Here is a 533212-nt window from a genome sequence, read left to right on the forward strand (position 1 = left end):
GTATAGGGATCGTTTTATACATGTAGGGGTGTCTATTGATACGTGTGGTTGGTGCAATCAGGTGTAAGCTGAAACCAGATAGATCCTGCACGTAGGGTATCATGACATCTCGAGTTTCACCGAGCACATGTCTTGCATAATTCCATGGCAAGAGAGTGATTAGCATTAACGAGGTCCTGACACATGCACGGTGTGATGGCGTCCAACGTTGCTGCTGAGAACTTTTGGGATCAGCAACTTGGCATCAGTGTAATTCGAGTCTTGCCTGCATCCGAGGGAATTCCAAGCGAGGAGACAGACGAGTCACTGTTGACCTGGCATTGCAGGCGGGACCAGTCGTACGACTACTGGGCAACGTCGTGGAGAAGGATATCAGTGGGCTTCCTTGCTTTTTCCCTGTACGGATAGACAAGCAGCAAGCGGTGGAGACACGAGAATGATCTGAGATGTAAGAATAGCCTGGATGGAGTCAATATCAGTACAACAGCTGACTCTTGACCGTAATATCTTTTGATCTTCAAGTTAGACAGAGTTGATCGTCATGTGTAGCGTGCACGAGACAGCCTGTCAACCGTATACCCCGCTGTAGGGCTCAGAAACAGTGGCTCCCCCCTGTCGCCGTCAGGGCGTTGACGCCTGAAAGCTGGAGCCGTTGTGGGTCAAAAAGCCCCGAACAACCGAGACGAACCCACTGAGGTTTAGCGGAAGGAGGGTCCAGCGTCAACCTCTCCCGACCCAACATCAACCCACCTGCGACCGGGCGACTAATGGACGGCACCGCGCGAGGGGCACCATGATCCATCCATCCATGGCTGTCGTCGTGATTGGCGAATTCCCCATCTTCTTGTCCATCAGGCCGTCAGTCCGGGCGGTGACGTTTTGCTGCTCTTGTTTATCTTGAGCCGTATGCCGCCCATGGAGAGCTGGCTTCTCCAAAACACCACTTGACCGCATCACCATGACCGACTCCCGCGAGCGCGCAAACCTCCGCGTTCCTCGTGCCCGGCCCGGCGTCACTAGAAGCCCCTCCACCCGCTCCTCGGCCGCCTTTGAAGACTTTCGCCCTCCCCCAGGCGGCCCCGCTGGTTCCCAGGCCCTCCGCGGGAATTCCTCTAGGATCTCTCTCAATTCTCTCAATGAGCAGTTTGCCTCTACGCGCCAAGAATATGAGCTGTGGGACGACGATGGGAGCTCGGTTTATGAACGCTTGACCAACGCCTCTGAAGCGGGGGACCCCGAGACCGGCGAGAAGATACTCATGAGTTCGGCCGATGGATTCGGGCTGCTATACCATGCCGACGACGCTCCGTCTGGCCCAGGACTGTCTTATTGGGACTACTACGATATTCTCTGTCTTCCTCGAGACGGCAAAGAGTTGTCACAAGAGCAGATTCGAAGTGCATACTACCGCCTCTTCCTCCTCTTTTACCCTGATAGCTATCCTGAACATCTCCGACCAATTGCTCGCCAGCAATTCCTCCGCGCCCAGGAAGCATTCGAAACACTCATTGATCCCATCCGCCAAGCGCAGTACGACCTGGACCATTTCCTACATGTCGAGGACGCTCGGAGGGCATCATCAGAGTACGAAACAGCTTTTAAGGAAGCTGTCCGGAACCGCGTACAGAATGGCATCCAGACGAGCTCCGATTTGGGTATCCGGTTGGACGCATCGAGGTCCTCCATAGACCACTCGGGTCCTCGACTGCTGGACTTTGCTCTCAGTCATTCCGTGACGGTGGATGTTCCCTCTCTACGCAGGCTAGTACAGCCTCAAGTCTCGCGGTTAGAGCGCTTAGCGTCGAGCAAGCAGCAAGCAGTGGTTGATGGGCCTTTTCAACCCACAGTGGAGGTGGCCACACCAACTCTGACTGTATCTGGATCTACATACGGTATTGCAGGAGATTCGTCTATGCTGCCGACGACACTGTTGTATGATCGATATCAACCGCTTTTGCCCTTGACGATTCCCAGGAACCGCCTCATCCAACTCGTCGAGAACCGGCTTTCGCCATTGGTAACTCTTCGATACAGACAAGAGTTCCTGAACCGCTCGCCTATATCATCACCAGACAAGTTTAGATGGGTCAAGACCGCGATCGAGCTCGAGTCTGATATTCTACCCGAGTTGTCGGCCACTAGCCGCCTCTACCACCAATTCACACTCCCCAATTTCTCAGATCCAACAACCCTCGAGTATAGCATACAGTCTTCCCGACATGAGCCCCCTACTCAACCACGAATTACCCTCGGACTTCACCAGAAGCTGTACCATGGCACGGGATTCCTGCGTGCGGATAGTGGCGACTGGGTGTTCGGCTCTGGTCACTCTGGTTGGTTCTCCGACTTTTCAAGGATGAACCCCAACATGTTCAGCGCCGAGTCTCCTCTGAAGACGTCCCCTACTTTGGAATTGGGCTTCCGAACGGGGTCATCGGAGCGAGTTCCAGTGCCAGGCTCCTCAGACTCGCCTGGTAGCGAGAGTGGCATTAGGGGTCTTGACCACGAACTCAACTCTTCCTGTAACCACGGCACTTGGGCCATCTCTGCCTCGGCGACACCTACTTCGGCTGCAGGTCTCCTACGATATAGCAAAGACCTCGACCTCCCTTTTCAAACTCCCTCGACATCTCTGGACCCTGGAACGCCCTCGTCCGCTCGCGTGGAAGTTGAGCTCTGCTCCAACACTTTCCAGGACCGATATCTCGCCCTCCGCAACCTCTGGTCTGTCGGCCGTTTTGCCCGCATCGGTCTAGAGCTTGGTATCAGCCTTCACAACCTCCACCTCTCAATCTACTGGTCCCGACTTGGCCAGCGCCTCAGCGTGCCCCTTCTTATCGCCCCGCGTGCCCTTATCGGACCAAGTGTCATCTTCTGGGCTGGCGCACTACCTTTTGTTGGTCTTGCTGCGCTTGAACTTGGCCTTGACCATCGCCGCCGTCGTAGACGTTCTTCGCGTTCCCGTCGGCGCGCGGCGAGAGCAGAGGCTGCTACTGGAAAAGCCAACATGGTCACCGCCCGACATCGCTACGAGGCCGACAACGTCACCGTGCTCCTCGCCCAAGCTGTCGAGGGCCGACAGAAGCGCCAGATGACCCTCGGCGGACTCGTCATCCTCAGCGCCAAGTACGGTGTCCCCAGCGAAGACGGTACGCTCTCGACGGGCGAGCAGGTGGCCGACGTCACCATTGGACTGGCTGCTCTCGTCGACGACTCACCCGACGCCCGCGGACCAGCCCTGTCCATCCCCCGCGGGGTGCGCAAAAGTCGTCTTCCAGGATTCTGGGACCCTGCCCCTGGCCGTGACAAGGTTCTCCGAGTTGAGTATTCGTTCCGAGGAGTTGCAGACGTGGTCGAGGTTGGCGGCCGTGAGGAGCTGATACTCCCACCTCAGGCGTAAATTTACGGATGTTCACGTTATTATTATTTTCTGACTTTATGCCACCCAAAATGGGATCAAAATATCACAATCGAAGTCTCAATAAGTTCAACAGTAGACGCTTCGTGCCCAAGCCCAATGGCTCAACAGACTCAGGCTCATCAGGCTTGGGTATGAAGCCTCTATTATTGAACTTATTGAGACTTCGATTGTGGTATTTTGATTCCCATTTTGGGTGGCATAATCATGTGTAATGAAGAAGTAAACGAAACGACATGACTGCATGATATGGCCTTCGTGGGAATTGGAGGAGGGTATAGATGGCGGCTTCGCATTTCCTTGGTAGCACAGCCAGATCCGACGATAGAATATTATCAATGATAGCTACAAGATGAACAGACGTTGAATGTGTAACCAGGAACAAGGGGTCAGCCAACTCTTTCATCCGCACTCTGTTGCACTGATACGAACTTATGTGATACTAACTCGTGAGTCATGTGTAACAAGACGTGTGCGAGGTTGAACTTAACCTACCTCGAGACCAAGTATCACAATTCACAGTGAGCCTAGGCATGGGACAAAGAGAATAGATTGACGCAATAACGCTGTCTTTATCGTACATGACACCATCCCTCTAATCCAGGCACAAAACAAACACCTTGTGCGCAGTGTCGCCCAACTAACTTTGGTCCTCCAGTGAGGACTCGTGCTCATACCATAGAAACGCCTAACCCACTTTTTGTTTGTCAAAGAAATAAATTATTGGTATAGAAAACGTAATGAGAGAGAACCGAGGCTCAGTTGGTATAGATATGACCAATTATCCCCTTGTTACCTGAAAACACCAAGACTGCCGTCTAGACAAAAGTCCATCAATGCTCATGTCTATGAGGACTGCTCTGGCTGTGTGACGAGTCACTGGCTCGACGAATCGAAGAACCCCTGGAGGAAGCTTCTCTACTCGGGCAGCAGCCCTGGGCCTGGCAGTCGTCGATGCACTCGAGAAGACATGCGTCACCTTTAATGCCGTCAAAGGTGCCATCGAGGGTAAGAGCCTGAGCGTCTGCGTCGTGCCGGTGCTTCTGGTCGAAGCAGAACTCGGGCTGGATGGTGGCGCTGTGGATGCCAAAGCCGTGGAGACACTTCCTGGCCCGGCGAGCCAGCTCCATGTACTTCTCACCACTATGCGAGTCGATGGGGAAAGAGACCTGGATATGCATGCTGGCGACGAGCTTTGTGTCGGAAAGCTGCCAGACGTGAATGTGATGGCAGGTAATAACACCGGGGAGTGCCTCGATATCCTGGCGAATCTCGGGAATGCTGATGTGCTCAGGGGTAGCCTGGAGCAGGACTCGTGCGGTACCGCGTGTGAGAGGAATGCAAGTCTTGAGAATGATGGCGGTGATGAACAGAGAGACAGCGGGATCGGCATACACCTTTCCAGGCCAGTCGGTAAGCCAGATGATCAGAGCGGTAGCCATAACACCAATGTTGCCGAGCATATCACCGATGACGTGAAGAATCATGGCGTTCATACCCATGTCATCGTGACTGTGGCCATGGCTGCTCTTCTTGCCAGGCTGCTTGGGCAGGGTGTGGTGGTGACCGTTGTGAACACTCGAGTCTCGGCGTCGTCGGGGGGAGTGAGAATGAGAATGAGATTGGACAAGAGTGGTCTGCGTGGTATTGACAAGAGAACTGCCATTCCTAGGGACGCCCTTGAGAAGAGGTGATTCCTCGTTCGCCTCCTCATCCATAAGAGGGGTCTCCGAATCGACTTCACTGTCACTGGGGGACTCTCCCATTGTTGCGGCGATGATATCCTGTCGGAAGCTTGCCGGGTGAATGCTAATATCTTCGAAGTTGGAGAATCGCGAATGTCCACTCCTACTGGATCGGCGATAATGTCGGCCCCTCGAATGCGTGGAATGTCGGTTGCTGGTGCTGGACTCCTCCCTAGTGTGGCGATGCTCAGTCGCGCGGCGAACAACGACCTCGGGAGGGACGTCGCTGGCATCTTCGTGGCTATGGTATCCGGCATGGCCTTCCTCTTCGTCGTGAGCGTGGTTATGCGAGTGGCCGTGTGCATGATCGTGTCCGTCGTGGTCGTGATCGTGATCGTGGTCGTGTCCACCAGGTCCGTGAGAATGGCCGTGGCCGCCGAGAACAAAGAATCCGACAAAGTTGGAAAAGAGACCGGCGCCGCCAACAATGAGCATGAGCTTGGGGTTGTTGATCTCGGGAGGCTCAATGAATCGGGTCAGGGCTTCGAGGACGATGGAGACGCAGAGGGCGATGAGGAAGACGGCGTTGAAGAAGGCACCTAGAATCTCGGCGCGAACCCACTACAGGCGCGTGTTAGCTATGGACATTGAGGCGCGGGCGTTGAGGCGTTTAGGGACCTACACCAAAGGTAAACTGGTCGGTTGAGACCTTTTGGGATGCCTTGACAGCCCAGAGGCCGATAACCAGGGAGATGATGTCATTGAGCTACGTGGAACGTTAGTAGGTGGTCCAAAAGCCAATTCACTCGTGAAAGAGCGCGCGAATTGACTGACCATGTGGAAGGCATCGGCCATGAGGGCCAGCGAATGGGCGAGGAAACCGGTAACGAGCTCGAGCAGGAAGAAGGCCGTGTCAATTGCGATCATGACCTTGATCCTGGTGCTCTTGGACCAGGCCATTTTCTCGAGGATACCCATGGCGAAGGATGATAAGGGCGCCAAACAAGGCGCCGAGGGTACTGAGGCGATTGAAGATGGATGGAGAAGGAGAGGATGGAGGGGAATCGATGGTTTCGTTCGCGGGCGGAGGCGAGGGTGAAGGCGGAGATTTCAGTGGTTTGCGATGACGGAATGCGACAGTGGAGGCCGATGGCCCTGGGCCAGGGATGGAGACCTAGGAAGGGCGTCCAAGGGGCACCAGAAGGCCAGGGGCGAGAGATGTCTCGGGGTGAATACGGGAAGAAATTGGCGAAGCGATACTGAGCGATAAGCAATTAACTATTCGGGAGAAAGAAGAGAAAGAAGAAGATGTATGCAAGATGCAACGCAGCAATAAAAGACGCCTCGGGGACGAGGGGATGTAAGAAGGAAGAAGAAAGGGCTTAGCAAGAAAGAAGGTGTTTATTAGAGAAAGCTGAGATAATAGAACCAACGGGTGGCAAAGCTAAAAAGGCACCCGGGCCAGCAAACAGTGAAGAACCTTTTCAGAGGACGAGACCGAAAAGAAACAAAGCCGAGACTCGATCGGGAAGTACCCGCCCTACGCCCTTGTTAATGCGGCAGAGGGAAAAGAGAAGAGCCTTAGCAGCATCGAGACACGGCTACCACTAGTTTAGTAGCTTCTTTAGCACCGACAAGTGTCTTGTTCTTCCTTGCCGGCACCCGGTTAGAATTTCGTACTTGTGAACCGCGTCAGAGAATGTAGCATCACGAACGAAAAAGTGCCGTGTAAATGAGTACATACGCGGGCGTTACGCACGTCATGCACGCACCATCAGTTGATCTTCCCCTTGCCAAATGCAACATTTCCTTCCTTCTGTTCCCTTGCCTTTTCCTTTCCCCTTGCCGCCTTGTCCGACAGGGGCGTAGGGGCTCCTGTGGTGACCTCCATCAGGTTGCTAGCTCAATTGAGGCCCCTTGTGGCTCTCCCGATTGTCCAGTGACGGGCCCTGCTCGTCGATAAAAGTTCAGCTCCAGGGTTCACTTTCTACTACCAGCCCGCCCGGTTCGGCCCATCCATTCCTCTTTCTGACAGCTCTGTCTTGAACATGTATCTATCATGGCGGCCTGAAGAGATTGCGCAGCAGAGACAAGACACGCAGCCGTGCCGATGCATGCGCCCAAGTCTACTGCAGGACCTCTGCTCGGCAGAACCATGCCCTCGAATCAAAGCCTGTCCTACAAGACACTCGGTGGTACAGAGACGCCTGGTCAAAGGGTGGAGATGCCTTCCCGTTGCACCAACGCTTCCTCGTCGGTTCGGGACGGATCCATCTCTTCCCGGTCACCTGTTCTGTTCCCACCAACTCCAGCTCCGGCTTCGGGAGGATTCGTTGCGGAGTGTTACTCTCGAGTGACCTTGTGCGATGGATGGTGAAAAGGAAGGATCTGGAGACAATCTAGAGACAATCTCGAGCCCTGAGATGGTCATCGTCCCTCTCGGAGATTTAACATGCTACGTACTGCGGTGGTAAGCTGCTCATGTCGCGATGATCAATCTTCAGTCCTACCTACGTCAGTGTCCACAGCCAACTTGCCTCGTCTCGCGCAGAATACTGCTATTGGATCCGCGAGCTTCGGATCCCCCATCCGAGCGTCTTTTCATCAATGCGTCTCCAAAATTGTCAAGATTGATAAGGATCTGATAATGCATCAGGCGGGCAAGCGATTGCGATTCCGGAAGGGTCTCTACGGAACGGATACTCAGATCGACGTTACCCCGGTAGGCTCCATCCATATCGAACCACATTAATTCCGTCGCCCCAACAGTTATCCCGGCGGTTCTATGTATTCCGTTTACAAGCCCGTATTCGGCATTGTCGTGGCTCTGGCTTACGTTTGACGCGCCTTGGGCACAGAGGAAGACGCGAGGTGTAGGAGACAGCCGCACACGAAGATGGTGCTTCCAAGGCCTTGAAGTAACATTGATGATATTCAATGGTTTGTTCGCCGACATCCAAGACTCCAGGCCAGACAAACATGGGCGCCAACTGAATATTCACCAACCAAACGAACCAGTATGCATCTGGCTACAGTACTCCTCGTTGAATCTAGAAGCTAGAGCTGGGTTTGTATAGGTACCTTGACGCATATTGAATTGGGCCTCGATTTCGATCCATCACTTGCTGGATACCTGGGGCAGGCAGGTAATACCGAGTCACTCCTCCTTTATCATTCTTTGCTTGTGCTCATTGGCACCCGGCTCCTTGCACCATCTTACATCCAGCCACCTACCGTTCAGACACTCAGCCCTAGCCACTAATCATCTGCATGGCGGTATAACGTCTTCTTGATTCGACCATTTCCCTGCATAGTGCAATTCACCGGCCCTTTGAGGATGCCTCACCCCAAGTTATGGACATGACAGGTCTAGTCCGCCTCGCTGAGGCATACCTTCCTGGGGAAACCCTCTATCCATCGCTACGCTTCACCCCTGTTCCCTTTGATGGATTCACTCGCGGCCTTGTCGACGCCCGCCGCTCATGAGTGACCGAAGGGTAAAGACTAATTGAGCCTCCGGGTTCATTTGGCCACTGGTATTGCTTCGCCATGTATTAGACATATCAGTGATGATGAATACGATCGCCCAGGGTGTCGAAAGCATGAATAAAGCCCTGCCCCAGGTTCTCAGCGAGCTCGAGAATCTTGAAGTCGTCGGGGATTCTCTATCAGAAAAGAAAGTCCCGGCCAGGTTCATCAATGTTCCTTGCCATAGAGTCAAGGACTTTGTTGGCCGAGCTGAGGACCTCATGGCCTTGAACTATCACTTGATCGACAAACTACAAGGGACTGAAGCTCGCTGCGTCGCTCTCAGGGTCTTCCAGGCCAAGCCAAGAAATCTCTAGCACTCGAATACTGTCGACGATTTATCGATCAACCTTACCGCTCAATATTAAGGGTTGATGCTTCTTCTCACAATAACATGGACTACCACCTGGCCGTTTGCGCCGAGGAGATCCTCAGTCGCGACGACGGCAGGTCCCCCTTGACAATGGATGGTAAAGCCCAAGCCATTTTTCGCCACCTTGCCAACACCAAGACCCCTTGGCTAGTTGTCTTCGACAATGTTGACAAGCCTGAGATGATGCGAAAGATCAAGAGGTGCTTCCCAGTGGCGCAAAATGCCTCTGTTCTGATCACCACTCGTCGGCAGAATGTCCAGGACTTTTTGCGACTGGATGGATCGGTCGACATGGAAAACATGGAAGAGGAAGATGCCGTGGAGCTGCTTCTGCAAGCCTCAAGGAGTGGTGACACTAAGAACATAGAGCCTCGGAGCAAGCGGGTGGTCCGCAGCATTGTCAGCCAGCTCTGGATGAACCCCTTGGCCATCGTCCAGGCAGGGCTGTACATCCATCGCTCACGCCTTGACTTTTTGGCCTTTCTTGAAAGATGCAAGGACCAGTCTGAGATATTTTCAGACAGACTGGTAGCTACTGATTACATCACGAACCTGGAAGGGCCCGAAATGGCACATATTCTTTCGGTCTACACCACTTGGGACCATTCCATCCGCCAGGTTAAGAATGCCAAAGGAGATGGTCCTAGGGCGCATAGAGACGATTTGTTGAATATCATTGCCTTCCAATTTTCTTCGAGTTTCTCGGAATCCCGTTTTGTGCAATTTTGCTCAGCTATGCAACCTTGGGACACTAAAGACCGGATGGCAGAGCAGCCAGGCGCCTTTCTCGCAGCTTGTCTCCCGGGATGGGATTCTTGAGCCTTTGGCGATATTCTGGCTGAGCTTTGTGACATTGGACTCCTACAGCAATATGATATTGGCAAGGACGGCTTCTATCATGGTGTGATGCATGGCATGGTTCAAGACGTGGTACGTCTCCGTCTCGCTCAGGCAGCTCGAAACGAGTATGAGAACTTACACCTGGATCTTGTATTACATTTCGGACAACCGACGAGCGTTATTGAGCCTTTCGACAAAGACATATTTTATGAGACAACTGGAAACTGGCTGAATGATGTTACTCCACTTGTTGAATCCTGGGCGATGCCACCATGGGAGGAACAAGTTGGGCAACTCATCCTCGATGTGGCCTCTTCAGAGTTAGGAGATGGCTTCCCTGAGTTCAATGACAACCGTGATTTTGCGAGAGCGGTAGGAGAACTAAGCTCCGAGGTTGGCATGTTTGCACAGGGACCTAGGGCGCCAGGGGCCAACGAGAAATTGGTTGACAAAATCGGGGAGGTGGCACAATTCGCGACAGGTGTCGATGAGGCCATCGATGCCTGGCATAAGGCTGTAGACAAGCCTAGAGTTTACACGGCACCAAACTCATTGCTTCCCGAGGCGCTGGAATGGTTACTGCCAGTACTGAAACAGTCTGGCATCTTTGGTAAAAGGTTCATCTACCACGTTGAAATTCTCGGTGAAATTCTTACTCAGCAGGATTCGTGGTCGACCAGAGCCCATGGAGAACAGCTTTTAAAGGCAGTACTGGCCCCCGGCATCTTGGAGTCCGTGCAGAGCGAGGTGTCTCTTGACACAGCCAGGAGTTTGTCCATGCTGGGGCAGGCCTTTCTAAAAGATGGCTGTCACGAGACGGCTGATGTCGTGCGCAAAGCCTGCCTCGATCTTGGCAGAGCAGAAAACGCGGACTTGTTGTTTATACTACATGCAATGTGCGTTTATGGAACAAACTTGGCCTATCTCGATGGCAGAGGAAGATATGCCCTGTCAACTCTGAGAGCTGCAGCTGGTGGCTTTGCAACGATTCGGGGGGCGAGGGATCTTGATATCCACTGCAATATGAACCTAGCTATATGCTCCCACCACATGGGCCTTAGCAAGGAAGCTCTTGGGATCATAACAAAGGCACTCAGAAGTATCCATGAATCCGGCGATGCTGCCCGGTTCAAGAGTCAGGAAAGACCACTCACTTGTTTTCGCTTTCGTTTCCTGAGCGCCTTGGGACATAGTATGGAGGTAGTAGAGAGCACAAGGGAGATGATTTCCTCGGTACGGGAATTGACGAAGCAGAGGCGGTGGCGAAAGAAGCAATACGCGGGTATTCTAACCTAGGTTATCCAGAGACACATGATGATGTCCAGGTGGCTTATCATGTTCTCCGAAATGCACTTGGCCATGTATATAAGGAGCGTTAGACAGTCACGATAAGTCTGGCTGAAGAGTCCAAGATGGGGATGTGGACGAAGATTGGAGTACGAGGATAGTCTACGAGAAGGCCACGCAACATGCGTTGATGATGCATAAGAGATTCTATAGAGTAATTCATGGATGTTTACTGTAGGCACTAAACCATCAGTTCCTGGCGATGATACCTAATGGTGGACAAAGATGACTTTCTTTGGTGGTGAGATAATAAGGACACCTCTGTAGACCAGTAACCAATCATTTTTTAGCGCCCTGGCAGCGGCTTTAGCGGCCCGCACCGCTTCCATTCAAGCCGGACCCGTCCCGCGCGTGTACATGCCCATAAACGGCAGCCATGGCGCTTACTTCTATTCTATCTCATCTCTAACACTTCAATATCTGATCTCATCTTGATTTTTCTTCTTCCATTCAATGCCAAATACCCAAGATATTTCCCATCTAGTAGCTGGGTACCTAAAACGCCGGGCTATACGGGAGGCCTACCATTTCGCCGACACAGCCTGGCAGGCACTACACCATCTGCCGCGGCCCCCCGTTAGGTTTGCCGCCCAGATTCATGCGGCCACCCGTCTACGCGCCATCCCCGTCCTCCCGAAACTGGTTGGTCCGCGACATGGAGTGGTACACTTGTTGGTTGTTCTTGTCTCGGAACTTGGGCCCCATGCTACGTAGGACTTGAGGTCATGAGCTCCCATCATGGAGGCTGTGTTGAAGATTCTTCCTCTTCTGCTTCAATCTGTGCTGCCTGTCTTGTTATTCTAGTTGTATACAATTATTCTTCCATTTCTTTTTGGTCAGCTGTGTCGTTGTTCGCTATTGATTCACCGAATGAGCTCCTCGTCAGTCTCATGAAGCCAGCATGGAGACCGCCGCCAGCATAATCGCCTTCGTCCAGATAACGTCAGACATTGTCAAATGCATGATCAAGGCCAAACAGATATGGGATCAGTCCAAGGACCTTCCAGAGGACATCCAGGACCTGATCGTCCGCCTCCAACAATACAAACCCATCTTCGAAGACATGGAGAACCAACTCACCAATGATGCCGATGGCTACTTTTCTATTTCACGGAATGACTCGCTTGTGCTGAGCAGTCTCAAGATCTCAAACCAGGCACATCAGACACTCGAAGCTCTCGTCACCGACCTCAAGACCCAGCTGAACACCAAGAAGGGGCTTAAACGAAAGCTGGCCGCTATAAGAATGGTGATGGGAAAGGACAATGTGGAACGTCTGAAAACAAGACTAAGTAGCGCCATTAAGCTATTAGAAGCCTCGGTAAGGGCCTATCAAATGTAAGTTGTTTTTGCAGACAGGCTTACGATGACCACTAACGTTTGGCAGTGCGTTTACTCGACAAGCTCCGGATTTCATCGTGCAGAAGCTCACCAAGGAATTGTGTGCGCGGTTCGAAGTATCTAAACTGGAGAAAAAGCCGTCTTTGAAAGCAATACAAGGAGCAAACAACGACGCGTCAAAAAAGCCCAGCGACAATGATACAACAAAGGGCCCACAGCTCATGCTCCCAACAACCTCCCAACCGCCGGCACGAGCCAGAACATTCTTACCCTCTAAAACCGGTCGTTTCTCTCTATCCTATGTCACAACCACTGGAGCTTGGCAGGCTTGTGTGCAATGGCCGAGCTGGCTCTCACAAAGCGTGGTTGAGATACAGTCCAACCCGACACTCTGGAGTTCCAGTTACAGCTTCAGAACCTACAACATCGTTTCCTTTGATTCTGAAATAGTTCAAAGAGTCCGGAATGGCGATAAGAATGGAGTACTTGAATTGTTCCGCAACCGTCAAGCGTCTCCTTTTGATAAGGACCAAAATGGGTCTTCATTGCTCTATGTAATACTCCTAATCGAGTCTTCTAGAGATACGTGCTAACTTTGGATAGCATGCGGTGTATAATGGGAACTACGAGATGTGCCGCCTCCTGCTAAACAATGGGCTCCAAGAAACATTGGTGGAAACTGTTGGCCAAGACAAAGAGTGAGTGCGACAGAAGTCATCCGAGGAAAACTCCCTAAACAAGCCATAGGTCCCCTCTATCCGCTCTAGTTTATCAGTCCGAGAAGAAACAACCCAAGCAGCCAGAACAGGTGTGGCAGCAAATAACCGAGCTCTTCCATTCATACCTAGACGACCCCGAAAGCACCATGATATTGCGGCTGTTTGACTTTATCCAGGAATGGGCTCACGGAGACGAGTATGTGCTCGTGTTCCAGAAAAGGTTCCTCAAGAAGTTCTACACCGGACCGCTTCTAAATCGGCTTGAAGCCTTCCGGCTCGGTTCATTCCATCTTAAAACCCCACGAGCCCTGATGCAGCTCATCGCGGAAGACAGACAAGTCACAAGTTTGGACGTTGAGCAGTCCAGTCAGGGAAAGCTTTCGCTAGTTCATTCGGTAGCTGTGGCATTGGGCATACGTTTTGCCGACGAAGTACTTCCGTACAAACGGGCGTGGTGTCAGTGGCGCGTTTACAACGACGGATGGAGTGATGCGGTTAGAGCGGTAGCTTCGGTTGCAACACCGGATGACCTCCACGAAGTCGAGACGGTGAGCCCTTGGGATGCTTATCACGTTCCTAGTTGGAGAGGAACACCACTGGTATCCGTGCTTGGAGGCGCTCTCTGCTACGTTTCACCAGACATCACGTTCTTTCACTGGGATGCTGTGTTCCAGGGGACCGTTCGGCAGTGGGCTCAGGATCTTCACGAGGCGGGAGTCAACTTGGTTGAATACGGAAAGCGGGAAGCAGTCATGCTGAAGGACCAGCTACGAGGCGCCCTGGACGCGGACGCCATTGAGTCGTCGAGACATCAAGTCAAGAACCCAATGGCAGGCTCGGCCGAGAGTTTAAGAGTCGGCCTCTGCAAGCAGGGAAGATGGAACCAGAACCACTGGGTCCCTATCCGGCTGCTCAGTCTGGAGTTTGGGCCGCGCGTCGAGGATTGGAGGATTGTGTGGGCACCAGAGTTTGAATGGATGGCGTCCCAATTTTGGGAGATGGTTGAGAGAAGGGAGACCAGCGCCATGCCCGGGTCATGGATTGACTGATTTCTGCATAAATCTTTGGATAGAAGGCGGCTATTTTGTGCATTTCCGTAGCTGACGCCGGCGCTTAGATATGGGTTCAAGAGAGTTTGGGAATCACCAATCGTGTGAAGCCATCGCGGCTTGGTCTGCTGCCCGTCGATGTCATGCAGGTGGAGTGATACCGACCCCGCCTACAAGCGCTGGGGCGGGGCAACCCGTGAAGGCTGTCGTCAGACACCAGGCAGCTCCCAAGAGCTTCAACCTGACTTTAACCTTCATCGTCTGTAGAACTGAACTTTCTAAACTATCTCCCTCTATCCACGGAGCTCCTTCACATCTTCGGCACTCCTCTGTTCTGCCCCGGTCAAGCCAGCTCTTACTGAACCTAACTCCAGCTGTGTTATCATCCCCGCTCCACCGCTCCATCATGGCTACTCGTCCCGCAGCAAAGGCTGGCTCATGGTATGAGGATGACACGGAGACTCTGAAGAAGCAGCTCAAGGGCTTTCTTGCCGCTGTTCCCAATAGCATCGACGGAGCTACACTGCCAGTTCCAGGTGCTCGCATCATCATTGCCCCGTGAGTTGAACGCCCCAGCGTTCCGAGCGAGCACTGACCCAAGGACGCTGCTCATTAGGCATGCCGGATACACATACTCTGGTCGTTGCGCTGCCTGGGCATACAAGAGCCTTGACCTCAGCCAGGCCAAGCGCGTCTTTGTCCTGGGCCCTTCACATACTTACTACCTCGAAGGATCCGCCATCACCACCTTTGCGAAGTACACCACCCCATTCGGTGACTTGACGGTGGATATGGAGATGGCCAAGAAAGTTGGCGAGGCTGCGACGATGGAACAGATTGCGCGCCGGAATGAGATTGACGAGCACTCTCTCGAGATGCATATGCCTTACCTCTACCTCCGATGTGAGGAAACGTTTGGCTCACCGGACAAGTTCCCCAAGATCGTGCCCATGCTAATTGGATCCAACGACGGACCAGAGGAAAGGACCATTGGCCGAGCCTTGCTGCCCTACCTGAAGGATCCTACCAACGCCTTCATCATCAGCTCCGACTTCTGCCACTGGGGCAGAAACTTTAGCTACACGGTGTACTCGCCGTCCAACAGCCCTTCGGATCTAGTCAGGCTACGCTCCTCTGACCCGGCGCCAAAGGGCCCCCCGATCCACGAGACGATCCGGACGATTGACGAGGCGGCTATGGACGCCGTTAAGAGCGGCAGTCACGACGCCTTCCTCGCAACCCTGAAGCAAACCAAGAACACGGTGTGCGGGCGACACCCGATCGGAGTCATGATGGCAGCCCTAGAGTTGCTGAACCAAGAGCCGCAGTATAAGGGCAAGGGCCTTTTCAACATTATTCAGTACGACCGGAGCAACCTGGTACAGCAACCTAATGACATGAGTGTCAGCTATGTGTCGGCGTACGCTGTGCTGTGAGCATTGTCATTGAGATAAGTTGTTTTTTTATGAGATTCGGATGTTTTCGGGCGTGTTTGGGTTCTTTGGCAATTCGAGATGAGTGGTTGTGAAGAAGTAGGCGGAGTTTCTGTTTTTGGGATTGAAGCGGCGTCGAGACGTGGGATGAGTGAGATATGAGGTTGAAATATGGTTCTAGAGTAATTGACGTCCAGATACTGCAATGCCATGCAGTGAAAGAGAAATGACCATGTGAACAGTTTTCGCCAAGCCGTTGAGGTGTGCCTGCGTGATCGGCGAGCAAACATCAGCGAGTCCGAGCCGTCGAATGCGAGGTGTCAGCTTATGATTTATTGAACGCCAGCATGCGGCTGAAGTCTCTGTGGCGGCTTGATGAGAGGGCAAGGGTGTGATGTGAGTGAGACGAATCCTGCCCGTGGGTGGAGCTGACCAAAGTCCCCCAAGAGGGAATTTCTATTGCGAAATGCATGAACGTGGTAAGACGAAGCCGTTGATGACAGCGTTTGTGGATGAGTCTGGCGATCACACGGAGTTGAGTTCCGTATTTTCTTTATGAATCCGAAAATAACCTCGCAGAATCGCGAGCACCCTTGACACGAGCCCCACGCTGGGCGAAGCTTGGTTGAGGTTTGTTCCAGACCAACCCCGGTCAGTGCCAATCTCCAAAAAGGTGGCGTCCCTGGAGCTAAGAGCTGAGGGATTAGCGTGGGCTCGCAGGGCTTTTCCGTGTCAGCCTACATGCGGATGTTCGGTTCTTGGGGGCGCAGTACCGGTGGAGTTTGTTTCTGGTGTCAAGAATGAGGGTAGAATTTGTGGTAATGATGAACAAGGCCATGACGCTGCTGCTTCATACGTAGCAAGATACAACATCAGACGTGTTACAGATGGCGAGGTTTGAACATCCATGGGATAAAGCAGCCGCGTGCAAATGTGAAACAGTGGAGGGGCCATCACCAATGAGAGGACCCTTGACAGCCAGTTGTTATTACTGGGGATCGTGGGACCCGACCCCTAAAAAGAAGCACAGCAAACCGTGCAGGCTCCATTGCTCTGCCGCCCAAGCTCATTAGCCTACAGACAGAGAGATCCATGCAGGGCCCCCTCCAATTGAGCGTCGCATGATTGATTCGAGCTGTAGCATTTGGGTGCTGCCCTTCTCTCCAAGGGGCTGCTGGGTTGGGACCTGGCGAGTTAATCTTGGAGCAGTAGCAGTCCGAGGCGGCTTGCGAGATTGCGACTGTGACGGTCTGAGATTGGCATTGAGATAGAGCGAGCTATCTTGATTGAAGGCGTCAACTACGAGCTTTTAGGTCAAATTGAGTAATTATTTTGCGAATTGTTCTCTCAAGATCGTCAGTGACTGCTGCCGGGACAGCACTCACTGCATCTTCACGGGTGATAATACCTACGGACCATCTGCCCGTACGGACAACCGACTCGGGGCTGATCCCCAGGGCATCTAGCCGCTAAAAGAACCCACCTGCAGCCCAGTAGAGGCAGTGAGCAGCAGCTGGAGCGCCCAAGCGCCCGTCCCCCAGTGGCTGGACCATGGCGCGCCTCCAACTCAGTGGCCACTCCCATGCCTGTCCGTCCAGTCCAGTCCATCTCACACCGTCTGTCTTCCCCATTCCCGTCTTTTGCCTCTTTCTTACTTTTCCTCATCCACGCCCTCTCTCTCTCGTTCCATCGCCCCCCCTTCTGTCTTCTTTTTTCCTTTTTTACCTTCCCTTACGCCCCCCTCCTTCAAAGTCTCGACCTTCGCTATTTTCTCTCTTATTCTCGAGTCGTTTTCTCCTTGCTGTGCGACGAGATCTCGGGTCCAGCCACCACCGAAGCTTTCCTTTCCCTACAATATACCCAAACCTACAATACGAGGAGGAAGGCGAAAAACACCACACCAGGTCAAAACCGCACGATTCGAGCTTAAAAGATCAAGCCCGACGACGACGAAACCTCCAAAGGGAGCATATTCGATCTCCCGAAACAAATCCATTCACAGCTTTTGAGTAGAGCTCTGCTCATTCGCCCACCATGAGTGTTAGTCTCGCCTCCTATTCTGCCTGCCTCCTGTCCCAATCCCTTCGAGTGACTCCAACCACCAACCCGAATTGAGCATCGCAATTCGATTTTCGGGCCTCTAATTCCCCTGATCAACACAATACTCCTTAATATTGATATTTGCTAACATGCTTCGCAGTACGGGTTAGTTGTCGCATCCCACGCGTTCGATTTCGCCCCTCGACCCCCTTGCTGACGCACGTGAATAGATACGGAAGACAAAATCCCTACGACTCGCCCGACACGGGCTACAACACTCCTACCGGCGGTTATGGAAACAATGGCGGTTATGGAGGTGGGTACAACAGCCCTCCCGCGCAGAGTGGTTTCGGAGGTGAGATTGTGATGAACTGGATATGGGACTGGCCGTCGTTCGTCGTCCACAGCGCGCTGACACGACGCGATTCGTAGGCAACGTCGAGATGGAGCCCCTCGCCCACAACGCCAGCTCCTTTGGCCATGGCGACCCCAACGCCATCCTGAACGAGTGCCGCGACATTGACCGCGGCATCGATACTGTCGAGAGGAACCTTGAGGAGCTCCGTCACATCCAGCAGCGAACACTCGATGACGCCGACAGCTCGGCATCGAGCGCCGCCAACCAGCAGCTCGATGCCCTCTCTGCCGACACCATGAGCCTCTACCGCGGCCTCACAGAACGCGTCCGCGTCGTGAAGTCCAACCCTGAGGCCCAGTCAGCCAAGAACAACCCCCACGTCACCCGTATCGACCGCCGTCTCAAGTCCGCCATCCAGCAGTACCAGCAGGTTGAGTCGCAGTTCCGAAAGCGCACCCAGGACCAGATGGCTCGCCAGTACCGTATTGTTCGCCCCGATGCCAGCGAAGCTGAGGTTCAGGCCGCCGTCGAGGATACCACTGGTGGCCAGGTTTTCCAGCAGGCCCTTATGCAGAGCGACCGCCAGGGCCGCGCCCGTGCCGCTCTCAGCGCTGTCCAGGATCGTCACGCCGCCCTTGTCAAGATTGAGCAGCAGATGGTCGAGCTCGCCCAGTTGTTCCAGGACATGGACACCTTGGTCGTCCAGCAGGAGGTTGCCGTCACCCAGATTGAGCAGAAGGCCGAGGAGGTCGTCGAGAACCTCGATAAGGGTAACGAGGAGATTGGCGTCGCCGTCAACACGGCCCGCAAGACTCGCAAGAAGAAGTGGATCTGCCTGGGTATCTGTGGTGAGTATCAACGGTTTATGCAGCCCTGTCAACGGCCAGCTAACTTTATGCGCAGTGGCAATCATTGTCGTCATCGTCATCATCGTGCTCATCTACATCTTTGTCATCAAGGGCCAGAACAACGACAACAAGAAGCGAAGCCTCGTCGACGACATCAACCGCACTCTACCCGCCATCAACGCTATCAGCAGGCGATCTCGCATCATGGGCCGAAGCGCAGACGACAGCGAAGCTTCCGCCCTCCTTGACCAGCTCACCAAGGGGCGCATGCACCTCCCTTCAATCCCGAAATAGGCGCCCGGAGGATAGAAGGTTGACTCCCCAAAAGTATCTTGTTTGGGCGTGGCTGTTGTATAGCCCAGCCTCCGCCCCGTGTTGCCATCTTGAGGATATATACGCATCTGAAGAGAGGAAACCGATTCTTGGCCTCGCGGCGATCCTTGCCTACTGCTTTTTCTTTGCCTGTCTCTTGCGTATTCCCTGCCTGCACCATGTTTTGTTGCTGCCACAGCCCGATAGCCTGTCCTCATCTCTTGCTTGGTTTTTATTGTTGAAAGGATACAAATCGGGCCTCTGCGTTGTTCTCTCTGTCGCCATTCTGGAGTTTTTTCTCTTTCGATTTGCATTAGTTAGGGGCGTTTATACAGTATATGAGCTTTTAATCAATCTTTTGCTACGCCGTGTTTACTCTCTTCCCTACCATTGTCACAATTAAAGACAACAAGGATTCGCATGATAAAAAAGTCCAATTCATACACCGAAGCTTGGGCCTACTTTAGTTGATCCAAACATAGAGAGTCGAGATACTCGGGTGAAACAAATCCCATACGCCAAACCAATTTTACCCATACATCCATATATCCATTCATCCATCTCTCTGAGAAAAGGTGCCTGGTCCACCTGATAATCCAATCGCATCCTCTCTCTAGAAAACGCTCTCGACTTCTTTGTCGTTCATGCCATGAAGAGGCATCTTGTAAACTAAACAAAGAGACCCTCAAGCATAGTATGCGCAAGTGTCCATCCGTGATGGGGCCAGACTGAAGCGTCTCACAGTTGCTGTGTGCATACACACTGAATACCCACAAAGGTATCAGATTCCGGTAGACGTCTCACTCAGTCCTTGGCCTTTTCCTTTCCCTTTTCGACGCTGTCATAGTCCACTATCGCCTCGTCGGGTGGACCCTCGTCCTCGTCTACTTGCTCTTCTTCATGTTGTTGTCCTACTAGGGCACGTCGCTTCTCTCCCTCGTCGACAACCTTCTTCAGCACGCCCATGCGTCGCCGAAAGTCCTCGGCGAGCACGTCGACGTCTTCGCCGCCGATGGCGCCGCTCCCGGAGCTGGGGAGGCTGTCGGGGCGCATCTCGACGGGTTCGCGTTCTACGCCTTCGACGCGGAGCATGAGGGCGCCCCCGTTACGGCCGTCGTCATCGCCCTCGCTTTGTTGCACAGCCACGTTGGAGTTTGTGACGGCAAAGTCTGGTGTCAAGCTCGCAGCCCATGATACGGCCCATCGACTCGAGTCTCCCTCGGGAGCAGGCACGAGGTCCACGACGAGGGCGCGGTCGACGGCAGGGCTCGCCAGGACAGAAGGGTCGTCGTCGGAGAAGAGGTAGTGGATGCGGGGGTGGACGGTGGTGTTTGTGGTAGAGTTGGTCAGGAGTGCAAAGAGCGGCTCGAATGGAGGCATCGGGGGCTCAAGCGGGGCTTCATCGTCGGGTTGTTGCTCGTGGAGGAGCTCGGCGGCGGGAGCGAGCCCGGAGGCCGCAATCGGTGGGGACGGATCCCTATCGGTGCCGGACATGGTGGTGAGGAGTGTGTGTTGGGGAAGGCGAGTGACTGAACGACGGTTGCCGCTCCGTGGGCATCTTTATGCGACCAAGTACCCGTCTGCTGTCAAGTAACGTGAGAAGGTGACAAAGGTTAATGTTGCTGTTGAAGCTTCCAGAGGGTATCGATGTCCTAGGTAGGCAGCATGACGGAAGTAAGCTCCAGCCTTATCTTATCGCACGTGGATGATGCCCCATGCGGCCAAAAAAACAGCTGCAGGTTCCGTAAACGTTATATGGTGTTTTTAGGTCAATTGTAAGGTAACCTTTATGTCGCATGCCGCTTTTGCGCATTTTCAAGTATCGTGACTTGACATGTGACGAGTACCTATACACAAACAAAAACACCATCTTACACACGACCCTATGCATCTCAACGGAACACCTATTTTAGGAAACCCATCCATCGCCCATCCTCACCAAAGATCCAGACCAACACCAGGCACACGGGAACCGGGAAACCCAAAACGGTCTCTCTTTTCTGGCGTCTCCTCGCATTGGATAGTTCCAAAAGATCCCAATCCCTCGTGGGGGCCATGCGCCGTTGCAACCCACACCCACTTGAACGTCTCATCCACCACTCCCATCGTGTTGTTGCCCAACAAGGCTTCCCTGCCTGCCTGACTTGTTCAACCGCTGATCCAGCTGGACGATCGATGAGAGCGACCACCAGTTGGTACGGCGCTTCCTCTGTTCGGACGGCTATCGCGTCTCGTTATACCCCGGCGTGTCCCGTTTGCCCGATGTCTCTCTCGATCCCCCTAGTGATGCATTGTAATCCTGACCAACAGACACGAGACCCGTCGCCATGAATCATGAGAGTAAACTGTTGGAAGGATAATCAGGTTGGCAGTGAACCATCCGTGTCCAGGAGGGAGTCGAGCATCCAGTGCTTGCCTCCCACCCCAGCTGCCTGGAAGAAACGCCAACCCCCCGTCTATTGAGTCTATAACAATCCCCCGTCCGTCATGCCCATGCCGATGATATCCCTCTCTCCCATTTTCGCGGCTCTTGCCAGAAGAAACAACGTGTGCCGACCCATCCCTGTAAGGCGTTCATGATAGTAAACCAACCAAGTTTTCCCAAGCAACAAAGGAGAAAAGGAAACCATAAAGGACAAAGGAAAAGAAGAAGAAGAAAAGAAACGCCAGCAAATGCCCCTTCTGATGCTGTTGATGGATGATGATGAAACGCCGTCTCGCACCGTCTAGTATGCAGAAAGCAGGCTGTGATCAAACAGCCCGCGAGACAAGGACATTGAACCGTCACGTCGTACCAGGGATAGCCATCACAGCTCCCTCAGGTCAGGAGGTTGAGAGCTCCCTCCTTCACGATGGCAGAGCCCCCTCTCCTCACGAAGAGTGCAAGGCGCGGAAGCCAGCCGCAATTAAGCTCCTCGACTTTTCTTTGGCGTCGGCCGGGCCGTTCCAGTAAAAGAGACCCTAGATGCCGCAGTTAGCGATCTGGTAACCACAACTACTACCCAAGTACCCGGCTTGCACGCCGACGTGGGGGAGAGACACGTCGGTGGTTCGTCCAAGACAAATGCAAGACACCGAGAACAACAACCACTGGTCAACTTACCCCTAGTCCCTTTTGCTTGCAAAATCCAGCCTTGATCTTGACCGTGTCTGGGTTGTCGTACGTCACGAAGCCACCGTCCGCACCCACGCACTGCGCTGCCACATGGCGCTTGTCGACAACCTCCTTGCAGCCCTTGCGTGGGAGCTGGCTGTACTCAAAGGTGCCATCCTCAGCGCCTCCGACGCCCTTGAACTTGTGCCCAGCCCCCGAGCAGTGGAGAAAGCTTCGCCCAAATGTCGGGATGCCCAGCAGGATCTTCTTTGGCGGGAACCCCTTGGACATGAGATACGAAACCCCCGCTGATCCTGAGGTCTCCTCCTTGTTCATGGCGTACAGCTGCGAGTGGTGGCCTGCCTTTGGTGTCCAGCTGCCAAAGAAATCGTAGGCCATCAGGTTGATGAAATCCAGGTACTCGGTCACCAGCTTCAGGTCGAGAAACTGCAGGATGGCCTTGTTGGCGGGCAGCGCCGCCGTGAGAATGTAGTGCTCCTCAGGAAGGTGAATACGGATGGCCGCCAGCAGCGCGAGAAAGTCGTAACCTTGCTGCGCATCGCACGGGTATTCCCAGGCAACTATCACGGGTGATACGGTCAGCATCTCGTCCGCAGCAAGGCCAAGGCCCAAGGCATTGTCTCAGCTGCGACTTACTGTCGATTCCGTCCAGGCCAGAGGCTTCAACGAGGCCCCTCGCTGACCGGGCAAAGTTGTCACGCAGCAGCGTGTTAGAGGCCACTAGGGGGAAAACCTCTGACGAATTGCCGCCTCCAACAGACAAAACCACTCGAAGGTGAGGATGCTTCTGTTTGAGATGCATCAGGGAGCCCAGCCCGCCTTGTACACCGTCGACAGGCGCTCCAGCATCCGCCCACTCATCACTCAGCTAGAGCAGGGGCCCGAGTCAGTACCGATCTTCGGCCGCCCGGGCACATCATGATGATGGGCGAAACTTACAAAAACACCACCATCGGCTGAAACACTGGCATACGCATAGTAAACATGGTTAATGCAGCTGTAGTTGAGCATCCCCGGTGTGTCGCCCTGGTATATCCTGTAGTTGGGGAAGTAGACAGCGTTGGTGAACATGACATTGGACATGCTCGACGCGATCCGCGACTTGCGAGAAGAACTCATGATGGGCGACTAAAGAGGCGAAATATGGGAAAACAAAGGCGATAGACGTTCAAGCAGCGAGTGAATGACCCGGGACAGAGTCTGCAAAGATCGAATTGTGAGCGGATGTGTCTTGTCTTTTAATGCTGCGCGAAAAAGTCATGCTCCAACAACCAACCCGATGGCTTAGAGCTTCAAGGTCAAGGAAGTAGAATTGATGAGTTGGAGAAGACTGTTAGGCACCAAACGAGGCCGAGGAGCATCATGGCTGCGGTCAAGAAGGACTGGTCGACTATATAATGCTCAATGGATGGATGGACGGCAGCCAGCTCATAACGAGCGAACAAGCCCGTCCGGGCAGAGGATCGAGGGCCGGCCTGGGCTGGGCAGGGCGGCTGATGCTGGTGGAGCAGGGTCCCGTCCGGTATCCAAATTACGGGAGGGTCCAGGATACGGCGAAACCATCCATGATGCATGACATAATTGCGGGGAGTCGTTCAGAAATGTATGGATGATGAGACTTGTGCAGTCGTCGACAGTAAAGCAAAGCAAAGCTGAGCAAGCCTTCAAGGGTCCTGTCCTCTGTCCGTCGGACCGCCTTGCTGATGGCTGTCATTAGTCCGTCTCTCCCAATCATTGAGCCTTGAACCAGCCTCGGGCCAGCCTTGGACCACGCCAATTTGGTCATGGTAAACCTCTGTAATCCATCCATCGCCAAATGACAACAACCCCATGGCGCTTGGCAGGCCAGTGCTGGACAGAAGCGGGACATTCGGGCGAGGCCGCCTTCTCTCGTTTCTTCTTTTCCTCGCGTAAAGGGCTCACTCAAGAACCCTGCCCTGCCCTGCCCTGTCTGTCTGTCCGCGTCACGTCCCTCATTGAGGACAGGACGCCCGAGGCACCAGAGGAGCTGTCCCTCGGCCGTGCTTGTTGGTGGTTGAAGCGAAGCATTGATAATGACTGACACTGACACTTGACAGAGACAAGCCGCGGCCTCCCCGGACCACGATACAGCCCTGTCGTAAAAAGAGTAGAGGGGGAAAAAAAATATGAAACGCAATGACAGGCCAGCAAGACGAGACACGTACAGTACATCTGTGCGTGCCCTTGAGCATTGCCTTGCCCACCGAGAACCCAGCCGAGCAGACGCCGTCCCGTACTTGGGAGATGAGTCTTCTCTTCGGTGCGCGCCTTTGTGAGCGTGAGTGCGTGCGTGCGTACGTACGTGCGGCTATGGCTACGGGACAGCAGGGTGACTCGTGCACGAGTCTCCCCCGTATAAGTCGCCGAATCCGACTGGCCCTGGAGTTTGGTTTGAAGAAGGCATTGTCGTGAGCCACCAGGGCTCGGCTTCGAACCGGGCTCGAACCGGGCTCGAACCGGGACCGCAGCAGGATCAGAGCGAGTGATCCTGCTGAAGAATCGGCGTGATCCAAGGGGTGAAACAGTCTCAGCCAAGATGGGACTTGTTCTCAGCAGCATTAGTGTTGGCTGTCCTCGATGTCTCAACCACCATCTTGGGGACCGGGACAATCCACGACGGTCGAGGACATCAAGGACAATCCCAGGCGTCTAGGTCCCCTCCCCGGGGTGAGGGGCCTGTTGTGCCAGAAGCGCCGAGCCAGGCCCAACAGTACAGCCTCCGATAAGGGCGTCGACAGCCGTGCGGCTCCACGGATTCGCCCTGCCATCGAAGTTCTGGAAGGTCGACGAACACTTGGAACGCACTAAATGGTGAGATTGGCTCCATAATTAAAAAACGGCCAGGGATGCTGGCCATTTGGGCGCAACATTCAGTGGAGTGAAACACCTTCTCTTCAGCTCCCAGTCCTTGCAAGCTGCTCGCCCTGACAGCCAAGTTGAGCCGGGGCCAAGCTCTAAACCTCGCTGTTGCTCGCCATGAATCATCCTAATAACCCGAGAGGCCTTTGAGCCTAGGCCTTCTCATCTCCATCTCCCTCCGCCATCCCCGAAACCTCCAACCAAGACCTAGGCCCACTTGGTTGTGAGTTCAGAAACCGTGACGTGCCGCCATCCTGCATCATCTGAATGTCAACTTGAGACCAGCCACCGGGGCTAGCGGCCTCCAAGGTATACGCAGGGCAGAGTCGCTCGCCAACTGCCAACTCCAGACTCTCGCTCAGACGTCCGTACTGGCGTGACCTGCCGCCGACGTTTCCTCCACATGGCTGGTATGGCAGCCCGGGGTTTAAGCAACCCTGCAGAAATGTCGATGTCTGGCACATCAGAATCCCATGGATCCTTGCTGGGGCGGCGCGGCGCTGGGAGACAACTGTTAGCGTCGTTTCCAGAAACCACACAGCCAACGTCCAATCCCATCCAGATCAGCTTGCAAAGCCCAGCAGAAGGAATTCTGCTGAAATCAAATGTCTCGGTAGTGTGTGCAGAGCCCCCGGTACGTACTCTGTGGAGCTGTCTGACACGCTGTCATGCTCTGTTTTTCTGTTTTTAGCTTCAAACGGCGAGGTGAGGTGAAGCCATCAGGAGCTCCTCGGAGTGTTTCCCCGTCGCCGCATTCAGAGAGCTAGGTTGTTGCTTTATTTCGATCCATTGTTTAATGCGCACAGCCTCGGCCGCGCCCCGGATGTACGGGTTGATTAGGTGCGCATGGGGCTCTGGCCCTCTTGTATCCGTTACGTCGTACCGGGAGTCAATGTTGTGTGATGCCATATTGGCGATTCGGAACCTCCATGTCAGCTTCGCACAAGTCCGAGATGATGTTACATTCAACATATGCAAATTTAACTGCTGCATTTAGCACAGACACGAGGGAGCTCTCCAACAGTCCTATGTAGAGTACACCACAAGGAACTGAAACCAACAAGCTCACCAGGCTCGTCTGCACCCCAGCCAACCTGACTTGGCTGCATTATCTTGGCCTTGAGCTGGACGACGCGCATACCTGTCGGCTGGCATGGGGGGAAATAACCGATATCCATTACCCGGTGGGCGGGTAATGTCGATGCAGGACGTACCAAGGGTCGGCGAATAGGTAATGAGAACAGCAGACCGAACATTGAGTCTTGTAGCATGTGAGACCGAAGCCGACCCGCAAGGTGGTGGGCAGTCTGCGAGTCTTCTGCGAGGCCTTCTGCGAGGCTCAAGTAGACGACCTCGCACAGCAGTAGGTAAGCGAGTGTAGATGCATGTTTGCCCAACCCTGGTCCGTCCGGCCTAGACCGAGTCTCCCAGATCTGCCCAACCGATCCGTTGTCAGTTCTCGTTTCCGTTTCGAGGAGGGATATAGAAGACCCGTTATTAGTAGGTCCCCGCCCGCTCAACCTCTGCAAGAATATACTTCAGACACTTTTCAGATAGAAACTCTCTGCACTCTGAAATGTATTCGACTCTCTCTCGGCTCTCCAGAAAGGCTCTTTGGCATTTGTTCCGTACTGTGTCGCCGCTTGGGCCATGTGAAGCAAACAAACTCCACCCCTCCTTCGCGCAAACTGAACCAAACAGCCGAATCGCAGAGTCCCTCCATGCGCCAACCGCATAACTCATCACCAAAAACTTGCGCCGGTATGTACGTAGTAGATCGTAGGGCACAGCAAGTGCGAACCCCTTTGTCGAAGGCCAGTGTCGGCAACCAAAAGGGTTCATCGGGTGGGCCCTCCGTCATGGAAGCAACCGTGTAATATCCTCATGACCTCTTGCATATGTTGATTGGGGTTCTTGGTCTTGTGCACCTGTCGCAGTTGGTCGTTTCACAGAAATGGCCAAGGTGGTGGCGTTGCCGCAACCGAGGAGGACATGATTCCCGCCGTGATAAAGCGTACCGAATCTCAGATCCTGTCCATTCTCCTTGCCACCGAGTCTCTATCCTTCGCCCTAGAGTCGTTCGACACGATGGAAGACGACGATACCCGCTCTTTCTCGCTCATCTCGACCGTGGGGATAGAGTCCGCATATACGCCGACAGATCAAGATACGGACGAGTTCGAACTCGTCTATGACGAGGAGAGGTCCGAAGGTTCGCGTTGGGATCTGAGCTCGAGCTGCTCCACTTCGCTACCTCCAAGCATTCATGGCTATGAGTACCAGTGTGGCCGACGATATCACAGCTACATGAGCGGGCGGTACCCCCTCCCCAACGATAGCGGAGAACAGCTTCGTGAGGAAACTGAACATGCTCTGTTTCTCCATCTACTTGTGCGTACCATGGCACACAAGCTTGAGGAAACTGAGGTCGGTTCGACTGCTAACGAGTCTATCACTTCAGAGTGGTAAACTCTTCTTGTCGGATATCGGTGGCTCTCCGCGAAAGATCATCGACATCGGCACGGGAACCGGTTAGTATCCCAGAATCTGGATGGTTTCATACTAACGTTGATCTCAGGAACATGGGCCATAGACGGTAACACACGTTTCCAAGGTTTCTATACAGAACCATTGCTGACCTTTATAGTGGCCGACCTGTACCCAGGTGCGAGTGTCATCGGAACTGATCTGTCGCCCATCCAGCCCGAATCGATGCCGTTGAATGCCCAGATGTTTGTCGAAGACTGCGAGGACTCAGAATGGACGCATGGAAACAACTTTGACCTGGTCCACCTCAGGGGGGTGGCTGGGTTCCTACTCGACCTCGATGCCGTGGTCGACAATGCCCACGAGTGAGCAATGTGATACCGAGATATCGGGGGTACATCGCTGACGAGAAAAAAGACACCTCAGATCTGGAGGGTGGATCGAGTTTCAAGAGTTCGACCATTCGGTGCTCTGCGACGACAACACCATGAAGCAAGATGATCCATTGCGTATCTTCTTTGACACCTGTACGGAGGGCATGCGCAAGCATGGTTGTATCGGCTTTGGTAAGCACGATATCAAGCAGTCCCTCAAGCGGGCAGGCTTCAGGCGGATCCAGATGGTGACCAAGAGGGTTCCTCTCTCGTCATGGCCAGGGGACAAAAAGTCGAGGACCGTGGGAACGCTGATGCAGGCTAATGTCTCGGAATGTCTCGAAGCTTTTGCGGTCAAGCCATTGGTTGCCCTGGGAATGACACCAGAGCAGAGACACGAGACGGTGAGCCGCGCTCGCGAGAGCCTTCTGGACAGTTCAATTCGTCGATACGTGAACTGCCATTTCTACATGGGTCAGAAGGTCCAGCGCACTCATGTTTCGATCTGAGCTCTCACCTTTGATCCACTGTGATGATTGATCCTTTGGATTGGGCGGCAGGACAAGCGGGCATGAATTTAATGATTGACGACTTTTCTTGAGGTTGATGGAGGTTCCAAAGATGAACGTGGGGGTTGAGATCATATTGGTCACAAGATGTAGCAGGAAGGTATGGGCGAGGAATGGAACAGGGGCAGTTGCCAACATCGGGCAACAGTGGTGGACGAGCAATTGCGTCGCTCACATGTTTCTATTGAGTTTTGTTCATCCGCGTGTTAGTACAGAAGAGCTTTTATACTCCAATTTAATAACCGATTTTATGAAGCTTGGATAGGTAGTCACCTCTCATGCGACAGCGAGTTGTGGTGCTTGTTACAGTATGGAACTCGACCTAGAGCTGGAGCTGGAGCTGGTGAGTGGCGCCCACTAGCGGCGATCTTGGTCGCTGACAAAGGTTCTCCACACCGCAGACACCTATCGTCACGGGCTTTGAAGCTGCTGGAGCTTTCTGCGCGTGGTGAAATTGTCAACCTCGACCTCAACATCAACACCAAGTTTCTCCCCTCACCGCAAACCATACCCAGCACTCGCGCTCAAGTAGCAATTACGCATTGATAGTGAGATACAGAGCCTACTCCTGCCCCGATAAAGGCCTCGGCCTCCTGCCCAACATGCCCGCCGCAGTCGAGTCTGCCGCATCCGCCATCCTCAACCACTCGGCGACCCCCTACAACTTCCGCTTCTCGCCCTTCCTCCGGCGAACATACCAGGTCGGCCTACCCCCCGACCGTCCCATCTGCAAGGCCTTCCAGTCTGGGCACTGCCCCAACGGCACGCGATGCTCCGAGCGCCACGTCTCTGATGCGAAGACGGCACAGCCCACGGGCGGCCTCAACTCGCTCGTCTGCAAGCACTGGCTGCGCGGCCTTTGCAAGAAGGGCGAGCACTGCGAGTTTCTTCACGAGTATAATCTGCGCAAGATGCCCGAATGCAACTTCTTTATGCGCAACGGATATTGCTCAAACGGCGACGAATGCCTCTACCTTCACATCGATCCTCAGAGTCGGCTGCCGCCCTGTCCTCACTATGACATGGGATTCTGCCCACTGGGACCCAACTGCTCGAAGAAACACGTCCGTCGCAAGCTCTGTGCCTTTTACCTTGCCGGTTTCTGCCCCGATGGTCCGGATTGCAAGGAGGGCGCTCATCCCAAGTGGTCCAAGAACCTGGAGAAGCCAACCCTTAAGTCGGAGGAGAAGAAGGACGAGGATGTTCGAATGGAAATGCCACGAGATGAGGAAATGGATAGGCCACGCGAGCAGCAAAGAGACAGAGACCGTGACCGTGACCGAGATCGGGACAGAGACAGAGATGATGGAGGCAGACACGGCGGTCGACACGGAAGAGGAGGTAAATGGCGTGGCAGGGGACGATTCCGTGGAAGAGGACATTAAGGATCTGACCAACATGGAAGAGAAAGCGAATGGCGCAGACGAGATTATTAAGGATATGGTACAAAAGGCTTCCTTTACTTGGTATTTTAATGGCAATGATACCCAATTAGTTCCTGGGCCTTGGGTTCCTGAGGAACATGTTGCAAATTCAAGTGATGATGAGATGAGAAGAGAGTAAATCAAATATGTATTTTCACCAATCTTTGTGCGAGTCGGGTTGTTTAACATAACATAATCATTGGAGTCGTGACGGCGTCTATTGTAGCAGAACGGATCCTTCTTTCATGTCCCATCGTTATTTGCGGTACACATTAGATCCATTAGGTGACCTGTGTAGAGTCATCAAGGGTTCCTCGTTCAAGAGGTCTCGGACGTCTGAGGGGTCCAGAGAGCTCCCTCGGCTTCATGAGCGCCACCCCAAACGTTGGACTCGGGTGGAACGGCGACGAACTCGGTCGACGTCTCTCCTCCCTCGGCGTCTCCGTTCTCGCTCTCCTCATCAGCCTCGGAGCCCTCGTACGAGCTCGTCTTCCAGGTGGACAGCTCATCCACCCGGCGGATTCCCATCATCCACGAGACGAGGCTTCTGGGGGCCCATCGTCCGACGAATCCGTAGACGCTGGCGCCAAGGCCGACGCGCACGGAGTCAGCAATGATGGAGCCATCGATCACATCAAAGACCGAGTTATGGAGGCTTCGCAGAGAGCTGCCCCTCAGACCGCGGATACGGCCTCCCGAGATGGCAGAGCTGGTCTGTGCCACAAAGTTTTTGGCATAAACATGTCGGGCACCCTCAGGCCAGACGAGAGGTGACTCGGGGTTTCCAGACTTGATGAGGCCTTGCTGTCCATGGCCTCGAGCGGGCACAAAGCTGGAAAAGTCAAAGGTGCCGAGTTGCATGTGGGTAACGGGGATATCAAGAGGTCGAAGTTCGGCAGTGAGAACCTCGGTAAAAGCAGAAAGGGCCGAGCAGACAGTCGCCTCGGGGGCATGGAAAGGCGGGTTAATGGACGAGATGATGGAAGGCGTAAACACAAGGACCTTGGGAGGGACCCATTTCTCCCCGATGGGGTTCAGGCGCGAGGTGAGGAGGGGCAGGAAGGCCTGGATTGTGAGGATCGGCTGGAGGAGGTGGGTATTGAACAGGTCGGCAAAGCTGGACGGGGGGATAGTGGCGATAGGAGAAGTCTGGTAGTGGAGACTTGGGATGAGAATGACAGACTTCAGAGTGAGCTGGTTGGGCTTCATTCCGGGTCCAGGAGCTTGAGGGGACTGGAGGAAGAGAGCAAAATGTTCGATGGCAGCGCCGGCATTGGGTGGCTGGGGTCGATGTCAGCATTTGGTCTTGATATCAAAATCAGCAAACTCACGTCGGTGGTGTCGATACTCAAGGGTCGGATATCGGGTCTCTTCATGGCAAGGACCATGCCCTCATCCTCGGCAGCGTTGCAGACAATGTAGACCATGAATCCCCGCCTCTCCATGTCCAGAGCAAGAGATCTTGTCAAGGGCAGACTCGGCGAGCCGGCGACGACGATAACCTCTGTACGGCCGCCATTCCTAGCCCTCTTTGCTCTCCTCGTCTTTCTGCAAGATCGAGTGGCCTGGTAGCCCTTGTAGACGGCGGCTCCGCACGCGACCACGAAGATGCCCGTCAAAATTTTATGCTTCACCGCCCAGTCTACCAGCCTCTCGCCGCGAGACAGGGAAACGACCTCGACAACGGGCTTCAAGGGAGGCGTAGGCCTCACAGACTCGGGTATCCATTGCGACGTTGAGAGATTTTCCCTGACAACTTCGGCGGCGCGGTCGACATTTTTTTCGATTATGCCGGTAATATTGTCGGTGTACTGGCGGACTTGGGGTGGGATAGCATTTGACAGCTGCAGGGGGCCATGGTCAACCACAAGACGTCAAGCAGGGAAGCCGGCGCAACTTACCACGTCCAAGAAGTGCTGGTCGCCGGCCGACATGATGGCGGTTGGATGTCAGAGGAAAGATGTTTCAACTCAGTTCATATGACGGTCGGTATTGGATTGGGCTGCTTCATGCGGACGGTGGGTGGAGAGCTGGAAAAGCTTCTGATTGCCGAGTTCGCAGAGGTGTGGTGCACGGGCCACCCGATCTCCGCGTCGGAGATCGGGGCATACTGCTCCGGTGGCCGGCTAGCCGGTAAGATCCCGCATGACTTGACCGGCTGCAAGGATGAGCAATGTCCTGTCAAGATGCCGTGCTATGGTGAATTTCTCGGAAAGAATCAGGGGTTGGAGGTAGTTCTGTAGTAGACAAGTCATTGGTTGTTGGATTCGTTGACAGTGATTCACTGCTCTGGGACATCGTTAGCACCAATAAACAACAACCAGTCCACAAGGCATTAAACTATTCAGCTGGGCTCTTTACGCCGTATTGTGTCTCTTTAATTTCTACTTTCTAGAACTCAACGTTATCAAGATCAGAGTTGTAATAAGTCAATGTGGACCAAGAACTCATCTATCTGTCACATGAACTTGGTGGAAACCAAAATATTGTTAAATCTCCCAACTCATGCATCAACTTAGTTTAGTCAGAGCTCGCAGGATCAACTTGGCAATATCACTATCTCACATGTGAAGGCTGTGAAAACAGTGTGGTAATAGACTCCTTTTGGTGGATGGACCCATGACATGCGTCTAGGGCTCCAGGGTGGGCGGGTGTTGGAGACACCACACTACCAGGCGCCTTGCAGGTCTACTCCAACGGCGCTCGATATACCACGTGATAGAGTCGTTTAAATTAACTGCATCTTCATGATACCATTTCCTTGGCATGCTTTGTACTGTCTATTTTACGTAACGGAGACTTTTAGGTTGTTCAAGTTAGAGATGGGAGTAATAGGTGATGGATCTCTGTACAATGGGGCATCTCCGTGTGAATAACGACCTGCCTACTTCGCAAAGCACGAGGCACTCTAACTCACTGCCAGCGAGCGAGATCCTCATGCTAGGATCGTTATCATTCAACAAGTACTTGTAAACCATGGATGTCCAGCCACAAGTGATCAACTACAAGATAAAGGGCGTGAAAGTGGATTGGTCTCGTCTCCACAAGCAAGATTTGGAATTCTCATGTCATTCCCTTTTTCGCTTAGATACGCGAAATAGTAAGGATATTGTAGGATGATGATTCTTAGAAAGAGCATTCAAAAGGGATTTTGACATGTTTCTATTTCTCTGTAGAAATACGAGACCCCAAGTCTGGCCGTCTTCGGACCTTTATCTTCGGACGGCTCCCTATCTCGGCCTGGGGACGACTGCCGGAAAGTGGAGCACGGCCCCTCTAAACGACGGCAGGAGCGGAGATGGACTGCGGGGGAGCCAATGGCTCAGCGGCTATCAGCGGTTCCACCCCCGGCTACCCAGCCCGGATCGGAGCTCGGCGATACTTGCCTTTATCTTGATATCCTGTGACCATCTGCCTCTCGTCCAACCCTCTTATACAGCTTTCATGGATATTGTCTTTCCTTCAACTTATTCCTTTTCAGCTCTCAGATTTTCTTGAGCTTCTTCCTCCCTTTTACTTGCCCAGTCTCAGTCTTGCTTGTCTATATACCCTGCACCACATACACAACCATGTTTCTCTTGGACTATCTACAACATCGGCGAGATTGGTCAGTCTCTTTCAGAGGATGCATATACCTCGATATCATACCTCATCTATTCCAACATTCATTCAACTAACAGCGTGTTAGTCAGTTCAAACAAGAACAACGTGCAAGCCGTATTCAAGGCCTTACATCCTACCATGCTCCCTTCAGTGTCTTGGACCGGGAAATCGTCAACAAGCCCATCGAGGAACTAGTCAAAGACGTACAGAAGGACCCTAGCAAGGCCTCGGATTATCTACACACCTATGGCAAAGTTGCCCTCAAAGCACATGAAAAGACCAACTGTGTAACAGAGGTCTTGCTTTCTTCTGCTGAGAAGTGGCTTACCGATGGTTCCATCAACTTCAAGGGACCTCTGGCTGGCATCCCTGTGAGCTTGAAGGATACAATCGAGGTTGCCGGCTATGACAGCACAGTCGGAATGAGCACGTATGTGGGGAAGCCTGTCAAGGTTGATGGCAACACTGTGAGGATGCTCAAGGACGCTGGTGCTGTGCCATATGTCAAGACCAACGTGCCCATTACACTCCTGAGTTTCGAATCATCCAACGATGTGTGGGGAGAGACTTCGAACCCTTACAACAGAAAGTACACAGCAGGCGGCTCTACTGGAGGTGAGGGTGCTCTTCTTGCTCTCGGCGGTCGCATCGGCATTGGAAGCGATGTCGCCGGAAGTGTCCGCTGCCCAGCCCACTTCTCGGGAATCTATGCCCTCAAGTGCTCGACTGGAAGATGGATGAAGACAGGCATGGTCACCAGCATGCCTGGTCAGGATGGTGTACCGGCAGTCTACAGCCCCATGGCACGGACACTGAACGACTTGACGTACTTCACTCGGTCAATCATTGAAATGAAGCCTTGGACTTACGACTACTCTTGCCACCCTCTTCCCTGGAGGTCAGACATTGAGCGAGATTTCGCGGAGAAAAAGAGTCTCCGGGTTGGCATCCTTCGAACAGACGGCGTCGTGGATCCAAGCCCTGCCTGCAAGAGAGCTCTGGAAATCACTGAAGCCGCTCTCCAGAAAGCAGGCCATGAGATCGTTGAGATCGACCCTCCTTCCCCGTATGAAGCTCTATGCCTCGCATCTATTCTCCTCTGCAGCGATGGTCTCGAGACAGTCAAGTCATTCTTCCGATGGGGTGAATGGAATGACCGCGGCGCAGCTCAGATGACCTACTACTTCAGCCTACCTCGACCTCTCAAGTACCTGCACTACCTTTGGGTCAAGTATGTCCGACGAGATCCTGTTTGGGCTGGACTCTTGCGCAACTGGCATCCCCAGTCTGGGAGCGAGATCTGGGGACTGAACGCTAAGCGCGAGCTGTATAAGAGGAAGTGGTTCGACTGGTGGGACAAGTCTGGTGTCGACTGCTTGATTACCCCTCCGAACGCGACTCCGGCTGTCCCTCACAAGGGAATGCATGACGCCTGCAGTAGCTGTGGCTACACTTTCATGTTCAACTTGGTATGTTGTCCCAACTGCACTTTCATCGCAATAGGCTAACCCGCTATAGCTCGATTACTCTGCTGGTGTCTTGCCAGTAACACATGTCGACAAGGCCAAGGATCAACTACCAGACGGGTTCAAGCTGAAGAGCCTAAATGGTATTGCACAGGGAGCGTACAAGCTTTACGATGCAGACGCCATGCATGGCTTGCCCGTGGGTGTCCAGGTTGTTGGCCGCCGTCTAGAAGAGGAGAAGGTATTGGCAATCATGAAGAGAGTGGAGGATGCTTTGGGTGAAGACAGGTTCCCCCTACTAGAGCTCGATTAAATACGGGGGTATGGGTAGGATTTTCCATCTAGTTGATAGGTTGGGGTATGCTATCTCGGAGACAGATCTGGAGTGGTAGTTAGCCAATTTCACCGACAACCGGCGGGCATATGTAGCTAGTCCCTATCATGACCTGACGTAGACAAGATTGACGTGCCGATTATGCCGGATCTCTATTTTAGCGAATCAAGGCCATGCTTTAGGTCATGATGTTGGACGGTCAAGATCTGGGGGTGGAAATGTATTCTTGCAGGGTAGTTTCACGACTCCGATCTCGGCGCGAGCTCCAAGAGCTTCTCCTCATCAGCCGTCAGCAAGCGACGCTCTCTCGGGTATAAAAGAACGAGGAAGTACCTTTTATCTGAATACCAAGTTCTCAACACAATTGCTCGATCAATCGCCTGCTACACTTCAATCATGGCTCAAGAAAAGGATATGTGGTCTTCCAAGGTGTGCATTCCCCACTTTCTCTGGTGATAGCTTCATCACTTACACGCGCGATAGGCCTACCAGAACTCCGCATCTTTTGTGCCCAAGCTTGCGACAAAAGTGATTGGATGGCTGGATCTTCAAAAAGACGATGTGCTTCTCGACATTGGATGTGGCGGTGAATATTTATCTCCCTTATGGCCAACCCAAGCTGACCATCCAGATGGCATATTGAATGTCGAATTCGCCAAGATCCTGGCTCAAGGTAGTGGTTCGATGCACGGCGTTGATAGCTCGCCTAGCATGATCGAGGCTGCTCGAGAGCTCTGCAAGGATGCCAAGAATTCTACCTTTGAGAGTAGGTGCCCCGGCGTTGTGCAGAACACAACTTTATTGTTCCTGATTCAGTGCATTGACTTGCTATAGCTATCGATGCCACCCAGCTCGTCTCTAAACCAGAGCTTCAACAAGGGACCTTCACCAAAGCCTTCTCCAACGCAGCCATGCACTGGATCCTGCGGCCAGAGGACACCAGAGCTCAGTTCTTCAAGGGCGTGTATGCCGCTCTCGCACCAGGTGGCACCTTTGTATTCGAGATGGGCGGTCTTGGAAACGTCTCTGAGATGCGGACAGCGGCCCTTGGCGCCGTGGCTCGCCGCGTCGGAATGAAAGCTGCGCTGGCCGCCGACCCTTGGTTCTTCCCAGACGAAGCCTGGGCGACAAAGTTCTTGGAGGAGGCAGGCTTTGTGGTTGAGCGGGCCGAGCGTGAGTGGCGGCCTACACCCGCTGATAAGGGTGGTGTAGAGGGTTGGATACGTCTGATGGCAAGCAAACTGCTAGATGCTGTTCCAGGGGAAGTGGAGAGAGAAGCAGCGATACAGGAGTGCATAGAGGTACTGCGGGAAGTTTGCCGGAACCCCGGAGGAGGAGAGATGATTTCCTATGTTAGACTGAGGGCTATGGCTAGGAAGCCAGAATGAGATGATCCCAACATGGAACTCACCGGAATTGTAGGAAAAAGGGCTCACTTCTGCACATGACAGAAAATATCTGAACGGATGGTAATACGGAACAGGCTCCCGGCCACGTTACCTGGCGATATCCGCTTCGACTCGACTAGAATTGAAGTGAATGAGCTCATGGAAGAAGTTCGTTGTATGCAATGGTGATTAGTCATCGCCTAGAGAAACCGGGAAATTTCTAGGCTGATTCCGTCAGCCTCCACGACCTCTCTCCAACACTGAACGTATGCTCAACTGCCTTGAGGGGCAAACGTCTCAAGGCACCTGTCACTTGACGTGGCCAGATCATCATCACTGGCGCAGAAATGAGTCGATAATCATCGTCAACTGATGCCCACACTCGCTAGTTAATCGACATCACCGTCGCTTTTAGCATACACCCGTTGACCCATCTGTCCGTCGTGATATTTGCACTTCTCACCTCAGAGCTCGCTGCGGAGACTGGCAGCTACAACCTCAATAACGATGGCCGAACACGATGCGTTGGTACTTTCGTACGTTCACTTGAACAACTTCCCGAGAGCAAGCGATGCCCTGCATACTTTGAAAAAGGTGGCCTCTTTGGTCAAACCCCTCATGAGAGCGCGCAACTGGAAGGTCCGGGAACTGGCCGAATTCTATCCCGAGCAGGGAAACCTCTTAGGTTCGTGTGCATGGCGCCCGTAGAACTGCAACCCGTATTGAACATGGATATAGGTCTCAATGTAAACCGAGGTATGAAGATATGCCTGCGCTTGCGGCATGCTGGCGACCGGAACCAGTTCATGTCCATCGAGAGCGTCGTCGATACTATGCTTCATGAGCTATCACACATCGTGCACGATGCCCACGATTCAAAATTCCACGCTCTCTGGGACCAACTCCGTGACGAACACCAGGGTCTGGTTCTCAAGGGATATACTGGCGAAGGGTTCCTGTCAGAGGGACACCGGCTGGGAGGTTCTAGGATGCCCCAACGCGAAGCTCGTCGACTGGCCCGAGAAGCTGCCGAGAAGCGTCGAGCTAGACCTGGTGGCACTGGCTCTGGAAAACGTCTGGGAGGAGCTGGTCCTCGGCCGGGCGAGAATATTCGCAGCGTCATTGCAGATGCAGCTGAGCGACGAAACAGGACGCTCCGTGGTTGCGCAACGGATAACCTCGACGAGTCTCAGATCCGGAACATTGCTGATGCCGCTACAAGGAACGGCTTCCGAACACAGGCCGAAGAGGATGAGGCCAATGATGCAGCTATCGCGCAGGCTCTCTGGGAGTTGGTGCAGGAGGATGAACAGGCCAAGTATGGAAGCAGTTATATACCCCCAACCGCGAACAATCCAACTGGCAATGGCGGTGGTGCAGTGATGAGGGACCAAGGGGGACCTAGTAGTTCGGGGTCCAGACGATCTTTGGGCAACACGGCTGATAGAGAGGGACATGGTTCCAATGCTGCAGCGAGAGAACCTCGAGGATGGACATGCGACACTTGCACACTACACAATCCCGCCACCTTTCTTTGTTGTGATGCTTGCGGGATGGAGCGGCCCGCAAAGGCAACGCAGGCCATAGACAATCGCCGATCCAGGTCGCCAAAACCTGGAAGAAGACCGGTTGTTGTCGACTTGACTCAGAGCCCGCCGCGAGATCGACAGCAGAGCACTACCGCCTCACAGACAACAAGACCGGTGGCGAAAGCTTCCTCCGTCCCTCAGACATGGCAGTGTAGCTTTTGCGGGACGGAGATGGAGAGGCAATGGTGGACCTGTTCAACCTGTGGAAAGATGAAGGATAGTTCGGGATAGGCTGACGATTACATCGTCGGCGGTTAGTAGAAGATGGATAACGTGAATTGAAGAATTGATACCCCTTGAACCCTGCTCCTGGCTCTGGTCGTCGGTCAGCGATGACTTCATCGTGGCAGATTGAGTGAGCATCGAGCCCACCGCGGCTGCTTGGCCTGGCCTGCAAGGCTCTGCTGGCCTCTGCCGGTATGGGCTCACGACAGCCAGGCATTTCAGGGCAAAGCCAGGGCGCAGGGGTCGAACATCAGATCGTGGCCCTGAGATTCCCGGGAAGATGACGTTGGGAGCTTTGCAGCTTTAGGGAAAGCGTCGATCGAAACTGGAGATGATCTGCGGCGCGGGCTCGGACGCCATCGGAGCTTTATGGCGATTGGACCTTAGCAGACGAGGCAGGAGAACCGGTGGTTTGGGGAAGATGAACTTGGGTTAAACGAGAAGAACGGGACGCCTACGCTTGAAGCGGCTGTCCAGATACAATCGCCCTGCGAGAGCCCCATGAATCCTTGAATACAACCTTTTCGCTCATGGTGGTTCGAGATGTTGACCCACCGCACCCACCGAGGACTTTGCCCTGTTCGCACAGTCTCAGATAAGCAACATGATTGTATCCAGCATAGGCATGTATCAGGGCATGGGCAGCCAAGGTAGAATGGGGCCTGAAGCCCTCTCGCTTTTGTCAGGAGAACGTGGATGGCATTGGTCTAGCCGATGGGTTCTAGACGGCCATGGACCCAAGGTCAGACCACAATAGACCTCAACAACCCTCGTCTACCGCCCTTAAAAAACCCATTCAGAGGGCCACAAATGGACAGAGACATGTTGGCGCAAGCCGCGAACTAGGATGAGCACGTTCGGAGCGTATTTTGGTAAAACAGACGCTTGGCCGCGTGCTTGGCGTTTGGGAAGCCATCTCTTGCTTCTGCAACTGAGGGGATTCAGTGACGAGGATCCCGATTCATGAGCACGCTCCTGAGCCGACGGCTGCATGCAAACAAGGCCAGGGACTTGCCGGCCGACGATCTTGCCACTGGAAACGCACGGAAACCCTCGACCCTTAAAGCTGCCAGTCCCGGTCGAGGTTAAGAACTGCTGGCCGGAGCCGAATCGGGGTGCGAGTGGATTTGATCAGCTCTGCATGCCTTGGTGCGAGAAGCCTCTTGCTGTTGTTTTGCTTTTTGTCCCCGTCCCCTTTCTCTCGCTCAGTCGTCGTTGGATCCTTCGCGCGGTGCCTGAAAGAGGGCCGTCTCATTCGTCGGTTCCCGCGATCTCCTGTGTCGTGCATTTTCTGGAGTGGGGTGCCGCGACAGATGGACAGGGCCGGCATGCGGGTGTGACTGTGACTGCAACCCAGGTAGCGAAGCGGTCGTGTGTTTGTGTGGGAGCGTGCGGGAGAGGGCATCAGCAGTGGGAGGTGTAGGAGCCATTGGCTCTGGCTTGGTGTTGAAGAGATGCCCAATTGCCGCTGCAAAGACAGCAAGCAGCATTCACGGTTGGGTATCCGTACCTTCAAGCTACTGTACTTGTTAGTGTCGACGTCTAGCCGGTGGAGGATAGACGCAGAATTCGTCCGGTGTCAGGCGGCTTAGCCATGTAGACAGTGTCTGTGCCAAGTAAGCGCTGCTGGCAAGTGGGTGTGCTTCACATGCTCCCTTCCAACGGGCGGATTTGGAAAATCCATGATGATGACCAGGATCATGTTTGAATTTGAAATGCGGCCGATGGTCGGTCGAGATGGATGGAGTGTTGGAGGAGCGGAAGGGAGGTGGAGGTGGAGATGGAGAGAGGGAGAAACGCCAAAGCTTGGCTGGATGGGGGCCCTCTTTCGCCACTGGCGCTGTCGGGGTGTGGGCGGGTTCCATGGAGTGTTTTAGTGAACGCCCAACACCACAGCTCATGCTGTGCTACGCAGTAGCTCATGTTGTAGCTCCAGCTAGCAATTAAGCCTGGGCTTCCAGTGTGAGATCGAGTCGACTCAACTTCAAGCTCTAATTAACTGGATGGTCGGCAGCAGCCACGAGGAAATCGCCGAAGAGTCGAGTGACAGCTACCGTCGATCAGATCAGAGGGACGGGGATTAACCTGCCCTTTCTAGCCGACGTGCAGGGTTGCAGTCTAGGCTGGTGACTTCTGGGAACCGTCAGGCCGGCATCAACTTTGTGGTGTTGTTGGTGTTGCCAGGATCGAGGATATCCAACCACATGGGACGGATCCGCGCAAACCTTTCCACTGCGTGACACCCTGCTCATTTGTGGACTGGTAGAGTGGCAGTAGGTTCAGATAGTGCTAACCGCCCTGTCCCGGTACCTGACTTGGCGACCTTGGGCACACACTGGACTGGACAGCTCTGATAGAAGCTCCATCTCGCCCTCGCCCTTGACCTTGGGAAGAATGGAGCGGCCAAGGTTGGAACGACCGGGCTCTGGGTTCTTGGGTAAGGTGTGTTGAGCGGATTGTTCTCATTGCTACGCAAGGGCGTCGTATTGTGGACTCTTTCTCCAGGCCGAGAACCTACAGTACCTCTAACAGCAGCTTATCTGCAGCGGGCGAGCTCTTGGTGCTAGCTGGGAGGTCATCTGTGCTAACAAGCTTCCCGTCGTCCTTCGGACCACCAAGGCTAAAGTGGTCCCGATTCTGGGCTTCACCGAGCAGAGTGCTTGGGCTGATATCCAACTCGGTCCGCCATCTGACCCTCTGCGGCCGTGCGATGGAGGGCACGGCGTCTGTGCCATCAGAGACACGGCGAGTTCTCTCTCGCGTGAACCGGCCTGCTCACCGCAGAAATCAGGGCTTGCCAGGCCATGCCATTGTCGTCCTCGATCGGCATTTGGACACAAGGCGTGGCCCCACGCGTGGAGGCGATCCCGACCCTGGCCAAGCCTGGCACGCCGCGGCGGCCAGTCGAGGGTCCGGCAGTGCCCCACTTCGCAGCATCTCACCTACCCTCACGCCCCCCAAAGAGCAAAGAGGTGCGCCCTGGAGCCCGCAACACCCCGTAAGGCCACCCCGTTCAGGCGTTGGACCCTCGTAAGCCCCCGCCCGCCGGTGCTCTTTCAACTAACTGCATGGATGGTGGCCGTCCCGCCGTGTCGTCTCAGCTTGTGCCCCCAGCCCGCAGAAGGTGTCAATTCAGGGTCCCCATCCATCTCAGGGCCCTTCTTCCACCCCTTCGTCTGAACGGACAATCTATTGCCTATTCTATCCTTTACAGCAAGTTGCATTAAGCATTGGTCTTTGCCCATTCGTGCCGTGTCGGGTCTGCTCTGCTCTGGAAGGGCGCTCCGGGTTAACCCATCCACCGTTCAGACCTTCCTTGTCTTCTCCTCTCGGTTCTGCTTCAGTCCCATCATCCTTTTACACCTCTAGCTGTCTTGTCTCCAACCGTCCTAGATCGCCTCGACCTACGGATACATCGCGGCTGCTCTGCCAGAGTCTGCCAGCTCTACGCTCCTCGGCCATCACGGAACCTCCTCCGTCGTCTTGACCGGAGCTGCTGGACTTCAGGTTGACTGGGCGATAGAGGGCATCCCACTGTTGCCTGACCTCACCTGAGCTGGTTGGGTGATACCTTCCCAAAGTTAAATCCTGTTCCCGTCGACGCCGCATCCAGAAGACCTAGCTAGGCCCCTCGCTACGGCCTGTCTCACTCTCAGCATATCCCACCTTTGCGCCATGCCAATTCCCCGTCGACGGTCACTTGTCGATTCGTGGTAGAGAAAGCCTCGCCGCCCACTTGCCGTCGTCTAGACCCTGTCTCAGTCTCGAGGTCGAGGCCGTCCGCGTTGCGAGAGTGTTAGACATTGCTCCCCACGGCCATTGCGGCGCCATCTTTCCACTCTTGACTCTTTTCTTGGATATTCTATTTTGTTACCCTTAACTATTGCTCCTGTTCGACTCTCAAGTCGCTTGACACGGCTCGTTCTCGATGCCTCGTGACGGGCAGAACCGACATGAGCCCTCCCGAACAACTTCGCTCCAGCAGCCAATCCCGAGCTATTAGGCCCGCCGCAGCTGTGAACGACACTGGTTTCCCATTGAGCCGCTCCGAGTCACATCCTAATCACATCCAGGCGCCTGTTCCAACCGCTGTCAACCCTGCGCGACCGAGAGCTGCCGCGGACCTGGTCAACGAATCCAACCGTCAAGATGGTAGCCCACGCCTGCTTGGTGGAGGACGCTTCCTTCGAGATCCCCTCGGAGACGGCTCGAGGTCACCATCCCAGAGTCCATTTCGCCTAAATATGCCCGCCATCTCACCCGGTCAGCTCGCCTTCTCAGCTATGCAGTACCTGCCGGTGCCGACAATGGTTCTTAACAATCTAAAGACGGTTGTTTTGGCTAATGAGGCGATGGGTCGAATGCTGGGAATAGTTACAGAAGATTCGGACGAGGAGGATGTATCCACCACTATCGAACATCTGCGGGGCCAGTCCCTCTCTCAGGTCGGAGTCGATATGTTACAAGACGGACAGCCTGTGTGGGCCACATGGGAAGCTTTCCTTGACACCTTGGTCGATGAGATGGGCGTACGAGTACCGGCGAGAGATTCGAGACAACACTCCCAGTCAGGTGGCGACGCAACACCAACCACCAGTACCATGCCCACCCCCGAGAGCCGTCCCAGCCCTCCTGCTCGCCAGACCCAGGATGCCGTTGTTGAGGTCGTCATCACCAGGAAAGGTATCAGCAGAACTTCCTTCGACAATAGGTATAAAGCCAAGGAGTCAGACTACCAGGTCTTTGCCAAGATGATCATCACTATCTGGGAGCTCGAGGATCGGCAAGCTTTCTTCACACTGACCTTTACCAACACCCAATCGCCAAAGTCAACGCTCTCCAACACAAAGAAGTCGATCGCGAGACCGAGTATCCTCGAGGCTGCCGAGCGCAAGTCCATCTCCCACTCCAACCCGTCCTCAGTCGCATCCAGCAGAGACTCGAACTCGCCCTCGTTTCACAGCCCTGGCATTGTCACCATGTCTTCGAGCCCCTTTCCCCCGATGGGACCTCCGTCCGTTGCGTCCCATTCTAGCACACCATCACTCCTGCAGAAGATGCTGCTGATGAAAGACGCCTTATTAAACAACACCCAGATGCCCATTCTCGCAATGTGGAAGGATGGCAGTGTCACGTTCCCCAACTCCGCGGCTCGCAAATTGTTTGAGAAGGATGCACCGCTTGACACCTCAGTCAATGGCTTCGATCTCCTTCAGTACTGGCACATTTACACCGAGGACTTTTCTCGCCGATTGGATGTTGCAGAGTATCCCATCTCGACTTTGCTCAAGACCGAGACCCCCTTTAGCGGTACTCGTGTAGGAATGTATGATGAGGCTGGGAAGAAGCTGGTTTTCGACGTGCTTGGAGAGGCGATTCGGGACGATTCAACAGGTGACTTCCTTGCTGGCGTTGTCACGGGACGCGATGTTACCGTTATGACAGAAGAGATCACACAGATCAAGGAGCGGGATGAGGAACGATTTAAGCTCATCTGCGACACGATGCCTCAACTGGTCTGGACGGCAACCTCGGACGGCCTGGTGGACTTTTGGAACACTCGGTTCTACAATTACTCGGGACTCACTCCAGAGAATAGCCTCGGCAAGTCATGGGTGAATGCTTTCCACCCGGACGACCTGGTCGAGGCTCAAAGAAGGTGGAAGCATTCTTTGAATACGGGCGACCCCTACATGACGGAATACCGATGCCAAAGCAGAGATGGGCACTGGCGCTGGTTCCTCGGACGGGCATTACCTCAACGTAACAAGGAGACTGGCAAGGTTGAGAGGTGGTTTGGTAAGTTGTATACTGGCATTGTTTCATCCCCTGGCTAAACTTGGAATTAGGAACTTGTACCGACGTTCACGAGAGCATTCAGACCAAGATGAATGCCAAGCGCACACGACAGCAGCTGCTCAGCGTTATTGCTCACTCCCATGTTACCATCTTCACTGTCGACCCGAAGCGCCGAGTGACGATGCTTGAAGGCGCCTTGATTTGGAACAATACCCACGAAGAGAACCATGACGGAACGAGGTGGTTCGTTGGAGAGAACATGTACAAGGTGTTCAACCGTCTGACCGCACAACTCGCCGACGGCGAACGTCCAGAGTTCCTGGAGCCCATCGAGCTGATTCTTGACGGGCAAGTTGCCGAAGATGTCAAGGAACACGGGATTGGTAAGACTTGACTAAGTTTGAGGTTTTCAGTAGCCTTCTTCTAACTTCTGATAGACGATCGTTGGTATAGGACTCGTTTCCTCCCTATGTTTGGCAAAAAGACTCAAGAAAGCGGTGCAAAGAACGATACGTATATCGAGGGCGTTATCGGCGTCATCATGGATGTCACGGAGCTCAAGAGCCGCGAACAAGCATTGGAGAAGCAGTCCAAGGAGAAGCGAAAGGCGATAGCTAACGAAGCAGCCGCCAAGGAAGCCAACAGACTCAAGAGCCAGTTCCTGGCCAACATGTCTCACGAAATCCGGACGCCCATCACAGGTGTATTGGGAATGGCCGAGCTACTCGCTGGAATGCACCTGGACGAGGAACAGCAAGAATACGTTGAAAACATCCAAAGCTCAGCAACATCTCTCCTCACCGTCATCAATGACATCTTGGACTTTTCAAAGGTGGAGTCAGGGCGCCTCGACATTGAAGAAGTACAATTCTCGCTGTCTCATATTGTCAAGGAGGTGGGAAGAATGTTGCAGTTCGCCGTGGAACGCAAGAATCTCGATTTCCAATCAGATATCGGGGACGGCATCGAAAATGACCTGGTTGTTATTGGAGACCCTGGACGCGTACGACAGATCCTCACAAATCTCTTGACCAACAGCATCAAATTCACGAATCAAGGATACGTTAGGTTCTCGGTGGTTGCGGAGAAGGAAACGGCTGAATCCATCGAGGTCAGGTTCACGGTTGAAGATACAGGCATTGGTATTCAAGACGAGGTTCGGAAGAAGTTGTTCCAGCCGTTCAGCCAAGGCGACGCATCAACCGCAAGACGATTTGGAGGCACTGGACTGGGTTTGACCATTTGCAAGAACTTGTTGGATTTGATGCATGGACGGATCTCGCTAGAGTCCAATGTTGGTGTTGGAACCCGAGCGACGTTCTGGATCCCCTTCAACAAGCCAAGTGGCCCGGCAGAAGCTGGCCTTGCTAACGCAGGCGCTATTCCTGACCGCCTTCAATCTGAGTTGAGCATGTCTTGCAATAGCTCGGAGTATGATCAAATTGTCGGCACCCCTCCGGCGTCTGATGGAATGCAAGGAGGCTCCTCAGGATCTCGCCGGGCCCGGTTTGGTATCTCATCATCATCAAGTCCTGACCAGGAGCTGCCCCCATCAGAAAGAGCCAAGATCCACATCTTGGTGGTTGAAGACAAGTAAGTCATGGATGGATCGATTGGAGGAGTCTAGAGCTGACTATGACAGTCCCATCAACCAGAAGATTGCGACCAAAACAATCGGTCGACTTGGCTTCCAGGTGACGGCTGCCTGGAATGGAAAGGAAGCCCTGGAATATCTCTCTGGTGTTCACCAAGGCACCAAACCCAAGCCGGATATCATCCTGATGGATGTGCAAATGCCCATCATTGACGGATACAAGTGTACACACTTGCTGAGGCACCACCTCCCTTACAAACCTATCGTCCAAGATGTCCCTATCGTGGCCATGACAGCATCGGCGATCCAGGGCGATCGAGAGAAGTGCACTAGGGCTGGTATGGATGACTACTTGGCCAAGCCTGTTCGGAGCGTCATACTAGAGAAGATGCTGCTTCGATGGTGCCATGCTCGGCGTCGGGCATCTACAGCGCCGGATCCTTCCGCATCGGACTGTTCAGAGATGAGCGAACACTGTGACAACGCAGATATTCCACATGTCGGCATCGACGAGAACGATATGCCTCCTGTTGGACGCACGTCCGAAGACTTCAACAACAGCCCCATTACGCCCCGGCCGTTGACGACGAACGGACAGAACGAGCCATCCCCTTTCGATACCACGGCTCCGGAACTCGCGCCTCAGTTGCGGCGGCCGGAGGGAGAGACTGAATGGTCAAACAGGCTTCAAGAGACCAAGCTCATCGACGCTGCGGGTGGACCATCGAGCTATCGAAGGAACTCGTACCAAGAACTACAGACTGGGGACTCATTGACGGAGGAGAACATCAGCAAACTAAGGAGCGGTAACCAAGCGCCACGCCGGTAGAACGACAAGAACGTTCGGGACCTACGGCGCATTGGTCACATATGGACTGATGTATGGAGCTATCGAGGACTACATCGGCGATCTAGTTGGTCATGTTTTGTCAACACATCTACTGCTTCTCCGGTACGCACGGAGTAGCTTTCATCTTCTTTTCTCTACTCGAGCATTCGCAAAGAAAAACATGCATTGCATGACGGGTTGGCGTTGGAGCAGGTCTTCTCTCTTTCACAGTGGAGAGGTCACAGAACTGCGGAGCACATACGATTCAAAAGCTTGGGGTGGGGGGGCTTTACAACAACTTGATTTAGGAGGCTCATGCTTGTTTTTTTGCCCATTTTATTTTTTTATGTTCGCTTTTTTTTTCTTCGGAGAAATCATAGACGGTTCACCATTTTTGTGAGAACAAACGGGATCACCCGCATATGCCGGCGGGATCGGATGGGAGGGGGGCAAAGGAGGAGACTATTTGGATTATGATGACTTGGGATGGTATGATTTGATTAGCAGGAGGTCGGCATTTGGAGGTGGCATGTTTTTAATGAGCCATGTGGTTAGTAAAGTACAAGTAGGTAGGCAACGATGAATGATGGATGATACCTCTTTTTTGTTATACCGTCTTTCTCGATATGACCCTCGACAAGCATCTTGAACCCTCATTACCCCGACACTCCTCGCTTGCTTGTTTACTTGCTTCTTGCTAACTGATAGATCCATTTTACCCATCATGTTACACAGCCTCTCTTGCTCTTGTGCGCTGGCACCGGCATATCCACCCTTCCCTTCGGCATGTCGCTTGGCTGGCGCGTGGCTTGCTCTAGACCTCGGTCTCGATCCCAGGCTGCTTGGACGAATGCTCCAAGACGCTAGACGCCTTATCCCCAACGCGGTCGAACTTGTGCTTGATCCACTTTGCGGTACGCGGGATCTAGGCCCATCTGTCAGTCCCACGTTGTTTCTTGCATCATGCTTTTGATGCACACGCCCCCCTCCTCGCTTGCCTGCTTTTGCTTTGCTTTCCTTTGTTTTGAACGGCCAAAATAGAAGCACGACAGACGAGGAAATTGGACAGGCACAAGGGGGCCCGGAGCTTACCTTCCACTGCATGAGTCCCCGGTGCTGCCGATGCAGACGCTTGTCCCGACGTCGATAGTCGCGGAGCTGATCAACGGGACCCTGTTTGTTTCCAGCACTGCCGTCGGGGATGTCGGAGCTTTCTCCGTCCGAGTCGGAGGAAGACGAGGAGCTCGAGTCCGAATTGCTCCCGATCGATGGTGGGCGGCGCGCGGCCCCAGACGACTCACCTTCAGAGTCGACTATGCCGGCCTCTCTCTCCATACGCCCGGCTTCGAGGTTGTCGCGTGCGGTTTCGATAACCTCGACTACATTGCGGAGGTGCTCGTCACGGCGTGTCCAGCGGGAGTGGGCGCTTCCCTGTGACAGGGTTAGCATCTGTGAGCTGTCACCTGCCTCCAAGAGTTGCAGTGGTGTCGACAAGGGACTATTTACCAAACCAGACCAGAATGTCACCTTCAACTTGATGGTGCCAAGCTTCTGGCCGCACTCTTTGAGACAACAAGCCGTAGCACGACGGAAGTCACCCTTCCATATTGGCAGCTCCAGCTCTGTCTCTTCCTCGTCTGCAATATCCTTGAGCCAGAGGACGGAAAATGCAGCGGTGTCGTCCCCAAAGAAGCCCTTATCACGAAAGGCAATTGATAGACAGCTGCTATACCTTGATTGGACAGCCAGAGCGAGCGGCCTATCTCGCTTCGACTTCCATGTCACCATCCCTTGGTTCTCTCTGTCCTCAGTGTACATCTTGGCTGCGCTGATGCTGGTTCGAAACTTGAGCTTTGACGAGCGAAGATCCTTGGGGCAGTTGTCAACCGTTACCGTCGGTTGAACCTCGATGGTGCCGTACTGCCAGCCCAGAAGATTTCTCGGCGCCTGCAGTTGGACGCTGCGCCAGACCATTGAGAGACGGATACGCCCATGGCCAATACCGCCTGACAAGGGCCAGAAGCCCATGACCTGTGAGCGCTCACGGAAGAGCTCAGAAAGCGGTAGGTGGACAATTCCTAGCAATGGATCGTCCTCCTTCAGCCGGGCATCGCGTACAGTGACAAACACCTCGGCCTCGCGCCAATCACGCACGAAACGTTCGCATCCTGCATTATAGAATGGCTTTGCGTTCTGGGGCTTCGTCCTCGTCTTGAATGTCTTGCGATGGTTGAGTATGATGGTGCAGTAAGCGCTCGGCAGACCATCACCAGAATCCTCCTCATCCGTCGCCTCAGCATCGTTCGAGGCTTGCCGCTTGTTTAGACGATCCAGCTCGAGGCCTGTGATGTTGTGGATCTGAATACTGAAAAGACCACTGGGGTAGCCATCAGGGGGTGGTGCCGAGATGATCATGGCGTCCTGCTCAGTTTTCAACTCTTGGGCCTTTTGCTGTTCGAGTTCGTTGATGTCTTGTTCCTTCTTGCCCTCCTTGAGCATGGTCTCTCGGAGTTTACGTTCGCAAGACTTGTCCACCTTCTCTTTGAGCTGTTCCATGGTGCGGATTTCGGGATCGTGAGTTTGTCTCTCAAATTGATCTTGTTGGATTCTGGTCTTGGAGTAGTAACCGACACTCCATTCGAGCTTGCCAGGCATGTTGTCACCCGACTTGAGAGCCCTGAAGCCGTCCTGTCGAGTCGACATCCGCCCGTTGGTGCTGTCGCTCCTCATCAGCTCCTTTATTCTGACCTCGATCCGTCCAAGATCATCATCCGCAGTGAGTCTATCGGAATCCCAGAGTTGAATACGCAATCTCTCATCGATATTCAGCTCCTGTGGCGTCACCAAAACGAAGCAGGTCTCGTCCCAGTATGGTTCCATCTCGTTCTCAAGCACACGCGTGGACCAGACGGGCTTGCCAAACTTGGCCCAGCCAACAGAGACATAGGGGTCTGAACTGCCGTCCTTGACAAGCGGAATACCAGAGTCGCCCATTTTGAAATCGTATCCGCGCTTGATGTTCACAACAATTACACCAACGGCGTTGGTGTCCTTCTTGAAGTCGTCACCAGCCAACATGTCCTTGAGGTCAAGGGTAAGACTCTTGGGGGCGACATATTCAGCCATGGCAGCGTCGACGGCGGTTTGAACAAAGTTGCTGATGAAAGGAACATCCATGATGTTGATGGCGTGTTTGCTCAGGGGCACGCAGCTCAAGTTGACCCTGGGCTGTCCGAGAAAGGTGATTGTGCAGAGGGCGAAGAATGGCGGATCAGGAGTCAGCTGGAGGCGCATCCGCATCGTGCCAATGATGCCCTGAAGGTCCACCCAGACCGGAATCTTGATGTTTCCAGGTAGGTAAAAGGCAAGGTAAAGATGCATGTCCTTGGTGCGCTCTCTGAGAGACTTGGAACTGGATCGAGTTCGGTAGGCAAATGCCACTTCGAGGTTGATAAAGTCGCCCTCCTCAGCTTCCATACCATCCTGGACAGTGTTGCTGCTATCGGTTTCACCGTCCTTCTTCTCGGTGTCGTTGTCACTCTGCTCTGCAGTCATGAGTTTCCCATCCTCACCAACTGCCCTTGCGGCAGCACCAGTAGGAAGCCACCGGATGCCAAGGATTCGCAACGCCTCGCTGCCCTGGCCAATATCATCCACGCTGACCATCCGGATGAGTTTGGGTAGTGAAGCCTGCATAACGTCTTCCAGGGTGTCTGCAAGACTGGCAAAGAGGTCGGGGTTGATGAGAGGCCATACAGAGCCAAGAAGGGAATTCAACCAAACGGTAGTCTCAGTGTCGTGGTTCTTGGATGCCTTGATAACGCCTCGCCGATGAGCGTCCCAGACTTCGTCCTGGAAAATGTTGTTGATCTTATTCGCCATCCATTCTCGGACGGACACAATGAGGAACCAAACAGATGCCGCACATGCTGCGGCTAACACGATCCAAAGCATACCCCCTCCCACAGCCGATGCCCAACCTCCAACCGGAAGTAAGTCCTCTCTCAAGGTTCGTTCAAAGGAAAATGTTCCGGCGATGACCGTTGCGATAGCTGCAAGTCCAAATGTGACACCACGTTTGCTGATCTGCGCCATCTCGAGTCGAAGAGCATCAAAGTCTGGTGGTGGAAATAGCTCGCCCATGGCATCATGGCTCTGCTGGATGTCCTGATGTTCCTCCTGAAGCTGGGTTTGAGACTTGTTCTTCCCATCAAGACCGGTTGCTGTTCGTCGAGTCGTACCAAAAGATGGATCGTTGACTCCTACCTCCTTGAGTGCTTCATCGGTGAAATCGTGTATGGTGACAGGGAGGTGAGTAACTGGGTCGGTGACTTCTCGCTCTGCCCTCTCCTTTCTGTTCTTCTTCATCTCCTTTCTCCTCTTTTTTGGATCAGACGATTGTCCTTCAATCTGAGAGGTATCCTTGATACCCTCAAATTCCTCGTCATCCTGATCCTTGTCGGTGTCATCTTGCTTGGCGTCTTCCAACTCTGGGCGTGGCCCAGGGTCTTCTCTCGACTTTTGTTGCGATAGATAGTCATTAGTACCACTTCCCGCTGGAACACCATTGCTCTTGTTCAGTGCCTCTTCTTGTCGAGCTGCCCTCTCTTCTCGGTACTTGGATATTGTGGGGATAGGGTTCCTGGCGCTATATGGAGCTGTGTAGCGGCGGTGCTCCTCGGCATCATCCTTGCCAGACATTGCGGGGGTGTTGTGCTCTCGTAGTGGTCAAGCTCCGTAGCGACAGGATGATGCAATTGGCAAAGAGATGAGATTCGACACTGCAATGTCTTGGGAGAAGTGAAAGAAAGAAGTCGAGAAAGCCTCAATCTGTTGCTTACGAAAAGGCAGTCGAGCTCCAGCCTCAATCCCCATCATCCATGTGGCATGGCAGGCAGGATTGAGGCGGATGAGGTGGCCCTACGTCATCAGTTGGTGGCATGGCACGTGCCGTGTTTCCATCTTGGCGGTGCCATAGTGCCCAGATAAACAAGCCTTCCTCGCATAAAGCAAAGATTTTGAAGCTTGGCGAGCGAATTCTTGATGTCAACACTTGGCGATAGTTTGAGACTGTTTTTTTTTCATGGCGGTTGAGTTATGAAGCTAACCAATACACGGACCGAACGGGCGTTGGCTGAGTTAGTGGACTAGCTGATCACGAGTCTAAGCCAGCATCATCATCCATGCTGTGTGATCCAGCTAGCTCCAGGTACAGTTCAACGGCTATCGATGCATTACTACTCAGATAGAGTGTGATTTTAATTGGTTCTAGAAAAAAACAAAAACCAGAATGCAAAAGACTGCCTGACACCACTAACACGTCAGTGCAGGAGGAGAAATCAAGCTTGCTCGACTTGACAAGGGGCGGGGCATCGAGATCGTCTGTGGGAACCCGCTCGGGGAATTGATTAATTCGACAATGATCATCATAGATCTGGTTGGTCGAGTTGCCAGTTTCATCATGAGGATTAAGCAAGTTTCTCTTCTCGATCTGAAGCAAAGATCGATAGACTCAGTTGCTCTTTGCGGAGTGGTAACACAAACTAACAATGCTCGGACTGCCCTTAGCATGTAGCATAATGCTAGGTAGAACTACCATATCGAGAAGACTAACTTGACTTGGAAGGAGTTTGATGGCCAGAGTTGCAGGCTAAAACTACCTAATCGTTGATATCCTCTGGAGGCATCCCCTTCCGGCTCCTGGCCGTCACCTCTCCATCCAACCGGCCCCACTCCTCCGAAGCGGAGTCGGTCCCCGACCAGAGCGGCGGCCGTTTCGAGGCTGAGGGAGTCGAGGGTTTCGTGTGACGGCAAGGGTCCAGTTACAGCCCAATCCGGCCCGTCTATGCGGCTACACTCGAAAAGAGACCAAGGCTATGTTTTCTAAATCCTTCGTCTAACACCTCAGCGCGTATACCACGAGTCATACGATCGCCTCTCCTTTATCACAGCGAGGGTGTCTAGTCACACGCAGTGTGAAAGAAAAGAAAGCTGAAAAATCATCACATGATAACATCCAACTGTCCTTAGTGATAGCTTGGGTTGGATTGGATTGGATGCCAAACCAGGGGTCAACAGTTGAGACGCTCGGTTCAATGCGACGACGAGGAAAGCGGTCTGGCAGCCCTTGTGGATCAACCAACGGGGACAACCTGCGACGGTGACAAGAGACCATGGCCTAGCAGGTTGGTGAGTCTAATGTGAGGGAGACGAGAGATGTGCAGCATGGATGGACGTTATTGATCGGATGACAGTCATTCGATTCCTCTTGGAATCGCTACACGATGGGTTCCTTGGAATTGATGCACACTCATCTTGGCTGTGATGAGTTGCCGCCATGCTGACAGTCACTCTCTAGTGGCTGGGCTCTAACTACGTTAGATTGCGTTGCTTCTTAGAGATAACGTAGGGCAGAACAACCAACAACAAATCGAGTTTCCAGCTCGTCGGGCCAACATGATGACGGCAATCCGGTTCAACTTGCAGATCATGCCCGTCCCTCTCCCAAGGAACCGGTACCGGTAACCTCTTTCCATCCATGACTTCGCCGCGTTGAGTAGAAAAAAACTCGGTACGGGTCACACAGGGACTCGGTTAGCCAGCTTCAGCAGGCCAAGCGTGTAACTAGCGCCGTCACAGTGCATCTTGCCAAGCCCTATGCAGACGGGAGCAGGGGTCGACTAGACCCAGTCGGGGGAGGCTGGCACGGCTGGGCAGGGAGACGGAGGCTCGCCGTTGGCTACGTCTCGGGTCTCTAAGCGCCCGGGGACGAGCCCATGCCCAGGGCAATCACAAGTCCAGGGGGACCCGACGCTCGACTCCAGGGCTCTTCAGTGGCTGGATGCTCCTCAGATCGAGTGTTCCAAATATACTCGGCCAGTCAGAGGGCGCAGAGGACGGATGCCCAGGCCTCTAATAGGCGCCCGCGATGCGATATGCAACCAATTCTTTTGCCATCCCATGGATGAGGGTGGATGGGGCTGCTGCCACCTCGTGGAATCCCATGATGGGTTGGCACCATGGTCATGGACCGATCCTCTCTGTCTGTCAACGATGAGGACAAAAACAGTTTGGTCCCCATTTTCTTCCCTTTTGATCTTTTCTATCCGATTAATTCCTCCCCCCTCCCCCAGAGAGGTCTGTCCCTTTGACGCTCTGCTGCGACAGTTCAAAACTCCACCTTGGTCCCCCCCCGCGAAACACCACCCATCGTCAAAGCGCCCTCTCACGCCCGGCGTCTCAAACCCAACTCGACGAAACCCGCTACGATTTGGATCTTTGTACTGGGCCCTTCTCTGACGTTTCAACTCGCCCTCGACAACCGTCTACCAGGGCACTTCTCGGCATTCCCCTTTCCCGTACAGCCTAATACCATCTTGCAAAGGAAAAAACGACGCCGGTGATTGGGAAGTCTGCGCTATCGAGAGAGCCAGAGTCGCACCAGAATCCGGATCGCGCCTCTCCCTTTTCCGACTCGACTCCTTGCTCTGTCGATCTTGGCCCCGAATATCCTCGTCCTTTGCTAGGGTCGCCTTCTCTGGCCTCGTTTATCAACTTGGTTCTTCCCCCGGATTCTCGCTGCTCTCATCTCTTCTTCCGCCGTCTCGCTGTCGTCGACTCCTCGCTCCCCCGAGTCCACAGGATCATTCCCTTCGTCGGCCGCTCAGCCACTACCTTCGCTTCCATTCGCTGCTGGATCAGTCTAAACTTTCTTTTTTATTAATTCCTTTCGATCGTTGGTTTGGTTTCGTTATCCTAAGCTGGTAAAGCAGGGTTGACGTGGATGTAATTGGGATTGTGTCAACCAACTCGGCATCACAAGGCGGTTTATCTGATCAGCCGCTTGGAAGTTTTCTGAAGCATTACTCTGCTTCGCCTCTTGGCACTCTCTGAGTCTTGTCGCCGGTCGACTTGGACTCTTTCAACCTCTCATCCTCACACAATCCGACACACCAACCGCCAAGATGGGCGCACAACTCGGCTATGGCGAATTAATACGGAAGCAGTTCACGCCCACCAAGCTGTTCTTTCACTTCCTCTTCTGGACCTTTCACTGGGGCATCTTTGCCTATGGATGGTGAGTCTATGTTTCTGGAAAACCGCCTTCATCGCTAACCATCACTTCAGGTGGAAGCAGTATGCTGATGCCCGACTTGCGGGTCTCAACACACTCAAGTTCTCAGTCTGGATCTCCCGTGGCGCCGGTCTCGTTCTGAGCGTCGACTGCATGTTGATCCTTCTCCCGGTCTGCAGAACTATTATGCGATGGGTTCGACCCAAGATTCGATTCATCCCTCTCGACGAGAACCTGTGGATGCATCGCCAGCTCGCATACTCCATCCTCCTCTTCACCACCCTCCACACCGGCGCTCACTATGTCAACTTCTACAACGTCGAATTGACCCAGATCCGACCCGTTACCGCCCTTCAGATTCACTATGCCCAGGCTGGTGGCATCACCGGTCATGTCATGCTTCTCTGCATGCTTCTCATGTACACGACCGCCCACGCCCGTATTCGTCAACAATCCTTTGAGACTTTCTGGTACACTCACCATCTTTTTATCCCGTTTTTCCTTGGTCTCTACACTCATACCGTGGGATGCTTCGTGCGAGATACTCCCGAGGCCATCTCTCCTTTTGCTGGCGATGAGTTCTGGGCCCACTGCATCGGTTACCTGGGATGGCGATGGGAGCTCTGGACCGGCGGTTTCTACCTGATCGAGCGTCTCTGGCGCGAGGTCCGAGCCCGCCGTGAGACCAAGATCACTCGAGTCGTCCGACACCCCTACGATGTGGTTGAGATTCAGTTCCACAAGCCTTCGTTCAAGTACAAGGCCGGCCAGTGGCTCTTCATCCAGGTTCCTTCTCTCTCCAAGTATCAGTGGCACCCGTTCACCATCACTTCGTGCCCCTTCGACCCCTATGTGTCGATTCACGTCCGTCAGGTTGGAGACTTTACCCGCGAATTGGGTGATGCTCTTGGTGCTGGTGCTGCTCAGGCCAAGCTCTACGATGATGTCGACCCGATGGGCATGTACGAGGTCGCTCTTCAGAACGGCGACCAGATGCCCGCTCTCCGTGTCGATGGACCCTACGGTGCGCCCGCTGAGGACGTCTTTGAGAACGAAATCGCCGTCCTCATCGGTACTGGTATTGGTGTCACCCCCTGGGCGGCTATCCTCAAGAACATCTGGCACCTGCGCAACTCTCCCAACCCTCCCCGCCGTCTCCGCCGAGTCGAGTTCATCTGGGTTTGCAAGGATACTGGCTCTTTCGAGTGGTTCCAGACTCTTCTGTCTTCGCTCGAGGAGCAGTCAACTGAGGCCGCCCGCGTTCCCGGCAGCACAGGCGTCGAGTTCCTCAAGATCCACACCTACCTCACCCAGAAGCTCGATATCGATACAGCCCAGAACATTGTGCTCAACAGTGTTGGCGCCCAGACGGATCCCCTGACGGAGCTGCAGTCACGCACCAACTTTGGCCGACCCGACTTTAAGCGCCTCTTTGCCACCATGCGTAACGGCATCCTGGACCGGACGTATATCAACGGCCTTGAGAGTCACATGCGGACGACTGTTGGTGTTTACTTCTGCGGTCCTTCTTCAGCAGGTTAGTTCCCTCCCCCCCTAGCCATGTCTCTGCCTCATACTAACTGTATCCAGCTCGTGATATCAAGACTGCTTGCAAGTCTGCTACGGTCAAGGACGTCGAGTTCCGTTTCTGGAAGGAGCACTTTTAAGGTTAGGATTGAATTGAGCTGTATTTCTATTATGTAATCCCAAGATACCATCACTATAGCATTCTGCCCGCGCAAATGGGTATGTAGATAATGAAACCAGTCACGTCGTCACAACGCTCCCCCCCAAAGCCATGTTCTCCACCTCCTTAGTATCTTATCCTAGCAGCCGTCCAGCTATGAGCCCCATGGAGACACAGGCTCCTCTCGAGACGGTGGCGTAGTCGTCCTGCTCTTGCGGCTGTTCTTCCTCCTCACCTCAACAGCCTCTGGTACAACATTGGCGGCTGCAGCCTCAGCCTCAGCCTCAGCCGCCTCCTCAGCAGCACGGTCCAGAGCCTGCTCATCCTCTTCGTCATGATACCGATGCTCTTCGTCGACAAACAAGGTGGCATACTCCCCATGTCGCTGCTGTCGGATACGCTCCAGCCAGGGCAGTTCGGGGAAATCTGGTCGGAGCCGGTGGTTGCAGTTGGGGCAGTCGGGCGGGAGTGTTCTCCAGGCGAGCCATTGGACGAGGCTGTGGATAGCGAGGCCTGTGTAGAAAGCTTCCAGGGCAAGAAGGAGGTGGATGAGACTGGGCATGTAATTAGTATGCTTCATTTGGAGACGGATTGAGGAACAGCCTACAAGTTGACCAGGAGAGGAATAGTTGCATAGGCAGCCAGCATACTCAGCGAAGCCGAGTCACCCTTTGAGATCCATGTGAAGACCAAAACGACCATAAAGGCAGCAGAGAGTATCACGTCGCAAACAAAGACCAGCACAGGGTGCGACAGCCTCAGGGCAAGTCCAGTATAATCATCGCGTCGACGAAGCAGAAACACACCGCCACTAGCAGAAAACGCAAGAGGAACGAGGCCGACCGCGGGAACGGGGTTGTGCGAGAGGATGCCGTGGGCCAGGCAGAGGGGAAACGCGGGGAGAAATGAGGCGATGGTGATGAGACGGAACGTCCTGTGCGAGCGTGGCGGCTGGTGGTGAGCCACCGTCGAGTCGGCCTCTGAGGGGGCGGTGCTGGGCATTTTTTGGTTCGGTATGTGCGCTCAGAGTTGAGATCGAGGAGCTGGCTTGCACGGGGTTTAACAGAGGGTCATGTTGCGCGAACGCGGTGGCTGGTGTGAGGCATTCGTGATCAGACCCTGGTTAGTAGGGCGGCTACATATCATCATGGGTGGTCTGACCAATGGTGAAGCCTTCGGTTGTTTGGGGTTTTGACTGATTCGGTAGAGGAGCAAATGAGATGATTTCTTGGGTAGATATCCATTATTTCAACTCTTTTTCCCGTCAACCAAATCCTACCTTGATCTTCTGCATCTATTCATCCTCATGAGCACGGTGATGCTTCAGGGTCCTCGGTGAGAAATTGGCCCGACCACACGTGGGGTAACGCAGGGTCCTTGTTCGCCGGGGTCAACGAGATAAGCTTCATCAGACGTTGTGCCCCCATTGACGAGAATGATGTTTCGGGAGAGAAGATATTGGACGTCGTAAGTGAAGAGTGAAGATGCATATATCCGTCTCGCTGCCGCGTCTAGCTCCCATTTGGGAAATTGTCTCAGTTGCTAGTTGCATTGGGAGTTTGGCCAACACTGGTTAGCTGCCCTGAGGCAATTTGCAATGCTTCATCTTGGCTTAGCTGGTATCGCCATCAGTGATGGTAGAGGGAGAAACGCCAACTGCTCACGCGTGCCGAGGTGCTCTAGATATTGATGCATCCCGGAGTCTAGGAACACGCCGAAGTCCCGGCGTCAAGCGATGGGAGCGCCTGATAACCAACACTAGATCCATTTCTATGCAGTTGCAATGTGCGGAGAAGACGCCCATCACAGCAAAGCAACCGTCCTCATTGGTCTCGCCCCCTTGGCCAGACTTGAAACTCCACAGTAGATTCAATCTCACAGGCTCACGAGAACGGATCGACTTTTCTTTTCTTCTTCGCAAGCCCGCTAGTCCAGGTCGAAATCCTAGCTGCCTGGAGTAGAGAAAGCCCGCTATCCAAGCCAGGAAACTCCGCATCCCATCCCATCCCATTCATTCCATTGATGAGGCATGGCCATGCAGCAAACGTGCACCTCATCTCTCAGTAAACTCATAAAAGCACCAGACGCCATCTTCGTAATCGGACATCGGTGTGCATTAAACCGAGATGGCGAGTTTAACCGGGCGGATCTCTTGGTGGTGAGGATAGTGCTCAGCAGGAAACACAAAAACTCTGGAGCCCCTAGACAGGAAACCAAGGCCACCTCAGGTCGACTCCTATCAAACGCCGACGTCGCTACGTCATGATACTTGTGCTGTAGCTGTTTGCCGCTCCGGTACCTGAATCGTACTTTTTTTTTCTTCCACCTTTGCAAAACAACGGTACCGCGTAATCAACCTCGACAAAAAAAGAAACGCCATCTTCCCTTCTCCAATTTCTTCTCTTGATACCTACCGTTGTTTCCTTTCCTCCGCGAGTTGGGGTATTTCCCGCCTGACTACCTTACCTGCAGCAGCCTCACGTCCTCTCGCCAATCGTCGCATAGACGCGTCTCTCGCCCAACGTTGTGGCGTACATTAACCAAAAGGCTCGGAGTTGGGGAATCCTAGAGGCGCGCGCCCTGCCGGTCTCTTTCTCTCTCCCAAAAAGCCAAAGCGAAAAGGATTTTTGAGTGAATTTTAAACTTTGGCCAAGATCCAAAGCATATCCATTCTTCGTTCCTCGATTCGTCCAGAGAGTCAAATCCACCGTCGCAATGGCTTCTTTCATTCGTTGGTACGTCTTCTAGAATGCTTCACTCAGGCACGTCCCATCATCTGTCGCAACGTCCGTGCTGACCCTGGATCGCTCAGGTACAACGCCCGGCTGGCCGCTCGCCCGCTGCTCACTCAGAGCGTCACCACTGCGGTGCTCTTTGCTACTGGTGATATCACGGCTCAGCAGCTCGTCGAGAAGAAGGGCGTCGAGAAGCATGACTTGGTTCGAACAGGCCGCATGGCCCTGTACGGTGGCTGTGAGTATCTCCAATGATAGTCTACTCAATTCGAATCATCCATTAACTCTTGATAGTCGTCTTTGGCCCTGTTGCGACAACCTGGTTTGGTTTCCTCGCTCGCAATGTCAACGCGCGCAACAAGAAGGTTGAAACTCTCGCCCGTGTGGCTTGCGATCAGCTTCTCTTCGCACCCGTCATGATCGGCGTCTTCCTTGGCAGCATGGCCACCATGGAAGGCAACAGCCCCAAGCAACGAGTCGAGACCACCTGGTGGCCGGCGCTCAAGGCTAACTGGATGCTCTGGCCTTTCGTCCAGGTCATCAACTTCTCCTTCATCCCCCTCCAGCACCGAGTCTTCTTTGCCAATATCGTGTCGATCGGTTGGAACTCCTACCTGAGCTGGATCAACAACCGGTAATCAGCCATATTTCGAAAGCACCTTTGCTGTTTACTTCGAAACATAGACATAGAAGTGTTCATGTTCGCGTCAGGTTCTCACACAAGATCGCATCGCATCTGTTTCGGTTGATTTCGGGATAAAAGGCCACCAGGAAAGGATAGGAAGGGAAAGGAAAGAAAGGGAGAGCGAGCATCGCATCTTGAAGACTCAGACCATGTTTCTGATAGACCAAATCCATCATTGTACAGTAAGCAATTCAAAGTCCACTAGTTGGATCTACCATGTCTCGTCCGACTTATCTTACGAGTGCGGGATGAGCCGCTAAGCCTCATGGCGCAACGACGATATCTCTCCTCATGATGTGCTCAGCCATTGCGGCAACAATAACATTAATGCGCTCATGAAATCATGCCAAAGTGACCAAAATAGGATCACAGAGGCCAAATCAACGGCCATTAGCTCCTATCCCGCCTTTTTGAGTCACTTATTGCCTTGCTTCAGTTCAGCTGCGGAGAAGCCCCGTGATCAATCAAGGTGCAGCGGTTGGGAGACCTCAGTTGCCAGTCCCGTTATCGCTTGCTGCCTTAGGCCACAAGCAGTTTAGCGCCACTCCCCGTCCACTCACGTCCACTCACCCATCACAGCGAGCGCAGCCTTTTCCGAGCGGCCAAATCCGGATTTTGAAGATACAACCGACACCATCAGGAAGTCGTCACGACCTCCAAAACACCCTCTCTCCTCCATCGACAACCTCTGCGGACTGCCTGCGCCGCGGTAACAGCCATGTTGCCCTCCTCGGTGCGGCGTGTCGCCTCCTCCGCCATCTCCTCCGCCCCTCAGACCGGCGTCATCTCTGCCCTCGCCTCCTCGGCTCCCAAGGCCATCCCCGTCTTTCTTCGCAACCAGCAGCGACGATGCTCCTCCTCCAAGCCCTCGAGATCCGATAACGGCTCCAGCGAAATCTCGGCTGGCCAGTCTGTCCCCGCCTCGACCGCGAGCCCCAAGTCTGGCACCGAGAAGCGGAAACGCAAGAGCAGCAAGGATGCCTCCGAACGAGCGGCTTCTGTCAAGAAGTTGCCCAGCGTCCCCAACACGCACCACATGTCGCAAGAAGGTAGGTCTTCAGGTGTCTCAATGGCGGATTTTAGTGTGGCATTTGCTAACTATGGACAAGCTCTCGGTCTATCAAGTTTCTTCTCGCTACATAGGCCCATCTCGGTCACACAAACGATGCCCCGAGCCGTGACCGATGAGCACTTTGCTTCCATTTTCACCTCCCGAACCAGGAACAACAAGATGTCCGACACCATGTCGACTCTTTCCGACACTATCGACCAGCTGGAAGGCCCCATGGCCCAGATGACCATCGGACAGGAGGGACAGGATTCCATGCACAAGGTTGATATCAAGAACGCCGACGGCAGCGAGTCGAGCATGTACCTCCAGATCGACACCATGTCGGGCGAGTTCCTCCCCTTCCGACCGCCACCGCTGCCCCAACCGCAGTCCGCTGCTGAGACGGACGGTGCAGTCGCCGAGGCTGAGGCCGCCGAGGACGTTCCCCAGCACCGCGTCTACAAGGCCCTCTTCACCATTGAGGAATCGACCGACCCCGATGGCCAGATCCGCATCATGGCCCACAGCCCCCGAATCATGCAGGACGCCCAGCCCCGGAGCTTCCTCGAGCGACTCGCCCTCCGCCAGCTCAAGTTTGACGAGGCCCAGGGCCGCCGCGACATGCACGCCATCAGCGTCAAGCGGCAACGAAAACTCAAGATGAAGAAGAAGAAGTACAAGAAGCTCATGAAGCGGACGCGAGTCCTGCGCCGCAAGTTGGACCGAACTTAGAGGACTGTGTTTTTATGCTCCCCCACCCCTTGCTCGACTGCCATTTCCTTTTCTCTCACACACACACACATGAGCATTCGAAGGGGTTATTCATTCGTGGTGTCTGGGCATGGAAGGTGATGAATTGTCTTTGTGGAACTGTGGCAGTGCGCTGTGAGGCTTTTCATCTTACTATAGACTCGCGCAGGTAACAATCATCATTGCAAAAGAGCTGAGCCGTTTCCACATGGTGACTGCAGTCTCCCAAACAAGACAATACTGTATAACTAGCTGTAAAATTCACTCTCTTTCTTCTTGTTCAAGTTTGATCCTCGTGAAATATTTCCAGAAGTCCTTAACCGCAAGTCAGTGTGATCGAAAACCATGGCTTCTATGGTCTTGTATGAGTATACAAAGGAAAAATCTTGAATAGTACAACACCTGAATTCAATTTCAAAGTCAAATACAAAGCCACGACCAAAGCCAATCATCGGCGTTGCGGATGTGGTTGAACTTCAATAGTCCACCGAGGTGAGCGGCAGGTGAGCATTCGGTCAAGGGGCACCGTCGGTGAGACCCCCACTTTGAGATTCTCACCGCGCTCACCGCCCGGCAGAAAGTCCCCGACCGCCAAAATTTTGGATTTTTGACCCAGTCCCACCTCGAGACGAGATCGCATATGCGCCAGCGTATTTTCAAAGCGATTGGCCTGTGGAAAATCCAGCAACCATGGCGCGCAAAGTTGTGTAAGTCGACTGACTGCTGGGTCTGCTAATCATGTATGCTGACGGTGAGAATATAGAGACTCGCGCATCCAGGCGCTCATCAAGAATGGAGTGCAGGAGAAGAAGAGAAGCTTCTTCGTAGTGGTCGGAGACAAGTCCAAGGACATTATCGTGAACCTACATTATATCATGGCCCAGGCGTCGCAGGCCACGCCGAACCAGAACAATTCGGTCCTGTGGGCGTACAAGCACAAGCTTCTTGGCTTCACCAGGTATGCTCCCATGGTCCCTCAGCCCAATGCGACGAGCTAACGCGAGGACAACAGTCACCGAAAGAAGCGCGAGACAAAGATCAAGAAGGAGATCAAGCGAGGTATCCGCGAGGCGAACCAGGAGGACCCCTTCGAGCTGTTTGTGTCGCTGCACAACATCCGATACACCTACTACAAGGAGACGGACAAGATTCTGGGTCAGACCTTTGGCATGTGCATTCTGCAGGACTTTGAGGCCATCACACCCAATACCCTTGCGCGAACGATCGAGACTGTCGAGGGCGGTGGTATGGTTATTCTGCTGCTCAAGGGAATGAACAGCTTGAAGCAGCTCTACAACTTGTCCATGGACGTCCACTCGCGGTACAGGACCGAGGCGCACGACGACGTGGTTGCGCGATTCAACGAGCGCTTCATCCTTTCGCTGGGCGGCTGCAACTCGTGTCTGGTCATCGACGATGAGATGAACGTGCTTCCCATTTCCGGTGGCAAGGGTGTGAAGGCTCTTCCTCCTGCTGACCTAGACCAGCCCAAGTCTGAGTCGCAGGCTGAGCTCGAGGCCGTGAAGGAGCAGAATGAGGACCGACAGCCTGTGGGATCTCTCATCTCCCTTGCCAGGACCCTGGACCAGGCTAAGGCCCTCATCACTTTCACAGATGCGATCGCCGAGAAGACGCTGCGAAGCACCGTTGCCCTGACTGCAGCTCGAGGTCGAGGAAAGTCTGCTGCTCTTGGTGTTGCTGTCGCGGCCGCTGTCGCGTACGGATATAGCAACATCTTCATTACCTCTCCCTCGCCCGAGAACTTGAAGACCCTCTTCGAGTTTGTTTTCAAGGGTTTCGATGCCTTGGGATACGCTGACCACGCCGACTACTCCATCATCCAGAGCACCAACCCCGATTTCAACAAGGCTATTGTTCGAGTCAACATCCACCGACAACACCGACAGACGATCCAGTACATCCGACCTCAGGACGCCCACGTGCTAGGACAGGCTGAGCTTGTGGTTATTGATGAGGCTGCCGCTATTCCTCTGCCGCTTGTGCGAAAGCTGATGGGCCCTTACCTGGTGTTTATGGCGTCCACCATCAACGGTTACGAAGGAACTGGTCGATCTCTGTCTCTGAAGCTGATCAAGCAGCTCAGGGAACAGTCGCGCTCTGCCTCCTCGACCGGCGAGGGTACTGAGCTTGCGGATCGCTCAACTGGCAGGGCCTCAAAGGAGGAGTTCCAGGCTGGCCGAAAGTTGCGAGAGATCACCCTCTCCGAGCCCATTCGATACGCCCAAGGAGATGCCGTCGAGAAGTGGCTCAACACCCTGCTCTGCCTCGATGCCACCCTGCCCAAGGCAAAGTCCAACATCAACGGCTGCCCCGATCCCACACAATGTCAGCTCCTGAACGTCAACCGAGATACCCTGTTTTCTTTCCACCCCGTATCAGAGAAGTTCTTGCAGCAGATGGTTGCTCTGTACGTTGCAAGCCACTACAAAAACTCTCCAGATGACCTGCAGCTCATGAGTGATGCACCCGCCCATGAGTTGTTCGTTCTTGTTCCCCCTGTCTCCGAGGATAGCACAAGATTGCCAGAGCCGCTTTGCGTGATTCAAGTGTCACTGGAAGGAAAGATTAGCAGACAGAGTGTTCTCAACAGTCTAAGCCGAGGACAACGGCCAAACGGTGATCTCATCCCCTGGTTGGTCAGCCAGCAGTTCCAAGACGAGGACTTTGCTTCTCTGTCTGGTGCTCGAGTTGTTCGCATTGCCACGAACCCCGAGTATGTCTCTATGGGATACGGTACCAAGGCGCTGGAGCTCCTTACCGATTATTATGAAGGCCGGTTCGCCAACCTGTCCGAGGATGAGGACCAGGCCATGGAGGATGCCATGACTCGAGTTACCGATGCGGATCTGGCCAATGCATCTCTGCTTGACGACGATATCAAAGTGAGGGATATTAACAAGATGCCTCCTCTGTTCTCCAAGCTCGCGGAGAAGAAGCCCGAGAGGCTTGACTACATCGGTGTCAGCTACGGCTTGACACCTCCTCTGCACAAGTTTTGGAAGCGGGCATCTTTCTCTCCCGTGTACCTCCGCCAGACCGCCAACGACCTTACTGGAGAGCACACTTGCGTTATGCTGCGACCGCTTGAGAACAGTGATGACCGCAGCTGGCTCGGTGCCTTCTCCCGGGATTTCCACAAGCGATTCCTGTCTCTGCTCTCATACCAGTTCGGCTCATTCCCTGCCATCAGTGCTCTCAGCATTGACGAGTCTGCCAATGCTGGTGCCAAGCTGGACTCGACAGAGATCCAGCCTCTTACCAAGGTGGAGCTCGACAGGTTCTTGAGTCCTTTCGATCTGAAGCGACTCGAGTCGTACGCCAACAACATGCTCGACTACCACGTTGTGCTTGATCTGATCCCGACCATCGCCAACCTCTACTTTACCGGCCGCCTCAAGTCTGATATCAAGTTGACGGGCGTTCAGCAGTGCATTCTGCTCGCTATTGGTCTGCAGCACAAGGACGTCGATGTCGTGTCTCAAGAGCTCTCCCTGCCTTCGTCTCAGCTCCTTGCAATGTTCATCAAGATCCTGCGCAAGGTGACGGCACACTTTGCAACCCTTGTCTCGGAGGCCGTTGATGCCGAGCTCCCCAAGGCCGAGCGCCTTGGTGTGACTCGTGAGAATGCCAGCGGAGCTCACGACGACGAGATTGTTGATGACCGATTCGTGCCCTTGGCTACCACGCTCGACGATGAGCTGGAGGAGGGTGGCGATGAGGCGTTGAGAGAGCTCAAGAAGAAGCAAAGAGAGCTTATTGACTCTTTGCCCCTTGACCAGTGAGTTCTATCCTATAGTGGGCAGTGGAACATTCGTAACTAACAGTTCATAGATACGAGATCGATGGCGACGCTCCGGCGTGGGAAGAGGCGGAAAAGCAGGTTCGGAGCGCGACCAAGCAGGGCAAGTCGAATCCCGTGGTCAGCGTCAAGGCGGCCAAGCAGAAGCGCAAGGTTGGGCAGACGGCGAGCGAGGTGTATGAGGAGGCATTTGGTGATAAGAGGAAAAAGGCCAAGAAGGCGAAAAAGTCTGCGTGATTGGGTTGTTGAGTTGATTCTAGGTTTCATCCATGGAAAGGCGTTCTTTTGCTGAAATATAGAGGAGATGTGTGTTTAATCGAGACAGTGTTTATTGAATATTTACAATTCGATTTCCAACGCGATGCTTCCACTGCAGCCAAGCACATTTCAAAGTGAGATTAAACTCCAGTGCACCTCATTTTTAGGAACTCCTTGAATAGATATGTTTTGCTATCATCTAGCATACTGGAGCCCGAGTTTGGCAAAATTGCCTCCTCTAACTTCCAGTTATGTACTCCTACGTGAAATCCCCTTTCTTGCCAGGCACCACCATCCAGGCAGTGAATCATAGTCACCCCGACGAGAGGATGAATCACAGTCGTTCAGATTCGTCTATATATACCATCTCAATTCTCAATTTCTTCTCTTCTTTCTTTTCCTCCTTTCCTCTTCACCTCTCATCGCCTTCACCACCTCGACTCCCCGCCCCTCAACTCCAACATCACGTCTCTCTTCTCAACTTCAAAGACGCCGTCGACAATGACGGACTCCAGTCGTCGGGATCGGCTTTCCATGAAGCTGTGCCGCCATATCGAAGACCAGCTCCGTCAATTGGTCATGGCGGGTGAAATCAAGGTCCCCCGTGGCACCTGCCTTCGCGTGGACTCCAGGGGCAACGTCAGGGGGGCCGACGGGCCAATTCCCACCATTTCGAGGCAGAGGATCAGTCAGATCTTTGACCATATCAAAACCAACCTTTTCGACCGGTCGCAAGAATGGAGTGCGCTTTGGGTCGAGCTGGAGTTCGTCGCCGTCGACGGCATGCATGGCCGTCGCTTCTATCACGAGTAGGTCTTGGATCGCATCGAATGCATCCAAAAGGTCGTCGTGGACGACTTTCAGGCCTTTATGGATCTTGTTCGAGGCCTAAGCGACTCCCCCGGTCACATCAAGGACGTCGAGTTTCCAGGCATCCTGCCTCAGCTTGTTGCGCGAATGCTTGGCGTCGCCAGTCGCCGTCGTGGTCGTGAGTGCGACTACGACGAAGGCGCCAGGTTGATGGTCATACTGGAAGACAACCACCTCGGCATTTTTCTTTCCGTCAACAAGATTTTCGAACTCCATCGTCGCGCCAAGGCTCGGCCTGACGACGCAGGCCGCCTTGGAGCGCTGGCGGTGCAATGCTTTTCTGGGCTGGTGATGACTTTCAAATCCAAGGACCCAAGAAACGACATGGATCACCAAGCTTTCCAGTCTCTACAGGAGAGGGTCAGGGAGGTCCGCCGCGGCCGCCGAGCTCCGTCGCCGGGAGTCAATAAGGACGACGACTTCGACGTCGACTTTGACGTCGACTCCGAATAAAGAACATGACATCTACTAGGAAAAGGGGCCGGCGGCGGCGGCGGGTGGTCGGAATGGAAAGAACATTACTCACTGGGTTCTTTTTGGGGTCAAATTTCGAGGTCAATGGCGGCGTCTGACTGGAGACGAGCACGGCGACCATGACGACCACGACGACTACGACGACTACGACGACTACGATAAGTATAACGACCATGACGGCCACGATAACCACGATTACTATGGCGAATATGGTGACTATGGCGACTATGGCGACTACGGCGACGGCGACGGCCATGACGGCGACGACGACGACGACGGACTGATGGGTAGGCACGGGCGTCTTGACTTGACCGTCAGGGTCGGCAGGTACATGAATAGTTTTGGGCTCTAAACAATATGTGCTTTCTAAAACAATGTGCTGGAATTATATCTCGAGTGAAAACGTAAGAACATATTTCTCTGTTCTCCTACCTCGGCGAGAACATATCCACCCAGAGTCTTTGTCCCAGAATAGACTCCCGGCTGCGCCATACTTAAACACTCTGCTCTTCCACAAGGCAGAGACTTTCAAACTAAAAGGTCACTAAAGCCGTCGTTTATTTGTCTTCCCAGTACGTCAATTTCTCTTTCATCGAGACTCACGTCGGGTAGCCAGCTGCCCTTCTTTCTCAAGACATCCGTCAACCATACCGTCTTTCAACCAAACAAACACTCGACGTCTCGATTGCAACATGTCGTCATCAGAAACCTCGATGGGCCCCATTGGTATCGACCTTGATTCTCAAAATCCCCTCAGCTCTCGTTTAGATGAGCTCGTCCGCTCCGGTGCTTTGACGGTCGGTCAGGGTCATGAGCTCACGCTTGACAAGGACGGCCTTCCCATTGTAAGTGACGTCGACCTAAAGACAAAGGTCAAGAAAATCCGGAGCAGCAGAGATTGGATAACATCATCCAGTTCCTCGAATCGCCCGTCGCCCCTCAGTCTGTGGATTGGAACAGTGCCCGGAAGGCCCTTTGCCAGTTGAGGGATCAGGGTGTTTCCCGCGAAGGGGATGTCGACATTATAGCGTGGAATATAGCCATGGATGCCCATAAATTCACAATGCAAAGCCTTGAGCTCTTGGAGAGTCTTCTTGAGCTTCTCGAGGCCAAGAAATTAGATGCCGATCGACTGAAACGGATCAATGAAATGGCTCACGATTTCCCGGAGCACGCATGCGATCTAGTGGGCATCTCCACCCCTGACGATATCGATAACAATTTATGGGACGATGGCCTAGCAGAGATGGTTCTGGACAAGAACATTAAAGTATACCGACGCATCAATGAGGCCTGGTCAGCGCTCCGTGACGGCCAACGACGAGGCTTCCTAGGATCGTCGACCGAGCCCGAGCGGCACCTCCGTCGCTTTCTCGACCTTGATGTGATCAAGGCACTGAAAGGATGGAGAGACCACGATGCTTTTGTGATCCTGGAGCGCAAGGCTATTACAGCTCATCGATTGCGACAGGCATCGACCTAAACCATGATTGTCTTGTCCAATGTCCACAGTCACTTTAATCATAGCCACTCATTAGACTAGTTTACCTTGACAAGGAAAAGTAGAATGTAAATCAATCCATTTATTACCTATACCAGGCTCCAAGGGACTCTGTGCTTGTCAGCTTGCTAGCACGCTATGCCATGACCCCTTTCAAAGCCCCATGTCTTCTATCGATCTATAATTTGACCGACAGTCGAATCCGATTAGAAAAGAAACAAACTGCGCACTTGGTAGTGCGCGGTGAAGTCACTATCAGTCAACTCCACCCGGCACTGGTGGCCAGTGTTCGCCTCTGGCGGATATCGACATCAGTGAATCACTGCCTCCGGGCTCACCCATCTTCCACCTCATTCTCATGTCTTCCCTCTTTCCCCTCTTTTTAAATCGGCTTCTTTCTCTTGCTCTATTTCTCTTCCTTCTTCTACTAGAGCCAGGCTTCCCTCTCTCCCCAACACAACGCCAGCCGCACGACCCTCCGCGCAGATTTACCTCCTCTCTTCCAGATGTCCCGACCTCTCGACCTGAGCGCCCATTTCTCACCTCGTCGGTCTCTTTGCCGTCTCTGATCCATAGGATCTGTCTGGTAGGCACGCACTCTCGACACATGGCAGCGCTATACCACTAACTCTCAAGCCTTCCCACCCCTGACCCGCCCAACTTCACGACATTCCTGAGCACCCCAATCAGTCAACAACCTGGAGCGTTCGCCTCGTGCAGCGCACAATCGAGAAGATGAGCGCCAAAGAGAAGCGGAAGTTGGCCACCACCGACGAAATGCAAAAGCATATCAACGGCCTTGTCGCGTCTGGCGCTATCGTTCTTGAACGGGGAAAGCGACTCAAGATTGGAGACGACGGTCTTCCACAAGTCACTGACCTCGCCCAGGACTCAGGTCTCACACATTATTCGAGCGCTCGGGAGAGACTGGTCAACATTGTCAACTACCTGGAATCCTCAGCCAGTCCCAAGTCTGTCGGCTGGTGCAAGGCTCTCGTCAAACTTCGCAAGTTGCTTGATAACAATCTTGAGCCCAGGTATCACTTGGATATCCGTGCTTGGGAGATTTGCCAAGCAGCCAATGACGAAGCGATTGACGATATCACCTACATGGACATGCTCTATCACCGCCTCCAGGATGGGAGCTTCGAGACTGAATGGTCGGCCAATCACTACAATATTTTCCAGTTCCCACAGCGCGCTTGTCGTCTACTAGGTGTCGTAAGCCCCAGTGACTTCGTCCAGGCAGCTTGGGATGATGGCTTGGATAACCAGATGTTTGAGAAAGACCCGGAGGCACATAAACTCATCGACAAAGGCTTTGGTCACCTCATGGAGGGTAGAAGTTCGGCTTTCGGCGAGAATGAAGTGGATCATAAGGCAGCAAAATATGTAAGCCTTTTTCAGAAACTCGAACCGGTGAAGGCACTTGAGGCGGTTATGGAAATCGAGGAGTTTGTTATCCTCGAGTGCAAGGCAAAAACAGCCAAAGGCATCCAAGATAGGCGCACACAAGCCCTATGGAATAAGGCTATTTCAGACTGAGCCTGACGGTATTCAAACCGCCCCCGTCTGCCTTTCATCTTCCACCCTCCGGCTTTGGGTCGACGCACCAATGCACAAAAAGCGAGACTGCTGCAGGATCTACTTGGCGACGGTTCAGGAAGCAAATTGGGCGAGCTCCAGTAACCATGGGTTTCTGGTTTAGAATTTCTTAAGCAGGGGACTTATTTCATCTTGAGGGCATTACATGTAACGATTCGGGAAAACACGCAGAGGGATCTTGGTACGAGCTGACGGATGCGCGGGAAAGGACGAAACAACAACTTTGAGGTTGCCATCATGTCTCTAGGTAACAATTTCAATGCCATTAGAGGCTCCAGGTTCTTTGGGCGAGAATTCAAATCTTGCTGAGTTCCTACTGATGATTCGTGCCTTGCATTGCAAATCTACCAAGCGCCGAAAGCCTTGCGGCAGGTACTGTCTTGTACAATGCTTGCAACAACACGGGATAACATGCGCTTTTCCGCTCTAGACAAAGAGATGGGTTGTAGGCTGGCTGTAGAAGAAAAGTAGTTAGCCGATGCTTGTCACATCTCACGTAGCAGCCGCACCGCGACGTGGCTTACAAGGCAATCTGCCGTCAAAGAAGATGCATCCCGATTGATAAACAACGTTCAAGATCCTTGTCAAGGTGGTAGCGCGGGTATAAGATGGGGAACAGACAGGGTCTTGGCGCCGATCTCTTCTGGCCATGACCATTTTTAGCCACGGGTGTCTCTCCACTGCCGCCTTGATTTTGTCCGCCTCTCAAGGCCGCGATCGCAGCCGGCGGCGTTTACCATTTGGCAGGAAAAACTCTGACCGTGGGCGGCGTCACCGGTTGAGTCCATTAAAGGGGTTGGCACCGATGAGAGACGGCCTTCAGTTCACTAATACATTTTCCAGAGCATTTCCACTCCCTGGTAATCGCAGTCTAGTCGCCCTCCTCTCACGTTTGGTTCCCATCTCCCTCCTTGGTCACATTCTCTTCTTTTTTTTCTTCCGTGTTGCCCCGCGCTAGTCAGGGGCCCTTGCAGGTGGCCTTCCGCTAGAACACAGTACGTACACGCAGGAGCTTCCACTGAGGAAGGAGGTCTCCCCGCTTCCACCCAATTGTTCGCCTGGAGCACCTCCCGGCTGGGCCCTCCTTCCTTCCTTCCACGGGTTGGCTGACGGGCTGCGCCTTCTGCGGCTCTGTCCCATTGTCAGTGAGTGTCAGCGCGGGCAGCCAGAGACATGCGTCGGGTCGGGTGTGTGTGGCGGAAGGCGCTCCCAACCCAGAGAGTATAGTACCTGCACTCCTGCACTCCCCGCTAGGCTTTCGTTAGTGTCTTTTTTTCGCTCCTCACACGGAGACTCTTTCTCTAGCCTCATTTTTCCTCTTGCTCAAGGGTTGGAGTTGCGCACAAAAAAAGCTGCTCGCCCTTTGCGCCCTTGAGGATCGCCTCTATCGTCGCCCGGCCGTCGTCGTCGTCTGCGGCGCTTTCTGCCGTCGAGGATGCGCATACTGCATCCCTTGCTATTTTAACTTTGCAGCTCTGGCCTGTGTCCTGTGTCTTAGGTGGCGACTGCCCTCCATCATCCCTCACCTTCCCGCCCTCTCTCAACTTCACCGTCCGCAAAACCTCACCGCTGGCCTGTCGCAACTGCGCAACGGGCCCTCCCCCGGCTTCAATGGAGGTCCAACCACCGTCGCATGAGGCGGCGACTCCTCCTTTTCATTCTCACGAGCCTATCGTGCATCATCAGCTTCCACTCGAGCCTCTTTACGGTCCCTGGCTCCCGAGTGAGCAGGGTTCAATCCCCGCCAGTTTGCTCCCAGACGTCATCGAACCGACGCAATCTGCCCAGCAGGACATCGCGCCCGCGGTTCAAGAGCCTCGGCTACCAGAAATCGCCTCAAATGATCCGCCTGCGACTCGCGAAACTCCGTCTGCCTCTTCAAACCCTCAGCTGCCAGCAGATAGTTGGGATGCGAGCTCGACCCTTAGTGAACCAGGGCCCATTGATTGTCCAATCGACCACGACTATGACGGACCTCAAGGCCACAGTGTGCTGCGGCTCAAGCCAACCATCGACCAATGGAACGACTTTCCCGCCATTCTTGCCTCTGCCAGACATCTCGGGGCCGATGAAGATGGCTGTTTCAAAGTGATCCTCCCGCAGGAGCTGCATGAGGAGCTTCCAGAAAAGAATTCCCAAAAAGTTGCAGCAAATGCCTACCGGCCCACCCAGATCAAGAAGAACAGCTTCTGGCGAGTCGACACTGTCCCTTCTGAGGGCACCTTTTCTTCCGGCGTGACGGGTCCAGAATGTACCGCCAGTGCTCTGGACGCCATTGACCAGCTGAGAAAGATGTTCCGCAAGAATGACCACAAGCAGATCCGCAATGTTCGTTATCGGGTCGATGTTCCTGCATGGACCACCGAGCAACGAAGGCAAGCGGGTGTTCCAGAAAAGAGCCCCATACATCCTCTCAAAGGAGACAAGCTGGAGAACACAAGAGCCATTATCCCTGGGATTCACACGCCTTATGTGTACGAATCAGGTCCGCATTTCGGAGCGAGCTTCCAGATTCATGCCGAGGACTTCCGACTCGTCTCTCTGAACCATCTCTACAAGGGCCGCAAGATCTGGATCGTGGTTCCGTCCACGGCAGTCGACGTGGCCGAGGAAGCTCTCGGCCGAAAAGGCAAATGCTCGCAGTTTATGCGCCACCGGGCTGAATTCTTTTTCCCTCAGAAGCTCGAAAAACTGGGCATCCCCTTTCGCATCGTTGACCAGCGCCCTGGCGAGACCATAGTGATTCTGCCAGATGCGTATCACGAGGGCTTCAGCACGGGATATACCATTGCCGAGGCCAAGAACTATGCCGACGATGCATGGACTACCGACACATATCAACCATGCGAGATCAAGTGTCAGCTCGCCACGGCAATTCCGGCCGAGCTACTGAGACCCTTGCAGGAGGGCGAGACGCAGCTGGATCTCTGCGCCGGTTACGAACTCATGTCACAACAAACAACACCAGCACCAGTTACAACGCCGGTGCCGATGCCGGTGCCAGCGCCGGTACTGGTGCCAACACCATCTGAACCAGTGAAGCGGCGTTATGAAGGCGAAGAACGGGATAATGGCGATATCAAACGGGTCAAGGAATAGAGCGGCGCATGGGTTCATCTGGTTTTTCTTGGTCTTACGGAGTTGGTTTTGTTGCCATGGCTATGATACAATCTGCTGGGGACGGATGGGGTTTTGCTTTGGGAGGGATTCGGAATACCCATGAGACCCGGCGTATGTGATCCTATCATGGCATTTGCCATGATTCACGGGATCGGTTCTCTTTTTTGTTTCGTCTTCACGGTGCTGTCAAGGCAGCCAGGGGAAGGCTATGCATAGTAATGGGTTGATGGACAAGGCGTTCATATTAAGTCTCATCATACGTCATTTATCATTACTCCCGCTCGCCGTCATCCAGATGCATCCTTGATGTAGATTTTACACGTCAAATGACTCCACTGTCACGGACAGGCTGGCTCATATGACACCCCATACACACTCGAGTTCCTTCTCTTTCTTAACGGCTCCTCTCCTGGTCCTGTCTCCTCATCTCATCACGGAAGGTGTTGCGGCCACCAGTGGTACCCTGCTGGGCGAACGAGGGATCAACAGGGCTGCCAGCGAGGCTGCCGAGGCCGTCGCTGTCACGGCGGCGGTGCTCGGGGGCATCACGGTACTCGCCAGGGGGTGGCATGTCACGGGTGTCGAGCTGGATGCCGTTGTCCTTGCGACCAAACAGGCGGCGCTCAGCACGGCCGGTGTATCCGTGGCGGCCGCGGCTCATGATGTTGCCGAGTCCAATGCGGCGGGTCTTGCGGTTCCAGAGGCACACGCCGACCAGGAGGAGAGCAATGGAACCCAGGACGACGGGCAGGGCGATGACGAGAGTCTGGCCGTGGGGAACCTTGGGTTCCTTGTGGGCAGGAAGCTGGGGGGCGGCGACGTTGAGGTAGATGGTCGAGGCCTTCTTCTTCTCGGCGGTGTGGTTGCGCTGGCTGTAAAGGGTGATGGAAATGTTGTGGTCACCGCCGAACTTACGGTACGAGTCCTTGACGTTGAAGGGCCAGAAACCGAAGGCAGCAGGGACCTGGTCGAAGTCGTCGCCCTCCTTCTGGAACTCTTCGCTGGTGGTGTTGTAGATGTCGAGGCGGGCAAAGACCATCATGGCGGCGGTGGTGTTGTCGGCGTTCTTGTCCTCGAAGTAGTCGGGGTCCCAGGTGACTGCGAGAGTGTTAGCGGTTGGATTGGGCGGTGATTGAAGCTGCGGTTACTCACCAAAGTAGGTCTTGCCAGTGGTCAGGGTGCTGTTTTCGTAGGGAGAGCAGAAGGGAGCATTGCTGCCGTCCTTGTTGTGGCAGCGGGTGAAGGCACCCTCGCCATGCTTGCCAGAGGCGGTGGGATTAGGAGGCTCGCCGGTGCTAGTGTAAATCTCGCCGTAGTGAGTCGAGGTGTAGACGGTGGCGGTCAGGTCATGGGGAGCACCATCGACGATGGAGGTGACGCCGTCGACCACGGTCATGGAGGGCGTGTAAGTGGTGGCTGGCTGAGCCTCATCATCGACGGAAACCCAGGCGGCCGTCTGGTCGGCTCTCTTCTCGATGACAACGTCGCGCTGTTGGTTGACATTGGCGTAGCGGACGACCGAGGCAGAGGCAGAAGCCACGAGGCCAACCGAGGCGAGGATCTTGGACGCGTGCATGATTGTTGTGGTGGTACTTTGAACGGGTGAACCAAGAATGAACCAGACCAGAGAGAGAATCGCCGACGGAAGACAAGGGCGAAGAAGAAAGGAGAAAGGAGGTTGAAGAGGAGGAAAGAAAAGGAAGAAAAAAGTTGGAGCTGCCGGGAGATGAGGTCGTGACAACAAAACAATGCCTACCATGAAAAGAAAGCGCCGATCTACCCGGGGCGCGGGATTGGAATTGGGGAGCCTCGACGGCCCAACCACGTCGAGGTATTATTTCGCGCAGCAGCGCTCTGGGGCCAGGTACGAGGGACGCTAAAAAGGCCTCAGCGCAGGGGACGAGTCAGGGGTCGTTGGCAGGTCTTCTCCGGGGCTTCCAGTGAGCGCCACAGCCGACCGATGAAGCCGGGCGTGTTGATGTCATTGATGGAAGGATTCGGAGATGGAAGACTGTTCTCGAGAAGAGGGTAGAGACATTGTATTGAGTACATGTTGAAGATTCGTTATGGATGTTTGTACAGTGCTTGTCTCGTCTCGTCTCGTGTTGTTGGTTTTGCTTTTCGTGTTGGTGCCGCGGCTGAAATGATCGGCATGCGACCAGACATGGCCTTGATCCTTCCGCAGCGTGCTACCCTGCACGATCCTCTGTGACAATCCGGATTTCAGATTGACTGCCTGGATCATGTTGTGTTTCAGCTCATTGTCTTTTCAGCTCACGTCTGTTATAGTCAACTGTATTTGTATGTCTCTATTTTGTGTGTGTGTAGTTGTACTGTCGGCGATCGGCTTGTCCGAACGTGTTGATCAATAAGCTTTTCAAGTCCAACCTCGAATACATGATCAGGTCAACAACCACAACTCCTATACCAGCAGAGTAACCCGAAAATACAAAGAAATGCCCCCAACCTCTCTAGCAATAGAACTCTCGGCCCTTATGGAACGCTTGGGCTCGGCCTCCCACCATCAAGCGGATCCCCCGAGATCCTCCGGTGAGATGGCCGAGTTGGTTATGGCGTCAGGTTAAGGTCACCTTAACAACCTAAGATTCCTGATGGAGCAATCCTCCTGGGTTCGAGTCCCAGTCTCATCAAGACTTTCTTTTTGCGGTTTGGATATGTTATTGTGCTGTCGTTGTCATTGTCGTTGTTGTTGGCCAACCTTCCTTTTTGGCACAGAGCGAGAAAAAAAAAAAAAAAAAAACAGGCTCACAATTTTTATGCGAGCAAAAGTTGGATTGGCCAATCAGAGCTGAGCTGTACCGGCTAGCCTTCAACACCATGCTTTGACATCTTGACCAGCAAAAAAATCACACGAAATTGCAAAAAACATACAACACCAGGGATTCGCTGGTCGTCACCGACCCAACTACTAGTCCGGCGCTTCGGAGATTAACTATGGGAGAGCAGACGGGATCCCGTGTTCTCTCCGAGCTGTGGTCGTATGTGCTAGATCATTCTTCACAATCGACTTATAACCACGTGAAGCTCGAGATGAGAAGAGTTGAAGAGTAAATTCCATAAACACCATTATCCAGCCAGACAGTCATTTTCCTGATGATACGATTCAATCATGACTCCTCGACTCCCATAACCAAGCCGTTCCCACCCTACTGCTTCTTCTTATCCTCAACCCTCCTTCATCGGTGGAATCTTGCTCGGACAGGCAGCGTTGGGACATTCTGCCGCGCCGAGCCCCTGGACTGCACTCCGCTTTAGTTGATGTTGTGGTGAAAACCAGGCTGCCGGGGGAGTCAAGCCCTCATCCTGCCGGCAGACTTCGAGGCTGGTCTTGAGGTAGGGCATGCAGTATTTCCATAGGAGGGTGACGCTGCTGAAGCAGACTGGGCACTGGGCAACCGCTTCACTGCACATGGTGTTGGATCGGCTGTCGGTTATATACTCGAAGTCGGCGGAGAAAGAATAGGGATGAAGGGTGCGGGAGGTTGTGAATATCGAAGAGAGTCGTGCCCCGAATAGTTATATATACCTGTTGCCCTGTTGTCACAAAGATACAACCCCAGCACAGCCCCTTTTCAATCACATCTGGTTATGTGAATCGGAGAAAATAACGAGTACCGCCGCCAAGAGCCCGACTGGCTGTCTCTTGTTTTATATGGCCTACCATCAACTCACACCGTCCCATGATCGGCGGCCAATCTGAGACCTGTCAGTTTTTTTGCCTCCGCAAATACAGCTTTGCTCGCAGGTACCTGCCGTTAGCTGATTCTCGCCTAAAGATGATAATAAGAATAAAAAAAAAAGGCTCTAAAGCATTGCCTTTATTACGATATCTATTTTCATTCTCATAGTATATTTTACATGCATTTATTCATAATACTTATGAGGAGCCAGGTAACTCTCCTTGTATTCTGGTGTCTGGTGTATTTCTTACCCCCTCCGCAGGCTCGTTGCGCGGCATTTCGCACCACGGTTACGGACAGACGTGGATTGGCACATTGATAGGCCCCATCACATGCGCTAGGGGGTCATTTCTTCGGGGGTGAAACGGTGACACAAGACGGGAGCGCATTCCAGAGGACGAAAAGGAGATGGAGAAGTAGGCCACCTGCTGACCAAGATCGGATATCCAATACCATTGCCATATATATTGCCCACATGACGCCCTGTCCATATTTCCCCCCTAGACATGGAAGCACAAACAAAAAAACAAGAAACAACCCGATCCCCGTCAGTAGCTTTTGATCTGCCCATACTTGTTAATGGCGAGCACACTGTCGACCGAGCAAATGTAATGCGTGTTGGCTCCGTGTTCTCTGTCAAAGCCCAATGGTCCCCACGCAGCCTCCATGTCCTCTCGGAAGTCCGTCTTGGGCTTGCCGGCCTTGATGCGCTTCTTCTCGAAGAAGATGTAGGCGGCGTAGAAGGTGATGTTGGTGTTGCCGTCGCGGGGACCTTTGCGACCCATAAAGTATCGCATGTTGGCCGCCGAGACGCTTTGCCCCTCGGGCAGGTTCTTATTGATCTCGCGGATAAAGGCAGCCTGCGTGATGCCATCGCGGGCCAGGACGTGGCGGATCTTTTTGCGTATCTCTTCGCATGTGTCAAAGACGGGCACGCTACCCGTCTCCTCGCCGTAAAGCTCGTCAACGCCGCTCACGTCGAGGATCTCGGCTGCTGCCTTTGCAGATGCGGCCGTCTTGGGCTTCTTGGACTTGGGGGCCTTGAGAGGAAGACCCTGGAGCTCGCGCTTCTTGAAGAAGCGATGCGCCTTGTGGTAAGTGTCGCAGCCGTCGCCGTCCCAGGTGCCGGTGCGGTTCATGAAGGAGAGATAGGCCTTGCTGCTGACGCCGATAGTCCTTTGGAACTCGCCGACCTTTTGCGCGCCCGATTCGGTCCAGTTGCGGATCTTGCGACGGACCGCATTGCACGTGTCGGTGATGACGTCGAGCCGGGGGTCATAGTCGTCAATGTCCTCCACATCATCGGGGAAGAGCTTCTCCTTGAAGTCTTCCTCGCCGGCGTCCGACTTGCGCTTCTTCGATGCCGTTGTAGCGGGCTTGGGCCTCGGCTTGGGCTTGGGCTTGGATGCGCTCTTGGCTGGGGTAGCGTTTTCCTTATCTGCGGATGCGACAGGTGACGAGGAGGCCTCAGTCAAAACTGGGCTGTCGTCGCTCACGAGATTGTTATTGTGAAGCTGAGCCATGGCACGTCTTGGTGACCACGACCATCCAGCTTCGGTCGCCATTGTCTCTGTGATGCAAGTTCAATTTAAAGGGTTTGCAGGTTTGTTGAATGCAAGACGCAGCGTCGATGTAATAACCCCACGGATGACGTTTTCTGTCTTGGAGCTATCGGCAATCTTGCTCTTGCCCATTAAAGATGCGCGAAGCTTGGACGATAGCTGCGCTTTGCTTGAGAGCGGGGGAGTACTTGGTTGAAGCACTGTGCGTCTGTGGGTATTTCCTATTATGGCAAGATGCTAAGATAGATACTATTTAATTATTCCCGGCCGGCGCTCCGTACGGAGTGGGGCCGGGTCCGGAGCTGGTCGGGTGCCGGAGCGGGGCAGCACAAAGAGCATGACTTTGAGATGGTACACAAAGGCTACATGCACAATGCCAAAGCAGCATCTGTTCCCGAGGATAGGATACCTGACAACCCACGGACCACCATTCCACGCCAACGGCTCTAGTTCAATGCAAACAAGACAATCTCGGATGTCGTACAGATGGAGATGGAGACACTTCGTGGGGGTCATCGTCCTCGGGAGTCGGAGTACACAACCGCCAATACGAGAAGCGGCATTAGAAAGGGCACGAGACTTCTAAGGCCGCAAGCGCGGGGTGCAGACTGTCTACATGCGCCCTCTGACCCGAATTGGGGGGATGCCAGCTTCAACTGCATACAGCTCTGGATCCTGGCGTGAGCATCAGCTCGTCATGCCGGAGCAATATTTAGGTAACGGAAACGATCATATGAGTTCGGCAATTGTTGTATATAACTCTTGTCGAAGCTAGAGGTCACTATTGGTTAGCAGTTGTCGGACCGGGTAGCGTGGCTCAGACCTCAACTACCAAACAAGTTTGACGGATACTTGTCCGAGACTCGTTGTCATTTTCCACCACTCACGCGTCATGATCGCCCGCGGCGGCTGCAACCCCCTCTTCCTTAAATCCCCGGACTGATCAATGCTCCATGCGGCCCTGTGGAGCTGAAGCTGGGGAAATGAGACAACCGCTGTGGAGTTTGTGGGACCCTCCTTGCCGTTTACTCGGTTCTGGCGTGGGGGGTCGACGGGCCTCGTTGAGGATACTACAGCTCGTGGGGGTTCCGTATGCTAGAGTCAAACCACATGATGGTCATCTTCGGCTGTTATTCCCGGCTTTGCTTCGGCTCGAGTCTGTCCGAGTTGTTGGTAGGGTCCGGCGGGATCCGGCTGTGCCTGTCTTGGATATATAAGACAGTGACATGGCCGGGAGGCCTCAGCTTGGTGTGCTTTGTCTATCAGAGCCATAAGAGTCTGTGTATTTGGGGCTCCTCAATATCCGAAGCTTCAATTCATCTTACAATCTTGTCAGTTCTCCCTCAGCAACATCATGGCGGTGTCATCGACAGCAGAAGAGAATGGAACCGTCAACCATTCTGCAACCACAACGGCGTACCCCTTGGCCGATGGCATCTATGTACCGACCGTTGCATTCTTTACCCCTGACAGCAACATCGATCTCGAGGCTACAAGAGCCCACGCAGCTAGACTCGCACAGGCGGGCGTTGCTGGCCTCGTCACTCATGGTTCCAACGGCGAAGCTGTCCATCTCGATCATGAAGAACGACGACTCATTACACGGACTACACGAAGTGCCTTGGATCAGGCAGGGAAGAATGACCTACCTCTCATCGCTGGTTGTGGTGCCCAGTCAACACGAGAAACGGTAGAGCTCTGTCGCGAGGCCGCCAACTCAGGGGCAAGCCACGCCCTTGTTCTCCCGCCAGCGTACTACCACAATCTCCTCACTACTGAGCTCATTCAACAGCACTTTCGGAAAGTAGCCGACCAGAGCCCTATCCCTATCATCATCTACAACTTCCCTGCCGCCTGTGCCGGCCTCGATCTCAACTCTGATACTATTCTTGCCCTGGCTCAGCACCCCAACATTGTCGGTGTCAAGCTCACATGCGGAAACACGGGAAAACTGGCTAGAGTAGTGGCGGGGACTAAGGACATGGCTTTCAAGACCTTTGCTGGAAGCGTCGACTTTACGATCCAATCCCTCTCTGTTGGGGGACACGGGGTCATTGGCGGCACGGCCAACATCGCCCCCCTGGCATGCGTTCATCTCATGCAACTGTGGAAAGAAGGAAAACAAAAGGAGGCTGTGGGATTACAGGCGATAGTATCTCGCGGCGATTGGGCAGCTATCAAAGGCGGCTTCATAGCTGTCAAGGCGGCACTGGAGAGATATTATGGGTACGGGGGTCAGCCAAGGAAGCCATGCTCGCCCCTTGAGGGTACTGCGCTCGACGCTCAGCTGGAGGGATTCTTGGAGCTTGTCGATTTGGAGAAGAGATTTGAGGGTGATTGCAAGAGCTGACAGATGTGTCTGCTGCATGTAGCTGGTCATGGAAGAAGATTGTACCTTGGCGAGATGACAGGTCGACTAGTCGCAGCTAAGTCTCTCATGGAGATGATAACTGAGGATCTTGTTACAAAAATTGTTGTAGCTTCAACCAAACCATGGCTGTTGAGGCTTTTGCTGCGTGATTGCGTAGTGAGGTTGTCGTCTCGGCCTCTCGGTTGGACGGAGCACGCACATGAGTATGGTTACACAACCTCAAGCAAGCTGACCCATAGAAAAGCATGATCCCCCACGCAACAGGTATCTGTTACTAGACGTGGCGTGTTTTCAGTAGTTCATGTTACTTTGGGGGCCCCAATCAGTCAGACCACGTTATCAAGCCGGAAGGAGTCATGAGTGAGAACTGACGGGAGGGCCTCAGAAGCTGCTGTTGACCATTCAGTGAGACTGACAGTGAGGTTGAAATGTCGCTCAAAATTCCCTCATACTGGGAATATCTGGACTGGGATCGGCGTGATAGGTTTCTCATCCTCTACTTTGATGGCGATGAATTAGTCAGGAATATCACAGGTTTGATGTTGCTATCGTCGAAACATCACAGGCCATCAGGAAACACTGGTCGATTTGAGACATTCATATGCAGTTGGGAGTAAGCCTTTCAGACCTTCACCCTGAGAGCACTCTTCTAGAATGCGTGTCTGAAAGCCGACAGTTGATAACACCGCTTGGTATTGAATGGAGAGCGTCATCTATATTAGGAGGAGGCTATCATGGTCAAATCCATAGCTAGATGGCTCCTTCATGCTTCGTTTGCTGTGCCCTAACACAGTGACACTGGAAAGCGCCTGAGAGCATAGAACTCAAAACCGGTGATGCTGTATCAAGTTTGGCTCAATCAATGATCGCAGTGCAATCCGCAAATGGAAACTGCTTCGTAGACACCAGCAAACTAGAATCAGTAAACAGCTGGCATAGATATATAAACCTGCTTTGAGCTTCTATGCTTGTAGAATGAGATGCCCCTGCCATCAATATAATAGACCCGTATATCAGACATCACCTCGCCGGTCACCCACACTGGCTACCTTATCTCCAATAAGGATGCCCGACCCTAGAACTCCCTCCCCCATTTCCCCAAATTACATATCGTTTTTACCACTACTATACAAGATGCACATCATCCTTCTCCCACCTCACCTCACCCTCTTGCAGTCTTTGCCACTCCAGGGGCTGGCAATGACGCAGAAACCCTAGTCCGATTTGGGAGCCTTGCTGTGAGGCAGGAGTTGGAGTTATCGACAGGTCGCGGATAGGCTGAGATGGCAGACCAACCACGCCGAAATTCATCCGCACGATCAACATCCTTCCCTAGGTTCTACTACTATTTTGGGATGGGATGTTGGTTGAGCAAAATGCCGCGCCGAGAAGACATCGAGAACATGATGGCACTGGACTACATAGTCTTTGGCCGTTGAGAAAAAGGAGCTGGCGGTTGGGGGGTCTGCTGTCTCGACGACACTCGTATCTTGAATCCCTAAATGGAACGTCGAGAGCGTTCAGGGAAACCAACCGCACGTTGACGGACTCTCCCTCTCCTCAACTCCCCTCCTTGGGTTTTTTTTCTGCCCCCATGAACAATTACTTTCATATCACTCAAACAACAAACCCACTGAACACCAGAGATTCGTGTTATTGTTGAAAACATGCCTTTGTTACTCTACACATCTTGGCGTTCTCGGCCCCTTTGTTCACTCCAGGGACAGACCAACTTCACTGTTCATCAGCCAACAGAACACGTCGCAAGCCAATCTTGCAATTATTATGTTCACTTGATCAATTTCGGTATATAACTATGTATCCCATCAACACCAGCAAGCTGCCCATCAGCGGTCTACCTGCCGACCTACCCATGGTCACTCCTATTCTTCACTAGCATCAGACATATCTCCCTCTTCATTGTCTTGCATCATGTGTATCAAACACGTAAATGTGTGCTGCCACTGCGGTGAACTCATGGAGCCGCATTGGGTCAGCTGCAACTTTCACCTCCTTCTGACTCGAACAGCTCTGAGCCAAGATCCCCCACTGGCAGAGCCTCTCCACAGCCAGTGCCCCTATGAGAAGAGCTATATGCGTCCTACGCTTCGAGGGTGCGTTAACAACGACTCTTGCCCCTCGTGGTTCTGGAGTGTATCAGAAGGGATTGGTGAGGTTGAAGACGAAAGTCAGGAGGTGACCGAGGCACAAGAAGAGGTTGCCAGAGTAAAGTATGAAGCGTATAAGAAGGAGTTTGCAGAGAACCACTACACTCGACGATCGCCCCCAATTCGCAAGAACTTTGGAGAATTCTTGGAGACGGCACTTGAGGATATACCTCCCCTGGAATTGGAAGACAATTCCGACGATGAAATTAGCTTGACGGATGACGATGAAGAGGAGGAACTTTTATCTGAGACGGACTCTCTTGGCAGTCTTTCGGGCTCTATGGAACCCAGCAGCGCTCCTCCTGGTTTGGGTGTCCACTTTGAGATCAATCCTGAACTGCTCTCCCAAGAAAACGTCCTTGCCAAGGAAGACAGCCCAGACCCAAAAAGCGAATCCCCTCCAGCCGAAAATCTGGCAATGGAGTATCAAGATCTCATAGCACCTATCTGGGCATGGTTCTTCCCGAACGACTCAGACCCCGATACTGAAGTCTCTCAATAAAGTTCAATTTCCCCAAGATCAACTCGCAAATGAGGTTTTTTTTTTACTATTTATATACTACAACATGTTGATCAAGAGGACGATATCGAATACTCATATCTTTGCCAAACTAATTTTAACTTCATTCGTCGGTTGCATCGTCGTTGGAGACGAAATTCGAGATTTCCTCCAACGTCGTGGCGGCGTTGCCCTATATATACACACTTCTACTCTAACAAGAGATTGGCACTGTTGCCGGGAGCTACGCCGCTATCTGAAGCCCTCGAGGATGTGGCCAGTTCATTCTTACCCATCAACAACAACCACCACATCGCCGTCCACTGCTAGCTGCGATAAACATCCGTATTCGGATACACGAGGGCTTTCCCTTTGCTATATATGGATAGGCGGCGTGAGCAAGTGGGAAACTATCTTCAAAATTTCCCGGCCATATATATACGACATCTTTCAACCCCATGATCTACCTAGGGCAGACAATCGGAGAAGGTGGTGCTAAGTCACTGCCTAGTTGAACGCACGCCTGAAGTTGCACTTGCGTTTTTAACTGCGTCTAACGAATTCGGGGGCTCTGGGAATACTCCCACTTGTGAACCGAGTTATGTCTGTCACGTCAATTTCTTACGGCGGCTCTACCATATCTCAGTCCTCTTCACACTCTGTGGCCTTGTCCTAAGTGTCAAAGATATATTATACCTTTCTGGCACTCTATTTTACCTTGAAGCCATCTAAACTTCATCGCCAAATACGAAGCCGTCCGCAAGTCAAAGCATCTGATCGCCGAGGTTTGTGAGGCTTTCCACTACGACAAGTCGTGGGCCAAGAAAATTCAACCCAGCTCTTATATATAAGCGGTACAAGACTCTACTCGGCACTCGTCAGCGCGTTCAAAAGCTGCATTACGGGAAATGGGCGATCACGACCAAGATGCATCCGAAGAGCAAGCCTTTGGCGGATCTGGGGTCATTGATCGCAGAGTGTTGGGGCCTAGACGAGGTGTCAGTCGACGAATTCCCGTCTGGAGGACGAAGACCAGATGGCCCTATACAAGGGTGATGTTGAGATAGCCGATGACCATCGAGAAGCCGCCGTCGAAAAGAATCAACACTTGACCAAGGAGTCAACACCGTCAAAGGTGTCGAAGCCATCGAAGCTCCCAACCCCATCAGCCAGAGCCTGATGTATTAGGCATAACGCGTTGGGGATCCTCGGCTCCTTTAACTCTTAGGGGAATATATAAGAATCCTTAGTAGAATAAGATAAAGGTTATGATGATGAAGCTCATTGCCTTTGATGATAATTCTTACCTTCTTCCTCTTAACCTCCCACCGAGAAGAGAGGATGACCTCTTCCAACAACCCTACCAGAAATTCGCCTAGACATGAACAAGATGGCAGACGATATGGACGCCGCGCTCATTGGCGCGAGCTAATATAGTAACTCTCCCGGAAGCACTGCCAAAGATGGCATCACTTAGAAGCCTCGTGTTCTCCAATCACACCGCATATGGCACTCCCGCAGAAGGCGCTCAGAGTCGGTACAACAGCAGTCCCGTATTGAAGCTCTGGCGACAAGTCGGCGAGAGCCACTGGGAACGCCCACCGTTCGCACCTCGTGCAGACTGGTGGAACTCCAGAGAGGATGGAGAGTTCGACTCTGATTAAGTCTTTGGCTTTGACTGGCTGATGAATGGCCTTTATGCACTGGTCGGTAATGTTTGATGGAAGAGGGGGGGGGACGGTCAACTTCACATCCTCCACTTCTGAGTTGCTGACGATAAGCCATTTACTGGCAACAGAGGGAGATTTGGTGATTAAAACGGCCCCGATTGGGAGATTCATGAGGGAGAAAATTAGATGGAAATCAACGTTTATAATTTACTTTGGTCATCACGTTTGGCCATTGCATGCGGGTTCTACGATTCTTTTAATGAGTCTCTCTCTATGTGACATATTCACAACACCTATTTAATGTCGCCCTAAGATAACATAAATCCCATCCTACAGGATTCTCACATGAAGTAAATATATCTCGAGGTAATACTTTCAAGTAGTAGAGCGCTTTGTTATGTGTCTATTGCTGCGAGAAAGCTGTTGGGTGCGTGGCTTACCCTAGTTGATCAATATTGTGTCTTGGGTTGCTGTAGGCCTCTCTATATGGAAGGGGAACAAGCCGGAGTCCTCTAAAAGCGATTAGATAGTACCCAGATAAGGTATTCCTATATATAAGTGACATGATTAAAACCGGCCAGCTGGTCTATCATGGCCAAAGGATGCTGTCATACACACCAAGCCATGGGAAATAAGAAATCCACGTCGGAGACCCAATTCCGTAGCTCAAGGTGAGTTCACATCTTCCGACCAAAATACTTTGAAACATGGCAAAAAACCATGAGGGCTTTTATTTGGGACATGAGATTTATTTATGCGAAATTCGTATGGATGGAATCGCAATACTCTGTTACACAATGGCTGTCATGACACAGTCCATCATGACGATGACACGGATTTCAGTTTTAAATGCTGTCAACTCCGACGGGCGGAAAGTGGGCATGGTGGGGGCAGCTGAACTCTTAGTTGTGATGATCATTCTAACCATAAATAGCAACGATCAGCGACCATATCTTGAGCTTGGCTTGTTGATATTCTGTGTTGAAGATCAGATAAGCTTCTAGAAGCCTTTCTCTAACTTCCAGAGCCTCCAAGAGACACATGAAATCTCAGGAACATGAACGTCGACTGTCAAATATTAAACCTTTCCGGGATTTCTTCGTGTATCGGACTCGAATCCTTCCGGGAGAAATCACACCACCGCACGGGATTCAGCCCTACAAGCTCAAACCCCGATGCATTAGAACCAACACCATAGATCCACCTGATAAGATTATAAGTCAATGCCCGACCCTGTTATTGAGCTCTCAATTGACGCGCCTTAGTTTTGTTTGATCATTTGCACTTGTACACAATGGCTGACGGCAATGACTGGCGAAGGAGGATCCTCCTTCTGGTCACAACGGGTGGCTTCACCCATGCTGGTAACTCAATGTCCAACCCTCATGTCTCAAACTTCAACTAATAGGCTTCTATAGCTCCTGTCCTTGAGATTGGCGCCGCCCTCGCCTCCCGAGGCCACGAGATCCAATTCGCAACATGCGCCGGCCAAGAATCCTGGGCAAATGACTACCCCTTCATCAAGACCATCCACACGACAGGCCCCGCAGCGCCAGAAGATGAGATGGACGCCCACTACGAGCGCATGCGCCTCTGGACGCACAAGGACGGCTTTGCTCCCATGTGCAAATCCAAGTACCTCTTCGATCGCTTCTGGACCGACGCCTACAAGTGCGTGCGAGCACTGTGCCTGGACGCCTCTACACAGCCCGACTTTATCATTGCCGACTGGTTTGCCGACAATGTCGCAAGGGACATGCTCAAGCAGTTCAACGTCCAGATCGCCAGCGTCTGGCCTCAGATGCCCTTTATCATGGCTCCCGTGAGCTATCAGCCCGGCCAGCCCGGCTATCAAGCCGACGGAGCCATGACTTCAGAATTCGCAACCCTGATGTCAAGATTCCGAAACGAATTCGTTGTCGTCGCCGCCATCCCGACCGTTATAGGCTTCCTGCGCTGGACGAGGAAGATGCGCGCCGATGCTGGCGTTCATTATAGCCAACCAATTCTGACCAAGCCAGACTATCTCGTCCTGGTCAACTCGTTCTGGGGCCTCGAAACCCCTAAGGAGTTACCACCACTGATGGCCTCAGTCGGTCCCATCCTGGGCGACGAGTATCCGCCTCTGGACCGAGATCTAGCTGAGTTCCTAGAAACGCACGACAAAACCATCTACGTCTCCCTTGGAACTCACGTTGCTCTCCCGGCTGAAGAGCTCGAAAAGGTAACCCTGGGCCTCATTCAGGCTCTTGATGCTGGCTCTATCAACGGCGTCATCTGGGCCATCCCTCGCAAGGGCCGGGCCAAGTTCGATACGTCAAAGTCCTACCCCCTCGCCGACGGCTCCATCCTCAATGTAGCAGAGATGCTCAAGGATGCCCATCCTCGCTTCCGCCTCCCCGTCTTTGCTCCCCAACGAGCTGTCCTAGAACACCCCAATACGGCCCTATTCCTCACACACGGCGGTGGTTCAAGCGCCAATGAAGCCCTCTTCCATGGCAAGCGAGTTCTGGTGGTCGGCTACTTCTTTGACCAACTCTGCAATAGCTCTCGTCTCGTCACCGCCGGAGTCGGCCTCTCCCTCGACAAGTCATACCTTACCCCCTCTTCCATCGGCGACTCCATCACAAAGGTCATCCTCGACGCCGACGGCACCTTTGCCCGCAACGTGCGTCGCATGCAGCGCATTGCCGTCATCAACTCTCGTAGAAAGGAGCTTGCCGCTGACCTCGTCGAGGAGGTCATGGCCGATCAGGAACTGCGGTTCCGTGACGGGGTTGAGCTTCGACCGATGCATCTGCAGACTGCCGATGTGCGAATGCCCATTTGGAAGGCAAGGAACTGGGATATGTGGCTTGTTAGTATGACGGGTCTTGCTGCGACTGGTTTTGTGAGCTGGTGGTTGGCGACCGAGGGTTGGAAGACGTTGCCGGGCTTGCTTAGACGTTCGGTCGGCGTGGGTAGGAATTTTATCCAAGGGGTGGTTGAAAAGCGACTGTGATAACCTGTTAAAGGGAGTAGAAGACATTGGATATATCAGCTGGATTGTTGGGCGCATATTCATCAGAATCAAGTAGGTATCTATCTCGGTAGTTAGGAGGGACTTATACGTATTAGTGTCAGGATCAACCATACTCGGAAAGAATTATCATCAAAGGCAACGCGCTTCATCATCATAACCTTTGTCTTATTCTGCCAAGGATTTCCGCATGTTCCACTAAGAGTTAGAAGAGCCGAGGGTTTCCAGCGCGTCCATCGCACATCAGGCTCTGGCTGAAGCTGCCTTGCATGGGCCCGACCTGCAGTAGATGGCCTCACGCCAAAGCTCATTTGCCAGCCACAATTAAGCAGGGGTACTCGCACTCACAGAGAGATGCTAGATGCGAGTAGAGCAGGGCTGTGTTGTGGCTTTGATTCTGCATGTGCTGCCTTGTTGGAAGTGGCGACCGGTCACTCCAACAATATCACAACCGGCTCTACAGTGCCTTCGCCCCGTGCTCTCTCCTTTCAAACGGTTTCGAACTACTGCCTCATGCCTTTGCCGTCATGGAAGTCGCGCTCACGTTCGGGAGTCTAGGCGACATCATACAGCTGTGCCAACTCGCCATTCAACTTGGTCGAGCGGTCGGCGTAGGATGCGGGGCTGTTGGAGAGAGCGCCAAAGAGTATCAGGAACTTCGCCATGACCTTGACTTCTTTGTGCGCATCTTGATGCAGGTAAATTCAATTGTCCTAGGTTTCTAAGTAATCCTACTAACAGATCCTTTCCCTTAGGTCGTTGAGACATTTGAAGAGCGCGAGTCAAGCCCCTACCTCGAAGGCCTCAATCATGCATCGCAATCAGTCGTCGACCAGATAGCCTCCCTCATCCAAGATGCCCTCGATCATTTCCAGTCGAGATATAAAAACAGCCTTATTCCAGGAGGATCTGGCAAAAAGTTGAAGGATGCATACAAAAAACTTGAGTGGTCAACAAGAGAGAAAGAGCGAATACGATGTCTACGAGACAAGTTGCAAGAAAGTGTCCAAAGGCTTTCGCTATTGACTGGCCTTGCAACAAGGCGAGCCTCATTCAAGCTACCATAGGAAGTTGAGTGAAGTGCTAATTCGGAGATTCTAGGAGATCTGCTCGAGTCGACAATGATGCCCTGCTTGCCCGAATCGCCGAGGTGCAAAACCTGGTGTCAACATCATGCTCCAACGAAGAGGAAATGCTTGATCTCATGCGACAACAGCGAAATGCGAGCGAAGGGCAAGTACAAAAGCTGGACGAAGTAAGTCAGCAGCTTGTGAAACAAGACACAAGCAGTCGCAACATTCTGGCCGTGGCTGGGGAGGCCCTCAGTGCTATTCTTCAAGTCAAAGACATGCTTGTTCAGATCTCACAGGATGCCATTAATGTTCAAATCATCTTCAACTCGATGTGTCTTCGTTCAATGAATCCTAACAAGGAACTCCCCGCCATTATTGAAGATGCACTTGGTCGTCGAGTCCCAATTCCGCCTGAATGGCTAGACTCCTTGGATTGGGAAGTAAGCACTCCTGGCCCTGCAATCCTACCCCGTGTTCATGCTGATCTCTTTAGGCATTATATAGTTTGCTATCTTGCCATTTCAAAGGAAAGAACGGTCACGACATGGTGATGAGGAGACTGTATGCCCTTGAAGAGAGTGCTTCGGGGAGGGATCTGGACCCAAGCCGTCCTCTGCAACTTTGCCTGCGAAGAGGCATGAAGATCAACATGACCATGATATTTCAAACCACTGAACCTCTTTCTGGTGCCTGCCCGCGCTGTATGACAGAAACAGATGCGCCAGAAGATGCCACAGTCCAATGGTAAGTAAGCACCGGTGTGCTTGAATTGGGCTTGGAACTAATATGTTCAGTCCGCAGTCCGATTGTGGCATGTGGTTCAGCATGCGGCAGACTGTTATGGGCGACTCGAACCGAATGACCTCTCCAAAAGATGGCAAACTCGACAAGGAGTTCGCCACAACGGTTGTGACAAGTACCCCTGCTAAACCATCCGATTTCCAGCGTGTACGGCTCTTTCGTCATGATGCAAATGTGGCTGTTCCAGATGCGAAGCCAGCATTTAATAACGAGACCGTCCGTCGTCCCCGGGAGGGAAGAGGAAGAGGGGCACCATTTCGCTCAAAGTTGTGGAAGTGTGTAAGTGACCTAGAACATAAATTACAGTTACGAGCATCCTCGGCCTCTGACAGAAACAAACTGACCATATCTAAGTGTAATTGCACAGATGGATGGTTCTCAATTACTGATAATCCGGGGTGTCCTACTTGTTTTGTTCGCCGCTGTGGCAGTTGCACTTATGCAGCATGATGGCTCCTGTTGCTACTTGCCCAGTTGACGGTTATATCGCCATCCTGACAGCGCTACCTCGGGATTCAAGAACCGTTAGCACGAAAGTGGCCCCCTCCTCCCTCCTTTGTCCTTCGCTGCTAAGCGACTTGCTACCGATCTAACATTAGGTACATCATGGTAAGTAGGTGTGATCCTAAGAGCATGGAGGGTCGAGAATAAGCTGAGAAGGACAATTTGGTCTGCTTATCTACAATATACAGCAGCATCATGCTATCTCATAGTCGGCATGCTTTATTAATTTGCTAAAAAAAAAAAAAAAAAAAAAAGAGGCTGAGGTAATGGTAGCTGCTCACCTTATACTATACATGCCTAATCTGTGGCCTCGCTATCACAGTTGCTAGGGATCCAAGTTGGTAGCTCAAATATCCGCTCCTCTGTTGAGGCATTAAGAGCGAATTGACCTTTCCTTATACCGGTACCTGTGGATTTGGTCAGATTGCCGACAGAGGAATTCGATGCTCTGTACTCGTTTGTCAACAATTAATAGACACATCACAAATACGTGTATAGATTTAGTTGTAGACAGCACTTGAGACAAATATCTCCATTTCTCATCTATCTCTATTATCATCGTCCACGTATCGTCTTGTCTGAACAAAAAAGGACAATCCCTCCTTGTTCGCTTCCATAAAGTCTTGACCCTCTCTGTCTGATAACCCACCACGGCTTGTATATACTGACTGCGAGAATCTATGTCTTCACACCATGCGTCATCAGCAGCACCTTGTCCAACGCCGTATCCATGCTTTCCCGCGTGCACACATTACCCAGCAGTCCCTTCCATTTATCCTCCTTGATCCGCCTGCCTCGTCTTTCCAAGAGACACCCTCGACGTCAACCCCCGGCCTTGTCCACCAAATCCAAAGACGAGAAACTGGAACAGCCAAAGCGACTGCCTGATGCCAAAGTCGGCACTCAGGGGGTATCAAGCGCGTTTCCGTTCGTAAAAGGCGAAATCCGGAATCTCAGTGGCTAATTGCAAGGTAATTACGAAAAGTCATCCGCCCTCCCTGACCTGGCCACGTTATCCAGCTGCTGCACCAGCTCCTTGGACTCGCGTACCATCTCAAACGCAATAGGTGGTAGTGTTTGCACCCACATTCGCCACTCGTGAGAGTTGGTGTTCATGCCGATGTTAGCCATATCTTGGCCCTGATCACCAGACTCGAGGAGTCGAGCTCTGTAGTGCGTGAGTTGCGTTGCCATCTCGCCAAAGCCCGAGGATTGTGTGTCCGAGATGATTCTGCCAACGATGGCCGAGATAGATCCGATATCGTCCATGATCTGTTCCATATCGGCATCACCACGAATGGTGTTGACGAGCTTCTGGACATCGGCCGCTAGAACGGCATTCTGATCTTCAAGGTAGAGCTGAGGTACAAGTCAGCACAACTGCTCATCATAACACTCAATAGGGCACACTGACCTTGAGATCTTCGGCGGCTCGGGGATCCGGTTGGGGTGCTACATGTCCGTTGACCGGCTTGCCGCTTGGGACCGCAGGAAACCCGAGCCCGATTGGCACTGCGCTATCCTTGGACATGGACCTGTCATGGGCGTAGGGATCCCTGGACTGCCGGGGGGAAGTTATAGGGCTGTATGCCGATGAGTCCACGCTACCACGGGCGCCGAGGCCTTGGAAGGGTCGAGCCGGGGGGAGCGTACCCTGAGAAGCGGAAACCTGGTCGTTGCCTACGGGGGAGAAGAGGCCACTTGAGTCCACAGGTGTCACGGTTCCATCCTCCTCTTCGTCGTCCAATTCCTCGGCTGGAGTGATCCGGATCTTGACCAGGCGGAGCAGGTCCACAATGGCAGCCGAGAGATGCGAAGCGGCTGTGTCGAGCAGGGAGACAGGGGACATTCCGGCACCGGCGGCAAAGTTCTTGGAGGCTGTAATCAGGCTGTTGGCGGTAGATGAGACCTTGGACTTCAACTTGGCCTGCTGCTGGGCAAACTCCTCATCATGGTTCTGGGCTCCCTCGATATCCTTGGTGATGCGGCGGACGCTGACCACGACTGACTTCATAGCATCAATCACCTTCTCTGGGTCGTCAGCCCGTGCCCTCTGCAGGAGCTCGTCCACGGCGATCTGGAACTTTGTAACGTGGACATCCTTAATAAGGCCATGCTCGTCGACAAATCCCTTCTCTCGGATGTGCTTCGCGGCGTCGTGCTCTATTCCAAGACCGACAGAGGACGAGCGCATATGTCGGAGCTGCGTCTTGGCGCGAGCATAGCGGTTCCTCCATTCGTGTACTTCATGTTCAAGGCGCTCAATCGTCTTCTCGAGCTCGGCTTGTCGTTCGTATGTTGAGCCACTTTGCTGGGATAGGATTCGCATCTCTTGCAGAAACTCTTGAGCTTCCTTCCGGACCTCCTCTGTTACCTGCTGTTGCTCCCGGAGCTCATGTCGGAGTTCCTCGTTCTCCCGCTGCAATTCCGAGTCTGCAGCACCGGGTTCAATGCTTCTAGTAGGTTGTGCGCTCTGAGCTGCAGCCACCTCATCCCTGAGCCTCTGCGTCTCGGCTTCATGATCGTCCCGTACGCGCTGCAGTTCTTGCTTCATCGAGTCGTTCAGATTTTGCGCTTCAGCCAACTTGTTCTCGAGGTTGAGCCGGAGATCGCTCCATTCCTGCTTCTCAAGACTGGTTGCTGTTGCTCGTGACCGTTCCTGGTCCAGAGCCATGTTCATCTCCTCTTCCTTCTTCTTCATAGCATCCTCCATACCGTCAAGCTTCTCGCGTAATTCTCGTACCTGGTTTTGATAGTCTTCGATGAGCTTCTTATCAGCCTGCGAATGGTTAGCCATTGAGCCCTGCTGGCAAACATCGCCAAAACACCCACTTCTGAGGTCACACCGCTCTCGGCACTCCGCTTGCTCTCGCGATTGTCCGTAACCTGTTCTAGCGCAAATGAATCGCCGTCGCCGTCACCCTCGTCGTCTTCTTCTAGCATGGTACTCTTGTTTGGAACTATGGTGTTATTCTGGTTGAGCTGCTTTGGTGTCGGTCTTCCATAATCGCCATTGGGGGCACCTGGTGATGGTAACCCGTAAGCATCTGTCGGTCCAGGGCCTCTCATAGATGGAGCATCAGAGGGCCTCCTCATGCGGCTTTGACCCCTTGGGGGAAATCCATTACCATTAACCGGTGTGCCCGAGCGGCTTGCGGGAGCGCCCCGGATTGACATGGGACTTCCTGACCGAGGGAGGTCGCCCCCGACGAAGCGAGGGAATCTGCGTTCGAGCTCGTGGTAGACATCGGCCGCGAGGTCGCGGAATCGGGGTGGACCTAGGGAGGAAAGTCTCTGACGAGCCTGGTTTCGCTTCGGGTGGAAGTTCTTCTCGGGGAGCAGAAAGGCGGGAGGGCCGCTGGGAGCGTTCGGGGGGGCTCTGGCGGCGGCCTGCCTCCGGATCAACTCGTCGAATACGTCGGTACTGAGCTCGTAGAACTGGACGGAGGAGAGACGCAGCAGCTTGTCCCGCGCCTTGTTGGGCTGCTGCTTGTGATTGGGGTCACGGGTGTTGAGGAAGGCGCGCAAGGCAACGTAGTGCTCATTGAGGATGGCCTCGTCGAGGTCGCCGCGGACACTGTTGCGGCCGCTGTCGCTGCGAGCATACATGTTGGTGCCATTGCTGGAGCGGGCGATGGAGGCGGGAGGCGATGGACCACCGGTGCTCCTGGGGCCAGGAGCGTTGGCGAAGCCGTTGATGCTCATGTTGCTGTTGGAGCCACCCGAATTCGGGGGCGAGGCGAGGTTGGATCGACCGTTGGGAAAGGGGCCGTCGTCGGCAGCCTGGTACTTTGAGACTGAGAACTCGCTACCGACTACAGAGACTGGGGATAGCGGCGCATTGCGTCCCGCACTGATGCTCATGATGGTGAAAGGAAGTCAAAGAGACAGGAACGGAAGCTCAAGGTGGTGGTGCCCGGTGCCGCTGCGCAGCACGGGAGGGAGACGGAACAAGCAAGCAAGCACCAGTCGCCTGTCTCATAGAGGACGCCACGCGGGACCAGTCGAAATGCAGGTGTGTCGTCCTTGGAATCGACGGCCAAGGCTCCCCCACAAGGTTGGCGTCTTTCGGGGGCGTTCAGGGGCGACAAGCCAGTAGCGCCAAGATCTCCGGGCGGCCGAGAGGGACGACGACGACTCGAGAGTCGGTCAACGACGGTCTCGGGGGGAGTAATGATGCGGAAGTGTGAGTCGGTGGTGATAAAAAAATGGATAAGGTATGGAGAAGTAACGGACACTGCGGGAGAGCAGGGAAGGATAGAATGGAGGATGGAACTGAACTCTGCCGTTCTTTCCTTCGTTCGATAACAAAGAAGGCGAGCGACTCCACGAATCCGAGACCGAAGCGAAGCGAGCGAGACTGGAGGAGGGAAGGGGGGATGGGGATGGGATGAGATGAATGAATGGATGAAAACGTCCCGTTACTTCATCCAAAAGGGGGTTGGGGTTTAGCTTGAATCGGATTCGGGGGTGGAAAGAAGTTGATCGGTGAATCAATCAATCAAGCAAGCATGGAAGGAACCTAAGCAATGGATCAACAGGTCCCCTGACTCCACCACCAAGAATAGCGTGGGCATGCGTTAACAGTGCTGTACTGTGCGCTGCACCCTCCCCCAAGTTTTTACTTGTGATGCTGCTTTTGCGAATGCATGCATCCAATGCATAGTCAGATCTCGGCGGGAAATGAGCTTCTGTATTGGCTCGGTCTGCAATACGCGGGACGAACATGGCATGGGCAACAGGCCGCGTCTCCCCCTGGACAGCAATTAATTGATTGTTCTTGGACGGACTGGACCGCAATTTCTCGAACCCACCGCACAACACCACGCCTGCATTCACACTCCCGCAGATGCCGCGTGCGCGAAGCCAGCTGAACTCCTTCTGCAGCTGTCGTCTCTTCTCTGCAGTCCATTCGATAACCATCGTCAGATTGCATGAGACGACACAACCTCGACTGAGAGTGGTTGCAGAAAATGGCTGAGATGGAGGCTGCCTCTGGCTGCGTCGACGTTGGCGCAAGGGGCACCCAGCCAATCTCGATGCAGCTCGTCCACCCTCTTCTAGCGCCCACAGTGTGCGCCGCCCTGAGCGAACCTCCAATCGACCCCTGCACCCTGGGGACTTGCCCCTGAAGCCGACGCTGGCTCAACCCGTGATTCGTTGCTTCATCCAAGCTGGACTCACAAAGCTTAGCGGCTTGCCGAGCGAGGCGCTGGGGAGGGACGGGATCCTTGAGGGAGCCACCCGCTGGAGCAAGGTTACCGTGCTGTCAGACTCGACATGAGCAGTGCCGCTTTAACAAGAGTTCTCTTATCCTCACCGTCTAATATGGATGCCCATGAGAGACACGCAACATGTTACTACCGTCCCGAAGTAAAGAAAGACATGGATCTTCATTAAGTTACTTTTACTGACAAAGACATACAGCTTTTCCTTTCCGGACGTCAAGCCCATCTCCACGATGATTCATCTCAGGCCCCATCATTCCAAGGCTACGCACCAAGAAACCTTAACCAAGCTTCCATATCCTCGGCCAACTTATCACCAATCGCCTCATTGATCACCCCTTCCTGCCAGCTGACGTCCACGCAGAGCTCTCTGCCCTTTACGCTGATGGAGCTGATATGGAACACGGGCGATGTAATCTCGCAACTCAGCTGAAACACGGCTCTCTCGATCTTCCAGCCAGGGCCCTCCACCTCTCCGTCTAGAGTTCCCAGGTTCGAGACACCCCATGCACTTCCCCGTGGCTTCTTGAGCTGGCTCATCTTCTGCGCTCGCCAGTCTGGGACAAACTTCATTAAACCTAGCAGGTCGTTGTTCATGCCGTTGTCGAGCTTCTCCTGAATCTCTTGTCTAGTCTTGGCTGCGGCAGACCAAACGATATCCTTGAGCACATTCATGATCTCGTTCTCAGAGGATGCTCCCTTCGCCTTGCTTCGGATTTCTGTTAGGAGCTTGGAACCGAACATGTGGAAGGAGAGGCTGAGTTCATTATCCATGGTTCTCTCGGGCACATGCCACGGATATTCCTTGGGTTTCGTGGGCATGAACCGACGAGTATCCAAGGCAGTAATGGCATGCATTGTTTTGGCGTCCTCCTTATAATGCTCCTTGCCCTCGTCTAGCTGCAGAGCCAGGGATGCCAGTGGCAGTGCGTGTAAGAGGCCGGCAATGGTAGTCTTGTGTTCTCGGCACGCACTGACAACCTTCTTCACTGTCGCATCATCAACCGAAAATGTTCGGAACTGGGTCTTGTATGGCTCCTCGCGGATCGGAGCCCAGGTTGCGTGAGTAGAATCACCCCACACGAGGAACGGGGGTCTGCGTTCTTTCCAGATAGTTGAGAGGGCAAACGTGAGCGAGATAGGAATATTGACAAGACTTTCTGGCGGAGGAGGGAACCTGTCGGCCACGCTCTCGAGATGGAGCACCGTTCCTTTGAGAGAGGGCAACTCTTCGTTGATCCTGGGATCATTGAGGTTGCGCAGCAGGCTTTGGTGGAAGATCTTGCCGGACACACCATCCACGTTGGCATGGTTCCAGGAAAAGATAACCTCGAGGGAGGAGAGGTTCCCTTCTTCCCTGAGAACTGACATTCTCCAGCCAGGCTTGGATTCTACATCAGCAAAAAACGTATCAAGCTGGTATAGAGTCACCTCCCGCGAACGAGCAACGCGGTCCTGCGAAGGCTTGACTTCTTCCCACTCAATGTGCGCACTCAGATCAACCGAATCAAGCTCGATCCAGGATGGTACAGCCGAGTCTTCGTTGAGGATACCCACTTGCAACATCGGGTGCTCAAGCACCGTGAGTGCCATAGCCCGGTGGAAGGCATCCTGAACAGCTTCGAAAGAACCTCGACCAGTGAGCTCTTCTGGCAATCTGTAGTGGCATGCTACAACGGTAGCAGCACTCTGGCGTAACACATGTAAAGCTGAATGGTAAGCTTCACTGGTATGTTGTTAGAATGAGGCTGGAAGGTGACGTTTAGACAGGGCCGTACTTGTGGCTCATTGGCCGGATGACTCTTGGCTGTTTGGCGGCCGTCTGTGGCTCGCCATTCCGTTGCGACGCCATGTGATGGATGATCTGATGATTGTTACTCGAAAGAGTGCTATTGGGCGAGAATGCTGAGTGAACTCTGAAGCCTCATACCACAAGAAGTCCATCTCTCTTATGTTGCTTACATCGTGCATCTTGTGCTTACGGAATCCGCGGGGTGCCGACAGCGCCGCGGACAGCCGCGCTCGTCAAGACATATCATATATATTGTTTCTGAACCAGCTTAAATATATGCCTAGATAGGCGCAAAATCATAAGAAGGATTTGGATGCCTGCTAAGTCCCATATTAGTTCAATTCTCTTGAGAAACTGTTGCATTTGAACTGGTCGCTTACAGAGTCTACAAAGCACATGGGGGGAGACCACTTGGCAAGTCGTCTAGGCGCGAACGAGAACTCGAAAATGAACAAGCCAGGTACGCATACTTGCTTGGCAGTTCCGTTTAAGACTGGACCCTTCCACCTCCCAGAGTTCAACCCGTTAACCATTGACCCCTGATCTTGTAAGTCGATGTCAATGAAGCAGCGCTGACGCTAAGCCAAATTCACAATGATCCACAAAGAGAGCTCGTGGCGTCGAACCTAATTTTAGAGGCGGACGTGCCCTGTCCATCTGGAGGCCTTCGCCGCTCATCCATTCTCATTACGCGGCATGTAAGAGGTCCCCTGGGTTGCCTCTTGAACTTGGACCCCCTGGATAGGCGCGCGGTCAAGTCAAGAAGAGAGCGAGGGCCCGGGATTCGATGTCAAGGGCAAAGCCACTCACAACCTTAATCTTGGACCAAGACACACGACTCAGATGATGCAACATCCCGCCTCTGATAGGCGAGTTGATGCAAAGACAAGACACCGTTGAAGAAAGACATTGATCAAGGAGTCATTTGCTCTCACATGGAAAGCCGTCGTCTAGCAACCAGGGGGAGAGACCCGAAGATCCCTTCAAGCACCGATCTAGAACATTTCGTGCGGGCCAAGAGCCAGGGGTAGAGAGCGTGTAATTCTTCTCGAATGCTGTGACGGAGTACCATGGCCTAAGTATTTTCATAAAGAACACTGAAATGATCATAATAAGACTATGCTTTGATGATCTTTTGTGTATTATCTCATCATCTTTGCACCTATCCTTAGACTACCATATGAGGAGTTACTGCCTTTGTCCTGGTGTCTTGTCGTTTCTTGGCCTGTCTCGACTTCTTGACGGCCTGCCTTGCCTTCTTGACAGTCTAGACCCGTCACTCGGATTGGGCCCCCATCTTTCGCGTGTCGTGGGCCCCGTAAATAGGGGCACAGGAGGATGAATCTGGCTGGAGCGTCGTCAAAACACAGGTCAACTCAGCTGGTGGGATCAGCACCATGGTCTTGCGACGGATGGGACGGGTGCAAGATTCAGATCGATAAGCGTCTCCAGAAACAGCTCGTTGCAGATGCAGCCTGTGAGAATCTTCATTGCGATATGAGGTCGATCATGATCAACGGTCTCTGACTGCCTATGAAAGTCGTGTGTTCAAAACACTGTGAGGGTCCTTAAAGCGCCGGCGTTGTGATCTGCCTCCTCTCCCTCGATATCATTATTACGGCGGGAACATCAACGGAACGGCCGGCAATAATGACCCATGGGGGCTCTACTTCATGGAAAGTCCAAGCCGGAACTGCACATGGCCGAGGTTGTTCACGGAGCTATGCCCGGGCTCAGTCTTCATGCTCACACGAATAGCGCACAAGACCAATTTCACCGGTCTCGTCGGAGATATCTGTTTATGATCTCCACCACCTCGGCTCATATTGTGAGTTGAAGCAGGCCATCCCTTGGCTCTCCGATCAGAATCTACGCGTGAATCCATGACGGGCTGCGCCCCTGTTGTCCCAGCGTTCCCAATTTTGCGAGAGAATGCCCGCTCGTTTGCCTAAAGGCTGCTGGCCGGGAGGTCCGGCGTGGTATCTCTTAATCACTCATAATAGTACTGTTTGGCATAAAACAGCCAACAAAGCGGCAACATGCGCATCAACAGCTCGACAACACAGGGCCAATAGCGTGTTCTCAGAACCAAGCCAAGGTCCATGTAGCCGGAAGGTTGGGCCATCTCTCCTGCCAGGAGGCAAGGACATCGGGAACTCGTTCGTCAAAAGTGGCTCTGCTAGCAGCGGAGCCGTTGTCAAATGCGGCGGCGCCGATAGAGTCTCGCTCTTCTCGAGCCACGGCGTTCAGAGAATTGGCAAGGTCCAGAATACCCTGACCGCCAACAGCGGCTTCTTCGTGGTTATCCTTGATCTCGACGTTGATAACGTGGACAGGTCGATTGAGGGGAGATCCCCGGTTAAGAAGGTCATCAATAACGGCATCCCAGCACCGCTCCTCACAGGTAATGACCACATCAACCAAGCCACCCTCGGTGCCCTCGCTACCGCGGTCCTTAGAATGGTTCAGGCGAGGGACACCTACTTGCCAGTCTTGCCAGCGTTCAGGTCCCCACTTGACGCCTCGATTTCGGTTAAGCATGTTCAAGATTCCGTTGTTTTTATACAGCCGGGGATCCTTGGATTCAAGTTCCTTAAACATACTGTCGTAGGATGTCTTGTTGAAGTGATAGACGTTGGGCTGTGTGATAGTGGGACCGGGCAGACGGACAAGAGATCCAGTACCAAATGATATGACTGGGTACTCCGCCTGGGAAAGTCTGAGATGTGCCTCCATGGATCTGTTTGCGTGACCAGTAAGCATCACAGCAGTCCGGGTCGGGAGAACAAGGCATCTAACCTGTTATTGTTACTCGCACATACAGTGCAGAATGTGAGCTTGTATCCGTCAGGCTGCCCACCCGAGCCATTCTGACCCTGAGCGGCGGATCCTCCGTTCGCAGCCTCCATCTTTCCGGTTCTTTAGCCTGGCGAATAAACGAGGTCGTGATGAGGCGCAGGGGCGCGTGGCATCCTTTGGGGGAACAGACACGGCAAAAACTATAAGCATCAGAGTCAGTTACAGGCCGCGAGAGTTGAACAGGCTAGAGTAAGAGAGATGCGCGATCATAAATCAGATAAAAAAGCGTATAAGGTGTCTTTTCAGCAATTGAAATTCAGACAGCTCCAATAATTGAGTTCATCATAGAAAGCAGACGCGTTAGTTGAAAGTGTACTTACGAATTCTCGGCCTCAGACAATTGTTTTGATCATGTCATTTCGCCTCGTTGCTCACGCGCTGCGCAATGCAATTTGTGCGTGTCTTTGTTGTTTGAGGAATGTAGAGGAAAAGGTTGAGAGGTTGGTGAAAAACCTAGGCGAGGCTGGAAGTGACGTCCCACACTGTCGGCTAAAGCCCGGTAAGTGTGGTCGCTTAGTCATCCGGATGATGTAAGCTGAGACCTCGGAGCCGACTGATGATGGGCTTGAGGTTAACCCATCGGGCGAGTAGAGAACACCAGGAAAATAGTTGCAATGTTCAACCCTTCCGTTTCCTGTAATCAAAACAAGCATGATTTCAACGACGGAGAATTAAACGCCCCTCTGCCAAGAGCTTAGTCATCCAAAATAGATGAAAGGCCTTGCCACAGATACCTGAAATAGTAGCCATGCACAAGTCCCGTCGGCTTCGATATCCGATCCAAACAACAGCCAGAAGTCATCACCTGACCCTTGCAAGATTACGTCGGAATAAATTGATGCCAGACAAGATGAAGTTGGACTCGCTCATTCACGGATGGTCAGACGGACATACGTCCATCGCTGTGCACATGAGAACCGACCTGCTGCTCCCCACCGACGAACTTGGCTCGGCATACGCTATTGGCTGTTAGGCGCCCGCATAACCTGAAACAGACGACGCATTGGGCAAGGCCAATCAGGGAGTGGGTGTAAATGAGCTAAAGTGCAGAGTTGCCAGAAATAGAAACACTTTGAGAAAAGACGTCTTGCATCACCGGTTGCATGGAGGCTTGAAAAAGGAGACGTTGGACAATGAAAAGGAGCTGGCGTTGCGGTGAGCTCGCCATAGATGTCATGTTGATGAGCACTCTTTCTCGACCAAAGCTGAGGCCGTAGCTGAGGTGCCATGTAAGTTAAGTGTATACCCAACCATCGTCCAACTAACCTCACTCTCCAAAACACCCTCCTCTACTAAGCTGAGAGTAATATCGCATCCTCTCTCTCACCTGTAACAACCCTGCAAATCCAATTACGCTACACCGACCTGGCTTGAGATGCAGAAATTGTCTCGTGCTCACGGCAGGATTGTGGGCATGCAGCCGGAAGCCATCGACGCCTCGGCCGCCGGGACGAGATTCAGGACCGGCATCTATCCCACTCTGATCTGTGCGGCTCCCGAGGGCAGTTGAAGGAGAAGCAAGTTGAAGAGCGAGCAACAAGAACAAGGACGTGTGACACGGAATCAGAGAATGGTTGATGGTTGATCGATGGCCACCACCTTGTCAGCTTAGGCTCGCCTCACTACCTACATACGTAACCAACCTAATCCATCCATGATGGCCCCTGCCACACAACCTTCGGGGCTTCGAGTTTCATCATCCTGCGCGCCATGATGATGGTAATTTCCAGGCAAGCCGGAGACGTACGTCGAGACGATTCCATTGCGACGGCAACCAGATGGTGGCCTCCCGGAGATTGCTCCCATCGCGACCTTGGAACGGTTACGGCCCTGCCCGCCCTGGTCGCCCTCCTAGTCAAATTTGCCAGGCAAAGAGATGAGCAGGGCCGCCATCCCAGATTGAGGTTCCAGCAGGTCGGGTGGGTATCCAGGGCGATCCCCGTCCGGCATGGCGTACCATGGCCCTCTAGACGTTGTCGTACGTGTTGGTGTGTGTATACATGTGTGTGTGCGTGTGTGTATGTGCGCAGAGACGACGTGCTTCCGACGAGAACACGAGGGAGGTCAAGGATCCGGCCATGGGAGACGAGACATTGGGGACATCTGTTGGTTCTGCGCATGCATGAGAAAAAAATATGAGCGATTGCGTCTGGGTCGTTTCCGGGTGCTTCAATGGTAGAGATGGATATGGTTGCGGCTCCAAGCTGGACGGACAGGATGTACGACAAGGTACCTCGTGACCCCTCATCTCAACCAGAGCCTTCCATCCAACTATCGATGAAACCGGCCATTTCTTCCCGCATGGAAGCACCCAACGTCCGTCTACTGGCCGTATTTGCCTCAGATCTCCCTCGCCCCCAGATCAGGCCGTTTCTAGCATCATGTTCAGATCAATCCCATGCGTGCTAGCGCCAAAGAAGCAACGGGCGACAGCTGACAGACAGAGGAGCTCAGTCGTTGGGTGCCATTGGGCTTCTTGGACCCGACTTACAGGCGCTGACTCGCTGGGTCTCCAACGCGCAGCCAGTAGGATCAGTGCGCGAGGCGCTTGCTTCAGTGGTGTGGTGCGCTATAGCGCCCAGCGCCCCCTCCACCCACTGGCAACCTCCGCTCCACTCCATGCCTCGCCTTACAACGGTCGGTACGGCGGGGGGTGACGAGACGGGAGGGAGGTACCTTGGTGTACCAACCTACGACCAGACCAACCTTGCCATGTCCCCTCGTCGTGGGTTGTCGACGGACGGACGACCCTCTCTTCGTCGGCCCTCTCTTCCATCCATCCTCTCTCTCACTCTCCCATCACAACTTGGGATCCAATCCTACCCCAGGCCAGGCCCTTTGTTACTCGCCCAAAGCGCAAGCGCGAGCGCAGGCCCAGGACAGCTGGAGCAGACAGGCATAGGCAATCGCTTGAGCCCTTGTCCCGAGCGTCGCCGGGCTCCCCCATACATCCATTGTTTTCTGTTTCTGCTTCTGTTTCTCTACGCTCCTTTGCAATCCCTCTCTCCCCACTTGCAACTCGCGGTGCTCCGTAGGTTGTCTTACAAGTTCACCTGCTCTATTTATCGCCTGACGACTGGTCGTCTCGCATTTGCATTAGGGCTTGGCTTATCCCACCCGGACTGGAGCCCGCCCAACGTTGTGTCCCCCCTCCCCGAGGGACAAGAGCCTTAGCGCTGCGGCTGACTTGACGTCCATCCGACTGCTTGGACAGCTCTGCCTGGACGACGCCCTGCGCTGACAACTTCAACCCGCAATATCAAGCATCGCCCTCCTCTGCGCAAGCGTCGCATCTCGTACGAGCCTCGCCCGTCTCGATCTCGCCGCGGGAACCCGAGCCTCTACCCGTCATCTTACTGCCGCCCCGCGCGCGTGCCGCAACAGACGGTCCCCATCCTTCGGCGGTTGCGCGGCCGTGTGCGCCAGATCGCACGACTGTCGCTTGACTTGTCTTGTGAGGCATGTCGATGACAGTGGTAATGTCGACGACTTCTTCTCCAGCGACTTCTCCAGCAGCTGCGTCCTCTCCTCCGAACCCCAACCACCCCGCGCTGCCGCCTCTGATCACCTCCCCACCATCGCGCCGAAGCATCACATCGCGCCCAATGTCGCACGCCTCCAGGAGCCGACTCTCCCAATACTCGACGGGCTCCTTGCCCACGAGGTCTCGTCCGACCTCTCACCTAATCCCCATGTACCCGTCGACTCTCCCATATACTCAGGTGCGGGACTTTGCATACCCAGTCACGCACCCGTTGCACTATGGTCCGCCACCAGAGCCCTCGGGTCCGCCCTCGGGCATGACAACCCCGGCAAGCGAGCATCGCAGACTATCAGACCCTCCGGCCTCTTGGGAACAAAAGATGCCCTGGGATTCATGGGGCACCGATGCATACAACCGTGGCCATGAGCTTGCTCCCATTCAATTCGGAGATGGTCCCCCGTGGAGCGAGGATGAAGACCTACAAAGCCCCGTCGTCGCTACACGACACCGCAAACACAAGTCGACCTCGGCAGCTGCGGCATTAAGGGGAAGGACTCGCGAGGTTGATCTGCACCCGTCCAACTTTGATCATGAGCGGGGTTATTACGTGGGAACCGGTGGGGATGGCAGCGAGAGATATTATGTGAACAACGGCGGCGAGGCCAACGGCCCTGGTGGAGAGTATGTCACTTATCCGCCGGACCAGGCACGACACAGCCGGGCATATCATATTGCCCAGCAGCCCCGTCCTGCCGACGGCGGTGAGTATTATCAGCCCGGGTCAGATGCTTCCAGCCCCCCATCGTCCCCAGGATACAATGAAGAGGATCAGTCTCGCTATTCACGAGATTATCAGTTTACCATTACATCGCCGGACGAGGAGTTCCACGGCAAGGCCGTCGCCTTGTTCGACTTCGAGCGGGAGAACGAAAACGAGCTGCCCCTGGTAGAGGGCCAAATCATCTGGGTCTCGTACCGGCACGGGCAGGGCTGGCTGGTGGCCGAGGACCCGAAGACGCAGGAGAGCGGCCTGGTGCCCGAGGAATACGTCCGACTCCTTCGAGACATTGAGGGTGGAATGAACAGCCTGACGGGCCAGCTTGTGGAGGGAAACGGCTCCCCAAACGATGTGGGCACGCCTACTCAAGCGGAGCATAGCGGTCAATATGGCCACACTCCATCTTCCAGCAATGCGACTAACGGGTACCATCAGCCTATCGTGTCGATGTTCTCGACCTCGAGCAGAGACCTTGACCCGTATCCGACCCAGCAGCTGGGACTACACTCAGGACAAGCACCTCCTCAGGTCATCCACTACCACGGGCAGCGAGGAGGGAGCCAGGCAAACACCCCAACAATGGCTCAGACCCAAGACGTGGGGATGCTGAGGAGGGAGAGCCACGACTCTGGGAGGCAGAGAGACTCTACCTCCACGCCGGTACAAGCCAAACCGCCGATGGAGCTGCCGGAGCCAGGGGGCGTTGAGGAAGCCGCGGAGAAGGAGAACGAGAGGTGATGTGGTGATTCGATATAACGACTTGCATGCGATGCTTGAAGACGCTCACGACTCGATGTATACTTGTAAGGGAGCGGGCGGAAATACCAATAATACCACAACGAATTCGACGACATGGACGAAGGGCGGTGTTTCTGATATCCTGGCTATCCAAGCCGGGTCCAAATCTGGCTGTCCACGCCGATGAGCGAACCGGACCATTTTCGAAAAAGTACAAAGGGCGGGGGGGGACATATATCTGCGAATACCGGCGCATTTGTGGGGGGTATATAAACGGGCGGCAGGTGACGCCGATTTTGAGGGCCGAGTTACGCAGCAATGCCCATGTTAGAGGAGGTTTCAAGGAGAGGCGGCATGAAGAGCCTGAAGTTGAAGAGGGTGGCAGTTTGATGTTGATGAAAGCAAGGTGCGTGAGGAGGCCGCTCGCCTATCGGGGGGAGATGGGCTATTGTCGTTGAATGTAATACCATCCGAATGGGAGCGATGCTTGGCTTGGACTTGGCTGATAATGCTGGATGAATACAGTGTTGTTCAAGTCTGGAAGCACAGAGTGTAGCGAGCCAAAACGTTGAGTCGTAATAAATCCTGATCTAAGAACCTCAAAGATTATGACCTAAGGAAGACGGTAAGTAATGAAAAAATAACCTAAGAAAAAAGTGATCTGAGAAGAGAACAGTGTAAGAACAGCGAGGCCAGCTCTCTACTCACTCATCTTGATAATGCTCATCTCACATTCTCACTCAGTAACTGAAGTCGTTGAGCCACACCCGTTGAATCTCGTGGCTTGTTTGACGTACGTCAAGTCGAGCTGCATCTAAGCCACAACGTTCAGCCTGGGGATCAAGCTTCTCGGTATCCCAGTCAGATCAACTGCCGGCTTACCAATCCACAGCCAAGATGATGCTATGCATTGAAAGAACCAGCTATGGACAGCGTCAACGAAAACAGTCCACTGACAAATATATCCGGCTTTCCGACCGGCTCGGGGACCTTGTTGACGTTCTCGGGACATCACGTGACTCATAACGTCATCTCCATGACCATTTCGGAGTTCCGATTGCAGAATAAACTAAGCTTCCCACTCGCCGGCACCTCGACACCCTCTTCCCCCCAAGCTCTCCCGTTCTCCCGCCCTTCAAAATCTTGTTTATTTCTGGCCAATTACTCCAATTGACCTCGTCCGAGCATCAGAAACTCTATCAAAATGTTTGCCAGAACTTTCCGCGCGGCCCAGCCTCTCAAGAGGGTATGTCTCTCTCGCTTCTTGCACCCCTCCATTGGCGATGGCATCATGGCTAACTCGCTCCTCAGTCCGTCCGCCGCTATGCCACCGAGGCCGGCGGCGCGGGCGGCTCCAACGCCATCCTGTTCGCCGGCGGCGCTGCTGTCCTCGGCGGTGCCGCTTACTGGTACTTCAGCGGAGCCTCGTCGCCCGCTGCCGCCGCCGCGGACGTGAAGCAGGCGGTCGGTGCTGAGCCCAAGAAGGCCTTCACTGGCGGTGATCAGGGTTTCCTCTCTCTCAAGCTCGCCGAGGTCGAGATCGTCAACCACAACACCAAGCGCCTGCGCTTCGAGCTTCCTGAGCCCGACCAGGTCTCTGGTCTTCCTGTTGCTAGCGCCCTTCTCACCAAGTACAAGGGCCCCGAGGACGAGAAGGCCACTCTCCGACCTTATACCCCCACCAGCGATGAGGGTACGTGTAGGAAACCATCTATGTTAAGCTACGACTAACAATGGGACAGGCGAGAAGGGTTTCATTGACTTCGTTATCAAGAAGTACCCCAACGGCCCCATGAGCACCCACATCCACAACCTGGTTCCCGGCCAGCGCCTCGACATCAAGGGCCCTCTGCCCAAGTACCAGTGGGAGGAGAACAAGCACACCCACATCGCCCTCATCGCCGGCGGTACCGGCATCACCCCCATGTACCAGCTCGCTCGCGCCATCTTCAACAACCCCAACGACAAGACCAAGGTCACCCTCGTCTTCGGCAACGTCACCGAGGAGGACATCCTCCTCAAGAAGCAGTTCGACGAGCTCGAGAACACCTACCCCCAGCGCTTCCGCGCTTTCTACGTGCTCGACAACCCTCCCAAGGAGTGGGTCGGCAACAAGGGCTACATCACCAAGGAGCTCCTCAAGACTGTCCTCCCCGAGCCCAAGGAGGAGAACATCAAGCTGTTTGTCTGCGGCCCTCCCGGCCTGATGAAGGCCATCTCGGGCAACAAGGTCAGCCCCAAGGACCAGGGCGAGCTGACCGGCTCCCTCAAGGAGCTCGGCTACTCGCAGGAGCAGGTGTACAAGTTCTAAGCTGGGTTGCGAATGGATTTGTCCGTGTTTGAAGAAGATATACAAGCCTCGTGTAAGATTTGCTCATAGAAGCGACATAGACGAGACGGATGTGCCGTCTAGAATTGATACCAGCTCAATTAACTTGCATGTTATCCTTGATACTCAAGAGTTCATTCGCACATTGCGCTCTGTTGGATGCTTGCATTTATACTATGCCACCATCAGTTATGTTTCATGAGCCCGCAGCTGGATTTTGAGCAGGACGTCAAGGGAGCAGATACTAGCACATGAGCTTTGCTATCTACTCATTTGATACTTATACTCAAAGTTTTGCATGAGAGTTACATGAATGATGAAAGAGACTTTATAAAGTATTGCTGTTCCTTAGATCTTCCCCTTACCACCCTCATCATTGATCACTTGCTTTCATTTAGATAGTCAAATTCTTTCTCATACCATGGTGATAAAGATCAAAACTAAGCGAAAAGTGGCTCAAGGGTATTTCGCCGATGTATCCTGTACATATCGTACATCTAAAATGGCCCTCCAGGAGAAAATATCCGAAATCGCTTCAGGGATACAGTCGGATCTTTCCAGCTTGAAAGCCTAGTCCGACAGGCCCTTAATAGCATTGTGGATGCAGCGGCCGATGATGCTGGACCACTTCAGACCGTTGATATAGTCCTTAGCATCAATACTCTCGTCCCAGCCGGGGAAAACAGCTACGCATGATTAGCTAGAGATTTCAAAGTGCAGTATAGTCAGGTACTCACCACCAGCGTAGCCAGTCCACAGGCCAGGTGCAAACACGACATGCTTGAACCAATCTCGTCCATCGAGACCACCCTCGTAGAGGAAGCTCCTCTCAAGTAGCTTGTACCTCTTATTGAGTTTAATAATAGCACGTCCCAGGCGGATCCTCTCAATGATGTTCCACCACGGGATACCTTCCTCAATCTTACGAGTGACTGCCTCAGCTTCTTCATCAAGTTCAGCAGCCTTGAGGTGAAACTTCTTCAGTGAGTGGCGAATGTCCTTCAGGCTCTCCTTGAACTCGTCTTCACTGCCAACGGTGGCGCCAGCGGAGACGCTGCCTCGGAAAGCGAACAGCTTGTCGCCACTGAGGTTTTCGGGGAGGGGCTCAAACTTGGCTTCCACCTTGTTGAGGTAACCATCCAGAGCATCAGCATACTCGGTGGCGCTGAATGGGATGATGATGCTGCCGGCTAGTTTGGCGATGGTCAGGCCCAGAATCTGGGCCATGGTTCTGTGATACTTGAATCCACGGTCGCCATACTCGCTCATCCAGTAGAAGCTGTCGTAGTTGCTGTGGTAGTGATAGACAGCACTGTGGCCATTGTACTTGAAGCCAAAGTCAATGCTGGGGATACCAGCATAGTCTTGGAAGGCCGTGAAATCACTGCCACTACCCATGGTCTTGATTCTGCCATCCCAAAGATCTCCAACGGTCTGTCCAGGGACAGTCTGGTTTGGCGAGGGAACAATGCTCGTGACATCGCGGATAACTTGGTTGAGTAGAGGGGCCGCCGAGGCGGTGAATTCAGGGCCGTCCACGCCAACATCAACATTGACATAGGCGACACTGGCCCCCGAGAGCCATGGGAGAAACTCTTCAACCCATTCAGTGCTTCCAATGAGAGAGTACTCTTCGCCGTCCCAGCTCGCAAAGACGATCGTACGGAGGGGCTTCCAGCCTTCTTCGATAGCCTTTCCAACTCCACGGATGACTTCATTGATGACGGCAGAGCCACTGTTCGGATCACCAGCTCCGCCCGCGATCCAAGCATCTCGATGGTTTCCAACGACGATGACCTCATCCGGAATGCTACCGTTGACCACACCAATGACGTTCCAGAGAGGGGTAGTAACATATTTCTGCTCGTTGTACAGATTAACAACGACGTCGTCAGGTGTAGGGCCAATATTGTAGTCAACGCCCTTGTATCGCAAACCGAGGTTCTTGTTCCAGTATTGGTTGAAGTCAGTAGACTTGGGACCGTGGCCATTAAGAGCCTTGAGAATAGGCAAGGCGTCACGGTATGAGATTGGGATGGACGGGATAGATGGGGTAGCATCGTCGACGGGGACGCGAGGAGCACCAGGCTTGGATGGATATCCAGGAGTAGATCTATAAAGTCAGTCAAAGTTTCGACGTTCACTGCAAGGGGACATACGGGTCACCAGGTCGAATGCTCAGGAACTCTGCACTTCCACGCTGGACACTGCTTGGGTTTCGCGCAGGTCCTTCGGGATAAGGCTTGTATCCATTCTCCTCGGTTCTCTCGCCATCATCGCCGGGATCACTGTAGATGAGAATACCAATCATGCCCAACTCTTGAGCGCGCTTGACCTTGAGGCCACGGAAGATTCCTCCATACTTGGCAATGGCAATCTTGCCCTTGAGGTCAATACCGGCTTCAACAAGATCCTCAAAGTCCTTGAAGGTGCCATAGTTGACGTAAATGATGGAAGCGGTAACATTTCCGCTGGCAGCATAGCCGTGGAAGATAGGGACTCGGTTCTCGAGAGACGTTGTGGGGTCCTCAGAGATCACATCTTCTTCGAGGGAAGCCTTGAAGGTGGCAGTCCAGTCGTTTCCGTCCTTGGACTTCTCCAAGAGAGAAACGCTGGAATCGACAGGGTAGTTGATGTAAACATCATAAGAGACAATTTCTGACTTGACTCCGAATTCCTCCCAGCGGTCTCTTGTCCACTCAGCCTAGATGATATGAGCTTCAAGTCTTTGGGTGGTGGGGATATAGCTGGTTACCTGAGAGTAGTTTTTACCAGCCAGATGAGGGCCTGAAGTGTAGTATCGGCTCCATTCCTCGGCCTTTTTGGGGTCGGGCGTATCGAACAGGATCCGATCCAGGTCTTCCCGGCTCAAAGGATTTCCGTGAGGCCAGCCACCGGGTTGACCGCGGTGATAGCGATGAGGCCAGATGAACAAGCCGTGGAAGATGAAAGAGGCGAAACCACAGATAAGAACAACCGAGCTGACGATGGTGAAGAAGCGACGCCAGGTCTGGTGCGGGTACCTCCTCGTGGGAGGACCGACTTGGACGGTCTGAATGAGAGGGGTCCTCTCGTTGGCCATTTTCTCCTGGGGAGTAGAGCTGAGAATCGGGATTTAGTAAATGTTGACCTAGAGTTGAGGCAGAGGTCGAGTTCGAGATGACGACAGCCGGAAAGTGGAGGGCGTAGCTTATCGGGGTCCAAAGCACTCACAGGCTGCTCATGGTGAAGACGTCCTCGCGGATAGTGCTCCAGCAGTCGTTAAGAATCCGTCATCCGATGGTGGCCGCGTATCTATGGCCTTTGATGTTGGTGTTGAAGTGAAGTGAGAGCTTCGGGCTTGGACCTTGAGAGTTAAGAGAGCTAAGGCGTGATGTGATGGGTGATGACGTTTCAACGGGAGGGAGCTTATTGGCCAATCGCGGCAGGGTTTCACCTGGATGCTTAGAGTAGAAAGTGGTACCGCCCTTCACCAGCCACTCAGTCTTAGGATGGAATTTGACAAGAATTGTGGCTTGGATGATGGATGCACACATTCACTGACACCATGTATATAACTAAGATCTCCTCAATAGTATGAACAGCTCAAGTAGATATACTCCGTATATATCCTGAAGATAGGATCCATTCCCATTGCCCTTCCAGGCAACCGGCAACCGGCCGAGCACTTTTCCCCGGCTCGGGCAACAAGCGGGGGCGGGCGGGGAGGCGTTCGGGGCTGGTGGATTACTAACACCCTGGCGCTCTTTCCCATGTCAAACCCGAAGATGGAGGTCCGCTTTCGGGGGGGCTTGCCCCAGAAAAATCAGATTACACCGACAATCGCCACTTGCAAGTTTCAACAAGGGCCCCGGACCGTGATCTTTTTGCATGGTCAAGTGACGGTGTAGGCCCTCTCTTGTCCGAGATCCTATGCGTCATCGTCATGGTTCGCATATCACGGCAATGTCTCGCTTCTTGTTGTCTCGCGCGGGGAAGCTCTGGCCTCAAAAACGGCAACTTGAACTGACAGCCGAAAGGCGTTCCACACAACGACGGACGTTACGGCCGATATGTATGCGGGCTGCGCGCTTGTGACCCTTCCTTCCCGGACCCTCCACACCCACAGACGAGCTGCCGCTCTCCAATGATCGGCCCTTGTCCGCAGAATTGCCCAAAAGATCCCCCTGTCGCGGCGTCTCACGGGCGACTTTGGGGGGTTGGATCGGGGTGGATCTGCCCGAGAGATGCACATTTTCTGCACGGCACGGGCTGGGCCAACCCGTTTCTGGTCAGCATTGGCTTATTAACTAGAGGTTCACCTGAATCTTTGTGACCCATACCTTGGCCTGGCTTCACTCTCCGTCTGCCTTGACTCAACCTCGTCTTGTTTTCTTCTCGGTTGAAGCTTCAGACTGCCGGCGTGTCTTGCTTTAGAAGCAACCTCAAGGCCTCATACGTTTCTCCTCTCAGATCCGCCTTGTACAACTTACACGAACTGCTACAAGCACTGTCAGAATCTGATCCGCGCGTTTCCCCACCCGCGGCCCCCAGATCGTCTTGCACCATCGGACCATGACAATGACGACCAAAGATAAGCCCAAGCTGCCCGTCCAGCAGCTGGCGATCCTGGGTAAGTATCAGAGTCGTTTCTGTCGCTACTATAGTTATTCCTAGTCATACTCCCAAGTGGGCGTCCCGAGGTCAGTGCTTGGGTACACAATCGAATGGTTCTCTGCATCATGACTCTGCTAGTTCTGTGGTTTTCTTGTCTACCAGTGCGAATATGTGCTACTGTACCATTGTTTTGACAAGAATAACTTCTCATCGGGCGCAGAGGCACTCCAGCAGGATGGTTCCAAACACAACTCCTGAGGACATCATGGTCCGGTTCACAGGTACCCTCCGTTTCATCTGTTGTATATGCTGACATGCCGATAGCCGTTGCCAGAATCGCCGAGCCCATGGCCTACACCTCTGTCTTTCCATACCTACCCTCTATGGTTAAGAGTTTCGGTGTCAAGACAAACAAGGTCGCTCGCTGGGCTGGTATCACCTCGGGTGTCTTCTCCATCGCCCAGAGTATCACCGCTGTTGGCTGGGGAAAGGCATCTGATACGTATGGTCGAAAGCCCACCATCATCACCGGTCTCTTGAGTACCATGGTGTGCTTTGTGATTTGGGGCATGTCTACCAGCTTGCCCATGGCCATTATCGTGCGAGCTATCCAGGGTGGTGGAAACGGCAACGGTACGCGTGCCTCTTCCATACTTGATATTCTCAACTAACAGTCTCCTAGTCGGTATCATCAGAACCATGGTGGCTGAGATGGTTCCAGAGAGGGAACTGCAACCTAGAGCCTTCAGTATCATGCCCCTAGTCTGGAGTTTGGGTTCTGTCATCGGTCCCAGCTTCGGAGGCTTCTTTGCTGAGCCGGCAAAGCAGTACCCAGCCATTTTCGGAAACATTGAGTTTTTCAAGCGTTTCCCTTTTGCCCTTCCTAACTTGGTCTTGACCATCTTCTTCCTCATTTCCGCCACCAGCGCAACTCTGTTCCTCCATGTAAGCAGAACCCTTTGGTGAAGCTATTCAGGCTAACAGGGTCTAGGAAACACTCCCGACCAAGCGAGGTCATCGGGATTGGGGTCTTTTGGTTGGTGATCGCATCAAGCGCACCTTGAGACGTTCACCCCCAGCCCCCTCAACACGCCGGGCCTCCTTTGTGGATGGAGAGGCTACTGCCCCTCTTCTTCCCAGCAAGGTGATCCCAACGAAGCACAGCCATGAGCCCTATGGTCAGCACAAGGAGAGCGTTTTTACTCGCCAGACCGTCATCAACCTCCTTGCTTATTCGTTCCTGGCCTTCCACTCCGTTGCCTATGACCAGGTCCTCAGCGTCTTCCTGTACCACCCGGTTGAGGACAAGACCCCCGACAACTTCAAGTTCCCGTTCTACTTTTCTGGAGGATTTGGGTTGGAACACGGCCAGATCGGTTTGATCTTCACGTTGTATGGCATCGTCTGTGGTGTGATCCAGTTCCTGCTCTACCCTCCGATCGTGACTCGGTTCGGCGTTCTGCGATGCTTTAGAGTTTGCTGTAAGTCATGAGCGTCATACAAAGTGTGATTTGATACTAATCTCTCATAGGTCTTCTCATGCCCCTTGTGTACTTCCTCACCCCGTACTGCGTGCTCTTCCCAACGGCACAGTCCCGGCTCATCGCCCTCTTGGTTGTTTTGCTGATCAAGGCGGCTGCTATTATTGTTGCCTTCCCCTCGACAACGATCCTCCTCACCAACTCTTGTACCTCGCTCCGCGTGCTGGGCACCCTGAATGGATACGCCACCACCTTCAGCGGCATCGGCCGAGCCCTAGGTCCGGCCTCGACGGGCGCCGTCTTTACCTGGGGCGCTGACAACGGCTACATGGTCACACCTTGGTTCTACCTCATGTTTGTGGCTATTCTCGGTGCCATCCCAGCGTATATGGCCGTTGATGGCAAGGGTCCTACTGCCTCGGCAGAGAGCAGTGATGCCGAAGATGGCGAGTCTACGGATTCCAGCACGCTACTGCTGCCGGACGACTCTGCGATAGCTTCGGATTCTGAAGATGAGGATTTTCAGCCCTCGAGCAAGGGCAAGTCGCAGCAGAGCTACGGAACCATGAATGGAGAGAGAAACTAGGGGTCCTTGTGACGAAAAATTCAAAAGGGGTGAATGTCTGAGTGCTGTGGAAGAAGGATGCCGATATTTGGCACATCAACTTTGTTGCATAGGTAGGGAGCTAGGAAAGGGATTTCAAGTACACTTACCTAGGTATCTATTCTGATTTGATGAGATTATAAAAGAACCTCATCTAAGGCTTAATATAGGGATTAAATAAATAAGAGATTTTATCTAGAAGTGGATTATTTTCTTTGACTTGATGATTCCTTTAATATACCTAGCAATGATCGAGAGGTCTTACAAAGGACAGCCAGAGTTGCAGACCAAATACCCAAGTTTGTGTGTTGAAACTCGCTCCTGGGAATCATCCTTGGCGGCAACCCTTGAACCTGAGGGTATCATGATCAGCATTGTTTGCATTGGTGGCGTTGAAACATGACGAGCATCACATCCTGGTATCTGGCAGCGATTTGCATGGATACATCACCACATATCACACATCAGCTGAACAGATCCTTGTTTTGTCACTTGCACTTTTGCCAAGGTGCACATTTCTTTTGGTGGCGGTGATGTATTCAATCTTGGCTACTACCTTGATGATCAAGCCGTGCAATATGAAAAAGAGGTATAATAAATTTGATATCTCAACATAGAAAAGAGTTGAAGCAACCGCTTGGAAATGCCACAGCTGAAAATAGGTATTTCGATAATAATAATTCCCGCTTCCCTGACTTTTTCTCTTCTTTCTGATCAAAACCAAAAGTCATAAGTTAAAATCATAGAGTTGAGCTCATTGCTCCCAAAAATTTTCAACGCCCAGTGTTTGAATGATGGATGCCCAAGATCGCTTCAGTGTAAAAAGGGAGGATATTGTATGAGTACAGAGGCCGGTACCTCGAGGAATAGTTCGTAAAAGGGGTGATCCGGTCTTGACACGGTTGGTGTCGGATCGGGTAAAGTGATAATGGTAATAACGATATGCCATGATGTAGGCCATGGCTTATAGTAGCAGGATGTGGTTGCGCACCACCCTGATCAAGAAACGTATGGTTGGATAATCCTTCGAAGAGCCATTTACATCTTCAGTAGAATGGTGAGGCTCTCCTTCGAGGATCACGGGCTCGGCGCCCTTCTCGGTCATTCCACTCCCAGTCGATATGATCCGGGTGTGGTCGTGGACGGGGCTCACAGTAGTCATGCCTGGAGCAGCCATCCCATCTCTCGCATCGCCAGGGCACCTTGCGCTGATCGTCAGCACTTCGGCTGCGTACCTGGTGCTGTTCGTGGGCGACAGAAGGGCGTTCGCGGAAGTGTTCCAGGTCGGCGTCCATCTCGCTCAGCCGCAAGCTTCCTCGTCCTACCCAGTCGTCGATAGTGTCGGCAATCTGGCGGAATCCTTCGGTGTGGCCGCCGTCGTGGCTGGCCTTGAGGCCGCATGTGACAAAGAGGTAGCTATGAATCATCTCATGTAGAAATGTCGAAATAAGTAGGCGACGGTTGTACTGGGTGTCTTTGAGAATAGGCGAAGACAACACAATGAGTGTCTCGAACCCACTGACGGGGGAACGTCGCACAGCCGTCGTGCCGACGATGTGTGCCTGATACTGGGCGCTGGCAGGGTGACTCCAATCCCAGGCAACACGGCCGGCGAGGGTGTTGAAGAAGAATAGTTCATTGGCGGCAGAGAAGATGCTGCGAAGGGCATCCTCATCCAGGGGAAAGTCGGCGGCCCGAGACTTGGGGTTGATGAGAGTCCGGAGAATGCGGCCGTGCCGCGAATCAGACCGGCGATGCCGTCTGCGGTTAGAGCCTAAGCCGGCGACATGGTCCCGGACAAGGCGAGCGGCAGCAAGGTCGCTCAATAATGAGAGGCCATTATCCTCTGCTTTGAGGGCGAGGCTGGCGAGTGAGTGCTGTGTCGTATCAGAAGAGACGGAGAGTCCGGACTCGGTGCGTTCCATAGCGCAGGCCTCGGGGACGGGTGCCGGGCCGAATGCAGCTGCTGGCGCCGGCCGGGGCTCGGGAGTCGAGCCAAAGTCGAGGCCGGCGTCGATGGAGGGAAACTCGTGATCCTCGGGAGGTGGCGAACGCTCGCGAATGACGAGAAAACCGAGCTTGTTGAGGGCCATGAGATCGGGGGGAGGAATTGGCGGAGGAGTAGTCTCAATGTCGTCGTGGTGAGGAACATCGTCCTCTGCAGGGGAGCTATAAGAGCGACCGTAGGGATAATCGGCGTGTTGGTGGACGCCGCCGTAATGGGCCCGCGGATACCCATGTCGGTGATGCAAATGCAAAGGATAAGGGTAAGCGGGCGACTCATGACCACTGGGCCCAGCTACGGGCGGGTTGTTGTATGCATCATCATATGGAAGTGCAAGTGCATCATCGATGTTGGTGTAATCGTAGTCGTCGTCAAACCTCTTCCTCTTTGGACCGAAAGTGAAGCCATCGCAGCCGTCCGAGTGGCTCACCCTCCGTTTGCCGCCGACGACATACGGGTCGGGGCCGGTAGCACCAAGCGAGAGACCCCCGTCATCCACCCGAAATGCCATGGGACATGCTCATCGACTCGAGCCGGGGTGGGTTAGATTGACAGGTGCAAGGGGAGGAAGGGGAAGAGGGAGGGGGGGAAGGATGGGAGGAAGAGGTCACATAGGGGGTAAAGAATGGAACGCCACTTTGTGATGGTTTCTCCGAACGTTTGCGTTTGCGGTTACAGCCTCTTTCTCTCTTTCGTCTCTGTTGAAGCAATGGAGATACGATTCAGAATACGACTCAGAATCTGGATTGTCGGTTGGCCCCCCCTTTCCAAGTCAAGTCGGTGAGTCCGGAAGCGGATTCGGATGCGAGTGGCGGGAACGGGAATGGAGAAGGACGCGCGTGAGCCAGCGGTTGGCGGTGGAAGCCGGAGTTTGGTTGTTGAGAGGGAGGGAGGGGAAAAGTGCAAGAAAAGATGAAATTAAAATAAAAAAGTGAAAAATGAGAAAAAGGAAAGAAAGAAGAAACGAAATGGATGGTTATGTTGGGGAATGCATGGGTAGTAGGTGCAAAGACGTGCAAGAGCTGAGTCGAGTCGAATCGAATAGCCTCGAGTTTCACCGTAAGTCTTGCTTGTCTTGGTTGCTTTTGGTTGGGGGGAGGAGTCGGGATCGTTTAATGGATGGTTCCCGGACGGTTTTGGACTGGTTTAAACGTCGAGTTATGCACCTTGAGAGCCGATCACAGATGGACAGCGCAAGAGAAAGAAGAGGGAAAAGGGACCGCAGCGCATAACAAAGATTAGGAGCGGGAGCGGGCTTCGTCTCCAAATAAGCCTCCCCTCAACACAGAGCAGGGCGACTCACTGACTGCACGCAAACAACAAGCCCAGGGCACTTGTCTTGACAGGCCCTATCATCCTTGTACAGTTGTCCGTCCTGTCTCTGCCCTCTGCCGTGGGCTTCTCTGCCTCTGCCAAATCACCGCCCGGATCGCGCTGGGGAATCCTTGCCTTGGGGGTGTGAGGCGCTGAAAGCGTGAGAATCACTGACTGGGCTGCTGCTAGGTGGCTGCTTGCTGCAAGTACCCCCCTTCCGGTCTCTTCGACAGAGAGCATGACACGACACACACGAGCTTTTTGCTCTGGAGGCCCTATTATCCATCCAGGGGATCCCCCATTAGTGAGAGGTCCATCCCTTAGATACGGGTCGCCTCACTCTTGTCGACTGGCTTGCTTTTTTCTTTTCATTCTTAAGCTGCTGCCCGGGCTCCGGTTCTAATGGCGAACCGGCGTCGAGCGCTATGGCTATTGCGGCAGTGACACCGGGACCTTAAAATGAGGAACCCTGAGGGGGGGCTTGGAAACATCGGGAATGCAATCTTGGGACTCTGTTGGCTGTCGATGGCATGGCAAGGCATGGCAGCATGGCGGTGTGTGCTATGTCGCTAGGCGCCCGAGACGAGATGACGGCAGACCGAGAGAAACAGCGCAGCACGCTATCATACACTACAGACTAGGTAGAGTAAAGAGGCCATCGTCACCGCAGGTCAGCCTCGTAACCTGCCTGCAAATGGGGCCTCGGCCAGGCAAAACTGACCTGATGTCGTCGACGGAAACTTGGAAGCCTCCCTTGAAGGTCGAAACTGTATACATGTACCCGGCCGAAACGGTCCAGACAAGGGGGTCAAGGGTGCCCGCTGAAGCCACGAGATGCTCGCTGCAGATGACCAGGGATCTTCCCTCCAGACTACCAAATCCAGGGCAATGGGCCACTGCCACAGCCAATATCCATCAGAGACATCTGTCGTTCTCTTTCTCTTTTGGCAATCTTGAGCCGAAAGGAAAAAATCCCAGCGAAGATCCCCATGTCTCAGCTTTTTGCATCTTCCCAAGAACCCCTACCGCCCATTCAACAAAAAACTTGGCTTCCACCATGCTTTATGATTCAATAACAAGGCGAAAACATCTCCACCTGTATGTACACAGACCTGACAGCGCACACCTCCTCCTCCTCCTCTTCCCCGCTAGAGATGCCATATAAACCCACTTCCCGCCAGGGGCCACCGTACCGGCGCCCGGTGCCTTGGACAGTAGCCTTCGTTCGGTCGTCGTCAAAGACCGGGATACCCTTTGAAGATTAGCAGAGTGCCTGACGTCGAATCCATGAACGATGCGTGCGTGATACAAGAGGGGTGAACCTGTATCATCCATTGAAAGATCGTCGTTCAACTTCAATGCTGGGCTTCACTCGCTATCACGGCCCAACTCTGAGACGAGATATCAATATGAGGCCCTCTACCGCCAACCCCCAATAATAGCCTATAACTGCCGTCCTCTGATCGGATAGCCTCAGCTTCTCTAGCCCGTGCTAGAAACCGTCTATTTCCTTTGGCGCCTCCGCCGAGGACCTGTCAAGCGTCCCCATCGGCATCATTGGTCCAGGGATGCCGTCGGAGCCCCGTGATTGGTCGCCCTGTTCTTCAGAGGGCACCTGGACTGGACCCAGTCGTGGACCTTGGCGAGAAAGGGAAGCGAGAGAAGCTTCTGCGAGATGAGATTTGGAATTTACAAATCTTCCTTTTCTACCGATGGATCTTGTTCTAGTGGTTTACCGTCTTTTGATCCTTGAAAAATCAGAGATGGTGAGTGAATGTGGAGAACGGCAGCTAATGCATCCCGAGACAAACCAGAGATGGACAGATGCAGATGCTTTCGAACTGACTCATAGCGTTGGATCGAGTTGGGTTGAGATGCAGCATGTAATCGGTCATTCTTTCTATCAATAGACACAGACTGATAGACAGCACAGCAACTACTGTACTCCTCCTCATCCTCTCTATCCAGTCAACTCCTCCTCGACAATAATCACCATCAACAAGCTCATACAACACTCCACTCCTCCTCTTGGTCGGCATCACCGCCACGCCCTGCATTGACCACATCCATCTCGCAGCATGCAAGCACCCTGCGCCACCTATACTCTTCTAGCCTGATGCTTGCTTCGAGTCCCGTCGGTCGGTCGTTGGCCGCGGCGTCCTTGCTTTTCCGAAGCTGTCAACCAACTCTTTGTGCTTTGCCGCGCCGCCGCCTCATCTTGCCCTCCTCCTCGACGTGGTCACTCTATAGAGTAGTGATCCTCATGGAGCCGGGTGAGGTAAGCCTTTGGTGTGCACCCAGACACATGAGCAACTTGTCAGAGGACCTCGCCCTCTCCACCGACGATCACTCGCTCGCTCTCGTCATCGGCAACACTCCACTGGAATTTTCAAGGGTCTTTGCCCTGCAGAGTGAACTGTTGATCCCATCATTGTCCGGTTATCACACATGCAGATGAAGCAAAAAACCCGCTCTCTTTTATTATCCTGGACCCTTAATGCAATCTGCAGTATCCACCCCCTCCCCTCATCGTCACTCTGCCAGCCCAAGACCTTGCACGAACCGTGCCTCGTCAGCCTGCCGTTCCAGAGCCTCCCGCATCCGCTGTGAATACACCCGTCTCTTCTGCTCCTCCTCCGCAGCCTCCCCGGCCCTGTCCTCGTCAAAGTCCTCCGGCGCGAAGAGCGGAGCCCCCGTGAAACTGGCCATCCCCAGCTTCTCCCCCGTCCAGAACAGGACGTTGTCCTCGTTGGGCCGGTCCGGCTTGGACCGGCGCTTGGTCGACAGGATCTTGCGTGCGAGGTCGTCGGAGCCCGGCATCGAGGCAAAGAGCGACGCCTGCGTCTGCACGTCGCTGTGCCCGATCTTGATCCGTCGGCACTCGGTGTATCCGTCCCTCTCGAACCACTTGATTTGCCCGGCCCCGTCCGAAAAGGCAATCTTGGTCCCGTGGTTGATTACCGACAAGATGATGGACGAGGCCGCCGTGTAGCGGTTCTTCATGGTAGAGTTTTGCTGGACAGGCCCGTCGCTTGACAGGTCTACAGACCCCAAACCATACAGCTCCAGAGAACCCTTGGTCTTGTACTCTCCGCCGGCAATCAGCGTACGGCCATTCTCAGACGTCTTGGACTCTTCAACTCTCTCGGCCGAGAGCTCGCCCCGACGGCGTACCTCGTGATCCACCGTAGAGAAGGGGTAAGGCAGGGCTGCCAGGCTGGAGAGCCTCGATCCCGAGTAGATGGAGCCCATGATCTTGGGAAACTGGCGTCGATCGTAATGCAGAATATTGGAAAACCGTCCCGACACGTAGATGTCGTCCGACACCATCTCATCGCCCGCCGGCCGGGGCAGGTGGAGAATGCTGGTCGGTGTTGGCTGAGACAGTGAGGCGTACGGCGGCAGTGGATTTGGATCAAAGATGGCCTTGAAGGGATTGTCTTCCTCCAGGCTGCTGCTACCATCGAGACGCTCCACAACCTCGTTGTATACCTTTGATGGTGCTCTAAAGTCGTGTAGGTGGATGCCCAATGAGGTGCCCACGGTCAAGGGTACTCCGTCTTGGATCTGTGACAAGGTTGTGATGGACCACTCGAAGGAATCTCGCTTGACTACCTCAAGACGGTTGAGATCGACTTCGATGAGGTCTGATAGAGTGTCAGAAAGATCAACGATCAACAGTTGATGGGTCCGGCACTTACGACTCTGCACAGCAAAGACAGCCTTGTGGTTGCTGTTGCTGACGCTAACACACTCTGTGACACCCGTGTCGATCTTCTTGGACCGCCTCGTGTTCTGATCTCCCCGGCCGTCAAAGAAGAGAATGTCGGGTCGGCTCGTGGCCACGATCCCTCCCCTTTTCCCTCGGCTTCCGTTGACATCCCACAGGCAAACAGACCCATCATCCAAGGGGGAGACGGCCAAGAGGCTGCCAAGGCCATCATCTCCGTTGTTTGGGTTGTAGAGGGCCATGCCCCTGACCTCGATGAGGTGCTGCAAACCGCCAACTCTGACACGCGGCGTCTCCAGCCAGTTGACACATGTTGGGCCCTGGCGTTGAATGTACTCGTCATACCACGAGACGTGCTCACCGGGGAATGCTGGGTCCCAGTTGGCCATGTCCTGGAGGAATTCGAGATGCACTCTGCCTGGCCGAGGGGGTTCATCTGCGTCTGGGAGTAGATCATAGTCGCTTACATCTGGGTCTTTAGCCTTGCCCAGCTTGGACTCGGTAGAAGTAGCAAAGATCTTCCGGCGGTTCTGGAGGAAGTGATACCATGGTGAACGCTCGAAACAGTGGCGTTTCCACAGTTCATGGTCAAGACAGACTTCTCTGAGTCTGCGTGAGACGAGTTGAAGCCTGGGTAGGTTGTGAGGTTCGAGATCTAAAGTGCCGGCGTCAGCAAGTTGATAGCGGGGTACTGATTCACGGATGGCAACTCACAGCAGAGGATCTGGAGCAGGATCTCATCCGGGAGCCCGTCCCAGCCGCGCTCAGACTGAGTGGGCGAGGCCATGACGCAGGCTGCAGAGGAGCTCGGAGAACTCGGAAGATGGCAAGGCAGTCGAGGACTCAAGTCTACAAGAGAAACGAGAGTTGGGCTCGATGGCAAAGTAGGCAGGGCAGACCAGGCTGATTGATGATTGATGATTTGCGGGCGGAAGTGCGGGTGTTCCTGGGTGCGTGCTGGGCCTAGGTTGAAAAGGCGGGTCAGGTCGACAAGGGTTGCAAGAGTCGCGATAAGCGATGGAGATGGGCCTGGCCTACGGAGAAGTCAATTAAGCGACCTCCGCTTACTTGTGCCTATCCCAATGCTACAGAGTCTTCATCTACAGGCTTCTTGACGACTCTAGTCGACAGATGGCGTCTGATGGCTCAGTCTCAAGAGGTCCGTCTCCGCCATCAATTGGTCAACCACGGGCATCCATCTTGAGACGCGGGGGCTAGAGCCTTGGTCCGGTTCCCCGCTTGGACGATCCCTTCACTCACAGATTCTTTGTCTCCTACAATGGAAAGAGACTTCAAGTCGGGGCTTCTATTCGATGCTTCCGAGACATAGAACTACTATGCCCGTTTCAACCACCACTAGCAGCCACAGGGCCATGGGCGCTATGTGATGTGCTAGGCCCGGATATCCCATAGAGCCTCTGCCAATAGAAGTCCTCGCCAACTTGCCATCACTGCCAGCCGTCCATCACTGTCAACGACAACTTCATCAAGTGTTTGCCAGCTGCCAGGCCACAACCCGTTTCTAGGGCAATAATGTTCAAAATACCATAGCCCTAATCGATAGGACTTGCTGGCGACGCGTCTGCCTTAGGATGCCACAGTTTTTCCTCCCGCAATCGCAATAACAAATCCCCCTCCTCCCCAAAACATCCCAACACCCTCACCTTTCCACCTCGAAAAACACCATCTTCTGCATCGCATCACGGTAACCTCGGTTTCTCGCGCACCCTAGGTGTAGCTTCAACTAGGGCATTCGCTTCTTATGAACGCTCTAGTTAGCTGCGGCTTCTAGGCTTGCGCGATAATCCTATCGTGAGCGCTTCAAAGGCTCCTCAACACGTTCTACCTTCATCTCCAATCGACCCTATTCAAACAACCCCATTCAAAGCACCGGCAGACACTCTTTGCCATCATCTTCAAGACACCCTTCAAGACACCGGCAGATACTCTTTGTTACCATCTTCAAAATCCACTACAAGCACGACAGAGAAACTTTGCCATCATTTTCAAACCCACTTCACTACGAGCACGCAAGTGCTTAAAACTCCAATCATGAACCCCCATCACGAAAATGTAAGTTTCCACCTATCCATCGACCCAGGCGAGGCCGCGGCATGCTAAACTTTATAGTCGCTCCTCTCACCCAAGAGTGATCATTCGGGCCGAGGTGCGCGGCATGGTAGTAACACCACCGCTACCTCAGTCTCCTATCACTCGGACCCCTTTGCGAGCTCTAATCTCGATGAGGATGTTCAAACCAAGGACTATTCCTATGTCAAGTCTCGTACTCCCAAGAGCGAGACTCCTCGCCCTCGTGGTTTAATCAATGATCACGCATCTCGGACTCCATCCAGCAACGTCAAAGCCAAGATGGCTTGCTTTGAGAGCCCCAACTCCTTCGGAGATGATCGTGATGATCGCGGTGATGATCGAGCCGCTTCCGAGTGGGAAACAGTCGCTGCAGACGATGAGTTTGCACCATATCCCGAGGTTACAACCAAAGCGCAGAGACGCCAGGGAAAGTCGAACTTCACTTCGACCACTCCCTCAAAGACTTCTAAGACTGACGCCATTGTTCATCCTCATATCATGAGCTGGGGTCAGCCAGCGGAGACTTCTAACCCTGTCTCGCGTCGCGATCCCGTTCGCCAGCCGTCGGTGCGACCAGAGCAAGCGTCATCTCCGCGTTTGCGCACTTTCCACTCCTCTTCTAGTCTCTACAGCGAGCTGGATAAGAAGGAGAGAAAGGGCCACAAGCAAGCTCTTCACTCTGACGGAGCTGAGCCTGACACGACTTACTGCGAGGGAGAGCGAGCTGAGGACGTTCTGCAAGACGAAGACGATCTCCCAGGTCAAGATGGTCTGCGAGTTCCTCAGAATCAGGACACGCTCAAGCGAGCCTCTGCTATCACCACCAGTAGCCATGGCGACCCCTTTCACTATGACGGGGACAGGTACTCGGACTTTTTGCGCTCCTCAATCGAACGGGATGTGAGTGATGCGCTACACCATACCGGCAAAACTACCTATTCGAACTACAGCGTCCCACAGTCCCCTGAGAGCCACACTCCCAAGGGTTATCCGCATGGTGGTCATGTTGGTTCCTTCTACAACTCTGCGGCTATTCGATCGGCCTAGAATGTCGACGAACAGGTAAAGGTTCCCGTCGGTCGACAGCCCGAGGAAGAGCCATCTCCTGAGCCCATCCAGGACCGCCGACTGGACGGCGAGATTGTCACACTGCTGAAGAACCGGACCGAGACTCAGGCGGGTACCGAGGCTGATTGGCGGACGGTGACGACCGAGAACCATCCTTACGATTCGATGCGCCAGGAATTCCATGATAGCATCGCCAAGGGTACTGGAAGCAGTCTTGCTGATGTTTCCGACACGACGGAGCGTAACCATCACCTTTACGAGTATGGGTCCATGGACAGAATCATCCAGCATCCTTCTCGCGATGTGAACACCGGATCCTACCGTGTTCGCAACGACAAGCCATCCAGACTCCCTGTCCTTATTCCTCAGGCTGGAGGACGTCCCGGGCTCTTTGCTCAGAATGCGACTCGCAACTTGGTTCAGTCACCTCCTAGAACCCCTGCGTCCTTGGCAGGCTTGTTTCGTAAGGACGGACATGGGCAGACTGCCAAGCGTCGAAGTCTTCTCCTGGATGAGGAACGCCGGGACAGTTATCAGACCCTCAGTTCGGATGCGGGTGCTTCCAAGGCTCACGACAATGGTGAATCTTCCAACGCCGATAGACTCTTCAGCTGGCCCCGAGTCAACAAAACCCTCGGACGGGAGCCTCCCAAGACTCCACCTACTATCTTGGACAAGCCACTGTACAAGCGCGACTTCCAGGAGGGAAGAAAGCGGACACACGTCCCTCATGATGCTTTTCTCAAGAAAACTGAGACGATCCACATGGACCTCATCAGTCTCCCTGAGGCAGCCATGCTCCAGCGCTTCCGCAGAGCGCGAGGTGAGGAGGACCACACTATGACCGGTGCTGCGTTCGCCGCCAAGAAGGGTCATGGAAGCATCAACAGCCCCCTCGGCAGCCCCAGCTCGGCTACTTTTCCCCTGACGCCCACCTCGGGGTCTACTCTCCCACGCCCTGCTCCTGCACATCATCCTGAGCGTGCCAACCACAACGGTTTTTTCCGAGACTGTAAGTTGAAACATACTCACAAACTTGAACTATATGCTAACTCGCATACAGCGAGCGAGCGTATTTCTGAAATGCTTATCCCGTCTTCTGCTATCCTGGGAAGCACCGGGACTGATAGTCGATTCGGCACCAACAGAGGATGGTGCGGTGACAACATTCAGCCCTTCAACAGCTTCAGCGAAGATGAACCAAGATTCAGACGAGGCCCCGCCAGCACCTTTGGCAGACGATCGGACAATGGACGCGGTGACCGCTCGGGCGTCGAACTCGTCGACTTTACCTGGGGCAACGTCCTCCACCGTCGCCAGCAGCCTGACGACGCTGAAGACCACCGACAGAAGAGAGTCTTTGTGAGCATCGTCATCTTGACAATCATGTTCCCCTTCATCGGTGTGCTTGCGATCCGGAACAAGCTCGACGCCATGATTCCCTGGGCCACCGAGGGAGAGATGCACACTCTCACCCCGACCCAGCGCCGTACTCTCAAGTACCTGCTTCTGGTTCTTGCCGTTCTGTACCCCGCCCTTATCACCGGACTTGTTGTCTACTACGCAGTCCACCGCCGCTAAATCGGAGAGATTCTAAGAGAATGAGAGTTGTATGTATGGTTTCGTTTTTGGGATTATCATGACAGAACGCCTACCCAAGCAACGGGGACCAGGCGACATGGTCAGAGAACATGGGCATACGACATGCCCAGTCAGGGAGAACATGGGCGAGGCGACATGGCCAGATGACATTGACCACATAACATGGGCCAGAGAATACGGGCGTGATGATTTCACAGACAAAGATCCCATATACACGGATCAAGTGATGGGGTGAGAACTGGGTCGTGAGATATGGATGCCCTGGAGAGGCCTACTTTCGGTTCTTTTTGTTTGTATGATTTACATGGTTGCACATGGGAATGCAACATGGGGCCGCACATGGGGAGAGAGGCCAGCCAGGTTTCGGTTTTCTTCTTGTTGTACGGATTTCTTTACTATGAATGGCCACACATGGGGGGGGGATGGAGAGGATCGGGCTTATCCCGAGAATTATGTACTGAGTTGGTCTAGGGCCCATAGACGCGCAAGTTACCAGACTGCCGACGCATTCCCGTTCCCCGATGGTGATTTCCTGCAATCATCTCGTCGCAAGTGTTGTTCGTCTCTCCCGTTTCATCAGCTCCAGACGCAGTTCTCGGGCTCACTTCTTGCTGTCAGAAGAGGAGGTGTAGGTGTATCCGCTGGGAGAAGTGTAGGTCGAGTCACCCTGGCCGTTGTTGTAGTAGGTACTGCCATTGGGGTTTGAGTAGTAGTACGATCCATCGCTGGTTCAAGGTTAGTCGGTGTCTTGAGGATCAAGAGAGAGACCTACGAGTTGGAGTAGTGGTACGAGTTGGAATTGGTGGCACTGCTGCCGTAGTCTCGAGCGCAGTAATGGTTGCCCTGAGCTAGCGTCAATATCTCGATCAAAATGGGACAAGACTGGGATGGACGTACTTGGCTGTTGGTGCCGGAGCTCTTGTAGGTGAAGTCGTCGGGCATGATGACTTGCTTTGCTGGTGATGAGCTGTGGTTGCTTAGATGGCTGAGACTGGTGAGTGTTTTGGAGGGTAGAAGATCTCTGTGAAGAAGAATGAGCAAAGATGGACGTAGCGAAGCAGGGGAAAAGAGCAGAGGAAAGGTCCAGGGGATGTCGTCCTTTAAGTAGCCATTGCCCTTAGACAGTAGATGCCATCCCAGCGAGGGGAAGACAGGCCATATCAAGCGGTGTCTTGCTCGGTATCAGCAAAAAGCAAAGACAAGCATTCGCTAGATCCGGGCGGTTTGCGTTGCGCCATTGGCGCCATTTGCTATCCCCCGCGGTTTGGGCTTGACGCTATCGCCGGCCCCGCCCGGGATGGAATGGGAGGCTTGAGTTAGATTCCATGGATGAGCATGTGGTGCTTGGTCGGTCATTGCGTGCGTCTGGGGTGAAGATTGTTACTTTTGGCTTGATGGATGAATTTGTGAGGGTTTCATGATGATGAAGGTGTTGGTTGTAAATACCTAGATGCAGATGTTGCTAATGCCCATTGTTGTTGACAACAGGGGAGACAATTGAGCACTTCGTGTTGATAGACAGGGGCCGTCATGTTATCAGATTAGCATTTGATAGCTCCATCTTGGGATACATGTACTGTACTAGCCAGGTACCCCAGCTCAATCCACAAACCTGATTGTCATGATGGCATCTCTAGGGTAATCATCAACTTCAACTTCATCAAGAACCAACATTTCTGCATCGGAAATACCATCCCGAAACATGCAAGCATACCTTTTCGGAAGCGTCCCCTGATCGCTAATCACCTCGTGTGGTTGCAGCAAATACCCGCACCTCAGCACGACATCATTGGAAGCATACCGTCATTGATGTCAATCCCGCTTACCAAGCTTTCCCACTGTGGGAAACTTTGACGTTGGAATGAAGTGATGAACGACCCTCAATTGCACCGCTGATTAGAAATCGCAGAGGAGTAGAGTAGCATGCGAAATGGTATAAATTGTATTGTCTCGCTCGTCTTTGGTTGTGCTTGTGTTTCCAAGACAACACTCTTACCCCTCCCCTCATCCACTGTCAGAGAACTGCCCCAAGACATCAAACCGCAGCAACAACATCAAGATGGCGCCCAAGATCTTCCTGTACGTGTTACCCCCGTTGCTTCTAGAAACTAAGAGTTACGAATACAAGCTGACCTGCTCCCTAGAACCGGTGTCACTGGTATGTCGCACAGAATCAATCATTGCGTCTCGGTTGCTAACTGCTCCCACCACAGGCTTCATCGGAGGCGCTGCCTTTGCCAAGATTTACGAGAAACACCCAGATTACGAATACAAACTCTTCGTCCGTAGCGAGGAGCGTGCCAAGGCTGTTTCTCAGAAGTATCCCGACGTCAAGTTCGTGTATGGCGACCTCAATAGCACCGATGTGATCGAGAAGGCGGCTGCTGAGGCCGACATTGTCATCCGTATGAACTACACACCTGTGGTATCGAGATCTCCGTCTAACATTGACTCTAGACACGGCAGAATCAGCAGACACCGTATCTGCTGCCGAGGCAATCGCAAAGGGCCTCGCCGCTGGCCATACAGCAGACAAGCCAGGATACTGGATCCATCTGTCGGGTACTGGTATCCTGACCTGGTACGACTTTGATAACAAGCGTTTTGGCGAGGGACCTCTGCCCGAGCAAAAGTACAATGATATTAACGACATCGACCGCCTCCTGACCCTACCAGAATCGGCCATCCACAGAGACGTCGACAAGATTGTCCAGGGTGCCAACTCGGACGCCGTCAAGACCCTCATCATAGCACCTCCAACCATCTATGGAACAGGCGGCGGACCCGTCAACAAGCGCAGCATCCAGGTCCCAAACCTCGCCAACGCGAGCCTTCAACTAGGCTACGCACCCGTCATCGGGGCCGGCAAGACGGAGTGGGACAACGTCAACATCAACGACCTCGCAGACCTGTTTAGCAGATTCGTCGACGCAACACAGGACCCATCCAAGCGGAGCAACCCCGAGATCTTTGGCCGCCACGCCTACTACTTCGCCCGGGGCGGCCAGCACGTGTGGGCCGACATCGCGGCTTGGATCGCCGACGAGGCGAGGCGTCAGGGGTACGCCCCGGACCTCAAGACAAAGTCGGTGCCGCTCGAGGTGGTGTCCAAGCTCGGGCTGGTGTCGGCCGAGTCGTGGGGCGCCAACTCCAAGGGCGAGGCCGAGAGGGCCAAGAAGTATCTGGGGTGGGAGCCCAAGGGGGTGCCGCTCAAGGAGACAATTGCAGAGGCTGTGGCGCTCGAGGCAAAGAAGCTGGGCTTGACGGCCAAGTAGGACGTTATCTGACGTGAAGGATCGAGTCTACGGATAGGAACTCGGTCTCAACTCTTCTGGTGTCTCAGGGCATGGCGTTGTAACAACTATTTTCATCACCTTCGTCTTGTGAGGTGCTAAAATTGCAGCGAAAGTTCGCCTCACGTTTTCGATGACTGAATAGCTTAATGGAGCCTGATCATCTTCGTCTTGCGAGACACTTGAATTGTAGTGAGGCAACGGCCTTGTACCGTTTCGATATCCCTGGATAGCTTCATGAACCCAACTGCTGGGTGGATTCGGAGGAGCGTGAAGGTACTCTCCGACAGACATTGCATGAATTATGAGCCTGTATCATTATTTTCCGTTGTCAAGCAAGTCTCGAGTGACGAGTTGTCGGTCATGCCCTTCATTCGCCTTTGGCCCATATCTGTTGCGGAACCTCCCTCGGAAGCTTGTGGCGTCCGTTGACTCGTTGGACAAGTCGTCTACGTAGAACATTCGAGTTCAATTGTCAGCAACTTCATTAGTCTAGTGCCTAGAAGAATTCGATATCAAGGGTTATCTTGTGGCGGCACATCTGACAACTTGGCTGCAGCCGTTGACTCGGAGCGTTTCCTCAGCCAATAACAGTAGTCCAAAGCCCAACCAGCGATTTTTTGCATACAACGTCTCAAGAGGCAACACAGCCCCCGCGAGTCAGAAAGTCCGTTGCGTCGAACGTTGTGGTTGCGAGCGAGTAAGTTGACCAAGGCTGGCTGCTCTTAGCCGCCCGCGGCTCCGAAAGCGGCAACTCGATTACACATACACGGCCTGAGGAAGCGACTCGCTCGCTACTCGGCGTTGCCGTTTTAGCCTAGGTTGTACTGCAGCAAGTAGTGATTGCCATCCCGCATGTAAGGAGAGGGGAAGAAGAAAAAAAAATTGGTTCGAGATGCGGCTAATCCGTTCGTCGCCACTGGGTGTATGTATGTCTCTTTGTTGAGGCGACTGGGAGTCTCAGGCGGAAGTGGGAGTGATTGCTGTCACGAGAAATGGGGGTTCAAGAGCACTAGCCACGCACAAGTACTTACACACAAAAAATAGAAGAAAATATACATAATCATGAACTTTTTTGCCCGTGATTCAGTCACCGCACAAGACCTCGTAGGATAACCCGACAAGGATGCCCGCTTCTTGCCACAAAAACAAACCATCTCCGGCTTAGAATTGCCTCGTCTCTCATTTCCCAACCACAAGCGCCCTTTGACAGAATCTTTCCGTTGCCCCAGGCGCCGCAGCGACGAAGAGAAAAAAAAGAACTGGAGCCCTGAAAAACTCAGAACTCAGGCGAAGGGTCTATACCCTAATAGGCTTAGTGGAGGGGATCTCTGGCAGCCCAGCATAGCCCCACTCGGCAGAAAAAAAAGTTCACAAGCCCAGGGCCCCTCCCGAATTTATTCTCAGCGCCCGCTCACAAAATCTGGTTGGGAGAATTTCTTTCTCGAAACCCCACGTTCTTCCTCTTTCCCTTCATCCTTCTTCCCTTCTTCACCAAAAGCCTTTCAGACTAGACAAAATGGCGGACGAAGTGTATGACGGTGCCATTGGCATTGATCTGGGTGAGTTTCTGATCTTCAGTATTGCTGTTGCTGTTGCTGCTGCGACGTCGTCGTGGTGATTTGTGCGCTCGCGATGCCCTTCTTGGGCATCAAAGGGCAAAAATCACACAGGCTCAACAAACACGGCGAACACACAAATCTCTTCGACTGTCGATGCTAACAACGATCCCTCACAGGTACCACCTACTCCTGCGTTGCTACGTACGAGGGTACCAATGTCGAGATCATCGCCAACGAGCAGGGTTCTTTCACCACCCCTTCTTTCGTTTCCTTCACCGATAAGGAGCGTCTGATCGGTGAGGCCGCCAAGAACAACGCTGCCATGAACCCCCGCAACACTGTCTTCGATGCCAAGTGAGTTTTTTGCTCTGGTCCGATCCCCGCGAAAAACACCCTCTGACTGAAATTTTCCCTCAGGCGTCTGATTGGCCGTCGCTTCGACGACCCTACCGTCAAGAAGGACATCGAGTCTTGGCCCTTCAAGATCATCGATGACAACGGTGCCCCCAAGATCGAGGTCGAGTACCTCGGCGAGAAGAAGTCCTTCTCTGCCCAGGAGATTTCCTCCATGGTTCTCACCAAGGTAAGCCAACCTGCCCCTCCATCAAATTTTCCCCGCCCCCGCACTAGCGACGCTCGAGCAAAAATTCTGACCCCTCCAAACAGATGAAGGAGATTGCCGAGGTCAAGCTTGGCAAGAAGGTTGAGAAGGCCGTCATCACTGTCCCTGCCTACTTCAACGACAACCAGCGACAGGCCACCAAGGACGCCGGTTCCATCGCCGGTCTCAACGTCCTCCGTATCATCAACGAGCCTACTGCTGCCGCCATCGCCTACGGTCTTGGCTCTGGCAAGTCTGAGAAGGAGCGCAACGTTCTCATCTACGATCTCGGTGGTGGTACTTTCGATGTCTCCCTCCTCAACATCCAGGGTGGTGTCTTCACTGTCAAGGCCACCGCTGGTGACACCCACCTGGGTGGTCAGGACTTCGACACCAACCTCCTCGAGCACTGCAAGAAGGAGTTCAGCCGCAAGACCAAGAAGGACCTGTCTGGCGATGCCCGTGCTCTCCGTCGTCTCCGAACTGCTTGCGAGCGTGCCAAGCGTACCCTCTCTTCCGGTGCCCAGGCCACCATTGAGATTGACTCTCTCTTCGATGGTGAGGACTTCACCATGTCCATCACCCGTGCCCGTTTCGAGGACCTTAACGCCAAGGCCTTCTCTGGCACCATCGAGCCCGTTGCCCAGGTTCTCAAGGACGCCGCTATCGAGAAGAGCGCCGTTGACGAGATCGTCCTGGTCGGTGGTTCCACCCGTATCCCCAAGATCCAGAAGCTCCTGACCGACTTCTTCGATGGCAAGAAGCTTGAGAAGAGCATCAACCCCGATGAGGCTGTTGCCTACGGTGCCGCCGTCCAGGCCGGTATCCTCTCCGGAAAGGCCACCTCCGCCGAGACCGCCGACCTCCTCCTCCTGGATGTCGCCCCCCTGTCCCTCGGTGTCGCCATGGAGGGCAACATCTTTGCTCCCGTCGTTCCCCGTGGAACTAGCGTGCCAACATTGAAGAAGAGAACCTTCACCACTGTCAGCGATGGTCAGCAGAGCGTTCAGTTCCCCGTCTACCAGGGTGAGCGTGTCAACTGTGAGGACAACACCTCCCTGGGTGAATTCACTCTTGCCCCTATCCCTCCCATGCGGGCTGGTGAGGCCGTGCTCGAGTGTGTCTTCGAGGTCGACGCCAACGGTATCCTTAAGGTGACTGCCACTGAGAAGACCTCTGGCCGCAGCGCCAACATCACCATTGCCAACTCTGTCGGCAAGCTCTCCACCGATGAGATTGAGAAGATGATCAGCGACGCCGAGGCCTTCAAGACCAACGACGACGCTTTCCAGAAGCGATTCGAGGCCAAGCAGCAGCTTGAGTCTTACATCAGCCGTGTCGAGGAGATTGTCTCCGATCCTACTCTGTCCCTCAAGCTCAAGCGAGGCCAGAAGGAGAAGATCGAGAACACCATCAGCGACGCCATGGCTGCTCTTGAGCTCGGCGACAGCTCTGCTGAGGACCTCAAGAAGCAGGAGCTCGCCCTCAAGCGCCTTGTCACCAAGGCCATGTCCTCCCGATAAATGCACAATACTGCTAAAAAGGATGGCAGCCGTGTAGATGAACGGGTTATGGATGATGAGCAATGAGCCAGGCCACCCTCGACGCCTCGCGAGGGCTTAGGCTTACGACTGGCCGGGAGGTTTTCCTTTGTCATTACGGTAATTGGACAAGGATATACCGAGGCATTTGAAAAGTTCTGCATGTTTGTGTTCATGGGTCGATGACAGCGATGCCGCGCTCAGGCCTGGGCGGTCATGACATGAGAAGCTGCATGGGAAAAGCGAAGGCGGGTGCGGGCTCACTGGGCCGGGGCCCCCGATGAGTGGATGAAGGCCTGTGAATTTAAGCATAGACTCGGTAGAATGGAAAAATGGAATGATGCCTTTTTACCAACTTCATTTTATTTGCCTGGTGTTCGATGTGACTCGTGCTGTGTAATGACTGGCCGTTGCCCATATAATACTCGATCCGTGGTGTTGAACAAATGGGCAAAATGTCAGTGCCTCAGGGAGCACGCTGCCCCACAGTCTGCCCCACAACCCGCAGCCTTAGTAACCCGTCACTTCAACTCCAGGTATAAGCTGGGAGAACACAGAAACTCAGGAGAATGGAAGACATGGTCAGGAGAACTAGAAAATCTAGGCAGCCAAAAATGCAACTCTTCTCTCCAAAATGTGCTCCCAGCCAACTTCTTCACAACAACCTCGTCAACAACAGAAAAGACAAAGCAGCCCCCGAGACCACACAAAAGAGAGCCTCAAGCCCTCTCTTCTTGAAGGCATCTCGATATATCGATATCGAAGCATCATCAGCATCATTTGCGCTCCCGTGTTCCCATTTCTGAGAAACTTTGGGCAGTCTTTTCCGAATCGTTTTGGAGTTTCTTTTTAACCCAGAAGCCATCTCTGGTTTCTCGCCTGTTGACACCGTAAGTGTCAATGAAATCTGAACAAACTTGGCCTCACTGTTATTCGGACATATGCCTCAGCAAAAGCTCGATAGCATGATTCATATATCTTATAGTAGGATCATTAAAATTTAGGAGGAGAATACACTAAGTTCCTCTTAACTTATAATATATTTATACTATTCTTATCCTAAGATGCTTCTTATTTTATAATATAATCCATGAGTCTAAGATAACTCAAACACGTTCATACATGCTTATAAATAGCCATAGCCACAGCGGCCACGACGACCGCGATGACCACGACGACCATAGAAAGTATAGCGGTCGGTCACGGTCACCAATGCAGTCACCAATGTGGTCATCAAAGTGCCCGTATATGTTTTCGGGGTCTTCTTAGTCGGGAGCCCAGTCAAAGCCGTTCAAAGCGCCCAGGTCGGCCGACTACCTCTAACTACAGTCGACTTCGTCGTCAGTTGACCCTTCCAAAATATCCTCGACCTTTAGTGATATTGCGACGTCGTCAATTTATCTTTCAAGATGATTCTGACCGTCCATGTAGCATTAGTCCTTGATGGTCATAATCCGCGTTGTCTCCCCAGCAGGCCAGCCTTGATCATGTCTCAACTCGCGTCATCTAGTTTCCCTGCTTTGATCTATCGTCTGCATTCACATCATGACTCCGTACTCCCTCCGTCAGTTTCCAGATGATGTGAATGCCGTCTCAACCTTTGTATCTGGCTGGGTTGCAACACCCTTGTTGTCGGGGCGGATCTTTTCGAGTTCCTGCTAAGTGTTTCTCCATCCATGTCGAGGGCCCTTGGCGCTGTCGTTTTATTCACATGGTGTAAGTCTGTTACTTGTTTCCATTGTGTCGCGATCCCGCCCGTCTACCGGATGCCAACTGCCAAGCTTGCGTAAGATGAAAAATAAAAATAAAAAAAATAAAAAAAAATAAACAAGGCAGATGTGCCCCGAAGCTGAGTTCTTTCAATGTCTGCTACTACGATGGCCGTGGAGCTCTGTGAGCCCAGAGAAGGGTATTCTGGTGGATAGTTCGCCCTTAGGTAACCCAACGTGGGGAGATGCTGGGGACCCCAACTTGGGTATTTAGCCCTCTTCCACCCAATCGGCGACTTGCATCTGACAACTACATACTCGCCACAGGGTTCAGTTGAACGGGTATGCCTTCTTGAACCAGCATTGGAGTCAATACTAGGCCTCTTAATTCTCAAGCTTGCCGATTGACTCTTGGGCACGAGCATGTCAGCCGCCCTGTTCTTACGAAACTCACCCGAACTAGAGGCAGAGGAATTGTAGTCATCGTCAACTCTGAACTGAGTCATCATGGCGAGCACTGAGGCGAACAACCTCACCATCCTCGACCTTCCTGTCGACATCCTGAGCCTCATCCTCCAGCCCCTTGTGACGAGCGAGACGCCGATACAGCTCTGCCCATGCACACTGTCGCCCATCAACCCGGTGTCGGTCCTGCTCTCGCACCCAGCACTGCACGCCATCGCGACACCGCTGCTGTATGCGAGCAACGAGTTCGTGCTCGATGTGACGGGTCCTCATGCGCAGCACATCCGCAGGGAACTGCTCAAGACACCCGGATCCGATGAGCGGCTCCCCGGCCGGGCGGTTCTGCTGTCGACCCCAGACGCGTTGCGCAGGGTGGCGAGAATGCAGGTGCGGATAGACCGGCTGAGGGGTTGGGTGGGGGCCGGAGTGGTACCGCTGCTGGCAGAGCTGGCGGTTCAAGGAGGGCTCGACCACCTCACGGTGTGGGTGCGAACGCCCGGGGAGCGGAGGGCGCAAGTGCAGGTGGCCCCGAGAAGAAAGGTGCCCGGAGAGGAGGGGACGGACCTGGACATGTTTGCCCGGCCACCGCTGGAGGGGCTACTGAGGGTATTGGCGGACCCGTACCTACTGTCTGCGCGGCTGTGGGTAGACGCGCGGCACGCAAAGGCGTGGTGCCGGTTCCACGCCGGAGGATGCGGCGCCGCGGTGGAGGGTTGGACCGGAGGTGGAGCCCGGGAGCCGGCGGATGCAGTGGAGATTGACTGGCGGCAGGTTCTCCGGGTGGTGGATCCGGAGAGGAAGGATATCGCTGTGGCAGTCAAGACAGAACGAAGATGGTAAATGTCACTGCTCAAAGGTATTCTCGATGCACAAGCTTCAGCTGAAGCCGATCTTTGCTTGTTTCACTTTCTTGTGGTGTAAGGAGAGGCAGGCTGGAACAGAAGTGTGTGTACGTGGCGTCTGAGGATGGGCAGCGGCCAAAGACGGCATATTGGAAAGAGGGTGTGGGAGGATTGGAGTTAGGGGTTGCTGTTATTCAACATGGGGGAATGGGAGAATGATAGTCTATCTGAGAGATGTGTTCACATGTAGCATGCAGAGACAATCCAAGCTTTACAGATAGGGTTGATACGATTGGCAGCGATAGATCTGCTCCTATGCTGAACCGGTCCTTCTCGGCATCGATCTTCCAGCCGCGTTCCATAGTGCACCAATCCTCCCTCATGTCTCTCCTTTACTCTCAAGCTTATTTGTCCCGAGACAACTCACCCTCGCATTCCAATGCGTATATCTCACACGTAGCCACACCCTCTGAAACCATGGTCCTACCTAGCAGCAGCGACGATCCAGAACTTGTCTCGTCCAGTCAAGACTCGCCTTGATATCCCCGAGGGTTGTCATCTCGGAACCCCGAGCCAACGCCGCCTCTCCGACCCTCCCGCCGTCAAGCCACTGTCTGGGGTCATGGGCCGCAACAAGGCGATGACGTCTTTCACTCTGCCCCCAATTGACTTTCAGAGTTCCCCTTCTGTCCGAGATTGCGTCTCTCAGTGGTTGAATTTGCAGTAACAATCCAGTCCCCCGCAAAACTATCCAACGCCCAGAAAACCATCACCATCAGACAGAAAATGAAGAATCGCAATCTCCGTCCTTTCGGCGTCATTATCTCCACGTTTCCCATCTTCTACTGCACGCCACCCCGTAAACACCACCCACAAGCGAACAAAAAAAAAAAAAAAAAAACGGCCTTCCCCCTCCGCCTGGGGGAAATCAGAACCCCCATGTCCCGCTCCTCCCAGCCCACAATAAGCTCTGGTGGACAAAATAACACGGGCAGCCAGAGAAAATCTGCAGGCCTTGATGCACGTCTCGGACGCCTCCCGAACTGCTACGTAAACTACCGACAGCGCGGAGCAACGAGAGAGAGCTTCGAGACCCCTACACCCGGGCATGGGGGCAGATTGGCGCGCATGCTCTATACTCTATAGGTTCTCGCTCCAAAAGTGAGCACCCTTGCTCGAGAGATGCGACCTCACACACACTGACCGGCCTCCTCCGGTCTTTATGGCACGTTTTTAATCTTTGGTGTCGCTTTCTCAACTTTCACGTGGCCGGAGTCAGAAAGAAGAAAAAAAGTAGTTCATCCTTTACGCCGGCAATGGGGTTGTGCAGTGAGATGCACTGCAACCCCCCTTTCGCTGGGCAGGTTTCCCCGGCAGTCTCTTTAGGTGCCGCGAACTCGTCGCAAGTTGATCAAGAGGGTGCACGTAGGAGACAGAGAAGCCATGAAAAAATGAAAAGAGGATAGAAGAGGAAAGCGACGGCGCAACAAAGGCAAGCCAACAAGATTGGGGCTGGCGTGCTTTGATCTGCCTTCTTAGCACATGACGCTAAGAGCTCGCACCTTGACCTATGAGCCTCTAGTAGTTGAGTTGGTTGACAAGTTGTGCATTGTCACAACAACACCCGCCTATACCGCCATATTTCATTCGGGATAGGAGTGCCGTGCTCACAACTCTTTCCAGGCACCTTGATGTTCACACACACATGCACATTGATAGACTTCATTTTTTGCTTGTTTCGGAAAGGACTGGAATCATGATTTGCCGCTACCAAAAGCTATGCAAGATTATCCAATTGCCCAAGGGCGAAGGAAAGAAGGGGATAGAGACAATGAAGCCCTCCGCCATCTCTCCGCCCGCCCTGTAATTTTTCTTCTCCTCCTTCTCCTCCTCATCCTCTTGGCAATGAGTGTGAAGCTCAAGGTAGGAAAGAAAACAATAGAGATGCACAACAAAACCCCAAACCTCGCCCTCCTGATCAGCCTCTCTCAAGACTACACACTGTTTTTTCTGTTCATCTTCTCGTAAAACAGGATCCAGACCAAAGCCGCCCACCTCAATCCTAATCCCGTTTCATATCATTCCGTTTCATTTCGTTTCGTTGGATTTTTTCCCTTCAGCCGAGCTGCAAGCTTCGTCGCTTACAGCCCACCCCCCACCATCTCAGATGGGGGGACTTTTTTTTCCATCACTTTTTTTGGTAGTTTTTAGTTCAAAGTTGTTGATAGGCATAATGCTCTCTTGAGAGCACAAAGTCAAGACGTGGTGAATCGAAGAGATAAAAGAATCGCTGCGCTATCGTACTGGGTCGCCGGCCTGAAAACAAGGCCGCCTCTGAGGAGCCTGTCGAAGAAGCTCGTCACATGGCTTCGCCTTCAGTGGAGGATGACATCGTGGAAGTCGGCCTGGTGGTCATCGGCGTGCTCGCCGTAGTGGACGGGGCCGAGCTTGAGGATGCGGTAGCCGTTGGAGCTGCTAGAGCTCGAGGATCCGCTGGAAGATCGTCGAGGGGCAGCGGGCCTGGCGTGCGAGCGCGAGCTGGTGACGGGCTTCTTGGGGTACGAGGGAGAGGTGGCCGGGGCCAGCGAGAGGAAGTTGGACCGGGGAGCCGGGGTGAGGGGGAGGAACTTCTGAGGAGGAAGGCCGGACATTTTGAAAGGTGGTGTTGGTGAAGAAAGTTTAGAAAGATATAGAATTGTCTTGTTTGTTGTTGTGAGATGTAGCTGAGGTGGGCGAGACAGCTAGATCGTTGTTTTCCTGAGAAGGCAGAGAGAAGGCGAGGCCTGTTGTTTGGTTGAGGAAGAAGAAGAGAGGAGGGAAGCCCAAGATCGAGGGGAGGGACTCGTCCCTTTATGCTCCAGAGATTGTGTCCATGTTGTTCTATTGTTGGTGTTTGGGGGCGTCTCCGTTGTCCGTCTCATCCGCCTCTGCACTCCATCCGTAACCGCCATCCACAACCCACATGATACCCCCGGCCGACGGTCCCCGCACCTCTCTGTCCGTAGCTCTAGACCCGGGAGAGCCTATCTCTCTATTATTGTACGTACCGTAGCTGCCTATCTCTGCTCTGGCGCAATGCGAAACTAGTCTGTCGCAGCTTGACGACATGTCCCGTCCCTCCCGTCCCTCCTCCGGCAAGTGGAAGAAGCTCTACTGTAGGCTGTCCTGTCTCTATCGATACTCCCTCCTCCTCGACTGCCCGCGTTCCAGCTCATTCGTCATGATCCAGCGCGTGACTGTAAATCAGGTTGTCGTCACAATCTTGGACAGCCCATCCCATCGCCACCTCGCCTGTGAGTCGAGTCTCCCCCGGCTCATGCCTCTCGGCCGTCACGATACCTCTTTGGCCTCCACTGTAATTCCGTGTTTCTCGGACGGAGCATGCCAGCTCCAGCTGCCATGACGGCGGACTTGGCCGCACCGGGTGCCCACCCGGTCCCCATTGCTCGCTTATTGGCCACCCCCGGTTTTTCACCACCTGAAAAAAAAAGATGGGCAGGTCCGTAGGAGCGTACCGTACCTTCCTTCCCCTACTGCACCGCGTACGCTTGCCCACTCACACTCCAACACTTTGCAATCTCATCTCCGCCTGTCAAAGGCATCCACTACCAACCACCTACCGAGCCAGCCAGTCCAGCCCAGCCCAGTAACTCCGGAGCGAGGCTTGCTCATCGTCTCGTTTCTTCGCGGTAGCTTTCCACCGAGACCTGCTCCTCCTGCGCATCAATGCCGCTGCACGTGGGGGTTTGGAAGAGTACGGACCGGTCCATGCCTCCCTGATGCTCGCTCGCAGCTTTCTGTCGCTCATCTCGCAGCACGCAGCCGCCCCTGTCGACGCGTCGTATCTCCCTTTGCCTCACCATCACCACCTCCACCATCTTCAGTATCGTCAACCACGGCTTGGCCCTGTTCGAGAATCACGGGAATCTCCACTTGCGGCTCAACCCCAAGGTTACATGCCTGCCTCTTCCCGAGTCACCGTCCTTGCCCGACTCCATTGGGTCCCGGCTACAACAAGGGAATATCTCGGAGAGTCGACCAGACCAGCGAGTTTTGGACCTGGGGACTGTCAAAGCTCTGCAGATTGCGGGGAACTGCCGTCATTCGTCATTGCCTCCCTCCTCCCATCCGCTGTCGACAAGTCTCGACTGTCAAATCAGTCTCTGCCAGGCACCGGGTCCTCTAGTTTCTTGGTCCAGTCTGGGCGCCCCTCTGCTCCCTTCCACCACCTCGCCTTGCATCTGCCATTCTAGCCCAGGCCAGCCTATCGTCGTCATTTCCCGCCCTCACTCGCAATCTCTTCTCCACTGCTGCCACGAGGCAAGCAAAGCAACGTGCAGACCAGACACCGCGAGTAACCGGGACAAGCCTCTCTTTGAGTGGAGCGCTTCGCTTCGTCAAGCCCGCAACTGATGCATCCTACCGGCCTCCGGCTTGCCTCGACCTACACTGATTTCGCCTGTGACCGGCTTATCTCCCGGTGCACACACACTTGCAGCTTTTCGATCCCATTCTACCGACCGTGGCGCCAGGAAAAGGCCTGCGTGTCAGCATTGCTTCTGTCCCAAGCCCTGCTGTACGCCTCCAGTCAACAACAAATCCATGCTCGATCAAATGCGTTGTGGCAAACTCGAGGGGCAGCAGAAGACACCAGACCGATCCAGAGTCTCAAGCCTGCCTCGTGCCCAGCATCATGCCACTGTTAAATCATTGTGTTTCTTTTATCTCCTTTCTTTGTCCAGAGCAAAAATTTTCGACCCTGCTTTTATGCATCGCACGCTTCCAACAAGCCACTCAAGCGGCCACCGGAGACCTCCTTCTGCCCGAGACGCTCAAATCTGCAGCTAGGTGGGCAGCGAGCAACAAACCATCCATCGCGGCGTGTTGGTCTGCTGGTCAAGTTGATCATCGGGAAAAGGAGGGTAGAGGTTTGGATGACACTTGATTAGATCCCGTTCTGGTCCCGCTCCTCCCGCTGCTCCCGCTCTCCATGCCCACCCATCCCCTTGACCTCTTTGCCCGCTGAGCCTGGAGACTAGGTCTCGAAGGCAAAGAGCCTCCTCATGACGCCCATCCGTTGTCATGGGACTGTCTTCTATCAATGCGAGCAACCGACATTCATCAAGTTAGCCGGCACAAGTGTCCTTTCCTCTTTTCCTTTGTTTTCTGACGCCTCTTTGCTCCTCGCTTTTCTACCATTCTTTTGTCGTTGTTGCTGCTGCCCTCATGACCCCTTAGGCCGCCACTGACCAGCTCACTTTTCCTTGAGCCGAAAGCCTTCATCTCTCATCATGTGATCTGGGCTCGGCTAAAGAATGGTCTCCAGATCGAACCGTTCGCCGAATTACCCTTCACCGAACCTTCACCGGTTTCGGCCAACTACCCCCCTACAGACCTTGGATGTCTTCGCTCACCCTGGTCAAGCTGGGTCGCTTGCTTTCTCAAAACTACGCCCATGCCAAGATCGCGGAAGACCTTTTCCCCTCAACCACGGACCGACTTATACGGACTGACAGCCTCCAAGTGGCTCGCGAGTTGTCTCCGCTTCGGTCCGTAACCTTCCCTATCAACTCTAGGGAGCCCAGCTTGCCAGTCAACATCTCGGAGATTCTGTGGCGTAATCCAACCAACCCAGTAGGCAACAGATGGTTCCGGCCAGAGCCTGGCCGCACGAGAACCAGGCCATTGACATGACGCTCGTGCTCTAGTTTCCAGAAACCAGGAAATTGCACAAACACCACTGCAAAGCCAAGGAGAAGTCACCTTTTCGATACCCACAAGCTTATGCGAGGGGGGCGAGCAAGAAGCGGTCGGCCACTTGATACCACGCTCCGCGTCAGCATGTTCAGATCGAACTCCGAGCGACTCGTCTAAGCGGTACTCGACGCCCCCTCCGTTGCACCTTTGCAACCCAAAGTCTACCCTTTACCATCGTTTGACGCCATGTCAAGTTGTGGGCTGTGACAAGGGGTTGAGCCATATGCGCCGTCCGACCAATGGCGTGGACTCCTAAGCGCCGCCCTTGCAGCAACCAGTCGTTAAACCCCACTACCCCTGGCTAGACTCTAGGAGTTTGGCGTCCAACGTCACCTCTCGAAGCTCTGAATCAACGTCACTTGCCAGTCGTGAACGCGCAATCGCGCGCCCTTTTACCGCGCTTTCAAGGGACAACTGGCGGCCACCGCGGGTTTTTCCCAACAGCCCGGGCTACCTGGATTGAAAGAATGGGGCAAGTGATCGGATCAGGACAGGCCCGAGGCGGCCTGGAGGGCAGCTGTGCACTACCCAGTGGACCGTGCCGTCGAGGCGGGAGAAGGAAGGGCGGAGAAGCTGCTCGGGTCGGGATGACTCCTGCAAGAGAGAGTGACGGTGTGGGTGTCAATGAATCTAGTTGCTGCACTCTTGTCACTCTGGTCACCAACAAGAGCTTGAGTTTGCGTCGAGGAGCACTAGCCCCGGGCAGCCAAGATGTTCCTGGCCAGAGACAAGTTCCGTGCATGCACTCTGGCCGCGGTGGTTCCGGCTCAAGCTCTCTCTCAAGCAACTTTCCCACTATGGTAAAGACACCAAGTCTTTGATTCCGCTCTGCCCGCATGCATGAAGGGCCCCCTTTGTCTCAATGTGGATAGAGTACCAACGCTTCGGGGCAGCCTTCAAGTTGTCAAGCCTGTTAGGAGTGTGATGAGAAGATTTGCGCATCATGGCGTCACATTCTTATTCGGAACGAGAAATGACATCGTGGCGGACGATGGCGGCCAAGTCCGAGCCTTCTTGGTCTGGGCAAGGGTTGATACTGTACCTCCTGGCGTTGATTTCCTTGCTCTAAGGAATACTCTAGAACACCAAGAATTCTACGAGCTAGCCAGTCTTGTAGTAAGTATCTCAGAGATATCGGGACAGCCAAACCGAGACCAGGCACTTAGATCTTTAGCCTCCGATAGCTACCTATTGTGGAGATTGGATGAGCTTGACGTCAGCTAGTGCAGACGACAATGAATACTAGGACGGTTGGTCCCATCAGCGTCTTGCCCCATCATCTGTCAAGGGTGAGGGGACTAAGGACTGCCGACACGAAGAGTGCTCTGTTCCGCCTCGGCCCCTTCCCTTTCAGGTGTTTATTAACGAGGAACAGCTAGCAAACTGCACTGCTGGGGCCACTATGCATGTAACCTGTTGGGTCCCCTATCGTGAACTCATGAGGGAGTTTGTTGGACGATCCTAGAGAAACCCGCAACTCGTATCGCAATGAACCGAGACGTCAAAGTTGGAAGGTGACAAGCAGAAAGCTGGGGCGGATGCGGCAACAATCACTTGACTGATACGCCATGTGCCAGGGTCCCCCCGAATGGGTCTTGGAAGACAGACGCAGACGCATGATAAAGGTTGCGTAGGGCCGCTAGCTCGGGCCGCAGCCGACTCCAAGAGGATACATACATGGTGTGTTGAAGTGACTACAAGAGGGCCGAAGTTTCTCGACTTTCTTCTTCTCAGTCTTTGGGGGCTGGACTAGCACAATGCCGGCGACGGAAGGACTTTGGGTCGCATAAGGGCCGCATGAGGCTTTCCGACGGGAAGATCCTAGGGCCGCAGATGAAGAGACCAGAAGAAAAAGGACCAACATGCTCGGATGAGCGTCGCTTTTGTGCCCTAGGGTTTGGCGTCTTGGAGCAGCGAGCGGTCAAAGTGCCCGTAAAGGACCAAGGCTGTGTGTGCAGTGCTGTAGTCCATAGGAAAAGATCGGAGCGAGAACCACGCCAAGGCCCCAAGAGATGGTGATATGAGTCTTGTTGCATGCCGATCCATCCATCCAATGCGTTGTCCACTCACTTCCAAGCTCAGGGGGAGCTTATCCGCGACGCATAGTGCCGAGCAAAGAGGCGCAAGACATGAGAGATATTCCAGCGACCAACCCAACACAACTCGAGCAGGTCAAAGAGCAGGGGCCAGCAACCGCAGCCGCAGCGGAGATGAATGAGAGCATTGTGTGTAAGTAGGCGTCCGAGATCCGTACAGTACCTACAGTGCAAGTACAATACAGTTAGTTTGCTCTTGTACAAGTGGAGTGAGCCGAGGTTGTCGACTCTCAACGGCGTAGAATCCAACTTGTCGAGTCATCCATTTCCAGAGCCTGGAGAGAGGGAGTGCTGTGATGGCGTTTCAGGCGCGTCGCTTGAGGTGAGGTGTGAAGAGAGGTGCAGAATCGTACAGCCGCGCGCCATCACACACCACCACACCCAACCCCAACCCCAGGAAACCTAGGGCAGGCAGGGCAGGGCAGGGCAAGTACAGTAGCAAATCGGCCCCCACTGCCATCCATGGCAATGACAATGACCAGGGCATGAAGGTGCGGCCGCCGTTGGGCACTGTGTCTAACGCGCGGGTGAGCAGAACCAACACAGTGTGATCATGGCTGCATGGTACGGCTGAATGGCCTCCAAGCTGCAACCTCCAAGCGCCCCATGACAGGGGTGGTGCCTGCCTCATCCAGTCTAAGCCCCAATCATGGCTCTGGAGTACTTTCGGGGAAAGGAACAGGAACTCCTGTAGCTGGCAGCTGGAGTAGCTGGACCTGCCTTAGCACGTAGAGAAGGATGTACTACGTAGTAGGCAAGCCAGGTCAGCACTGTAAGGAAGGAGCCCAGATACTGCAAGGTACCTTCCCAGATACTCGATTTCCTGCTGTTACAGGGAGCCAGAGGTACCTACCTGTCATCCTAGACCCTTCAACACCTGGACCTGACATCAACTTCGCCCACCACCACTACATCAACGTCGACGACATATACTTTTCCACTTTGGCCCATCCCATGACACAACAAAGAAGTGGACTCGCTCGCAAGCATGAGGCGGTGGATGGGCACTCGAGACACTGCGGCCCGGTCGGTTCCTCCTCGCATGGACCTCTCCCTTTGTCTTCTTTGTCCTCGACTCTTCTTGTCATGATACCTGGACGCACAGTCGCACACACACTCACACACACGCACCCACATAGCTCGCAGATCCAGGATCCCGAGTAGGCAAGCCGGCAAATAGTCTCTGGCCAGGGCATGGGCATGGCATCATATGGCACAGCACGGAACAGCGCAGCAGACCGCAGCAAGCACAGCACATAGCACAACACCTCGGCCAAAGTCGAGTACATACCTACCTTCGGCAGGGCCAAGCTCAGCCATGTGTGACAGGCCTCGGCCGCCATGCGTCTAGACATGCAGTAACGCGGAGATGCTGTGATGCTATCCCGGACTAGACGCTGCCCGTTTCCGCGTGCACGACCAAGAAGCAACGGGCAGCAAGGGACGCATGCGCGAGCGGAGAAGAAGAGCAGGACAATCAAACGGCCAGAGAACAAAGACCAACTCGGATGGTGCCGCCGGCAGTGCGTGCGCGGCTGGCTGGAGCGATCCTCTTCGTGTTCGATGCATACGCTGCCGATATCAGGCGCAACCGACACACCCTTCTCCTGACGCCTTGAGGCGGCCGTTGTTGGCTTGTCGTGGACATGTTCACGGTGTGCTCTCGGCGGTCCGCGCGCATGAGTTGGGCCCGTGTACGTACCCACATGGATATCGCCCCGAACAAGCCGCCCTGGCGCAGTGAAGACCAGAACGCAAGGCCCGGTTCCTCATCCGCCGCGTCAATTAGATGAGCAACGATCCCGTCGCAGTGAGACAGTCCCTTCTACACGCGCGTATACGCACACATGCATGTACACCATGACAGCGAGGCACAATTCTCAGGTACTACATACGGCCCTTCGGCCAACAACACCAATGGCTATGGCTGATGACCAAGGCTCAGGGGGCCAACGCCAATCCCGCAGCTCTCTTTGTTCCTGTGCCTGATCCTTTGATTCATCGCCGCTAAACGGCCCTATGCCTCGTGGCTAATCTACAAGGGGCTTAACCATCTCACCTCGCGGATCATGTGCAACATCCGCTAGCTCCACAGGGCGTCTAACGCTCCAGCCCAACAAGCCAAGGGACAGGGAAGAATGGCGGCGGCGGACCCTGCCAACACACGTTTGTGCAAAAGAAGTTTTCCCCCCCTCGAGATGTGCCGAAGAACAAATCGGGGGACGGCCAAGGAACGTTGGGGGAGCATCCGGGGGGCCCGCATTCATCAAACTGGACGAGTGCTGTGGCGTCATGACACATGCTGTACAACCTGTGCCTCCGTTGAAGTCTTGGTTGACCAACTTGGTTTCGACAGCGGGAGAGGCGAAAGGGGGGGAGGGTGTGAAGGAAGGCTGTCATGGCCATGTGGCAGTCGCAACCAGACACGGCAGAGAGCAAGTCTACTTGACGACGGTTGAGGACGCTGGCCAGCATCATGGCGGGGAAAAAGCTTCACCCCGATCATCTCGAGCTAAACTCGAGTACGAACGAGAAGAACATCTGCTCATGATATTGTGGGGAGGTACATTAACAGAGCTTGGGCTTGTGGTCCGTCATCCGAACAATGTGTCGTAGGTGCCGCGGCAGCATCCGACACCAGGCCTCGTCTATCGATCGAACCAGACGCTGGCATGGAGCCAACGTTGGCTCATATCTCCGACGCAAGAGGCACAATGTGCAAAACCAACTGCTGAGCAATCCAAACGGACGCACCGGTCGAGTCGACAGAGATACGGGGCAGATCATGGCTCCGTCCCGTGCCGCGCCTCCGATGAACCCTTGTATGCCAATGGCTGTCACCAACTCGAATTACTGTGGCTGACCCAACCTGTGGTCAATGAAGCACGCACAGGGCGGTCATTGACCCATTTACAGATGCTCGAATTCCGGACAATGGTGTCAGGTGCTGGGTCTGGGCCCCGCGCAAGCAGCAGTAGAGGCATAGGCATCACCATCACCATCCCCCGAGGCTTGCGCAAAGCACATCGCCATGGCTCGTCCCATGGGCCGCGGCCATGATGTGGGCTGGAATCTCGAGAGGATGCATGATGGTGGTCCCCCCTCCCCTCGATGCAGAAGAACATGTCTGTGGATGCACGATGCCCCATCACACAAAGGGCCCCCATCCATCCACATCTGAACCCAACTGTCTCTCTGTCTGTCAAGCCGCACACGGCGTGGGATTACCATAACCGCAAGACCCCGGCCCAGCCGCGATGCAGTTGGTTTCTCTCCGCGAGTGGTTGTGGACTGATGTGCCTTGACGTAAGTCGACTCTCGGGCAGGACCTGCCAACATGGTGTTGCGGCGTGCAGGCGACCTAATCTGGAGCTCGGAGGCTATATCTCCTCTCTGGAACTTGGGGCTGTCCCCTCCCTGGGCCTCCCTGGACCTCCCCTCGTCTCTTTTTCGCGTCTCTTTGCGGGGACGGACGGCCGAGAAGGAAGAGGAGCAACTAACAACACACTGCCGCCAACACGCACGCCCCCCCTCGCAAGGCTCACGCCCCTAGCCAGCCAACCTTGCCCTCCCTTGACCAACTAAGGTAGCTGGGTAGCTAACCAACCCTCCTATCTAACCAACCCAGCTCCCGGTCTCTGGACGTCGGGGAAGTGCAAACACGACCAACAATCTCGATTCCTTGCTCGGTGGCCGTTGCGAGGGTTATTTCGACTTTGACGTCGCGGCATCTCCAAGGCCTGCCTGTGCCCATAGTGTCATGGACAGCAAACATCCTCGCTCTCTCACAGCCGTTTCCAGTCTCTCGGGATCGTATCACCAGCTATATAAGGACCGACGACATTGTCCCTCTTGTCAATAATCACCACGACTCAACTCGGCAGCGTCTCTCACAATCACACACACATACACACACTTGTTCAGCTCTTCACGGAGCAACACCAGCCTTTACAACATCTCTTGATCCCTCTTCTTGTTGGTCAAACCCCAACCAAGCCAAGCCATCCTCCCGCAGTGCTATACCTGGGCTAGCCATCCATACCTACCTCCCACCACCTACCCAAAGGCAACCAGCCTATTCTTTCCCCACGGCACACAAAGCCTTTCCCGTCGGGACGAGTGCAACCAAACTCACTCACACAAACTTTTCGGATAACGGCTAGGAGCAGCCTGTCATCTGTCAAGGACGACTTTGGCTGTCGAACTGAAGCGCATCTCGCAAAAGGCAGGTATATATATCTGGAGCTTTGAAGACCATCTGAGGCCCTCTCCTCGTTCAGAATCAACACGCTCGTTGTGATTCAAGACTCGGAGACTCTGATTTGATCCTTGATTGCCTTGCTTGAGCCTGCTTCTGCCACCGAGGACTGCCCATCATGTGCTACTGGAAGACGACTCAGCTCTGGACTCTGTGTGGCTGCACAGTTTCAAGCCTTGACCCTCAGCCCGGCACCAACTGCCAGTGCAAGAGCAACATTACGGACCAGGGGACTCAGAAGTGGGTGGGCTACTGCATGCGTCCTCAGTGCCCAAACCCTCCTCAGACGACCTAGTAGGTTGGTACTCAAATTTCCCCCTCTGCAGAGACTGCCGAGGTGACGGTTGAGCTGACGAGCCACGGACGGCAGCGACCCGCGGCATCCCCGAAGGAAGGGCGAGAAGCTCTGAACAGAGCAACACTGGCACGCGACAGCGATGATGGTGGTGCCCTACAAGCTTCTATGCCTCCCTCGGGCTGAATGGACCCTTCACGGGGCTCAGGAGCTTTTGTTTCTTTACACGTTGGAACCCTAGAAGGATTGTTGTATCCCCGGAGTTGTTTGGCGACAAACTAGGGCTCCCAGAACAACGACTCGCAAGAGAAGACAAGACAGACAGACAGACAGACAGACAGGCATGACAGTCATTTCCGGAGTCTCGAAGCACTCACTCAGCTCAGCTCAGCATCAGCGTCGGGTCATTTTACGTCTCCCTCTCATCTTCCCCCCTCATTTTCAAGTCATTGTTCTCTTTTTTGCTGCTTCCTTATTCACACTTCATTTCTTTGACCAGTTTTGCTTCGCATCCTTGCGCGGTGCCTCGGACAAGGCTGGATTGGATGGACCCTATCGAGCAATTACAGTGTGTGTTGGTGGTTTTGGGGTCGGGTGGAGTGGGTGGTATTGGATCTTGGGGGGTGTGCGGCTAGGGACTGGGATCCCTGGTGCTTGGTGTACCTACACGACTGGAGGGTTTCCTTTTTTTTCTTTTCTTTTTTTCCCTATCTCTTTTTTATTCTCTCTCGTCCCCTTGGAGGATGTTTTCTCCTTTTCTCTCCCCTCACATTTACATCATGTTACACGTTGCTCAAGACATCTATGATCAAGACTCAACTCAACCCCGGTGCACCATTACCATTGCTCGCCTCGATAGGTCCCCTGTCTATTGAGGCTTGCTGTGAAGTCGCTTTAGCCCTGAACAAGGCCCACTCTCAATGGAAGCTTGGCCGCATCTGCGACCCGCCACGCCACGGCCATGGTCACGGCCCTGCCATGCCAGGCCAGGCCCAACTCACGAGTTCACAACCAACAGCCACGGCCAACGCATCAACGCTCCAGAACATGTTTCACTTTTTTCTTCTGCTCTGTGTGTTCTCCCCTCTGGCCTTGTTCACAGCCTCACGTCTCGTCTCGAATAGAGTGTGAGGCCAGTCAGGGGGGGCCAAATGCGCCTTATGGGCGTTTTTTCATCTGATGCCTTGCCTTGGGCCAGGAACAGAACCGATTGATGTCACTGCCGCGATGGGAGCCGCCCCTCGGTAATGCCACCCAACCCATCCCATCCCATCCCATCCCATCATGGCCCATGCTTGTTGAGCGGGTCTCATTGATTGACGGCTGGCATCCGAATGTATGTACTGCATAGTACTGTATGTAAGTCCACCGGTGTCCACGAGCGAACGAACACCACCAACCAACATGGTTGGTCTTGCATCAGCGACCAGTTCTGCAGCCGGGCCGACAAGACTTTTTTTCACTCAGCTGCTACTTGGACACGAGGCACATTGGGAAGGGGGAGAAAGAGGTAAAAAGTTGAGAAGACAGAGACACATGCAACAGCTCAAAACATTGACAGGATGCCCCGGTTCACACCCAGGCTTAAGCGCCGCGTCTTTTTTCTCTTGACCTCTAGTCTCTGATTCTAGTGCGAGTTCAGTCAACCTCATTCAGGGATGAGACGGGTTCAAAGATCGGTGTAAAATGGGACCATGGCAGCCATTGGCACACACCCGCGCTCAGCGCTCCTGTCGGTCGGTGAACGAACAAGGCCATTTTCCCACCGCACGCCCAGGGCAGGGCAGAGCAGGGCCGGACAGGACGAGAGCCCAAGGCGAGCACAGGCATCTCGTTCAAGCGACTGTTGGCCTCTGCTCTCGTGCTCCTGGTCGCTGGTGTTGGTGGAGAGTGGGCGCCACGCATCGGTGCACGCAGACGGTCTGAATCATGTGATGAAGAGAGGTCAGATTGGGGGCCAGGATGAGGGTTTCACCAGACCGAGTTGTTGACTGAGTCTTTGTCCTTGTGATGGATGACGGATGGGCAGGATCGTCACTCCTTTCCTCCTACTCCTACTTGGATGTCGGGGGTAGTTGCTGCTCCTCGGTGATTCTCGCTTGGCATGCGGTTTTTTGCACAGCCGAGCTGGCTGTGGAAACAAACACGAAATAGACTCTGGGAGGAGGAGTTTTTGAAACTGACACAGCCTCTTCAGCCTCATTGCAGCCGTTTTATCCTCGATCCTCCTCAGATCCTCATGATATCATAACCTTTTCAGCCCTAACACGCGATGGTTCATTTTTGTTTTGCTATTCTTGGGAGCTGAAAGACGAAACCTGTTTTTGTCTTGTTGTATCTCTTCGTGTTGTCCCTCTATCAATGTACGCCTCGAAGAAGCCGCTGTCCCACAAAAACGACTTAGAAACTCTCCGCCCCCGCCCCCAAATGCACACTACCGTCCAACGAATGGATGTCGTGATAGCCTCTGCCTGCCCTCACTCACAGCCCTAGGTACAATGCACTCCTCCTCCTCCTCCTCCTCCTCCTCCTCCGGGCTCCTCCTCGGGCTTCTCTCCCCTCCCCGCATCTCGCCTAAATGCGTGTCTTTTTTACGGGCCCGTGCGCCGATCGGCCCATGATTCCCATGTGTATCTATACCCGACTTGTCTTTTTTACCCTTTTCTTTGTCCTTGCATGTTATGTACACACACATACACTTGTTGGTTGCACTGCACCCGGGCAGCATCATCACCATCACCATCACCACATAGCCGTGCCTCCTTTCACAAGGTTCCCACTCGGCCTATTCTAGAGACCTCCCTCTCTCCACCTCTTGACTTTAATCAGCCTTGTCGTGGAGTCCCGTTCAACACGGACCTCCCTTGCCCTGCTCTCTTCTCCTCGAGGTCGCAGCCGACGCGGCCCGCGCTTCTGCTGTCATGTCACGTCCTAACTCGTCGGGTCGCACGAGCGGCTGCGCTGACCAACAACCAACCATGGGGCAAACGCACGCAAATTATGTCCCGTTCAAGACGAATATACCCAAGAAGAAAAAATGTGTTGGGCGGGATAACCTCGTCGTCCGAATACGCCGAGAGTAGGAGTACACTTTTTTTTTTCTCCTTGCCTCTTTTTTTTTTAAAATTTCCTTTTTCCGTTGCGTGGTTGTCCATGTGCCTCGTCTCACGAGAACAGAACTTTGTGGATGGATGTGCTCCATGTGACATTCCCACTGTTTCTCCCCATCATGAGACTACACAGCAAGTTACATATCTAGCTAGGTAGGTACACAGGTTGACGGCATTTCGACCTTGTACATGATTTCTTGATGACCCTGATGACTCTTGGCATAAAGATGGTTAAACAGCCGGGATGTGTTCTCCTAATTGAAGATGACTTTTATGCCATGTTTGAAGAGACACTAATAAACATTCAACAAGAAATTGGAAGAGATCATAAGCCCTCATCATGTATATCATGCAACGCTTGTTCAATTACTACATGTGACCCAACAAGAGTCACCAAGAAAACAATAACTACACATCCCCAAAACTGGATCAATCATGCAGTGCGTCACCAGACAGACTGGACTACAGACAGACTTGGAGTCCGTCTCACAACACACACTACCTACGCATGCATCATCAGAGAACAGAGGGTATCAGGGCTCATTTGTTTTCAAATAGGCCAATCCATTCCAAAATTCTGCAAAGCTGAATGTGTGTCATCACCGCCTGTCTGCCATGCTGCGTCCGCAGTCTTGATTCCAATCTGGATCATCATCCCTATATGTCATTGCCTCTTCCCCCATCCCCTCCAATTCCCTTCCGTCCCCTTCCTTCGCCAACCCCCCCATCGCTATAGTACAAGTCAGCTATTACAATGCCCCGTATCTTATTCTTTTGTTTTTTTCTCTCCTCCCCCCTTCGTTGTTCCTCGAATGCCCATCTGGCCCTTCTCGGAATTCCATCCAGCTTCCTCCGCCCTCGTCGTGGTTTTCTGATTTTTCTTGTATAGTCTGTACCAACTTCTTTTGCGGGTCTATGATGCTGAAAGAAAACCCCCCTGACCAAAGAACCATGCGGGAAAAAAAATGAAATGACAACCTGTGCCACGTTTGCATTATTCAATCAAAAAATTATTCGTTTGACGGCGAGTTGGGAGAACTGCTCCGTCTGTGTTAGCCCATCGTCTCGGCGCTCCTCCCCGGCCAAGCTGATCAACTCACTACTGGTTTCCAGAAGATCCCGGACCAGGTGTACGAGGAGAGAAAGCAGGCGACGTGGGCGAGTAGCTTGGGCTGGTTGGCGACTGCTGCGCACCAGGGCTCCTCTGGTACGGGCTTGTTGGCGAGTAGGCCTCGGGAGACGTAGGAGACCACGTGGGAGATGCCGGTGAGTACGACGGCGAGGTGGTTCCGCCTGCGTGGAGGTTGGGCGACGCTGGGCTGTAGTTGGGGCTTGCCGGCGAGTAGTTGGGAGACGTGGGAGAGTTGAACTGCGCCGGCGATGTGGGCGAGTAGTGTCGAGGCGACGACGGCGAAGCAGGTGAGTAGTTCGGCGACGACGGGCTGTAGTTGGGGCTCGCGGGGCTTGTCGGCCGCACCATGGGCGACGTAGGCGAGAACGACGGCGACGACGGGCTGAACGAAGGCGACGTGGCATACCGACCCATGCCACCATCCACAAGAGGCGATGTGGGCGAGTAGGCATTGGGTGACGTTGGCGAGTAGCCTCCTCCAGGTCCGAATGGCGACGTTGGCGATGTGGTGAAGGGGCTGGTTCCTCCACGCATCGCGTACGGGCTCATCGCAGTCGATCCACCAAAGCCGTACTCAGTGTTGCCGAAGCCAGCTGGAGTATCCGATCCAGCACCCTGGATAGGAGAGAAGTTACCAGCTGCCGGCGAGCTGAGGCTGAGGTAGCCCGAGTCAGCCATGGGAGAGCCTGTGTCATATGGCGTCGCTGCTCCCTCGCTCTCACCTCCCTTAACAGGCATGCCAGGCATCAAGCCCATGCGAGAGTTGTCCGAGATGACAGTCTCGAGCATCTTGGGGTCCAGAAGGACATCAAAGTTGCCTGTGCCCATTGGCGCCATCTGGCCCAGCATGACGTTCTCCGAGATACCACGGCAGTCATCCAGCTCGCCTGACGCCGCAGCCTCGAGCAGAATCTCGACCGTCTCCTCGAAGGAACAACGCATCAGGGCACCAGTGTCAGCGCGGTTGATACCGTGTCGGGTGACAGCCGAGATGGAACCTCTGTACGTCATGACATCTGTCAGTAGCGCAATGTGACGATGGTTGACATAGGAACCGTCGAAAGCCAACACGTTGGTCAACTCCTTCACCAGCGCGGAACGAGCCGCCTCGATACCAAACACCTCAACCACTTGCCACAGGTCGTTGGTGTATGTCCGGGTCGCATCAACGCCGTCAACTGCCAGCACATCACGTAGCGCCGAACCACTCGTATCCAGGTACCACTGGGTGCATCGTGGGTCGTCCTTGATGGCAAGCAGCGCTCCATCGGGGCTCTCGACGAGTCTGGTTCCCTTGGTAAGGAAAGCACGCTCGACGCCGTTGACACCACGAAGAGTAAGCGTATCAAGAAGATGCGCCTCCAGTCGCTTCAGCATGACATCGTCCTCCATTCGGCCATCGCCATCTTCATCCTTATCACCAGCGGAGACAGTTCGGATGCGGATCACCTGCTCGTCGGCGTTGTTGTCACTGAAGATGACAGCCAGATCAGTGGGGTACTCCTCCTTGATGCGCTGAGCAACGTCATCGATCCTGATCTCTTTGTCGAGCAGCTTCTGTCGATCAAGCGTGATACGTAGAAGCCATCGCGACTGTTGGTCGATGCTGACCTGCGTGTCATCGGGAATCATGAAGTAAGACTCGACCATGTCCATATCTTCAGGAATGTTGGTTGACTGGATATCGGGGTCGTAGTAGATCTCGGTAACCGCTGTCACAGAGCGAAGGTTGGTGTATTCGACCATGCTTCGGAGCTTCTTGGCTTGTTCCTGTCGAGCAAGCGGTGTGTTGAGATACACAGCCATGCTAGGCGTCTTGATGTTCTTGGCCAGGTTGAGAATTTCCTTGAGACGGGGCACACCCAGGGTGACGTTCTTGGAAGACACACCAGCGAAATGGAATGTGTTCAGTGTCATCTGAGTAGCAGGCTCACCAATAGACTGAGCAGCCAAAACACCAACCATTTCACCAGGGCTGACAAAGGCCCGATCCCATCGGTTCTGAAGCTCGCCGATAACATGGTCGAATGCGAGCTTGTTCAGGCGATGCTCCTTGACCACTTCCTTGAATGCCAGACGAGAACGCAGCAGGCCCTTGAAGAGAATGCTGGCATTCGCATCTGCCTCTTGGGAGATGGGGTCAGTACCGCGAACAATCTTCATGTGGTCAAGCATGTTTTGCACGGCAGGGATAACGTCAGAGGGTCGCAGGTTGCTGCGATCGTTGGCCTTGACGTTGAACACACGCTTGGCCGATTCGATGATTCGAGTAATGTTGAGCGGCAGCTGCATCATTTCCTCGTTCATCTTGGCCTTGTTGATCTGACGGATCACCCGGCGGTCCTTGAGCAAAGCCTCCCACTCGGTATCGAGAAGGGCCATCGAAGGCCTATCGCCAGTCAACTCGTTACCGAATTCGTAGTCTTGCTTGAACCACTCGGGAGGGTTGGCAAGATCCAGGCGGTACTTGGCCTTGAAGGCAGCATTGGACATGTTGAGGATCCCCAGCTTCTGCTTCTCGATGCACATAGCATCCAGACCATCTTCGCCGTAGAGGAACTGCACAACATCACCCAGTGAGTTTCGGACAGTTCCATCGTAGCGCGCAGACAAGTCTTCGAGGGCCTTGACCAGTCGTCGCTGAATATAACCTGTCTCGGCAGTCTTGACTGCAGTATCAATGAGACCTTCTCGACCAGCCATGGCGTGGAAGAAAAACTCGGAAGGAGTCAGACCACGAAGGTACGAGTTCTCGACGAAACCACGGGCTTCGGGCGAGTAATCATCCTTGGTGAAATGGGGCAGTGTGCGATACTTGAATCCGAAGGGAATACGCTTGCCTTCGACAATCTGCTGACCCACAAGTGCAGTCATCTGTGAGATGTTGATAGATGAACCCTTGGAACCTGATGAAGCCATGGTGACGGCGTTATTCGAATCCTTCAAACTCTTCTGTGTCGTAGTACCGGCCTTGTCACGAGCCTGGTTCAGAGCCATCGAGACCTTGTTTTCGAATGTTGCTCGGACATTCATACCGGGGAGAGCCTCAAGCTCGTTGGCAGTAGCCATGGCGGTGAGGCGAGCGACTTCAGCCTTCTCCTCATCAATGTGCACCTGAACCTTCTCAATGGTTGCCTTGTCGGGAATCGTGTCACCGATACCGATACTGTGACCGTTGTTAAGCAGCCAGTATGTCACAACCTGCTGAACACCGTTCAAGAATGCCATGGCACCCTCAGCTCCCAGCTCGTTGTAGCTGATGTGGACAATACCACCAGCCGCCGCACCAACGATCTTCTTGGTGGGAAGACCGTACATGAGTTGACCAGCTTGAATTAGAATGCCCTCGTCCTTAAGGGGGGCATCCTCCTTCTTGTCGTTGCCGTTGTGGAGGGTCACTTCCTTGGGGATAACCATACTGATGAGCTGCTTGCCAGTCCACCGAGGGCGGGGCTTGAGAATGGCTGGCTGAGGAATGACACCATCCCAGTTGGGAACCCAGAGCATGCTGTTCATGATCTGCTCCTTGGTAAGGAAAGTATCTCGACGGCAGAGCTTGTACACTCCAGCAAGCGAGTCCTGGACAATACCCATGAGGGGACCGTTCTTCTGGGGTGAAACAATGTTGAGAGGCACCAGGCAGAGCTCTTTGACTTCGGCGCGTGTCTCTTCGCTCTGAGGAACGTGCAGGTTCATCTCGTCACCATCGAAATCGGCGTTGTAAGGAGATGTGACAGACAGGTTCAGACGGAAGGTAGAGTACGGCATGACGCGGACACGATGTCCCATCATGGATTCCTTGTGCAGAGAGGGCTGACGGTTGAAGATAATATAGTCACCATCAATCAAATGACGCTCGACCTTCCAGCCGTACTCAAGAGAAATAGCACCTGCGCGGCGGTGGTGCCGCAGATCAATTCGTTGACCATCTGCGCGAATGACGTACTTGGCACCGGGGTGCTCGTTGGGGCCATTCTCGACATACTGATGCAGCCGACCGATGTTGTAAGGTGTGACAGTTTCGGGGTAGGTGAGAGTTCGAGCGATACTGCGAGGAACACCGACTTCGTGAAGTGAAAGGTTGGCATCACCAGTGATGACAGTACGTGCCGAAAAGTCGACACGCTTACCCATCAGGTTACCTCGCAGACGACCTTCCTTGCCCTTTAGACGTGCTCGAATGGCTTTGACGGGACGTCCACTCTTCTGCAGAGCGCGAGGCTGTCCAGCAATATCATTGTCCATGTAGGTGGCAACGTGATACTGCAGCAGCTCCTCGAAGTCCCTGGCAATGTGTGCAGGTGATCCTTCACGGATGGCCTGCTTGACATTTCCGTTGGCGCGGATGATATCACCCAGCTTGTACGTCAAATCATCTTCGTTGCGCATGCCGGTGCCGGTGCCGTCCATGGAGATACTGGGTCTGACGGGAGGCGGGGGCACAGGAAGAACGGTGAGAACCATCCACTCGGGGCGGGCGTAGTCCGAGTTGAGACCCATGTCCCGAAGGTCTTCCTCGGTGATTCGCCTCAAGATGTTGTGAGCCATCTCGGGAGTGATGGGCGTCGTCTCTCGTCGCTTGCCTCCTCCCTCCTCCACAACATCGAAGGCGGCCTTGAGCTGCAGAGCGGCCTGTCGGACGTTGGGCTGCACGTTGCCGCAACCGCCATGGCCTTCCACAGGACCCATCTTCATGCCTGGGGCGAATTCCTCATCCTTCTGCTTTGGTTCGTCGTTGTCACATCTTCTCTTCTTTTTACAGACTTCCCAGACGCGACTGAAGCGAACTTTGGGATCTCGAGTAGCGATAGCTGCGGCGAACTCGGGATCTCTCTGAGAGGACGAGGTTAGCATCAAAGGGTTAAAGAGCAGAGCTTCATGTAGTGAGACCAACAGTATCGGCTAACACTTTGCTACAGTTGTGGCAGACAATCTCCAGAATCTTCTTCACCTTCTTGATGAAGCCGGGGTGGTAGACGGGTTTCGCGAGTTCGATATGGCCGAAGTGACCAGGGCACTCGCCCATAGCTTGAGTGCAGGTCTTGCATCGGAATTGTCGATCGATGGATCCAAGGAGCGGGTCATTAAGGCCTCCGTCGCGGGGCTTGGTCTTGTTCTCCTCCATGGTCTCGGGGTAGAGGATGTGGCAGACACTCATGTTCTTGATCTCCTCGGGGGACATCAGTCCGAACTGAATCTCTTCCACTGTCTTGAGCGGAGCGCTCGAGTGGGTGAAGATGAGGTTCGCCATGGTGGCGACTGGCGGTGGCCCTGATGTGAACGGAAAAGGAGCGTGAAGCGAGAGCGGAGGTCAGAACGCGCGCCAGAGGGCAAAGGAACGCGAAAAAGTCGAAGAAAACGGGAGAAAACTGCGACAGGGCAAGTATTGTACCGCGCAAGGTCGCAAAATCGATGGCAGAAGCCTTCAGATACGATTGCTGGATGGCGCTGAGCAGCAACGCCTGTCCTGGCCAACGGCCCAGGAGAACCTCAGGCTGGTCTCCCCCGTCGCCGCCACCTCGAAAGTCGCAAGGGATCGAAAAATCGCGGTCGGCGATGTCGTCGGTCGGTCGTGATCGGTCGGGAAGCTGCTTCGATGCGATGCGCGCGATGCCCGACGCGCGCTGTGATGAAGTTGTGCGATGGGCAAAAGTTTGTCGTGGATGAAGCGAGAAGGTCGGGGGAAGCCTGAAAGATTCTGGACTTGAGGCGGCTGGCGGACGAGCGATGGCGCTAAGCCATTTTAGGACGTTTGAGCTTTGTCGGTGTTGCCTGAGGCTTGGGAGAGGCCAAGTACCTCTACTTTGGTGCACGCTCTTTCATGCTGACTAAATTGCAGTGGAGACAGCTGCAACGCGTTTTAATGAGCCAGTCGCGCTGATTTTTTCGGTTCATCAGAGGCTGCACCCGCTGGCCAAGTAGCTCTACTTTCAATGTTCCATAATCACCCTCCTCTGACGTTGCACCGGTGACTCAGCTCCGGCTCAATGCCTTCCAATCAATTCATGCGTGTTCAGCAACGTCGCGTAGCCATAGGCAGCAGAAGTTCAAGATTCGATTGCGCCGCAAAGCGACGTTTTTTAGAGTCAAATTCATGTCAGGACCGACAATGCCTCGCTCTCATGAAGTCGGTGACTTTTGCGCCATGCAGCTCTAGCTTTATCGCAATGCGACAAAGGCCACCCTGGCTCTTTGTCGCGTTCAACTCTCCCCACTCCATATCCATTGCCCAACGCCGTCGCCGCATTCAGCGCTTTCGGCTTCTAGAGGCCTTGGTTGCTGTCTTCTTCACAGGTACCTTTTCATCCAAATCGCTCTGACCCTCTCCAGGACTCCTACGTCTCATGGTGCCGGTCGACACGGCGATAAATTCATCCTCGCTGTCGCTCTCGCCCAGGTTGAACAGGATGGGCATGCGAAAGCTCTCTCCTTCGTCCAGGGCCTTGGATCGATCCAATGTCAAGACGTCAACCTCCTCGTCCTCGGCATCGAGCCGCCGTCGATGGATTTCCTCTTGTGCATAAATATCGAACTCGTCCTCCCGCTCGATGTACTCGACATTTTCCTCCACCTCTGCAAAGTCCGGCGCCAGCGCAGACCACTTCTGTGGGCTGATTACAGACCATATATATATCCGGCCCGTCTCCAAGCCACATGCGGCCAAGAGAGCGCGAGTCGGGTGCCACTCGATAACGCCCTGTTCTTCTTTGGGGTCCTTCAGCATACACACCAGACTGCCGTGATTGCGTTCCCAGACGTAGAGCTCGTGGTTGTTATACGTCGAGGCTGCCACGTATTCTCCGGTTGCACTAAAAGTGACGTGGTTCCATGACAACTTGTTGACAACGTCTTGAAATTTGTGTTCCAGGGGAATCTGTAATGTATCAAGATCCAGGTTTTCGACCGACAGATTAGGGACTCGAAATGTCCGGATAATTCGATCTTGCGAGTTGACCAGCAACTCGCGGCCTGATCCTGTCATCCGCATCGTAGTAATAGCTCCTGAGCATATCTTTGCGGAGAATATAATCTCGTAGGACTTGGCGTCAATGATGTTCAGTTTTCCTTTGTTCGTTCCGGCGAGGATGTGGTCTCCAGTAATGCTCCAGATGGCACATGTGGTCATTTGCTTGGCATCCTCCTTTGCCTGTTTCTCTCTGAGAGCTGCGTCGCCGTCGGTATTCGATCGCTTCGGGGCAGAAGGGAGGATGTGTTTGATGTCGACAGGCTCGGAAACATCGACAAGGACGGGCTGCTCCTCAAAGAGCGCTGCCACGAATTGCAAGCTGTCGCATGTCAGCGATCGCACGTACTTCGGTGGAACGCGCACTTACTGGTTCCATGGATGAAGCTCGGCCATATACGCGGGAGCGCGAAAGCGAACCTCGCGCAGTCTCTTGCCATCTTGGAGATCCCAAAGGATTGCCTTCCATCCTTGACAAGTTGTGAGGAGATATTGGCCACACCTTGACCAACTAAGAAACGTGATGCTCTTGTTATGACCTCTCAGCTTCCTCGCGACACCCATAGTTTCGAGGTCCCAGACTACCACGGTGCCATCGACTCGACCGGAAGCAAGGTAATCGCCCTTGCGGTTGAAGCGCAGAGTAGTCGCATGTCCAGAGCGGATTGTATTGGTGATGTTTTCGGGGTAATCTTGAAGAAGATAGTCGTCAGATAGCAGGAGATTCATGATGAGGCGATGCCGTGCCTGGGCGTCAAAGGATAGCTGTTGAATTAAGCTTGTCGCGTTCCATGGAGGGGAGGTTAAGTTGCGAGCGTCTCCAAAAATCGGCTTCAGCCGCGTTGGAGGCAGGTCCAGATCTGCAAGGCTACGGCTGCCCCAGAGCCCACTCTTGGCCAAACACGCCCCGGTGCGCAAGCAACAACGGACTCTGTACCTTCTCCACACGGCCTGAGCTGCACTAACAATTCTCACAAAGCCCCTCTGATTCACAAACGCCAGACGCCATCAAGTGCGAGACTCTCCACCAACATTCGTTTACCTGCGCTGGACTCCGGCCCAGAGACTCGGAAAGATGGCAAACTCCAAGTGAGTTTTGAATCTGTATATTTTTCCAAAGAGTTACCTGTATCTAATACCTTGCAAGATTCGAGTACGTCCGTACTTTTGAGACGACGGATGCTCTACTGCCCAACACATGGATCGTGGTTCGAGTAGACGGGAGAGGGTTCACAAAGTATACTCCACATGACTCCCAATACCTGTGCATTGCTCATGATTAAAAGGATGTGTGCCAAGTATGGTTTTGAAAAGCCAAATGACCGAAGAGCCTTGGATCTCATGAACACGGCAGCCAAGGCGGTTGTGACTGAACTGCCCGAAATCACCATCGCCTATGGTGTCAGTGACGAATACAGGTTCATTCCCACGAATCTATCTTATCCTTTGCCTGCTAATGATTTTAATAGCTTTGTTTTTCACAAGGCATGCACTCTGTTTGAGAGGAGAGCCAGGTACACGGTTTGCTGACACTTGCAGACCTCGCTAACATCCGTCTTAGCAAACTTGTGAGCACTGTTGTCTCTACCTTCACAGCCAACTACGTCTTTTCTTGGTCGACCCATTTCCCGGATACCCCTCTATCTTCGCCACTTCCAACCTTTGATGGCCGAGCCGTTTGTTACCCCAGTGTTCAGAATCTCCGGGATTATATGAGCTGGCGACAAGTAGACTGTGAGCGCTCAGCTACCATTACATTGTCGATATATCTCTAACGAAGTAGGCCACATCAACAACCTGTACAACACAACATTCTGGTCTCTAATTCAACTTGGAGGATTGGACAACAAGGAAGCCGAAAGGACTCTTGCTGTAAGCGAATCGCCCCTGAATGATGGGCGCACTAACATCCTCCACAGGGCACCCTGGCAGCCGACAAGAATGAGATCCTCTTCTCACGGTTCTCGATCAACTACAACAATGAGCCCGAGATTTTCAAGAAGGGCAGTGTCATCTTCCGTGATGTAAGTTTAGAGACTACGTCTCAAGGACAATGCTAACATCTCTACAGTACGAGCTGGTCGACCCCAACTCGCACAACATCACGCAAACCATCGACGCTCAGGCAGAGCCGGTTCAACAGTCCAAGTCCCAAAAGGAGAAGGACAAGAAGAGCCGAGCCAAGGCGCGCGTCGTCGTGGAGCACCTCGACATCATCAAGGACGACTTTTGGGATCGAAGACCCTGGCTCCTTTCCAACAAGCCAGGCAAGATTCCAAAGGAGACGTAAAATATACATCTATAGGGGTATCATCCGAAAAAAACCTTTGATCGACCTAAACTCCGCAAATATGCTTTCGCTGTGTATATGTTGCCAAACTCCGAATCTCCATGTGCCCTTTTATTTCGCAGCCTCCTTCGCTCTTTGTCTCCTCTTTTCCTCCTTCCTGGCTCGTCGGCGGCGCTTCTCTTCGTCTGCATCGCTCGAGTCTGCCGATGACTTGGCTGACCGTGACGACTTTCTCGACTTGGATTTGCGCTCTCGGCGCGCGGCCTTCTCCAGGGCACGCTCCTCCTTGCGCTTTCGCTTGGCTTCCTTCCGCGCCCTTCTCTCTTCCTTGGTTTCTTTTCGGGGCTTGTTGCCATTGACCTTCTCGGTGTCTTGTTGGTCGCTAGTATCGTCCGAGGAGGAATCTGTGCTCGAGTCCTTGATCTCGAGCTTGTCTATGGTTCCTTCGAGGAATCCTCCTCGTACAAAGGACGAGTAGACCGAGTATTTGCCAAGATTCTTGTCGATAACGTTGAGCTTGCCCGTCGTGATTGTTTGAACAACCTTTCCCTTCTTTGAGGTGTCGAGGCCCTTGAGCTGCTCGTCAAATGCGTTCATCCACCATTGATCGCTTGTAAAGTGTTGCTTTTGACCCAATCCTTGCGTGTTGTCTTTGCGATTGAGCAGTAGGGGTTTCGCGAGTCCGATCGAGTCGTCGGTTTTATGGAGAGAGTGGCCAGTTCCCCGCCACCCCTGGGAGGAGAGGAGCGCGTGAGCGTTCATATTTGCGATTTCGATGCGGTTGAGGCTTTGCGACGAGTTTTCAGGTGGTGTCGACTTCGAGTTTCATAGAGAATGGACTGAACAAAAGCTGGATGGTTAAGGAAACTCAACTTTCGAGGGTCCAGACTAGGAATTTTTTTAGCGGGGCTGGGATCTTATCGCGCAGGTTGGCTTATCGGCTCGTCTCCCGTCACGATGCATTACCCTGGAGCTTCCGTGGGTCAAGAGAAAACGAGACACCAGCACCCAAGCATTAGCATATCCTCCCCTAAGGGTAACTAGTAAGTTAAATCAAGAATGAGAAAAGAAGAAATAAAATAAATCTAAAGTCCCACTTTATTGGTTATTGTTCCCTAAACATTAGATAATTCTATTTATGGATTTTTTAAGAGATAAATGATCCGCATGCCGTCTCTGGGGAATGGGTATCAATCACACCGGGGAAACTTATCACCAACGCGCCTGGCTTCACTTATTGTGGCTTTACCTGGAATGTGTAGCTTTCCGTTTCGAGCATTGAGGCGTCTAACTAAATGGCATCTCTACATGATTAAACTCCAGCCGAACCCCTGAGAAATGCTTCTGATCTCATCTCAGCCAGGCACGGCAGCTTGCGCACGATGACGTTGGATCGACAGAGCCCCAGTAGGAATTGATCGAGGACCAACAGCTCGTATAAGACACGTAAAGGGAACTCGATCGAGACTTATCCCAAACCACAAACCTCGGTCACATCTGGATATCCTCGTCTCCATAACTGAAGACGTTGTTCTTGTTCCTCCGTCTCGTCCACCGCTTACATATTGCACGTGACGAAAGACAGGCTCCAACCCCTCCAACCAACGGAGCAGAAGGCCAAGAATATCACAGTATCATCTTCCATATCCCCCATCGCCCGACAATTCAGCTCGAGGCCCCTGCGTTTCAGGAGACGCTCGACGCCGCTAGGCAGAGAGTGAGGGATCACACACCCTGTACGTCCACGGACCAATAGCGACAGCTTGGAGGGAATGTCACCACTCAACCTCGCAACATAACTCTTGTCTATTGCGAAGCCAGCTGTCTTGTTCGATATCAAGCTACAAGACCCTCCAACTGACACCGTAACTTTACTTCAACACCATCTCCACCGTTCCCGGGGAACGAGACGATATCACGATGGCCCCAACATGCTCGGATCCACGACAGATCGTCATCAGTCTCAACCCCGCACGACGCCAAGCCCTTTGGAAACTCGTCAATGAAATCACTGATTTCATGAGCTCCCAGCTCGACGTTGCTGACGATGAGCTGGGCCCTGTCCTATCTACCCCTCGTGATGAGAGTGGACCTTCAACACCCAGGGACGAAGACCCCGAGACGCGCGTCCAGCAGCCAAACAGATCAGCCCAGTCCCTGCGCATCCAAAGGGCTGCACTGAAGCACCTGGCAGAATGGAAACGGGAATTTATGCCCAAGCTCGAAGAGATTATCCGTGTCAAGGATGATCAGAAAATCCAGGAAGAGAGACGCAAGCACCAGCAGGCACTGGAGCAAAAGAAGCTCGACACACCTGAAGAAGGCGAGAATCTCATCAGTTTCGGAGAGACCAAGATCGACAAGTTGGAGGATGTCACCTCGCTCCAGGCTCTGTACCACCCCATCCCGACGAGACTGACAACTATCCCATCGGAGGATAGAAAGGAAGCTCTTTCATGCATCTTGCTTCTCATTCTGTCTACGGGCAAGTATTCGGCTCACACACGAGCGCTGGCGCTCTATCTTGCCTCCTCACTGGAGCTCTCACAGTCCTTCATCATCAATGAGGAGATTGAAATCGCCAAGGCCCTTCTTGAGTCCTCCAAGAATGGGGATAAGCAGAAAGAGGTCATGTCTGCTGAGGCTGAAGCAGCCAAGCGCAGACAGGATAACAAGTTCAACCGATTCTGGAAGGTTGGACTTGCTTCCGTTGCGGGCGCGGCAGTTATCGGTGTAACTGGAGGCCTGGCTGCCCCCTTGGTTGCCGGCGCTGTCGGTAGCATCATGGGTGGCGTAGGCTTGGGAGGCGTTGCCAGTTTCCTCGGTATCTTTTGGATGAACGGTGCTCTTGTTGGCGCTCTATTTGGCGCATACGGAGCCAAGATGACGGTATGTCCCTAGGCATTTCCACTGGAAGATACTAAGACCACGAACTAGGGCGAGATGATGGACAAGTACGCCAAGGAAGTCGAAGATTTCCGGTTCATCCCTCTCAAGGAAGAATGGGGAGAGGTTTTCAACGCTGAAAACCCACAAGACGAGCAAGAACGCCGCCTCCGTGTCACTATTGGAATCAACGGCTGGCTTCACTCCGAGCAAGATGTCACTAAGCCATGGCGCATCATGAGTGACGATAGCGAGGTCTTTGCCCTCCGATACGAGATGAAGACTCTCATTGCCCTCGGACATGCACTGCGTACCCTGGTCGAGTCGTTTGCCTGGAAGAAGCTCAAGCTTGAGATCCTGAAGCGAACCGTCCTCGCAACTCTCCTTGCCGCCCTCTGGCCCATCCAGTTGCTCGCTGCCGCCTCCAATGTTGACAACCCCTTTAACCACGCATACAATCGGTCTCGCAAGGCTGGTCAGCTCCTGGCGGATGCCCTCATCAACAAGGTTCAAGGCGAGCGGCCTGTAACACTGGTTGGCTACTCTCTTGGTGCCACGGCTATTCATGCTTGCTTGCAGTCCCTTGCCGAGCGTCACGCCTTTGGGCTTGTAGACACCGTTGTCCTAATTGGAGCACCCGCGCCTTCAGCACCCGGTCACTGGCGTACGCTTCGCACTGTCGTCTCTGGAAAGATCTTCAACGTGTTCTCCGAGAACGATCTTATCCTCGGTTTCGTGTACCGCGCACACAGCCTCTCTATGGGAGTTGCCGGCTTGCAACCGATCCCAGACGTCGAAGGAATCGAGAATCTTGACTTGAGCGAGTCCGTCAGCGGTCATCTGCGCTATCCGGACCTTACTGGTGAGATTCTTCGCAAGTGTGGATTCGTGGGCGTCAAGGCGGCACCAGAGATCGAGAAGGATGACCTCATCAAGATGAAGGACCACCAGGCCGAGGGTGACTTGCTCAACTTTGATGGAGCGCCGGCATATGAGGAACGGAAGAGTTCTCAGTCGCCTCGCCAGGAGGAGATTGCGAGTGATCTCCGTGGGCTTAACATCTCCCCGCCCGGCCTTGTGTCCCCCTCACAGCCTCCAGTTCAGGATAAGCAGGCTGAGAACCCCCCTCTTCCTCGGCGTCCAACCAACCATGACGACGAGGAGCCCGTGCCGAAGCTCCCTCGACGTCCTACGACCAACGAAGAAAAGCCAAAGCAGGAGACAGCACCCGGTCTGCCTCGTCGCCCAACCGAGACTGAAAGGGAAGCTAATCCTCCCCTGCCAAAACGCCCGACAGAGCCTACAGACGAAGATCTGTCATCATGGGCATGGAAGCAAGACCGACCCTGGACACCAGAGTCAAACAAAAGCGACGACGAAGAGTTCGGGGGCATCGTCATGGTTAACTACGATACCGATGGGAGTTCGAAATAAGCAGCTAGACAATGATAAACTGAGAGAGTTGGACCAACTGGGTAGACATATACGAATAGGGATAGGGATTAGGCATGGACGAATCTTTTAATTTCAGTGTAGGAAGCATACAACCCCCCTTTTCGACGTGTTCTTAATCTTTCTCGTCCAACTCTAAGCGTGAGGCTCTAAGTCATCACTAACACACACTATATAAAACTGGATTCTACAACTTCTCCATCCTGACAACTTCTTCATCTCCCCATGCCTTTATAACCGTAAGGATATGAATTACTCATACACATACGCGAGCAATGAAGCCATAAGAGTCCCCCTTGAATTACTAAAGTACTAAACTATACTCTGCGCAATAACAAGCCTGCAACTTTTCTATCCCAGTCACTTCATCTTAAATCTAAGTAACTCTTTCATTTCAACAACTTATTTCTGATGACTTCTTCGTCTCAATAAAGCACCAACTCCCCCTCTCCAGCGTCTTCAACATCTTTCCCATTCCACTATGACAGTGAGGCTCTGAATCACTCACTCACTTACACCATCAATATAAAAACCCGTCTCTGCAACTTCTTCATCTCAAACTTCTTCTCTGCATCCTCAACCTCCTCCACCGCAAAGAGAGGAAGAACAGGAAGGACAGACGGTGAATCACTGACATATGAACACCACCGATACAAAAACTCGTTCTTCAACCTCTTCATCTCAACAACCTCTTCCTCCTCCAAACCTTCGAGAGCTCCACCAGGTATTTCATTCTAACGTTCTCGTCCCATCCCATCCCACAAGTATCATTATTTTCGCAATAAAATAATAACTTAGATCCCTTTTATTTATTCTTATTATATTTTATGAATTATCCTTAGGGGAGGATAAGCTAAGACCTTGGACAGACATAACGTGACAATCAACGTTCCTACCAGTCTTCTCACGACAGACAATAACAACGCTCAAGGATATAGACAAAGTGAACACAAAGAAGTAGAGTTTCATAGAGATTGCTCAGGATGAATAGATATATGAATAAATACAGGACCCTAGGCAGCTTAACAGAGCCTGGTCCGTTTCCTAGTCTTCTTCCTCTCCCCTCTCCTGTAGCTGTCAAGATTCGCATGGCTTTTTTTCTTCTTCCATCTTCTAGTGGTATCATGTGTCAAAGGAGAACAAGGAAACAAGGGAGACCCAAGAAACATAAAAACAGATTAGCGACGGCTGGTATTAGGCGTGTGCAGGGCGTGCGAAATGTGTCTCGTAGATGTGCCACGTAGCAATGAAAGCTCAGTTCAGATGGTGGCGGACGGTCTCGGAATGTCCATGATAGGAAAGTGTGCTTTACCAAGTCCTAGCACAAAGGGTCAAACAGTTGGTGTATCGTTGCGACATGGTGTTGTTCAGCGGCGGACCGGAGTCGCCTGAGGGCCGGCGGTGCCCTCCATGTTGCCGGTCAATTCGGCGACGCGAGCCTTGATTCGGGCAACGCGGGATTCAATAGCTAAGATCCCGTTAGTCTTGTCAACTTTGGCCACACTAACATGTTTCGACTTACTCTCTTCTCCACTTGTATCATCGTCGCCATCAGTGGCCCTGTGAGCAGGACGGGGCGCCTCGTCGGGTTGACGAGCGGCTCTATCCGCAGCGTTCTTGCGGATCTGAGCCCATCGATCTTGAACTCCTGGGCCGGCGGTGTTGCTCAACTTCTCCTCAGGTTGCGCCGCCGAACCGAGCTGGGGAGAGTGACGGGGCTCCCGAGCGATAGGCGGAGGCGTCGCATCATCCTCGTCGTCACTGTCAGGGGCAAAGGCAGGCTGGTCTGCGAGGGGGCCCTGGTTGAACCGAGCATTCTGCACCTCCACAGGGGTCGAGTTGTTGGTGCTAGGAGGGAGCTGAGCCTCCTCCATAGTTGGCTCAACGGCGTCGTGGTTCTTCTGGGGTGTGTCGACACGCTTCACAGGCTCTTCCATGGGGGTGACAAAGTCGGCGGGCGTGGGAGTCGGCAGCTCAGAGTCATCGCCCTGTACAGGAGCTGGCTGGGGAACGGGGGCTTGGACAACCGCGGGCTCTGGAGTCTCAACACGAGCCGGAGTTGGTTGAGCGTGTGGCTCAGGAGTGGGCTGATCCCGTTGAAGGAGCGCATTCACGTTGGCGCCGGCATTCTCTGGAAGCTTGGAGCTTCGGTTCATGCGGAACAGCTTACGGAAACCGCGGTTCTCCTTGTTCTCCTTTTGCAGCTTCTTCTTCTTGCTCTCGGGGCTTGATGGCGTAGGGGACACCATGTTCTCACAAGAAAAGTCTTGAGGCAGCTCGTTCTTGGGAGGAGGGGTAGGGACAGCCGCTGGTTCTGGATCCGGGAGTTGTGTGATAGGCTCCTGGACCTGCTCCTGAACTGGCTCCGGAGCTGGTACAGGCGCAGGCTCAACTTCGGCGGGCTTATCAGGCACTGGAAGAGGCTTCCGTACGGTCTCCTTGGGGGCTGGCGCGAATGTCGGAGAGGCAACAGGCGTTGGCACGTCCTTAACGGGCACCTGAGGAGGCTGCTCTTGAGCATGCGAGCCACCATTGGTCTCGGCATCTCCGTTAACTCCCTCGGAGGGAATAGGTGATACAGCCAAGCCGCGACCTGCGTTGCTGTTGGCCATATACACGTCCTTGATCGTTCCCTTGTCGTACTTGGAAACCCACTTCAGTGCTGATGAAGCCTCACCGATGATGGTGGGCTGCAAGGTGAGAACACTGTTAGTCTTCTCAGCCATGAGCTCTGCATCAGTTCGGCCACGGCGCTGGTACTGCTGCTGGGCAGCCAGCTTCTTCTCCTGAAGTTCAGCTGCTCGAAGCTGTGCAGCCTTAGCTTGGATCCTAGCATGAGTGTCGGGGCCAATGCTGGCCTTGCTGGCACTATTTTGGCCAACGTTGTTTTCGAGAGCTTGCTTTCCAGCTGACTTCCGTCGACTAAGACCCTTTCCACGTCGAGTCCAGCTGAAGAAGCCCTTCTTCTCTGCGATATAGGCGCCCTCCTGAGGCTCTGGCGCCGCGCCAGCCACCATCTCCTCCATCACCAGCCAGCGGCCACCGGTGATCTTCGTCTCGACAATTGCGCATCGTCCGAATGCAGACTTTCGCTCGGCAGTCTCCTCAGGGGCGAGGCTGGTCATCCAAACCCACCAGAATGCATCGTCCAAGGAAAAGGTGGTGATGCTAGCAAGTTCACCGGGTTCAAGGGAGCGGTCGTGCTCAAGTCTTGGTCGGTGTGACTGCGAGCTTCGTTGTCTCACCGTTTCAAGAGGCGGCAGGACCTTGTCAGGGGGGAGAAGAAGGTTGGATCGAGCGGCCTGGTTTTCGTCGACAAATCCGGAGGACAAGAAGTCGGCCCATGAGGGAGTTGTCGGTCTTCCGAGGCCGTTTCCAGACGCAGGCGTCCTGCGAAGGCCAGGTGGTGGTTGTTTCTGGGCCAAGGCACTTTCGTCGTCGTCATCTTCCTCCTCGAGAGGACTAGAGAATCCGATATCCTCAAATCGCGACCAAGATGCATCACGCAGACTAGTCGAGTGCTTTGAGCTTGATACTTGTGACTGGTTGGCGCCAGCAATAGCCTTCAACACTCGACGGCACTCATCTGTCAAAGCTTTGATGGGGTCCTCGTACTCGGAAAACTCCTGCAATGCGCGGTCCTCGTCGCGGTACTGGAAGTGGTTGGCCCTGCGCAAAAGGGCAAAAGGAGTCGGAGACACGGTGTCGACGATCATGACAACCTTGTTGGTAGTCGAGCTCATAAGGGCTGGTCGCTGGGGAGGATATTCGGTTTCCTGGAGGAGTTTCTGGAGAGACATGGGGAGCATGGTGATGCCAGTGACGTTCTGTTCAGGCGAGAGAGATCGGAGGAAAGCGAAGAACATGTGGCTCGTCGCATCGGCAGCACTGGTTTCAAGTAAGCAATCACGATAAACAACAGTCGTTCAAGGTAACTAACCGAAGCCACCCCTCATATCCTCCCTCGAAGCCCTTGGTTGTATCCTTGTGCTCAAAGGCCCACCATGCAGCCATCCGCGACAGCTTTCGGCCACCAAGACCATTGGACTTTCCGTGGGCAGCAATTGCTGCCATGAGGTCGAAGAAGTCAAAGATGATGCGCTGACGGGCGCCATTCTCGACGCTAATCGGGATGAATGTCTTGAAAGAGTCTCGGGCCAGGTTTGAGTCTAGACAAGGGTCAGGTCTGCCGTTTGAAGATGTCGTTAACGTCATGCCATGCGAAAGCACATACCAATTTCTCCCACTTTGAACAGCTCATACGCATCCCAGCCAACAATGCCCCCCTGAATTCGACTCCAGCACCACTTTGCGACACCAGAAACCACCTGGGAATGTTAGTTGGCGCGCTTCTTTTTGCCGTAACCCACGTACCATTGGTTCCGTCATGCGCAGCTCCTGGAGCAATTGTTCACCGCGTAGATTCGCATGAGACTCGAAAAAGTGACGGATAAAGGAGCGCACGGCGCTAGGATCGGAGGTCGGTCGGAATGGAAGCAGGAGAAAGGGGTGGTCGAGAGCTGGAGTACAGCATAACGATTAGCATGTCGTGAACATGGAGGGGCATGATGTGGACGAGGAGTTGCAGGATGCGTATCCCATGTGACAAAAGTAACATACCTCGCGCCTTGAGCTCTTGAGTACAACATCGGATCAGCTCGTGGACCTCCTCGGGCTCGACAGAGGTGCGCGCGTAGGCATCGGTCCATTGTGGTTTGGGCGGCAGCGACGAGGCAAGATCGTTGGCGGCTTTCTTCTTGGACTTGGAGTCCTTTCCCTTGAGGCGAGCGAAGAGGCCAGCCATGACGGGCAACGGCTTAACAGCAGTTGCGAGAGAAGATAGTCAGGCGCGGTGGCGAGGAGATTCCATGCGACAAGAGAACAGGAATGGATGCAAAAGCGACGTCAAGCCGGGACGTGAATAAAGGGGCGGTGATGCTCTGGGGTGTACCGATGCCAGGTACTGTAGGTAGGAGCTATTCGGTGATAATTTCCCGGTTGAGAGCGGGAAAAGCAAGGCCCCGGTTGCGAAATATGGCCAGGGTCTGTCGGCAGTTGGGTCGATTTAACAGTAGCTTCTGCTGCACTGGCGATGATCGTGATATGAAATGGTGAAGCTGAATGAGAAGGTAGGAGGAGCCTGCGCGCAAGAGAGACGTGTAAGTCAGGGAAGGTGGGCTCAGGGACGGTTTCTACGCGGGCGTGAGCGGCATATGGGCGTACAAATAAAATTAGGGGACCCTTTTCCCCTCTGACGGATGTTGGAGGTTGATACAAGGCCAGTGAGATTGGCTGGTGCTGGGTATCGAAACGAAACGACGTGCTCAACGGGGGTGAAGGAGAAAAAAAAAAGGAGGGGCACGAGGCCGGGGATAGAGAAGGATTATGGGAAGAATGGAAAGTGAATCGAAAGAGAGGAAGAGAAAAAAAAAATGTGAGTCCAACCAGAAGCAAGATGAGACGAGAAGAGAGAGAGGGTGACAATGGGATTGGGGACGGGACGGGATTGTGGACAACGGGGGAGGTAGGTGCAGCGCACCTTGTGCTGGGCTGGGCTGGAGCGCGCTTCAGGGGCGACGACGGGGATGCGCGACCAGGTTTATCATGGATGGATGAGTACGTACAGAAGAGAACAGCACTAAGATTGGGATTCGGGCTCTTGAGCTGGGATGACAGGACGGAGAGCATGAAGAAGTCGACAAGGGTGGGTAGGGGCGCTTTGGGATGGAGGGAGGGGTGTGTGCTGTGTGTGAGTGTGTTGTGTTTGTGATTGAATAACCTAGAGGTGATTGTGGTGTATTGTATAGATTCAATTCTGCTCTACTATTCATGATTGAGCTGCAGCATGAGATTAGAGGGCAGCTGGCATCATGCCCTGTATGATATCACAAATCCATACTCGCGTCTGATCGGATATTGGCGCTGGGCCACTGTAACCGTGAGGCTGAGAATTACCAACGCACACAGGCACAGGCACAGGCACAGGTACAGGTTTCGTCAACCAACACAACGCCTTCCGGATGGTTGACAAGCCGCGCCCGAGTCCAGCTCACCCCACGAGCCCGCAAGCCAAGGGACTCTAGGAACAGGCTAACAGGTCAGGGTGGAGGGGCTCGGGAAGCAGATTCGGGGCATTCCATTCCAGGGGACAAGGTGAAGAAGTGCCATGGGCGGCAGCAAAAAAGAACCCCAAGAGTTGGGCAGTGTGCTACTCACAATGTGAGAGGCCAAGACAAGAGGTAACCGTAACCGTTGGACCAGAGTTGACCAACGCGATTGGATAGGTTGGGCCGCTGCCAGAGGTCATGGCTTCATCATAGGAGTGGACCGCCACGTTCCTGGATGCCCTGAAATTTTAATTACGTTGGGCGGGCAGGCGGGCAGGTAATTAATTAATTGGACGTCCATGGGGGAGAGCGAGGGGCTTCATGTCTTTGATCATGCCGGTCCTCATGCCCTGGCTCTATCAGACAATGACGGCGATGGCTGAGGGAAGAGGAGAAAATAGGAGGAGAGCCTGGAGAGACGACGTCAACAACCTAGGCTTTCACCACCACGTTCAGAACATAAACTTGGGATGATGGACCAGGGGTCACGCTCCCCCATCTCATCCATGGCCCGGCATCGGTCTTGACAAGCCTGTCACCTTGGCGCCTTGGTTGGACGCCGTCGCCGTAGCCAAATTGGTGCTGTAGCTCTAGCTTGCGCGAGCTGAGCGACAAGCGAGACGATGCGCTGAGCCTCTCACGTCTTTTCTTTCGCGACTGATCCAATCTCTAGACCATCATTTCGGGTGGCTCGACGCCATCGTTTCGCATTGCCTCTTTCTGCCCTCTCCAAGAGTTCATCAGTCACCCGATGAGGCGCCCTCCTTGCCCTCTCAAACTTCCGAGCCGCTCACACGGGCGGGAGAAACGACGCCGTTGCGTCCCGTCTGGCGCCCTCTGGTGGTCTAATTGGCGGCGGACTGTCCCTTGCCAATATCAGCGCCTCTGTTAAGAAAGGGCTTTCAGCCCGTCGATGAACCCAAGGCTCGCTCGTTCTTCTCCACGTCATGAGTAGCGCCTCTGGAGGAGACAAAAAAAAAAAAAAAGTTATCTATTCAAGGCATCCTTGATGGTAATACACTCTCGACTCGGCCGATTCAAATCGTTCCGGTTCGTGAGCATCTTCAACATCAGCCTCTTTACCTGGGATACCCCATCTCCTGTCAGGAACCTTTCAACGGCGGGACATCCAGTTTCTGCCCGCAAAAAAAAAGCCCAAATATAGCCCATCTATTCCTTCTCCCAGGCTTCTTTCGGGGTGCCTTTGTCCAATGGCCGTACCGGTGGCTCGGCCATCCGTGGGGCGCCCCGAGTTGTGAGTTGGCATGGCCAGCGCATCCTCATCCCACCCAAGCCGGCATTCGTGGGCGTCGTGGGTGGCCGCCTGTTCGCCCAGGATTTTCTCTCGGATCGACGCTGCTGAGCTGGCAGACGGGCTGTGCCAGACGACGACTGGCTATCCCAAATGTACGTGAGTGAGATCAGGACGTGGCCACTAACACGTAGTGTCCCATCTCACACCGTCGGCAACCAAAGATGCAGGTCATACAGAGCTCGGAAACCTGACAGCAAGCAAGCAAGCCTCGATCTTGCTGATGAGGACGAAACATCCTTGACAACACGTCCAAGGCATGAGTCTGTGCCGTCGTCACCATCAGCCTTCATCCCAACTCGGCCGCTTCTCGACGCCCAGACCTCGATCCATGACCCCGGTCTAGTCGAGAGTTGAACCGCAAACCAAACTCCACAGTCGTTATGCTTCATGCAAGCGGGGACGGGCACTTACTTGCGGTAGGTAACTACATGCATCCCTCTTCTGCTCATCCGTATTCCGCGCCTGGGTTGGTATGCCAGGGCTGAAACAAGATGCTCATGGTTCAGGCGTTGGTTCCCGTTCGTCCACGTTGTTGACGCTCAACCTTGATCATGACTGGCGCGTCCCTCCATGCCCCGCATTCTCATGGAATCTTTTTTTGACATGGGAGATCTGATGCTACCTCTTTTTTTGCGATGCTATACGGGGAAAGACCCAAAGGGAGGCGTTCGAGGGATGAGGGAGGGTGCTTCAATCTCAGACCTTTTCCACCTCGACTCATCTTGAAATCTCCATTCGTGCGCTCGGTCGTCCAGCCCCCGGCGAAGCTGAAGGGATCATGCCATTTCATTTTGCTCAGACTGGATCTTCGGCTTCTCCTTCGAGAAGAGGTCTAGGCGAGAGACTAGCATCGTGCGCTGAAGAGTGGAGTTGAGCCGGTTGGAATTGCTTCAACACGGACCCTTCTCTCAGCCGTGACCCTGAACTGATCAAGTCCCTGACCTCGGGCATGACGGCTGCTGGGTCTGTCCGGCCCGCTCTCTTCCTCCCTCCATCCGCTCTTACCGTCCGCTGATCTCCGAATGTTGTTTACAACACAATGCTTGGTTCGGAGGTTTCGAATGACCAGAGGATGACGTCTTTTAACAGCTCGATACGATACGCTAGGGGATTGTTCATCCATAAAACTTATACTACAACTACATATATCCATGCACATAGATTCCCGAAGGTGATCCTTCCATGATCCCTGGCCCAGCGACCCGATCATCTGGGGGCCAATATTCCTACATGCCAAATCCTACATCCTATCCGTACATCCCTAGATACTAAGATACCTTAACCCTGATCCCAAGTGCTAATACAACGCCGTCGTAAGAAAACAAATACGCTGGCTCTGATAAACCCCAAACCCATACTCTACTCTTCCTTCTTGCGCTTTTCCTCCTCCTCGGCAAGCGCGAGGGCTTCCTCCAGAGCCTCCTCATCTGCAGCAAATTCGGCGTCGTTCTCCTTATCATCTTCATCCTTCTTCTCTGCTGACTTGGCCTCTGACTTCTTGGTCTCTTTCACATCCTCTTCCTCTTCGACAGCTTCGGGCTCCTCGACCTTGGCCTTGGTCGTAGCACCTGGTGCCAATGCCCAATCGATCTCGCCATCAGGTCCGTATCGCGATACGAGCCACTCGTTGGCCTTCTTGAAGTGACCACAGTCAAAGAATCCTCGAGAAGCGCTGAGAGGGCTAGGATGCACGCTCTGCAGCACCAGATGCTTCACTCGGTCGACCTTCTGCACTCGCTTGCCAGCCGGGGTTCCCCAGGCCATGAACACCACACCCCTCGTCCTCTTCTGAACAACTAGATCAATGACCTTTTGGGTGAAACGTTCCCAGCCTCGGTTGGCATGCGAATTGGCCTCATGAGCCCGGACAGTGAGGCAGGTATTCAGCATGAGCACACCGCGGTCCGCCCAGGGTGTAAGGAGTCCTCCCTTGTTGGGCGGTGGCTCGAAAGACGGATAGTCCTTCTTGAGAGCAATGTACATGTTCTTGAGAGAGGGGGGTGCGGGAGTGGGAGGTCGCACGGAGAAGGCCAGTCCATGGGCCTGGTTGTTGTTGTGATAGGGGTCTTGGCCGACGATGACAACCTTGACGTTGTTGAACTTGGTGTGGCGGGACCTGATTGTCCATGGTCAGAAGGGGACATCAAAAGTAAGCATCGCAGGTCCATACCATGAGTAGACGTCCTCCTTGGGCGGGAACCATTTCCGGCCAGCAGCTGTCTCGCGGTTCAGGAAGCGCTTCAGCTCCAGGAACTCCTTGGTGGTGATGTCATCCTTGAGGTGGGCCAGCCAGCTGTCGTCGAGGGTATTAATCTCGAGCTGGAGAAGCTCCTTTTGCTCTGCAGTAAGGGTTCCCAACCACTTGGCCTTGTCGAACTTGACGGCCGGCGCAGCCGCAACACTACCGGCGGGCTTAGGGGCAGCTCCGAAGAATGAAGCAATGTTACCATCGGCCTTGGCCTTCTTGGTGTCGCCTCGACCAGCCGCCGCTGCGGCCTTGCGCTTGAGCGTCGACATGACGAGATGTTGTATGTGGAGACGGAGACGGAGATGGGGAAGGGGTCGATGCACGGTAAGTCCTCGCAGGAGAAGGACTTTGGGGAGAGCTTGCGTGGGAAGAATCCTGGGCAATTGGACTCGCCAAACGGTTCAGTGAAAATTGATTGGCACCAAAAATTTGGAGAAGAAACAATGGAGACGGACGAGAGAGTGCAGGATCGAGTCGTGATATAGGCAGTGTGATGAGATGTGACGAGATGTGATGGATTTTCCGAGCTAGAGTGGTGATGCAAGCCCTCAGGAGTCGATGGCAACGGGGCGCGTTGCGGGAGACGCGGTCGGACCCCAGCCATTAACGCGCTTCCCGTGACCCTCGCGTCGAGGGCTGGGACTTCAGTTCAGGCTGCAGGGCACTGAAACCTGGGGGCTTTTCGTGAGTGGCTGGGAGCTGAAGTAGTTTCGACACTAGCAAGCCTGGCGTAACCGCTAACTAGGCAGAACTAGGCAGACACTGTGGAGTTGAAGATTGGTCTTGTTGTGAGTTGTGGAACTATGCAACTTGTGCTATACAGACGTATCAATTGGGTTCTTTGGAGTTGCACAACGGCGTCGTCTGAACCACACAACTGGGAACTTCAGCCTTGAATATCTCGAGTGGTTAAAAGAGAGTTTCCTTCGTCAGACCCCTAGCTGCTATCATTGGTGCATCTCCCTGCATCACTGGCGTTCGCAGACCCCTTTTCTGGACTGATGCATTGGCATTTACATCACGGCCAGACTGTGCAGGCGCTGACAACTCAATTCATATTCTATCTTGAATACAGTCCCTAATTTCCCATGACGGGTCATTTATCTTAACTACAGCCATCTAGCAGACTTGCACTCCTCGTGAATTCAGAGCCTCTCCAATGGCTTCTTCGCCGATGAACTTGTTCCTGGGTGGCGCATTAGTCAGCCGTCGTCACCACGCTTTTCCAATCTGGGCACACACCCGACAGGCATTACCTCATGTAAGCTCCGACCTCAACTGGACAGCTTGTAACTCCCGGCTGCTTCGAACACCCCGCGACAACAACACCGCAGGCCCGCATCTACACTCTGCAGGATAGCCATGCTCTGCGGCATAGCTCGAAACTTTGGCACATAGAAGTTGCCCAAGATGAGGCAATCAATCGTCTGGGTTCTCCGTTAGTCAATCGCTTCCACTCGGCACACGCGACACCTGGCAAGCTTACTGACCTCTTGTTAGTGCTCTGGCAGGCCACCTTGGGAGTTAGCACGAATGCCAAATATTACCAGCAAGAGATCAAAGAACAGCCCGTTCAGAGAGGCGGTCAGAACAAACATGTCGCCGCTCCAAGAACCGATGTGGTTATTGACCATAACCACCATCATACTCCCCAACCTGGTACAGTCGGCCTTCACGGAGGGAAGGGAGCGCAAAGACGCTGACAGCTTTAGGTGCGGAACTGGTCGATGCAGCGATGGCTGAGCTGAACAAAGCACCACAACCTTCACATCGTCGAAAGCGAAAGGCGGCAGGTCTCGTCGGAACCGCCCTGCGGTATATCCTCAAAGCTATCCCCACCAGCCCTGTAACCTCGCCATCCCAATCCCACGATTCTTCCGCCACCGGCTCCATCTCCAATGCGATCGACCTTCTCGAGCAAGCCGCGCGGCAAAACAATTCCGACGCTCTCTACTTGCTCGCCGAGATAAACTTCTTTGGTAACTACAGCCACCCAAGAAACTTGGACGTGGCCTTCAACCACTATACCCAGCTCGCCAATGTGTACGGAAATACGACGGCCCAGTTCATGGTCGGACTCTATTATTCCACGGGGATTGGTAATGTCGTTGAGCGCGATCAAGCAAAGGCGCTCCTCTACTACACCTTTGCTGCCCTTCGCGGAAACGGTCGCGCGGAAATGGCTGCGGGATTCAGGCATCACGCTGGCATTGGAACAACTAAGAACTGCGAGACGGCGGTGAAATTCTACAAGAGTGTGGCAGACAAGGCCATTGCCTGGCACAGATCTGGTCCTCCTGGTGGTAGAGCTTGGGTCCAACAACAATGGCGAATCTCGGATGACCACGGAGGTATCTACGGAGAAGGGGCAAGTGCTTCAAGTGCAGGTATGAACGCTTTCAAGCCGAGTTACGGATCCGACGCGAATGCTGCCATCGACGACGTGATTGAGTACCTCGATTTGATGTCTCAAAAGGGCGACTTTAAGGCATCGTTCAACTTGGGAAGGATATACTACGAGGGCCAGCGGGGCCTTGACCCCGACATCGATACTGCTCTCAGGTACTTCAGCAAGGTCGTGTCCCGCTACTGGAAGCAAGATGGACGACTACACGAAAGCCCTAAGCCGGGCCTGGAGAAGATTGCTACCAAGGCGGCTGGCTACATTGGCCGGATGTACCTCAGGGGCGATGGTGTTGCTCAGAACTTTGCAAGGGCAAGACTTTGGTTTGAGCGTGGTATCACGCAAGGAGATGCCCAGTCGCAGCACGGTCTCGCTCTGATGCTGCTTCATGGATACGGGGGAAAGCAAAATGTGAAGTTGGCCATGGAACTCTTCAGAGCATCCGCGGATCAGGATTTCCCTGCTGCCATGGTCCAGATGGGACATCTTTACTTGGATCAGGGCGGCCAGGAGGACGTCAGGATCGCCAATAACTACTTCGAACTTGCGGGACGACACGGCAACATCGAGGCGCACTACTACATTGCAGAGATGATCCACCATGGCGTTGGACGGGAGAAGCTCTGCGGTGCCTCGCTCACATACTACAAGAGTGTTGCCGAGAAGGCTGAGCCGTTGGTCTCGTCTTGGGGCGATGCCAACGATGCGTACGAAGCCGGTGACCATGACCTTGCGTTCCTGGAATACCTTCTGGCTGCTGAGCAGGGTTATGAGAAGGCGCAGACCAACGTGGCATACATGCTGGACTCTACACAGGGGCGCTTCGCTCTATCGTCGTTTCTCCAAGTGGCCCGAGACAAGAGCGGCCTTCTCAAGAACCCAGCGCTCGCACTCGTCTACTGGACTCGATCATCGAGACAGTCGAATGTCGACTCACTTGTCAAGATGGGTGACTATTACTTTGACGGCATTGGCACCGAGGTTGACGTTGCCAAGGCTGTCCAGTGCTACACTGGAGCCTCGGACTATTCGCAAAGCGCCCAGGCTCTATACAACCTGGGGTGGATGCATGAGAATGGCATTGGATTGGTGCAGGACTTCCACCTAGCCAAGAGGTATTATGACCATGCGCTTGAAGTGAATGAGGAGGCATATTTGCCTGTCACTCTGAGTCTGTTCAAGCTCCGGCTTCGAAGCGCTTGGAACACCTTGACACATGGACCGATCCATTCGATCCAGGATGAGCCCAGTAAGTCTTCCGTTGAATCGTGTTGCTGTTTATATCCTTACAATGCCTTCAGAACCGAAAAAGGTCAGATCACTGTCAGAATGGATCAACCACTTTTTGCAAGATGACGGGCAGTATGACGAGGAATACTATGCCGGTGAGGATCTCTACGACGGCGCGCTGGGCAGCGGAGAAGGCGCGGGCGATGATGATGGGATAATGGAGAGCCTTCTTATTGTTGGCATCACCTTTTCGCTTGTGTTCCTCCTCTGGTGGCGGCAACGGCTGCAGCAGGCACATCAGGAGGGCGAGGACGCTCGACGAAGAAACCTGGAAGGATTGCCTCCGAACCCGCGGCCTGAAAACGGCCGTGATGGTCCTGATTTTGCTGGGTGGGCTGCGGGAGGTGTCGGCCTGTAAAGTACCTATGGATGTGTGAAGAGTGGCGGGCATGTCCCTTTCTTGATGGTAGCATTGGAGCGATGGCGTTTCTGGGTTCATTTGCTAAGCTAGATGGAATTGTGTAAGAGATACTCAAGGGCGATTTTCGTCAAACAGTATTCTCGACCCTGTGTTGGTATGTCGGCTTTGAGTAGAGTCAGTGGACGGCTTTGTCCGCCATGGCTGGCGTGGGAAAAGGCACGTTGCACGCCACTTGCTGATACGTGATATTTGGCGGCCAGCCCGAAAGAGCCTGAACAACGGAACGATCACATATTTTGTATCAATCTTGATTCAGGGAATGCGATGGCCGTCAATGTAGATTCTCTGGGTCTTGTTTCATCCCGTCTTTTCGTGTGTTTGCCATGAGCCAACAGACAGACACCCACACGGACCAAATGGCGTACTGTACCTAGGTAGGCAGGCAACGAAAACTTTGCCGGACTATAGAGACGTAATTTAGGGGAAAATAAATAAATAAAAATCCGAATTAAATAAATTATACTCTAAAGTCTATGTATAATCTTGCCTTTATAATCATAAGCCTTTGATGATATGGCTTTATGGATTATAAAGGTAGAGTACTGGCGAACCTGGAAGTGTCCATGCCATATTTTCTTGGACCACTACTAGGCACCTCCTGTGAAGGCAGGCGCTAACAAAGAGCGGGACCGTCTATCAGGCCCTTTGTGTAACACGATGAATGGCTCTGAGACGGTGCAGGATGAGACGTTTCAAGGCAAGAGGCTGAGCTCGGAATGGGCAGCGCCCGTGAATCCTTTCACGGTTGTGCAACCCTTGACAAAGCAGCCAGCCACGGGCTTGGACATCGTGTTCCTAAGCGATGGATCTTTGGATGGAATTATCATAGGTGCCATTGCTAAAATATCACTCTGAATGGAATAAGCATGACTCTCTTACTATTGAACCCCGCGATCCCAGACTCAGCAGTGATAAACATGGACTCTCTGCTCCGCAGGACAAGGAGGCTTGCCGCTTGTCCATAGGCGCTCATGAGCCAAGCAGCCTGGCCCCCTTTTGGGCCTGTGAAACTTGAATGCGCAACGCCTCCTGCCACGGATCGTCGCCCAGAGAGAGATACTGCACGGAGATCCCTCCCCCTTCCCCTTCTCCTCTTTGTGCGCCAAAGCACGCACCGCAAGTCTATTTATGATTTTCTGCTTTGCATGGCTGGCAGCTGCCAAGGATCCTTAAATAACTCTGTTCCCTTTTTTCACTCTTTTTTTTCACCTTCTCCGCTTAGTCGCTCTTCTCTTGCATCTCATCTTCTGGTCAGCGGCCCGTTTGCTGCTTACTCCAAACAACCTCCACACATCCCTGCGACGTCGGGGCCGCCCTTGAAACTCCATCACCCTGCCTGGTTGCCCCGGGGGCCTTGCCGTGCATGCACCTCCCACCTCGGACGAGACAACTTGAACACAACACAACACATACTCCATACAGCAGAATTGCCCGTACTGAACATGTCGGCAACTCGATTTGTGCGGCGCACTCTTCAGCGCAGAGATGACGACGACGACGATGATCGCACGGAATCATGGGGTCTTGACGACGATGATAACGATGAAGGTTATTGGTGGTATAGCGATGTAGGCGACGCTGCCCGAATTCACCGCGCCCAACGTTTTGCATGCTAATTGAAGTAGGAGGGAGTGATCGTCAAGTGGTCAATCCTTGCCGTCATCATCGTTCTATTTACCCTCTGGATCGTGGGCGGATACTGGCATGCAAAGAGGAGGATCGCAAAGGGTCTACGACCTCTGGCATACCATCGAGTGAGTCGGCCTCCAAATCGCTTCTATCAACCTGGGCGGGCGCTAACATTACTTCCAGTGCTTTGTGAGCAGGCGCATGATGGCACAGGTCGACCCAAGATACGCATATCACCCACAACCATATTATGCTAGCTACCCGGGGCCAGACGGACACAACTATGTGCAGCCTGGTGGATATCCCATGTACAACATGCCTCCTCCGGTATACGACCCGTCACGGCCTCCCATGTATGAAGAGCCTCCCGAAGGTGGCTCTAAGATCGACCCGACGCAAGGACAGAGACGGGGCGACGGACCTGCAGACTACCAGGCACCACCAGGACCACCTCCTGCGAGATAGACGGCGGGAACATGTACAAGATTAGATGGATAAGGGCAGATACACCGGGATTTTGATCGATATGTGTTTGGGTTTGGAGGCTTCACAGGAACTAACGACCATCAATGCCGCTGCTGGGAAACTATCAAATTGAAAGGAAACGAGCTAGCTTATGATACCAGAAATAGATAGGCACTAACGGCCTTGTGCTGAATTACAACAACACCAAGATCGCTCTCCTTTTGCAGTAAACCCATAACCATAAACTCCAGTCGCCTTGGGTATATGTATCTGTTGTGTGTAAGCTGATCCGGCGCCTTGTTCTAATCCACGTCCATGGCATCTGGATCGTCATCTGTATATGTTTGAGGTGCAATCGCATCGTTCGTCGAGTCACGGTCTACGCTCGGTGTATCCGTCTTGCCCTCCCTTTCTAGTCGCTGCTGCTCCCTCGCGCGGTGCCTCGACTCTATGATGGCCTTGCGCACGCTGTCCTTGTCTTCGGGCACCGTCAGCGACTTAGGATCACTGTAAAGCACAAGCTGCATGCCCGCCAGTTCGCCCTCGCTGTTGGCAAGGACGGCAGGAGGAATTCGGTTTGCGCGCAGGTGCTTTTCAATGTCCGGGAGGAAGACGAGCTTCCCGGGATCGTCGGTTTCGCTGTCGGAGGAGAGCTCATCGTCGATGTTGTAGATGTAAACCTTGTGCTTGGAGTCATCGAGTTGCATCGAATCATTGGGAACTGGGAGTTCGCGAGCAGAGGACGAAGACGAGGGCGCGACATTGGGAATAGACGGTGTTGGGATTGATGGTTCCTCGACAGGAACATACAGCTTAGAGCCGCTTTGCTCTGTAAGTCGCGTGCGACGTTAGCTCCAAGGGATCTACCGGGACGTTGGAAGAGTGGGACAAGACGGGATGAACATACCGATGTTGAGCAGACTCAGGCGCTTAGAAAGACGCTCATTGTCCTGAGTCTCTGCCTTTCTCTTGCGCCGCAACCTCCTCGCCTTGTCAATGCCGTCGGTAGCAACCGGGGCTGCCGAGGTGGAGGGAGATTGCGCTCCCTGCAACATGATTGATTGATTGTCAAGTAGAGAGATGGAGGTGTCCGGGCAGTCAGTGGTCAATGGACCCCCCTTGGACGCCGCCGCTGGAAGGCCTAAAAAAAAGGGCAACCTTGAACCCTTCAACATCCGGAGACGAATCAACGAGAGGGAGAAGGACACGGCTGCCACCACCCGTGGCGAGGATGAATGGTTTTTCGCCTGAGCGAGTATAAAAGCTTTTTTGTTTTTTGGTCTCGCAAGAGTTCGCCCCTGATGTGGATGAACATCAATCGCACTGTCGGCGGCGGAAGCAGCAGAAGCAGAAGCAGCGCCTCTTCGGCCTGGAACGGGATTGCGATAGCGGCGGCACGGGTACCGGGCTTCAGCGGTTGCGATAGCGGTTGCGGGCGTTGGAGTCGGCGCTGTCCGCCCCGGAGCTGGAGCTGGAGGCAAGTCCAGACGAGCACGGGTGGGCGCGGGCCTTATGTATCCCTCTTGACTCATTCGGCGGGTTCTTGTAGAACTTTCCACTCCCCTCTGTCGGCGCCACCAATAATACAGCGACAACCTCTTCTCCTCCACAACCACAACCTCCCCCAGACAAACGTCGCTGCGACTCCGCGACACACGACGACCACGATATTCGCGCGACAGATCCCCAAGGCCACAAGGAGATTTCCCTCTTTCCTCTTTCGCCGGTCTTACTCCAGCAGCTCGACCATGGCCGAGTCCGAGCTCAAGTGGCCCGCTGCGCGCGTCCGCCAGACATTCCTCGAGTACTTTGAGCAGAGGGGCCACACGATAGGTATGCGATAGTGCGGGCAACACGCCTCGCCACCCCGGACGACTTCGCAATTATACCCAATTTCTTCTATGAGATTTCTTCAATGCCGTCATCTAATTTTGATCATCCCTTTTCTATCTCAACAGGCGCTGACAAGGCTCTTCTCCAATGCAGTCCCCTCCTCCTCCGTCGTCCCTCACAATGACCCCACCTTGCTCTTCACCAATGCGGGCATGAACCAGTTCAAGCCCATCTTCCTCGGCACCATTGGCAAGACGGATCCCATGGCCGGCCTCAAGGCCGCTGTCGACAGCCAAAAGTGCATTCGCGCCGGTGGCAAGCACAATGATCTTGACGATGTCGGCAAGGATAGCTATCACCACACCTTCTTCGAGATGTTGGGTAACTGGTCTTTCGGCGACTACTTCAAGAAGGAGGCTATTCAGTACTCTTGGGAGCTTCTGACCAAGGTCTATGGTCTCGACCCTGCCCGTCTCTACGTCACTTACTTTGAGGGTGACGAGAAGTTGAAGCTGGAGCCTGATTTGGAGGCCAAGGACCTCTGGCTGTCCGTTGGCGTGCCCGAGGACCACATTCTCCCTGGAAACATGAAGGATAACTTCTGGGAGATGGGCGACCAAGGCCCTTGTGGTCCTTGCAGTGAGATTCACTACGACAAGGTCGGTGGTCGCAATGCCGCCAGCCTCGTCAACATGGACGACCCCATGGTTGTCGAGATCTGGAACAACGTTTTCATGCAGTACGACCGACAGAAGGACGGCAGCCTCAAGTCGCTGCCTGCCAAGCACATTGACACCGGTATGGGCTACGAGCGATTGGTTTCTGCTCTCCAGGATACCGTCTCCAACTACGCCACCGACTGCTTCACTCCCCTTTTCAAGAAGATCGAGGAGGTGACCGGCGCCCGGCCGTACAGTGACAAGTACGGCAAGGACGACGTCGACGGTATTGATACCGCTTACCGTGTTGTTGCCGACCACATTCGAACTCTCTCATTCTCCATTGCCGACGGCGCCGTCCCCAACAACGACGGCCGAGGTTACGTCGTCCGACGTGTCCTGCGACGAGGTGTTCGATATGCCAGGAAGTACTTCAACGCCGATATCGGCGCCTTCTTCTCCAAGATCCTGCCCGCCTTAGTCGACCAGATGGGCGAGCAGTTCCCCGAGCTTGTTAAGAAGCAGCAAGATATCAAGGAGATTCTTGATGAGGAGGAGATTGCCTTTGCACGAACTCTGGATCGCGGCGAGGCGCAGTTCGAGAAGTACGCTGCTCAGGCTGTCAAGGATGGCTCCAAGAAGCTTGAGGGCGATGTTGTCTGGCGATTGTACGACACTTTCGGCTTCCCTGTTGATCTGACCCGATTGATGGCGGAGGAGCGAAGCCTTGAGATTGACGATGCCGAGGTCGAGGCTGCCCGTATCAAGGCCCGAGAGGCCAGCAAGGCTGTCAAGGAGTCTGTCCAGACTTTCTCCAAGCTCAACGTCCACCAGATTGCCGAGCTCGAGCAGCAGCTCAAGGTTGAGCGAACCAACGACGACGCCAAGTTCCTTCAGGGTGACAGCAAGGGCAAGGTGCAGCTCATCTACGACGGCAAGTCGTTCCTCAAGTCGACCAAGGATATCCCTGAGAAGACTGCCCTCGGTCTCCTGCTCGACAGCACCAACTTCTACGCCGAGTCTGGTGGTCAGGTCGCCGATACCGGAAGAATCGTCATTGATGATGTCGCCGAGTTCAATGTCCTGGACGTCCAGAACTTTGGTGGCTACATCCTCCACAGCGGTTATATCGAGTACGGTACTCTGAACTCTGGAGACGAGGTCATCTGCGAGTACGACGAGCTTCGTCGATCGCCTATCCGAAACAACCACACTGGTACCCACATCCTGAACCACTCGCTGCGGGAAGTCCTTGGTGATGATATCCACCAGAAGGGTTCGCTGGTGGACAACGAGAAGCTGCGTTTCGATTTCTCCCACAAGACTGGTGTCAAGATTGAGGAGCTTAGGAAGATTGAGGATAAGTCCAACGAGTATATCCGCCGCGGCTCCCCTATCTTCTCCAAGGATGTTGACCTGGACCTTGCCCGCCAGATTGAGGGCTGCCGCGCCGTCTTTGGCGAGACCTACCCCAACCCCGTCCGTGTTGTGTCTATTGGCAAGGACATTGACGAGATGCTTGCTGACCCTAAGAATGTGGAGTGGCGCCAGTACAGTGTCGAGTTCTGCGGTGGCACCCACGTTGAGCAGACTGGCCTGATCAAGGATCTCATTCTTATTGAGGAGAGTGGTATCGCCAAGGGTATTCGTCGTATCATCGCCTACACTGGCGAGGCGGCGCATCAGGTCCAGCGTGAGGCTGAGGAGTTTGCCAAGAAGCTCGATGCCCTTGAGAAGCTGGATTTCGCCGAGAAGGAGTCCCAGGTCAAGGCTGTGTCTGTGGAGCTCAGCCAGCTCACCATCTCTACTCTGACCAAGGATGAGCTCAACAAGCGATTCCAGAAGATCTCGACTGCCGTTGTGGCGGAGCAGAAGAAGCGCCAGAAGGCCGAGGCCAAGACTGCGCTCGACACAGTCCTCAAGCACTTCAAGGCCAATGAGGATGCCAAGTGGTTCGTTGGCCGCCTGCCTATCGGTGCCAACGCCAAGGCTGTCGGTGAGGTCGTGAAGCACTTCCAGGGCAAGGACAAGGAGAAGTCTGTGTACCTGTTTGGTGGCAGCAAGGAGGAGGGTGCCGTTGTGCACGGTGTCTATGTTGGAACTGTAAGTTGTACAGCATCTTTTACATGAACTATTACTAACTGGAGCTTCAGCACCTTTCTTCACAGGGCGTCACCGCCGAGCAGTGGGCTGCTTCCGTGTCCGAGGTCATCGGTGGCCGTTCAGGTGGCAAGGAGCCAACCCGACAGGGCCAGGGCACCAAGCCCGAGAACCTCGACGAGGGTGTTGAGACGGCGACGAAGTGGCTCAGCGAGAAGCTGAAGTTGTAAAACACATGGCATGACTGTTTGGGACATTGAGGACATGGATGTTTGTAAATCGGAGCAATTTTAGGGATTCGGACAGACAAAATGGAATGATATAGAGCGTCTTGTGCATGAGCCATGAGAGAACTGGGCAATGAAAGGGGCATAGCTGATGATTCGGTTCCATAGAGGGGTATATATATTTTATCCAACCCGGGATGTATATCTACAAGTCATGCTTTTGGTTTGTTTGTATTTTTACACAGTCACAAGAACGCTGGCATTGCGGTAATGCGACAATAAGGGGTTCTCCCCGCTGCGAGTCTCGGTGTCCTCGACATACGCCCACTTGCGCATAAAGTCGCCATGAGACATAACGCGAGTGAGCTTCCCCGTGATGGCTCGGTAGATGGCCTCTGTGATCCGGAAGTCGGTGGGGAAGAGGATGTCAAAGTAGCCCTGGTGGACCTGGGAACTGTCAGTTTGGTGGATAAGGGGGATGGCAGAGTCAGGGGATCTCACCAGAGGCGTCGTGACGGGCACCATACGCCGCTTGTACCGTGTCTGGACGACGGGGGCATTCATACCCTTGACAGCTTGGGGGAGCCAGTCAAAGTCGGAGGTGACGAGCCGATGTGCGGGAAAGTACTTTTCCAGGACATCAAAGAACTGCATGAGGCGAGTGGGGATGAACTCGGGGTCAGAAAGGTTGGCCGCGAAGGGGACCTTTGTGGAAAGGTATCGCAGGGCGGCGTTGGTCGGATACGGCTTCGGGTAGTCGCCGCCAGTGGCAGCATGACGAACACGAAAGTAACGGGCAGCGACAGGGTCGAGCTCATGGACGTAGAACTCGTAAAAGTCGCCATCACCATCAATGAGGACGTGACCCTGGAGAGGCTCCTCGGTAGCGACGTCGTAGCGGATACCGTCGTGGGAGAAGTTGTCAAAGACCTCCATAGCGAGGAAGAAGCACGGCGAGGGCACGTACTGATCCCAGTCAAAGATGGAGCGGTTGACGATCTCGACCTTGTCGGCGTGGCCCCGGGACGCCGCCGTGGAGAGAAGGTGCCGGTTCTGTAGAGCGGCAAGGGAGGTCGAGATCTCGATGATGTTGAACTTTGTTCGGGCGTAGACCTGCGGGTCGACTTCGCGGATGTAGTCAAGGATGTTGAGCATGAGGGTGCCGCGGCCGGCGCCCATCTCGTAGATGAGGAGATCGTGGTAGGGGTAGGTGGTGAGTCGGTAGTTTGAGACGAGGTATCGGGCAATGGCCTCGCCATAGTAGGGGCGAAAGAGCTCGGTAGGTGTATGCCAGAGCTGCCGTGTCGGATTGTCGCCCTCACGATCATCGAGGATGTCTTCGAACTCGGTATATCGTCGTCCAAGCTCCGACTGGAACTCGAGCTCGTCGCGCATGGAGCCAAAGTCAAAAGGCTCGCCAGGGCTGAAGATAACGGCCTGCTTGGAGAAATATCCATACGAGGGGTTGTACAGGCTGTCTATAACCTCTAAGTCAGCCATTGATCCAAGGCAGGGAGCAGAGGTCAGCCTTGCCGTCGATAAAGTCCCGGAGCAGCATCTTGACCTTGCGGGGCCTCTCCCTGCGCTGCTTGAGCTCGGCCAGCGATATGTACGGGTACTCTGAAAACTCTGCGGACCGATCCTGAGGTAGAATATGCGTTCGCTGCTGCCATCGACTCTCGTTCTTCTTCATGCCGCGATCGCTCGAGGGACGGCCAGCGGCGTACATCCGGCTCTGGTGTGCAGCGCGGCCGGGGCCGGGGCGGATGCCATTGGGCAGGCGGGGGAGGTTTCCCTTGCAGCCCCGGGGACGGTGCCGGAAGAGCTGGCGGAACAGCTGGGCCACAATGGGGGAGTCCATTGCTTTAACGATGGCCTGGGGATATCGTCGGCATGAGGGCCCTTTTCGTGGTGTTGAGCACGCTGAGATATCGGCAAGAGTGGGTCCGGTGTGCCGGGTGTACCTCGGGCTGTTAGTAAACCGTGGAAGCTGTATCGCCAACGTTGGAACATGCGAAGAGTTGCCACTTTTAGACTAACGAAAGAGTTGATCGACTTATTAGTTGAGAGTAGATTATCGGTATTCTAGGACTATGGAAACATAGTAGTAGTTTAGTCAAGTTTCCAGATTTTGTAGGACACTCTACAGAACCTCAACGAACTACTTACAGTAGGAGCATAGCGATCACAGCAGTACCAGCGTCCATGTCACGAGACCATAGCTCCTAATGTCTCTCTCTGCTTCACCTTCAACGCTTGGAGGGGTAGCTTGACTCCGATATGCAACATCGATGCCAAGCAATCACGACACTTCCGCCTCCGGCATAACCAAAAGAAGTCTAAATCTCTTCAATGTAGCAAAATCATGACACAACCTCGACTTGAAGTCATCACGAGATGATGGCGCCGGTACAAGACTAGGGCTCCACATGACATCACGGGCGCACGCACCAGAGTCTCGTCATTGTAACTAACAATTTCCATCTTCACTTCAACCTCATCACCCATCGACAACCACAACGATGCGGGTATTTTAGCTTCAAGGGAAAATCCCCACTGAAAAAAGGCTTGGTTTTACCATCAATAGACCAAGATCTTGCAAATGTCCTTGAGCGATCACCCCAAGGCCTACGGCACGGCGGCCGTGGTCTTCGCCTTTACTACAGGCATCCTCGTCACCCTCGGCTTCAAGGACTTTTACCCAGACCTCGAGCGTCGCTACCAGCGCAAGCGCCGCGCAAACTCGGGAGGTTCACGCCGGCCGAGTCTGTTCTGGGGTGCACCTGTCACCCTCGAGGACCACGAGTCGGAGCCATCATCACCGTCGCCGTATGATGTCGCTCGCAACAGCTTAGCCTATGGCATAGAGGGCACCATCGGCAACACGCCTCTAATCAAGATCCAGTCCCTATCCGATGCCACGGGCCGCACCATCATGGCCAAGGCCGAGTTCCTCAACGGCGCTGGGAACAGTCCCAAGGACCGTGTTGCACTGAACATGATCAATGAGGCCGAAGCCCAAGGTCTTTTGACGCCACACCAAGGCGATACCATCTACGAAGGTACTGTTGGCAGCACGGGTATTTCACTTGCGACTCTCGCTCGCGCAAAGGGCTACCGCGCCCACATTTGCATGCCCTCAGACATGGCCCTTGAAAAGTCCGATCTACTTCTGCACCTCGGCGCAACGGTCGAGCGAGTGACGCCAGCGCCTATTACCAGCCCCGATCATTTTGTTAACCTTGCCCGGCGTCGGGCTGTCGAGCACGCCGAAAAGGCCAATGACGGCAGCAAGGGCTTCTTTGCGAACCAGTTCGAGTCTGAGGCCAACTGGCAAGCACACTTTAACGCGACGGGACCCGAGATCTGGAGACAAACCAACGGCGACCTTGATGCATTCGTGGCCGGTGCAGGAACTGGCGGTACCGTCTCCGGCGTCGCAAAGTACCTCAAGGAGGAGGAGAAGGCTACAAATCTCAAGATTGTCCTCGCCGACCCGCAGGGCAGTGGTTTATATAACAAGGTCCGCCATGGTGTTATGTATTCGTCAACAGAGCGAGAGGGTACCCGTCGGCGGCAACAGGTCGACACCATGGTCGAAGGCATTGGAATTACACGACTGACGGAGAACTTTGAGGCGGGCCGCGAGCTCATTGACGACGCCGTGCGTGTGACGGATGAACAGGCTTGCCGGATGGCACGGTGGCTCGTTGAACACGACGGCATCTTCGTTGGTAGCAGCAGCTCCGTCAACTGCGTCGCCGCCGTCGCCACCGCCATGACTCTTCCTCCGGGAAGCCGCGTCGTGACGATCCTCTGCGACTCTGGAACAAGACATCTGAGCAAGTTCTGGAAGCACATCAAGGAGAAGGGGCTTGAGGGCGAGGGCGAGGGCGAGGCGACCAACCTGTTTACCGAGTTAGGGATACCCGAGAAAGAATGAACAAGTCAAGGAAAGAACAATTTGTCCGGGTATTGATTGATGTCAAGAAGCGAGTGTCGAGTATGATTTGGGATCTGGTGGGGGCTTGTTCGACAGAGCCCACCACGCCTGAGCCAAGACCAACACGCAGCCATGAGCACCATCACCCCCAGCGCGAGATGCACAAAAAGAAACCACCGACACCGCCATGGATTGGATGGCAAAAAAAGCAAAAGAAATGCGTAATCTGGGAATCGAACCCAGGGCTCCCCGACGTTACTCGAATGGCAACGGAGAATTTTACCACTAAACCAATTACGCTTCGTTGTGGTTGTTGAGTAGAGGCCATCGTCAGAGTGTCCATGAATTCAGTGCGGAGAGTTGTCGAGACATGGACAGCGACTTCAACGTCTATTGTCACCAAACTTTTGCATCCGGCCAGAAATACCCTTCGGATCTCGTTTCAAAAAGAAATAAAACTAGGTAGTGTGTTGGTAAGAAAACAAGAGAGAAGAAAGGTATCTCGCGCCGTAATCTCTCCTTCTTGATACATGTTTAAGTCGCCGCTCCAGTTCCCGTTAACTCCATGACCCTCCAATGTGTAGTGTAGCTCAGCTAGCTGCACGCAGATGCTGTCTGCGCAAAGCAAAATAAAACGCCCCCTCCAACATCAACATCAACTTAAGAGAACTGTGACTGTGTGAGCTTCATGTTTGAAAGTGTAGCCGAACAGTAAACATACCTTCCATCGGTGTCCGCAAGCCATGCATTCGCAAAAGGTCGTCATCGGTTCATCGGCAGCTCGCGTCTGGGCCTGCGTGTAGCTGACCTTCTTCTTCTTGCAGCGGCCGCACTCGAGATCTTCGCTGATACTCTTCTCCGCCATGGGCACCTGAGCCTTCTTCATGTTCTCCTTCTCCAGCTCAATCTCCTTCTTGCGCTGGTCCTCGCTCTTGAGCTCGTCATCCGTCATGACCACGAACCTGTCCGCCGAGATGTCGCCGCTCATGACACGGCGGCCGAGGTCCTTGTTGGACTTGTTCTTGAGGTTGGTAAAGAGCGATCGAATCTTCTTCTTATACTCGGGCGTCTCTCCCTTGTTGCGAGTGTAGGCAGCGTGCTCAACAGCAACGGCCTTTGCGATGACGTCGGACTCGGAGGCAGTTGAGCGATAAGCCAGTCCGTTGTAGATGAGACCGATACACTGGTTGCGGACAGTGGAATCGGTGCGCTTGATATCCACACCATCGCTGTCGTACTTGCGCTTCTCGGGGTCGCCCTTGAAGGCCTTCTTGGCACCACCGGACGACGACGGCGGCGGAGCGGCCGGAGACGAGGTGGGAGCGGGAGCAGGCGAGCCCATCTTGGCCTTGTGGAGCTTCGAATTCTTTTCTTGCTCGACAAGCTTCTTCCATTTGGTGACGAGTTCGGCGGCGGCGCGGGCGATCTCCTTGTTGGAATTGGAGCGAAGTTTGCCGACAAAGACACCGGCCCTTGTAGCCTATCGACGGTAAAACCACAAGAGTTAGTTTATGAAGACGGACAGAGTGAGGACGATGACAAGTCGTCTAGACAGCAGAAAACATGACCAATGCAAATGTCTGGACCGGGCGCACACGCATCGAGATCCCGGGGGAGTGCGATCACGCATTTGCGCGACAAGACCAAAAGACCAGGCTCGCGCGACAAAGGGGAAATCTATATACTCAAGAGGACATGTGCGACCAGCGCAGCCTCTCCTCCTGCTTTAATCCCCATCTTCCACGTACCCTCAGCATCTCCTCGGTGGGGGAGGCATCCTTCTTGAGCGACTCCAGCAGCTTGATGGCGTTCTCGGGGGGTTCGTTCGCAGCGACGCACTTTGTGAGCGCCTTGACGCGCGAGGCGAGCTCACGTTCATCCATGGACGGCATGGTTCAGTATAACGAGTGCGCGCGCGCAAGAGACGACAAAATCCAACAAAGAAAAAGAAAAAAGGCAACTGGGGAAATTTATAGAGGTTGGGGTGAAGTTGCACACCACATTTGGGGATGGGGGGGGCTTTCGCAAACGCACGCCAGAAGCGTAATGATTGGCACGTGAGCTGGGAAGAGCGTTGGATTTTTCCGTGGTTTAGCCCCGACGGCGGAGGTGGCTGTGGAAGCAAGCTTCGGAGGTGGAGGAGGGGAGGGGTCGGAAGCTGTCCCGGTCAATGACAGCTGCAACAACGGTCACTCCAAGTCCGAGTTATTTCCACTTTACCTGTTTTGAATGATCAATTTACAGCTTCATTTCTTGAACGGGTGATAAAGCTAGATTTTGCCCATTTCCTGGCCCTCCTTGGCTTGTCGCTCGCAAGAGACATCCATAACAGCATTCATCTGCCAATTGATCAGGAATGATGTCATTGATCGAGTTGTGAATAGCTTCAAGTCCAACATCAACTATTACAATCGCTCGTACTACACTGGTACAAATCATTTCTATATCCCATCAATGCTCACGAGGCCCTTGTTCGTTTTCTGGTTGCCTGAGCTGTATCGCCCTCTTCTTCCTCGTCAACTTCTTCAGCATCTTCATCCTCATCCACCTCTATCGCATTCCTCCTCGAAGCCCGTTTCCGCTTACCTCCTCCATTCTCAGCGGTCCTTGATGATTCGCCAGCCGCGGCATTGGCCTTGAGTCTGCCCACAGCTGCAGCCATTCTCTTGCTTCCCTGGGCTTTCTGCCTTGGTGCGAACGCTTCCTTGGCACCCGCTCCCACGCTGCCACCAAAGAACCTTGTGATATTGCTCTGTGTGCCTTCACGGTCACGCTTGTTCATGTCCTTGATGACTGGGACAAGCACTTCATCTGTCCTTTCCTTACTCCAACCAATGGTAGCCATCAAGAACTGCCGTAGGCCCTCGACATCCGGCACACCCCATTGGAATGCCTCGCTGTTGTCGTCCACCTCTGGGTTCAGGTACGCATCATAGACAGCTGGGCTGGGGAACCCAGGGGGTAGGAAGAGCTTGGTGCCCTGCGACCTGCGAAACTTCTTGCGAAAGGGGGACGAAGCATCGGCCTCCTTAGGCCGCGATTGCGATTGCACTTCCTTCCACCAATCGCGAAAGTCCTCGAGTCCAGATTTGCCAGGGAACTCGGATAGAATCTCAACCGCCGTGACCGGTCCGACTCCAGGCAGACCCTCCGTATAATCCGAACCAAGAAGTTGAGCAAGTGAGATGAGCTGCTCGCGAGACAAAGACAGCTCCTTCTCGAGGTCGCCTCCCAGATAACACTCGACAAACTTGTTGCTGTTGAACATGTTCTTGTAGACTCTTGTACCGCCAAACAGAAAAGTATCCGAGTCGTCAGTCACGATGCCATCAACAAGGCCTAGCTGCACCAGCTCAGCACATTGGGCTTCAGCTTCCATGGGCGCAGTGATATAAGGTATGCCAAACAGACGAAGGAGGGCCTGGCATTCCGTGATCATGACCTGGGTAACCTCGTCGGCATCTCGGCGGTCCTTCTTTTGCTGACCCCGTAGGGCTCGTAGCTCTCTCTCGTAGTCCTCTTTATTCTGCTCCGCCGACTTGTTGTTCAGCTCACTGGCAAATCGAGCATGCTCTTCAGCTTCCTCGGCCATTTGCGCCATGAGTTCTTCGTCGCCAGGGTCACTGAACTCGTCGTACTCAACATCGTCGAAAAGTCCATCATCTGGAAGCTCAGCATCTTTATCTGCCCCATCTTCCACTGGCGCGCTGAGAGAGGGGACGTCCTCGAATACAGGAGAAGGGCTCTTCGCTACAGTTGGTTCGGCCATAGTGTCCAGTGGCACCACATCCTCAAATTCAGGCTCAGGGGACTCTGACTGTCGAGTTTTATCCTGTTCCTGGGTTTCCGTCTCGTCCAGCTCAACATGTTCCAGGGCGCTTTGCGCCACGGGGTCAGGCAAGGGTTCTTGAGGCTCCTTTGAAGCAGGCTCGGGGCTGGCTTCCAAAACTTGAGGTGCAGATGAGGCTTGTGGTGTGGCATCTGGCTCACTGCCGTCAACATCGATGACGATCGGCACGTTTCTTGTTGATCTCTTGGGCGATGGTGGCTTGTCCAAAACCTCGATATCACTTCCATCATCTGATGAAGAATCAATCTCGATGAGCTGATCTTGCATCTGCCGACGGTGAAGCCTCTCCTCCTCCTCGGCCGCCAGCCTGTCCGCAGCATTAATTTCACGCTCCACATCTTGCTGCTTCTTGAGTGACTCTCGGATGTCTGTATTGTCTGCCAGCCATGGTGGCAGAGGCTTTGGGGCATCATCATCCAGCTCCCTCTCAAAGCCACCTGCCATGTCGTCCACTTCATCGACCGGCGCTGGGGTTTCTTGTGGATGTTTATTCTCCTTCTGGGTCGTCTTTTTCCCGAAGAGAGAAGAGCCCCAGTCTAGCTTAGGGAATGGCAATGGCCCATCAAACGGGTTCTTCTTGTTCTCAACGACTGGTACGGGTTGCGGACGCTTCTTTATCCTGGCTTTGGCGAGAACCGTCTGCATGTCTTCATCGCTATCGCTATCAGCAGTAGTACTAGGCTCTTGTCGCTTCGGCACAGCTGCGCTGGCTCGGTTGTTGACAATATGTGCAATCATCGAGCCTCCTTTGGCGGTGATGGGCTTTTGCGCTTCGACGGATTTCTGTGTCCACTTGGGTGCCTCGATGGGCACATCCTCGAACTCATCGTCGTCCTTTGGTTCTTGCCCCACTCCGTGCTGGTTTTGTAATGACAGAGCAATGGCCTTGTTGAGGTCATCTTCTTCATCCGGGTGTAGTGTGTCCTGACGTGGCTCCTCGAAGAGATCGTTCGTATTCCCAAGATCACCACCTACAAACAGAGACCCTTCCTCGTTGGTAGTGGGCTCCGTTCGATGGCCATCGTAGAGTTGCTGGCGTCGGGCAGCCATATCCTGTGCTGCTTGGGCGCTGGCAAGCATCGCTGCCGAAGGTTTTGGCAGCCTGTTCAGGCCTTCGATAGGGACATCCTCAAAATCCTCGTCATCCTCATCTTCGTCGTCCTTGGATTGATACTGAACTTGGATGGCATCCACATCAATTGGCTTGTGTGCTTCTCCAATGTCCTTGTCCCTGCTGACCACGCCCAAGGCCCATCCGCCTTCAGCGCCCTCATTCTTGACAAGAATGTACTCTCTGTTCTTTTCACCAGCAACACGTGCGTTGACACCGAGAGTCAGATCGGTGCCAGTCATTCCAACCTCAAGCATCAGGCGTTGAGTAAGGTGGTTTCTCTCCTTGACTCTTTCGATCTGAAACCTAGAAAATGCCATCCGATCGGGAAACATGTCGTCCAGCTGTTCCTTACTAAGGCCCATTCGCAGTCGACTTCTAAGTCTCGCTGCGTTCAAGATGTTGTATCGATCCGGGGGCGGCAGACTCTTGAAGAACTCGCCGTCAAAGTCAATCTTGCTAAAGTCGTACAGATTGATGTCCTCTCCGTCATGAAACTGTCGCGCGTATTCTTCCAGCTCTTCTACACTCATGATTCGCGGGTCGTCAGGCTTCCCCATTGCGGCGATACCGCCTCCATCAAGGTCCGGTAGATGGTAGGCATCTTGCTTGCGAAACGTTCTGGCCTTTTGTCTCTCCTTCTGCGATAGGAGCACTTCGTCCTCGTAAACTAGTTGGCTGACATCAGGGATTTCCTCCTGTTGTTCCTCTTCTCGGGCAGACACATCACGATCTCTGTCTCGTCGCCTGCGATCCTGTTCCTCCTCGGCAATGCGCTGCATCTGCACGGCGAGTAGCTTGCCGGCCGTTCGCACAGCATCTTCGCGACGGCCTTCTCTTCTTCGCTTTCGCTGTTGGATCGTCTGGCGCTTGAGAACGGGGGCGCCGCCATCAAAGACAAAGACCGGCTGGATGCCGAACCAGAGGAGCTTGCATATGCGACGAAAGAAACCAACTACATGCGAGTTGCGCAAGGCGTTTCCTTCCTTGTCGCGCACAGCTTTGAGGAATTGGTAAATCCAGATGGACGCATCAACGGCGAGACGCTTGCGATTGAGAGTCGCGAGGTTCGTGGGCCGAGCGCATGGCTGGATAACGGTCCAGAGGCCGTTCACACCCATGACGGGATGTCACCGTGAGCTTGACGAACGATTACAGGCGCAGGGTCGGGAAGGCACGAAGCCTAGTCTTCAAGGGTAGGGCCCTCGTCTCGCAAAGTCTATGATCATGATCTAGCACGGCCTAGTCGAGCAAGACCTGGTAGGCCGAGGACAAAGTTGAATGAATGTGAAGGAGGAAGAATGAAGGAAGAAGTTGTAGGCAACCATTGAGCTTTCACGCTCTCCCTAAGCCAGCGCGCCAGTGCCTGTGCATAACGTCAGCGTGGGCCTATCGCGGCTAATCCACTGGCGAATGGTGGCTCTAGTCTAATTCTTCAGAGAATGAGCGGCTCCCCCACGTTCACCTTGGACCTTGTCCAACTCTACCACGCCCTCTATTGATTTCGCCGCCTGCGGAAATGGACTCGGAGCAGGCTCGAGAATACCTATCGGGTATTCTAAACAAGAACCTGCGTGTATACACCACAGATGGTCGCCTATTCTGGGGTGCTCTAAAATGCACCGACCCTGTATGTCTCTCAGAACCCTCCAACTCATGCGTCACTGCATTGACATTTGGCTGACATTTGAGGGCAAAGGATAGGAACATTGTTCTTGCTCATACATACGAGTACCGGCAACCGTCATCTAGGCAGCGTGCAGAAGCAGCCGAGAAGGCCGGTGGCGAAACAATCAAGCTTGACATGAGCTCCCGCTATCTGGGACTAGTCGTGGTGCCTGGACATCACATCGTCAAGATGGAGGTTGAGGAATTTGCGAGCCAAATGCGGAACCAGATTTGATGATATCAATGAGAACATAATATTAGTGGCTAAAAATACAGCAACAAGGCTACTACAAGAGAAAGTGCCCAATCAGCCTTTTACAATCCATCCTGCCAGAAGCTATCCTCAACGCCTCATGCAACCTAGGTCGCATTCCCGTCATTACAAAGCCTAGGAGAGCATAGTACAGCAGCCTTTCGGTGCTCTCCCATGGAGTGTGGCTCTTCTGCCTACGCTCCCGTTCCGCACCGGCGACTTTCTCTAAGCGGCGGCAACTTCCTGGGTGCGTCCACGGGACTCGCCGTTCAGACCACCATCACTGTCCATGATGGAGCCTCGGACATCCTCCTCATCCTCCTCGTCGCTCTCAAGGTCATGGTCCCGTGCCGTCCAGGAGCTTCCATCGTTGAGAGGGACGTCCTGGCCAGAGAGATCATGTCCCTCGCTCCTAGCACGGATGTTGTTTCGGCGTCGCTGCGACAGAGTTCGTGCGCGGGTCGAGAGCTTGGACGAGACGACAGCATTTGATGTAACCCAGTTGGTGAGAGCATCCTCGCAGTCCTGAATAATAGCCTTGCTGGCCTCGTATCCGTCATAAGCCTGGCGAGTCTCGCCGGGGGTGACTGGGGTGTCATCGATGAGCTCGAGGAGGTGCTTTCCGTATCCGGCGATGATGGCGACCTTCTCACAGTGCTCGCGCAGAGCATCAAACTGGTATGTGTAGGCGGCCTTGACCTTTTCGCGAGTGATGTTGGACAGCTGGGCCTCAGCGACGAGAGATTCAGCCTCGGCTCGCACGAGCTCCTGTTCGAGGACGACGATCTTGGGAGAGTTGGGCTCCTTGTATTTGAGCTGGGCGATCTGGTCCGTGATCTTTTGCTTGCCTGTTCTTGGTGTCAGTAGTGTTACCTCGAAGCTTCGGGCTTGGGCAATTCTTACGGTCACGGCTAGGCTGCACCGACGCCTCAATGTTACGGATGCTCTTCATCGTAATTCGGTATTGGTCGTATCGGTCCACGTATTGGTCTTCGAGCTCGCCGATTTCGTAGAGCAGCACACCAAGCTTGTCGGTGACGTCAGAGACATCTTCGTCGCCGGCCTCGCCCCAGATGGAGAGTTGTTGCTACCAAGGTCAGTGCCTCATCATGAGCGAAGGTGTCATGAACATACTGCCACTTCCATCCGCTCGCGGGCGACAGTCTCGAGACTGCGCATCACGTTCTTCTCCATCTTGACCAACTGGGAGAGCTTCTTAGCCAGGTCGGGCCCGAAGGCGCCGCCGGCATTTCGACGAAGGGCATGTCCTGTAGGACGAGAATTGTTAATTTCGAGGAGCTCGTCGCGGGGCGAACCCAAGCTTACCGAAGCTACCCTTGAAGAGACGGCCGGACTTTGTCGATGACGGAGGAGGGGGAGGGTTCTGTGGAATGAGGTCAGCTCTGGCTCCGTGACGCGCTGCAGCAGATCAATCATACCTGGAGCTGGGAGGCAGTAGGCGCCCGGGTCTGGCGCATAGAATAGGTGCGATGCATGTTGATGGCGATGATGCGACAGGCGGTGGAGCTGACAGATTGTTTCGACCCGGAGACGCAGGGGATAAATAATACTGAGTGGGGATAAACGTGGGTTGATGGACAGCTGCAGCACTGAGAAACAAGGGTGAGATGTCGGAGAAGGCACAGAAGGAAGATCGAGTCCGGGCCGCCGGGGAACGTTATATGAGAAAACCCAAAAACCTGGCAAGCCTAGAGGTGGTGTTGTTGCTGCGGAGAACAAGATCGTCACCTTTTGGATGGCAAGTTGAAGGCGACGTCATCAAAGCTCCACATCGTCAGAATTGCGACCAAGGCTGAGTTACGAGCGGGCGCTAAGGGACAAAGTACTTGTACGAGAAGATTAGCCATTTTTTACGACGAGGGAAAGTACCGCTACCGGATCCCAAGCATGTCTCAGGTCTACGTCGTTCGATTTGGCCGCCAAGTATCCCTACCTGCGCATCCGGGACTGGGCTTCCCTCGAGTTGGCTGGCCATCCCGCATGCGGCTCGCAGCCACCAAGCTTCGGTCATTTTGGGCGCTAGTCAGCGTCTAAGATGAAGTATGACGGAATTGAAGCCAAATATTGGGGTCCTTTGAGCGTCTGTGGGTGGGTGACGGGCTCCTGAATCGAATGCCCCCCGGCAGTTTCCAGGCCGAAAGAAGGGGTCAGGCATCGGACCCAGCGGATCGCATCCATGCTTGGATGCTTGGTGTTGATGTCAGTCATGAAACAGGGTCTCATCTGGTGATGAATATGACACCTAAATAGGCATGGGCCAGTTTGTAGAGGCTGAGCAGAGGTTGTGGCATTACTTATGCACACGCGAGGCTTCAGGGTAAACGACCAGTCCAGTTCCAATGTTGGCATGGAAGGATAGGAATGCAACCTCCATGGGAGTTGACTGCCTGGTGTTTATTCTCCTTTATTTGGACCCATGGCACTGAGTAATCTTTCCCTGGGCGCACTCTTCCTCTGGTTATGGTGGGTTGGTATTGTTGGTGAAGTCAAGTTGCAGATATCCTGATCCGGGGATTCCGATGGATTCAATTAGACTGTACCTATGGAGACGAAGCTCAGCGATAAGCATATTCTACCCCAAGGACACCACCACCAATAAGATCAACCCGACGAGGGGATATATTCACCATCAGCAGAACTTCCTTCACGTGTTAGCTTTATTTCCACACTTTTTTTCTTTGTTTAAATCTACTCATCATTCAGTCACAGACTTTGAGGGAGTTATCAAATTGCGCCACAAGAGGCCAACCTTGCGCATGAGGTCCAGCCTTACAACTAAAAGCCTTGCGCAATCTGCAATAATCGAATAGAAAAAAAGACAGCAAGAGAGTAGTAAGCTCAAGCAAGCCGAGAATACAACTCATCCCATCATTTAATTATGGTCAAAATATTCAATGTCTTGTCTGGATATATAATCCGGAGGGAAATGATTGCTCCATCGAGAAAGCGCGGCCTCCACACTCGCGCTAGACCATGTTGGTCAACGCGCGCCCCTGTCAAGCCCCTGCAGACTCCTCTCAACGCGTGTGTTGGACACTCATTCACCACTCACTCTCACCTCGAATCTCAACGACAACACAACATCGCGAGCCGCAAATATCATATTTCGCGCATCATTAGCCCACGGCGCCAGATTTAACCGGGTAGGCAGCACGTATCAGACGGCCTTGTTCGCGTTTGACGGCGCTACCTGCTCTTCTCCGGGCTTGCATTCTCGTCTCGGCCACACGCGTTTCCCGGCGCTGGACAAACTCCCGCTTCCTTCAACCTACAACTGCCAGCTCAAAACAAACCTTATCCTGCATAATTCCCTTGTTCCTTCCCGACTCCCAAAGGCAGAAGTGTTACCCCCGCAGAATGGTTGCAGCTGCAAGTGAAGGCGAGGGGCAATCCTAAAAAAACCTTGACAAAGTTGTCAGCCGCAGCCATGGCACCTGTCGACCACATCGACTTGACCTTGGAGTCGAGCGACTCTGAAGGCCACGCAATCCATTCTCGCATCTTCCCCCCCCCAAGATCGTCGCCGCATCTATCGCAGCGCGCAGAGACAACCACCGCCAGATTTGATCTCGACCCTTTTGCTGGTCGCCCGCCGGTGACAAATATCCATCACGGTACCATTCGCCGGCCCATAAGCCCGCCCCAGCTGAAGCGACCTGTGGTTGCCAACACCAGCCAAGGTGGCAACAACTCGTTCGAGCCAGCCCGTTCAGTGCCCACGGTGGCCAGGCCAGCACCCAAGACGACATCGACAAGCCCTAGTGTCGACAATGCCACAGACATGGCAAGACTGTCTGGTGTCGGACCTACCAACCCGCCGCCTCGACAGGTAACGCCGCCCCTTGAGCCTCACTCTCCCAAGCAAAGCCCGCAAACCAAAGCCACGCCTCCCAAATATCAGACGCCTAGGAAGCCAGAATGGGATGTCGCTGGCATCGCCCGCACCCTGACGACCTTTCGCCAAGACATCAAGGATGGTCATGCACGAATGACGTCCTACATCATCGAATCCACCAAAGCTACAGAACGTCGTGTTCACACAGGCAATGACCTCTTCGCCGGACTCGCCAGCAAGCCTGTGCCAGTCCAAAAGGGTGAAACTATGAGAATAAAATTCAAAGTAATGATCCTCCAACCACTGTGAGGCAGTTTGATATTAATGCCATGGTATAGGAGCACTCCAAGATGAAGAGCAACAGACGCGAAGATCACTATCTTATCCAGCGCATCCAGACTGATGAAGAACGCGTCCCCCGATACCGGTTCCATCACGTGGAAATCAAAAAGAATGTCCTCACACCAAACACAATGCTGACCTTTGTCCCCCATCTGAGGGATCTCGAGAGCTCTGAAGAGTCAAAGTACAATGTCTGGTTGCAGGAGCTGGAGGATATTGACCGCAAATCGGGGTTCAAGCCCATGAGCCGAGAAGAAAAGGTGCGCGTTACCGTCCGCTCAGAATTCGCCTCGACCGTCTCTCTTTACCTCGAAGACTGGCTGGACAAGCTTGCGCTCCCTGGCTGCAACAAGTCCACCTTGATTCGCTACATGGCAAGCCGGGCACCCGACGATGCAATCACCCCTCGACAGAAGTCCGACATTCTCAATTCGCATCGCCCAGCAGAGTCTACTACCCCGCCCGAAGCCAACAGAGCCGCCGAGATGTTCACCGAAGCCTTCCACCGTGTCTTTCATCAGGGTCAATCGCCCACAAAACAAATCGCGCTACGTGATGTCCTCCTTCTCGACGAGTCAGTTGACAGCATCATGGACTCGAAACCAACTGCCAAGGACGGCTCCAGCTCCCAGAACGAGAACGAGTTTGAGGTGGCCGAGTATGAACTTGGAAGTTATTGCATTCTTGGTTGTCTTATCTGCTTTAGCCATTCTTGTGAGCACGGAGAGTATGATGCTCAGAATTGCAAACGCACCGTTTCGATCATGCCTCGTCTCTCAGATACTCTCAAGCGACGCAGACGCCTTGCTTCCGATGGAATTAACCATGTCAATGGGAACAGCCACGGTCTGGGTCCATGCAAACGAGACTGCTACAAAACGCCAACCCATTCGTCCCTGAACCCCGACCATCGACCTTGGACCCAAGATGAGCGCACTGTCTTGCGAGCCACGGTTGCGACGACCGATGGAAGTCGAGTCAAGAGGGATCCGTTGTGCTTTATTGCCCATCTTCTCGACCGCGACTGTTCCGATGTCTTCCAAGAGTACGAACGTATGGGCGTCTCTCTGCCTACCCCCGAGCCTGTCAACAAGACACAGATCCGGACTGTTTCATGGTATGATCGCTTCAAGAAGGCGCTTATCGGCGACTGGGAAAACCACACCATCACTCATGAACATCAACGGCGTGAACTGTCTGAGCCCTGCTCTCACGAAGGGCCATGCACTTTGGAAAGTTGCACGTGTGTACAACACGGGCTCCTCTGCGAAAAGTTCTGTGGCTGCACGGTGGAAAGTTGCGCGTACAAGTTCACGGGCTGCGCTTGTCACTCGCAAGGCAAGACCTGTCTCTCGAAACAAAAGGACCGGCCGTGCATTTGTGTGCAGTTGAATCGTGAGTGCGATCCAGATCTCTGTGGAAACTGTGGTGCAGTGGAGAGAGCCGACCCAGAGAACGCCGAAGATGATATTCTTCATGCTACAGGCTGTCAGAACTGCGCATTGCAGCGTGGTCTTCCCAAGGGTCTTGCCTTGGGTCAAAGCCAGCTTGAGGGAGTGGGTTATGGTCTGTTCACCGCCGAGTTCATCGCGCAGGATGATTTTATCATCGAGTATGTCGGAGAACTTATCACTCATGATGAAGGTGTCCGCAGAGAAGCCAGGCGAGGCGACGTTTTTGACGAGGAATCCAACATCTCGTACGTCTTTACATTGTTGGAGAACGAAGGCATCTGGGTCGACGCAGCCATCTATGGCAACCTTAGCCGTTACATCAACCACGCGTCAGAGAGCGACAAGCGCGGGTGCAACATCACACCCCGGATTCTCTACGTGAATGGCGAGTACCGGATCAAGTTCACTGCCATGCGTGACATTGAGGCCGGCGAGGAGTTGTTTTTCAATTATGGCGAGAACTTCCCCAACCTGACCAAGAAGCTCCTCGACCATAAGGTGGGAGGGAAGTCTGACCAGGGCAAGAAGCGGACACGGCGGCCAAACCATGGAGAGGGAGTGGCCAGGAAAGCCCCCAAGGCGGACAAGAAGAAGCCAGGGAAGGGCAAGAAGGCTGCGCGCCTCGCTCTCGAGGATGAGGACCTGACGATGATGGATAGCCCTGGCTTCGCACTTCCGTCAGACCGCAAGCGCAAGCGTGGTGCGCATAACGACTCGGAGGAGGAGGAGTACCAGCCAACGGGAACGGATGCGACGTCCCGGGCAGGGACACCGTCGACGGGTGATTCTGATTTTGCCTCAGGTAAGGCCGGAGGGAGGTTGCGAAAGCGAACGCGACAGGTGCCGAAATCAGCAGCCGAGCAAGCGGGCAAGCCTCGAGGAGAGCCCAAGACACGGGGCAAACGGGGCGGCGCCAGACCCGGAAGTGGTAGGCCTAGAAAGTACCCACGCACGGCGCCGAAGCCTGCCCCGGTCCCGGCCACGATTCCAGAAGAGCCCAAGGCGCCAACGCCAGAGGAGGCCCAGATTGTGGTGCCGTCAACGACAACGACCCAGCCAGTGGTGACGGCGCTTGGGCTCCAGCCGCAACAGCAGCCTAATTCACACCCGGAATCGCAGCCGCAGTCGACGGAAATTGATGACAGTGTGGAAGATAACGACTACAGCGGTGATATTAGGGACGAGATTATGCTGCATAGTCAGCTTGAAAGAAGGGATAATGGCGGCGTAGAAGACGACGACGACGACGACGACGACGATTCCGATGTGATTGTCCGATCGAGGAGATATCGGCGTCCTTCGGCCAAGGCCCGGGATGATGGGTCATGGTCATAGGCACGGACGATAGGAATGGTTTCAAAGTCGAGAGGGCGGGGTTGTTGTAAGATAATTGAGGGATATGGTATGTATCCTATGCGTAATATGCTATTTGTGATTTGGGGTGGTCAGGTATAGATTGGGGGAGAGCCAAAGGTGAAAGAACAGGTAGCCATTGGCAGATGGTTATCTACACTATAGCTATACTAGGGCTCATTTTCTCTTGAAAATGCAATCGCATCTTTGTTGCTTCAAGGCCTTGATGGTGATGGTGATGGCGTCAGTGACATCATGTTTATGACTATGTGCATAGAAGATGAGCGCTTGTGACATAAAATGCACAGACTGCACAAGCCACAACTGAGAAAGTTGTGAATGCCCCACCATTCACGGCCCGCACTCCAGCCACAAACGATGACGTTGTCGATTCGAAAACGACGGAAGCAGCAAGCGCTACGTAGCTTGGTAGGCAGGTACCTTCCCTACCTACCTTGCCCACCTACGTAGGACAGCTTGCTCATGCCAGGCTGAACTGACCACCTTTCTTCCTCTTCTTCCTCCTACAAATACACTGCCCTTCCAGGTTGCGAGAGAGCTTCTTTCTTCCAAACACTCAATAACTCTTTCACGCACATACGCTCGACCCCCGCCATCCGAGGCCTCCATCTTCAGCTCCGATTCTTCCTCACGTTTTGAATCGCCCTTGTTTTCTACCCCTCCTCGACTTCCACCGTCGCCATGACGCTCTACTACACTCTCGTATGCGCTCCCATCTTCATGAGAACCGTTCTCATGCTGCCTACTGGGAGCTGTACGGTCGTCGCGGGATCATGTTGCTAATTGCGTGGCTCAGGTCTTTTTGTTGTTGGTGTTTGAGATGGCGCTGTTCATGCTCCTGATCATCCCGCTCCCCTTCAACGTTAAGCGCAAGATCTTTACGTACGTCTCTGCTCGTCCTTGTGTTGCCGGATAGCTTTGAACTAACGGATGCAGCTTCATCTCTGAGAACCCCGTCGTCGCCAAGATTCAGTACTGGATGAAGATCACCTTCATCTTTATCCTGATCCTCTTTATCGACAGCGTCAACCGAGTCTACCGTGTTCAGCTTGAGCTCATCGCCGCGTCGGAACAGTCTAAGCAGGGAGGGTACGTGACAAATTGCTTCCCTTCTCTATCCCACAACGACTCGAAGCTCCAAGTTTCATGAACCTTGCTAACCATGTAACTACAGCGCTGCCGTCATGGGTCACGAACGTCTCGAAGTCCAAGCCCGCAAGTTCTACTCTCAGCGCAACATGTACCTCTGCGGCTTCACCCTGTTCCTTTCGCTCATCCTCAACCGCACCTATGTGATGATCCTCGAGGTGATGCGTCTCGAGGACAAGGTCCGCGCCTACGAGGGCACCAAGCAGAACACCAAGGAGAGCGAGAAGCTTGCCGTCGCTGGCAAGCCCGGCGAGCTCGCCCGTCTCCGGGAGGAGCTTGAGAAGAAGGAGCAGGACCTGCAGAACCTTAAGAAGCAGAGCACTCAGCTTCACAAGAGCTACGACGAGCTTAGCGACAAGTATGCTGCCACTCAGCAGACTGGTGAGGATAAGAAGGGTATCTAAGCAATGTTCATGACATGCCATTATCCTTGAAGGGATCCTACCAATGGATCAACCGGCACTGGGTCCAGTGTCGCTACCGATCACAGGCAGAATCAGAGGCTACGTCAGGCCAGCACCTTTCAGGGTACATGAAGAAAACTACAGACCAGGGCTATATGTAGCAGAGGACGCAAAACAATGGGCGGGCATAAGGTTACCGGGCAAGCAACGGCGCAAAGTTGACGATTTTGGCGCGTATTAGGCTATCGATCGATCGACAATTTGAGATTGTATTCAATTTCCCAGAAGGATAGAATTATCAGGAATAGTGAATCTACCTCTGTGAAGTGTCATCGCTCTTGACCAAACTTGTTGGTGTCCAAGCCAATAGCAAAGTGAAGTTGATAGTAAAATGGCCATCGCCGTAACCCAGGGTATCCAGCATTATTTGGTCAAACTGCCTTCTGTCCAGCCCAATTTTAATAATCCATGTCATACTTTTCTGGAAACAAAATACCATTTGCCATTTCCAAGACTGAAAACTCGCAATCGTCCTGAGCATCATCCTCGTCCCATGGCAACAGGCCCATGGCACGCATCCCGTCGGCACCTCCGGCTTCGCCGACCTTTTGCACCGCCTCCTCTGCTTCCAAGGGTAGATCACCCGCGGGAGCACCACCAAAGTCGGGACCAGATTCGCCGTGAAGCAGTGCCTTGCGCTGACGGACGAGGTAGAGCGCGTTTGTCTGGGTCAGTGGGCAGGCGGGGAGATAGAGAATCGCCGTCGTGGGTAGATCTGGGCGACATCGGCGGTCTAGGGCATAAACAGCATCGCAATGCCAGACAAGATAGTCGCCCGGGGCGAGCTTGGGTATTGGGATCATGCTACGGTTGAGTTGGAGGTGAGGGTGGAGCGCTTCGTTGAGCTCTTGGGGGTATGAGGGGAGGGCGCCTTGGATGACAGACGAGGGGGGTTGTTCGAGAGTCCAGTTGTCTGGGGAAAGGAAGCTTGGGTGTGTTGGCGAGGACTCATTGGGAACAAAGAATGGCCGGAGTAGGAGATATGCAGTTGTGAGCCGTATCATGGGACACAAGAGGAGGGTGCCTTCGCCAACAGGGAGGTCACTTAGTGATATCCAGCCCTGGAACATGCGGAACAAGCTACATGAGCCATCGCCGTTGTACAGATCGCTCGTCACCTTGAGGCGAGTGCTGCTCTCCCATGGATCCCACTCCTCCCACTTGCCATCCCAGATGCGCTGATATGTTCCGGCCGAGCCGTAGCCGTCGGACTCCCAGCGCTCCACGCTCCCGCCGTCGACATAGACGCTCAGGGAGCAAGTTTCATCCTCGGGGTGTCTGATTCTCATGCGATCGGCATAGCTGACAGGAAAGTTGGGACTGACAAGTGCTGCCGGGTCGGATGATCGCCATAGGTTCATGAGGAAACGCTGGGCATAGAGCACGTTCTCATGGCCTCGAGCCTTGATCTGTGCAGGGGACCAATATATCCCGTAGAGATGCGGATCATGCGTGGGAAGACGCTGTGCTCGGGGGTCCTCCTTCAAGTATTGATCCGTTTCTGTCTTCCACTGGGCAGCTACATCATGAGGGATAACACCCCGTATGACAGCAACGCCCCGTTCTTTGAGTTGTGATGAAAATTCGGCGGCTTCCGAGTCCTTCTTGAGATGGTCAAACTCGATTGATGGGAAAATGTCAGGGCCCTTATTGGTAACAATGTCGATTTCTGTCTTCAGCTTGACCAGCAGTCTCGTCCATGAGGCTTTGATCTGGTCTTCCTTGCCAGAAATCAAGCCCCGTTTGATCCGTGCAAAACGGGAGGGAAGCGGAATAGCTTCAGTGGTTTGGGCGAACATGCTACTTGAGGGCCCATGTCGGTGGTGGCCATTGGACGCCATGTTGAACCCAGGAGTTGGATGACGAAACACAGCCAAAGCCTTTTAATTCTGAGAGCTTCTGCCCGTCTATGGGGGAAAGCCCGGCATAATGGGCGTTTCGTGGGGCGGTGTTGGCTTTATAATAGTTGGGTGCAACCCGCAGCGGCGCACGTTCTGATGGGTCGGACTCCACGATGCTATCTTTACCGTAACGTCCGTCTAGGCTAGTTATCTCGAGAGTTGTTCTTGGGGCGGGAATTCTTCGGTTGGAGTTGTTATTCTTCGGATGCTCACCGCCATGACGGGCCGGAGATCCGGTGTTGCCGCATGAGGTATCTTGAGTCTTCCAGCTATATCCTAATAGAGTAATCTGGGGGCCGGAACCGAATGATGCAGATTTAGCTGCGGGTGTCGTACGTCTTGAATGATCAGCTGCCAACTGGAAGACACGGCATTCTCTGTTGATGGAGCCTCGTGGGCTAATAGGATGAGTTTCCAATGTCATGGATCCGGGCGTGCAGCTGAGTGACTGCCGATGAGTCGTGGGTGGCTGACAGCTCAGTTACGCCTTGACTCGCTTCGATCGACGAAGTACAGGGGCCTCGTGGGTTGCATCGTCAGCCTTCTCAACTCTGGTGTCAGGCTTCCGCTTCGTTGAAGATGGTGCCCTGTTCTTCTTGGCCTCCTTGGAGGGCACCACATGGTCTGATGGCTTGAGCGAAGCTGGTCCCTTCATCAACACATAGGCAACCCTTTCCACGTCACTTGCTGCTACGTCAAGTCTCTCGTGTAGATCATTGACCGCGGAGCAAAGGGAGCGGTACTCTTTGGCGTTGTACTTGATAGGGCTCTGCTTTCCATCACAGCATAGCCACCAGAATGCCTCGTCGGCGAAAAAGATGACCCGAGTCGCATCATGAACGGCCAGGAGGAGAGACGCAGTTGCAGGGCCGATGCCCTTGAGTTTCGTCAAGACATTGAGGGCCGCGTCGATGTCGGTGTCCTCTTTGTAGGCATCAATGGCTTGCTTGACGATATCCTCAGCCGTGTCGGCGTCGTTTGAAGACACAAGCTTCATCAGTGTTGGCCTAAACTTTCCGTGGCGTCTATCCAACGGTCAGATCCATCCGCATTATTGGGCTTGGGTGTAAAACCACCACCCGCACCCGCACTTGCACTTACAACTTCCACTCGACAAGGGTTTTGATGTCATCAAGCTTCATCGGGCGGGTGTCCTTGCCAGGGCTGAACATGTCCAACGCGTCATTGTAACGATACTCGTCAAGTGCCTCCAAGGTCTTCTGACCAGGTTTGGCTGCAGTCATCAAGAGCTGAATTAGCGCAGCCTCCAAGAACACGAATTAAACGACATACCACCCTTGGTACTAGAGATCTCCTTGATGAGAGCTGGATATTGGCTTAGGAGTTGGTTGAACTCGTCGATGGTGATTTTCTCTGCAGAGACGATGGCAGCGTTGGAAGCCATCGTTGCGACGCGCCCTAGGATTCTAGGTGGGTTGAATTGAGGCTTCCGCCGCGAAGAAGAAGAAATCTGAAGATTGAGACGAGAGACAGGCTTGAACAATGTGCGATAGGAGAATAGCATGCCAGTGATGGTTGGTGAGCTTGGAAGATGAAAGATGGAAGCTGAGTTTGGAGGCGCGACGCGATTTCCGTGCTGGCCTTAGCACAGCAAGACAGCACCAAACCGGAAGGCACGCCATGAGACACTTGCACTTACACCCACTCTCATCATCTTCACCGAATCCCATCTTCACTCTTTCAAACCAATGTCATTTCTCATTGAATTATAATCTCAAGCCAAATTGGGCGTGCATTGTGTTTCGAATTCTTTCGCTCATCGCCTAGGCCACCCATTGCTCCTCAACCTCTCCCAACAGCTTCCACAGCTTGTCAAAGACGTTATCGGCATCATATTGCTTCTTCAGCGCCCTCAGCCGTCTAGCATTTGTCCCGAATGCATTCTCTGCCGAGACAGCGTCAGTACTAACGTAGTTGATGTAGTTTCCCACGCCGTCCTTGAGGCTGGCGTCGTTGTAGCCAAGGTCACGGGCCGCCTTCTGGTATTCGCGGTTGAACGCGCGGATCTTCTTGTCCAGACTTTCATCCTCCCACTTCCACACGATGCCGATGTTGTAGTAGTTGCCTCGCGAGTTAAAGGCTGTTGACTCGATGGGGACGGATCGAATCTTGCCGTGGGGAGTGCATTCGAGGACTACCATGCTACCCTTGGCGCTGGGGTTCTCGTCGATGAAGGCCTCGAAACGATCGCGGATTGCCTCAGCCGTTGACAACTTGAGAGGGAGGGTGAAGTTGCTGCCACCAAACATGTATCGGCCACCTGCAGCAAACATGGCGTCTCCGCTCTTGTTGACCGAGGGATAGGGCATAGGCCCAGTCTGCTTCGTGAGCGCATCGAGCTCCAACACTGGGGCAAAGTATTTGGGTCCATCCTCGACGGCATTGGGTCCAACGTGGGCCATCTGCACGATGGTCACCAGGGGACGAGGGCCCTCTGGATCCGGGCCTGGAGGGGCATGGGTGAAGCCGGCGATGAAGACCTGGTTCCCATCATTGGTTTCCTCCCACTTGTTGAGGAAATCGACCACGGCAGGGAGCTTGTCTTTGGCCAAGATGACGAGGCCACCCCAGATCTCACCCTGTGGAAATGCTCTGCTGGTGAACTGAGTCACAACACCAAAGCTGCTGCCGGCACCCCGTAGAGCCCAGAAGAGGTCGGGGTTCTCGGATTGAGATGCGGTAACGATGCTCCCGTCTGCTAGCACAACTTGGCAAGAGATCAGCTGGTCGATAGCCAGCCCGTGGAGGCCGGACAAGACGCCATATCCTCCGTGCAGAATCAGTCCGCCAACACCCGTGTGCGAGACGGTGCCTCCAACGGTCGCCAATCCGTGGGGCCAAAGGGCATCATCAACGTCTTCCCAAAGACAGCCTCCTCCAAATGAGACGGTCTGGGCGGCTGCATCTACCGAGACGTCCCTCATAAGAGCCAAGTCTAGGACTATGCCCTCGGGGGAGGGGGCGCTGGAGGATTGCGAGGTGCTGTGGCCGCCGCCCTTGACATTGAATTTGATGCCATTGGCCGTTGCGAATTTGACGACTGCGCTCGCTTCCTCGGCGGTTGTGGGCTGAGCTACTGCTGCCTGAATCCGAAGTTAGACCGTTCTGTGAGGTGAAGTTCGGAATGTTTCAACTCACAGCTGGTTTGACACAGGTAAGACTCCATCGCTGGAGGCTAGCTTCATATCCATCGTCTCCAGGGACTAGCAGACGTCCCTTGACCAGTTCCTTTCGCAACGCCGAGAACTTGTCTGCTGTCATTTTACTTAATTTTATGGGTTTGGTGAATTTGTACAGATGATCACGTCTGCAAAAAAAGCAGGACCTCGGGCGCCCTTTTATGCGCCTCTGGCTTGGGATCGGACCCCAAGCTCACCTCAGCGACGCCGAAGCTTACGCGCTGTGGACGTCGGATCTCAAGAATGCGGGGATCTCATATCCAAAGAGGCTTGGTTTGGATCCTTGGGATTGGCGAGGTTGTGTGGATGCAAGTGGTGGCGGTAGACAATAGCACGCCGCGGCTTACACACCCAGCATTGGAACGGATGACCGGTGCTTTCCTTTGTCGCATGTTCTTTGGTGGCAAGAGATACCTAACGGGTTTGGATTCTTCCAGAAGCAGAAGAAAGCAGATGAATTGCTCCCAGGTTGTCGAGAAAATGTCGTGGTTTCGTAGGGATTGATCGACAGTTGAGACATTGCCCCATGGATCCAACGATTGAAACAACGATTGGCTTTCAAACCGCTGTATTGACCCAGCGAATCGGCTCGAATCGGTGCGTCTGTTCTCCATTGCTCGCCTCTCCTTAGAGGCTATGCATTTGCTATTAACAGCGAGGCGTACCTTCTGAGCAACCGATCGTCCGTATAGTCAACTAATTGGTTGCAATCGAGACAAGACCAGGGTGAGGGACCTTGGTCTAATTCGCTGAGTTGATACGCCAGTATAGAAGATTGTGTAGCCTGAACAGTCTTTATTACCACAAGCATGGAAAAGCTATCACAAGACTCTCCTTTCTCATCATGCTAAATAATACACAATCATGTTGTTATCATCAGATTTCTTGCTGCCCAACACGACCGTATTCCTCTTACGCAAACTCACCCGGTCTGCTGGGTTGTAAGCGAGCCATCCATCCCTGGAAGCATCAGGTTTAGAGAAAAACGACACAACTTGAACATTCCAGCAAGGGCAAACTGGGCCTTGAAGAGGTTAAAATGCTAACTAATTTCACGTATTAGGTCTGTTCTGATACTCTATTGGCATTCTACAATTCTCGACCAATTGTTTGACATGCTACATTTCACAATCAGGCTCGGTATCACTGGGAAAAGCACGCACTGTGCAACGAAACGCGCCACGTTCCGCCGCTTGTCTTGACTTGGTCCAAACCTGGATTTAGTAGTACAAATGGAGAGCGGTTTCTAGTACTCCCCAACGTGTGGCATTTACGGCTGAGTGGCTTCGCCGTTGTCCAACCGTTTTCGAACGTGGTTATAGTCTGAGCATTCAGATGCGGCAGATTATAGTCCAAAAAACATGGTTCCACGGACAATGTCTTCCCGGATGACGCTAGTAGCTAAGGCGGTCATGAGGAATCTTGCGATGGTGCTGAGATCGACGATGTGTTCAACTAAGATACAGTGTTGGCTGGTTGACAAGGCATGAACTGAAGTCTAACGACTTACTATTAACGCCGAGCGCGTTGGACGAAATAGTGACTCTAATCGGGTGCACATCAACACAACCAGGCGTGTTGGCGGAAGGTAAACCAAAGTCTAGATGGGGTGGTTTGCGGACCAGTTTCTCGCCCCTGACGGAGGACACTAACAGGAAGAGTCAACTTCCATCCATGTAGTTGGTGGAAAGATATGCGTCGATATTCTCACCTCCTCTGAGTGATACTCAACCTAGCTCCATCAGGGAACGTTATTGTGGACTCCCTTTCGTCATCTGGTGCCTGAGCCTCCAGATCCTGATAGCTCACTTCATGCTCATCAGAATCCGTTTCAAGCTCAAGATGGACGCTCCTGCGGTCAATTGCCTCGTACTCTTCGATTGAGAAATATTCGCCACCTCCATGACAGCAGTACTTGGTGCTGCACTCGCAAGTTGATTCTTTGCTCAAGACCATGTCGTTCGAGTCGCGGAGATCATCCTCTTCGCTACCATACTCAACACTGCGTCTCCTCGACAAGGCGGGATTCAGCAACGCCAGCCATAATAGTTCCGAATCCTCCCCGTCTCACCCTCTACTCCCATCTCAGTAATATCCATGTCGGGCCAATGCCAGGCAAATGGCAGCAGCGGCCCTCGAATACCAAGCCGCATCCAGAACCTGTCATCCCCTTCTTCATTCTCATACGAGTTCTTAGTCATGACCTTGACGTAAAGATCATACTGAGCGCGGTTAAAGCTCTTGTTGGCTCTGTCTACCTGAAGGAAGTGGTCTATGCCCTGCTGGTCGAACATAAGACAGATGCAAAATCTGCCCATTTTGATGCCACGCTGACCTTGTGGTTATAGATGCCCAGCGACCAAGGCGTCAAACCGTCTACCTAATTCATCAGGGGTTGCTCCATCTAATGTAGCTGCATCTTGTATGACATCGCAGTAGAATCGTCGAGCTAGTTCCTCATTGGGGCGAGGATCAAAAGGCTCTTGGCCAGGCTCATGGGGTCCTGATAGGTCATCAAAGACGTACTCGCGTGCGAGTTGGTTGAGCTCCTCGACGGCTCTGGCAAACCTCTCATCTGAATCAGGCGTGTAGATAGTACGGAATATGGTGAAGCCCCATGTATACGGACGGTCATGGAAGTGTGACTGCTGGTTGAGAAGCCTGAGCATCTGTCGTACCCACCTCCGGCCTTCATGATTTATGCGTAAATGGGGAGGAGCAATCGCAGCAGGTAGGAAGTCAAGCAAATATTTAGAAATAGGGCCAAAATCTTCCATGATGATTCGGTATGAGTGTGAGTTGAAAGGGAGTGCGTGGGTGGATGGTGGTGATTGTGTTGCTATCACAGGGAAAACACGCACTGTGCGACGAAACGTGCCATGTTCCGGAACGGTCGAGACCCTTAAGCGACCTAACGGGAGAAGGAGAACGGAGGAAAAAAAAAAAGGTGCCATTTATAGATAACGGCCCGTGCAAAAAGTCAGAGGAAAGAATAAATGGTTGGTCCCCCTCCGTTTTCCGTTTAAAATCCCATCTTACATTCTTCAACACCGCCAGTAAAAAAAAAAACCTCTACCTTTCGGTCTTACACTACCACACACGTCGCAATCATGGGTAACGTATGTTAATCGTCCATTAGAGAGGTAAATAGCATCCCAAGACTGACTGGGAAATACAGGGTGCCAAGGCTCAGCAGAAGCGCGAGCGCGCTCAGAAGGAGGGCAAGACTGCCAAGTCCCAGCTCAAGGTGGTGAGTCTACCATGTTCCTCTCGTCTCAAAGTCCTCTGTTCGAATACTGATCCTCTCGGAAACAGAACAAGCAGGCTTGCGACATCCAGTGCCAGGTCTGCAAGTCTACCTTCCTCAAGACCACCAAGGGTCCCGCGTATGTCCCCCACGATACTCCCTCCCGAGTTGACCGATCTAACAACTTAACTTTAGTCTCGCCGAGCACGCCGAGAACAAGCACAGCAAGACGCTGACCGAGTGCTTCCCTACCTATGAGCAGTAATCGTGCTCTCGACGAAACGAGCCTTATCAGAGCAAAACGATTAGGCGTACAAAGGGAACACATTTGGGAGCATTTTAGCGAAGCGAGGCGTACTTGTGTTGTTGTGGTGTGATAGAACAAGGGGGAGAGCAAAGACTGGGAACACGGAGATGATGTGACGAGAAACTCACGACGGAAATGCTTTTACATGGTTCTTTTGATTCGCTTGCTATGATTCCACGGAGAGATAACTTTCTCCCCCTCCATGCCTGCCACTTAATGAGCCTCCACGGCCTGGGGAGGTGTCTCGACCACCAGCGCAGCCTCCTCCCGCTGCTTCTTGGCCCTTGCCTGCTCCTCGCGGATCCCAGCGAGAATATCCGGGTACCAGCGCTCGCCGACGTCCTGGTGACTCTTGACGCGGTTGCGCAGTGTCGCCTCACCCAGCGTCTTTGAAACGCCTCCAGCGCGGAACGTAAACTCGACATCGTCGATACGGCCGCCGTTGCGCTCCACGATTTGCCGGCGCTGCTCCCTCACGCTCTCCGGCACGCGGCCAACGCCCACCTTCTCTAGGTCCTCAAACTCGGCGTCCATTCGCACGCCCTGGAAGAAGGGGATGGAGAAGCGGGCTCCTGAGCCAGCGGCCGGCGAGAGCACGCGGTGCGTCGTCGAAACGCAGACTCCCTGCGTCAGAGCTTCAAGACCCTGCCCGATGGCGACAACGAGCGTCCCTGGGATGGGTTCGCAGTCGATCCACTCTCCGCGGACGTTCTGCACCTGCAGCCCCTTGTGGGAAGTTGCTTGGAGGAGGTAGCTCGTGAGCATGCTGTCCTTGTGCGGTCCGACACCCTGACCCTGCGCGTCACCCCCGTGGCCGAGCTCGGCGAGGTCCGGGTACTTGACGATCTTGAGCTTATGCTGCTGGTCAGCGTCAAAGTACTTGGAAAAGGCATCGCTGGGGAGCTCGATGGCCTCGGCGATGAGGGAGGTGAAGTAGATGGAGATGTCGCCCATGCGGTTCATGTAGTCCGTGTAGGTGCTCCGAAACCCGGGGATAGACTCTTCGGCGGGCCATTGGTTGGGTGCCAGTAGGTTCCTGTACAGAGGGGAGCCTTCCTTGGGGATGGGGTGCTCTGTTGAGAGGTCAATCTGCTCGCGGTGGTCAATCTCTCCAGCCGTGATTTCAGCCGAGAGGCGAGAGTAGCCCAAGAATGACGGGGCATTCTTCATCTCGATCTTGAGCCTGGTTAGGTGTTAGTTCTCATAAACTCTTCAAGTAGAAACAAGACTTACTTTTCCTCTTCAGGAATATCAAAGAATCCCTTGCCCAGATCAATGACCTTCTGAAACACCTCATCGGGAATGCCGACGTTCTTGAGATACAGGAAGCCAACCTCCATCAGCGCATGGCGGAGCTCCTTTAGGAACCCAGGCTTGGTAGCCGGATCCCGAGCCGCAGCCAGGTCCAGGATTGGGATAGAAGTAAACGACATGGCCGAGTTACAGTGGTAGATGGGCAAGATCGACAACGGGTTTTAGAAGCTTAAAGTGCCGGCTGACAACGGATGCAATTTGTTGATTTGTAACTTGGTATCTTGGTCTTGTCTTGTCTCGCAAAATAAGTAATAAAAAAAAGATAGGTAAGTAGCCAAGATAAACTCGCCCATCCATCTCATCCCATCACCTCATCGCGCCATGGCGCAATTGGTCCACCAGGACACACCTTTTTCTCTTCCTGCTTCTTCTCTCGTCCTCTCGTCTCCTCTCCCCGCACCTTGCAGTGTATCCACGACCGACCCGATTCCCGGTTCCCGGTTCCGCCGATGGATGCCGGGTGGCGTCTGGTTGGTGATTGCTTCCCTCCAGCCCGGGATGCCGATTTCGGTAATGATGTTACATCTGCACATGTTGCGTCTTGTCTTGTGTCTGTCCGTCTTCAATCAACCCTGCTCAACGCCGACGCCGGCAATGCGATGCCTGACAACCCAGAGATCGGGATTCTTCAACCAGACCACGTCTAGTATAATACATTGGGCTTGGCAAAATGGCCCACTTCACCCTCGTATATATCCTGTCTTATCATGAAGCCGAGAGAGGCTTTGTCGCGAGCAGGCCCGTAACCTTGTAGAACATGTCCTCAATCGGAGGTGCGGCGAACGCAGGAGCAGCATCAAAGATATCTGCCAAGTGCTGCTGGTTGATGACGCTGTGGTGAATATCGTCGTCTTCCATCTCCACATCCTCGGCTTCGACTTCGCCTTCAGCCTCGGCCTCGTCGTCACTCGCCATCTCCTCATCCTCATCAATGAGAGCAACCTTGCCACCGCCGTTTAGCTCAGTGCCTTCAAGGCGCAGGTCCTCTAGAGGCTGAACAGTGGCGAGGGACGAGGGGTCGGATCCCTCCGCAACTACCCACACCTGAGCCGCATCGTCAAGAGCAATGAAACCGCTTGTGTCAGGGGCAGATACCAGGCTCACAACCCTTTGAGGTGTGCTGCGCACCAACAAGGGCTCTGTCTCTTCAGGCTCAAACACGGCCAGGAGGGAGCCCTCGCTCGCTGGCAGAGCAAGAGCAAAGTGCCCAGAGGTGTGATCAACGGCGAGTTGAAGCAGCTCGTTGGCCTGTAGTGATTCGGGCATCACAATACCGTAGCGAAGCTCATCGCTCACGACATCGTAGACCCGCAGCTCATCAGACAGAATGACGACAAATGGCGAAAGGGCGCGAATAGACCGCAACTGACCCTTCCATTGACCTTCAAGTGTCTTGACCACCTCGCCAGATGCAGCGTCAATTACATAGACTGAGCCAGAGCCAGCCGTTCCGAAAGCCACGAAAAGGGTTGAGCCGTCTTCTGAAAAGGCAATGCTTCCCTGAGGCTCGTACTTGGCGGATGAGTCGGGGATGTCGACGGTGCCGTCTGGGGACACGCCGTCACCCACAGCAATCACTTGCGAGCAGCTCCAGGTAAAGACCTCCCGGCCGTTGGGGCCCTTCACGAGAATGCCATTCTGAGACCTCGTCTTGGGGCGCCACAGGCGGACTGAGCCATCAGTGCCGATAGTCGCAAAGCATGTCGAGACGGGGTTCGACGCCAAATCAAGAACCGCCTCGTTACGGCTTGTAGCATGAGGCGCGTTGATCCTGGAAACAAGAGCGATCTGCTCCTCACCCTTTCGCGCCTCCCAGAACTTCAGGTAGACTTCTCTTCGCTCATGGATGAACTGGTCTTTCATATCGCTGAGGACATTATCCACGTCTCGTGATGAGGGTTCCCAGGTGTCCACGCTAGCAAGCCACTCTCCGTCAGCCGAGAATGCGATATGGGTGATGAGGGGCTCGCCAATGGGGTGACCCTTGTTGGTGATGTTGACGTCTGTGGGTTGAGTGCGAGCTAGGGCTTGCTGCGAAACACTTCGGAAGGACTCGAGGTCGAATGTCTGCAGCAAAGGGGCAGAGAACCCTCCCGCAAGAGTAGCCTGACGACCGTTTCCAACACAAACGTGCAATCTTGAGTGGTCGGATGGGTTAATGGCAGCCGGGATCGGCCGTTGGACACCTTCAGGGGCTTTCCACGTTCGCTGAACCAATTGATCCTTGGGCGTCGAGACATTGACAGCAGCCGACTGAATGCCAGCAACGTATGCTGTTGGCTTCATCTCGGCGGTTGAAATGATCATGGCCGAGTTATCGTCAAGGTGGACGGCGTAGGCTGATCCATTCGAGGAAACGGTGATGTTCTCAACACAGCCAGAAAGATGCGGCAGGAAGTCCTTCCTTCCAGTGTCCATCTGCCATAGCACCAGAGCATTTTCGGAACCTCCTGAGATCATGTAGTGGCCTATGAAAGTCAGTATGAGCAGGTGCAGCTACGCTATTTCGAAACACATACCATCTCGTGACCATTTCACCGCATGCACAGCTCTTCGATGCCAGTGGAAGTTTTGTGCTTGAATGGGCTCCTTATCAGAACCGGACTTGGCAAGGGCCTGGCTTCGAGCCAGGGCGTCGCGATAGAGATAGATGGAACCGCGGGCGCCACCAACAATAATGTCGAGCACAGGCGCAGTCTCCTGTCGCGCCTTTCTTCCTCCTGTCGCTGGCCTGGGGTACACTCTGAGGTCGAGGGCGGTAACGAGGTCCGGGACATCGAAGGTGTAGATCTCATACTCCAAGGCCGCCAGGTTGTCAAATTGAGGCTGGGAAGGGACGCCAAAGAAGAGGCGATCGTTGAATCCACCGACCAGGACCTGGCCGTCATCGCTCGCTTCCAGCAGTTGCAGGCCGTTACCCGACTTCTTCATCGCCAAGACAACCTTGGGTTCAGACTCCGCCTTGACATTTGCTGAGTATGCGACAACCTCTATCCGTCCGGGCTTATCCGACTCGGCAACAAGAACGAGTTCCTGTGCCTTTCCAGAGATGTTCTTCGTCAAGACCACCAGAGCGTTGGCAGTTCGGGATCGCGTTTGGAACGACACGGGGGTCTTTGAGCTTGTCCAGTCGACGTGGAACACATGGCCATCGGAGCATGCGACCCAGATGATATTCGAGTCTTGCTTTGACTGCCGCATTGCGACAATGTGGGTAGGCGCCGTGGCCTTTTGTTCTGACGAGTCGGCTGCGGTGATTGGGATTCGGCGCACAAGCAAGGAGTCGGCTGCCGAGTACACCTGGATCGAGGTGTTGTAGGCGATGATAAGATGTCTATAAAAGTTAGCCAAGCCAATTTCAGTGGCACCTGATGAACTCACTGTTCATCTTCGGTCAGGATAGGGTCGATATCGAGCATCCTGCCACCCATGGGCTTGGAGACGCGCCATCCTGCCTCAGCATTGTCGAATTGTCGGACAATCTCGAGCTCCCTGGATCCAGGAGCCTCCAGAGCTCCTGCGAGCCCATCCAGCTCAGCTACGACGCCATTCGCGCTGGTCAATTCACTGGCATCCGACTTGCGCCCATTGGCCTTGTTCAACTTCCGCTCAGCTCTGAGGCGCTTCGATCTCGAGTCGTTCTCATTCAGGTCCCGCTTGCGCTTCTTGGTCGGATCGAGTTTCGTCCGGGGACTCTTGTGGCCAGCCATTTTCGCCACCTCTTCCTGTCTGCACAGTCGAGACAGATATCGAGTGTTGCTCTCGCGACGGACAATAAGATGTTATTGCGAGGTAGTTTGTCCAGGGAAAAGGCGCCTGCCTGTGCATCTGCTGGGAGTTCGCAGAAATTTTGGTCCCGCTTTGGTGAACTTTTTGTTGCTGATAAGATAAGCCGGCCTCCGGACAAACGTCGGAAGGTAGAATTTATTTTCAAACTCGGGAACGACGCCAAAGAATCGCGAGCTTTCTCCAAGACGCATCCATCACCTTTGTCGCAAATCTTCTCGAGACAGCCATCGTTGCCGCGCAACTTTATCACAAAGCCAAGATGATTATTCCCATCCGTTGCTTCTCCTGCGGAAAGGTGACTAGCCCTCCGGCATCACGTTACTCGAGCGACCTACTGACTAATTGTTTAGGTCACTGGCGACCTTTGGGAGCGTTACCTTCAACTGATCGCAGATCCCCGAAAGACCGATGGGTACGGCAAATCCTATGGCGCAATCTAATAGAGGCTAACACACGTATTCAGTGACGCTATGGACGAGCTCGGTCTGAAGCGATACTGCTGCCGCCGCATGATCATGACCCACGTTGATCTTATCGAGAAGCTTCTCAAGTACGACAACACCACCGAGACAATATGATTGCCAGCCTGATACTGACATGTTTTTAGGTACACACCTGATGGCCGAAACGAGAAGAAGCAGCGTCTCAACGAGAACGAATAAGGCCCGCCCTTGACAATGGAACATAAAGATCGTGCATGGTTTGGCGTTAATGGAATTTAAACAAGTACCTCGTTTGGATGGCGTATGGAAGACTTCGCGTTGAAAGGGCTAGAGCACGCGAGTACTCTTAATTCACAGTGTCTTACCCAAACGTGCTCGAGATGCCCAGGTGCACTACACCCATTAACTCTCTTGGGGCGTCATCTGCACCCAACTCGCTTCTTTGTATGGCGAATCGATATGACCAGTCAACAAGAACCCTCGAGTGAGGTTGATGATCTGAGCGAGGAGCCATGATTGCTTATTACTTGGCGGATAGGTTACTTTTGCACCTCCCCAAGTCTCCCCCACCACCCCCGTCAAGGCCTGTGCGCAAAGAGCGGTGGACAAGCGCCTGCGACAAGAGAGAACAAAGGGGATGGGCAGACATCATGCGCATGAAGTAACGCTTAGGAGATGGAGCCAACAAGCTTCTTCGCTTAACAGAACCAGCGATGCAGCCTTGCATATCGAAAATCTCACCTGACCGAGCAACACCGGCCGTGACAAGTCTCGTATCGATCCGGCCTGTTGGTGTTGGCCGAGGCCCTCTCTAGGAGCCTCCCTGGTAATTCACGCGAAGACTGTTGGCCGAACCATGTTAAACAGCAGGCTTGTAGAAAATCTCGCTGCAGGCCAACAACTCCGCACCGCAAGCCAAACGATTCGCCGATCCAGACTGTCGGAGACGCAAAAGGCCCGAGTTCACAGACACATCAGCAGAATCGTCTCATTGCAGGGCTCGGCATTTTCGGACCAACCTTCTCACAGGAAGGCCATGTCCGGGTTACCGAGTGTTGTGTGTCAGTAGAGACGCCTGATGGCAGGGTATACAACTCTCGATGAGGGCTCGGTGACTGACCAACACCAAGGATGAGCCGGGATGCCACCCCATAACCAGAAACTGGGACTCCTGCAGAGTCTGAACACCATGTACTTCCCTAGACCAGGCCATAGGGCAGACCAGTTGGTGTGCCAAGTTTGAGGAAGAGACGTGGAACAGAGCATTGAGGCTGAACTTGTTCACAACCAATGCGGAACGCGACCGACATTTGAGGCCAGCCACTCAGTTTCCAGCCCTAATACACCTAGACCAGTCAGCCTATCCAACGTGTCGGGTCATCCTCTGAAGAGTGAGCACTTGGAAGTTGGTCTGGTTAACACCAAAGGCGGGCGAGATTTGCCATTGGTTGTGATTGGTTGTGACAAGGATACAGTAGTATCCTTCTCAACCGTCTCATTTGCCAAGATGCAATCAAGACAACCGGCTCTGGCAATACCTGATGGTGTTATAGAGCCAACAATTCTCCCCTGTACCCTCTGATACTGGACAGTCAAGACCACTCCACAGCTCAGCAAGACAGATTGCTGTGTCTGGGTGGTCAGACGAGTTGCTGAAAGCGGGCAACAACCGCGCACTTGAACAAGCGGCATGAGCCATCCCGCCGATCCAGCACGATGTTTTTGCTAGGGCCAACAACGAGACGGCAACCGTGCCATAAGAAGTTGGCTTAAGCCGTCGGGTCGGGTTGCACGACGCAGCAATATGCGATACCGCGTCAATCGAATGGGGTTGGGATGTCAGGCCGCGCCGGCGCTTAAGCATGCAATGCACTTTCAACTCCGCCCTCTGCTCAGATCCTTCCTTCATCGCCATGGCCTCGGCCGCGTCAGTTGCACTCTTGCCCCGGACTTTTAGCTCGAAATGTTCAACGGGCCGGCCAAGGAACTCGGAGCATGTGCCTCGACGGAACCATCATGTTGCAGCGTGCTCGATATGTCGATGAGCAGGCATCTTGGGTAACATTCAAGCTTCGGTGCCTCTTTTGCTGTGGATCCCGGGACCCATCCCGGAAGGAAGAAGAATCACGCCTCAGCCCCGTCTGTGTAGGTTGAAGAAGGGATCGAGAAAGGCACCCGAATTCGAAAGAACCAGGAAGCAAGCTTCCTGGGAGAGCGAACCCATGGAGTCTCCAAGGGTACACTACAAGCTGGCCAACGGGCTGTCGTCCCCGCACCGCCTGGATGGGATGGAATCGTTAGAGCGGTTCCGACAGTCTGTCTAGCGCTGTGATAGCTGAAACGACGCAGCAGGCATAGGAGCTGTCACCACGCTAAAATGGCTCCTGGGACAAGAATCCTAGCCAAGTCTCTCTCCAAGTTGACATGGATAATGGGAGGACTAGAGGATAATCCGCCAACAAGCCCTGGATTTTGAGCCCTTTCACTTGAGAATTGCGGTCGAAAGACTGTTGATCAAAAGCAATGATGGATGCCAGACTCTCGGGCGTTTCCGCAGACGCATGGATATTCTGGACGTCAACAGTGCGTTCCGCGCCGAAAGCGGAAGCACCCTTCTCGATCACCTTGAGCCACAAAGAAGCAAAGTGACAGAAAGAACGAGGCTCCAGACAAGACTGTGGCCATGAACACCATTTACGTAAATCAACAATCTCCATGTCGCTTCGACACTGAGAAGCAGGCTGAACGCCGTCCCAGCCTGCTGAAAGCCACTCAAAGCCAATATCGGATTCAAGGCGCACAGCCAAGAGAGCGCGCTGGGCGCTCCAACAAGGGAAGGGACTTTGCGTCACGGAGGCCGCTCTGCGGCCCCGGCTAGTGGGACCACCGGTTTGTTTTAGCGTTGCTAAAGCCGCCGGGACCAGACTGCTGGGATCGAAGAAGCTAATCGCTGACTGGCCCGTCTGGCAATCTGGTGGCGCCCCTGCGCGCCCAGGGCGTTTACCAGCACAATCGACAAGTCCCAGAGTGTGGGATTTCGGATGGGACCTGCGCCCGGACTCGCTCTCGAAGGAAGTGGAGGGAGGGAGGTCGCTCCTCCGGCGGCCAGACCAGACCGGACATGGCGGGCTGAGTTGCTCCCAAAACGAAACAACAAAGAGCAACCATCGATCATGGTTTGGATGGCCACTAGGGCACGGCTTCGGATTCAGGTGGCCCGAGATCACAACAATGCCTGCATGATGGAAGGTTTGAACACAACCAACATGCCTCCATTCAGGCTTCGTATGATGAAAACCTTGGAAACCTCGGCCGACTGGGCCGTCAACAAACAGATGGATGACACGCTATGCAGAGTAACGATATGTTGGTTGTCGACGTGCAAAGTTGCCATGGTCACACCGTTAGACCTGCATTCGTCTCAACATCGGGCTCTAGAATGCATCCTGCGGGTGGCATCCGTGCCGAATACAGGCTGATTGGGATAGGGCGGGCTGAGGTCGGTTGTCGATCATTGGGATGGAGAGTTGAGTGTCACATTCCGTGCCGTCGATGCTGTGCAGCAGGCTGTGGCACATGGCATTGACAAAGGGAACGCTTCGCCTGCCAGCCCGACAGCCTGCTTGCCTGTTGTGCTGCGCAGAGGGCTCGGTGCCGTGCGTGTTTGGATGCATCCTCGGCCAAGTCCTGCCTACATCAGACTTTGAGATCCACTGAGCATGGCAATTGGGTGGGCTGCAACTCGTTGGCGGAAGCGATGGGGTGGGGGACTGCGGAGGACTGGCCAGTCCCACCGTGAGTTAAGCGCCGACGCCTGTCCCTTTTGATGCAGCCCCACGGGTTAGGAGGCCACGCCCATCCCCCTCGACGAGCCTGCCGGGGTTTGACTGGCCCGTTGCTGGCGGTGGGCGCCTGGGGATGTTCTCTTGTATCCGTCAAGCATGTGTGTTGATGGGCGCAAAGTAACGCGAAGCTGAGCACCCGCAGATCCGAAGTCAGTGAGTCAATGGGTAGACGAAAGGAGTCTTACGAGAGGGAGGGCAGGTAGACGGAGAGGCATAGACTGACGAGATGAGAGTCCAACGATGACGGTGAAAGAAAGATCCATGACAGATAATATGATGGGTGTTAAGTTAGCCCTCAGGTACGCACTCACCAACTGTAAGTCAGCAGGTCTTGGGATGGGGAAAGATTGAGATCCAGAAGTAAGGCAGGTACTAGCAGGGATGGGCCTCCCGTCCTCTGATCCGTTCGTCCAAGCCTGATGCTCCAGGGCTCCTTCCGTCAACGGCGATGATCACGTTCTAAGCGTTTTCGGTGTACTTGCCCTCGGTACTGGTACTGGATGTATGGCTTGGGTCATTATCAGTGTTTTTTCTTTTTGGTCAGCTTGAAAGTGCAATTCAACATTCAACAACCCATGCTTGTCTCAGTTGGGCACAATTGATTCAGCTCGTTCTTCCTCGCGAGGACACCCGTTGAGCCTCCACCTATCCCGTACACGGTAGGTAGGTAAGCAGTCAAGAGAAGGTTGCATCGACGACACCCTACTTATCCCGCCAAGGACAACACCAGAGGCAAGGCAGCCGGGTAGAAAGGGGGACATTGACGTTAGCCGCTCCAGCCATCCATCCCGTCGAGTCGATGTAATTCCGCCCTGAACTCGTGCCCTTCGAGTAGGTGTTCTACCGTGTACTACACCCCAACACAACTGACTTTGGGTTGCCGCTATTGTTCTGGCACAAGCCATCTTCTCCTGGCCTCTCTCTTCTCAATGATACACAACTAGTTGGGTTCGTATCCATCCTAACTTGGCCGAGTGTCGAGTTCAGAAAAGCAAGAATTGGCTTTCGACAGAACACCAGGCAACATGTTCCCCTTCTGGCCCCCAACTTCTCTCTGACTTCCATCCGTACTTCTCTCACTCAAACCTACGCCCGACTGCTTGTCGATCCACTGCTGGTCCACCCCCGAGTCGGCAGCAGCACGCAGCTCGAGGTGGCTCTTCTGGCTGGGGGTCTGTCACAAGTCGACTCTTAGCCGCAGAGCCCCTCCGCTCCGCTACCAGCTCGCTCCGTCCCCGTCCATACCCACACATCCCATATTCCATCCGCCAGGGCACGCCCCCATTCATGATCCCCCCCGTCTTTTCCACCCTCGTCCCTCTTCCCTCGGTCCTTGACGATTGGTATTTCCAGTTTGTCGGGTTGTCCTTGCTGATCTGTGCAATCCAGTAAGCCGTCTCTCCCCGGTCACCAAGGGTTTCTTGACAGCAAAAGCAACCTGAACTTGAAGGGGAACCGAAACTTTTGTTGCTCAACATCCATCGCGCCTCTGCGTCTCTTTTGTTTCCCACTGGCCGCGCCAACAATCGCGTCCCGACAAGCGCAGGCCGCAGCTCCGGCCTCCACCAGAATAACACACACACACACACACGCACACACATCTCATGGCAGCAAGGTAGCCGGCCTGACCCAAAGCCAGCTACTCGCAGGTGCCAAGGGTAAGATCACCAGAGGTCGTGGTTGGTACTGCGGTTCCCATAGCTCACTGCATTGACAGTAACAAAAGCTACCTCCATTGCTGCAGCACCCTTGCCAACAGGGCTGGGGTGTCCCATCGACAAGGGACCTTGGCTATTGACCCCTGTCAAATTGGCGTCTGCCTGCCTGAGTCCGTCGCTGCAACCGCCCGCTCCAGCTTTTGGCTCGGCCTGGTTCTTTAAACCTCCCGCCCTCCATTCTGTCCATCCTCTGCTTCTCGCCTCGACCTCCCGGTGAGCTGGTTTCCCGTTCCGACAACTGAGGTGCTTGCTTCGTTTCTGGAAGCTCTCTGAGCCCTCACTTCAACATTGGTGTCTTGCTTAGCCGCTCTGAGCTTTGCGATTCTTCTCCTCTCCCGCATTGCCTTTTTGGAAGCATCGGCGCAAACCATCCGACCTTGGGACACCCATATCCCACGGGCCTCCTCCCGGCCGCACGACCGCCGACCACCGACCGACCAACACCACACCTCCTCGTTCCACTGCCACGATAGCTATCCCACGTCTTGGGTCTTTCTTCTTCCAAGACTGGGTCATCGTTCAACCTTGTCGCATTGCAGAGTCCGCAAGGCATTCTTGCCTGGAAGCCTGTCGCTGCAATCCGTCTTAAGCTTCCCTCTCCTGCTGGAGTATTCGACATCTGCCCTTGGCCCTCCTTGATAGTTCCACCCCCTTGGCTCCAGCCATGGCCCTCGAGGCCCCTTTGAGGTCATCGACTGGAAGCTTGCAATTTCCCTTTGCCTACTACCAGAAAGAGATGTCGACGTCTACAGACACCGAGAGCCTGCGTGCTCCCTTCAGGCCAGTGTGAGTTGACACCAAGTCCGCTTATATCAACATGAGCACACCGGCCTCTTGCTGACCATATTATTCTAGCTCCTCTCCTCCGAGCACCGATTCATCTTCCCTCCGGCCTGGCTCTATCCATCGCATGACAAGCTCATCCTTCAATGTCATGAGCCCAAGCGATATTGTAGGCCCATCACCAGTTACATCCAATGGCACCGAGACGACCGAAATAGAAGATGACGTTGCAGAGGATATCCATCGAGATACCTCTGACCCAAGGCCTTCACGCCGCTCCGAGGTGCGTCTCCGAGATCCAAACCTCAATGGTTGTCAGACGCTGACTGACTCAATGTAGCTTTTGATGCTCACTACCAATCTCTCTGAAAACGTGCATCAGACCAGCAACGATGAGGCAGTGTCTGTTATTCATGCACCTGAAAGCTTTGCCAGCTGGGTAAGTGAGATTCAAATGATCGGCAGGGTATCACGTCTAACCCACGACATAGGTCGCTCCAGCATCAGCGCCAGAGGGGTCGAGTGAAGGGACACCTCTCAAATCCGATGTCGAGAGTTTACCTGCTGCCAATGGCTCCCCCAAGAACTTTTCGCATAGCTCTCCCGATAGCTCTCCCGAGAAGGTATGCTGTGCATGACCTGGCTTTGCGATATGCATCTAATTCGTCATCAGATATCGACGCATCCAGCTCGTCCTCCGATTTCAACCGATGTCAACCCTGTACAGTACAACATAGATAGCGCCACACCGCGCGCTCAAGATTTACAGTCCATGTTAGATGAGGGTACGCGGTTACGCTCGAGTAGTACGAGCAGCCTTGAGAGTAGGTTCAGGATGGGTCGTGGCAATGTGCATGGCTAACACTGGTAGAAATCGACGAGCAAACTGAAGCCGAGGGCGACGACGAAGAGTACGAGTCAGACGGTATACTGATGTCTCATCACCAAGATGAGATCGAGACTTTACGAGCTACTCTTGCGGAATGTTGGACTCTATGCAATAGCCTTTCCAAACTGAGCTCGATTCACCGCACCCGTGCCTTCAACAAATCCAGCGCCCCCGACGCACATGAGAAGGCATGGCGAACCTGCTGGAAACTCTGTCAACGACTTTACGAGAATCGAGACGCAGATGCGGGCTCATTCAGTATTAAAATGAACCTCGATCTCCTCCGTGACTTCTGCCAAGCGCTTTTTGATGTGCGGCAACGCGACGACGAGACGGCAGACTCGGTCCTTCGTGTCAGCTTTGAGCTTAACAACCAGTGAGTGGCATGTACCGGAAGTGTGCTCTCTTTCTAACGCTTGGACAGCCTGTACAGTGCTCAAGATGGCACCTTGCCAGAGGAGTTTAGGGAGCGAACGTTGGACTTTTACATCGCCTTGTGCCACCGACTCATGAAGCAACGCAGCGAATTGTCTGAGGAGACCGACCACTTGCTCGGCGCAAGCTGGTCTCTGGCAGAGATGCTCTTTAACCTTCGGCAGAACAGGCGCGATGGCAGGCCTCCAGATGAAGAGCTGCTGAGCTCTACTGTTCAGGCTTGTTGGGAGCTGTGCGACGTATTCCGTGATAGCTGGGCGCAGATTCGGCCAGACAGATCCGTTTCTCGATCTAGCCAGACCTTCAGTCACCACGCCCCTGAACAGAGCGGTCGGCAAAGCCGTGCGTCGAACCCATCCTCGGTTCCGTCGAAACATGAGAGCGTCAAGAGTGCTCGCCCAGAAGAGAAACCCAGGAAACCACCGGTCGTGCCCGAAACTCCTGTGACCGAGTTTGAGGATACGCCCATCTCCCCTCAGAGCCGTTCACCTACGATGCCCAACATTCTGGTCCTCGGAACCCCCAGCGACAACAGTCGAGGTCGATGGTCCAGCAGCGCTTCCAACCTCTCGAGCTACTCCAAGAGCAGTGTTAGGACTTCGAGCACAGCAACGACAACAGCAACGTCCGAGGACGCCAATGTGACACGCGCAAAGATACTCGTTCTCCGAGCGGCTATGAATCTGGGCTTTAACCGCGATGCCATCACCGATCCAAAGGCTGCCGCCACTGCCTTGCAAAAGTTTGTGCAGGATCTTCCTGCCGGATCCTTTGGGTCTCTTCTCTCCCATTCGGCCTTGCTAGCACAGTATAAGAATTCGGTTCTAATGGACTCGATTATCCCCCGACACCACATGTTGCCATCCCGAGGCAAGCGAGTCACGGCGCAGGAAATGGCCAAAAGTATTCAGATGATGATGAAGAGTTCTCAACGATACGCATACCTGCGCGACCTCTTCCGAATCGTATTCCATTTCCCCATCGAGGAGGTCAATATCCAGCGAAATGTCACCATCAGCGTTTGAGGGACCATGGCCGAGGTTGTGCTCTCGTCCCGCAGCTTCGCTGTCGTCGAACTACTGCACTTATATGATGGCTACATAATTTTATTTCTTCTTCCTTTTTTTTCGGAGGACTTTTTGATGGAGGCAGAGGGTCATGGGAGGCTGTTGGGGGTTGGTGTTACGGATTTCATCTACTAGCTTGCACGAAAAGACATGACGCACAAGAGGAGGAAGTGAGGGATTATTTTGGAGAGATTTACGTGGTGGTCTATTCGTTTCTACATGCACGAGATACCCTTTTGAAAGGCTCTGGCGGGCGCGTTGGTATGGATGTGAGGAGGTAGAGGAGGATTGAGGGAGAAGCCGGCAGCTGGAGCCGGAGGCGTCGACCATTTCTGTCATTACGTGGCATACTGAAGGATTTCACATCTCACGAGCACGTTGGATTGGTTCTAGGTTACCTATTTATATGGGAAGCGAAGGAGATTCGCTCAAGAACTAGGTATCCAATTAAGATATCTAACTTTCCTAGTTCTGAATTCCTCTGTGTCCCATCTCAACTCGTACATATGGTATTGCTGATCTAGGAGCCTCTCCTGCATCCGACGTCCATCATGACCCAAAGTCCTGGGCGAAACAAAGTCTCAACGGCGCGGATATTCAGCAGCTCGCAAATCTCCAGAGCAAGTCTCGCTTCTTCAACTTGCTGGGTGTTAAATAAGACGGTTTCTCACGCAAATCCTATCGTGCTCTCGGGTTCCAAAAAAGGGGGGGTGGTCTTGTCAACGTGGGTAAGTGACATGTGTAATTATGTATGTGTGAAGGATTGCTTGGGAGAGATCTCCGGATCGCAGCTCTCCTCAAACAGTCTGGGGTCGATAGTGTTCGTGTTCAGGCTCTGGGTCGAGGGTGTTTGGAATGTGTATCCGTAGTCCGCAAGAGACTGCTGGGGTACGGATCGACTGGTAGTTTGTGGCGTCGGAGGTGAGTCTGAGAGTCGTTGTTGGGAGTATGCCTGTCGCGTCCCTACGGCATTTGCAAGAACTTGGCGAACTGCGGAGTTGACGTCTTGAGTTAGCTCAGAGGTCAGGGGGGGTTGGTTATCAGCTTGCCGAGCTGTCCTTACGTTTTCCTGCCACTCAGTCTCATCGGTGGGTATTGTCTGCTGGGCAGCAGCCTCACCGTCGATTTGAGTGAGCATCAGTCCTGTCTGGACAATCTCAGCAGGCTGAGGGGCGTTCTGGGGGACGTCCGTTGAGGTCGCCGGCTGAGACACGGGAGCGTTCTACACCCCGGCCTGGCCGCCTGCGACAACTTGAGCGCCTACAGGTTGGAAGAGTAGACCATGGTGGTACGGCTGGATATTGTGAGGCCGATATTGAAGACCATGGACTGGGCCTGGGAAGAAGCATTGTTGCTGGTGAGGGGACAGGGTATTCGGGGTGGGTGTAGGTGTGGTCGAAAGGCCGGGGCTCTCTTCAACCGGCGAGGCAACCCAAGTCTGGCCGAAGTTTGTGCTTATCGGACGGAAGTTTGTGTCCCATGCGGCCTGCTGTTGCTGGGGGAAGAATCCAGCCGTGGTTCTGGGGACGTAGCCCCCCTCTTGGGCCTGGTGAGCAGCGGGCAAACTGGAGGCTGGAGCGGTCGGTGAAAACACGTAAGCTTGACTGGGGGTCGGTGATGCAATTTCTTCCTTCTTAACGATCGTCTCGACAACAGTAGGGGATAGATCATGACCTTGCTGGGGCAACTTCAGCTGTTGTGGTTCAACTGCTGGGGAGGGGGCAACTTCGGCTGGAGTAACCGGCACGGTCGCAGTCGATACTTCGCGTCGAGCGCGCTTCTCAGGTCGGGGAGGTCTGAAAGGTCAGTTTCATTGTTCTGTATGAGAGTGAAAGGGTTAACTCACTCGGGCGGCTCCGCTCGACGGCGCTTCAACTTTTTGCTCGCCGGTCGATTGACCAGAGGAGCCCTACCAAGCGCAGCCATCGCATTAGCAAGGACATTCTCAAGAACTATGTGCGAAAGAGCGAGGGTTTATTGTTTACTTACCCGAAATCGGGATCTTTGCCATACTTGTTGCGCAGATAGCGAATCTGATTGTCGGTCAAAGGGCGACCGAAGCGTTGATCGAAAGCGTCCGAGATCTGCTCGTTGTAGAGGTCCTGGAGCATGAGCTCCAGGGCAAACTGGATCTCGTTGGCTTGGTAGCTGGGCTTTCCTGTCATTCTTATTGAGGTTTGAAATGGTGGTGGTGAAGGGAATGGTGTTGATGTGTGAAGGGGGGGAGGGGAGGTTGTCGGGTTGCGCTCTTGAACGCGCTTCACGCTCTCCAATAGACGACTGGAAGCGGGGGAAACTCCTAATGAAGAATGCTACGGTGCATTGAATAGAGGTATTGTTCCTAATCGAGTAACAAATTGAGGAACTGTGATTAAATGCAGGAAATGCTGGGGGGTGGGTGTATGTGTTGTGTGTGTTATTCACAGTCGATGCGAGTTGGTGATGTTGAGCGAGGAAGGAAGAAGAAGCAGGAGAAGAGTGTGTACGAGGGAAGCAGGCGGGGTGTGTTTATTCGTCGAGGCGCTTTGCAACTGTCAACAACTGGCAGTGTTTAGCTGCCTTCAGGCTTCAGCGCTGCGAGTGGCAGACGATAGGGGCTAGCACGTGAGGCAGTTGGCAGAGGGGTAGGTATTGAAAAGAGTTGCTGCAGAGATGGTACCCTACAATGAAAGAGGGTGCAGTTGCTATAAACTGTGCGAGGATTTTCGGTGGAGGTTGAAAAGAGGAGGCCGAGTGAAGATCCGGAGATGGAGGGAAAACGGGCCTCTTAAGGGTGCATGGGCGTCTTGTGATTGTTCACTCGGCACGCCCTGACTCAACCAAAAAACAAGCTTGTCTATTGTTGGTTTCTATAATCGCCTGCGCTTGCTTCTCTGTTTATTCTAAGCCGTCTATGTCTATTTGTCTAAAGTTGGTTGGTAAAGAGTTCCAGGTCATTCCCTCCCTGTCCATGATTCGAATCCAAAGAGCACCTCACCCTCATCACTGTCAACAACACGGTCACGCACCCCCTACGACGCATCATCGCTAATCACTGTCAGAGGAGATCCCCCACGACTAAACACGCCTAGCCAGCACCGCACCCTCCCCTCCTCCTCGTCCCCGATCCAGTCGTCCTGGCCCGCCAGCTCATCCTCCTCCTCACAGAACAGCGGTGTTTCCAGGTCCAGCATGGCCTGTCGGAACGACTCGAGCAACCTCTCCGTCGTCGCGTCTCGTCGCGGTACCATGACCACCGCCCGCGATTCTGAGCCCAGCGCCAGGTTCTGGCAGATGGCCGACGCCAAGAGAGCTGGGTGGTCGTCGTCGTACATGGGGTCAGCCGCGAGAACAATCTAGTCATCAACAGTCAGAGATTTTCGGATCAAGACGAATGTGTCATCGCTGAGACAATCTTTAAAAACACGTACCTTGAATTGGTAAGGCTCTCCAAACAGTGTCTGGTCAATCTCATCCTCGCTTCCACCCCAGGTCAAGGGCCCGACGGTGAGTGATCCACCACGAGACTCAACCAGGCTACTATTCTTGTCCACATTGTCCTTAAGATTAGGCACGATGTTGGGTAGATCGCTAAGGGCAACAGGAACCTTCCACAGAGCCGCCGCCGCAAGTCCTAGGAGGCCAGTTCCAGAACCGAGCTCAAGAACATCGGGGGGCGACTGTCCCAGCGTCTCGTCAAACAGTCGGAACAGTGACGTCTCGGCCAGCCGGGGAAGATGCTGCGACAGGACGTAAGAAGAACCCCACGTCTTGAGACCCAGAGAGTCACCAGTGAGAGCAGGCTCCCGGATGATGAGCTCAAACTCATCCGCAGCCGCCGTCTCAAAGGGCCACCTCCGAATAACCTCGCCCATGGCCGTACGCCCACATCGTTCCGACATGCGCTTGCTGGCCTGAGTCCAGAGATCCTCCTTCTCCTCCTCGTCGTCGATCCAGGCCAGGGGGCTCTTGATGATGGACGAGAGGTAGCGGGTCACCTCGTTCTTGCGCTGGCTCGCGAGTGACTCTTGCTCCTCGATAATCTCTGAGCGGCGACGCTTGTGGTTCCAGATGGGAGGGCTGAGTTCAAGATTCTGCAGCACGACGGCCAGCTCGGCGTAGCTGGGGCGCTGCCACATCTGTGGAAAGTCGAGAGGTTCAAGACCCATGGTGGAGTGTCGTCGGGAAGCGGTGATACCAAGTATTTACGGTGTAAGGGGAAGAGAATGAAAATTTGCAGTTGTGGCAAAGAGAAAAAGAATCCAAGGCAGAGAGGAAGTTGTTCAGAATTAGTTTGGCGTGCTCTTATAACAAGAGCACAGTTCAAGCACGCATCTTGGGCAACGGAAACTTAAGAAGCTCGCTTTTTATCGTTATCAACCTCAACTCACTTGAGTTTTTTAAACAAGTTCACAAGGGGGAGCACGAAAAATCCGGGGGAAAAGGCGCGAAGACAGGAACCGAACCCACTCAGTCATCACCAATTATTGCCTCTCGTGGGACCCATCAACACTAACAATGGACAGCCGGCTAAAAAAAAAATCATCGATAAGAGTCATGATAGGGGGAGAAAAAAAAAAAAAAGTAGCTATGAAATCGCCAAGTCCCGATTCGGCGAAGTCGGTCTGCGGATCCCTTTTTGTCTTACACCGAGGCTGAGCCACAGGAACCCTTGCACTGCCACACAAGCTTCAGCTTCAGTCGGGGATCACCGTCTGACCCACGTGGCTGACAAGGGAAGCTCTCTCTCTGCCCCCCACCGTATTCCCGATTGGTCAGCCCGTATACCCCTGTTGCCCAACATGCGTGAACTCCCAAAAGTCTATCCCAAACCTCAAAGTCAACTCCAACTCCAAACATCAAAACAAAAAACGCCAGCGATAGAAAGCATAAACAAGCGCATCCAGTAGCCCTCGCATTCTTTAGGTTCCTGCTCAGCTCCAGAAATACCCAGGGTTAACCTCCTTACTGAAATTGGCATAGCCAACGGCGGCGCGCAGCTCCAACTCTAGCTTCGTAAAGTCATCCCATTCATTCATGCCTTGGTGAATCATCCCAATCAACGTCTGGCAAGAGACATCGAGAAGGCGCACAGCATTAGCAAAGTGCCCGGACACGTCCTGACTAGGTGAGTATTGCCAGCTATACGAGGCCGCAACTTGACGACGGCCCCGATCGATAATGTCCCGAAGGTGTGGGTACATGTCGGGGTCAAACCGCCCGCGTATCCATAATGTCCACTCGCGCTGGCGGAGGGCTTGGTTGGACATGTCGACTCCTGCACGCTGGCAATGCTGTTGGAACTGCGTGAGCTGTGTCTCGTAGGCATGCCGCGCGCTGGTGAGATGGCCAAGGAGCTCCCTCAAGGCGAATCCGAGAGAGGGAGACTGGCCCTGCCTAGGGGGGACCATAGCACCCCGAACCATAACGTCGTCTCCTCTACCGTTGTCGTGCATATTTTCGTCGTCCTTCGGGATTATGCTTGTCCAATGGTGATGATGGTGTGGCATGGCTAATAGCTCTATCGACAACTGCTGTGAGTGATACGAAGGTGATTCGCTCTGTCAGGTGAGTAGAGTATGTGTTGCCAACGGTAGGGATTCGTTCCGGTTGTTGTTTGGTTTGGAATTGACTTGTTCGTGGGTTCCCTGGGCTACTTAACTACGGCAAAATCATCTCGCGGTTCTGGTTGCTTCTTGCTCTTTCATTGTCGTGAGCATTCAAACATAAAGACTTTTGAAGGATCCCAGAGTCGTCACATTTCTCTTCTCGCAGCATCGATTAGCTGCAGCAAAGCCCTTTCAATATACCACCAGGTCACTTAAAACGACCAAGAACACACACAAAGACGTTTCAACACTTAAACAAGCCATTCATGCAAATATGCAGATCTTTAATGCCCATGTAGCCCAGATGAGCAGCTCGCATCCTCCCACCGAGAAAGCTACCCTAGATCCGCAACTCGCTAATCTTCTTTGAGCCTTGGGGTTGGGGGCCCGTCCCGGATCAGCCCATCCATCATCTCCATCCCCATCCCCATCCCGCGCTTGGCCCGCCCAGAAAAAAACTGGATCGACCCTCGGCCGCCCAACTTGGTAAATGCCAGGGAAATCACGCACCTCAATCACATGCGACTCACGTCATAGTAGCACCGTTCGTCACATCGCCGATGCGACGCCTGTCACACTCAAGCTCATAGACGACAGTCCAGTCACAATAAGTTCACAGACGACAGTCAATTTCAACAGTTTCTGTATTCTCGGCCTTTGCCTAGTCTAGCCGCGTGGCTCATCAGGTGGTATCAAAATAAAGTCAACGCAAATCAAAAGTGCTCTGTACCCGTCCGAGAGCCTCTTGTCCATGCAGTTCCGGTTTTCCCTGGTGCAAATCGCAAAATGTAAAAGCAATTGGTCGTCATGCCTTGTGCGCCTTGTAAATCAAAGCCTCCCCGGAAGGCTCCCCTGTCGCATTACCGCCGCCGTCGCCGCCATTCAGCTCCGTTCCGGCCGGCATTCGCTGTAAATTTCATTCTTCATAATCTGGAGCCGGTCCCTCATCTCCATCAGGTGGCCCAGCTTCGTGCTTGGTGGGTTGTCCAACGCCGAAATCTCATGGTGCAGAGCCTCGTACTTTTCATAGTACACCTTGAATGCCTGTGCCTTCTGCACAAGCTTGTCCGAGAACCGAGAGGATGCTGATCGCTTCGCCGCTGGTGCCTTGCTCAAGACCTCTGCCTTGCGCTTCTTCGTCACCACGGGTGCTGATGGTGCCTCGTTCTCAAGGTCTGAAGCATTCGTGGGCGGTGACGACGCCAGAGGGGACGACTTGGTCGGAGACGTGTTCTTGCTCTTCATCGATGTCGACGTGACCGTTCCGCGAGAGTTCTGGCTAGCATCAGATGGGCGGTGCTTGAGTCGAGGACCAGCCAGCGGCTGCTTGGGCTTGATTCGCTTCGAAAGTGGCGTCCCCGAGCTCGAGCTCGAATCATCGTCCTCGCGGGCTCGCTTCGTCACTGTCGGCTGCTTCAACGGTTCTCTGACCAAAGGCCGAGGCTTGGCCACCACTGTATCCTTTGCCTTGACTGCAGGCTTGGACACAGGCTTGGGTAACGGCTTGGCTTTGATGACAGGTGCAGCCTCATCCCCAGAGCTGTCCGAGTTCGAGATGATTGCCTGAGAGAGGACACGGCCTCCGTTGGGCTTGCTCGTTGCTGTTCGGGGCTTAGTAGGCGATGCCTTGGTAGACGGGGCCTTGGAGGATGAAGCTGAAGCCGAGGCCGAAGCCTTGGACTTGGACTTGCCCAAAAGGCGCTTGACCTGAGCCTCCTGTGCACTTGGCTTCTTGGGCTTAGCAGGGAGAGGATTCGATGTGGATCTCGACATGGCCTCTCCTCTAGCCGTGGGACGGCTTCCATCTAGAGACTCCGCACTGCCTCGCGGTGTAGAGCCGCCATCCGCCATCTCGATGGTGATAGCCGGTGTGCTTGCGTTGTTGCCCAAATTGGCCTGCACTCGGCTCAGAGACTTGCCCGTTCCTCGCTCCTCCTTAGGCAGAAGCCTGTCCCACTCTGGTTCAGAGACAGTGACTCTCTGCTTGTCGTACTGTCGGACTGCGTTGTCAATCGCCTTCTGTCGTATCTCTTGGGTATCATAATCGTAATTCCAGACATCGAGTTCCCTCCATTTTAGTTTCTTCAACGCCCACTTCTTGGTATCGCTAAGCAAATCGGCAACCTTTCGGAGGGTCGGTTCACAGTCTTCTTGCTTGCCTGTCCATTTTCCGGCTAGGTATTCGAGGCTGCGCTCTGCCACGGCGAGCTCGTGCACCAACATAGCGCGGTCTCCCTTGGCTCGGTCCTCCTTTTGCGAAGCCGAGGGTGTCATCGAAGGAGAGCCTATCGAAGCTTGGCCAGGGGATTGAGGGATAGACCGTGGAGTCGAGCTGTATCCGGCAAATAGCTTGCTCTTGACCTTGATGGAGCCTTTCTTCGCCGGCAGGCTGTCAACCATGCGAGCCCTTCAACAAACGTTAGTATGATCAACCCAAACTGAGAACCAAGTGAGACCGACTTCTCGCGAGAAGCAGCATGAGCCGCGAGGCCATTCTGGAGAGCCTCGATGTCAGAGTCCAATCCCGAAGACGCGGTGCTCTTGCTGGATTTGGTGGTCTTGGGCTTGGCGTCGATGTTCTTCTCGACCTGAGCCTTGTTTGACGATGTGGCGCCCCTGGGCTTCTGGAAAAGGGAACCGGGGTGCGGGATCTTCTCGGCGGTTCGTGTCGATTCAAATGGTCTTGTGAGGTAGAGGTCGTATGGGTGCGAGTCGGGAGGAGGAGCGATGACGTGCGAGTTGGAGCCGTAGATGAGAGTCTAGCAGAAGAGTCGAGGATTAGCGACGACGATGCCAAGGGCACATCACCATATACGCGTGCCCAACACAGACAGCGACTGGTACAAGGCATCGTGTTCCTATACTTACCGGCTTGGACCCGAGGGAAAGGTTAATGCTCTCGCCGTTTTGGAATGATTTTATCATGTCCTCAATGACGAAGTCGCTCAGGGTGAGGGCGAAGGCTTGCGACGGCAGGGTGGCATCCTTGCCAGTCGAGCCCTCCAGCTGGAGCCCGCTTTCGGGAACCTTGAGCGAGTTCATGCTGGAGGATATCACGAGCCTGGGCAGGCCGTGGAGTGGGAAATGACGCGGATGTGTATGTTGTGTCGATCAGTCGAGGCGGAAGGTTGAGATGGGAACGCGGGATCGAGCCGTGAAGGTTGGAGGCGGAGCTGAGAGAAGAGCGCGGTCGAAGTGTGTAGGTTTCGTTAATGTATGCAGGCGGGTTCGAAAGTAAGGTGAGGAGCGTAGTCACATTGTCATCCAACAAGGTGAGCCGAGAGTGAGGCCGCTGTTGTGATGACTTGGTTGGGCGTACGGGAACCAAAGGCTGGGGGCCCTTCTCCGATACAGCAGCAACAGCCTTGTCCGATTCAGGAGGACAAAGGAGAGGCGCCGGGCGTTTGTCACTGACGGGAACAATGGACCACGCCGCAAGCGCAAAGAAGCTCCAGCACCCTCTGGGAATTGCAACTCTCGTCGAGGAGCAAGAGAGGAGTGAGAGAGAAAGTTGATGGAGGTTTGGAGGAGAGCGGAGACGATGGATGGGGGAACGGGAGCGGCAGCGGCGAAAGAGCGAGACGAGGGTGTACCAAGGTACTGCGCGCAGATGGGAGGGAAGGAAGTTGGGGAGGTACCTACCGTACCGTACCGTACCGGACCCGTGCCTGCCTGCAGTGTGGTGCTGTGCAGTGCCCAGTGCCCAGTGCCTACCACTTCCATCAGTGACGGGCGGGAGTGGGCGTGGACGTGGGCGTGGGCAAGGGCCATTGGGGCGGCCAAACAGGGAAGTCGACCGGGGGAAGGAGGCGCCCAAGGCCGGGCTAGCACAACACGACACAGCGCAGCAGAGCCCAGTACAGCACAGCACAGTACTCCAAACCTGGAACAGTACAAACCCAGCATAACCCAGCGAGCGACATTAAACAGCACAAGCGTCAAGGGATGCAGTCTCCCCGGGTGCGCCAAGCCGCCCGCACGGTACGCTACGGGGACTCGTCCGGGGAGGGGGGTACATCACGCTACTCGCAGCTTTACTGGGTCGAACGGGCAGCGTAGCACTGTCAGTGCCCTGGCCAGGAAGCACGTCAGGCCCTCAGCCCGCTGTCGATCACGAATTTACAGGCAAACCTACAGCACCCTTCACTGACTCAATGTATAACTCAAGTACTCGGCTTCGCTAGCGTCCATGGGGCCGTGGCTGCGGTGGCGTGCGTCGTGGTGGTGCGTGTGGAAGAGTCAACCGGCCAAGGTCCCCCTTTGGGTACAGCCAAAGTATCAGCCTTCAGCTCCCAGCGCCTGGAGGCGCCTGAAAACCCCCTGTGGCGGCCTCAAGAAACGGCGAGTTACTGTCCAGACACTTCAGCTTTCAACCTGGATACAGGCGTGCAAAGTACCTGAAGGTGCTCCACAGCAACGGAGGTCAAGTGGTGGGTGCATGCAAGGCGTTGGGCTAGTCGAGTACCACATCCCAGAAGAAGCCAAAGGGTTCCTCCCGTCCCGTTCGTCGGGCCTCTCTGGGTCAAGGTCATCCGCTTGAGCCATTATATCTTGCAGTCACCGGCGATGGCTCTGTCGACGACGAGAACTGGCGAAATACCTCAGAAAACAACAATGGCCGGATTGTCGCGTCTCCCCTTGTCACCGTGACGGTTCCTGCTCCCCAATTGGCCGTCAGGTCGTCAGCCCAGGACGGGACATGACGGGGCTAGATCCAGCGGGCAGGTTGAGCTACCAGTTTAGCGAGCGAACGACCCATCATGGGTGGCCCATGGCGAGACATCCAGGGCTCGGAATGGAGGCTACGGCGGATCTGTCATCCGGCCGGGGTCGGTCGTGGCCGCTTGCTGGTCGCCCTTTCAACTGCTCATGCTCAGGCCGCTTCCGAAAAGGGCTGGCTGGGCAGTCAGTCAACCCTCATTGAAATGGATGAAAAAAGGGCTTTGTCAAATCAGCTCGAGGGATTGGATGAAACAGCACAAGGCGGAACAGAAGCACAGCTCACGACAATGTTCCCCTTTCCCACCTCATATAACGTCTCCCTTTTTTCCCTTCGAGAAATGAACTTCTAGACGCTACGCCCAATCTCATCTTCTTTGTTATGCCTGCAACGGCAATAGCGCGTACCCAAATCCCCATATCCCAGCACCCCCGGCCGCCGCTTCCAATCCGCCGGCAACGGACCCATGACCCTCTTTGTCCTTTTGACTGTTGACAGTGGAGCTGTCGACTCTATTTACAGGCCGGCCTGACTGTTTGTTTTGTTATTGTGGTTGCGGTGGTGGTGAGTTGAGCTGGCGGATTGTTAAGCAACTCCAACCTCTGCGACTTTGACCGCGTTGCCTCTGTCATCGGCTGCTTGCCTGATTATGGAAGCGGTAAAACGTCGAGAAGGGTCTATGGATCCCTGTCCACTTGCTGGGCTGGGCTGGGCTGGACTGTCCCCCGGCCAAACAGGGCGAGGCTGAGTCCCAGATTTCTTCTGCGCATCTCGCTGCACTCGACGGTCCTACGTGGGAGATGCGAGGTACGGAGACGCTGCCACATGGCGACCGAGGACGTGGAGGATCCGATGATTGGCGACGCTCGGCGGTGAATCTGGGCCGAATGATATGACTCCCCAGTTCACACTCCACCATTGAGTCTTGTTGTCTCTATATTTTGACAGAGAGACATTGGATAAAAATACAATTCCGAACACACGCACAGGCAAAGGTCCCTCTCGTCTTCTTCGTACCACGTCGCAGAGGCCGTGCTGACCAAGGGTTCTGCGCCTTGGAGGGCATGTCTCGCTCGAGCGACAGCCATCTCGGCGGCACGTCCGTGACCTGTCGTCAGCTCAGAACGGCTCAGCATGCGACCACCTCCGAGGCGGGTTTTCCGATGGCCGGAGCTGATTGGAGAGGGCGCAGAGGGCCATGTGCCAGGTACCTGTCCTGTGTCTTGGGCCCTGACTGAGGCCTGGCTGCTTTTACCGGCGAGCTGCTTGGAGGGCTAGATCCATCGGCCAGGGTTGCATAAAAAAAATCGAGCCCAAGTGAAGTTATGTGGCGTGCAGATGCACATCGGACGGTCCGTTTTCCAAGGCATAACAAACTGCGCAGCATATGGCTGAGCTCCGTTTCTGCGTTGTCAGTCAGCATTGTGACGCAGACCGATGAGGCATCCATTGAAGATGCTCCTGGTACCTAACACTTGTGTATGGCAATGGCGATGATCCTGCCACACATTCAGCAGAGGCGAATCAATTTGTTGAGGCTCAGTGTCTGCGTTCACGTCATCTATCCCCGTTGACAATCATACACTGCTACCCCAACTCAACTGGCGCGAGCGCGGTCGGGACCTTGCAGACAATAGCTGGACCAAGTAATGGTTGCCGATCATTCTCTGGTGGAGCAGGGTTTCAACTGCTGAAGGATAGCACGAATACCAGATTCTGCAGGCCGCTGGAGAACGACATGTTTCAGACGAGACCGATACACCAAGACAGACAGTGCAGCGGCCGGATCGTTGTGGTGCATCCAGGCCGAATGCGGGTGATGGATAGTTCTCGAGTCTGATTAACTGCTCATGCTCATGTCGCCGAACCCTACATAAATTGCCTGCAGTGACCTTGGCATTCCAGATATATTGGACTCGCCTAGCTGTCGAGGTTTACATAAATCGACATCAGGCAGTGAGATCTTCACATGGTCTATCTCTCTGCAGTGCCGCAGTGGAACAAGCTCTGACGAGAGGCTGGCTGGGTACACTGCTGGACTCAGGGATCATCCAATCACAGCATGATTTCGTCAATGATAGAGTCCCTAAGAGAGGAATTCCAGCCGTTCTCTCCAAGACATGGCTGGCCTGACCCAGAGCGGCAAATGCAACGGCCAACAGGGACCGCTCCTAGCCGGAAGGCATCGAGGGAGCTCCCGCGATTCCGCTCTGTGGATGCGGGGGAGGCGAACACCAAGAAACGAAAGCTTCGGAGCTCTCAACCGAGCAAAAACCAAGACGGAAACAAACAACTTTGGTCTCCGATATCCTCCGGCGAGCGATGATGCCGCATGATGCCGAATGGATGCATGCCCTTCTGCTCGATTTGATGCCCCGCCCCCGCAACGCCGGCTTTCCTTGAACTCCACCGAGGCCGGAGAGGTCTCCTCGGGATAGGATAGTCATGATGGTGGACGAATCCTCATGTTTATGATTCACGATGACAATGCTTCTGACCTGCTTGGGGGAGCATTTCCAGGCTAGCCTCTTCTTCAAGCATAGCTCTTGGAAGAGCGTGGCTCAGCTTTGGCCTGATCGATCATCGTATTGCTGCCAAAGCGGCATGTTTTTCCCCTACTGGACATGTCACAACACCCAAGCACCAATTGCTTTCCTCACTCGAATACGAGATTGTCGAGTATTACGACTGTTGAGAATTTAGAGTTGGAAAGTCGCAACGTCTCGCTTGGTCCTCTTGAGCCTAAACGCATCTCAACCGTCAGGTCAGAGCTCCTCACCCCAAACCGTTGCACAAATTTTTGCTTTCCAGCAAAAGCAGCGACGGCGCCAGGCCTCTTGCGGAAACGTCCCAAGAGCTCGTGGCACTCCGCCAGTCCGCGAATAGAACCAGCAGCAGCAGGCGAGCGGTGCCTGGGGGCAGGGATGAGCCCACCGGGGCAGTTGGGCCCTGGTCGGCGGAAGACCCCTGGCTCGACATGGGGCGGGAGGTACATCCATCCCATCCCAAACAGCAACGGGGGCGTGGGAGTACTCGCCGCCTCACTCGAGCTCTCAGCGGCGGGATGCAGGGCTCAGTCTTGGTGAAGCAGCAAGTTGACCTGCTGCTCTCTGACATCACCGCTGTGGTTGGCCTGGGGTTCACACAGTTCCCAAGACGGGAGGATAACAAGGCAAGGCTGCCGCGTAGCGCCTACTGAGGCCCAATGCCGCGACGGTTGAGAAGAGAGGAAACTGGTCAGGTGGGCAATTCGCTTCACCGGTCATGGAGCGTTTGGATCTCAGTCGGTGAAACCACCCGAGACAACATCGTCGCTCGAGGTGCCATCGCCTCTGGATCTCTCAGACCGCTGGGCGCTCCCGAGCCAGGTAGGTAGCTGGGTACGCATCAGCCTCCCGGTAGACACCGCTACGATACCAATACCCATCTTTCTTGGAACCGAGAGGACCTACTCATTGACAGACAACCGGGGGGAAGCGACGCATATGTGTATGACACCAGATCTGGGCAGGCCTGGCGGGTTCAATGGTGGTCACGTTGACCACGGCTCCAGACTCATGCCTCCGCCTTGATCCCACGCCCACGCCCACCTCACATCCCACGTCCGAACCGCCTGCATCCGTCAAAGTCCCGGAGGACGGGTCCTTGCGGTCCCGAGGTTCCTCAACAGACCGCCGGGTCTTGGCCACGCAGATTGCCGTGTTGCAGCTCATCAGGGCTGTTTATGATCCGAGTTGTGTTCTACCTCGTTGCCTGTAGAACCCCAGCTCATCAGACTGATGAGTTGAAACGGGCTTGGCCGACGTGAGTGGGACACACGAGCAAGACAACTCGGGCGGGTCCAGATGGGATGGGCTGGGCTGGCGCTGGTCTGCATTGGCATCCCGCGGTTTACGTGCGTACGCCACGGCCGCTTCGTGTCTCGAAGAGGCGCTGACTTGACATGGCCCAGCAGAATGTCTCGCTCGTCCATCCAAGAGGGTAAAAAAAGAAAGTGACAGGGCAAAAGTGCAGGCGCCTACTGAGCTGGACCGCCTTGCCCATGACTACTTTCTGGATTTTTCTAGGGAGAGGGAGCGACATCTGCGACGTGGGATGTGTCGATGCCGGACCCTTGAGGGAGGGAATAATCAAACCTGAATTATTGCAATTGGTGACGCACGTGAAGCCTCAAGGTGAAGAAGGGGGCAGACAAATAGCCAGGAGGCGATGGACCGAAGAGTCGAATCCATCTTTCGCCGAATGATTCAGGTGGCATTTGGGATTCAGCAGGGACCAAGGACCCGCCGGCTCTCGAGTCTCCGTGAAATGACCAGGATCTATCCTTGCCGTGGATGTCGAGGATGGATCTCTCAACTCCCTCGAGTTCGAGTTCGCTGGGGGTTGTTTTCGTCGGTAGATATCCCTTTTTATGAGATGTCGATTAGTGCAATCTCATGCTGGAGCTTGTTCCCATTCACACTATTGAGGTTCATCAAACTAGCCAGAGGAGGGAGTCGTGGATCCTTGAGATTGATATCCAGGGGTTACCATTCATCATCACATTGACGCGAGGAGGAGCTGAAAATTTGGCAGAAGATGGGTTTCTATTGAGAAACGATTGCTGAAGTGCCCTTACAGTCTTATCCTGCCTGAAACCCAATACTTATAGGATTGAGCATCTAGGGGTTGAGGGAAATCTACTATGATCCATATATGGACCAGGATCTTGGGGCATAAGGCTGTCGGGAATGCAATATGTGCGTGTCGAGGACAGGACAGGACAGGACTACTCTGCAGCTGGAGCGGCACAAGATGTACTCAGACATACAACCATTGTGGCAACTATTCTTTCATTGCTGCATACTTGCAGCAACGTCGATTACCCGAGGTCACGGCTGCAATAATACCCGACACGAGAAAATGGCACTGGACAACAGGGTAGCACCGTTGTGTCAAGACATTGATTCTTTGGCTCATGGAACACGGTTTTAGATTCAGCACGAGCGCACCGCTAGATGTGCCATCTCATCTCGTAGACGACCACGGATAAAGAAGCAAGGATGTCGGAGACCAAGCGCCGCGGAACGAACCATGGCAAGACGAAAATGGAGCAAGGAACCCGGCTTCCGAGCGTCATGACTTATTAACTGGGAGTCTTGGCAGGAAAATGTGAAGTTTTGCACAGTTTTTGAAACAAGAATCCTACACTGGCCCTGGGGAGAGAAAGAGAAGGATGAAAAGCTTCCAGAGTTCTTGATCCCTGTCACCCGTCTGTGCCTGCAGGTCAGCTTGAACCACGACGCACAGAGAGGCGCTGCCAAAGGGCCGAATTACATCCGTGGCTCTCTGATCAAGAGTAGCTGCTTCTGAGCTTCGTTGGTCTGCATGTCATCATGGATGTCAGCGTCTTGTAAGCCTACATCTACTCCATTCTGTCTCTCGCCCAACTGCCACCTACGACAGAAGTGCTTGGTCAAAAAGCCCATCACTGCCCATTTTCACCTGCTCTATCAGAAACCGGACAGGCCCGCTGCAAGTCATGCCAATCGGGCACGGCGGGCTGCAAGTCCGTCAGCGAAGGGCGTTGACGCCGCCCCCCCTCCTCATTGCCCGTGCCACGCCTTGTACTGTATTTGTCGTCGTCGTCCCCTCTGACGAACGGCTTTTTCGTTAGAGTTCAGGCACGCAAATCCTCATTGGGGAGGGGGAACGTGTATCGCCACCTTGACGAGATTTGACATGTTTGTCTCACGTCCCTTCACCCCTCGGCTGAGAGAAGAGAGCTAGAAAACAAGGCCATTCGACCTTTGTATCAGCTGCTCTTGAGCAACATCACGTTGATCTTGTCGACTGAGTAACTTACTGTACGGAATAATTGCTCCTACCTAACACCTTGATTCTCTTTTGCCCACCAAAGATGAGAGACAAGAGGTCCCCTCTCGACCAGGATCCTCTGAACTGGCACCAGCTTGGTGGGCGGGTGAGTGGGCCACGGAACGCTTGCTTGGGGGGGGACGCCATTCCCCCATGCCTACCTAGCGCCAGGTCTATTGGAGGACGAGGGACTGCGTGATGGGGTGGTCACTGGGTCGTGGTGGTGTTGGGCATTTGGATTCCCGAACGAACAATGGTCGACAGACAGACAGAAGAGAGGTGCCGATGGAGTCGGACTGCATGAGCTCCAGAACGCTCCAAGTCCCTTCCGGCATAAGTCGGGTTGCATGCTTACTTTTTTTCTTTGCTCGGCTGCGAGTTCTGTCAAACCCTGTACGTATCGTTGGTTGACGAGTCCATCCATCGTGAACTCGACGCAATATCCCCGAGAGAGAGATAAACGGCCGGCCGGACCATGTTCCGAGGCTTGATCTCTCTCTGTTCCCCCACGTCGTACGTACGTAGAGACCGGTTGATCAATTCCTTCTGGCCTCCGCCGAGGTCATCCCATACAAGTCCCTGATGATCCCACGAGGGTCCCTCACCAAGCCATGGGTGTTGCAAAGACCCCCCTCTGTGATAGACTTTTTTTTATTCAAGTCATGTCATTGCTCATTGGCGCCTTGACGACAAAGAAAGTGATATGATTTCGGTATCACAACTCTGTCTGTTGCAGTACCCGCCCGAAACCTAGTCTTGCCGGGTAAAGAGAGCAAAAGAGTCAAGTCCCAAAATCTGAAGCCACCCAAATCCCGCGTCGTCCACTTCTGGACTCCCACACCCGAGAGCTGCGTTCCCACCCCGCGAGAGGCGTTTGATGGGGCTGGACTTGGCGTGTGTTTGCCCGCACTCTTTTCAGTTTCCGAAAGATGTCTAGCTTCCCTTTGAACGAAACCTTTCAGCGACTGGATTGTCCGGGAAGAGGTGTTTACTAAACTGCTCAAGGGGACCCGAGGCTAGAACCGAGACGGCAAGACGGGGGAGGCATTTGACTTTGGCACCAAAAAAGTGCTGGCGGGTTTTCTAAAGTGCTGTACTGTAAGAGAGTCGTCGTCTTGGTTAGCTTCATCGACTCCACGTGAACATGGCGTTGGATCGTCCATAGGCCGATGATCGCGCGGGCTAACGATGCGTCCTGCCGCGATGTCAGTGATGCTGAGATGGGGCAGAAATCGACGATCCTAGTTAAGCCGTCTTGTGCTTCCACGGCAAGCTACAGATGACGAGCCAAGACGAGTCCGACTCTTCTCGGCGCGGGACGATGACAAGAAGATGAACTTGTCTCACAATGGCAACCAGCTGTCTCAGGAACGGAACAGCACACCCGATCTCAAGCCACTCACTGGCGTGAAGCCTCTCATCAGGAACATACTCGGGACCCATCACTGAGGACAGGAACAACGACAAAGTGGAATCACTGGGCGAGCGCCCCCTCATTATTGATCATGAACCTAGTACAGCCGCGAGCAAGCAAGCTCTACCGCCGTCCGTCTCGTACATAGGCAAATAGGGTTGGGTGGACGGCATGGCATGGCATGGAAAGCCATAAACGCGATGCCTCTTTGCCTTTCTTCTCCTTGTCCCACCACACCGTCCCTCTCGCTCACAACAAGCTCTTCCAAAGGCCCCCACCGGTGAGCCATTTCTCCCATGCCTATTGCGTTTTGAATAGTAGAATTGCGCAGTGGCCAAGGTAGAAGTAGATGAAGTGCTTGGTCTCTGCAGAGGCGTGTATGTGTTAGTCAGGTCCCAGGAATGTCATGACTCGATCGAGCCCAGGGGTATGGCAAGAAAGCATCACGACAAGGTTTCGACCACGCACCGTGAGTAACGAAGCTACCGAAATTCCGGCCGACGATGCAATGCCAGGTAGGGCCCTTGCGCTCGTCAAACTGAAGAGGGTGAGTAAGTGGTCGGCTGTGACGGCGTCTGGGGGTGTACGAACTGTCCGCTTGATGTGCTGTGCGATATCCTGCGAAGACATGTCAGCTCTCTGATCGCACGAATCCAATCATGGCACCTGATGGACTAACCTTCTCGATGGTGAACTTAGCCATAGCCTCCTGAGCTGCGATCATATCAGCCTTGTGTCCTGCGCCATCATGTGACGTTGGTGTTTAGCATACCAACTTCAATCGACTCCTGCTGCATGTCTTCCGTCTTTATTCCAATCCTCGTCAGCGATCGTTTCTTGCTTATATGGTTCGTGTTCGGGTCATCTCACCATGTCGGCGGACTTGATCTGGGCTGGTCTTCTGTTAGCATGATGCGCTGGTCAGAAAAACAAGAAAGAATTTGCCCACCTTCGAGCTTCTCCCGGGGCGCGGGGGTCTCGGTTGGCTTGATGTCGGACATTGTGCAGGTCGGAGAGGTCTCTCGGTGCGGGTATCAAATGCGATGCGGCTGGGGAGATGACTTGTTAGCATGCAGAGTCGTCTGAGATGCGTGAGGCTGGCGCGTGTGGACGACGATAGTTGGACGCCTCACTCGGCGCCCCCTTTCAAGGAGCTTGGGCGCACGTACGGGCGGTGGTGATCGATTGATCGCAGGGCGCAGGGCAAAGGCGTGAGTGTTTTGATTAATCGATAGATGATGTTGTCGATGCGGCGCAGCGATATGTTGTCTGTAGGTAGGTAGCCTTGCGAAGTGGATGCTTCTCTGGAGTCGCGTGTTTGGGATGGATGCAGTCGTGTTGCTTGTTTGGCTGTTGACGTTGGATGTGGGTTGGCAGGTGCCCGTACCTTCCTTTGGTAAGGTACTACGTAGCCTCGCTGGGGAACGTGCACGCGCTGCTGGGACCTGCCCTAGCACGGCGCGGCACGCACCGGTACTTGACAGGTCCACTTTTTGAATTGCTTACCCTGGACCTGAAGATAGAACTGAGGTTGCAACACAGATAATTATTGCTGGTGGTTCTATCTACTCTATGCAGTTTGTAAGATTACTTTTATTTCATACAGTGATTTTGATTATCTTGTGTGGATAACCATGCCTGTTCTCCTGGGTCATCTATGATATCACTGCTCACACTGGGGAGTTGGCCCACGGTGGCAACACCACGCCTACTCTATTATAACATACAAGAAGTCATAGTCAAGACACTAGACAGTAGAGAGGGAGAAGAGCATATACATACGAGATGCAATACCGAGTCAGACCTTGTTTAGTTCCCTACAGTACATAAGAGAAGCCAAACTCTACTTCACTTGCAATCTGATTGCCCTATATGACAACCGAAACAACACTTTGCCATGGATTAGGTCTTAACCCTGTGATTAATAACAATGCCACATCTTCAAATCGGTGTAGACTGTATCAAATAGATGTTATGTTTGCCGGAATTACCCTTGGGGCCTTGACACGCAAGCTCATATTATTTCACGGTGGAGGGAGATACACAGCACATATCCATAGCCACATTTTAACACAAGGATTAAATAAATGACGAAGAGAAAATTCAAGCATGGGATTGCCTTGGACATTAATTTATTACAATTAGATTACTATCTCAGGGGAAAATGGCAAATGAACCAACCCGGAGCTCAGTACGACTAGCCACTCACACCGTAACTACAAGTCGTAACCCACTGCATGATAATAATGTAAAACAAAAAGGTGCCAAAACTCAAAAGAAGAACAAAGTTCACGGCAAAGAATGAACCAAATGCTGGTCGTAACGGCTTCACCGTTGCTCGCCTCTGCATTCCAACGGCTCAAACCTTGCCCAACGGCCTGGAATAACGCATTCGGCGGTGTAGATACATGGAGAAATCCATGCGGAGACCCATTGACCACATAGGTCAGCTAATTCAGTGAAGAGAGATGCCCTTTGACCAACGAGCGAAATAATGGGGTCTACTTTTCAAGTCTAAGAGCGAATACTTGCCTCAGCAACACCAACCACCCGAGCGCGGCGAAAGGGTTGGATGTCCCTGGCCAGCTCTTCAAACTATCCAGATCATCCGGAACAGATATTGAAAGCTATAAATACACCTACATTTCTCCAGGGACGTGGCCATAGGTTCAATATCTTCACCTGCCTCCGCTGTCGGTGTTGTCAATCCACGACTTTGTCGAACATTTCGCGCTTGACTGGGAAACCCCGCGGGATGATTCGATCGGGTAGTTTCCTCTCTTGTCCCATTGAAACACCCATTAGGCAAGTCGATGACCGTGGAGAGGCTGATTGGGTTGCTTAGATACACCCTGGTCCGAGCCGAGGTTGGATAGCCACCAAATCCGGACAGACACTCCAAGCTCTTGCAAAATGAACCGCTCCCCAGTACCTCCAAATAGTCGCAAAGCTCAGGCTCTCATGATTGGTCGAGGATGACTCTCAAATAACTTCGGTAGGTTGATCGTTGCTCTCAAACAGATGACATTGGTAAGGCGGTAGTCGACTGTCATCTATTGTCGTATTCCAGTTTCCTCAATCCATCCGGCAAGTCGGTTCGGTGTCTTCCACAGTATCGTAGAGCATCAAGCAAAGGTCGAGGCCATGATAAAGGGCAGTGCCTGACAGAGCGACTTCCTTCACCCTGGGGACTGATATCTCATGAAGAGGAGGAGTGTAGAGGTCAGCGCCCAGAGGATCTCTTATAGTCCTCAAGATGGAGAGAGCTGGCCTGATAAAAGTCATCCGACCCTCCATAAGGTTTGGGAAGAATTCTTCAACGAAGATGGCTTGCATCCGCATTCCCTCACCGGTCATTCCAAGCTCGTGGTATGGAGGGCTCAACTTGTGCCAGGAGGTGCATCAAGAATTCATTTTCCAGACACCCCTCAAGAGGAACAGTATGAGAAAGGAGTATCACAGAAGGATATTCAGTTTATTTTACCATAATTCATTGTAACGACGTGAGGAGAACATAGGACTTGAGGTGACGACAATGAAGTCTTCGGAATGCAACACTGCCAAATTTAGCCACTCTCAGTCCTAATAGACTTTCAGAATCTTTCCAGATTTTGAACCTCCACCATCTAAGAAAAGTTAATTCAAGTTGCTCGGAGACCATGCGGAGATGTTTGTGTTTATCTTGTATGATTGACATTTCATGATGTGCCGTTTTGTTGTTCTGCGAGCTTCTGAAGACAGTGAACATGTCGAGATATTGCGAGAATGGCACCGAGAGGGCACATATACCACTCAACCGCATAGCCCTTCCTCAACACAAACTACGAAGGTGTCTCTAGGCATTGGCTTGGTACAGTCGTGTGACAATACCCCTTTACATCTAAAAAACGGCTAACGCCGAGGCGCTGAGCTTTGATGTAGCGGTGAGAAGAGTCTATTCTGATTCACATACCTTTCCTTCAACTCTTCTGTGACAAAGTGGTATCATTTGGATACTAGTTGTAGGAAGTATGATGATGAGTGACAAGTTCTATGTTGGTCTATCAATGCAACCTACTAACGAGTGCAGATAAATGAATACTTGTTCATCAAAACCTGCCATGAGCAGAATCTCACCAACTCGGCACAGCTCAAAAATTCGATGAACCCTAAATAAACACCATCGGTATTTGGGATGCAGATTCTGGGGTCTTGGAACAGCATTCTGCATTCTGCATTCAGCCTTCAGGGGCGATCCATGCCTCCGCAACCACGGTTCTGGACTCGATGCACTAGCCGAATCTCTGGGCAGCAATTGGGCTGCAAGATATAATAGCATTGTACCGACTGATTGAAAAATAGAGGTCCTTCTTCTTGCAGCATCTTTTGGCAGGTTGAGTGGCGTCTAACTCGTTCGCTGGAATTTCTTCCATCACTCGCTGAGAGCGGTGAAGAAAAACGTCTCCTTCTCTGGGCAATTCAGAAGCACATGGTGGGGTTGAGCTCGTGAGTGCACGGGCCAACAACAGGCCCCAGCCTCAACGATAAGAATGGGTAGCAAACTTTTTTTTTCTTCCTCTCCCTTCATAAAAAGCCCACGTCCAAAAGATGCCTTGACGCGTTCAACCTCTGCTCCCCGGGTGAACCATTCACCATTGCTGGGAGACATCAACATCAACAAAACATCATCAGATCATACTTGCAATGGCCTCATCAAGGATCTTCATCAAGGGTTTGCCACCCAACATCTCCGAGGCCGAGTTCCGGAAGCACTTCTCCGCCAAGGGTCGCGAGATTACCGATGTCAAGCTGATTCCCCAGCGACGTATTGGCTACGTCGGCTACAAGACCTCGGACGATGCGACCAAGGCAGTCAAGTACTTCAACAAGTCTTACATTCGCATGTCCAAGATCGCCGTTGAGACAGCTAGACCTGTAAGCGACTCCATCCTCATGTCTTGACTGACTGTTGCTCATGGAATGTTAGATCTCAGACCCCGCCCTGCTCAAAGGCCAGAACGCCTCGCATTCCAAACATGCGTCGGCAGGCACAGGCACAGGCACCACCACCAAGGGCACGGAGCGTCCGATCGTGAAGGACTCGGACGCGAGCTCGAAGAAGCGAAAGCGAGATGAGCCTCAGACGGCGGATCCCAAGTTGCGCGAGTTCCTCCAGGTCATGAAGACCGGCGGAGAGGGCGCGTTGGAAGATGCTACCAACGCCCACCAGGCTGACGGCGCCTCTGCGATACCAGCCGCCGCCGTTCCCGAGGAGGACAGTGACGACGAGTACGAGCAGATCCCGACTCGAAGGGAGAAGCAGCGCAGGATAGAGGCGCCGGAGAAGGCCCCAACCTCGGAGTCTCTAGCACCGCGCCCGAAAGAAACACCCGGCCCCGCCGATGTACAGATGCAAACTCCTGCAGATGAAGAGACAGCCGAGTCATCAGAGACCAAACAACCAGATCTGGAACATTCGGCAGTAGTTGCAGAGGATGACGACTGGCTGCGTTCACGTACCAACAGGTTGCTGGACCTTGTTGATCCCGATGAACTGGAACGAACGCCTGCGCAAGGGCCTGTTGTCAAAGAGACTGGTCATACCGAGGGAGGCGACGTCGTCAACAGTCCCCAGGCCAACCCCTCGGATGAGGATGAGATGACAGCTGAAGAGCCTACGATCGAGCCATCGGGGGGTGAGCCGCCGAAAGACGACTCACTTGAGGCGATCCGCCGAACGTCTCGGCTCTTTGTCCGGAACCTCCCCTATAGTGCCACCGAGGAGGATCTCCGCGAGACCTTTGAAGGGTTCGGCACACTTGAAGAGGTATGTTTCAAGATTGTTTATTTGTTTTTCGTCTTTTGTAACCGACAACGTGATGAACCCCTGATAGGGACAGCTTACACTACGGTGTTTGATGAGAACCAGGGCGAATATTTTAGTAGATGCTTCGATTGTCTGAATTGTTGTCAATTTTGTTGCATTTTTCTGTGTGGACTTTCAATGGCTGGGCACTGGCTAACAATGCACGTCAGGTCCATCTACCCGCCAACAAGTCAGGTACCAGCAAGGGGTTTGCCCTGGTGCTGTTCAGTGACCCGTCGGGAGCGGTTGAAGCATTCCAAGCCATGGATGGGGCGACGTTTCAGGGGCGTATCCTCCACATCATTCCTGCCAGTGCAAAGAGAGACACAGGGTTGGACGAGTTTGCCATCTCCAAGCTCCCTCTCAAGAAGCAGAACATGATTCGGAAGAAACAAGAAGCATCTGCCAGCACCTTCAACTGGAATGCGCTCTACATGAGCCAGGACGCCGTCAACGCGTCGGTCGCAGACCGTCTTGGTGTTTCAAAATCCGAGATGCTCGACCCTACCTCTGCTGATGCGGCCGTCAAGCAGGCTATCGCAGAGACGAGCGTCATCCAAGAGACCAAAGCCTATTTCGCCGCTAACGGGGTGGACCTGGAGGCTTTCAAGTCAAAGAAGCGGGGCGACACGGCCATCTTGGTCAAGAACTTCCCCTATGGGACGACGATCGACGAGCTCCGTAAGCTGTTCGAGGAGTCTGGGCCCGTGCTGAGAGTTTTGATGCCTCCTAGCGGAACAATCGCCATTGTGCAGTTCACGCAGCCTAATCACGCCAAGTCCGCTTTTGGGAAGCTTGCGTATCGCCGGATTGGAGATAGCGTCCTCTTCTTGGAGAAGGCGCCAAGTGACATCTTCAGAGGCGGCGACCAACTGGATCAAGCCGTGTCCCTAAAGGATCGTCCAGCTCCGACGGTCCAAAACCTTAGTGTGAACGACCTGCTGTCACGCGGTGATAAGCCGGAGGACGACGTGGATACGACGTCGCTGTTTGTGCGGAATTTAAACTTTTCGACGTCGACCACCAGGCTTGCCGAAACTTTTCAGTCCCTCGACGGATTCGTCTCGGCCAGGGTCAAGACCAAGATGGATCCCAAGAAGCCAGGCCAGACGCTTAGCATGGGGTTCGGCTTTGTCGAGTTCCGGACAAAGAGCCAAGCGCAGGCTGCACTCAAAGTCATGGACGGCCATGTTCTGGACGATCACGCGCTTGCCGTCAAGGCATCGCACAAGGGGCATGACGCAGCTGAGGAGAGACGGCGAGAGGACAAGGCCAAGAGGGCCGCAGGACAGCGCACAAAGATCATCATCAAGAACCTGCCTTTCCAAGCCACCAAGAAGGACATCAGGTCTCTGTTTGGGACGTACGGCCAGCTCAGATCGGTACGCCTTCCTAAGAAGGCTGACTATACCCCAAGGGGTTTTGCCTTTGCCGACTTTGTCACTCCCCGCGAAGCCGAGAACGCGCTAAATGCGTTGAGGGACACCCACTTGCTGGGCCGCAAACTTGTCTTGGACTTTGCGGAGGCAGAGGCAGTCGACGCCGAGGAGGAGATCGCAAAGATGCAGAAGAAGGTAGGGGGCCAGGTCAACAAGGTCGCCCTCCAGCAGTTGACTGGACGAGGGAGGACGCGGGTCAATATTGGCAACGAGAACGACGAGATGGAGGGTTGAGTTGAGCTGAGTTGAGAATGAGAAAACAGACTACAGGCTAAATCGAATCGATGGCCTCGTCCAGAGTTTCGACAAGGCTGAGTGTCCTATACGCGAATGGCCTCGCTCGCATCAGGGACTGCGCCGTTCTCCCTTGGCAAGGGACCATTGGTTGCTGGCGAGCGGATGACATGCATATTCCGCAACGCTTATCCGGCGTGGCTACGATCGGAACTAGAGGTTGGTGCAAGACTTCATCGCCCTGACAGGGGAACTGCGGATCCTCTGGATGTCTGATTCTAATCTCGTCCACATACCTTGGGCCGTTCGGGGTGAAGATGTCTCTGAAGTTGTTTCGAGACACACCCTCCCCACCCTCCCCTGGAGATGTACGCCTCCCCTGGTGATGGACCATGGCGGCCCCGCCCTGACGCTCCCTTGCATACTAACGCCCTCGACCAAACCTCAAAGCTGCCATGTGCTGGTGGCTTAGGCAAGTGCCCTCGATTGGCCGCCATGGCGCCTCGACGTAGACATCCCTCCGGGCGAAGCTTGCTCAGTTCCCCGCCGCTGGGGCGCCCTTCCCACCCTTTGTGGATGGGATGGCGATGGATCTTGATCTTTTGGGTCGAGGAGGGGCGGGCAGCCCTGGCCTCGGCGGACACGGTCCTCAGACTATCTATACTCTGCTCCCGAGTCTTGGATTTATAGACGTCTATTAGATTTCTCCTGACGATTCTTCGTTCCAGTGCCTGGACCTCCTTTCTTCAGAAGCATACATCTATCTCACCATTCCACGTCTTGAATTCCTTCCAACATTTCTCATCCTCTCTTGTCTGTTCATTGTCTGCATACGTAGAGCTGCGAACGGTATTCCAGCTGCGTCAAGCTTGTTCCTGTGAGCTCTCTTGCCGGCATTCCACTGCTGCAGCAGCAGTTACTCCTTTGCCATGTCTTCTTCATCACTCTATCACCCGCGGCCGGTGCTGTCGTCGCAGCGATATACACCTTCACCGGACTACCTTCAAGATGCTCGAAGAACCTACCACAACAACAGCCGCCTGCCTCTGCGGGAAGCCAACAGCAACGCGCAATCACACAACTTCAACGGCATGGTTTCATGCTATCAGAGCCCTGTAGGCATCTCGCCATCAGTGCCCCACAGCCTCCCAGCTCCCATGGTTCCCTCACAGTCATTCGACTGCCTGTACCGCGTCCCTACACCACGAAACCAGCCTCGAGGCTTCCAGAGGAGGCCTCGAAGCGGCGTGAACCCCCTCTACTTCTGGCCTGCCTTCCGACAATACCGCAACCGGCAAGCACACAAGGATACCCAAAAAGATAAGGGTGGTGTGTGGAGGAGGCCAGAGCTCGAGGATGCTTTTGTTGACTGTAAGAACCCTTCCTATATTTGAAAAAAATATTCTGACATGCTCTAGCTGTCCTGCTTATGCCTCACATGGGCCGTCGCAAGTTTTCCATGGGAGGAAAGCTCCACGGCCGCAACATGCTGATCAGCGAATACATCTTTGTCATCTGCGTTGCTATCCTTGGCAGCAAGGAAATCTTCCGAATCGACAACAGCAACGACAGTATTGAGCAGATGGGACGCAAGCAGGTGTCGAGCCACATGCAAGTGGTCAAGAAGTTCTTTGAAGATCTGCGATGCTGTAAGTTTGCATGACCAGTAACTAGTGAATCAACTAACATTTGGCAGTCCACTTCCTATTCCCTGCTGAGGAGAAGAAGGAGCCTGGTTCGACCAACTCTGATGACTACTACGACGAGGAAGAGCAGGAGTCGTTCAAGTCCAACCCAGTTCTGACTGCTCTGGCAGAGGGCCGAGTTCCTGATGTCAAGCCCAACTACGAGTACTTCTCGCAGCTCCTGGCTCTTCAGTCTCTGATCACAGTCCGACCCAAGACGGCAGAGGTCTATGTCTCGTCGTCCGAGGTCAAGATCAGAGATGATATTGCCTATGATTCTCATGACACGCCTCTGGACCAGGAGTCTTTCCCCCACCTGAACAAGTACAGCAACTGTGATGACAGCCCTACTGTTCTTGGAAAGGATGTGCTGCTTCACGAGTATACTCGCTCGCTGGACCGGTCTACCTCTGCCTGTGTCAAGACGGTTACCCGGCGATGGCAGAAGGATGCGCCCGAGATCTATGAGACTCTGGATCTTCCCACCCGGGATGAGGAGTGTCTGCTCCTCGAGATGTGCGCAACTCTGGAGCTGCACGACCACGCCCGATTCCCCTCTGGGTCTGAGCTCACGGGCTTTGTTGAGGTGGCAATCACGCAGCCCAACCTCCAGAACCACCGGTGGAAGTGTGTGACGCGCCTCACCCGGCCGGCTGAGCTGCACGGCGACGACAAGAAGCAGGGTGTGTACACCAACGAGACGGGAATCCACCGACGGGGATGCGGAGACTCCAAGCCCGACTGTGACTGCCATAGCCGACCCCGACAGGACATTCACGTCCCGTTCCCCGCGGTAGAATGGGCGAGCATCCTGAGCCAGGCGGTGCAGTACCCGGACGTGGAGCACCAGCGCAAGAAGGAGAAGCGGTCAAAGGGAGATGGCGACCGCAAGAAGCACGACCTTGACCGGGCCGGCAGCAAGCGCAAGCGATCTGAGGATGACGGTGATGCCGCCTCTTGGGCCCGGCGCGAGCTCACGGGCAGCGACCTCATCTGCAAGGTGGCCATGTACCAAGAGCTCTGGTCATGTGCGCCCGACTCGACGCGATGGGTTCGACAGGGCATCATCTTCTGGCGGTTCAACACGACCAACCAATGGTACAAGTACAACCCAGTGTTCAAGCCGGCTGGCACGTCGTGGCGGTGGTTGACGGTTAACGACCCCATGTCCCGCTATCACCAGCAAAAGGCTCTCGTCTACCCGTCGGCAACAGTCTCTAGGGACTCCATCATGTCGCCCACGCCTTCCATCAACCAGCACATGACGGCGGCCATGAATGAGACGTTTAGCTCTGCGTGGGACTCCAACGTGAGCCTGGCGCAGGTGCCAACGGTGCCGGCAGCAAACAATGGACTGACGCTGTTCGAGTCCTTCTCCAACGGGCTCGCTACGCCTCCACCAACAGCCGGCCTACAAGGGTCGTACCCGGCCAGCTTTGACCACGGCATGCCCCCGAGCACAGGCGTCGGCTTTTTGCCTTCGACGTGCAGCACGGCGGGCGAGAGCCAGTCTGTTGGGGGACACGCACAGAGCCAAAGCTACTACGATGTGCAGACGACGCTGGCAGATCTCAAGCCCGCCATGTCGGCAGTGAATCCCTTCCAGGGTCCAACTGCCACGACTGGACTGGACCTGTCAAACCCTCTTGTCTACGACAACTCAGAGTGCGACGGGCTTCAAGGCTGGGACATGCCGACGCTGGATGGGTGGTCAACTGGCACAGGGGCGGGATCTGACTGGAGCTCACAAGGTGCCAAGGTGGAACCAAGCAGCGACCAAGCTTCGTTGTGGACGCAGTCACAGTGGACACAGATGGGAGCAGATCGTGACGGTAGCCCACGGCCGATGAAGCGGCGCAGGGGGGACACGATTGAGGGCCATGTGCCGGTCACGATGGCAGCTGGAGCATGGTGAACTGGGCATGGATGAGGTCACATTCGTCAGTCATTCACAAAAGGGAAGCATCTAAGAGAGCGAGTCATTGATGAAGATGCACGGGGGGAGTGGTTGATGATGCATTTACGCTACAACGTCACAATGGTCATGGTTATGTACTGGTATTTGCGGGCGGCGTTGAGGGAGTATGAGTATGGGACATGAATTTTTGATCACTCACGACAGTAATACCATGTTTGGTTATAGAAACAACGGGCATATGTTATTTGATAGTTTACGAACAGCTTTAATTTAGTCAAGTTCAAGATTCAAGATTTCAAGCCAAGATGCGCCTCATGTTCTCGATGCGTCCAGGTCATCATTCCTGAACCAACGCCGCAGAGCTCATCTGTCATTAAAGTAAGTTTGCACTTGACGGGCTCTAGCCGATCACTGCATCACAACCTGAAGCTAAAGCAAGGAACAGTTGATAGCATTCCACGGGGGACGCAGGCACGAGGGGATCTTCAGGTTCGAAGGTTCCAAAGGGGCGTCTAAACGAAATGCCATGTCTCTTCACCAGGCGGGATTGGCAACAATATTGAAACACGTCTAGAAGGGGGTGAGAAATCATCGAAGTATTTTTTTCCCCTGTAAGAGGAGGAAACGAAACAGCCAAGGGAAAAGAAAAAAGGGCATTCGATCCAGGTAATCGGTTGACGCTAATGTCAAAAGAAAGGACAGAGACAAGCTGGGGGCGAGGAAGTGAGACATTGGCATTTACGCTTGTGAGCAAAGACACACCCAGTGTGGAGGAGCACGTGATGGAAGGAAAGCCTTTGATGTAATGATTTTCGCCAGGATTTTGGAGAAAAATGAGAAAAGATATGAGATGCCTTTGACGTAGGTGATGATCAGGATGGGATGCTCTTTGTGCTACTTTTGGAAACGTGGGGTGGGAAAAGTTGAAACGGAGGAACAAAGGTTAACTGACATCCACCATGACAAGGGAGGGGGTGTGCGAGAGGGAGAGAGAGATGGGGATCAAGGGGGGGCGGGGTTATTGAATATTTGGACGATAGATTGAATTTGAGGAGGAAGAGAGATTGAGTTGAAGGAGTTGCAAGTGGAATGAATGAGCTGAGGGAGTTTGAAGTGAAGCAATTAGTGAAGTATCAAAGTGAGGGGGGCATTTTTGGTGTTGGATTGCAACATTGCGAAATTGTATTCTAGAGTGGAAGATGGATGGGTCATATAAAAGATGGAGGTTTCAACTGACTTGACAGGGTCTCTCATTCTTTGTTTGATAAAAACCCTGGTCAGTTGAAGTGGGTAAGGGAGTGTTTGCCTGCTTTTGCTTGTTTTGCACAACCAATGCACAACATTGGGCAACGACTGCATGAAACGGCAACCATCAAAGGAAGACGGGAGAAGAAGAGAGAAGAAGACTCATTTCTAACAAGTCTTGTCAGATGTTTTTCTCCAAGTCACGAGCCGAGTGGCCTCGTGAAGAGATTTTTCTGGCAGGCGCTTCATCAAACGTTGCCCGTCAATGCAGACGCGACCACTATATTGACCTTGTGGGACGATGACGAAGCTCATGAGCAAGATTGAGAAGAAAGATACGGATAACAAGAGAAGAAAAGAGGGCATGTCCGGTTTCAAATATTTCTCAAGGCCTCGTCAGCGTTTAGAGTCTGTCTATTTCGGTGCCAGTCGTCCATGAGCCCACAAGGCCGCGACGGTAGGCCTATGTATTTCTACTTCCCAGTATTCTGAGACACGGGACTGGGAGAGAAAAGTCTCAGCGAACCAAGACATCATCTATCCAGGGCCTGCTATTCCCTGTCTTTAATCCCTGTTGGTTTTTGAGAGAGTGGTCGCCTGTGGGCCAATGGGCCGCCGGAAGAGGGCGCGCTTGTAAACGGGGGCCAATTTCATTAGACGCCCGCGAACCCCAAACTTTTCTCCGGGCGCCAACAGCCAATACTTGTAGACCTGACAACTCGACCTCATACTAGGTTGTAAGTTGAGCAAGGGTGTTCTAGACTCTTGATTCTCATGGCTATTCTTGGGTGAACCTAGACTCTGACCGCGTCTGAATGAGGCTGTTCATCCAACCGGGCGGCTATCTCTCCCAGAGACTTGAAACACGGTCGTTTCCCTAACCCAGGGCCTTGTACGACTGAAGTCTGGACCATCGACATGGCCCCCCCTTGAGCGCTTCCCCAGACGAACAGAAGCAAGATGAGAGAAGGAAGAGTCTGCCCACCAGGCCGGGTCGACCGTATCATCCCGCCGTGCATTATGCGCGATGCTCTTGAGATCCATCCCAGCCGCGCCCAGGCCCGTTTCTATGACCGCCGCCGCGGTGCCCAACGATAGGCCATGGTGCTCTCCGAACTCACGATATCAACTGCCCACCCTCCACTTGGTCTGTTTCTCAAAGTGTTTCGTTCACCGGGTGTCTGCTTGGTTATTGCCTGCTAGACAAGAAAAAATTGCCGTCTTGTCTTGTGTGTCCACCTTTGTGTCATTGATTGCCTGCCTCTCGTGCGAGGAAAAAAGGACCCCTTCATTACCACTCGTCCTCCCACGTCCAACAACAACAACAACACCCCCCCGTCCTCTCCTCTTTCTCAACATCTCTGGGTCTGATCCATCCGGTTCGCTGTCGTACTTTCACTCTGTCGATAAGCTTTCTGCTTCACCCGTTCACAACGCGCCACTCTAGTTCGTGAGTCACGAACGTCAAAGATGCTCAACTAGAGGGGGTGATTCTCTTTTTCCTTTTTCTCTTTTTTCCTTTGTCACCACTTCGATTCTGAACCTCTCTTTCTTAAGCACTACGGCTTTTTTTTACTCCTCTTCACTCTCTCTTCTAGTTCAGCTGGACTGACTCTCTCAAACCTACGCTGGACGCCGGGAAACCCATGACAACTCGCTTCACACTCTGAGATTGTTCCTCACATCTCAAACAATACCAGTCACTTTTTATCCTTCTCTATTGAAAAGGGGACCTATAGAACCGAAAAGGGTTATTGAGTCGTCTATCGTTGGTCACGGGCTTCATTCAATAAAGCCGCTTGACACTGCCAAAGCCGAATCCATCCATCGACAGTGTTCACCAGCCGCCAAAGAGGGGGAAAAACGAAAAAAAGCCCTTATTCACTCGCTGCTCTCGCGAACAATAACAATTGTTTTCCCTTTCATCAATCGGGCAACAATAAATCACCGGCTTGGGAAGCAAAAGTGACGGGCTTACGCCTCCTCTGTCGCTCCTTTTCAGAGAAGGCCTCGTCATTTACATTCATTTCTACCACGACTTTGACCCGACTATACATTTCTACCTTTCTTCTTCCACAAAGCTTTTCAAATCTGCTCGAAAGCATCATCACCATCTCTACTCTACCGACAATACTTTGAAAGCATCCGACTATCGTCCGAAATACCAACAAGCGACCACTTTCATCATGAAGGTCTCCGCCTCCGCCCTCGCCCTCGCCGGCGCAACCCTCATCTCGTCTGCTTCGGCTCACTCATGGGTCGAATATGCCTACAAGCTGGCTAGAAACGGCACCATGATTGGGAACATCGGTTTCCCTCGCGGATACGTGCCCCGCGACTCTACCAACCCTCCCTTTACCGACTCCATCCCCCAGAACATCCTGCCGGCTGCTGGACAGCCCGCTTATTCTGGTCAAGAGGTTCTCAACAAGTTCAAGCTTGAGAAGAACCCCCAACACCCCATGCTCGAGGCCTCCGCTGGTGATTACATCGCCATTATGCACCTCGAGAATGGCCACACCACCCTCCCTGAGAACCAGCCGAAGAAGCCCAAGAACCGTGGCACTCTGTACTTCTACGGCACTACCCAACCCAAGGAGCAGGAGAAGCTCTTTGACGTCCACCTGGTCTGGAACAAGGACGGCACTGGTGGTGACAAGCGCGGCCGCCTCATCGCTACGCGCAACTACGATGACGGCCAGTGTTACCAGCCCAACCCTGGCCAACTCAGCACCTCTCGATCCAGCGAGCTCGCCCCTCTGGGCGCTCTTCCCACCAAGGAGCTGGCCTGCCAGTCCGACATCAAGCTTCCCGATGACCTGAAGGCCGGCGACATCTACACCATCTACTGGTACTGGGACTGGCCCGATCTGAACGCCGAGAAGATCAACATGGATGCCACCAAGAACGGCAAATTCCCCTGGGCTGGCACCTTTATGCGCGGCGAGAAGGACCCCAACGGCTTCACCATGGACGCCATCGCCCGGAACGAGAGTTACTCGAGCGTCATCGACATCAAGATCACCGGCGCCCAGGCTGATTCGTTTGTCGCCAAGGATGTGGAGAGCTTGGACTGGGTCGACGACCAGAACATTTACTCTGCTGGTATCGAGGCCCAGATGCGCAACAACTACCAGGTCGATGTTGATGGTAACGAGGGCGGTAGTGCTGTGCTTCCTTCGGCTTCTGCTCAGCCAACCTCGCCTGCTCAGCCCTCATCGCCCGTCCAGCCTTCTGCCCCTGGCGTGCCTTCGTCGTCTGCCCCCATCGGTGGTGGTGATGGCGTCGCTACGGTGACCGTCACAGAGACTGTGCGGCCGCCTGCCACTGTCACGACAGTTTATGTCACTGTTCCCGCCGAGTCCATGACCACTGGGCCTGCCGCTGAGCCCACGATTGATACCACCAAGACATCTACGACTACAATCTTGGTAACCAGGAGCAAGACCGCTGGCAATGGTGTCGTTACCTCGGTGGTCCCCAACCCCGTGGTCCCTAACCCCTCGCCTTCTAACCAGGCCTCTGAAGCTGTTGGCACTCCCCCAACTGCCCCCTCCTCGTTCTTGACCTTCGTCACCTCCAGCCCTACCGCCGGCGCTACCAACGTCGAGCAGCCGGAGCCGGAGCCTTCGACTGTCTACGAGACCATCATCACTCACATCTCGACCAAGCCCTCGGCCACTGGCGAAGACGCCCCCGCTGAGCCCGCTCAGACTGTCGTCGAGACTCTCACCACCCACATCAACACACCGTCCTCCACCGTCATCAACTCCCCCCCTCAACAAACGATCCCCGGTGGCCAGTTCCGCGAGACGCCCCTGCCCGTGAGCAGTGCCGCGCCGACCAAGAGCGGACCTCCCATCCCTTCGGGTTTCCTCCGCCGACGTGAGAACTGGGTGTTTGGCGACTTTTAGGTCGCTTCATGTATCCCAAGCCCTCCTTTCGTGAAGCTTATAGGCTTCACTATACTAGCACACTAACGTACATCTACGGCCGCGTCCCCTCCTATTAGGGAGAATAGGGAAACACGGCGAAAAAGGGGTCAGGCGCGCCGGTCGCATATAAACGGCGTTGGATACATGATACCACTATTGTTTGTTCTTAGCGAAAACGGCTCCTAGTTCGGCCTCTTCTCTCCACCGTCTTATTAACGGTGGAAGGAGAGGCGAACGGATGCCTATTTGATTTTCAGCACGGGATCTGATTTATTGCAATGTTTCTCTCTTTGGCTTGAGTAAGGGGAGCGAGTGTACGTGGGATTTACGGGTGGAAACAAGCTCCCAGTTTAAAAAATTCGAAAACGGTTCACACCAGCTCTTGATGTTTGACTCTGTGCTATGTGACTTGTAGAATGTGTTTGCAATGTTTCAGTGATTCCTTGTGATTGTGACTGTGAGAAGGTGTCCTTCAGGAGGTCATTTCGGCTGCCGGCTTAATACAAGGTGGCCGACGGTGTACACGCTGCACGCAATCTATCTCGTGAGGCACAAGTGACACATGGCACAGAGAGTGAAAAGCGCCGACAATAGGGGAGTCGAGATGATATTCCGATGGGTATCTACAGTTCTGAAATCTCGATCCCTGTCCAGCCCTCAGGCGTTACCAGGCCATACATGGTTGCATTGTCTCTTCCGTTCCTGTGTATCCGACGACAACTACATCTCACCGCACTGAGCAATTACCACATCCAAGTTGGGGACGTCCTTGCCACGGTAACCCGTCTTGGTGGCCTCCATCTTCTTAACAACGTCCATGCCGTCGACCACCTTGCCAAAGACGACGTGCTTGTTGTCGAGGAAGGGGGTAGGGACGGTGGTGATGAAGAACTGGGAGCCGTTGGTGTTGGGGCCGGCATTCTGTATAGTCATGTGAGTGTTTGAGCTGTAACAAAGGAGGGAAAAGACATACGGCCATGGAGAGCAGACCAGGTCGGTCATGCTTGAGGGTAAAGTTCTCATCCTCGAAGGACTTGAAGCCCCAGATACACGTCGAGCCAGTGCCATCTCCGTTAAGGAAGTCACCGCCCTGACACATGAAGTTGGGGATCTGTTTTCCGCAATATCAGCCTGCTTGTCCTATACGGAGCAATATGAAAGATCGAGGGGTGAACACGTAGGAGGAAAACTCACTATGCGGTGAAACTTGGAGCCCTTGTAGCCCTGGGGTCGACCGGCAGGGTTCTTAGACTCGCCGGTGCAGAACTGGCGAAAGTTTTCGGCAGTCTTGGGCACGACATCTTTGAAGAGCTCAAAGGTGATGCGGCCGAGGGGTTCACCTAGGGGCGACGTGAGCTTGGGCTTCGAGTTGAAAGGTTACTCGAGTAAGATGAAGCTTAGTAGCAGGGCAACAATAGGCGACCCTTGCACAACAACGCATGAGTGACCCATGGGAATAGCTTCATCTTCCAAATGCCGAGTCGGTCCCAGATGAAGCTCCGTACATGCCGGCTCGGGGCCGGGGCATGTAGGCCGAGGACGGAGGATGGGAGGGCGGACGCGGGGGGACTAACCTCCGATGGTGATGTCGAAGAAGACGCTGCAAGGACGAGACCAGCCAAGAATCAGCCCACACACACTTTCTCTCCATGGACCAGACCTGACTCGAATTGCGCCCTCTCCACTGTTCGCTCTGCCGGGGGTGATGTGTTCTGCACCGCCACCTGAACGGGGATGTTGAGAGGGCGCGAGAGAGTAAAGATAGGAAGACGGGGAAAAACTCACAGAGGGTTTCCCGACTCGGGTAGTTGAGTAGGAGGCATCACGAAATGTTTGGAGACGCGGTTGTACACGCCGATTTGTCGAGATGCTGATCACGTTCAAGAGATTGAATGTTTGTCAAGATGGACGCCGCTCGCTGCATTCAGGCTGCATTTGGGGTTTTTGCGTGGGGCAGGGATGGAGACACCCAAAAACCTAATTCGGAAATCCATACGGAGAAGCAGGGGAGGGCTTTTCACTGGTCCATTCTTTTCAGAGGCTTTTTCACCACAGGAGACTCCTGTTCGCTTGCATGTATTCTTCAGAGCACGGATGATTCCTCTTGGATCAAGAGCCGCTCAATGGTACGATTCTGTCACACATGGCTTCACCTAGACCGCGGCTGAAGCCCTTTCTCCGCCCCGCGGTAAACGATACCCCATCATGAACCTAGGCCTAGCTTGAGGCGGGGGTGGCACCAAGGAGAGAGGAGAGTGATGAAGCGATGCGACGCCGTCTCGTCCGGGCGCACACGCGGGGAAGCGGGAGAATGTGAGCCTGCTGTCGATGGCGTCTTGCTTGGCTGAGGGACTATTGCTGTCTGGCGCCCATTGTGGAAGGGCGACCTGTTAAGCTTTTCCAGCCGGTTCGCGGGTCAATGAGACACCGAGCATTGGGATCGTCAAGACGAGGCGCCTGACTAATTGATTTAATGTTGGTGAGAGTCAGGGTCCATCCATCCTCTGAACAGAAATTGACAAGATCACTGGCAGACTAGCAGCCTCGCAGAAAGCCTGTGAGGCTCATCAAGAAGGATCATGAGGCCCGAGACAACTGACAGCTGTCATACACTTTACTGTCATGGCTGAGTAATAACATGATCTCGCGTCAGAAAGCCAAGAACTATAGCCTCGATCAGATACGCAACATGCCCAATACGCTGCGGGCGTATAAAAGTTGCATGATTGATCTCTTTGCACAGCCCGATGTTGACGACGACAGCAACAAGGGCACCGGTATTCCGTACGCTCGCCGGCATTCGACGAGAGTAGAATTCCAAACTCCCCAATTAACTTTGACCAAACCCGAGATTCCCGGCGTTTAGAAGCAACGGTCCAGAGTCAAGATCTGACGTGGGGACCTGTTTATTCGCTGGTCGTCTGACAGTCAGGCCCTTTTGGAGGATCCAATGGATGCGTCATAGCCCCGTCAGGAAGACCAGGAAGAAAGTCGTCAACTGCCGGGATGCACGGGAAGAAGATCAACAGGAAAAAGAACATGCCATGAATAAACAAAGAGAGACAAAACGGATCCGAAGAAATGGAGTTGTGCATGTGCCCGTTGCTGCCGAACAAGCCGCTTCTTCCGTCGTCCGCGCATTCCGGCCGATTGGAGGCCCTTGAATGGGCTCTGGGACCTTATTCCCGTCCCTGGCAGCTCACTGCTGACCGCACCAGAGAGGAGGACGAGGCATTTTGGCGATCCAATCGCCACCGCGGAGAGCAAAGCAAGAGCAAGGCCAGCCAGACGGGGTGCAGCGCGCCATCACTGGGGCAGCCCATCCATGCAGCCAGCCCACCAGGCTAGACTGGAACTGCAGAGAAGAGGTGGTGAGCAACGCAACGAGACAACCCACACAGCTGAAATCGGCGCTAGGGGCCGTGTGAGAGCTTGCTGAGATGCACTGTGGTTTACCTCTGAATCCCTCGGTGGGTTCGTTCCCAGTTCGTTTCAGCGCCGGGCTCGAGGTTTCGGTGCTGGTTGCTTAGAGGGCCGCCCAGATTGTCAAGGACGCGCAAGATGCGACCTTGTTTACGATTTGCTCTCAAGATGACCATGTCGTCTGCATTGTGAGACAGCTGTCAATGGGGAGCCGAGTTTCATCATAATACATGATTCCATCCTTGGCTGTCACGTAGCACATTCATTTGCAGGAACATCGTCATTATCATGATCCTTGTGCATCCCTGGCATTGCGACACAAATCTACAGCCTGCGCATGCTCAAAATCAACGGCGTTCGATCTGCGCATGCCGGCCGACTGGATATCTCGGATGGCTGGTTTCACAAGGGGGTCAATCACGGGAGCTAGACCCGGAGGCTATTCCAGCAACTCGGAGCTCCTGCAACGGGCAGTTCTAGATCTACATGCGTTTGCCGCCACGGTGAAGTAAAGCTCAACCAAGCTTTTGGATACCCGTGGGCTGCGCCGCTTGTCTAGACCCTTGGGGGCGGTCGACAGCTGACCATCACAACATCAGCCCCCTTTCTGCAGAGATAGGAGAATGAGATAGGGGCGATGTCCTTGATCATGCCTCTTACTCGACGGATAGCTAATGACGATGCCCGGACTTGTAAAGGTAGAATAAGGAGCATCCCGCGGGCCGGGCGGGACGGGGCTGAGACAAGCTTGGTCGGCATCAAGTGGAGAAGGGAAGGCCGTGAGAAGCGCGGTCGGTCGAGGTTTTGGGCCGGAGGAGCAAGCGAAGAAGAAAAATTCAAAGAATAATAAACAATGCACATGAATAGCAGTGACAGCTCCTGACGGTCTAATCCGGCTTCTCGGAGAGTTGCGTTGGCGTGTTGTCGAGTGGCGACTTTTATCATGACGGGTGGTGAGATGACGGCATGCGAGGTGAGAACAGCTCTCTGCTCGACAAGGGCAACGAGATGCTTGTCGATAGCTTCTCAATTGAAGGCTGCAATATCAATAGAGTTTCCCTCAGGAGCGGCTTCTCCCACAACCCGCGAGCCGCCGACAATCAAAGCTCATCTTTTTTGCCAGAGATCGCCGTCAAACATGGAATCAAAAGACGACGACCCGCTCCGGGGGCCAGGAGACCCCCGTCATCCCCGTGCTTTCAGTGCTTCAGGGCTCCACCTCCCCCGCGGCGCTGCGCCACGAATGTCAGCGGCAGCAGAGGGAAAGGTGAGCTTCGCCCGGCGTAAAGATGCGTTGCGGAGGAGCCCATTAGTCCATGCGAAAAGGGACCTCCGTCTAGACCCTTAGAAGAAGTCTAATACGAGCGTCGTCATCTCAAGGATGCTGAAACCTGCGGTGTGCTGCGTATGCGTATTGTGCTGTCCTGTACAGTATTGCAGTTGAGGCCGGGACGAGCGAGGACGGATGGAAATGTCATTTGCGTACGGCACGGCGTATCAACTGGCCTAGTGTTGGAGGGAGCACGGTTGCCAACACGAACCATTATCCCGTCGAGTGAGGTGAACCATCCCCTGTTGTGGCTGTCACACACTCCAGATGCTGAAGCCTCTTGGCCGTAACGAGGAAACTCATTCATCCAATCCGCTTGTATTGTTGTTGATTGAATCACAAATCCGGCTCCAAGCCAATACGCCAAGTCCGAGACCACAGCGCGAACAAGCAGACGCTCGACGCTGTGTTGAACCGGCCTGGCTGCTCTTTAAAATGCCTCGTCGACCCATTGTGCATATGTATCTCGAGTCCTCCCTTTAACGGCGCAGCAGTCGAGGCCCCAAAGAACAAAAAAACAACAATAACGAGAGATAAAAAAGTCTCGCCAGTCTCGAAGCGGCAGGCCATCCCACCAACCACCGAACCGTCCGCGGGCCCCGACCTCTCAGAAACCACCACCCCAGACTCCAGAGGCACAAAGAGGCATTTTGAGACGAGACGGAGAGGGATTCCAGCCACGGGCATCAGACCGCCAGCGGGTCACAGCGGCCGGGGCAAAAAAGCATTCGGTTGTTCTGTGTCGCACAGCCAGATTGTGGAAAGACTTGGCCCGTCCATCCATCCCCCCCTTGCTGTAGAGGACCCCCTGTCAGTAACGCCAACCTCCAGCGACCTCCCTCTTTCAGGCCAGTCTCTCCACTGCCCGAGGGCATCTCCAGAATCTCTAGGCCCGCCGTGAGGGAGGGCCCCTCCATCATAGGCCCTGTGCTCCCTGGCTGAGAGCGTCAGGCCAGGTCCCTTGCACAGTGTTCACCACGGCGTTGGCCCCACACACCTATCGTCCTCGACCACTCAGATCCCGTCATTCCACCCCCGGCCCGGTTTCGCTCGCCCCATCCCCCATTCCTCCTTCGTCGTCCTCTGCTCTTGCTCTCTTTTTATCCAGAGGGCGTCCACACTCGCGGCTGCCCTGGGATCTCTTCCCTCTCTTGCCTTGTCCTGCCAACTCCACTGCACCTCCGCCCTCCGCCGCTCACCCCATCAAACCTACCATCATCATCCCCTCGTTTTTTCTTCTCTCCCTTGTACGAGGAGGAAAACAAAAAGAACAAAAGTTTGGCTGCGGATACCTTTTCTCGGCTCAAGGTTGATCGTTTGATGTTGACGCAACCGCTGGAATAAAGTGCCTGGCCCTGCATTTGCCGTGCTGCACCCGCTGCGCCAGGCGCCCTGGTCCCTCCGCGAGAGTTTCTGGCCTTGAACGGCCCATGGTACCCGTACGGCAGCCCGAGAGTCAATTCGAGCCAGCCTTCCATCGCTCTGTGTCTGCTGTCGCTCTCCTCCGACCGTAAAGATGGCCGTCATCAATCAGTTGTTGACCGAGGTCACTCACATCGTCGCCCGCGCCGCCGCTCCCGAGGACTCGTCCTCAACCACAACCTCCAGCGCCAGCGCCCAGACGAGCGAGACCGAAAACCGCGACAACAATAACAGCAATAATGGGTCTAGCTCACCTCTTTTATTCTTTGTTGCCCTCGGCTTCGGTGTCGTGTTTACGAATTTATGGTGAGCTCCGCTTGCGTCCAAATCACATGCACTGTGGCTGGATTGCAAAAGATGCAACGCCACTAACAACTTTTCTCAGGATTATTGTCGGTGTCAAGTACTGCTTCCGATACAACGCTCGGAACCGCGCGATGCGAATGAACGAAGACGGCGAGCCCATCACCCTCGAAAACATGCCTCGGCCTCATCGTCGACGTCGCGAGAAGAAGTTGATGACGATGGACGAGGTGAACGACAAGTTCCCCATGATGAAATACAAGACATGGGTCTCCGATCGTGCGAGGGAGGGTCTTCCCACCACTGGCGGCGTTTCGGCTCCCCCGACCCGACCCAACAGCATACGAGAAGCCGATGGAATTGTGCCAGACTTTTCAGCCAAGGAACGCGACTCGACCGATGGACGACCATCTACCAGTGCCGTGGCGAGGGGTGAAGGTGAAGCAACGGGAGCAAACAATACAACCGAGACACCGGCACCTACTACCGCTGCGGCTGTAGTAGCTGACGAGAAGCCCAAGGATGAGAAGCCTAAAGACGAGAAACCAAAGGAAACTACAGCCACCCCTGCCGAGGCTGGCCAGACCTCTACTGAGCAGACAACAAACAACAATCAGCTTCAGCGAATTTCGAGTGAGGATACGGATGATGACGACGACCACATCGATGGTGCCCTGCCACCCGAGTGTTTGGAGGCCCCCGGTGACACCTGTGCTATTTGCATTGATACACTGGAGGATGATGACGACGTTCGTGGACTGACTTGTGGTCACGCCTTCCACGCCGTCTGTCTTGACCCATGGTTGACGAGCCGCCGAGCCTGCTGCCCGCTCTGCAAGGCCGACTACTATGTCCCCAAGCCTCGACCTGTTCCCGAAGCCTCGAACGATGCCAACGCCAACAACGGATCCAGCTTTGATCCCCGGAACAACCCTCGCTTCAACCTTCCTGCCGCGATTCGCTCTGCTTGGGTTCGGGGTCCTCGTAATGCACAAAACGCAACTCCGACCCCAGAAGCGCCCCAACGCCGGCGATCTGAGGGAAGACCTGAGGGTACAGAGCAGGCCACACAACCTGATCAGACTCAGCAGAGTCCGGAAGCTACTCGGGCGTCAAATGGCGGAGTGCTGTCATCCGTACGCGGCGCCTTCCGCTTCGGTCGACGACGACAAGAGCAGCCTCCTAGTCAGAACAACGGCGCTGCCGAGACTGTAACACCATCACAACTTGAGGCGGCAAATCGTCCCGCGGCTGCTGCTCAATAAACGTGGCTTTCCGTTTTCCATTCTTATTACATAACGACACGATATTTCTCGCTAGCGATGGTTTTCTCTCTTTTTTACCCGGCCGTCAAACGCGGGGCACAACCGTCATGAATCTTCTCACTATAAAGCACTCGACTTTTATGACACGGCATGTTTGTTTCAGACCGCATAAGATACACGTGGGACAGCAAGATGGGTATGAGGTAGGTATGTGGATGATTATCCGAGGACGTATAGGGCTTGATGAGCTATATATACCCCTGGTAAGGGCATGCGAGGGACCGCTGGCTTCGCATGCATCGAGGTGGAGGGCAAGGGTCGTGGGGGTATCCTGATTTTATCAAAGGCTTCATGTGTAAGACGGGAGGTATTGTACTTGCATTGGGCTGGAAAATATGGTTTCAGCTGGGAAGGAATGGAGCGGCGGAGTTTGGTGATTATGGGCATCTTCGATAGGCAGATGGTACAATAAGAATTTGTTCCATCTATATTTCTTGAATCCTCGTATCTATCGTGACAAATGATACCGTGACATGTAAACGCCGTTACGAACCAATCACACTGTGCATCAAATTGCTGCAGTGTTAGTACTACAAGTAGGATCCTTTCTGAAATCTGCCTCCAAAATTGGCAGCCTTGTTCATCAGCTCCCTCCTCTGAGCCGTCCCGATTTTCCCGCCTATTGCCATGTCCTTTTCTCTGTCGAAGCCTCGTTTACTCGGGTCATCCTCCTCCTCGGCCTTCTCTCCATCCTTTTCTCTTCGAGCTTGATGCTCAGCGTACAGGCTCTTGCCTCTTTGAGCCTCAATGTTGGCAGATATCTTGCGATTCCGCTCCTCTTCATCCTTGGCCAAGGCCGCCTTTGGATCCGTTTCCACCGTCTTGTCGCCGCGCCCGAGTACCGAGTCCTGCAAGCGCTTGAGTTTTTCTTCAGGGGTCTCTGTCCAGATGGAAGACACGGTCGAGGGACCGGACGAAGAGGCTGGCTTGGAGGCGAACTTGCGATTGCGCATCTTTGTTGGGTCGCGCTCGGAGTATCCAGAGGCAGACGGTGGCGCGAGCATCCAGGAATCCCGCTGGGGAGCTGGCTCAGCTGCAGGGAGTTGTGGCCCTATCGTGGGTTTGTTGGCGTTGGAGGCACCGGGGAGAGCAGGGCCGTAGTCATCTTCTGAATCTGAATCTGAGTCGGGGCCAGTATCAGGGCGCGTTGAGAGATCAGCGGGCGGCGGCGCAGGACCGACTGTTCGTTTTGGCGGTGCTGGTCCGGTATCTGAATCGGAACCCGAGTCGAGGTCTATCTCATCTTTGTTGGACGGTGGTAGTGAGGGGCCGATGGAGGCCTTCTGGGGTGCAGGCGCGCTGGGGCCGTAGTCGTCGTCTGAATCGTCGAGGTCGATCTCGTCCTTATTCTTTGCTGGCGACTCGCTTCGACGATGCTTGCTTGGAGGTGAAGCGTCTCTTTCTGGTGTGCGCTTCCGTTTGGACAGATGTGGCGGTAGTTGGGGCCCAATTGAAGACATTTTGGGCTTTTATGTAGAGAAGACTACGTTTCAAGAAACAATCTGTCGCGTCGGGATGGGGTGTAGCATTAAGGATGGAAGCTTCCCATCATGTGGGACTCCCGTCGCGATGGCATGCCACCCCCAGAAAGACGTCACAGCGCAGGTGGTCCGGAGAATCACCGGCCCGCTCCAGGCGTTTCTCTAGGCTGTCTGGCTGCCTGTTCGGCTGCGCCGCGACCTACCAACCTCCACTGTTAAGGCACCAAAACGGGGCTTGCATGCGAATTACGAACTACGTAGCTCGACATAGCTCCAACTTGCGCACGTCTTGGGAAATCGAGGCTTTTGAGCGAATACGTCCGAGCAGCTGTTGCATGAAAACGACAGAAGCAGCCGGTTAATCATTTCTCTCCTCAGCTCAACGTACGAGAGCTGGGAAGCCACTGCGTTGCCCCTCCGACACGAACCCTCGAACGAGCTCCATACCTACCTCACCACCCACCCACTCCTGCGTCGTCGCAATCACAGCCACCCAGCAGCTTTCCCCCTACGCAGGCCATGACCTCGACGCGGTAGTGTTTGCGCATGCAGTGATGGAAGCCACGGAGCAATGGCCGATCCAGAAGATTTGTCTCTTGCGGGAGACGTGGGCTCGGACAATGGCGACACGATAAACGATGCGCCGGAGGAGGCTGGTGTTGGTGTTGGTGGTGGTGCTGTTGGTTCACTCGACTCGGACGACGACGAGCCAGATCATCATCCAGCACCAGTCGCCATAGGGAACGGATCCGTGACGAATCGATACCGTGAGATTATGCAGCAGCAGCATCAGGATGGTTCGGATGTGAGCTCTCTCGGTGGGAGCTCCTTTCATGGGCTTCCGAAGCGAGCCGGGAGTCCGATCGACTCGGTCTTATCGGGACCTGATGATACTCCATCGATCCAGGTGGGAATGATTTCGTCCTTGCTCGTTCAGGCTCATCTAACACGCATAGGGTTCCTTTATCTCTTCACCCGGCAGCAGTATTCTCCCATCTGTAGCCTCGCGCCCCGGCTTGAGTAGTCCCTCGCCTTCATTCAGACCGTTCGACCGTCGATTCCAATCCCGTATCTCCTCATCCGCCAACCACACTCCTCGCTCCTCATCGCCTGGCTTCCCCTTTCTTTCCAGCCACAGCCGTAATGTCTCTCTTAGCTCTCAATTCCTCCTCGACCAAGCCGACCTCGAAACACCAACGCCACCATGGGAGGTGGTGCGCTGGACTAGGCTGCGGAAGCTGAACAGCCATGCGTTTTCTGAAGCGGGAAAGCGAAACTTTGGGTCGCCGACGTGCCTTGCTGTGTCGGCGACGATAGTGTTGGGAACGTCCAAGGGAATAATACTTGTGTTTGATTATAACCAAAACTTGAAAATGATCATTGGCCCAGGAACTAAAGGTTAGTTCCAATGCGTGCTGGTGGACGAGATACTGACATGATATAGCCGTCGAGTCTGGGCCGATCACCGCCATCGCGATCTCCGCTGACCACACCACGATTGCCGGAGGACATGCAAATGGAAACATCTTTACCTGGGATACGAGTCGCGCATCGAGGCCGTTCTTGACTATCCCGCACTTGGACCCTTCGCATCTCACCAACCGCACGGCTGATGGCCATATGCCTGGTGTCTCAGTCACACACCTTGGCTTCCTAGGAACTCGGCACACGGCTCTTGTCTCAGCTGATGATCGTGGCATGGCGTTCTCGCATTTGGCGACTCGAGGAACGGGTGCACTTGGACGGACTGTCAAGACGCACAGGATTCTCGGCCGCTACCCAGATGCGCCAACTCCTGCTGGGAAAACAGTCAAGCCCAGCACTGTCCTCGCCTTTGCGCCTCTGCCCCTGGGCAACGTCGAGTGCTCGACTGATACGCTGGGTTTGACGGCTATGTTGACGCCTTATCTTCTGGTCATTGTCTCGACCACCCCTGTGGCCCAAACCCAGCACAAGTCGGCACGTCCCAAAGATGTTCCGCCACATAGTGCTATGACGGGCTGCTTGGCCTGGTTCCCGGCGGTGAAGCTCAAGGTTCCAGACCCTCACACTGGAAGCGACATTTCCAAGGTGAAGCTCGCTTATTGTTGGTCGAACATCCTGACGGTACTGGATGTCGACGAATATCCCCGTGAAGATAAGGACCAGCCTGCCTCGTACAGGTTCAAGGCGCGAAGTCGATGGAAGTGCGAGGAGGCGATCGTTGCTGTGCAATGGCTAAGCCGGTCAGTGCTTGCAGTTCTAACCATCTCACAGAGGATGATTGTTCTTGAGGACAGGAGTATGCGCATGACAGAGGCTTTTGACCTGCTGCAAAAGTACATTTACCACACCGACCTGTTCTCAAAGCAGCTGCATACTCTCGTCGAGCAGCTGGATGAAAACGACTCGACCATGCATGGAGTTGTTGCTGATGCGTTCTACATGAGCTTCAAGGCATACAAGGGGAGGATATTCACCCTCGGCTTCAACGAAGTGTCAATTGGTGCACTCTCAAACTGGGCGGACCGGCTCATTGCCATGATGGAGAATGGTGACTATGTTGGTGCCATTCAACTGGCCACCTCATACTATACTGGCGACGCCGACAAGCTCACAGTGGGATTGCCTGAGGACCCCGTGTTGCGCCATTCCATGGTTCGAGACAAGATCATGGAGATCATCAGTGCTTCATTGAAATACGCCTTTGCACAACGTCCAAAGAATCCTGAGACGTATAACGACGAGCATATGAAGCAGCTGGCAGAGACGTGTTTCGCCGCCTGTCAGAGCATTGACAACACAGACTATCTCTTCGAGGACATGTACGATTGGTACGACGACGCCGACATTGGCGGCATCTTCCTCGAGTGCCTTGAACCCTGCATCCTTGAAAAAACCATCTCGATTGTGCCTCCCGCGGTGGTCAAAGATATGGTTTCACACTATGTTAGTCGAGGATGGGAGAGTAGGCTTGAGGAGATGATCTGCCATATGGAGACGGCAACGCTTGATCTGGATCAGATTACTCTCTTGTGCAAGCAGCACAGCTTGTACGATGCCCTCATCTACGTCTGGAACCAGGCCCTCGGCGACTACATCACTCCTATGATCGATCTCCTTACTCTGTTGATACCGCTTATGGTGGATGGAGACTTTGCAGCGAGTAACCCGGCGGATGATTTTTTCAGTATCAACGCCTTCAAAATGTTCCCTTACCTCTCTTACACTCTAACTGGGAGAGTGTATCCGAACGAGGAGCCTATGAGCGACGAGGTGGCGATCAAGGCAAAGGCTGAGATTTACTGGTTTCTTTTCTCGGGAAGAACCGTCACTTGGCCCAGAGGTAGCGGACAAGAGTTCCGTACCATCCCCAACGCTGACTCGCAGCCTTCGTTCCCATATCTTCGCATGATCCTGAAGCTTGACGCGCCCAGTTTCTTGAGTTCGTTGAACGAAGCATTCGAGGATCCATTCCTGAATGACTCGAATGACATGTACATGAATGGGGGGTCCAAGGATCTGCCCGAGGAGCTGATCTTTGGGCAGACCATAAACCGACAGTACGTTCTGTCGATTCTCCTGGATGTCATGAACCCTGATGACTTTGCTCCGGAGGATACCATTTATCTCGACATGTTCATTGCACGAAATCTCCCCAAGTTTCCCCAATACCTCCTATTCTCGGGCACGACCCTCTCACGCGTACTTACTGGGCTCTGCAATTATCCCGGGCATGACCTGGCGGAGGATGCGCAGCTCAGCGCCGAGTATCTTCTATCCGTCTATCATCCATCAGATATGCCGGATCTGATGCCATTGTTCAAGAAGGCGGGATTCTATCGCATTTTGAAGCGCATCTACAAGACCGACAAGCAATACGGCAAGCTTGTTCAGACTTATTTCGAGGATCCGGAAGAGCAGGAGTTGGTGTTTGAATGCCTCGCGGATTGCCTGCGGCCCCAAGCGGGTTTGAGCGCCCGCCAGGTCAACGATGTTCTCGCTATTGTCAAGGAGCATGCTCGAGATCTCCTAGAACTCGGCGCCGAGGATGCAGCAAAAACCTTTGTCGCCCAAGAACTGGAGCTTCATCAACACATCCTCGATTCGGCAGAAGACGCGAAAGACTTGCAGCATACGTATCTGAAGACCCTGTTGGAGCCTGAGGAGGCAGCGCCAGAAGACAAAGCGACAGCGGCGCGTGACCTTGTCGAGCGCTATGTTCAGCTAATGTGCAAGTTTGAACCGGCTCATGTGTCAGACTATGTCGGCCTGGTGCAGTCCACCAACTTGAGGCTGGAGAAACTACTCCCGACGATGGAGGAAACGGGCGTGATTGACGCAGCTGTTGTGTTGATGGCCCGCGAGGGCCAGGTCAAGGATGCTATGGAGCGACTGGTCAAGCACCTTGGAACTCTGGAATCGGCCATGCAGGGCCTCTTGGCCGGCGCCGCAGACCAAGACAATGGGCAAGCTCTTGGATACGCTGCAGAGGATTTGCTGCAAGGTCTCCAGAAGTATGTGCACGTCGGTATCTGGCTGTGTCAAGGCCAGACCAAGTCTTCGTCGAAAAAGACAAAGGTGGTGCAGAAGGCGAAAGCTCCAAAGTCGGCAATCGAGGCACTGTCGGCTGACGAGGCCCTTTGGCTGAGTCTGATCGACGCTTGTGTTCAGATCACCAAGAAGCTATCTCCAGCAATCAGCTCTGCCGCAGACCTCACCAGCAGTGACGACAGTTTTGACGAGGAGAAGCTGGTTGCCCTCCTCCGCTCGCTCGTTCAGCACACGTTCACGTCGCTGCTTACCGCAACTTCTAGTCAGAACACGTCTCAGCCAGGGTCCAAACTCTTGTCGAATGCGGGATCCAACCTGTCCTTTCTCCGCATTCTCCGGGCCTTCTTGACACAAGCGGCTGCTTCGTCGCCGAACCTAGCTGACCTTCGAGCCGTCCTCGGGTCCATATTCTCAGCGTACGCATATGAGGAGTCAATTCTCGGGCTGTCAAATCGCCTTCTCGAGCGCAGTCTGTTTGTCAATGTCAAGGAATCAGTTGAGCTTCGGCAGCGAGGTTGGCGACCCAGGGGATCCACGTGCGAAGCGTGCCACCGAAGAGTCTGGGGTCCTGGAGTTGCTGGCGCGGCGGTATTTGAGGCGTGGGAAGACAAACAAGCGATTGAAGAGGAAAGGAGGAAAGAGAGGCAGGCTGACGCGGCAGAGCGAGCCAAGGGTAATGCTGGAGAATCAGACCCCAGGTCTAAGGGCAAGGGAGTCGACATGAGACCGTCGAGCATGCTTATCGAAGCAAGCAGCGGCGCCGTGAGCGGCACTAAGGACAAGCCGATGGGGCCACTGGTGGTGCTGGCGTGTCGGCATGTCTACCATCAGAGCTGCCTGGACGAGCTGCAGGAGCGTCAGGAGAATGGAGTTGTTGGGAGGGAGAGGGAGTATAGATGCCCGATTGATGGGTGAATTCGGGGTTTTTAAGAGGAGGCTCTTGTACAATCTATATGGCATAGAGACCCAAAGAGATGGATTAATGATGATGAATTCCTTCGATATATAGTAGGATGATTGCATGAATGATGTGGATCTGATGATCATGCTGGTGAGTTGGACATTATGCGTTGATGGTAGAACGTTGCTGTGAGAGGCCACGTTGAGAAGGTTGGGTAGTATGCATAAATTAAGCGTATGATTGGCTTGTAAAGTAACATTGACTTTAACTAAGACAACATAGGCCGCTAAAGTCAGGAAAGTATGAGAGAAACGTTTGAAAGCTTCCAGTTCGGTGAACTCAGGGTAGTGCAGATAAGCTTCCGGGGAGGCGTAGTGCAGGTGGCGTACCTGCGCTAAGCTAGGATGCACATAGCGGATGTACCCGGTATTTGAGGTGCAGTGGCCTCAATTGGATCAACGTCACAAGCTGAGATCGCATCTTTTTAAACCTTGCATCGCAGATTCCACGTTGCGGCCGCCAGCATGTCCCTCAGCTCCGACGAAGAGGACGAGATCCTCGGCGACAACCAGAGCGCCAGCTCGTCCGGCGAAGACTCTCCCCCGCGGCAACTATCGCAGAATCTGTTTGCGCCGCCTTTCTACGGTCGCCCTCCTACGCCTCTCCCCCCTTCGCCATCGCTCACATCCCTCCTACGACCGTCGCGACCTACGACTCCAGATGCATCCGATGACGACGCAATGGCGCCTGTGCCGCGCGCGGCGCCGAAAGTACCGACGTACGAATACTACGGCTTTGTGCTGTACCTCTTCAGTAGCTTGACGTTCCTCATCTACCTACTCTGGGGCTACCTCCCATCGCCATTCCTGCACGCCTTGGGCATATACTACTATCCGAATCGATGGTGGGCGCTGGCGATCCCAGCCTTTATCGTCATGACGGTCGTATACATCTACGTCGCATTGGCAGCCTATAACACCGAGATGCTGACAGAGCCGCTCTCGAGCGTCGAGACCATTGTCGACGGCGCGGGCAAGCTGGCAGAGATTGACGCCAAGGGGAGACTGCGCGGGGGGAGGAATCGTGAGCGCAAGGTCGAGGGGAACGGGAAGCTGCGGTGGCGCGAGATCTGGAGCGAGGGGACGGACGCCGTCATGGATATCCCATTGGCTGGTGTCTGCGAGGTGCTGTATGGGGAGGGGAGGGAGGAGGATGAGGAATATGCATACGAGGACCAGTCATGATTATGGTCAACTCGGCAACTGCAGCGATATGTGTTTACGGTACTTCTACTAGTTGCATGATCAAGAATAGAGGCTTCAAGAATAGAGAAGCTATTCCAGTCACTCCGTGCCAGAGAATTGCAGGTACACTGTAGGCGGAATATGCCCCACTAATGTTTATTTCATGACTTCCTAGGAAGTCAAAGAGAATCATTTCATCCATCAACTGGTGAAGCATTTATCAAATCTGCCCAAGCTTAAGGAAATGTCATGTCAAACATTTCCTTCTGAGCCTTTGCCAAACCATGTCGTATCATCCCATGGGGAAATGCTCATGTTGGCTGAAATCCCTAAGGCTTAATTGGGACATGTGTTTTGTTGAGCTGGAGAAAAATGCGACATGTTCAACAATTGCCTTGTCAGGATTTCTGGCATTCTGAAGTTCTCTTTCTAATCTTATGTTATAAGAATGCCATAATTCACAAGTTTGAGCAGTGTTCCAATCGTTGTTAGTGACTGGATGAGTGTTTTGGATTTGGCTTCCATCTGAATTTAGGGCATCCTGGCATTATGCCACTAAAATTGGACGCAACTGAATGAGCTAAGTTTGCCCATAGCAACTCCGAATTGACTTGAAAATTTTCTCACAAGGTCAATCAATTGATCAATTACTTGGAATTGCCCATGCATCGTCTGCTTTGGTTTATTACCACTAATGAAGTGGGTGAGAATGTGCTACAGATAACACTTACACATTGGTGTTGGTCTCGCTGAGAGCAATTTATATAGATGGCCGCCAGCGAAAGCACTGAAACATACTGTCACTAAGTATAAAGAAACGCAAGTTTAACATATAAGAAAAAAACTAGTATTGACATGGTATCTCTTTAATGATGAGAAGTCGGCCACAGGGTGGACGATCTGGTTTGACATTGATGTAAACTTCTATCTAAAGTCTAGGATCACCTTATTCTTCCATGCCTAGGAACGACGGTACTAATTGAGATCTGTGCTAGGTGCTTCTTACCTAAGTCTATCATCCATTTGTCTAAAAAGTCATCCTAGTTAATAAAAGGTATTAGAGATACTAGTAAATGGGTTTCTAGACGTATTTCTCTAACCTCTAGGTTAGGAGTAGGAAGCAGGTTTAGTTCTATAGGGCAAAAACATTTACGCACCTAAGTGCATGTCTTTTTTTCCGGGGCGGTTATAATCCGATTGTGCAGACCTCCCAGTACATACGACCATACCCACTGGAGAACTCGGGATCCCGTCCGCTCTCCCATAGATAAGCCAGTGAGGGGCGGATTAGTAGTTGGGTCGGTGACGACCAGCGAATCCCCGCTGTTGTATGTTTTTTTGCATCTTGGTTTTCTTTTTGCTTTATTATACTTCAAACTTTGCTTTTAAACATCATAGCTGGAAAGAGCCTTAAGTATAAATAACTAACTGCTATCGCACTGTCTAATTTGCCCAGTAGAATGAGCTATAAGGTCTAAGGAAAGGTATTTCACAAGTAGTCATGTATCTTGTCTCTTATTAATTCCGTAATCCTGAACCGGGCATTCCTGTTTAATCATAAACGAAAACATTAAAGAAATGGAATTTTGACCAGACATCTGTCTTACACCTGCAGCGGCTTGAAGTGCAGTTCAAACTCCAAGTTTGGCTCCCTGGTGCGCTGGTAGCACCGTTTCATCTCCCTGACAAAGCTGCGCCTCATTTTGTTGAGCGTTTCATTATCGCCTGGCTCAACGTCCACTTCATATGCATCATCAAGGAATTTGGCATCAAGCTTCAGGGAGAGCGTTTGGGCCTTGTCCCACCCTAGATCCTGCATGAGCTCGGAGAGGGACGCATGGAACACGTTGGCTGAGGGCGTCCAGGGCCTGAACGCTTTGCCGTTGTGTCTGAGGAAGAGGAATGATGTAGAATCAATAACTTGTCTCTCTCCACTTGGCACGGTGTTGTTTCGAGGTGGCTGGTTCTGCTCGGTCTGGGGCTGGCCAGTTTGAGACTGACTAGTTCCTGGCCCGGATGTTGAGCTGCCATTGGCCTGCTGCTGCGTAGAGTTGCTGGGCCCGGCTGGGGATTCTTGCGCCGGGCCACGCTTCGCGCTTGATCTAGGTGCTCTGGGCTTGGAGCTTTTCTTGGTCGAAGCTTGCTTCTTGGAAGCATTTTTACGGGGCTTTGACGATGGCTTCTCTGCTGCTGGTTCTGTAGCGTTACCAGGAGGTACAGTAGTGGAGGGATTCTCATCACGAGATGTGTCGTTGGAGACATTGGCTGTAGGGCGTGGCGGCTCTTGGAACTCACGCTCTGCGTCACTGTCTTGTTCTTCTTCCTCTTCCGAAGAAGAGGTGAGAAAAGCTCTGTCCATGGTTTGCTCACGAGCGAAACCCGGGCGCTGAACTGGCTTCCGGGGCCGCTTTGAGGCTCGGGTTCTTGTATGCTCGTGACGGGTGTAGCCCCTTTTCTTGACAGGCGCAGCAGAAGGGGGACCGGCCGATGGAACATATTGGGAAGGGACGCTGGTGGGAGCAAAACTGGAAGACGAGTTACTGGCAGAAGGCACGTTGGCGGATGAGTTATTGGAAGACGGGCCATTGGTTGATGATCCGGCGACGACTTCTATGTTGTCTTGTTCATGTCGAGGGACTTTGGCGGGGCGAACATCTTGGATGGAGTACGGTCGTTCCGGCCGTTTACCGCGATCTCGAGGCTTGTAGTCAATGTCAGTATGATATACAAAAAGTTTGGCGAACTTGACGCGTACAACATGAGTGTCTTCGGTCGGGCTGTTAGGCCCTTGATACGGATCTTCAACAGGTGTAGTATGGGTGGGGATATTTGAAGTTGGATTGTTATCTCGAGGGACTTGAATATTGAGATAGTCATCTCGCATTTCCCATACTCGATCGATAGGCTCTTCCTCAGGCGGGATGCCATCTGGCATTCCTTCAAGTGGCATAAATTGCCTGGAGGTGAACATCCCTGCAAACGGGTCGACATCCCTGACGACATATTGATGAGCGTGGAAATCTTTAAGAAGTATCAGAATCAACTCACGCAGGTGGTGCGGAAGAGTTTGTTGTAGGCTGCATGTTGTCAAGCTCGATGGGGTCGTCGGCGCTTTGGCCCCTGGAGTATGGGTAGGCTTGTCGCGAAGTCTGTTCACCCGAGATCTTTTTTGGATGAGGTTGCTTAGTGGAGGTAGACTTGGGTTTCTGAGTCGACTCTTTGGAAGTCGAAGGTGCGGACTGTTTGCGTTTGTGTTCCCGAGCTGTGCGGTAAAACACTTTGGTCAAGAGAAGATGTATCCTGTGAGGTCAGGGCCTCGAGGTCTGATATATGTACAAGACTCACTTACTGTTCGTAGTCCCTTGTGTACTTGAGAGGCCGCTTGTTAGGCGAGTTGGGGTCGTCGGGCCAGAATTCAGGACCTTTTTGTTTGACGAAAAGGAAGTCCTTGGTCATGTCCCGGAGGCCTTTCTGGTGGGCAAGTGTCTTCCACTTTGTGAAGCTGACACCGGGCAAGTTGTCTTTGGAAACAAATGTCTCGACTTGTGCTGTGAGGGCTCTCTTGAAGGCGATATCTCGCTCTTCCCCCCTGTGCCCGTAACCTAGCGACTTGCGAAGCTCGGTGAGGCTGGGGATGTTGCAAGACTTTGTCTTGAAGCCTTGTTGGCCTGCCTTGGATGGCTTTTGGCGGCGATTTGCCTGGTCCATGGCCTGAGGGTTGTGAATGTGTAACAGAATGAGAATGATATTTATAGTCGGGAACAATGGACAATGGGGGCAGAGCACGAGGATAGCCCCTATGTGTCTGCACAACCAACAATGCAGGGGACTCTTCCAGAGGGAGTAGAGAGAAATGTCAAAGGGAGAGATACAGAGAGCAAGAAGGGACGGGCGAAGGTCGAGAGTTCCCCAAAATCTCCGGTCGTGCTGGCCGAGTTGGCTGGCTATACCCCTTGTAGGTTGCGAATGGGGGTACTAACGGGTGACATTGAGGATCTGGACAGGACTCGTGCGCAATAGTTTTTCTTTTTTGAACAAGTTTTATAGGAGACATGGGTGAGATGCGAGTACCGACGTGAACCACTGATCGAGTTGCTCTGTTGAAAGAGTCCAGTTGGTCGAGCAACTAGGCTGAAAGTCCACCACTTGGAAAGATGAACTTGTCTACAGCTCCTACCAATTGACCTAGACTCTTGGATCGTTTTACTCATGGAATGAGACAAGATTCAAGACTACGCACAGTGAGCAAAAAATCGATGGTGACATGGCTGTGACTTTGGGATGTTGCCCAATTCGGAGCGTGTTGCAAGGGCATCTCAACTGCATAAGGCAACCAAAAATGCCTGGGGGTATGAAGATAAACCGTAAAAAAGGGGCCCCACTTGAAACGAGCTGAGAACAAGGATTATTACTACCTACCTATTTTACTCTTATAAGGACATAGTGTGATAGGGTGTGGATTTAGGGGAGCAAGTACTAGGAGTAATTATGAGGTTTATAAGGAAGAGTTATGCTAGATATAATTAATGCTACTAGGATCTAGGGCGCACTATGACTACGTTAATCAGTTTATAACTCTTCTGACATACGTCCTTTGCGCAAGAGACATGCCATATGATGCTACTCTTACCTGCACTTGGTGAACTGCCTCTATGATGCACGACATCTGCAGAGGTTATCAACCCCTTTTGACCAAGAGCCATCATCTCTTATCCCCCAAATTTCCGAATTTAGCAACCAGTTTCATTTGATGATACGCGCAAGCAGCCGTCGCATCAGTACAGGGTGGTTCTCGGGGTTACTGCACGCAGTCGTGGTGGCATCAACAGTCCTCCGACGGGGGGGAACTGCGCTCTGACCAGCCTCACCGTTCTCGAACAGCTCTGATCAAATTCTCTATGTACGTGGCCCTTGGTAATTGGAAGTTGGTCGCAGTTGCGTTAGATCGCGGTGACTTCGTCTGTGGTTCGCGGTGTTAGATGCCCTCAATCGGCGATGTGCAATTCCCCCATCGTGGATCGCAGGGGAGCCGCGTGTGGCTGCCGCCGGATATGCATGATGAAGCATCCGAGAAGAAACCTCTCCAAGAGACAAGAGAGATTGTAGAGAGAAAAGAGGAGATATGAGTCTCGGCGAGGGCTGGACGCTCAGCGCGCGGGCACATCATCCAGTAACTCGGAGTTGCCGGACACCACCATCTTCATCAGCGCTTGGACGACTCACCTGGAAGAAGAAAAGATTCTCCTTGCATTTGCTGAGTGTGTTCAGGATTTTCTCCCACACCTGTGAAATCCTTGCTGGTCATTGCTGCGGCGTGGCAAGGCGAACCACTCTGCTGGAACCAACAAAGGCAAACAATCCACTCCGCCATCACCCCATGAACCATAGCCCGAGGCATGTTTTCAAGGATTCAATGGGATCACAATGCGACAAAGCTCTAAACTCTAAAAGAGTGTGAGGAGAGAAGGCCCATTGAGTCATGTATGCCGCAATTCCTTCACTGCCTTGACTCCGCCATGGCCGGGGTTTCGGGCCAACACCAACACCAACACCCACGCCCCCCATACAACACCCATATACACGCGCAAGGCAGATTTGCCACACCTCCCAGGTGCCGAGGTAGCCTGTACAGCAGCTGAAGGGGGGATCATCGCGTCGACATGAAACCCTGTCACTACTTGGTACACTTCAAGTAATAGACCCCCTGCGTCGGTCTTGACCGCGCGGGATGCATAGCCAGGCACCCTTTCCCTCTGGTAACTCCTTCCTATTGTCCCCAGCCTCTTCTAATTCCATTATTTCTCTTTTACTCGTAGCAGAAGACTCAATTAATTCTCAATTCTTCCCACTCACAGACGTTTACTCCCTAATCCACTCAATAACATCTCTCACTTGACGACATGGAACTCCCCGAGCACGCCAGAAAGGCACGTCGGTCCAGCAGACGACGCAAGATGAGACTTCCCAGAGTTGCAGAGCTCCTCATAGATCTCGGACTTGCCGGTCAGAATCCTTCCCCGGACAGGGCCCTCGTCCGGGAATTCGACGACACTCTCAAGGCTTTCACCGACAAGTTCCTGGCCAAGAAGAACCTCCAGAGGATCGCTCTCACTCAATGGTCTGTCCCGTTCAACCAGGACATCTTTCAGCACCTAGCCACTTCGTTCCTTCACGAGGGTGGACGGGGCTCCTACTTCTGGCCCGACCCGCCTTCTCCTGCGAACAAGAAGGGATACTGTTTCTCTAAAGATCGTAAGAAGTGAGTCTCACTGAGAAGACACTACGGCTTGGTATAGACAGAAGCTAATCTGGACATCATCTAGGATCTGCGATCTCTTGATGCCACTGGCCTTCCGTCGTAACCAGATTTTGATGAACAACCAGAAGCACAGGATCAACCCAGCGTACCCTGTCACCCTGCTTCCCACCACACCCACCACGCCCACCAATGCCGCTCAACAACAGACTGCTCAGCAACAACCAAACAGCCCAGAGACCACAGAATCTCATACCTTGAGATCAAGTCACCTTTCACGGGCCCATGGGACAAGCTTTGAGACCCCCATCGATGTGGATGGGCTGCCAGATCTTGCCTTTGACCCCTTCGATGACCCCTTTAGCGATGACGAGGCCCCCAGAAACCCCAAGTACTTACGGTGAGTTACCTCACCTCCACTGCCTAGCCAGTGCCATGGCTAATGATCGATAGTGACCCTGGATTCCCTTCACCAGAGTTGTCCTTGCCGCCCATGGTACCTCAACCAGCAACAGCAGACGATGAAATTGACGAATACTACCTTGACACGCCCAAACGCGTACCCAAAGAGCGGACACCGACTGTGGCTCCTGAGGAGACAGATGATTTGCCTGCCCAAGACCCATACGACGTCCCCAACAGCCCAGAGACAGTTGCGCCCCTTGTAAGTCATTTTTATGCTAGTCACTATACGTCGATGGATGAGCTAACCAACAAATAGATCAATCAAGGCGAAAAGAGGCCAGCAGAGACCGAGCTTGAGGACCCAGCTCGTCGGACCAAGAGCCCTCGACTAGAACAAGGCAATGCTACCGAGCGCTCTGGCGTTGACGATGATGAACATCCGCCACGCTCCCCTATAGACCAAGTCACACACAACAACACCTCTGATGAAGAGACGAGGCAAGCTCAACTATATGACTATGTCCTCCCTGATAGCCTGGGCCGCATTGATGACCTGCCTGGATCTATGTCTCACCAAGGGAGCCCTGAACTCGGTGAAGATGCCCACAGGGAGGCCCTAGCTCGAAGGTCTGCAGCGATCGACTCCCCCGCCAAAGCACCTCTTGCTCTCATGTCAGATGCGCCAGCTCCAGAGCCAGAGGCAGAAGCTGAGGCATCTCGGAAGCAACCAGAGATGGACCCATTGGAGGATGTTCCCCTTAACGAACCCCCCAAGGCCCAAACCCACCTCAGGGAGGGTACACCTCAAGACAATGTGTCGCCAGCCCGGCCCGAGAGTGATGATGACATTCAAGGCAAGCCTCGAAGCCAGTTTCATTCTGAAGAGCCAGAGCAGTCCGTTCCTGTGGTCAAGGGGAAACAGCAGCCTGAGGCACCTCAAGTCGAGGACGCTTTGACGTATGAGCCGGCCAAGAATACCACGTCCAACCCAGACCCGACCTTTGCCTTTACCGTGTATCAAACCGAGATGCGGCCCGTGATGTGGAACTACTCGGAGGATGTCTTCTTCCAAGGCTCCATGAGAGAGCTGGTTGACGAGCTGCCCATGGAGAACAAGCACTCCCTCAGGGGCCTATGCATCACGCTCATGGGGAAGCGGCCTGAACAGTACCAAGTCTTTCTGTACAACGAGGTCAAGTACAAGAACGTCAAGGAGATCTATCTCACGACTATAAAGCAGGAGATACAAGAGGCTAAGCTGGACGGCTCTCGCCTGGACTATGAGCTTATAATCAGGCCGATAAGGCGATTGGAGAACAAGGATGCTTGAATTGCTTCTAGGACCGCGGTTTGATAGGGAGGGAGTAAATTTGGGACATGTACCTGGACTGTCTGGGGAGATATTTAATACTTGAAGTGCCAAGAGCCTGTTGATGTTTATTTACCTGAGACGTGGAAAGATCCGTGGCTTGTTCGACCGAGCAACTTGGACATGTTCGGCTTCTTGTGCAATTGTGTGCCGCAAGTGATATACCTGGAGGGGCTATTTGTCGTGTAGAACAAGACAATTGCCAAGTCCCCGCAGAACAATCCCATCTTGATGCCCCAGATGGAGTCCGGGCTTCGGTGGAGAGATCTCATCCTAGCGCCTTCGTCCTTACACGGCTGGCTTTGCCGCTGCCTCTACATGTGTGGTAGGAACTGTCATCGGTACCGTTCTTCCGTACATGATCAATGCCGAGGAATGGGATTGGGGTCTCAAGACGGCTAGGCTCTACGTTGGCCTGGGCGCCCCTTTTACTGTCGGAATGTGGTTCTTGATTGCTGAGACCAAGGGCCACGTCAAACTCGCCTTTCCCTGTCATTGTCGCCATCGTGAGACTATGAATTACGCTGACAATAACTCATAGACGATCAGCTGCTGAGCTGGACGAACTCTTTGAGCGAAAGACTAAGCCGTTCCGCTTCCACAAGACTACCATCGTCACCCAGCGTATGGTCCAGATGAATGGAGAGGAGCGTGCTTAAGCAGGGCGGATGATGGATGGACATGGCAAAGAACATCAGCAATTTTGGTGCTGACATTTGTTTCTCGAGGCTCAGTATCTACAAGGAATCGGAACGAGGGCTTCACTAAAGAGCGTTACCTTGTCTGGAGGTGGTTATTGCAAGTTGAACCCTGGACTGGCTATGTAAAGGGGGCTTAATCCCAACCGTCAAGAGGCAAGTTGTTTCCTTTTGACGACGCAAAATGACCAAACAAATTAAAGCTGCTGTATTCTATTCTATTCTCAGGGTTTCCTTAATAGATATCCTGGGATGCAATCCAAATGACTAATCCAGTGAACAGAACTCTGCCCCTTCAAGGGCCGAACTGCCTTGCAGCTCGTGCTAGCAAGGGAGTGTAGGCCGCTTGGCCATCCAAAGACGCCTCACAATACTTTGGAAGCCGTCGGTAAAAAAATTATGTTTCAGGTGTGTGGAATCGTCTGCAATGCCTCGGTCAAGGAGCTGTGGCCGCTGGGCGCTTATTGGGACAGGGCCAACACCATGCGAACTAGAGTCAATCTGAAAATCACTTCAAGTCTATAGCTAAGGAGTAGTTATAGGAAGAGCAATTATCCCAATATCAATATTACAAATTCAAGTAACCTAGGACTTTCCATCATATAACTGATGAGCCTACAAACGGACAAAATAAAAAAAACCCACGTCTTGATCAAAGACTCAGCCATGGCCGGATATCGGGCCAACACCAACAACAGATCAAGGCTCAGCAAGAAGCATCCACAAGGCCTGTTTCTGGCTCGAGCTTTGACAGCAGAGTGAATTCAACTAGGGCATGGTCTAGGCAGACTTTGCCTTGGCTGGCGCCTTGCCTTTTGCCGCTTTCCGCACTCTCGAGAACTGAATAAACGCACCCACCATCTCGCATCTTCTCCCTCCAAGTAACACTATCTCTACTTGTTTCTTGTGTTGCGTCACTCTGCTTGAGCTAATCACGTGGTCGCCGTACCTCTACAGATATCCCACCTGAAGAGTTCATCCTCGACCCCAACTCTGTTGATGACCGCCATCATGGAGACAGATGGTAACGGCAGCAGCCTTCAAAGGGCACCAGGCCTAGAGAGTATCAAGACTAAAAATATACGGACTGTCACAGACCTCCGAGAGATTCTTGGGTTTGGAAGGGGTGAATTCGACCAATCCAGAGCCTTCAAGAAGGCCATCAAGCAGTTCGCCTCTGAGTTTATCGCTGAGGACGGTAACCCTGGGCCTACGTTTACTAGGTGGAGTGACAGCCTTCATAAAAAAGTTTTCTACAACATGGCGAGCCGGTTTCTCGAGAAACACGGGCGTGAGTTTTGGCCCGACAGCCCAATCACCCAGCGCCTTCAGTACGAAAGGGATCATGCACAGTGAGTCAATCAAGAATTGTTCTTCTTTTCAGTATAAGTACTTATATGGCGTCTCTCTTAGACTATTAATCCTACTGGCGCAGCTCTTTTTTCGACAAAACGAGCTACGCCAGCGAAAGACACCCGAAAAGACATCCAAAGAAAGGTCCAGAAAGGCTCCCAATAAGCCGGCCTCTGTGGATACCTGCGAATCAACAACCAGCAGGACTTATCGAGAAGGTTCAACCAGAGAAACGCCCATCGATTTAGACGACTATAATACCTCGAGAGGGAATAGATCTCGTGGCCCTGACAATGATGGTCAGGTTGTTTCGCCCCAGGAGTGAGTGCTTGGTACACAACACTCCCTTAGTTATTTGCTGACTCTTCCAAGTGAATCAAATCAACCCTCCTCTATCTCAAATAGAGTGTCTCAAGCACTGGACGATTCTCCTGAGCGATCGCCCCCTGACGGCTCCAACATGCAACCGAGCCCAGCCCCTCACGCGCAGGCGGAAGATGTGCTGCCCATGGAAGATATACACGACGGATCTAGCGCTCTAGAAGTATCTGCATCTTCTGTGAGTCTCTGGTATTTGCAGGCTTGATCACGGCGCTAACTACCAGTCAGAGCAACACTCATGGAAAACGTCCTGCCCCCCCTCAATTTGAGGGCAACGACAGACAAATAAAGACGCCTAGGCTCAACCAAGAACCCCCAAATGAAACAGAAAACTCTGTAGCTGAATATTCCACGTCTACTCAGCCAGAAGAACTCACCCTAACCTCGGGCAGAGTGTGGCAGCCACTCCATCGCCAAGGCTACATTATGGGGAACGAGTGCCTGGAACGTCTCGAGCCTTACGCGGACAATTCAAAGAAGAAACGCCAAAGAACTCGCGGAGCCTCCGTGAGAGGCACACAGCCGCCGACCTCTGCTCCTGTGGCGGTGATGGCCCTGGAGTCTGTGGAGAACCACCGTGACATCGCCAGCCCTCGACACGATGCCAGTGATGATCCTTTCGATGGCTCTCCTGAAACTTCTGACAGGAGATTCGACTGTAATACTGAGCACGTTGTTCGGCGACGATCGAGAAGTTTTACAATGCGCGTCATGCCGGACCTGGGAGAGGGGAGCCTCCCAGAGCCAGACTTCCAACCAGAAGATGAACCAAACTTTGAGTTGCAAACTTCCCCTGGACGAGAACAAGCCCCATCTCAGGGGCAGGAGCAACTTTGCGTTGAAATGGAGCGACGGCAATCTCATCGAAGCGATTTGGATTCTTCTGTCAATGAGTGTCGAGCCAATATTGAGACTGACAACATCACTGCTTCTACAAACGACTTTAACATCGACTACACCGTGTACAACGATGAAGAGGAGCCAGTGTCAAGCTGGAGCCCACCGAGGTACTTCTTCGCCATGTCCTTTGACGAACTGGTCGAGGCCCTGCCCCTGAAGCGGCCCCGTGGGCTTCGCCTGTGTCTGGAGGGAGCCGTGAAACGCAAAGGTTTTTCGAGGACAGCCTGTGACCAGGAGAGGTTCAAGCTGCACCAGTGGAGATTCGGGGAGATGATGAGAAGCTGGGAGGATGAGATTGCTTCTAAAGGCGGACCGAAGCCTAGTTTCGAGATTATCATTGAACCGCTCAAGTAACACGGGAATTACCCCCCTTGAAGCGGTTGATCTTGGGCACACAATTAGGGTTCTCATTAGTAAATGCCTATCGATCTCTCTTTTTATTCCCTACAGAACATTATTTTGGGAGTAGAGAGAACTATATTCGGGGTAAGGTATAGTTCTCATAAAGCTTTCCTTTACACCTTGTTCATCTTTGACTTGACGAGTAACAAGGCCCTTTCTAGCTGTATTTGCTGTCTTTATGAAGAACAGACTAGTTTGAGCTTCTTCTTATCTTTGTATCTATTGTGTAAAAAATATTTTAACGCATTGATAACATTAAAGTTTTTCTAACCATGTGCTATCAGTTCTGCAAGTTCTCGAAGGTCGTTGACATAAGGACCGTGTTACGTTAACCAGCCGAGTCTAGCCCGTGTTGATTCACCTCGATCACATAACTCTAGTGTTACGTGTAGAACTGAAAAACAAATTAAAATAACTATCAAGCAAACCCCGCATGCTCGTGCTTTCTTTGTGTTACACTCTTCCCTCGTCTTTCACTATTAGAACACGATAACCTTGGTCACTATATCACCATGAGCGGAACACAGATCGCACAGAGCCTCTTGCAAGCCGCTCGCGTTGCTCCAGAAATCTTCAAGCTGCGACCTGACTACCGCGTCCTCTTGCTAGTTGTGGAAGGCATCCCTCCAGGCCCCAGCGACGCCGCCAGCGAAGCCCTCCTCCAAGAGGCCGAGAAGACGGCCAAGGAGCTTCTGGCTAAGCACCCCGTCACCGAGATCCCTCACATCGCCGCCTGGAGAGCCGCGTACAAGGGCTTCGGAGCCAAGCCGCAAAAGACTCGTAATAGTCTGGAGGCTCTCACACGTCGTGTCGAAGCCGGCCTCCCCCGTGTCAACCGGTTGACCGACATCTACAACGCCATCTCTGTCAAGCATCAGATCCCACTGGGTGGAGAAGATCTCGACAAGTATGATGGATCACCATTCTTGGTGCGGGCGACAGGCACAGAAGAGTTTCAAACCTTTTCTGGTGGAGAGCCTCAGTCAGAGCTGGCATCACCCGGGGAGCCCATCTGGCGCGACGATACGGGCATCACCTGCCGTCGCTGGAACTGGAGACAGGGCCCGAGAACTGCGCTGACTGACGACACTAAGCGAGTGTTGTTTATCCTGGATGCGCTGGAGCCTCTTTCGGATGAGGCTCTGCATCAGGCTGCCGATGAGCTTGCTTCGGCGCTCAAGAGTTTGTCCCCTGAAGTGCAAACTGCGCAGCGACTGATTTCGGCTCCTACCGAGTCATGATTGGAGTTGAATTGGAAGAGGGAGAAGAGAGAAAAGAGAAAAGGAACGCATGGTCTTGGCAATGCAAAGAGCTCGACACAGCCTCATATTGTATGCCTTGGCCGAAGGCAGGCTGGCTATTGTGGCGCAGGGCGGCCAGACGAGAGGCCTCATTATGCATTGTACAATAACTCGCTCATGACGAAAGATCTCGATAACTTAAACCTTGCAACTAAAACTAAGATTCGTACTATTTTCTGAGCTTTGCCCAGAATTCTTTTTCCATGACAGAGTTTCTCAACGCCATGTTAGTGGAGCGAGCGCCCGAAAACGACGCCCAAGATGAGTCAACCTTTTCAGCAGGCAGCATGTTTGGGACGCTGCTCACCTTGAGTACATGTCTGCTACTACAACCTAAAGGCAGCTTGATTTTCAAGAAACCATCTAGACTCCTTGGCAGAACCCTGTTCTTTTTCTTACGCCTCGACCCTATCGCGTGCGCCCTCGAAGCGGCGAATGTCTTGCACGCGCTCGTGCTCATACTTCGGAGAGCCATCAGGTCATGCCATGGCAATCCGTACCGGGAGTTTGGCGTGTTTGCCGCCAATCTACAAGCCGGGGCGGCTGGCCTTCTCTTCCTCCATAGCCATACTGCAGTGCGGCAGTGGACTCTCGATCCACAGCTCGACGAGAGGCTCGACGGACAAGCCCCTCAACAGGGTCACGCTGAGATGATCATCGACCTCGTTACTCTGCTCTCAGTTGTGGGCACTGCTGTCAAGCTTATCGCCTCGGTCGTTCCAGGGCATTTCCAGGTCATCTGCTGGTGCTACATAGGGGGTTGGATCGTGGTTCAGCTGGCCGTCATGATATCTCACTGTGGTTCTTCGAAAGAGCAGTTGGATTCAAAAACACTGTTTCAATCAACTGAGTATCTTCGGTAGAAGGTTGATGTTTTGGAATTCAGCCGTGATCGGGGCATAGTAGCACTGATGTTGCTGATGGCACTGCTATCGCTTATCAGCGCTGTCAGCTCTTTCGGTTTTAATGAATACTTAGTCCTGTACTACAGCTTACTGGTGATTCCACTGGTGATTCTTGTGTCTACACAATCACTTGTCGTCACGAAGATGGGTAATTTCACTGCGAAAGAGAAGGGAGGATACCGCGACCTCCGTGCTTCTAGTTGCTCTCCTGGCGACAACCGCCATATTGGTAGTGTATCTTGTGTTGTATGAGGAGGAGGAGACCTTTAAGCCCGAGTTGCTAGATTGGCTGGGATGAAGAGATGCGACACCTGGTTGATGAGTATGATGCGTGAGGACTGGTTGCAGTTGTTGAAGATAGTTATATTCCTTATTGATCCAAACGAGTTCCCTTAAGAAATCCAATCAGCTTGATAAGCCATTACTCCATACACGTAAACGCCTGTAATATCCCGCCAGTTATCCCTCTCTAACTGGCAAACATGCTGCAAAGCTCCCAATCTCCACTCGCAAGCTGCCTCCAGGAGCTTGAGCAGGTAGCTTCGACCGTCTGCATCCCGTACTGACCATTCCCTTGGTCAATCTGGCGGAACAGGGTGACTTTGTAGGCGATGGCGGCCGCCATGAGACCAATCTCTACCACCTGGGGGTCGTGCATCTTGTAGGCGAGCCACTCCTCGCAGTGCTTGATCTCTTCCTCCAGCGGCGGGTCCGACTCGGCGGTGCGCGGCTCCGGGTCGCCAAACAGGAAGCGGTTGGAGATGACGGCGTCCTTGCCAATGTACTTGAGAGCGCTCTTGGGCTTGTCGCACAGGGCGCGCCACAGCAGCGTCTCCATCTCCTTGGCGGCGGCGTGGTTGCGGCCCTTGATGGTGTTGAGCTTCTCATCGTCCGACTCTTCGTCGTCAGAGTGCTCCTTTTGCTTGCCGCCGTTGAAAAAGTCCGAGTTCTCGATGCCCGACGTCAGGCTGCCGCTCTGTCGGGGCACGAGCTCCATGTCGCGGCTGCTGGAGCGTTGGCCGAACTTGCTCTCTTTGCTGTCGAGCCCGTTAGGCGACGGGTCGGTTGTGAGTCCGAGCATGGTAGGCATGATGGTGGTGTTGTTTGAGTGAGTGTGAAGCTATCGTCGATGAAATGAGTTGGGAAGGTTCAAGATCATCGATGCGAATAACAATTCAAGAGGGGCAGCGAGTTTATAAAAGAGCAAACACCTCAAAGCCAAGCTCATACGCATGGCCTTCGTCAGTCCATGATTCTCCGTGTCGAAATCCTGATTGCTGGGCCTCTTGGAGACTGGTGTGACGTCAGTCTTGGATGTAATCCGCCATCAAGTTGGAGAAGTTATGACGGTGATCGACACTAATCGATCATGACCTCAGGCTTTCAGGAAAAGCGGCAATATCATTGGTCAGATGTCTTCTCGAAGCAGGATGTTAAACGTTCCTGGCGCGCCATGAACCATCTTTCAACCGTCGTTGATGTTGATGAACTTGGAGGGTCCCGTTGCTCCAAGTCTAGTGCCCGTTGACTTGTCTCAGCGTCTGTGGCTGGTGATGCAAGCTGTGGCGTAAGAACTCGAGGCTCACCAGCCACACCAGCCCCCACACCCCACTACCCGAAGCTCCCAGTTTGTTCCGTCAAGGGTCCACCAAAATTTCTGTCCCAATTCTTGACATTGGACTTTTCCTTCAACTTGCGCGACTCGACACTCGCCATCACCAAAGGCGTTTCCTAATTGCAATGGATATCCTCAAAGTCCTATCGCGCGGGACCAAAAAGACCACCAAGGTCGGTCTCAGCGGTAACAAGGCCACGCCGAAGCTCCCATCTGCTGGAACAACCACCAACCCTCAACTTTTTCATGATGAGGTCCGCGGACAGAAGCGCAAGCGAACTCGCGACGAACCCAAAGCCGAGGCCCATGACGAGCTGCCAGAAGTAGACTTTTTTGCCCCCAAGGCCGAACCCACCCCCAAACCTCAGCCCGAGACAGAAGAGACCGACCGAGCTCCCAGTCCTGTACGCGCATCACAGCTGCTGAGCGAGGATGAGTGTCGACAGCTGCTACGATCGCACCGGCTAAAAATTACTCTCCTTTCGAAGACCGAGGATCAGTCCAAGGTCAAAAAGCCCAAGAAGAAAAAGAAGAAGGCGGCCGTCGAGGTGAAGAAGGATACCAAGAAGCAGCTCTTCCCACAGCCATTGGACTCGTTTGGCGAGCTCCGCAACGCCTACGGTATCTCTCGCAGGGTTGCCGAGAACCTCGTCTTCCAGGGCTATCGTGTGCCGACCGAAGTTCAGATGGGCAGTCTACCTCTTCTTCTACACCCCGAGGTGGCTTTGAAGGGAGAGGATGGACTGGACGGTGGTGTCGATTTCCTCGCCATCGCCCCTACTGGAAGCGGCAAAACCATCAGCTTCCTCATCCCAACCATCAACAACATCATGCGCAGACGATCAAAGGAGGATCTACACGATATTCATGAACTTGAGGCCGTCATTGTTGCGCCAACTCGAGAGCTGGTGCATCAAATTGTCAGCGAAGGCCAGAAGCTCGCTCACGGGACGGGGCTGAAGATTGTTTCTATGAAGAAGGGCACTCAACTATCAGCTGAACAAGTGAATGTGTCCGAAGATAGTTCTGAGGATGAGGACGACGACGACAAGGAGTCCGAATCCGAGGATGAGAAGGATGCAGACGAAAAGTCAAAGCCAGCCATCAAAGCCGACATCCTGGTCACAACGCCTCTGCTTTTACTCAACTTTCTCACATCCGGCCCCTCGAACACTCACAGAGTCTTACCGACGGTACGAGATCTTGTCTTGGATGAGGCTGATGTCCTCCTCGACCCTCTGTTCCGAGAAGCTATGCTGGCTGTTTGGACAGCGTGCACGAGTCCCGACCTGCGACTTTCATTCTGGTCTGCTACCATGGGTTCTAACATCGAGTCCCTGGTTACTGAGAAGTTAACCTCGAGGGCTCAGGCACTGGGTATCACGCCCAAGCCCCTAGTCAGACTGGTTGTGGGATTGAAGGACACAGCTGTGCCAAACATCACGCACAAGCTCACATACACGGCGACGGAACAGGGTAAACTGCTTGCTCTACGCCAGCTACTGCACCCCACGTCGAGCATTGACTCGGGTCCTCCCCTTCGGCCTCCGTTCCTTGTCTTCACTCAGACCATCGACAGAGCGACTGCGTTACACGAAGAGTTGAAATACGATATTCCTCTCGAGGCTGGCGGCGCCGCGAGAATTGCTGCGCTACACAGTGGCTTGACTGATAAGGCCCGCTCAGCAATCATGCGCAAGTTCCGTGCCGGTGAGATCTGGGTCTTGATCACCACTGACGTTTTGGCGCGTGGTGTTGACTTTGCTGGCGTGAACGGAGTGGTAAACTACGATGTGCCCGGATCTAGCGCCGGCTATGTCCACCGTGCTGGACGAACAGGCCGAGCTGGTCGTGAAGGAGGCGTTGCAGTGACTTTCTACACCAAGGAGGATATCCCCTTCGTCAAGATGGTGGCCAACGTGATTGCAGCAAGCGAGAAGCAAGCTGGCAAGACGGGCGACGAGGCTGGTGTGCAGAAGTGGCTGCTGGACGCCCTGCCCAACGTTGCCAAGGCAGACCGAAAGAAGCTCAAGGAACGGGGAGTGGAAGCACGACGAAGCGGCAACAAGGCCAAGATTACGTCCAAGAGTGGCTACGAGAGGCGCAAGGAGCACAACCGCCAAGGCGCTATCGAAGGGAGCAAGAAGAGGAAGATGCAGGAAAAGGAAGAAGACAGCGGAGATAGTGATGGCGAATGGGGTGGTATCGACGACTGAGTCGAGAAGCGTTGCCATTAGAAGCGAAAACGGATGCAACGCATACAAGCGATGCTCAAGACGCAACAACGCAGCACAGCCTATGGAGAACCCAGACATTGACATAGCAACCGATCTTGGACAAGATATTCTGCTTGCTCTTGATTCGGAAATACAAAATGAAGAACATCTTGGCGCAACGAATCAAGACCAACAAACCAGGCAAACCAATTTCATCTTGACAAGTCTTCATATTGGAGTCGACGGGCTGTCCCCAAACGGGCAAGGGATGTTTTGGAGACTAACGGAGAGTGATGTCGATAGCCTGGGCGGCCATTTGGACATTTCCCGCCATTCTGATGAATGCGCTTGTTCTGTCTTGTCAACCACCGTCGTTGGCGCCATACTTAGCTGACGGGACTAAGCCACGAGACCATCAAGGGTCCGGGGCCGAAACAGGCGGGTCAATGAAGACGCTCAAGCGACTCAGAGGAGACTTGAGCAGACTGTGAAGGTTCCTGAGTTGGGTCCTTGGGCTGCTCCGCAACTAGGGCAAGATCAACAGCCATGGGTCCGTTCATCCCAACCTGAGAACGAATCACAGGATATTCTCTCATGTTTGTCCACCAGAAACGTTGTTGAGAGGCTTTAAATGTCGGCAATTGCAACCATGCGTTGTCACCACTTCCGACAAGGCGGAACAAACTCTGTGGGCGCTCCCGAGTCAAGTGGAACACACGTGGACGCTCATTCCAAACTCTGGTTTTGTTTCTCACAGCCTCAACGCTCTCATTCTTACCGGCTGCATCCGGCGAGTGGTCCTTTGGACCATGGACGCGAGCGACGTGAGGGATTTGGGGCTTGAAGGATCTGAGGGATTCTTCAGACCCGCCAAGAGTAAGCCTACGTGAGAAGCTGTTGGTCTCGTCGCAAACATCTTGCCAGAAACCGGGCATGCGCACAACATGACATGGCGAGAATGCCCTCCCAGCCCCTCTCGAGTAAGCCGTCCCATCGGAAAGGATGCCCAACGCAGGAGGGTTGCCACGTTTCAGCGGCCGGGTCGAGAAAAGTCTGCTCCTGCATTCTTTAGCTCAAGTAAAAGTGTGTGACTGAGAGCGTGTTCCGACGTGTCCTGTCCTGCAACTATGACACCCTTGCGATGCGCCCAGACCGAGGAGAGGTGAAGGAAGGGACGTCAGGGCAGATCCTCATCGACCCAAGACTCTTGAGTGCAATTTGACAAGACGCGGCTGGGCACACGACCAAGGCTCTTGGCCCGAAACCAGAACCAGGCCATAGCCGGTGAGCCAAGGAAGGGCAAGGCAAGGCGCAGCAGCAAGAGACAACAGTCAGCAGTTTTGGGGCTACGCGCCAGAGAGTGGCTCAACTGGCACCGATGATGATGATGTTGATTTTTTTAATTGACCGCCTCGGCCAAGTCATCCAGGGCCCTCGATTGGCCAGAGGTTGACGTTTTGGGAATCCTGAAACAATTGGCTCGCACCCACACCACCGAGCCTAGGCCACGAAGTCGTGATGCTTCATGGGCCCCCCCTGGCCATTCATGCCAGGCACCACAAGATCTGTCACTCGGTGCCTCGCTAGTCCGGGGCCCGAAAAAGCTTGGCAACGACGGCGTCCAACCACATGGCGGCGGCATTCCCAGGGGGGTCACGACCAGACCAGACCAGATGGGATGGTGGTGGTGGACGATGAGGGCAAATGCGCCGAGCCCTTGGCCAGGCCGCTTCAGAGCTCTTTAATCTCTCAGCTCGGTCAGGCTCATGCTTCCGCTTCCTCAAGAAGGGGGGGACGGCCACCCTCCCCGGACTCTTTCTGTTTCCATTCCTTTCAAAGGCCGGGACGAAACATCTTTGTCGCTCTCTCACTTAGCCATCACTCTTTGGCAAGAGACTCACCTCTCACCATCCACTCCTTTGTCTTTGATTCACTCCTTAAGATCGACTGGATCGCTCTTTGGCTTCTATTGTTTCTGTCCCAGCCCTGCGGTTTCGAGAGACTTTGGAAACAAGTCCCACAACGACCAACTGAAACTCCCAACTATACCCACACATATCTGAAGATACAAGTCTGAAAGATGAAGTTTACCACTCCAGTCCTGCTGGCCTCGGCTGGCGTGGCTTCGGCCTTGACGCAGCAGTGCACAGGCAATGCCCTCAACGAGGGCGGCAACTTCTTCTGCGGCGCCGTCAAGCAGATCCTGTATGAAGGCTTTGCCGGCAGCGGAAGTTACAAGGCCGTCACCAGCATGGGAAACAACAAACAGTGTGATACTGAGGATGTCCCCTACAGTGGTCCTCTGGCGCCACTTGACGAGGGTGTAAGTCACTGTATCTACCACCCATAATACCAAGCTAAACTCTCATCCTCCAGCTCTCTGTCCACGTCCGTGGCCCCTTTAACCTCAAGGAGTTTGCCGTCTACCACCTCGGCTCTGACAACAAGAAGCGTGATGTCGCTCCCTCTCCTCATGTCCACGCCCGCCGTCACGGCCACCAACACTTCCACGAGCAGCGCAAGAAGAAGCGTGCCGAGTGGATCACTGCCACCATTGACGGCCAGGTTGTCTCCTGGGAGAATAACTACTTCGGCCCTGCTACACAGGCTGCCCCTGCCCCTGCTGCTGCCGCTCCTACTCAGGCTGCCCCAGAGCCCGCCGCTCCCAAGGCTGAAGCTGAGAAGGAGGTCGCCCCAGCAAAGAACAGCGCCAAGACCTCGATCAAGGCGCCCGCGACCAACGGCGGCAGCCAATCCAAGCCCAAGAAGACCAAGACTACTGCTGCTGCTGGAGGTGCCTGGGCACGTACCTCTTACTACAACGCCGAGCAGCAAGCTGCCGACAACATTGTCTTTCTCGGCAACTATGGTGGTGATGGCTCTGGAGTCTTTGACGAGTGAGTCAAGTGTTGTCTCCTGTGATTATTCAAACTAACCATATCTGCCAGGACTTGGGGCAACTCCCTTTCTTACCTCAACGCTAACGGAAACGGCGGCTCTTCTTCTCCCAAGGTGCTGAAGGATGTCTATATCCCCTCTAACAAGGAGTTTTCCATCTGGACCGCCGAGAAATGCGATGAGAGCTGTGGTTACTCCCGAGCCCCTGATGTGGCTTACAGTATGTTTACATCTCACCCCTTGCTAGAGTACAATCACTAACAACCTTCCCACAGAGGGCTTCTCTGGAGGCAGCAAGATCTTCCTCTTCCACTTTAACATGCCCATGGACGGCGACCGCGGCTTCAACGGCGACATGCCCGCCCTCTGGGCCCTCAACGGCCGCATCCCCCGCACCGGCCAGTACAGCTCCTGCAGCTGCTGGACCACCGGCTGTGGTGAGGCTGATATTTATGAGGTTCTCGCCTCGGGTGACACCAAGTGCAAGTCGACTTTCCACCTTGCCAAGGGCGCCGGCAGCTCTGATTACTTTGACCGCCCTGTCGATAGCTTCATCCGAGTTGCCACCATCTTTGACGAGCGCTCCTCGAGCGTCGCCATCAAGAGGGTCCCTGATGACTTTGACTTTTCCGAGTCGCTGAGCGAGGATGTCGTTGCTGGCTGGCTTGATGGATTTGCTGCTGGCGGAAAGGGCAGCAGCTTGTTCCAGGTGGCCTAGGTGATGGCGTAGAGAAGGGTTGTGTGTTTCATTGCGTGCTGTTTTGACATGATTTTTTGCGTCTATCTTCTTTTGTATATATTACGAGGCTATATGAGCAGACATAAGCAAATACCATGGCAAGGGCCAATCGTCCCTCAATAACAGTCCCAGGTCAAGTCGTGATGATAACAACCAACTCTAATGCTGGGCATCTTAGGAAAGAGCCAGGCGAATGGGGAGAAGTGAGACAGGTATCTCAGCATTGTAGAGGTTGAGCCCATAGCCCTAGCCGTCCTCGCTTCATGATGAGAACATCTATGTTGTTTCTATACAACCACCTTGTCTAAGGTCTAGCTATTGCTACAATACTATACAAATTCCGTCATTCATACATCGTCACCCTTGAGGCATTTCTAAATATGATACAATGGCTTCAGGGCTTACGAGTCCTCCTCGGTCTTCTCCTCGCTAGCGGCAGCGGCCTTTTCAGCGGCCGAGAGTCCAACAACGTTTCTCAAAGTGCCAAAGCTTAGGCAATCGCTGATACGGCTCGCGCCAGAGAAGAGCATCACCATGCGCTCAACACCGCATCCCCAGCCTCCAGTTGGTGGTAGGCCATAGTCGAGAGCCTTGACGAAGCTCTGATCCAAGGGGGCGGCATCTCCGTCCTCGTCCTCAAAAGGCTCATCTAGCGCCTCAAGAGCAGACATCTCACCTTCTTGTGTGTCTGGCGTCTCAATGGCAACGCCACCATCAGCTGTGTTGACGAGGTTTCGGTGATCGAGCAGCTTCTGCTTCTGAGCTTCAGGATCATTCTCCTCCTCGTACATGTTGGCGAGCTCACGACCACCGATGAATAGCTCTGCGCGAGCAGATACTAGCTGAAATGTCTTTGGGCAGAGGAAGCTCTTTGCCAGGGGTGACATGCAGGCCGGGTGGTTCATGATGAGAATGGGCTCCGTGAACGACATTGGCTCCAGGTACTCGGCGGCTAATCGGTCGAGAAGCTTGGACAAAGAAGAGGGCACCTCACCAGGGACGTCGATACCAGCAAGCTTCAGGACCGCTAGCATCTCTGGTAAGGCATCCTTGGAGGAAAGCTTGGGCAGGCGTAGACCAAGAGCTTCTTCCAATGCAGGAACAAACTCAACCCGCTTGAAAGGTCTAGTAAATCGGCTCATATCGATAGGAGGGAGTGATGTGAGCTTTGTAGAGATGAGGTCCTGGCAGTGTTGAGCCAGACTACACAGGATCTCCTCCGTCTCATTGATCAAGTCCTCGAGGTTGCTGTAGGCACTGTAGAACTCACACATGGTGAACTCGGGGTTATGTGTAGCGTCAACGCCCTCATTGCGGAATGCAGGGCCAATCTCAAAGACCCTATCGACGCCTCCAATGACCAGGCGCTTGAGCCACAGCTCGGGAGCGATGCGCAGGGCGAGATCTCTTTCCTTGAACTCAGTAGCCCTGGTGACGAATGGACGGGCAACAGCACCTCCGGCATTCTCAGCCAGGATGGGGGTCTGAAACTCCAAGAACCGCTTAGAGTGGAGGTGGTCACGCATGTGCTTGGTGATCTCTGCTCGGAGTCGCAGCACATCAATCGCCTGACGGTTGACCAGCATATCAACATGACGATCTTGCATCCTTGTCTTGGGGTCGATGAGCTTCTCAGGGATCTGCTCCATCGTGGGAGACAACAACTCAGGCAGAGCCTTGGCCTCGATGGTGAGCTCGCCAGCCTTAGTACGGGTGGGTATGCCAACGACAGCTGCCAGACTGTAAGCATCTGGGGATAAACAGAGTGAACATTTGGGATCCTACATATGTGGTCGCCCACTTCTATCAAATTTCTGAAAAGCGAGAACTTGACCCTCCTCTCCTCCTGGTCTAACAAACACTTTGATCGGTTGATCATGACCTGCAGGCGCTCGAACTCACTCACGATGTCGAGGAAGATGAGGTTCTTCCCGACCACTCGCTTTGATCGAACTCGGCCACAGATGCTGATGTCCTTGGTGTCATCCAGCTCGTTACGGAAGGCCTCGAGAAAGTCTGGCACCGACATGCGCTCGGCACGATGCTCAAGACGCGGGTGGCTTTCGGGGTAGAGGGGGTCCTCGCTCTGTTGCTCCTCCCATAGCTCAGTCCGACGCTGATGCTTGAAGGGCGAAAGTCCCTCGGCACTCTCCTCGGGCCTGATGACAGACTCCTTCTGACGAATGACAGAAGTAGCCAGGCATCTCCCTTGCGCGACACCCTTCAGACTCCATCCAGCCCTCGTCAATGAATCACCATGGCTAAGCACGCGCGGACATCGAGCACTTGCACATGCCGTCTGTGAAAGCGTTTGTATTAAAGGCCGACCGGCCTGGCGAAAGTATCGTACAGACATCATGGCGTCTATCAATTGAGTTAGCATTGCCACTCAATCCCAAAAGTGAGGCAGCAAAAGCGAGGCAATTCGAGGCAAGATCAGGGAATGGCAGGTTGTAATCAACCACAGCAAGCTGTGTCAATCGCAGCGGTTCTGAAGCGATTATGCGAACTCATCATATGCGCAAAGGAGAGAATTGAGGCAAAAAAGGAATTGTTGACTTACAATCATCATGGCAGCATGGAACTCGCGCTCCATGTGTAGAAAAGAGAGAAGCTTTTTCACGATGATCAGCAAGAAATTTAAGAAGGCCAACGCCCCACCGAGGTTAATCCGAGCCGGAAAATTGCCAGCCACAGTTCAGCCTCGACAGAGTGTGGCGCGAAAGCTTAGCTGCTGCCAACCACCCGGCCAAGGCTGAAATTTGTTCCTACGCGACATCCATCCAGTCTGACTTGGCCTGGCGCAACTCCACCAAATTCGCGATACTTTGCGCCGGATCATCCAATTGACCTCCGCCATCACCAGATCGATTTCTTCCTGAACCAAGTTAATCATGGCGCAGCAACCCCTTTCCTCGGCGGTGCAGCCCACCGACATCTATGGAGGAGGTACGCGCAGCTCTAGCTCCCCCATGTCGCGTCCACCCTCCATCAACATCTCCACTAACTTGATCGCCATCTAGATGAGGTTTCTGCTCTCGTCCTTGACCCAGGCTACTGCTACACCCGAGCAGGTTTCGCCGGCGAAGATGTCCCCAAGTCTATCCTGCCCTCGTTTTACGGCCATACCACGAGCGACCCGCCTCGCGACATCTTTGGCGATGAATGCCTCGTCCCCCGCGCCGACTTTGAGGTTCGCAACTACATGAACCGGGATAGCGTTGTGGAAGACTGGGATGTTGCAGCTCGAGTATGGGAGAACATGCTTGTCAAGCGTCTGCAGCCCGAACGACAAACGCCTCCTTCCAAGAACGGTCTCAACGATGACCCCAAGGACCAGGCTCAGGATGGTGAAGGCGATGTCGCCATGGACGACGCAGAGGCCACAGAATCGGTCGAGAAGCCTTTGGGGGAGAACCCTCTTTTGATCACAGAGGCGCCATGGAACACGCCCAAGTCGCGAGAGAAGGCTATCGAGATCATCATGGAGAACTGGGGCTGCCCTGCCTTCTGGCTCAGCCGTACCCCCGTGTTGGCAGCGTTCGCCGCCGGCAAGGCCACCTCACTAGTTATTGATGTGGGCGGCGCCAACACCTCGGTCACTGCGATCCATGATGGCATGGTCCTCAAGCGATCCATCCAGAAGTCGCCCGTCGGTGGTCTCTGGCTCTCATCCCAGATTCGAAACCTCTGGGAGACATCAGAGCCCAAGGTTGATCTGACACCCACCTTCATGATCGAGAACAAGACGCCCGTTGATGCCCTGGCACCCCCTTCGGTTCGACTACGCCACTTCCCCTTCCAGATCAGCGATTCCTTCCGCGCCTACGAAGAGGAGCGGGTATTGACCGAGTTCAAGGAGTCCGTGGTGGAGGTGTGGCGTGGTCCTGGCCGATACAACGTGCCTGGCAACGAGGAGTATGTCAAGACACAGCCTGGCCGTGTCTTTGAGATGCCCGATGGCTACAACCAGATGTGGCGCGAGCAGCGATTCCGAGTAACTGAGGGCATGTGGGATGAGAACGCTGGATATCCTATCCCTGAGGCCGAGCGCCTCACCAAGGCTCAGACGATCCCTGAGCTGATTCGCTCAGCCCTGGCTGCAGTTGACGTCGACCTCCGAGGCAACCTCCTCGCCAACGTTGTTGTCACAGGTAGCACAAGTTTGATCAACGGCTTCAACGACCGTCTGAATAACGAGCTTATGGCCATGTACCCCGGCCTCAAGATCAAGATTCACTCGGCAGGTCTGACGAGCGAGCGCCGCTTCGGTGCCTGGATCGGCGGCAGCATCCTCGCCAGCTTGGGCACGTTCCACCAGATGTGGATTTCGCGCAAGGAGTACGAGGAGAACGGACCCAACGTGGTCGAGAAGCGATGCAAGTAAAGCACCCAGGCCTCCGATGGGCGTCCTTCCGGCGTATGGAGTTGGTGAGAAGATGTACATTTCAGTTGAAATCCGAGAATGGGCCTGGCATGGCAAAAGTTTAGTCTAGACGGGCGGGATTCACATATCGATGATACCTAACCCCTGGCCAGGAATGTGTGAGATGTGATGTTGGTTAATATGGATGTGAAAGAGATATTATGTCCAAAGTGAGAGCAGGAGCTGATTCTTCAAACGGCCGCTTCAGTCTCATCCGTCTTTTCTTCCGTCTTGTCTCCCGCCTTAAGTTCCCTTTCCACCCTCCTCTGCTTAACCCATGATCCAAGTTGTCCCCAAATACGTTCCTTTTCCGCTGGTGACAACGTAGCAGCCAGTCCGCTTGTGCTGCTGGCAACAAATACTTTGGCTCCTTCCCATTCTCCCTTAATGACGCCCATGTTCTCCGTCTCATCTTGCCAGCCATACTTGAAGGCCTTGCCAACAGGCTTACCGTGCCTGACACGCCAGATGCTCTCCCAGATACTCTTGCCGACGACGCAAACAGACTCAGGCCGGTACTTGCGGCACTTTTCGTGAAGAATCTCGACACCCTCATCCATCTCCTGCTTGCTAAGCTCGGCGCCGTTGCGACTTGGGCGGGCCACGATGTTTGTCAGGCCAAGCGAGTACAGCTCCGGCATCTGGCGGTCCTCTGTCGCCTTGCAGGGGCGCGGAGTTACACCACTTGAGAATAGGAGCTTCCAGAAGAGGTTTGACGGGTGGGCATAAGCGTGTCCGGTCCGTGCCGTCTGGATCCCCGGATTCAGGCCGATGAAGAGGACGAGGAGGTTGTCAGCTATGGCGTCAGGGAGACCTGGGAGGTGGGCGTATGTTGATGGGGGCGCGTAGCCAGCGGGTGTGCGTGCCCGCTTCTTCTTCTTCTGAGGCTTGGCTCCATCGTCTTCTTGGTCATCGTTGTTAATCCTCTTGGAAGCAACAGTAGAAGTGGACGAGGCTGAGGCTGAGCTGGCGAATCTTGGCGACCTTCTTCTGTCGCCACTGGTTGAATCCGGTTGGTCTGACTTGAATACGAAGTCGTTGAGCTGCAGGCGTCCTTTGAAAGTTGCCGGTTTAGGAGGCGAGCTGAGAGCTTCCTGTACCTCGTCTTGGACTTTTTCAACAACAGGCTCTTCTTCTACATCGGCCTCCTTGGTGGCCTTGCGCTTAGCCATCTTGTCCGTTGTTGCAAGTGGAGATCAAAAAGTCGATTAATTACGGTTGAGCGAGGATGTAGAATTTCAGCTTGCTGGTGTCTGTAGATATGGGAAATCCCCCTTGACCATATTCGTTTTGCCAAAACACGCCGCGGGAAATGAAGAGGCGTCTGCCTGGTTAGCTTGAGAATAGCTTCCAACTCTCCCACGAACCTACAGAAAGACGGGAAGAGACTGTTCTAGGCCATTCGCCACAGGCAGGTCAGCCTTGGGACCGTCAGCGGCTCCCAGCTATTTTCAGCGCTCGAGAGAGGCCCCGGCAATTGTCAGCCTCCGCCACAGCCACACCGACAAGGGCAGGCTAATACGGTGGGGGCTGTGAGACACTGGAGGGCATGAACGAGCCTGGCCCCTGAATCTATCCGCCCCAAGGGACATGGATGGATACATTGTACGTGGGCCTTGCCTTGACCGACGATACGAGCCGTAGCATCTGCCGGGAGAGTTGTTGTCGAGGTGTTCTCTTTACGTTTCGACGCCTGCAACAGAACCCATTGAAGCTGTCTGACGCTTCACAGCTTACTGGGCTTACGCTCCCAACCTCAAACGCGGTCTTCAATCAGCAACCACCAGGACGGGCGAATAGGAGGTGGCAGCGTAGCGGCATGGGTCGCTATGGCGCCTCTCAGCAAAGGCCGGATGCTTGCATCTTGGGTCTGCTTGGTGCATCAGCATCAGACATGAGGCAGGATCGATGGGCCCCTTGAGCCGCTACTTCCCACCTCTCAATTGGCCAACGCGGACTGTTGGACACGCAGTTGGCGGGGCAGCTGAGAGGGGCATCAGCGTCGGCGGCGGCGCGGCGGCGGGGAAGGAGCTTCACCTACAGTGACGAATGTACCTTCTGCCGGACGAGTAAGGTAAGGTGCAGGTCCAGTTGGCAAATCCCAGTAGAACGTCAAGGAAGGTGCGTGCCAGTAAGAGCCAGGTTGGCTTGTGTAAGGGTCTTTCCGAGATCAGATTCGTATTTATCACCTCCTTCCCTTCCTCTCGAGCTTATTCTTCCTCCATTTTTCTCCCCTCCATACTCCATCAATTCTCATCCTCCACCGTCTTTCGAGCTTCCAGCTTCTTGTCTGTTAGCTCCCAATTGCTCTTCCTTTTTGCTTCATTGCTGTCAAGGTCTTCTTTCCCCTAATTGTCCTCACCGCAACTCTACCAGCCTCTCCCAACATCAGTCGCAATGCAGGCCATCAAGCAGGCTCTTCACATTGGCCAGGGCGCTGATGCCCCTGAGCCTACTCCCGAGGCTCTCAATGAGCTCAAGGAGAAGTACACTCAGGCCGGCCAGGAGCAGGTCTTCACCTTCTACGACTCTCTGTCCTCCGCCGAGCGAGGAACCCTCTACCAGCAGCTCTCCGGCTTCGATCCCGCCCACATCAACGAGATCACCAACCGTGCGCTGAACCCTCCCAAGACCAGCGATAAGCCCGATGTCCTCGAGCCTCTCCCCGAATCCGCCACCGCTAGTATCCTCGACTCCAATGCCGATGACATTAACAAGTGGTATGACTCGGGTCTTGACCTCATCTCCCAGGGTCAGGTTGCCGTCGTCCTCATGGCTGGTGGTCAGGGTACCCGACTTGGCAGTTCTGCTCCCAAGGGCTGTTACGATATTGGCTTGCCTTCCCACAAGTCTCTCTTCCAGATCCAGGGCGAGCGAATTGCCAAGGTTCAGGAGCTTGCCGCCAAGAAGGCTGGCAGTGATGCTGCCGTTGTGCCCTGGTACGTCATGACCAGCGGTCCTACCCGTGGTCCCACCGAGAAGTTCTTCCGCGAGAACAACTTCTTTGGCCTGAGCGAGGACAATGTCAAGATCTTTGAGCAGGGTGTTCTCCCTTGTATCTCCAACGACGGCAAGATCCTCCTCGAGTCCAAGGGCAAGGTCGCCGTTGCCCCCGACGGAAATGGTGGTATCTACCAGGCTCTCGTCGTCTCTGGTGTTCTCGATGACATGCGCAAGCGTGGAATCCAGCACATCCACGCCTACTGTGTCGACAACTGCCTTGTCAAGGTCGCCGACCCCGTCTTCATCGGCTTCTCGGCCTCTCTCGACGTCGACATTGCTACCAAGGTCGTCCGCAAGCGCAATGCCACCGAGTCCGTCGGCCTGATTCTCTCCAAGAACGGCAAGCCCGATGTTGTCGAGTACTCCGAGATTGACCAGGCCACCGCTGAGGAGGCCGACCCTAAGCAGCCTGACGTTCTGCGATTCCGCGCTGCCAACATCGTCAACCACTACTACTCCTTCCGCTTCCTCGACTCCATCCCTGAGTGGGCTCACAAGCTCCCCCACCACATCGCCCGCAAGAAGATCCCCGCTGCCGACCTCGAGAGTGGTGAGACTGTGAAGCCCGAGAAGCCCAACGGCATCAAGCTTGAGCAGTTCGTCTTTGACGTGTTCCCTCTGCTGTCTCTCGATAAGTTTGCCTGCTTCGAAGTCAAGCGTGAGGATGAGTTCTCTCCCCTCAAGAACGCCCCCGGCACTGGCGAGGACGACCCCGACACCAGCAAGCGAGATATCATGACCCAGGGCAAGCGCTGGGTTGAGGCCGCCGGCGCCATTGTTGTTGGCGACAAGGCCGAGGTTGGCGTCGAGGTGTCGCCGCTTATCAGCTACGTGAGTCAAGATCCTTTGACAGGTAACTTGGGAATGCAATGCTAACATTGGATAGGGTGGTGAGGGTCTGGAGAAGGTCTCTGGCACAGAGATTACTGCGCCTGCTGTTCTGGAGCGCGAGTAAGAAGGCAAAACTATAATACCATAACGGCCAAGTTGGATAGCATTATGACGCTGTTATCCTTGCTTGGCCAAGGGGAAGTAGGCTTGATGGAGAAGCCATGCAAAATAACGAGGAGGGATAATGATAAAATACCGGATACATAGACGCAATCAAGAGCAATGCCGCAAACGACGGGCAATTCTCAGTACATGGACAGTTTGCACACAGAACACGCACGAGTGAACACACCTTACATTGAATATCGTGACAATTAACTATCAAAGTTTGTATTTACCGCTCCTGCTCTTTGCCTTGGTCCAAATGTCTATATCTTCAGTTTTTCTAAAATGGCACAAGTCTATGGGAGATTTTAAGCATGTAGTTTGCTAGTTGGGCTGATCCTCGTGCTCGGAAATGAACTTTTCGGCGTCCAGGGCGGCCATGCATCCAGTACCAGCACTGGTAATAGCCTGTCGATACCGCTTGTCCTGAACATCACCAGCAGCAAAGACGCCCTCAACGCTGGTGTTTGTGGTGCCAGGGATGGTCTGGATGTAGCCATCCTCGTCCATCTTGATCTGACCCTTGACGAGGGAGGTGGCAGGGTCGTGACCGATGGCGTAGAAGAGGCCGTTGGCCTCGACAGTCTCCTCCTCGCCGGTGACGTTGTTCTTGACAACAAGGTGGCTCATGAGGCCGTCATCGCCACCCTTGATCTCGGTGGCATGGCTGTTGAAACGCACAGTGACCTTGGGGTGGGCGAGAAGGCGGTTGGCCATGGTACGGCTGGCACGGAGGACGTCGCGACGGACGAGGACGGTGACATGGCTGGCGTACTTGGTAAGGAAGGTAGCCTCCTCAGCGGCAGAGTCACCACCGCCGATGACGAAGAGGGGCTTGTTTCGGAAGATGGGGACGGCACCGTCGCACACGGCGCAGGCAGAGACACCGTTCTGCCAGTACTTGTCCTCACCGGGGAGGTGGAGGCGGCGAGCCGAGGCACCGGTAGCGATGATGACGGCATCGGCGGTGTGAGTCTCGTCGGGGCTGAACTCGGTGGTGTACTTGAAGGGGCGGTTGGAGAGGTCGAGGGTCGCGACGGTGTCGGTAACGATTTCGGTTCCGAAGCGCTCAGATTGCGCCCTCATGTTGTCCTGCAAAGTGGTGGTTAGGCGGAGATGCTTTCGAGGGGTTCAAGAGGGGGATTCACCATCAACTCCTGTCCCATGATACCCTTGGGGAAACCGGGGAAGTTCTCAACATCGGTGGTGGTGGTCAATTGGCCGCCAGCGGCGATGCCATTGGCCATGAAACCCTCATAGAGGACGGCTGTCGCATCGAGTGTCAGTCTTAGGCCGGCGGTGCAGAATTCGAGGGACAGGACTCACGCTTCAACTCGGCTCGTGCCAAGTAGACGGCGGCGGTATGGGCAGCAGGCCCTGAGCCGATAACTGTTCCATCAAGGTCAGCAGCTGTATCCTGGAGGGGCATGGGGTCGATCACGTACTGACAACCTTGCTGTGCATCTTTCTGGCGCCAAACTCGGCTGGGTGTCGTGTGGTCTTTTGTAGAGTAGTCGCGGCGGCGGCAATGGAAAGGCCAGCGCTTGAGCGGAGGGTAACTCGTCGAAAGGCTGAGGAGAACAGTTTGGCGGTGTTGGTGATGGTGGGGGGAGAAGAGAGCGGGATGTTGATCTTCTTAAAAAGGTGTAGACTTATGTAGGTATGGACGCCTTGGAGCTGGAAAAGAGGTGAGGTAGGGGTCGTGGCTGCCTCGTTCGTTAGTTTCGATGGTGGGGTATCGTAGTCGGAGAGAGAGAGGGGCAAAATAGAAAAAAACGGGCAGGAGCGACTTCGGCGTTTGTGAGAGGCTAGACACCGCGGTACCTTAATGGGGAAGGCGACGCAATGTGATGCAACTGGGGACGGAAACGACGAGGGACGGCGTTTTTCGGGGGACGATTTGGAATGACAATTTGGAATAGAACCATGAGTCGTGATTGGGGAGTTTGACCTGGATCGATTTATAAGCCGGCGCGAGTGTGGAGGTTTCGGAATCTGATGGATTGGTCCCTTGCTTTATCAATCAGTTGCTCTTTCTATTCTATTCATTCATGCGAGGACCGAAAACCCGTGCTTGTCACTCTCGGCGATTCGGAAACGTTACTAAGCCAACGCCGGCACTTGGTGATGCCGATGGCGAGATGATGATGATTCCTCATGACAAGGGGCACTCGGGCTTGGCTTTTGACATGATTCATCTAGACTCCCGTCGTTTCTGCCTGATAATCGTTCCCACGCTGTAGCCATTTCCCAGTTTATTACACATTCATCGAATACAAAGTAAACGTACTCACAACGCTGGTCGTCTAGCGCTGTCCTTCGTCAGCTCCCACGCTGCCGTCTCGCTTTCCAAACCTCGCGCCTAGTGCTCCAATATCCCTCTTGAAGAACTTGCCAAAGTTGCGAAGGTTCTCGTTAATCGTAGCCTTCTCCAGTCCTGTCTGTCCTGCTGCGCCTCCCATGCCCGTGCTGCTCTGGCTGATATCCCTAGCCGCACTGAGCAACTTCTCGCCCAGTGATCCTGCCTCGAACCGTGGGCTTACTGCTGCTGCCATAGTCGGGTTCATGGAACCCAAAGCACCAGCGCCGACGCTGCTACCCAAGCTTGACGAGGTCATGAGAGGCGCCAGTAGCGGTGAGCTAGCCACCAACTTCTCATTAGGCGTGCTGTCTCGGTGAATGCCAAAGAGCTCGATGAGATGTGCGTGGTCTGCTTTGCGAACGCCCTTCAACTCCAAGATCTTCTTGAAGTTGGTATCGGATCGGTCCGCGATGTGAATCAAATACGCCTGCACCAATCCCTCTGGTGGTGAGGGCCGCACTTGCAATGTCTTGAGCAAGGGGTCAAAGCGGCTCATGCAATGTTGAACTCTCCGTACGAAGCTCGATGGGGGTGCATCCTGTCCAGAGAACGACGCGTGGTGTAGCAGCAGCTTCTCAAACGCCTTGGTGAGAACGTACTTATCCAGTAGCATCTAGAAGCCTATTAGTTGCCATACACCTTAGTCTACTTGATCAGAAACTCACCTGCTCTGCGCCGACTTCAGAGATAGGCCGGCACTGCACAATGCTACTGAGATAGCCTGTCGCCAGATGCTCCACCAGATTGTCGCAGAGCGCCCTGGCATACTGCTGCTTCGAGACAACGGCGAGAATCTCTGCTGCCTTGCCATCCACATGCTTCACCAGCTCTCCCACATACGAGCTCTGGTCCCCGACGCTCTCCATTGTACTCCAGTTAGTGTTCTTCATCTCGCGCCAGACGCCCTCGCAGTCCACCTCCACTGCTCGTACAAGCGCCAGCACAGATGCGCTCGCCACGCCTAGGAAGGCATCTGATTGCGACGATAGGTCTACCTTGGGCACAAGCTCGCTATCAATACGCTTTTTGATGCTCTCCTCGAGCTGGCTGGTGTTGACGTGCCAAAAGTCTGCTGTGTTTAGAACAAGCACCACATCTTCGATCGGGGGGCCTTGGGGGCCTCCTGACTGCAGCCTGTATAGCAGAACTTGCTGTGCATACTCATCCAGGTATTTGGCAAGTGTCTTGGCCAGGTCAAGGAGACGCTCGCTAGTGGATAGCTTCGCGCATTGTGACAGCGTGAGCTTGTAGAAGTGAAACAACTCGATCGCAGACGTCATGACAGCTTGAGGGGAGAACTCCTCGTCCGGCGGGATGAGCGGCTGGTTGCGGTACTTTGGTATCATGGCCGCAAGCTGCTTATCCTGCGACTCAACCCATAAGCTCAAGTACGGCTCAAATGCAACAGAGATGAGTCCGTGGAAGCTATGCGTCTTCTCCTCAACCGAGCCAAGCGTATCAATGCTCGCTCTCGATGACGTCGCGAACCGCTTCTCGAGGCTCTGCTCAAAGTCCAGCGTCTCCTGAAGACAGCTCAGAAGTAGGTTGACGTCAATCTTGTTGCCGTCGGTTCGCCGCATGCTCCGCTCCAGGATACCTTTGAAGTCATCGCGAGTTCCGTCACAAAACGCCGTCGCCAACGTCTCGTTGGCCCTCCAGTGAGGAGGAAAGATCATGGCGTGCTCGTCATCGTGTGTCTTCATCATCCGCTTAAACCATGCATATCGCCGCCCGATGTTGTCCAGGCTGCCAGCCTCGTCATTCCCGCGGAAGACTTGTCGGTACTCTCGCAGCTCCGTATTGACGTACCATGCCATGAGACGAGCCTTGGCCGAGTCCCCGAGAGCATCCATGACGAGACATGCTTCGACGAGTGTCCCCCTGCGAGCGCCAACCTCGCTTTTTGCAAATGCCATCTCAAAGTCCTCGCAGACCTGCTCCAGGAGCTCCCGCTGCAGCTCAGCCACGCCTCTGCTGAGCGTCGCAATCTGCTCAATGCTCCGGTAACTATTAAAGTGCTTCATGAGCTGAAGGACAGCCTGCAACAGTCCTGCGCACTCTCGATACTGGCGCGTCTTGGCGAGCCCCCTGAGTTGCTCATACGCTGTCGTCAGCATCTGTAGCCGCTTGAGGGCTGTCATGCTCAGCGTCAGGTTGCGCTTTGTGCCATCAAGTCTCTTAATATCGGCCGTCATGGATGTGATGTTTTGCTCCGTCTCGATCGCTCGTGACCGCACCGTCTCTATCTTGCGGAAGAGCTGAGCGAGCTCAGCCTGTGCCGATTGCATGCGCTCCAAACTGGAGTCAGGGCCGTAAGCCTGCTCAGTCTCCAGGGCTGCGATGTCGTTGGACAGGGCATTCTGGTGGCTCTGTAGGGTCTTTGACACTTCGCTAATAGAGGATACGGCGGAGGGATGGGAAAAGAGGATGTTCAAATGATCTATGGGGTCGTAGTCGACTGTCGCGAAGGCACAGTTAGGCGCGTCCATGGCAAGGAGAGCAAGGGTGGGTAGGTAGGTAGGCAGCTTACCTGCATCCAAGTCTGAGGCTTCGGGCAAATTTCCGTTCATCTTGGCGGTCAATTGAAGGTCCCGTGCAACAATAATCTCCCGTGCCTCATTGAATAGAAGTTGATGCTGTTGAACTGGGCATGAGGAAGCGTCTACAGCTGTTGTTGCTTCTTGCACGTGTTAACTGTCATGATGGATGGTTGAAAAGCGGGTCCTTGATCAACCATAAGCTGCCCGTCGTGCCGCCCCAACCCACGCGGATGTGGCTGAAGCGCGGGCTCCTGTTACCCCTGAACGACAAAACACCAACTCATGTCAAAAGGCAGGCGAGGCCAACCAGCGCTTCAGGGGAATTATAAGAAAATCCAAAATAGGTGAGATGTGATTGTTATCAACTCTTTGATTCGATGACTTTGCTGCGTCCACCTCCAGTGAATGCTACTTCACTAGACAATGGAACTGTAACCACTGAACAGTACACATACAGTACTCTGCCTACTCCGTATCTGCAGGCCTCTCGATATCCATGCTCTCCTTCTCTTTTGCAGGAGCGTCCTTGCCCTTCTTCTTGATTCCGAAGCGCCACGCGTTCATCCGGCTCTCCTTGGCGTCCTTGGAGCGGAAGCTGCCTGTCCCCAGCGACGGACTGCTCGTCATACTCTCAGTGCCTCGTCCAAGGGGAGTTGAGTCCTCGCCGAATTCATCCAAGTCGCCAATGCTGGACCGGTGCTCCGCAGACATGTTCTTCTCCGAGAAAGTAGCACTGCCTGGCCCCTTCTTAAAGAGACCCGAGTCCTTGCCCAGTCTTGAAGACAAGCTAAACTTACTCGAGCTTCCCTTACGGAAGAGCTTCTTGACGACATTCTCAGGATCCTTATGGCTAGGAGCATTATGATCCGTCGAGTTGGAAGCTGTCGAGTCGAGATTCAAAGACTCGTGGGACTCCGACACTGACAACTGAGTATGGACCGAGAACGTATCTCGAGACATCCGCGAGTCTGAAGGTGAGTCGTCTAGGCTAGGAGGCACCTCAATCGAAGGTGTGAGTGCCTCCTTGCTCTTTGATCTTCCTTCCTTGGACTTGTCCCGGTGTCGCTCTTTTTCCTTGCCCTTGGACTTCTCTTTTTCGGCACCAGAGTCCTTCTCCCTGACGCCAAAGATGCTACCCATAAATGTGGGCGCCGCCGGGTTAAGTCGTTGGCTCATGGATGCTCTGTGGCTCGGAGGACGAGAACCAATAACACCCACTTGACTAGGTGACGTTTGAGGGTTAAGCAAGTCGTCAACATCCAAGATCTCATCCTCGGCAGATGCAAGGGAAGTTTCTAGATTAGATGGAGATCCACCAATTGATGGCCGACGAGAAGGGTTCCGTGAAGGCCATCGCCCTTCATTGGCCGACCACATGCGGTTCTTAGCAATCAAAGAGAAGTCACCTGGTACTCCCCAGATGGAACCACTGTCCGTAGAGGGTCGTGGAAGATCTGTCGATGCTATCGATGCGGGGCGTGAGTTTGGCGAGTCTCTGTCACCAGTGAGAGCTCCTGCACTGCTGGCAAAGGGGTTCAGCCGGCGAGTCGAGAATGACTTTGAGCCAGACCCAGCAGTTCGACTCGACTCTGGGCCCGCATGCGGCTTCATCCAGCTAAAGCTGATCCTGCGCTTGGCTCCTGAGATCTCGTGGTCTTCCAAACTTCGAGGGAATGATTGGCTTTGGCCCGGTTTAAGAGTACCAAAAAGAGGTCCTAGTTCGTCGGATGGCTTCGGGGCTCTGTTACGCTGGAAGTTAGACAGCAAACTTGTCAGTCTGTGCCCAGTTGCCGGGGGTGCCGTTGGGGATGCGTGCAGATTCAACGACTGGGCGTCGCTCTCTGTGTACTGGGGGAACGGTAGGTTGTGCGATGAACCCTGCGGACTAGAGAAGACATTCAGTGACCGGCCGTCCGATGAGGCAGGAGACTGTGGGCGGTCATCCTCGCCAGCTGTGATAGCCTCAGGCAAGAAATGAGAAGGTGGAGGTCTCGACTCGGTGTCCTCCAGAAGCTCGTCAAAGATATCGGATGGGAGGAGGGCGTGCGCGGTAGGGCTCAGAGGTCCGGCGGCTGATCTAAAGTCCGATTCTGACTGGTGATCGTCGGGGTTATCAGCAGTCATATCCATGAACAACCCTGGGCCAAAACCTGCGCGGGTGAAACCAGTCGAAACGGGGAAGCTGTCTTCGGGAATGGCGAATTGGCCGGGTGGAGGCGACAAGTTCAGGTTGGAAAGAGAGTTGCTGTTCCCGCTATGCCGCTTGTCCTGAGTTGACACCGGTGGTTCATATTCCAGGGCCGCAGGATCTGCCTGGTTGTAGTAGGCGAGGCCGGATTGGTGTTGAAGGGCTGCCAGTTGTTCCGTCAACGCCCTGATGTGCATATCCAGCTGATGGCCCTTCTTAGTCTCAGCAACCAGCTGGCTGTGCAACTCTTTCCGCCTACTTTCCCACTCCTTTCGAACTTGGGCATCGTTTTCCTTCCACTGCTCGTCGTTGCCCCCTGGGAGTTGCTCCCGGGCAGCCTTAAGGTCTTGAAGCTGTTTCCCCTTGTCTTTCAGCTCGGCTTCCAATTCTGCACACTTCTCTTGAAGCTCCGCGTTTGACTCGTCAAGCTCTTGACCTTGCTTATCGCGGTTGGCTTCCAACTCCGTCTTCTGTGCATCAAAACCCTCCCTCTCGTTCTTCATCCTCTCAACTTCGCTTTCGAGCTTGGCAATGTTGTCTCGAACCTTGGACTTCTTCTTCTCCTTTTCATTCAACTGATCTCGCTTTCTCCCACGCTCCTTCTCTGCAGCACGCATCTGCTCCATAGACGTTCTCACGCCGGATTTGAGCTGTGCGGTCTGGTCTTCCTTTTCCCTCAGAGCTTGTCTCTTGGCATCTTTCTCTGCCTTCAGCTCCTCTTCCTGCTGTCGAAGTTCGCATTCTTCTTTAGCGATCTGAGCAACAATCTCGTCAACCTCCCTTCTCGTAGACTCAAATCGGCGGTTAAGCTCATCCAGAGACAGTTCCGGGCCATCTGACGTGGACGCCCTGATTTGCGGTTGATCCAGGCTCGCGACGGATGGCGAATGTCGCCGATTGACCGTATTTCGTCGCTGGCCAGGAGCGGTCGTGCTCACATCGGACGTGGACGCGTTGTTACCATCGAGAACGGGGGCTGCCTCAACAGAGGGCACGGGTGGCTTCCTTTGCGAGTCGGCATCGTCGGTTTCGTCCCCAAGTCTAGGGCGGGGGTGATCATTGTTGGCGAAACTTGTGGGCACGCGCGAGTTGCCAAGCTGAGGTTTGCCATCCTTTCCGAAGGTTCGCAGACGAAGAACCTGGCTTCCAGCCTGGAAGTTGTTCGGACCGACAGCTACGACTCGAATATTGTAAAAATGATCGGGCTTGAGCCCTGTAACGGTAATGGCAACTTCGTTTCCGGGCGAATCGCCGACTATAAGGGGGCCATGTCAGTAGCCACGACAATGCAAGGAGGAGATACACCAGCACCCACCATGAACGCCATTGACTTGAATAGTGTATTTTTGCACAGGTCTGTTGCTATTGGGTCGAGTCCAGCTCAGGGTGGCGGCGTCGGATCGAATGCCAGCAAGCGACACGTCGGGAGGCTCAGGCACGTCGACCCCGAGAATGTTAATGAGGTCAGGGACGGGTTTCCATAGAGTCTGCCACGAGCGATGCAGCAGCCTTGGGATTGGGAAGACAGCAGTTAGCACGAGCGAAGCAGAGAGGAGGAACTATGCATCTGCCGAGGGACATGAGGGGCAGAGGGAGAGGTGACGTGTTGGGCAAAACTCACCAGACGACGGCACCGAGTGTCAGAACCATCTTGAAGTGGTGTATCAGCAGAACATGGATGCGGATATCTAGCAATGCCTCGATGGACGCTGGGGACATATGCTCGAGCAGGCGACGAGGGTCAACGAGGAGGGTGAGGCTGCAGAGCAGGGCGTAGAGCAAGGCCTTCTGGTAGCTGGCGCGAGGGCTATAGACCCACCAGAAGCCGAGGACGCTGAGGATGAGAGTGGTTAAGACGGGCAACTCCCATGACATGTTCTCAAGCGCGGTCCCGGTCCTGGAGGATGTTGATGCTTTGGAGACGGACCCGGGCGTCGAGAGTGTCGTGTGGGATCCAGAGGTCGGGTCGGCAGATGCCAGTGGGCAGGAAAAAAGGCGGGCGTGGAGCGTGGAGTTCCGGGCAGGTTCCAGTTAGGCGGTTTTCCCTGCTACAGCGTGAGGTGTCCAGTAAGATTGTCGGTTGCAGGGCTCCTTGTGCGGGCGGGGGGTATGGGCACTGTACCGGCCGCAAGCGATCTGGCGCAAATGGGTGTGGCGAGGCGGATGTTACTGTGTCAGCGACACTGTGCTCTGGATTGTGGTGCTGTTTCATCACGATTCCCATTCGCAGTCGCCAGCGCCTGTTTTACTTTTATTTGACCAGGGCAGGGAGCGCTTGTCGATGGACAGGTGGATGCCTCCTCAGATGACCTGCGCTGTCTGCTTACACGTCTTTTATCAGTGATGCAAAGCCCATCATCGGACCGCCCGGACGATGGACTGCTTGGTCCGGAATGGCTCGCAAACGAGGCGCGCGCACTAGTGTCAGGGAGTTGATCTGTAAACGTCAGTAATGATGTTTCCGGTTGCGAATCTTGAGTTGGCAGAAGATGGGCTCCGTGTCCAACGGGTGTTCTGCAGCAACCAACCACCCGCCGATGCCTTCTGTCACAGGAACAAGCCGCACGTCTGTCATCGGCTATAGGTATTTAACGTTAAGGTTTATGCCAGTTGCCGACCAGTATGGAATGTTTGCGAGGCGTAAAGATGCATGTGGCAACTGGCAATGTTGTAAAAAAAAAAAAATTATCCGACGCAACTGCACAGAGACTGCAGAATGAATTATAGCTCAATATCCAGTTCCCATAATACCCATAATACCCATCGTCCAACACATGGGGAAAAAACTCCGGAGCTTACCTTGCCACGACCGAATAGGCTCCCTACCCATAATCAAGATCCAGCTTGGCAGCAGCAAGAGCCGGAGATCGCCTCACGTTAGCGTCCGCTCCTTTTCGGCTCCCAGGGTTTTCTAGGGCTTCTTCCAAGCTTCCCAAAATGCATCGGGGCTTTGCCCAACTCGGCATCACTCATCCTTGTCTTGTGCAACGGACCGATCATGCCAACGTCTGACTCCAGACATGTGAGATTGTCAAACCACACAGCAAGCGCATGATCCCTAATGCTTGGTAGCATGAATTGCTCGACACTGCGCTTGACGACATTGGGTAAATAACAGTCACTGATTTACAGTCAGAAGGGGAACGAGTCAGCAATCGGGCAATATCCCACAATGTTCATCCACTTTGTTACGCACGCGTGGTCGGTTTCTCCGGCCTCAAACACATGGATCGATGACATCAAATCACCTCGGCACAACGAGATCAAATACGAAAGCCAGCGAGAATGAGGGCAAAAAATGGATAGCGACCCGGTAATCTCCACCGATGCCCTGCGGCGTCAAGTTCAAAGTAGTCGGTACTTGCAAGATACAGCCCCTCATTCAGGCACAAGCCTCGGGATCACGAGAAATCAGAGACAGAGGTGAGTGAAGAACTAACTTGGCGGCTGTAATCGAGATCTATCTCTCCGATTGCTTCTCGCCTGCTACAGAGCGCTAGAAGTGCCAAGACGCCAAGCGGTGTAGGGAAAGACGTCTCCAATTAAAAATTCACTGTTCTACCAGTTGTGTGTAACATGAGAGGGAAGAAATAAATGACACAAAAGAACGACAACGCCCCTCTTACTCTTCCTCAGACTATGGCCTTGAAAATAATTATACATAAGAGATATCAAAACTTTTAAAATATTATAAAACCCTGTTTTCTTTAAGGAGGATCTGCATACCTTAGCACTATGTAACATCTCATTTCGTTCTTTACCCTGAGTGTATGAGTATTTGAGCTTGGTGGGAAATGAATCACTAACTGGCAAAGAGTATAAGTAGAGTGATAGTAAAATAAACAGCGAGGAACATAAACAACAGACGAAAAGCAAATAATGTCCTAAAAGTTGACCGACTTGCCCGATTGGGAGAGGCCAAGTATGACAACTAGAAAAATGTGTCCGATGTATCTAATAAATAGGATATCAGGCAAACCAGTTTGAAACAGAAGAAAGTCAAGCGCATTCTCAAACTTCACCGCCCATCATAAGTCACATAAAGGATGTGACTGAATAGTTGTGCCCAGGGTAGCATCCAATGTTCAGTTGTTAGGATAGGCGCACTTAGCACTCTGCTTCTCGAAATAGACCTGGTGAATAGGTAATGCTGCCAAGGCGAAGCACCGAATAACTTACACAAATTCACTGAATCAGCCAGTAACATGTAAAAGTCCCTAAAGGAATTGTCTGAAGTCTTGATCTTTACATCAACAAATGTGCATAGGTCAGAATCCAGGCAATCTTGCAAGCATAGTTCTCAACCGCAATAATAGGGTAACTGACTCGCAACTTGACACCTACAAAATTACAACTTGCACACATGTCTCCTATCGATAAAGACATGCAGGACACGGCCGGAGAGAACGTTGATGAATCCCATGAAGCAGATTTAACTCCTGAGCCTGACTCTCGAGACAAGAACTTTGGACAAGACTGGTTCTTGACTGCCCTGGGTGAGCCTTCTAAGCAGGCAGATCCTTTGCGTCTGAAAAATGACATTCTTGACGAGTTTCTGGCAAGGTACAAAGCAGCTATTAAAGAACAGCATTTAGAAAAAGGAAACCATGGATGGAGCCCCAGCCCCCGCGAGTTCGAGCAAGTCTTTAGGCCAACGGGCATGTCAAGGCCCTTACCTCAGTTCAAAAGCCAAGTCGCCCGTGAGTGCGAGCGCCTCATCCACCAACTGGCAGGAAAGCGGTACGGGCGGAAGCAGACGCTGCCATGGAACTGCTGGATGGATGTCTATGCGAACGCTGAGAACAATGTCCGAAGTCGTTGGGTGGAACAGGGTATCTGGGGACATAACTGGGGTGACGCCTGGCCCGACTTTCGTTCCCCTATGAAACTGGGCGAGTTCATGAGAGGTGAAGGTCCTGCCTTTGGATGTGCCTACGAATATATCATGGGCAAGACAACGACGGTGATAACTCGTTGGGCGCATGATGAGCCCATGCTTTCTGAGATACCAGAACATGATGTCGGGTACAGTCAATGGCGCCTTCAACAGCTCAAGCAGATATTTGAAGCCGCTCCCGAAGTCCGTAATATAGGGGCGTCTCGTCCTGATCACCAATTCGAATATCAGCTTTCCAAAGAGTACGAATGGATCAAGGATGAGCTCGACTTTCGCGAACCCGGACACCATCACGATGTGAATAGGTTAGCACAGTACTGTCTGAGAGAGAACTGGATTCGAGATGGCATCTGGAGCCCTGCTTGGAGAGCCTTGCCAGGGTCAGAGTGGGAGCATGAGATGGATAATACCCAACCTGGAACGATAACAGATTTTCTTAGCTAAGGTAAGGTAAGAAACCTTGGCGCTTGAGGTGTATGAGCTGTTGGTCCTCAGCGCTCAACCCTCCAATATACCTACCCTACACCGTTAAGGAAGGGTTTAAAGTGTTGAATCGGGAAATCTCGATGGCATGAGAAGACAGTCGTTTAGTAGAAGCAGATTTCTTGCTTCAAGAAGGTGAACAACGATCAGCGTGGTATGAGACTCTTTGGTCATGGTTGAAGGTTCAGACTTGACGAGGCGAGCGAAGAGGCAGGTATGTATTGGATATCGTGATTTCGCAAGGTTCTTGGTACTTCCTTGTCATTGGGTTGGTTTAAACAAGCGAATACACACAGAAAGCAATTTACAAAATTATGCCACTGTCAAATAGAGAATGCCTTGTGAAACAAAGAACTGTCAGGCTATCCCACGCATTGTCCTCAAAGGTTCATGTGATAGATTCTGCTGGGGCATCGATGGGTGTCTAGACCCCTGCGCGGTAGAGGCTTGTACCCTCTACAACGACCTGTCAGCCCCCCAATGTTGGGCGGGACGCCCCTCAACGCCTAGGACCGGGCAGCCGCTGCGAAACTTCGTCATTCTGAGCTTCCTGTTACTGCACCGGCCGCGGGAGTAAAACGCCTCCATGCGCTCCCCTTTTTTTTACTCGATCACACCTCGTTGCCATCATTTTCAGTCATCATTTCTTGTCTTATTTTTTTTTCCCCTTTCAAGATCCCTCGAGACTCGCTTGTGGTTTTGTTCCATATTCACATTTACAACGCTGCTTTTGAGCTCTGGTGACGTATTCACCTGACCGGCAAAAAAGAGAGGCCCGCCCAACCAACCAGCAAGCGTCCTTTTTTGTACCGGGTACCTCGCCCGCTTCCCGTTGCGCTCAACCCGCCTCGACCGACCCGTCGATTCGGCTGCCCAGTCCCCCAACAATCCGCATTCCGTCCGCCTTGAACTCTTCCTGATAAACATCCTGTGCGCTTATTTCCTCCCTCCGTGTACGGGTAAAGGTTGTTTAGGCTCCTGGTTGTTCTCTGACCTCGACCGTTCACGTCGAACCGTTCCGTCTCTCGAAGCTTGTGATCGACCGCCCTTCGGATCGTCGTCGAGTCGGCCCCGCGACAAGCCGCTACAGTTTCGCACTCAGCCTCACCTCGTGGAAGAGAAGAAGGACTTGCGCGCTTCGACGTCTCCCGCCCGCCAGAGGCAAGATGCAGTACGTGCGCGGCCTCAGCGAGTCCGTCTCGACAGCATGGAACTCGATCAATCCAGCCACACTTAGCGGCGCTATTGATGTCATCGTCGTCGAGCAGGAAGACGGCTCGCTGCTCTGCTCACCGTTCCACGTCCGCTTCGGAAAGTTTTCTCTTCTGCGGCCGTCGGATAAGAAGGTCGAGTTCAAGGTCAATGGCATAAAGCAGAACTATTCCATGAAGCTCGGCGAGGGCGGCGAGGCCTTCTTTGTCTTCGAAACCACCGACAACATTCCCCAGTCACTACAGACATCACCCCTCGTCTCCCCTGCGTCTAGTCCCGCGAGCAGTCCACCTCTGGATCCCGAGCAAGCTTCAGCAGCTGGTTTACAGGAGCCAGAAGCCTTTGAGCTCGATGCCTCCGAGAGCAAGCCTCGTCGACCGCCTCCTGCTGTTCTCTATAACAAACAGAATGAGCATGGTATGTGTCTGACTTGGCTTATTCTGTGACACCGACTAACCTCCTGTGCAGGCATGATTACGCCATCGACCTCTCCTGAACTACGCAGCGCTCGTCCAGTATCCGGCGATTGGTCTTCGAGCATACCCCGACCGCACAGCGACGATATCCTCCGCCAGAGCGCCCGGAGTCATGATCGAGACGGGAATAGTTCCATTGATGGAGACTATGTTGCTTCTGAGCGGTCCCTTAGTCCGCCCCCTCTTGGTCCTAGGGAGGCTCTTGAGCGTGCCAGGGTACTCTCTAGGGAGTTTTCCGCCGCCAACATTCCTAGCCGAGTCACCGACACGGGCGACCTCATGCTGGACATGACCGGGTTCAAGAGCAACGAGGAGGACATTCTCCGCGCCGAGATCCTCGCTCGCAAGATCCTCTCTGAGGAGCTGGATGGCAACTATGACATTGGCGCGCTCTTTGGCTTTGATGAGCAGGGAAACCTGTGGATCTATAGCAGCGAAAGCGCCAAGCAAGCTGCCATGAACAAGACGATCGAGGGGGCTCTGCAGTCCCATCGTCAGCATATGGCAGCCGATGCTGTTTCGGATCCCGGATATCAGAGCGACAGCAGCGATGCCACTGCGGCGCCTCTTCCCTCGCATCGCCGATCCGAGTCTGATGCTGGTCCAGCAGATCTACAGACACCTCCTCGGACACCGCCTGGCTCTTCGGGCCACGCAGGAGATCCTAACAGGAACTATGCCAAGACCTTACGGCTTACTAGTCAGCAGCTCAAGGACTTGAACCTGCAATCCGGAGCGAACGTCATGGCCTTCACTGTCAACCGAGCAACATGCACAGCAAACATGTATCTCTGGAAGCACGAGACACCTGTTGTCATCTCCGACATTGACGGTACAATTACCAAGTCGGATGCTCTGGGACACGTGCTGAACATGATCGGCCGTGACTGGACTCATTCGGGCGTTGCCAAACTCTATAGCGATATCTCTGCCAACGGCTACAACATCATGTATCTCACAAGTCGATCAGTCGGCCAGTCTGATACCACAAGAGCATATCTTGCTGGTATTGTCCAAGACGGTTACAAGATGCCTCCAGGGCCTACTATTCTCTCCCCTGACCGAACAATGGCAGCGTTGAGGCGAGAAATCTACCTTCGCAAGCCTCATATCTTCAAGATGGCTACTCTCCGAGATATTCGCAACCTATACGGCCCGGATCGTACGCCCTTCTACGCTGGTTACGGAAACCGATTGACTGACCAGATCTCGTATCGAACTGTCGATGTACCCAGAAACAGGATTTTCACAATCAACTCCAACTCAGAGGTTTCTCTCGATCTTTTGAGTCTTAACAAGCTCAAGATGAGCTACGTCAACATCAACGAAGTCGTCGACCACTATTTCCCTCCGGTGAGCACACTGGTCAAGGGTGGCGGTGAAGAGTACACAGATTTCAAGTACTGGCGAGATGATCCTCTCGCCATGGCCGAATTTTCGGCGAGCGAGAGCGACGAGGATGATGTTCGTCCAGGACGGCAAGCTCCCGTATACGCGGATGAAGAAGATGATGAAGACGAAGACGACATCGATGACGAAGAGGGAGAGGAAGATGACGAGGACATGGATGAGATTGGCGAAGGTCTCGCTGATAGCTACATTTCCCGCGCATCCATGGACGAGTTTGCAGAGGCAGAGAGTGTTTTGAGTGGCAGCGTCGACGAGGAGCGCCTAAGAGCATCCATGACACAAGACCTCGAAGAAGCCGATGATGAAGAAGATGACGAAGATGTATATGAAGACGGTGAAGAGGGTCACGAAGACGAAGAAGAGGGCGAGGACGCCTCTGGCGAAAAAGCGGCCGTTGAGCATCAGCACAAGCGAAAGACCAGCGTCGTAGAGGACGTCCTCGCCCAGCACATCACTGGGGTTGGTCATCTCTCCGTGGAGAAATAAAAGAGTCGGAAGTGAAAGCTAAGTATCGTTAACAGGGAACTCGGGTAGCAGCAGCTCCTCCCGACACAGTGTAAGGAGTTTTCTGGATTCATGGCGTTGGTCCTTTCTTGCTTTCCTTACATTTAGAAAGAGTCGTCAGTTTCAGGGGCGTGTGCAGAGAACAGATGGAAATGGGGCGATGATGGAATTACCAGGCATACATCTACGGTGGCATAGCGCGGCGTTGAGCATCTCTTGCATCTGGAGTGATCAGAGCATGGCATTCTGCGTTGCTGCAGGCGAATAAAAGCTTTGCTGTACATCCAGCTAGAATATCAGTTGAGCATATCGTTGCCCAACTACAAGACATCACTCATCAAGATCATCAACTGATCGAGTCATTACGAACAATACACAAGTGTCAACATTTTGAAGCCAAGTCTACTCCCATGTCCCAGCCCCTATCCTAAAAGAAATCACGCCCATCCATCTCCTTCTAAGTTTTACTCTTCCTTCTCTACTGTCGGTTCATGTGCTCGATACGGATCTCGACAGCCCGTCTGTGAGCCTCAAGCTCCTCAACCTTGGCCAGCTGCATGACAGCAGAGCCAACGTTCTTGAGTCCTTCGGCGGTAAGGTTGGAGCTGGTGATGTGCTTCTGGAACGAGCCCAGGTTGACGCCGGAGTACTGCTTGGCAAAGCCATAAGTAGCTATTAAATGGTCAGTCACGCGTCGCAAACTTAGGAACCGCTTTGAAACTTACGCAGCGAGTGGTTGACACCAGCAGAGTAGTCGCCAACACTTTCAGGGGTCCAGGCACCAACAAACACACTGCCAGCGTTCATAACCTGGTCGACCACCTTCTCGGCATCCTTGAGCTGCAGAATCAGGTGCTCAGGGGCGTACTCGTTGCTAATACGCATAGCCTCCTCAACATCCTTGACCTGGACGGTAACAGAGTGGGCAATGGAGCCACGAACAATGTCAACTCGGGGGAGGGCCAGAGCTTGCTTATGAACCTCATCCTCGATAGCCTTGAGCTGCTCCTCGTTCAAGTCGACAGCAAGCAGAATGACCTGACTGTCAACGCCGTGCTCGGCCTGAGAGAGCAGGTCAGAGGCTACGAAGGCAGGGTTGGCGTCCTTGTCAGCAACCACAAGAACCTCGGATGGGCCAGCAGGCATATCGATGCCCACGCCGGCGTTGGTGTCGTTGCTAACGTGCATCTTGGCTGCCGTCACAAACTGGTTGCCGGGCCCCAGGATCTTGTCCACCTTGGTGACGCTCTCAGTGCCATAAGCCAAGGCAGCAACAGCCTGGGCACCTCCAGCCAAGACGATGCTCTCAGCACCAACCTTGTGGGCGACGTAGACAATCTCGGGGGTGATCCGGCCGTCTGATCGAGGGGGTGAGGCAAAGACAATCTTCTTGCAGCCAGCCACCATAGCGGGCACACCGAGCATGAGTGCAGTGCTGGGCAGGACAGCGGTTCCACCGGGAATGTATAGGCCAACTCTCTCAATGGGTCTAGAGAAACGGCTGCATACAACGCCTGGCATAGTCTCGACCTGTAGAGTCTTCTCCTCATTCTGGGCAGAGTGGAATCGTCGGATGTTCTCGAAAGAAATATCGATCGCCTTGATAGTCTCAGGGGAAATATCCATCAGCTCCTTGGGGAAGGGAGCCTTGAGGACAGGCGACGTCAAAGAAGTTGCCTTCTCAAACTTGTGGGTATATGAGAGCACCGCCTTGTCACCACCAGCCCGCACCTCCTCAATGATGGGCTTGATGATCTTGAGAATGGCGTCAGGAGACTTCTGAGAGGGGCGCTTCAACTTCTCGATGAGCTCAGCCTCAGAAATCTTGGAAGCGTCGATTCTCTCCATCTCGATACGACCATCGACAGGCTTCTCGGCAGGTGGAGGTGTAGGCTTCGCAGGGGCGGCCTCAGTCTTGATGCCTTCCTTTTCGGCCCACTTACCCTTAGCATTGCCAGCTCTCCTCTTCACCTTAAGGCTCTTGGCATCGAGGTTTGCCTCGATATCAGCCAGGCTGACGCCGGCGCCAACGGCCTTGGTCAGGGCGAAGTAGATGAGGTCGGCAGCTTCAAAGGCAATGTTCTCCTTGGTTGTGCCGTCGCAGAGCTCCTCGGCCTCCTCCATGATCTTGGCTCGAAGTAGCTTCTCGTCGGAGAACAAACGAGCAGTATAAGACCCGGCAGGGGCAGACTGTTTCCGAGACTTGAGAGTCTGCTCCAGCGCAGCAATACCATTGAGATCACCGAAGCATCCAAACTGCTGAAGGTGGCAGAAACGACCCTTCTGGTTGACAACAAACTTCAGAGTGTCATTGTCACAGTCAAGGCCGATCCGCAGCAACTCCTGAGTGTCGCCAGAGGTGAGTCCCTTGACCCAAAGTCCCCGTTTCCGGCTCTGATACACTCCAGCCTGAGTGCGCAAAGCCTCAAGAATGCTCTCCTCGCTCGTGTAGGCAAGACCCAAGGCAATTCCAGCATCATCGGTGACCACAGTGGGGATAAGGCCGTCAGGTCGATCAGACTTCCAGTATGACGCAATCACTTTGGACAAAACCAGTCTTGTCGAGTCATTTTTGTCGGTTGTGAGACCAGTAGAGGGAAGAATCGGGATGGCGTTGCATTTCTTAGCCACCTCAACAAAATTCTCCAGGGCAGTGTCCGGTGTTGGCTTGAGGAAGAGGTTCTTGATCTTTCTGGCACTGGCTTCCTCGATGAACTTGCCGAGCTCGCTCGATGAAGTATCGAAATCCTTGATCAGTAGACCACTTTCCGTAGCCGCGGAAAGGTCAAGGTTACACACAGTCGGGATAACTCTCGCGCCAAACTCTGTGTACTGGGAAACGTTCTCGGAGGGGACAAACACTTTTCGTACCCCGCCATCGAGGAGGGCAACCACGTCGTCAGGGCTGCTCAGGCTCGTAGCGTCCATGTGGACAATGGTTCCGGCGACGGGACGGCCCCAATCCTTGGAAGCTGTCTCATAGAAAGGAGCTCCAAGAAGAGCGACCTCCTGAGGAGTGAGGCCATTGTCGGCAGCTTGTCCCTCAGAACCAGCTACACTGACCAGAAACGGCAACGGGAGGGTCGTCTCCATACTGCAAGGACCCGAGAGGAGGAATTGATGTCAAAAAACGCAAAAGGTCAAAGTATGGCCGCGAATTGTTGATTGGAAGTTCTAGATAAATGAGTCAAGGCCGATCGCCCGCGAGAAAAGTTGTGAGTGATGACTGAGTCCTGCATCGGCGGCAACTGGTGGGGCACACCTTCCGTCTTTTCGCCCCTGCCCCTCCATCGCTTCCTTCCCACTCCCGCGAAGGAAATCCGGCTTGCGCAAATGGATGAAAAATTAAGGTGTGGTCTGTGCTTCGACTGCAGGGTATTTTCGGATTATTATAAAATCCGAGGCACTGCTCGCTCGACCACAGCCGCATGAAGCTATCAAACGACTGGCCATCAAACGGGAGAATCTTCCAAACTTCCTAATACGCGCCAAGCCCGCAAATCCGGCGCTTGTTTTCTTCTCCCATCTTATCCGAATTCTAAAACCTCTTATCCTCATCTATTTCCACATTGATCCCATCGCGAAAGCTGGCCAAATTGTGGACGCGACAATTGCATCGCGCCGGCGCGACACTCGAATGCTAGCCTCGCGATCAACTTAGACATCACGCAGCCAGTCGCATCGCCACTTTCTCACTTCTCATTCGAAGCATCGCAGTACCACCAAACATGGCATCGAGTCAACCCCAGACGAATGGGGTGCCAGCCTCTTCAGCAGGCACTTCGCAAACCGTTCCCAATACCCAGACCACAACTACCAGTCAACCTGCCGCCTCCTCACAAAACGCTCCTCCTCCTGCGCCATCGAGCTCGGCACCTCGCCCTCGCGACTCTCGTCTCATCGAGCTCTTGTTGACCTCCCAGGGCGTCACCGCATACGAGCAGCGCGTGCCCCTCCTCCTCCTCGATTTTGCGTACCGCCATACCTCTTCCGTGCTTAACGATGCATTACACCTCTCCGGCGACCCTTATGTCACTCACGCGGGTGCCAAGCCATCAGCAAACTCGGGCGCAATCTCTGCGCCTGCAGGAGACGCAGCAGTAACAGCCAACGCCGTGAAGCTCGCCATAGCAGCGCGCCTCAGCTACCAGTTCCGCGGGGGCAGTGGAGGTGGTGGCATCAGCAAGGACTACATGCAAGAGCTGGCGCGCGAGCGGAACAAGGTGGCACTTCCCAAGATTGTACCCAGCGAATGGGGTGTTCGACTACCAAGCGAGCGGTTCGTGCTTAGTGGAACGAGCTGGGGCTTGAAGGATATGTGGGATGAGGCGGATGACGACGAAGATATGGGAGGCGACGCCATGGAGGGCATCGAAGGCCCCGAGCCGGAAGATATTGGCGGCGATGGTGTGGAGGGAGGCACGGTGGAGGATATGTTTGGTGAGGATGTGGACGAGGAGATGGCCGAGGAGAGCTAGGTGGCTCCCTCGTCAACCCAAGGACATTTGCAAAACGGGACACACGCGAACGGTGTCAACGGTGTTTAGGGCGTTCAGGACAGGGGAAGGCAGTAGGTTATAGATACCTATTTCATGAGGGCAACCGTAGCCCGTTGGCTCGGACCTGGGCTCAAGCTTTATCCTCATTTCCTCGTGAACGTGTCATATGCCTACACCGGAACAATACGGTAGAGGCAGCTCAGATGTTTCTCAATCAAGGATCAGGCAGCGACACCGACCAGTGGTTATTTAATGAAACCTCCCAGTTCTCGAATTTCTCTTCCTCGTCACCATCTACTCAATCCTTGTGTTTTCCCAACTCATACTACATGACAACGCTCATCACTATGATGCCATCCACATCCATCGCTCGTGTCGCGCAGACATCTGCCCGCTATGTATCCCAGAGCACCAGAAGGATCATCTCCAACACAAGCTCTCGTCTACAACCTCAACACCAACCACATCGTCGCTCAATCTCAGCCCGAACTCCCAACAAGCCTCGCACAAATTCTGCTGCCTTCCCGAGAGTATTTGACCAAAGCATCAAAGAAATAGCCAAGTCAAGTTCTTGATGAACAATACCAGCTCTTCCAGGCCCTGCCTTGGTACAAACGTCAGTTTTACACATTTCCCAGCTCGGTCATTTACATTGCTAGGTCTAATTCAACTCTACCTACCCGTTCACATTACAACTCAAGGTTGACAAGACCATTGTCTAGGTATACTAAGACGATAATCTAAGTCCTTCCCTCTTGCTCAGTATCTACCTACCTAGATGCAGTCTCTTATCAATACCAACCAGAGCCAAGCTCACAAGACGTTCTGTTCCTAACCCTGCATTGCCAAGCCATGGGCCTGTTGCTCACACCATCGTGAGTACCCTTGTCTCGGCTCGAGGTGCTATTACTGTTCGTGGTGTGGTTCCTTGTACCTCTAGACCACCGATACCGGCATGAACGGAGGTTTCTGCTGGCAGGGACGTCACTGCAAAAATGAGAAATGGAAACTTCACAATGAAGCTACGGGGTGGCATTCAGAATCAAGACACAATTATCACAACTCCACGTTACCTAGTATGAACAGAGGAAATCTTATGGTACACTAGGCCTGTAAACGGTATCTCATACACTCTATACCCGGGTCTCGATTTTCGCAAACCTGACTGGCCCTTTCTACCTTAAAACTTGGGCTTCATGGTGTTGCGGAGTCTCTGGTAGTCGAAGAGACCCTCAATGGTACCCACCGCGCTGACGGCGATATCCCGGTCCCAGAGTTTTCGGTTGGCAAAGTCCATGATATCCTTCTCAGTGATGGCGTCAATCTTGCGCTCGATCTCGCCGGGGGCCATGCGGCGGCCGGTGGTGACGAGCTGTCGGCCAATGTCCTCGGCAACGGCAGTGGTGCCGTCGAGGGACAGGAGGATGGAAGCCTTGAGCTGAGCCTTAGCACGCTCAGTCTCAGCACCGCTGACGTTGGTGCAGAGACGCATCCACTCGCGGATGGCGAAGTGGACAAGGTCGTCGACTCGGTCAGGCTTGTCGGAGACGAGGTAGATACCCCAGAGACTTGAGATTGGTTAGTCATAGAAGCATATACGTCACACACATCAGACTTACCCAGTGTCGCTGTAGCTGGTGGAGAAGCTCATGAAGCTGTTGGCGATATCGTGCTTGTGGACCCAGCCGCTGAGCTTGCTGCCCTGGTGGGGAGCCTGGCCAACAGCCTTGTCGTAGTTGCCGACGATAGCCTGGGCAACGAGGGCAGTGAAGTAGTCCTCCGAGTTCCAGCTGACACCCTCAACGGCCAGAGCGATGTTGGCAGTGGGCATGGCGTCATCACGGACACGGACATCGGAACCCATGAAGTCAGCCTTCTGCTTGGAGAGCAGGTAGGCGCTGTTCTTGGGGCCGCTGCTGGGGAGGCCGCTGAAGTGCTTCTCAGCGAGCTCGACGAGCTGCTCGTGGGGGATACCGCCAGCACCGACAAGAACCATGCGGTCAGCAGTGTAGTTGTTCTTGATGTAGTTGACGAGCTCGGTTCGGGTGATGTCGCGGATGTTCTGGCGGGGGCCGAGGATGGTGCGGCCAAGAGGCTGGTGCTGGAAGGCAGTGGCGTGGAGGTGGTCAAAGACAACCTCCTCGACCTGCTTCTCAACCTCCTCGGACTCTCGGAGGATAACGTCGCGCTCTCGCTCAATGGCGGACTGCTCGAGCAGGGAGTTCTGGAGAATGTCGGAGAGGATGTCGACGCACTGGGGGACGTCAGAGTTGAAGGCCTTGGCGAAGTAGACGGTGTTCTCGCGCTGGATGGTCGTTAGCCTCGTGAAATTGTGTATCCCTTCATCCGACTGACCGAGGTGTAGGCGTTCAAGTGGCCACCCATGTTCTCAATCTCCAGCTCCAATTGCTGCTGAGAACGCTTGGCCGTTCCCTGTGGTGTTGTTAGTGATGGATCTAGACCCATTGATGGGGTGCCGAACCTTGAAGGCGAGATGCTCGAGGAAGTGCGCGGTGCCATTGGTCTCATCAGTCTCAGCCCGGGAACCAGCGTCAATCCACACGCCGACGGTCGAGGTTTGCGCAAAGGGGGAGTGCTCGGTCGCGACCTGCGGTATACGGGTCAGCAAGGCATTCCTAGATGGGTGTCGAGGCCAATTGGCCTCGGTAGACGGTGCTCACGGTCAATCCATTGCGAAGAGTTGTGGTCTGAGTCTTGCCGACGGTAGAGGGCGTGGCAAAGCCTCGTGTCAAGGGAGCGGCGGCCGAAAGACCAGCACGGTTTCGCAGACCTCGGGAGAGGTTCAAAGCTAGTCTCCGGGACGCCATGACGGAGGTTTGGAGGGTCAACGCTGAATTGAGTGGTTTGATGAAATCTTTCGATCTGGCTCGGCTAGAAGCTTTCCTGAGATAATTTGCAGCCTGAGCAATTAGGCGGAGCGCTTAGTCATTCCGACCGTCTCCGAATCAGAGCGACCCGGAAGGAAGGCACTGTCCAATGGGAGCTACCGATTACTAACCGGTGCCGACTCCACCGAACCGCCACTCATCAGCACGCCTGTCTGTTTTCGTCCTTGCCAGGGCGGGCAGCACCAAGTAAACACGAACGCAGAGCATCAGCATCGAGTTGTTGATGTGATTGTGGTATCATCGCAAGCAGAAACGAATCGTCGTGTACGACACCTTCGAGTCTCAAGTCCAACCTCTCTAATAAACCTATACTTGCTCAAACCTGCTTCCTTGTTCTTGTTCTTCCTGTCTCTTGCAATGCCCTCTGACAACTACGACTTTGGCCAAGTCTTTCAAGCTGTCTACATCGCCAAGCAGAAACCTGCTCCTCCTCCGGTCCCTGAAAGCATGAAGGCAGTTCTCCAGAGTTACCCACCATTAGGACAAGTAACTCCAGTCCAAGGCCAAGATATCACCTTGTCTGCTGTTCTGGAAATACCCAAGTCTCGAGCCACTGAAGCTTGGGAGATATCTCTGTGGCATTCACTAGACGGCTCAGACTGGAAAGACGCCCATCTTTGCCCCGTCGATGACTCTTTAGCCCCTCAAACTTTACAGTCTATACCCGAATCTGTGTCTCGCTTCCATTTTACATCATCTCTTTCCTTTGACACCTCGGTGCGGTTTACTCTCAAGTTTCGGCATAGTCCAGATGTCGACTGGAGGTGGATACGCGATGAACAAGGTCTAGATGATGGCCTAATCGTCAGTACAGCCGCTGGGGTCTCATCTGACAATCTATCTGATATTATACCTGATCTCAATTCTGGAGACTGGATCATCAGGTCATGCCTAAGCCAGTCACCCAGGACATCCCTCTGGTCACTCGAAACTGTGATCCCGCCAGCCAAGGGAGACGATTCGAGCTATAGAGACATTGCTATCGGTACTCCATGGGGATCTTTCGCGAGGTGAGTGAGACAAGGAAGATGACGCTGTACACGGGCAGACGTTATCATCCGTACCAATCATCTCGTCTGACATGAAGCAGGTGGTTTGCCCTTGTGCGACTTTGGTCACCTTGGTTAGCCCCTCGTCATGGAAAGGCGCAATTTTCCCTTGACAAGGACGGAATTCTCTGTTGTTTCCTAAGCCCCCAGGGAAAAAACCTTGTCTTCCTTGCAGTTAGTGGCCTCAACCATGTCTTGCCAGTCTTCCGACAAGGGTCCAAGGATCAACTTCAGGTTCATGTGAGTTTCTGATATAAGACCTGCCGATGATCAATTGCTGATTGACATAGGCTCGGAACGATGGGCTCTCGGAAGAGAAAGCCACGATACTCGTCTCAGAAGGAGAGGATTTCGAGTGCGCTGTTGCTGCTGTCATGTACCATGCTAGAAACCTGGTATCCCAAGCAGCACAGGCCAATGTTGAACACGAGCAACAACTGTCTAGCCTGGCCAGCGATTTCAAGCCAGAGTGGCTGGAGTATTGGTTTGATGGACTGGGCTTCTGTATGTCCCCCATTGCCAAGATTAAAGTCCCTGATCTGACATCGAGCAGGTACATGGAATGCCCTCGGACAGCGACTTACAGATCAGAAAATATTCGATGCCATAGACAAATTGTCCGACAACAACATTAACGTCTCGAGTCTCATTATCGATGATAATTGGCAATCGATTGACTACCGTGGCCCAAGCCAGTTTCAGTACGGGTGGAAAGACTTTGAGGCAGAGCCTGAGGGATTCCCCAAGGGGTTAAAGGCAACAGTCTCCCATATTCGAGAGAAACACCCCAATATCCAGCACATTGCTGTCTGGCACGCCCTCCTCGGATATTGGGGCGGCATCGCCCCAGACGGCAAGATTGCAAGGACATACAAGACCATCGAGGTTGTCCGTGAGGATGCTGACCGTCGTAACCTACCCCTTGGTGGTAAGATTACGGTTGTCGCTGAAGAGGATGTCTCGAGGTTCTATAATGACTTTTACAAGTTTCTCGTGGACTGTGGGATTGATGCTGTCAAGACAGACGCCCAATTCATGCTGGACACATGGGTCGGCGCTTCTTCTCGCCGTGATCTCATCAACAAGTATCTTGACACATGGACCATTGCAACTCTCCGGCATTTTAGCGCCAAGGCAATATCTTGTATGTCTCAATTCCCACAGGCTTTATTTCACTCTCAGATGCCTACGAACCGGCCGACCATCTTGGTGCGCAATTCGGACGACTTCTTCCCCGAGATCCCAGCCTCTCATCCCTGGCACGTGTGGACAAACGCCCATAACAGCATATTCATGAAGTACCTCAACGTACTTCCTGACTGGGATATGTTCCAGACTGTGCACGAGTATTCTGGCTTCCACGCCGCAGCTCGTTGTGTCAGCGGAGGCCCCATCTACATCACAGATGTCCCAGGTGAACATAACATGGATCTTATCAACCAGATGACTGGCCTCACTCCGCGGGGCAAGACGGTGATTTTTAGGCCGAGCGTATTGGGGAAGACAGTATACCCCTATATGGGATATGATGATGACTCCCTGTTGAAGGTGGGAAGTTATCATGGTAAGTGAACATATTCCTCGTTATGTCGGCATTGGCTAAGCATACCAACAGGGGCTTCGCAGACTGGCAACCCTATCCTGGCGATATTCAACGTCTCTTCGCGGCCATTGACCGATCTGATTCCGCTATCAGTCTTTCCTGGAGCTGATCCCCGTATTCAGTATGTGGTTCGTGCTCATACTACAGGCAAGGTGTCTCGACCAGTCACTATCAAGGACCCGGGTTCTTTGCTCACTGGCTCATTGCCTGTTCGAGGATATGAAATCTTCTCCGCCTTTCCTTTGACGAGTCTGTCTAGCAAGAAACATGGTGACATGTTGATCGCGAACCTCGGATTGCTGGGTAAGATGGCTGGCGCCGCAGCAATATTTATGAGCAGTGTTGAGGAGCGTGAGAACGGCCGCGTTATGCTTGACACGCGAGTCAAGGCATTCGGAGTGCTCGGTGAGTTGTTGTAGACCCGTCTTTCGTGAGTGGGATACTGATGAATGATATTAGGTGTCTATGTATCTTCTCTTCCCGCCATGACGATTAATGGCGACTTTTTGATCATGATTCAGGAAAAGGTCATCCCAGTACACACGGTGGCCATTTCGAAAGCCGACGACCATGTTCTCGAGATCGACATTGGCACGGCGTGGAAGGAAATGGGCCTTGAAAGTCGATGGAGCAATGACGTTGAAGTCAAGGTCTTTTTTAGCATTTGAGGGGTTAAGGTAACATGCGGATGATGAGAAGCACATAGCTGCAAGGTAGGTAGCCACACAAGCCAGGAATGTCGTCTTGACAATCCATGAGTACACCAGTCGAGAATTGTTTATCGATATTCATGTTGTTGATCATGTCTTGAACGATCTCTGTTGGCATCCAGGAATTAATCAAAGGTGCAGGGTAAGTTGCTTACTCACCAATCACAAATGTTGGTGAGAACTGAAAAACTAGCAGCTCAGGCGCTCACACAAATGCAGGTCGGGAAATGGCGTCCACCCATCAGAGAGCGAAAAAAAAGCTTCTGTTTCTGCTTCTGGTGTGGAAGGTGCGTGCGTGCGGCGCTGCTGCCCCGCCAGATCGGCCGTGGCAAGTCGGCGGGCAGGTGGCAGCCCACCTTAGGTACCTACCTTACCAAACCTTTAGGCAAGGGTCCGGTCTCGCGTCCGTCCCATAAAAAAGTTTTCGAGCGGCCACCACCAATTCTTTTCTCTTTTCTTTCTTTTGGGAAGAAGCGTTCTATCAATTCTGCCAGTCGATATAGAGGCCACAGCTTGCTCATCGACTCGTTTCGCCTTCGACCTCACATCTTTCAAATCCAGCCCTTCATTTCTTCTCATTCACAATGTCCGCCTCCGTCCTCGACTACCGCGCCGCCCTCGAGGTGCTCGGCGAGTACAAGCAGAAGGATGGCCTCGACCTGCACGAGCTGATGGACACCACCAAGCACGGTGGCCTCACGTACAACGATTTCCTCCTTCTGCCTGGCTACATTGGCTTTGCCGCCTCCCAGGTGACTCTTGATGCCCCCATCACCAAGCGCATCACCCTTAAGACCCCCTTCGTCTCGTCCCCCATGGACACGGTCACGGAGCACGAGATGGCCATCCACATGGCTCTCCAGGGCGGTCTGGGTGTCATTCACCACAACTGCTCGCCAGAGGCTCAGGCCGACATGGTCCGCAAGGTCAAGCGATACGAGAACGGTTTCATCCTCGACCCCATCGTCATTGCCCGCAACACCACTGTTGGCGAGGCCAAGGCGCTTAAGGAGAAATGGGGCTTTGGTGGTTTCCCCGTCACTGGTGAGTCTTTACACCTTCTTTCTATCACTCACTGGTTGCATGATTATACACCTTTTCTATATAACTTTCGTTCCACCGTATAGACTATTGTCATGGGGACTTTCTTTACTATGAATTCAACCTTACAAATCACCTTCCCAAGCCCCGCCCGCACAGGAAAGAAATATGGGCTAACATGCAAAATTTGCAGAGGACGGCAAGCTGGGATCCAAGCTCCTGGGTATTGTTACCAACCGAGACATCCAGTTCGAGGAGGACCACGACCATGACATCTCCAACGTCATGGTCACCGACCTCATCACTGCCCCCGATGGTGTCACTCTGGTCGAGGCGAATAAGATTCTTGCCAAGTCCAAGAAGGGCAAGCTCCCCATCGTCGACAAGGACTTCAACCTCGTCTCCATGATCTCTCGTTCCGACTTGACCAAGAACCAGCACTTCCCCTTTGCTTCCAAGCTTCCTGACAGCAAGCAGCTCCTCTGCGCTGCCGCCATTGGCACTCGCCCCGAGGACAAGCTCCGCCTGCAGAAGCTGGTTGATGCTGGTCTTGACATTGTCATCCTGGACAGCTCCCAGGGTAACAGCATGTACCAGATTGAGATGATCAAGTGGATCAAGAGCGAGTTCCCTGGCCTCGACGTCATTGGCGGAAACGTCGTGACTCGTGAGCAGGCTGCCTCTCTGATCGCTGCTGGTGTCGACGGTCTCCGAATTGGTATGGGCAGTGGATCTGCCTGCATCACCCAGGAGGTCATGGCCGTCGGTCGTCCTCAGGCTGCTGCCGTGTACAGCGTCAGCCGCTTTGCTGCTCGGTTCGGCGTCCCCTGCATTGCCGATGGCGGTGTTCAGAACGTTGGCCACATTGTCAAGGGTCTTGCCCTGGGTGCCTCGACTGTCATGATGGGTGGTCTCCTGGCTGGTACCACCGAGTCCCCCGGTACCTCGTTCGTGTCGCGCGAGGGTAAGCTTGTCAAGGCCTACCGAGGTATGGGCAGCATCGATGCCATGCAGGACAAGAAGGCTGGTGGTGGTGGCAAGGACAGCCAGAAGAGCAACGCCGGAACTGCCCGCTACTTCTCCGAAGGTGACAGCGTTCTGGTTGCTCAGGGTGTCTCTGGTGCCGTGGCTCACCGAGGGTAAGTGGCATCCCCTAGTTTGGGGTAAAGATGTGAAGTGCTGACTATCTATAGCTCGATCAACAAGTTCATCCCCTACCTCGCTGCGGGCCTCAAGCACTCTCTCCAGGACAGCGGCATGGTCAGCCTGGAGGGTATGCACTCGGCGGCCGAGGCTGGTGACCTTCGCTTCGAGCTCCGCACGGCGAGCGCCCAGCTGGAGGGCAACGTCAACATGGAGTCTTATGAGAAGAAGCTCTACGCGTAACGAATGAAATGTAACGTATGTTTGAAGAAGAGATGACTGGACGGATGGGATATGATACGGGACCAAAAAAGGCTATTGGGATGGGATGGGATTGATTGATTGGTTACTTTGCATGGAAACGGCATTCAGAAGGGGTCCCGCTCAGGCAGAGGATGGAACAAGCCTCGATAGGCGTAGATCTGAATAGGCGTTTACCAACCACTAGAGGTGCGGCGCGGGCGTTTTTGCTGTCAACGATTGTCTGGCAGGGGAGGGAGGTCATGAATGAAAATTTTCTGATACCCAATGAATACTGAAGTGCTGTCGGACGGTGACATGAGGAATTGGAGACACAGGGCATACTGAGTGCTCAATGCCGGCTTCAACTTGAGAGAAGCAAGATATAAAGTGCAACGTTATCATGACAAGAAACGAGGCTCTCGACTCTTGTCATGTTATGACATTTTGTGCTGACGTTTGGTACTTTTTGCTTCGTTCGTGACGGAGTTTACTAGCAGCAACCAGCATGTCAGCACCAGTCTGGAATGGCTCTTATTATTCGACAATCAATACGATGTGCTGATGACAGCAAAGCAAAGCAATGCCGGTTCTTCCGTAACGGATATAGCCTTGACAACTCAAGATACAACCTCATCAAGCCTGGTTGATAACTCTTAATCAATCAGCCTCATGAAACAAGCCAATCCTTTACGGCGGCTCCGAAGCAGTCATGATACGACGGCAGTGACCGTGCTCACACTCGAGATTAGAGTGTCCAGATCTGGAGAACGCCGATGCAGGGTTCAATAAACAGACCATGCCAAGATGTAGAAGAAAAAGTGGGCGATCATCAGGGACGAGCAAGGGTGTAGCTGAAAAAGAGGCCTTTGATCAATTTTCGCTAACTTTCTTACCCTGCTTCGGCATGATCTCCCTCCGATTGTGTACCCCTATCATGTGCATGCAATGTAAATGTCGAGATGTAGGTGATAAATTATATTCAAGGAAATGATGTAGCAGCAGCTAGACAATATAGAGAAAAAAAAAGCATGACAATGTCCAGTCATTTGGGTATAATCCGTAGGCGCGTACCCTTCCGCGCTCCATTCCATTACCGTAGTTCTCCTCGCCCTTTGTTTTTCCACGCCCTCTCTTTTCAATCTTTTGGTGTCATGATAGCATCGCGCTCGATCTCGCTACCCCCTTAGTACTGGGGCTGAGGCTGGTGAGGGTTGTAGGTCTGCTGAGGAGCAGGGAAGGATCCCTGAGGCTGAGGAGACTGGTAACCCTGGGGAGGGGACTGGTAGCCAGGCTGAGGAGCCTGGTACTGCTGCTGCTGCTGGGCCGGGGGAGAGGTAGGCATGTGCATGCCCTCCTTCTGGGCCTGGTAGCCCTGGGTGATGGGACCCTGGGAGAGGCGAGCCTTGACTTCGTTGTCCTGCTGGATGAGGGCACAGCAGAGACACCAGTAGCTGACGCAGCAGTCGCCCATGCCGCTGCCCTGAATGCCGAATCGCTCACGGATCTCACCACGCTTCATCATGGAGTAGCTGCGCAAGACATTATCGTCAGTAGCCGTCATGGTGAACAGTGTAGATAAACAAAAGCTTACATCCAACCACAGCCAGTGACGCAGTTGATGGCGGTAAAGATGAGGCAATCGCTGTTGCAGGTATCGGCAGTCTGCATGGTAGGATCCCTCATGCGATCGGCAGTTTTACCCAAGACTGTGGACGAGCTGTGAGCTTTCAATTGCTACCAAAACAAGGCGTGCGAGCACTTACGAATGCATGGGCAAAAGGTACCGAGCAGGCAAGAGCCGCAGGGCGAGCAGTTGCACAGGTTGCTCTGCCATTCCTGGTTCTGGACATTGGGTCCCTGGGAGTACTGCTGAGCCATTGTGATTGATTGAGTGACTGAAGGATATTAATTGGTGAGTCGGAGTATGAACGAAGGTCGAGGGTCGGGTTGGAGAGTGTTGATAAAAGTCGAGGTGAAAAGAGACAATGCGACCAGACAAGAGAGAGGGAGAGTGGTGGCTGATAACACTCTTGTGGGAGCCCAAAGCTTTAAAAAGAAGTGTCGGCACGGCACTTGGGCTGAACTGACGTATGGCCATCAAGCTTTCCAGGGCTGAAGGAAAGCTCTCCCTCTGCTGGCTCCGGGGTGCGGTGCCCAAAGCAAAGACAACCCTTCATTTCCAATGACAACCACCAGGGTCACCAGCGGAGTCAAACTCGAGCCGGCTGACGCCTCTGACCCTAGAAGGATCATGGAGATCACCCCCTCCACCGCATGAGACTACTGTACCGCGATACCACCAGACATGCGGGCTGTGCTGTGCAAACATGCACAAGCCTGGCACAAGCAAGGGGCCCCCAAAGGGCGAGGGGAGCTCTTCTCGCGAAGGCATTCAGCCACTAGCCGTGCTAGCCTCCTAGGGCTGACCGGGTTTGCGAGATGTGAGTGGAGCGTCGCGTCGTCGTCGAGTGCCTGGTCAGAAAGCCTGGGCGTGCCAGTCAGCCTTGAGCTTGAGGTCCGAGGAGAGGAATCGTCGCAGAGGACAACTCCACCGACCCAAGATTAACACGACCAAAGCTGGTTAGGCCGTCGAGCCCGTTGAGGTATAGCATGGTGCACCGTCCAACCAGCCAACGTCTCGAAACAGCCTTTGCTCCTCCGGCCAGTCGGCGCCGTGGGACGTGTCAAGGGAAAGCCCTTCAGCTCGGGCGTCGACAAGCTTCGAGCTAGCTACGTGAGACCACCATTGCGAAGATCAATCCTGAGCATCTTATTCTTAGAAGGGGGCTGAATGCGGTGCTGTGCTGTGCTGGTCTGGTCTGCACTGGGGTGCCCATGATACGTAGCGTATCATCCGAGTGGAAGAGCAAGGGCTAGGCCTGGTTGAAACGCCTTGTGGTGGGTTTGACGGGCGTTTTCCTCGTCTCTTGTACTTTGTCCGTTGGAGTCTTTTTTTGCTTTGTGTCGAAATGCTGACATTCATTTGATGCTCCATCCATTCATTCATGCTCGAATATTGATGCTAAGAAAAGCAGAACGGTTTGAAGGATGGATGGACGGATGGAACGGGTACTGTGTACGCCGCGCCCGCATTCCGAAACAAGGTGTGACGGATCAAAAGGCTGCTCGCAGACATCTTGGCGTACAAAGTGTTCATGTCCGCAATAGGGAAAATACCCATCACTGCTTCTCAGCTTGTGGTCGACGGGTCCGGGACTTGACGACACCTCCGCTCGCCGTCGGCCGGCTTAGGATCACATAGTCCGGAATCACCACCTTGCCTCCCCGTAGCTTCCGCTCCCTCGGCGAGTAGTCGTCCTTGTCGAACCCCAGCCTCTCGTAGAACTTGAGCCCTGAGGCGTTACTCACGAAGCATGTGAGCATCACCTTGTCGACCGAAGCGATGTTGTCACCAACGTCCATCAGGTACCCCATAAGCCTTCTGCCCAGACCAGTCCTGCCCCGGTTTCTGATTAGCTCAACGTCTTAACACATGCACTTTGTGACCTCCATCCACCAGACCAGTCCAGTTGCTCAGCCCTGTCCTGTGTGTGAACGAGCTCCGTCGGAGGTCGGCATCATGCAGAATGTCACTTGTTGGTGTTGTCTTACTCACCCCTGCAGCTCCGGCTTCAAGTGGATTTCATAACAGTACACCACTGGCTCGTGGTTTTCAAAGGTAGGCATCAATGATGTGAAGCCGTTGATCTTGCCGTCACCGTCCTTGACCAGAATGTACCGAAGATCTGGAGATCGCATCTCCCTCCTCTTCATTGCCGGATGCCATCCCAGCGACGAGTTTCGATAGTCTTCACCGCTCGTCTCGTCAACCAAGTCGAAACACGCCTCTAGCTCATCGTCGCGCATCGCGGTAGGGCGCGAGAGACTCAATGCGTAGACTGTGTCGTTCTGGGGATGCGTCCATTGAGGCCAGCCATCGCTGCTGAACATGCGACGCGCAGTTGTTAAGAAAAGCCACATCAATACCAACACACTCGACTCCGAGACTCACCTTGGCTTGACATATTCCTGGACAAAGTCCTCGTCGGACTTTTTGTTGGCAATCTCGATCGGATTCGGCTGTCGACGTCTTCCAACAAGTCTCTTGATGGGCTTCTTAGATGAGGCAGACGCCTCCTCAGTTTCTGCCATGATACCAACCTTTCTCTTGAAGTCGAACAAGGCCAAAAAGGAGAGGAAGGGATGAAGAAACAATATTATCTTGGATGACTTTCACGACATGGTCCACTAACAATCCAGCGCATGGCAGGAACAAGGTCGTACAAGGGAAACAGCAGTCCGATTAGATAACCGAAGTTCGGCCGGCAAGACGCAAAGGCAACTTTTGAAGGCTTTCATCCATCGCCGTCTACTCCGGTGCTTTTTTTTCACGGGCATGAAAATTATCCTCCCCGTCCGATGAAGTAGTCTCTGAGTGGAATGGTCTTCAGCACTCGCCTGCTGAATCTCAGCCGTGGCTATGCCACCCGGCCTGGCGGTTCTCGTCTTAAGCCTACTCTGAGTCTTGACCAGGTATGAACGAACCTCTTAAACTCGTGGCAAAGTTACAATGCTGATGGGAATCGGGTTCTAGTTTATCCAGAGAGCACGAGTCTTGTCCCTCTACCGCACAATTCTGCGAGGGACAAAGCGAATTGCAGACCCTGCTACGAGAGCCGAGTCCCGCAAGTACGCTCGTGACGAGTTTGACAGACACCGCGGTGTATCAGACGCAGTAAGTCTCACAAACACTGATATATATATATCATTGCAGGACGCTAACGCTGCCTTGCAAAAGTCACAAATCAGATATCTGCTGTCGAGAGGAAAGACGGAATGGGAAGGTATGGAGAGGTATATCGATGGTATGTAGCGCAGTAGTTGTACATGACGGGCCCTCCCGTGCTGTCGGCTCCCGTCTCAACCTCCAAAGCTCCGTTGACGCCTCATCAATTCATGTTCCAAAAAGAAGAAAAAAGGAAGCTTCGTCGTTGCTCTTTTTCTACCTCGCATGCATCTGGCCGTCCGTCGTCTAGACAGTTCGATTCGTAATCGGGCGATAATTTTCCTCCTCGCAGTATCGTACAGTTGCCTCATCCACAAAAGTGACTCCCGTCGTTTCGCTCTTCAACCTTGTCGCTGCTTGTGTCGAGGGTTCGCCTTGCAGATGATGTACAAGTATCCGTTGTGTCGCTTGCCGGCTTTCCGTCGGACAACCTAATGCGGCGGCTCGTTAACATCGTCCAGCAAGCCCAATTGCCTCTCCCAAGCACGTCAATTGAACCGGCACCGATATAGCCTCACCTTGCAGTGCTCGCATCGCTTCTTGACCGAGCTGTGGACCTTCATGCCTCGAGTCTGCTGCATCAAGCCGCCGCCGAGGGCCCGCGAGACAGGCGCGGCAGAGGGGCTCGCAAAGAGCGAGGGCAAGGCGCCCATTGACCAGGTGGCCCGGGTCGCAAAAGCGCCCAAGGCATTGCTGGGGCTCAGAGACCTCGCGGAGAGCGAGAGGGTGCGGAAAAGGGAAGCCATCGTGGTTGGCGGGCGATTGGACGACTCTAAGAACTCATTCGGGTCGAGACGAGGTTTGCTTGACGAGCCAACTCGGGAGCAGCCGGATCACGTGCTGTTTGTCCACCAGCATTTCCAGGTCCCCAGAAAGAGGTACGTACCGCAACAACGTCCACCAACTAGAGACTCGATATTATCTTGAACTTCGAGGTCGATCTTTTCCACAAGCCATCGGCTTTTCAAAAGAGAGATTGTTACTTTAATCGTGATTATATTTTACTCAATCTTGATTCTTGTACCTTTGCCAAGATCCTTCAAATACTTCTTAGCAACAGCTTCAGGTCACATCAATCGCACAACACTTCACCGGGCCTGCAGTCTATATCAACATTCTCATACAATTCGTGCTATCTATCCTGTGGACAACCTGAAATCTAGAGCACGAAACATATCAAGTGTGTTCTCCCTGGTGGTTCTGTGATCCAGACCGAATACCGTCAACGCCGTTCTGTGATAAATCACAGCAAAGAAACAAAACCGCCTGTGCATCCGTCCATCTATCCGTCCACCCATCCATATGCTTTCCAGTTCTTCAGCCCTCCTTTACCAAAAGCCGGTAGGGTTCCATTGATTGGAGTTGCGATATGCCTTGAGGTCCGAAAACGTCTTGTCCTGCAAACTTTCGAAGAACACAGCAGCTGTGTCGAAGCTGTGGCTTACGAGGCACATGTCCCGACGCGCGCGGGCTAGGCCCTGGCCTTCCAAGTCTGGGGTTCCGTCTTTGTAGGCCTTGATACCATCCTCAGCGCGGGGGTAGAAGTCCCTCAGAAGGACATCGGTCGTTTTGCGGGCATCAACGACAAGAGCACGATGTTGGGCTTCCTGGAGCAGTTCTGGGTCGAACATTTCGAGTAGACTTGGGAGGTTCTGCAACGAATCATTGTGGATTTTGTTGTCTCTGACCAGAGGTTCAACATAACGTGGTCCGATCACGTTGCCGTTCGGGCCAAACTGAGTGGCCGGCGGGAATGGCCGCACTGCTTCCGTCGACTTGAGTTTGATCAAACCCTCGCCATGCTGGTGCAGCGGAGCATCTGCGTTGAACTCCGAACGGTGCCACTTGGGGAAGAACGGTTCCCAGACTTCCTTGCCGTCGCGCTTCCCACTATCGCATTCCTCGTCCAACCAAAGGCGTAGCGTGCAGGCAGCACACAATCTGGTATGGGGTCGAGCCATTCGTGCTGTCTGAGCGAAAAAGTCTTCGAGGTACTCGTACCCACAGGAAGAGCAGAACATCATGTTCTGGCCCATCTCATGGAGGTAGAAGTTATGCCAATCATTGTCCAATGACTCCAGTCCCATCCTGACAGGCTTGAGGATGTCATACAAAGCTTGTTTGATGGCGTTCTTGTCCGTTGAACGAGTGGCCATCAGATCCAAGTACCGGTACAGACCATCAAGGAAGCTGAAGATCTGAAGAGGCAAAAAGGGCAGCTTCGACAGATAGGTCATGAACGCGCCGTTCCGGTCCATGAGGAGCTGAAGGTTCATCCTCTTGGACTTGAGGACGACTTGCAGGAGAATTCCGAATAGCCCACGTTGCTGAGCATCGCCACGGAGTTTCTTCGAAGACAACCCGTACGCGTTGGCGTCGTCGCCAGGTTTGGCCTGTCTGAGTAGGGAACCAGTGTTGTAGCGTGGGTAGAAATCCAGACCTTGGATGCGAGGTTGGTCGCAAGAACGGCTGCTGTTGATCTCATGGATCAAGTCTAACAAGCAGACGATATCACCAAGGTGGATATCGGGGCAATCGTAGATACCCAACATCTTGAGGTTGGGGCACGCTCGAGCAATGATGGCCACCAAACGACGGTCCAACATGGGCGTGGCATGAAAGTGCAAAACACGAATCGTGTGGCGCCTGTTGTAGATGCCAATGACTGTTTGCAACACACATTAGCAAATGGTCAATAAGGTAAGATGAGCGGCACGTAAACTCACGATTGGTGAATGTAGTAGACAAGCCAACCTGTCTGGACATGCAATACTCTTGGGATGGGGCTGGTTCGGTCAGTGCAGCAACCCGTTCCGCGAGATCTTGAACGTGTGGGAGAGACTTGACCATCTCGACCAGCTTGTTGCCGTGAACCCTCCCGTGCCACAGGTTGGATGCCTCTCGCCGCAAGGCGCGAATGTATTCCTTTCGCTCTTCTTCATTCATCTCTGCGAGATCTGCCGCTTCAAGGATTTCCAGCGCCTGAACTTGTGCTCCTGGGGCCTTTGCCCAAAATGGTGTCGATGGTTCGCATTCACGATAAATATCAGTGATGGACTGGATGACATTGCGCATGGCGATGCGCTCCTGACCCTGGTTGAAATCGGGGCTCCGCATGAACTCTCCATATGACACCTTGGGTGTCACGGCCACGAATACGTGTCCCGAGGGGAGTCCGCGAAAGGCGCGAATGGAAACGTCAAAGACAGCCTGTGAAGAGAAGAGTCAGTGGCTAGTATAAGTGAGGGTGTCTTCTGGAAGCACTTACCATGCCTTGTGACAGGCCTCCCCATCCCTCGGGGTAGGCTTTGGCAAGATTAACCAGATTGGACATGCCGGCAAAAGCCAAGTTCTCGGCCACGATCTGCCCGAAGATATGCAAACCAGCAAACACTCCTCGAATAGGGTACTGGATCTGATGCTGTTGAAGGACGGTCACATCCACAGTCTGATAATGTCAATGTTTGTGGTCTAGCAGGTCCGATGGGCTTCAACCATACCTTGACGAGTTCATTGGCGTCGGCATACCGCCCAAAAGAAGGGAGATCTCCCTTGCGATACTTGTCGCTGTCGTCCCTGGTCGCGTACCACTGGGCGATTTCGCTCTGGACAGAAGCGTTGGAAACTTTTTTATGAAATCCCTTCTGCTGAAGGCGTTTCATGGAAGCAGCCGCATTGTACGGCATGATGACTGGATGAAAGTGAGCAATTTGTCCCCCCAGACTCATGGCAAACTTACCTGACTCGGTTGTCTTGGACGACGAGCCGCCAGAGTAGTTTCCGCGTCGACTACTCATTTTGCATTTCAAGTTCAGATCTGAACCAGTTGACTGTGATCTGAGAGTTTCAGCCATGAGGTTAGGACCTCCCTTTCTCTTCTTCTTTGCCATGTTGAACGAGATGAAACCGGATCAGAGAGCCGTGAGTATGCCTCTATAGGTAGTGAGGAACGAAGGGTGCGTTGAGCAAGACGTGAGAGATGAAGCCGAGTGTGGACAAGACGAAGAGAGAGGAGAGAAAAGAGTCAATGTGCGATGAGTATGTATACATGAGATGGATGAATGCAGAGACGGCAGGTATTGAAGTAAAGTAAACGAAAGGCAACAGATACAAACACCCCGAAAAAGTGATGAAATGGGAATGGATAAATGACGGGAACTAGACGTCGGCAAACGAAACAAGAAAGGGCCAATGAGGGGAAGCCAGAGGCAGATATCTCGCAAGGCCCCAATAAGGAAGGAGGGACTTTCGATGAAAGAAGAAGAGGGACTCGATCAGGAAAGTAGGTGCTTACCGGATAGAGAGTGGAAATGGCCTATCCCGCAGCACTTTGCCTTTGTCCAATGAGAATAGTCGATGGTAACTCCGCAACCCAAAGAGTAGCGATCCAACCTGGGAGACAAGATGGTGAGAACTGCTCGAGTCTGCGACAAAATGAGCTCGGGGCGAGTTTTCTTTTCAGGAAAGGTGGAAAGCGTGCCAATATGCTTCAAAAGAGGGGAGAAGATGCGCGAGAATCCAAACGACGCTGCTATAATTGAATCGTTAGCTATCAGCGTCGAAACCAGGGCAGATATCAATCCTTGACGTCAAGGACTCCGAAGATGAGGCAGTAGAGGAAATGAAATGTCTGAAGAGAGGAGAGGGCGACTAGGATGACGACTGCTCGGCCAAGATGTCTCTGCGCAAAAGCAGGATGACAGAGATGGAAGAGAGTGAGCCGTGACGACAGCCCAGTCTCTAGAGCGTGACTCACTGATGTGTGGAAAGGGTGAAGAGATGCAAAAGGTTCGGGATGAAAGAAACAATAACCACGCGAGCCGGTCGCGTTGAAGGGCCAAGGTGACTTTGGCAAAGGAGGGTGATGTTGAAGGAAGAGAAGGGCGGAGAAGGGTGTGGAGGGTGGAGGAGAGGGTGATGAGGAGAGGATAGCGAGGAAGAGAGGGAGATATTATGAGAGATGGAGAGACAGGGGAAGATATAGAGGAAGAGAGGGAAGGGAAGAAGGAAGAGCCTCAGGCAGAGAAGGAAATCTGAAGAATGGTCGAAGCCCGCGATGAGGACCCGACCGTTGCTCCAACGTGTCGCCGCCCTTCGCTCGACGACGATTAAATAGAGAGGATATGACTTACCAAAACAGCTCCAAGGAAGCGACGTGCACAAGGATTCAATGTCTCGATATCAAAAGCGTGGCGTCGTATCCCAAAGACGCTGGTATGTGGTGATGTCGAGAGACGAAGAGGTGAGGGGATGAAGAGGAGGAGAAAGAGAAAAGCGCCGAGGTTTCCTGGGAGATGTTTATTTATCCTTGCGGGACTGACAGTGAATCACAGTCTCGATCTTGGGGCCAAGTTGCGTAGCCTCGCAGGAAAACGCTCTGCCTTGCGGTGCGGCCAGCGGAGAGCTGGCCACCCAACGTCCACGCAGAGACCCACAGGCGCCGGTGAGCCCTCCGGCCTCCCACCGAGAGGTGCCCCGGAGTCTGTTATTTGGTGCCCCGTCTGCTAGTCTAGCAGTGGCCTGGCAAAGGGTAGAGGAGACTGCACCACGTGCAGGCTGGAGGCAGGCTCAGGGAAAGGGGGTAAAGGCACACTTGATCAAATGTCCCGTAGATGCTTAGTAGTACATCCCATAGACTGCAATATTCATTGTTTGCTCGTGATCAAAGATGTCGTCGTGTCTCTCGTCGTGATGGTGCCTTGATGGCCTGGCGGTCCAGCACTGGAGAACGCCCGGCGCATCCCACCGTGGCGGACCCCTATCTGAACATGATCCCCGTACTCCTTTCATTATCACCATGTTCAGAACGTCGCCAGAGTGTCAAAATCATCATCTATCTTGCTCAAAGAACATTGCGAACAATGAGGATCAAGTCCTTGTCCCACAAACCCCCGTGTTGACGTCGCAGCCCTCGAGCAGCACAAAGGACGACAGCTGTTCATCCCAGAACAACACAACAGACCCCCCAAAACATCTAAATCACGTACCACAAGATTTCTCAAGGCAAGACCGTAGAGGCCTACGCCTAGAAAGGCGTCAAGGGCCTGTCGTGGCTGGCCCCTGATGGTCGGCACGACAGAGGGCATCCCAAACCTCCCTCATTCCCACCCTACCTGCACTCGTGCGACCGGCGAGGCCTCTCTTCTTCCCTAAAAAGCACTCGCAAGTACACTGACTAGATCGGGAATCCAGATGATTGAGTCCTCCCCCTTACTCGTCGAAGGAATGCTGACGACGGACTGATCCAGGCGATGAAGGCATCGACGAAGAGCCCAGCGACATCTACAGGACCGCCATCTCGATGAAAGTCTGTGTCTGTAGCCTCATGGTCATCACACGCCGCGGGGCACGTCGCCAGCAAGATCTCACCCCCTATAGCAACCTCATACTCAGCAGGGCGGTGCAGCCATTCACAGCATCCACCAGTTGAAGCGACGCGTCGAGCTTGAAGATCTCAAAGCCCCTAATATCCTCTCTTGAGCTAGCGGTAAGCACTGTATTGACCATTCATGAGCCTAGAGACTCACCAGAACAGACCAGCGATACCGAAAAACCAGGGGCGAAGAGCTACGGAGCCAGACCCAGACCCCGGGCCGCCTTGATGGCCATCGCGAACAACAGACAAGCATCCGAATATCTCCAAGACATGCGATCCACATCCGAATATGAGATTTCACGCCAAAGACACTCTCGAGACACCTTCTTCGTTCCGTACCACAGACTCTTCGAGGTTCTCCTGGGTGGCTCTCCCAGAGAACGAGTTGACACAGCCCTTGAAAGTCCCCAATATGTCGGAGAGCCTCTCAATAAGTGATAATAAGGTGAAGAAGCACCCAGCTAACTAAAGGACCTACTTAGTACGGGCCAAGGTCATCCAATGACACCAAGCAGACCGTGAGGACAACGTCGTGCTTTCATGAACTACAGATAAACACTGACCACGAACAAAAGAATCTCTCGGTGAGTAGTGTGCACGGGAAGCCAGTCCATTGTTGCTGGCACAGACACTTCTCTTCTCAAAGCCAGAGTGTGTCAGGCACAGGAACCAAGACCACAGTTCTAAGCACAACGTTGGCCTTACCCGAACTACACCACAAGAAACATCCCATCACTCAGACTCGTGAGAATGGGTGTAAGCTTACTGAGTCAACCAAGGCCAAGACTAAGATGGGAACTCTCCCCAAATAGAACCTCAACCTCACCTTATCCCCGTTTATCATGGGGGTCAGAGAGTCAAAGGCTTACGGTGAGGACAAATGGGTATACTTGAATCTGTGCTAACAAATATCGTTGATCAGAAACGACATTACGAGCCGATCCGAGACCGCATTCTCAACACAAATCAAAACAATAAAAGCAAGCCATGATGCAGGTTAAAACTCCTGCAAGCAATATCCCCAGCCGCATCACATCCTCGACTGCACCGTCCCTTGCATCCGTCTCACCGCCATCTCAGCATTGAGCCCTTCACCACCCTCAACAAGAAACTACACCCCACGGGACCGTCCGGGGCGAGAGCAGCTGGTCGATCCCGGTCCTCGAACCATGATATCGAGAAGATCTATTCCTGAAAAGAAGATCAAGTTACAGAAACGGAAAAAAGGGCTCGTTTGTAAAAAATCCCTCTCCACGTCGTATCCCAGCCCGCATGTACTGTACCGAATCAGGTTGATTGCTCGAGCTCACAATATCTACGGCCTATCACGTACAACCCCTCTACGGTCGATAAGCGCGGTTGACGACGAGTGGTCCAAGAAACATGGTGTCGCGGATAGAGGCTTAGCAGCTGGGCCGGCTTACACCAGCTCTCGAGTCGGCGAATCTGAAACCAGGGTCCCGCACACCATCAAACAGTCAAGTCGAGGAGGATCTGAACTTGGAGAAACAAAGGTGACAAGCCGCCGGCGGGAATCTTGCTTGGGTGTTGTCAGAGACCAAGCCACATGGGCGAGCACATGCACATGGCTACGTCTGCAAGGGAGCGGGGCCTGCATGAACGTTTGCTCGACGAGGGCAAGGCCAAGTCGTCATGACAGACCTTTGTCCGAGGTGAGCCGCGATCGACGGGAGGGTGGCAGCCAGCAGCAGCAGCAAATGGCCAGAGATGGTGGGATGGGATGGAACAGCCAAGCCGTCCCCAGAGCACGAGCTGAGATGGAGGTGAGGGGAACGGCCGGATGATACAGCATGGCACGCATAGGCACGAGATCATGAAGAGCCTTGTTAGCCCAGCTGTCGTCGGCCAAGCTGTGACATTGATTGGCCGGGTGTGTAGGATGCATCGCAGTCAAGGCAGAACGGAGTACTCTTGCTCATTCCTTGATAGGATGACTTGATACAACAAAGTACAATCCAGTACAGTACTCCCAGTCGAGTAATGGGAGTGGCACCGCTGCAGAATCATGACTATCAGGGTGTCACGACGGGGCGGCAAAGAGCAGATAGCCCAGCAGGCATATCATCAGGTGCACACACTGCCTCACACCACAACGGCCAAACCGGAGTTGCGAGAGATCAAGACAAGAAAGGACCGTCGGAACAACAGCAATGCGAGCTTCTACTTTGTCATTCCGCCGCTCCCGGACACGGTCACATTCACAACCACAACCACAAGAGACAGCCGATGTTCAGGATCGCCAATGCTGTGATGTGGAATGATGAGGGCAAGGAGACAACCTTGACACTAACGGCAAATCAGGTGATTGGAAACGGTGGGCGGCGCGCGAGAGTTACCGTTGCGACTGGAAGCTTGGAGGAAAAGCTTGTCAACAGCACATGACCCCCCCGTCGTGGCTGGAACGGTTCGGTCGGGACTGACTGACTGACTGACTGATCGGCCCCGGAGAGTTGGTACAGTACGGCCCACCCCCCGTCTTGTCTCTTCATCAATGTCGGCGTCTCGGAAGCTGAACGAGAGAGACATGGGAATCACAGGTCGAATCACGACGATCCAGAGCCGGATTGCGAGAGTAAACATCCATACCCGCATAAGCATGATAGCCAAGTAAGACGACGATCGGACAAGCGGGTTGGTACCGCAATGTACTTCTGGGAAAAGCTGCACGGTCGCATGAAGTGTTAATAAGATCAGCTTGTGGAGCCAACCAAGTTTCTTCTTGATAGAGTCAGAGGGCTCAAGCAGTTCTCGGAGCATGCGCACGTGTTGCTGTTGCTACGAGCACCCTTACTCCATGTTGGGAGCAATTCTCTTCAGACGAGATTGTCATCCGAAATTCACATCCATGTCCGAACGCAGAGCAGCCTGACGAGGACGACGATGACGGTGCCTCGGCGTCTATATGGTGGTTGGGATAATGCCCTATCCCTCCAGCATCATCGAGATACGGCTTCAGTGCATCGCATTGAACTGTTAGCTAGGCTCGCCGCAGACAAACAAGGCCCAGCCGCGAGTGGCTGATGGTGGCCAACGGGGTGAAACGAACAAACCCACAGAGCCCCGAGAGGCAACAGGAGTTTGTGTGTTTGGTTGGATCATGAAATGAGAAGCGCAGGGTCCAATTTCCAGACGAGACGGGGTGAGGTGCCATCGGCCGGCGACGGATCAGCTCTCTCCAGGGATACCAGCCGTACAATCTCAGCAAGCGAGTGTCGGTGTGCCTCGGGCAAAGTACCGAAATCAATGCCTTTTGCTAAGGTTTCCAAGGGTGCGATACAACACTGCTTGGCTTGGAGCAGAAAACCGTTCTTGATCGAGCAAGAGAAGCGCCCGGCTTCGAGACGTTTCCCCCTCAACAACGGCATGGCTTCCAAGAGGCTACCGACAAGGATCTAGGCTGGGTCCCACAAGCCGGAGTCAAGCCAAGGCGTGGTGGTTGAGCTGACGGGCATGTGGATCTCGATTGATTGCCCACGGGCGGCGGACCGTGTGTGGTGATCGCCGCCGTGCACTGTTGGCACGGATTCCGTGCTATTGTGCTTTTTTATTAGTGCCCATCAAGATATCAGGCGCTGGTCGTTCGTGAAAGGAGGTGGCGGCAGGACAGAAACCAAGGCAACGAGTCCATGCGAGGGCAGATGGCCAAGCAGGCAAACCAAGGCGCCTCGGAGGCGAGATGGAAGGAAAAGAAGGGTCCAGAAAGGCAACCGCAGGCGATGGCTTCCCCAGAATGACCTTTGTATCCGATGGGTGGCATTCCGGCGGTTAACATCCCGCAGAGCCACCCACGAAAGAATATGCCATGGCAGAACCCAGCATTGGTCGCACAAAGGCCGTTCCGTTTCGTTTCCCGTTGCAGGTCATCAACTCACTTTGTTATGTCTCGGCGTTGATCCGCCGACGGGAGATGCTGCGTGTCTAGGGTGTCTCACCAGATGGCCCCCGATATTGGTAGCCGTGTTGCTCGAGTCAAGAGAATGAGGAGGAGACATGAGCATCGAGTCCTGCCCACTGCCAGCAGCGGCTTCAGAGTTGCAGCAAAAAGGGTCCCGAACTAGTGCCAGATGGATTGGTGTTCGCGGCTTTGGCTGGCCTCCTTTGCCCAACTAGTCCAAGCTATGCTCGACTTGGCCAAGACGGCGGCCGGGCCTTGAGTCACCTGGACCCCAAGGAGAGGGAGAGGCGCGATCGTGTGAGCCACGGCTGGGGTTGCCTGTAGCCTGGATCGAGTTGGACTGTTTGAGCCCTCTCGAGTGGCTGATGCAGGTGCAGGTGCTGGAGCAGAACCAGATGCTGGCTGTGGTATCGCGGGATTGTGGCATTGTGATGTGATTGTGAATGGGTGGATAACCCGGATGCAAGCTTTGACTTTGGATTGGGGCAAGAGGCACTTTGCGTGTGCTACCACCCTTGCACTGTGCTGCGCTGCGATGTACCCCGTAGGACAACGAGTGGGATGGAGGTGATGGAAGATAGATGCAGGTTTGGAGGTCGATACAAGGCATACAAGGCTGCATGTGGGTTGTTTTGCGAGCGCGTGGCCCTTCTCCATCGTGATGCTCGTGTGCTCCTGCCTCGGGCTGCAGCTTCCTGCATTTGCATGAGCTCGACTAGCGAATGAGGTTTGTGATACAGGGTATGTAGGTACTCGACCTCGAAGCAAGGTACTATCTTGGGCATCTAGGAGCCAACTCCAGAGAATCATCCATAAAATCCAAGGAAGTACCTCTCATGTGGTGCAGGGTACCTCCCGTCCTGTCGAAGGGAGCAGCGCTCCGTATTGATTGATTCGCCCGAGATGCTCGAGTTAGGGCGCAATGCGGGCCCCCGTTTATTACGACGTCGTCGCTAGCGCCGCCATAAGGCCATGTTTGGGCCCGGAGGACCAACTCTTGCTTGGACGTCGTTCCATGGCCACAGAACGGTAGAGAATTTCGTGGGCCAGAGAGAGATGAGCTGCCAGGTCCCAAACACACACGCAGCACAGCACAAGCACACGCACAGACAGACAACAAATCACACAGCATATCCGACAGTAGTTTGGTTCAGGTGCGGGATCCCGCGGCCCAGACATGATGGAGGGTTGAAGCCGAAGGCTACTGGACGCAAGAGGCTGCCAGAGGATGACGCTTCTGGAGACGGCGAAGCGTGACCTGATATGACATGACCTGACCTGACACTTGCGTGCATCGCCGTGTCTTCCCAGAGGTTCTCAGAGGCCGAGATGGGGACCGGGGACCAACAACGAGGCACAAGAGCCAGATGCGTCAGCGTCAGAAAAAGAGGGTGAAACGCCTTTGTCGTTGTGCAGCAAATGTTCAAGCCACCGAGCATCACAGGATCCGGTGCAGCAGCTCAGGCGCCCAGGCGAGACACGAGAGCCTCATGGCGACCGTGGGCGGTGCCGGGGGCTTGTCTGGCCTGGATGGATGGCGCAAGGAAGAGAGACAGCCAAGATGCCAAGGCGGCCAAGGAACTATGCCAAGCAGGCAAGACGCCAGCCAACGTCGTAGAAAGAGTGCTGGTGACCGTCAAGACAAGACAGACGTGTCGAAACGTGTTCCCCTGGAACAATATTGTATTTCGGATTTCATTCTAATGGCGATCCACCAGAACCACAACGAGGTGGTTGTTGAGGGCGGTCCTGGCACGGATCGCTCGTCGGCACTGGGCTCAAGCGAGAATCCAGGGACAGGGACCAGGACCAGGTGGATTGTTCAAGAAAGTCAGTGGCTCCCCATGGCCCACGATTGCATGCTGAGGGTGCAAGGGGTTCGACAAGGTTCGGACACAGGGAGATGGGAGATATTGGAGGTAGATCCACCGGTGATTGGGCTTCATCAGAGACCCGGGAGCTGGGCAGATTATTATTAGGTACGTACGATGTCTGATTCATCTCGCGGAGAGACACGGTCAGTCAAGAATGAGAGACAGCCGACTAGACGACGAGACACGGAGCCAGAAAAGCAAGACTTGTGGGCTGGAGAGGAGAGGGAGAGCACATGGTTCTGATACATTTATTGCCGCCGTTTTGGTGGATTGTGCCAGCAAGGAGGTCAAGTGCCAGACAAGATTGCTCGGCAATGTGGGGATGTAGGTACCGTAGCCCATTTGGGCCGAGAGGTGGGTTGAAGATCGATATTGAAATGTCGTCTCAAGACCCTGTTCCCGACAACAAGGGAATTTCATTCAAACCAGTTGGCGAGCAGCGAGATTTCCCTTCCTTATTCGAGGACCCGCCCCGGTTGAGTCAGAGCGAGAGATGGGGTGAGCATGTCGGTCTGTAGGATCAAAGATGGAGATTGATCAATGCTGATTGTCGGGACACGGCCGAGTTCCAGGGAATAACATGGGCGACGACACTGAAGCCGGCCGGGCTTCAGGGAGGGCTCCAGCCCAGGTCTGATCGTCCAGGTGGTAGCACTCCGTAGCGTCAATAGCGTTGAGGCCTGCACAAGCCAGTACGTAGTAGTTATCAGCCCAGCCTGCCAGCGGGCGTGGTTCCGCGCCGTGCAGCGAGATGCTGTAGGTACGGAGTATGATGGATATTGACGGTGAGAAAAGGCGGGCAGGGCAAAGTAAAGCTTCTTGTTCCTTGGTGAAGGGAAGGGGCCGACAGGCTGGCCGGGAGCATCCGTCGATACGAAAGGAAAGGGGCCTGGCTTGAGGTTAACATTGACATGCAACTTTTCTGGGGGTCCAGTCCGAAGCACGTTCCAAAGCTTCCATCATCCCGAGGTGAATTCCAAAAAGAATCTTTCCAGCATGGATGCGAGATGATGGTGAGTGACGAAAAAAGGACGGTGAATATCGGGGTACCTTCCGTCCAGGCTTGCCTTCCGCATCTTCACAGTAACTACGACCTTGACTGTGAATGGGAAGGTACGTGTCGAGTTGAGTCGATACGATACGTGAGCCCCGCCATGCAGCACAGGCAAGTGCAGTTGGGTTGCTACTGCAATTTTGTCCGCGGCTAGCGCTGGAGCCCTTTGCAAGGTGTGCTCCACCGACGGCCGGCAAGTCGACGGGGCCATGGGGCGTCTGCAATTTCAGGCCCACTCGTTTAATGCAGCACGGGCCAGCGCCTCACCCAGCAACAACAGGGAAGAATTATTGGAAAGACAGTGGACGGGAGGATTGGTTCGGTGGAATGACAATGAGAGTCATCTAGTTGCAGCAGGAACAGAGTGTTGCTGGGGGACAGGATGATATTAGTGTGGAAGACGAAAATTCTCCGCCGCTGCTATATAAAACTGATCAGCATCAGGGCGGGTGCTGTGCCCTGTAATTGCCGGCGGATTGACGTGATAATGGCCAGTTACCTTATGCACGTCCGTGGCCAAAAGCTACTTTCTGCGTACCAAACTATCTGCTGTAGCGCCTGGTGATACAGGGGACTTCAGGGGACCTCAGGGGACGAGCTCAGGGACAGGCCGCGGGGATTAGGGGACCAGGACGGTATCTGGGTGCTGAGAACGGATGGAGAGCATCACGGCATCGGTCAGGATCCAAGATGACGGGACCAGGGAAAGGAAAGAGGGCGACCTGCCCACACCAACAGCCTCATCAGGGAGAACGAGAGAGAGAGAAAAAAAAAAAAAAGAGAGCTTTCCTCACACTGGGCGCCAAGTGATTCATCTCACTGACAGAGCTTGCCTCCCCCTGTACCCCCCCAAATTTGACTGCTGTCACAGGCACAGACAGACACTGTCGGGACGCTCATTCGCTCTCCACCGTCCATCACTGACCACTCCCACTCCCCTCCCAAGGCTAATTTTCACACCGCACACGCCCTGTCTTCCCTTACCCTTGCCGACTACGGGACCCACATCCACTTTCACTCCCTCCTCTCTCAACTCACCCTTTCTGCGTTGCGTTGCGTTGCGCTGGAGCTTGCTTTGCTTTGCCTTGCCTTGCCTTGCGCTCTCACCTCACCTCACCTTACCTGACACTGGCTGGCTGGCAAACCGCCTTCGCACTCTGCGAATAAGTACCCCCAAGCGCCCCCTCTTCTGCTCGTCTTTCTCCCTCCTTCTTCTTTCCCTCTCCCTCTCTACCTGCTCTTCAGCTCCATCTGAAATCCAACGCCTTTTTTCTGGATCATCTTCCTTTTTTTCCTTTTTATACCAACGTCTTTGTTTGTTGTGATACCCAATCTCCTTTGATACCCCCCGAAATCTTTCAGAATGGCCGAGGAACAGAAGAACGTCGTCGTCCCCGAGGAGACCAAGCCTGAGACCACCGGTATCTCGGCTCCCACCGTCGAGACTCCCGCTGAGTCCAAGCCCGCCGAAGAGACACCCGCTGTCGCTGCCGAGTCTGCTCCCGCTGCTGAGGACAAGCCTGCTGAGGAGGCCAAGCCCGCTGAGGCTGAGGAGGCCCCCAAGGCCGAGGAGAAGAAGGAGGAGGTCAAGCCCATCGAGGAGGGTCACCTGAACCACAAGGCTCAGGGCCTGAGCTTCCCCAAGTGAGTCGAGTCGAGTCGCCCGCGGCGCGTCGCAGCCCTACGTCTCCGTGCCATCATGGCGCCGATAGCTGGCGCTGCGTGCTGCGTGCACACCTGTTTAATCGCACCGTGTTTGCTAACCACACACCCCAGGAACCTGATTGCCAGCAAGGAGTTCTTCTGGTTCGGCTCCGAGGCCGTCGAGCCCAAGGCCCTCGCCCATTACCTCAAGGCCGAGAAGTCTGCCGATACTGCCCACTCCAACATTGCCTGGGCTTCCGAGACTGGCAAGGGCCTTCTCTTCGTCGGCGACAAGACCACCCCCTCTAGCGTCATCAGCCTGGTAAGTTGGGATCCACTCCCACGCAACCCCAATGCACCAACTGCCGGCATGTCACAGTGAGCTAACCACCGAAACCCCGCAGGCTGATGCTACTGAGCCCGAGACCGATGGCTCCCACAAGTTCCACCTCACCTCCAAGGGCAACAAGCACACCTTCAAGGCTGCCAACGCCGCTGAGCGTGACAACTGGGTTGCCCAGCTGAAGCTCAAGATCGCCGAGGCCAAGGAGCTCGTCGCTACTGTCACCGAGTCGGAGACCTACAAGGCCACGGTCGAGAGCTTCAAGCCTGCTGTTGCTAAGAAGGAGGAGAAGGCTGCTGAGGCCCCCAAGGAGGAGGCCGCCCCTGTCATTGAGGAGCCCGCCGCCGAGGCTGCCCCCGCTACCGAGGAGGCTCCCAAGGAGGAGGAAGCCAAGGAGGAGCGCAAGAAGGAGGAGGTCAAGTCTGAGGAGCCCAAGCGACGATCCGCCAGCCGCAAGCGCACTTCTTTCTTTGGCTTCGGCAAGAAGGAGGAGTCCAAGAAGGAAGAGGTCAAGAAGGAGGCTGAGGCCAAGCCCGCCGAGGAGACCGCTGTTGCCGTCGAGACCCCTGCCGAGGAGGCTCCTAAGACTGAGGAGGCCCCCAAGATCGAGGAGCCCGCCAAGCCTGCTGAGGTCGTTGAGGAGCCTGCCAAGGCTGCCGAGGAGACCCCCGCTGAGGCTGCTCCTGCTGCTGAGGAGAAGCCTGCTGAGAGTCCTAAGGAGAAGCCTGCCCCCAACAAGCGCAACAGCTTCTTCGGCAACGTCTTCTCTAAGAAGGAGAAGAAGACTCCCGAGCTGAAGCCCACTGAGCCCGCTGAGGCCCCCAAGGAGGGCGAGGCTACTGAGACCGCCCCCGTCATCCCTCCTGTCGAGGCCACCACTCCCCTTGCCGTTGACGTCTCCAGCCCTGCCACTGTCCCCGCCGAGACCACCGAGGCTGCTGCCGCTACCTCTCCCGCCCCCGAGGCTAAGAAGGAGATCAAGGAGAAGCGAAAGTCTTCTCTCCCCTTCGCCTTCGGCAAGCGCGACAAGTCTCCCGCCCCCGGCGAGGGTGAGAAGGTCAAGGAGAGCCCCTTCTCCAAGCTCCGCAACACCATCCGCGGCAAGTCCCCCAAGCCTGCTGAGAAGCACGCCGAGGAGCCCAAGGAGGAGACCCTGAAGGAGGAGCCTGCTAAGGAGGAGGAGCCCAAGACTGAGGCCCCCAAGGAGGAGGAGGCTGCCAAGCCTGCCGAGCCCGAGGCCGAGAACAAGCCTGAGAACGCTACCACTCCCGCTCCTGTCGTCACCGCCGCTGCCTAGAGGGTGGCCCGCCGTTGATCGTTGCGAGTTACGACTAATTCACCATGAACAAAAAACTACAACAACACACATGCATTGAAAGGGTTGGGAATGGAAGGATGGATCTGCATTTCTTCACAAGATACCGAGATACCCTGTCAAGACTGCTTCACTGATACCAATTTCCATATTTGCTGAATATGAGAGGAGGAAAGGAGAAAAAGGTCTGGAAACGGACCACGAAAACACCAAAAAAAAGTTGTCCCGGCTGCCGGCCTGGTAGAGGCGGCATGCTCGCGTCGTTGCTTATTGTCTTTTCTTGTCTGATACCCGGAATGGAGATAACTAATACTAATAATACAACTGCTGCGTGTTGAACATGTTGATTTGCTTCCCTATGCACTTGTGAAGATCCGCTTCCTTTGAACATTGGTCAACGTTGTTGGCCTTGGCCGAGTTGACATGGAGGTCACGTGCACCCTACGATGGCTCCCGAAACATGGCCTTGTTATTAGAAGGTAGCCTTTGCCTCACCTGCACATCACGACCAAGGCACTCATGACCAACTGAATGGTCTGTCTGGCCAGTATCACAATGGCAACGCATGAGCTATTCATTTATGCGTGCATCAATTGATCGGTTCAAAGCAAGTCTAGGTTCTGGATATCAAAGGCGCCAAGGGGTCTTGTCTAGCTAGATACATGCACATCGTCGTCGTAAACCCATCCATCCCCTTTGAACCAACCGTACGTAAAACGTATAATGTATGACCAGAAATGACACCCTTCCGGTCAAAACAGACCAAAGTCAAGAGCAGCAGCATCCTTCACCTAGCACCCAGCAACAACGCCCACGTTGTATCGTTTATGTCCTACCAAATGTTGCTTTTTCAGTGCCCATCTGTTCTGCCCAGACAGCCAAACAAGTCTCGTATATGTAGATAAACATCACAAGCCCCCCACTGCTTTCGTGTACTGCGGTTAGAGCCCCCCCAAGGTTTCCTTTCCCATGCCTCTTCCAAAACGCCTGAATGCTTTCACAAGTCCAAATGCTGAGGGGAATAACCCAGTCATGATGATGAGGTGAACAAAGAATTATGTCGAGAAAAAAAGGTCGTACATATCTCTAGGCAAATGATGCCAAAGGGCAAATTATATCCGGCAGCCCATGATATTCCAATGGGCTGAAGGGACAAGAGCGAACAAAATATCAGCCTCATTGGGCCAAGGGTATCAAAGGATGATGCGGGCTGACAGGACGCAACATGACAGCTCCCGACGTCTCAAGCAGACACCGAGAGGCTTTTATACTTGCCGACCAGTTCTTCGATCTTGGGCAGGAGCTCAGGGATGCGGAACGGTTTGGAGATGACATCGTCCTACCGACAAATGGTTAACAAGATTCAATATGGGTATATCACTGTGGGCACTTACAATCCCTGCGGCTTTCGCACTCTCGATCTGTTCCGGTCGCGCGTAAGCCGTGACAGCAATGATAGGAATGTGCTGGACAATGGTCCCCTCCCGTTCGAGCTCTCGGATTTTCCGAGCACACGTCATGCCGTCCATGACGGGCATTTCAAGATCCATGAGGATGACAGAGATATCGACGCCCTCGGCCTCCTTGCCGGCCCAGAATCTTGATCGCTGCAGTGTCTGGAGCGCCTCTTTTCCATGATTCGCGACAAACGTATTGTTGCCGCAATTGCGTAGCTGTCGCTGGAGGACCTTCTGGTTGACAATGTTATCCTCAACGATCAACACGTCAAACAGTTGGTTCGAGTCTTCGGGGCCTGGCCGTGAAATCTGGCGGGTAAGCTCAGGCTTGGATGGAGGGGCTAGAGACTGCGCCTTTCGCGTAATCTTGAATGGCGTGACCTGCTCGTAGTCCGAGGGAGGGCTGAGAGAGCGCCGAGTCTTGATGTAAAAGCTGAACTTGCTGCCGATACCTCGCCGGGATGTGACGCCAATCTGCCCCCCTTGCATCTCTGTCAAGATCCGCGAGATGAATAGCCCAAGCCCTGATCCACCATATTGCACGTGTGTTCGTGGAGTAGCCTGCTGGAACCGTTGGAACAGCAACCTCATTTCCTCCTCAAGCAAACCAGGGCCAGTGTCTTCCACTGTGCAGTGGATGTTGATCTCCTCACCAACACCCCATTCATCCGCGTTGTTGATGTCCATGAGAGCTGTGCGCTGATGATCGATCCTGTCGAAATAGACCACACCCCTACGAGTCAACTCAGACACATGCTTAGATGCGCTGAGGCTGACCGTAATAGTCCGCTTCTCCCGACCTTGAGTGAACTTGATGGCGTTTGTCATCAAGTTGATCAACACCTGTCGCAGTCTGGAAGGATCAAGCTTCACCCACTTGATGCCGTAATTGTCAAAGCTCTTGTCCACGTTGAAGGCGAACTCGATGTCATGGGCTATCAACTCCGACTCGAACATCTTCAGCGCCCTTTGTACCACCCTCACGGGTTGCTCGTCCACAGGAGTCACTGCCAGGAGGTTCGAGTCCAGCTTTGATAGTGTCAGAATGTCGTCGACGATGCGTTTCTGATGGCTTGCGCAAAGATTGATCGTGTTAGCAGCGTCGAGGCAATTCTCCAACAGTGTTTCCACCTCCGCTTTGACGTTGTGCGCATCGAAAGTGCTGATGTTATTGGCAATCTGGTCGGCACATTGCAGAATTGCCGAAAGGGGGTTCCGCATCTCATGGCTCGTGATGTCGATGAAGTTCTCCTGTTGCCGTTTCAACTCCACTGCTTCCTCCCGGCGCTCGCTTTGAACCTTTTCAGCCCATTTCTGAGAAGAAATGTCGGTGATGCAGCCAAAAATCAGTTTGAGGTTGCCGTCTTGGTTCTTCTCGGGGTATGCACTCATAAGAACCCACGTATCGATCGTGTTTCCGCCACTCTGCTGACTGCACTTGAACCGGAATTCGACCGAGATGGTGACCTTGTCTGTGATTAACTTGGCCCACGCATCCTCCAGGGCAGTTCTGTCCTCGTCCCGAACGCTATCCATCCACGTGTCGACCGAGTCTTCAGATCGAGAGTGCCTCGAAATCTGCCACCACATGTCATTACAGTAGTTGATTTTTCCGGCGAAATTGGCAATGAACATGCCAACTGGCGCAAACTCGGCCATTCTGGTAAACCTGTACTCGCTCTCCACAGCCTCCTGCGTGCGGAGGTAAAGCTGCATCGAGAGCTCTTGGCGATCCAAAGCGGCGAGCCGAGCAGCCCTTTGCCCTCGCTTGATCTCCTCCTCAAACAGGACGACTGAAGCCATCGATGTAGCAAGCTGCCGGTTGAGCAGATGAACAAACAGTTTGTAGTCGTCATCGTAAGGCCGTCGAGAGTTGGCGCCCATGACAATGAAACCGATCACAGATTCACCCGCTGTAGTTGGGATAACAGGAAAGACAACAATAGTCTTTGAAGGGTCACCGAAACCTCTCCAGTGGAGGCCCTCAATGAGACTCGCTGGGAGGGTGCCGTCTTCTTCAGAGAGCACGACTGGAATGCCACCCGCGGCCATCGACTGTCGCATGTAGGGGGCAAAGCCGTCATCAGATGACCGCAAGTCAAGGTGTGAAGCCGCTGCCAGATGGTTCTCGGGGACACCAAGAGCGCCCTCGAGGACCATTTGGGGTGAATGGATCAAGCTGCCAGAATGTAAAGATGAGACTTCGCTCTCATTGTCCTCTCTCGCAGAGTAAATCAATGCAAATGGGACATCGTATTCGTTATACTCGAGGCCCTTCTGCACCTGTGGCCAGAAACCCTGAACACTCGTCGCTGCGGCCGTCCTCTCACCGATTTCACGAAGTGTGAGCATCCTCCTCTCGTTGACTCGACGACGAGTGTTTTCGAATGCGGGATTATACAACCCTACAACCTCGCCGTCGCCACCCACGAGAGGAACGATAGACCAGGAAAAGAAGGTTTCCTCCAAAAACCCGTGCCGGTTGATAAAAAGCCGATTCTCATGCTTCATTGTGGCTTGGCCGGATTCCAACGCACTCTTGAAGACCGGTTTGATCTCATCCCAAATCTCGGGCCAGGCCTCCATGTAGCATGAACCCATGAGTTTTGGGTGTTTTCGGCCTGCAATGTCGAGATATGCCTCGTTGTAGATGATAACGAACTGGGGTCCCCAGTACATAGCAGCAGGGTGTGGACTGCCCATAACCAGATTGGACATGGTTCTCAGGTCTGCAGGCCAATCTTCGATGGGCCCTAGAGGGGTCGATGCCCAATCGACTGATCGAGCAAATTTGATGTGTGGAGGAAGACTTTCCGAGGGTGGTATCCTTGTCCAGTCAAAGATCGACCTCGCCGGTTGCGACTGGAACACCTGGTTTGTAAACTCATCAGGATGTAATCTTGCTTCATCTTGCTGCATATCAACTTCGGCACCCGCAGGGTTGCTGGTGCTGAAAGTGACCCCCTCAGGCTCGGCATCGCCAAAATAGTCAGGTGCATCAACAATTTCGGCGTCAGGGGTAACTGGCATCTCTGGTGAGTGTGCAACGCTTCGACTCTCCGGGGCAGCAGCCTCGTCAATAAGAGGGAGCGCAGAGCTTGGTCGAGAACTAGGAAAGCCTGCGCGGGCGCTAACGAAACGGAATCGTCGCCTCAGTGTAGAACAGGTCCATGTGATGCCGGCGTAGACGTGCGTAGCTGAGTTCGTTTCAGATGGCGTTCGAGCTTTGGCGGAGGTCATGATCCATGATTTAAAGCGTCCAAAATCGGTTTCTGGGCTGGCATCTTCTTGATCTACCGTCAGGAACTGGAGAAGTTCGTGCGCGACTCGCAGGGAAGCGTTGTAGTAAAGAATATGTAGCCCAGCACGGCTACCATTGGCCGCATTATCCAAGTCTATCAGGAAGGTCGGTCTCTCATCTTGCTCAAGAAACTCGATAACGCCAATGCCCTGCAGCATTTGTAGCCCTGGTGGGAGGGTGCGACTGTCTGGGCTTCCAGAATGCGCAGGTACGTCCATTGAGGAACCCCAACTACCAGGTGTGCTCTCAGATCTGCCAGGGCTGATAGAACTCACACTTGCGCGAGGCAGCTTGAGCGTCGTAACGCCTCCGGCTGGGTCCTCTCGCATACGGGAGAGCATCGATACAGCTGGGTCACCGGCAGGAAAGGCCGTGGGGCGGCTGACATGCCTAGAAGGTGTGTGCGAGAAGAAGAGCGGGGAGAGGGGCCCTTCCTGCTTTCCTCTTGCGGCGGAGGGATGAAGACCCAAGGCTTGACTGGGGATTTCGACCTTGCGAGGTGGCGACGCACCGGTGCGAGCTTTCTTCACGGGAGACGGTTGCATGACGGGTTCACCTCTGATCGGGGCAGAGGGACGCTTTGCCGGAACGGGAGGCTGCGTGAGCCCTCGAGTGGGCGCGCTGATGCCTCGCCGACTGGCGATCGTGAGTGCACTCGCCTGTTGGATAGCGCTGGCAGCCGAGGCCGTCAATGATGGTGTCGCGGAGCCGGACACGGGCACGTTGGAGGCCAGGTTTGGTATGCTAGGGTCTCGCCTCCATGCTGGTGCTGGAACTCGGGGAGGGACGTGGGCAACTATGCCGGCTGTTGCAACTCTGTTGTAAGCCTCTCCAACAGCGTTGGCGGCAGCAGCTAGAATACTAATGTCCGTCCCCGTCCCAGGCTCAGTGGTGCTTGCGCTCGATGGTGTGCGGGCAAGTCCTGAGGTCGAGGCAGCGGTACAAGGACGGCGATGGCGATGGTCGTCGTCTTCGGGATCGATCGAATCGGCGGCGGCGGTAGAGGCGACGGGACAGTTCGAAGAAGCGGAGGAAGATGAGGAAGAGTTGGAACTAGAGAGCTGCTGCATGAATGCACCTGGGGCGAGGACGGAGTCGAAGCCCCGGGGGAGGGACTGCGAGTCCTGTCACCTAGTGGCTTGGGGCCTTGCGCAGCGGCAAGCAGGAGATCGAGATGGGACGAGGGGCGTGTGCCCGTTGAGCGTATGTGCACGCAGTGGAGGTGTGCGTAGGGATGTCGTGTGTATATTTCGGAAACAGTGGTGGTGGTTGGTGGTGAAAGTTACCTGACTGCGGGAGTGGGGATGGGGAGGATGCAGTCAATGCTGGATTTCTGCCAGGTACCTCTCTGGGCGGCGCAATTAGCCCGGCCAGGCAGGTATATGTCGAGAATTACGGCGTCCAAGAGGGGGGGGAGGGGGGAAGAAATGGGATAGGGATCGAGATGGGATAAGGGATCAGACGGAACGGTTGCAGGGGATTTCCAGCTAAAGTGTTCGGTAGCGCTCGTCGACTGGGACCATGCAGCTTGACTCGGACGCAACGTGGGTTTGGCTTGTGGGAAAGGGGAAGTCTCAAATAGCCAATACGAAACAAAAGAGCCTTCGAGTCTATCCAACTTTTGACTCCAAGCTCCAACTGTTCTTGTCCGAGTGGCGGGGATCGGGAATCGGGGTCGAAAGAGGACGGACGGGTCCTGACGTGAAGAGCGGTCCAGTAGGGCCGGAAGAGCCGCACGGAGGGGAATTCTAGGTCATCAGGCAGTACCAGGTGGAAGCGAGTCTCGGTAACGCGACCTTTTGAGCAGCAAAGGTCGGGTCTGGGTCAGCGCAGTGATAATTGGGGGATCCAGGGCCAGGGTCCGACTGGAGCCATCGATCAGGGGGCAAACAAGAGATGGATGGGAGTCTGATGGAATGTCGTCTCTCTCTGGAGGACGGACGTTGCAGCACAGCAGAGGGTTCCCGAAAGGATGGAGATGGTGGTTGGAACTGGAAGGGGGAGAAGCGTGGAAGTCAAGTCAAGTCACGTCCGGGGAGATAAGTTGTGGTAGGTAGGCAAGGCAAGGTAGGTACGGCGGAATCTCCGCATTCGCATTCAAGCTGAGCTTCCAGCTGGAAGGTGCGATGCAAATCCCAGTGGGCGGTTCGGCATTGGGGAAGGCACGAGGTTACCGGCTCCTACAGGTCCAGCTGTAACTAGGTAACCACCCAAGGCACTTGCCCAATGCCCAATACGGAACATATCAGCAAAGCACAGGGCTAGAAAAAGTAATCAAAGCTAAGAAAAGATGGAAGGGATCAACAATCGCTTCAGCTCTCCCCAACTTCTGTCTCTACCACAACCGACCCCGACAGCACCGAGCGCCGCACCCTCGCCAGCATCAGACAGAACCGGGGTTCGCTAGCCATGGAGATTGGGATGGGGAATTGGCTTGCGGCGCCTAGCGGGTGGATATACGACGCTCCTGCGCTTTGGAGGCCCGGCTTGGCACTTGGGACAAGGGCCATGACAAAGACCATGGCCACGCTAAGATTCCGCACTGGATATCGAAGGAGCCTCTTCAACGAGCCCTCTCAGCAATTGCGAGGCCCCCAGAGTCAGAGACCCCAGGCTTGACATTGCAGCGGCTCTTGTGCCAAGTCCATGCGCCTGAGACACTTTACTTGTCTGGCTTTACATTGGCGGACGCGCTTCTGGCTTCGATTGAGCCATGCGGCAGATCCACACTCCACACACGCGGCCGGCTTAGTACTTTACGAGACGAATGAAACGAACGGACACAAACCGGCAGAACCAGACGAAGAAGTGACATGGGACAGGTCATGCTCTGGTTTGGCTTCGCTTTTACCTCGCGACCACCCACGCAGTAGGCTCCCCCTAGTCAGTCATCAGTTTCCTCCCATCCGTCGACGACACAACCGACATACTGTACCTGTCAGGTCATGCTTAGAGACAGCAAGAGGGAGACAGAGACAGGGTCGACATGCACGATGGAGGATATTGGCTGGTGCTACTCCGCAGCAGTCGTAAACGGCGGCAGAAGCATCGGTGCAACGTCTTGGCACCAGCACAATGAGTGCTGCGACAGGGCCTATGTAGGGCCAGACCTTCGATAAGTCAGTCCCACGGTAACCACATCAGGCGCCGTTCGAATTAATTTATCAGCAACGTCCATATGGAACAGCTCATCACAATTTGTCGACATTTCCTCTCGCCTCTAGCTTCTGCCCCTTCCACACCAGAGGTCTTCGGGGCTGAACAGAGGCGCCTTCGCGAATTCCCCTTCTGAGCATGGCTCGTTAATGAAGTGGGGAGTCATGAATGACAGTTACCGAAGCAAGCCTCATTCTGCACCTGTTTCTCCCTTCAGCCTCCTGGCGTGCCTCGGTTGGTATAAGGAGAGGAGGTGATAGGGCGCAGAGCATGGGAATGACATGCAAAGCCCACAGGCCACGGGGCGAATGAGCGAGTGAGAGACTAAGAGAAGGGGGTGAAGCACCGGGCAAAGAAAAAATAAGAAAGAAAAAAAGTTCCCGATCTCTTCGGAAAATGGGCAAATGGTGGTGGCAGCGTCCCGTGCGTCGAACGGATGCAGTGGAACTCGCTCGCCCACATCAAGAAACGCCGATGACGATCATGGGGATCTAGAACGGTCTTTTCCTCGCACGCCTTGAGACCTGGTGCCCCGCCTGGCCCAGTGCCCCTGTCGGCCTTCTCACAAGCGTCTCCACAGGTCCCAGAGAACATGGTCTGGACGAGGGCCCTGGGTCTTGGCTAAAGGGTCGGCCTTGGCATTTGGCGCGAGAAAGCTCAAGCCGTATCAAATACGCGGGCCAGCCTCAAGGTGCTCGGTGATGAGGGCTCGGTCCGAAACCCGTCCCATTGTTCCCCTTGAGGAGGCAGTCTTCTGGGCCGTCAGCAACAGAGTTTGTCGGCCGAGTTGGCTTTCGCAACCAGCCCAATCAGCCGGCAGTTGGGTCCCGTCGAGTCTAGTTTGACGTGTCCGGATGCATAGAATCGTCTCCAAGGTTCGAAGCGGTGTGGAGATTGTTGAGATCGGGCGAGTGACATTTTCCTTCTGGGCGGGCGGCCTCGTCCCGCGCAGCCATCCCGTTACTCCCATGATGCCGGAAAATCGTTGCACGCAGGTGATGAGGTGACGCTGGTGGCTGTTTCGGTCTCCTCTGGATAAGTTGTTGACGCCAGGGGGGCGAGCGGCTTTGGTTGTCTCGCGGTGAGAGGAAAAGCTTCCGGTTGATATCAGCACCTAAGCATGAGCATGTCTGAGGTTGACACGCTGACCCAGACCTGGTATGCTATTTTACCATGGGAATGGGCATTTACCATGAACCCCATGGTGTTCCGGTACACCACACTTTGCACCGACTCTTAGGAGGCGTTGGTGAACCTCACACTGAACTGACGGCAAGATCCCTCCCGCCCACAGCCTTGTTGTCTCATTTGCGAGGTATTTCAACCATGCACATGGACAAGTGCATTGCTACCTGTGCAGCGTGGTCGTATCGGATCTACCCCGGACAGATGTCGAGTTGCACAGTGTTGATGTGTCACTTCACCAAGCCAGCTCGCCAGGCATGGGAGGTCTGTGACCATAGGGTAGCTCAGTTGCAATGTGCCAGTGCTCCTCATGAGCTTACTGTACCTGGGGCCGGTATGCTCATGGACAGTGTCACTGGGTACTATACCCGGTCTCTCTGGCCACGAAGGCAGCACACGGATCATCCAGCTCTCAATACCCTTTGGCGTATGGTCCATAATGGGAATGCCTTCACTTGAAACGAGGATTAACATTCACTTCCCGGCCTACCAAGACGACCCCACTACCTATCCGTGTTATTTTTATCACGACGCAACCACGATGTGAGACGGGTGTCGCACAAGTCGAGGCTCAGACGTGACGAGTCCAGTTGCTTTCGCCCATCAATTATTTTAACTCGTCGTCTGAAGCCTTCACAGGAACCACATTGCCATCAAGATAGATCAACCAACTCCGATGAGAAGCGATACCATGGCGTTTACCTTCAGCTCATTCCTCGACCCACGATGTGACTATTCCATACCCAAGGGACATGCCTGACATGATTCATATCGAGCCTCGACTGACAATAGCAACACCAGCGGCTAAGGGCCATACAGACTGGCTCGGTGGACAAGAAGACGGCGACGAGGCACGGCAATGGAGCGGGAACGCCAGCTTCCGCAGTACGGCACGGCAAGCAATCACACACGATCTCTTAGCTACCAGGTCGGACCTGCAAGCTCTTGGAGAGCAAAGGAACAAATCCCTGGCGCTGAGCAAGCCAGCGTTTCCCAAACGCACGGCATTCACAGGTGAAGCGGCAGCGCGGGATGCCCATTGGCAGGACGAGGACGGCCCAGCCACCGGGCAGGCCAATCGGGCGGCCCCATCAGCGCCGGGTTCCCACCCGGGCGCTTAAACAGAGCAGATCATGGCGGATTCGGCCTCTGATTGGCAAACGCCGTTGATGCTCGTCGTCGAGATGCAGTGATGGAAAGATGGAAATGCCTCCAGACGCCGGCTCCTCCAGCGCTCACAGGTCGGTCGCTGGTCAGTCGCATCCCGTCACAGTGGCCTCTCACAGCACCAGGAGCCTCTCACAGAGCATGGCACATGGGGGCCGGCGCATGGGTGGTTCCCTCTTTGCCGGCCACCTTGGATGGCCGGCCCTTAAACGCTTGCCAGCCCCCAACCTGCCACGCCATCGGACCAGAGCTCTTTTTCCCTCCAACTCCTCAGCTTGACTTGACGTCGGTGACCAGGTTGCGGGCCAACGACTGTGTATCGACGAACCTGACCAACGGCCTAATTATAGACGGCGCGACGACCTCTGATGTGGAATCGACACTAGAATCAAGAGCAGCCAAGCACCCAGCAAGAGCCAGCAAAAGAAACATACCCTCACCAACCCCACCTCGACAGTATGAAGTTCCTCGCCCGTTCCTCGTCCAAGCAGCTCAAGGAGCCCAAGGGCGGCGAAGAGCCCACCCGAAGGACCTACCGCATCATCAATCGGAGATGGCCTTTTGTCTCGAGAAAGGCGACGTGGTGGCTGATGCCCATTGAGCTGGCTGGTGTCATTCCCATTCTTGCTCTCACGAGCATCGCGCAGCCTGATCTCTATCGCTCTGACATGTGGCGGATCGGCTGGGAGCACGACCCTCCGCTGAACTCGAACCCGGCCATGATTCTGTACGCCTACGCCAACTATCAGCCACTGCCCAAGATCGCCCTCATCTGGACTCGCACGTGAGTTGATTACCGGATTAATCGCACGCAACAGCGTTGACTGAGACGGAGCAGATTCACCGACTACAATGTGGCCATTGCCGTCATTTCACTATTCTTCCTGCTCAGCAAGCTTACCGCCTTTATCATGAAGGTCTGGTATCCGATCCTGGCCACCTTCATCAACGTCAGCATGGTTACCCTCTACACCGTGAGCGTCTACGGACAGATTGGACCCGATTATGCCGATCCAGAACATCCTGCTCCAGCCGCCTGGTACTGGCGTTATGGCTGTGGCCTTGCCAAGCCATACGGCAAGTACAAGAGCTGCAGGATCGCTCAGGGTCAGCTCGTGGTAACGCTCTGGTTGCTGTAAGTCACTACCTCCCAGACACGGGTTCTAGTTGCTGACAAGTTGAATAGCCTGGTCTACGTGGCCAACCTGGCCTTTGCCATTTATGCCATGTGCCCCAACAAGATTAACGATATCCCCGAAGACGACGACGAGGAAGAGGAATCTACGCCCTCGGAGTCCAAGGAGGGACAAGGTATTTGGGAGATGCACAACATGAAGACACCCACCAGCGCCCGGGCCATTCCCTTTACGCCCAGAACACAGGCCTTTCACACATTGGATCGCCAACTGCCGCTGCGGTCCCAGCAGACCCGGTTTGCATAAGAGGAAGCACGAATGTATGGCCAAGAGTTGAAAAGGACCCCGTTTCTGGGAGACGCAGGTTCATGACATGTACACACACGGAGGATGGGCGAAATTTTCCTTGGATATGGATAGCATTGGGTGTTTGGAGTTTTGGATGATATACCATGAAACACGAGGTTGGGCCAAATGAGCCACAGCCAGGTTCTGTCTTTAACATGTCACCGATATGTATACATATATGTATATGGATGGATATATGAGATTAATTACAAGTTACCAAAGCTCGATAGTTACTTGGCGCAAACTTTCCTATTTCGTCGGTTGATCTACCTGAATGGGCAGGTCGGGTGAGACCCGGTCACGGCTGATACTCCACTCGTTGAGTCTAAGAGGTAGATAAAGGCGAAGGCGAGCATTGACGATGACCTCATTCCTTGGGATGTGAGCCGGTAGAGTAGAGTTTCATACTTCATGCTGATTTGACAATGGGTATCTACAGAGTAGACCCTGTTGTGATACCGTGCCGGTAACGGCCTGAGCTTCCCCCGCGTTCGGGGTGCCGTCTTCGGCCTCCGCAATGGATAGATCGGATCGCACTTGCCTTGCCGGTGCCGACCGGTAGCAGTTCCCGGCTCCGGCAGTCGCGCCCCACACAAGCTTGGGGATGATGCTTCTACGTAAAAGACGTCACCCCGCAATCACAGCCGTCATTCCCTTCCACCATCATCATTCGGGACAGGTCACGACGGGGGGCATCTCATCTTTTTTTCGTTTCTGTGTCGTCAGTTCGTCGTCTGCTGTCAATTGGTTCCCGTAGTGGCAAACTCTACTCCTTGCGCTTTAAGTACTTCCATTGCTTGTCGCCCATCATGGTTCTGCTTCAACGCTTGGTTGCTCCCTCTTCGCGAGGCGCGCTGCGACAGTCTCCAGCCATTGCTTTAATGATCACTCGGAGAGCTTCCAACATGGCGCCTCCTAAGGTATGATAAGCCCGCGGGTGAGTTTCTACAGCCCCGCTAACACTTGCTCAGCTCAAAGATCCATCCCTTCTGAAGCAGGATGTCTGCTATGTCAACGGTGAATGGGTCAAGGCCAAGTCGGGCAAGACGTTCAAGGTGAACGGTAAGCTTCAATCACCACCCAGTCTCGCACCTTATCTGTGAAATCCAACATCCCATCTAGATCCATCAAACGGCGAGCTTATCGGAACCTGTCCCGAGTTCAATGCAGAGGATACCCAGTCGGCCATTAGAGCAGCTGCCGATGCTTTCCCTTCTTTCCGTTCCAAGACGGGTCGTGAGCGGTCCAAGCTGTTGCGCGCATGGTATGAGCAGATGACTGCTAATGCTGAGGATATCGCCAAGCTCATTACCTGGGAGAACGGAAAGCCTATTGCTGATGCCAAGGGCGAGACCACTTATGCTGCCAACTTCCTCGAGTGGTTTAGCGAGGAGGCCCCGCGAGTGTACGGTGACACTATTCCCAGCTCTGTCCCTGGAAACCGGGTATGGACCATCAAGGAACCCGTGGGAGTGTGCGGTTTGATTACACCGTAAGTGACCGAGTATCTTCAGATACAGAGTATTGACCAGATATTAGATGGAACTTCCCTGCGGCCATGATCACTCGAAAGATTGGACCTGCGCTGGCAGCGGGTTGCACAGTTGTCTGCAAGGCCCCCGCCGAGACGCCATTTACTTCTCTGGCTCTGGCCGAGCTGGCTCATAGGGCAGGTATTCCCAAGGGCGTCGTTAATGTGGTGACTTCTATGGAGAATACCCCTGAACTCGGCGAGCTTCTTACTTCTGATCCTACCATCAAGAAGATTTCCTTCACTGGGTCCACTGGGGTTGGTAAGCTCCTTATGAAGCAGTCGGCTGGTACTCTCAAGAAGCTCTCGATGGAGCTCGGTGGCAACGCCCCGTTCATCGTCTTTGATGACGCCGACGTCGATGCTGCCGTTGCTGGAGCTATTTCGTCCAAGTTCCGATCCTCGGGACAGACGTGCGTGTGTGCTAACCGCATCTACGTCCAGCGTGGCATCTATGATGAATTTGTTAAGAAGTTTACCGAAAAGGTCAAGACATTTAGCGTGGGTAACGGTTTTGAGCAGGGTGTCACACATGGGCCTCTGATCCACGATCGTGCAGTCCAAAAGGCCGAGGATCACGTCAAGGATGCCGAGAAGAAGGGTGGCAAGGTCACTATTGGAGGCCAGAGACTTAACAACCTGGGCTCCAACTTTTACGCACCTACCGTTATTCGAGATATGACATCTGACATGGACATGGCGTCGCAGGAGACATTTGGACCTGTGGCTGGTCTCTTCCCCTTCGAGACGGAGGAAGAGGTGGTTAGAATGGCCAACAACACCGAAGTTGGCCTGGCTGGTTACTTCTTCTCGCGCGATCTCGAGCGGGTGCACCGCATCGCAGAGGCCCTCGAGGTGGGCATGGTGGGCGTCAACACTGGTATCATCTCGGACCCTGCTGCACCCTTTGGTGGCGTCAAGGAGAGTGGCTTCGGCCGTGAGGGCTCGCTGTACGGTATTTCCGAGTACCAGATCACCAAGATGATTACATACGGAGGAATGGGCAAGGCTCTCCAGTCATGAGATGGGATGGACATGACGATCAAGATAGGATAATACTAGGGAGAAGAACGGAGCTGTCACCAGCGAACAATAACACCTGCTGACCTTTGCCTCTTTCATTACCTGTAAAAGCCTTTCAGCTTATCCTTGCTTCAATCGCTTCTCTGCTGGATGAACATTGACTCAAGAAATTTGAAGCCAGGCGTATGGTGACTCGGGTACGGAACCCGATAGGCGAGGCGAACACGATATCTGGAACTGCGACATCTCAAATGTTTAAGACACTTGAATCACATTTTTGTGCATCTCCGCGGATGGGAAGCTGTCTCGGTCACTGTCTTGGTTTTGAGAAAGGGGATACCTTGTAAGGCGGTGTTGCTAGATATCTGAGTCGGTGCAAGAGTCTGACCAGCTGTGAAGGTCCGGCTGATTAGAAGCGAAATCCTAGACCAGGGTAGAACTTTGATTAAACACTTCACCTATGAACTGTGTTGAGGGAGTCTTATTGAGGGAATGATTATTGCCGTATGTATCATCAACCCTTGCATGACGGTAAAAATGAAGTGTCTATCCCTAAAACCCCTGTCCAGGTCGGTGCCAAGTCATGGGAAGTCATAGGCCAGTGTCAATTGACAGATCGTCTATCCAACAGGAACAGATACGGACAAGCCGTTCACTGGGAACAAAAAGAAGATTCACAAGGTACATGCGAAGCCAAAAAGATTGATCGTGGCAGGGTTCGAACCTACGACCTGTGGTGTTCTAGAGGATGTTCCTCTGTAAGACCAATGTGATACCACTACACCACACGACCAATTGATGGTGACGAGAGTTTCTAACAGGACCTAAGTGTGATACTTTCGGGGACAGCAAGCGAAGGTTGACGATGTGTTATTCTCTTTGGATAGGCAATTGAGAGAAACTGTAGAAAAGGGAGTGTGAATTGGAGTAGAGAATAGTTTTCGAAACCGCTAGCAAGTAACTACTGTTCGTTCGATCATGCTGGTAGCTGGAGATCAGCTGTCCCTCTTATGGTACCTGGGTTAGGTATCAAGCTGCAAAGACTAGACTCTCTAACAATGGATAAAGCTCAACGACCATAATGCCCTCAACAACTCGAATGCTTCATCATAACCACATATCCATTTACTGTTATAATGCTCCTTCAAATCCTCGAGCTCTACCCCTCTATAGAGACCTTGTAGAGTGAATGAGCAGAGCCAAGAGTTGTCCTGCACCAATAGAACCCCTCATAATTCAACGACCCTTATCTTATCAGCCCACGACGTGTGAAACCTGCAACTGATCTGACGTCGAAGCTCTGGAACTCGACAGACACTGACTTTCCTCATCCTACCATTCTACGCAGCATATACACGACAATGGCGCTATCACGAGCTCATGGACCCGTGAGGAACTGCCTGCGCCAATTGGCGTCCTCGGAGGGGTAAGTCTTGACTCTTGACTCGAAGCAAAACTTGCGACGACAATTGACTGACAATGGGCTAGATCCTCCCTCCAGACCCTCTCCCGCCGGCCGATCGCCTCGATAGCTGCCGCTCAGCCCCTCCCCCGCTGCTTCTCCAGCTCGCCCGCTCTTCTAAAGAAGCGCAAGATCGCGGCCGCGAGCAACAGCCCCAATGCCAAGGCTGCGGCCGGGACTGTTAACAAGGCCGAGTACGACACGGAGGCGGGCAGCGGCGCTCAGCCTAACCCGGAAGATCCTCTCGACTTTAGCTCCGTGGTAGCGGCATACGCACCCATTGATGCCCACTTCAAGACGCAGTTGGCGGGCATGGTTCACGGAGGACGCTTCAACCCTACAAACCTTGGCTCCCTCCCCGTGGCCGTCAAGGACCCCGAGGCCGGAGACGGATCGTTCCCGCTGCGGGAGCTCGCGCAGGTGGTGCCCCGTTCTGGCCGGACAATCTCGCTGCTGGTGCACGACAAGGCCTACATCAAGCCCATCATGTCGGCGGTGCAGTCGAGCCGTGAGTTCAACCAGCAGCCGCAGCGGTCCGAGGACAACGAGCTCGAGCTGCTGCTCAAGGTGGAGCTGGAGCGCAAGGACGACGTGGTCCGCCGCATCAAGGAGGCCGTGCAGCTGTGGAAAGACCGCATCCGCCAGGCGAGGTCCAAGCATGAAAAGGTGCTCAAGGACTGGAAGAAGACGGGCGCCGTGCTGCCCGACGTGGTCAAGAAGGCTGAGAAGGAGCTGCAAAAGGTCCAGGACAAGAAGATGAAGGAGATTGACCAGGAGGAGGCCCAGACCATCCGCCAGCTGTAGATTTCATGAGGGCCATGTGTGTGTATCATCATAGATGCCTGACATTCAGGCGTGCGAGTGTGTGTGTGTGTGGGACATTGTACTAGTATTACATATCATGACAAAGTGTACACTGATCTTTTTTCTTCCGTCTTTGATCACTCTAAGCTCGTGCTTGCTTCCCGTTGCCTCCCTTCTTGACCAGCAGCGAAGTCAGCTTCTTCTCGAAAGCGTTGACGTCGCTGGTCGTGTACGTCTCGGCCCGGAGGTGCCACGAGCGGGACACGCCAACGGGGTCGGTCGCGAACTTGGGGGTCTCGTGCTGCCCGCTGACGGCCTTTTGTGTGATGACCTTGCGGACGGCCTCCTCGGCGTCCGAGATGGCGGGGCCCTTGGACTCTCCGCCCTCGGCCTGGATCTTGTCCTGCATGTGCTTCTCGGCAGCCTTCTTGGCTTCGGCGTCGGCGAAGAAGCGTAGTCCGCCGGTCTCAACCTCGGAGGCGTAGTGGCGGGCTTGGAAGGCTTGCGGGGCACCGACGTGATCAGCCGTGCCCAGGACACTGAGGTTCTGGAGGACGGTGGCCGAGTTTCCGGTAGCGGAGCCCGGCACGGCGGGCGCAAATTCGACGATAGACTCGAGAGTCAGCGAGGGTGTGTACTCGGTTCGCACGCCATATCGCATTGAGTCGTCAAAGTGTCGCTCGTCGGGGTCCATTGTTGAGTACTGATCACCACGGCCTCTCGTCTTGTCCTTGTCGTCATCGTCTCGCTTTCGAACTTCCTTCTTGCCTCCCCGGCCTCGACCTCGGGCAGCTCCTCTACCTCTACCGCGGAAACCGCCTCCGCGAACGGGCGAAGATGATCGAGGCGGGCCGCCAGCTGAAGATCCTCCTCTTCCAGCGAATCCGCCTCGTCCAGCGAATCCGCCTCGTCCACGGAGTGCACCACGTCCGCGGAATCCTCCTCTTCCTCGGAGAGGCAGGCTCTTCACGTTGAGAACCTTGGGAGCGCCGGCCGGGGTAGGTCGGTTCTGGTTGCCGGGGCCATTGGGAGGGTTGGCGGCCTGCAATTGTGTCGTCGAGAATTGGCGGATACAATTTCGGAGAGCGTCCGAGGCCTGCTCGAGCTCTGGCCTTGTCCGGCTGCACACCGAACGCAAAGCGTGGCGCTGCATTGTTACTTGTGGTCGTCTGATGTGGTGAAGCTGGCTGTGAGATGCCGCTTGAGCACCCATATCCAATTTTCTGCCAAGGGTGGGGTGACTAAGCCATTGGATTTAATAGGCGCAGCCATTGACCAATCATTTACGCTCATTACACGCATGCATAGGCTCACTGATAGACAGAGATACTATCATCCAATCTCAATATTCTCATCTCAATAAACAGGCATGTAGGTAGTGAAAACAGTATTGTAGGTACATAGGACTGGCTGTCTACTCAATCCCATACCACTAAGCATACCGCAAGATCCATATTTCGATCATGCATCCCCAAGTCCAAGTCCCAGGCAATGGCTCTTCTATGAGGCCCCGAATCCCATCTCCTCCTCGTCCCGCTCCGCTCCGCTACCTATACATGACGCCTCCAGGCGTACCAAGATCAACCCATCCAAACTCCAGACGGCATGCTTGAGCGGCGCTGTGCGGAAAGGATCAGGTGCCGAGCTGACCATTTCTGGCCCGCTGGTTAGGACAGTTACGTCCGCCACTCGGAGAGAGCAGAGGTCGATATCGACCACCTCAACACGGCTGTCACACCGTGGGCACAATGGCCGCTTTCGTGCTGAATGTCCTTGCTCTCGGCACCCGAAACCACATCGTCGACGCTGTTTACACTCCAAAGTGCCCTGGGCGTTGCTCTGTTTGCGTTGTTGTTGTTTCTGTTTCAAATACGGCGAAACTGGCTGCTCCGGGTCGCCCTCGGAGACCTGCCGCCGTTGTGTTTGTGAATGAATGTCCCCCAATAGAGGGCAGTTAATATTAAAACGACTCGGTGCTTCGTGTTCGTGGCTGCATATCGACCCCCACTATACGCTCTGCGGCTGGACCAAGGCAGGCTATAAAAGGTCAGATGTGACATCTCATGCAGCGAGCATATATTACTTACCGGACTGTTCAACATGTGCTGCCGCTTGTTCCGGCTCTTCTTGATATGACTCTTTAAAGCGCTCGAGTCAAGAGGCTTCAAGAGCTCAAAGCTGCAAAGGAGCTCCGCAGACACAGACATGACTGCGCCCCAATTGTCGAATTCGCCGCAGTACTGCACACAGGTTAGCCGATTATCCGTAGTCTTGCAGAGGCTGACGTACATTGGGGGCGCTAAAGACAGTAACCAAAACCCGGTCGTTAAAGAATTCGTACCCGTCCTCGACCACCATGTGCGCGCGGCAGATAAGATCAAAGTCGTGATCCGCCAGAAACTCGGTGATGACGCGTTTTCCAAAACAGTAGCTGACGCCCCTCTCGTTGGCTTCCCAATCTTGCTCCATGTCTGCGGGGTCTGACCATAGCAAATCGTTGAGCAGACCGTAGTCGGGGACATCTGTTGGTCGAGCAATGTTTCGAATATCGTCCATGTGGACCAGTGCCGGCGATAGGCCTCCGTGAACGCAAAAGATCTTGCCGGCAACGATGGCGGCGATGGGGAGTGTGTTGAAGCAGTCGATGAATGTCTTCCAGATCTTGACGTTGCAGCGCCTCTTGCACTCATCGTAAAATCCGTACACTCGTGTGACGTTAGCGCACTCGTGGTTTCCACGGAGGAGGAAGAAGTTCTCGGGGAACTTGAGCTTATAGCATAGGAGTAGAAGGATAGTCTCCAGAGATTGCTTGCCTCGATCGACATAGTCGCCCAGGAATAGATAGTTGGAATTCGGGGGGAATCCGCACATCTCAAACATTCTGATAACATCCGTGTACTGGCCGTGGACATCTCCCACAACCTTGACGGGGGCATCCAATTCCAGGAGCGCAGGTTGCGACAGGAAGACTTCCCTGGCCCTCTGGCAAATGGCGACAATTTCGGCATTCTTCAGGCAGACACTCTTGGTAACCTTTCCAGCGTAGCCCGCATCCAAGAGTCGCTTTATAAAATCATCGAGATCAATATCCTTGATGTCGGACATGGCAACATTGGAGTTGCCCTCCTTGGAGTCTGCCGAGGGGCCATTGTGGATAGGGTTGATGGTGTTTTCCCGCTTCACCAGGATCGACTGGCCTGGGTTCTGCATGTGCACATTCGCGCCCGCGTTGACCGACGGAGGCTGATCCGAGACATGATCAACCTCGCCGGAAGCCTGAGCCGCGCTCACGTCGTGGGCGCCGCCTTTGGAGTGGCCCTGGACGGGAGACGGTGGGGGTTGGTCGTCTCCAACGGCCGACTCTGCAAGCGCTGACTCGGAAGTGGAGATGTCTGTCGCATCCGTCTTGAGGGGAGGGAGCTCACTCCGGCTCAGTCGGGATGAGCTCGAACGCCCGCTCCTACCGGACCGTCCAGAGGTACCTTCGCTCTTGGAGTCAGTTGTAGAATCGCCGTTGGATATAATCTGAGAGTTCCTGGGGCTGTCCGTCTTGCCGCTGCCGGGGATCTTGGATCGCAGGGAGCGAAAGGATCGCGACGAGTCCTTGGTATCAGATCTGCTGAACGATGGGTAAGACTGGAGGGGGCCGTCAGGGCCGGCAGAGCCGGAGCCCTTGGAGCCACTCTCCCGGGAGCTTTGGTTACCCATTGTACCTCGATCCCGCACTCGTCAGATTGCGACAACTATCTCGAGATTGCGTAGTGGGATGCGTATTGGTTATCGATGTGAGTTTCAGTGTTGCTTTTATCAAAACCTTAACGGCGCCGCGGGTGGTTGAGCGACGAGGGTTTGCGGCAAGGGAGGGGTTAAGGAGGATGGAAAAGGTGGTCGAAGGTGTAGAAGAAGGAGCAGCGACGACGTCGTCTTTGTGCGTCCGTCTTGGGCGACTTCGGTTGATGCTTAGGATAGAGGTACAGGTTGTCGAGTTTGGTCGGCGACCAGTGGGTTTTGCGGCGATGACGTCGTGGGGAGGGAGGTTCGTTAACGCCGGGGCGAAGCCGGAGGGATAGAAAGCGCGACTGAGCGAGGGTCGGAGATAATATTCCCAGACGAGAAAGACCGAATTCGAGACTAGAAATACCGGGTGTCAGTCTGACTCATTTGTCAGAGCAAAAAAAAGGCTGTGTCAAGGCTGATGCACAGAAGAGTTGCGGCGCATACAGGACGAGACTGAGACGGCGAGTGGTGAAAAAAAAAAAGTTGTCGTGGGGAGCGGCAGGTGAAAGACAAGGTGATATATAAGATGGACCAGCAAAAAGCAGCAGCTTTATTGTCGCAGAGGTGATAAAAGGCGCGGGGGGTAAATGTACCTGCGGATGGAAACGGGTCGAGTTGAAAAATCAGATCGCCAAGACGTTTGGAGAGAAAACGAGCGTCAAGGAGCTGTCGAGTGCTGGCGGAGGTTATAGGCGAGGGGGGAGGAGGCGAGAGACGGCGCTGAAAAGGCAGCGGGCGGCGTAGGTAGGTTGCGCAGCAGAGCACAGCACAGCGAGCGCAGGGCAGTCAGGGTATGTAGGGCGGGTGAGTCTGAAGGTGTTCAAGGTGGTTTTCGCATGCGAATGACGTCGATTGATTAAAAAGGTCGAGACTGGGAGCCCTGTCGTGGAAGGCGATGGACTGACGACGGCTTGTTAATGTTGGGTGGTCAAGAGCACAGACAATCAAGTCAAGTCAAGCACGACGGATGAGGCTCAAAGGTTGTTTGCAAGAGGGAAAAAGAACAGGTCCAGAGGGTGATGCAAGACGAGAGTAGAGTACTACAAGGCCCGGGCTTGGCTTGGGCACAGTAAGTATACTCTGCAAGAAACGACCCAACGACAAGCAAGGCAAGGAGGTTGAAATGCGTACCGACCGATTGCCTGGTCTGCGTATCCGTACCTAGTAACCTAGCTGTAGGCCGGTCGAGAAGCTCGCTCGCTCTCGCTCTCCTCTGCCTCTGAGCGGAGCCGGATAAGGTCGAAGCGATGGAGCAGAGCAAAAGTGGCGGCGCGGGCTGTGGAATTAAGGTTCCACACCCCTCTTTCCTTTCTTTCTTGGGCGACTCTTTTGGGTTTATCGAAGCTAATGGGGAGAAGCAGGAGAAGATCGATTATCAGAGTAGAGGGGTCACAGTGTTTGTTGTTGTCGAGATCAAGTTTCTGCAGAGGCAGGAGAAAAAGGTCAGACAGGCAAAAGAGGCACAGCAACAGAGCGGCGAGAAAAACCAGCTTCAATGACATGCACCCGTCGAGATGCGGTTTGTCCGGGGGTTGATCGGCGCCCAATGGAAGCTCGCTCGCAGGGGACGAACTGCGCTCGGCGATGTTGGGGCCCAAAAGGCAGGGGTCGTGAGAGGGCAGTCGGGGGAGCCGTGAGTAGGATCCTGTCCTGTCCTGTCCATGGGAGCTGGAAGACGGTCGATAATAAAGCAGTTCGTGATCAGACAGCTCTTCTTCCCCTCGGACATCGCCTGGACCGGACTGACTTGAACGAACTTGCATCTCCGTCGCAGTCGTCATATGGCGGGACTCTGGTTTGCTTGTTTGGTCTTGGGACCTGTCCTGACGACTCCACCAGACAGGCTAGACCTTGAAGGAAGCCAAGTCCAGATCTGCCAACCTTGCTTGTCTCGCCAGCAACCTACGAAGACAAGCAAGACAGTCACTCTGGAGGAGCAACAGATGAGATAGCCAGACTATGCGATGCGAGTTCTCTCCTCTCCCACTCAAAGCTGCAGGCGCTGCAGGCCATGCATGAGACATTGACCCAGCAGAAGAACTTGCCTACCTGCTCCTACTGAGGCCCTGGCAATCCTTGACCTTGGATGCAATCTGGTGCTCCATCACGGGAGCCAGTTGGCACGTGCGAGAGCTCGATATGGAGACCCGACACCAGGATCAAGCAAGCAAGGAAAAAAAACTGCCAGGTCGAGGGCGGCTCGGTAACCGACTCGAGACGACTCAATTCAGCCCTGATAAGTTCCCTCAGCTCATCCTTGCCAATCGGCAATCGTCTCACCACGCAACTCTTGAGGCAAATAATTAAGAGAAAGGAAGAAAAGGGCCGGCTGCGTTACGTCGACCATCACCACCAACGAGAGAGGGAACCCAAGAGGCCAAGGGCCAAGGCCCGCTAGCACATTTCTAGGCACATGCTCAACCCCTCTCCTCTCAAGGACTAGGAGTCCTGTTTGAACTGATGTGTCGTTCTGCTGCTTTTGAGGCCGCTCTCACACCCATTTGCACCATTGAGACTTGTCTGTCACGCTGCGCATCACCCTCGCAGTAAGTGAGAGTCAACGAGGTTGCACACCTGACCAAAGCCTCGTGCACACACTCTCGGTGCTCTCACCGAGTTCCCTGTGTGGTCGTCGTCGAACAAGCCGCAGCCGGTTTCCGCGCCTACCTTTCCCCTTCTGTGCCAAGGTGAGGTCGAGAACGACGCGGCAGTTTGGTCTCCCGACCGCTCGGTTGGTCGAAGGCAGATCCAACCGGTCAGAGATCAGACACACACACCCCTGCTGTTTACCCTGGACCGGCTGGCGAATGGCGGCGGGCTACTATGTCTAGTGGGAAAAAGCAACTGGTGAGATGCACATGGCGGTGGCTGGAGTTGCGTCTGAGGATTCAATGCAGTGAGAGAAGCATTGCATCTGCGTGTTTTGCAATTGGGCGGCTCGGACCAACGCCCGATGACATTGATGTTCTCAAGTGATGGTTCTCGGCTACAGTTTACTACCTACCTACTTACCCACGCAAGAAAAACCAAGAGCGCTGGTGCTTTGGCTGGTGCTGTCGTCGTTGACTCGCGATGCAAACGGCAGGTCAAAACGCCTAGTGCTTCAGCTCGGCTCCCGGATTGCCCACGCTATCAGAGTCGACCATCTCAAACCCGGTGCGGGCATTGGACGAGGGGCTGGAGATGGCGTCCCGCGGTGTGGATGGCCGTGGCCCGAGGACGGAGCTGCGTCTCCCGCTAGGCCAGAAACATCAGCCCTTTATCGGTCTGTCAGCCTGGGGAGCTGCTTGGGCGACAGAAGACAGGACAAGACGATGAAGGCCCAAGGGAGAGAGCGAGAGACGTGAGGGGAGCCATTGCGACGCCGCAATGGGCCATCTCGCTTGTCAAAGCTGATACTTTACGTCAGCTCTAGTCGGGGGGTCCTAGATCGGCCAAGATACCCTCGGCTTATATGCTGCATTGGGGTCTTGGAAGCGGGCATCGTCTGGTCTTAAATAGCTTTTTTTTTTTCTTTACAACAGCAAAGAGGAGATTGATGAGATCGACGTCTCAAGGTCTAGACTCAAGCAGGGCGGTGCAAGCAAACGCAAGCAAAGATAACCGGAACGGAATCACGTCAAGCCGCAAAGCCACACAAGCAAGGGTCCCGGGAAGAGGAGGCTGAGTTGAGGCAAAACCGCGCGAGCTTTCTAAATTTAGGGCGATTCCGCCCAGTCGGCGCGGGGACACGGGGACTAGCAATTGGCTGGGCTGTGTATGTGATATGGTTGCTCTGCCTCTCTTCTGCTTGTTTTATCCCGTGGATCTCGTAAGGCTGCGTCTGCGTCGTAGTAGATTTTGCCTTCTCGGGTTGAAATGAGCCGCCAGGTTCAAGCAAGGGCCAAAAAACTTTGTCTCGTCTCATCATTCCGGTCGGGCCTAGTTGCTGACGGCCAAGATCATGCTCCTGCATGGATCTCAGGACAAGCACGGGAATGGCACCTCCCGTTGGGCTTGTCACTTCAACTTATTCCATCACAACCATCCATTCCATTCCCGCCCATCCACACTGATGATGAATCTTTGGGGTGAAAAGTCAATGCAGCAGCAGATGTAGGTCCAGACTGGCAGAAGATCGATGGTCAAAATCTGGCCCCGTTTTTATTCCAGAGTGACGACGTCTCTGGTGTTTGTCTGTTGCGTCTCCCCTGGTTTGATCATCACGAAAAACATCTCAATGTGTTCCGGGGTGGATCACGGACCCCGGCTTGCTGTCGTCAGCACCAAGAGTTCAGGGTCCTGGCTCTACTACGACATCGGATCCAATACCACGCATCTTGCTTGTGCAGATTTGCCGACAACATTGACGAGCTGCCCGCTTATTGCCTCTCTGAACGTTATGGGTTCTCCCAAAGTCCCAATGCCCATCATGGAATCGTCAGCAGCGAAGCGGTAACGGAAAGTCTCAAGCTCAGAGACAAGGCATCTTCCGCCTTTTTGTAGACCCTCATGTCATGGTGATCTCTCTATCAACAAGGCCCGCTGCTGGGCCAATGACAAGATCGTCATGCTGATCGTGCAGAGTTCAGCAGCTCCATCTGGAGGAGGGGGAACCCGTTCCGTTTACGGCTATGCAGGCTGGCTGTTGTAGGCGGTTTTTTCATTGTAAGCTTGTTGGTGTGACTACATACCCGTGCGGTGAGATGGCGCACACGGCACAAAACAACAAGACGAGACAGAAAACGTGCTTGGCGGCTGTTGAAGCAAGGGTCAATATCTCAGCTGCTTCAGATTGCACAGCCTGACATTGGTTCAATGTCATCAGCTAAATTGAAGGAGCTGCGCCAGGTGCAAAACCTGGGCTTGGGACTTTGGAGCATGTCGCGCGTGGGGTGGCTTAGCGACTTGGTAACGACGGGAGCCGTGCGTGCGTGCGTCGGCCATCACGCAGCTCCCAGAGTGTTTTTAGTGGGAACCAGCTGTAACACCCACTGGAGTCGTAAGCACAACGCCTCCAAGCCTCCGGGGGAGCCCCCTGGATCCGGTCGTCGCCAATGAGGCGCCGAGGCAGAAACGACCAGTCGCACTGTGGAGGGACTGGGCGGAAGAGGCTGGGGACTGTACAGTGTTGCTGACGGGCTTCGCACTAGTGTGGTCGCTGGGTCTCCCCTCTTCTGGGGGTCTCTGCTGCGCCACTCCACACGGCTCTTCTCTGGCTGGGGGGTTGGAGCTGGAGGATCCAGAGTTGACGTGGAGGGGGGCGGCCAAGTGCTCACCCCCCCGGTCTCGAATGGCGCTGGCGCTGGGCTGTGTGTGGGATTGTGTTCTCAGTGCTCATGCCCAGCCTGCTCTGCTCACACAGCTTTTTTATAAAACCACCGGCTTCAGCCCGCTCTTCCTTTCTGCTGACATCCTCTTTTTTCCTATTCCCGTCTCGTCTCGTCTCATCCCATTTCGTGTGTGCATTGCGTGTGTACGCTTGCTTCACTCACGCTTCCTCCTCCCTCCGACATCGTTCGCTAAAACATCAGCTTTCGCTCACTCTAAAAGTTTACGTCATCCGACCCGACTTCCGACCGACAGTTAAACCGCAAAACAACAACAACAAAGAACATCACAATGGGCGTCGGTCGCTTCTTTTGCGTATTGGTGCCATTCGCACTCACCATCGCGTCCATCATCTTCTTCCTCGTCCCCACCCTCGCGGGTGTCGCCAACAAGGACCTCTACCTCTTCCAGGTCAACGTCGAGGACCTGAGCATCAACCCGGCCGATGTGGACCACATAGTCGGCAACCTCGACATCGACATCAAGCCCCGCGCCGACAAGATCGAGACCAACATCACCGCCAAGCTCCTCGACCTCGAGAAGGTTTATGATATTAGCCTGTGGGGATACTGCTACACTCCCTACAAGGGCAAGCGCCAGTGCGTCAAGCCCAAGTTCGACTGGGCTTCCGAGGTTCTCAACACCACCTACATCGAGCACTTTGGTTCCGCTGCCGGCGTCGAGATCAAGCTCCCAGATGAGGTCAAGTCTGCTCTCAAGGCCTACAGGACCGCCAACAAGTGGGTTGAGATTGCCTTTGTCGCTGCCCTCGTCCTGCTGGCTCTTGAGGTTATCCTGGGTATCTTTGCCAACTGCTCTCGCATCTTCTCCTGCCTGACCTGGATCATCGCCGGTCTCGCCGCTGTTGTCGCTTTCGGTGCCGCTCTCGCCTCGACCCTCATGGCTGGTGCTGTTATCGGCGTCGTCAAGGGCACGGCCAAATTCTACGGTGTGAAGGGCCACATCAACAACACCTTCCTCGCCATGGCCTGGATTGCCGTCGCCTTTGCCATCGGTGCCAGCCTCTTCTGGCTCTTCACCATCTGCTGCTGCAAGCCCGAGCACCGCAGTCGCAAGGACCGCAAGAACCGCCACTCCGATGGCGAGAAGCTCCTGGGTGGCGGCTCCCGCGGCTACGCTCCTCTCGGCAACGACCACGAGATGACGACTGGCTTCTACAACAACAACAACCAGACCCAGTCCCAGTACGGCGCCCCCCGCTACCCCAGCGGTGCTGCCCGCTCCGATCTCGCCTACGAGCCCTACTCGCACCGCGCCTAAGCTGTGTCTAAAGCTCTCACGACATGATTATTGAGTCTATACTTTGAACAAACTTGATGATGCTGCATTAATGGCGTTTTTTGGAATCTTAATCGGATATTTGGATGAACGACTTGGGCAACGGGTCTGCTACATGCGGTCACGGTCATGAAGGCATCATTTGGTCTTTTTTTCTTCTTTTTTTTCTCTCTTGTTTATTGGCGGCAGTCCGATGTAGATTTGGGACTGCGAGATGGATATTGGATGGATGGGAAGATGCCAATGGATGGACGGCATGATACCCAAATGTGTTTTTCTGGACATGGTATGAATATACATAAGCTCGGGTTACTATTCGATTGTGCTATATAAAAAATCAGTCAATGAACTAAACTATTCATTCTTTTAATGCTTCATTGTATCATGGTGTATCGACTTACAAGTTGGAGCCGGTTGATATGGGGTCATTTAGAGCAAATGTCATGGCTCAAAAATTTTCTCTCATGGCTGAGTTCAAAACCCACTCACAAAAAACCCCAGGCAAACGCACCTGCATATATCCCTCCCTCACTGCTGACATCCATTCCCTCTCTAAACGTTCAGCATACCATCAACTGTTAGATCGCCCATGATACAACTATAGAGGGCATATTGGTAGCTTCTTTTCACATCTTGTTGTCCCCTTTCTCGTTCTGGCCATGCCAGAGGTGAGTCCAAAAATCTGCCCCTCCCCCGCCATCATGGGCCGACATAGGACCAAATAAGAAGCTCACACAAGTTGAAACGAATATAGTCACGTCTCACCCGGGAATTCTTCCAGGGCCCTATTACCGCGCTCGCATTCTTCCGCGGCGCAGACTATCTCCTCGCCGGCGAGGATACTCACCTGACCCTCTACGACATCAAACTTGGGAATGCCGTCCGCGTGGCCAGCGTCCGCATCTTCTCGGCGCAACCCATCCACGGCATTCGCCCGCTGACTGGTGGCCGCGTCTTGGTTTGGGGTTCTGCGCAGGTCGCCGTGGTATCCCCTATCGAAGCTCTTCTTGGCGAGGGAGCCAACGTTGAAGATGTGGTGGTGAAGAAGACCACCGCACCGGACTGGATATATGATGTCTCCCCCTCGCCTTACCATGACTCCTCTGTTGTGCTCGCAACAGCCCACAACGAAGTGGTACACCTGAGTTTGGACGACGATAATGTCCCTGTTGTTGGAGCTGTCGTCTCGCCCTCACGTCCCATTCTCTACGCCGCGAGCTTGAAGTGGATCGATCAAGACTCTGTGCTCTTCGCAGGCGGCACCGTCTTTGGCGAGATTGTCGTCTGGAAGTGCCATGTTGCAGATGGACGATCCGAGATGCTCGCTACGCTGAGTGGACACGAAGGCTCCCTCTTTGGCCTTAACATCTCGGATGAGCTTGTCTGCCAGGATGGATCGGCCATAAGACTGCTTGTCAGTTGCAGTGACGACCGTACCGTCAGGGTTTGGGATATTACCAAGCAGCATGGTACAGCAGAACGAAAGCGGCTCAATTTTGCAGCGCCTCGAGAGACGGGATTTGGATCAACACCAAATGGACAGGATGGTTCTGGTCAGGACGCTGAAGCCCTGCGGCCCATCGCGACCATCATGGGACACGCATCGAGAATCTGGGGCGTCAAGTTCGCTGAGCTGGCAGAGGGCGACCTTTTACCTCAGAGCCCAGTCACCATATACTCCTTCGGCGAGGACTCGACAGCTCAGAGGTGGCAGCTGGATCTTGCCGTCTCCCCCAAGGGACTGTCCGGTTCTCTGAAGCATAAGGAGACGTTTGCTGTGCACGACGGCAAGCACCTCTGGTCACACGCTGTAACGCGCCGCGACCATCAGACAATCATTGCAACTGGAGGCGCTGACAGCAAGATTTCACTGATCACACAATCCATCCCGTCAAGCTCTCAAGCTGCCACCGCGCCCACCCACGATCTCACTTCCCTCGAGTTCCAACAAGTCTTGGATCAACTCCCCAACCTCCGCACTATCCAGCACCTTCGTGGCCGTGAAATCTTCAGCCGCTATACCTTTCTCTCAGAGGACAAAGTCTTGGCCACTTCCAGCTGGGGGCGTCTTATCCTTGGCACTTTCCGCCCTAGCTTGAATTGGACAGAAGTCGACATAGAGAACGAGGTTATCGCTGATCTCCAATCGTGCTACACCATGAAAACCATTGGAGATGACGCAGTCATCCTGGGCACGACCAATGGCAGCCTTTACCACTACCGTCAAGATCAAGGCGTGACACACATTGGGACTGTGCCTGGCAAGGTCTTCAACATCTCGCTGCTCGCTGAACCATCTGAAGGACCTATGGAACTCATTGTGCACCTTCATGGAACAGCCGACGCTCAGTATCTGTCTGTTGACTGGCGCACAGGAGCCGTCCTCGAGACGGCAGATATCCGTGGCATGGATAGCCGGTTCGTGGCAATGTCTGCTGCCAGGGTGAAGAAAGACTTGATCGCCATCGGTTCGCGCCATGGTTTCTTGTCACTCTTGAGGCAGGCTGAAGAGGGGTATCGGCCTGTTCTGAACTTCAGGTTCAACAGCTCTGATGCCATTACAGCTCTGGTGCCACTCCCTGCCACAGACGGCGAAGGGGCTCCGTTTTATTTCCTAGCCACAAGCAGAGACACCAAGTACAGGATATATGAAGTTGAGGACCTCGGGAACGAGGTACGCCTTCATCTGCAGCATGAGGTCGCTCCTCCCTTTGCGTCCATCATCGAGGGTGGCTGGTTCACGCCAGATGCCTCCCCTGAGCTGGTTCTATTTGGCTTCAAGAGCAAGAACTTTGTTGTCTGGAACGAGACGAGAAGGGAAGAGGTTGCGGCAGTTGATTGTGGAGGATCTCACCGGACATTTACCCTCGCACATGATCCGACAGACTACAACCGTATCCGCTTCGGATTCACAAAGACGTCCAAGCTCTGTGTCTACTCGCAGCATAGTTCCATTCATCAACCTCTTCGACAAGGAACACACGGCAGAGAGATTCGGGCACTGAGTTCTAGTGGTCGGTACATCGCAACTGGTGCTGAAGACACCACAGTCCGAGTCTGGGGTTACGAGGAGGGTAAGCAAGGACAACCCGCTAACAAGGGGCTGCGATGCCTTGCTTCCGCAAAGTTGCACATCTCCGGTCTCCAGAAGACCCAATGGCTCGGAGACGAATATCTCCTTAGCAGTGCAGGCTACGAGGAATTCTTCATATGGTCAGTTCGGAGACTTGAATCGCGCTACCAGGGCCTTGGTGTTTTGTGTGAAGCAGGCTTGGACGACAAAAGCCCGGCTGGCGACCTTCGTATCGTAGATTTCGATGCTTGCAAGATCGACAGTCAGAACAGTATCATCATCACCTTGGCCATGTCCAACTCGACCCTGAAAACGTATCGATACACCCCTGGCCATGGCTTCAAGCTCCTGGCTCGCATGTCATACACGGGAGCCTGTCTCACCCAGGTGCGCCATCTCGGGGTGGACGAGAACGGACTCTCGGCTCTCACAGCCTCCACAGACGGACATTTGGCGACCTGGGAAGCGAGCTTTGACGACAACGAAACCTCGAGCCATGTCCTGGTGCATGTGGCCCCCTTGCACCAGAACAGCATCAAGAGCCTGGATCTTCAACCGACACCTGAAGGCTTCCAAGTGCTGACTGGTGGAGATGACAATGCACTCGGCATTACAACCATCACACCTCTATCTCATGAGGCAGGAAACCGCAGGTACACTATTTCGAGCCGCGGTATAGTGCGCAAAGCACATGCAGCAGCCATCAACGGCTTGGTGCTAGTGCGCCGTGGGGGAGAGACATTCGGAGCCACCGTGAGCAACGACCAAAGGATCAAGATTTGGAGGATACATCAGGACAAGACTCAGCTGCTAGCCGACGAATACAGCGGCGTAGCTGACCCAGGGGATATCGCTGTAATAGACGGACCCGGCAGCGATGCTGCTGACAGGAACCAAGGCAAGCTGAGGTTTGTGGTTGGAGGTGTGGGGGCCGAGGTGTGGTCCTGGTAGATTTTGATCGAGTAGGGCAAGGCGTTCTGGGGTTCTTTTTGGCTTTGATGAGAGATATCCAGGTCCATTCTCAGTGCTCAGCATGAATATGATTTGCCGTGGGATTTAATGAAACCCAATGTCAGCTCGGCTGCGCCTTGCACTTTGTTTCTTCTGTAAGAGGAAGTGGCCGGCAAAACCTTCAAGGATCTCGTTGGGCTTTTTCGACAAGAGTCCTTCACTGTCATCCTCGATCCTTGCAAGCGTCTAGGCACTTCGGGTAAGCCATGCAGTTTTCGTGGGAAGAGCTGAGAAAGTCGAGAGTAACTTTTGGCATTAGCGTCTGACGTTGCATGCCATCTTGCATCGTCCCTTGCTTTAGGCTCTGCAACGGTTGGACGGTTTCGTCGGACGGTTTCCGCAGCACCAAACTTGTTTAGGAGGCGGGTCTTTCGAGACTTGCATCTGTTGGTTGGTGTTATGGGGAGTTGCAACTCGTATTGATAGCGTTTGTGCTCGACTCTTGGCACCGTGATAGAGGCGAAAGAAGAGTCGGTCATGTTTGTCAGCGCATCAGACGTCGGTCGAGGCATGCATTTCGTCTGAACTTTTCGAGTCTTGACAAGCAAGGGTTGATGCAGATAGTAAACGGGCGCCTATTCTCCACAGCGGTGCAGCAGAGAGCACCGGCCTGGTACTGCAATTAACCAGATGGCGCATAGGGCTGACTTGGAGGGCGACAGATGGAGCTGCTTACCTGGCGACGCCGAGAATGCTGCTCCTGCTCCGGTCGACTGTCTCAGCCATTCCCCTCTGGGACATTTGTTTCCTGCCCTGCCCTGCCCTGCAAGGTCGACGCTGGAACGCCCGTCTTGTTGCGCGCGAGAGCCAAGGCGCTCCCGGCAGTTGCTGGCCGATCTGAGGACAGAGGCTGCTCGCTGTTTCAGGAAGCCTAGGTAGTCCAGTCTAGAACAGTATGCCAGCGCACACACAGTCTCGACTCGAATCTCTTCCCCGAGGCTCGTATTGATTACACGACGACGACATGAGGTCGGGCCCGTGGGTCGTCGAATTCGGCATGTTCCTGCTCAACCCCCGGGATATGACGCAGTGGGACCGCTTTTGGGCAGTGACAAAGGTGCCATCCCAGCAGAAACCCACGTTAGTGTGCATCGTGGAATGGATCTTGAAGAGAGTCCAGGTGGTGTAAGAGGGGAAAATCGCTGGTCGAGTCAAGGGTGACAGATGCCAAGATCTCCAGGTATCGAGCCAGGTACCTTCCTCTGTTCTGTTTGCAAGCAGTGCCTGCCAGTTCCGCCTTTCCCGTCCCACGAGAGGGGGAGGTCCGTTTGCATCTGCCGCTTCCAGGAGGAAGGAGCCCATCTTCCCTGCGATCTCCCTCAAAATCAAAACCACCCTGGGCTCAACTCCTCCTCTGTATAAATCTCCTCAACACCCTCCCAATTCCCGCTCCGCTCCCCCTCCGCTTCTTCTCTCTCTAGACCTCGCCGTGCGCTTCGGGTTCCTCCCTGCCTCTCGTTTCTGTCTGTCTTTCTCTTGGCTCCTCACGTTCGTTTCCGTTTGCCTTCGAGAATACCACCTAAGAAACCACCTCGACCGCCTTCACAAAAACCTCAACCTCAACACCCCAGCATCATGAAGTGGTCTCTTCTCCTCGTGGCGGCTTCTGCTGTCCTCTCTGCGTCGGCCCTGCCGATATCTTCCATCTCGCCAAATGGCCCATGCCCCGACGTAAGTTCTGCTATCTCCTGTCGATGCCTTATCGTATCTAACATGGTTCACCTAGGCCAAGGTCGACGCTATCCTCAAGGGCGACATGGATGCCTCGGAGTGCTGCTCTTACGGCGTCTGCAAAGGCGACGTAGTCGTATCTGTCGGCTAGGACGTACGACCATCTACCCACCAGACCAAGATTTACGACGTTACGAACAATTGAACTGAAATGCATACCCGACCAAATTTCCTTGACTCTGCTGCGCTGGAAATATTCCACGAGTTAGAAAAGTGCAGACCACCTGACGAGGTTTCGGAACCAAAAAGCGAGACGAGATCGACAATCAAAACGAAACCAACCCAATTTTCCACACTATCCATCCAACACATCCCTCGACATGATCCCTTCATATCAGTTTGAGATGGAGGCCCTGGCTTGGTGGGGTCAGTTCCTTCATCAATCAGCACCGACAGGGGTGCTCTTGATTGTATGATCAACCAGATTGCGATAGACAGGGCATCGAGCGTGTCCAGTTCCGGGAGCAACCAGTATCAACATGTATGAGATTTTGGGGAGTCGGTCGATCGCAGTTGGAAATACTGTACTCGCATCACGACTTGCCCGGCCCGCTTTGATGGTGCTAGTGTCGGCCGACACTCACGGCGGTGAGAACCGATTTGTGGAATTTAGAGCAACCTGTACGTCAGTCGATAGGATCCTCGACAGAAATTCATTATCGCGGTTGGATTCTGTTGAATAGAATCCAACACGCACCTCATGACATTGCCCATTGTTCCTTTTCATTGCCGAGCCTCTGGTCTTAGATCTTGCATGCCATTATCGCACCGGCACCCCTCGTATTGACTCACTCATCATGGTCAGTGAAACCTTTGAGCTGTGAATGGGAAACCTGGGAATCCCACTTGGTGCGAACCCTACTGCACCCACCTTGGCAGTTAGCGCAGCTGGACCCATGCTCAAGGGCTGGTAAGTGAGGGGTTCTGTTCACGGCTGCCTTGTATGATGTTAATCCTTCGGTTCCGAAGGGTCTTCCGTTCTCATGGAAAACGTGCGGCAGTTCCGTTTTCGTGAGGTCGATCATTGTGTTCACACACAATGAACCTGCCCCCTGACAACCCTGCCCACCAGGGAGATGGACATAACGGTTGTCCTGATTGATAGTCGCTATGATGTCTAACGTTCCCCTGAGTGCGGTGGCTTCCGTCACCCGCGAGTCACCTAGACCAGATAAAGACATGGGAATGTGACCCGATCTTCAGGAACGTGGCGGCTCGCGCTTAGCAACAGGGTGCCGCTACCCGTTGATGGCGTTTTTGCATAGGTTTTGAGCTAGAGCTGGAATGTAGGGGCCAATAGCATGCGCTCCAGCTCCAAGACATCATCTCCACGAGACTCGCGGGATACGTTTCGGGGATGGTTGTTTCCTTGCGCCTAAGTTGTTGGAACTGAAACACATAGTTGGCTCGTCCTGCTTCGAGATGCCGCTTGCCATTGCCTTGGAAGATCGAAAGAGAAGCTGTTTCGCCTGTCTTACACTGCGTAACCACTCTCTCCAACGTTGCATATCCTTCTTCGGACCCTGGGAATAAGGGTGAGATAAGGAACTAATGTTCTGCATGTATTTGACGTTGACTATGAGATACGAGGTTGGGCGTAGATTGTTGCCGTCTCTGTTCCTCAGCAGACCTCAAATGCTGGTTTCTTCCGGTGGTCGATTGTCTCTACCATTGGTGTCGTCAGAGTAAAGCAGTGTTGTCAACTGGCAAATTGTCGGTTTCAGCAAGACCATTGAGGTATCAAGGCAACACCAAGTTCGGATAACAGGTTGCGGGGATGACCAATAGCATGTTGTCTCCTCAACCACCCCTCTGCATCTTCCGCTGCGGTCTCGAATCCTGCAGGTTTGGACTGCCAAGGCATCTCGACGCCTCAACAACCAAGTCGTGCAGTGCAATTCGCCCCCTCGGCCCTTAGAGATGCTGGCATTTCTCGTCTTCTTTCCGGCATAGGAAGTAGAGAGTTGCTGCAGGCCAAGGGCTGTTGTTGTCCCACGTGTCCATATTGCTTTCTGTTCAGGCATCAACACTCCTATCATTCCCATAACACCATCTTCCACTCGGAAAACAGAGGCCCCGTAACCTAGAAGGGCCCTGTGACGAGAGAAACGGGAATCTCGTGCCCTGTAAATATTTCTCCATGCAACAATATAACGTCCCGGCCGACACTTGTCAGCCCACTAGTCTCGTCCATCTCGCAGCTCCCCTGCAACAGAATTTGTCAACATGTCATGATATGTATTGCAAAAGCCACGCATGAAATCCAAGCACTCTCAGCAGTTTTCCCAACACCCTTGGGCTCGGAACTTTGCCGTCGCAGGTCTCGAGGTGTCAGTAATCCGTCGACAATGCTGAACCAACCCCACGCAGGTCATGGTCAGTCCTTGCTGGCCGCGGATTGGACGGGGAACATGTGATGCACACGCAACAGAACCCTCACCGGGTGCACATGTCGTGTTCACCGAAACGAACGTGGAGAGACTGGATTCTCGCTTCGGTCAGAGGATTGATGGGCAATTCGTCACCGCCACTGACCAGGTGCCCAAATTGAGAGGCTGCGTCCAGAACAAAGGATGGTCGGTTCAAGGTTGTCGCATTGCTTTTGATGGTGACACGAGAATGGCGATGCAGGCGCAGGAGTTGAGACAATGAGAGCAGCTCAGCCCAGCAACGGCGGCCTTTAACTCTCCCGAGACCGGCAAGCCATCGAGGTTGAGGACCGGTTCGCGACCGGATGGGATTGGATTGCCAGGGCGGTTTGGCAGCTGACCAGATGAAACTTTCGCGTGTTCTTATGACCTCGAATCGTAGAAATAGGATCCGCAGATATTTCAGCAGATAATAATCCGTAACCATCCATGTCAACGTTACGGGGCCCCAGGCTCAGAGCCCGCATGCCGTAACACGCGAGCCTATCCCCCACAAGAACCTGGCTCCCCAAGATCACAAGACCGGCGGTCGCCGAGTTATCGGATCCGTCAACCTCCAATTCCAAAGAGCTGATACCGGTTGACGGGCGGCGATTGGCCCGGCTCGCGATCCAGGAGCCTCCAACGGTCCCATGCGGTTCAGGCTGCCATATCCGTCCATTCGACGCAAAGGAAGGTTCAAGATGATAATTCGGATGTAGAGGTAGGACCCGCTGCTGGCCACGCATCGCGGCTCCAATGCGTTAGCCGTACCAGTCAAGAGCCGTCCCGATCGCGCCGACACCACCTTAGTTTCCTCGGTAGAATCGCAGTGGTGCAGTCGTGCATGTAAGCCAGCGCCGGAGAGCTGCCGGCGGACTCGGTGGCAACCCATCGACCTGCCTAGGGAGGGGAAGCATCGCGGCAGTGGCTAACGGAGGTTACTGGAGCTACCTACCTAGGTCTAGCTAGGTAGCTAGGTAGGTAGCTGTAGCTGCCGGGGTCCCTCAGAGCAAGCGTTCGTCTTGTTTCTGCTTCAGCAACGGGACCCAACAGTCAGGGCCGAGCATGTGCCCCAGAAGGCCTTACTCGTAAACCGGTAAAAGGCCGTGAAACCAATTCAACCGCGACTCAATATTAACCAACAGTCGCTTATTAGTCCGGTGCGGTGGCATGGCGTCCTGGGATTTCCCCGGGCCGGTCGTTGTGATTGGTGCGGGAGTCGAGATGCAGACTGTGGTACAGCCTCCGAATCATGCCCCCATCCATATCGAGGTAAACCCCACAGAGTACCACCGAGTGGGAAGGCGTGGGAGCAGACTGGCGCGCTGGATCTCAAGAGGCCCTTGTCTGTCGTCCTGACGTGGGGAACTCGAGATTTGCCATGCAACCAAACATATACCGATGGCAGCGCGCATGACCCCAAATTTTTCTCCGTGTAGGAAGGGGAAATGTTTAAAAGGATCCTTTGAGCCTCGTCCAGTCCGGCTGGGTTGATCACTTCTCCTCGCGCTCTGCTTCCAACCTCGAATCCAGACACACCGGTATCACGACCAGGTCCAACCGCAGACGAGACAGACCCGAACTACACAAATCTATCATGAGCCCCTCAGCAGTCGATGCCCCCGCGACCGCGGACGTCAAGACGACCTTCAAGCCCAACATTGGTGTCTACACAAACCCCAACCATGACCTCTGGGTGAATGCCGCTGAGCCTAGCGCCGAGAGCGTCAAGTCCGGCGCCGACCTGAAGCAGGGCGAGGTCAGTGTTGCTATCCGAAGCACTGGTATCTGCGGGTAAGTAATCCTCGTCTTCTCGACCCCGCCTCGCCCGGGAATTGGTTGCTCACCAGGGTATAGCTCCGATGTTCACTTCTGGCATGCTGGTTGCATTGGCCCTATGATCGTCGAGGGTGACCACATCCTTGGCCACGAGTCTGCCGGCGAGGTTGTCGCTGTGCACCCCTCCGTCACCCATCTCAAGGTGGGCGACAGGGTCGCCGTCGAGCCCAACATCCCCTGCGGTACCTGCGAGCCTTGCCTCACTGGCCGATACAATGGTTGCGAGACTGTTCAGTTCCTCTCCACCCCTCCCGTCCCCGGCATGCTTCGCCGATACATCAACCACCCTGCCGTCTGGTGCCACAAGATTGGAAACATGTCGTATGAGAACGGTGCCATGCTCGAGCCCCTCAGCGTTGCGCTGGCTGGCATGCAGAGAGCCCAGGTTTCCTTGGGAGACCCCGTCCTGATCTGCGGTGCTGGTCCCATCGGCTTGATCACTCTGCTCTGCTCCGCCGCTGCTGGTGCCTCCCCCATCGTCATCACTGATATCTCTGAGAGCCGATTGGCGTTTGCCAAGGAGCTCTGCCCTCGAGTCATCACCCACAAGGTCGAGAGACTGTCTGCTGAGGATTCCGCAAAGGCCATTGTCAACTCGTTTGGCGGCGTTGAGCCCACCATTGCCCTCGAGTGCACTGGTGTTGAGAGCAGCATTGCGGCTGCTATCTGGTCGGTCAAGTTCGGCGGCAAGGTCTTCATCATTGGTGTTGGAAAGAACGAGATCAACATCCCCTTCATGCGCGCCAGTGTGCGTGAGGTTGATATTCAGCTGCAGTATCGATACTGCAACACCTGGCCTCGGGCCATTCGTTTGGTTGAGAGTGGTGTAATTGACCTGTCCAAGCTGGTCACCCACCGTTTCAAGCTGGAGGATGCGCTCAAGGCCTTTGAGACCTCGGCCGATCCCAAGAGCGGGTCGATCAAGGTCATGATCCAGAGCTTGGATTAAACAACGAAGTGATGATTATAAACGGGGTGCTTGGCGTATGTATTTGAGGTTGAGGCGTGTGTTTGGGGCTTGCTCGTAGAAGATTGCCTCTCTTTTTTTGGGTTTTAGAAACACGAGAACAATGAAAAATTGAATCAAGTCTCGTTCTTCAATTGCTGAATGGAGATCATTTTGTGAATGCTGTCATGGTCGCGCACCGAAGTTCATATGCAGTTGAATGTTGTGAAAGGGAAAAGAACACAATGGTGATTGCTGTATTTAACGTCCCCTCAGTCTGAGCATGAGCCGGCGGCTATCAATCGGATCTGGCAAGAGTGAGGCATCGCTGTTATTGCCGTTCGCCCAGGACTGCCGCACAGTCCCAAAATGGCTTAGCGCCATCACATTCGGCTCAACCACCACCCAGCGAGTTCTCCCGAGCTTTTTTTCTCCCTCAGACGACCTCGCCCACGATCACGATCAGCCTCGACTCCATCAATTGACCACCCGCCGCAGGTCTCATCACCCCACGGAGCTCCGAAACCGATCCCACGAGGCTTCTCGAATCCCTCATCGTCACCTCCGCCGCCATGTCGTCGCTCGCCCGTCCCATGCTCCGCTCGCCGGCCCTCCGCGTCGCCGCCCGACGCTTCGAGAGCACCGCTGCCCAGAAGGCTGCCGAGGCCACCAAGAACACCGCTGCCCGGGCTCAGGAGGGCCTGTCGCGCGTCACATCTGCTGCTGGCCCGGCCATTGCTGGTGCCGCCAAGGGTGCCGCCAATGCCCTGAGCAAGGTCGGCGGGCGAACGGGCAAGGTCATCAGCTTCGTTGAGCGTATGTCTGCCACGGCATTCAATCGCAGCGTGGGCAATTGGATGCTGACAAATTGAACAGGACAAGTTCCCTTTGTGGTTTACTACTCCAAGGTTGCCCTCGAGGTTGGCAAGATTGTGTTCCACGGCCAGAAGATGAGCCCTCCGTAAGGCCCCCCCCTCAATTGTCCCGCAAATATTGGGCGGGACAGCCGGCTAACGCGCATCCGACAGCAACATGGCCACTTTCCAGACCACCTACCAGAACCTCCTCAAGACCATCCAGACCCGGGGCCTCCTCCAGTCCTCCCAGAACGTCATCCAGCAGGTACGGAATATCGGCCCTGCTCAGGTCGCCGCTGGCGGCGTCGTCCTTGCCGAGGTTCTGGGCTTCTTCACCGTCGGCGAGATCATTGGCCGATTCAAGCTCGTTGGTTACCGCGGCGAGGTCTCTTCGCACCACTAAGCGTGTCCCTGTAATGTAGTGGGAGTTGTGGGGATGTATGAAGAGCTGGGGAGAAAGACGAATGTGAACGACTGGGTTATAGACATGGCTTCCCCGGCCCGAGGACGCCTGGGAAGGGCTGATTGGAGACTCATCTATTCGGGGAGTTGGAACCTGGGAGATTAGGGAACACCGGTCTCACTGGACTTCGATGTTTGTCTTTGAGCACCTTTCTTTTGTAGAACTGTACATCAAAATCAACACCCGGCGGGCTACCCCCGCCGTGGATACCTTCCAAGCAGCGATATCTGGGTATTCGTGTGAGGTCTCTACTTGGCCCATCCCTTGCGTCATCCCAATTGACGTTAGTCACCTTTATCTTGCAGTCTTGGATTTCGCAACTACATAATGGATAATGATGTGCTTTGTGGGCTCTGCGGAGTGACCAATAATTCGTCGGTGTTCGTTTCAAGATAACTATGCTTTATTCAGAAACTCTACAAGAGCTACCTTTCACTAACCCATACAAGCCTGGGGGAGGATCTCAAATTAGTCTTGCAACCGGCAAGTCCCGTGGTGCTTGGGTTTTATGGACGACGAAGGCTACCTGGGCATCCATGATGGCTCCTTAGCCCAAATGTATTTAACTTCATCTCGATATCTACGAGGAAAAAATACTTACCCTCATGACTCTCCACTGGCATGGCGCAGTTGTGATGCTTCGTCAAGACTCCTTCACTAAGGTCGTGCTATAGAGTCCTACGCCGTAGTCCAGGACAACAGCCCAGAGGAAGTCCCGATCAGCGACCTTTCAGAGTTGCATGACGACTTCGTCTCAAGATCCAGATGTGAAATACAAGAGTGTGCCCAAATCACATTCAAGTTTATGTGCAGCGCCTGATTCATATGGACAGCGATTCGTGGAGATTTTGCCCCGGTGAAATGGATAGCCTCGCAACATCACTGAACTTGCTCCAAAAGTCTCTAGGAAACGTTTATAACACTGCTGGGTATTTTCATTATGATATTTCAGATACAGATATATGGGCACTGTTGGGATGGCCTTTGGCTGATCAGTAGAACGAGGACTCCATTGCTCAAGCCCACCAAGACGGTGTACTGGCTCAAATGTAGCATATAGCCGCCTTGTTTGATGCTTGGTGTAGAAGTCAAGACATAGCAGTCTGCGAAGGGAGTGTTCCCTTCGATCCTCATGAGCATATCCAGGGCACATATCCAAGGCACACGCATATCCTAAGCAAACATATATCCATGGCCGACAATTCCGTCGACCAGACATTTCAGAGCGTTGGCCAAGGCACGACGGCCTAGAAACCGAAAAGGCCTGTCCAAGAAACAAGCCGCTGGCAAATCCGCCCAGATGGCCAAAGCCATCCGCTCCGGACGATCCTGAGACAACTTCTCAGCCAGATGAAAGGGTACCGGCGAACGATGAAGGAGACAGCGGTGGTATGAGGGAGAGGAATCGCGCAATTCAGGCAAAACAACCCAGTTTTGGCTTGTCAGGATGAAAACGTGACCCTCCTAGATGCTTCCAGAAGGCCATTTTCACCGAGACAAAGCCTTGACCAAGTCATTCACCTTCTGCTTCTGGAAGTGAGCAAAGTGACCACGGTATATGGGTCCCATCCCTCGCGATAAGTCGATCGGACCCCTCGCTTAGTTCTCAGTGTCACCTTCTTCGCAGAAGCGGGTAGCCTGGGCGGCAATGCCCTCAGCAAGGTCTGACCGCCACAACAGATCCGAGAGGGTTGCCGCGTGCAAAGACCACGTCGTGATCACACGGAGCGCGATGCGGTTCGGTCAAGTCATCCGATCGATCCGCGCTGTCGACGGAGCTGAAGGCCCGAAACGAGAGAGGGCCGTCCCGAGGTGTGCGGAGCTATTATGGAGTCCCCGGATTAGATCTTGGCAGGTAAATTAACAGCTACCAGCCACGCTGCGTCAAGCCCTTGCCCGCACACGCACGCGCACGGCGGCATCAGTGCGTTTGACAGACAGATTGATGTGACCAGGTCAGCAGAGTCTGGGCGGTCAGGTCTTTTCCGCCGTGATCAACGGGGGTTCCTTCATTAAAATGGCTGGTCGTTTGATTGAGGGTCCCCCTTCCTTGTCGCTGTTGGTGATACCGATCATGACCCCTGTCGCCAGATATTGATTCCACGATGCCAGTTCTGAGGGAGAGCGTCTCTTGAAACTCGGCGGATCCTCAAACATGGGAAATGAGTGGTACCGTGACGCGCTCGGAACAAAGCGTGGTGCCATTTCGGAGCAGCCAGGGTGTGATTGTGTGCAGCGGCCATCGTATTCTCAATCCGCCCCCTTCAAGGACGAGCCTGGGCTAGTGAGCAATTCCAGGAGCGGAGCGCGACGCGACGATCTGCCTGGCATTTAATGTTATCGTCATTCCCACTGAGCAGCATAGCATGTCTTGTGTTGGGTCTGACGAGCTTGGGGCCACAAAATGGACCAAGGCCTTACTGAGGGGGCCCGGGCTTTCTCGCCGTCCAGACGTGACTGCGAAGCGGTTAATATCCCATTCTGAGGTCCACAGCCTGGAAAGACATCGATAACTCACATGTTGCAGTAGGTGTGGTAGCGCAGAACACAGATCTCGCGCTTGACTCTTGCGCATAGCTCACGGACCTCGTCAGGCCCCAGGCCATGCTTCTCAACCAGGGGCATCAAGCTAAGAGACTCCAGGCTGTGACTTAGACCGAGGTTGAACCATCTTGCGATCTCTCGTTCACGCCGATCAGGAGACCAAGGGCAGACAAAAGCCGGGATAATCTCCTGCTTGATGTCCGTAAACCCTGCACCTTCGAGCATTTGTCGAGTTTCTTCTGGTGCCACTCTTGCGGTACGGTTGAACTGGTCCATTCCAGTCAGGAACAACTCTGCCCACTGGGTAAATGAGGAATTCGAAGGCCTTTCGTCGTCGTCCCATCTGGGTGTCCAGTCGATTTCCACGTGTTCCAAGTGGCCGAGTCCCGGAGTCAGGTGCCTGCACATGGGTTAAAACAGCTGGCGGCGGTGAGAGCGTAGTACATACTCAAATATTTTGCGATACACTTGGGGCCACAAATCGGTCTGAATGCTTCCAAGCATCATCCGCAGATGGATCAAGTCGCAGTCTGATAATAGCGGACCCCACGTCGGTTCTTCGATATCATATTGCTTTGGCATTACCCCTACAGGGATTCTGGGCACGTTAGCCTCTGGCTTATGTCTGATAATCCTTCAAGACTTACAGAGCGGGCTGAATCTGGTTCAAGTCTACAGCCATAATTTGGGCGTCCGAGAGACAGCTGTGGCCTGTCAGCGAAAGTCGGAAAGGGGCCTGCATAAAAAAGCGAATACTTACTCTTCTGCGACGTTGATAGCCCAAATTCCAGTCCCTGTACCAAGATCCATGATTCTGGGAGTTTTCCGCATGATTGGACAGTGGAAGGGCTTATTGCCGCGAGCCACCAGAAAGACTTTATGGAATATATCCAAGCGATTTAACTCTTCCTAAACAGCCTGGATTAGAGCGCCTGACAAATACTCCGGGGCAGGGATTGACTTACTGAATCGATGGGAAATAGATACTTGCCAGGCTTCCAGGAACCGTAGAAGCGACCATGTTTCCAGTAACCATCCTCAAGATACCTCCCCTCGGATTCGGTTACGCTAAATGATGTGAGCCTGGCTGATTCCCCAAACTTCTTGGATTGGGATGGAACACACCTATTTTGTGAAGACATGACGACCATGGGAGAAGACCGTGGAAGGACTCCACGTCACCAAGGTTCAAGGTATGAGGAACGAGGTCTCAGCGTGGCTTGACTGTGGCAGAAGACTGAGAGAATCCAGATTTGCCTTGTTGAATCCAGGATGTGGGAGGATTCTAGGCCCAGTGGAGAACACTGCTGCAGATGTTAGCAGAAGCACAGCAGCAAGCCAGGATCCACGAGACGGGAAATAGACATGTGTGGAAGGTGATGCAGAATTCGGGAGCAAGATCTGAAGGATGGGCAAGACATGGGAGTTCTGAGAGCTAAATAGGCCCAGCAACACGTAACATCAAGCTTGACCCAGGTTCTCGAGGAGAGCGTGGCACGGTTCGCTGGCACCACAGGACTCGAGGGTTTCAACTCAAAAACCATCCGGGCATAGACCCTAAAACGGCGCAAAAGGCGCCGAACAACGGTAGAGCTGGTGAGACGTAGCAGACTCGCAGTGTTGTTGGTCGCACGCGGCTCCTGCATATCGATGTCCCAGGAAAACGCTCCATGAAGTTTGTGGCCAGAGATTCGAGACCGACGGGGAAGAGGGATCACAAAAAAACGGGGGCAAACGTTTGAGAAGTCGCGATGGATGGACGCTTGCTGCTCCGACCAGCACACATGACTATTCCCAACAGCACTTACTTACAGAGCAAAGGTAAGCTTCCAGGTTGAAGACTCGGGGCCAGATCCACGCGTGCGAAGTAGATTAAGAGGCTGTAGGTAACGCCAACGAGGAGGGACCGCACAGCGTTGGCGACGGGGAGCCGCCAGGCAGGATTGGCTGGCAGTGGAGGTCGAGAATCCGACTCAGGACAAGAGGGGAGCTGTCAATGTTTCCGGAGGTGGGTTCCAAGGCGGAGATGGGCCCAGAGAAAGTTCGCTCTGGCGAGGGCTTTTTATGTGAAGCTGCCAGGAGGAGGTCTGTCTGGTGCTTGGTCCAAGAATCGAGACGTAAGATGGTGGTGGGGAAGGACAAGCTCAACGAAGTCAAGTCCAAAATCAGAGGAGGGTTTTTTTCCCACCTGTTCCACCCCTTTTCTTCCTACCGCGAACGTGCGCAGGACGAATTATGCAGGATGAATGCTCGGATTGCTGATTGAGATGCTCAAAAGGCCAAGGCGGAGGCAAGGAAGAGCAATGGCGGAGAAGATGTCACGGGCAAGGAAGAAGCTGGAGAAGATGAGGAGGAAGGTTGTTGATACTTATTATTGCCGGCCGGAGGGGACGTGGAGCGCGGAGCGGCGTGTGTGGGCATGGGATGGAAGTGGATGGGATGGGACATGGATGGAATAGAGAGAGGGACGGTAGGTAAGGTAGGTAGGTACAGTAGGTACAGCACAGGCAGGAGCAGCGCAGCGCAACAGAGCGCAGTGCAGCGAGCGAGCGCAAGGAACCTACCTACTACGTAGTAAGGCAGGTACGGGCAGACAGCCCAGGTACAGGTAGCATGGGACGTGGGACCCGTGGGCGTGGCCCTTGTGATTTCTCCCCTTGCCTCTCAGTATTGCACCCCCCGTTGACCGTTGTTGGTCGAGTTTTGTTTTGGTGCGCCTCGAAAAGCGGTTTAAGACTTGTGTTACCATCCCTGGTGAGTCCGATGGGCTGGGAATAATAGAAATGACAAGGCGAGGTGAGGTGCTGTCTAACAGGTATGGACAGTACCAAGCATCCATTGCAGGACCGACAGTCATGAATTGTGCTGGCCGACCAAGCGTCCATCCATGGAAGTAGACGGACAATCGAGTCTTTTGGGACACACCTCTACTGACTGAACTGGAGGTGGGTGGTAAGGGAAAAAGAAAACCCAGGGGGGCGTGGCCGTTGTAGGGCCCTGGCGCCGCAACACCATGGCAGAGTTCCGGGGGCAACCAACTTCGATTCCCTGGGCTACCATCCAAGGATGGATATGGCTGGCTGACTTGGGGACGGATTCATGGAGGCAAGCAAGCAAGCAAGCACGGCTCCTCGACATGCAAGGTACCTTGGCGGCACGCAGAACTCGCAGCCCGCGTGCCCAGCGTCAAGACACGACCTTGTCTTGGATGTCCGGAGCCAGGCCTGCAAAGTTGGCCTCTTGAAGTTGGTTTCTAGGACCAAGGTGGTCTCCCAGTCGGTCTCGCAGCTGGCCGCTCCGAGGTCCTGTTGTTCTGTAACACCCGAGATCACCTCCATTTTCGGAACCGCTTGTCTCTCCAAGCTCCCGGTATGTGTTTTAGTGCCGGTGTGACCAAGGCTTTGCATCCATTCCGAGGTAGGTAATCGATGTGTCAAACAAAGCCAGAGGCGGTGCCCAGTCCCAGACTATGCCATTGTTCCCCCCTCGAGGTCCAAGGCGAGGTGGGCGCTATGATGGCATGGCTGTCACGGTAGATGGTGCCGAAGCCGCAACCGCAACCGCAACCGCCGGGCGGCCTTGGGAACTGGACCGCGTTGGTTAGGTCGGTCAGTCCCCTCCCCTTCCTTCTCCAACCGTGCCCAAGCCATCAATCAGTGATGGCTCCATGTCACTGTGGAGGACTGGGAGGAGGACTGATGGTCCCGCCGGCGGTGCGAGGCGTCTGTGTTTCGGGGTTGCCAAATGCCCCTAGCCGACCACGGCCGTGCCTTAGCGTCGAGCGAGCCATGCCATTTAGCGCGGAGCAGGGAACAAGGAACCATCCATGGATCAGCGAGCGAGGAGAGAATTAGAGACAGCTTCAGGTGGGTGGTGCATGACCATGACCGGCACTGAGGACAAGGCCTGCCGCCCTCCAGAGTGGCTGAGTTGGGGCCAGCATCCATTGTGGATGCAGATGAATGGCGTAGCGGGTAGTACTTGATCGAGGATCGAGGGAGATCGGCTTCAAGAGCAGGCCATATCATCACCACCTGCCTAGGTGGGCAACATATCTGACTACTGCCTAGTGCGCATAAAGTTGTTGTTATTAGTGAACCTCTCCAAGATGGATGCCCGGGCCCAGTTGGCCTTTTCGACAGCAATTCAAAATAAGGATCTGCTCTTATCTTGCAGTCTTAATCACGAGCAATGGCTGTTATAGGCATGGAAGGAGGATCTTCCCGCACGTAGGTCATGAAACGGGTTGAGGAAGGAGGCAAGGTCCGGTCTTTTGCCGTCTAAATCGAACAACGTCTCACCACTAGCTTCTGTCTACCTCGACATCCATCTACATCCACCCTGTCCGTCCTTCAGTCATGTTTCCCCCAAATTCGTCAACTGAATCGCCGGCTCCGATTGAGGCAGAGGGAGAAACCAGCAAAAGGAAAACTATGCGCCATTCTCAACCGTCGCTGCTCGCCTCATCCCCCAGCCCAGCCCAGCCTCCATGGATAGAGGACCTCAACCAACACACAACCCGACGCGATGGGAGGCTTCCCTAGTGCCCGCCTGCTCCTCGTTGCGCGCCGCCGCCGCCGCCGCCGCCTGTCGCAGGGCCAATGCTCCCTAGTGACTCGAGCTAGCCGCCACCCTTTTTCTTTTTTTATTGCCAGACGCGCCGAGGTAGGTGCTTGATGCCAGGGCTGCCCCTTGCGCTGGACTCTCCGCGGCACGCCCGCAGGCAATGGGCAGTTCAAAGGAATGCCTGGGCGTTGGCGCATATTAGCCCCCCGACCACTGAGACTCATTGATGGATTCCTGTTGCTTGGCTTTGGACGCTGTTTGGCCCCATCTTTTCCCGCTGTCCTCGTTTCGTCCCGTTCGGGCGCCGCCGTCTCCATCGTCGCCTTTCTTTCTACTCACCGGCTAGGGTACCTGGGCCAAGGTAGACATGTGCATACCTGCCATTTCCTCTCTTGGGCTTTGGTTTTCAGCTGTGGCATTGACCGTTGTCGAGGCCTTGGATCTTCGCCGTGCTGCTCGCCACGAGTCTTTCTCAAGAACTTCGAGATCAGCAACAGATGAATCGTTGGTGGCTTAGGAGGCTACCTATTGATGGATGTCAAAGTGAGGCGACACACGAACCAGAAACGCACGCCTTGCAATATTCACACCAGCTTTATTCCCATCGTGATGGACTTACGCGCTGGATCCCAGCCCTCTGGTACAGGAGGGTTGCCAGCTTCACCCCCCTGGCAACAACAGCACCTCACCTGGCCTCGCTTCCTGGGCACACAGCTTTCGGCCCGGCTGCGCTCCTGTTGGCACTGTATGTATTAGGTCCAACTGTTCGTCGATCCAAATCATGGATTCTGACTCTAGGCAAGGGATTGGGCCAGGGCTCCCCCGCTCTGCCCACTGCATCGGGTCACCAACACCGCTCACTGTCATAAGCCTCCATATTCTTCAACGACCGACTCTCCTTCCATCCAGTCGAGAGGGAGCACTGTGCTGCGCTGTGCGGGCGCGAGCTACGGTACACTTTGGAAGCCTGCACTTGTGTTTACGCTCCAACCCATCACCAACATCACAGCAGCCACAAGTCCAAGACGAATCTACGCGGGCCGCTATTCCCATTTCCCCGCAGCTAATGCTTCATTCAACCAACCGACTAACATCCTTGCTGAGCGAAGCGCCTTGCTGTTCTGAACCCTTTGTCGTCCAATCCCAGCAGACCAACCGACAAACCATAACCGCCCACCGTCGACGTACCTTCTAAATCATGCGAGTCGCGGCTGGCGTCCAAGAGCGCCGGCGTCCGTCCACTAACGACACTATCTTGACTGTGCAATCCTTGATCTGGGGCACTCCAAGGCGTCACTCCGCTTCAGGATTCCGGCCGAAGGAGAAACCTCCATGTACAACTACTCGCGAGACTCAACCTAACAACAACCCATTGTCGAGGACAGCGCAGGGTTCGTGGCTCGAGATAACTCTGCATGAATTCATCTTGAAATGAAACATTGAGCTCTGTCTCTGGTCGGCCATTTACATGCTGTGCACCCTGCAGTGCAACGTTCTTGCGGACCGTCGTTCCTCGAAACGAGCTGCTGGATGCGGCTCTATCGGAGCACAGCAGCGGCTGCTCGTCTGCCGACACAACTGACAGGATGCAAGTACCTACAAACATCGACCGGGCTCAAAACATTACGGTCTCCCGGATGGGAAGAGCTTACCTCGGGAGATTGTCGAAACCAATACTGGGGCTTCATTGTCAGCTTGCATGTGACTTCCCCTGTGCATGGGCATTCCCCGGGTGCCTTTCTTTATCAATTGCTACCTTCACAGTTGATACAGCCAGCACCTCTGGTGTGTGATTGGAAAGGGTTTCCGCTTCAGTTGAGATATGTTGTGCCATAACCGAGCTACCTAGAATATTCCGTGTCCACAGAACCCTGACAACCCGAGACGCTAACCAGTATTCCTCTGCTTGGGATAAGAGCACAAGTTATTATCAGACGATGTTTACTATTGTCACTTATCATGTTGCCCGCTACTTTCTCCGATGCTTCATCCGCTCAGAAAAGAAACAGCTGGTTGGCCACCATGGATTGGCAGTGCCTTGATAATGCTGATCAATCGCGATTCTCTTCAGAAGCAGGCCCTGTTTAAGTCTGGCAAGGGCGCCCATGTTCTCGCAATAGCATGAATCCAACCACGGAGGCATGTTCTTTCACGGATACAGGCCGCTCGGACGTCACATCTCAACGACGAGTGTGCCCCTTTTCCGACTAGGCTTGACACGTCATCAAGTCACGGCTATCTTGTTCGCCTTGGCAGCTATCAAAAGCTCTGCCAACGGAGGAGATGGGTTCGATTTCTCACGCCAGGCAAGTGAGGGAAAGTCCGTGGTCAGAAATGGGCTGGTCATCCGTCCCAACAACTGGCAACTCCGGTACTAAATGGCAGAACTAATGTATGCATGCGTACGTTAAATGGCACCAATCACAGGCCGCCAATGATTGACCGCAAAGCCTCCTCCGTCGAAACCAATCCGCTCATTCATGCAAGTCCAGGTACGTCGTGCGGAGGAGGTGAAATGAGGTTTGCACGGTCCCATCCCTGAACCCTGTCTGTTCCCGCGCTATCCAGAGGGCTGGGTCGGAGTCCTTGGGGACGGAACGTACATGGCCTGGCACGCGGAAGTAGGAAACCTTTACATCTAACTGGTTACCGACCTCGGCATACTGGGTTGGCTCTCAATGAGAGAAAAGAAGAATCGTCTCATCAGCGACTGACAAGGGCTCTGTACTTGCCCATCACCGACATATGCCTCCTCCACTAATGGATCTTTCAACGGCGCTTCTCATCATCAAACCCGGCTGCCTTCTTTCAGGCGGGTAATGACCGCGCGCTTGGGTTCATACGACTCCCCCTGGTGAAGGAAGGGTCCACATCTGCTGCATTGGCTGTTGACGAATACGTAGGAGGTTCCGGGGATCAGCTACCTTCCAGCAACCCGGGCAATATCGGCGGCTGTCGAGCTGGGGGTTTCGTCTTGTTTCGTGGTTTCAGCACAGTGCGCATGACTCCACCCCTGGAGCTGCTGGACCAGATCCTTGGTTCGAGGACTACACGTGGATTCCGGAGGAGGTTTGCCTGGTGCGTCTGAGGTTCATCCTCCAGTACCCCCACGATTGTGGGCGGTCACGCTGAAAGGTGAAAAGGCGGCTTTTGCGAGAACTCGGGAGGATATTGAGCCTCTGCCTATACCGCCAGGTGTGCACTATCGGCCGTGTGTGCAAAGAGCTATGTTGCATTTGCGTCTCAGACTTGGAAAAATAAGACGCTCTCAACAGGTTCACATCTCCCGAGTCTTGGAGGATGGTACCCTACAACAGCCCTCTTACCGTCCTCTTGGGCAACCGAAACTCCAAGGAGGCGGACAAACCTGTGGAGAGTCCCAGAGTTCTGTGCAAGCCCGGACAAGAGTCATCTGCCCCTGGCAACAAGGGAGCTTGATACGAGACGAAGCTAGGAGCAGCGGACATCGCCATGGCCCCGTCGAATCCACCATGGACTAGGTCGTACCATTCTACCGGATACCACTACTACGTATGTGGTATGTCAGGCGACCTAGCAGCAAGACGGCGTACGAGCGAGCGCTGGCGTCTGGGTTTCGTATGCCACGACCAACATGTTCGCGGCATGTTAGTGATTGAGCAACTCTACTCTGCTTGTGCCGCCAGGAAGCGAAGTGAAACGGTGCTTGGGGTGGCAACGGTTCGTCCTGAGTTGGGGAGGATGACCTAGAAGACAGAAGCCAGGAGCGACGGCAACCGGTGGACTGTCCTTGGCGACGGATCTGCCTTCTGCATGGCTTGCAGGAGACGGTTCAGAATCGGTGCCTGAGGACTGCGATCTTTGACGCTGGCTGGCTCCTCGCTAACAGGGGGGGCGTAGAGATTGAGAGGACGTTTATCGCAGACCGCTTCAGCCCCTCTAGGACAGGGGGTCCCCAACCAACATGTGCGCAAGATGGACCTTGTACATGGTCTGATGGTTCCCCAATACCGTATCGACTCGACAAATTTGCAAAACCTGGTGGGTCTTAGCACCCTTGCAAAATGCACGTTCTAATCCTCATACAGTTAGTATGTAAATTGGAACACAACGTCAGCTCATCCTCCCCTCTTCCCTGATTTTGGCAAATTCCTCGTGTCACGGCCGCCGGCACGCCCCAATCGAGGCCATCGCCGGTGTGCGGCTTCATTGATATCGTCTGTATGTGCAGAAGTGAGGGCATTCCCACCGGAAGCTAACCAGGGCCAAATAGACGTCACATACGACTTTGAACGCGCCGAACCCTTCGAGATCAGACAGACCTACCGCCTCGAGTACAGGCAGCCCTCCTCGCCCGGTCAAAATACGGGGATTTCCCTAGCAAAAGAAGGCTATCACTACGGTTAGGTTAGGGTGCGAAGTAGTCAGCCTGTTGACGATGTCTTGAGCCGGGGAAAGGTGTGTTTTTGCAAGGTCGATATAGACGACGAAGGACAAGTCAATAGCTAAGGTACAACTACAATACATGATTCAGGCTCTTCCTCCACTGTAATCGGGGCCTCGGCAGTAGTCCCATCGGTATATCTATTCATCAGCCGTCTCACAATGTCATCCTTATTCCCACCCATCAAAAGCCCAAGTCCCTTGGCCATTGTCTTTAGCTGTTCCTTCTTTAGTTGCATGAGGCCGATATAAAGGTCTTCTGGGGTGTTATCTTCGTCCCCGGCTAACATAAGCTCCTCAAAGTCCGTGAGGGCATTCACAACCTCTTCCTCCTTGACGATAGTCTCCTCAGCAGTCTCCCAACCCGTAAAATCGACCTCGTCGATGTCTTTGATGTGTATGAGGTGGTCCTGGCTCCCGTCGGGCCTCACACTAATACCGCAGCTTATAAATGACTTGGCAATCATCTCAGGACGTTGGGCAAGTCGTTGGACAGCCCGTGAGACGACCCACGTTGTCATTATCCTCTTATCCTTGACGGACCACTCTGTCTTCCCTTGGGCCTCCTTATTTATCATATAAATAAGGGTTTCTTCTCGTAGCAAATCCTTCAATGGTCTATTGACGGACACGTCAAGCGGTTGAAGCTGACCCGTACAGCCCGGCGGGATAAGCGCCCTCGTCACCTTCTGTTGCCGTAGCCGGGCTGTGACTTTGTCAGTCTTGTGAAATGTGGCGACGTCCATCACGAGAAGGAAGTCTCGTGTTTTCGCCTGTACGTCCGCCAATTCGTCCTTAATCCAATCATAAAATAAGTCCTCATTATTATACGCTGTCTCATTGTACGCGACAGTCACGTCTGGTGCGTAAAGATGGCCCTCATCAGCGAAAATCCTGCCTGTTGGACCGGCGGTGCCGTGGAAGATGATCTTAGGCTTTAGTCGGAAAGACCCGTCGGCGAAGATATACATGATAAGGGTGGCCTGTCTCTTGCTCCACCCGCTACGGTCGGTCTTGCCGGCCACGGTTTTTGCCCCACGTAATTCCCACGTACTTCCATCGAGATATTCGAATGGAATCGGGGTCTCATCGACATTTAAAGTCCATTTCTTCTCAAAGCGACGAACAGGCGAGTCGAGGATATAATTTATAGTCATTTTGGGTGACTGGTTGTGGCGCAATTGCAGTGTATTGGTGTTGTTGGATACCCGGCGGATAAAGCAGAGGAAGTTATTCGTGACAGCCTTGTATTCCTCTGGGCGACGACTTGACTCCTTAGTGACCCGACGCTTGACGATGCCTCGCCGCCGCTTAAAACCTAGCCACCAACCATTTGAGAATGTGAATACCTTCATCAGCTGAGGGTATTTGTCTTCCCAGATAATCTGGGCCTGTCTTCTGAACCATCCAGTCGTCACGATAAGCTTCTTGTCCCGGGCCTCAAGAAACCGCCGGAATAGTTCCTCCTCGAGGTCCGGCCAGTGGGGGGAATAGCTTCGTTTCTTGAGCTCAAGGACCATGTCTTTATCCTTCGTCCATGAGTATATCGTGCGCTCAGGAACGAGGAAGTGTATTGAGGCTTCTCGGGCCAGGGGATGACGATAACCATTAACAGAGAAGTAGTGGTCAGGATCATATATTCTATGATGTTCTAGGAACATAAGGACCTCGACTTTCTTGCGTGATGAGTACGTATTCTCACGGCGTTGCAGTGGCTTTGGAGGAGTATATTTGCGATGGGACAGCGGCTTCTTCTTTGGGCCTGATTTCCGAGGCGTAATATTAACTGACCGCTCCACGAGCGTCATTTTGACTATAAACCGGCCTCGTGATGGCTTCAAATCGGATGAAAAAATAGGTGATTTGCGTTGGAAGGGGGGAAATCCCTCAACTTTGCGAAACCCTCATCTGATATTGCGGGGAAGAGCCTCGAGAGTTCGCTTGCACATACTAACTGTATGAGGAATAGAACTTGCATAAAGCAGGGGTGCCAGGACCCACCAGGTTTTGCAAATTTGTCGAGTCGATACGGTACTACCTCAGCGTTTCCTCCGAGTCAGCAGCTTGATTGCCAGCAACAGTTTGCCCCGTCCATGAGGATCGCTTTACATGGGAGGTCGAACGGCCGAAATTTACCTGTCACGCTGATTCATGCACGACGGGCTCTAACGCCATAGGCGAACCCGTCCCCCCTCCCCAGTCACGCTTCCCTTCCCCGACACGAGACAGACTCCGCCGATTCCTCCCCGAAGAGCTGAGGCGAGATGGCTGACCCCTGCTCGCTGTGCCGCACTGGTGCAATGCCCCGTCCCAGACTGTCGGGTCCAGCTTTGTGGGGTCCACGAAATTAAAGCATGCCGGCGGCAGTTGGGGGCAGCGGCCAGAGAGGGCATTTGTGAGATTCTGCTCGCAAAGCTGGATGCCCGTGCCTCTATTGCCATGCCACGAGGCACTGCCTGCATGCGCATGTTGATGGAGAAGGCATCTGAGAGGCTTTTATGGCAAACCAATGGGATATCACAGAACAGTACTCGTCAACGATGGACGAACCCGAGTGCGTGGCATCATGAGCTCGCTAACCTTGGAACCAACAGACGCTCGCTGACTGAGTAGGCTATTGTACTGTACCACGTCGGTGGGATGAGATGGAAGCCAGCCCAAAGAAGCAAAGAGCACCCTAGCCCATGTCTATACTGGGGACGGCTAAGCCGCATTCTCACTCTCGTCGCACACACAACACAAGGCGATGGATGCGCACACACAACCCAACCCAACCCTGACAACACACATGGACACTCGCGCACATACAACGAACCCACTAGGCTACTGCATTTTGCGGCCGACGCAACAACGCGCCGGTGAGAATCTCTCTCTCTAGCAGCAACAAGTCAACAACAGCACAACCGGCAAGGCAGGGATTGTGAGTGCTGATCCTGCCCATGTCGAGAGCCAACAGCTCCTCAACAGTCGGTGGCTGCAGATTCCCAGCCCCCGGGGGCCGACCCCAGGCAGCGTCCGCTCGTCGGTTTCTTTCCTTTTTTCTTTCCCTTGCTCCCCTTTGTCTCTCTTCCCACGACACGAAGACGGACCAACAGCCCTTTTGTCACCTGCCAGGGTCCATGGCCCACAGTACTGCTTCATGTCAGAAGTCAAGACAAAACACGAGATGTTTGAGCTGTGAAAACGACAACCAACATACATGAGATCCTGTGACACTCCCTGCCTCTTACGTCACTTGGTCAGAAATAAAAAAGGACAGAAACCCAAGTAGGCTTTCAGCACACACGGTCAACATTTTTGTGATTATCTTGTTGGTCAGACTACGTACAGTATCCATTGATCAGCCCAGGTACTGCTCGCCTCGCTATCGCTCACTGCCGTCGCCGGCTTCACGTCAGACAGGACAAGGCAGGGAAGGGGACATGGGAATGTCATGAGCTTGTCGCGGCTAAACAATCACCCCCTCCCCTAGGTAGCTAACGTGTTCTCAACACACTCTAGTTGCGGCCGGGCCCGTGGCCTTCACACCGATAAAATGAGAAAAAAAGAGGAAGAGAGAGAGAGAAAACATGCACCACGTATGTAGGTGGCCTCCCGTGGAAAAATCCCGATACGGTCCCAGTCTGTTGGCCGCAACGTGCGGCCTCCAGTTTTGCCCACTCGCTCACTGACTGCATCTGCATATGCGTGACCTGCGGCCCAGCCTCAAGCCTCACCCGCCATTCATCATCAATCCTGTGCTGCTTTGACCGAGATTCCTCTCCCCAAAGTGCTTTGTTTTGGTGTTGGTCCGCCTTGCGCATTTTGGACCTAGTCTCAATCTAACCATGGCGGCCATCTAGCAAGCCGCCCTTGAATCGTGCCATCCATTGTCGGCCCTACCACTCGTATTCGCCGGTAGCCTTGTGGAAGACATACTCCTTCCCGTTGACGGTCAGGACACCGTCCTTCAGTGTGCACTTCCTATTGAGGCTGTTAGTAAACAAACAACAAAACAAAGCCCATTATGGACATCGTAGGGAGGCAAGGGTTTGTACCACTTGTTCTTGACCCGCTGAACCTTGTCATACATGCAGAGCATGATGTTGCCCAGACCCTCGTCATCCACGTCGTCGTCGTCCCGGTCCTCTTCAGGGTCGTCCAGGTCCGAGTTGATGGCATCTTCATCCTCCTCCTCGCCATCATCACCTCCATCATAAGCGGCTGGCTGCTTGCCGTTTGCACTACGTGACTTTGAGGCCGAACTGTGTCTGGTCGCTTCCTTGAGGGGCAGCATCAAGCCACCACCTTCCATAGACTTGGCTTTGGCCAGGATCTGCTCATGCAGCATGCGGTCAATTTCAACTCGGCCCAGCTCGCGCAGGTCACCAGAGGCCCCCCGCTCCATGAGAACACCCTCAAACTCGTCGGCATCACCCGCGCCATCTGTCTGGCCGTTGCGGATATGGGGTTGACCATTGGCGGGTTGTTGTTGGGCCGTGGCAGCGGCCATCTGCTGGCGATATAGCTGCTGCTGATGCTGTTGTTGCTGGGTCAGGCCTGGCTGCTGAATTGCCTGCTGTTGCTGGGGAGCAACCCCCTGTTGCTGACCCTGTTGTGGCTGCTGCTGCTGATGGAGAGCGCTGATTGAACCGGCAGCTCGCTGTCCATACTGAGCCTGTAGTTGCTGAGCAGCTCGGTTCGCTGCCACGTTGTTCTTGTCATTCATGTTGTTGTATGCCTGGTAGGGCATAGGGTTGCCTTGCAGGCCGGGCTCCTGCTTGATAGCAGGCCCCTCCGTCTTCACATAGGGGGCATCTGGCTTGACACCATTCTGGGGCTGAGCTTGGGGCGGGTTCACACCGGGTAGAGAAAGACCCTGAGGCACAGGGACATTGAGTTGTGGTGAGAACTGAGCCTGCGCATGTGTAGGGGCCGCTGATGTAGGAGGAGGCGCAGGTTGAGCAGGAGGTGGAGGATCAGGCTTGGGATCCCATGGGAACCGAGCAACGTCGAGTTGGGTTAGTTTCCGTTGCCATCCCTAGAGTTGAGGCCATGTTAGTCAACTGATGCAACGGAAACAAGGCAGAGTGTGCAAGTCTGAATAGGTGCAAGCCAAGACAAGATGCTGTGCCTGTGCCTGTGCCTGTGCCGCAACCTCATCCCGCGCCTCGCCTTGTCTCATCAACTTTCCTCTGGCAAGGTAGACAAAAGAGAACGAGCAATAGGCAGCAGCAGCGTCTGATAGGTTGTGCAATGTGTGATGCCTGGTGGTGCAGGGCGATGCAGGTCAAGTGGGTTCGTGATAGGACGAGGAAGCACGTGAAGTGGATTGTCTTGTGAGGGGTGAGGGGATTCGGAGCCAGAGAGTCCAATCAGAAGGCAGAGGCCGGTAGTGGGAGGAGTCACAGGGCGAGGCGCGGCAGGGGCTTCGGGCTTAAAAGACCCAAATAGTGCTGTGTCGCCCCCTCCCGTAACCCCTAACCCGCCATCTCCCTCCGCTCGCTCAGCGCGACCCTCGGCGCTCGCCCGCCAGCGAAAACCCCCTCATGAGGTCTTTTGTCCAAAAGCCTGAAAATTCCAGTTGCATCGCCGTCGTCGCTTTCTCTTGGAAGACGGCAGACTTGTCCTGGAGAATGGAGAGGAAGCATCGACCGTGGGTGTGTTGTTGAGGGCCTCCCCATCTTGGGTGATGCCAACATCGAACAACCAAACAAACTCAAGGCACCAACATAGTGAAAGCCTGTCTATCTTACCTGTCGCAGTTCCTCCAGCACTGATTCCTCGACACCGCTCTCCTCGAAATCGACCCGCGAGCTGTTGATGACCTCGTCGATGATGGTCTGATAAACGTTTCCGACCGCTTGGTTCGACATGCTTCCGGTATCGGGCTAATGTTGCCGACGGACACGAGTTTGTGTGGGAAGAAACAGAGAGGACTCTCAACTATCCGTGACTCAATGCCTTTTGTTGATGCGCCGCGAACGCAGAGTTGTCGGGGCTGCGCCTAGGCAAGCAGCAGCAGCACGAGGGACTTGGTGATGGTGCGGCGACAGGAATTTGACGGCGCGACAACAAAGGAATGTTCCAGAGAAGCAATTCAACCCGCGCGATAGGTAAGATGTAGCTGGATGCGCAAGAAAGAGTGACAGAGCAGGGCGCGATGTGCGACTTGCTCGATGCTTGATAATCGACTAGACCGTGACCGACGTAGGTAGGTAGACGTGCACTTGACAACCAGCCAACTGAGAAGCAAGCAGAACGAGTTGCGACAAAAGAAGAAGCACTCTCAAAGTGACCAAATTGATCAAGACTGGAGAAAACTAGGATGCGCTGCAGAGAAAGGGATTCGTCGGCCGCGTCGCACGGGGTTCGTAGGTTGACGACGAGAGGTTCTTGTGGCAGGTTGGAGTGCGCCTTTGTGATGTGCAGTGGGGAGAGTTGGTAGCCTCTGGTAGAATCTGGGCTTCAACAACTGCGTTGGCCCCCGGGCTGACTCAGCACCTCCAGCTACTAGGCTTCTCAGCAGGCAAGTGCCAGTGGAGGCAGGCCAGGCACACCAACGCCATCCATTCACTGAGGTGCACCCAACAGCCGGCAGGTCCCACTAACAGGGCTGAGTGCCTGGAACTGCTCAGCCATTCATGGATGGAAGCGCAGTAAAGGCCTGATAAGGGAACAGAATGGCTTTTCTTTAATTTGAAGCTTACGGCGTTGTATTTTCTCATTACTTTTCTCATTCATTCTTACTGAAACGTGGTAGCTGAGTGTAGTCTCGTGACTTCGCCTTGGGTCACTCAACCTCCTGGTCTGGAGTTCTCTCGCAGTTCATATTCTAATTAAATACAAATAAATAAGGAAATCTTGTAAATCTTGAAGATCTGTAAACCCATGAAATCCCAGCTGGTCTCGTAAATAAATCTAGGCTACCAAGCGCCTAAGAGGATGTGCCTCGGTGTTGAACACATACTCGTCCAAACTGATAAGATCTGGGTTGCTGAAGATGAGGTAAAAGTACTTGAGTGTCTCGCCCATCCAGAAAGACTCCATCGAGTCCACCTCGCGCGGCTTCTCATCAGGTACCGTCACGTCCCATACAGCCGTGTTGGCCAGCTCCGTCTTGGTGGCCTCCTCGATAGCCTTGAACATGGTCCACGCGTGCTCAGCAAACTCGGGCTTGCCCGTCACCCGGTAAAGCATGAAGACGCTCTCGATGGCCTCGGGGCGCAGGATGTATCGGCGATCCGGGATCTTTGTGAAGCCTTTGGGGAGATGCTCATCTTTGATAATCGCGTCCACCTGCGCCGTGTCGCTTTCCTGGATCTTAGCCTCCTTCAGAACGCCCTCCTTCCATCGCTTCTCATCCCATTCACACGCCTCTTGGCTGGCGCAGGGAACCATGTAAAAGGTCTCAGGCATGATTCCGTGCGGGAACGCCTGGTATGTGTAGATGCATCCATTGGTGAGCTTGACGGCGGCGTCAATGTCCTGCTCGCGGTTGAACAGTCGTCCGCCCAGCGCCATCATGCCTCCAAGGAAACACACCAGATGCTGGCCTTGGCTCTCCAACTCAAGCTGAATCTGTCCGTCCTTGTTCTTGGCGTGAATCTGCCCAGAGATGAGAATGTCCTTGTTCTCAGGTGTCATCGGCCGGAACAGGTTGTGCTGCAGCGCCGTGTCCATAGCCTTTTCATACATGGTCTGGTAGATGGGCAGCTGGCCACCCATCATGGCAGCCATCTTGGGCAGATACTCATACACAGAATCTGCCATAGCCCCAAGAGTGAAAGTATTCCCCTGGTTGAAGACCTGGCTCTTAGCATCCACAACCAGAGGCCATTGGCCTGGCAGCATCGTCGAGCCCTGTTGCACGGCCAACAGGTCCATGATAGTCTGCGACGCGTCAAACCATTTAGGGTCGCCCGTCAGCTGTGAGAGCTTTGTAAGCTCCATGCACAGGCTGCCAATCTCAGCAAGGAGAACGCCAGCGCCGGCAATTTGGTCCTTGCCCTCCTTGGCGGCCTGGAAGTTCCAGCGGGCGATGGGCATGTGGTTGGGTGTGTCAAAGGCCTTGTAGATCATCTCGCCAACCTGGACGGCCTTGCGCAACAGACGCATGTCATTGCTGAGCTCAAAAGCAGAGAGGAAGCCTCCGAGATAGCGAATGTTTGTCTCGAAAATGTTGACTTCCTTGAGATCCGTCTTGGTAAAGTCGATCTCGTCGGCAGCAGCAACAGCCTCGTTGAACTCATCCTTCATGTCCATAATCCACAGCGAGTCCAGCGAATCAACCAGAGTAGCGGCCCAGCCGCCAAAGGGATTGGTCTGGCCTCCGGACACGGGGCTGAGCTCATCGGCCATCCACGCGTGCTTCTTGTACGCGTTCCAGCATCGTGTAAAGGTCTCCTTGACTGCCTGCTGTCGCTCACGGCGCAGCTCGGCGGCGCTCACCGTGAACTCGGGGAACGTGGCCTGGACCTTGGGGTACTTGATGGGGGCGGCGGTGGGCAGCGGCTGGAAGGCGGAATGGGGATAATTGACCTTGACGGAACTCCAGAGGTAGCTCGCATCCTGGTCGGTTCGCCAGAGCGAGGCCTTCACGGGCCAGCCGTGGTTCTGGAAGCCGCCGGCGCTGTAGTAGCCAGGTCCAGGGGCCTTGCTGGTCCAAAAGAAGAAGAGGACCAGCGTCATCACGCCGCCTACCAAGACGAGCCCTCGTGTGCGGAACAGCATGGTAAAGACTCGCTTTGATGGGTGGTGATGGAGAAGAGAAAGGTACAAGTAGCTTGTTTGGGCTTTGGATTCGAGACGGAACCTGAAGGGAGGGAGGGGGGGCCAAACCAGGGGGCTCTCCCGAAGCTAGGGTTGAGCGTAATCTCTCCAGGGTCTGGCCTTAGAATAATCTAAACTCCGGCTGGGCGAGTTTCGAAACTTTCCAGGGTGCAATCCGCGGCTCCGCCCCCACCAGCCGCTATCACAGGCCATTCACAGTCATGACGCACACTGCTGCATTGTTTACAGTTGGAACGTGTAAGTTTGAGTGTATTCAAGAGCTGGTCAAAGAGTTAGATGAGATTTTAGACGGGTTAGTAAATGGGTTGGTAAACGAGTGAGTAGCTGACTGAGAGAGAACATAACTCATCCCTACCTAGTTATCGGCCTGCTCTGGGTTATCGTCTCGAACTTCCACCTCAGTGCAACAACCATCATCGCCCTTACAACTAACTCACTCCGGGGCCATGACATTCATTGAAATCATACGCCATGTGCACAAGTAAAGTAATGATAAGCAATGTACTGTCTTGTTGCAAGCTATCTACGGAATGTGATGGTCCCAATCACCGTTCCTACACCTTAACAGCTGGTGTCTCCAGCTCGCAATGAAACCCAAGTCAAGCCCGTCATGTCACAACAATCAATCAACGCGGTATAAATCAAACCATGCTCCTGGCATTTTCAATTCCAAAGACAAAATTCAATGCACCTATTCGCCCAATCCCAATATTACCAACACGATTCCTAAAACTCCAACAACAAACAATTGCCAATTTGTCGGCTTCCATCATAAGGGTCATGACCAGTCCGTTCCGTTCGTCTCTACGTGGAGAAGCACTTTCGTACCACGCGTACAAGGGCAGGCAAACGCCCAAACTCCGTGCTTCAAAATCCAGAGAGACCCAGATACCAGTGAAAGATCATACCTACCTGGCCCAGTGGGTACTGGCGCTTATCGGATAGTCATCTGCTTGGCCATGGAGGCCTTGCTGGAGGCACCAGAGGCACCGATGCCGGCGGAAGCACCAGCCTTCTTCTCAAAGATCTTCCAGAACTTCAAGCTCTCATCAGCAGCTAGTGACATGTTAGCAGAGACTCTTCTCCACGGGTTGGCAGTTGTTCTTACCAGCAGTAGCCAGCATCTGGCCGTCGGGGCTCAGGCAGCTGTGGAGGACTCGGCTCTCGTGGGCAGGGATCTCGACAGTTCGGACGAGAGTAGGGTAGCTCCAGATGCTGAGAGAGTTGTCGGGGAAGCCGCTAGAGCTGACAATCTCGCGGTGGTGGGGGCTCCAGCGGAGGGAGGTGACCTGAGAGCCGGTGTCGATGCTGTTGACGCGAGCGCCAGAGGTCGAGTTCCAGAAGTGGATGTGACGGTCATACGAACCACCGCCAGTGGCGAGAAGGTTCATGTTCCAGGGGCACCAGGCGAGAGCCTTGACGGCAGCCTTGTGGTTGGTCTTGGTGAACTTGGGAACAGACAGAGATCGAGCGTCCCAGATGGAGACGAGGTTGTCGTTGCCGCCAGTAGCGAGCTGAGCACCATCGGAGCGCCACTCAAGACCGCAGACCTCAGAAGTGTGAGAGACAAGCTCAGCGACCTTGTGCTCGGCGATGCGGACATCGTGGTTGAAGACGAGGCCGCTGCGGGCACCAGTGGAGAGGAGGTGCTTGTTCCAGCCCATGACACCAACACGGGTCTCATGGCCGAACATGCTGCGGATCTTCTGGCCCTCGGCGACATCCCAGATCTGGACCTCACCAGTTCCGAGGCCAACACTGACGTAGGCACCATCGCCAGACCACTTGACACTGCTGACGTAGGTATCAGGAGTGGTCTCAAGCAGGCAGCTGACACTGCCCTCATCGGCAGACCAGACGTAGACGTTGCGCTCAAGACCAATGGCAACCTGGTTGCCGGAGCTCCAGTCAAGAAGGTTGAGGTAGTAGTCGTCGACCAGGCCGGGGGCGTCAAGGACACGCTCAGGAGCGGTAGCGATGCGGCGTCGCAGCTGGGCAGAGCTGGAGGTGGTAGACTTGAGAGGTCGGTTGTACTGCTGTCGCAGATCGATGGGCTTGGAAGACTCAGGGGCGGCGGGCTTGAACTCCAGGATACGGGTGTTGAGGCTCACGCCGCAAGCGTTGGCCAGAGAGTCTTGGTAGGCAACAGTGTTGGGAGAGGGTCTGGAGTAGTCAGGCTCATCGTCGTCGTTGATGTTCAGGTTCTCGAGAGCAGCCATGGCCTCGTCAGCAGCAGTGGAAAGAACCGAGGAGCTGTCAGTGCTGCTGCTCTTAGGTCGTTGCCGGTCAGACAGGTCCAGCTTGCCAGAGCCAGCGTTGGCGATTGCTGAGCTGGCGCCACGGTTGGGGATGAAACGGTCACCGCCGTAGTTGAGAGTGGTCTTGGTGGGCTTGCCACGGATGCTCTTCTTAGACTTTGTGCTGGAAGGGGTCTTGGTGTTGTTGCCGGTACCGGTGAGAGTGAAGTCAGAAACGCCCAGCTCGAGAGCCTTGCGGGGAGTCTGAACACCTCGGGCGATGTTGGACTTGGGGGAATCCCGGTGGGAAGCCTTGGAAGTCGATCGGGCAAGGTGAGACATGAGGTTGCCGCCATAGGTGGAGCGGCCGTTGACCCTGAAGTCGTTGCTGGACTGTCGCTCGGGGGTGAAGGGAGACGAGTTCAAGTTGACGGGGACATTGATGGTTGATGTCTGTTGACGAGGAGAGGGAGTCAAAGGCATCCGTCCGCCAGCGGTCCGGGCAGAGAAGAGTCCCTTGTGGGACTTGATGGGAGTCGTCACAGCTGCGGAAGCCATTGTGAGGACTGTGATGTAAGCAGTTTCAAGAGACACTAGCTAAAGGTTCCTGTTGATTAGTATTCTTTATTGGGATCAATGTTCGATAAAATCGAAGAAGACGCCTTCACAAAGATGCAACGAAGTCGGAGGGGCGATCAGATGGCCAAGGCGATAAGATCTAGCTGACTTTGAAAAATTCTTGTGGAGAGCGGTGGATGAGCGGTTGAGAGTGAAGCACAAGGCTTGCGTGAGCGATGGGTATGATAGAGGATGTGAGAAGGAGAGCGGATGGAATGTGGTGGATAGTGAAGAGAGAAGCTGCCCAGAGGTGAAGCCATCGAGGTCTTTTATTTACTTTGAGCCCCACCATGCGTCTGTCCGGGCAACCAGTTTAAGTGACGTCGGAGTGAAGCTAAATCCGTTCCGCGCCCCGGAAACGCAACCGAACCAATCACGGCGACGCCAAGCCCCGAGCCTTGCGCCGCGCCACAGCAAGAGCCCACTCAAATTTCTCTTCCCTGAGCCGAAACGGGCCAGGCCCAGGGTCTCTTCGACGAGGCATCACCGCATCCCACGTCTCACACGTCCATCCACATCCACTCGACATCCACTTCCCTTCCCTCACCGACCGGGCGACCCACGAACCGAACCCGTCATCACCGACCGTATCGCGGCCGACGCTCCCTTCATCTCCTCATCCCTCGTCTTCTCCCTCCGACTGCTGGTCTGTCCTTCGCATCAACAACCCAACGTCGCGGCATGAGCAGGTAGCGCCACACGTCGCTCCCTCGGCTTACACTTTGCAATTTACGCCATGGCTCAACCTTCAACCCCCGGCCAGGTGCCGACCTCCATCTTCGGCGGGCCTACCCTTGTCGCCGGATCAACGCAGCCCGCCGGCGCCGCAAACCAGACATCCAGCTCTACAGCGCTTCAGTTGCACCAGACGGCCACGCCGCCGTCTGCTGCCTCTGCTGCCTCGTCCGGCAATACCTACATCATGCCCAACTCGCCCGCAAAGGGTCGTAGTGTGGCAGATGGATACCGTCCCAAGATCACCCGCACGCTAGGCCAGAGACCCGCTTGCCTAGTCAACGCCTCGGTGACGTACTGTGGGAATAACCAGATCTACGCCTTTGGTGGTTTTGATCAGTATACCGATGAAGTTTACAACCATGTGCTCAGGCTGGACCTTGTGAGCCATCAGTGGAACCTCGTTGACAACTATGGCGACATTCCTGGAGTTCGAATGGGTAAGTTCCCTGTCACCCCTCAGGCTTGTTCGCGGGGTAGGACTAACTGATCGCGTGCAGGACATACCGCGACACTATATCAAGGGAACAAGCTCTTGGTGTTTGGCGGCGAGAACGAACATCGAACCTACCTGTCCGACCTGATCATCTTTGATCTCAAGACCGCTCATTGGACTCAGCCTCAAGTGTCAGGTCCTATTCCCAAGGGCAGAGCGAGGCACGCCGCCGTCCTACACGAGGACAAGCTCTTCATCATCGGAGGCATCACGGGCCAGAACAACTACGTGTTGGATGACATTTGCTATCTCGACTTGAAGACATTCACTTGGTCCAAGGCATGGCGCTTCGTCGGACGATTCGATCACTCGGCATACATCTGGGGCGAGAGAGTCTGGGTGTTTGGGGGCCTTAGTGAGGACATGGACAAGATCAGCGATCTGTGGTGGCTGGATCTGAAAGGAAGCCCTCAGTTCGATTCGAGGCCGCAGGTCGGCATCTTCGATCGAAGCTCCCTTTCCACTCGAGCAAGCGGCTCTCCAAGGCCGCCTTATACCCTGCCACAGACGACAGCTGTTGGTGCCTCTGGATACGCCGCAAACTCTCGAACGGCGCAAGTCAACCCTCCGTCATTCCAACTCAAGTCATATGCACCTCTCGCTCCTGGATCTATATCGGCGCTCAAGTTTATGTCTGGTCCATCAACTCCATCTCAAGGTTCAGGTATACATTACCATGCCTACTCCTCTGGAACTCTCATCGACTTTGTGACGCCTGCGGCTACGATATCGCCGAGAGAATGCTCGCTCTCCGCCCTGGACCTGGGGACTCTTCGGTGGACAAAGCTCGCCGAAGGCCGAGAAATCTTCAAGTCGGGCTATCGCTGGCACTACTGCACTATGAACGAAGATGGCACCAAGGCCTGGCTGCTTGGGTGCCCGACTGACCCTGCTACAACTGATTTGGGCCCCAATGGCTATGAAGAGTATCTAAGGTAAGCAGGTCTTCTTGGTCCATTTGCAACAGTATCTCTAACCCATATCACAGTGACATCATGGAAATTGATCTTCGAAGATATGGCTTCCTCGGCGATCACTTGACGCCGGAGCCCAGGGCAGAGTCGAGGCCATCGGCCTTTACAAGGGCAACAGATCAGCCATCCAAAGGTCTTGGTTCGGATCTCGCAAAGCTCTTCAACCAACCCCCTGAGACGGGGAGTGGTACTGACTTTGTCGTGACTGCGTTGGCTGGAGAGTATGACGATGATGAGACCCTCAGCTCTAGACTCATTTGCGCCGATGGGCAGTCCCAGGACCAGAACTGGCTCTCACCAGATGCGCCGACATCTCAGCCCATCCATGTGCACAAGCTCATCCTACAAGCGCGGTGGCCACACTTTGCACGTCTGTACAACGCGCAGATGGCCGAGTTCCACACCAAGAAGATGCACATCCCCGAGCCATATACGGTGGTCAAGGCCTTCCTCTATTACCTGTACACGGACAGTATCCGCGGCACATCAGACGCCGAAAGCGACGCGACAACTGCGCTCTCGGACGTGGCTGGCCTGCTAGTCATGTCCAACATCTACAACATTCCCCATCTCCGTCTGCTCTGCGTAAATCGCCTCGCCAAAGAACTCGACGTCGACCACGCCTGTATCATCTGGTACTGTGCAGGCCTGGCCAACGAGGAGTGGCTTCGAAAGCGTGCCGCGAGCTTCTGCATGACGCACTGGGGCCGCATCGTCCGCACGCAGGGCTTCCTCAGGCTTCCTCGCACCGCACTCGTCGAGCTCTCCCAGGAGATCGACATGGAAGGCCGTGTTATCGGCGGTGAGGAGCTCGAGTGGGGTAATATGAATGGCCGGTATGGCGACATGAGCCACTCTGCTCGTAAGGAGAGCATCAGTAGCAACCACACTCAGATGATCGAGTCCGAGGCCGATGATGAAGACGGCATGGAGATGACCTGACGCCCCTATGCAAGCGCTGCCATGCGTATCAGACGCCCGATATAACTTTATCCCACCAACCACAAACGCAAACCTGCTGCACCCCACGTTTCACGAAACACTCGATCTTGACGACGTCACGCAAACGACGGCCATTGGAGCCCCCATTTCCTTCTTTTTTGTTTCCTCTCTTCTTTTTTCTCGGTGCCTTGCTTCTCTGTCACTGGCATTATCTCTTGTTACCCCCTAACACACGCAGGGGGGTTCAGGCGGGAGTGGCACTTCCTGTCTCACTCCGGGGCAGGTAAGCTAAGCTTTTTGTCTCACACGCAGCGCTTCTGGTACATGGACGCTGCATCTGGTATGTCTTTACGGTACGGTACGGTATGGTATGATGGTATATGGAGTCTGTAGGGGTTACGTTGGTTTTTCTCATGGCAAATGCGGTGTTGGCCGGGCCTTGTTCGCTGTTGTTTTGGGAGCATCGCAAGGCGTTTGGTAATCGTATCTGTCATGAAGTGTTTGTTTTTTCTCCTACAAAAATAGATATAACAGGAAGCGACTGGCTCATTGGAAATCCGTTCGACCATGTTCTCTGAGTGACTTCCCTTCAAGTGACGTCTTCCTTCTGGGCCTCTCAAACCTAGCACGGAGTTGTTTCCAAAGCCGGCAAGGTTAGTACTTGCATGACAAGTTAGTGTAGCTCCAAGAAAAGCTTATGCCGATCACGGACATGAAGTTAGGCCATCCGTCGTCTCTCACATGGAAGGCAGACAACTCAACTCCAAGGTGGATGCCATTGGCTAACACAAGCTGTGAACGAGCAAGTGAAGGATCACAACAGGCAGTGTAAAGAAACAATCCATGCAATTCAAAGCCTTCCGTGATATCTATTGCATAAACGTAAACTCAAACAGTAAAGTCAGTCCCACCACGCCAGAGCCATGCTGCCCAGTCTATATACATCATGGCTTCGCTTTTCGGTTTCTCGCTTCCGCTCCATCATCGCTTTTTCATCCTTCCACTCTCATTCCATTCCTGTCTCGGTAATGACAGACACTGCGAGACTCGACTGCAAAAACCACCATCTCACCATGAGCGAGTGAGACTGGACAACAAAACAACGACCCAGCGTTCAACGAGCAGCAAATCAAGCAAAGAGCTAAACAGAACAAAACAAACAAAAAACCACCGAGCTTTTCTTTTGCAGGCGTAAACATCAAAGGCGTTCCCGGGGATCCATGTAAATGCCAGTTTTCCCAACCTGTCGTCTAGCTTGCAAGCATTCAACAACTTTTTCAACATAACTCAGCCACCAGCTTGTCATGGACAAGGAAGGACCAAAGGCCCAGGCAAAAGAGAGGCAACAATGCCCAAGTATAGGGCCATCTCCAAGTAGCACCGAAAAGAAATAGGCCCAGGTTGATCGACGCAATTCATCCCGTGCCAATCGTCTCTGATCCTGTATGGGGGTTTGCCAGTCCAGAGTGAAAGCCAGGCTCAGAGGATGGACCAAGACCCATAAGAGAAAGAAAATGAGAGGCGTCGGTTGAAAGGTCGGACGTTCAGACGGGCAGAACAAACCATTAAAGAGGAGTAAGGGAGGCAAGCGCATATAAACAAACAAACATCAAACTTTTGGGGGTTGAGACTCGACAGCCTTGAGGCCGAAGACAATCTCCATCTCTGTCGTTTCCGGTGACTAGAGCTGCAAGCATCCTGATAACAGGTACCTTAACGCCTTTGCAAAATGCTATCAATCGGGGGCATAAAAATCAAGCAAAGGTCCAAAGGGGTATTGACAAGAAAAGACGAAAGTGACGCAGCATGATGTTGACCTCGTGATCCGGCACGGGTCCAAAGAGTGAGCCGGCGTCATGCTCGAGTTGAGTTGGTTCCTTAAAGAGTGATTTCGTTCATCCAAGTGTGTAGGTGGGCAGGGCCTTGAGCGCCGATCCAGCTCAAGGCGCCAAGTATCCAAGTTGTGCCCTTCATAAGCGATTCTGCTCGCAATCACGTTGGATGGAGTCCCTCAATGTCAGACGGGCCGTTTTTATTGCATCATCTGGTCTTCGCCTATCCCTGGCAGGTTCATACCAGCTGCAAGAGCTTGGAGCTTGAAGTCTGGATTGCATGGCAGAGAATGGGCCTTGTGCTGTTGGAATGCGTCAGTATAGGTCCACATGTCAACAGGGGGGTTCTGTGTAACGCACGTATTTCAAGCCGTTAAGGTTCTTGTAACGCTTGCCGCAGGTTTCACAGCTGAACGGCTTCTCTTTCTCCATGCCCAATGTTCCGGGGTAAGGAGCACTGGTCTCAGGGTTGACGATGGAAAAGGTACCGTCTCCATTCTCGTGCAACTGCTGTGTTTGGTGACCGTGCGTCTTGTGGTACCTGCAACTCTGTCAGTATGCAGATTGGCTGGTGGAGAGACCTCTTCTTGGTCATCTTCAATAGTGAGGGGCAACTTACTTGAGGCCGTTCTGGTTCTTGTATGCCTTTTCGCAACCAATTACAGGGCACTTGAAGGGCTTGTGTTCCTCGGGCATCATCATGCTCTGCAGGCGCTGCATGAGAAGCTTGTTGGCAGCCGGGTCGTTCAGTTGAGCTTGGTTGAGGCCTAACTGAGCCAACTGCGCCTGAATTGTGCGGTTGGCGGCCGGGAAAGTGCCGTTGGGGCTAAACAGATGCTTGCCGGGGTCGTTGATACAGAAGTTGGAGTCGTTGTTATTCTGGTTGCCGCCAAAGTTCATATCGCCAATGTCATTCGTGTTACCGCCCATGGGCATACCAGGAAGATCCTCGTCCAGATCCACCTGCTGGCCCCGGATCACTTGTCCCTGTGTGGTGAGTGATGGGGTGTTGACAGAGGAGACAGTGGGGTTGTTCTGCAGGCCGAAACTTGCGGCCGCTGGCGTTGGTGGTTGAGACGTTCGCAGGCCCTGGGTGAGGCCAGAGGTGTTCATGTTGAGCTGAGGTCTCTGCTGTTGGCCGAAGAGCTGTCTCGTCTGATGCATCCGCTGGCTATCGTCCATCTCCATGGTGCCCACAGCGTCATCCATCTCCATGTCCGCCACGGCGTCCATATCATCGTTCAAATTCGATGTCATGGTGGAACCCATGTGCGCATCGTGGGCACTCTGCTGTCCGCCCATCATCTGCATGGCTGAGCCGGGAGCCCTGTTCTGTTGTCCCAGCTGTGCGGATGAGGGCTGCGTGTTGCCGTGGCCCGGTGCTGCCGAGTTAGCTCGGGAAGTAGACATTCGTGGGGCACCGGGCATGCCCATTTGAGAGAACTGAGAGAAGGCATTATTCCGCGCTGTATTGGGGCTGGGTTGTGTATGTGCTTCTTCGTAGTGCTGCAGTAGATCGTGAAGGTTGGGTAGGATCTTGCCGCAGCAAGTGAAATCTCGCATAAAGTTGGCTTCTAGCTTGGGTAGGTATGAAGACGAATGGAAGCTCGGTGACTGGTGGGTACCAAACGGAGAGGTGCCTTGCATCATGATACTGCAGACCCATTATGTCAGTAAAGAGTGCTCAACGAAACGAGGGCTACTAGCTCAGGCGGGAGGGCGCATAGGTCTCGTAGGGATAGCGCATGCATCTAGCCCACCGGGCAGGGACGGAGCCCAAAGCCCAAAATGGCTCGCCGCAGGAAAGAATCCAAACGACCGATTTTGTGTGCGAATGGCGGGGTGTAGTCACAAGCGTCAAGGTGAATGAGCCCGCCCACCGCTACAAATCATGCCGTCTCGCGTCGGTGGAAAGGATGCAGCAAAGCAAAGAAAGCTTGGTGGTCGGACGATGAGTCCCCGAGAGCGGCGCTGAGAAGCCGAAGTAGGGCAATGATCGGAGGGCGAGGGCAGGGTGAGGGAACGTGAGTAGGAACAACTTACTCGTCTCTAACGAAGCTGCCAAAGGACATGCCGCCCCAGCTCATGCCACCCATGAGGCTGCCGGCGAGGGATTCTCTTCGGTTACGGTTCGCATTGTCGCGGTTCGGATTGTTCATCGATATGGGCTTTGGGCCGGCGCTGACGAAAGAGTCCCGGCGGCCCATGGAAGGGTCGAGGGATGGTCCGGTGGTCATTTGGTCGGTGTGGTCGACGCGATGACGGTCGACTAAAGTAGAATCAGGTACAGCGAAGGGGTTGCTGGTGTTCGGAGGCGACCAGATAGAGTGGCCGGCGAAGGTCGACTTCTTGGTGGTGATGGGGATGGGGATAGTTGGGGAGGAAGTGTAACCGAAAGCAGAAGGGCTGGCAGCAAGATAAGTAGCAGCCTCAGCAGTAGTAATAGTCCCGTTCACAGAGCCAGAGGCAGCAGTAGCGGCACCAGAGGCAGTGTTAGCGTCAGCTCCGGTCGGGAAATGGCCCGTGGTAGGGGTCTCCGGCTGGGGCGACGGCGACTGCGTCAGCGAGCTCGAGTAGATGGGCGACCCTGGAGAGTCAGGGTAAGCAGCAACGGCGTCGGCGAAGTGGCTCGAGTCACAGGCACGGTTGTACCAGGCGTTAGCGGTGGCGGCGGGGGCGGCGGCCGAGGGGGCGAGGGCGGGTGGGAGTCTGGGTGCCCACATGCTGGTGGAGGTCGACGCACGCGGCTCCTGGGCCTTCGTCGTGTCGTTTGAGTTCTGGAACCACAAGAGTGACGTCCGCATCTTGTTGGCGATACCTCTGCTAAGGATGTGAGGGTAGGGATGACGTTTTTCTTGTCGATATGGACCCCTGCGTATTAGAGCACAGAACTCCCGACGTCGAGACAGCTCAACTCAAGGTGAACAGTAGCTGATTAGCCGTCGGTCAGTAAGACAGCCAGCTAGCAGTCGGGAGGTACCTCACGAACTAGTCAGTCAAAATGTAGGGCACTATTCCCAGGTACCTTTGCGCCGAGGTGCTGCTGTGCTCTGCTGTTCGCTGCGTCGACGGTTCCGTCGAGACGGTGTGGTTGGCTTGGCGGATTTTGCGTCAGGGACCCCAGTCCACCACTTTTAGGGCAGTGCTGGTGCTGTGTTGGACTGCAGCCGTTCAACAGGGACTCCAAAGGGATGAATATCGTCTTTGACGCGAACGGGAAACCAGCAGGAATCAATGTCCTTTTTATTCGAGCAGTATGTCGGTGCCCCAAAGTGAATTTCGGACAGAATGAGTCAAAGAAAAGAAGGCTGATGTTTAGGTTGTCAACATGAACCCGTGCAGGCGGCCTGGCTCTGCCGCTTTTTGGGGTCCTCCCTCCGTTCAGCAGCAGACTATGCCGCAGAGTTACCACAAAACTTTACTGTTGCATCTGCCTATTCACAGAGAGTATTCGGGGCTCTGTTCTCGGGTCCTAAACTCTTCCTGAACGATGTGTGTTAATGCGTGGTCCGTAGCACACCAGGGGCTTCCTGCGTGGAAGAATGATGCCTGAGGTGGTGTAAGTGAGCGTTCGGCTGGTGACGCAAGACAGGCAGTCCCGGTTCCTGCCCCTCGCTTTCGTCCGACGCGGTTGGTTAGAAAATCCGACGTATGCGCTCAAGAAGACTGATTTACCGCAGTGTAGACAGAGGAATGCGTGATATGTGTATGATGGGTGAAAGCTGTCAACATGAGCGCGGCATTACCACGGCCTGGGCAACTCAACAACGTTTGAGCCGTCAAGAGAACCAGAACTTAGGGTCAGCCAGGATGGCCAGAGAGCAGACGAGGATAGCCTGGTCGGTACAAGATAATATAGCGTGTGGGCATAGATAGATCTGGAATCGAGAGGTGACGAGTGAACGTCAAGGTAATGGCCCATCCCGCAGTTGTCTTGACCCAGTTCAACCACCCAACCACTACGTAGTGGTACCTTTTAGTCTGGAGGACGATCGGAAGGTGTTGGCTGGGTTCTGCCTATCCCTAGTCAACGGTCTTTCTACCATTGATGATGGCGCTGTCCCTTGACAGCCCAATCCGATACATACATCAATGCTGCATGCTTTTTCCGCTGCTGGGGTCCTGTCTTCCCCAGGTCCAGGATGGTTCAGGCGCAGCAGCATTAAGGGTCCAGGTCTCGGTCCCCAGCAGAAGGCGCAGGTGATGGTTCATGGATCACAGATGACGGGTGACGCGGTAGGTACTGTAGGTAGGTAGGTACTGCACCGAAGACGAACAAGAGAAGAAACATGCCAGCCAGGGATCAAGACATGGCATGGATCAAGGGTTGATAACTTGGAGGAGGAGGATTGGGTGAATCAACCAGGGCATCGGCGGCTGGTGTGGGGGCCCGCGTCCTATGCTTGTAAGGCAAGAGAAGCAGGCGCGCTCCATGGCAGAAAGGTGGCAGGTGGCAGGTGGCAGGTGGCAGGTACCAAGAGCTTACTGGAGGTACCTTCCTTCAGTACCTTCCAGCTCAGCGCTGCAGCTGAGATCAACAAATCGATACCTCCTACGAGTCGGGCTGTCTGCATGGGTACCTACCGCGTCCAACCTCCAGTTACCGCCTCTCACCTCTGCTATCAATTGAGCTTTGTGCCGCCTGTCAACCTCAGTTGTGCGCTTTCATCAACGACGAGTGTGAGTGAAAGTGGGGTTTCATTACAAGTTCCAGAAGCACTCTAACTGTTGCAACACCGGCAGATGCCGTTCTGAGAGCTTGGGGCGCCAATCCTGTCCTTGGGAGAGCTGCCCCTCCGTCAGGCTCTCGTGTTGGAATATCTGTGAATGGGGGAGGTGTCCTGCGGTACCTGCGGCAGGCCACGAGTCACTCACCGCACGCCTTGGGGATAATGCTAGTGCATGAGTCGAGTCCTAACTATAGATCCTCGAGGCCAACGTGGGAGGCCGAGATCCATCTCATTACCCTCGGGCTGCAGGTGGCATTAATTGCGGTGAGTGTAGGTTGTGTTTGGTGCACTGGCTGGTCTGTTCGTCCATTGGCTGTTTCTAACTGAAGGCATACCTAGGCGAGCGGTCGAGCTCGTGCAGATACCGTGTTTCTTTTGGAGAGGGGATCAAGAACCTGTTTTCGAGACGACACGGCCGGCTACAGCCCATGGACATGGGCCGAGCAGCCTCGAAACTCGGTGCCAGAGCCTATGATGATGCTCATGCTGGCTAGGACCTCCCTTCTAGTGCCGACATGGACCTTGAACTGGAGCTGTAACCACGAGCCAGTGGAGAGAAGAGAATCCAATGGAGGAAGCTGAGTGGATCAACAGAGATCCACAGCCATTGCCAAGAAGTACTCAATTGCCTGTTTGTGCAAGGGCATTCGATTGTCTGGATGCATGGAAAACCAGTTGCCGGGCCGTGGCAATGAAGGCATATGATGCGTTCACGAGGAAATGAAAGCGAAGCTCGAGCCCTCCGAGCATCGGGGGTCGATCGGCGAGCAGCCAAAACATGGAAACGACCAGCGGCACTGGGATCAGCAGCCGCCTTCCATCTGACCTCTCCTCTCGTCCAGGTTCCGTTCCGTCACGTACAGTAGCGGTCGGTAAGAGGCACGGAATTAATTACGGACGGGTATCGCCCTGCTGGCAAGGCGAGTGGGCGCCTGGAGCGCCACGGCGCCTTGAAGGCTTCTAGGACTGGAGCCAATGCGGCGCTAGAAGCTCATCAGAAGAGGCCGGCCTGTTGTTCCAAAAGCAAAATAACGTGGACAGCGACAAGAGAAAAGGCGATCACCAGTGGGACAAGTGGGCCTCGAGTAGCTGATGCAGCGAAGCTCTTGTATGGATGGATAAACGATTAGAGACATGCGATATCATGAGCAAAGTAAGCAACTAAGAGAAGGCAGACCGTGGCTCAAAGTTGCGTCCTTGCCTAACGTCTCGGCACCATCTTCCTGGTTCATGCTCGAGTCATTTGGAATCAAGATGGAGCGGGAGATAGAACATGTTCTGAACGCCAGAATACAGCATCGCCGCGAGTTGATCTACCTATCGTGATTCGCTGTTCTTTCTACAAACCGACTATATGGAAGTGCCTACGCAACTTCTCGATGCCAAAATCCCTCTAGAGTCCATTTCCTAGACCACCTTGTCCTCCACCAAAAGCTGAACTGTGTCCGAGGAGGTACCTGGCCATTCCCTACCCATGGCTGATACTAGGAACTAATGTCATTATCAGAAGCCGATCACGGAATTGCAGTGCCAAGCATAATCGCATCCCTATCACATCTCGACTACCAAGACCGCCGGATGGCACTGATGACATGCGTCTGTCCGCTCGTTGGCCAAGCCGAGGGAGCTTCAAGGAAGGCCTCCTGCCCCTCTGCCCTTTTAGCAACACATGGGAACACCACGTTTCGACTAGTGCAAAGCCCCAGATGGTGTATCTGGTTCCCATGCCGGTTCCATTGGCCCTCCAAGGTTCTTTGGCTGCTTCTGGTTGGGATTTGCGCGTTAAGCTGAACCCAAAACGTGGGTCATACAGGAGGTTTACGTCAACAAATCTTCATTAGGCCCAACATCGATATCCGGCCGAAAGTTACGGACGAGATGCACCCAACAACACCGGATACTTTGCGCCTCTGCGCTTCGTGCATGAATGGTCCGACTTGGTCTGTACCGTACTGTACGTACTGAAAGCGTTAACGCTAGCAAGTCGACATCACAACGTGGTCTCAACGTGCTGTAACCCGTGGATGTAACACACCGTGAGGCAGCGCACACATCTCGGTCATTGTGATCTGGGGGTTCGGGAATCGGGACTCGGGATAGATGCGACAGAAAATACCCGTTCAAGATCTTGGTACCTTTTGGCCTTGGTTGGGACGAGATGTTAGCTCGGTTCGGACTTCAATTCTCAACTGGGATCTAGGATCTAGGTTCGAGCGACCCCAGGGGAAAGAGACAACGACGGTTGTGCCTGCCTCACTTCCCTCCTGCCTGGCGAGGAAACCTGGTCGAGCATCGAGATGACATGCAACTTAGAAGCATCCTAGGAAATTCATCACACCAAGTCAGCCCATCCTTGATGTGCGTACAGGCGATTGTAGCGGCATTTGTTCGCATCTGCAGTCGGGTCCCAACCCATGATCGATATACTGAATCGAGGAGGAATACTTGGAGTCTCACACGTCCTCCTGCGGCCATCCCGCCACTTTACCCCACCATTGCTCGCAAAGCTCATGAGGAGTGCGGGCGGCAGGGTTATGGGGCCCATCATATCCCATGGGCAGAGGAACAAGGTAATTAAGCGACACTTCAGCTGCTGACCGAAGACCTTGGCCGCGGCTCTCGCAGCGAAAAAGAAGAGAGGCCCAGACCAGAGCCAAGAAAAAAACAATCATCATCTGGACGCCTTCACATGGTCAGGACCCCTCCAACGCCGCCCCGCCACCCTGGGAGCAGAGCTCTCCACAGAAGCTTCCCGTGGGAAACATGGCGGAGGCCCCGGGGCTGAACACAAGCATTCCAATCTCGGAGAACACGGAGGCTGCGGAGCATTCAACACGGAGCAGGTGCCCTTTGGGTCCATTGACACCGCCGGATCTTGATCCAGTCAGACAGTTCCACGGGCCTGGTGCTGCCGCCGTGAGGATTGTCATCAAGTCCCGGATGATCATACTCAAGTAGGTATGTCGCACGACAAAGCACAACAGGGGCGACACGAAGCGGTTGGCGGCTGGCGGTTCTTGTCACGAGTGGCGGCCTCTCATAACTGTATAAGCAGTCACTTGATGATCCTCGATCTCCGTGACCTGGGGGCCTTGGGGCTTGGGGATATGGGACTTGCTGGCCGCCTTCCAAGGAACGACAGCCCATCAAACCCCCCGTCCTGGCCATTACCCCAGCTGCCCAGCCGGCCAGTCAGCCAGCCAGCATTAGAAGCACAGTCCAGACATAATGGGCGCTTGGTTGGTGCCCTGGACGGTTATCGCCGAGCGCTCGAGGCAGCAGCACCAGAATCTCAAACGTCACTTGTCCAGGAGACTTATTAATTTACAACCGCATTTGGGCACTCTCCGTTCAAGCATGCCTCCCTCGGCCGCAAGGAATCTCTGTCCGTCTTGTCTCCGACCGCTGATGAGTGGAGATTGTCCTCCGCCTCGTGCAGCATGAGCTGCCTGACTCGTGCCACAGTTACAGTAGCGTCCTCTCATTGTTTGAGCGCAGAACTGGCCCTCTTAGAGATCTTGTTAAACCGATCCAGGTACGCCACTCCCATCCTCGAGCCTCACGGCCGGCCCCCGTCCAGGCCTCCACCGAGGCTAGTCCGGCTGAAAACTCAAGTGGGCTGGACTCGGGAGGATTCAAGGGCACAAAGGCACTTGGGATCCAAAAGTGGGCGCAGAAGCGTCATGGAGCAAAGCGCCAAGGCACTGCCAGGTCGCCCATTCCACAACAGGACAGCGATATGTCAGCCATACCGTAATCGCGCGCACGCTGATTCCTCGAGGACGAAGTCTCAACGACGCCGTCTCTGATGTGGAGGGAGCCACTGAATGGGTATCGCTCCCCGAGGAAGTTAACTCGGGGGCTAATTTACGGCGTCTTTTGGTCAAGACGGGATCTGAACCGGTTCGCCCGCTTTCCAATCACTTTCCAATCTTCAGAAGGACAATGCCCGAGCTCGCAGTAAAACCAGAGGCTACAGGACGTTTGGAGGTTGGTCTCGTGACCATGGATCAACAAACGAACGACGAGCGGAGGTTGCGGCTGCGGCTGGGAAGGATGGGACCTGCACAACCAACCAGGCAAGGGAATAACGCAGTTCAAATCGGATCCGTTTGGATGCAGGCACTCGATTGAGCCTCTCGCAGCTCGCCTACCTCGACACGGTCTCTCGATGCTACAGTGCGTCCTAACTGTGGGAGTGCCAATCAACAGTGAGCTAACAGTCTGCACTTCGCTTCCATGTGGGCGAAGCATCAGTGACCTTTTTTCGACTTGTCCCCCTCCACTCTCTACTGCAATAGCCTTGAGGCTATTGTCGGTGTATCCAGGTGCATTGAAACCTGCTGAAAGGCTATCAGCTTGCCCTGCAGCTTGGGGCTTCTGAGACATGTCGCAGCGCAGGAGCGCCAAGTTAGAGCCCCATACTCTGTACAGCACCTAGCATTGGTTCAGTACAATGCAGCCGTTGCCGTTGTTGAAGCTGCGGCGGCTGGCGGTGGCGGTCTCCTCGTTACTGTATCCCCACGTTGCGGCTGGATCATGATGACGCCGGAAGCCGCAGCTTTCTGGAGGTGCTCCCCCACGTCTTGAGGACCGACGTCCAAGACATGGCGACTAGACATGTGCAATCATGGGATTTGGAAATTGCATCACTGATGAGACTGGCGTCATCATAATGGTGATGGCGAGCTACGCCATGCAGATACACAGGGATCGGCGTCAACTAAAGCCACATAAAGCAAGTAGATGGGCATGGCAGGTCACTATCACGACGGTTGGGCCAAGTCTCTGGCGAGCTGCTGTCTCGAATGGCCTCGCGGGGGATGAACAAGTCCCTCAGGCCATGCTAAAGAAAGTGCGTCTTGGCAGATCTACTGGTTCCCATTAGATGATGGCATGCATCCAAGCGAAGTTGGGCGACTTGCATAGGGATGCGGGCAGGCGGGTAGGCAGGCGTGGCAGGCAACGTCGTCCTTGAGACGATCTAGAGGTGCAAGCCATCCAGCGGCGCTATTGCAGATCAGCTTTCCAGCCATCGAGGTGCTGATCATGTCCCAGATGAGCCTTGCCGAGGACGGAGAGGAGAGGGGAAATAAGCCGCAGCCTAGTCCAGACCACACTTGGCACTTTCGAGGGCCAACATGGAGAGAGAACTAGCGACAAGGAGAGAGAGGGCATCGATGGTTTCCCTCGCGAGAAGCTCGGTACGATACCCAACTTCTCATGGTGTTGTTTCCGCACTTTGCTTTTTCGATAGGCGAAGGCGTCGGTCATGACACCCTCCATCCGTCTCGATAGTCGCCCTCTATTCTGGTCCACTCGCATCTGACAAGGCTCTAGCTCGTCATCGCTAAAGGCGCCAGCCGTTGAAACCGACAGTAGCTGCATTTCAGGTCCGGAAGTCGGCTGACACTATCAGCTTGGCTCGAAGCCAGTGTATCATGACTGCTTCTGATATAGGGGTTGGGGGTGGAAACCCCGCCTCCCATGTCTACCTAGTTGACAACCAACGCTGGTGTTGACAACTGGCGCTCTCAGTGGTGGGCTCGCATTCTGCCTTGTGGGCTCTGCTTAGCGGTCCTGTCAATTATGATGCGCAGGGAGAGTTCCCAGAACGCTCGTTGAAGTGACCAGAGACGACTGTGCTTGTTGGAATGGTAGTTGTTTATGGACAAGGCCATTGCATCCCAAGAGACCTCTGCGAGCGGGTCTGCGAATAAGAAGGTAGGCATTGTGCCATAAGACGCCTGATGGACGTGGTTAATCGCGACGACGAGCAGGACCATGGCTTCAGATGGCGCATGACTCGAGGTTTTGCCCAAAGTCGTTGATAACAACGGCAAAAGATATGCCGGGTTGCAGGAGAACCAAAACGGCTTGGTGTTGATGTTGCGAATCAGATTGCGAGGCAGCCGGGCCACGCCTGGTTGCGATAGGCGCTTTCGATAATGACGGATAGCAAAGACGACGGGATCTCTGGTGTCATCTTTCGCGCCTCAAATCAGACCGACCATGCGAACAATCGAATCTGATGGCGGAACGGGGTTGGCCGTAGGTCAGTGACAAGAAGCGAAGCTGGCCAGATTGCCCTGTCTCTTTTCTCCTCGGTTCGCGCTCCTCGTATGAGGCGACAGGTCAATTTGCGGCATTCGGGAAGTGAGTGAAGAGAAGGTGCCGTGTCGTTGGTGGAAGGGAGGATGGAGGATTTGGTGGCATTGCACTGTCTTTTCCTGCTGGGTACAGATTGGATACTTGGGCAAAATGGCAACAAAGGTCAAGGTCCAATGGCGGCCGACTCGATTCCAAAGTCAGGCCATGAGGGATGTTCCGGAGGGCTCCGAAAGCCGTCTGGGGGGTTACGGAGCCGAGGAGATGGGCATTCCGTATTTCAAGGCACGCGGACGGTACGGCCTTGAACTGGTCGGCGAGGTGGCGTAAAGTCCCCGAGAGAGGAACGGCCAAGTTGCGGCTCTGTAGGACGCAGTGCCGGCCGACGACCCGAGAGCGAGCATCAATGAAGGGATATGATATCCACCGAGCCGCAATGTCAGATCTTACAAGATGGACTGCAGCTGTTATTCAGCATGAATACTCGATGACTGTCCCGAGCAGTCGAGCAGTCGGCGGCCGTGCCGAGCAAGGGACCCCGTCAAGCGGCACAGTTACCGTGCCTGGAACGGGTTACGGCAGGGCAGACGGCACACGATATAAGAGCCCAGAGCTGTGCCGCTCTGGCCGCAAAATGCCGCACAGGTTGCCGCTATTTCGGGGACCAAGGCGGCGGCGACCAGCGGCTGGATCGGGCTTGCACTGTTTAAAAACATCATGTTGTCGCGGGTAAAGTAGGAATTGGGGATTCGAGACTGTCTTTGTCGAGGAATATGTCGACATCAGCAGATGGGCAGACTTTTGGTACGACACGCGCACACGCGCGCGCGTGCGTGCGCAAAGCGAGGGGAGAGAGACAACAAATGTTAAGGGGATGATATATATTGACTCTCCTGTTCTATCAGCGAGATGTCTTTCTTCTTTGCTCATTCTCACGGATCTCGTTGGAATTCGGCATCCATCTCTTTGCGCTGCGCCTGTCTCTTCTATCTCCCTCAAGCCAAAAAGTTTGAAAGCCCTCGGCGTCTCGGTCATAATTCGGTCTTGGTTGCAACGGACGGCTTCGGAAGAATCTGACATCATTCATTGCCGAAACCCGTCGTCATTCACAGCGAAAGACAAGAACTGTGTGTGTGTCGATTCCTTCTCTGTTTCGCATACGACGGCACACGACACTGTCAAGGTTTTTGTCATCATCAACGTCACTTCGGGATACGCGAAGAATTGTATTTCATCGAAAACACCATCGCTCATAAAAAGACCGATAGCCTGCGCATCAACAGACGCATCCATATCAAATCGGCCATCTTTCATAACTCTCCGAGAGCCATTTTTTGCAATTGACCCACACTGGGCTGAGCCTGAACCGCACGCGGGCACCGCAACCACCTCATCCCTATCATACGACATTTATTACGACCTCATCCACTCTCTGGGGTAAGCTACAGCCAAGGTCTCGAAATCTAAAAAGGACCGCACGCGAGCTTCTCGTACGAATTGGACTTGTCAACTATCTCCCCAATACTCTACCAACTACCGCAAACATGAAGATCCTCACCAAGGAAGAGGAAGAGGCCCACTACGCGGCTGTCGTCAAGGGCGGTCTCATCGGAGGCACCATTGGCATCGGTGTCGGCGTTGGAGGCGTCCTCTTCGCCTCGCGACGATACACAGCCTTCCGAGGCCTCACCATCCCTTTCCGGACCTTCCTTGTCACCTCGGCCGGCACCTTTGGCGCCATCATCAACGCCGACCGCTGGTCCATGGCCTTCCAGAAGGAGCAGAACCCCATGAACTTCTACCAGGACGAGACCCAGCGCGTCCAGCAGATCACGCGCGAGAACCAGACCGCCTACGAGCGCTTCATGGAGTATGGCAAGGAGAACCGCTACTCCATCGTCTTCATCTCGTGGCTCGCCTCCATGGGCCTCGCCTTTGCCCTCGTCAGCCGCTCCCCCATGAACACGGCCAACAAGGTCGTCCAGGCCCGTGTCTACGCCCAGGGCCTGACCCTCGCCGTCCTCATCGTCTCGGCCGTCTTTGAGATGAATGACGCCAAGTCTGGCAGCGGCCGCTGGCAGACCGTCATGGTCATCGATCCCGATGACCCCGAGCACAAGCACCTCATCGAGAAGAGGATTCACAAGGAGGAGTACGAGGGACAGGATCTCTGGAAGGGTAAGTTACAATGACATCCTGAATACCGAGCTTGAGGCTAATTGAGTAAAACAGACATGGTTGCCGCTGAGGAGCGACGATTAGCTGCCAAGAAGGCTTCCGAGACCAAGATCTAAGCGACCAAAACCTATGAGCAACTACATATGCTCGATAACCACACATTAGCGACCAACACCCTACGAATCACCTCTAATTAAAAAAACTACAAACCAATCGGCGCTATATCATAGGAGGAGGGAACGGCGAGATTGGACCCAGTATGAATGGGTATGACAGCGGGAGACATTAGGAGTTTCATGATTACCAGCCAAGGAACAGAATAGTTCTTGGTAAAAAGGTGAGGCCTTGCCTCACTCAACAAACCAACGTTCGAATAACCTCTCGTCTTTTCCTACCTGTATAGAATAGGACGCAAGCAAGGGGGCCAAAAGGGGGCACGGGAACTTGTAACAAAAGGCAATGACCTCGGCTGGCGATTGGCCCCGGCGGATTTGAAATGATTTGAATTTGTTCTGTATCATACTTAGTGGACATGATGATATCAAAAAAACACCATACCAACAAGTACACATGCCTGCAAAACGTGCTCAAGAGTAAGGGAGTAGGTATTCTACGCTGTTTGACAAATTACTATAGAGTACCAATGGGCTCGCTATCCTCTACAAATCCACATTGACATCTCTTAACGAAGAGCAAGGTTAGAGTAGGACGGCATATTCTGAAGCAAAGTAGAGCTCCGTATAGTCCCTCCTTATGATCTATCCATTCTCTATGTCAGAACACAAGTTCAAGATGTGCCGCAAGCCACCAGGCTGGTATAACAAATGTCTGCTCTTGGGAATAACCAACATGTTAAATTCATCTACAAAAAGGACTCATACCACCGACTCCCTGCTATATCTCTTTTTTTCCGAGGCTCTCGCTTCCATCTCTTGATATCCGCTCGACCCAACCCTCTGTAGACAGTAAAACCAAGCACAAACACACTGAAATATCCAAAGAGTTCACCCAGCCGTGGTCTAGACCTCGATGGTGAAGTGGCTGATCTGCGAGTAATACGCATGCACGGCCAGCTCCAGAAGCATCACATCGCCAAACACCTCGCTCCCGTCAAAGCCGCCTATCACGATAAGACGGCTGTCGTATAACGCCGTGCCGTGGTAACCGCGCCCAGAAGGTGCCTTGCCGTAAACACGCCGCTTATCCCAGGTCATTGTGACCAGGTTCAGTAACAAGACGTCGTTGGAATACTCGTTGCCATCGTGGCCGCCAATGACGAAGAGATAGGAGCCCACGATGGTGGCAGTATGTGAAAGACGGCGGAAAGCGACAGGTATAGGAACGGCTCTCCATACGTGCGTCTCAACATCATATACCCACACGTCGTCGAAGCACTCGCCGCCGTCGGAGCCGCCAAAGATGATGAGCTTGCTGCCCACCATGTTGGCCGTGTGGTAGCCCCGTGCCTTGGGCCGGTAGTCCTTGGCCCCTGGGGTCGTCTTGTCAGGGCTAGATACTAGTCGCCATGACATTTTGTTGACGTCTGTGACATCGAGCCGCCAGATATCGTTCAGAGCTCGTACGCCATCTCCGCCGCCAAATACATAAATGCCATTCTTGTACAAGCATGCCGTATGCGCCCTACGCTTTGAGGGCATCTTGTCACCGATAATCCGTGGCTTACTCCACCGGAAGTTTGTTGTATCCAAAACATAGACGTCGTTGTAGTATTCAGGGCCGTCACCTCCGCCAAACACAATGAGCTTCTTCCCTACGGCGGTGCAAGTCATGGCTCTTAGAGGGACCGGTATGTCACCAACGACGTGAGGCACGGACCAGTGGAAGGAATCCGCGTCCAAAACATAGAGGTCGTTGAAACACGTTCTCGAGTCGCACCCACCAAAGACGTAGACGTTGGAACCGGTAATAGTGGCGGTATGCGCTCTTAAGCACGTATGAGGGGCACCGGATACGGGCGCCTTGGACCAGTACATGCCGGAAGCCGGGGCCACGGGGACATCGGGCGCCGTCCTGGGATCCGGGAGCGGGGGGTATGCTGTATATTCTCCTCGCACTGCACGAGGGGTATGGGATCCATATCGCGCCGCGACTTGGGCAGTTGTGCGACTGGCTATTGCCGACGTTGACCGCATGGCCGTGGGCCGTCGAGCATGACGATCGTCGCTGGAGCCATCTCCGGCGCCGTTGGCGATTGATACTGGTGGTTTGGTAGCTGGCCTCGAAGCAGACGAAGTAGGGGGTTGTGAAGCGCCTTGTGATGTTGACTGAGAGCGTTGACGTATTGAAAGGTCGGAGGGTTTTCGACGGTTGGCCTGGATGCTCTTGCTGGCAAGATGACCTGGAGTATGACTCCTGGGCAAGGGCGTAGGATCGCTCGACTCGTCGTCGTCGGAATCATCGTCGACAAAGCTGGGCCTCGCTGCTGTGGGAGCGCCAACGGGCCTCTGGGCTCGCACTGCCCTGGTCTTGAGAGGCGACTTATCGGAAGACCTGCCCGAATCCGCCATGTTCTCGCAGGTCCTTCTTCATTGCCCGTGGGAGATGATTGTAAGCCTGGCTTGGGATCGAGGGAGGTGGGTGGGGGGTAAGGCGACGGGACGGTCAAGGACGGAGGCAGCAAGCAATGCAGTTGAAAAAGAGATGAACAATACCAAAACACAAGTAAGGTACAATACTAAAACAAAGCCGGATTGGCGACGTGCCAGAGCCGGAGAGAGAGACACGCGCCGTGGGTTCTGGTGGTGGTGATGATGATGTCGAAGGGTGTGATCGTGCGGCGGCCACCTTCCTTACAATAGATTCCCTGGGGTCGAGGGCCCCGGGCGGGTGCCAGATGGGGGATGGGCTCATCGAGGCTGATGTACCCCGGTACCTTGGGCACTACGACGTTCCACCAACCAACGAGTATCTGCTGATTTTTTAGCGAGGGTTAGCGAGGGTTGACCCCTGTGGCTCACCCTCTTAAGGGTTTCTCTGGGCATGAGGGGTACCTGATACATCAGGTCCATACCTGCCTCCGCTGCCCGACCTGGACCTTCATGCGGCCTGCCCCACCAAACCCGCTGTGGGAAGGAGCCTCTAGCGCATCCATAGCTTGGTCTATCAGATCGAGATTTTTTTCTATTGTAGGGCCCTCGACTTCGAGGACAAACGCTTCTTGACAATAACAAACGTGAGGTCAACACTGGCGGGTTTTTCAACAACTTCATTAGTCAGATAATCAAACGGTAAGCTACTCCAATTGACTCCTCGGCATGCGCAATTCCTCGAGAAACCCCACTGCTTTACCCTTCAAACATTCACCTCTCACACCTCCCTCGCCTCCCACTCCCACTCTCACTCTTACACTCACGGCCCTGACTTTTACAAGTTCCAGCCTCACTCACCACTGCTAGGTCCTTTTCGCTTAGCTCGCATATGCATAGAGCGTATTGATTCTCATCGCTATCACTGCGCTGAAATCATGAGCGAGCAGGCAGACGCCCAGATGGGCGGCGTCACTCCAGAGCCTCAGCACGTCGAGGTTGCGGCCGATGCCAGTAACATCACTACCACCGCCGCAGATGATGGAGAGAGGGCTTCGAAGAGACTTAAGATGAACGACTCGGTCCCATCTCAATCTGTGCCCGGAGAGGGTCTGCACGACGCGCCCACGGGCAAGGATGAGAAGGTGGCCAACGGTGAGAAGGAGCAGACTCAAGAGTCAAAGTCTGACTCCAAGACTGAGCACGTTGATGGACGCACCAAGGGAGTCGCACCCATTAAGAAGGAGTGAGTCAAACATGCCCTGCGACGTTGAACATGATGAAACTAATCATACCAAGGTATCTCGTTGATGTGTCCACTCTGAAGGATGCCTCAGCCGACGATGTGAACGATGATGATGCCGCCGAAGGACGTGAAGCTACCAACGGAGCTTCCAATGAAGCAAACGGCGAGAGAAACGACCGCAAGTCTGGCAAGGGCAAGAAGGACAAGAAGAAGCAAAAGGGCCAGAACACAGAGCGTAGCTTCGGCAAGTTCGATGACGCCTTTCGCATTTGCAACAGCCGAGCTTTCTACCCCGAGTTCTCCCCCAGAGAGTGCAAGTTCGGCGACCGATGCAAGCTCTCTCACGACCTACGCAAGTATCTCGAAGAGGGACGTCGAGGAGACGTTGAGACTTTTGACGGCAAATGTCCCGTGTTTACGGCTCATGGCCACTGCCCCTCGGGCTGGAAGTGCCGCTTTGTCAAGAGCCACATGAAGGAGATTGAGCACGAGGACGGAAGAAAGGAGCTGGTGCTCATCAACACCTCCGCAGATGGCGGCCAGAATGGCGAGCCCCAAGATGAAGAGTCCGAGGAGCAGCGACCTGGCGTCTCCAACATTGTCAGCATGGACAAGAAGATTGACCTTAACCGCAAGCGAACCGACTTCACAAAGGCCGACCAGTACATTACCTGGCTCAATAAGGAAGCCAAACTGAGCGAGGAGTTCATGAACCGCCGAAAGAATCAGTCCGACGAGGGCATCGAGGATCTGCGTGCTCGCTATGTCGACCCTCCCTTCAAGCCCTCTGAGAAGCGACGCCTCTACTTTGGTCCCGAGACTCCTACCTTGGCCCCCCTTACTACGCAAGGAAACCTCCCTTTCCGTCGTCTCTGCGTTGAGCTCGGTGCTCAGCTGACATACTCTGAGATGGCCATAGGAATGCCGCTAATCCAGGGAACCAAGGCTGACTGGACCCTCCTCAAGGTCCACGACTCGGAACTCACTCCTCCCAAGATGAACCCAGGATCGGTCCCCATCTTTGAGGACTACGATCACTCCCGGGATCTCAAGTTTGGTGCCCAGATCTCAGGAAACAACCACTGGGTCGTCTCCAAGGCTGCTGATGTTCTGAACCGCTACTGCCCCCATCTTCGCCTCATTGATCTCAACTGCGGTTGCCCTATTGACATGGTGTTCAAGTCCGGCGGTGGATCGGCGCTTCTTGAGAACCACGGCAAGATGGAACGCATGATTCGAGGCATGAACGCCATGTCCGGGGAGATTCCCATCACTGCCAAGATAAGGACTGGCATCCGGAACAACCGCCCCACGGCTACCCAGCTCATTGGCAGGCTGGCCTTCGGTGCGCGGGAGCATCGTGAGCGCCTCGGTGCCCCTGGTTGCGCCGCCCTGACTCTCCATGGACGAAGCCGTGAGCAGCGATACACCAAGAAGGCTGACTGGGGCTACATTGGAGAGTGTGCCGCTCTCATCAAGACCTACAACAAGGAGAAGGACAGCCTCACAGACACAGCCGCCGAGCCCGATGAGAGCTCCCTCCCCAACTCCAAGGACGGCCGCATGTACTTCCTCGGCAACGGCGACTGCTACTCACATACTGAGTACTATGAGAACATTGAAAAGGCCCGTGTCGATACCGTCATGATTGGTCGCGGTGCCCTTATCAAACCCTGGATCTTTGAGGAGATTGAGAAGGGTCAGTATCTGGACAAGTCGTCGAGCGAGCGTCTCGGCTACATTGAGAAGTTTGTGCGCTACGGCCTTGACGCCTGGGGTTCTGATGAGCTTGGCATCGGCTTCACGCGCCGCTTCCTACTCGAGTGGCTGAGCTTCGCTCATCGCTATGTCCCCGTCGGATTGCTAGAGTATCTACCCCCTAGCCTGAACGACCGGCCACCCAAGTACAAGGGACGAGACGAAATGGAGACGCTAATGGCGTCCAACAACTTTAGAGATTGGATCAAGATCAGGTACGTAACAGCTACGACAAGCCCCCTACGGTTCTTTTAGTGATCAGCAAATGCTAACATGTTAACAGTGAGATGTTCCTCGGTCCTGTCCACCCGACTTTCAACTTCCAGCCCAAGCACAAGTCGAATGCGTATGAGGCTGAGGGTTAAGGGGACGAACAAAAGCGCAAATAGAGAAAAGTGGATTTCAAGATGATGAACATGTCTTGGTTGGCTGTCATGTCTGCTATGTCTATCATGGGACGGATTTGCTTGAGAGGAAGACATGATGTATGTACATGAGCCTTTACGACACGATAGGCCATGAGGGACAGCCGGAGCTCTATCGTAGGCCTCATGAAGGGGCCGATATGTATGATCGAGCCAATGATATTTTGTAAAAGTTCACAAATTCATCAGTCCTGGGTGCACATGGCAAGCGGTACAATATGAGGTGACATGCCATATGGTAATGAGGTTCTAGCGTACTCAAACATGGCCCAACTTGTTATATATCCAGCCAAGTTATGAGTATCATTGATCTTGCTAAACCAGATACTGCAAGGTTATATATCCAGTTCAACTTCATGGACACAAGGGGCTTAACAATTGAGAGCGCAGCAACTTGGAGTCGGTTTGATGAATTAAGAATGAATGTCCATGTTTATCAGTGTCGAGGAGCACAACTCCTCGAGGTATCTGCTATAAAGGAATAAAAAAAAGACAAAGTAAACCTGAACGCTAGGAACTAGTATGTTCGTGAATAACCAAAAACTCCGTAATCATGTTTTTTTGCCCAATGTATCCAATACACCCACCGTCTCGTCTTTGATCGAGACGGAGTCTTCTTCAGACAGAATCGTACAGCCTGCCGTTGCCATGTACAGTTGGCGCCGTTGCTCCGTTGCCAGGTCGGTTCCTCCTCTTGCAATTAAACCCAGTCTACGAGTAGAAGTGGCTCCTCTGCATGCCATCAGCCGTGGCATACTCCTTCTTGCCCTCCTCGGGTCGCTCAATTGAGCTTGTGAGCGAGTTGGTGCGGCTGCTCTCGCTCGGTGCGGCCTTGAGCTTCTTGGGCTCCTGAGTCGGGCGCTTCAGGACTTCGAGGTAGGTCGAGGGAAGGTATCCTTGGCGGCCATCGCGAGATCTGCATTGCCACCATTCGCTGGGGTTGCCGGAGGGGTCGTTCTTGCTGAGGACTGCAACCAGATCACCCTTACGCGCCTCAAGCTCCATGCCGGTGTTGGGCTGGGGGAGGAAGTCGTAAGTGAGTCGGCAAAACTCGAGCTTGGAGGGATCCATCGGCTGCTGCGATTCGAGCGCCTGGGCCTGGAGGCGCCTCTGCTCCTCCTCCTGGGAGGCAGCGAGGCTCTTGATCATCTTGGACATGAGGTAAGGGATACCAAAGGCAGCCAGGACAAAGAAGAGCAGGGGCTTCTTGCTGGCCTTGGGAGGGAGAGGCTTGCCGTCAGGTCCCATGCTGCGGCCTTCGAAGTGCGCAAAGGCAGCTGGTGTGAGCGCCATCGCATCAGCGGGTGGTGGCCGGCCAGTGATCTTGGCGATCAGTGTCCGGATCCAGCGAAGGAGGGTGAAGATACCCAGTACTGATCCAAGGGTATCTCGTAGGTTGCCGAATTGCTCCGCGACAGAGACCATGGCTGAATATTGTTAGTTGCTGCGCTTGCTCTTGATACAAGTCAACTTACCAAAGAAGCTCGAGTGGGTAGCCATATAGGTGCTCTCAAGCATCTGGGCGAAGCCGCCAAATGCTGTGACGATGCCCTCAAGCATCTGGAAGGTAGCTTGGGTACTATTGTTGAAGCTGTTGGTCAAGCTGTTGGGGTCGCCAGGCATGCCCATACCACCACCCATGCCTCCGTACATGCCGCCACCCATACCACCATACATGCCTCCTCCGTAACCACCGTAGCCGCCGTACATGCCACCGCCATAGCCGCCCATCCCAAATCTCGAGTAGGGGCTTGAATAGGGCGACGAGTAGGCGCCGCCCATGGAGCCGTAGGGAGAGGTAGCCATACGGCTATAGTTGGCGGCGTTCTGGTTGACTGTGGACGTGAGGGAGGAAGGGCGGTTAGGGAGAGGTGGTGCAGATGAGTCGGTAGTTGAAGTGGCGGTTGAGGGCGAGACTGAGGCAGCTAGGATCGAAGGAGTCAGCACGCAGGCGCATAGACGCGGGGAAGCAGGTGCAGGTGAACCAAAGAGGAGATGGAATTGGAGAAGAGGAAATGTTTATCCTGACTTACCAGCTGCAGTCGTAGCCGCGCCAGGTTGCTCCCAGGGCTTGGGCGGGGACGCCATGATGAAGGATTAAAGAAGGGAGAGGGGGACCCTGGAGAAATGTATCGCGAAATCTAGATCTGTGCCGTCTATGTTGAACCGCCTAGGTCGCGCCTTTGCTGGTCGCTCCTCGTGACGTTTTGGTGGTGGACCTCGGGAGGTGAGCCGGACGCAAGATCGGAGGCTGACTCCGTGGTTTTTCCAGCCTCAGCTAGCGTTGCCGCGGTCGCGCGGGGGCAACGGAGTTGCCTCGGGAAGTACGAAGAGGGCAGCCGTTGCCAACGTCGATATCTTCGCGGCCGTCGTTCGCTCGAGAGGTACAGGCAATGGAAGGATTTCGTCTGATGGGACGGGACGCTGGGTGATGATGACGGATGAGGAGGAAGAGGATGGAAAACCAAAGGGGACCGACCGGGGGGAAAGCGCGACAGAATTGAAGTTGGCAGAGATAAAAAGTGGGGACGGAATAGAATGGCGACGAGCGTGATGGCTAAAAGGGAAGGAGAGGCGCAGAGAAATCCGGGGGGGCGAACGGGGCCCGGGGCTACGACCGATCCAACCTCGGCACTGCCGCCCCGCTTGATATGATATGCGTGCGATAATGTTCTGCTCTCACCGTTTTTGCCGTTTGGAGGATGGTGCGCGAGTCGTGAATGCTTAATAATTGCAGCTGAGTGTCATGAAGACAAAGAGTGACAAAGAAGAGTGGCAAAGAAGAGTGTGTTAATGAACTTGTTCGACAGTAGGAGTCTAGACGTGCTTTCTGTTCATTGAACATGAATATCAAAGAACTGAGAATAACACCCATGTGCTTGCCGTAATCCAATTGCCTAGGCTGACCTCCATTCATTGCCTCGCTCTCGGTCTCTTCTCCCGCGGATCGCCACCGTTGCCCATATCTTTTTGGGCGGGGAAACCTGCCATGTGACAGTGACCCTGCGTTTCGCCACAGCCCTCGGCCTATCCTGTACGCCAGCCGAGCTACCCTGCATTCCCAGGCAATGAAAAGAAGCAATGAATCGATAGGCTTGGAATTGCATAATCAATCAGTTTTTGTTCTCGAGCGTATCAGGTAGGGTTCCGATTCTCTTTTCAAGCGATTCGGGGAAGGGATTTAGGGAAGGGATTTCGGGGTGGGATTTCAGGTTGTACATAGCCCGGAGATCTTGTGAATACCTAGTGGACGACATGACGCTGACCAATCGTCTTTCAAATCTACACCAACACAACATCAACACAAAATGACCAAGAAGCGACCAGCAAGCCCGAATCTCATACCCAACCCATTCATCAAGAAGAAAAATCTTGAATGGACACTAGATTCTCCATCTACTACCAAATCTGCTCAATCCTCTCTCATCCCTCCGCCACCCACCACAGCCGACATCGAGTCTGGATCAGCCACCATAGATGACCACCTCTCCCATTTCAAAGCTCACCTTTCCGAACACATTATAACACCGTCCCCGCTGCTCCCTATCTCGTCGTATGCCTCACTCTACTCTAGCAACGTAGGCAACCCCCAAGGTGCTCACTTTGTCATCCATCAACATGACCACCCCATCGCTGGCACACATTATGATCTCCGACTCCAGATCAGTGAGACGAGCAGTGCCAGTTGGGCCATCATGTACGGGCTCCCAGGTGACCCAAATAGTGTTAGACTGAATCGAAATGCCACCGAGACACGGATTCATTGTCTCTTGGTATGTCCTTAGATCCACAAACTCAGCTCGACAAGGTGACGGTGAGCCAAGACAAGATTGACGCCAGCCTTAGAACCACCTGATAGAAACTGCTTCATCGTCGACAGGTTCATTACTCATATGGGATACGGGAACATACACTATACTTCCCCGGAAGAGCAAGCACTCACCGTCATCCGATCCCTCATCACCCCCATCATCACCAGATCCACCGCCCGAAGCAACACCACAAGTCCTCTTACACGCCGCTTTCCAAAAACGCAAGATCCGCATCCGCCTCCACGGTTCTCGCTTACCGGACCCTTACGTTCTCAACCTCCGCCTCACCAAATCAGAGGACGCTGCTGGGAGGGCAAAAAGCGGACGGGCGCCTCGAACTAAACGCCGTCGTCAGGGTAGAGGCGCTCCGCAGCCACAGTACGAGACAAGTGATGAGGGTGAGAGTGAAGATGGTAAAGGCGAAGACGTGCCCGTGACTGTTGATACAGCCGCAAACGCAGAGAAGCTGTCTGCGATGGAACGTGAGATCCGCGAGCTCGAGGATGAAAAAGTCCGTCTAACAAACGCCTACCCAGGGGCTTCCAATACCATTGGCAGCGTCCACCAGCGTCGATGGTATGTTTCAATGGACCGATCGGCCTGTGGTTTCGTTGAGAAGCGAACCAAGGGTCGTTCAAACTGGGAGTTAGACAATCATGCAGAACCCCACGAGACAGGGCCTAGCGAGGCCCAGGACAAGCTAACTGGTCGCCTGTCTTATCCATTCTACGTTCGTGGCGCCGAATGTGAGCGCAGTGTTGTGACGGGACGGCGAGGTGCTGACATTCTCAAGGACGAGGGGGTGAAAGATTTTGTGCAACGCAAAGGTTGGGAACCTGTGCTGAACTGAACCGAGTTACCCTCCTGTTATATCCTGTTATGCAAGTTTCACATGAACTGCGCCCATCCGAGATAATGGAAATAAATCTTATTCTGGTACATACATACATTACTGCGAAACCCTGGGCTGTCATTGTTGTTCCATGATGCCTTTTCATAGCCTCCTGGTACATGGCTGTATCCCTCGTCTACCCTTATGCCGGACCACTCACAAGTCCCATCTCGCAGGTTTAGCAACTTGCTACCCGGCCATCGCCATCGCCATCCCTGTCATCCATGGGATACAAATCAGTCCGTCCTGTCCAGACTCATAAAACGCCTTTCCATGCTTGCTAACCACGCATCATCGCGTCCTTGTAAGCACCAGCCATTCCGAACCCGAAACCCTGTAAAATCAAATACACATTTTGGAGAAATAGGAGCGTCCTGGAAGGCCTCTAAGCCTTGGGATCAACCAGAGTTGGTGCAATTCGCCTCTTCTTGGGCTCTTTGCTCTCCTCTCTTTCACCCTCGCTCGTATCTCGCTTGGTACCCGCAACACTGCCTGTGGTGCTCCGTGGCGTCTCCGGAGGTGTTGTCATAGGCACCCCCGTCACCTTACCCGAGTTTGCTGCTGCAATTCCTGGGACGCTTCCAGCAATGAGGGTAGGGTTGCTGATCACGCCCGTGGGCACAGTGCTTGACTGGGTCGTAATGGTTGCAATCGACGATGTCGAATTGGACCTCGCTGGAGAGGATGGGCGTTGAGAAGCGAGCGAAGCAGACGGAGGCGGTGATGGAGCCGTGAAAGAGCTTGCCGAATTGCGATGATGGTGATGTGAGCCGTTTGGAAACGGCGACGGGGGCGCGAAACTGGTCGTCGGTGTTGGTATAGGGGTATTCTGATTTGATGACGACACAGTTGTCTGGGACTTGGCTCGAGGAATCTCGCCCTTAAAGACCTCGCCTAATTCGCCAGCTGCGAAGGATAGAGAAGAACAGAAGCCATCGGAAGATGATATCATCAAAGTTAGACCATCGCTTGACCTAGTTGACTTGTTAGCAGGTGCTGGGGTCCCTGGGGAGTTGTACATACCATGCAAGATCGGTAAAGGTAGCGCAGTGGAGATTGCTCACGACGCAAATAGGGGACTTTTGTTGAGTATCATACAGCAGTACCGAGTCCTGAGTAGCTACCGCATATACCATGCGATATGGCAGTGAGAAGGCAGGCCTAGGGCCAGGGGTAGATGAGTTCACTTCCAGGTTTGAGCTCTTTGACTCGCTTGTTGCGGTTGCAGGTGGAGGGGGCGGGTCCATTACGGAGGGAGCTGGGGAGGGCTTCGAGAGAGGTTCAGGAAGAGACGGAATGGGCTCCTCAGCGGATGATGTATCAATGGTGATATTTCTCGTAGTGGGCGGAGACTGGCGTAGAGTGTAGAATATGGGAGAACACTTTACTACCACAGACGGCTTCTTGTGGCCTGGCAAGTGGGCGATGGGAGGCTTGTTGATGCCCCCTCGGGTATATATATAGACAGTGTTGATCACCTCGTACGTCGGCTTTGCATCCTTTTCGGCCTGGTGCTGATTCTGGTACTGCCCAGATGGAGTCAGGAGCAGGCTCCCATCGGGCGTGAACGTGAGTCGTCGAAAGAACGAAGTCAGGGTCTCGTTGGCGTAGAGGTTGGCATTCTTCATTCCCAAACCAGCGCTGATGGTTGACGACGGCTTCGGCGAAGGATCCATCGGCATGACAGCTGGTAGCGGCATCGAGGGGGCCGGGGATACGGATCGGCGAGAGGAAAAGGAAGACCGACGGCTGTGGCTCACGACGCTTGGAGGGTTCATGGGAAGGGCAAACGAGGTTGGTGTGCCCGGCGCAGAAGGAACTGGCGACCCAACGGAGGGGGCAGAGTCGAGAACGGCGAGCGAGGAGCGGTGGCCGAAGTCAGGAGGAGCAGGGCTGCTGGAAGAGATGCGTCGAGGGGGTAGGTCGGCCTTGATGTGGCTTGCGAGCCTGGGAGTCTTGTCATCTTGGCTTAGGGTGTATTGGCCGTCCTTTGTTTTCAAAGAGTAAATATGAACGGATCGATCGGACGACTGTGTAGCGATATACTCGTTCAGAGGATCCCAGGTAACGCCCTGAACGTAGTGACTGTGCTCGGCGATTTGGCGAACCAGCGTTCCTGTTCTCGAGTTAGAGGTCGTTGGGCGGCGCATCGCGAACTTGGACTTGCTGACCTGTCTGGGCATTATAGATTCGCGCTATGTTATCCATACTGCCAATGATGAAGTGGACGCCATCGGGAGACCAGGCCAAGTCATAAATCTCGGCACCGCTAGAACGACACATATGCTTGGCTCTCCACGACTCCTTGTCATCTGAAGCTTCGGATCCGAAATTGTTCTGAGGCGTTTCGGTCGGAACCCAGAGTATCACGTTGCCATCGTCGCCGGCAGAGGCGAGTAGTTCGCCTGGAATTAGATCTATCAGTACATGACGAAACATCAAGAGAGCGGGGGAAGCCAACCTTTGGGGGCCCAGCGGACAACATTGACAGCCTGGTTATGTTTGGAGAGTGTCGAGAGATACTCGACTTTTCGTTCCTCGCCATCCACCTGAACTTTCCATATTCTCACATGATTATCACCACCAGCGGTAGCGAGACGTCCTTTTCCATTTGGTTCAAAGTGAGCCGAATAGACCGGAGCGTTCTGGTCGTGCCAATTGATGATGAGGGGCGTGGCTTTCATCGCGACGACAAAGCAGATATGCTAGGGCGGTCGAAGCTGGAGCTGCATAGGGAGGCGCCTGGCGAGGCTGTGGGAGAAGAGGGCGCTCTATTGCTCCCACGCTCTGGAAACGAGATAGATGATCGGCCGAGGACGACGACAATCTCGGGTTGATATGTAAAGAAGAAAGAATGCGAGTGTGGACTCGAAAACCGAGGCGTCGAGGCTATCGGCAGGGACGAATTCGGCAGCCCGTAGTGCAAAGTAAAGTAGTGAGCGATGACTGGTGAGTTTGAAATGGTGGAGAGCTCCAGGCTGGAGCTGGTGTGGACCTTGGAGGACTTTGATTAGACGCCAAGCTGTAGGGGGATTCAATGGCGTGAAGAGCGGGTAGCAGTAGATCAATCACGGGGAGAAACGTTGGTGATGCACTCGTTTGATGAAGGAGGAGGAGAGGGAGACGCGGGACGGGAGTGAATGGTGGAAAAGAGGAGAAGAAAGGGCAGCAGCAGCCAAGCCTGAATGAAGGTGAGGTTTATTTCGGCGTTGGATGGATGGATGGATGGATGCGAGGGACAAAAACCTCCAGGACAGGGCCACGAGGCACGAGGCACAGGCAGGTCTTGCTTCCTTCCTTTCCCAAATGCAAGGCAACTTCCAGTAACAGGCGCAGGTTAGGTTGTGCCGGTGCGGCGGACGCGCGGGCGATCACACACTGTAAACTCAGACCCAAACAACACCCACTTCACCCAAGGATGGATCCATTGGGTGGATGGGGACGGGCGGGCTTGGATTGGACGTCACGGGGCAACTGGGCAACGCAGGCCTTGGGGCTGCAACACATCACCTCGCTCGGGCTGAGGAGGACGGGAGGGGACGGGGAGGGAGTCTGGGCACCACAGATGGATAAAATTAAGGGCCAAAAGTCTACGAACAACCTGCAGTGCATCACCTTAAATCACTATTTTTTAACATTTTAAAACCATGATAAAAGCCTCAATAAATTAGTTGGAATATTAAAATTATAATATATATTATATAAATAGCTTAAAATACTTATAGTAGTTTTAAAATAATTTTATTATTATTATTAGATAAGATATAAAGGTAAGAAAATAGAGGAAATAATATACATTTTAAGGCTCTATAATATAGTGGGAAATATAGAGGACTTTAGTGACTTATAGGGGGCTTAATACAGTGCGACGGAACTCTTTTAGGGCATTTTCGCACTAAAAAATATACTTTTTATCTTTAATAATTTATCTAGGCTTAATTATACTATATATAAAAAAAGTAAATAAGCAGAAAGTTAGATTTAGTATTTATTTATAAGAAAAGATTTTTTATTTATTTTATTTATATAAGAATCTTTTCTTAGTTATCTTTTTATATTATACAAATTAGTGGGTTTTATGTGGCGCACTGTTATCTGTTCGCAGACTTTTGGCCCCAAATTTTATCAGTGGTGGAGAGCAGGTTTGGATTTCTGGTGCCCTTTGATGGCCCCCAAAGTAGCACCTGCAAGACAAGCCCAAGACCCAGACGCCGCCGGGACCTACGCTACGCCAGCAAATGCGCCGCAGCCACCGGCAGCCCTGAAAACGAGTGCCCTGCCCAGCTGCAACCTGACCTTTTAGCGGGCACTGAAGAGGGGAACCCGCCCATCTCAGCAGGTGTCAGAGCGCCTGCGTGGTCTACCAGGGACGCTGCTGGGGTTCTACGGCTCGTCGCTGGGTGAGGGACGGGTGCGGCTGCGGCAACATCACACATCAGGGACCAAAGAATGGAGGCTGATGCTCATCAGCCCAGAACCGAGCCTCTAATGAGTCTGTACGCGCCCAGGACGGCATCCCACAGAGAGACATGATCCGACAAGCTAAAAGCAAAAAACATACCTTCCTGTTATGCCGCTTGACATTCTGTCCCGTACCGTATGGACAAGATATCCGAGCTCGCGGAAACCAGCCGGCAGCGGGGATCCAAAGGGAGAAATGACAAGAGGTTTAGATTCCGGTTGGCCAAGACTGGTGGATGGATGGAAGCATCCATGATGGCTCTGTTTTGATGGATCGGGCCGGCATACCCATGTTTTAAATACTCTTTTTTCTTCTCAATTATCACCAGAGTCCAACATCGAAAAGTCTACCTGACACTGAAGACCAAAGCCGCCGCATGGATGACTCCATTCGACTGTGCAAGTCGTGAGGTGAGGTGATGTAACAGTCTCGCTCAATGCGTGTCAGCCAGAGTCAGCATACAATTGTCCGTGTTAGACTCGGGGGAATGGAGCGCCAATCATGATACTGGTCTTGCCAATCCTTGGAGCCAAGGACCTGGAACCGCGAAATGTCGCTGGCCTGAATCTAAATCACAAGTGGTCAGCACGCGACTCACACAACAGCAAGGGGAGCGCCCGCATTATTCCAGTATGATGCATCATGGATATGGCCATGGTGGCGGATGCTCACACTGTACGTCGTGCGCCAACAAGCCCTGTCACTAAAGTCAGGACTGTTTTCTCCGATGCAGCTTCGGTCCTGGACGTCGTCCTGTCACCGAGATATAAAGACCACCATTCTGCCCTGTCCGCAACGCCGTCGTTTGCTAGAGGCGTAGCAAAGTTCCTGAGCTCAGGCCAACTCATCCCACACTGGGCCGGTTGTCCCTGGCGCGGAAATTAGAAGAGCGGGAGATCCGAAAATCGAAGGTCGAAGCTTCGAAAGGAGTTACCCGTACGGCAGTTCCTGATGGTAAGGCCAGTGCCCGGCCTGGAAGCGAAGCCCGGAGGTGGTGATGCAACCAGCCGACAATGCCGGCAGGACTGTTCGTTTGCAACTGATCTGGGCTGCCGCCCCGTCTTGCCCACGCGTCTGGCTGCAGGGGCTTGTGTGGTTCTTTGGTGGCAAGGGGAGCTTTAGAGCGTTCATGGTTCTCCCACGGGGATGGGTACGCTCCTTCTTGTTGCCTGTTGTGGGAAACATGGAGGTGCGTCCAGGTTCTCCATAGTGTTGAGACTATTGCTTCACGTAGCAGGCCTCAACGAGAACCTCGACGATCTTAATCCCCCAGTACAAAGCTATCAAGGAAATTTGTCCAAGGTTACATTCGGTAGTTTGTCGTCTGGTCCTCAGGATCTGTGTAGCATCAGCTTCATATCATCCCTGAACCATCGCAAACCTTTTAGCTGCCTGGAGACACAACTTGTCTTTCAATCTCAGATGCCTGTTGGATGAGGCGGGTGTTAGTTGACTCATTAACCTCGCTTACCATATTACCATGGATTTATCCGTCTTAGATGCAACGGGCGCCATATGAACTCATGTCAGAGATAATATGATTCTTTCGACCACTCCCTGCAATGATCCCGAATTTCATATGAATCATATCAACAAGTTGTGATTTGTCGAAGCGTGCCCATTGTTCGGAGCATAGCTTTGGCGGCATACTGACTACCTTCCTTCTGTGGATAGGAGGGAGAGGGGGACTCTGGTTTGGACACTTCCAACAAGGGTTCATACTCAAGATAGAGCAGGGGAGCTCGTATCCTCAAGCGAAACAGTATGTTTACGGACCTCTTGGATATGACTCCTTCCAAAGTCTTTCCTTCCACCGCCTTTATGTTGTCACAACCCTCTCTGGTTGAGGGATAATACTCTGTACACGCCTTTCAGTGGCGGAATTTCGTGCTTCGCGAATGGCCGCCTTTTTTAGCCTACTGTCGATACAGCTTGACTCACAGCTCGATCTGGGGATGCGTCTATAGCTCGATAAATCTGCATGATCCGACCTCGTGAGTCACGCCGTCGAGGGGACTTGTTGTTGGAAGTTGACAGAGATGGAGTGGTGACAGAGATGCTTGCTGGGGTGGTGACACAAGAGGCGTTTGAGACGGGCTGTTAACTTGTCGATCAAGTTGATACGGAAAAGTGCTTGCCTGCCTTCTTTGTACTAACAGCAATATACTGAGACATAGAGCTTATCAGGTTTGACACAACAAGCCATCAATATTTGCCTGCCCGTGTGGAAGGGTCAAGATAGGCGCTGGGTGGCCACTTTTTGATTGCTAGGCTAGCATTGGCCGTGCCGTAGCCGATGAGTTCCTTCCGCTGGTGGTTTGGTCCTTCCCAAACCATCTCGCCGACAGGCTGGTGTAGTGCACGGGCCAAGTCTCCTGCAGGAAGGTACCTAGACTACGTGATGCAGGTTCCAGGCTGAGTCCGTCGGATTCATTGTCATTATCGATCCCCTTTCTTCGTTGCCTCATTGTATCCTCGTCACAGAGCGGACAGAAACAAGATGAAGCTTGCTTTCAGGCTACAAGTTACAGCGACTGGTAATTGCTTGCCTAAAAGGTGCATCGGCGATGCCACGATGAATAGGCACCGTCTCTCGACACGGTACGTTCGTCTTCCTCAACTTGTCGTTCAAAGTTGGAGACTGATCGCCAATGGGCGTCGCTAGCCCCGCCATCATCCGTGTTGCCCGTGTCATCACGATTGGCGGGCTTGATGGACCCTGCATTGTCACTTTTTGGTGGCTGGCGGTGACTGATACCTGCTCGCTTTCACGCAGGCTAGCAGGCTCGCACCAAAGACCGAGCACAAAGAACCCGGCGACAGAGCGGTATGGATGCTATCAATGCATGGGTCCCTGCAATTACCTTGCCGTTGCTGCCATGTTCTGCAGTTCGCACCGCAGCACTACACCCTCTGAGTACAGTTGATGCCTTGCCGTGACAGTCATGGGCTCTCATTATCGGAGGAACTTGCAAGCAACGGGACATGAAGGGTCTGTGGGCTAGAATCTTACTGGGCGACTACCTTCAACGGACGGCCAGACACAACGTCCGCCCCCATTCCGGATCACAACACGAGGCGTTCAGGATGAAGCCTGGCCCTGGGTCCCCATCCTCATATTGCCCCCGATGACTACCAAGCACTGCAACTAAGCACTAAACCCCGGTCTCAACCGAATCTATCGCGGCACGCGGCAACTGGGCCCTTTTGTCTCGGTGCCTTGGTTCAACCCACCACAGAGCAAAAGGATCCATCTTTCTCGGACGGCAGCTTACATATCATCTTTAGAGGCAGGTGCCTGGACTGCTAGGACAAAAGCAGCCGCTTGACCCTGATCCGTCGCCTTGTCCTTTTCCCTCTTCACTTATTCAATGGTGGTGCTTGGCCAAGCATGGTTAATTCCGATAACCTCTCGCTCCCGTTGACGGGCACGGGCCTGGCTCTGGTAGCAGTGGCCACCACGCCGGCCCTTGTTGCCGTCATCGCTCAGTTGCGGAATCGCACACCCAAAGATCATTTTTATGAAGATGAAGACGGTAAAAGCACACCAGAGAGCACCGCTGCTTTTTCCAATCGGCTGCCCAAGGCCTCTATCTTGGCATCCTCGACAATCGGTTTCGGCACTTGGATTGCAATTTCTGTTTTTTCATCTCTTGAATTGTCCTCTAAGTTGCTGGAGAACTGGCTAATTGCTGGCGCATGGGTGAGTGGACTCAATTCCTGATGATTCTAATGATTGCTTTTGTAACACTTTCAACAGGGCCTTGTACTGCTTCACGCCATCTCTCTGAGTGCTCATCACTCGTCTGTAAAAGTTCACAACCTCGGACTGTGGTTGTTGGCGTCTGGTCTTGTTGTTGCCACTCTTACTGTACCCCAATTGATCACAGAGGCCCAACATGTTTCCAGCGACAACGTCCCAGTTGTCATACTCCGTGCCGTAAACGTGGTTGCTGTCATCTCTCTATGCCTCTCCAGCGTTCTACTTCCTCGGCGACCTGAGGTTTACTTCAAAGATCGCAAGGTTGATGGAGAATGGACCGTGTCTGCCCTGAGCAGATATACTTGGACCTGGGTCGAGCCACTTCTTCAATATGCTTCCAAGAGGAATGATCTGGATGCCGATGATGTCCCCCATCCGGACCGGAAGCTTCGCTCTGGACTTCTGAAGCATGACTGGGATTCAATGAGATTCGATGGTAGTCTCCTGCGAGCATTGCTCTGGGCATACAAGGGCAGCTTCGTTTTGCAATGGAGTGTTACCATCTTCCGCAACTTCCTAGGCCTCCTGCCTTTCTGGACTATGCTGCGTCTCATCAACATCCTGGAGCAGCGTGATTCGAGGGGGTCTGGACCCTCTCTCGAGCTCTGGATCCTTGTCTTTGCGATGGCCGCCTTTAACCTCTTGGATGCTGTAAGACTTCTGCCCACGTTTCTATCTGATCTAGGCGCTGATGTATTTCCAGTGGGTCGAAGGATGGGTATTCTGGTACTCCTTTGCCGATGTCTCTTTGCCTATCCGAGCCCAGCTTTCTACGCTCGTTTTTGAGAAATCTTTGCGGCGTAAGAACGTCAAGGCTGCAGAGAAGCAGAAAGAAGCCACCGAATCAGAAGAGGCAGACGGAAACAAGAAGGATGATGACGAGTCTGACAGCTCAAGTGTGCTAAAGTCTCGGCAAGCCATTGTTAACCTCGTCGGCGTCGATGCTGCACGAATTGCCAATTTTGCGGCATACCAGTTCCTTATTATCAACAGCGTCGCCAAGCTTGTCACTTTCAGCTTCTTCCTCGTTCGTTTGATCGGCTGGATCCCTTTCGCGGCAGGCATGTTGGCTTGGGCTGCTACCCTACCCGCCAACACATATTTTTCAAAGGCTCTGCTGGGTAAATCAGAGAAGCTCATGAAGCTCCGCGATGAAAAACTAGCAGTTGTCAACGAGGCCTTGCTTGGCATGAGACAGATCAAGTTCTCTGCACTTGAGGCACGGTGGGAGCAGCGTATCTTGGCCATGAGAGAGAGAGAGCTCAAGACTCTGTGGCAACTCTTCATCGTTGACACTGGCCTCTTTGGTTGCTGGGTAGTTAGCCCGATTCTCCTTGCAGCCACTTCCCTGGCCATTTACGCTATTGTCAACGGGCAGCTTCTACCCTCGGTCGCCTTCGTTAGCATCGGAATTTTCAAGGCCCTGGAAGTGACGCTTGGAGTTCTCCCTGAGCTCATCACAATGTCAGTTGACACACTCGTCTCGATCAAACGAATCGATACATATCTTCAAGGTCCGGAAATGGAGAAGACGCTTTCTGAAGGTTCCGAGGTTGGGTTTGAAGGTGCCTCGATTGCCTGGCCCGTCGATGAAGATACACCTGATGAAGATAGATTCATCCTGAGGAACCTCAACTTCAACTTTCCCGTTGGCGAACTGTCTGTCATTTCGGGAAAGACTGGAACTGGAAAGAGTCTGGTGCTCTCTGCTATTCTTGGAGAGACAGACTTGTTAGATGGATCAATTCGCGTCCCGACAACAGCTGAACCCGCCAAACGTCACGACGACGAAGCTCATCCAGGCAACTGGATCATCCCTGGCTCAATTGCATACGTTGGGCAGACTCCGTGGTTGGAAAGTGCCTCATTCCGAGACAACATCTTGTTTGGTCTCCCCCTTATCGAAGAACGTTACCAAAAGGTGATCGAGGTTTGCGCATTGAAGAAGGACCTCGAGATCCTGACGGATGGCGACAAAACAGAGCTCGGCGCCAACGGCATCAACCTCAGCGGCGGACAGAAATGGCGTGTCACATTGGCTCGGGCTATCTACTCTCGTGCCGAGATTCTTGTCATGGATGATGTCTTTAGTGCTGTCGATGCACATGTTGGCCGTCACATCTTTGAGAAATGTGTTACTGGCGATATCTGCAAGGGTCGAACCCGTATTCTCGTCACTCACCATGTGGCTCTGGTTCAAACCAAGGCCAAAGTCATCATTGAGCTGGGCGAAGGCACTGCTCTTCATGCAGGGCTCGTGTCTGACCTCATTCGCGACGGAACACTGGAGGAGATCAAGAGCCACGAGCAGACTAGTCAGCAAATACTGGAAGACGAAGCGACGGACTCATCAACTGCCGTCAACTCGGAAGAAGCTTCCGTCACAGATGAAACCGCTGAGACGAATGGATTGCAAAAGGTACAGTCCAAGGATGCTAAGCAATTCATCCAGGAAGAGGTGCGCGAGAAGGGTGTTGTCAAGAAGCATGTCTATATGACCTACCTTCGGGACAGTGGCGGTCTGCTCCTCTGGGGCATCTGTGCGGTTATCTTCCTTGGTTATGAGATTGGAATTCTTGGTGAGTCTTCTAACACTTGTTGCTATCTTGAACTACCTAACTAACACACTCTCTAGGCCGGGCATGGTGGCTACGAATCTGGACAGGAAATGCCGATGATGGTGTACTATCTGTCAGTGTTCTTCAGCAGCATGGACATGCGTCGGTTCTCTCTCTTCAGCAGTTCCCATTGAACTCTGCGTCTGGCCTCCGAGTTGCCGAGTCTCAGAATGACCTGAACTTCTACCTCTATGTTTATATCGGCATCTCCAGCGTTACGGCCGTCATCGGCACGCTCCGATTCTTCTGGGCTTACTTTCTCGCCATCAAGGCTAGCAGGTCACTCTTTGAGAAGATGTTGTTCGCCGTTTTGCACACTCCACTTCGATGGCTTGATACTGTCCCAGTTGGCCGAGTTCTCAACAGATTCACGTCCGATTTCAACATCATCGACAACCGAATCACCATCGACTGGACCATGTTCATTTCCAACTTGCTTTCGCTCGCTGGTGTCTGTGTCGCTGCCTTTTTCGCATCCAGCTATGTCATTCCTCTGGCTGTGGTCCTGCTGGGACTGGGCATCATGATCGGTAACAAGTACCTCTATGGCGCGAGACCACTGAAGCGACTCGAAAGTAACTGCAAGTCGCCGGTATTTGAGCTATTCAACGCGGCGCTGGCTGGTGTTTCTACCATCCGTGGTTTCCAGAAGACCCAAGTCTATGTTGATCGGATGTATGACAGGCTGGACAGTTGGAACATCATCACTTCCTACATGTGGCTCGTCAACCGTTGGATGGGCATCCGTATGGCCTTTGTGGGAACACTGTTCTCGACTGTCGTTGGCATCATCGTCATTATGAGCCCTAGTATGGACGCTGCTCTCGCTGGCTTTACTCTGTCCTTTGCGCTTGACTTTGCTGAGAGCATCCTCTGGACCATCCGCCATTATGCTGGCATGGAGCTCAACATGAACTCGACCGAGCGAGTGGTCGAGTACACCGAACTTGAGACGGAGTCCTTGGAAGGCGAGAAACCCCCTGCGGCTTGGCCTACTTCAGGCACCATGGAGGTTGACAACCTCGAGGTTGCGTATGCCCCTGATTTGCCACCCGTGCTGAAGGGAATCTCGTTCAATGTCAAGAACAACGAGAGAATCGGTGTAGTTGGTCGGACGGGCGCAGGAAAGTCGTCTCTGACCCTTGCCCTCTTCCGGTTCTTGGAAGCTCGTTCTGGTAGTGTTTTCATCGACGGTTTGGACATTTCCAAGATTGATCTCCATAGTTTGAGATCTCGCCTGGCCATTATTCCTCAAGTAAGTACCTGTCTGCGAGCTGATCGATAACCAACCACACATACTGACAATCCCCAAGGATCCGGTGCTGTTCTCTGGCACCATTAGGTCAAACCTCGATCCCTTCGACGACAACACTGACGAGGAGCTCCGTGACTCACTCGCCCGTGTTCACCTCGTTGATTCTCAGCCTGCGACACCGTCCAACGAGCCCGCCTCGGCAGGAACCTCGACTCTGGCTCCCAAAAACGTCAACGTGTTCCGGGATCTGTCAAGTCCAATCTCCGAGTCTGGCGGCAACCTCTCACAAGGCCAGCGTCAACTTCTATGCCTTGCGCGCGCCATCGTAGCGAGGCCCAAGATCATGGTGCTGGACGAGGCCACATCGGCCGTCGACATGGCTACTGATGCTCTCATCCAGCGCAGTATCCGCGAGGAGTTTACCGACAGCACTCTGCTCGTGATTGCGCATCGTCTGAGCACCATTGCCGACTTTGATAGGATTCTTGTCCTCTCTGAAGGCCGGGTCGCCGAGTTTGGCACGCCCAAGGAGCTTTGGGAGAAGGAGGGTGGTGTGTTCCGTGATATGTGTGAGAGCAGTGGTGAGAAGGAGAAGTTGAGACAGACGATTTTTGCGTAAGATGAAGACAAAGATAAAAAGGGGAAGCTAGAGGTGGAAAAAGTTTAAGAGTTTTGATTTGGTTTGATTTTCTTTTGGATGGAATACGAATAAGTTATATACGGCTTTTTGTTTATCAGAATGTTGATGATGAAGATGGAAGCATTCATAGCAAGGAATACGTTGAAGCATTGCATAAGAGTCAAGTCTGATCAAGAAGCGAATAGTCGAATTCGATATTCAAGGTGTCATTAAGCAATCATATCTCATGGCCAAGCATATAACCCAATATCTCAATCTCAGTTGTCCCAAGCCATGTTTCCAGAACCTCCAATCCCAATTCCAACTCCCAAGCAAGAACTACGAGAACTTAGTCGCTCTCGTCATCCGAATCATCAGCATCGTTCAGGGTGTCCTCGAAGCCCTCAACAGCACTGGCGTTCTTGATGTAGTCACGGAAACCACGGCTCATCTTGACAACAGCGCGCATATGCTTCTCGCTGATGGTAATGCGCTCCGAATTCTCATCCTGAGCGTCGCTCTCAGCCAGAGCGAGGGCCGTCTGCATGGCATTTCGGATCTCACGACCGTTCCACTTGAGGGTGCGCACCTCGCGGCTGTTCCAGACAAACTCGCGAGCAGCATTTGAGACGTGGATGAGGCCGTTGGAGTCTCGGCTGAGACGGTCAAAGTTCTGGGTCCAGATGCGCTCTCGGTCCTCGTTGTTGAGGCTCCTATAGTGCAGGGCAACGTGGATACGGCTGAGGAATGCGTTGTCGAATGACTGAACGCGGTTGGTAGTGAGGAAGAGAACACCGCGGTAGTACTCGAGAGCGCGCAGGAAGACAGAGACGAGACCGTTGCGAGCAATGTCCTTGGAACGACGACGCTCGAGATAGACATCGGCCTCGTCGAGGAGGACGAGGGCGCCGTAGCGCTGACCGAGTTCAAGGAAGTAGCTCAGGTTGGACTCGATATTATACGAGTCAACGCTGAGGTCACCGCTGGTGAGAGCGATCAGGGGTCGGTTGGTCAGCTCAGCGATACACTCTGCTGTGCACGTCTTGCCAACACCAGGGGCACCGTGGAGGAGGAAGATTCGACCTTCACCCTTGTTCTTGACAAAGTCGTTACCCCAGGGTGATATCTTGCCAGCGCCGAGGTCAGTCGCAAACTTGCCGATCAGAGCCTTGACAGTCAGCTTGACCTCATCATCGAGGACAAGGTACTTGAACGCATCCTTGTCAGTGTGAAGCTGCTTCAAGTTGGCAAGGTCAAGGTGGCCCCAGCGACGATCACCGAGGATGAAGCCTGGGATGGTGTTGCTGCAGACCAGATAGAAGAGATCGCTATCGGGAGGCGAGTCGTGAGTTGGGTCGAGATCCTCAAAGCCAAGGTACGGGCTGTCATTGCTCTGGCTCGAACGGTCGGACAAACAAGCCTGGCATCCGCATCGAGGTTCGTTCCTGGGCAGATGATCCTTGGGAGGAGGGGCAGTCTGATCGAAGCGAGGAGGAGGGTGGTAGCGGGCCATTCCACGCATGGAATCAGGACCGAGGAAGTAGAAGCTGTCAAAGCCAGCAGCATCACAAATGACACGACCTCGCATGAAGCCTGTCGGTCCTCGAGACTGTCTGTTGGTAGCTCCCGAGTTGACGAGCTGACCCTCATAGTCCATGTACGTAGGACGCTTCAGGAGCTCCCAGTACAGCTTACCGAGGGCAATGTTCTTCTCCCTCATGGTGAGTCCACCTTGAGCCTCGAGATCCTCGGGCCAGAACTTGGCAGGGATGATGGGAAGGCTGCTAATAGCCTGCTCTCCGAGCCAGGGAGAGAGGTTGAAGCTGTACATGTAGCGGTTGACCTTGGTGCCATTGGTCTCGAGCATCCAGCAGCAGATCTTGCAGGCATCGGGAGTGTAGGTGTTCTGGTTGATGCTGACGCTGCTGATGACGTATGGGGTCCAGATGCCGTAACGCTTTGTGTAGATGACCTCGCCGGGCTTGAGGAGAAGCCAGAAGTACTCAAAGGTAGCTCTTGGGATATCGAGGTTGTGGCGTTCCTCCTCAAGACGGATCTGCTCGCCGAGGTTGTCGTCCAGGAACTTGAGGAGGACGTCAATGTGGCTGGCGGTGGTGGCGGCATACTCCGAGTCGTGAGTCGAAGGCTGATTGTCTCGATAGCTGGCAAGCTCTTGGCGGTGGTGGTAGAGAACGCGGTAAGGAGAGCTGATGGTGACAAACTTGCCGTCGAGGTTGATGTTGGGGTAGTAAGCCACAACGGCCTTGAGGGCATTGATCAGATGCTGAGAGTGAATGCACATGAAGGGCCGGGCAATGTCTGGAGACGAGGCCTCGAGATCTTGTTCCTCATCCGAGTAGTAGTCATCATACCGATAGTTGACCTGATCGAACGTCTCAGTGATGGGCCGGTCTTCTTGACCTGGGCCAGCACGAGGGGGGCCACGACGAGACCGCCTGGAGGTTGCCTTCTCGGTGAAGACCTTTGTGATGATCTCAAGGACAGGCTTCTCCTTTGTAGCACCCTCTTCCTCGTCTTCAACATCACTGTCGGCATCGTCCTCGAACTCGGGAACATCCTTGAAGGCCTGAGTGCTCTGACGAGCTGTAAGTTTGTTAGCATGGTATACTTTGAGTAGATAGGAAGAGCGACGACTTACTATCAACAACCTTGTCGTTCCAACCAATGTACTTGATGACATGGAGGACATCTGGAACCTTTCCATCAATCTTGAGGACTCCCTTGGAAGCAGGCTTCTTGGCCCTGCCGACCTTGCGGGAGATGTCCTCGAAGCTGACGATGGAGCTGGCGTCGTCTCGCCCAACCATATCAGGGTGAGGGGCCTCCATGATGGTCATCTGAGGTTTGAATCTTGGGTATCAGAGAAACGACTTGTGGTAAGATGGTGAGAGGGGGAGATGGAGTGAGCAGATGGAGAGGACGAGATGCTTTGCTTTATATGCCTGCGACACCACATGTTACTTGCTTATCCTCGACCAGGCAAGTAGCTATCAGGAGGCTGAAGGCAGCAGCGGCACGCCAAGCCTCCAATGCCTCTGGGGAACCAAGCCATGGCTCCACGGATCCAATGTCACAGTCCAGTTTGTGTCGCACCGTGAGTGGTGCAGATTAGGCATCACAGGGCTCCTGCGGCAGTCGAGAATGCACGTCTCACCTCCTCCCCTGGACCTTAGCGTGAAGCCATATTCACCACCACCAATGAGGTTCCACTTTCACCAATGAGATACCGCGATCTTTCAGCCCTGCCCCACTGCCCCTCACTGGGAGCCTGGGGTGTAAGCCATGCTCCTCGCCCAGACGATGCCGTGTTGATGTTCTGCACCTTGTATCATGGCCTTGTATTGGATAGATGAAAGAGAAAGTGGAACATCGATGAGAGGAAAGGTGCAGGAGATGACTGTACGAGTATAAGGTAAGTCACGTATAAGAAAAGCCTGGTTGGGGGCTATTTGTTAGACTAGGCTATGGTAACCGTTAACCGTATCCGTAAACCGCCCTGCGGTGCGCCTTGAGCCAACCATCCGGCTAGCTCGTTTCCCCTTGAACGCCTTCAATGCTCGTTTTGATAAACCTCATCGATCAAGCTACTAATATAGCGATAACATGAGAGTCGATAACACTCCTTCCCCTTTGCCTCAAAGCTCAAGGCTCAGCATATGCGCACGCAGATCCTCCATCACGACAGTGAGTTTCACCTCAAACTGAGCATCAGTCCCCTTGAGCAAGTCCCGATCAATCTTCTCATCAGCAAACACATAAAAGTGTCGTCGAATCTTGCGCTCAAGCTCGAGGTCGTCACGCTGAGCCTGGGATCGGGTCAGGCACTCAATGTTGGAGATGTGATCGACGTCCCACTCGGCCGACAGGTCGTAGTCCCAGGCCTCCTTGAGCTGCTGGCTGTCGTGGACGCCGAGGTACTGCCAGAAAGGCATGAGGACCTCCTTGAAGCCGTACTGGGCGCCGGTCGTGTCGATGATCCAGCGTTCGTTGAGGCTCGGGCATCGCACTGCGACGACGGTGTGAGGAACGGCGATCAGGGGAGCTGGGACGAACTTGACATCGAGAAGAGGCTTTCCCATGTCCAGGTCGACGACCTCGAGAGTCGAGACAACCTCTGATCACAACATGTTAGTACTGAATCGCCCTAAATGGAACACTGAACTTGTCTTACCAGAAAGCAGCTTGCGGGTCAAGGGGCAAAGCAGAGACATGGCCATAGTGCACTGGCTGTTCAGAAGGGCTGCCTCCTTGTGTTGAACATTGTCGGTGGCATCGCTAGGGAACGGACCACGCTTGGCTCGAGCCTCGATGTCTCGCATCTTCTGATGGATGAAAAGAGTACCATCGTGGAACTCGAGCTTGATCAGCTCCATGTCGAACACCGTCTCTCTGTACACGAGGAGGGCGGCCTTGAGGGTCTTGGCGGTGCGGAGGATGACCTTGCGGCGGCGAAGGATGTTACAGAGAGACTTGTGAACAGGCCAGTGTGCCTTTTGGCACTCGCGGTTGCAGTAGACGGTGCCGGGAGCGTCTCCAGGGATATACTCGGGCACGTTCTGACAACCGCTGCAAAGCATGGTCGCCTCCTTTCCGCAGTGTGCGCATGCAGCCATGTTGAACGACTAGGTGAAACCCGTGTAGTCGAGAGAGGCTTTGCGAATGAAGAGGGAACGCAGATGAAGGTATCGTGCGTCTTGGGAGAAACCAAAGAAGATGGTTGAGGTGAGGGTTGACCAAGTTCGCCTGTAGGATTTCCATCTTGAGTCCAGCCAACGATACAAAGACCTATGAATGACATAAATAAGACCATTGAGAAGTGTTTGGTAGATGACTGGGCAAACGAGGATCAATATCGCCCGCTGGGGAGAATCTCAAAAGACCGAGACTGAGTAGACAAACGCGCTGTGTTGGTAGTTAGACGGCCAGCCTCGAATCGTGGGATAACGACAGAACAAACACTCATCAAAGAATAAACAATGCTCGGGTTTGATCGCTTCGAATAATCATTGTTAAAAACAAGATGACCATGATCATCTTACCGAGGCGGATATTCATGGCAGTGACCATGCTATGATACATACTCGACGGCACCAGTCCTGAGACTCCAAACTCCAAACTGTGTAATAGCCCACTGTGTCATCAAGTCTACTCCAAATAATAGCCCATCAAGTAACCATATCGCCATCGAATCATGCGCCGGCGGCCCTCGCCCTCGTCGTGACATTGCTGGCGTGTGCGAGCAGGAACTTGCAGCACGTCAATGTCAACTTGCACGCCTTGGTCCAGCCGTCATCTTGGGCGATTCCGAGCTTGATGCTCACATCCCCAATCTTGTCGCCGTCGATCTTGTACGGCAAACTAAGCGGATTGCCGGTAGCATCCGTTTGCCTATGCACAAATGCACCCAGCTGTCGCACAAGTTCAAGAAAGGCGACCATGGCGTTATCAAATCGACGGTGCATGAACGTCAGCCCCAGAGGCATATCTCCAGAGCTGTACAGCTCGAGCACGTGCTTCTTAGGCGGCGGATTGACTGTGCGGGTGCCCAGACGGCTGGACGCAGGGTTGGGCGTCTCGTACCGGATGATCTTTGATGTGCTTCCCATGGGCTGGGGTTCGTACCCATCGAACTTGTACCCGAGCTTGTCTGCCACCGTCACCAACAGGAGAAGCGCATGCCCCCAAGCGGCATTGATCTCTGGCCAATCTACCGGCTTATTAGACAATCGGCCGAGACGTAGACCGTTGATGGTAGCAAAGCTGCCGTCGTGGCTGATGCAAAATGTGTCGTTGTAAACGTTGGATCGCTGCAGCTTCTCTAAGAGCTGCGAGTCGTTGCTGTATTTGGCGTTGATGCTGTCCCTCTCTGACTGAAACTTGGCCATCTTGGTCGTAAAGGCATTGCGATCCCTCCAAAACTGTTCCTCCTCTTTGTCGAGCTCCCGAGCCTCCTCTTCCAGAGCAACGAGCTCCTGGTCCAATGCATCCTTTTCTGCCTCTAGCTTCTTCAGCTCCAACATGGCACTATCCCTGTCTTGTTCAGCTTTCCGGAGAGATTCTTCTTGTGCCTTGATTTCCTCTTCGGTCGGCTGGTTCGCCTTGGCCTCTTTCAGATGCTTCACGTATCCATCTCTTTCGCGCGAGGCCGCCTCCAGCTTCTTCTGCATGCCCTCGACGAGCATGTCTGCGCACTCGACGCATATTGGGTGGTCGATGTCGGATCGGCCAGATAGAATCTCGAAGAGGCGGTTTATTCTGCCCATTTCGTTGCCCATGGGCGCATCCTGATCGTCTGTAGTGCCCCTGCTAGAGCTTGCGCGTCGTAGTGTGGGAGGTGTTGAGGGTCGGTCGGCTCCCTGGCTTGGCGGGTTTGCGACTTGCGACTCGGTCAAGTAGATGAAGGACATGGAGGAATCGCGAGGATGGCCACCATGACTGCGCTTGAACGTCGGTGGCCCGGTGTTCCGCGATACCCTGTCGTAGAGGGACTTGCGCGCTTGGTCCTGTGGTTGTGTCGTCGAGGAGGGAGATGCGGTAGCCTTCTTAGGCGTTTCTGGTGATGTGGAGGCTGAAAGACAATGTTAGGTGAGTGTCCAATATTCGCGATGAGGCCAAAGAGGCGGCACTTACAGACGAGGAGATCGTAGGCGGCAGGGTTGAGGTCTTCGAGAGAGCCATCCAGCCTGAGAGGCTGACGGCATTTCTGGCAATTCATGCTGGGCTTAATGACCGCGCATAGCTCTGAGTGCCTAAGATCCCAACTAGAAGTGGCGTAGACGATAGAAAAGGTGGATATGGCAAGTTACAGCAATGCTGTAGTGACAGATATGGGTTGGGGATGATTGTGTTAATGTCAAAGTGGAGGGTCCTAGCGGTGACGTTGTGATTCAGGCAGGACAGTCAGCCAGGAGCTACCACAGATGGCACCTGACTACTTGGTACACCCCTACTGTATGAAAGATAAATGCTCAGGTAGCCTGAGACAGTTTTCTACTCTCAAATATGATTGTTACAAAAACCTTTGCCGGAAATTCAAGTTAGGCAAGCAAATAAAGGTCTGTTTTGATACATTCACAGCTCCAGGCCAACCTTGGTGTCGCAGCATCATCCAGATGTCACCCCTCCATCTTCCAAGCAAAGCTACAGGGGTTAGCTCACTGAAGCCCTTGGGATGAACCCCGCCAAATGGACCTACAAAGAGCAATCAATTTACGCGCTGCATGGGCCCAAAGCGCGTCATGGCGCGTTCGAGCCCCTCTAGTTGCTCCTCCAACCATCCATCGCTTATCCAAAGAATGCAAGGAGGAGCGAACCAGTGTATGTGCACCTTCTGTGTTGCGCTCAAAGGGAGTGACATCCACACTTGCCAGAAAACGAAAGATTTCACATTATCGTCATCACGATGGAGCCACCAGCAAAGAGACGACGCAAAGGCCCCTCACCCCCAACACTTGGCCAAAATGACGGCGAAGACGACGAACTCGCCTCCCACCCACAGGAGATTACTGTTCGACGGGACCCTGATATCCAGTTTGCGCTGAAACGAGCCAATGCCAACCACAAGCTTCAAGCCACCATGGCGCACATCATCGAAAAGTACAGCCGCGATTTCGAGGGAGTTGGTGACGAGATCGACATGGAGACCGGGGAAATCGTCGTGAACAACGGCCACTTGCGCAACATGCGCGATGAGGGAGATGTCGAGGGGCTTTGGATGGATGGTGATAGCAATGCTGAAGAGGATGAAGGAATCTTGCTCGAGGATCTCACAGACGAATATTCCGACAACCAAGACGAAATGGACGAACCTCGAAACCCAGAAGCAGACAATAACCAGAATTCGAGTACCAGGGGACCGGATTCAAACACTGGATCAAATCCCAATGATATGGAAAAAGGACCAGACTCTATTCCTGAATCAACCGGCGATGAAAAAGAAAAAAGCACCGAAAACCAAGACGAGCGATTGTCCCCCGAAACCCGCAACTCTACAGACGGCGAGCCCGACGTCCCCCCTCGTGGATTTCCTCCTGCACCTTTTGGGCCCGGCGCTCCTCTCGGCTATGGCGCGCCACCCGGGCCATTTGGGCCATGGTCCATGATGCCTGGATTTCCCATGAATCCTTGGGGTCGTGATGACATCCCCCCTTATTACAACATGCCCCCAAGCATGCCTGGCCCCTGGTTCAACGGAGGAAGATATGAGTTTCCTGCAAACGATGGACAGACATCTATCTGGGGACGCAACTGGGTCAAGAAGACAAAACGGGCTGGTTTCATGAAAAAGGCCTCGAAAGGCCATGCCGAGCCGAGTAAGAACCCCAGCGATACCGCGGCAGACGAGGAAGCGGGGGGCGATGATGGCAATGGCAAGGAAAACTCGGGAGAGCAACAGCTAGAAGCCCAAGAGGCTTTGGCAAATGATCGGATTATCAACGCCAGTGACGAAGACGATGACTTGATCTTTTCCGGGACAACTAGCTCTTCTCCTGCTACGAAGCGCAGCTCTATCCCCTCAAAGGAGAAAGAAGCGGCAGAAGAACCCACTAAAACAAAACCGGTGGAAAAGGTCCTCGAGGAGACGGCAGGGAACGCTATCAAAGTACCCTCACACGACCACGAGCAAGATGACGGAAATCGCAGGCGCTCTGGCCGAGCCAGGAAACAAGTGGAATACATGGGCAAAATCTCTTGGGCAGAAGCAAGAGAGTGGCGAAATTCCGGTCAGAGCTTGAGTGTTGAGCTTCACAGAGTCGATCGTGCGACCCGGCAAGACTTTCAAAGTGTCGATAATACTGATGATGAGAGTCTTCCGGCCCAAAAAGCGGCACCACAAAGTCCACTAAAGGGGGCTCCAAGAGAAATGGACAAGGCTGCTCAGAGACAAGTCATCCCGGATTCTCAAGACACGGCAACGCCATTCAACAGCAGTGCTCCCCAACCGTCACAACCACAAGCTTCACAGCCGCAAGTTTCTCAACCTCAAGCTTCACAACCCGCAGGCAAACAACATAACCTGGGCACTCCCAATCACGACACTATGCCCAATATGGTTCTGTCCGATGACGAGGCACCACTCGTGCTATCGAGAGTCATGGTTCCTAAGCCACGCACCGTGCCTTCAAAACCTATCCCTCAGTTGGTGAGCGTCCAGGAAGAACACGAAAGCTCAACAGACAAGGGTAGCACCCCCAATGTCGACCATGCTCAAAGGACCGATGATGATGCGGCCCCTCAAGCTGAACCCATGGAGCTTACCCAAGACGAGGCCAAAGATGCGGCCAGGCCAGACATTCTTGCCCAGCCCCTTAAACGGAAACGAGGCAGACCTAGAAAATCAGAAGTGCCAGTCGAACCCACAACCGTGGTTTCGCTGGATAACGCCCCTGGCCCCCTGAAGCGCAAGCCTGGTAGACCTAGAAAACCGGAAGTTTCGCCAGAGAAGTCCCCTCCGCCTCCGAAGCGCAGGGTCGGCAGACCCAGAAAGTCGAGTACTGTCACGCGTGAGGTCGTCACTGAAGTGCAGGCCCACGAGCCCCAAGCTCCCCGGCAGGAAATCTCGACTGGGGTTGACGTTGAGATGGAAGCAGTTGAAGAGGCTGAGAAACCCGGCCGCATGTCTCGAGAGCTCAGATGGCTAGAAAAGAAGAAACCGAAGGGTGTTTCCGATCTCGAAGCTCAAGGAGTGACGTCGGAAAAGCGTCTTAGGTCTCGAGGGTCGAAAGAAACACTGCAGCCAAACGGTGTCAACATGGATGAATCACAAGGATCCAACAAAGAACCCGAAGCAATTCCTAGCAACAGTCCGCCTCCACCAGCAAGAGTTACCTCCTCGCCAAAGACTGTCCCTGCAGAAAACGCTGCACCCCCAGCCAAATCGACTTCTTCAGCAAGCCCCCCTTCCTTACCAAAGGTTGCTTCAGGGGCTGTCTCCCCGGCCGAGCCTATGTCTCCTCCACAAGCTACATCTGCAGTAAAAACCACGTCTCAGACAAGTGTTGCCTCTCTTCCGAAGACTGCTTCCAACTCAAAGGCTGTCTCACCTTCTAAAGCTGTCTCGCCTCTAAACACTGCCCCTCCAGCAAACAATACCGCCTCACCAAAGGCTACTTCTCCACCAAAGGTTAACTTGCCTTCAAAAGCTGTCTCTCCAAGGGTTGTCCAATCTTCCTCTCCTCCAAGAGCAGTTTCGCCTCCTCCAGCTGAAACTATTCCTCCAGGCCAAGACCATCAACCTCCCTTGAGTACACCTCAGGATCCCACCATCCAACCAGCATCAACCCCTAAGAGGAACAAGGATAGAGTCGTCCATGCAGCGGGAACGCCATCCAACTCTTCTAGACCTCACACTCCCCGCCACACTTCCATCCGAACAACTCGGGCGCCCTCTTCCCGCCGCTCCCTTCTCTCTTTTGTATCCGACTCTGAGTCTGACTCTGACGGCTCTCGCGACGAGCTAGCCCGCAAAGTTAGGCTGAGCTCTCACAAGAAGAGCGCTCGTCCATCTACGCACAAGATCTGGAAATCCACTTCTCTGACCACAGAGTTGCATCGAACGCCGAGCAGAAAACGCCGTCATGAACCACCCACTCCCGTCAAGACGCCTGGCGGCACGTTGAGGACGTGTGGAGTAGATGGATACAGATGCGGGCGTAACTTTTGCTTTACTTGCCTACCTATATGAGACGGAACGTCATTCATGGGGTCACCCCGGATAGCCAGGTGTAGATAGAGGCAGGCAATGCATAGATGAACTCATCAATACAGGCACTTTTGAATGCTTGCTAGATTATGACGCTACCGCATAAAGACTGACCATGATAAAAACAAATTGTTCCGAGTCGAAGCCAGTAAGGCCATGTCCGTTGACAATTAGATATGCACCAACCCTCCCTCCGTCCCAATGTGCCAGAACCGCCCAGACCCTGGAACGCCAAAACCTCGTTGTCTCGTCCACGCCCCCTTGCCAGAAAGTCATTCTTCCAAACCGAGGATTTCTCCAACCCGAGACTGCCACGGAGCAACACAAATCCCTCGTCCCAGACCCAAATTCGTTGTCACGTCAAATTCTGAGATGCCATGCGGTGGGATACCTCACGGACCCCCTGGCCTCAGCCAAGAACCGGGCCATTCACTGTCACAGGGGGATAGGACGGAGGAACGAACGGTTGACAAGTTGTTTTTCCTAGTATGAACATCCTATCAGGGGGGTGAAGGCCGACAAGGTTAAAACCGCCGGTCCGGGGTATCATGGGTGAGGGGGATGCCGCCAGGTTGACCACCGTGAATGATGATTATCGGGGACAAAAAGAGCCGAGGCTCTCAGGGCTTGTTGGCATTGCCGTTGGCAGCCGCAAGGTGTTGCTTGAAGACCTCGGGGTCACGAACGGGGTTGAAGTAAGGGTGGGCCTGTGCCTCCTTGGCAGTGAGTCGTTCCTATATACGAGTTAGAGAATAAGATTCGCAAACTGGAAGTTTGGACAAACCTGGTGGTCATATCGCAGCAGCTTATCGAGGAAGTCAATAGCTTCGTTCGAGACAAAGCGCTGGTTCTCCGAGGTGACAAAACTGTGCCAGGGCTTCTTCTGGAAGCGGCCCAGGATATCATCATACTGAGTGTCGAGCTCAATCTCGTACTTGTCGATGTAGTCAAAGAGATCATCGGTGCCAAGAACCTTGGCGATCTTGACGAGCTGGTCTGAGTTGCTGTTGCCGTGGAAGAATGGCTCCTTGCGGAAGATCATCGAGGCAAACATAGCTCCCAGGCTCCACATGTCGAGGCTGTAGTCGTACTCCTGGAAATCGACCAAAAGCTCGGGACCCTTGAAGTAGCGGGAGGCAACTCGGACGTTGTATTCGGTACCGGGGTGGTAGAACTCGGCCAGACCCCAATCAATAAGACGTAGCTGGGACAGGTCAGCGGTGTGTTTTGGAAGGGCAGCAGGTGGCGTGACCAACTTTGCGATTCTCATGGTCGATCATAACGTTATGAGGCTTCACATCTCTGTGCATGATTCCCTTGCTGTGGCAGAAGTCGAGAGCCTTGAGCAGCTCAAAGATGTAGTAACGAACATCGATGTCGTTGAACTTGGGGTACAGGCTTCGGAAATCGGTGTTGTTGACATGCTCGAAGATGAGAGACGGGGTCTTACTCTGGAGTTGCAACTGCGGTTAGTGTCTTTTCTGGATTGCTAACAACACAAAGTACCAACCTGCGAATCCCTCACGACATCGAGAAGGGCCACGACGTTGGGACCACCAGCAAGATTCTGCAGAATCTTGATCTCTCGCTTAATCTTCTTCTTCTTGACGGGCTTCAGAACCTTGACGACGCATTTCTGGTAGTTGACAACGTTGATGCCCTCAAAAACTTCCGAGTATTTTCCTCGGCCTGCGAACAACCCAGGGTTAATAACTCAAGGAAATCGGACGGTCGCGGACGAGGGATGGGGGGCACATACCGATCTTGCGGACAACCTCGTAGTTCTCCAAGACACCCCAGCCTGTTGAAATTTTGTCAGCCGTGACATCGAGCGGGATCGCAAGAGCAGGATGAGCATACTGATATTAACGCCGTCGTAGTCCCAGTAGCTGCGGGGCATGTTCTGGTTGACATCGGCGTAGACGCGCGCCATGATGGGCAGAAGTGAGGGGGCGTCGCGAACCGACGACGCACGCAACGGGAGGACGGGAAAGTATGGACGAGAAGACGACGAAAGTCGAAACCCAGGGGGGAAAGAGCCTGGGTATATAATTCGAGTGGAGGAGTCAAGCCTCGGCCTTTCACCTTGTCTAGGCGAAGCGAGTGGAAAGGCTGGACTGGACTGGACTGGACGGAGCTGGAGGATGGAGTGGAGGGTTTGCAAACCTGAATCAAGGTCAAGCACGGAAGGCAGGTGCAGGTGGGATGGTCCTGTCCCCAGTGGCTTCTGGCGAGTCTAGCCCGAACCGGCCCCACACTTGGCGGGCGGGCTTGTTGGTGATTGGTCACTGCGCTTATCGGCTGCTCCGATAAGGCATTGGGAGAGGCAACCCTCCTGCTGTTGGTGGCACGAGCACCCCCAGCCCCCAACCAAACAACCGTGCTTTGAGCATGTGCTCTCTATGAATGCAGCGACATCATGGGCATTGGAATTCAGACAATGTTCAACGGTATGCTGTCAATCAAAAGGCTGCTTTTATGCGGTGTAACAAGCTAGTCACATATTGCATCAGGGAGGAGTTTGTAGGGCGGCATCAAGCTGTGTATTAAGTACCTAGGCACTCTGTTTGCATCTACAGGTACTTGGCCGTCTTCACTCATTCCTTGCGCCAGTGACCAAAATAATATCACGTCTTGTCTCAACGACTCAATTCGCCTTAGCATCTAGTTAAAAGTGAATCTGAAGACCAAGCTCATACATGAGCTCTCAGTCCTGCCGTCATTCACATCAGGCTTAAAGTGAGCTAATGCGAACACCATATGGTGACATGCCTAGCCAATAACCATAGTCAGCAGCTTGACGACACGAATCATGTTGCAAAAGTGACCAAGTAAAGCATCTCGCATCTCAGAGAGAAGATTAATTGCTCGACATGTCAGGGCTGCAAAGACGTCAGCATCAGCCGGAGCCGATACTTCATACATCTCCAGCCCCGATCCGACTAAGGATGACGATACAAAGGTTTTCATCATGATGGGATTGGACAAAGTGAAAAGGGAAAGTAGTGCTTACCAGGTCTTGACAAGGTGTGCATGCATCGCACAAAGCGAGGCCTCTGACCTGTCGCTGACCCTCATCCAGGGTCTCATCCAAGAACCGTCCATGCCGTTCAAGGCTCAGTTCAGTCGTAATCAAGTGAATCTAATCCTTTGTCGACAACATCCCAGGTGCGTTTTCGCAGATCCGGCTTTGGCTCAGGCCGCCCGCGCTTGGGACCCTTCTTCTTCTTTTTCTTCTTATTGCTTTGGAAGGAAGTTGGCAACGCAGACGAGGTTGCTTCAGTTTGAGTAGGTGCAGGACTGTCGTCGCTCAAGTCCATCGGCTCATCCGAGGATCCAACTGTCTTAGTGTCGGACTCCTTTGCTTGCTTCTTGCGGAGAGCTTCAAGCTCAGAATGTCGAAAGATTTCGATTTGCTCGTCTGTCAAAGTACGCTTCACGCCATCGGGATAGTAACCCAAACCATCGTCTTCCTCTTCCCACGCATCGTAGCTCGTGTCATCTTGAGTGTGCTCCTGGTCTGGGGGGGTTATAAACGTTGTCCCAAAAGAAGCGATGGCAGCTTGTGAGAAGTGTGCCTCATGGAAGGCAAACAAGTCATCCTAGAGATGTCAGCTAGATTTATCAGATTAATTCGAAAGAACAGCATACCTTGGAGACGCTCGGCACTCTATACTCAGCTTCTGCGCTCACATCACGTTGTTGGGTCATGTCTTTGTTTTCATGGACGCGACGCCTAAAAATGAGGTTCGCGGTTTGGCGAGATTGAGGTTGGCGGAAGACGCGTCCAAACTTGGAATTACGTCACGTGCCAACCACCAAGAGCACCCACGGAGGTGAGCTCCAAGAAAGTTGCCTGGGAGGGCCATTCCCGCCTCAAAACAGGTACCAAAGTAAGGGGGTATGTGTCCTTCATAGCAGAGAAAGCCCAGAACCCGCTGGATAGGCTCAACGTGAATTGGCCACGGTCGCATTTCCCCAAAAGTCAGAGTGCATGCACGCAGCAAAGCCTACTGTGATTTGAGGAGAGCCAAGGCATTTTCAAAGGCGCGCACAACCTGATCATCTAGAAATGTGTTAGAAACATGCAGAACTTATCAGTAACCGTCGGAACTTACAATGCTCCTGCTTCCGCTCCATCCTGTCTTCTGACAGATTCACAAAGCGTCTTCGCGTTTGGAGACGCTTGGCGGCACGCTCATCATCATGAGCCGAAGCTGCAGCAGCCCAAACTTTGAAGTACTTTCTGCGCATCAGTGACTGTATGCACCACAAGAGGGTGATAGAATTACCTTGGAAAGGGCCTCGGCCTCTTTCAAGATTTCGCCCTCGTGCTCGTCGGCGTCGCGCAAGGCGCTCTCATAACGCGCCTCAAACTCATCCCAGTCAAAGGGGTCGAGAACGCCGGGGGTATCTGGAGGATCCGAGTTCGCTGCCTGCTGATCTCCATGAGGCTCTGGTGTCTTGCTGGCGGCGTAAGGGCGTCTCTGTGAATTGGACATGGCAGCGGCGTCCTGAGAGTCAGAAGGGCTTCTTTGTCCGTCCTCAAGGGGAGGGTTCTCGTCAACGGGCTGCGTTGGGGTAGACGAAGACATGTTGCACAAGGCTGTGTCGCGTTGAACTGTCAGGGTTATTGTCGGCCAAGCAACCAGGATCGTGGATGGGGACGTGCAATGTCCTACATCCAATGGTTGAGTGTGGGTTGTAGATTCGGAACAGCGAGTCCCTGAAGGCACGTTCAACAGTGTTGCACAGCTTCGACCAAGGTCGTGACTTGGGGTTTCAACACGTCCCAATGAAGTGATGATGTACCATGAAACATGTGCGATGACCAAGTTGATGGATGAATGAAGATCAAGACCATGTTCACGATTGGTGACTGTTGAGCCTCGCAGTGGCTGAACAACCCCGAGAGGGAAGGTACCTGCTCACTAATATAAAAGCATCACCCCTGCAGGTCGTTGCCTTGTGGCTTGCAGCTAATGCGCCACACTCAGCACAGTACACTACTCGCCTCGCCGACGACCTCGTGACTCGGCCAGAACCTCGAAGAACAGAAGTCATCTGCCATTAACCACTGATTAACCCTCAGTTGACGTATAAATATACGCAGTCGCCTTTTACTCCAGATCCGCCACCGGAAAGGTTAGGCGTGACCCTCTTCTGCAGTATCCTCAGACCAAAGGAAATCAGCCGCGACCCCCCAGCAGGTGGCGAAGCAACCAAGATCAAGATGGACTGTGATATCTGCCATCGCAAGCATGACGCCAAGCGATTGCCGTTTCTCTGCACCGTCGACGCCCGGAACTCGCTATTTGAGGACCGCCTGAAGAACGTGCAGCTGCTCATTGAAAATGAAGGCCTCCAGGAGGAGATCAGCGCCTTGTTGTCAGAGCCCTCGACCACCCCAACAAAGAACCGCAAGGACTCGATGCAAGCGCAGCAGCGGATGGCCGAGGATAGGACGACCCAGATTCTGGCCGCCGCCGACAAGTTTAGGGAAGACATAAGAGCCGCCAGGGCCGAGATCGAGGCCAGGAAGGCCGCCCTATCCAGCCGCAGATCTGACTTCGCCGCTGCGTCCGATGGCCTCTCTGATCGCAGAGCGAAGCAGCAGAAGGAGGTGGAAAAGTCCATCAGCATGATTAACTACCGGTGGACCCGATCAGCCGAAGACATGGCTCGTACACGATCCTTTCTTTGTATGGAGGCGGCCACACTGTATGGACTCGACCGAGTCGAGAAGGGTTCCCCCGGAGGATACGAGTATCAGCTCGGTGGTATTCCTATCATCGAGCTGATCGGAATGAATTGTGAGAATCCTAGCTCCTCTGTCGAAAGTAAAGCTAACACCCTCATGGCATCATCGCCAGAAATGATCTCGACCTCTCTTGGCCACATTTGCCATATTCTCATGCTTGCATCTCATTATCTCGCAATCCGCCTCCCTGCAGCTATCACCCTTCCTCACCGCGACTATCCTCGGCCAACCATCTTCAACCTGGCTAGCTCCTATAGAAAGGGAGATCCAGTGTTCCCCAGCCAAACAGGAGCCGCCACCCCTAACTCTACCGCAGGAGATGCGGATTCTCAGCATGTTTCGCGCCCGAGGCCCCTTTTCATCGACAAACCTTTGTCGCAACTAATCAAGGAGGATCCAGCCACCTACTCTTACTTCATAGAAGGTGTCACTCTTCTGGCCTACAACATCGCTTGGGCCTGTAGCACTCAAGGAGTGCCAGTCGGCGAAAAGGGCTCATTCGAGGACATCTGCAACATGGGTCGCAACTTGTACAACCTTCTGATCAACCAGCAGTCCACAGGCATCGATGGCAAACCCACTCACCTGGGACAGTTTTCCCACGGGACAGCCTACAACTTTCTCTCGGCAGCCGAGGGGACCGAACTTGCTAAGAACTTCAAGTTGCCCAACCCGATGAAACTCGCCGACAAGCTTAAGAAGAAGCTGCTCAGCGAAGCACCTACACCTGACTGGGAGGTCCTGGATGATGACGCCTGGAAGGTTGAAGAGACCGCAGTTGGCAAGCCATCCGAGGACAAGAGTTCTCCTCGTAGAGGCTCAAGTGGATGGATGAAGGTGAAAAATAGATGAGTAGAGGTATATATATCACGGGTCGTTGCACGATCGTAATCAAGACCAGCCAAAGTTGGCAACAACAACAACAACAACAACAACAATAGACTTTAATAAACCAGACAAATCGATTACAAACCAAACTCCTTGAACTCGAACAAGTGACACGCCACACACATTATACATGAAGACCTTTTGTCTTTTCCTTCAAAACCAGGTATCCCTTCAAAACATGATATCCCTTCAAAACTTCGTATCCCTTCACAAATTCATATCGCTTCAACACCCTGATACCATCTCTTCGGTATCATTTCGTCAAGATTGACTTCTTGCTTTCCAGCTTGTCGTTATTCATAGATCGCCGTTCCTCCTCAAAGATTCTCTCTGAGATTCGTAATGGTCTCGTTCCTGATCTCGCAAATGCTGTGGCACCGATGACGATTGAACAACTGTGACCTTCTTAGAGTTAGACCCGCTCAGTAGTCTCTGCGCTGCGGCGTCTGAAGACTCTGCCTCCATTGCGGGGTCTGTAGATCCTTGTCTGATAGGTGTAGTTGGAGATGAAGTCGTCGCGGATGAGGATGCGTTGCTTCTCTTGGAGTGGAACAGCTGAGGTTTCTTTCCCTTCTTCGCCTGCTGTCGTCTGAGCGCCCTCTGGAGTTCAGCCTCTCCGAGGTCCTTGGGAGTTCTGGCAGGGGTCGAATCGCGTCTACCAGGTGTCTGACTTGGTGTCATCTGCTCTGGAGAATCGGTGATGAGGGTGTCTGAGAGTATGGATCCCTTTCTCGGGAGACCTTGTGGGGTAGGGTTTGGCTTGGGAGCATCCTGCTGAGTAGTCGGGGTCGGCGTGGTGATGGAACTGTTGCCTCCTGGAAGGATCAAGCCTCCCATATGGATAGCTGGGACATGCGCAGGCTGGTTCGTGCCGGTGGAAGTAGGTTGAGGTTGGGGAGGAGGTGGAGGGGTGGGCGTGTTGGCGATTCTGTTGCCTCCTGGGAGGATCAAGCCGCCCATGTGGATAGCTGGGACATGCCCAGGTTGGCTCACTGCGGTGGAAGTAGTTATGTCTTGCTGTTGTTCGCGAGAAGGTGTAGGTGTGGGAGCGTTAATAATAGTATTGCCTCCTGGGAGGGTCAAGCCGCCCATCTGGATAGCTGGAATAGTCTCAGACTTATTCGCAGTGGTAGAAGTAGGTATGTTCTGCTGCTGTTGGCGAGAAGGTGTAGGGGTCGGCGCGTTGGTAGTTATGTTGCCTCCTGAAAAGGTCAAGCTGCCATTCTGAATAGATGAAACATGCTCAGGTTGACTCGCGGCGGTGGAACTGGATGCGTTCTGTTGCTGTTGGCGAGGAGCTGTCTGGGTTGGCGCGTTGGTGATAGTGTTGCCTCCTGGGAGGGTCAAGCTGCCGTTCTGAACAGCTGGGATATGCGCAGGCTGGTTCGCCGCGGTGGAAGTAGGTATGTTCTGTTGAGGTTGGAGAGGAGGTGTAGGGTTATTGCCACGAGTTGTTGTGGACCTGGCAGTTGTCTCTTGAACTGCAGACGGAGGTGCAACGGGAGTTGTTTGCTGGGGTTGGGTACTGTCACCAACGGGAATATCTGTAAGTCCTGCCAGCAGGACGAGGTTCTGAGCGGTGTTGTCCATCACGGCTTGCTCTTGCTCCTGTTCTTTGTTCTCGGAAACGGACTGTAGTGTTGTCTGTCTTGACTGAGAAGGGGCGCTGCCTGTGTCCTTGGACCGGCGAGATCTGGGCTTCAAGATGTGTCGCTTGGCCATCTCTGCCTGGCTGGCTTCTTGTGGTTTATCAGGGTTTGCAGGGGCTTGGTTGGTTGAGGACTGAGGCGCGGTCGTAACAGTGCTTGCGAAGAGTGCTGGATCAACGAGAGGGGGTTGGTCATCGTTGGTTGAGGGTAGAGTGTGGTGAGGTGGTCTTGGGGAAACATGTAGGACTGTTTCCACATCGCTGCTATCGTTCTCTTCGAACGCTGCGATCAGGTCTCTCTCGAGCTCATCGAGCTCCTCCTGCTCGGGGCCTGTTGCCCCCATCTCTTCGTCATCGGCTTCCCAGCGCCGAGGGGCTGCTGTCGGCTGTGGTGGGCTCGCCCTCCTGTTCTCAGGAGGAGGCGTTCGCGGCAGCGCGGGAAAAGGAGTCGTTGGTGCAGCGGGAGTCGTGAATGGTGTGAGAGCGGTTGACGGAGAGAGAGTGGATGGAGCGAGAGCCGTCGGTGGTGCAGGGAGGGCTTCGACATCGCACATGGCGATGTCTAAGCCCTCCTCCTCCTCCCAGTCCATCTCAGATGAGAGGCTAGGGAGGGGACCAGCATCTCCGGAGTCGTCACCAACGACGATCTCCATCTCTGATGCCAGCTGCTCCTGGCCGACGGTACTCTCCTCGGGGTCTTGGTTGGAGTCAAGATCCATGAGGTCGCTGGTCGAGCGAACCTCGGCGTCGTCGCGCAGGCTCATCTCTCCGAGAGCCGAACCGAGAAGGTCTCCGAGGGCCATGGTCTCGTCGTCGTCTGGCAAGCCGGGAAGGTCGTTCGAGGTGGTGGTGGTGGTCGGCTGAGCTGCAGCCGAAGCCACGGGCTGGGAGAACGGGTCGGTGCCATCGAGATCGGAGGGAGGAAGGGAAGAGTTGAGCCACTCTTCGAAGTCCTCGAAGTCCTCGGGTCTCTTGAAGGACGAGCTGGTGGTGTCCGGAGCATCCTGGACGAGGGGGATGGGGTCGGCGGCGGCGGTGGTGTCGGCGGCCTGCTCCTGGACTTGCTCGCCTTCTCGAGTCGAAGACTCCGATGACTTCGAAGGGGTCTCGTCGACCCTTCCTCCAGCGGCAGCGGGAGAGCCAAACAGCCGTCCTGGACGACCTCGCCCCAAACGCCCCCTTGCCCTCACATGGCTACGAGGGCGACGACCTTGGAGGTTGGTCGACACCCTCGCCCCGAACAGCGTTGTCGGAGACCGGACAAGCTGTCGAGACGCCGATGATCTGGGCGCGGAGGGTCTGGGGGAAGCCGACGCAGGAGGCTGTGGCCTCTCGGAGGGCTCTTCGTCGGTCTGCTTGACCATGGGAGACTCTGGAGCAGGAGTGGGAGTCGGTCTCGAAGGTTGAGGATCCCTTGCGGGAGATGAAGCGGCCTTCTTCTGTGGCTTGGAAGCAGGGGCCTTGTGCTGCTTCTCCTCGGTCATCGAGTCCGTCTGAACACCGTTTGAGGTATACCTCGATGAGGATGCCTCGCCCGATGCTCGCTCCCCGGGAAAGTCTCGAGGCTCCGTCTGGGTACCGCGGCTGTAAAACGCGATGACCTTTCGGGAACCCTTCGACCTAGGATCTTGCACCTTGACCCTGGCGAGTTCGAGTTCGGGCTCAGGTTCCGGAACTCGAGGACGCCAACGACGGTCGGTGCGACGAAAGATGGCCGCCAGACCGGAGAAGGCAGCGTCGGGGTCATAACCCCTTCGCTGCTCCTCCTGTCTGGCAGCCTCGTCACGCCTCTCTCGCTGTCGGCGTCGATCCTCGAGCTCCTTCTGCCTTACTACCTCCCTCTCCCTCACCTCCCGTTCCCGCTCCCGCATCGCCAACTCGTGCTCTCGTGTGGCTTGCTCCTCACTCTCCTTCCTGCGACGCCTCTCCCGGTCCTCGGTGAGGAGCTTCTTAAAGAAGGCTTCCCCAGCCGTGTCCCTGGGATCAGCGTCGAGGTTCACCTCACCCGGCTCTGGGAACAGAATCTCCAGGTCCATGCAACGGTAGGCATAGTCTCTTGCGAGAACTATGCCGTCCCGAATGGTTCCGGGGAGGTGGTACGCCGAAAACAAAATGTTTGGCGAGGAAAGGAGGAACCAGAGCTGCCAACAATTGGCAAAAAAAGGCTCTGTCTGCGACCTCAGGCGTGAGTAGTCGCTCTGCCAGATCCAGGGGATGAGGCAGAGGGCCGCCGCCGTAACGGACTGCAGGAACACCACGGCCCTGGAGGTGTTGATCAGCCTCCGGAAGTGGTAGAGCATCAGCAACCACCACAGGAACCGCGGGCTCACTGCAAAAGCCCAGAAAGCCAGTCGGAGAAGCACAAGTGGGAGCGTGTCGTACTCCGGGTCGAAGCACTCGTGCATGTTGAAGATCGAGTCCCATTCACACCCCTCTCGGAGGGGAAGCCACATGGGAAGATCTTCAGGGCGCATCTTGTTGTCGGACATTCTGCTGTGTATATCTAGTCAGCGTTCAAAGCTGGTGACAGAAGCGTCGCTATATGGTTAAAGGGGTATATAAAGGTGACTCTGTGTGTGCGAGTGTGTATATAAAGCTGCGATACTTGCCACTTACTCTGGTGTCGGGGATGCTTCGCGTTTTTAAATGTGATCGCGACTGCTGTTGATGAGAGAAGAAGAAGAAAGAAAGAGGGGAAGCCGAGATTGTTTTGATTCTTTATTGTTTGACTGGAATTATTCGTTGTGCGTGGGAAAACTGGCGGGCAGTGATTGACACTGGCAACCAAGTGCCAGGCCGGCCGTTCACTCAAAGGAGGCATCGTCGGTTGCTGCCAGTGCCAGGCCAGTTTGGAACAAAGATAACGATAAGGCATTGCGTTGTTGCAGGAATTGACCTGGCTTGATCGGTATTGACATCAAGTTCATGTCTCCGTTGGCCATGAAGCATCGAGCCATCGTGATGCTGTTTGCTAGTGGTGTTGCAACTACATGAACAGCTTCCTTTTACGCAATCAAGACTTATTGTTGGCAAATACAGATTATTCATCCACAGCATAGACAATGTAGGATAATGTCGTGTCGAACAAAGTCTTTGTTTAACAAACACCTAACACAGGGGTTGTGTTTGTTCCCTCAACACCCATATATCGCCAAAGTCCAGCACACAAACCAAGGTATCTCTAATCCAAGCAACGCCAATACCTCCCATCACGTGTTCCCGGTCCCGTCATCACTCATTATCCTTGACTGATTCAGCCATGATTCACTTCCTGCCCCGAGCAATCAACCTCGCATGCAGTTCGACCATTACATTGCTCCATTCCTCCCCAGCACCAACAGCCTTACCAACCCTCGTACCAAGGAACTCAGCCACCTTTGATACGTTGAAGTGTTCACCATACAAAACCTTGGCCTCAGGGGTGACAGCTACATCCAGTCCTTCAGGGCCACTTTGGCCTAGCAGGTTCAGCTTGACCTCCACCCGAGTTTCCAGCGGTACGAGCAGTAGAGAAGTCGTGATCGCCACGCTTGAGTCAGATGTCTTTTGCACAGTTGTCGGGAACGAGGCATTCATACGACCAACTTGCATCGAGACCAGGTTGGCCTTGTCCCAGGCTGCTCGCACCATATTCAAGAGATGGGAGACCTCAGTTCGGCTCTGGGGGAGAGCACGAATATGGTCTCGAATACACTGCAAGAAGAATTCCTTTTCTGCTGTCTTAGGGAGCGGGTTCTTCTCACGGCTGTCGGCAATGTACCACAGGTCGATTGTCGAGTTCGGTCGATGCGTTTTGAACGAGGCAATGTCAAAGACAATCTCGATCTCACGCTTGTAGGCCATGGAAAGGACTGTGCCCGAGATTCCAGTCACGGCCCAGCCGTGCTCTTTCTCGATAGCGTCCACGCGAGCTGATGGATGTTAGTTACTGAACAACACAACAAAGATATTCAAAGAGGGATACATACCTTTGAGGCTGTTAACCTCGGTGCTCGTCCAACCACGACACTCTTCTCTGATCTTCTCAGACTCCTTAATGTCCTCTAAGCACTTCTGTTTCCGTGCCACCAGATCCTCTACTTCGACTTCCGAGGCCTGGAATTGCTCCCGAAGATCCGCGATACGCTTCTTCTTAAGCTCGATATCTTGATCCAGGTCCGACAGCTCCTCACGGGCAGCCTCAAGATCAGCTGGGTCGCAATCAGCCAGTTCTCGAGCCACTTCCTCAAGGTTACCACTCTCCTCCACGAGGGATTGGTACCGAGTCATGATGGCGGGCAGGACAGAGTCGAGAAGGCTCTTTTGCTGGTCCAAAGACTCCTTATCCACTTCCATACCCTCGTCGATCCTGAGTAGACCCTCCTTCAGTCCATCCTGCAGCTTCATTCGCCATTCATACCACATAGCCTTGCTCAGAAGGCGGGCGTGGTTCTTGACATTCATGAATTGCTTGTCCATGAGCGTCTTGATCTCGGGCGTCGCCGCCATGTACTCTTTGAATAGGGGCGGGTTCTCCTCGAATGTGTCCATCTCGATTTCCTTGACAATACGTCGGCCTTCAGAGATGTACTTCTTCAGCTCCCGGCAAGAGTGTTGATACAACTCAAGCATTGGCACTGTACAGGCACCAGCAACAACACAACGCTCCAGCGAAAGGTTCTCCTCGCCTTCCTGGAGGAACCCGTTGTCAAGGTTTCCGGGAGCTGTCGTGTGTCGCCTCTTGGTGGTTGTAAGCTCCATGAAGCGAATCGACGTCATGTTGAGGAAGTCCTGAAGGTGGATTCGCTCTTGGTCGTCGTCAACCTCGTTCTCGAGTTGCCCGGCATCTTTCACAGGTGATTCATCAAAGTTTACCGAGTGTCCAGTCCGATCATCATCAACATCTTTGAATCTTCCCTGGTGTCTTGGTGTCGTTGCCGGCTCCTGTCTCTCGGGTGAGGACAAAGTCGGGGTGGCGCTATTGGGTTGTAGGCTCTTTCGGAATGACAGCGTGAGCTTCCCAGTCGTCTCAGCCTTGGGGGGATGTTGGAGTCGGACGTTTTTGACGGGACTGCCTTGATGACCCTTGAGTCTCTTGACACCGTCGTTCTCCTCCTCCTCGTCATCATCCAGCTCGCTAGGTCGCTTTCCGAGGAGTCCTCTGGCGCTTCCAACGGCAAGACTCTTGCGGCCCCTGAGCGGATTCCGCTTCGGGCTGAGACTATCAATCATTTCGCGGAGATTAAGTGTAGCTTCAGCACCATCGGCTTCTCGCTCGAGGATCTTTCGGCGGTTCTCCTTGTCTTCCTCTTGTTGAGCCTCCTTATCCACTTCGCTCGCCAATTCTTTCGGATCATCGAACGTAACACCACGTTTTCCAGGCACAAACTCGGTAGCCATATCGCCAATAGAACCGCGGCGGTCAAAAAGGGCGGCAACCTGTGGAGATCCAAGTCCAGCTCGATCAGCACCGACACCCGACAGTCGACGATTCTGGGGTGTCAACACAACGGTTGGAGTTCGACTGCCTGTTCCAGTATTGGTCTGAAATAGACCCTTCTTTGGCGTAGCCTTAACCGGGGATGGTGTTCTAGAGCTGACCCTGTTGGACCTAGCAGAAGATGGCCTCTTCGGAGAGGCAGACCTTGACTTGCGTTCTGATGTTCTGGGTGTGGTCTTTGTTGAAGATGCCGGGGCAACTTGAGGCGTGGATAGCTTCGTAGATGTTGGCGTCCTGGCCTTGAGCATCGACTGTGGTGTGGTTGATGTCTTGGCAGGAGATGGTGTCCTACTAGACCTACGAGCGGATTGCGGCGTCGTACTTTTGGGTCCAACGCTACGCTTCAACCTGCTCGCTTGAGAAGATGAGGGCTCGGGGCTGGGTGTAGTGATTGGCTTCTCGGCTGTTTGGGCTTCAGGCTTCTCAGCAGGAGTGCTCTTGCTAATCGCAGCCTGGAGAGCCTCATCAGGGTTGTCTGGTGTGTCGGCCTCCTCTTCCATAACCCGCTTGCCCAAGCTTCGTGCATTCCCTAGGGCATTGTTGAGAATACCGCCAATGGCAGTTGTCATGTCCATACCCATGGTAGTATCACCATCGTCCTCATCCTCGTCCTTGTCGTCGTTGGTATTCGATGGTCGGGACAGAATTTGGCCAACTCCCATGGTCATGTCCATGGGTGCATCGTCTTCGTCTTCATCCTCGTCGTCTGCCTGGTTGACCGTCCTTCGTCGAGAAACTCCCAGGCTCTTCCTCTTCTTTTGTGAGAGCACTCCACCCATAACTGTGGTCAGCTCCATCGACATGTCTTCGTTCCCATCTGACTCGTCCATCTCATTGGGAACGGGCCGACGGATACCACCAATTGCCGTGGTAAACTCCATAGTAGCCTCTTCCATCGGGGCATCATCCTCGTCATCTTCGTCATCCGGTGAAGGCACCGACTTCTGTGCCTTATTCTGGTTCATGATGCCTCCAAATACGCGGGTAACGTCCATAGACATGTCCTCATCTGGATCACGTTCCCGTGCAGGTTGAGGCTTGATGATGCCACCGACCGCCCGTGTGATGTCCATATCCATGTCCATATCCATATCTGAGCCATCATCGTCATCATTGGCTTGAGCTGGTTGTGCTTGTTGGGCTTGAACTGGTGGCGGTAGATTCTCTTGGTCTCGCGCAGCGACAGTCGGCTTGTTCGCATCTTTGCCCCATCCGAAGGAAGGAATGAACTCCTCGCCGTCATCGAGATCTTCATCGCTATCCTCATCGAGACGCTGAGTGCCGGCTCTTCGAGCAGCAAGTCTGAGGGCTTCGTCCAACGTTGAGGACTCTTCTTCGTCGGAATCAATCGATCGGTCTGATGCGGCTGTTGTCCCCGTCACCTCATCGATAGTGAGCATCGTTCCATCGTCAGAGTCGCTGCTTGAACCGTCGTCTTCGCCATCATCCTCCACGTCGGCAACTTCTTCCACCGCATCTGCTGGCTCGGAGTCTGAACTATAGACTGTCGATGTCGCCGTATCGTCTTCAGGGTTGTGAAAGTTTGCGGGTGGAAGGCCAGAGCTTCTTCGTTGCTTCTTCTCATCTTGATCGTTAGCAGCATGTGATGAAGCCCCACGCTGTGTGTCGGCACTATTCGAAAACGCCGAGTTCCTCCTGGTTGAGTCGGTGGACGTTGTCGAGTCTTGCATGTATTCGACCTCGTGAAAGGTATGCAGGGTTGCTTCAGCGGCGAAGGAAACACGGCGGTTGGCAAGGGACTTTCGACGAGCATCACGACGCTCCCGCTCCTCGCGTTCTCTGGCGGCGGCTTGTTGCTCCTCCTCAGTCTTGACGGCAATCTTGGACCCATTGGATTCTGTGGTGGACTGATCTGCGAACGGAGATTCTCGTGTAGGTTCACCAAAGTCGATCAAATCAGGTACCTTCGGTTTCATGGGTGGGATTTCGGGTATGGGAATAGTCGGCTTGAGGATAGAGCGGGGGGCCTTGTTCGAGGCTGCAAGAGACTACATCATGTTAGATGGACATAGCGCAGGCTGAGAGGGCATTGACTTACCAGGCGCCTGTTTCCATTTGCCTTCATAAGGGCATCTAGACCGCCTGGACCCAAACTCTTGCTTCTTGACTTCTTGCGACTCGCAGCCAACGAACTTGTGACGTCGACAGTTGCATTCTCCTTTTCCATTGCTTTACGAACATCAGTATGCGCGCCGATAGACCTGCGCGTGCGCCGCGTGGCGGGCACAGTGGCATCAGTAGCAGGCGCCATTGTCGGTAGAGTTGTCGGACCTTGTCAAGTTGAAGCCAACTCCAAACCCTGAACGCGACGGCGATAAAGTGGTAGTGGGCTGTATCTCGCGACGGACCGTGTTTGTTTACTTTGGGCGGTAGCAACAGGGGGGAGGGGCTCCACTTTGCCAAGTCTCCCGCCATGCTCTGAGCCAAAGCATAATCCCCCGCCAGCTCACGTGAACCCTCAAGTGTCAGCCACGGATCCCCCACTCGCTTAATTACCTAATCTGTGGCGCTCGGCTGCACAGCCAATCCCAAATTTTACAAGCCCTAAGTCCCAAACTGCACGGAAATTTTGGTGTGTGATTTGCCCTACTTCTCCATCTGCGAAAACTGACCTCCGCAGCCACTCTCAACCTCGCCTCACCCAGCTTAATCCACGACACGCCCTCTCGTTACGGTACCTGCCCGAGAAGGATTATTCAAGATGTCAGTCAGAACCTCAGCAACGATCGATACACGATGTCCCGAACGAACGCGTCGCTAACCTCTGCATCAGGGCGACCGAGTTGACCGTCCAGTCGGAGCGTGCTTTCCAGAAGCAGCCTCACATCTTCCAGAACTCGAAGGCCCGAACCAAGAGCACCCGACCGGGCAAGGGTGGCCGACGATGGTACAAGGACGTCGGTCTGGGCTTCCGTACCCCCAAGGCCGCCATTGAGGGCACCTACATCGGTACGTGGGATGTGGAAAATATTTGGTCTGGAGAAGCATTTCGGAGGCGGAGCGCATCCAAGAGGACTTTCGAGAATGCAGATGCATTCGAGCGTGCCTTGCGCAATTTGGGCGACCAGACGACTTCATGTTGAATCGCATTGCTGACATTTTGACTCTGCAGACAAGAAGTGCCCCTTCACCGGTCTCGTCTCCATCCGTGGCCGTATCCTCACCGGCACCGTCGTTTCCACCAAGATGCACCGAACCATCATCATCCGAAGAGAGTACCTGCACTTTATCCCCAAGTACTCCCGTTACGAGAAGCGACACAAGAACGTTGCCGCCCACGTCTCCCCCGCTTTCCGTGTCATGGAGGGTGACCAGGTCACCGTTGGCCAGTGCCGGCCCCTGAGCAAGACTGTACGTTGGAGGATTCTGCCAGTATGCGAGGGTGGAAAACGAATGCTAACTTGTCCAAGGTCCGATTCAACGTCCTGCGCGTGCTGCCCCGAACTGGCAAGGCTGTTAAGAAGTTCAGCAAGTTCTAAATTGGAACTCTTCTGGCATTGTTTTTGGCGTGATAAGCATCAGGGGGGATGGGAAGTTTCCTCTGACGGGTCGGGCACCGGATGTTGCGTTGCAAACGGTTGTGCTATAGATGCAATCGCGAATAAAAAGGATTCACGAAGACAATTGTCTGTCTGGGGTTCATGGTTCACTTTTGGGCGTGATATGGCTAGGAAAAGGGTCGTCATGATCTCAAGATTACGTTCATACCTTTGACTATCTCGGGCCAGAAAATGCCAGTGCCTAGTGAGGACCTATTCTTTCTTGTGAGCGGTGCCAGTGTAATGGATGTTTTGAGTTGTCAGCCTACCTAGCTGGTAGACTGTGTCGTTGACTCGCGACCGGTGTATTGTCTAGTTAACAGGCAACACGGAGCATGATGCGAAGGGCCAATTCTAGGTGCTTATTTCCTAGTGAAACAGAAAAATTGAGAGTCCGGAATATCATACAGTAAATTGGTTGAAGTCATCACGGGATATTTGTATGTACTGTGCTTAGCACAGTGCATGTGCGCATTTCGCACCTCCACCCATCGCAATTGAAGGTCACTCAAAGTTCAACCTTGGACGAGACCTCTCTATTCGCACTCACGACTCGACCTCCAATCCCTATCCTTACGCTCAGCTGCCAATTCAGACCTCTAGCTGAAATGGGCTGGATCTCTTCCATCCTCGGCACCGACAAATCGGCGGATCCCCTCGGAAAACTCGATCCCAGTCTCCGCGACTTTCTCGAAAAAGAATCACCCCTCAAGTACCCGACGAAGCAGCCCGCGAACCCCCCTCCACCAGCCCAAGAACCCAGCCATGACAATTCTGCGATAGCACCGGCTCAGGCGCAGAAGCCGGCTGTGCCCTCGGCGAGCTTGTATCAGGACGGACGATATGCACACTTGTGGAAGAACTACCAACCGCTGGCCGAGATCGAGGCCGAGACTGCGAGCGATCATGAGAAGCTCATGAATGTCCTCCAGTCGTACAAGGAGAGGAAGGAGGCCATTGGAAAGGCTGCGCTGGAGAACTGCGCAGAGCACCAGGAGGAATGGGTGAATTGCATGAAGCATGGCACATGGGAAGATCAAATGCAAATGTGCCGGCACCAAGTGCGCAGGTTTGAGCGGTGCTACATGATGCAATCGGTATGGCTACGGCTACTTGTCTCGGCCGTTAATGCTGGCTAACATGATGCGCAGCGATTCCTTCGTGCGCTGGGATATGGATCGGTTGAGGGCAGGTCTGCCGTGGTGGAGGAAGACATCCAGATGCACGCCGACGCTCTCTTCCAACGGATGATCAAGCACGAGGACGCCGTGGAAAAGGCCAAGGCCGAAGGACTCCCTATCCCAGTCTTCGAGCCCGCGATACCCAAGTCCAAGGCTCCAATGGTGACGCCCACCGAGGAGCTCCAGCAGCAATGGAAGGAGCAGCTCGAGAAGCTCCCGGAGGAGGAGCGGGCAATGGAGGAGGCTGCTCTGAGGGCCGATCTCCAGGCCAAGGCCGAGGTCGCGGGCAGCGTGCAGAAGATCTGGGACACGCAGGCGGAGCAGAGGAAACAGCGACAAGCAGAGGGCAACTCAACATTTGGGGATTATGTTGCGTCTCTGTTTGGGAAGTCTGGAAAATAGAGAAAAGGAATGTCTGTGTATGATTCTGTATAACATGTGGTTGTCAATTTGGACCAATGCTGTCCAATGTTACGAAGACAAAATGATGTACGTACAACTCAATGTAAAAATATTCACCTGCAAATGCTTCATGTACAATTATTTTGTGTAAGTTGAGGGTATCTTACGTTAGACTGATTATTGTACTGGTGAAGTTCAGATGTGAATGTCGAAGTTGTTGATAATTCATGAAATATGAACTTTTACACGGGGAGCAAAGAAAAGAGCTTAGAAACCACACTTCACTGGTAGAAATAAAGGGAACAATAAGCACACCGTATTTTGAACACAAACTACTGGCAAGAACTAATTAATTACTGGCTGACTACCTACTTACCTCTCGTCTTATGTCTGGTCACAGCCCATTCATGGTCCTACCCTAAGGTGAAACCATCACGACAACGGCGCGACAGCGGGAAACCAAGAATCCTGGACCCAAACTGTGGATGCCTCTCCCATCAAATCCAACGACCGGTTCCGTGGTCTAGTTGGTTATGGCATCTCGTTAACACCGAGAAGGTCCCCGGTTCGATCCCGGGCGGAACCACCATTTTTTTGCCGTTTGGCACTATTTTTGCCAAGACTTTGATCGCCAAGACTTCTGATCTATAAGACTGTCTGTCACTCGACTACATATCCCATGTAACCAGAGGAATTGCCATTTTTTATGTGATCTATCTTGCTGGTCAACTTTAACTACGGCTGCAACTCGGGATAAAGATCACACTCTGGTGACTGATCAAGCTGCTCAACAAAAACAACGCAGGACGGAGGATCGTTGTGGGAACTCCTACCTGAACAATGTGTTGGAGAGACAAGTGACGATCACTGATAGATGTCTCCTCATCCAAGCGACTGGTTTCTTTAAGAGAGTTTGTTGACTAGGTAGCACTTCGCTCATTAATCACTCAGCGGCAGTCATTGCTCGAGAGAAGATAGTATATGCTTGGCCAACGGCATATTTATTGCTCCATTGGATATGGATATCATAAAGATGACTCCTGCTAAATCACAACAAAAGTAACCCAAACTCCCCCCTTCCTACAGCGTCTAGGCGATTTACACACCGGCAGATGCTCTAGGTTGTTGTATCATTTACTACCCGCCGTCTAGCAGCAAGCCTCGTCACAGGCGCAGAGACCGCAGCAGATCTCGCAGCCAGCCTCCTCACCACCACGCATGCTCATCTCGGGCTGGGGCTCGGCCGACTTGAGAGGGTCTGTTAGCTCCAGGGGGTCGAGTGTCATTCTAGAACACATAAACTCACGGGCTGCTGGGTGACAATGTCACCGTTATCAGTCGTCATGGGGGCTTGCTGGGTGGGCTCCATGGAGGCAGGCATGATTGCAGATGGAACAAGGTTGGAAATAAGGTAGAGCGTAGGAAAAGACTGCAGAGTTTGGGACTTGTAACGGTGGATGTGTGTGTGTGTATCTCTTTGCGTAGGTACAGTAGAACGGCAACCCATAGCCGGAGGTCGTCTCTTAAGTAGCCAGACAGTGGCGCTCTATGAGGCGTAGCTCAAGGGAGACAGCTCGAGACCCCTAATCAGAGGCCGCCAACATGTTTCCAGTTGTGCCTCTATCACAGCTCCTGATACCACTGACGTACGCTTGCGGTGCCGGTTTGCCGGGTGGCTCTTCGACGTCTCTGGCCGACTCGTACCCACGGGAGCAGCCGTGGCTGGGCCGGGCCAGGGTCTACTGTATTCAGGGACTGCGACCATGAAATGAACCCTCGAGGGACGGCAATCAGAGGCCGAGATGGAGTCGCCGTGCGTAAACCATTCGTCCAAGCCGCTGGAACCATCAGCCATCAGCGGCACTGGCTGCCGATATATGCGGTGCCGAACTTCCGGGAAGCTCCACCCCGCATTTGACCGATACGGCACATCGGTAAGCCTCGCAATGACCTCACTGAAACACCACGGACCAGCTTCCAAGATACTGGGCTATTATTATCCATAGGCCAAAAGGATGACTGGTAATGAATGAATTCTGAAATGTAAATGGTCTAACGAAGCACCAAAACCACCAAAAAGAGCCAAAATGCTCAGGATAGTGGTGTCAGAGAACCATTCGCATTTGCTCTTGGAACCGCACAGTAATGTGGAAGCAGACCAACAGCTGCAACACATCAATTGTCAGATGAAAGCGTTCCGTCGTGGTATCACCTCCTCAAACATCCTCCGGTCAAGATCTGGTGCACAAGAGGCAGATGGCAGACATTGTTAGCAAGTGAATCAAGTCAGCAGGGCAGGGCTCATCACGATGCCACATCACAGGGCTCAGCTCGATCAGAAATATGCTAGGGAACAATCGATTCTGTCGACTATTGCCTCCAACAACTAAGACCTTTTTGCTTTAGTATTTCGAGAGTCGCGCCGCCTTGAACCGGCTGACCCTCTCTTTTCCTCCGTCCGGCTCGTCCAAGGGCTGGATCGGAGACTCGTCTTCCTTGAGGAACCCACCTTCTCGCTGAATGAACTTCTTGCGCATTCTCTGATACTCATCAGCAACCTCGTGGTGGATCATTTCATCGTCAATTTCATCCGGGGGTTGTGGATCTGCCTTTGTTTCGCGCTCAACTAACGTGTCAGCTAAAGTTGTTCCTTCGGGACCCGTGGGCGCCGTTGGTCGATCTTGATCCAGGAACTTGACGGGGACGTCAAGAGGACCGGGTGGGACACCCGTATCCCTAGCCTTCTTGAAGCGAGAAGGTTTGCGATTCGACTTGACCTCGGGGGTCTTGGTAGGGCCCGATCGCTCAATAACGTCACTCAGTGGTTCCACTAGAGGCTCCTTTTCCTTAATAGGAGCCTCCCTCACCGGGAGCGTCGTGGGCTCCTTTTCGGGAGCAATGTCGAGACTCGAGGCGAAGCGAACTCCCTTCTTGCCGTTGGATGCCTCGGGTTGCTTCTCCTTGATGTTTGACTTGGTGGGTGCTGGTTTTGATGCTGACGATGATGCCTCGGCTTCTCGCTTCACGACGATGCGGCCAATACCCTCATCGTCTGAACTCGACTCCGCATCCTCCTCCTCTTGCTCAGCCTTTTCAGTGAAACGCGATTTGATGCCCAGCTTCTTCTCGAGCTCGAGCATCCTTTGACGGTAGCCATCTGTCACGATGCGACCAGTGGACCGGCCATATTTGTCCTCATCGTCGTCATCATCCTCAAAACCTTCGTCGCTATACTCAAAATCGTAGTCGTCATCGTCGTCGGTGTCTCCCTCCTCTAGTTGCAACTCTGCGACAACAGCGCCAATTTCGCCCGAGTATGCGAGCATCTGTCGGCGCAACTCTGCTTCTTCCTCGTCATCGTCTTCAGGAATAATTGGTTGTTGTTTACTGATTATCTCCTGCTCCTTTGCGTGGTTCATGATTTCTTCGACGCGCTTGGCATTCCGTGAAATCTGGGGGGTAGGTCCGTCTTGTGTTTTGGTGTCGGCGGCAAACGATACTCCTTTGCTGGCAGAGGGCAGAGGCTGCACAGGTTCTTGTGATGGCGTTGGTGCAGTTGCTGGCTCTGGAACGCTCCTTGAAACTGTCGGTTCCTTCTTCTTGGGGACTTCCTTCTCTGTGGCTTCCTCCTTTGATGTCGACTCATCCTCCTCGAGATCCTTCACACCAGCCTTTTCGAGGGCCTCTCGAACCTGAGGCAACGAATCGCCAGGCTTGTTCAGCCTGTAAGAGACGACATTGTCGTCGTCGTCAAGCTGCTCAATAATCTCAGTGATCGGCAGACCCTCCTCGTCGGTGGCATCTGGCTGACTGATAACTGTAGCCGCGGCAAGCTTATTCTCTGCCGCCTCAATCTGCTTCTCCAGCGACTCGATGTTCTTGGTGACATAGTCGATGCGTCGGTCAAGGACGTTCAGGATCTGCTCCTTGGACTTTCGATTCTTTAAACCGAAAATCTCATCGATCTCACGTCGATTGACGAGCTCGCCCTCGAAGCCATCTTGAATTGTGGCTAGCTCTGTCTCGGTTGTCTTGCACACGGCGTCGACCTCCTCCTTGAGAGCCTCATACTCAGCATCCCACGTCCTCCAATGCTGCAGGGCCTTTTGCAACTTGCTGACGTTTTCTTCGAGCTCCTGCCGGTGCCGTTCGAGATCCTGGAGACTGTCTTTGCCTGGAGACATTTTGCCGATCTGATGCAGCTGCCGCGAGGCGCTGGTGGCGGAAACAGAACTTTTTTTTTGTCGGGGTGAGGTAGCGATGATGAGTGATGAGGAAAAATGGCAGGGGTGCCTGAAGCTTGACGTGACGGGTAAACACCGGCATACGACAAGCGCCAAGGACGTCATTCACGGTAGCCTCACGAACAGGCTACAGCACAAAGGCGTGTTTGACACATCAGCCATGGATCTTGGTAAATCTGATAGGCATTGGGTGAGACCCTAGGGAAGGATCGAGTGCTTTAGGTGTCTTACAGTATAAAAGCCACCTAATGGTCGTGTGGGGTGGACGAGAACTTGTCCTCCTACATCTTGGTTTTGATGTGCTAGACCATCATCTATAGCATCAAGTCATGACAGAGTCCAGCAACACCAAGACCCTTGAGGCCAAGTGCTTCTGTGGATCTGTCCACTTCAAAGTCGACGTGCCTGTGTCCTCTCTGCCGTTTCTTACCCATCTCTGCCATTGCAGCCTTTGCAGATATGCCTCAGGAGCACCATGCATCTTTCATGCGGCGCTACCCCCGGACGTCATCCCCAAGTTCGTGGCACCATCGTCGGAGAAGAACATGACGGGTCTCCTCATCGGAAACGGGATTGGGACTTGGAACTTTTGTTCAACCTGCGGCTGCCACATTGCCTGCATTGCGGTCGACAAGAGGACCTGGACGCCCTCCACCTCCATCTTTATCGACGGTTCTGAGTACTTTCACATCCGCAAGCACATCTATAGCAAGTCGACAAAGGATGGTGGCATTGCGCAGGCGTTGACGCACACGAGGGGCCAAGATTTTATCGACTGGAACCCCCCTGATGACAGGCCGGATGCAAAGATCGTCGAATCACGCCCCGAGGTTGGTGAGGATGGAAAGGAACGTCTTCGCGTCGAGTGCGGGTGCAAGGGTGTTTCCTTCACGATCCCTCGACCAAGCCAGGAGGTTATCGACGACGAGTACATGTCCCAGTTCGTATCTCACAGGGACAAGTCGAAATGGCATGCCACGTTTGATGCGTGTGACGACTGCCGCCTCGTCAATGGGACTCATGTCGTGGGATGGACCTTTATCCCCCTTTCGGTGTGTGAGCCTCCCATCAAGGATGACCTCCTCATCGGCACGGCAAAGACCTTCAAGTCGTCAGATGAAGTCTTGAGATCCTTCTGTGGCACCTGTGGAGCGACAATTTTCTTCTCCCACAGTGATCGACGACCGGGAACCAAGCAGCACATCGTCGACTTGGCGACGGGTATCCTGAGAGCCCCCGAGGGCGTCATGGCAGAGAACTGGCTCACTTGGCGAGGAAGGCTGGCATGGTATGACAGCGGCAAGAAATACGATAAAGAATTTACAGAGTCGCTGCAGGAGGGAATGAACAAGATGGTGTTGGATAGACACGGCGTGGTTGATGATTACAGTATCGGTTGATGGCTCCGGAGTTTCGGAGACGGCGCCGAGAGACGATGCATGACAGGGGAGTTGGGGTGGGAGCGAGCGATGTAGTATCAGTCTTTTGGTGATTTTGAAAACCTCAGAACTTTCAGGAATGAATCGAAGGATACACTTGAATGTGCCAGAACCTCTTGTTTATGCCGTGTGCTGGACTGTGATTATATCAATCATGGTGGCTTTTGTTAGCGGACTCGCCTCCGAAAGACCGTAGTAAAGGCGCCGGCGCCGGACAGTTACCGACGGTCTCCGGCAGCGTCAACGAGTGAGTACAATTTTGCCTCACCAGACGAGGTAAGTATATCAAAAAATCACGAGCTCAACTATACAGGACTCATCAAAGCAATTTTTGACTCTTTTGAAACCTCGACCTCCAGCCTACCAAGCCTGCATCACCACCACCTCCATCACGAGTGGATTACCCGAGCTTTCAGCGACTCACTCACTCCAAGACATTCCCCTCTCACCAACTTTTTTCCACTCATAGACATCGCTCAATTCGATGCGTCATGTATCTTGGCGAGCTATCAGGCAACCCTTCAGATTCATAGCAGTTTCGAGAGCCTCCCTATACACCATGGCTTCTTCAAGTCGATCCTACAATGTAGAGTTCTCACCCCCGCAGTGATAGACGTGAGGCTGACTTGGCTGTAGGACGCTATTGATGCGCTCAACTCACTTCAGACGCCTTTCGACATAATAGAGGCTCGGAGGAAGGCTGGTATTCGACCAGATGCCGTGTCTATCAAAGAGATGAAGACCTATCTTCATCGAATCGGCTATACCGTAAGGGCTTGGCAAAAAAAACCGCTTGATATCGTGGCTAACAAGAAACAGCCCTCAGACTTGGACCGCCTCAAGATAGTTCACGTAGCGGGAACAAAAGGCAAGGGAAGCACCTGCGCATTTGTCGACTCCATCTTGTCCCAGTATCAGAACTCGTATCCCGCCTTGCGCAAGACGGGCCTCTTCACCTCTCCGCACCTCATTGCTGTACGCGAGCGTATCCGAATCAACTCGACGCCCATCTCAGAGGAGCTCTTTGCAAAGTACTTTTTCCAAGTCTGGGATCGTCTGGAGGCGGCGCCCAAGGGGGAAGGTGATGAACTCATGGCGCCCCGGCCCATCTACGCACGATACCTGACGTTGATGAGTTGGCATGTGTTCCTTCAAGAGGGCGTGGATGTTGCCGTCTATGAAACAGGAATTGGAGGCGAATACGATGCGACGAATGTCGTCGAGAGGCCTGTGGCATCAGGGATCAGCACGCTGGGCATCGATCACGTCTTTGCGCTGGGTGACACGGTTGCAAAGATTGCATGGCACAAGGCCGGCATCATGAAGACCGGCAGCGCGGCCTTTACCATTGAGCAAGTCCCTGACGCGGATGAGGTCCTGAGGAAGAGAGCGGCGGAGAAGAAGGTTGACCTGAAGGTTCTGGATATCGACCCTCGACTGGAGGCTGTCAAGATCCGACCGGACGCTGTCTTTCAGAAGCGCAATGCCACCCTGGCTGTTGCTCTAGCTGAGACTGCACTGGAAAAGATCGGAGTTCCTCTACCACCAAAGACGGAACCACTACCGAAGGAGTTTGTCGAAGGCCTCGAAAAGGTTGTGTGGAGAGGTCGATGCGAGGTCAAGAAGGAGGAAAAGGTGACCTGGCATGTCGACGGCGCCCATACTTCCGACAGTCTTAAGATGTCGGCCAAGTGGTTCAAGGATGAAACTTCAGGATGGTATGTTGTTCCATATTCAACCCCTATTCATGAAGCTAACTTCCCCCTTAGCCCTGGTCCTCGTGTCATGATCTTCAACCAGCAAGGTCGCTCCGAGGCTGTCGACTTCCTTGATTCTGTGTTCAAGGCGACGAAGCGAGACGGCAAACCTGCTTTTGACCATGTCATCTTCTGCACCAACGTCACATACGCCGCCTCTGGCTACAAGCGAGACTTTGTCAACCGACAGTACGACCCGGCTGAGATCGACAAGATGACGGTTCAGCATCGCTTCGCCGAGAAGTGGTCAGCTCTGGACCCAGAAGCCAACGTCAAGGTCATGCCGACGATTGAGCAGTCCATCGACTATGCCCGGCACGTCGGCGAGGGTCTCCCTGAGGGTGAGACGGTGCAGGCTTTGATTACAGGGAGTCTGCATCTCGTTGGAGGAGCTCTGGGCATTCTGGAAAAGGCTGACGCTCTGTGACTGGCAAAAATAGAGGCGTGTATAGGTAGATGGGCATATTAGAAGGAAGGCATCTATAATAGACCCTCGGGCTCCAAGGCCCGTAAGATACCCCCTGCAAGATACATGCTCCCCGTCGCCAAGACCTTTTGATGTGAACCACCTTGTTCCGCAATCTTTCTTACTTCAGCGACTGTATCCTGAATGTTGTCAAACGTCTTTGTGTCGCAGCCTGGTGCCCTTTCATCCATCGTTCGGGCTACGCGAAGCTGCACCTCCAGGTCTCTAGTCTCGCCGTCGACGGGCTTATCCTGATCATTTCTCGTGAAAAAGGCATGACTAAAGATATTTTCCCGTCCCGATGCATCTCGGATAGCGTCGAGCAGCACCGTTAAGAGTTCAGCTGCGTCTCTCTCCTGTTGGTTAAAGACGAGAACTGCCGACTCGTCTGCACCGAGCGCAGCAACGAACCACTTCGCAACCTCTTGCATGCTGTCCTTGGTGTGCGCACCATCAAGATGCCATCCGATGTGCCCCTGCTGGATGACCTCGCAGCGGCCTCGAATGTTTGCCTCCTTCAGACCCTGGATCATCTTGTCTGGGAGGTTCAGAAGGGCAGTCTTGGGGTCACTGCCCATGCCCAAATGCTCTCGTACAGCGAGCACAGCGAGTGCTTGGTTGTACTTTTGAAAGTTTCCAGGGAGTCTGCCTGGCACACCTCCCCATTGCTCAACAAGAGCGTCGTCTATCTCGACGAGCTCGGCGCCTCTCTCTACCGCTCTCTCTTGCAGGACACGCCTCACGCTGGGCTTCTCCTCTATCTTGCGGACGAAACCACGCACGCCGGGCTTGAAGATGCCGGCCTTGTGCCAGGAGATCTTCTCGACCGTATCGCCTAGCATGGCAACGTGATCGATACCCAGCTGTGTCAAGACAGCGACCGAGACAGCCTCGGGCGGCACCACGTTGGTAGCATCGTATTCGCCACCGATTCCACACTCGAGAACAACACTGTCGACCTTCTCCCGTAGGAAGATGTGCCATGCGAGGATGGTCATGAATCGAAAGAAGAAGGGTTTCGAGTTTGGTCCCTCGGCTTCTGCAGTGCTCATGCCTTCTTTCTTGGCCGTGTCGGAGAATCGCTCCCACAGCTCGAAGAAGGCCTCAGCGAAGAGGCCTTGGGAGACCGGCTCGCCTTGGATGGCAATGCGCTCTCGAGGGCTGACGAGATGCGGGCTCGTATATGTCCCAATTGTTTCGTATTGTCGCAGCATACCTGTAGCGAAAGCACTCACGGAGCCTTTCCCCTTTGTACCAGCGACGTGTATGTGTCTGAGGCGGGCGAGGTCCTTGGGCTCGTAACCTGCGCGGCGGAGCCATTGGCGCATTTCTGGGATGGCCAAGGCATTGAGATCCTCGACTGGCTTATTTGCAGAGCTGGAGCCGGGAGTCTTTTCAAAAAGATGGGTGATTTGGCGGTTGGAGTAGAGCTGCGAGAGGAGGCCGAGAGCCTCGCTGTAGCTGCGAGATGCGGTGGTGATGCGCCGACCAGTGCTTGTCGAGCTCATGGCTAAGACGCGCACTCTGGCGTAGCTGCTGAGCAGTGAGCAACAGTATCGCATTATTTTACAATCATTGATCGCACATTATAAGTGATTGATGTGCTGTGTTGTGTAGAGTTGAGGTTAGAGATGAGGTTTTGTTGGTGGTGTCAATTGAAGTGGGAAAAGAGACTGCCTTATTCGCCAACCAAGAGGAGCCTTCGTCTTGGATTAATCATGGTTTCTTCATCATCATCACAGCCTATTCTTCCACTTACCTAACTCCCTGTTAGAGAATGATGTGAATAAATAAAGACCTAGGTAAACATGCTCATATTTTAGTATTTTTTTTATTGTTTTACGTTATTTTCAAGTTTAGCAAAGACTTATCTTAATCCCCCCTTTCAATCTTCTAGAATCTCCGCCTTCAAGGTTTTGAGGCTTGCAAAACATCCAGTTAGAGTTGAAGCCAATAAGTAAACAACCATTGCCTTGATTGCCAGAATCTAAACTTCTGCTTCGTTTTCTGTGTCGTCCTCTGTCTCGCCCGCTGCCTCCTCCTCTTTTGGCCAGGGCCACCAGCCCTTCAACGGCATGTTGTCGTAGATGGCATTGATACCATGTTGCGGCTTATGGGCGTGATAGTAGCACACCCGGTGGCCGCGAGGGCGAAATGCCATCGCCGAGAGGATATCCTCGACCCTAAGATCCCGTAGCCTAAACTCCGAGAGCACGTGAAGCTCGTGAGAGTGCACCGTGAGCTTGGCCATCCACTGCGGATCATCTTCCAGGTCGTCGAGGTAGTAGGTGCGGCAGAACCTTGGGAGGCTTGGGTTTTCCTCGCGGGGATAACTCGCATACTCCCCCCTCTGGCATGGTATCATCTGGAACATCCAAATCCGAGACGAATATAATGTCTAGGGCCCAGGCCATTTCGTCCTGGAGATGGCATCTGCACGAAATGCGGGAAATGCCAACTTCGCTGCCGGGCTGCGAGGTTTCGTTTGCTGCCTGTCGGAAATTAGAAACCAGGCCTGCCGACTAAGTAAAGTCAGTATATTACAGCTGGGGTTGATACTATGGACTACTACGTACAGAGCCGGCATCGGAGTTTGTTGGGCTGGACATCCTTCTGTATGAAGGGTGAGATCAAGTTTAGACTCGAGAGGATGATGGAAAGACGGAAGCATCAAGAAGCATTGCCACATGATTTAAATACTTGTGTTGATATATGCGTGTCACACCAGACGTGGATGCCATCATGAATGCCGGCTTGGCTGTAAACCAGAAGCACCTGGGCTGCCATCACTTCGGCCCGCCTCAGCCAAGACAGCTACCGGTTTCCAACCTACTCTGACACCTGCCGGTGCCTAGCAAGGCTTTCTGCACCTAGAGTTGACCGAAACCTTGGGCACCCCTGGTTGGCTGGTGAGGCTAGAGTCGAAGCTTTGGGGACCCAACCCCTTTTCTTCTTGTTAGCCACCAGCTCCCAACCAAGCAGGGAAGTAGCCTTAGAGAACAAGGCCATACTTGAGTTGATATGAAGCAAGGCTACAACCTTCCCTAAGTATCCGGTAACGGCCTGATGGAGGGGAACTGACTTGTGACAATATGCTAACGTTCCGAGCAACATGCGAAGAGTCCCCAAAGTTTATTGCATCCCAACATGATGCCAAGCTGCCGACAGAGGCCTCCAGGTTTGATAGAGGGTGAGATGACATCTGTGGAAACACGTCGATCGACAAGAACTGGTCACCTGAGAGCAACCAAATGGTGCCACGCCCTCATCGTCTATTGCTATCTAATACACGGGCATTGAACCCCTCTAGACACGACGACACCAGGGACAAATATACAGAACAAATGAGACGGCTCCTTTTGTTTAGTTTAACCTTAATCCACACGGAGGCTCTGCAGACGGGCCTCTGTAGCAATCACCTAGTCATCGTGTTAGCAGATTGGTCGGAATCAGTAGAGGATACACTTACGTCGAGAGCCTGCTGAACCTCCAACACCTTGCGAACCTCACCCAGCCAGTCCTTGCTCAAAGTCTTGGCCCATCCCTCCAGGCCGTTCATCTCTCGCGCCGCCGAGTCCAGATCACCCTCCTCCAGGTATGTCTGGGTGCGGGTCAGGACGCTCTCCACATCGTTACCATCCGCAAGGCCCTGCTTCTTGAACATGACGTGACTGAGCACCCAGCTGGATGCGTGGCTGGCAACACCAGCCTCATCAGGCAGCAGCGAGGCCTTTCGGACCTCGTTAGCGACACGGCGGAATCGGTCAATCAGCTGAGAAGAAGTAGAGATACCGCGCTGGTAGGCGGTAGGGTTCACAGAGGCGATGGCGGCGTTGACAACGGGGTCGTCCGAGGCAATCTCTCGGAGAGCCACGAGCTCGCGGATAAAGGGGCGAGGGTGGTGGTCATCCTCTAGGCTTGCTCGCACAGCCTCGACGGCAACGTGCAGTTGCTGGGTCTGAAGGTTGCTGTCAAGGACCTCATTCCAGCCGGTTGTGAGCTTCTCGAGATCCGCGACGGCAGAGGACAGAGCAGTCAGCTTGCCTAGTCGGCTCTCACGCTCTTGCTCAACCTGGTTCTCCACATCCTTGACGAACTCCTTCTTAAGAGCAAGGGCCTGCTCGAGGAGCTGGTTCTGGAGCTTCTCCTCGTTGAGCTTCCGTTCACGCTCAAGAAGAACCTTGACTCGGTCCTCGTAGTTCTCGCGGACTTTCTTCATCTCCTCCTCAAACTCATGTCGCCATTGGCTCTCCTGGGTGATCATGGCGCTCTCGACACGGTCAATCAGGTCGGTGGCGGCCTTGTCGAACTCACCGATCTTGTCCCGAACTTGGCCGGCGGCCTTCTTCTCAAACTCCTCCTTCATGGCCTTGAGCTTACCTCCAACCTTGGTGATCTCATTCTTGGCCTTGCTGACGGAGGATCCGTAGCGGCCGTGGGCACCATCAGCGTTGATGACCAGGATGAGGTCATTCACCATGTGGACGAGGTCCTGAATGACGGGCTCCCTGGCATCATCCAATGACAGAAGGTCAATGGGCTTCAGAGGAGGGTACCTAGAGGGTTCATTGACCTCGGGGGCCTTGAAACCGGACTCGGACCGAGGAGTAGGAGCGGGAGCGGGGGTAGGAGCGGGCTTCTCAACAACCTTAGCAGTAGGTTTCGGCTCAGCAGCCTTGGGCTTGGGGGCCTCAGCCTTGGGTTCCTCCTGCTTCGCAGGAACGGGTCCAGCGCTGGAGCGTCGAGTACCATCGGCCACCCTCCACGAGGCACCGCTCTGGGCGGGGATTCTGACAGCACCATCCGCATCTCGAGACTTGGCACTGGTGGCGCTGTTAGGGAACCTCTTCTTGTACTCCATCTCCTCGAGGTAAAGTACGGCCTGCTCGCCGAATGGGACGTATCCAGTAAAGAAGTCGTGGAAGTTGTCGCTGATACGAGAATACCAGACACCTCCGGCGAAGCCGACGGCACCGAGGACGAACAGAGTAAACACAAAGTTCCGGAGTCTGCGGAAGAATCCCTTCTTCTTGGGAGCTGGGGGAGGGGGAGGAGGAGGAGTCGTCTTGGGAGCGTCTACAGTAGCGGCCTTGGTCTCTCCGACATCGTCAATGGTGGTCTCGTGGATCTTGTCAGAGGCGACAGCCTGGGAGTTCGGCAGGACGGGGGAGGATTCGGACTCGGGCTTCTTATCGACAGCATAGTGACGCTGAAGAGATGGGGTTAGTGTTTCCCGGCATCCGTTGGTGACGTCTGAAGGGCAAGCTTACCTGGCCGACGAGGGGAGCGCGCCGCGAGGCCGCAATGGGCCATTGGCGGGCGGCAGCGGCCACGGAGGGCCTACCACCGAGCACCCTCACAGACCGAAGCGAAGTTCGCAACATGAGGGAATGCAATGGCGAACAGGGCGCGGTTCGCGATGCGGGTTGAATTCGGTTAGATGGAGTTGAGAGCAGCTTCAAAAACGCTCAGGGTAAAAGTTCGGCTAAAGCCAGCTCCGGATCCGCTAACATGCCCGAGCGGCAGGAACCGGGTGACGCAACTAGAATGATACTGATACTGATACTGATAATGGCAGTTGGATAGCGGAACATGAGAATATACCATTACGATAGGAATTGGCTTGAATGTGGATTATTTACATTCGGTTATAGTTCGTCTCATTTTCTGGTATTTTCCCTTAGTAATTCTTGCCTTCAAGGCTGTTATACCAACATGTAGTCGAGCCGGTAGTGACACTATCGCATGTGAGCGAGGCCGAGATCCTAATGACCTATTTCTGTGTCAACCACGTCACAATACATATTGAGATACAGACTCGTGTTTAAAGGATGTTGTTGGTCTCAACCAGGTGATGCCTGATATCAAATGCAGCTGCCTGGTACTTACCCCGCGTCATGTTGTCTTGCGTTTCTCGGCACTCCTTAAAGCAGTCACTCGTCATCAAATGGCTTCAGTTCACCTTGATCTAACAGCAGCGATCTATTCAGACGCTGACAACACAATAGGGAAATGCTACAGAGCTCCTTGTACAAACTCTCCTGCTCATTCATCCCGCGAGCTACTCTATCTCTCTCCGTGGCGCCCAAAGTGCTGAACTGGGGCAGCGGTAAGCACTCGGGAACCACCTAAACCACCTAAACCACCGCGCGACAAAATTCAAGTTCGGTATTAAAAAGTATGGACTGAACTGATTCCCTCCAAACCCAAAGACTCCAGTAAGTATGTGACGCGCCCCAGCTCATTAAGCAACTCGGATCGGAGCCTGTGAATGACACCTGCTATGCATGTACCCGCGCCGAGCTCTCTTGTGTGGTGAATTCGCGGGAGCGTAGTGAAAGGTTGCCTCTAATCTCGATGACTCAAACTCGGAAGGGGATTTAGCAGGCGCAGGGACCGCTGATGTTGGTGTTGGAATTCTCAGGAGCCAGACTGACTCCTGGTCGTTGGCCCGGTCGAGCGTGTCGGGGTCCGGCCTGGTCCAGGGGAAGCTTCTTGGCGATGGCTGTGAAGAGGTTCGCAACGTTCTCGGCTGTCTTGGCCGACGTCTCGAAGAAGAGGAGGCCAGCCTCGCGGGCGTAGGCCTCGGCGTCGGCTGTGGGGATGGCACGCTTATCGGGTTGCTCCGTGACCAAATCCAGCTTGTTTCCTGCAAGAGCGATGATGATGTTCTCGTTTGCCTGGCGTTGGAGCTCCTTGACCCACGCCTTTGCCTTGTCTAGTGATGCCTGGTACGAGTTTAGCATGTTGCTGAGGGGACCGGTTCAGCCTGGGGTTGGGCATACGGATTGGGTGATGTCGTAGACAACAACAGCGCAGTTGGCGTTTCGGTAGTACATGGGAGCCAGCGACTTGTAGCGCTCCTGACCGGCCGTATCCCAGATCTCGAACTTGACAGTGGTGTTCTCGTCGAGCGAAATGGTTTGGGTGAGGAAAGCAGCGCCGATAGTAGACTCGCGATAAGAATCGAATTGGTCCTAGAGGGTATATGTATGAGTCCCGAGTACAATGACGTGGGGATCAAGTCGCTTTTACCTTGACAAATCGCAAAACTATTGAGCTCTGAACAGATATGTCAGTATGGAATCATGGTGGAAGCCATCGCTGTGATATACCTTTCCAACGGCAGACTCGCCTGCAACAGTGGTTAGCGACTAATGAACCGGGCTGACGAATTAGAAGAGTGGCCGGGACGTCACATACCCAGAAGAACCAGCTTGAATTGCGCAAAACGGGTGTTGGTGCCGCGGGCGCCAGCGGGAGGTGCTCGGGAAGCCATATTGGAAGACGGGGATGCTGTGTCGAGATGAGAGTGCACGGAGGAGCTTCAGCGAAGGCCGGCGGTAGTGGCGGTATGACTGCTGGTGCTGGTGCTGGGGGTTGGGGCAGGCAGTCGGACGTGTCCTAGACAACGGCGTGGAGCGACGTCGGGTTGGGCAGCGAATCGAGAACTCGGCCGTGGGATGCGCAGGGACAGCAAAAGCGTCGATATAGGATGGATAACTGCAGCAGTGGATAACCGGACAAAGAGATGGAGAGAGGAAGAGTTGACGGGAGGCTGAAAGGTGAGAGGCGAGTGCGAAGAGATGGGCTCTAAGTTGGTTTGGGATGGCGACGGCCTTGAGAAGAGGGACCCGACTAGAGCGGCTGCCTTGGTCGTGACTGGCTGGAGACTCACGAGGCACACGTCAGGGTGCCAGGCAGGCCCTTTTTCTAGCGGCTGTGCCACTGTAGGATACGGCGGGACGGCCTGGACGGGGTCTTGGGGGCCCGAGAAGGGGTACGTACTCTATCGCCGGAGCGGCACCTACGCACGCAAGCACGCGCAATCTGACCTCACAAAGAGGGCGGTACCTGGATGTCTGGGGCGTCATGGTGGGACTAGCAAGTACCTCGGGCCCTCCACTCTTTTCACAGGCCATTCACAAGCCTCATCCTTGTGACGTGCATCATTAGAGCGGTGCGCCACAAGCACTCTTGGCTTCCCTTATCCATGTGGCTGTGCCCTAGCTTCGCTGGCCTCATGGCTCACGCCGTCTTGAGCTTCTGTTCTAATCAATCATCTCGGCCCATCCCTCGCGTCGAGTCCCTTTTCTCAGGCCCTTCCCTTCCTTCTTAGCCTTCAAGGGCAGACAAGTCGCCGATCTGGCCACTCCCCAGTCCCCGGCTTGCACTTTAATTCCACAAGCTTTCCGGCCGTTCCTGACCTTCAACTTAATTCAAGCTCCATCGACCAAGCTCCCGGAAGCTTGACCACACCGCCCATGATGGCACAACTCCATGCCTCCAAACTCCCCTATCGCGACATCAATGTCAAGGTTGCCAACGACTCGTATACCTTCGCCTCGCCCTCGTCCCCCGATGCGCCTGCCCTCGTCATCGACCGTCCTACTGGCGATCTTCGTCTGAGCCCAGGCGGCGCCGCGTCGGCCAAGCGAGCGACTCGTGTCTCCAGTATTGCCGGTATTCTGGGAATTATCCAGCTCCGACTTGGTTCGTCTCTGCTGCGCCAACCGCTTGGATATCCCTAGCTGGTGCTGGCTGGTGCAACAACGCTGACCATATCAAGACAAATATGTCATCTTCATCACAAAGGCTCAGCCCATGGGACGCCTCAAGGGCCACATGGTCTACAAGGTCGCTGCCACCGAGATTCTACCCATGCGCGAGCGGTTGATCCATGACCCCGACGAGGATGTCTTCATCGAGCTCCTGAAGACATTTCTTGCCTCCGGGCCCATGTACTTCTCCTACTCTATCGACCTCACCAACTCCTTCCAGCGCCAGTCCCTCGCCGACACCTCCAAGCCCCTGTGGATGCGGGCCGATGACCGCTTCTTCTTCAACAAGTATCTCCAGAGCGACCTGATCGAGTTCCGTAACAATGGCGCCCGATCCCAACCCGGTGCGCAACCGGCCATCGACCCTTTCATCCTACCATGCATATTCGGCATGCTCGAGATCAAGCCCACCACCTTCAAGAGCAACCCTCTGACTATGGTGCTCATCTCTCGACGCTCACGCCACCGAGGCGGTACAAGATATTTTACACGCGGTGTAGATGAGGAAGGACATGTTGCCAACTACAACGAGACGGAGCAGGTCATCATTCTCAATGACAGCAACAGTGGACTCGGTGGATATGCAGGCAGCTCAGACATGCAGAGTGGCAAGTACGGTGCTGGCGCTGGCCAAGAGATGCAGATCTTTTCCTACGTCCAGACCCGTGGAAGTGTTCCTACGTTCTGGGCAGAGATCAACAGCCTGCGATATGTCCCCAAGCTTCAGATCCGGGGTATCGATGCAGCTCTCGCTGCCTCTCAGAAGCACTTTGACGAGCAGATTCGCTTGTATGGTGACAACTACCTCATCAACCTCGTCAACCAGAAGGGTCGCGAGCGTCGAGTCAAGGACTCGTACGAGAAGATGGTTGAGAAGCTCATGTCTTCGCCCAAGGAGCTACACGAGGCTGACCTCCTCACCGACGAGAAGTTCACCACCATACAGCCCGAGGGCAACCGCCAGGAGTTTGACCGGTTGCACTACGTCTACTTTGACTACCACAGCGAGACCAAGGGTATGAAGATGCACAAGGCCTATGCCCTCATCGAGAAGTTGGCCGATGCCCTCGACAAGCAAGGCTACTTCCGGGCCGTCGACACGCCATCTAGCATCGACGGTAACCTCGACGCTCGCAAGTACCAGACTAGCGTCATGCGCACCAACTGCATGGACTGTCTCGACCGAACCAACGTAGTCCAGAGCATGTTCGCCCGCCACACCCTTGACCGCATCTTTGAGGATGTTGGCTTCATGCCTCGGGGCTCCTCGTTCCGTGACGAGGACGCTGCCTTTGAGGACATCTTCCGCAACATCTGGGCCGACAACGCCGATGTCATCTCCACCGCCTACGCCGGCACCGGCGCCATGAAGACGGACGTGACCCGAACCGGCAACCGAACCAAGGTCGGCGCTCTCCAGGATGCCCGCATCGGCATCACGCGTTACTTCCGTAACAACTTCCTTGATGGTCCTCGACAGGACTCTTTCGATCTCTTCCTCGGAGCCTACAGGCCTGGCTCCACCAACATTGGCACTACTCTCGTCTTCACTGACCGCCGTCCCATCCTGATCCAGGCAATTCCCTATATTCTCGCATTCAGCGCATTTATTATTTTTGTCGGTCTCTTCACCCGCCGGGCTCCGGACGCGAGCGTCCTGCCCATGCGTATCTTCCTTTTCTTCTGGTCCATTGTCGCGCTCTGGACCTTTAGTTTCGTTTGGAGCCACGGCATGCTCTATGTAAGTCTTCCCGTCCGTGATCTTTGCCAAGCAGCAACTAACTTGTTCCCAAGGTCAACTGGCCCCGTCTCAACCCCCGACCATACGCCGTGGAGGGTTACAACGAGCACTATGCCAAGGCACGCAAGGACGCTGTCATTGGACCCTATGTGGCCAAGCACGAGAGGGGTCTCAGCACGGCGCGGTACCTCAACGCGGAGGAGGGCAAGAAGAGGATCGAATAAATCAAAAGGGGGCGGTGCAAACGGTGTTTTATCTAGGAGTGCGTCATTTGCTGGCGAAGTGGTTCGGTTCAGTTTCAATTGTTTTTTCAAACCAGGGACTATGGAACCCTGCCATTTTTCGAGACCAGCTTCCAGAGAAGGAGAGTTTCTTAGTTGTTGTAATGATGGATTAGTTGTCGACATGGCTTTTTATCCTACACACTTTTCTGTTGTTGTTGTAATATGGGATGTGAATATATATAGGGATACAGGAGAGAGGGAGACAAAAGAAGATAGTGTTGAAAGAGTGTAAAAGACGGTGTTTTGTCTTTGGTATTAGCTTAGGTTACATAGTTACAGAGATGATGATTAAAAGGAAGAACGAGAAACAAAACAAAGGTCGCTTAAGCACAAGAAAAGGTCGTACACTCCGAGGCTATATGCTGCCACTCGCTGCCACTATCGTCGATCGCAACAACACCCAAAGGCACCCCCACTGCGCCGCGCCATGCTGCTGCCCTCATCGTGGAAGAAAAGGGGTATCAATATCGGACTTTGCCGTGTGTCCAAACAAGAAGAAAAAAAGGGGGGCAAGGATAGGTAGTAAAAGGATAGAGTGATAATGGTAATGATGAGAATGTGTGGATGTGAAATGATGTGGTGGTAACCTCTTGTACCATCCAACGCCCCGTGTTGAAAACTCCTCTCCTGCACCGACTCCCCTCTTCCAAACTCCGGTCTTTTTTTGTTGTGTCGTGTATATGGCTTTCTCGTCTTCTCTTCTTCCCCCTTTTTCGTCCTTCATCTATAGCCACAGGAGCCACCTGATGCCTCCCCACACGCCTTGTCCGAGGCCCAGAACGATTCTAAAGATGGTGACGACGAACCAGACGTACCACATGAAGCCGACGAGCACCCACTCGACAACGGACCACATGCCTCGGCGGAGCCATCTAAACCTTCTGCGTCTGTTGCGCATCATCTTCTCGATCAGGTCGAGGACGTGCTTGACCTTGAGGAGTTGACCCAGGGCAAGGTCCTTGCCCGTCTCGTCAGCTTGGTCCGCACCTTCGCCCGTCATGCCCGACAACTCATCTGCGATACGAGAGCGGACACACCAGATGCGCTCTTCCAACTTTGGACGAGTCTGGCCTGTAAACCGATCTGCCGAAGTCTGCCATTGCTCCATCGAGGTCTGGATGGCGACTCCCAGCGTGCGGCTCGCCAGGGGAAAGTGATCACAGTAAGGTATCGGGTCATCAGATGGCAGTGACTTCTTGGGAGTCAGCTTAGCAATCTCAACCCACGGCACGCTTGGAACATTCGACTGAGATGAGCAGCCAAGCGTCTTGAGGCTATCCTTGCCAAGGGGCCTCTTGGGCTCCTGAGCACGGCGGGAGATCTCCATAGCCTTGATGCCAGACGTGAGAATAAGCGTTCGTAGTCGGGCAATCTCTCTCTTGGAGAGGTGTCCCTCTTGGGGAAGGGCTTGGTTCGCGATGGACCACTTTCTAGCCTTGAAGTTGTCAGGCTCATCAAACCGAACCATGGGTCCAACCTCATCAGTGTTCTTCTCTGTAGCCCTGGCGCTCTCACGGCACGATTCTGCTTCCGACATCTCAGGCTCGGCAGGAACCTCTTCGACTTTTCGCGGGTCCGTATCATCAGGCACATCAAGCTTTGGTGGCCTAAGGACAAGACCACGAGGCTTAGCTTCATTCAGCTTCTTCATATCAGTCGATGATGACTTGTGGTTGTCCGGCAGTCCTGACTGGGCGCGTGTGTCGGCAATGGGCTGGAACTGTGGCATTGCGTCCAAGAAGTGTTTCGGTCCCGGTTGAGACTCGGGCTTGTTTCGCCTTGAATTCGACCGGGACAGAGTGAGAGATAACCGTGCTCTTCCCTTGGATTGGTCATTATCCGATTCATCGGCAGAGAAAGCCTCCGTCGACGGATCCAAGGGCATATCCCGTTTCCATAGCATATCGCCCAGCCTTGAAACGCCGCCTCGGATTACAGTATCGATCCGAGGCCCCTTGAAGATTCCTCGAAGACCAACCTGATCGTCGCCCCTTGGTCTGATACTGCCCACGCTGCGCTGATACTTGTGGCCCTCATAGTTTTGTCGCGAGTTGGACGGGTGTCGCTCAAGTGGCTTTGTCTCAATAGGTGAGGCAGGTTCAGGTATAGACGGCCGGCGGCTAGACGATTCGGTGTCGGCAGGTTGTTCATCGTCTTCTTCACGACTCTTGTCTCGGAATATTTGCTTGACCTTGGTGAAGGGGTTCCTTGATGGAGATGAGGATCGACTGGATGGAGCAGAGAGTTCCAACCCAGTTGGCGGTGCTGACAGACTTTGCTGCGGCATGAGTTCAGGAGACATAGGCTGAGGAGAGTCGATGTCTTCCACATGGTGTTTTCCACGCTTAGACCCTCCTCCCGTGTATCTCCCCAGATGTGGCCGAGACGAAGACTCTACCACGCCTTTGTCCTGCACAAGGCGAGGGTCCGAGTCGCTAGGCTCTGTTATAGACCACTTCCGGAGACCAGGCGATTTCAGGGGGAGGACATGCTCGGGGAATGCAGAACCATCAGCTTGCATATGCTCTGCCTCGGTTTCCTGAACATGGGAAAGCCTCTGCTGTTTCGTCTCTCGGGCGATCATTTCCAGCATCTGCTTCTCCAAAAGTTCGTTGTCGCGACTGGATATTGTCCCTGCCCGGCGCGGCCGTCGAATCCTTCCCTCGCTCTTCACTTCGTCCTCACTACCAGAGTCAGACAAGGAACCACGTCTCCTTCGCAAGAAATCATGGTGATTGTGAGTCGAGCTCGTATGTCGATGAAATGATCCCATGTCGTGCAGCTTTTGCTTCGTACGGCCTCGGTGGCCCGTTTCGGAAGTGTCTGTATCGATCCTGAGGGGCTTGTCTGAACTCGCGTCCACATCCTCGAGTGTCTTGGTGACGAAAGGCGACACACCCGTCCCCAATTCATCGGTCTGTCTCGACATTGGGCGGCTGATGTCAGCTGTCTGTGGGTATATCTTGCCCAAGAATCTGTCCTCAATGAGCTGCTTGTGATGGTCTTGTTCTAGCCAGTAAGCATCTGCAATCAAATCGCATGGCTCAATGAACCAATCCACTCTGGGGCGTCTAACGCGAAGGGCGGCCTGCGCAACAGAGTCCGATGCCATCTGCGGGTCAATGTCCTCAGCACCTGGGAAGGGAGGCAGCGCAGGGGTGTCGCTGGAAAGGAGGTCTCTTGCTGCTCGATCTGCTGCCTCATTGACCCAATCCTTGACCGATTCGACATCGGCAAATCCCTGCTTCTCGCCATCGATGACCATCCTTTCACGCGCTCGAACTTTTCGGTTTCGAATGTACTGCAAAGGGTTGTACTCTCGCCCAAGAGGAATCATGAATTCTCTGCTGCCGAACGAGGTCATCTTTCTCTCAGTTGTTGGTGAACCCGGTGGGCTCGCCCCTGCAGGCCTATCATAACCCATCTTGAGAGGAGGAAGAACAGCCAGCAAGTGCCGGTATTGGGCCATGAGCTCGAGGTGTTCTCTGGCTTTCTGCGCTCTTGCTAGTGTTGAGGTAGAGAAGTGGTAACGGTATGGGGCATCGGTGGTGGTCTCAAAAGGAGAGCGGAGGGGACTGCTAGACCTCACGCCAGCAAGTCGTGGTGTAAGAGCTTGGTTTGGTAGAGATTGGTTTGGCATCGGTGATATGCCCCGGCTTGTTTTCCGCTGTTGCTGTAGATGGGCTCTGAGATTGCTGCCAGCCTGATTGTCTTGAACGGGTGCCAAACGAGGTGGGTTCGCGCGGCTGTGGTTGCGCCGTGAGGCTATACGGCGGGATTCACTCAGATTCAAGGCCATATTGACAATCTGGGTAGAATCGACATCAAGCGCAGCGCCCTGCTGCGCAGCCGCTGGTCTACGACCTCGTCGATGGCCGTCATGTCGCTTGTTAACAAAGAGCTCCTCCTGAGATGAATCCGGTGATACAACCCGAGCTCGATTACCGCCACCGGAGCCGATGCCGAGCCCAAATTCGCGAGGGACGCTGGAGGAGTACGGCTCCAAAAGGTCCTTTCCTTTTTGCTGCGAGGTGTTTCGGGGCCCGCGCCGCTGGTTGGACGAGTCATCGTCGCCAACGACGGCATCCTGGAGTAAGAAGGCGCCGCTCGCCTGCGGCTTGTGTGTTCGCCGTGATCGGTTTCTCTTCGGCCGGCCGGCTTGGAGGGCGCTGCTCGCATTGGCGGCGCCGCGGGATCTGGGATTGAATCGGGGGAGAAGCTCGTCGTCGGAGAAGGCGAGGGGTCGTTCGGGCGATATAGGGGCGCTGAGGAGGGCGCCGATGCTGGCCTCGCCCCTTTCGGCGGTGTCGTAGCTGAACCTCGTGGGATACTCTGGCGTCACCGGGCCAGATCGTCTCCCGTAGGCGCTCAGGGACGACGGAGCACGCAGGTCCGCCATTGCGCTGTGCTATCACATACCACGCCGACGCTCAGCTCGGGAGAGAGGCGGGGGGTCTGTCGTCAGTGTTGATGGATAGAGCAGTGCAGCATTTTTTCCTCCAAGGGTCCTGGTCGATCGGAGTCCGAGATCCCAGTCGAAGCTGTTGTCCTTGGTGACGACGGCCTCGAGGTCGGCCCCGGGCTAGTAGTTGGAGCGACAGGTAGGCGAGAATAGCGTAGGTAGGTATGGTATTGCAGTGGATATTATCGCCAGCCCAGCGGAAAAGACCGCCTTCAAGAGCTCATGGCGCTCCGCAGAGGATGAATGGATACAGTACACGATACGAGTGAATTTTTTGTGTAGTTGTGTCGTTGCATCTGCAGAGCATAAAGGATTGGATGTTCTCCAGTTACTCCATGCGGCGGCGACAGCGACAGCCCCTGCCTTGTTCTAAGAACTGACTTCCATTTAGGTTGGAGGGTCCCAGCACGTCACGGGAGCGCTACAGGACAGGACGGGACCCTCAACCCCCGGTTACAGGGCCTGGATGCGCCAGTTTACGCCTCTCCCACCTCTCAGCTCCCTTTCCCTAGGCACGGCCGTGGCGGGCAGTGACGCACACATGTCTTTGGGTGGCAGCCACGATGTAAGGTACAACGCTCTTGGAGCTTCCGTCACGCAAATCCAAGTACCGGGGAGACTCCAGGCCGAACCCCCGATCGCCGTGGATCACATGAAAGAAACAACGCACCACCACGACACTTCCACTCCAGCCTCGAGCTGAACTCCAACGTCTCAGTTGCTGAACGAGGCGGGGTTTCAGGGGCAGCCCGATGGATCTGATTAATAAAGTCATGCGACTGGGCATTTTGACTCACCTGTCGGGCTCGTGGCTGGGCCGTTGACCCGTGTTCCGATGTCTTAGTAGTAAGTGGTGTCTCGTGTAGGTCTTCGTTGTTACACTCTGTCTATCCATCCAAGCCCGCCAACTTGCGCCTCGGTTCTAGGAATAGCTACAGTTCTCTACTAGCTTACAAATAAAGTACATGTGTTCGGGAGATTGTGCAGTATACACCGCCATAGTCGTCATCATCACCGTCTATCCTTCTCTTCCTCGCTTCAGGCCGAGGCTGGCAGCCCGCCAACAACATGTTCGCATCTGCCACACAAGGCGTCTTCGGCCGGCGCCACATATCGCCAGCACCGAGAGCACTTCTCTTGCTTTGGCGGCTGCACGTGCACCTTGACTTTGGCGTCCTGGATCTCAAACTCTTGCGAGTAAGACCAGTCTGCATTCTCAGAGACGGGCTGGTTCACCTCGACGGATGACACCACAAACATGGTCTCCAGCTCATCCAGGTACCGTCCAAGAACGGCCAAGGTCTTGCCCTCCTCCACCACCAGGTTGACCGAACACTGGAGGGAACTGCCAAGTACCTTGTCGGCCCGAGCCTGCTCCAGAGTCGCCTTGACGGCGCTGTGCACCTCCGAGATGACGGCTGTATCATTGCGCAACACGTCTTGTGGAATTGTGAAGCGGAGAGGGTCAACTAGGGGAGAGCTGTACAGCTGTCGTGCCGGGTTCTCCAGGGATCTAGTCTCGTTGTCAGCATATCGGCCTTTGCATTGCCGCGCATTGACGACTTACGTGTCTTCCGCCATCCACGCTGGCCGATGCGACCACGCTTCCTCAACCAGTAGAGGAGTGATCGGTGCCAGCATGCGCAAAAATCCGATAAATACGGGTTCCAAAATGCCACCTCCATCGCCACAGTAAAGACGGTCCTTGAGGGCCTCCAGGTAGAACGCGGACAGGTCTGTTGCGACCCAGCGGTTAATCAAGCCGGTCGCTCTGTGGAACTCGTAGTTGTCGTAGGACTCCATGACCTGGGACATAGTATCCGAGAGTTGAACCAGTGCGATTTGATCCAGTTTTGTCAATTGGCTCTGCCGGGCCTCTTCGTTAAGCGAACCCAGAAGCATCTTGATGATGGTCCGGTACTTGATCAACGCAGTGTGAATGGGCTGGAGAATTGTCTGTCCGATGAGTACATCCGTGGTGAAATCAGCACTTGCTGCCCACAGACGAACAGCATCGGGGCCGAGGCCATCAAACCGCTGGCCGCCCTTGCCCTTGCCCTTTGCCTTGACGGGTCCAAGAAGGCTGCCATCCATAACTTGGTCAGGGACAATCATGTTTCCAAGGGACTTGGACATCTTCTTGCCCTGTCCGTCGAGGGTAAATCCATGGGTAACCAGAGTCTTGAAAGGGGACACGACCTTGCTGGTGCTATCTGTTGACTTATGTGACGCCACGTAAGTCAACAGACTTGACTGGAACCAGCCGCGGTGCTGGTCAGATCCCTCAAGATAGACATCGGCAGGTCCTTCAGTTTCCGTCCAGGAACTTCCGCTGTCAAACCAAACGTCCATAGTATCAGTGCCTCGTCGGTATTTGCCAGTCAATGTCGGGGGGATCCAAGCCGGGTCATCAGGACTATCGGAGAACCAAGCAGAAGAGGTACGCTCCTGCATAACAGAAATGATATGCTCGATTGTCTCCGTTGTCATCACCGCATTTCCACTCTCGTCGTAGAGAGCGGGGATCGGAACTCCCCAGGAGCGTTGACGAGAAATGCACCATTCACTGCGACCCTTGACAAAGCTCTCGAGACGGACACGGCCGCCCTCAGGGACAAATCGAACATCTCGAAGTGCCGCAAGAGCGTCTTCCTTAATGCTACCAACATCAGCAAACCATTGGGCCGTAGCACGGATGACAACAGGTCGCTTTGTCCGCCAGTCGTAGGGATACTTGTGTCGCAGCTTGTGTGTGTCAAGAACATCATCATTCATCAAATCCAGAACTGATTGGCTTCCACCGTCAAGAATCGAAGGAGCAGAGGTGAGTTTCTCAGGATCGTCAGGATAGGCTTCCTTGGTGAAGTGGCCACTGTCGTCGATAGGAGCAAAAGCCTCGATACCAAACTTGGCGCAAGCCTCATAATCTTCCTGTCCATGTCCAGGAGCAACATGAACAAGACCGGTTCCAGAATCAGCAGTAACAAAGTCGGCATCGATGATGAGTTGTGAACCAGAAGACTGACCCCGCAGCTTGTTGTGATACTCGAGACCCTTCAAGTCAGAACCGCGGATAGAGTCAACCACGACTTCGAAAGGAGGCAACATCTGTTTCATAGCTTCCACACGGTCAGAAGCAATAAGGTAGCCATCTGAGCCGACTTGAATGACCGAGTAGGTGAGATCGTTATGCACAGCAATGGCGCGATTCGCCGGGAGTGTCCAAGGAGTAGTTGTCCAGATAGCCGCATATAGTTTGCCCTTAAAATTACCAAGCTCGGGAATCGAAGACCAGTCAGAGACAATCGGGAACCTAATATAGGCAGCCTTCGAGACGTGATCATCCCGATATTCGAGCTCAGCCTCTGCAAGCGCAGTCTGGGATGACGCCGACCAGAAGACGGGCTTGTGCTTGCGGTAGATCAGACCTCGACGAACCAGGTTCTGGAAGACGCGCAGCTGTCGGATTTCAAACTCGCGATCCATTGTAGTCCACTTCTTCTCCCAGCCGGACATGACCCCGAGGGCTCGGAATCCCTTCATCTGTTCCTTGACTGTCTTGGAGGCCAGGCGCCGCGCCGTGTCCCGAATCTGCACTGGGGTCAAGCCTTTTGTAGCACTTGACCCAAGAGCCTTCATCTCGATAGGAAGTCCATGGCAGTCCCAACCCGGACGGTATACCACCCTTCGCCCTTGCTGCACCTTGACCCGCACAATCATGTCCTTGAGGATCTTGTTCAGAGCATGCCCAACATGGAGGTTGCCATTGGCGTATGGGGGACCATCGTGGAGGACAAATGGCTTCTCATCGGAGCGGTTCTGGGTCTGCCAGACGTAGAGATCATCAGTGCATTGGCGAAGATGTTGCTGAAGGAGCGTGGGGTTCGGACGAGCACTGCGAGATCGGCTTTGTTAGCTCCACGATGGAACAGAAAGAGGCGCTCGGATAACGTACGGGAAGCTCGACCGAGGCAGCCTCAAGGTCGACTTCCAGGATTTCGACATGATTGATCGAGAAACATATCGTGGCCCACGTATTGGGAAGTTCTGGAGTCGAGCCTCGTCGCAGAACAAGTTATTCGATGTAGTCGGCGCGGCTGAGGAAGAATTTTGGCGCTACTCGCTTGAGTCAATTGACGATCCATCCATTCGCTTGAGCCAAGCTGCAAGGCTGAAGGCCCACCATCGTTCCAGTGGAAGCTCTGAGTTTTTAGCGTACTGGGACAGCGAATTATAGCAGGCTGCCGCCTATTACATCACTAAATCTATGCCCGGCCTCGCGCTTCACGTTCCCGTCATCGTCTCATTCATCCTTCACGCACGTTTCTCTTGAACCTTCACTCTTCATCTACACAATGGCGCCAGTTCGACGGTATCTGAGAATATCAAAGTTCTCGGTCCTCGAATGCCGAATCTATCTCGACAATCCCGCCCTGGCTCAGTCATGGCTTCTCAATCCTCGCAACCCAGTGCTACCCAAGGTGATTGAGAGTATCCGCCCATTGGTTCTCCCAAAGCTCCGTGAAGAGAAGGAGAGGCAAAAGAGCAAGAGCAAGAGCAAGAAGAAGGGAATCAAGGATGTCGTGGTTTCAGGTATCTCCTCACAAAGCCCACTCTATATCCTGCTCAGTCGACTAATCTCACTTAGACGATTTTGAAGTCTCCATCTTCCTGACAGAGACGAGCACGCGGCATTCCTTGATTACAAAGACCAAACACTTCAGAGAGAAGCTACCTCCGAGAATGGAATCCAACTCGTCTAAGCTTATCGGTGAAACTGATAGCGTCCCCGTTGATGTCGACGCGGAGGATCAAACTGCGGTCCTGGAAGAAGATGAGAGCGAGGTCCGGCTGGCAGATATTCCCCTCGTCGAAACGGCAACAAGGCGGAGCAAGCGCCAAAGAGGGCGACCTATCCGGGACGACGATGAATCTGAGGCATCCGGAGATGATGAAACAGCGTCGGCTATCGAAATCGACTCTGATACGGAGGCACCCCCACACAAACGGCACAGAGCCCAGGGAGCCTCGTCTGAGGATGGTGCCGGCGAAAACGACGACAAGAAGAAGTTAGCGCTGGACGTGTCATATGACGGGTTCGCCATCTATGGTCAGGTGCTCTGCCTCGTCGTCAAGAAGAGGGAAACGGGCAGACCGTTGCAACACGCCGCAGGTGGCGGTGGTGTGAATGCAAGAGGTAGGCCAGAAGGCCAGGCCATGATGGAGAATTGGATCTCGTCGACGCAGATTCCGGTCGGGGAGGAGGCTTCATGACCGACGCCAGCTCGACGTCCATGTTGCTGTCTCGGAGGAGCAGCATCTCAGCCAGCCTGGGGTCCCGTAGTGGCGTGACAGAAGCAGCGAGGGCTTGCCCGAGAGACCCGGGGGCCGGTGGACGGGAGCTACGGATACGGCCGTCGGTTCTCCAGGATGGTTCGGAGGTGCCTGCGAGGTGCCGGAAATGGACGGGTTCGCAACGCAAGCCGGGCACCTGAAGCTGCACTTGGCGTCGACCTGCCGGGCGGTGGCTGAGCTGTTCAGGTCGCCTAGGTCCTTGGTCTGTGACCTTGGCCTAGCTTCAAGACACTCGATTACAAGCTACCAAGATATTTGGCGAGGATCTGTCCTGAAGGTCCACCTGTTCCGGGCCGCTCGGACACCACCGTTGACTATCAAGGCTCGAGGCGTCTTGGCATTCATCTCAGGAACGGTCGTCATTTCAGGATGCGCCCATATTTGGCACATTTCGATAATGAACCTAGGCGAGGGCTTGGCAAACGCGACAATGATCTCCAGGCTGGGCTGGGCCCCTGGCTACTGTATGTAATGTACGAGCGAGGTTCCATCTGGAGAGGACACGGTTGGGGCTCTCCTGACATGGTTGACGGAGCTGTCATTGGCGCACGGCGGCCCGGACGGGCACTATCGATGCTAGGCTCTGTCTGATGTCTCAATGATATGACGGAAAACCCTCGAGATGTGCGGGTTTTGGGGTGGTGTTTTGTCTAGATGGCGCAATTCGTCTCCATCGTTCGTGTATCTTCGGATCTACCCTGGCCCTGCTGGACGTCATTAATATGGACACGGGCGTGTTATTGATGGGCTGGGCTTTTTCCGCTGCATCCACGCCGTCGTCGGATGTGCTTGCAAGGGCTCTCGGGATGGCTTGGCCGGGCGTCTTGGCTGTCAAAGGGAGCGCAGTGGATGTATAGGTGTTTCAAATACATGGGTTTATCAAGACTGCAGCTTGTCAGTGATCCAGGTGGTTCATTATTGGCAGAGGCAGAAGCGGTTTGATCTATGGCTCAAGACGTCGAAATTCGTGGCCAAGACTCATTGCCCAGGAACCAAACGGTGCCAGTCGCGAGCATCCATGTAAGAAAGCAGGCTGAGTTGGAATTGGGAATCCAGCAAACGCAGTCATCATCGCTCAGCTTTCATGCCGTGTCAGCTGCTGCGGCACCAGCAGCCTCGATGTGCCAAGTACCCGATATGGCACACTCGATGAGGCTGTGAGACCAAAGAAGAGAGAGAGCAGAGGTCGAGACCCCGTGGGCCGGCAGGGAGAGAGGTTGCAATGTTTCAATGATGGCTCGCTCCGAGCATGCGATACAACGCCGGCGGACGATTAATGTAATGTAATGTATGGTCGGGTATTAGATATCGCTAGGCAAATTACAAGGCCAGAGTGGGAGTCAATGTCACCTAGCAAGTCTACGCGTGACTTGACAGCTCGACCGAGGCTTATCACGCTTGATGATATGATGAGGTGATGGGGCAGCAGTAGATGAAATGCCGTCAACTGCTGACAACATACTATGTATGCGTATGCCTATGTATCAGTGGCGGATACGGATACGCTTCAGACGGACGCGTGTCGACATCTCTGGATATCCATGTCCCAATGTGTGCCGAGCCCTCCGCCGAGCCATCGGCCGTTTTGCCCAGATCCCCCATCTTCCAGACTATCGGTGAAAAGAGTCATAATCAACATCAGCATCGTCACTGTATCCCTTCCCCTCCCCTGCCCCTGGTGCCTGGCCCTGTCCACCTGACAAGAAAGTTGCGGTATCGAGGAGGCTCAGATTTACCCAGAGATCCCGGGTTGCCGTGTCGGGAAAGCGATGACATGCCGCTCGCAGCACTAGCAACCCCGCAACCGCTCTCGACAGGCAAGGATCATGGGGAGGGGGTTTCGATTCGATCCCCTCTCTCAAACTCGGTGAGTAGGTAGCCGTGGGCTCATGGGATGGTCCGGTACAAAGGCCGGTTGTACCTCGATGTCGAGGGAGACAAAGGGTATGGGTGAGGCCATTCATGATGACATGGATGGTGGGCTACTGCAAGACAAGAGACACGCCTCCCCCTCCATGTCCCATACAGTACGTTAGCAAGATGCGAATTGCATCCCCATTCAACTGAATTGCATCCACCGACCACGCAACACCGCCGCCGGTACAGCGGCACGCTACGGGCTCTGCATATTCCACTCCTGATTATCATGACGGGCACGTTTCGTTGTGCTGTGCTTCCCCTCTCTTGAGACTCGACCCCTCCATCCAGCCCCTCCCTCTCGGCCGGGACGGTCGTGGGCCATGGACCGTGGACCTTGGACCATGGAATGGCATCATCCATCGCGTCGTCTTCCTTGTCGAGCTCGCTCCGAAACCTGATCCTTTCTCAGTCGAGCAAGCAGCTCACGTCTCAGCCTCGGCCGCGGCAGGCATCTCGCAGGACCATCAGGCAGGCAGACGCGCCTTGTGTCTGTCATACCTCACCTCGTTCTGCCTTATCATGATTACCGCTGCTTCAGCCTCCCCCCTCACTCCAGAGAGAAAGCCCCGCGATTTGAAGAGAGGCTGCATAGTTATCGTAGCATATTGCTGCACCGTGTTGTCATGGTTGCTGAACGATGACTCCCCCCGCCGTCCATTCGCTGCACGCCGCGATTGAGTTATACACCGTTGATTGGGATGTTTGACAAAGGCAAAGCGCGCTTCCTCTTCTCGGAAGCCGTTGCAGATTCAAACGTTAGGAACATGACATCGATCGCCGCTAGTCGCACGGCTCACTGCAGCTCTGGATACAGTAGTCGCCGGGGTCAGCCTGACGCTGCGACAGTACAGCTCACCCCAAAGAGACGGTATGCATGTCTGGCGTATCCCTCTTGCTTGGGTGCACCATCTCGTGACCCTATTGCAGGTTTTAGACCTGGTCCTAGAGAGCTAGGTTTGGCCCTTTCGGCGGCCATCACCAACCACGTCACCGATACACCTCATAATTCATCGCGATCCTTCACGTAGACTGCTGACCGCCTCCTTGTCAAACATGCTAACTCCAAACTATCATGGCCCGGTCGTCAACAATGACGCGGGCCGTGTTGGTTGTGGCCGGGAGTGTAGGGTAAACGTCTTGCAACGGCACTGGTCGCCCTATCTGGAGTTATCCATGGCATCAATCCCTCAATGACGTGCATTTATTGGTCTTTTGCGAAAACACCTACAGTAGCCGAGCAGTAGTTGGATGCATATGCGCCCAAGGCAGCAACCGAGGCCGAGGTTGAGGCCGAGTTGTCAACTGTTGCTGCTGTTATCTGCAGGCAGAACAATTGCTGTAATTACACTCGAATGACAGTGCCCCTCCCCCCACGATCGACAAGGCGTCACAGACATGCAGAACTCACCATGTTGATATCCCTCCGTCTTGATGCGGAGATACGCTCCTGGCAATCTCCGCGTGTAATCCCTTCCTCATCAGTCCAGCCAGCATACATACCCAAAACACCACAGCCAAGGTGACCAACCCCTCAATACCTGGACCCTGGACATCACCAGAATGCCAAACGCCAACAGGTGGTCGATCGGCGCATATCTGGGACCCGCAGCGGGCCGATCTGACACAGGGCTCTCCAGGACCGTCCCCTGCCCACAGTCCTGTCCGCCGCACGCTCGAGTTGAGAGACATGTCTGTCTGTCAAGCATTCCGCGGCCAACAGAGATGCAAACCCTCATCACCTGAGCACATGCAATCTCGGAGCCGTGCCGATCGTGCAATGATCAACCAACAGACCCCTCACCGGGAAAGACTCTGATCCTTTGTAATCTGCTGTATGAGGAGCAGGAGGAGGAGGAGCGCTCGTACAGGCCTCGAGTCGGGAGGGACGAGGTGAGGTCACACATTATCGTGCATCCAACCCCTCCAGCATGCCATGCACCCTGACGATTGTTTGACCATGTCGCGATAATGAATGCATATGTAAATCATGGATCGAGACGCATCAAGATAACCGCCAAGCTATCTCGGGCGTGTTTGGCCCGAGAACGGCCGCCCCCGCGAGCAAGATCCGGCGAGTTGCGCGAATGGAGCCCTGCCATTGCGAAGCAACACAACCCAGCGCATCAAGGCAGCCAGCCGCCGTAGCCACGGGAATACCCTCCATCGATGTGCTCGTTGGCTTGCCCGAGATCTCGAACAACCTCCTGACTGAATGCTGCATCTGGCCTCCGAACCATGACGTCTGTAACTGTCGACAGGTGCATCCCAATATCAAGTCCTTGCTCGACTGGCGCGGTTATGCACGCTTGGATCCAGTAATGTTGTCTTGGAGCCACAGATAGACCGTTACCAACGTGGAGATAGCTGCACGGTTTGATGAGCAACTCATATCAAATATGCAACTCATCACTCCATCAGGGGGCCGTGCTCTCTATAACCTTGCCAGCAAACACCACGTGCGATTGAGCCGCGATACTGATCGCCGACTTCGCCAGCAAGTTGATCTCCCGCGCAGCTCGTAGAGGACCACCACCGCCGCCGCCAGAAACAGGTAATGCTGAGGGTTGCAACCTGTTCTCTTCGTGCCCTGCCTTGGCCAGAGCCCACACGTGGCACTCGTGGATGGATAACGGTTTCCGCAACAACTGAGGTCCATGGGCCAGCCTCAACACCACGTTGCAAGATGAAGGGGACAAGTTGGTCCTTACTCCCACAACCCGTGAGTTGCGGGTGAGAGACTCGGCAATATTCGGTCCACAGGAGGGAGGCCCCAAAAAGCAAACCCGCTCAGACAGCTGTAGGACAGACAAAGAAATGCGAAAACCCCTTCCCATCGAACTGGGCTGGCTGGCTGGACAGGGCAGGGCAGGTTGGGGTTACATCGCTGGATCGATAAATGCTCCCCCCAGAGATGGTAGCGATGGCGCCACGTAACCTCGCTTCTCCAATCGAGAGACCTGGAGATGATGCACCACTGAGGGAAAAAGGAGGGTAAGCGAGAGTGACCACTCACACGAGTCCCTGAGCGAGACTCTCCAGGCCCAGGCCAAAAATATCGACGTCAGCCTCGCATCATTTCCCCCCCGGCCCAGGGGGTCGGACATTACCAGCCCGCTCGCCAATTCGATAGTGATGGCCGAACCCTTGAGGACTCGAGATGATCCCCGATAAAGGCTGAGCTATCGAGTGCGTCCCGTCGCGCTCGGCAGCAGGGTTGTTCAGCTTGCTGGCATTGCTACAGGCAATACCAGGCTCCTGCAGCTGATAGTTGCCAGCCTCATGGCTTCTGTAGATGATGATCGCCTCCTGGGAACATGAGCATCGACATGTCTCACAGCACGGAACAGAGGGCGCAACTGTTCCTGATCAGCCAACACGGGCCAGGCCAGCCAAGTAAACGGCCTTCTCCAACCGTGCGCGCCTGCAATGTGCAGCGCTCGGATATTGTTTGATCGAAAGGGGTCTCTTGCATATGAACAAGCGCACACTCCAGACTCTGGTCAACTTGATACATGGAGTGTTCCCACATCGTTGACACGAACGGCGATCGTCAGGGGACGCCACACTCTCTCGCACACACCAGGGCCAACGTCCCCTGACTTCCACGTGGAGTGAATGCGAGCCCCTGGAGCTGTGGCTTGACAGGAGGCGAGCGCAACGCTGCAGGTGGGTGTGGTCCATTCCTGGTTACCGTGGCTTGCTTCATCCAATATCTCGACGTGTTCACCTCAGCCCAACGGCTGCCGCTGCCCTGCCCTGCCCTGTGGCTTTGACCCTCCTTTTCCGTACTGCTGCATCGTCGTCAGCCGCATTCGCATTGGTGCGTTCGTGTCGTTCTCGTATGTGCCTCTGAGGCGTTCGTCTGGACGCCTTGGCTGAGACATGGAAAGCTGACACAACGTGCAACTCGGCCCGGCTCAACGACTCGGGCGCCCTCTGGTGTGGAAGCCGTGACACTCATGATATGTCACTGACAAGATTGTATCACTTTGGTACGAGATTCTGCTGGGCTGGACCCCGTACTCAGCTCAGCTGCTGTGGGACGGCTTGCCTCAAGATGAATTATCTCCGATGTTTTTCTGGGGCATTCGAGACAACACCAAGAACCGATAGAATGGTTTTGACAACGGCTCCGAAGCTTGCACGGGCCAGAGCCTGGAACTACCGGCACTTGATGGTGAAGTACTGGAGACAGCACAGCAGAAAGGGCCTCTTGGCAGGTCTCTTCGGCACTATTGCAGATAGACCGGCTTCTTAGAAGAGCCGGATCTTGCAACGTCGCAACGCAAGCGCCGGTTTTCAGCTCGTGCTGACCATTGTCCCCAAGCCTCGTCCGAAGTCACTGGGGTCCGAGGCCGACCGCCTGGAGAAGAAAGACACTCCAACGGTTTTGGCGTCAGGAGGCTGGCTGGGGCTGGTGGCAGAGCAAGAAGAAGAAGAAGAAGCAAAGTGGCCTTGGGCTAAGCCTCATCTGGGGAGGCCGAGGTACGGCGTCTCCGTGAGGCCCCCTACCAACCCCGGTCTCAGAATCCCAAACAAGCTCGAGACGACGCTGCGCACGTCAAAGAATGCGACGGTGCCTGGGCGACCGCTTCATCTCTGCCTAGGGGTACCAGCGCAGCGGAACGGGCGCGGATGGCCGTGTTGAACTCGGAGCGAACTGCCGAGAGCGGCGTGAGACCGTGGCAGCCAACGCGTCAGATGACTACCACCAATTTGGCATCCATAGGCTCTGAGACGAAGCCCTCTGTGATGTTTGGTAGCAGCCAAGAGGTAGCATCAGGGCCAGCCCAGCTGATTGATCGCTGCAGGCATACGTTTTTTTTTTTTTTTTTTTTTTTTCTTCTCGTCATGGGGTTGACAGGAGGGCGATTGGGACACCGAGAACCTTTCTGTTGGTTGGCAGTGACGCCGAGGTTGCCGGTTCCTGATCAGCAATCACAAAACATTGTACCGTCCATCCATTACCAGACAGGAATTTGCCACTCCGAGGACATGGATGATCTTGATCAATTAAGGGGCAGGCCGCGGAACCGACGAGAAAGCATGTTGGCGATGATCTCAAGTACAGTACCGGAGACGAGACGAGACGAAAAGCCAGCCCGCCTCCCGTCAAAATTGCCCAAAACAGTAACCATCGTCTCCATCGAGTTTCCAATCATTTGCCACAATTCCCACTTTCTGGATACCCCGGGGAGAGAAGTCGGTGAAGGGGCAGATTTCATCAGAAACCCGGCGGTCTGGAACCGGGGATCCATCTCAGACCCCGGATTGGAAGAAGGAAAAAGAAGAAGGAAAGAAGAAAGGAAAAATCTCTGCTAGCTCGATCCGTGCGACTCGATTCGACACACACCCCCTTCAATAGAAGTCAATTCATCTCCAGGTCCAGGTGGTGGTGCCTCGTCATCCTGGAGATTAACCAGCAATGACCACCCGATAATCATTCAGAATCAAAGGCAAAGGGCCTAAGAGCCGTTGGACCCCCTGTTATCCGCTAGCATCGAGTTTGCCACCACCCGAACTCTGGCGCACGCAGTAGTCAGGGGCACTGAACGGAACGGCAAAAAAAAAAGAAAGACACTGAGCGTATGTATGGAGAAGGGGGCTGAAATTCCGCAACCGTTTTTGTCGCTATTGAGGCTGATTTTACCTTGTGTGGGGAGCAATAATGTTAAAGGGAGAGATAGTTCCAAGCATCGTCTATGCAGGGTCTAGGGCATTAATCTCCCAACAGAAGCAGCACAAAGGAGAAGGGGGGCAAGGCCCGCCGTTCGTTCTGCGTGTACTGTAAATTGTAGTGCAGGAGGTTCGTGCACTTTGACGCGGGCGGTATGACGAGGGCGAAAGGGCCAGAGGAAAAAAAAAAGACAACATGACGAAAAAGACAAAAAAAAAAAAAAAAAAAAAAAAGTAGCAGGGGTCAAACAACGCCGGCTGCGGATAAGGCAGATGGGACATGGGAAATTGAGACACACCCCCCAAGACTGGTCCCGAAAAGGAGATACTCGACAACCATGTACCGACACTCTGTCGGTAGATGAACTCCATGCCTGTCCTGTCTGCAACCGTATGGTCTTAGCTGCGACGAGTGCAGCATGAAAGTGAAGCGCTCAAGCCCTGGGTTGGGCCGTGTAAGAGCCCAAGTCTGCTCACTGACAGCATGTTGTGCATGATGTGTTGGTGATGTTTGGTCGTCCGTGTGTTGTCCGGGGGCCCGAGACACCGTGACCCAGTAAAGTGATTTGATTTATCATCTCAAGTCATAATAACTACAGTAACAAACAATTAAGCAATGGAGTGTTTAAACTCGGTCGTGCTTAAGCGTTGAGACAACGCAGACAAACATGTGCGTTGTCCGTGTAAGTGCGATCCATTCAGCGCAGACCGCTCTCCTCATCACAAATGAGATCGCATCCCGCTGACTCAGAAGCAAACCCAAGTGCGTTGACCCAGAGGAGCGGTAAACCGACCTTCAATGTAACGCCTCGAGCATGAAATTCAGCCCAACCACTCGCTCGCTGGACGGGCTAAACAAAGCGGATGCTTGCGCCAAGGCAATGTCCGTGCCGTGGCTCTAGAATCAATGTCCCGCGCTTCCATTTTGCGACGGGGCCTTTCTATTTTTCTTTTAATTGACCGACCTCTTGTCGGTGTGCGCTCGGTTGTGATTTTAATCGAGGGCATGCTTGTTCGCCCACCCCTGCTAGACCTCATCTATTGCCAGATGCTGACGCCTCAGTCGCTAATTAAAGAGCCGGCTATTGGACTTGCTACTCCGTAGTAAGTCAACGGAGCCTCAGAACGTTGCTGGAACTTTTCCAAGCCGGCGTCGGAAGAAAGGCTTGGGCCATGATCCCGCGGGACTGACGAAACACGGCGCCGAGATTGGGCGTGTTATTGAGCCTCGGACACGAATAATGGACAACACAAACTATATTGATCAGCACATGACCTGTTCATAGACCGATATCAGATCCGCATTCGGCTGTACGGGGACGGGGTGAAGGACCCCTATGACTTCATCGCATTTCCCACAAAAAAAAACTCCATCTTGGCGCTCGCTTCCTCGACTTTACCCAGTATTCTCCCGCTCCGCAAAGTCGCGGTGAACGTGGTTCGCAGGAGTGGGAATAATAATAAGAGAGATCTGCTAATGATGGGGTTAACCCATGATGATGATGATGGGGAGTGGAGGTTAGGTTGGGCTGTTGCGTAGCATTGTATCGAGCACCATGAATACGAATAAGCAGCAGTAATTGCAGTAGCAGCCGTTTGGCCGTGGGGGCACGCACGCACTCAAGCACGCTCACACACCACACCGTCATTGCTGAGCCTCGCTGCCGAGCCTTCCCCCCCCTGCCAGCCAGTTGGGACCGGCAACGTCGCGCCCGGTTGGGTCGGAATCACGGGCAATGTGCAGCAGTAGTACACAGCATCACCGTCACAAGAGCGTGTGTGAGTCATCGCGGACCCCAGGCTGGTCCGGGGGGTCCTTTGTTTCTGACGCCTGCGCCTGTGGAGAGGCAGCGAACGACACTGCTGGCAGGCAGGGATGTCGATCCAGAGGTCAGGCAGCGTCACCGATGAACCACTTGCGGGATGGGGTTCGGGGTTGCGAATAGAATGTAGGGCTGCAGCGGGCGAGGATGGAGCCTAGACCTGGGTAAAAGGAAGGAAAAGAAGCAGAAGAAAAAAAGAGGCGGCGGCACAGCAACACAACGCCATGGAACATTGAACACACACAATCGGGTAGGGATATTGAATCTGGCTCTGTGGCATGGCTTACAGGGCTGGCGTGCTATTTCCGTCCGGGAAAGCACCTCGTAACCCCAAACAACAACACATCTCGTCGAGGTCAACGGCGCCCGCTGTGGCAGAGGAACATAGATGCGATGTAATTTACCCGGCGAGATAGGACGCTCGAAACAGGTTACGCCAGGCACAAGCTACGGTAGTACCGCGAGCATCTGCTCACTTTTCACTTTGGGCGCAGAAACCGTGACGCCTCAGCCGCGAAAAAACAGGTGAAACGAGTTTCTGTTGCCATCTTCCTCTTCTTTTCCCCTGGGCTTGGACTGCTTGGCATGCCTTCTTTGCCGTGAGGGCGGCCCGCGTGTAAGCCATCCAAGCCAATTCCGAATGGCTGCTGAAGGTTAGAGTTCTGAGCGCGCCGAGGAAGCGCCTCGGTTGCGAGCTAAATCGTTTGATGGGAAGGACACGTTCTCTGCGGCGCCATCCGTCTGAAGGAGATGTGATGATGTGAGCTGGCGCGCAATAATAGTACCGAATACTAACAAGAGCGGAACCTGAAACGAATACGTTGCTGGCAGAGAATGACGACGAGTATAGAGGCACAGCCTTGCGACAGGTGTAATTAAAGAAATCCATAACTATGCACAACACAGGACGGGACGGGATGCCTGGACTAGCGAGCGGTAGAGCGAATACGTGTTCTGAGACGCAAGGATTGGGGCATCAGCCATCTGAGACCTTCTGTCACCAACAACCGAGACAACAGATCAGTGTAAGTCAGAACAAATTGCCATGACTTGGATATCCCCGCGATCGGAATCGATATCCCACAAGTATCGACAAGGTCTGGGCCTGACGGGATCGCTCAAAACATGAGACCGCAACATGCTGCGCCAGACAGGAACGCGGATGAAACCAACACTCACTGGCCTATCTAGCGAAATGTTTCCATATCTTCTTTGTAAGACGGGCTCAGTATTTGCTTCTGCAAGCGGTCAGCATCCATCAGCCATCACTCAGCCCTGCTGCTGCTGCTACTGCTGCTACTGCTGCTACTGCCGCTGCCTTTTTTACAGGGGGTAGTCCTTTGTTGAGTCCGGCACCTGACCTCAAATTGCGGTTGGCCGTTGTGCGACGACAAAAATCGAGCGGTGTCAACCCCCTGGTCTCAGCTTTTCCAGGGAGTCAGTCAGTCGTGCTTCTTTCTCAATGATCCTCTCGCCCACGTTCCCGGGGTTTCTTTTTTCGGGCCTTGGCCCTTTCCCTCTCCTTGCCTTTGCGGAGCCCCTACATGGTCCTTGACAGGTCATGACGGGCGAAATTGGACGTCATTCAACTACGAGCGCCTAGCCTCTCTGACGCCCCCCCGGACGCTCCCCACTTCATCTCCCACTTGATGCCACCCCCAAGGCTGGGTCCTCTCCAGCGCAGGCGAGGACAAAAAAAAAAAGAAA

General features: G+C 53.9%; 154 protein-coding genes and 4 pseudogenes across 158 annotated transcripts, besides 4 other annotated features; 80 read left to right on the plus strand and 78 right to left on the minus strand.

Moving 5' to 3' along the window:
* Nucleotides 1-958: 958 nt before the first annotated feature.
* On the plus strand, nucleotides 959-3400 carry NCS57_00129800 (J domain-containing protein; the record flags this gene model as incomplete). The annotated part of the gene is made up of 1 exon (XM_053051366.1): nucleotides 959-3400. The coding sequence occupies one exon, from the start codon at nucleotides 959-961 to the stop codon at nucleotides 3398-3400; it is 2442 nt and encodes an 813-aa protein (XP_052919881.1).
* An 851-nt stretch (nucleotides 3401-4251) lies between these two features.
* NCS57_00129900 (uncharacterized protein) lies at nucleotides 4252-6081 on the minus strand (the record flags this gene model as incomplete). Its single annotated transcript, XM_053051367.1, has 3 exons — nucleotides 4252-5724; nucleotides 5786-5869; nucleotides 5938-6081. 3 exons carry the CDS (start codon nucleotides 6079-6081, stop codon nucleotides 4252-4254), a joined length of 1701 nt encoding a protein of 566 aa, XP_052919882.1.
* Nucleotides 6082-12092: 6011 nt separating this feature from the next.
* On the plus strand, nucleotides 12093-14300 carry NCS57_00130000 (uncharacterized protein; the record flags this gene model as incomplete). The annotated part of the gene is made up of 4 exons (XM_053051368.1): nucleotides 12093-12529; nucleotides 12579-13086; nucleotides 13136-13230; nucleotides 13280-14300. 4 exons carry the CDS (start codon nucleotides 12093-12095, stop codon nucleotides 14298-14300), a joined length of 2061 nt encoding a protein of 686 aa, XP_052919883.1.
* Nucleotides 14301-14706: 406 nt separating this feature from the next.
* NCS57_00130100 (uncharacterized protein) lies at nucleotides 14707-15736 on the plus strand (the record flags this gene model as incomplete). Its single annotated transcript, XM_053051369.1, has 2 exons — nucleotides 14707-14858; nucleotides 14902-15736. 2 exons carry the CDS (start codon nucleotides 14707-14709, stop codon nucleotides 15734-15736), a joined length of 987 nt encoding a protein of 328 aa, XP_052919884.1.
* A 2031-nt stretch (nucleotides 15737-17767) lies between these two features.
* Nucleotides 17768-19273, plus strand: NCS57_00130200 (T-SNARE coiled-coil-like proteiny domain-containing protein; the record flags this gene model as incomplete). Its single annotated transcript, XM_053051370.1, has 5 exons — nucleotides 17768-17773; nucleotides 17934-17938; nucleotides 18004-18128; nucleotides 18206-18979; nucleotides 19035-19273. 5 exons carry the CDS (start codon nucleotides 17768-17770, stop codon nucleotides 19271-19273), a joined length of 1149 nt encoding a protein of 382 aa, XP_052919885.1.
* An 822-nt stretch (nucleotides 19274-20095) lies between these two features.
* NCS57_00130300 (uncharacterized protein) lies at nucleotides 20096-20785 on the minus strand (the record flags this gene model as incomplete). Its single annotated transcript, XM_053051371.1, has 1 exon — nucleotides 20096-20785. One exon carries the CDS (start codon nucleotides 20783-20785, stop codon nucleotides 20096-20098), a length of 690 nt encoding a protein of 229 aa, XP_052919886.1.
* Nucleotides 20786-22162: 1377 nt separating this feature from the next.
* On the minus strand, nucleotides 22163-23525 carry NCS57_00130400 (Chitinase; the record flags this gene model as incomplete). The annotated part of the gene is made up of 4 exons (XM_053051372.1): nucleotides 22163-22252; nucleotides 22395-22966; nucleotides 23043-23274; nucleotides 23346-23525. The coding sequence occupies 4 exons, from the start codon at nucleotides 23523-23525 to the stop codon at nucleotides 22163-22165; spliced, it is 1074 nt and encodes a 357-aa protein (XP_052919887.1).
* Nucleotides 23526-27278: 3753 nt separating this feature from the next.
* Nucleotides 27279-28656, plus strand: NCS57_00130500 (uncharacterized protein; the record flags this gene model as incomplete). Its single annotated transcript, XM_053051373.1, has 5 exons — nucleotides 27279-27677; nucleotides 27748-27817; nucleotides 27865-27882; nucleotides 27934-28138; nucleotides 28191-28656. The coding sequence occupies 5 exons, from the start codon at nucleotides 27279-27281 to the stop codon at nucleotides 28654-28656; spliced, it is 1158 nt and encodes a 385-aa protein (XP_052919888.1).
* A 518-nt stretch (nucleotides 28657-29174) lies between these two features.
* Nucleotides 29175-30101, plus strand: NCS57_00130600 (MRNA 3'-end-processing protein YTH1; the record flags this gene model as incomplete). Its single annotated transcript, XM_053051374.1, has 1 exon — nucleotides 29175-30101. Exon 1 carries the CDS (start codon nucleotides 29319-29321, stop codon nucleotides 30099-30101), a length of 783 nt encoding a protein of 260 aa, XP_052919889.1. The 5' UTR covers nucleotides 29175-29318.
* Nucleotides 30102-30458: 357 nt separating this feature from the next.
* On the minus strand, nucleotides 30459-32074 carry NCS57_00130700 (uncharacterized protein; the record flags this gene model as incomplete). Its single annotated transcript, XM_053051375.1, has 3 exons — nucleotides 30459-31421; nucleotides 31472-31984; nucleotides 32042-32074. The coding sequence occupies 3 exons, from the start codon at nucleotides 32072-32074 to the stop codon at nucleotides 30459-30461; spliced, it is 1509 nt and encodes a 502-aa protein (XP_052919890.1).
* A 1635-nt stretch (nucleotides 32075-33709) lies between these two features.
* Nucleotides 33710-35522, plus strand: NCS57_00130800 (Amidase domain-containing protein; the record flags this gene model as incomplete). The annotated part of the gene is made up of 3 exons (XM_053051376.1): nucleotides 33710-33747; nucleotides 33829-35212; nucleotides 35262-35522. 3 exons carry the CDS (start codon nucleotides 33710-33712, stop codon nucleotides 35520-35522), a joined length of 1683 nt encoding a protein of 560 aa, XP_052919891.1.
* Nucleotides 35523-35939: 417 nt separating this feature from the next.
* Nucleotides 35940-36931, plus strand: NCS57_00130900 (Methyltransf-25 domain-containing protein; the record flags this gene model as incomplete). The annotated part of the gene is made up of 4 exons (XM_053051377.1): nucleotides 35940-35972; nucleotides 36027-36129; nucleotides 36175-36309; nucleotides 36378-36931. The coding sequence occupies 4 exons, from the start codon at nucleotides 35940-35942 to the stop codon at nucleotides 36929-36931; spliced, it is 825 nt and encodes a 274-aa protein (XP_052919892.1).
* A 507-nt stretch (nucleotides 36932-37438) lies between these two features.
* Nucleotides 37439-38751, plus strand: NCS57_00131000 (uncharacterized protein; the record flags this gene model as incomplete). Its single annotated transcript, XM_053051378.1, has 2 exons — nucleotides 37439-37616; nucleotides 37670-38751. 2 exons carry the CDS (start codon nucleotides 37439-37441, stop codon nucleotides 38749-38751), a joined length of 1260 nt encoding a protein of 419 aa, XP_052919893.1.
* Nucleotides 38752-42698: 3947 nt separating this feature from the next.
* Nucleotides 42699-46967, plus strand: NCS57_00131100 (uncharacterized protein; the record flags this gene model as incomplete). Its single annotated transcript, XM_053051379.1, has 4 exons — nucleotides 42699-44544; nucleotides 44595-44927; nucleotides 44982-46137; nucleotides 46187-46967. The coding sequence occupies 4 exons, from the start codon at nucleotides 42699-42701 to the stop codon at nucleotides 46965-46967; spliced, it is 4116 nt and encodes a 1371-aa protein (XP_052919894.1).
* Nucleotides 46968-47781: 814 nt separating this feature from the next.
* NCS57_00131200 (uncharacterized protein) lies at nucleotides 47782-51668 on the minus strand (the record flags this gene model as incomplete). Its single annotated transcript, XM_053051380.1, has 3 exons — nucleotides 47782-47892; nucleotides 48060-48398; nucleotides 48474-51668. 3 exons carry the CDS (start codon nucleotides 51666-51668, stop codon nucleotides 47782-47784), a joined length of 3645 nt encoding a protein of 1214 aa, XP_052919895.1.
* Nucleotides 51669-54931: 3263 nt separating this feature from the next.
* NCS57_00131300 (FAD-binding FR-type domain-containing protein) lies at nucleotides 54932-56708 on the plus strand (the record flags this gene model as incomplete). The annotated part of the gene is made up of 3 exons (XM_053051381.1): nucleotides 54932-55044; nucleotides 55095-56578; nucleotides 56632-56708. The coding sequence occupies 3 exons, from the start codon at nucleotides 54932-54934 to the stop codon at nucleotides 56706-56708; spliced, it is 1674 nt and encodes a 557-aa protein (XP_052919896.1).
* Nucleotides 56709-56882: 174 nt separating this feature from the next.
* NCS57_00131400 (uncharacterized protein) lies at nucleotides 56883-57730 on the minus strand (the record flags this gene model as incomplete). Its single annotated transcript, XM_053051382.1, has 2 exons — nucleotides 56883-57282; nucleotides 57336-57730. 2 exons carry the CDS (start codon nucleotides 57728-57730, stop codon nucleotides 56883-56885), a joined length of 795 nt encoding a protein of 264 aa, XP_052919897.1.
* A 1713-nt stretch (nucleotides 57731-59443) lies between these two features.
* On the plus strand, nucleotides 59444-60101 carry NCS57_00131500 (uncharacterized protein; the record flags this gene model as incomplete). The annotated part of the gene is made up of 3 exons (XM_053051383.1): nucleotides 59444-59463; nucleotides 59541-59701; nucleotides 59758-60101. The coding sequence occupies 3 exons, from the start codon at nucleotides 59444-59446 to the stop codon at nucleotides 60099-60101; spliced, it is 525 nt and encodes a 174-aa protein (XP_052919898.1).
* Nucleotides 60102-60866: 765 nt separating this feature from the next.
* NCS57_00131600 (DUF1713 domain-containing protein) lies at nucleotides 60867-61931 on the plus strand (the record flags this gene model as incomplete). Its single annotated transcript, XM_053051384.1, has 2 exons — nucleotides 60867-61197; nucleotides 61258-61931. 2 exons carry the CDS (start codon nucleotides 60867-60869, stop codon nucleotides 61929-61931), a joined length of 1005 nt encoding a protein of 334 aa, XP_052919899.1.
* Nucleotides 61932-62639: 708 nt separating this feature from the next.
* On the plus strand, nucleotides 62640-66006 carry NCS57_00131700 (RNA cytidine acetyltransferase; the record flags this gene model as incomplete). Its single annotated transcript, XM_053051385.1, has 4 exons — nucleotides 62640-62656; nucleotides 62713-62907; nucleotides 62962-65748; nucleotides 65802-66006. The coding sequence occupies 4 exons, from the start codon at nucleotides 62640-62642 to the stop codon at nucleotides 66004-66006; spliced, it is 3204 nt and encodes a 1067-aa protein (XP_052919900.1).
* A 2057-nt stretch (nucleotides 66007-68063) lies between these two features.
* Nucleotides 68064-68854, plus strand: NCS57_00131800 (uncharacterized protein; the record flags this gene model as incomplete). The annotated part of the gene is made up of 2 exons (XM_053051386.1): nucleotides 68064-68216; nucleotides 68288-68854. The coding sequence occupies 2 exons, from the start codon at nucleotides 68064-68066 to the stop codon at nucleotides 68852-68854; spliced, it is 720 nt and encodes a 239-aa protein (XP_052919901.1).
* A 753-nt stretch (nucleotides 68855-69607) lies between these two features.
* On the plus strand, nucleotides 69608-70417 carry NCS57_00131900 (uncharacterized protein; the record flags this gene model as incomplete). Its single annotated transcript, XM_053051387.1, has 1 exon — nucleotides 69608-70417. One exon carries the CDS (start codon nucleotides 69608-69610, stop codon nucleotides 70415-70417), a length of 810 nt encoding a protein of 269 aa, XP_052919902.1.
* Nucleotides 70418-72088: 1671 nt separating this feature from the next.
* On the plus strand, nucleotides 72089-73576 carry NCS57_00132000 (JmjC domain-containing protein; the record flags this gene model as incomplete). The annotated part of the gene is made up of 1 exon (XM_053051388.1): nucleotides 72089-73576. One exon carries the CDS (start codon nucleotides 72089-72091, stop codon nucleotides 73574-73576), a length of 1488 nt encoding a protein of 495 aa, XP_052919903.1.
* Nucleotides 73577-73991: 415 nt separating this feature from the next.
* Nucleotides 73992-75356, minus strand: NCS57_00132100 (uncharacterized protein; the record flags this gene model as incomplete). The annotated part of the gene is made up of 2 exons (XM_053051389.1): nucleotides 73992-74695; nucleotides 74750-75356. 2 exons carry the CDS (start codon nucleotides 75354-75356, stop codon nucleotides 73992-73994), a joined length of 1311 nt encoding a protein of 436 aa, XP_052919904.1.
* A 2490-nt stretch (nucleotides 75357-77846) lies between these two features.
* NCS57_00132200 (uncharacterized protein) lies at nucleotides 77847-78863 on the minus strand (the record flags this gene model as incomplete). The annotated part of the gene is made up of 1 exon (XM_053051390.1): nucleotides 77847-78863. One exon carries the CDS (start codon nucleotides 78861-78863, stop codon nucleotides 77847-77849), a length of 1017 nt encoding a protein of 338 aa, XP_052919905.1.
* Nucleotides 78864-80214: 1351 nt separating this feature from the next.
* NCS57_00132300 (uncharacterized protein) lies at nucleotides 80215-81210 on the plus strand (the record flags this gene model as incomplete). Its single annotated transcript, XM_053051391.1, has 1 exon — nucleotides 80215-81210. The coding sequence occupies one exon, from the start codon at nucleotides 80215-80217 to the stop codon at nucleotides 81208-81210; it is 996 nt and encodes a 331-aa protein (XP_052919906.1).
* A 1953-nt stretch (nucleotides 81211-83163) lies between these two features.
* Nucleotides 83164-83901, plus strand: NCS57_00132400 (uncharacterized protein; the record flags this gene model as incomplete). Its single annotated transcript, XM_053051392.1, has 1 exon — nucleotides 83164-83901. The coding sequence occupies one exon, from the start codon at nucleotides 83164-83166 to the stop codon at nucleotides 83899-83901; it is 738 nt and encodes a 245-aa protein (XP_052919907.1).
* Nucleotides 83902-86862: 2961 nt separating this feature from the next.
* On the plus strand, nucleotides 86863-88569 carry NCS57_00132500 (uncharacterized protein; the record flags this gene model as incomplete). Its single annotated transcript, XM_053051393.1, has 2 exons — nucleotides 86863-86932; nucleotides 86987-88569. The coding sequence occupies 2 exons, from the start codon at nucleotides 86863-86865 to the stop codon at nucleotides 88567-88569; spliced, it is 1653 nt and encodes a 550-aa protein (XP_052919908.1).
* Nucleotides 88570-91940: 3371 nt separating this feature from the next.
* Nucleotides 91941-94829, minus strand: NCS57_00132600 (uncharacterized protein; the record flags this gene model as incomplete). The annotated part of the gene is made up of 3 exons (XM_053051394.1): nucleotides 91941-92324; nucleotides 92380-93744; nucleotides 93798-94829. 3 exons carry the CDS (start codon nucleotides 94827-94829, stop codon nucleotides 91941-91943), a joined length of 2781 nt encoding a protein of 926 aa, XP_052919909.1.
* Nucleotides 94830-96457: 1628 nt separating this feature from the next.
* On the minus strand, nucleotides 96458-98060 carry NCS57_00132700 (uncharacterized protein; the record flags this gene model as incomplete). The annotated part of the gene is made up of 2 exons (XM_053051395.1): nucleotides 97972-98060; nucleotides 96458-97919 (listed from the first exon to the last, which is right to left on the minus strand). The coding sequence occupies exons 1-2, from the start codon at nucleotides 98043-98045 to the stop codon at nucleotides 96458-96460; spliced, it is 1536 nt and encodes a 511-aa protein (XP_052919910.1). The 5' UTR covers nucleotides 98046-98060.
* A 2007-nt stretch (nucleotides 98061-100067) lies between these two features.
* On the minus strand, nucleotides 100068-100894 carry NCS57_00132800 (Protein-serine/threonine phosphatase; the record flags this gene model as incomplete). The annotated part of the gene is made up of 2 exons (XM_053051396.1): nucleotides 100068-100725; nucleotides 100785-100894. 2 exons carry the CDS (start codon nucleotides 100892-100894, stop codon nucleotides 100068-100070), a joined length of 768 nt encoding a protein of 255 aa, XP_052919911.1.
* Nucleotides 100895-104536: 3642 nt separating this feature from the next.
* On the plus strand, nucleotides 104537-105844 carry NCS57_00132900 (SH3 domain-containing protein; the record flags this gene model as incomplete). Its single annotated transcript, XM_053051397.1, has 1 exon — nucleotides 104537-105844. The coding sequence occupies one exon, from the start codon at nucleotides 104537-104539 to the stop codon at nucleotides 105842-105844; it is 1308 nt and encodes a 435-aa protein (XP_052919912.1).
* A 1204-nt stretch (nucleotides 105845-107048) lies between these two features.
* NCS57_00133000 (NADH-cytochrome b5 reductase) lies at nucleotides 107049-108155 on the plus strand (the record flags this gene model as incomplete). The annotated part of the gene is made up of 3 exons (XM_053051398.1): nucleotides 107049-107090; nucleotides 107156-107537; nucleotides 107587-108155. 3 exons carry the CDS (start codon nucleotides 107049-107051, stop codon nucleotides 108153-108155), a joined length of 993 nt encoding a protein of 330 aa, XP_052919913.1.
* A 588-nt stretch (nucleotides 108156-108743) lies between these two features.
* Nucleotides 108744-111397, minus strand: NCS57_00133100 (uncharacterized protein; the record flags this gene model as incomplete). Its single annotated transcript, XM_053051399.1, has 5 exons — nucleotides 108744-108859; nucleotides 108911-110286; nucleotides 110333-110877; nucleotides 110929-111274; nucleotides 111387-111397. 5 exons carry the CDS (start codon nucleotides 111395-111397, stop codon nucleotides 108744-108746), a joined length of 2394 nt encoding a protein of 797 aa, XP_052919914.1.
* Nucleotides 111398-112727: 1330 nt separating this feature from the next.
* Nucleotides 112728-114836, plus strand: NCS57_00133200 (MFS domain-containing protein; the record flags this gene model as incomplete). The annotated part of the gene is made up of 5 exons (XM_053051400.1): nucleotides 112728-112785; nucleotides 113094-113402; nucleotides 113452-113714; nucleotides 113761-114250; nucleotides 114301-114836. The coding sequence occupies 5 exons, from the start codon at nucleotides 112728-112730 to the stop codon at nucleotides 114834-114836; spliced, it is 1656 nt and encodes a 551-aa protein (XP_052919915.1).
* Nucleotides 114837-115900: 1064 nt separating this feature from the next.
* NCS57_00133300 (uncharacterized protein) lies at nucleotides 115901-117370 on the minus strand (the record flags this gene model as incomplete). The annotated part of the gene is made up of 1 exon (XM_053051401.1): nucleotides 115901-117370. The coding sequence occupies one exon, from the start codon at nucleotides 117368-117370 to the stop codon at nucleotides 115901-115903; it is 1470 nt and encodes a 489-aa protein (XP_052919916.1).
* A 3335-nt stretch (nucleotides 117371-120705) lies between these two features.
* NCS57_00133400 lies at nucleotides 120706-122696 on the minus strand (annotated as a pseudogene). The gene is made up of 3 exons: nucleotides 122618-122696; nucleotides 121875-122558; nucleotides 120706-121820 (listed from the first exon to the last, which is right to left on the minus strand).
* Nucleotides 120706-122696: a sequence feature.
* Nucleotides 122697-123955: 1259 nt separating this feature from the next.
* On the plus strand, nucleotides 123956-126643 carry NCS57_00133500 (uncharacterized protein; the record flags this gene model as incomplete). Its single annotated transcript, XM_053051402.1, has 4 exons — nucleotides 123956-123976; nucleotides 124034-124999; nucleotides 125042-126074; nucleotides 126126-126643. 4 exons carry the CDS (start codon nucleotides 123956-123958, stop codon nucleotides 126641-126643), a joined length of 2538 nt encoding a protein of 845 aa, XP_052919917.1.
* Nucleotides 126644-127265: 622 nt separating this feature from the next.
* Nucleotides 127266-127711, minus strand: NCS57_00133600 (uncharacterized protein; the record flags this gene model as incomplete). Its single annotated transcript, XM_053051403.1, has 3 exons — nucleotides 127562-127711; nucleotides 127437-127507; nucleotides 127266-127389 (listed from the first exon to the last, which is right to left on the minus strand). The coding sequence occupies exons 1-3, from the start codon at nucleotides 127604-127606 to the stop codon at nucleotides 127266-127268; spliced, it is 240 nt and encodes a 79-aa protein (XP_052919918.1). The 5' UTR covers nucleotides 127607-127711.
* Nucleotides 127712-128723: 1012 nt separating this feature from the next.
* Nucleotides 128724-129939, plus strand: NCS57_00133700 (NAD(P)-bd-dom domain-containing protein; the record flags this gene model as incomplete). The annotated part of the gene is made up of 4 exons (XM_053051404.1): nucleotides 128724-128743; nucleotides 128809-128822; nucleotides 128878-129069; nucleotides 129122-129939. 4 exons carry the CDS (start codon nucleotides 128724-128726, stop codon nucleotides 129937-129939), a joined length of 1044 nt encoding a protein of 347 aa, XP_052919919.1.
* A 1537-nt stretch (nucleotides 129940-131476) lies between these two features.
* On the plus strand, nucleotides 131477-133643 carry NCS57_00133800 (Ribosome-associated molecular chaperone SSB1; the record flags this gene model as incomplete). Its single annotated transcript, XM_053051405.1, has 4 exons — nucleotides 131477-131519; nucleotides 131696-131873; nucleotides 131937-132102; nucleotides 132186-133643. The coding sequence occupies 4 exons, from the start codon at nucleotides 131477-131479 to the stop codon at nucleotides 133641-133643; spliced, it is 1845 nt and encodes a 614-aa protein (XP_052919920.1).
* Nucleotides 133644-135877: 2234 nt separating this feature from the next.
* NCS57_00133900 (uncharacterized protein) lies at nucleotides 135878-136675 on the plus strand (the record flags this gene model as incomplete). The annotated part of the gene is made up of 1 exon (XM_053051406.1): nucleotides 135878-136675. One exon carries the CDS (start codon nucleotides 135878-135880, stop codon nucleotides 136673-136675), a length of 798 nt encoding a protein of 265 aa, XP_052919921.1.
* Nucleotides 136676-139052: 2377 nt separating this feature from the next.
* On the minus strand, nucleotides 139053-139328 carry NCS57_00134000 (uncharacterized protein; the record flags this gene model as incomplete). Its single annotated transcript, XM_053051407.1, has 1 exon — nucleotides 139053-139328. The coding sequence occupies one exon, from the start codon at nucleotides 139326-139328 to the stop codon at nucleotides 139053-139055; it is 276 nt and encodes a 91-aa protein (XP_052919922.1).
* A 13875-nt stretch (nucleotides 139329-153203) lies between these two features.
* Nucleotides 153204-158576, minus strand: NCS57_00134100 (DNA-directed RNA polymerase II subunit RPB1; the record flags this gene model as incomplete). Its single annotated transcript, XM_053051408.1, has 3 exons — nucleotides 153204-153231; nucleotides 153294-158158; nucleotides 158220-158576. 3 exons carry the CDS (start codon nucleotides 158574-158576, stop codon nucleotides 153204-153206), a joined length of 5250 nt encoding a protein of 1749 aa, XP_052919923.1.
* Nucleotides 158577-159572: 996 nt separating this feature from the next.
* NCS57_00134200 (uncharacterized protein) lies at nucleotides 159573-161018 on the minus strand (the record flags this gene model as incomplete). Its single annotated transcript, XM_053051409.1, has 2 exons — nucleotides 159573-160611; nucleotides 160660-161018. 2 exons carry the CDS (start codon nucleotides 161016-161018, stop codon nucleotides 159573-159575), a joined length of 1398 nt encoding a protein of 465 aa, XP_052919924.1.
* Nucleotides 161019-161286: 268 nt separating this feature from the next.
* On the plus strand, nucleotides 161287-162579 carry NCS57_00134300 (TRNA(His) guanylyltransferase; the record flags this gene model as incomplete). The annotated part of the gene is made up of 8 exons (XM_053051410.1): nucleotides 161287-161378; nucleotides 161437-161526; nucleotides 161576-161707; nucleotides 161759-161803; nucleotides 161851-162023; nucleotides 162073-162161; nucleotides 162209-162313; nucleotides 162361-162579. Exons 1-8 carry the CDS (start codon nucleotides 161365-161367, stop codon nucleotides 162577-162579), a joined length of 867 nt encoding a protein of 288 aa, XP_052919925.1. The 5' UTR covers nucleotides 161287-161364.
* Nucleotides 162580-162690: 111 nt separating this feature from the next.
* On the minus strand, nucleotides 162691-163341 carry NCS57_00134400 (uncharacterized protein; the record flags this gene model as incomplete). The annotated part of the gene is made up of 1 exon (XM_053051411.1): nucleotides 162691-163341. One exon carries the CDS (start codon nucleotides 163339-163341, stop codon nucleotides 162691-162693), a length of 651 nt encoding a protein of 216 aa, XP_052919926.1.
* Nucleotides 163342-164499: 1158 nt separating this feature from the next.
* On the plus strand, nucleotides 164500-166899 carry NCS57_00134500 (uncharacterized protein; the record flags this gene model as incomplete). Its single annotated transcript, XM_053051412.1, has 2 exons — nucleotides 164500-165468; nucleotides 165517-166899. The coding sequence occupies 2 exons, from the start codon at nucleotides 164500-164502 to the stop codon at nucleotides 166897-166899; spliced, it is 2352 nt and encodes a 783-aa protein (XP_052919927.1).
* Nucleotides 166900-168284: 1385 nt separating this feature from the next.
* NCS57_00134600 (DUF1708 domain-containing protein) lies at nucleotides 168285-171721 on the minus strand (the record flags this gene model as incomplete). Its single annotated transcript, XM_053051413.1, has 6 exons — nucleotides 168285-168385; nucleotides 168440-170805; nucleotides 170858-171086; nucleotides 171152-171245; nucleotides 171292-171437; nucleotides 171538-171721. The coding sequence occupies 6 exons, from the start codon at nucleotides 171719-171721 to the stop codon at nucleotides 168285-168287; spliced, it is 3120 nt and encodes a 1039-aa protein (XP_052919928.1).
* A 3977-nt stretch (nucleotides 171722-175698) lies between these two features.
* Nucleotides 175699-176856, minus strand: NCS57_00134700 (Uracil-DNA glycosylase; the record flags this gene model as incomplete). Its single annotated transcript, XM_053051414.1, has 2 exons — nucleotides 175699-176455; nucleotides 176510-176856. The coding sequence occupies 2 exons, from the start codon at nucleotides 176854-176856 to the stop codon at nucleotides 175699-175701; spliced, it is 1104 nt and encodes a 367-aa protein (XP_052919929.1).
* Nucleotides 176857-177997: 1141 nt separating this feature from the next.
* NCS57_00134800 (uncharacterized protein) lies at nucleotides 177998-180639 on the plus strand (the record flags this gene model as incomplete). The annotated part of the gene is made up of 4 exons (XM_053051415.1): nucleotides 177998-178025; nucleotides 178088-178246; nucleotides 178300-180240; nucleotides 180293-180639. 4 exons carry the CDS (start codon nucleotides 177998-178000, stop codon nucleotides 180637-180639), a joined length of 2475 nt encoding a protein of 824 aa, XP_052919930.1.
* A 1298-nt stretch (nucleotides 180640-181937) lies between these two features.
* Nucleotides 181938-182796, plus strand: NCS57_00134900 (uncharacterized protein; the record flags this gene model as incomplete). Its single annotated transcript, XM_053051416.1, has 3 exons — nucleotides 181938-182270; nucleotides 182328-182456; nucleotides 182515-182796. The coding sequence occupies exons 1-3, from the start codon at nucleotides 182145-182147 to the stop codon at nucleotides 182794-182796; spliced, it is 537 nt and encodes a 178-aa protein (XP_052919931.1). The 5' UTR covers nucleotides 181938-182144.
* Nucleotides 182797-183098: 302 nt separating this feature from the next.
* NCS57_00135000 (uncharacterized protein) lies at nucleotides 183099-184256 on the minus strand (the record flags this gene model as incomplete). Its single annotated transcript, XM_053051417.1, has 2 exons — nucleotides 183704-184256; nucleotides 183099-183625 (listed from the first exon to the last, which is right to left on the minus strand). Exons 1-2 carry the CDS (start codon nucleotides 183969-183971, stop codon nucleotides 183099-183101), a joined length of 795 nt encoding a protein of 264 aa, XP_052919932.1. The 5' UTR covers nucleotides 183972-184256.
* Nucleotides 184032-187618, plus strand: NCS57_00135100 (Alanine--tRNA ligase; the record flags this gene model as incomplete). Its single annotated transcript, XM_053051418.1, has 3 exons — nucleotides 184032-184629; nucleotides 184783-187391; nucleotides 187442-187618. The coding sequence occupies 3 exons, from the start codon at nucleotides 184032-184034 to the stop codon at nucleotides 187616-187618; spliced, it is 3384 nt and encodes a 1127-aa protein (XP_052919933.1).
* Nucleotides 187619-187852: 234 nt separating this feature from the next.
* Nucleotides 187853-189476, minus strand: NCS57_00135200 (Protein arginine methyltransferase NDUFAF7; the record flags this gene model as incomplete). The annotated part of the gene is made up of 3 exons (XM_053051419.1): nucleotides 187853-188062; nucleotides 188117-189093; nucleotides 189149-189476. 3 exons carry the CDS (start codon nucleotides 189474-189476, stop codon nucleotides 187853-187855), a joined length of 1515 nt encoding a protein of 504 aa, XP_052919934.1.
* Nucleotides 189477-190217: 741 nt separating this feature from the next.
* Nucleotides 190218-191558, plus strand: NCS57_00135300 (Cysteine synthase 2; the record flags this gene model as incomplete). The annotated part of the gene is made up of 1 exon (XM_053051420.1): nucleotides 190218-191558. One exon carries the CDS (start codon nucleotides 190218-190220, stop codon nucleotides 191556-191558), a length of 1341 nt encoding a protein of 446 aa, XP_052919935.1.
* A 660-nt stretch (nucleotides 191559-192218) lies between these two features.
* On the minus strand, nucleotides 192219-193450 carry NCS57_00135400 (Transcription elongation factor; the record flags this gene model as incomplete). Its single annotated transcript, XM_053051421.1, has 3 exons — nucleotides 192219-192227; nucleotides 192280-193038; nucleotides 193307-193450. The coding sequence occupies 3 exons, from the start codon at nucleotides 193448-193450 to the stop codon at nucleotides 192219-192221; spliced, it is 912 nt and encodes a 303-aa protein (XP_052919936.1).
* Nucleotides 193451-194016: 566 nt separating this feature from the next.
* NCS57_00135500 (uncharacterized protein) lies at nucleotides 194017-197640 on the minus strand (the record flags this gene model as incomplete). The annotated part of the gene is made up of 1 exon (XM_053051422.1): nucleotides 194017-197640. One exon carries the CDS (start codon nucleotides 197638-197640, stop codon nucleotides 194017-194019), a length of 3624 nt encoding a protein of 1207 aa, XP_052919937.1.
* Nucleotides 197641-197966: 326 nt separating this feature from the next.
* NCS57_00135600 (Sm domain-containing protein) lies at nucleotides 197967-198422 on the plus strand (the record flags this gene model as incomplete). The annotated part of the gene is made up of 2 exons (XM_053051423.1): nucleotides 197967-198149; nucleotides 198219-198422. Exons 1-2 carry the CDS (start codon nucleotides 198039-198041, stop codon nucleotides 198420-198422), a joined length of 315 nt encoding a protein of 104 aa, XP_052919938.1. The 5' UTR covers nucleotides 197967-198038.
* A 243-nt stretch (nucleotides 198423-198665) lies between these two features.
* Nucleotides 198666-199936, minus strand: NCS57_00135700 (uncharacterized protein; the record flags this gene model as incomplete). The annotated part of the gene is made up of 5 exons (XM_053051424.1): nucleotides 198666-199288; nucleotides 199344-199527; nucleotides 199575-199708; nucleotides 199767-199824; nucleotides 199880-199936. The coding sequence occupies 5 exons, from the start codon at nucleotides 199934-199936 to the stop codon at nucleotides 198666-198668; spliced, it is 1056 nt and encodes a 351-aa protein (XP_052919939.1).
* A 1952-nt stretch (nucleotides 199937-201888) lies between these two features.
* NCS57_00135800 (uncharacterized protein) lies at nucleotides 201889-205427 on the plus strand (the record flags this gene model as incomplete). The annotated part of the gene is made up of 2 exons (XM_053051425.1): nucleotides 201889-202581; nucleotides 202635-205427. The coding sequence occupies 2 exons, from the start codon at nucleotides 201889-201891 to the stop codon at nucleotides 205425-205427; spliced, it is 3486 nt and encodes a 1161-aa protein (XP_052919940.1).
* A 720-nt stretch (nucleotides 205428-206147) lies between these two features.
* On the plus strand, nucleotides 206148-207019 carry NCS57_00135900 (Endoplasmic reticulum transmembrane protein; the record flags this gene model as incomplete). The annotated part of the gene is made up of 4 exons (XM_053051426.1): nucleotides 206148-206168; nucleotides 206263-206348; nucleotides 206403-206555; nucleotides 206641-207019. 4 exons carry the CDS (start codon nucleotides 206148-206150, stop codon nucleotides 207017-207019), a joined length of 639 nt encoding a protein of 212 aa, XP_052919941.1.
* A 458-nt stretch (nucleotides 207020-207477) lies between these two features.
* NCS57_00136000 (uncharacterized protein) lies at nucleotides 207478-208920 on the minus strand (the record flags this gene model as incomplete). The annotated part of the gene is made up of 1 exon (XM_053051427.1): nucleotides 207478-208920. The coding sequence occupies one exon, from the start codon at nucleotides 208918-208920 to the stop codon at nucleotides 207478-207480; it is 1443 nt and encodes a 480-aa protein (XP_052919942.1).
* A 541-nt stretch (nucleotides 208921-209461) lies between these two features.
* Nucleotides 209462-210505, minus strand: NCS57_00136100 (uncharacterized protein; the record flags this gene model as incomplete). Its single annotated transcript, XM_053051428.1, has 3 exons — nucleotides 209462-210005; nucleotides 210082-210214; nucleotides 210274-210505. 3 exons carry the CDS (start codon nucleotides 210503-210505, stop codon nucleotides 209462-209464), a joined length of 909 nt encoding a protein of 302 aa, XP_052919943.1.
* A 259-nt stretch (nucleotides 210506-210764) lies between these two features.
* Nucleotides 210765-212262, minus strand: NCS57_00136200 (FAD-binding PCMH-type domain-containing protein; the record flags this gene model as incomplete). Its single annotated transcript, XM_053051429.1, has 2 exons — nucleotides 210765-212084; nucleotides 212140-212262. 2 exons carry the CDS (start codon nucleotides 212260-212262, stop codon nucleotides 210765-210767), a joined length of 1443 nt encoding a protein of 480 aa, XP_052919944.1.
* A 1263-nt stretch (nucleotides 212263-213525) lies between these two features.
* Nucleotides 213526-214957, minus strand: NCS57_00136300 (uncharacterized protein; the record flags this gene model as incomplete). The annotated part of the gene is made up of 6 exons (XM_053051430.1): nucleotides 213526-213635; nucleotides 213691-213815; nucleotides 213892-214167; nucleotides 214368-214462; nucleotides 214516-214560; nucleotides 214610-214957. 6 exons carry the CDS (start codon nucleotides 214955-214957, stop codon nucleotides 213526-213528), a joined length of 999 nt encoding a protein of 332 aa, XP_052919945.1.
* Nucleotides 214958-215212: 255 nt separating this feature from the next.
* On the plus strand, nucleotides 215213-215692 carry NCS57_00136400 (uncharacterized protein; the record flags this gene model as incomplete). The annotated part of the gene is made up of 4 exons (XM_053051431.1): nucleotides 215213-215299; nucleotides 215359-215430; nucleotides 215496-215566; nucleotides 215623-215692. The coding sequence occupies exons 1-4, from the start codon at nucleotides 215291-215293 to the stop codon at nucleotides 215690-215692; spliced, it is 222 nt and encodes a 73-aa protein (XP_052919946.1). The 5' UTR covers nucleotides 215213-215290.
* A 255-nt stretch (nucleotides 215693-215947) lies between these two features.
* On the minus strand, nucleotides 215948-217167 carry NCS57_00136500 (Fe2OG dioxygenase domain-containing protein; the record flags this gene model as incomplete). Its single annotated transcript, XM_053051432.1, has 2 exons — nucleotides 215948-216917; nucleotides 216968-217167. The coding sequence occupies 2 exons, from the start codon at nucleotides 217165-217167 to the stop codon at nucleotides 215948-215950; spliced, it is 1170 nt and encodes a 389-aa protein (XP_052919947.1).
* A 586-nt stretch (nucleotides 217168-217753) lies between these two features.
* Nucleotides 217754-220758, minus strand: NCS57_00136600 (uncharacterized protein; the record flags this gene model as incomplete). The annotated part of the gene is made up of 3 exons (XM_053051433.1): nucleotides 217754-219516; nucleotides 219568-220382; nucleotides 220430-220758. The coding sequence occupies 3 exons, from the start codon at nucleotides 220756-220758 to the stop codon at nucleotides 217754-217756; spliced, it is 2907 nt and encodes a 968-aa protein (XP_052919948.1).
* Nucleotides 220759-221021: 263 nt separating this feature from the next.
* NCS57_00136700 (DNA-directed RNA polymerases I, II, and III subunit RPABC5) lies at nucleotides 221022-221499 on the plus strand (the record flags this gene model as incomplete). Its single annotated transcript, XM_053051434.1, has 4 exons — nucleotides 221022-221132; nucleotides 221188-221249; nucleotides 221301-221387; nucleotides 221445-221499. Exons 1-4 carry the CDS (start codon nucleotides 221097-221099, stop codon nucleotides 221497-221499), a joined length of 240 nt encoding a protein of 79 aa, XP_052919949.1. The 5' UTR covers nucleotides 221022-221096.
* A 6008-nt stretch (nucleotides 221500-227507) lies between these two features.
* Nucleotides 227508-229975, plus strand: NCS57_00136800 (uncharacterized protein; the record flags this gene model as incomplete). The annotated part of the gene is made up of 7 exons (XM_053051435.1): nucleotides 227508-227629; nucleotides 227699-227909; nucleotides 227967-228065; nucleotides 228118-228249; nucleotides 228300-228450; nucleotides 228498-228891; nucleotides 228940-229975. The coding sequence occupies 7 exons, from the start codon at nucleotides 227508-227510 to the stop codon at nucleotides 229973-229975; spliced, it is 2145 nt and encodes a 714-aa protein (XP_052919950.1).
* A 1264-nt stretch (nucleotides 229976-231239) lies between these two features.
* On the minus strand, nucleotides 231240-232182 carry NCS57_00136900 (uncharacterized protein; the record flags this gene model as incomplete). Its single annotated transcript, XM_053051436.1, has 3 exons — nucleotides 231240-231813; nucleotides 231864-231926; nucleotides 232007-232182. The coding sequence occupies 3 exons, from the start codon at nucleotides 232180-232182 to the stop codon at nucleotides 231240-231242; spliced, it is 813 nt and encodes a 270-aa protein (XP_052919951.1).
* Nucleotides 232183-233028: 846 nt separating this feature from the next.
* NCS57_00137000 (uncharacterized protein) lies at nucleotides 233029-234165 on the minus strand (the record flags this gene model as incomplete). The annotated part of the gene is made up of 2 exons (XM_053051437.1): nucleotides 233029-233352; nucleotides 233428-234165. 2 exons carry the CDS (start codon nucleotides 234163-234165, stop codon nucleotides 233029-233031), a joined length of 1062 nt encoding a protein of 353 aa, XP_052919952.1.
* A 2322-nt stretch (nucleotides 234166-236487) lies between these two features.
* On the minus strand, nucleotides 236488-238665 carry NCS57_00137100 (annotated as a pseudogene). Its single transcript has 3 exons — nucleotides 238474-238665; nucleotides 238066-238364; nucleotides 236488-238012 (listed from the first exon to the last, which is right to left on the minus strand).
* Nucleotides 236488-238665: a sequence feature.
* A 9230-nt stretch (nucleotides 238666-247895) lies between these two features.
* On the minus strand, nucleotides 247896-248596 carry NCS57_00137200 (Dynein light chain; the record flags this gene model as incomplete). Its single annotated transcript, XM_053051438.1, has 7 exons — nucleotides 247896-247960; nucleotides 248064-248133; nucleotides 248187-248213; nucleotides 248275-248309; nucleotides 248368-248401; nucleotides 248466-248488; nucleotides 248545-248596. The coding sequence occupies 7 exons, from the start codon at nucleotides 248594-248596 to the stop codon at nucleotides 247896-247898; spliced, it is 306 nt and encodes a 101-aa protein (XP_052919953.1).
* A 3682-nt stretch (nucleotides 248597-252278) lies between these two features.
* On the plus strand, nucleotides 252279-255113 carry NCS57_00137300 (Multiple RNA-binding domain-containing protein 1; the record flags this gene model as incomplete). The annotated part of the gene is made up of 3 exons (XM_053051439.1): nucleotides 252279-252509; nucleotides 252562-253401; nucleotides 253611-255113. 3 exons carry the CDS (start codon nucleotides 252279-252281, stop codon nucleotides 255111-255113), a joined length of 2574 nt encoding a protein of 857 aa, XP_052919954.1.
* A 929-nt stretch (nucleotides 255114-256042) lies between these two features.
* On the plus strand, nucleotides 256043-258713 carry NCS57_00137400 (Conidiophore development regulator abaA; the record flags this gene model as incomplete). Its single annotated transcript, XM_053051440.1, has 3 exons — nucleotides 256043-256484; nucleotides 256532-256762; nucleotides 256810-258713. The coding sequence occupies 3 exons, from the start codon at nucleotides 256043-256045 to the stop codon at nucleotides 258711-258713; spliced, it is 2577 nt and encodes an 858-aa protein (XP_052919955.1).
* A 3434-nt stretch (nucleotides 258714-262147) lies between these two features.
* NCS57_00137500 (uncharacterized protein) lies at nucleotides 262148-263875 on the plus strand (the record flags this gene model as incomplete). The annotated part of the gene is made up of 1 exon (XM_053051441.1): nucleotides 262148-263875. One exon carries the CDS (start codon nucleotides 262148-262150, stop codon nucleotides 263873-263875), a length of 1728 nt encoding a protein of 575 aa, XP_052919956.1.
* A 741-nt stretch (nucleotides 263876-264616) lies between these two features.
* On the minus strand, nucleotides 264617-265719 carry NCS57_00137600 (Peptidyl-prolyl cis-trans isomerase; the record flags this gene model as incomplete). The annotated part of the gene is made up of 5 exons (XM_053051442.1): nucleotides 264617-264817; nucleotides 264870-265007; nucleotides 265091-265236; nucleotides 265471-265496; nucleotides 265682-265719. 5 exons carry the CDS (start codon nucleotides 265717-265719, stop codon nucleotides 264617-264619), a joined length of 549 nt encoding a protein of 182 aa, XP_052919957.1.
* Nucleotides 265720-270165: 4446 nt separating this feature from the next.
* On the plus strand, nucleotides 270166-271639 carry NCS57_00137700 (RING-type domain-containing protein; the record flags this gene model as incomplete). The annotated part of the gene is made up of 2 exons (XM_053051443.1): nucleotides 270166-270377; nucleotides 270457-271639. The coding sequence occupies 2 exons, from the start codon at nucleotides 270166-270168 to the stop codon at nucleotides 271637-271639; spliced, it is 1395 nt and encodes a 464-aa protein (XP_052919958.1).
* Nucleotides 271640-272229: 590 nt separating this feature from the next.
* NCS57_00137800 (DUF3752 domain-containing protein) lies at nucleotides 272230-273159 on the minus strand (the record flags this gene model as incomplete). The annotated part of the gene is made up of 1 exon (XM_053051444.1): nucleotides 272230-273159. One exon carries the CDS (start codon nucleotides 273157-273159, stop codon nucleotides 272230-272232), a length of 930 nt encoding a protein of 309 aa, XP_052919959.1.
* Nucleotides 273160-273751: 592 nt separating this feature from the next.
* Nucleotides 273752-278628, plus strand: NCS57_00137900 (Vps8 domain-containing protein; the record flags this gene model as incomplete). Its single annotated transcript, XM_053051445.1, has 3 exons — nucleotides 273752-274087; nucleotides 274137-274578; nucleotides 274625-278628. 3 exons carry the CDS (start codon nucleotides 273752-273754, stop codon nucleotides 278626-278628), a joined length of 4782 nt encoding a protein of 1593 aa, XP_052919960.1.
* Nucleotides 278629-278916: 288 nt separating this feature from the next.
* Nucleotides 278917-279858, plus strand: NCS57_00138000 (PIG-P domain-containing protein; the record flags this gene model as incomplete). The annotated part of the gene is made up of 2 exons (XM_053051446.1): nucleotides 278917-278999; nucleotides 279117-279858. 2 exons carry the CDS (start codon nucleotides 278917-278919, stop codon nucleotides 279856-279858), a joined length of 825 nt encoding a protein of 274 aa, XP_052919961.1.
* Nucleotides 279859-281461: 1603 nt separating this feature from the next.
* NCS57_00138100 (uncharacterized protein) lies at nucleotides 281462-283572 on the minus strand (the record flags this gene model as incomplete). Its single annotated transcript, XM_053051447.1, has 3 exons — nucleotides 283208-283572; nucleotides 282907-283158; nucleotides 281462-282851 (listed from the first exon to the last, which is right to left on the minus strand). The coding sequence occupies exons 1-3, from the start codon at nucleotides 283564-283566 to the stop codon at nucleotides 281462-281464; spliced, it is 2001 nt and encodes a 666-aa protein (XP_052919962.1). The 5' UTR covers nucleotides 283567-283572.
* Nucleotides 283573-285758: 2186 nt separating this feature from the next.
* Nucleotides 285759-287849, plus strand: NCS57_00138200 (uncharacterized protein; the record flags this gene model as incomplete). Its single annotated transcript, XM_053051448.1, has 4 exons — nucleotides 285759-286117; nucleotides 286182-286514; nucleotides 286568-286778; nucleotides 286836-287849. The coding sequence occupies 4 exons, from the start codon at nucleotides 285759-285761 to the stop codon at nucleotides 287847-287849; spliced, it is 1917 nt and encodes a 638-aa protein (XP_052919963.1).
* A 397-nt stretch (nucleotides 287850-288246) lies between these two features.
* NCS57_00138300 (MFS domain-containing protein) lies at nucleotides 288247-288547 on the plus strand (the record flags this gene model as incomplete). Its single annotated transcript, XM_053051449.1, has 2 exons — nucleotides 288247-288379; nucleotides 288438-288547. 2 exons carry the CDS (start codon nucleotides 288247-288249, stop codon nucleotides 288545-288547), a joined length of 243 nt encoding a protein of 80 aa, XP_052919964.1.
* Nucleotides 288548-289597: 1050 nt separating this feature from the next.
* Nucleotides 289598-291574, plus strand: NCS57_00138400 (uncharacterized protein; the record flags this gene model as incomplete). The annotated part of the gene is made up of 4 exons (XM_053051450.1): nucleotides 289598-289938; nucleotides 290000-290260; nucleotides 290312-290498; nucleotides 290549-291574. 4 exons carry the CDS (start codon nucleotides 289598-289600, stop codon nucleotides 291572-291574), a joined length of 1815 nt encoding a protein of 604 aa, XP_052919965.1.
* Nucleotides 291575-292134: 560 nt separating this feature from the next.
* Nucleotides 292135-292863, plus strand: NCS57_00138500 (B3-4 domain-containing protein; the record flags this gene model as incomplete). Its single annotated transcript, XM_053051451.1, has 1 exon — nucleotides 292135-292863. One exon carries the CDS (start codon nucleotides 292135-292137, stop codon nucleotides 292861-292863), a length of 729 nt encoding a protein of 242 aa, XP_052919966.1.
* A 1434-nt stretch (nucleotides 292864-294297) lies between these two features.
* NCS57_00138600 (uncharacterized protein) lies at nucleotides 294298-294918 on the minus strand (the record flags this gene model as incomplete). The annotated part of the gene is made up of 1 exon (XM_053051452.1): nucleotides 294298-294918. One exon carries the CDS (start codon nucleotides 294916-294918, stop codon nucleotides 294298-294300), a length of 621 nt encoding a protein of 206 aa, XP_052919967.1.
* A 650-nt stretch (nucleotides 294919-295568) lies between these two features.
* On the plus strand, nucleotides 295569-297659 carry NCS57_00138700 (ATP-dependent RNA helicase ROK1; the record flags this gene model as incomplete). The annotated part of the gene is made up of 1 exon (XM_053051453.1): nucleotides 295569-297659. The coding sequence occupies one exon, from the start codon at nucleotides 295569-295571 to the stop codon at nucleotides 297657-297659; it is 2091 nt and encodes a 696-aa protein (XP_052919968.1).
* A 2080-nt stretch (nucleotides 297660-299739) lies between these two features.
* On the plus strand, nucleotides 299740-301275 carry NCS57_00138800 (uncharacterized protein; the record flags this gene model as incomplete). Its single annotated transcript, XM_053051454.1, has 4 exons — nucleotides 299740-299982; nucleotides 300036-300556; nucleotides 300608-300777; nucleotides 300833-301275. The coding sequence occupies 4 exons, from the start codon at nucleotides 299740-299742 to the stop codon at nucleotides 301273-301275; spliced, it is 1377 nt and encodes a 458-aa protein (XP_052919969.1).
* Nucleotides 301276-301697: 422 nt separating this feature from the next.
* NCS57_00138900 lies at nucleotides 301698-303658 on the minus strand (annotated as a pseudogene). The gene is made up of 2 exons: nucleotides 303082-303658; nucleotides 301698-303028 (listed from the first exon to the last, which is right to left on the minus strand).
* Nucleotides 301698-303658: a sequence feature.
* A 532-nt stretch (nucleotides 303659-304190) lies between these two features.
* Nucleotides 304191-305683, plus strand: NCS57_00139000 (Actin-related protein, ARP4 class; the record flags this gene model as incomplete). The annotated part of the gene is made up of 2 exons (XM_053051455.1): nucleotides 304191-304245; nucleotides 304320-305683. The coding sequence occupies 2 exons, from the start codon at nucleotides 304191-304193 to the stop codon at nucleotides 305681-305683; spliced, it is 1419 nt and encodes a 472-aa protein (XP_052919970.1).
* Nucleotides 305684-305913: 230 nt separating this feature from the next.
* On the minus strand, nucleotides 305914-306894 carry NCS57_00139100 (UDG domain-containing protein; the record flags this gene model as incomplete). Its single annotated transcript, XM_053051456.1, has 1 exon — nucleotides 305914-306894. The coding sequence occupies one exon, from the start codon at nucleotides 306892-306894 to the stop codon at nucleotides 305914-305916; it is 981 nt and encodes a 326-aa protein (XP_052919971.1).
* A 1225-nt stretch (nucleotides 306895-308119) lies between these two features.
* On the plus strand, nucleotides 308120-309680 carry NCS57_00139200 (uncharacterized protein; the record flags this gene model as incomplete). The annotated part of the gene is made up of 2 exons (XM_053051457.1): nucleotides 308120-309556; nucleotides 309612-309680. The coding sequence occupies 2 exons, from the start codon at nucleotides 308120-308122 to the stop codon at nucleotides 309678-309680; spliced, it is 1506 nt and encodes a 501-aa protein (XP_052919972.1).
* Nucleotides 309681-310045: 365 nt separating this feature from the next.
* On the minus strand, nucleotides 310046-311527 carry NCS57_00139300 (Thioredoxin reductase; the record flags this gene model as incomplete). The annotated part of the gene is made up of 4 exons (XM_053051458.1): nucleotides 311167-311527; nucleotides 311048-311110; nucleotides 310870-310988; nucleotides 310046-310813 (listed from the first exon to the last, which is right to left on the minus strand). Exons 1-4 carry the CDS (start codon nucleotides 311183-311185, stop codon nucleotides 310046-310048), a joined length of 969 nt encoding a protein of 322 aa, XP_052919973.1. The 5' UTR covers nucleotides 311186-311527.
* A 500-nt stretch (nucleotides 311528-312027) lies between these two features.
* NCS57_00139400 (uncharacterized protein) lies at nucleotides 312028-314653 on the minus strand (the record flags this gene model as incomplete). The annotated part of the gene is made up of 2 exons (XM_053051459.1): nucleotides 312028-312696; nucleotides 312749-314653. The coding sequence occupies 2 exons, from the start codon at nucleotides 314651-314653 to the stop codon at nucleotides 312028-312030; spliced, it is 2574 nt and encodes an 857-aa protein (XP_052919974.1).
* A 435-nt stretch (nucleotides 314654-315088) lies between these two features.
* On the minus strand, nucleotides 315089-318686 carry NCS57_00139500 (Fibronectin type-III domain-containing protein; the record flags this gene model as incomplete). Its single annotated transcript, XM_053051460.1, has 3 exons — nucleotides 315089-318066; nucleotides 318127-318320; nucleotides 318433-318686. 3 exons carry the CDS (start codon nucleotides 318684-318686, stop codon nucleotides 315089-315091), a joined length of 3426 nt encoding a protein of 1141 aa, XP_052919975.1.
* A 4671-nt stretch (nucleotides 318687-323357) lies between these two features.
* Nucleotides 323358-325849, plus strand: NCS57_00139600 (LNS2 domain-containing protein; the record flags this gene model as incomplete). Its single annotated transcript, XM_053051461.1, has 3 exons — nucleotides 323358-323820; nucleotides 323872-325748; nucleotides 325811-325849. The coding sequence occupies 3 exons, from the start codon at nucleotides 323358-323360 to the stop codon at nucleotides 325847-325849; spliced, it is 2379 nt and encodes a 792-aa protein (XP_052919976.1).
* Nucleotides 325850-326271: 422 nt separating this feature from the next.
* On the minus strand, nucleotides 326272-328886 carry NCS57_00139700 (Histidine biosynthesis trifunctional protein; the record flags this gene model as incomplete). Its single annotated transcript, XM_053051462.1, has 2 exons — nucleotides 326272-326465; nucleotides 326519-328886. The coding sequence occupies 2 exons, from the start codon at nucleotides 328884-328886 to the stop codon at nucleotides 326272-326274; spliced, it is 2562 nt and encodes an 853-aa protein (XP_052919977.1).
* Nucleotides 328887-329521: 635 nt separating this feature from the next.
* On the plus strand, nucleotides 329522-330271 carry NCS57_00139800 (uncharacterized protein; the record flags this gene model as incomplete). Its single annotated transcript, XM_053051463.1, has 1 exon — nucleotides 329522-330271. One exon carries the CDS (start codon nucleotides 329522-329524, stop codon nucleotides 330269-330271), a length of 750 nt encoding a protein of 249 aa, XP_052919978.1.
* Nucleotides 330272-331472: 1201 nt separating this feature from the next.
* NCS57_00139900 (Mitochondrial-processing peptidase subunit beta) lies at nucleotides 331473-333120 on the minus strand (the record flags this gene model as incomplete). Its single annotated transcript, XM_053051464.1, has 5 exons — nucleotides 331473-331860; nucleotides 331912-332597; nucleotides 332648-332725; nucleotides 332775-332900; nucleotides 332974-333120. The coding sequence occupies 5 exons, from the start codon at nucleotides 333118-333120 to the stop codon at nucleotides 331473-331475; spliced, it is 1425 nt and encodes a 474-aa protein (XP_052919979.1).
* A 276-nt stretch (nucleotides 333121-333396) lies between these two features.
* On the plus strand, nucleotides 333397-336521 carry NCS57_00140000 (uncharacterized protein; the record flags this gene model as incomplete). Its single annotated transcript, XM_053051465.1, has 6 exons — nucleotides 333397-334211; nucleotides 334292-334490; nucleotides 334541-334754; nucleotides 334804-335814; nucleotides 335866-336258; nucleotides 336313-336521. The coding sequence occupies exons 1-6, from the start codon at nucleotides 333559-333561 to the stop codon at nucleotides 336519-336521; spliced, it is 2679 nt and encodes an 892-aa protein (XP_052919980.1). The 5' UTR covers nucleotides 333397-333558.
* Nucleotides 336522-337147: 626 nt separating this feature from the next.
* NCS57_00140100 (Inosine-5'-monophosphate dehydrogenase) lies at nucleotides 337148-338990 on the plus strand (the record flags this gene model as incomplete). Its single annotated transcript, XM_053051466.1, has 3 exons — nucleotides 337148-337607; nucleotides 337798-338743; nucleotides 338798-338990. The coding sequence occupies 3 exons, from the start codon at nucleotides 337148-337150 to the stop codon at nucleotides 338988-338990; spliced, it is 1599 nt and encodes a 532-aa protein (XP_052919981.1).
* A 1183-nt stretch (nucleotides 338991-340173) lies between these two features.
* On the minus strand, nucleotides 340174-340868 carry NCS57_00140200 (uncharacterized protein; the record flags this gene model as incomplete). Its single annotated transcript, XM_053051467.1, has 3 exons — nucleotides 340174-340519; nucleotides 340582-340696; nucleotides 340754-340868. The coding sequence occupies 3 exons, from the start codon at nucleotides 340866-340868 to the stop codon at nucleotides 340174-340176; spliced, it is 576 nt and encodes a 191-aa protein (XP_052919982.1).
* A 1302-nt stretch (nucleotides 340869-342170) lies between these two features.
* Nucleotides 342171-343178, minus strand: NCS57_00140300 (N-alpha-acetyltransferase 40; the record flags this gene model as incomplete). The annotated part of the gene is made up of 3 exons (XM_053051468.1): nucleotides 343003-343178; nucleotides 342607-342933; nucleotides 342171-342447 (listed from the first exon to the last, which is right to left on the minus strand). The coding sequence occupies exons 1-3, from the start codon at nucleotides 343140-343142 to the stop codon at nucleotides 342171-342173; spliced, it is 744 nt and encodes a 247-aa protein (XP_052919983.1). The 5' UTR covers nucleotides 343143-343178.
* Nucleotides 343179-343430: 252 nt separating this feature from the next.
* Nucleotides 343431-343863, plus strand: NCS57_00140400 (LYR motif-containing protein 2; the record flags this gene model as incomplete). The annotated part of the gene is made up of 3 exons (XM_053051469.1): nucleotides 343431-343523; nucleotides 343585-343725; nucleotides 343789-343863. 3 exons carry the CDS (start codon nucleotides 343431-343433, stop codon nucleotides 343861-343863), a joined length of 309 nt encoding a protein of 102 aa, XP_052919984.1.
* Nucleotides 343864-344117: 254 nt separating this feature from the next.
* NCS57_00140500 (Ribosomal protein) lies at nucleotides 344118-344522 on the minus strand (the record flags this gene model as incomplete). Its single annotated transcript, XM_053051470.1, has 2 exons — nucleotides 344118-344207; nucleotides 344295-344522. 2 exons carry the CDS (start codon nucleotides 344520-344522, stop codon nucleotides 344118-344120), a joined length of 318 nt encoding a protein of 105 aa, XP_052919985.1.
* Nucleotides 344523-345104: 582 nt separating this feature from the next.
* On the minus strand, nucleotides 345105-347666 carry NCS57_00140600 (uncharacterized protein; the record flags this gene model as incomplete). The annotated part of the gene is made up of 4 exons (XM_053051471.1): nucleotides 345105-346441; nucleotides 346503-346986; nucleotides 347045-347224; nucleotides 347277-347666. The coding sequence occupies 4 exons, from the start codon at nucleotides 347664-347666 to the stop codon at nucleotides 345105-345107; spliced, it is 2391 nt and encodes a 796-aa protein (XP_052919986.1).
* Nucleotides 347667-358359: 10693 nt separating this feature from the next.
* On the plus strand, nucleotides 358360-360280 carry NCS57_00140700 (PH domain-containing protein; the record flags this gene model as incomplete). The annotated part of the gene is made up of 3 exons (XM_053051472.1): nucleotides 358360-358640; nucleotides 358773-358962; nucleotides 359045-360280. The coding sequence occupies 3 exons, from the start codon at nucleotides 358360-358362 to the stop codon at nucleotides 360278-360280; spliced, it is 1707 nt and encodes a 568-aa protein (XP_052919987.1).
* A 1261-nt stretch (nucleotides 360281-361541) lies between these two features.
* NCS57_00140800 (uncharacterized protein) lies at nucleotides 361542-366126 on the minus strand (the record flags this gene model as incomplete). The annotated part of the gene is made up of 2 exons (XM_053051473.1): nucleotides 361542-361637; nucleotides 361693-366126. The coding sequence occupies 2 exons, from the start codon at nucleotides 366124-366126 to the stop codon at nucleotides 361542-361544; spliced, it is 4530 nt and encodes a 1509-aa protein (XP_052919988.1).
* A 4896-nt stretch (nucleotides 366127-371022) lies between these two features.
* On the plus strand, nucleotides 371023-372006 carry NCS57_00140900 (uncharacterized protein; the record flags this gene model as incomplete). Its single annotated transcript, XM_053051474.1, has 3 exons — nucleotides 371023-371348; nucleotides 371403-371699; nucleotides 371751-372006. The coding sequence occupies 3 exons, from the start codon at nucleotides 371023-371025 to the stop codon at nucleotides 372004-372006; spliced, it is 879 nt and encodes a 292-aa protein (XP_052919989.1).
* Nucleotides 372007-372857: 851 nt separating this feature from the next.
* On the plus strand, nucleotides 372858-374602 carry NCS57_00141000 (Succinate-semialdehyde dehydrogenase; the record flags this gene model as incomplete). Its single annotated transcript, XM_053051475.1, has 4 exons — nucleotides 372858-372968; nucleotides 373020-373110; nucleotides 373171-373540; nucleotides 373588-374602. 4 exons carry the CDS (start codon nucleotides 372858-372860, stop codon nucleotides 374600-374602), a joined length of 1587 nt encoding a protein of 528 aa, XP_052919990.1.
* A 978-nt stretch (nucleotides 374603-375580) lies between these two features.
* Nucleotides 375581-376868, plus strand: NCS57_00141100 (uncharacterized protein; the record flags this gene model as incomplete). The annotated part of the gene is made up of 3 exons (XM_053051476.1): nucleotides 375581-375615; nucleotides 375861-376028; nucleotides 376091-376868. 3 exons carry the CDS (start codon nucleotides 375581-375583, stop codon nucleotides 376866-376868), a joined length of 981 nt encoding a protein of 326 aa, XP_052919991.1.
* Nucleotides 376869-377010: 142 nt separating this feature from the next.
* NCS57_00141200 (uncharacterized protein) lies at nucleotides 377011-378045 on the minus strand (the record flags this gene model as incomplete). The annotated part of the gene is made up of 1 exon (XM_053051477.1): nucleotides 377011-378045. The coding sequence occupies exon 1, from the start codon at nucleotides 378019-378021 to the stop codon at nucleotides 377011-377013; it is 1011 nt and encodes a 336-aa protein (XP_052919992.1). The 5' UTR covers nucleotides 378022-378045.
* An 830-nt stretch (nucleotides 378046-378875) lies between these two features.
* Nucleotides 378876-380576, minus strand: NCS57_00141300 (Serine/threonine-protein phosphatase; the record flags this gene model as incomplete). Its single annotated transcript, XM_053051478.1, has 3 exons — nucleotides 378876-378905; nucleotides 378956-379108; nucleotides 379158-380576. 3 exons carry the CDS (start codon nucleotides 380574-380576, stop codon nucleotides 378876-378878), a joined length of 1602 nt encoding a protein of 533 aa, XP_052919993.1.
* A 5670-nt stretch (nucleotides 380577-386246) lies between these two features.
* NCS57_00141400 (uncharacterized protein) lies at nucleotides 386247-387236 on the plus strand (the record flags this gene model as incomplete). The annotated part of the gene is made up of 1 exon (XM_053051479.1): nucleotides 386247-387236. One exon carries the CDS (start codon nucleotides 386247-386249, stop codon nucleotides 387234-387236), a length of 990 nt encoding a protein of 329 aa, XP_052919994.1.
* Nucleotides 387237-387913: 677 nt separating this feature from the next.
* On the plus strand, nucleotides 387914-391278 carry NCS57_00141500 (uncharacterized protein; the record flags this gene model as incomplete). The annotated part of the gene is made up of 2 exons (XM_053051480.1): nucleotides 387914-387922; nucleotides 388009-391278. 2 exons carry the CDS (start codon nucleotides 387914-387916, stop codon nucleotides 391276-391278), a joined length of 3279 nt encoding a protein of 1092 aa, XP_052919995.1.
* Nucleotides 391279-392796: 1518 nt separating this feature from the next.
* Nucleotides 392797-393160, plus strand: NCS57_00141600 (uncharacterized protein; the record flags this gene model as incomplete). The annotated part of the gene is made up of 2 exons (XM_053051481.1): nucleotides 392797-393009; nucleotides 393065-393160. The coding sequence occupies exons 1-2, from the start codon at nucleotides 392914-392916 to the stop codon at nucleotides 393158-393160; spliced, it is 192 nt and encodes a 63-aa protein (XP_052919996.1). The 5' UTR covers nucleotides 392797-392913.
* A 3917-nt stretch (nucleotides 393161-397077) lies between these two features.
* On the plus strand, nucleotides 397078-398268 carry NCS57_00141700 (L-arabinitol 4-dehydrogenase; the record flags this gene model as incomplete). Its single annotated transcript, XM_053051482.1, has 2 exons — nucleotides 397078-397274; nucleotides 397338-398268. The coding sequence occupies 2 exons, from the start codon at nucleotides 397078-397080 to the stop codon at nucleotides 398266-398268; spliced, it is 1128 nt and encodes a 375-aa protein (XP_052919997.1).
* A 569-nt stretch (nucleotides 398269-398837) lies between these two features.
* On the plus strand, nucleotides 398838-399525 carry NCS57_00141800 (uncharacterized protein; the record flags this gene model as incomplete). Its single annotated transcript, XM_053051483.1, has 3 exons — nucleotides 398838-399081; nucleotides 399142-399226; nucleotides 399294-399525. 3 exons carry the CDS (start codon nucleotides 398838-398840, stop codon nucleotides 399523-399525), a joined length of 561 nt encoding a protein of 186 aa, XP_052919998.1.
* Nucleotides 399526-402002: 2477 nt separating this feature from the next.
* Nucleotides 402003-403280, minus strand: NCS57_00141900 (Secondary metabolism regulator LAE1; the record flags this gene model as incomplete). Its single annotated transcript, XM_053051484.1, has 6 exons — nucleotides 402003-402042; nucleotides 402104-402529; nucleotides 402578-402727; nucleotides 402777-402833; nucleotides 402890-403038; nucleotides 403095-403280. 6 exons carry the CDS (start codon nucleotides 403278-403280, stop codon nucleotides 402003-402005), a joined length of 1008 nt encoding a protein of 335 aa, XP_052919999.1.
* A 7899-nt stretch (nucleotides 403281-411179) lies between these two features.
* NCS57_00142000 (uncharacterized protein) lies at nucleotides 411180-412925 on the minus strand (the record flags this gene model as incomplete). Its single annotated transcript, XM_053051485.1, has 1 exon — nucleotides 411180-412925. One exon carries the CDS (start codon nucleotides 412923-412925, stop codon nucleotides 411180-411182), a length of 1746 nt encoding a protein of 581 aa, XP_052920000.1.
* Nucleotides 412926-414995: 2070 nt separating this feature from the next.
* Nucleotides 414996-416972, minus strand: NCS57_00142100 (uncharacterized protein; the record flags this gene model as incomplete). The annotated part of the gene is made up of 3 exons (XM_053051486.1): nucleotides 414996-415080; nucleotides 415155-416137; nucleotides 416853-416972. The coding sequence occupies 3 exons, from the start codon at nucleotides 416970-416972 to the stop codon at nucleotides 414996-414998; spliced, it is 1188 nt and encodes a 395-aa protein (XP_052920001.1).
* Nucleotides 416973-418017: 1045 nt separating this feature from the next.
* On the minus strand, nucleotides 418018-419829 carry NCS57_00142200 (Alpha-1,2-Mannosidase; the record flags this gene model as incomplete). Its single annotated transcript, XM_053051487.1, has 1 exon — nucleotides 418018-419829. The coding sequence occupies one exon, from the start codon at nucleotides 419827-419829 to the stop codon at nucleotides 418018-418020; it is 1812 nt and encodes a 603-aa protein (XP_052920002.1).
* Nucleotides 419830-420823: 994 nt separating this feature from the next.
* Nucleotides 420824-422723, minus strand: NCS57_00142300 (annotated as a pseudogene). The gene is made up of 2 exons: nucleotides 420998-422723; nucleotides 420824-420945 (listed from the first exon to the last, which is right to left on the minus strand).
* Nucleotides 420824-422723: a sequence feature.
* A 757-nt stretch (nucleotides 422724-423480) lies between these two features.
* NCS57_00142400 (uncharacterized protein) lies at nucleotides 423481-425891 on the plus strand (the record flags this gene model as incomplete). Its single annotated transcript, XM_053051488.1, has 3 exons — nucleotides 423481-423919; nucleotides 423980-424910; nucleotides 424964-425891. The coding sequence occupies 3 exons, from the start codon at nucleotides 423481-423483 to the stop codon at nucleotides 425889-425891; spliced, it is 2298 nt and encodes a 765-aa protein (XP_052920003.1).
* Nucleotides 425892-427923: 2032 nt separating this feature from the next.
* On the minus strand, nucleotides 427924-430527 carry NCS57_00142500 (C2H2-type domain-containing protein; the record flags this gene model as incomplete). The annotated part of the gene is made up of 4 exons (XM_053051489.1): nucleotides 427924-428025; nucleotides 428084-428264; nucleotides 428343-429377; nucleotides 429767-430527. 4 exons carry the CDS (start codon nucleotides 430525-430527, stop codon nucleotides 427924-427926), a joined length of 2079 nt encoding a protein of 692 aa, XP_052920004.1.
* Nucleotides 430528-440105: 9578 nt separating this feature from the next.
* On the plus strand, nucleotides 440106-440855 carry NCS57_00142600 (HIG1 domain-containing protein; the record flags this gene model as incomplete). Its single annotated transcript, XM_053051490.1, has 2 exons — nucleotides 440106-440739; nucleotides 440794-440855. The coding sequence occupies 2 exons, from the start codon at nucleotides 440106-440108 to the stop codon at nucleotides 440853-440855; spliced, it is 696 nt and encodes a 231-aa protein (XP_052920005.1).
* Nucleotides 440856-441758: 903 nt separating this feature from the next.
* On the minus strand, nucleotides 441759-443267 carry NCS57_00142700 (uncharacterized protein; the record flags this gene model as incomplete). The annotated part of the gene is made up of 1 exon (XM_053051491.1): nucleotides 441759-443267. One exon carries the CDS (start codon nucleotides 443265-443267, stop codon nucleotides 441759-441761), a length of 1509 nt encoding a protein of 502 aa, XP_052920006.1.
* Nucleotides 443268-444223: 956 nt separating this feature from the next.
* Nucleotides 444224-446654, plus strand: NCS57_00142800 (TRNA-dihydrouridine(47) synthase [NAD(P)(+)]; the record flags this gene model as incomplete). The annotated part of the gene is made up of 3 exons (XM_053051492.1): nucleotides 444224-444531; nucleotides 444585-446504; nucleotides 446573-446654. The coding sequence occupies 3 exons, from the start codon at nucleotides 444224-444226 to the stop codon at nucleotides 446652-446654; spliced, it is 2310 nt and encodes a 769-aa protein (XP_052920007.1).
* Nucleotides 446655-447425: 771 nt separating this feature from the next.
* NCS57_00142900 (Peroxin-13) lies at nucleotides 447426-448802 on the minus strand (the record flags this gene model as incomplete). The annotated part of the gene is made up of 3 exons (XM_053051493.1): nucleotides 447426-448141; nucleotides 448190-448639; nucleotides 448748-448802. 3 exons carry the CDS (start codon nucleotides 448800-448802, stop codon nucleotides 447426-447428), a joined length of 1221 nt encoding a protein of 406 aa, XP_052920008.1.
* Nucleotides 448803-450022: 1220 nt separating this feature from the next.
* NCS57_00143000 (LigD-N domain-containing protein) lies at nucleotides 450023-451376 on the plus strand (the record flags this gene model as incomplete). The annotated part of the gene is made up of 2 exons (XM_053051494.1): nucleotides 450023-450487; nucleotides 450561-451376. 2 exons carry the CDS (start codon nucleotides 450023-450025, stop codon nucleotides 451374-451376), a joined length of 1281 nt encoding a protein of 426 aa, XP_052920009.1.
* Nucleotides 451377-451803: 427 nt separating this feature from the next.
* Nucleotides 451804-454102, minus strand: NCS57_00143100 (uncharacterized protein; the record flags this gene model as incomplete). Its single annotated transcript, XM_053051495.1, has 4 exons — nucleotides 451804-452392; nucleotides 452442-453534; nucleotides 453590-453823; nucleotides 453880-454102. The coding sequence occupies 4 exons, from the start codon at nucleotides 454100-454102 to the stop codon at nucleotides 451804-451806; spliced, it is 2139 nt and encodes a 712-aa protein (XP_052920010.1).
* Nucleotides 454103-459271: 5169 nt separating this feature from the next.
* On the plus strand, nucleotides 459272-464135 carry NCS57_00143200 (uncharacterized protein; the record flags this gene model as incomplete). Its single annotated transcript, XM_053051496.1, has 5 exons — nucleotides 459272-459583; nucleotides 459641-460294; nucleotides 460347-462222; nucleotides 462279-463516; nucleotides 463575-464135. 5 exons carry the CDS (start codon nucleotides 459272-459274, stop codon nucleotides 464133-464135), a joined length of 4641 nt encoding a protein of 1546 aa, XP_052920011.1.
* Nucleotides 464136-464484: 349 nt separating this feature from the next.
* On the minus strand, nucleotides 464485-466993 carry NCS57_00143300 (AAA domain-containing protein; the record flags this gene model as incomplete). Its single annotated transcript, XM_053051497.1, has 2 exons — nucleotides 464485-466739; nucleotides 466795-466993. The coding sequence occupies 2 exons, from the start codon at nucleotides 466991-466993 to the stop codon at nucleotides 464485-464487; spliced, it is 2454 nt and encodes an 817-aa protein (XP_052920012.1).
* Nucleotides 466994-467791: 798 nt separating this feature from the next.
* Nucleotides 467792-468769, minus strand: NCS57_00143400 (MYND-type zinc finger protein samB; the record flags this gene model as incomplete). The annotated part of the gene is made up of 2 exons (XM_053051498.1): nucleotides 467792-468270; nucleotides 468328-468769. 2 exons carry the CDS (start codon nucleotides 468767-468769, stop codon nucleotides 467792-467794), a joined length of 921 nt encoding a protein of 306 aa, XP_052920013.1.
* A 576-nt stretch (nucleotides 468770-469345) lies between these two features.
* NCS57_00143500 (uncharacterized protein) lies at nucleotides 469346-470871 on the minus strand (the record flags this gene model as incomplete). The annotated part of the gene is made up of 2 exons (XM_053051499.1): nucleotides 469346-470724; nucleotides 470787-470871. The coding sequence occupies 2 exons, from the start codon at nucleotides 470869-470871 to the stop codon at nucleotides 469346-469348; spliced, it is 1464 nt and encodes a 487-aa protein (XP_052920014.1).
* Nucleotides 470872-471558: 687 nt separating this feature from the next.
* On the plus strand, nucleotides 471559-474400 carry NCS57_00143600 (uncharacterized protein; the record flags this gene model as incomplete). Its single annotated transcript, XM_053051500.1, has 2 exons — nucleotides 471559-474279; nucleotides 474377-474400. 2 exons carry the CDS (start codon nucleotides 471559-471561, stop codon nucleotides 474398-474400), a joined length of 2745 nt encoding a protein of 914 aa, XP_052920015.1.
* Nucleotides 474401-475478: 1078 nt separating this feature from the next.
* On the minus strand, nucleotides 475479-477031 carry NCS57_00143700 (uncharacterized protein; the record flags this gene model as incomplete). The annotated part of the gene is made up of 6 exons (XM_053051501.1): nucleotides 476719-477031; nucleotides 476618-476659; nucleotides 476369-476547; nucleotides 476115-476321; nucleotides 475643-476062; nucleotides 475479-475592 (listed from the first exon to the last, which is right to left on the minus strand). Exons 1-6 carry the CDS (start codon nucleotides 476789-476791, stop codon nucleotides 475479-475481), a joined length of 1035 nt encoding a protein of 344 aa, XP_052920016.1. The 5' UTR covers nucleotides 476792-477031.
* Nucleotides 477032-477980: 949 nt separating this feature from the next.
* Nucleotides 477981-479732, minus strand: NCS57_00143800 (uncharacterized protein; the record flags this gene model as incomplete). The annotated part of the gene is made up of 5 exons (XM_053051502.1): nucleotides 479151-479732; nucleotides 478977-479100; nucleotides 478873-478924; nucleotides 478510-478594; nucleotides 477981-478460 (listed from the first exon to the last, which is right to left on the minus strand). The coding sequence occupies exons 1-5, from the start codon at nucleotides 479451-479453 to the stop codon at nucleotides 477981-477983; spliced, it is 1044 nt and encodes a 347-aa protein (XP_052920017.1). The 5' UTR covers nucleotides 479454-479732.
* Nucleotides 479733-480091: 359 nt separating this feature from the next.
* On the plus strand, nucleotides 480092-481471 carry NCS57_00143900 (uncharacterized protein; the record flags this gene model as incomplete). The annotated part of the gene is made up of 1 exon (XM_053051503.1): nucleotides 480092-481471. The coding sequence occupies one exon, from the start codon at nucleotides 480092-480094 to the stop codon at nucleotides 481469-481471; it is 1380 nt and encodes a 459-aa protein (XP_052920018.1).
* A 333-nt stretch (nucleotides 481472-481804) lies between these two features.
* Nucleotides 481805-485644, minus strand: NCS57_00144000 (uncharacterized protein; the record flags this gene model as incomplete). The annotated part of the gene is made up of 1 exon (XM_053051504.1): nucleotides 481805-485644. One exon carries the CDS (start codon nucleotides 485642-485644, stop codon nucleotides 481805-481807), a length of 3840 nt encoding a protein of 1279 aa, XP_052920019.1.
* A 775-nt stretch (nucleotides 485645-486419) lies between these two features.
* NCS57_00144100 (Spc7 domain-containing protein) lies at nucleotides 486420-490906 on the minus strand (the record flags this gene model as incomplete). Its single annotated transcript, XM_053051505.1, has 3 exons — nucleotides 486420-487066; nucleotides 487124-490643; nucleotides 490694-490906. The coding sequence occupies 3 exons, from the start codon at nucleotides 490904-490906 to the stop codon at nucleotides 486420-486422; spliced, it is 4380 nt and encodes a 1459-aa protein (XP_052920020.1).
* A 450-nt stretch (nucleotides 490907-491356) lies between these two features.
* On the plus strand, nucleotides 491357-492134 carry NCS57_00144200 (40S ribosomal protein S11-B; the record flags this gene model as incomplete). Its single annotated transcript, XM_053051506.1, has 4 exons — nucleotides 491357-491362; nucleotides 491451-491604; nucleotides 491768-492006; nucleotides 492066-492134. The coding sequence occupies 4 exons, from the start codon at nucleotides 491357-491359 to the stop codon at nucleotides 492132-492134; spliced, it is 468 nt and encodes a 155-aa protein (XP_052920021.1).
* Nucleotides 492135-492802: 668 nt separating this feature from the next.
* Nucleotides 492803-493777, plus strand: NCS57_00144300 (uncharacterized protein; the record flags this gene model as incomplete). The annotated part of the gene is made up of 2 exons (XM_053051507.1): nucleotides 492803-493291; nucleotides 493346-493777. 2 exons carry the CDS (start codon nucleotides 492803-492805, stop codon nucleotides 493775-493777), a joined length of 921 nt encoding a protein of 306 aa, XP_052920022.1.
* Nucleotides 493778-494925: 1148 nt separating this feature from the next.
* Nucleotides 494926-495284, minus strand: NCS57_00144400 (uncharacterized protein; the record flags this gene model as incomplete). The annotated part of the gene is made up of 2 exons (XM_053051508.1): nucleotides 494926-495024; nucleotides 495084-495284. The coding sequence occupies 2 exons, from the start codon at nucleotides 495282-495284 to the stop codon at nucleotides 494926-494928; spliced, it is 300 nt and encodes a 99-aa protein (XP_052920023.1).
* An 895-nt stretch (nucleotides 495285-496179) lies between these two features.
* NCS57_00144500 (DUF3835 domain-containing protein) lies at nucleotides 496180-497961 on the minus strand (the record flags this gene model as incomplete). The annotated part of the gene is made up of 1 exon (XM_053051509.1): nucleotides 496180-497961. One exon carries the CDS (start codon nucleotides 497959-497961, stop codon nucleotides 496180-496182), a length of 1782 nt encoding a protein of 593 aa, XP_052920024.1.
* A 389-nt stretch (nucleotides 497962-498350) lies between these two features.
* On the plus strand, nucleotides 498351-499421 carry NCS57_00144600 (CENP-V/GFA domain-containing protein; the record flags this gene model as incomplete). The annotated part of the gene is made up of 1 exon (XM_053051510.1): nucleotides 498351-499421. One exon carries the CDS (start codon nucleotides 498351-498353, stop codon nucleotides 499419-499421), a length of 1071 nt encoding a protein of 356 aa, XP_052920025.1.
* A 523-nt stretch (nucleotides 499422-499944) lies between these two features.
* On the plus strand, nucleotides 499945-501644 carry NCS57_00144700 (Folylpolyglutamate synthase; the record flags this gene model as incomplete). Its single annotated transcript, XM_053051511.1, has 4 exons — nucleotides 499945-500046; nucleotides 500097-500228; nucleotides 500280-501178; nucleotides 501230-501644. The coding sequence occupies 4 exons, from the start codon at nucleotides 499945-499947 to the stop codon at nucleotides 501642-501644; spliced, it is 1548 nt and encodes a 515-aa protein (XP_052920026.1).
* Nucleotides 501645-501697: 53 nt separating this feature from the next.
* On the minus strand, nucleotides 501698-503254 carry NCS57_00144800 (Folylpolyglutamate synthase; the record flags this gene model as incomplete). The annotated part of the gene is made up of 1 exon (XM_053051512.1): nucleotides 501698-503254. The coding sequence occupies exon 1, from the start codon at nucleotides 503243-503245 to the stop codon at nucleotides 501698-501700; it is 1548 nt and encodes a 515-aa protein (XP_052920027.1). The 5' UTR covers nucleotides 503246-503254.
* Nucleotides 503255-503670: 416 nt separating this feature from the next.
* On the minus strand, nucleotides 503671-504292 carry NCS57_00144900 (uncharacterized protein; the record flags this gene model as incomplete). The annotated part of the gene is made up of 3 exons (XM_053051513.1): nucleotides 503671-503983; nucleotides 504123-504205; nucleotides 504260-504292. 3 exons carry the CDS (start codon nucleotides 504290-504292, stop codon nucleotides 503671-503673), a joined length of 429 nt encoding a protein of 142 aa, XP_052920028.1.
* Nucleotides 504293-505057: 765 nt separating this feature from the next.
* On the minus strand, nucleotides 505058-507118 carry NCS57_00145000 (MICOS complex subunit MIC60; the record flags this gene model as incomplete). The annotated part of the gene is made up of 3 exons (XM_053051514.1): nucleotides 506954-507118; nucleotides 505153-506892; nucleotides 505058-505102 (listed from the first exon to the last, which is right to left on the minus strand). Exons 1-3 carry the CDS (start codon nucleotides 507065-507067, stop codon nucleotides 505058-505060), a joined length of 1899 nt encoding a protein of 632 aa, XP_052920029.1. The 5' UTR covers nucleotides 507068-507118.
* Nucleotides 507119-508063: 945 nt separating this feature from the next.
* On the minus strand, nucleotides 508064-508962 carry NCS57_00145100 (uncharacterized protein; the record flags this gene model as incomplete). The annotated part of the gene is made up of 5 exons (XM_053051515.1): nucleotides 508064-508411; nucleotides 508469-508660; nucleotides 508719-508745; nucleotides 508799-508818; nucleotides 508887-508962. 5 exons carry the CDS (start codon nucleotides 508960-508962, stop codon nucleotides 508064-508066), a joined length of 663 nt encoding a protein of 220 aa, XP_052920030.1.
* Nucleotides 508963-509950: 988 nt separating this feature from the next.
* On the plus strand, nucleotides 509951-512209 carry NCS57_00145200 (SAC domain-containing protein; the record flags this gene model as incomplete). Its single annotated transcript, XM_053051516.1, has 3 exons — nucleotides 509951-510176; nucleotides 510253-511985; nucleotides 512039-512209. 3 exons carry the CDS (start codon nucleotides 509951-509953, stop codon nucleotides 512207-512209), a joined length of 2130 nt encoding a protein of 709 aa, XP_052920031.1.
* Nucleotides 512210-512993: 784 nt separating this feature from the next.
* On the minus strand, nucleotides 512994-516668 carry NCS57_00145300 (uncharacterized protein; the record flags this gene model as incomplete). Its single annotated transcript, XM_053051517.1, has 1 exon — nucleotides 512994-516668. The coding sequence occupies one exon, from the start codon at nucleotides 516666-516668 to the stop codon at nucleotides 512994-512996; it is 3675 nt and encodes a 1224-aa protein (XP_052920032.1).
* Nucleotides 516669-517769: 1101 nt separating this feature from the next.
* On the minus strand, nucleotides 517770-520736 carry NCS57_00145400 (Isoleucine--tRNA ligase; the record flags this gene model as incomplete). Its single annotated transcript, XM_053051518.1, has 3 exons — nucleotides 517770-518244; nucleotides 518299-520626; nucleotides 520687-520736. The coding sequence occupies 3 exons, from the start codon at nucleotides 520734-520736 to the stop codon at nucleotides 517770-517772; spliced, it is 2853 nt and encodes a 950-aa protein (XP_052920033.1).
* Nucleotides 520737-521086: 350 nt separating this feature from the next.
* NCS57_00145500 (uncharacterized protein) lies at nucleotides 521087-522005 on the plus strand (the record flags this gene model as incomplete). Its single annotated transcript, XM_053051519.1, has 2 exons — nucleotides 521087-521324; nucleotides 521380-522005. The coding sequence occupies 2 exons, from the start codon at nucleotides 521087-521089 to the stop codon at nucleotides 522003-522005; spliced, it is 864 nt and encodes a 287-aa protein (XP_052920034.1).
* Nucleotides 522006-533212: the final 11207 nt, after the last annotated feature.

Source organism: Fusarium keratoplasticum, chromosome 1, assembly GCF_025433545.1.
Source record: "Fusarium keratoplasticum isolate Fu6.1 chromosome 1, whole genome shotgun sequence".
Taxonomy (NCBI): Eukaryota; Fungi; Ascomycota; class Sordariomycetes; order Hypocreales; family Nectriaceae; genus Fusarium; species Fusarium keratoplasticum.